Consider the following 406,816-nt stretch of genomic DNA (forward strand, 5'->3'; position numbering starts at 1 on the left):
GGTGGATTCTCTGGTAGCAGCCTTTCTTTTAGTCGATATTTAATTTATATTATAACCTCTCGCAGTAGCCTTGAGAGAGTCCCAAACATGGAGAAACTTGATATTTGGACTAATATTGACTTAAAAACAAAATCAATAATGAATTTCTAAAACCCATGACAAATAGCTGCTCTTGTAACAGCCAATTGTTGAAGCACCATCTGCTATAGTGAGTGGAAGAGTGAGAGGGTTCTTAGTCAATAATATTCGGGGCATGATCAGACACCAAAATGGGACCTAGTTCAGCAAGTATGAGATGTTGAGAAAGGTTCTTATCCAGAAAGATATCATCGATTCTCGAGAAGGAATGATGGGTTGGAGAAAAAAGGTATATTCTAAAAGATCAGGGTTAAAAAGATGCCAGGCATTGACCAATTCTCTATGTGCTATAGTTCTGTAAATGGCCTTTTGCGTATTATTAGGAATATATTTAAATGTAGACTTACAATCTAAAAAGGGGTCAAAAAGTTGATAACAGTCATCCCCCAAAACTAAATTGGCATGTGTTATCGAAACATTAGTTTGGGTGAAAGAGAATCCCAAAAGGAGGAATCTGTCCCAGTGGGACTATAAACATTAAAGGAATATGGACTGCCATTAATGTTAACAAGGAGAAGAAGACATTTGTCATTGGCATAGGTTTCTTGTTTTAAAATAGTAACATTTAGAGATTTATTGAACAAAATAACCATACCTTTTTTATGATTAACTGCAGAAGAACAATAAACAGAACCTACCCAACTTTTCTTTAACATATGAATATATCTTTCGAGGAGGTGAGTTTCTTGCAACATAGCCACATTACAGGACCATTTAGAAAGGTGAGTAAAAACTCTCTGCCTCCTAATAGGGCTTCTGAGACCCTTGACATTCCAAGAAATAATTTGAAAACTATTCATAAGAAATGCAGAAAAACGATATACTTTAAAATAATAACCTCACATGAATAATAAGAAAAGGAAATATCATATTGGTATACCATCCAATACGAACAAACAAAACATGACTATATGTAGGAGGAAAGGAAAAAGGGAGGACAAGAATTGGAAAATATGAGGGGGAAGGTATGGGATCCAACAGGACCCACTAGGAGAGAAACAGAAGAAGGATGAAAGACCAGAGCCATCTAAAGAAAAAAGAGCGAACATTAAAGTGTGAATTGAAGCACAGCGAGAAACCATGTGAGATTAACCAACTGGAGAACCCAGTCCGGAGAAAAAAGGAAAAAACAGAGATCAGAGGAGAAGGATGAATAAAAGGGATAAAAATGTTAATGAGTTACTGCCACAAATACATGAATGAACCAAAAAATAAAAATGAAGATCTTACCCATTTAGAAGAAAATATTTGAAATGGATTATTGGTGGCAAAAAGACTAGACAACACGGAAGCTATGCAAAATGTAAAGACGCTAATGACGACAAACAGAGGTCCTGAAGACAAAAAGAGCCAACACCACTATTAAAAGACAAAATTGTAATACAATAAAAATAAATCATTCATGAATTAAAACAGGATTGAAAAGAATTTAGGATGTAGAAATCATTTCAAGAGAACCCAGAATCCATAGAGTCATTCTTGTGAAGGTGAATAAGTTCCTTAAGTTTTGCAGGAGAGTGAAAAGAAGTGGTTCTGCCATTGTAGGTAAACTTGAATATGCAGGGGTAAAGAAGACCATATCTTGCGTTCACTGCGTGCAATGAAGGGTGCATACTTAAGCATTCTTTAGGTGGTGCTGCTGTGACAGAAGAGACGTCTTGTGAAAGAAAAATCCTGTGTACATCAAATGTTTGCGCTGCTTGGTGGTTACTAGAACCTACATCAAATCTGTATATTGGAGGACAGGGATAATTACGCCTCTGGGTTTAGCGTTAGTGGTGTAGGCTCTGGGTCCAAGGCAGTGAGCTATTTGAATGTTCAGTGGTGAACTGGTAGAAAGGCCCACCAACTTTGATGAATTCAACTGAAAAAAAGCAATGATATCACCTCCCTCTGACCCCTCCGGAATACCATAAAAGTGAAGATTGTTTTGCCTATTGTGATTTTCTAAGTCCTCAGTCTGTCTCTTGAGAGATGCAATTTCCTGAGCCATGTTAGTAACTCTTGAGGTGATGTTGTGTGTCTTAGATATTTGTGACTCAGTAACCGAGACCCTTGACTCAAGAGACGAATGCTTATCCTCAAGACGTTGAAGAGTAGAGGTGGTTTCCATCATGAAAGATTTTAGCATTTTCAGTTCCTCCATTAAGTCCTCCATAGTAATTGGGGAGGAGAGATCCTTGCAGGAGGTGAGTCTTTTTTAAGGTATTTACCACCTCCGGCCGTAATTTCTTTACGGGAAGCAGAGGCTCCACGAGTGAGGGAGGTAATATTTTAATTTACACTGCCGCCTCTGCTATTATAATAGTGTGGTGAACCAACAAAGGGCAGAACAGCACCAGCAATGAAGCGAAATAAGAGAGAGCTGTCGATGACTGAAGAAACAGCAAAGGATAATCTTCCAGCAATAGAAGAAATGAAGAAATACAGTCTGTTCTTGCAGAAATTAAAAACAATCAGAGGCTGAGGGGGAAAAATACAATTTTAAGGCTTCCAGTGTCGAGTCAGTGCACCTAAAAATGCTAATGGCAGAAATGTATGCAAGCGAGAGCCAAACAAAATAAATACTTCAATCGTTGCAGGAACGGCCCTGCTAATTATGAGCACACGCTTATATTCCTGTCACCGTCGGAAGAGGAGGGAAAAACGCTAGCCAAAGTGAGTCACAGTGAATTATTGCCTGTTAGAGGCTGAAGAATGCAGAATTCTTGAAAGAAAACTCACTGCTGCTGGCCCCTGTCATGCCGCCACTTTTTTGTGTGATTTGTTCATATCACATAGGTCTCCCGGCGGGGGAGAATAAAGGAATCTAGACCAAGTGGTGGGAGCTCTCCTATTCGGTGGCCATCTTGCTGGCACCCCAGCCGCAAATCCACAAATGTGTATTTTAACTATACAGTTTATAGGTTGTAAAGCATTTCTGTAACTGCTAGTGGAACACCTAGATCTACTATATGTTGTAGTGATAACTCACTCACAGATTAGGACTCCTTAGGAAAATACACTGATATTTGAAGGTAAGATTTATTTTGTAGAGTAGAATTCATGCATCAAACTTCAGGTACCAAATGACGACACCATAGTTGGGGCTCTGAAACCATAATACAGAAGAAGCAGATAGAAAGAAAAAAACAGTGTCCTGAGTCACAGCTTGAAACACAGGACATAGGACACGAATGGTAAACAGTAAATGACATAACAAGAAAAGGCCAAACAGTGTTTTAAAGGTGGTTAACATTTATGAATATTTTCAAAAGCCACCTGATGATAAGCTTCCCACAATTCAATTGTGGAATACAATTTGCCATTAACAACCATTAGCAACATTTGCTGTATTTTTGTTAACAAGTGGCAATCCACCACAATGTTTCTACTTAATAAACTGAAGTTGATGTATATCCGTATTTGGCCTCCTTTTTTCACTATCACGATAGCACTGACCCATCATGGTACATTAATAGGCTCTGTATTCTTCTCTTCATATAACTCCTCCAAATGCCTTTTTAAGCCCTCTCACACACAATGGCACATCCCTCATCTTAAATACCACTGGCATCGGTCAGTTCAGTACAAATATCTTATAATAAAATCCTTTAAGATTCCCACCTTATGACAAAACACCTCTTCACAGTTCCTCAAAATGGTTTCCAACTCACCTTCACAATGTTCACCCAACATTACAGGGTTAGTTGTGTCAGGCTCCAAAACAATGTCTTGATCAACTCACCACATAATCCATTCATAGACATATATTTTTTGTTTAAGTCTGTCTTCTTTGAAACTTTAAGGTGTCTTCAAAGAAACCAAGAATTTTAATATTGTATCTAATGTAAGTTACAGCCTTTACATCAGCAGGCTTCTGGTGTTTCTCAGCCCTGTACACGTTGACAACAGTGTCAGGTAACATAGTAATGGGCGAACTTGAATCTGCCATGATTTGTGTGTCAACATTTCTAATGTGAGATTTACAAAATGGACCCATCCTGGTGGCCATACTCCTTTATGATTTTCAATTTCTACTGTTAAATTCATTCTTGAAATATCCTCTTTAGTAACATTATGATCACTGCTGATGTTGCTCAGTCTTACCGATGGCCCTCTACTTCTGCACACCCTCATAATATATCCTACTTTATTACATCTATTGAACTTTTTCTCTAGTGCAGGACAATTAAAGCTGATGCCCAAGTGGTTTCTTGAGCCACATCTGAAACATGTCACACTATTATTCACTACTCTTTCCATGTTTCTGTCTTTCATAGCTTTCTCGCGTTACTTAACCACAGCTTTCACTTTAGCATGTCCAGACGGATTATTTTCTCTGGAGAGGACCCACGTGGACACAGTAGAATGCCCTATTTGACTTTGGCTCTCTTGATTGTTTCTGCCAATGATAGGTAGTATCAGCATAGTAAATTCTCATGTGGTTTTAACTGAGTAACATGTGATGATAATTTGATCCCTTGTGTATTGACCCACAATGCTTTTGACTTCACAGGTCCTGGCCAGGATCCTTAGTGCTGCAAAATGCTCATCTATACATTCAATGCATGTGTTTTCTAGAGTAAATGTTAATTTCCACAATGCTTGGTTCATCCACATAATGTCTTTCCACCCTCTTTATGCCTTTAATGTGTTTACCCCAACATCTATAATACTCTCTAAAATCGGTAGATGGTCAAAAACCTTTTGTGCATCGGTACCCAGGTAGGTATAAAGTAATGCCAGTTTCTTCCCAGATGGTTGGATTATTCATGGTGTCGCTTGCAAATACTACTGTTGTTTCCGCACATGCTAATGCCATTTGTAATCCTAGGATTTTACTAGATGACTATGCAGCCGCAGTCCGTGCAGGTAAGAGCGGTGGGGCCGGGTGAGGGGGGATTTCGACGGACGATGACGAGGGAAAATTTAATAAATATTGAATTTTCCCTCGTGAATATGCCTTTTCTACTTTACATAGGGCCTCATTAATATCCTTTGAATATATGTATAGTTTGTTGTTTGATTACCTGGTCTGTGTGGTGTAAGACGTGTGGTTATTGGCTGGGTTTTGGGGATATGGTGGGGGTTTCTCAAGGGATGTTGGAGCAGCTGGATATACACACATGCCAATCTGTGGGACATATGGATTTTCTAATGCATTTGGACAACAACCCTTTAAACACTCCATTCTATACCATGTGCAGGGCCACTGGAATTATGCGGCAGGAGGGGGCCAAGTTATGCAGCAGTGCGGAGTAAATTATGTGGCAAGAAAAGGCAAATGATATGACATAATGTGCAACATTTTGTAATAGTATTACTTGTTATTTCGTTATTTTTAAACTTGATAACACCTCTTTAGTACCACTTTAATACCCAAATGTAGCAATAAGCAACAAAAAGGTGACCAGTCCAGCTTTGCAAAGGGCCTTCCACTGCATGGCAACGTGTCACTGCATTTTCATGAACTTTTGAACCATTTGAGCTCGAAACAAATTTTGTTTGCTAAAATTTGCAGATTATGTAGCAGATTGGTAGATTATGTGGCAAATGCAGCAAATCTATAATTATAAGAAAAAACAGCGGACGTACAATCGCATAATTCTAGTGGCCCCAAGCACGTGAACTCATTGTTAACTGACTGTGAATCAATATTCAATTATTTCATTGTTTCTAGCATATGAGACATCTTATCTGGCGATACAATTATTTTTTTATATTGTGTGCTTGACAAAGCAGTTGCATCTGCTTTTGCAAACAAATCACTACTATCGTCCAATACTTGGCTTGCTGTTAGTGCCAATTTATTTTTTCGATCTTCTAGGCTTGTCTGAATGACTATTGGATCGCTCAGTTTCTTTTTAAAAGTTGGATAAGCAGTATATAAATATTTCCATACATTCTGTTCCTGGTGTTTCAGGAACAGAGTGCACAGGCATCCATGCAACTGGACCACTGGATGTATGACGTTACAACGCGTGCTGTTACAACGCATGCTGTTACAACGAAACTGTTACAACGCAAGTGGATTTACAACGCATGCCATTACAACGCAAGTCTTTACATCGACTTGTGCTAGATGGCGTGCTAACATTAGAAAAGTGTAATTTACTATTCCAACTCCAGTCCACTTAACAGTAGGGAAGGTGTTGGGATAGTAAACTACACTATTTGTAATGTTAGCACGCCATCTAGCGCAAGTCGATGTAAAGAGTTGCGTTGTAATGGCATGCGTTGTAAATCCACTTGCTTTGTAACAGTTTTGTTGTAATGGTAGTGCGTTGTAAAAGTTGCGTTGTAAAGGTTGTTCCCCGGACCACTGAATCCATCTAAACATTTTTGCAGAATCGCAGGTATTTTTTTACTTATCTATCGGCAAAGTACCCTTTGAGTCACACAAGAAAGTTTAAGTCTGCTCTGTGGATACAGTGAGTGGTACTTTAAGACAAAAAAAGTAGAAATCAATGCACAACACCCACTTGATGTGTCTGCTTGGGATGCTCTCTTAGTAGAATATGCTCACAGCTGACAGATTTACACATGACTTGCCACTGTATATCAATCCTGATCTCTCACAAGACTTTGTCTGGATTCCCCACATGGGATTGCTCACAATTTAAATCCAGCAGGTTGGTCTTTAGCGTCTGGCTAGCTGCTGCGAAGAGGTCTCACTGTACTTTAATCAAGGCCTTGTGATAGTCACAGTAGACACAGCTTCCTGAATGAAGACAAACACTCTCAGAGGTTGTAGGTATCCAGAACAGGTTTAATGAGAGCATCACTGCTACAGAATGCAAGTATTAAAGCCCCCTCCCCACTGTGTACAAATAACAGCTTTATATACATATAAATGACAACCCTTTAGCACGCTATAACCTCCATATACCGCCGATTAGTTTCAGGCTATATGGATGAAACATAGAAATCCTTATTAGGAAATGCAACAATTCTTCAAAAGATGCAGACTTTTTATGCTCTTTTCGTGCCTGACAGATGTTGCTGGCCACAAGGAGCATGTCTTCCAGTCGACTCTGTGTTCTTGTGAGATTTATGGCCACAAGTTGCAGAGGGTGTGTGTATTTACAACCTGACTGGGTTTTGACCAGCTAGAGTTGACAATTGACCGGGTGAACTTTGCAGTATTTGGGGAACCAAGAATACATTTTGTTGAGCTAGCAGTGGACATCGGTACTTCCTGTGAATATGCTTTTACAGCAGCTGACACTCAGCATAGACATACAACCTATAGGGAAGAAAATAAATATCACATATTACTTTTTCACACACTGGAGTTTACAAATGCTTCCATCCACAGAGTAGCCTTTGTAATCTATGGCCAACAGACAGTTTTTGAAAACCAATAGCCATTGGTTAAAGTTTTGTACTGTGCACTTGGAGTCTTCTGACAACAAGAAGCTATTGGCATTGTAAATGACAATGCCTTTTATTGATCTGTTTTGATGATTAACACATGAATAAAAGGCATTGTCATTTACAATGCCAGTAGCTCAAACTCTTGTAAATGCGAGACCTATTTCACTTCAAAGAAGTGGCCCCCATTGTCCTGGGCTGCTTGGAAAGTGAAAGCATGCATGGTGCGCTGAATGTTACAGGAATTCATTAGGGAAAACTCATTAAAGAAAATAGTGCTTTCAGACATAATAAAACATACCGTGTAACAACAGATGTAAAAGGGCCAGTCCTCATGGGAGGTTACACATGAAGACAAGGCGGTACTAAGGAGGGACTAGCAAGCCTATTAATGAATCAGAAGCCAGCATTTACAAAGGACAATGACACAAGCCAATGAAAAATATGATCTGAGAGTGGGAGGAGCTTGAAGTCCATATTCAAATACAGCATGCCTCGCAGAGCAGCGCATGCGCTGCCCAGGCTTAACCTAAAAAGGTGGCTCATGCACACTATTCTTACTGACCATAATTAATAAAACAACTTAAATCCTCCACTATAACTTTCTTTATTCAACCAATTCAGTAATAAAAGGTGGAAACGTGCATCGATTTATGTTTAAGTTGATATATTTGTAAAGAAAATAGTCACCAAAATTGTAAGTGCAGCAATACCTGTGCAGCGGGGTACCTCCAATGCAAGAGCTGTCCGCCCAGTTATTATTTTATTCTTTTTTGTCCCCGCCACAGTTTGTACTTTAGCAGAGCTGTCGCGTTTCGTGGCATTTTTTGCACATATTCTTGCTTGTTGCAAAATGGCAGTACACATGTTATGCTATGTGAGTAATGCATGCATGATGATGGCATTACCTACCAGTGCACGTCTCCCATCAATGTCGTATGCCTTCCTTCTACTACATGATGCCTGACTTTGCTGTCACCCGGGTCTTAACCACGTTTCTGTTTCCTGTCACAACAATTTACTGCTAGTAATTGCTACTGAAACCCATCGATATCATGTTGTTGGCCCTGGCGCGATGATCAGTCTCTGCCTGGGTAATGACATGGATAGTAGGCGTGTATTACCAAACTTTCAAAATAGCAGATATGGCTGAATGTATTCTACTAGTGACAGCTGACTGCTAGAGAACATCTCTTTAGGATACTACGCTGATGCTTGAAGATAAGATTTATTCTGTAGAGTAGAGGCCTCCAACTAGTAACCAGGAAGATCTAACTCCAGGTACCAACTGACAAGATCACTGTTAGTGCTCTGGAACCAGAAAGTAGGTCAAAGCAGGCAGAAAGAAACAAACACTACGTCAAAGCACAGCTCGAGACACAGGACATGACAAACAGTAAATAGCATAACAAGAAAAGGTAATCAGCATACAAGATACAACCAGTGTCTTTTCCATAACTACTTTCAAAATTAATTATGTTAACAATATACATTTTAAAGTCACTAACTTGGGTAGCTTATCATTTTCCTTCATTGTTGGACACTTAAAAAAGTATCTTGAATGAGAAGGTAAAATCAAGCACTTCACACAAATAATTTCTTTTATATTAAGCCGCAAAGAACATAACCACTCTTCCTTATTTGCACGAGTCTGCAGTACACTACACCCATTCCCAGTTTGAGTTCCTTCAAATTGCATTGTACTTCATGCTGTGGTTGCAGCATATACTGGATGTTGTGAATGCAAATGTATTGTCAATGAAGCTTATCAAAATGGCAGTCAATGGTTGTGGGGGTGTGTTGTCGGCTGGGGGCAGCTAACCTTTTAAAAGCAGATATAAGATATTTAGTAAAACAGTCAAATCAGGGATTTTTGTTATGTTTTGGGTAACATAGGGCCATTTGTATCAAAAAATAGTTTCGCGATTCTCAAATTGCGATTTTTAGTGAATCGCAATTAGAGAATCGCAAAATGCAATGTATATAAGATTTGCAAAAATGTTTTGAGAATCACAAATTGATATTCACAAATAAGGAATAACTTCCCATTCATTCCTATGGGCTAGGAGGCCCATAAGAATGAATGGGAAGACAGTCTGAATTTGCGATTACCAATTAGAGAATCGCAAATTAAGAATGCAATTTCAGGGTTGCAAGGGTGCCAGAAGGACACCCTGTTGCACCCCTGAAATATGCATGTGTGCACATTTTGCGCACATACATGTATGTGCGACATATGGCACTTTAAAAAAATCAAAAAACTGCTTTTTTTTAAAAAATCGCAAATTACCACCAACTTGTAGTTGGTGGTAATTTGCAATTCCTTAAGGCCAAATAGCAAATTTCTGTTGCTTCCAGAATTGCATTTAAGGAATCGCAATTTGCAATTCCTTAATTGCATTTGAAAAATAGAGAATCGCAAATTTTGAAATTCTCTATTTTGCGATGGCCTTTTGGGATGACACATCCCAAAAGGCTTTTTCCAATTCGCAAACGGGCTGATTCTGAGAATCTGCCCGTTTGCAAATGGGAAAAAGGCTTGATACAAATGGCCCATAGTGTTGAAAGTGCAAATACAAAGAAAAGTGGGCCTGTGCTTTGAAATATAATGAAGACTCAGTTGTTTTTAGCATTGTAAGACGATTATAAAGTACTGTAATTTAAATGTTTTGTAACTCTGCAACTGAGTCTATCCAGCAAGAAAGGCAAATTATGTGGCATAATGTGGCACATTTTATGATAGTATTACTTCATTATTTTCCCATTTTACTCTTATTAACACTGTCTGGGCATAGGTTGTACTTCACTAGTGCCATTTTAAAACTCAAATATAACAATAAACAACAGAAAGGTGACCAGTCAATATTTGCAAAGGGCCTACCCTGGTGCGGCAACACTTTGTCCCTGCATTTTTAGTAACTTTTGGACTGTTCGAGCTAGAAACAATTTGTTTCGGAAAAATCTGCAGATTATGAGATGATGGATTATGTGGCAAAGGCCCCAAATCCATGATTATGCGAAAGATGTTGCAGCCGCCCAATTGCATAATTCCAGTGGCCCTGCCAATATGTACCTATATATGCAAACATACATATGCTGCAAAGCTACAACAAAATTTAGCTTTTTGCTGATGCTGCTCAACATCAGCGAAAAGTTTTGGCAAAGCCAATAGGTGGATCTATGACATTACCATGCATGCCTTTACAATGCAGTCTTTAAAATGCATGCCTTTACCATGCAGATGCCTTTACCACGCATGGTAAGTATATTTACGGTAAGTAAAACCCATATGGATATATAACTAATTTTAAATGTATAGTTTTCTTTTCAGGAGGAACCCCACCTTTTTTTTAAAACACTACTCTTACCACTCTTTACTACTACCCAACGCTAAACCCTAAACTTAGCCTTAACATTATACACACACTCTTACCTTATATACTTACCATCCGTGACTTTGTAGTAAAGGTAGTTTCTAATAATAGGGCAACAAGGCAAGACCTATTGGCTTTCCTCTTGAAACTGGGATACAAACATCAGGCTCTATTAAGTTCACATAGATAATTCTGGCATTTATTCATTAATGAAGATTTTCTTTAAAATCTTAGAAATAAAAACTATGGGCCATATGTATGACCTTTTTCGGGGTTGCAAACGGGTAATCTGCCCGTTTGCGACAGCAAAATACGTCTGCCCTATGTACAAACCCTATTTTGAGAGTCGGTAACCTATTACTGACTCGCAAAATAGGGTTTGCGACTCGCTATTAGGAAGGGGCGTGCCAAGGGCGTCCCTAATAGCGAGTCATACTTCAAATGTGTGGTAAGCCACTTTCAAACGGGAAGGGGTCCAGGGGACCTCTTACCCGTTGTGACTGGCATTAAAAATATTTTTTAAGAGTAGGCAGTGGTCCCATGGACTATGCATACACACAATCCGGGGAAGACACGTGCAGCCGAGACCCATGATGATCCAGAATGTGCGTCAGTACAATGCACATGAACAGCGTGCACAGGGCCTTGTAGCGCTACTGCTCACCAGTTAACAGCTGTCAAGCTGAGCGGAAGATATTCCAAAAAACAAAAAAAAGAATCGTGCACACACTCCACCGAAGGGAGAAGGCACGGAAAACGGGAGGTAGGGGGGCGGTATAAACAAGGCACAACATTGGGAGGAAGGGGGGGTAAACAAGGCACGACAACTGGAGGGGGGAGGGGGGGGGAGGCACCAAAGCACGTCATGCCTGCAGTAAGAGAAACTGAATAAAGAAAATAGTGCTCATATACAGTTTGCTCTGATGCGTGGAAGTTACTTTTTCTGATTACATGAGGAAGATTGTTGTAATCTCTATGAGTGAGGGGCATGCCTGGGTAGCAGGGGCATTGAATTCCAGTGGAAGGGACCACAGAGGTAAAGGGATCTGGAACTGGGAGCTGCAGAGGGTGGTTTGGGTGGCACTTGAAGGTTTTAGTTGGCAGATCAAAGATCCCAGGTGGTGTAGAAAATTAAGGTTTTGAAAGAATTCAGCCATTAAACATGCACTTGGACCCCACTAAGCTATGTATTTAGCACAGGGTTGCCAGACCCAAGCTCTTCCATCAATATTTACATAGACTGAGATGCTCTTGCTGACTAAACATTTTGGTTGTGACTTCCAGACCTGGCAACAAGGAGGACAGAGGTGGAAACATACTGGAATGCGACTTTTCTTGCTACAGTAACAATATGCAAAATCAACAGTTGATGGACAGAATGCAGAACGATGTCATACATTCACCCCAGTACAGAGATCTGGGCCTAAATCCATCGTTATTTGGCTCACCATGCCATTCCAGTTTGAACCCAGCCATATGCAAATCAGTCTTGACCCTGTGCCTCATGGGAACAGTCCAGCCCGAACTGCCAAGCCAGGTCCTCCCTAGACTGGAACCAAGCATCCTAGGATCGGTTTCGGGGTTTCACCCCTCTTCAGCCAGGATAGCTTGATTCCAGTGGCATGGAGAGCACGGGACTCACGTCTGAGCATACCCATCCCACTCGGGGTGACAAATGCAAAATCAACAGTTGATGGACAGAATGCAGAACGATGTCATACATTCACCCCAGTACAGAGATCTGGGCCTAAATCCATCGTTATTTTGCTCACCATGCCATTCCAGTTTGAACCCAGCCATATGCAAATCAGTCTTGACCCTGTGCCTCATGGGAACAGTCCAGCCCGAACTGCCAAGCCAGGTCCTCCCTGGACTGAGTGTTTGATTGGTTCTGATGCTCTGTCCATCACCACCCCCATTTGTACTGCTTTGTTCGCCATAAGTTGGCAGGGTATGCTCAGACGTGAGTCCCTTGCTCACTTTGCCACTGGATTCAAGCAAGCCTGGCTGAAGACGGCTGAAATGCCAGAAACCGGTCTAGGAAGCTTGTTTCCGGTCCAGGGAAGGCATGGCTTGGCAGTTCGGGCTGGACTGTTCCCATGAGGCACAGGGTCAGACTGATTTGCATATGGCCATGTCTGAACTGGGGTGGCAGAGTGGGCTAAAGAATGGTGATGGATCAAACCCAGATCTGTTGACTGGGTGTGAGTGTTTGATTGGTTCTGATGCTCCGTCCATCACCACCCCCTTTTGTACCGCAGTAACAATATGAACACACCCACTCACTCAACTACTAATTGCTATCTTTCAGAGAAAGGGCCCAATTTCCATCTCAGGAGACTGGTTACTTCCTCAAAACGGTGATGGATAGCCAGTCCACCAAAATATAAATCCCATTATATCTTATGGGATTTATATTTCAGTGGACAGGCTATCTGTCACCGTTGTGATGGAGTAACCTGTCCTCCGAGTAGTGTATGCAGCACTCACCTTCATGGCGCTAATTCACCAAGAGTTTCCAACCAACAACCATGCCATGGTTAGGGGTGTGCGAAATTTGCATAATTTCCTTTTGCAAAATTAGGGACAAGTTACATGAAATGCAAATCTAGCATTTGGCACTACATTTTAGGGTGAAATGTATCCTTGTGTCCAAAACTGAAAAATGCGCAAGAACACAAGCCAGCTGCATGTGTTCTGTTCGGTCACATTTTCATACTCCCGTGAAAGATTTTACCTGAAGAGACTTGAAATTATGCAACATGGTGTAATTTTGGGAATGGTCCGTAACAAGCGTAACATGAAATGCCAGAGATCACATGTACGATTACACCGGTGTAATTACAATTTTGCCAGGAACTGCAAACATTGACTGTGGAGCACCAGTCTTGAGATCATCTGCCCTGCTCCTCATGTAGTTTTACCCAGTGGATAATTTGTAAAACACAATAAGTGCCGGGGCTCTCGTCAGGACGCGACTTGCTCAAGCCCATTTCTCCTGTTAGCACCACCTAAAACAGAACCAACTACTAAGCATGAAAGTGGGGATAGGATGTGGCATAATGGCCAGAGCTGGTTACATCGGAGCTGGGGAACCAGGTTAGAGTCTCTGCGTCGGCTCAACATTCTGTAATACTGGGCAGATCTCTTAATCTTCCCATAATAAATACATAAATGTGTCTTTAACTGGTGCTCATGAAAAGCATCGATGTTGATGATTAAGGGCCAGCGCTGAGCACGGGAAAACCACAGGCTCGAATTAAGCCTTGGGTTTACCTTCATATGCTGTGAGTGTTTCAGGTTTGGTAAAGAATGATCAGTGCTCACTGCCTGCCAGGACCTTTAAGTGGGGTGGGTCCTACAGTGTCTTAGAGCTAGCAGTAATTAGAAACGGACTGTAAGAATCCATGAAATTGTAGATATATAAAAATAGGTTATTAATTAAGAATTGCAGCTCAGTCCTCCAGAGTAATCAGTGCAACTGACTCCCTGGAGGGAACCTTATCAAAGCAGTGTTCCAATAGAACCAGAACCTAGAATAAACAATAACAAGTGGATGCAATGTGTAAGAGGAAATATAACACATCTCCCTTAAATAAAAACAAAGAAAATACTAATACTAAGAAACAACAAAAGAAAACAAAAAACTATGTAACATAATCTAAAAATTTTGCAGGTACACCTCTAGAACGTAACGAGTCCTTGACCCCATTAGCCACAGAATCATTATGTACAAATGTGGTATCAGAACCATTTGTCTGAAATTTGCAAGAAGAATTAGGTGATACAATTTTGGTACAATAACTTCCAGGACATCTGGATACCCGTCTGATGTTCCATAATTTACCATCCTGAGTTATGAGAGAATTTCTAAAGACCTTAGTGACCTTAATAGGTTTAGAAAATGATATAATGAATGGAACGATGAGGGTTACAGCTATGTGTGCACCAGAGAGTAATATCTAGTGTGATAGTGTCATTAACCTGCAATTAATGGTCTCCTGCTCACTTCCTAGTGGCCCACCGTTAAAGCCACCTAAATACAAAACTTTTGAATTATAATAAGAAGGAGCAGAGTGATATTACATAATATAAACAAATAAATGTTGTAGTACAAAAAATGAATTTGTGTTATTTGTTTTTATTTCTCATTCTTTAAATTTCTTTGTATTGTTCCTTGCTGATTTTTTTAATTAATCAATCATTAAATAGCATTCCAAATTCCAATCAACTAATACATTGGTTTTCATCTAAACCTATACATGTACAACTGTTACATTAATTCAAACAAACAATATTCAGAATTGCAAACAATATAATAAATCCGTTGAGTGAATATTGCTCAATGTACATAGCCATACAGCCAACGCGTTTCATCCTATCTAGGACATCATCAGGGCTGTAATAAAAGAGAAAAGAAAAAAGAACATCGTATCACTCTCCATTATTCCATGTGTAAATCCTTTCTAAATACCTGTACAAGGAAGAAATGTATCCCTAGTATACAGAATATACCTATTTGACAATACAATCCTTGAATCAAAAATCAAAAAATATCCATTTATGATCGAAAAGTGTTAACAATTCTTTTCCGTTCTAATAGTAAGCTGATCACTACTCTATCCCCTGATTTTCCAGTAGCGCCCTTGGTCCCACCCATGGCCTATCATTCATTTTACATATTCCATTACGGGGAGGATAACCCACAACATTCTGCCTATAACATAACTGTTTCCAAAATTATCATTCATTTAAGAACTCACAATTTATTTTCTTAAATAATTCAGAAAAATGTTTCAACGTCACATCCTTTATTCTCCAAACTTGAAGGTATAAGTTCAAATTCAATTTGATATTTTCTAAGAATTGACCCTTCTGTCATAAAACCACTCTACCTCTCCCCTCCTGCTAATAATATCCAAAAGCTTGCATATCTCTAATGATTATTTCTCACCTCCATATTACATGGAACAATCCTTGCAAAACTATGCTCTCCTTTACTTTAATACACTTCTCAGTTTTCCGTTGCTTTGTTTTTTGTGATAATTTTTTTTATCCCATTCAATCCTTCTGTATACGATTAGTTAATCTAAAATATATAACAAAAAATATACATTAGTAATAACAATTCTTTCCATCCCTCCATTGATAAGTTGACACATCCAATTTCCATATCGTACCTATAATCTTATATTCTCATAACTCCCACATCCGATCCAATAATCATGCTCAGTTGCTTGTAACCGCCATTATCCGTTTAAGACCTTCAAACATCCATCAATATTCTTGCAATTTCAACTTGTTTGTTATCCTGCTGTTAGCTGACTATTTAACTGAAAATATAACCAAAAGGCATTTCATTAATATCACTACTACCAATCCTCCAAAATTAAAGTGAAACACCCTATTGCAAACACTTACCTTGCGACAGAATACCCTTGTGACTTGCAGCCGCTCCGATAGCCTAGCTCTGTAATCTGAAACCGCTAAAGTTCCTTTTGAAAGATTCAAGCACCAATCATTTTCTCCGATTTCTAAGCCTCGTTTCCATATCTCTTCGGGTGTTTCCATTCTGGTCCACCAGTTTAAACCTCCAATCAAATCACGTTTAACTATATCAAATTTCAAGCAATGTCTGAATGTCTTTCAAACGTTACCGGCCAATCATTTTCTCCGATTTCTAAGCCTCATTACCATATCTCTTCGGGTGTTTCCATTCTGGTCCACCAAATTCAACCTCCAATCAAATCACGTTTAACTACATCAAATTTCAAGCAATGTCGTTCCAAACGTTACCGACCAATCATTTTCTCCGATTTCTAAGCCTCGTTACCATGTCCCATTCGAGTGTTGCCTTCTGGTCCGCTTAACCTCACCAAATCTCCGTGAAGAACGAAAAATAAGGGACGCCTATTCCTGTTCGCTAATAACTCAACCAATGTAATCACCTTACTCTGTGTTGAAAATCAAACATAGTTTAGTGGTTTAGAAAATGTACTCATGCACTTACTTACAAAACCAGGTTTTTTAATTCTCACCCATTCTCCTACTGTAAAATTATGTTGTTTAGTGTTCCACTTTTTGTCATACCACATCCTGTACTTTTTTTGTTCTTCTTTAATTCTAAAACTGGTATCCATAATGTCATAATCTGTCCTTATGTTATTTTTTTATTTTTTTTTTAAGCCACCAAGGACAAATACTCAAAGCTGGATCTCTTCATTTACGCAAACGAAAAGGACTGACCTCTGTGGTAGAATGCGGCGTAATCCTGTACACCCACAACCTTTCCCTTAATGCATTCCTCCAATTCACCTTCTCCTTAACAACATCAGTAACAAAACCTTTCAAAACCCGGTTGAAGCGTTCCACCTGACCATTTTCATGTGGTGCATATAACGATGTAGTGATGTGTTTTATCCCATGAAATTTAAGATAATCTTCCATATCATTGGAGAGCAATTGAACCCCATTATCGGTAACAATGACTGAAGGACAACCTTCCTTAGCAAACACTTCCTTAAAAAAAATCCCAAACTTTATTTGTGGTAGCTATCGGAACAAATCTGACCTCTGGCCATTTCGAATGGTAATCCACTAGAACCAAGGCATAGCGTGAATCTACAGGCTTAAGAAAGGACCAGATATATCAAAGGCCAACTTCTTCCAAGGTTTTTCTGGCCAATCCACAGTTTTAAGTGGAGGTACAAAAACCTTAAGCATCTTATCAGCCGAGCAACAAATTTCACATTCCCTAACTACGCGGTCTACCATCCGATCCATTCCTGGCCACCAGAAGTAACTTATTATCAAACGTTTCATTGCAGACATGCCCGGATGAGAACAGTGAGCTAATCTAAGAATGATGTCTCTCACCCCATCAGGTGGTATACACTTCCCATTTTTGTAAATAAAATCACCATCCAACTCATCAGATATCTTAAAAATAGACATACGTTCTTCTGAGATATTACTCTTATTAGGCCAACCTTCTACCATAAACCATTTAACACTTTGCCATAACAAATCTTTTTTTTCACTTTCTTTCCATTTTTCCTCTGAAATGTCTGAAAAAGCTCCAACTACCACATCTTGCATAGTAGTGACCACATCTGAATCATCATCCTTGCTTTTATATTGTGAAACACATGGATGGCGTGACATACATTTTTTTTCCAGGCACAAATTCTGTAACAAAACAATATTCTTGTACCTTGAAGTTAACCTAGCAATTCTTGCGGTGGAATTCCAACCCCCACCCGGTGATAGTATACTCACTAATGGCTTATGATCTGTCCTCAACGTGAAACTGGTACACCATATGTAATTTCTGTAATGTTCTACCGCCCAGACACATGCTAGTAGTTCTTTCTCTATGACAGCATAGCGCCTTTCAGTGTCATTCAGAGTCCTTGAAGCAAAACAGACGTTCCACTCTTCATTACCACTTCTCTGTGACAAGACCCCACCTATACCATATAGACTAGCATCTACCGTAATAATGCAGTGTTTCTTCATACAGAACGGTCTTAAAGTGGGTGCATTTACAATATCTTGTTTTATGTCATAAAATGCTCGTTCTTGTATCTCCTATCTTCAAATGCAGCAATTCTTCTTAACAGTTCTCTTAAAGGTTACATTTTTATCGCAAAATTGGTCACAAACTTTGAATAATATTCACACATCCCTGCAAAAGATAACAATTGCTCCTTGTTTTTTGGAGCAGGAGCATTTAAAATACCTTCCACATTGGATTTCTTAGGTACAACACCATCCCTGTAAGGGTATGACCCAAATATTCTACACTTTTCTTGAACATTTTACATTTGTGACCCTTCAGTGTCAAACCATTTTCCTTTAACCTGTAACACACTTCAGACAAATGTTTTTGATGATCTGAATCATTTGCTGAAAAGATCAACATATCGTTCTGAAAACAGTTTACAAAATCATCCAGGTCCCTAAAGATATTAAACATGATTCTTTGGAAAACAGATGCCGCAGAGGCTAACCCACAGGACATTCTAGTGTACTGATATAAGCCTTGTGGGGTTATAAATGCTGTTAGCATCTTTGAATCTTCTGTCAGTGGAACCTGATGGTAGGCCGATCTTAAGTCTAGTGTTGAAAACACTTTTGCCCCTTCTAACATCGAAACTACCTCATTTATATTAGGTAAAGGATGGCAATCTACAATGATTCCTGCATTCAATGCTCTTAGATCCACACATAGCCTCAATTTTGTGTCCGCTTTGCGGACCAAAACTATGGGTGAAACCCATTCAGAAGAGTTAATCGGTTCTATGATGCCTTCTTCCACCAGTTCTGTTAGCACTTGTTTGAGTTCTTCTCTTACGTTGATTGGTACCGGTCTGATTTTCTGTTTTAACGGAGTGACATTGTTTTTTAGTATTATCTGATGGGAGTAGTTTTTAAGTTTACCCAAAGAGTCAGAAAACACTTCCTTGAATGAATCCTTTAAATTATTTTCCATGTTCTCAGTAGCTGTACCTGAGATGTGAGTAATACAAACAGACTCATCCAACACAACAGGCTCTTTAAGCCTGGGATTCAACATTATACCCAGTTTCCATTGGTCTTTCCATCCAAGTACATTTATACCCTTTACACCTACGTACAGATGTATGTTTGCAAATCTTTTCTTAAAGTACAACAGAGTTTTAAAATAACCCACCATGTCAATGCGTGACCCATCATAATGCACCGGATTTATATCAGACGGTGAAATTTTATTTATATCAAACTCCCCACTAAGTTTTTCCCCACAATATTGTCTAGAAATAATGGTCCCCGGTGACCCAGAGTCAGCCATGAGACACAGATCCACCTTGGACACTTGTACCATACACATGGGTTGTTTAACACAGTGTGCGCCCTCCGAAGCTCCAACACTAGCAAAGTTATCACTTAGTGATACAACAAATCCAGAATTTTTTGAACTATCTGCTATCCTTTCCATTCTTCCCGAACTGACATCCTGTTCGGAACCTTCTGACATATATGAAACCCTTGGACGATATTGAATTGAATTTTGTCTTTGATCTCTACACATATTCGCAAAATGTCCAATTCTGCCACAGTTATTACACTCTCTTTTGACTGCTGGACAACCCCCAAATGAAGCCATGTGATTTCTATTTCCACATCTGTAGCATGTCATTTTCCTTACATTGCCCTCAAACCTTTTTTGTTCTTTGAAATATGGATTCCGAGATGAAAATTGGTTCGTGCTTTGTCAATCCTTTTTTCCTTCATCTTGGTGTTTAACCGCGCACACTTCTTCTACTTTATCATTTTTATTATTAATATTTTTTACTGTATGCATCCATTTTTCTGTCTGTTCAAACGCCTTTGCAGTTGAAATAGCTTCTGATAGTTTGGGATCACCCATAATTGTTCTTGTGTTTTTTTACATTTAACATGGACTACTATTTGATCCCTTATCATTTCATCCAAGATGTTTCCAAAATTGCAATGTAAGCTAAGTGAACGTAATGCCGTTAAAAAGTCATCAAACAACTCATTTTCCTCTTGAATTCTTGTATAAAACTTAAACCTATTCAATGCAATATTACTTGTGGGTTTAAATCTCTTCTCCATTCTCAATAAAGCTTCTTTGTACACATTTGTAGCTTCTGCATTTTCCGCAATAGTAATTTCAGGCAAAGCCCCAAACACCATCTGTCCTTCAGATCCCAAACAGTGTAGTAATATGCTTTTTTTCCTTTCTGCTCCCATGCTTTCCCCATCTATGGCCTTCATATAATTTATAAACTCTTCTTTCCATCTTGCCCATGGTAATGGTGGCTCTCCCTTAGACTGTAGGAACTTGGCTGGAAGATCAAATTGCATTTTCCTAATATTAATATTTTATTTATTTATATATTTATTTTTTATAGTGTCTTATTACTCTCAAACCTACTAATTGCTTTGAGCCTGTAGATTAAGCTAACACTTTTAGTAGTTAAGATTTGGTTGTGTTCCTATTAATATTGCTCCATACTTCTATCCTATTTATTCTATTCCTTCCTCCTTTTTTTTTGTTGCTTAAAATGTTGAATGTGTGAAAACCCCCTTTTTTAAAAATTATTCTAATGTTTACTCACTCTTTTCTGCAAAATCGTTTAATCCTCTTCTATCACCCGATCGTTTTCCATTACAGCCAGCGTTATGGTTGCTAAGGCCGTATCTAAGGAAAACAAAATGGCCCCCGCGTATGCGTGATTGAGTCACTCTTCTCAAAATCCTTTGCGTGTTGCAGGATTCGAGATTGCTATCCCAGAGTCCTTTGCGCCTTCGACTTCCTGCTTGTGATCAGAACGAAGCTGTGACGCTGATAATGGGCTCACAGAGATTCAGCACCGGCGGACGTTGTTCGTAAATTGTCTGCACGAGTCAAACGGTAACCTGTGTGTTTACTTTTGAAGATACCAGTTAAACCACCTACAAAAATGTTCCTATCTTCAATCCACGAACACTGTGAGACGCGCAGTTTTCCACTTCTTAATCCAACAGCGCGACCTCGTTTCGCTGTGCTGGCACGAAGCAGTCAACCTGAAACAACTCCGTTTCCGGAATCAAAGCAGTCAAACCAGATGCAGGGCACACCCGTTTCTCTTAACAAAATTTTCAATCCACAATCTCCCTCCTTCTTAAAATCTTTCACATAAAATACATCCAAATGTTTCGTATTCCTTCGTTGAGCTGATTGTAAATTACATTTCCATATCCGCCAATAATCCTTTCAGGGTTCTGAAAACTGCTCATCTGTGCTGCTTCCATCCGTTATGAGTAGTTTTCTCCCGCTCGTCGCCATTGTAAGAATCCAGGAAATTGTAGATATATATAAGTAGTTTATTAATTAAAATTGCAGCACAGCAACATAAAGCTCAGTCCTCCAGAGTAATCAGTGCAACTGACTCCCTGGAGGGAACCTTATCAAAGCAGTGTTCCAATAGAACCAGAACCTAGAATAAACAATAACAAGTGGATGCAATGTGTAAGAGGAAATATAACACAGACTTTGAAATTGGTCCCTTTCAAGCTCTATCAAGGACTGTAAATACACTTAAGGTAATCCATGTCAGCGATGAAGTCGCTGTTTTCAAATCATGTTTACCTTCTTCTTGCATAACCCAAAGAAATGTGCTTCCTCCATATATTGTTTATCTGATTTTATTCATGCACATACGTGAATTGAATCACCTATAGGTGTCTGGGTGAGTTCAGGTTGTAGGTGGGTATTTATGATGGGCACTATTGCAAACTCTTGAGGTCAGGCTGGAGGCAGTGCAAGTTTCTCACAGTACCTTTCAGCAATCATAAAAGTGTTCAGACTATAGCGCACATCCAATCATTGGCCTCTCTGCAGAGCGCCAAGGCTACATATGTGCCATTTACAATTGTGATTCAATGAGGAAGTGTGGGCAAGAGTTATGTAGTTGGCGAAATATTAACAGGACACAAGAAAAGGAGAGAGAGAGTTGGGGGGTGTGGTGTGTCTGAAGGGGTGTTTAATGGAAGAGATAAGTGGTCGTACACGTAGAATGAGGGTGAGAGAATACAGTGCTGAAGAACGATGCTGTGTGGAAGATGCAGTGAGGATTTCAGAATGATGTGTGGAGAATTATGGCATTAAGTATCTAATAAAATGAGAGACCACAGAGGAAAGTGATGTGAAGGTGAGAACAGGAGTAGCTGAGACACTCCGAAGATAACTACCCCTCCCAGAGACCTTAAACATGTCTAATTCAATCTCGTATTTTCAGAACTGAAACATTTGTCAATTCTGTTTACCACAGCATCGTTGTCCCTACTCATTTATTTCATACTGATAAAAGCCATTGTCAAAGCCAATAAGTCTGCCTTGTTTTAGACCTATGTCCATTATGTTTTATAGGCCTGGATGCAATAAAGTAAAATCACAGAATGATACCCAAATACTTGTCAGGTGACACGATGTGTGAAGTACAGTAGTTTAGTTTACGTGGTTTAAGCCACTCCCTTAATTACAAAGAGACGCTTCTAGGACAAGATTCTTAGTTACAGTTCTTGAGCTTACAAACCCCTCCTTTATCTTTTACATGCCACAGGTGGACATGTACCATGACAGACACAAAGCTGTGGTCTCTCTACACACATCCTCATCCAGCCAGGTGTCACTAATTTAACCAGTCCCCAAAAATTTCCACCCGCACCTAAAAAACATGAGGGGGCTAATTAGCATATAGATGGGGCATGGCTTCTATCTAGTCCATGACTGTCCGGTGTGCTGTGTATACACATAGGAACCTTTAGGACTGGGCTTCTAGGTAGATGAATTGGAAAAAACATGACTCCCAGGTCCCCTCGTGGGTGCTTCAGGCTTGACCTGTGGGCGGGAACAGAGGTAACAAGTGGAATTAAACATTGTCTGTACTGCAGTGCTAAACAATGGCACCAGTGACTTACCAAGATGGAGAAGCAGCCATGCGCACCCTTCAGTGAGTGCAGCACATTCCTCCTCTGAGAGGCAGCAGGACCCCAGACAGACAAAGGGAGACCGCATTTATATGCGCCGGCAGCAGAGCGGGGAAAGGGAGCAAGTGACGGCAAAGAAAGAAACAATACTTTTAGAAGGGACGGCGAAAAAGAAAAGCTTTTGCAATGAAATAGGTCTCGCATATTGCATTGCAAAAGTTTTTTGTTCAGTAGCGCCCATGCGGCGCTTTCACATTTATGGATTCCACATCCCCTTCTTTAGACAAACCGTGTCTAAAGAAAGGGCGTGGCATTCATAAATGTGAAAACGCCGCATGGGCGCTGCTGAACAAAAAAATAAAAAAAATAAGTAAATGTGGCCGCTATACTTAAAGCGGACCGACATTAGTACGTTAAATAAATAAAGAAAGAAACGCGACCGCTAAACTTAAAGCGGACCGACATTAGTACGTTAAATAAAGAAAGAAAGAAAGAAATGCGGCTGCTATACTTAAAGCGGACCGACATTAGTTCGTTAAATAAATAAATAACTAAAGAAAGAAATGTGGCTGCTATACTTAAAGCGGACCGACAGTATGTTAAAGAAAGAAAGAAGGAAACGCGCCCGTTATAGTTAAAGCAGACCGACATTAGTACATTACAAAAATAAAGAAAGAAACGCGCCCGCGATACTTAAAGCGGACTGACAGTATGTTAAATAAATAAAGAAAGAGAGAAACACCGCCGCTATAGTTAAAGCGGACCTCGATTAATGAGTAAAATAAAAGCGGGCAGCGAGCTGCGACAAATTGACCGGAATAGGGGCATAACATTAAACAAAATAGTACTCACATCCAATATAATGCACACCGTGTAACGAGCCAAGTAAAAGGTACAGTCCTTATGGGCGGTAACAAATGGAGACAGGCCGGTACCAAGGAGGGACTAACAAGCCTCACAATCAATCGAAGCCAGCGTTTACAAAGGACAATGACACAAGCCAATTAACTTTATAGGTGGCGAGTGGGTGTGGCTTCTCTCCCATACTCTATTACAGCATGCCTCGCAGAGTGAGCAGGGCATATGCGCTGCCGCTAGGCTCGACCTAAAAAATACTGCTTTATTTAAAAAGCAGTCACAGACATGGTAGTCTACTTACCCCAGCAGGCCACCATGCCTGGGAGTGCTAGCCATTCTCAATGGGGTCGCAAATTGCACTTGCCTCATTAATATTAATGAGGCAGCCAAAGTGCGACCCCACTAGGAATCGCAAACAGTGTCTGAGACACTGTTGTAAATTCCAATTTGGGAGTCTCAAAACGACGCAATTTGCGACTCGCAAGTTGGAAGGGTCGTACATCTGGCCCCATATGCTGTCATCCGAAGGACGCGATACCAAAGGGGATGATGGACGGAGCGTTAGAGCAAATCAAACACTCACCCCCAGTCAACTGATCTGGGTTTAATCCATCATCATTCTTTAGCTCACTCCACCACCCCAGTTCTGACATAGCCATATACAAATCAGTCTGACCCTGTGCCTCATGGGAACAGTCCAGCCCGAACTGCCAAGCCATGTCTTCCCTGGACCGGAAACAAGCATCCTGGGACCAATTTCGGGTTCATAACCCTCGTCAGCCAGGCTATCTTGAATCCAGTGGCAGAGTGAGCAAGGGACCCACATCTGGGCATACCCTGCCAACTTAGGGCGAACAAAGCGATACCAAAGGGGATGATGGACGGAGCGTTAGAGCAAATCAAACACTCACCCCCAGTCAACTGATCTGGGTTTAATCCATCATCATTCTTTCACTCACTCCACCACCCCAGTTCAGACATGGCCATATGCAAATCAGTCTGACCCTGTGCCTCATGGGAACAGTCCAGCCCGAACTGCCAAGCCATGGCTTCCTTGGACTGGAAACAAGCATCCTGGGACCGGTTTCGGGTTCATAACCCTCGTCAGCCAGGCTATCTTGAATCCAGTGGCAAAGTGAGCAAAGGACCCACGTCTGGGCATACCCTGCCAACTTAGGGAGAACAAAGCGATACCAAAGGGGATGATGGACGGAGCGTTAGAGCAAATCAAGCACTCACCCCCAGTCAACTGATCTGGGTTTAATCCATCATCATTCTTTAGCTCACTCCACCACCCCAGTTCAGACATGGCCATATGCAAATCAGTCTGACCCTGTGCCTCATGGGAACAGTCCAGCCCGAACTGCCAAGCCATGTCTTCCCTGGACCGGAAACAAGCATCCTGGGACCAGTTTCGGGTTCATAACCCTCGTCAGCCAGGCTATCTTGAATCCAGTGGCAGAGTGAGCAAGGGACCCACATCTGGGCATACCCTGCCAACTTAGGGCGAACAAAGCGATACCAAAGGGGATGATGGACGGAGCGTTAGAGCAAATCAAACACTCCCCCCCAGTCAACTGATCTGGGTTTAATCCATCATCATTCTTTCACTCACTCCACCACCCCAGTTCAGACATGGCCATATGCAAATCAGTCTGACCCTGTGCCTCATGGGAACAGTCCAGCCCGAACTGCCAAGCCATGGCTTCCTTGGACTGGAAACAAGCATCCTGGGACCGGTTTCGGGTTCATAACCCTCGTCAGCCAGGCTATCTTGAATCCAGTGGCAAAGTGAGCAAAGGACCCACGTCTGGGCATACCCTGCCAACTTAGGGCGAACAAAGTGATACCAAAGGGGATGATGGACGGAGCGTTAGAGCAAATCAAACACTCACCCCCAGTCAACTGATCTGGGTTTAATCCATCATCATTCTTTAGCTCACTCCACCACCCCAGTTCAGACATGGCCATATGCAAGTGGGACGAGTATGCTCAGACGTGAGTCCCGTGCTCTCCATGCCACTGGAATCAAGCTATTCTGGCTGAAGAAGGGTTAAACCCCGAAACCGGTCCTAGGATGCTTGGTTCCAGTCCAGGGAGGACCTGGCTTGGCAGTTCAGGCTGGACTGTTCCCATGAGGCACAGGGTCAAGACTGATTTGCATTTGGCTGGGTTCAAACTGGAATGGAATGGTGAGCAAAAAAACGATGGATTTAGGCCCAGATCTCTGCACTGGGGTGAATGTATGACATTGTTCTGCATTCTGTCCATCAACTGTTGTTTTTGCATTTGTCACCCCGAGTGGGACGGGTATGCTCAGACATGAGTCCCGTGCTCTCCATGCCACTGGAATCAAGCTATCTTGGCTGAAGAGGGGTGAAACCCCGAAACCGGTCCTAGGATGCTTGGTTCCAGTCCAGGGAGGACCTGGCTTGGCAGTTCAGGCTGGACTGTTCCCATGAGGCACAGGGTCAAGCCTGATTTGCATATGGCTGGGTTGAAACTGGAATGGCATGGTAAGCAAAAAAACGATGTATTTAGGAGCTCATCTCTGCACTGGGGTGAATGTATGACATTGTTCTGCACTCTGTCCATCAACTGTTGTTTTTGCATTTGTCACCCCGAGTGGGACGGGTATGCTCAGACGTGAGTCCCGTGCTCTCCATGCCACTGGAATCAAGCTATTCTGGATGAAAAGGGGTGAAACCCCGAAACCGGTCCTAGGACGCTTGGTTCCAGTCCAAGGAGGACCTGGCTTGGCAGTTCAGGCTAGACTGTTCCCATGAGGCACAGGGTCAAGACTGATTTGCATATGGCTGGGTTCAAACTGGAATGGCATGGTGAGCAAAAAAACGATGGATTTAGGCCCAGATCTCTGCACTGGGGTGAATGTATGACATTGTTCTGCATTCTGTCCATCAACTGTTGTTTTTGCATTTGTCATTCGAAGGACAGTATAACCCTTGAATCAGTCTGTAACCACGGTGCTGGTGAATCCAGAATCCACGAAACACGAGTACTGTATTCCATTTATTCACAAAAGCTGATGAAATTTCCTGGAAGCGAGTACCTGAAGATCAAGTTGCTTTTAATTTGACAGGACATAGGATGAAGGATGATCTAAAGAAAAATTCTGGGCTAAAATTCATGGATCACTCAATCACTTAAAAGAGGATTGAGTTTTACTGGAAGATCATTCTGTACTCCTAGTTCATAAGTACCATTTTGATTGTTGCTGGCTCCCAAAACCTTCTATTTTCAAGAACTATGAGACGAGTAAGTCTGATCAGCATACATATCTTCGCGCCACATAAGACTAGTTTCAAACGGATACATGATTTCACTTTACCTGTTATATCACTGAAATCCGGAGGGGGGTGGGACCTTACAAATTTCCATGGAAAAATATCATGGTTCTTAAAATCAAGGGGCATATTCAATAGCGGAATCTTCTCTAACCCAGGTTTTAGAAAAAATGATGGTTAGGCGTGGTAAAGGTTCCTTTCCCTGACCACACCTCTTCCCTGACTTCTGACTCTACGCACTCGGAAAGCTTTTATACCTGGTGAAAAGGTATTGAGAGCACACTTAGATGGTCTCTACTCCAACATACGAGTACAATTTAAAAACATTTACTGTCAATTGCTTTCTGATAAGTTTGAAATACTATACAATATGTTGTTCTTTATTCTGAAGTTAATAACAAATAATGTGCCTTTCAATCAAAATATCTTAAACTCTTGACTCAGATAGTGTTAGCCTAAACAGCTGGCAAAGAAAGAGAAAAAAGGCTCCCCTGGTGGGTAGAGCTGGGATCAAGACTGGGCATTCACAGTCTTTCTGTGCCCTTTATGGATAAGGTCTGTGTGGCTAGGTCCATTCTGATGACTTAAGTTTCATCCTCCAATCTAAAGGTAAGGAAAAACTGTTGTCCAAAGGTCATCAATGGAAGAACGTTACACAGCACCCAGATCCATCTAGTCTCTGAGGGAGCTATGGTAGGTGCAAAGGAATTTTATATCGACACTTAAATGTGAATGATGAATTCCTTCAAAAATGGAAACATTAGAAAAGATTAATATAAAAGGAAGTAGGAACCTTTAATATGTTTGCACCCAGTGAGGAGAACAAGGCTGAGTCTGTCTCCTGGCACATATTTTACAGAATTCTCCAGATTACCCCATGTGATGTGATCATCTTTGGAGAATATATCTCCATTCATTGTTGGCTGTCGTTGTTTTTGAAACAGAATGTACCATAAATCATGTCTTCAAGTGCTATGTGCAGTGGCCTTGAGTCACTATAACTATCACTACCTATTCATTGGCCTCAGTTGCTTGGGCGTGTATTTTGTGGTGCCAACACTTTGGTGACACAAGAGGAAGTTACTGGGTTATTGTTGCCAGATTTGCATGGGTGCTGAAATACATTTTCATGCAACTGCAGGACACATTTCTCAAAATAGGGCAGGAGATTGGGCAATGAGGGCTGAGAGAGTAGCATGAGATGCTTGCGGTCAGTGCATACTCATTGATTGTCATATGAACAGATGAAAGTGACTGCATCCTTTCTATGTGGGAATACCGCTGCCTAGTGATTGCTTTATAATTGAAGGAACATAGGACTTGATATACATACGTTTCGATTAGCGATTTCCAAATAGCGATTCCATCCTAATCGATATTAGGAAATCACTAATGGTATTTATTGTATGAAAGTTCACTTTCCACAATTTGCAATCCTGGTAGAGTCGCATTCACTGTTTTGCAATTTTCTAATAGGCAAGAACAACATCTGTGAATCGGTATTAAGAAATCGCAAATAGGAAAAGTCGCTTTTTGGGATCCGAATGATGACATCACTATGAGGAAGTGTTCAAATGCATGCCCCTCTTAGTATTCTGTAACACAGAGGAAGTAAGTGCTCTTGCAGGAGTACATCTGTGGATGCTGGTGGCAATCTTTTGCTGCAAACAACTAAAAATATCTACAGGGAAGAATCAGACAAAGACCATGCAGCGAGAAAGCGCACGCTTACATTTTCATTGAAGAAGCTGGAGGTCCTCACCGAGGAGTGTGTTGGCCGTAATGAGGAGCTGTTTGGTAAGAACTCTTTCCCTGTGTCAGAAGAACAAAAACCTAAATCTGGAACGACATCTTGGAGAAAATCACTACCCTTGGAGTGACGCAATGTACCATCGCAGAAATCAGGAAATGATGGTACGACTTAAGATTGTGTACGAAAGAGAAAGTAGCAAGTTGCTTGGCAGAGGCATGTGGTAAAGGCAGAGGACCATTTCAGCCGCCACCATCAACACGCATGGAAACCATGATTGAGGCAACAATTTAGCCGGAGGGTGTCGAACATAGATCCCTCCAATCCACAATCTACACTGGAAGGTAAGATTTCATAAGATTTTCATTATCTCATGATAGGATAAGAAATACAGATATTTCATTAATGTATATCAGAACGTCACTCCATTTTGTTTTAACTTTCAAATGCATTATGGGAGTTTTAGTACCAATAATCAATAATTTATCCTATGGAGGGGAACACATGTAAATAGTTTGCTCACAAAACATTGTCATTAAACGTAGCCAATAATGAGAAGTGAATTTAGAGTTACAGAAAATGTTTAAATTTTCATGTAAAAAAAACTGTATACTAAAGTACAGCTATACATTTTCCTCAGATGAATCGCAACAAATAGAGCATAACACAGAGCAAGATGGCACTGATGAAAGTATTTTTAAAATTAAGCAATCCACAGAGATTACCGCCCATACAGACAGAGTAAGTAACAACCAGAAGAAGAGCTACTGTTTCACCACTCCCTGATTTCCTAGAAATATGAGATGAACCAAAAACAGTCAGGGAAAGCACTGCAACACCTTTGAGAGACAGACAGGTGTGTTACAGATTTTTGCAGAGGCTTTGTCATGCCACAGCTCCTTGAAATGCTGGTCTCCTTGCTGCAGACAATGCTTTAGAGTCATAATAAAAAACAAGCCTGACAGTGGAACCTTCTACTTACAGCACCTAACCTGTTTTAACACTCCTCATGTAATGTCCCATCTATACTCAATGGGCTTTGTGTGCACACTGGATAGTACCAACCATCACAGTACTTGTTCCTCCAGGAACTTTAACGATAGAAAACCAAAGCACAGGTGCACCACTTAAGAATAGCTTATATCACAAAGCAAAGAGCAAATTTTATACGTCCAAGTCCATCAAAGAAAGTTCTTAAATTTGTTCTTATTTTTCTTTTTATCTTTTATTGTTTCACTTTCAATTCACGTTGATGAAGCACAGCGTTTAACACATAGAACAGCCGACGCATTTCGTCCCCTTGCAGGACTTCTTCAGGGCAAATAGAGTGGGTGGATTCAGGTTCTCTGCACGATGTATTGTTTTAATTAGAGGATTTCCTTAGGGAGAATGCTTCCCCATCCAATGGAATATTATGATAAATAGTGGCTACGTCGAAGTCACGATGGCAATCACTGAGTAAATGGAGACAGCGAGTCCCACTTTGGTGTAAACACACTCTATCACAATATGTACTTTGCAGGTGCAGCATAAGACCTTTCCACAATATTCAAACACTGGTATATATCATCTTGTCTAGAATAATTCTATGCCAAGCAGACGTTCAATTGTGAACATGTTAAGCAATGCACCCCAATAAGGCAGCAAAATGGCAACCACAGTAAGGCTGTGACTGCTGGCATATATTCAATAGTGCGTGGCAGGGAATAAAAAGGCAAGAACACAGTCAGGGAGAGCACTGCAACACCTTTGAGAGACAGACAGGTGTGTCACAGGTTTTTGCAGAGGCGTTGTCATGCCACAGCTCCTTGAAATGCTGGTCTCCTTGCTGCAGACAATGCTTTAGAATCATCACAATTGTTTGGAGGGTTAGAAGCCTCTATGCTCTCTGTGTAGGGCCTGCAGACCAAAAATATTTAAAATGTAAATGACCAACGTATGTTTATCAATCGTACAATGTCACAATTGCTCAATGGGCAAGAGAGTGTTAGGAAAACAGTTGAGGATGGTCAGATCATGATGAATAACAACTTTGCAAGATTAACAATCTACAGAAAACTTGTTACAACAATGCAACCGGACCACTCAACACAAAGACGTAGGAATCACCCGCACATAGTGGGGTTTGATACATTAATCCAATCCATCAACTGACTGGCACAGGCTACTAACAGTTTATCTAGGCACACTGTTAATATTCAAACTCATAAGGGTCACTACTTAAGTGATGTAGCCCTTGGTTTTGTGCAGGTTACACCTACCTCAGAAAACATTCAAACCAGTGTAAGATCAGGGCCTGCAGAAGTAGGGTTAGGGGATAGTGAAGTCAAGATTAAGAAGCCTTTGATCTTTCAACACCAAATGAGAATGAATCCAGAATAAAAGGAATGTTTTAATTTAAAACCATTATCAAACGTGGTATTGTTTTCATTTCCAGTATTCCCTTCTTACTTACCTCAAAAGTAATTAGTAGTGAGTACCCTCCGCAGCAGAAGAGGCATCCTGTTGTTTTGGTGGTATTCCATCATCAGGATCAGAATCTGATTCAATCTGCATATCGTGTAAACCTCTCCTAATAGCAAGATTATGCAACATTGCACATGTAGCTATGATTTTGCAGCATGTTTGCCGGTGGTACTGGAGGGCTCCGCCACTCTTGTGCAGACACCAGAAGCATTCCTTTTGGATTCCAAATGTCCTCTCTGACAGAGCGTGTAGTTTTGTAAGCACAGTTATATCTCTGCTTGCTCCTTGTTCTTGGATTTAAATAAGATGTCAAGGTCCAAGGCCTGTAGGAAAGTGCCCCTTTTTGCATGGTTACCCCCCACGTTTTGCCTGATACCTGATGCCTTTTGACTTGCGGTGCCCTGGGTCCCTGTCAATCAGGTTCCCAGGGCCTGTGTTCTTCCCCCAAAACTGTACCTTTGCACCCACAATTGGCACATCCCTGGCCACAGGTAAGCCCATTGTAAAAGGTACCACATGTATCAAGGGCACTGTGACTAGGGAAGGCCTCTAAGGGCTGCAGATCTATTGTACCGCCCTGCCCATTGACACCCACACACTGCCACTGCAGGCTGCGTTTTGGTGCAGAGAAAATGGTGGGTTGACATGGCACACATCCCTGTGTGCCATGCCTGCAATCCACTGCCTAGGTAACTCACCTCACTAGCAAGGTGCACTAAACCACAGGTGAGGGTACATTTGCATGAGCACTGTACCCCTTCAGTGTCTAAGTCCTTTCTTAGACATTGTAAGTGCAGTAAAGCCATAAAGAGTATATGGTCTGGGAGTTGGTCATTATGAACTCCCCAGCACCATAATGGTTTTACTGAAACGTGAGAAGCTTGGTAGCAAACTTCTCAGCACATTAAACCCACACTGATGCCAGTGTGGGATATAAGGTAAAATGCACTCAGAGGGCATCTTGGAGATGCCCCCTGAAAAACAACCAGCACTGGTGTGGTTCCTAATTGGCCCCCCGCCATTTGCCACCACCAGACAGGTTTCTGGATCCCTGAATAGATGGCCTCCGCTCTCTGGGTCCAGAAACAAAGCCCATCCTGGGCAAAGGTGTCATGCCTCCTCCCCCTGGATGGGCTGGGTCCACGAAGGGGTAGCTTCAAAGGCGTGCCACCTTTGCAAGCTGTCCCTGCCTTTTGCTGCCCCAGCAACTGGCTCTCACCGGTTCAGACCGCCACTTTGGGTGGGAGAATCATCGGGAAAACCAAGTTAGGAGGAGAGTTGTGCCCACCTTTGTCAACCCTACCCGTTAGGTGGGGGAAGTGAGGTGAAGCACACATCTCAGTCCCCTCCATCTTGAAGATGAGGGGACACAGCCAATTAGAGAAAGGCTCATGCCCACTCCCACTGGAGGTGGGCATAATAACGAATAAAGTAAGAATATATGACTAAACATCATCAGACCTATCTACATTGATTTGGAAATTTCTTTCTTAGAAATCCAAGACTTAAACTCTAGCCCGGACACACCTTCAAAGTTCTACTTCAAATTAGGGGGATAGGGGCCTCTCCCCCTGTTTCTGGGCCAGAACCAGTACGAAAAGGATCTATGCTTATTACATGACTAGTAAGGGATTATGACCTTCTCCCCCTCACTCACATGCAACATCAATGGATGAGTCTGAACTGCCTCAAACAGAATGGTGGAAAGAGTGAGGTCCTCTAATTAGGCTCGGATACCTCTTTCTGGACACCCAGATGGTGTCCGACTTGCCTGGGAGACACCCCAACGCCTGTATGTAAGGCTAAAAATGTAGGCATTATCTTTGATGACAAATTGACCTTGAAATATCAGATTAGTTCCCTCTCTTCCTCTATCTTTTTCATCCTGAAGATGATTAGAAAAATCCGCCCCTTCATTCCACCTGAGTTTGTAAAAATTCTGGTGACAACACTGGCATTGTCCAAATTGGACTATGGAATTGCGCTGTATATAGGGATCCAAAAGCACCATCTTCAAAAGCTGCAACGGCCTCAAAATGCAGCTGTCAGATGACTGCTGGATATCCCGAAATTACAGCCGGTCTCGCATAATTTGAAGATCCTGCATTGGCTCCCTGTGGACAAGAGCATTATATTCAAAGCCCAGTGTCTAGCTTTCAATGCAAAAAGAACAATTGATGGACAGATTGCAGAACAATGTCATACATTCACCCCAGTACAGAGATCTGGGCCTAAATCCATCGGTTTTTTTGCTCACCATGCCTTTCCAGTTTGGACCCAGCCATATGCAAATCAGTCTTGACCCTGCGCCCAATGGGAACAGTCCAGCCCGAACTGCCAGCCAGGTCCTCCCTGGACTGAAAACAAGAATCCTAGGACCAGTTTTTGGTTTTATGCTTTCACGGCACTCCACGGAGTGGGCCCTGACTTCTTGAAAAAGCAATTGAAATGGTATATACCAACCAGAAATTTGAGGTCGGCTCACTGCAAACTCCTATAAAACGCCCAGAATCAAGAGAGCCTGCTGGGGCGGAAGAAGCTTCATGTTGGGGACCATTAAAACCTGGAACGTGCTTCCCGGTGAGATAAAGAATAGTCCAACTATTTTGGCCTTTAGAAAAGCTCTAAAAACTTGGCTTTTTGTAAATTAACCTTCAGCCCTTGATTACGTGGTAACTTTTTACTTTCCATCAGGTTTGAGTGCCTAGACGCCTTCGGGCATTTGTGTGCTATATAAATGTTTAAATCAAATCAAATCTAAACCAACCACCTCAACTACTTACAGAGGACGGTAACTTTGTGCCCTACCCCTCCAGTTTAAAGAGTACAGGGTCTAGATCCTACAAAGGTAGGGCAGACTCTGTACACGACAGCTAGGACTATTTCACTGAGGAGGACCACCTTTTAGCAAGGATGGCCAAATGACTACAGCTAGAGACTAGGCTCCTGTCTCTAGAGCAGAGATGGGCCTAGAACCCATCAATGGTGGCAGCAATTTAAAAACCCAAGAAAAGGAAGGATCTTATGATCCCAAAATCCCCAATGGGATTGGCCTAAATTTGAGGATGGTGATGATATCACCAAGTGGTTCACAGCCTTTGAGAGTGCCTACGAAGCCAGGAAAGTGAGAAAGACTCACGGGGGGGGGGGGGCACTCCTTTGGGAACTGTTCACTGGTAAGTGCAGGAACAGACACTTGACCCTTACTGGGGCAGAAGCAGAGTCTTATGAACTCATGAAGGGTTTGGACTCACAACTGAGAAGTACAGAATTATTTTTTGGGGGGGGGGGGGGGGGGGGGGGGGGGGGGGCGGCTCAGAAATCCCAGAGTCAACCCAGGGTGGAATTTGCAGACTACTCAGTAAAAACACTAGGTGGCTGGTTGACTGGAAGTAAAGTGCAGAATTATGAAGGACTTTATATTTTTTTTATGAAGGAACACAGTTTAAGTAACTGCATCAATGAAACGTTGCATTAGTACTAGGTAGACCTAGGTCCAATATCTCCCCAAGAATTGTGAAAGAAGGTGGACCACTGGGTCAAGACAAGTGTGACCAAGAAAACCACTGGGATGACCAAAAAAGGGGTTACAAGGCCTCCCCAGGGGAAAGAGGGTGTGAAGCCCAAATATAAAAACCAAGAGTCTTCTAAAGGCTCCCAAAATCCTGTCCAGGGGGTGGGCCCAAGAACTCTTCCCAGCCCACTGGTGGGATTAAGGGGAAACACTTTGATCCTGCTAAGGCCTGGTGTTTCCACTGGAACAAGAAGGGACACTGAACTGGAGATCCTGCCTGTCCCAATAAGAATGTCCCTAGTCCCCCTCCAGTTTCTACTGGTGTGGCAAATCTTCAGATGGAATCAATAGCCAGAGCAAATCAGGGTTTGCACTGAGGCAGTTCCAGTCTCTGAAGGGGAGGGAGGGTTAACCACTTTGGCTGACTGGCTCCATAATTTGCAAACATTCCTGCAATACACCTTAGTGAATGGGACCAACACAGAAGCCCTGATGGATACAGGGGTCAATGTCACCATGGTGAGAGACACACTGGTTTCCCCAGAGCAATACCTAACTGGAAAAACCTATCCAGTTACCAATGCTGACAGTGTCACTACTAACCATGCCATGGCCATGGTGACATTAGACTTGGGGGAAGGGAGGGGGTGGTTCTGACCTGAAACACATAGTGGTCTCTCCTAAGCTCACAGACACCTGTCTGCTTGGAAATGATCTGGAAACCTCAGCATGGGTTGAGGTAGAAAGACAGACACATGCTCACATGCTGCAAATCCCTGAGATAGTGTGTGTGAAAACAAGAGCACAAAGCCTAGCACAGGGTGAAAAAGAAGAGTTGGAGCCTGAAATGATGGCCCAACCTCACAAGAGAAAAGGTAGGAAGACTGGTGAAACAGCTCCCACACAGCAAAAGAGTCAGGAACCCTAACCTCAGGGAGAGGACTTGTCAGCCCTAGAGGGCACTGAGCCCACGGAACTTGAGCCTTATGAGGTAGAGCTCCTGGGCCTAGGGGGACCATCTAGGGAACACTGTGCTTTGGGCAGCAAATCTTCCCCACTCTTGAAAGCTCGAGGCAGCAAACTGCTAATGCACAGGAGTAGGGAGATGTCAGTGGCTCCCACATAGCCTATTGGGAGGAGGGACTCCTGTACACTGAGGCCAGAGTCCCCAAACCTGGTGCAACTAGGAGTGTGGTAGTGTATCAGTTGTATAGAGAGTTCCTGCTCACTTTGGCCCATGACATCCCCCAGCTGGGCATCTGGGCCAGACAAAAACTTGGGAAAGACTTGTCAACCACTTTTATTGGCCACAGATGTCCCAAAAATTGAAGGAGTTTGTAAGCTCCTGTGTCACCTGTCAAGCCAGTGGCAAAACAGGTGGACACCCAAAGTCCCCCTTAAGTCCACTACCAGTGGTTGGGGTTCCCTTTGAAATGATAGGTGTGGATATAGTGGGTCCGCTTGAACCTCCCACAGCTTCAGGAAACAAATACATACTGTATTAGTGGATCATTCTACCAGATATCCTGAAGCCATTCCCCTTAGGCCTACTGCAGCCCCTGCAGTAGCCAAGGCCCTCATTGGTGTCTTGTGGTAATAAGTCTCTCGCGCCTTCCATGTGCGTGGAGATTCTCTACCACAATTGTTGTTCCACAATTGATGCTGGAACGATGTTTGCAGGGAACTCTGGACACGTTCATTCAGTTTCCAGAAGTCTTTACCAGTGTAGGGATTCCTAAGGAGGTAGTATCAGACTGTGATTCTAATTTCATGTCTGCATACTTGAAACACTTGTGGGATGAGTGTGGAGGGGTCTATTAGTTCACAACACCTTATCGCTAGTGCTTAATTTGTAAAAGAAAAGGTACCGGTGCTCAAAACTAAGCTCAGATGCCTGAGGGTAGTGCAATTAAATGTCGGCGTGCCAAATTCCAAGGCTGGTGGTCTTTAATCCAGCTCATGTCTTTTTAATTCACTATCAACCACTCCCTGCCCCTTTATCTCATTCTTGAAGGCCCCTGCTTTCTCCCTTTGTGAATGTTTTGCTGTCTTTCTCTTCCTCCATCGTCTTTCTCGTCCTTAGTCTTTCAAAGCTCTGTGTTTTTCCCTGTCTTGTGCTCGGTGAATATCTGCCTTCGTATGTTTGGCTGTTTACTACAGTCAATAAAACAGACAGTTTGAAAACATATCTTTCACTAAATACTGCAATGTAGATTTTCGCTATGTGTTTTAAAAAGCAGATAATTACACACTAATAAGTAGGTATTGTTTCACATGCACATTCATTTACTTAGCATTCTGTTACAGAATTATATTATTTTTAACAAACCGTGTAAAACCACTGGAAGACGTTGACTGACGCACGCATTTGGATTTAAAAATAAAATCTCCTTGCTGAAGTCCATTCCATCACAGGAGCTGGGTTGTACTTTATGGTGTAATTCCCCATTCCTAGTACGCCAAGCCGACAGGAGAAATCACTATGATGTATCTCAGAGTTAATTGCACAAGTTTTAATTCATGTCATTCATAAAACATGTGGACTGCTTGTGTTTTTAAAAGAGGTAAACAGTGATTTGCATTTGTTTTCTCAGCTGGAAAGTAGTGGAGAGGGGAAGAGGTGGGCCGAGCGAGATGTTTACAAAGGCTTGAGAACATAATGTGCGGTGGCAGAAAACACAGGGCTGAGGGGTCATCTACATTCTCAAAACTCTCACGGCTTCCCAGAGGACGCATGAAGGTGTCTCACTAGTAATATACATCATTCTTTAAATGTTTCTCATTTCCCTCCCTCCTTCCCTCGCTCACGAGGGCATGACAGGCATCCCCTCCAGGTGGACACTACACGCTGCCTTCGCGGCCTCCGTTGCCAACCTTAATGCAAACTTCACTTTAAATGTGCAGGGAGGCCAGGAGCATTGTTAGACCATCTTCGGATGGCATCTCCATACCAAACTTAAAAATGGCAACACGCTGTTTACACTTTACAGCATTAATGCTGTAATGGGTTAGCTGCTATTTTCACATACATAATGCAGATGTCCGGCTCTCCCATGAGACAGTCAATCCGGTCAATGGTGACGTGCGGGCTGGGGCTGCAACCTGGCTCCATCTACAAAGCCACACAGCAACTCCAAAGGAGTGGGCATTTGGCAGCACTGATGGGAGTGCAATCCTGCTGCTCGAGGCAACAGTGTTGACAGAGCAATGCACACCATGCCGAGTTGCAAACAAAATGATCTACACTCGTTACTTCTCTCACGTGCGCCAAATGCCAAATAAACTGTGGGCCCCTCCTCCAGCCCCTGCTTTTCGAAGCAAAAGCGTTCCAGGCCAGCTTGGTGTGGGGGAGGAATTCACATGTTTACTCCAAATCAACCCTGCCTCGCTTGTCTCTGGTGCTGTGTGAACCCCGCCCCAGGCTAGAGGACTTAACAGACCTTAGGAAGCAAATAAACTGGCATTGTAAAATTTCACGCCCACATCCTGATGACACAACACTGCCTTGTGCCTCAGGGGCGCATTGTAGAGTAAATCTTGCCGGGTTCACACGTGCGCAGCTGCATTGTGCATTCACTTTCACAGTGCTTAAAAACACGAGTTTCAGGTTACGTACAGCCTGAAAAAGCTTGTGGGTTTTTCTTTTGTTTACTGTTCTTAGGCCAGTCTCTTAACAGCAGTCGCCCCATGTCGACCCGGCCCTGAGAGATAAGTGCCGGTGCTTCGCACCAGAAAGCACCGACACAAATTAAGCACTGCTTATCGCTCACAAACCAATGGCCTTCTTGTAAGATTCAACAAGACATTGAAAGTTATGATAATGGATCTCCCTGAAAATCTCAAAAGGAGATGGGATGTTCTGTTACCCTGCCTGCTTTTTGCCTCAGAAGGCAGTAGGGGTTACTTCTTTTAAACTTCTTTTTGGCCACCCTGTAAGGGGACCACTCTCTCTTCTGAGGGTAGAATGGGAGAAACCCCATCATGTACCAAAGCAAGATGTAGTGGACTATGTACTAGGCCTTCGTTCCAGGATGGCAGTGTACATGCAGAAAGCATCCAAGAATACTGCGGCCAGCCTGGAGCTCAAAAAGCTCTGGTACGATTAGAAAGTTGCGCCGGTGGAGTACTAACCAGGACAGCAGACGTAGGCTTTTAAGCCTGTGGCACCAAGGGCCCTCCAGGACAGATGGAGTGGCCCTTACCCTATCATAGAAAAGAAGATTGAGGTCACCTATTTGGTAGACCTGGGCACTAGCAGGTCACCCAAAAGGGTGATACTTGTGAACCGCCTTAAATTCTTCTGTGACAGGGCTGATGTAACCATGTTGATACTTACTGATGAGGATCAGGAGACAGAGAGTGAACCTCTCCCTGACCTCCTCTCTTACAGCCCCCAAAATGGGCCAGTGGATGGAGTTGTCTACTCAGACACCTTCTCTGCCCAGCAGCAAGCTGATTGCAGACAAGTTCTGCAACAGTATGCACAGCTCTTCTCCTTAACCCCTGGTTAAGACCCACTGGTGTACCCATGATGTGGACACTGGGGACAGCTTGCCTGTCAAAACCAAAATCTATCACCAGTCTGACTAAGTTAAGGAAAGCACCAAGGCTGAGGTCAGCAAGATGCTGGATCTGGGGATCATTGAGCTTCTGGGAGACTCTGGGCCAGCCCAGTGGTCCTAGTTCCCAAACCTCATCCACAGGGTGGAAAGAGAGAAATACGGTTTTGTGTGGACTACAGAGGCCTCAATACAGTCACCAAGACAGATGCACACCCCATCCCCAGAGCTGATGAATTGATAGATAAGTTAGAGGCTGCCACATTTCTCAGTACCTTTGACTTAATTACAGGGTATTGGCAGATTGGCAAGGCCCCTGGGGCAAAAGAAAAGACAGCATTCTCCTCGCCTAATGGGTACTTCCAGTTTACTGTGATGTCCTTTGGTCTAAAGACATAGAGTGCCATTGAGAGGGAGGCCTTGCTGTGGTTTGGTCCCTGAAGAAGCTGAGCCCAGACCTGTTTGGTATTCACATCAATGTAAATGAAAGGTGAAAACCCCAAACCTTTGAGGTGGTCCATCTCCCTACAGGGAATGAACTTTACAGTGGAACATAGACCTGGGACTGCCCATGCCAATGCAGATTGCCTTCCAGGTTCTTCCACTTAGACAATGAAGCCTCTTTTGAGGCTGTTTTTAGCTCTTCCTGGTAGGGTCACCTGGTCCACCTGGGGAAGGTTTATCAGGCTCTGCAAACTGCAGGCCTGACCATCAAGGAATCCAAATCCCAGATGCGGCAGGGAACTGTTGTATACTTGGGCCACCTTGTGGGTGGAGGCCAAGTTCAACCACTACAGCCCGAAATCCAGACAATTCTGGATTGGGATGCTCCAACCAATCATACCCAAGTCAGGGCATTCCTTGGCTTGACTGGGTACTACAGGAGGTCTGTGAAGGGGTATGGATCCATTGTGACACCCCTCCCAGAACTCATCTCCAAAAGGCTGCCCAAGAAAGTGAACTGGACAGTTAGCTGTCAAAAAGAGGCTATGTACTCAGCACTTATTCTCAAGGCTCCAGATTACTCCAAGTAGTTCATTTTGTAGACTGAGGCCTTTGAACTAGGGATAGGAGAGGTCCTATCCCAGATCAACGATGATGGCCAAGACCAATCTGTTTCTTTCATAATAAGGAGGCTACTTCCCATGGAATAGCGTTGAAGTGCCATTCAGAAGGAGGCCTTTGCTGTGGTTTGGACCCTGAAGAAGCTGCAATCATACTTGTTTGGTATTCACTTCCTAGTTTAAACTGACCACAGACCTTTCAGATGGCTAATGCAATTAAAAGGTGAAACCCCAAACCTTTTGAGGTGGTCCATCTCCCAAAAGGGAATGAACTTTACAGTGGAACATAGACCTGGGACTGCCCATGCCAGTGCAGATGGCCTTTCCAGGTTCTTTCACTAACACAATGAAGACTCTCTTGGGGAAGGTTAGTCTTATCTTCTTTCGTTTGGTGGCAGTTGTGTAGGAAAGTGCCCCTTTTTGCATGGTTACTCCCCACCTTTTGCCTGATACTTCATGCAATTCGACTTAATGTGCACAATGGCTCCCTTCCAATCAGGTTCCCTGGGCCCGTGTTCTTTCCCCAAAACTGTAACGTTGTACCCACAATTGGCACATCCCTGGCCACATGCAAGCTCCTTGTAAAAGATATCCATCGGTACCAAGGGCACTGTGAACAGAGAAGGCCTCGAAGGGCTGCAGCACCTAGTGTGGCACCCTTAGAGGCCCTGCACCTTGAGGCACTCACACTGCCATTGCAGGCTGCTTGTTTTGGTGCAGAGAAAAGTGAAGAGTCGACATGGCACACATCCCTTTGTGCCATACCTGCAATCTACCGCCTGTGCCCTAGGTAAGTCACCCCCCTAGCAGGGTGCTCTTGACCACAGGTGAGGGTACAGTTGCATGATCAGGAATTGCCATCGTCCACAGGAACTCTCAAAATCTCAACAAACACCGATGACACCCTCAGCACCGCCGAACACCTGCACTTCCAGATCCACTCCAACCCCAACACCACCCTCAGAGGAACCCTCGTCTACAGACCCCCCGGACCCTGACCAGAGTTCAGCGACTCCATCGCCAACTTTGTCAGCACACACGCCCTTGCCTCCAACGACTACATCCTCCTCGGGGACCTGAACTTCCACCTCGAGAACAACAACGACCCCAACTCTTCCACCCTGATCGACAACCTAAGACTCAGACAACTCGTCACAACACCCAACCACTCTGCCGGCCACACGCTCGATTCCATCTTCTCAGCAAGCTCCCACATCTCCTTCAACCACACCACCAAACTCCACTGGACCGATCACCACTGCATCCACTTCACCTTCCGGAAACCCACCACGCACCACCGCCCCCAACAGATACCGCGCCGCTGCTGGAGCAAAGTCACCAAGACCAGCTTTCCTCCACCCTCGCACGGAACCCACCCGCAGACCCGACCGGCCCCGACGCCGCCGCTCACAACCTCAGACAGTGGATCAACAACAACACCTCGCCCCGCTCAAGAAGCCCTCCAGCACCCACACCAGCAAGAAAGTCAGCTGGTTCACCGAAGACCTCCAGGCCTCCAAGCGAACCTGCCGAAAACTTGAAAAAAACTGGATCCGTGAACTAACACCGGAAAGCTACACAGCCCACAAGAACGCCACCTGCAGACACCACCACCTCATCCGATCCGCCAAAAGAACCTCCTTCAAAAACCGCCTAGACAACAACGCACACAACAGCAAAGAGCTCTTCAGCATCGTGAAGGAACTCTCCAACCCCAGCTCCAACACCAACGACATCCCACCTTCACAAGACCTGTGCGACTCGCTGGCCAACTTCTTCCATCGCAAGATTGCAGACATCCACGCCAGCTTCAATGTCGTGACCACCCCGGCAACCACTGTAACCCCCGCTCCCACGACCACCACCCTCACCAACCGCCTACTCTCCTGGACCAACATCAACGACACCATCAAGATCATGAACACCTTCCACTCCGGATCCCTTACAGACCCTTGCCCACACCCCATTTTCAACAAAGCCAGCAGCACCATCGCACCCCATCTCTGGAAAACCATCAACATCTCCTTTGAAACAGCAACCTTCCCGGAGAGCTGGAAGCTAGCAGAGATCAGCCCCTTACTCAAGAAACCCAAGGCGGACCCCAAGGACCTCAAGAACTTCCGGCCCATCTCCCTGCTCCTGTTCCCGGCGAAGGTCATCGAAAAGGCCGTCAACAAGCAACTGACCAGCTTCCTCAAGGAGAACAGCATCCTGGACCCGTCCCAGTCCGGGTTCCGCAGCAACCACAGCACCGAAACTGCCCTCATCGCCGCCACCGATGACATCAGGACCCTGCTAGACAACAGAGAAACCGCGGCCCTCATCCTCCTGGACCGGTCAGCCGCCTTCGACACGGTCCGCCACAGCACACTACAACACGCCTCCACGACGCTGGAATCCAGGAGAAGGCCCTAGACTGGACATCCTTCTTCCTATCCGGCAGAATACAGAGCGTCTGCCTCCCCCCCCTTCCGCTCCAAAGCCACCGGGATCATCTGCGGCGTACCCCAAGGCTCATCCCTCAGCCCAACGCTGTTCAACGTCTACATGGCATCGCTCGCCCACGTCGCACGACCTCAACATCATCTCCTACGCCGATGACACCCAGCTGATCCTCTCCCTCACCAAGGACACCCACACCGCCAAAACCAACCTCCACGAAGAAATGAAGGCCGTCGCCGACTGGATGAGGAACAGCCGACTGAAGCTGAACTCGGACAAGACGGAGGTCCTCATCCTCGGTTCCACCCCCTCGGCCTGGGACGATTCCTGGTGGCCGACTGCACTAGGAAAACCCCTACTCCCACCGACCATGCACGTAACCTAGGGGTCATCCTCGACTCTACCCTCTCAATGACGAAGCAGGTCAATGCTTCAACACCCTCCGCAAGCTCCGCAGGATCTTCAAGTGGATCCCCACTGAAACAAGAAGGACGGTCCCCCAGGCCCTCCTCAGTAACAGACTGTACTACGGGAACACCCTCTATGCAGGAGCCTCGACCAAACTCCTGAGACGGCTCCAACACATCCAGAACGCCTCCGCACGCCTGATCCTCGACATCCCTCGCCGCAGCCACATCACACCCCACCTGAGAGACCTACACTGGCTCCCTGTCAACAAGAGGATAACCTTTAAACTCCTCACCCATGCACACAAGGCACTCCACAACACCGGACCAGCATACCTCAACAGCCGACTCAGCCTATATCCCCCCACCTGCCAGCTCCGCTCCACAGACCGCGCCCTAGCCACCGTCCCCCACATCCGAAGAGTGACCGCCGGTGGTAGGCCATTCTCCCACCTCGCCGCCAAGACATGGAACACCCTCCCCCTCCGCCTACAGCAGACCGAAGACCTCCTGACCATCAGAAGACTCCTCAAGACCTGGCTCTTCGAACAGTAGCAGCTTCAACCCCCTAGCGCCTTGAGACCCTCACAGGTATGTAGTGCGCTTTACAAATGCTTTGATTAATTGATTGATTGAATTCTTAGACGTTGTAAGTGCAGTAAAGTCATAAAGAGTATATGGTCTGGGAGTTTGTCATTACGAACTGCACAGCTCCATAATGTCTTTACAGTAACCTGGGATTTTTGGTAGCAAACGTCTCAGTACATTAAACCCACACTGATGCCAGTGTGGGATTTAATGTAAAATGCACTCAGAGGGCATCTTAGAGATACCCCTTTAAAAAAGACCAGCCCTGGTGTTGTTTCTGAATGGCTGCCTGCCATTTTCCACCACCAGACAGGTTTCTGGATACCTGGGTAGAGGGCCTCCGCTCTCTGGGTCCACAAACAAAGCCCATCTTGGGCAAAGGTGTCATGCCTCCTCCCCCAGGATGGGCTGGGTCCATGAAGGGGAAGCTTCAACGGCCTGCCGCCTTTGCAAGCTGTCCCTGCCTTTTGCTGCCCCTAGCAACTGGCTCCCACTGGTTCTGACCCCATGATGGGCAGGAGAATCGGCGGGAAAACCAAGTTAGGAGGAGAGGTGTGCCCACCTTTGCTAACCCCACCCCTCAGGTGGGGGAGGCCAGGTGAAGCACACATCTCAGTCACATCCATCTTGAAGATGAGGGGACTCAGCCAATTAGAGAGAGGCTCATGCTCTCCTCCCACTTGAGGGAGGCATAATAGGGGGTGTCACCCCAAGAAAGGACCTATTGGTCCCGACCTGCACGCCCCTAAATTTAGTATTTAGGGGTGACCCTGAACCTTGCCTTCTGAGATTTGAGGAAGAAAGAAGACAAAGAACTGAAGAGCCGTGCTGACCCAGGAAGAAGAGGACACCAACTGCTTTGGCCCCAGCCCTACCGGCCTGTCCTGACTCCGACCTACTCACAGCGAAACCACCACGTTTCCATCAGCCAGTAGCCATCCAGAACCCGAAGGAGCTGCCATGCCGTCTTCCAACAGACTCTGTCTCCCATGTGCACCGGATTTGCTCATCCAAAGACTCCAACGTAGAACCCGGATCCAGGCGGTTCCGCGGTTCTGCACCACTCTGCACCCGACGCCCATGGCCTTAGTTCGAGTGGCCCAACACCACAAGGAGGTCTCCCCAGCGATCCTGACCTAGGATTTGGTGATCTTTCTCGATCTTCAAGCAGACGCCTGCAGCCTGAACCTGAGGGATCCCCCCCCCCCCCCCGACCGTGTCCGGTGCTGGTAAGAAGATCTGATGCCGAAAGACACACCTGCACCCGCTGCCCCACAGCCTTGTGTGGCCCAACCGATGATGTCCAGGCATTCCCCAAGACTCCAGCTTACCTCTCCTGCTGGTGGTCACCCTCAGTAAGCTGCCTTGACCGAGCCTGCAGCATCTTTTCCCAACCGGAGATCTCCATTGCAAACTACAGGGCTCCCGGCATCTTCTCGCCACTCTGCATCCGGCTGCCTCCGCGCCGCTGGTGGTGCAGCTCCTGTGCTGATTGTTGGACCCTGTAGTGCTGATCCTAACCCCAGGAGCTTGGCTCCCACAACCGAGTGGCCTGCTCGTAAGCAGACCCTGACCGAACATTGGGCCTCTGCACTCTACACCCAGCTGCCCTAGTGCCGCAGGTGGTGCGATTTGAGTGCCTACCTGAACCTTGGTTCTAGCCCCCAAAAGCTATTCTTGCAGGTCGTTTACTTACCTGCAAATCGTTAACATTCTTTTCTCCCATAGAAACCACTATTATGATTTTTCCCTCTACAAATGTTGTTTGGAACTGACTTTTTGTAAGAAAACCCAGGTAATTTTCTCTGAGCTAAAAACTGTTATACTTACCTGTGTTTTTTAAGACCCACAGTGTGACATCTGGGCCTATCACCCAGAGTAGTAAAAGTAACTACAAGTCATCTAAAAGTACTCTAAAGTAATTTCTATGTATTCTGAACTGTTTTGAAAGCATATACAAACCTTTAATTATTCCAATTCCATTCACAATTGTGTTTCCTTGTAAAGTTTTGGCTTTAAAAAAATATTCTTCTTACCTGTACCAAGTCCTGCTTGGTTCTAGAAATAAAAACATAAGTATAACTTTTTATACTTACCTAATTGGTCTGGATTCTGTCTGAGGGTGTGCTGTTATCCTTGATTGAGTGAATACAATAAATGCTTAACACACCCTCCTGATAAGCGTAACTGCTCACCACACTACCACAAAGAGAGCTGTTAGTGATTATGTAATTTTGCCTCTGCTAAACCTCTGGGGATCCCCTGGACTCTGGCACCCTATACCTTACTTTGGTATAGTATGTACAGAGACAGCTTCCTACAAGGCTGTAATGCATATGCACTGTCTCCTAAAACGTTACGAAAACTGAAATTAGTATGGCTTTTATTTTGCATGATAAACAGGGTGTAAAATATTTAACATGGACTTACCAAGTAGAAAACTGTTGCCAAAATCACCTCGAGACAGCCTATTGTATATCCCACTGTGGCGGAACATATTTGAATCATGAGTGCTGTTTGGAAATCAGGCTACACGGTCTGTTAATATACAGGATGCATCATACACAAGCTGGATATTGAAGGAGTGACTATTTTTGTGGTTTCAAAAAATACATTCATTAGCAGATGGTGGACTGATAGCAATATGTGTACCATCAACACATCCGAATACATTAGGATATGTATCAAATGACAAAATCATATTTTAGCTTGCTGTAAGTCTTGTTGAGATACTTTTAAAAAAATTTACTTATTAATTTTGGACAACATAACATCAAGAAACCTGCATATCAGCCAAAATCCTCAACCTCCACGCCAGAACTTGCTGCCATTGTTAAAGGGCTTGAGGCATTTTGGGCCAGTTTACAGAGGTTGCACTTGATGAACACCAGAATAAGATTGGTGGTAATTGCATTTCCTAAAACTACATTTTGTGACTAGTCGCAATTAGGAAATGCTTCTTACATACAAATTGGGAATCGCGATTTGGAAATCCCTATTTGCAGTTCCTTCTTTGGAATTAAAAAAAACTGCCATTTCCTAATGGAAGGAATTGCAATTTGGTCCGGCTAAATTGCCTTTTGTACATTCTGAAAGGGGCGCAGATAGCGATTCGGACCATTTGCAAATGCAACATCCTTTCATAAATCTAGCCCAAAGCTCCTAGACCGGTAGACCATGGTCCACAAGCAATTTAGGTGCACATGCATCAAAATCCTGAATACCGATTCCTTAATAGCGAAAAACTAAAGAATCGCTAATAAGGAATCGCATTTCGGAATGCATGAACAGATTCGGTAAATCTTAGCGTTTCCTTAAAAATCGCTAAAATCTACCGAAAACTCAATAGCGATTCCTTAAAATAAAGATTAGCAATTACCGAAATCGGTATTACCAAAATCGGTATTAGCGATTTCGGTATTAGCGAATGCGCTAAAAACGGGTCGCTCCTGATCACAACCAGGAAGTCAACCAGCCCCACCCACATTCACTGCCCTGAGGAGCTCACAGGAGGAGGCAGAGCATACAGGCTGAGGCAAGATACTTCACCCACTGAAACCATCCACCCTACCTTCATCCAGGATGGACAAGGATGCACCTGCCACTTCAGACACGCCCAGGAAGAGAAAGAGAAAGTTCTCTGACAGGGAACTTGAGCACCTGATCGAGGGGGTGAGCAGCAAGCATGACAAGCTGTTTGGGAAGGTGTCACTCAAGGTGCCCGAAGCTGAAAAGAGGAAGATTTGGCTTCGCATCAGGAAGAGGGTGAATGTCGTAGGAGTGACGCCCCGCAGCATCGACGACCTAAAGAAGAGGTGGTATGACCTCAGGAAGAGGGCAAAGAAACGAATTGCCGACAGGGTCAAGGAGGCAGCTGGCACAGGAGGGGGCCATCCACAGTACCTGCCAACACTGCCCTGGAGGAGCTCGTTGAGGGGACCATTGAGCCAGAGGCGGTCGTTGGAGTAACGCAGATGGACACCTCCAGCGCAGCTACCACAGAACAAGGTAAGATGCATGCCTGCGCCCATACACTGCGTATCGTATACCCATCCCCATCCCCCCAGGTCAATCACAGTGTGCAGGGAGAAGTGCATAACACATATGCCCTCACATTAGTATTGCATCATGGGAGTCGTAGTCATGTCAGCCAAGTGTGCATGTATAGTCACCAATGCACAATAAATGAGATCAGCAGTACAGGGCCAACAGAGTGTCAAATCATGTAATTCATTGTAGGAAATAAATACAGAATGACAAACAGATGTAGTCACCAAAAAAACTAACAACGCACTGTTTCATACACAGATGCATCTCCTGGGGATTCGGATGATAGTGAGCGCCTCATCATCTCCGAGACACCAGCAGATATCGATGGCGACACTCCACAGGAAGGTAAATCCCCACCACCACCAGCGACAATACCACCACCACCACCACCTGCGACAATACCACCACCACCACCACCGACAATACCACCAAGACGCAGGGCACATGTCTCCTCCCTGCAGGTGATGGATGCAGGCCCGAGTCCTGCACCCACAAGTGGCCAAAGTCAGACACGTGTCACACCGCCAGCACCACCACCAGCACGTGGCCGAGTCACGCAGCGGCGCAGGTCCATGCGCACTACTGGCGAGGGAGGCGACCTGCCAAGGAACATCTATGGTGATGTCGAGGCCCAGATGCTGCGTGTTCAGCGCCTGCAGGGGAGACACATGGGGACAATGAACCTCAATATTTCAAAACTTGCAAAACATATGTGCACTCTAACTGACGCTGTGCGGCAGATGACCACAGTTGTGGCAGAGGGCAATAGGGACATAAGCCAGAACCTCCAGGAGCTCACCCGTGCCATCCGAGCAGGCCAACACAGCGAGCGCAGGAGGCATAGGCAGAACTTGCTCCGTACCACAGCATCGACCAGGGCCATCACAAAGCACTGCTGTTTTGTCCCGCCGATCAGTGTCACTGCAGGTGGACCTCGGCCATTACTGTGGGGACATGGCGAAGGCCTTAGGCCAGGTGACCACTGCAGTGGAACACATGCAGTCAGGGACATTCAGTGGCAGCAACTTGGGAGGGGAGGAGGGCAGTGAGGCTGCATCCAGTGTGAGCAGCGTGTCGGTGCTGGAGACCTGCACCAGGAGGCGCAGTTCGCGCTGCTCCACAGCCACAGAGACACAGCGTGGTGAGGTGGAGGAGACACGCGATAGGAGGCTGGGTGTTCGTGGAAAGTGCCACTAGACATTCAGTCCTGCATCCCTGACCATGGTGGGGTAACCATGGGCAACTTTAATTTAGCCTTAGAACTCCTGTGATGCCAACGGTCATGTTTTTGCCCACAATGTGTGGGGGAACTCTAAATAACATGTTAATGTTACATTATTCACATAAGTGCTCATGTGAAGTAAACAGTAGCACTCCTAATGATATCGTCATGGCTCATTCTTACCTGGCTCTGAAATGATGTTGTGTGATGTATGTCCGCCTCCTTTGACCTTCAGCTGTGTTTGGAACGTGTGCCTGTCGGTGTTGTGCGGGTGGTTGATCATCCCGATAGTTGTCATTCCTGTCCACTTCTATGGGTATCTCCCTTTTGGTTGAAATGTTGTGCACCATGGCACATACTGCTACAATCCTGCAGCAGGTGTCTGGTTTATATTGCAAAGCACCACCAGTCTTATGTAAGATCCGGAAGCGACTCTTCAGGATCCCGAATGTCCTCTCAATCACATTTCTGGTGCTAATATGGGCCACATTGTAGCGTTGTTCCTGTGGTGTAGCTGGGTTGATGTAGGGGGTGAGGATATATTCCCGCAGGGCGTATGCACTGTCACCTACAGGGGGGAATCAAAGGCTTAGTGTTTGTTATGATACATGTGTGATACAGATGTTATGAATAGGTATGAGTACGTACCAAGCAGGAGCCCCTCTCCGAATTCTCCATTGAGCAGACGCCTGTGGATGCCACTGTGTCTGAATATATATGAGTCGTGTGTGCTCCCTGGAAATTGTGCCACTATGTCTGTGATGATGTGGTTGGCATCGCACACGACCTGCACGTTGATGGAGTGATAGGACTTCCTGTTACGGAAGATGTACTCATTGGCTGAAGGGGGACAGATGGGGACATGCGTGCAGTCAATGCATCCTATGACATGGGGGAATTGGGCCACCTGGTAGAATTCCTGTTGGGTGTGGTCCATCTGCTGTGGGGTTGTGGGGAAGCTGATGTGGGTATGTATCATTGTCAGTATGGCATCAATGAATTTACGGAAGACGCGTGAAAGTGCGCTTTGTGATACGCCTCCTGCTACCGCTATGACCCCCTGGAAACTTCCAGACGCCAGTAGGTGCATGCTGCATAGGACCTGGACGTGTGCAGGAATGGCATTGGTCCGGCGTGTCTGGTGCTGCAGTAGTGGTTCCAGGTCGGCAATTAGGCGCATTATCATTGCACGATTGAGACGGTACTTGTCGTATACATCCTCATTTTGGCCAAGCAATGTAATGCGCACTCTGAATACCCTCTCCTGGATTCTTCTCCTGCACTGTGCTGCTGCATTTATTCTCATCCTCCTTGCAAGCATGTAGAGGGCTGCCATTTTGTGAAAGGAAACAGGGTCTCCAGGCCCACATTTTATGGCTTTCTGATTGATTACATCTGTGGTACACTTGTGCCGTTTTTCTGTGGTACACTTGTGCCGTTATTTTTTTTTGTTACTTTTTCTGCAACTTTACCTCCTGGTTCTGATTCCCCTTAATCTGCTCATGCTAAATAGCAATTTTGGGGATTTTCGGTATTTGCGAGTTTTGATGCATTCTTTAGCGATTCTTTATATGCGATTCGCTAATGCCAGGCGCTATTTGCATTTTCGGTATTGCCGATTCTTTATTTTCAGAGTCTTTATTTTGACGGGGATTATTTTTGCGATTCTTTAATTTTTCGCTATTGGTGTTGATGCATTGGGATCCGTTATTTGCCACTCTTAGTGAGTTTTCTGAGGATATAGAAGGTCATGGTTACCTCTGCTTGACGTTCTGGAATACAGTGATGTGTTTCGCTCCCCATTACCATGTCATATCAGCCTTCCAGAGGCCTCTAAGCGGTTTTTATGCGAGAAGTTGTATTCATGATGTATCATCCACAGATTGTAAGCTACCCTAGAAAGCAGCGGATTTCAAATGCTGATTGCAGTGCAGCAGTCATTTTGATGTCATGAACCTTTTGTATCTTGGAAGCCGACCCATCTGTGGAAAAACTCTAGCTGAAATAAATTGTGTTCAACTTCAGAAATTCATGTTTGGCATGGTAACCCATCAGACTGCTGTCTTGAATGATTTTTAGTAGAGTATGTTAGTGGGTCACCAACATAGAATAGACTAGAATATCTTCACTGACATTTATTACAAGAACCAGTCTAGAAAGCACTCAAAATCTTGAAGTGGAAACATTTTTAACACTGAATTCCAAATGAGTCAAAAGTCTAGTGATGTATCTCGGTGACACATCGAGGCATAGCTAGTGACAGGTCACACTGACATCAGTCTCTAAGAACCAGCAGGATATATATACCTCTTCCCCAAAGTCTACGGTGGCCATTATGTGGTCTTACTGCTTGATGATTTTGTTGGGAATTCTCATATCCACATACAAGTAAATCTTGCCTGGCTGGTTGGGTCTGCGGGCGACCATGATGGTGAAGATCCAGCTGTGACATCTTCACCTTCTCATTTTTGTCTGCCATTTTTAGTTTTCAAACACAAACACAAACACATAAAATGGGATCCTCTGATGGTGCAGGACTACACATTGAACGGATGAGTCAATGAGCCATGAAATAGACTGTTTAATTCCTCTATCATTTTGAAATCACGACTGGTTGCTGAATAGAAAAGCGATTACTTTTGGCTGCCTTGCAACTGATAAAGGTGAATCACTTGATTTTGGTGCAAATAACCTGAATTGGATTATGCGTTCATTGTGTATAACTTTGGTGAAAAAAAACCCCAGCAATGGGCTGAGATGAGATGTAACCAGATTTTCATTTTGGTGTGTAAGTGTTGTCAGGCACAGCCCATGCATTTAGTTTTCCAATGTTGTGACACACACCCATGTGCAAGTTGTCAGTTAGGGAGGTCATGATCTGACCTTGTATAGATAGCTTGCATTTAGGGTAAGCCTTTCTTAACTTTTTGCCACAAAGTGGCAATAATAAGGCCTTCCTCTTCCTTCTTACCAAAGGGCATCTATCTCCTCTAGCATGGTGTCACCAGCATCGTAGGGCATTGTCACATTCAGGCATATTGTCAGTGTTTCTTTCTACATGAGGGACGAAATATGGGCAGAGACTTTACTAAAATTATTGAGTTTTCTGCAAGTAAAGCAGTATTTCCTAGCTGGTCACACAGAATCAAAGGCTGTCCTGCATAGACCACAGGAGAGCTTTGATTGTGGAATCTTCATTTTGTAAAAGCAGGAAAAGTCCCGAACTAGGTCATAAATTGTGTGCCCTCCTTAATGCAGATGACATCTTATATTTTGTAACAATATAGGTTTGGGATAGTTACTCGCAGGATTCCGTTAGTGAGGTCATTTGTAGCAACAGGAGCAAAAAAATAACAAAATGAAGACTGCTGGAAAATAATTCAAGAATTTACAAAAAAGTCAACTTAAACACAAGAACAATATATTTAAATGTTAACTATAACTTTTATTCCTTTTGTAGTAGTAAAGTGCAAATGAGAGAGTTTCTGTTGTCAACATTATTATGTTATATAAAAGCAAATTGCTGTGGCAAATGTGCTATAGCAACAGTGAATAATATAAGGAAATTGTCTCTAAAATGCCATGGGCTCTATTAGTGAAATTGTTCCTTTCTTGTTTAGGTCTCGCCTGGCGATAGCAGCGCATGCGCTGCCCTCGCCATGCGAGGGCCTTTTGCGATCAGTTCAGCCAAAGCTGAATGCACGCGTGTACCGATGGACAAAAATGGCTGCTCTCACCATTCACAATGTTAAGCATGCATGCGTACGGACAAAAAAATGCACGCGTATGTGGACATCCTGACGCCATCTTTGTTTACTTTAATGAGCGTAGGGATGTGCACACGCGCGCGGATTTTTTTTGTCCGTACGCGTGCATGGCGGTGTGCTTTCGCTACCTCCCCTCCTTAGATTTCGTTGCTGTCTCTATCACTTTCTGTCTCTTCACGTTCTCTGACCACGTCACTCACTCTCGTCCTCGCACTCCGTGTTTGGATTTCGTCTTTTTCCCTCATTACGTCATTGCTTAAGCCTGTGACTACCAGACAGCGCCCTCCACAGGTGGTTCCTGCACAGCACACACGCCGTGCTGTCAGACCAAAGCTCTAGGTGCACCGAGTACCTTTACCTCGTGCTGTGTGTGAGGCAGGATCAGTCCCTTTCTGTGCGGACGGGGTCATGAGATGGGGGGCAGCAGGACATTGTTTCTGCAGCCAAATAACTGCCACAAAAGGCAAGGGGGCGGGTAGGGGAGGACGTATAGAGAGAAGTGCCAGAAAAGACAACCAGTGAAGGTGGGGTCGCGATAGGGGCCGCACGTGCAGTTGTTGAGAAAACTTACTTTTGGGGAGATTTTAAGAAACCATGAAGGGGGAAACAAGCTTTTCCGAGAGTGGAGGTCCAGGAACATTATATGGGGCTCCGCGATAGCACCGATAAGCCCCCTCCCCCAAGAAAGGGCACAGCCGTAAAACCATCCCTGGTGGTTCTGGGAGGGCGCTAAACATTACTCAATAATTGAGGTTAAGGTCTCCCTGTCGGCTCCTACTTATTAAATTAGTGTCATTTCTGCATGCATCAAAATCAGGTGTTTAGATGAGGGGTATCCTTGGGGAGCAACCAGAGAGGTCAGGAAGGGTTAGAACTTGCCTCGGGCAGCCCGTACCAAGTCCACCAGACTTGCACGTTGTAATATCCCAAATAAATGGTGTGAGAGCCGGAGACACAACTCTGCGGGTATAGTGTTAGAGACAGCGAATCTTCCCCGGAAAAAAAACGACAGGGTCCGATTCGGAAACTTTCCTGTTTAAAATGTGTTTTTTCTTTCGATAATAAAAATGAGAATTATTATACAACAATATGGACAAAATGTTATTACAATTTATAGTCTGTATTGATTGTGTAGTCTTCTATAACTTGCACGGCAATGCTCCTGCAACGCACGACACAACTCGATGAAATACACAGTGTCACTCGCCATCTTCTGCACAGCTGGAACATATGCACGCAGTGCGATTGCCCAAGTTCACACAGTGTGGTCTAGTAGGAAGCAGGAAATAGAATCCACGCCAATACCACATCAGAGCTAAGAAACAAAACAAGGCTTAATTTCTAAAAAAAGAAATTGTCATGTATTCCTCTTTACTAACAGAGATGACACATTGTCGTGAATCACATATGCATTATGTATGTGCTCGCTAACCGAGTCTCTGATTTTTTCACTCTTTCACTCACTGGTTCACTGACTTTTTATGCACTACAGTTTGGGCACTTCCCTCATTCTCTCACTCACTGTTTTTGCAATCACTCACCGACATTACATTTGTTGTATTGCTACAAACTACAAGGACCAGAAATCCATAAGAGAGGATCTGGACATGCAAGAGCGCCACCCTGCAACTGCCGTAAATTGCCTTTACTATAGTTAGAGTTTACTGCAATTTGATTCATTTTATATTTGTTTTTATTTGCTTTTATCATGTCAATGATGTCACTTGAGCAAAAAGTTGTGGCATGTGACAACTCTTTTGTGCTTTCATAACACATGCCATTTAGTTCTCACGGGTAAGAATTTTACAATTTAAGGCCTCGCAGAAAGCCATTAAATTAAAGACAAACTAAACGTGCAGCCGTCAGGAAGTGACACCCGCAGAGAGGGTTATTCCAAAAAGGAAACTTGGAGGGTTTTTTAGGGGATGTGGAAGAGGGATGTTCTCAGAAACAGAAGTGGCACAGTTTTCCCATAAGAGCGCAAACGCTGTTTTGTTTCCGTTGCAAAACTGCATCTATCACGAGTCTTTGGGCCACAGGGGGAGGGGACTGACCCTCCCACCCCCCTCCTTGGGGACGGAAGAGGTTTCCCACCAATGAATAGAGGGCAAGAGGCGCATTAACACCAAAACGAGGAAACAATGCGCAGTGCGTCCCAGGGCACCGGTAAACCGCATGCATTTGTTTAATATTCCCTGAACAACTCTGCTCACTGACGTACATGTGAAAAAGAATGAAAATGAATAACATACTGCAAAAAAAGTGTACTTTCCGCGTTACTCGCGGTAGGAATCAAGTAAAATAAAAAATAATAAAAGAAGAAACGTTGGAACAATAAAACAAAATTAGTCTCTAATGCATGCGTGCCATAAATGAGAAAGGAACACATAAGGGGTGGGGCCGCCCCCTCCGCCCTGCTACTTATGGCCCTCTCTGTAACTGAAACATATTGAGGGGGAGAGAAAAGGGAGGCATTAGGAGCCGCTCTCTGCCCCGCCGACGGTTTAACGATTTCAAATGAGCCCTGGCTCGGCTGGAAATCTGACAACTTCCCATCAGGGTGGCAGATAACGGCGAAAATGACCAGAAATCAATACTCTCACCGGGAGTCCTGGCCTGATCAGGGGGGGCGAGACAATGTTGCCTATTAAAGTCGACAGCATGAGATATTACACTATAAGTAATGCTATTTTTAATAATCTATAATATTTGGGCTATAATTAATTAACTATATGGGTCAGATAGTATCTGAGGCTGGGATGAGGGCTGAAGGGTCTATTAAGGCTGGTAATAAGACAGAAGAAATCTATTCTGAGGACGGGAGCCGTGAAGGGACAAATATACAAGCAACCGTCCTCAGGGCAGGGGGGAGGCTGTGAAGTGGGATAGACCTGCCCTCGTTGCTCGCCCCACCTGCCCCCTCTTTTCAGGTCGCCGCCACTTTGTTGTAGTAAATACCCCCCCCCCCCACCATTGGTCAATTCATTGTTTTTGAATCTCGAACTGATAACGGTGTACTGGCTCCATGTCATTTGGGTGGCTTTCAGTCAGTCCTGGCCTTTCAGTCACAATCACTCCTTCTTTCCGAACTGCTGCTCGGGGGGGACACCATTTTCTCATGGCACTGGGTCACTTTTTGCACCCTCGCTCCATATCATGTATGCCACTGTTTCCAGTCCTAATTTGAAAGTGGGGAATAATGTGAACAAGCATTGGCATAACCAATAGGTCCCGCCTTTGGGACCTTATGAGTGTTTAGCCATGCAACAGTAGATGTTGTTGCACCAAGGATATTGTGCTGGATAACTAAACACTTATAAGGTCCCAAAGGCGAGGCCTATTGGCTATGCCAATGCTTGTTTTAAATGTGTCTATCTTTGTCCAGGGGGAAAGGATTTCCTTCAAACAATTTTGAAGGGGTGTTCTTTTATCTGCATGAAAAGGTCTTTTGATTGGGTCAGCTGGGGCCCAGGTTTCATGCATTATCTTTAAGGCTCCTAGTTTTCAGTTTTTACTGATTTTTACACGTAAATACAGGCAGAAAATCATCTACTTTCCTACCTGTATTCAATTTTAATTATGGATAAATATGGAAATTAGGTTTTATTTTAGATGATTCTCACTACTGTCATTCATGAGTGCTAGGCCAATATCTGTGCAGATTGACAGGCAGGGGAGTTAAAAAAAAAAAAAAGATTTCTTAGTGAAGCTTAAAAAACTACAACAGTACAGTGGTTGAACTGCTGTACAATGCAAATGGTTTCAACTGACTGTATTATACTGTTATTGGCTAAAACCCATTGGACATTCAAACAAAAGTAAACATTTGTCAGTTAAATAATTGTGGAAATATACCCCATGCAGCTTCTTTTTTACATGTACAATAAATATGGAAAAATACATATAAAATGTGCAAAAAGTAAATATGGATAAATACAAGCAGAAATGTAAACAAAAATACCATAAAACCGGGAGCCCTAATTATCTTTAACCTTTCACCGCATAATCCGTGCCTTGGAATTAATTATAACTGCAATCGGTATTTATGTTAACACATATATTATGCATTAAAAAAAGAGCACAACATGTATGACCTATTGAAGGACAATCTCCACTTCTGCGATATATACAAACCAATAGTCAACACTTTATAATGGGCAACAGCCTGTTTCTTGGAAATCTCAATGTTATCCTCTCATGGGGTGGCACCTCACAGTAACTGAACTGGCTCAACTTTGATTAGAGGGCTGGAGGAAAGTGCCCCCATACTTAAGGCATAGGCTCAGTATAGTAATTAATAGTGTTCTGGGACGGCTTGGTTGGAAAAGACGTTCTCTGTGATTAAACCCTTGAAGTTTCACACTCTGGTATGATTTGACTTTGAATTCTTCATCCTGATTGGATGGAGTTAACTGTGGAGTGCAGGTCACGCAGCCATGCTTGGAACATATAAGTGGTTTGTTTCCTAGTCAACATGTTTTGCTTGTCTGAGAATTAATGAAGCCAAATTTAGGTTGGGTAACAAATTGTTAGATGAGAAAGAGTAGCCCCAACATAGTCCATTTGTTACAACGAAAACAATGCCATATAGAAATAGCACCACTGCTACTGACTGTTAAACAATAGTTAAATGCTAGGTATATTGAGCTAGTGTAATATATTGAAAATATTTAAAATCGGAAACTAGAAAAGTAAAAAATAAAAGATTGAAAAATTGAAGAAAGCTATGATCTGAAAACCAATGACGAATAAGTCTATTAAGAGTTAACAAGGAAGCTTACAAATGAATTGACAAGGCAAGGGCAATTGTATCGTGAGTTAATAAAGGAGACCAGCACTCGGGAAGATGGCAGAGACGTGTGCCAACTGTGAGTTCAAAGCTAAGATACTATTTTGCAACGAAGCTGTGAACAATGACACTGCAGCAAGCGTGTAAGGGGGATCAGAGTTGACCCCAAGTGAAATCATAAAAGAATTGGAGCAGATGAGGACCACAGAAATCAACAAATGGTGGGAGATGACCACTCTAACAAGCTATATTGAATGCAAGTGTGTCCCAAGTGGGTTGTGCATTTTTGTGCTTCTGATACTAAATGATCTAGACCCAGACCTGCTGAAACAGTGGCAAATGGACAACACAGAATGTGCCATTAGACTGATGAAGACACTAATCATTCATGCTGAAAGGAAATTCTCCAAAGCTATAGAATGTATCAAGGAATTGGAGGAACTATTGGAGCCATCAAAAGAAAAAGTCAAAAATGCCCAGTCTTTGATGGAAAAGAAATTGGAAAAACATGAGACGAAATAAAGACAATGACAGCAGGAAAATTCAACCTGTAGCGGCTGGTGACATTTGAAAGTGGTGAGGGCATAAAATTAGCGGTGGAGCGCACCACGGTTAGCGAGCGTAGCCAGCGAGCCCGAACACCTTACGGGGTGGTTCGGGGGGATCTCCCCCCAAGAAAATTAGTGCTAGCGAGTGAGTCCCTACATATTGGAAAAGCAGAGAGTTGCTGTCTGGGTAAGTGGGTGAAATTCACCGGCAAGTGGGTATTTGCACTGACGAGCGTGTCTTGTTGCATCAAAGAAAGTGGTGTACTGTTTACAGAGCAAGTCTAAGTGCTCATGCCTTAGTGAGCGCATGCAGGTCGCAGCATTCGAGGCGCATCGAGGGAAGCAGAGTGCTGGCAGCCAGACTCGAGGCGCAGGGAGGGGAGTGAAGTGTCCTTTGACAATATCCTCAGAGAATGGGGAAGGGGCAGGGCTTTAAGTGGGATGAAAAAACTGGGGGGTCTCTAAAAAGGATGTGGCAAACCTGTTAATTGTGCGTGGCCAACACAATTAGGGGCATATCCGAAATCATGAGGCACAAGCTTGCTATTCAATATATTTAGCCTGGTTTACTTGTCTAGATAACCGTCACTAAATTAATTGAAAAAATTAAAACATGTGTCTAATATCGCCAGCAGCCGAACAGAGCCCTGGGTTAATTATTTAGTTAGTAATTTAATCCCGGCAACTCAATTCACTCCATAAGACATCAGAGCCTACTCGCCCTGTTTATAACAAGATAGCAGCAACACCTTCAATGTACTTGCAGTGCCTTTCAATCAGGTGCCATTTATTTGTTCTGTGCATTTAACTGCAGTTTCCAGCTTTGCATAGTACTACAATTAACTACAATCAACTACAATCGACGCATAGCCATGAAATCATCCATTGCTCCTCTGCTGGCAAGTTGGCGCAGGGACCTAAAAATGGGATGGCATTATGTTGGCTGAAATTGATGCACTGAAACACTGAAAAAACAAGGCCCAGGACATGCCCTTCACAAGGCAGCCGAGCCAAGCCAGTATACAGTTACACTATTGTCCTAAATCAGTTTTGACCCCCCTCCCATTAGTGTTACACCCCAGATATGTCCGCGCCATATAAATCCGAATTTGGCGTGCATGTTGCAGGCACACATGCAGGTGTACAGTACAGCACACCACACATAAATTCACACATGCGGACACCTACAGACATCCATGCACACACACAGGCCGAGCGCAGCACACAGACACCCTCTCGTTTTCACTTTTCTTTCCCGTCACACTCATACTAGCACACCCTTGAGAGCGCAGAGTTTGCAGGATGTAACAGTCTATGTGAAAATCCATCAATCACAACCAGGAAAAGTGCATCGCGTTTCAGCTTTCCAGGCATACAGGCAGCACTTTTCATGCTGGAGTGCATGTAAATCACGAACAAGAACAGAGCGATAATGTACTGAATCCCCACTCCCATGGGTGAACATTCCCAGCCCAGCAGCAATTTATACAAGACAATCTGGGTCAAACTTCTCTGGGTCACACTTATAACAAGGATGAAGCGACAACGGGGGAAATAACTATTGTCCTACTAACCTGCAGTCGAGTCGATGGACTGTCTCGGGGCACTCAACTCGAGTCAGAGTCATCTCTGCAGTCCGTGTCCAATGATTGGCTGCCTGGAGAGTTGATGTGACGCAGTAGCTTCCAGAAAGTTCCGCCATCAGTGCAGACACGCGCGGGAAGCAGTGTGAGGTCGAGTCTGCGCAGACTCGAATCCTCGGCTTCACGCCTGCCACACCCCTTTCCCAACTTGTCACAGGGTGGGTCCCACCACACCCTGTAATGAGTTGGGAAAGGGCTGGGTGACAGTCTCCACTCTCTGATTGACGTAGAGGGTTAACGATATCGGGCTTGGACTGAAAACGCCCGGGGCTAACTTTCCCCCCACGCCATCAGGGGGTGGAGACTGGGCCCTGAAGCCAGGTCTTTGCCGAGCTGATGACATCACGGCCTTCAGGGCTGGGAGGTTGTCAGCCCGGCAAACACTTAGGCTTCTTTGGGCCCGCAAGGGGAGCGAGCGAGTCAGTCACGTCACGTGACATGCTTCGCTTCAAGTCATGGCGGCGGTATTGGTGAGTGGCGGGCCGCTGCTGCGGGCAGACAGCGGTTGGCTGACTTGGCTGTGTACACACTAATGGCATTGGAGACAAAATTAGAAGTAAAACAACGTTTAAAAAAAAAAAATATATATATATGATTGAGTGCTTTGGGAACGAGACGGACCCCCGACGCCCTTGAGGAGAAACCGCCACTGGATTCAACCGTGACAGGGTAGATTATGCTACTGGCAGAATCTATACTTTTGCTAGGAAATTTGACTATTTGTACAGTAGGCATACAATGGAAAAGAAGATGGTTGCAGAAGTAGCCCAAACAAATGTTGACAGCTCCCAAATCAGCTCAGGGGATGAGGGACCAACAACCCCAATGTTCAGGCTGGAGTTTCCTATGGAGATAAGGTTGTATCAGATGGAAACAAGGAGGAGAGGGGTCTCTCTCAGGGGCAATATCCCCCCATCAGACAGAGGACAAGGAGGTCCAAAGGGAGCAGTAAGAGGATGAGGAGCCAAAGAAAAAAAGGACATAAGGAAGGCAACAGAAACATCTTTGTCATAAACCTCACACCCAAACAGCTAAATGACAAACATATAAATCTGCTTCGTAAAGGTCTAACATTTTGCTCCCTAGTATGGATAGATCTGGCAGCTGCCAGGATAGACTTGTACAAATTCTCAAGGAAGTTAAAACTAAACAAATGCTTCTTACAGAAAACAAAAACAAGGCAAAAGAATAGAGAAAAGACAAAGGGGAGAAGGAACACGATATCTGAACTAACATTGAGGGATGTGGTACATTTGAGAACATTAACCTCCCTGGCAATGGAAACAGAGGACATGCCAATACGAGAAGATATAGAAAGCATGTCAGATTCACAGTTCTGTGGACTCAGAGATCTCAACAGAGGAATTAGTTATGAGTAAGTGCAAACCTTAAATCTAAATTCTGCCCTCCGCTCCCACCTGGAAATAAGATATACGTTTTTCAGGAAATCATGACGGAGGGACTACACATGATCAATGAAAGAGATCTGAAAAAAGAGGGACGAAACCCTACAATATGATCAAGGATGATTGGTGGGCACTCACTGATTTACAAAAAATCCTCTGACAAAGGGGCTAATATTGTCATCTGGAGTAAAGAACAATATATTGCAGAGGCCAAAACACAACTAGGGAACACAGAACACTACCATAAATTACCTAGTGATTCTACAAAGGAATTTATGGAGGTGTTCCATGGTAAATTGTCAAAGTGGCATGACCAAGAACTGCTTGATGATGATGGATAGTTATATTTGAGGACTTACCACCCTATGACCCCCATGATTTACTTCTTACCAAAAGTCCATAAAGACAAAAACAACCCACTAGGGAGGCCCATTGTTAGCTCAATTTAAGCAATCCTTGAAAACACTTCAAGATTTATCGATCTTTTCCTTTTTCCATATGTGACCACAATGCTATCCTATATCACGGACTCACAAGACTTCCTGAATAGGATTGATGGCATACCCTGGAAGTCAAACTATTGGACGACAATGGTTGATGTTGTGTCATTGTACACTTCCATCTAGCACTCGGATGGTATTGAAGCCTGTGAAATATTTTTGAAATCACAATCATTTTCGGAACACTCCTAAAGAATAATAGAGATGATGCGTTTCTGCCTTCAGCATAATGGTTTTCTATGTAGCAATGTATGTTTCCTTAAAAGACAAGGCACAGTCATAGGTACATCCTTCATGCTGACATATGTAATCCCTTACCATGGGTTGGTGGGGGGCAGAGACTATTTGGAACGAGCAGTGTATAGCACAAATGGATCAGGTCATTATGTGGGTCCACTACATCGATGATTTATTTCTGATATGGGAGGGTGAAAGAAAGGGCTTTGAGGTTTTCATTGATTTTTTAAAAAACAATCCGCAGAAGCTCAAATTTACCTTCGAAATCAGTAACACAGTGATTCATTTTATTGATATCGGTGTGTACTCAAAGGATGACGGACTATGCACAAAAATCTATAGGAAACCGACCAGCAGCAATAGCATCCTCTATGCTAATAGTGGATACCCACATGATTTGAAATGGAGTGTCCGCTAAGGGGCATTCCTCCGTGCAAGAACAAATTGCTCGGAAATGGAGGAATTTGAGGCACAAGCAGAAGTAATGTATTGACGCTTTGAAACTAAGGATACCCTTTAAAGATGTTGGAAGATGCCTTAAAAAGAGTGAACAGGAGGAAGAGGGAATGACTTGCTGGTGGTCAAACCCAAGAGCATGAATAACAGAGATGGTGAGGAACCCATAAGGTACGTAATGGAATATAATTCATCACATCAGGAAACCAGGGAACTCCTAAAAAAAAAATCTGGAGGATCATAAGGATGAATGAGACTCTAAAGAACTTACTTCCTGAGCATCCTAATATATTGAATAAATGAAGCCCGTCATTAGGTGACACTGACAGACTTATGAGCAGTTATATGCAACCAGATGAAACAGAGAGAACAACAATTGGAAATTGGCTTGTTAATAACAAGAAGAGGTACTGGAAATGCCAGAGATGTAAAGCTTGTACTTATGCTCTTAACAAAACCCACTTTGAGACACAAAATGGAAAACTCCGTAACATTAAGGAGTGGATAACATGTGAATCCCTATTTGTGATATATGTGCTGGTGTGCTCCTGTGGGCAAAGATACTTTGGGAGCACAGTTAACAAATCTAAATTACAAATTCTTCAGCACATAAGAGCTATCAGTTATAAAAAATGTTGCATATTCTATGGCAAAACATCTTTGGGAGTCACATGATGGAGATTTGAGGTACATGCATTTTTATGGAATACAGAATGTATGGTGGAGATAGAGAACTAGACCTTTTCAGGTTGGAATCAAGATGGATTATATTAATGGGAACAGAAAAGTCATGGGGCTTAAATCTGGATGCAGAACTGCGCATTCACCTTTGATATAATGCTGGGGTTATATGGTGACTCAATGTTGTATATTGTCCTGAGAATGAGATGTATATGGGCATACCTCCCTGGGATATGAGATATGGTTTTGTTTGGACGTTTGAGACTATGCACTGATCATATGTGGAGTTTGCACAAAATGGGATATTCAGGGCGACTTTCCATATACACTGACAATCCTTAAGACAAGGGCTGACCTGCTTGCCAACACGCATAGGATATGTTATTGTTATTGGTGAAAACATAAGCCAAAACGCATAGGCAAATGACACTAGCATAGATTTGCAACCAAGGGTTTGAAATATTGTATTGACAAATCTGGTACATTAGAGGCTAGCTAAGGAGTGTCATGAAATGAGAGAGTCCTGAAAGGGCATGTCAGAAATTACAGATTATGAAGGGAATGTGGCAAAGCAAGAAGGACTCTGGCTGACATCTGAAAATTCAACAAAGCCGGGATTCTTTATCAATAAGGCCACTGGAGTTTCCCACATTGCCAGACAGTATGTACATTTTATTGACAGTGATGGGACAGTGTGCTGTTGACTCGAACACTTCTTTAGCCCAACCTCGGAGGAGAGTGCAAGTAGTTGGAAGAAATGTCAAACAAAGCTAGTGAAAAGTAATCCGGAGCATGCTGTTTAAGTACAAACACTGGCACTTTAATGGGCAGATGTATGACCAATTATTGCTGTCGCAAATGGGAATGCGGCCATTTGCGACTGCAAAATTGGTCTGCCCCATATACAAACCCTATTTTGCGAGTCGGTAACCTTTTACCGACTCACAAAATATGGTTTACGACTCACCATTAGGAAGGGGCATGCCAAAGGTGTCCCTTCCTAATAGCGAGTCTCAATGCAAAGCATGATTGTTTTGAAACCGCATTTGCGGTCGCATACCACACGCAGTTTACCACCTACTTCATTTAGGTGGTAAGCCACTCGCAAATGGGATGGGGTCCCCAGGGGACCCCTTCCTTTTTGTGAGTGTGTGCGAAAAAAAAATGAAAGAACAGGCAGTGGTCAAAGGGACCACTGCCTATTCTTAACAAATGAAAAAGAAACGGTTTTTTTTCTTTTTTTAATGCATCTCATTTTCCTTTAAGGACAAGCATTGGCATAGCCAATAGGTCTCGCCTTTGGGACCTTATAAGTGTTTAGCCATGCAACAGTTGCATAACTAAATACTTATAAGGTCCCAAAAGCGAGACCTATTGGCTATGCAAAGCGGCCGTGAAAGTGATAACGATCAAACATCAAAGCGGCCGCGAAAGTGAAAGTAATCGCGGTAAAGCGCGTCACGCGCGCCCACGCACATGCACTGTAGCTCTAGGCTGGCCTGGTAGCACTTTTTGGAGCCCTCTCAATAAGTCTCGCCAGACCAGCGCATGCGCTGGGTCAGGCGAGACCTAAAAACGGACTGCATTTTTAAAAAACCTGCTTTATTTAAAAAGCAGTCACAGTCGTGGTGGTCTGCTGACCCCAGCTGGCCCTCATCCCTGGGAGTGCTAGCCATTCCTAATGGGGTCGCAAATAGAACCTGTCTCATGAATATTAATGAGGCCGGCAATTTACGACCCCATCACTAACAGTGTCTGTGACACTGTTGTATATTGCATTTTGCAAGTCGCAAAGCGACACAATTTGCGCTTCGCACAATGTAAGGGTCGTACATCTGCCTTTTAGATTGCCGTTTTTGCAAGGTTACATTTAGTACTGTTACAAGCACTGACACCTTAATTGCTCTCATTAGTTGATGGTGATTACTTCTTTTACCTTGGTTTAGAATATACAACACCTGAGACAGTAGGTCTCAAGGTGTGTAGTTGGTATTGAATACATCTTGTTTCCGGTCCAGGGAAGACATGGCTTGGCAGTTCGGGCTGGACTGTTCCCATGAGGCACAGCGCCAAGACTGATTTGCATATAGCTGTGTCTGAACTGGGGTGGCGAAGTGAGCTAAAGAACAAAGATGGATTCAACCGAGATCTGTGTCTGAGGGTGAGTGTCTGAAAAGTTTCAGCGCTCCGTCCATCATCTCCTTGTGTTTACTTAACAAGAATAGACATTGAGCAGTGACACTTTAAATATGCTATTTTACACAGCGATATTAAGAATTATTTCACGTCAAGTGGTGCAATATTGTAGCAAGAAGCCTTAGTGAAATAGGTACTGAGCATTGGCATTTTAAACTAAACTTAAATTGAATCTGAATTTTGAATGCAACTTGCTATTTTGCACAATTATATACAGTACCGTGATTTGCACCAGCACTGACCCTTTAAATATACCATGCTTGCACAGTTATCTTGAATGTTGCCAGATGCCACGAGATGTGATAATGCAGTAAGATATTATAAGAATTGAAAGGTGAATCACCAGAAGCACGAATGTATCCAAGTCAAGATATGGTTTGTGATGTAATTCTACATGCCTGTGGGCACTGGGGTTGTGTTGATTCAAGCATTAAGATCTTGTGAGTTGTATTTATTTTATTTCAGCTAATAACCACAAGTGCTTTGGAAATGAGATTGTAATGCGGTTTTGCAATGTTGTACCAGCTTCCTTTTTATATTTTATAACAGATGTATTCATCCTCAGAAATAAGGTTAAGACCATGAGATCATGGTGGATGATAAATGCTACGTAATTGATTTCGAAGTTAGCAGCCCAGTTGCTTGCTTCTTTTAATTGCATGGTGTCCCTTTAAAAAGGACAGTTTGTACACTCTATGACCCTGTTGAAGGCCAATCACAGCCGAAATGTGTCGGTCTATGTTTATCATGCACATTGGCTTAAATTACAATAAAGAAAACGCTATCATATATATATAAATATATACACACACACGCACGCAAACACACACGCAAACACACACACAATACAGGTAAAATGTTGCTGTACACATTGTTAATAAACTACTGATTGAACTAAAACCTTTACGTCAGCGCCTAAAAATGTAGCAAACCTACAAAACACTTATTTTTTGTTGTTATTTTGACAGATTATTACAGCTTCCCGCATTAATAAACATCTACCACAGCCAGAATCTCCTTTCTAAAACCAAAGCAGGGCAGTTGCAGAGGAGTTAGAGACTCCCATTTTTAGGAGCAAAGTCTACCTGAACACAAATTGTTGGGAAAGGGCTTCAACTGCTTCAGAACAGCATCAAAGATAGGCGTATGTGGTAAGTTAATAGTAAACATTCCATCACTAAGTTTGCGTGTACTTACTGTATGTTCTCAAACCGCCGAACATGATGGATACTTACCTTTGTTTCTATTTGTCCTTCCTTGTATATTCTTACACTGCATTCCTAGTTCACTAATGGATTCTATTTTCAGTTGTGTCTGGCGTTACCTCTGTATGGATGCTTGCGTGACTACAGTGGTCCTATGGTCTTTGGACTCATGCAAGCATCTTTGCTCAATTACATCTTGACATGAACTTATCACCTGTCCTGGATTTTCACCAGCAGAGTTAGTGTGGGCAGCTTAGAACAACTGACCATATAAAACTGCACCTGCTGCCTTCCTAAAAGCAGAGTATGGCAAGCCACTCTCCCAAAACAACACCAGCATCCAGAGAACTCAGAGCTTTATCTAACATGGCCGACCAGTGGTTTGGGGGTGATTCCACCGCAACCCCTGACCAGACTCCATAATAGAGCTTCACGTCATTTCGGCTTAACTATTTAGCCCTAAACACCAGCATACAAAACGAGCCTCCAAAGCTAGGATGGGGTGGCCAGTTTCTATTATACATTTTTGAGCGAAAAATGTCGTGTATTTGCATAATCAATCAGGCACTTGCTTAGGCACATTATACCAAAAGTAATACTTTCTGCAAAAGAGCTAATCAAGTGTTTATGAAATGCGATACATGTGCACGGGGTATTTTTATCTTGCTTCTCCACTACCGCTTGTACTACCAGTTATCCTTGGCTTGTCTCTTTGAAGACTTGCAATGCTCTACTCCCTACAAGTATACTGCTTTACAAGGCCTGATCTCCCACCTATCCTGTGCTTCTGTGCTACCTTATCTACATATTTTCTCAGAGACGTGATCTCGCAATGCAGGCCTGTAACTTTCCATTTCTACCATCCGGGCCGGACTGGCTGTAGTGGGCACCGGGCGTTTCCCCAGTGGGCCGCCAGGGTGGGGGCCAGTTTTGGGCCCATGAGGGCCGTTTTGTTACCGGGGATCGGCAATATCGGCCCCCTGTAACAAAATCGTCCGAAATTGGCCCTTGCAAACCGCTCGGCTGCACCTCCCCTCCCCCTGAGGGGGGCCCGGCCGAGCAGTTTACCAGGGCCGGTTTCGATTACCATCCGGCCGTCTCTACCATGTCTAACTATATGACTCTATTCTACTAAAGCTCGTCTCTACTTCCCTCCCCCCAGGACCTGACTCCATTTTGCGCTGCTTTTCTATTCTACTATTGCAGATAGCTTAGGCCTGTATTTCTCTTTTAATACGAATATCTGTACATGACTTTCTGCTGATGCTTGCATTGACATGAGCGAGCCTTCTTCATTTTCTACATTTATTGTTAAGCCATAAACCTTATTAGTTATGGGTCTACACATGTTCTACCTCCCTTGTGCCTATTGCCCCTTTCTAGACATCAGCATCTTACTCATGCTGATGTTCACAATTAGTTGTTAGTGAGTTTGTTGGGCTCTAATGTAAAAGTCTGTTAGACTCTGTTGCTTCTTGGGGGCCTACACGTGCGCCATGTATAGTCAGAGTATCATCAGGGTCCTGTTGCCATTGAATATGCTTGAGGGTCTGTTTCAGGTGGACATGATCTACCTTTATTCATTGAGTCTGCAGCATGCCGGCTAAAAAACTGTGTTTAGTAGGCATCCCTGTTGAAGGTTGTGATTTTTGTAAATTCGTTCAGAAACTGAGTTCTCAGCCCATGTGTGAGTATATCGTGATTGTATGGTGGTGGGCTTCTGCAAGTGTCTAATTTTCTCCATTATAGAGCCCTATGCACTACATTAAAGGCAGCTTTATAATCAATAAAACAAATGTAGAGATGCTTCTTGTTAAAGGGACAATAACCCCTTATCATGAATCAGAGCCTCCAATCCCCTGAGCAGCACACGGGCATCACTTTGGCCTAAACATGTGATTAATCAGTACTACCAAAAACATAGGCTCATACATCTTATAGAAAGAATGCAACACAGAGTAACTCTAAAGTCAGGATTGGCCACTGATTAGAATCAGGAGTTTTAAAGTGGTGATATCCAGGAGGCCCAATGCTGGAGACCATTAGGGTCCGAAGCGCCGGGAGCTCTATAGTTGGCCAGGGGGTTCTTGATACTTGCCACTGTGTTTAGGGAAGGACTTACAGAACCTTCATTTTTGCTGGCCATGTGTTGGTGGGCAAAAGGGTCCACAGAGAATGATTCTGTATTCTCATTCATCTAGAAGAGAGGTGTACCTTTCTGATGTTATCTAAATAGTTTATAAATGACCCGGAATTTCCTTTGCATTTCTGTCTGCAAACTATGTGAATAATGTCCCACTCATTCTCAGAAACACATCTTAGCCTCTCAGCCTGTTTCCCATCAGCTGCTTTAGAGGTTGGGCTTCCCTAAGGCTATTTGCATCATCCGTTTTTTCTACATTGAGAGCCAAAGCTGGTGAGTCAACTTTTTTTACTGCCTTCAGGACAGGAGTGACTCACCTGCTGTTTGTATCTATAATATGGTTGCTGTGTTTGTTGTTGCCGTCCAAGTGGCAACTAAATTGAATGAGTCTATGCCCATTTGACCATCTTCATTTCTACTAGGCCTGACATGGTCCAGACAGTCAGTTGCAGGACATTTTTAGCTTTCTGTACGAGTAACGATACAATATTAATAAGTGGAATCAAGTACAGGGCTGGGATGCCCAATTAGGGTTCTCCTGTTTAAGAAGTAGAACATTTTAACAATACAGTGCCCAACAGATATCTTCGTTCGGTTACCTCGGCACTCCATTCTTTGGCCTAGATGGTGCCCATTCATTATACCTTACCTTCAGAAGGTGTGGTCAGTGTCAAACTAAGTTTAAAAGCACCGATGAGCATCAGTTCCAGATTTCTATTCAAAACCATTAAGCAGGTAACACTTTCAACAATGTAGCTAAATTGGGTTTTACTTTCTGCTAGGGGCAGATTAGAAAATTTGTTGATAAGTGGAAGATTTCTCAGATCTTTGGGTTGAAACCACCCATTGATTAACACAGCTGACAGATAATTCAGCCCCCAATGTGGCTTTTGTACTTCCTTGGTCAGGGCCGGAGCTAGGCATGGGCAGTGTGGGCAGCTGCCCAGGGCCCCCGCCTGTTAACATGCAAGAGGGGCCTCTCAGCAGTGCCTTTTAAGACACTCTGTTATGATGGTGGTGCAGTGCTGTGAGGCCCAAGGGAGGGGATCCCCCTCCCCTGATCCTTACAGCCATTGGCCAAAAGGGCTCCAATAATCTCTTTGCTGTATGTGCATGAGAACAGCGATTCAGATGGGTATTTAAAGTGCTCTTAGGTGTGAAGTGAGCCCTGCTCCTGCATGAATGAAACGCAGGGTGTCCTGCAGGGCTCACAATAATAGACAGAAACACATTGGGTCACAATGAACAGTGCTCACCTTAGGGTTGCCAGCTTTCCAAGAGAAAAATACAAGCCATTTGTTGTTTGTTGTTTTTAATGAGCCTGCAAAGGCCCAGATGTTAATCAAAATAAGACTTTAAAATATTACTATGTATTAATTTGTAACATGACTTTTCTGCCTTTCTTTACTTTAACTATTAGTCAGGTATTGTTAATGCATCTCTAGAACACATTTAAAAATACTTTTTTTTATACCTGCTGTTTGAAGTATGTACAGGTAAGGGTTAAAAATACCAGCTTTAGGAAATTTTGCTTCTTTTTTATTTTGGACAGGACATGAAAATACAGGTGTTGCTGGTAGAAAACTGGCCAGGGGGCAATACTGTTCACCTAGGATAAAGGAAAAGGGGCAAAGAAGCACAAATAATGGAGGTGCAGTGCATATAAAGGGAGTACGACAAAGGAAAGAACTAAGATAAGAGGTGGGGAGAGATGAGAGAGTAAAAGTACAGCAGAGAAGTGACAGATTAACGTAATCGGGGCATTACAGCAACAAAGAGCAAAAGGCTTGAGGAAACAGAAAGAGGAAGAGGAGTATTGTATGTGATGAGCTGAATCAGTGCGAGAAGGGAAGAGTTTGGGTGAGGACGGTGCCAAGAATGGGCAAAGTGGGGAGCTGAAATGTACTCAGGTTGAAAACATGGGGCCCTGCTTCTGTGTGAAATGCCACCAGTCAGCCCACCTGCTCCTCCAGTACCTCTTTCCCAATACGATCACATCCCAAATGCATTTTTCAAGGGAGGTGTCTTAACCGCCCTCGTCCAAGGGCGTGGTGGCATACCTGGGGGTGCAGGGATGGGGAAAGGAAAACAGTGCCGTGGGCAGCACTTAAGCAAACAATGGTGTTGGCTCACAACGTCAGGAGCAGTGTGGCACATCATTTAAAATCCTGCACTGTAGCCTTGCCTACCTTTTCTGTTTTGCATTGCCAGGCAACAAAAGGGCCCCTTTATTCCAAGGACCAGCCGGACATTATCAGGTGAGGAGAGGTGGGTTGGGGAGAGGGAGCAGCCAGAAAAGACTGACATGGCATGGGTTGGCACTGCTCAGTCACCTGGGCCGTGAAGCACTGGTATGGGTCCTGGTATGGGTCCCCCTTCCCTGGGCCTTGCAGCCATTATCCAGTGCAGTGCGGTCCAGGGCTGGGCCCCCCAACCTCTCCTGGACCTCAGTACCATGAAGCCCGGTGGATGAAACTCCCTTACCTGGGCTTCCCAGCATATGGAGTAGTTTAATGGAAGTGGGGAACCAGGTATAGGTCCTGGCATTGGCTCTAAATCCTGTGATTCTGGAAAATCATTAAAACTCCCGATGCCTAAAAAAAACCCTGACCTTTTATAACGGAATTGGTACTTTTGTAAAGCAGTCAAAAGATTCTGCAATTTAAAAGTGCAAAAAAAAGGAACCAAAACGCCATGCCACAGCTGCCTCACATCCTGGCATTGTGCATCATTCATGACTCGTGAACCCCCTGCTGAGTAGATGGGTGGAAGGGTGTGTGGATGGAAGGGTGAAAGGGATGATGGGTGGATTGACTGAAAGGGTGAATGGAGTATGAATGAAATCAAAGATGAGTGGATAGATGGATGAGTAAAAGTGTGGATGTAAGGATGGGTAAGTTGAAAGAATGGATGAATGGAATAAAAAGGGTGGATGGATGAAGCCAAAGGGTGGATGGACAGATGAGAAAAAGGATAGGTAAATGTGTGAATGGATAGATGAGCAAAAGGATAGGTAAATGTGTGAAAGGATGGATGAGTGAAAGGATGGATGAATGGAGTGAAAGGGTGGATGGATGAGTGGAAGGGTGGATGAACGGATGAGCAAAAGGACAGGTAAATGACTGGATGGATGAATGGATGGATGGATGAGTGAAAGGATGGGCGTAAGTGTTGATGAGTGAAAGAATTGCTAGATCAGTGAAAGTGAGGGTGGAGGGATGAAAGGATGGATAAGTGAAAGGATGGGTGAAAGGGTAAATGGATGAATGAGGGAAAGGATGGATTGAGTGTGGCTGAATGGATGAGCGATAGATGGATAGATGATCGAAGGGATGGTGGATGGATGAGTGAAAGGGTGGATGGAGGGATGAATGAGTGAGAAGATGGTTGAATAGGTTTGGATATGGATGGGAACAGGGATGGACGGAAATACAGAATGGTGAAAGACTGAATGATGTATGAAATAATGAATAAATATGAGCAGTTGGATTGGAGGATGAAATGATGATGGATAGATACTTTGATGGAAGAGAGAAGAGAGCTCTTCTGGGAGGGTTGAGATGACTTGCTTAGTGTGCTTGGTGTCCTGAAAGCTTTGGTTCAAAGTGGGGGGTACTTACATTTTCTGCCTATCCCTTGCCTATGTGAGACATTTCTGTATTTGCCCTGTGTTTCCCTATGGCATATCTACATCATATGTATGACATTTTGAGTGCCACCCAACTGCTTCTTGAATGTTGCACTAGTACTTGTGAATTGAAGCATGTTTTGTTTTAAGTGTAAGGTTCTAAGGAGAGCCTTATAGTGCCATGAGCCGTGCTTGAGGTGTATATTGTGCTTGTAGCAATAGGCAAGGTGCCCAAAATAAACTGTGTATTAATGTTTTTCGCTATGCCCTCTTCAAGAGTGCTGTAGAGAAAAACCCCTTAGTGACCCCTTCCAGCCAGTACCAGCCTCCCGGTATGGCAAACGCATTGCAGCTCCATGGATTGCCCCCATAAACAAAGTCTGACTCCCTAATTTAAGCCCCACTTGTTGATATGCTTATAATGCACCCCCTATAGTTGGTCCTCCACAGCGAGAGCAGTTTAGTAACATCCCCTCAGCAATGCAATGCAAGAACTTCTTAATGACTCCAAGAGTATATAAGACCTATTCTCTGTGGACGAGTAAGGTGTTCGCTTCCAGTTTCTAGCAAAGAAATGGAGCTGTTCTGCAGTAGTCTTGAGGCAAACCCTAATCTGTCCATATGATCCAAAGGCCTAAACTCTCATCTCATAGCAGAGGCATGGAAAACAGTACTGGTATGCTGGTGAAACAAAAGCACATGCTTGAGTGACCATAGTGACACCAAAGCTGTGTGCTTTATCCTCACAACTGGCTTCACCAATGGTTCCAAAATAAGTGCATCGTCAAACTTCTTTTCCAGTCTATATACAAGGGAGTTCTATGAAAACTGTAACTAACTAGCACTGACTTCCACCAGAGGAGGACTCAAGTTGCTTCTTTAAACTACTGCTGTTATTTTCTTGCATCCTGGAATTTAGTGTTCATTTTTCCATCATAAATGCAGCAGTACAAGATCCAAATGAAAGGAATAAATCAAATGACGTATACATTTGGGAACTGTAAAAACTAACATTTTAAACAGCCTTTTCAGTACAAGAGTGATCTTAACCCTTCTTTGATGTGGCCTCACATGGGGGCATGGCACTTGTCTACAATACATGCTTTGCTTTGTTTCTCCAGCACTCTGCTGCCCTTTCTGTTCCCACCTGTGATTTATAAAGCTTTCAAATAAAATCTAAAAAGTACATGTATTTGAACTCAACTTTATTTCGCTATATTTGGTTTCCCCATTTTTAGGTCTCGCCTGAGCCAGCGCATGCGCTGGTCTGGCGAGACATTTAGTGTGTGGGCTTTTAAAAGTCCTACCACACGCTTTTGGCAGGCATAGAGCGTGCGGTTACGCGCACAATGACGAGCAGAGGCACCATCTGGCTTTCCTCTCTCGTCATGGTGCGCGCACACAACTCCCGGGTTCTAGGTATTAATATATTACGGGCAGCCCGTTTCTTAAATATATATCCGTGACAATGGTGTCTCAACTTCGGCAAGCTGGTAAATGCCATCACAAATGGTAAATGGTTCGCTGTTGTTTGGCTAATCATTATAAATTTGCACTATATATCTACGAAACAAAGTTCTGCTTGGCGTTCGTTTGTAAACGGTAGGCATGTGAAACTTACGTACATCAGCGTTTGTATTTTTGTTACACAGCACGATCATTTGAACATAAAAACTGTTCGCAATGAACCTGGATTAACTTCTTACATGATGTGCATACTTCTGATTGTGTTTTCTTTTTAGTAATTGTCATCAGTTTGTATAATTCCCAAAACAATTAGTGAGCAGCACGAAGATGTGATGCATAATAGTGCTATCAATTTTACTGTTCTAGTCTGTGACCTGCAGCACAAGTAAAGATCTGTTGGGTGATAACTGCATCATGTCCAATGGTCTGTACGCAGGTCTGCACTGCTCTGTGACATTCACATGTGTGCCCCTCTTCTAAGGTTTAGTGTGCCTTTCAGCCACGCCTAGTTTTCCATTTCAGCTGCGTGTCTTGTTCTTTATTGTGCTCCAATCTGTTTGTGTCCTGCAGCGGTCTTGGTCTGCCCTGCTGTTTATATGTGCACTGTTGGTGTCTGTATGATCCCTGCAGCTCTCTATGTGCCCTGCTGCGGTCTGTAATTGTTAGGTTTCACTCTCTGGGTGTGCCAGGCAGCTGTCTGTATTTGCTGTGGTTCTCTCTGCGCGTCACACGTGCCGATATCGGATTTGTTGTGCGTCCTTGCAGATCAGCTCACGCCTTGCAATACTCTCCCCACACCATAACTTCCTATTGCTGCTTGCTTTACTTCTCCAGTCACTTCGCTACAGCCGCCTGCTAAGAAAAACAGGTAACCAGCTGCCGCGCTTTCACGTTTTTTTTCCCATTTCGGCCGCGTGTCTTGTTCTTTATTGTGCTGCAATCTGTATGTGTCCTGCAGCGGTCTCTGTCTTCCTTGCTGTTTATATGTGCACTGCTGGTGTCTGTATGGTATCTGCAGCTCTCTATGTGTCCTGCTGCGGTCTGTAATTGTTAGGTTTCACTCTCTGTGTGTGCCAGGCTTGCTGTGTTGCTCTCTGCGCCTCACACGTGCCGATATCGGATTTGTTGTGTTGTTGTTGTGAGACTGGCTGGTATCTGTGTGTGCTCTGCTACCATCTGCATTTATTGTGTTGCAATCTGTATGCTTATGCAGCGGTTTCTGTGTGCCCTCCCGTTATCTGTATGTGACCTGCAGTGGTCTGCATTTGCCTCGCTGTCAAATATTTGTTGTGTAACTCTCCATTTGGTGGTTAGTCAAAATATTGAATTTTAAATATCGACCTACATTAATATCGAGTTTTAATATCGTAGGGACAGAATATCAAAGTCAAGAATATCGTTGACCAGAATATCGACCCCAAGGTAAGTAATATTGGTTTTTTTAATATCGAAGTAAGTAATATCGAAGTAAGTAATAACGTAAGCAAAAATATCGTTGTCAATAATATCGATTTTTTTTAGTGTTATGTATTTTAATATGTATTTTATATGTATGTTAAACATTTTTGTTATGTATTTTAATAAATTTAAAAATAAATGTTTAGAAATTAGTAATTTTGCGTTTTAGTATCAGAGCAGGTTGTGGGTTTATAGGGGAATAGGGTGGGAAGTAATTTAATTATAATTAATGAATTAATATGTTTTCTTTAATTGGTATTTATCATTATTAATTGGTAATTAATTATTAATTGTTAATTATTTTTATTAATTAGTTAATTATATTAGTTATAATTATTTTATTAATAATTTGTATTTATTGTCATTGTTAATTAATAATTAATTGGTGATTTATTTTTTATTAAGTGATTAATTGATAATTAAATTAATTATGTGATTTTTTATGTGTAGTGGGTTGTGGGTTTATAGGGGAATAGGGTGGGATGTAATTAAATTAAATTAATTAATGATATTGTTTTTTTATTGGTATTTATTATTAATTAATTGTTAATTAATTATTAATTGCTAATTGTTATTACTTAGTTAAATATATTAAATATAATTAATTTATTAATTCTTTTAATTTGTTATTGCTAATTATTGTATTGTTAATTAATAATGAATTGGTGAATAATTGTTATTTGGTAGATAATATGTATTAACTAGTTAATTTATAACTATATTAATTATAAATAATGTATTATTAATTGTTATTAATTGATAGTTAAATTAATTGTGTTTGTTGTATGTGTAGTGTGTTGTGTGTTAAAGGGGGAATAGTGTGGGATGTCATTTAATGTTATTTAGTTAAATATTTGTTTTAATGTATTGGTATTTATTAATAATTATTTTGTAAATTAATTATTAATATGCTATTTTTTAATAACAAATTATGTAATTGATTATTATGTTCATTTAACCCCTACGCTATCCAGCGCTTTCCAAACTGTTGCACTCTCTGGAGTTGGAATAGCAATTTTTACCCCTACGCTATCAAGCATTTTCCCTACTGTTGTACTCACTGGAGTGGGAATAGTAATTTTTACCACTACGCTATCCAGCGTTTTCCCTACTGTTGTACTCACTGGAGTGGGAATAGTAATTTTTACCCCTGCGCTATCCAACGCTTTCCCTACTGTTGGACTCACTGGAGTGGGAATAGTAATTTTACCCCTACGCTATCCAGCGCTTTCCCTACTGTTGCATTCTCTGGAGTTGGAATAGTAATTTTTTCCCCTACGCTATCCAACACTTTCCCTACTGTTGCACTCTCTGGAGTGGGAATAGTAATTTTTACCCTTACGCTATCCAACACTTTCCCTACTGTTGCACTCTCTGGAGTTGGAATAGTCATTTTTACCCCTACGCTATCCAACACTTTTCCTACTGTTGCACTCTTTGGAGTTTGAATAGTAATTTTTTCCCCTACGCTATCCAACACTTTCCCTACTGTTGCACTCTCTGGAGTTGGAATAGTCATTTTTACCCCTACGCTATCCAACACTTTCCCTACTGTTACACTCCCTGGAGTGGAAATAGTAATTTTTAGCCCTACGTTATCCAACATTTTCCTTACTGTTGTTTTTGTTGGAGTTGGAGTAGTAGTTTTATTCTCTCTGATATTTAATATTTTTTAATTATTTTAGTTAATGTAATATATAATTAATAATTAAAAATATTCAAATTAAATGTAATTTTTTAAATTTGTTATAGGTAATTATTAAATTTTTATTCATGTTATTGTTTTATGTGTATATATGTATTGGTAATTTATAAAACATGTTAATAATTTATGTTACCAAAATAATTATTAAAACTAATTATTAAGTAAGTATATATCTTATATATTATATGTATATGTTTAATTAATGTTTTATTAAAATATATATATTAATTATTAATTTTAAACATTAAAAAATATATTTAATTATGTTTATTTTATTTATAAGTATTATTTGGTTTATTTTACATATTTTTTAAAAATAAAGAAAAAACGATATTAGTTAAGAACGATATTTTTGACATCGATATTTTATTTCCGATATTTTGGTACTTACCATGTTGTAGATAGGATGTCGATAATCTTGACATCGATATTTTTGTTCCGATATTTTTGTAGGTCGATTTTTTGACCTTCGATATCTTGTCAGTGATCCTCTCCATTTGTGCCCTGCAGCGGTCTAGATTTGTTGCATTGCGTGTGTGCCCTGTTGCTGTAACTTACATATTTACTGCGCTTTTACCAGGAGGCTGGGACCTCGTAGCACTAATAATATACGTGTTGCTATTCCCCATTATTCCAACTAGCATTCAGTAGTATTTTTTTCTTTTTTTAACACACCAAATGGCCTCTCATCATGTACGACTGCATTTGCCACAGATTACTTTAACATATACATTTTTTAGTAAAGGTGTGCGTTATATTTTAAAAGCATTTCGTTTGTTATATAAATTAATTAATTTACATCAGAAAAGGGCAAGGTAGAGTGTGTGCGTGTTTCAAAGCATCCCTCCCACCCCCTTCTTCCCGCTTATGCTTGTTACTGCCCGCCTTCGGTGCATGTTCAGATCTCTCCAGTCTCACAGGGTAAGTCTTGTTTATTTTGTGTCCATTCTCATCATTGGCTTACGGTTTATTGCAGTGGCACAAGCTAGACCGGACACTTTTACAACTGGCACAGTCAATCGAGCTGCATGCAAGGAGGGCATGGACGTCAATCAACCATAACGCCAGGGGTAGCGGAAGTGATTTCACCCACCCCATGACCTTCACTGTCCCTCACACATGCACACGTATATATAATTATACATGCACGCGCATCCACACATACACGCACTCTGGCTACACATACACACACTCTCTCTTACATAAACATACCAACCATTGGAATAGCCAATAGGTTTCACATTTGGGACCTTATAAGTATTTAATTATGCAGCACAATATCCTTGGTGCAACATCAATTGTTGCATGGCTAAACACTTATAATGTCCCAAAGGCGAGACCTATTGGCTATGCCAGTGCTTGTTACCATAGTGATGCCATTCAAATAATATTCTGCAGTGCTCTGGTCCTTTTATCATGCACTAATCTGGAAACAATCAGTTAACATTGAGTAAGGAAATCCATCTTTGTAAGACCAGTGCCTAGCTTTTCTGTTCAATGTGACTAATATAATCCATTTAATGAAGCTTTAAAATAGACTGACTTATTGCATTTGGGTATTTATCTTTTTAATCATGTTACCGATATGCACACACAAAGTCCCTTGGCGATACCAAAGAAGATTAGAAGTCCTGTGATGTCACTTTCTGTGATGTCTTTTCTTGTGATGTCACATGTAAATTAGAGGGGCCTCACATCTTACCTTTCGTCCAAGGCCCTAAAAATCCTAGGACTAGCCCTATCCTCGGGGTTTCGCGATGGAGTGAGGAAAAGAGGGATGGGGTGGCCATTGTTTTCAAAACAAGATTCAAATATGTCACGGTTTAGCTGACAGATTTAAAGTTGGCTCAATTGCTGGCCTTTTGTTTTTCCTTATCGGCCAAGATATCCTTAACAGGCGCTTGAGTTTGTCGTCCTTTGGGCTATGCTGGAGAGTATATCTCCTCGCTGAATGAAAGTTTATTTAAATGCTTCTTGAAACTTTCTAACTTTATATTCCTTGGTGACCTGGATCTTCATCTGGATAATACTTCTTACCCACAGGGCAAACTATTTCTTGATATAGTGGCCTCTTAGAACTTGAGGGTTATATTCTTGACCTCATTTTTCCGAATGGACAGGCGTTGGTTACTGATTTAAAAAATTTTGATTGGTCAATCCCCGCCGTCATTTTCTTCACTTGGATAATTGCTTCTGCCCCAGCTAGCAGGAGGTTTAAACCTCCTGCTCCCTATAGGAATTGGTCTAAAGTTTCAAGTTCTGAGGCAGTGTCCATTCATTAGGAAACCTTGCCGACACTGAGTGGAAATATTGAGGTTGACTCTAAAATCATCAACTCATGTTTATTGCAAATGGCGAACACTGTTGCACCCACTAAAATTCAGAAATCAGCCAACTTTATAAGTAGACTCTCCTCTGCGCCCTGGTTTAACGATGAACTTAGGGCACTATGCAAGTATTGTAAGAAACTAGAATGAGTTTTGAGAAAGGAGTATCTCCTGTCTGACAAAGTCAATTACAAAAAAGTTCTGAATGACTATCACTGTGCCATCAAGAAAGTTCCATATCAAGGGATCTTCTGACAGTGTTGAGGAAGATTTTGCATTTTAAATCACTTTGCAAAGGATAACATTTTACAGAACCTGTTAACGTTTATTGACTGCTGTATAGAAGTGTTGACAGAAATGTCTTTTTACAAGTGTCTTCCTAAAAGACATTTTAGGAACTGTTATGATGCACATTTATAACACATAGGCCAGTAACATTCTGGACAACTGGGTCTGGTTTAAGGACTCTTGTCAATGAAAGTTTGGGAAATATTTTGATAAATGGTGCAAATGAAACAGTGTCAAGTTGGTAAAACTGGTGAGAGCCAGACATTATTAAAGACCCCTTTGCACGGGGCTTCATGGGTGAGAAGTAACCTCATGTAATTCTTGACACCTTCAGTCAGATTTGCATTTTCAGTCAACAATACCTTGAATGCTGGGAATTTTGAGCGTATTCTTATAATCTAAAACAAAAACCTTTGGGCCTCAGACTGCAATGTGCTGCTGGATGAAACAGGATTGGCTGAAGGTGTCACCCATGATAATTGGCCATTTGACAGGGACTTCTTCCCCAAGGAATCTCTGTGACATATTGTTAGAAAGTGTTTTTTAAAGGGCATTGGACCAGAAAGTTTGATCCTAGTTGGTCATCACATAAAGATCACTTTGATAAAGGCCAATGGGATATCACCCAAAAACATCTCTGAAGTAAAGCATTGTACAGCACAGTAAGATTGGTCAGAGCTTGATTTTTCTTGAATACCCATAGTTCTTCAAAGAATGTTAGGCTAAATAGTGGTATGCAGTGTTTATCCCACACTCTTTAACCCGCAGGACGTTTACAAAGCAGGAAAGTGCCACTCAGCCTCTTTTTGGTACTTTACCCTGGGGTTATTCACCATGCAGGTAAGTAGTTTTTTAATGACTTAATCATTGTGTCATTTAAAAACATCGGGGATTCAATGGTTAAGGGATGGATATGGGTTAAGTGATGGATAAGGATAAGGGAGGGTAGAGGTAAGGGATGGTAATGTTTTCTTAGGGTGTAGGAGTGTGTAGTGCTAAAGGGAGGGAAGGGATTTTTAGGGCTTAGGGAAAGATAGAGGTAAAGGGAGGGACGATTTCTTTAGGGTTCATGGGTGGGTAGTGGCAAAGGAAAGTAAGGGTATTAAATGGTTTAGGCACAGGTAGAGGTAAAGGGAGGTAAGGGGCTTCTATGGTTCTGGGGTGGGTAGAGGTAAATGGAGGTAAAGGGTTTTTTATGTTAGGGTAAGGGTAGGAGCAATGGGAGGTAACTGTTGTTTGTAGGGTACTGGGGAAGGTAGATTGAGAATGGGAGTTAAAAGTAAAGGGGTTTCAGAGAGTTACCCCCAAAACAGACAAAAGACAAAATGAGGGGTTGTAGGGTTTGCCCCAAAAATAAAAATAAATATATAAAATAAAACATGCATATTTCTTTATATAAATAAATGTTAATATAGACACACACACACACACACACACACACACACACACACATATATATATATATATATATATATACATATATATACACATGAGAAAAGACATAGCCTCATGATATATGAAGAAAGAGCTGGCATTCCAAAGTCAAACTTGCACCAGGAACAGGTCAGCCACCAGTTGCTAGACACTGGTGCCATAGAGGGGTAAGCAGCACTGACTGATTGCTGTATTGCTGTTGGAATATATATATCTTAACCAGTGGCAGTCACCACTGGGTAGTGATAGTTAGGTCTGCTTTTCCATAGGAAGAGCAGTTTTGGTTTGCTAATTACTTTGGTACTGTTTTATGAATCTTCATAAAACATTAAAAAAAAGTTCATCCACCACAGATCCTTCCTGTAAAGTTGTGGGGTGATGTGTCAAGCAGGGAATGAGAAAAGAAGCATTGGCAGAGCCAATAGGTTTTGCCTATGTGAATTCTATTGACTTTGTCAGTGTGTTTTTAGGTATTGCAGAGCAGTTGAGCTGCTGTGCAGCCTGGCTTAAAGTAAACAAACAAAAAAAAGTGCTATGATACGCACAATGCTGGCCGCATCATAGAGCTTTTAAAAAAAATTCAAGCCATGTTGCACAGCAGCTCAACTGCTGTGAGACATGTTAAAAAGAACATTGACAAAGCCAATAGATTTTGCATAGGCGAAACGTATTGGCTTTGCCAATGCTCGTTATAGTTACAAAAGAGCACACGTAACTGTTACATTGCTCACAGAATTCAGGTTTGATTCTTAACGCTTGCTTTTTTAATGACTCCTTAATTTTGGACACCACGATTAATGAATATAAAATACATGTACTTTTGTTTCTTTGCAGACAGAAAAAAATATTTTTTGCAAGCACATTTTCACATGCCCAAAAGCACTGCATGCAACTGTATGGCACAAATCCCAACATTTCTCTATTTCATATTACCCCCAGGTCCCTCTAGTCCTCATCCCCTTCATAACTGAAGAGATAGTCCCATCTCACACACAGAAAATAGAACGAAGGAATGCTGGACCTACCCCACCCCCCCCCGGGTGTACACAAGCGTACAGGTCCCAGCATTCCTCCTGTTCTTTTTTCTGTCTCTGCCTGTTGGAGCGAGAACGTTGCAGGAGCTTCCTGCTCCTGTAGGTGCTGGTTTACTCATGTGGATGCTGCTGGGCGAGTGTCTTCGTGTCTTCCGGTTCCTCACCCTCCCTGCCGGGCTTGGGGTGTGTGGTTTAGGCCCTGTTGCTGCCTGGAGTTGCCGGGGTCTTCTGGCCGCCCCTCCTGGTTTGCCGGGCTTTGCGGAAGGCGGGTTGCTTGGTTCCGCCTTCCGGGTCATGCTGCCTGTCTTCCGGGATGGGCGAGGAGGAAGTCAGGCGTCCGAGACGGGCTCCTTTGCTTTGGGGGATTTAGGAGCCCGCACGGGTGAGTACCGCATAGCGGATGTGGCTGTGGTAATTTCTCCATCGACAAGGACATGTTGGTTGGGCTACTGAAGCATGTTAAATCTAACATAGGGTTTCCGGATGATGAGGCTCCGAGTACGTCTGGTGGTCCCTTGTTGCGCCAGTTTCAGAGCTCTGCCTCTGTCGATGTGCCTGTTCATCCTTTCATTAAGAATGTTCTGCAGCGGGAATGGGTGGATCCCGATCGGATCTTGCTTCCTCGTTTTATGGGTAAACTGTACCCTTTGCAGGATATGGCTGCGGAATTGCCGGACTCCATTCCTATTGATTCCTTTGTGGCCAGTCTGGTGGGTCACACTTCCTTGGTGGAGAATGCAGTGCTGAAGGACCCTGTGGATAAGAAGGTTGATTCCTCCCTCAAGAAGGTGTATTCTGGTTCTCACTTGGCTTTGAGGGCTGGCATTTATGGGACTTATGTTTTGTAGTCCTTACTTTTGGATCTCAAGTCCCTGTACCAGTCGTTGGATGATGCTACTGACTGTTCCGGTCTTCTGGAGCATATTGAGCGTCAAGTGGAGTTCCTTTCGGATGTGTCCTTCGATGTGGTGTGGGCCTCTGCCCTTTCCAGTGGGGCATGTGTGGCTGCTCGTCGCAATCTTGTGTTGAGGGACTGGAAGACGGACTCTGCCCAGAAGGCTTCCGCTTTGCGTCTGCCTTTCAAGGGGACAATGATGTTTGGGCAGGAGTTGGAAGATAAGGAACATAAGTTGTTTAAGGAGAAGAAGCATTCTTCTTCTTTTAAGCAGGCCTCTTCTGTTTCCTCTAAACCCAGACCCTTTTTCCGCCCTTCCTCTCATAGGCAATATTCTGGGGGTCGGGGATGGTTTTCTTCCAGACATGGCCGGGATAGGAAAGCTAAGTCCCCCCTCCCAAGCCTCGTTCCTGACTATATGGTAGGGGTTCGGGGACCATTGGTAGGAGGCCGGCTGTGCTTCTTCCTGCCAGCCTGGGTGCAGTCCTGTTCAGACGCTTGGGTGTTGGACATCATTCGCATGGGTCATGTGATAGAGTTCTCCTGTCCTCCTCCGGACTCGGGGGTTCATCCAACTCCTTGGCCGTCATGTCTGTCCAGGAGGTCCGAGCTGTCTCTGGGGATCGATGCTCTTCTTCTGAAGGGTGCGATTCAGGAGGTTCCGCCTCTGGAAGTGGGGCTGGGGTTTTACTCTCGTATTTTCCTGGTTTCCAAGTTGACAGGAGGGGTTCTGCCTGGTCCTGGATTTGAAGGCCCTGAACAAATGGGTGGTTCGTCTGCCTTATCGCAGGGAGACTGCTCCCGGGGTCCTCAGGAGGGTTGTTGGGGGGTGGATGACCTGACCCTTCCCTGGCCGTCCCGGCTTCTCTATGCTTTCCCTCCTCTGGCGCTGATTCCCCAGTTTATGGCCCGCCTGTGTCGAGAGGATCGGGTGGTGGTTGTTGTGGTTCCGTTTTGGCCTCGGAGGTCTTGGTCTCCAACTCTACGGTTGTTGACTGTGCAGGGTCCCTGGTATCTTCCTCTGTCTCCTTCTCCCCTGCGGTCAGCTCCGTCGCTGTCTCTTCTAAGATTGCGTCTGTTGGTATGGAAGTTGAAAGGCAGGGTTGGCGGCTGAGGGGTTTCCCTGAGCATTTGGCGGTAGCTCTTGAGGGTTCACGTCGCCCGTCTACGCTCAAATCTAATGACCGTCATTGGGGTAATTTTCATCATTGGTGTGTGGCCCTGGATTTGTCCCCTTTGGCATGCTCTTTGCAGGTAGTGCTGCAGTTCCTTTGGGAAGGTTTTGAGAAAGGTTTGGCTGTTTCTACTTTGAGGACTCTTTGGGCTGCTGTTCGGGCTTTCCGTTCCCCTTGGGGGAATTTGTCTGATGTCAAAGATCTGGTTTCACGTCTCCTTCGGAGCTTTTCTCTGTCTCGTCCGGTGGTGCGTCCTTCTTTTCCTTTGTGGGATCTGCCTTTAGTTCTTCGGGCTCTGGTGTCCCCTCTGTTTGAGCCTCTGTTGGATGTGGACGTTAAGTTTGTGACTCTCAAAGTGTTTTTTCTTGTGGCCATTACTTCTGCCCGTCGTCTGGGGGAATTGGGGGCCTTGATGGCCCAGGAACCTTTTTGACCTTTTTGGAAGATGGGGTGGTTCTCCGTTTGGATACTGCTTTTGTTCCGAAAATTTCCTCCCAGTTTCACCGTTCTCAGGACGGCATTGGGGTCTGCTCTGGACTCTCCTAGGGATCCTCCTTGGTCTTTGTTGGATGTGTGCCGGGCGTTGCGTGTCTACTTGGACCGCACTGCGGGTTTTCGGAAGTCTGACTCCCTTGTTGTTTCTTTTGTTGTTTCGTCTCGTGTGGGGAAGGCTTCTTCTGCCGCCATTGGTCGCTGGCTGAAGCAGGTCATTTCCTTGGCTTACTCTCTTTCTGGGTCTCCTCCTCCTGCGGGGGTTCAGGGGAGGTCTACTCGTGGGATGGCTGCTTCCTGGGCGGAGGTTGGGGGTGTCCCTCTTTCTGAGATCTGTAGGGCGGCCACTTGGGCGTCCTCTAATACCTTTATTCGGCATTATCACCTTCAGAATTTGTTGGGGGATGATGTTAATTTTGGTTTAGGTGTGCTGAATGCTGTGTGCTCCTGAATTTCTTGTGTTTACTGTTCAATAAATCCCTGCCCTTTTTGCATTTTAGATGGTTCTGGTGGCTTATTGTTGATGAATGCCGGCTTCTGCTTGGGTATTCTCATTAGTTATGAAGGGGCCGAGGACTAGAGGGACCTGGGGGTAATGTCCTATTACTTACCGGTAATCTTCATTACTCCTGGTCCCGTTGTCCTCGTCCCCTTCATGGCTTTCCTCCCTTCCTCCCTGGCTTGCCGGCCTTCATCTGGGCTTGGTATTGTCAGGAGGAATGCTGGGACCTGTAAGCTTATGTACTCCCAGAGGGAGGGGGGAGGGGTAGGCCCAGCATTCCTTCGTTCTTTTTTCTGTGTGTGAGATGGGACCATCTCATTAGTTATGAAGGGGACGAGGACAACGGGACCAGGAGTACTGAAGATTACCGGTAAGTAATAGGAAATTAATGCATTTGCGAGACTTCTGATGGAAAGAAACAATGTTTTCTTTTACAGATCTCATTTTTTTTATACAAACGCTTTCATCAGTTAGTTCAGGATTGTAATTAATTAGTCACTTCATAATACTTGTTTGAGCTCGCACAAACTTTCTACCTGAATTCCTGAATTTACATATAACAAATAATTCTCTGTTGTATCCCGTACTTAATCTTGTGGCGCACGTTTTAGAATAACAAATAAAGTGCGGGTGAATTCAACAGGTAGATCACTTAATTACGATCCTATTTGTGTTTTGGGTGTAACCTACTTTGTATCTTAATAAAAAATGCTTCAGTTTTCATCTCTTTATGGTGCTCTTTTTCATAACATTTCAAATAAGTTTCTTTGTATGAAGATCATTTCATTTTTAGAAATCAGGCTGGAAATGTGCTATGCCAAAGCATTTGAAACAGAAACATTTATCTTTTGTCATACCTATGTTAAATATAACTACCAGCTGATTTATTGATTTTATACATCTACTGAGTCTCAATGCATTTTCCCATATAAAAAATAAATGTTTTAGGCATTTAACATATGCACTGTGTCAGTTAAAATTATACACCTTTATTTCTATGTAGAATTAATCTTTCTTTCCTTACACGTTTACATAGTTTTGGTCTTCTCCTTTCACATACATTAAATGCACTGCATGGCCACATTAAAAATTACTCTGATAGACTAGGCAATTACACACACAGCTAGATTGTTTCAAAGTACAAAACCCGCATTTGAGTCTCGGCGTCACCGTATCATATGGTGATCTTGGACAGTTGGCACTGTTTATGGCCCATTCACAGTTGAGAATTCTGAAACTGCTGCCTCAAATGATAAAAAGAGGCATCCACCCATTTAACACAACTCTCAAAAATGCTTGAATCGTACTTGGAACAGAGTGCCATAAGGCAAATCCATGTGATGTGTTTTGAACATCAAAGTGAAAATGCTGAAAGCAAGCATTGTTGAGATTGTGTTAAAGGCTGGCTGCATCTTTCCTGTGAAGAGATCTTATTATTTGCTTCAACAATCCATAGAGAATATTCCTGTTTCAGCTTGAACCGGTTTCTTCTCTCATTAATAGTTTTATTTAAATATGTGTCTGCTATTTTATGTTTTTATTTAACCATTAGCATTTCCTTTATGCTTGCCAACTGATAGTAAGTTGTCCAGTGTCAAAAAACCATTCGCGGCAACGTGGTTGATCAGAAACCGTTTGATGACTGGTTAATTTGGACTTCCCTGAAGATTTCCTGTCACAGAGCAACACTTCTAGCCTTAACGTTGTATTGAACAGCAGTGGCGTAGCTAGGCCTTCTGCCGCTCGTGACGGTTTCAGACTTTGCCGCCCTGCAGCAGCCGTAAAAGCGGGGGGGGGGGGGGGATTGTGTTTGCTGGCTAACAAATCTATTTATTTATTTATTTGCAGAGTTTTGTATAGCGCTGGCTAGACCCGGAGGTATCAGAGTGCTTTACATGAGGATCAGCGAGTTACAGATTACATAATTATATAGCCAAGTATAGACATAGGAGAGAAACATAAGATTACACAATAATATGAGTTATTAGCGCGTGCACACGTTTTAAGGGGAGTGAAAGGTAGAGGGGGATGGTAAACAGGGGTAAGGAATGCAGGTGGAAGACACAACGGGGAGACGAGGGAAGCAATGTCTGATGTCCGGCTGGGTAGGTGACGGCCGAGGGGTGAACCAGAGCCAAACTCCTCTATAGCTGCATAGGACAGCTCCACCGGGCATCGACCAAAGTTGCTTGGGCACCGCGGTAAGTACAGTCAGTTATGGATTCCGCCCAGGGGGCATTGTCAAAGTTCCATTGAGAACACCGGTCACGGAGTTACTGGTAAGCGCCATCCGCCTCATCCTTCAGGTCGCCCCCAGGTTCAGGTTTGGTTCGCTTGTTGTTCGGCTTAAGCTCTTTATCTGCCATGGTTTTTGCAGTGGGAGGCTGGTAAGGTGGCACTGGGTAGATGCCAGTTTTAGAGAGAGTCTGTGTCATAGGTAGGGCTGGGATTAAAGATATTGCGCACCCTCTAGTACAAGCAGCATACAGCAGATGAGTTAGATTGTGGTGGTAACCTGGAGGAACAGCAGTGCCCTGACAGAATCTAGTGTTTGCCACCCTGCACAGCTGCAGGTAAGAGCGGTGGGGAGGGAGGGGGCTACCACCCTCAAAACACATGCCTCCCGGGGCTCACCCCCCCTCACTCCTAACAGATCATTGCATTCAAAAGAACCAATTGCACTGTCACACCTGAAAACAATTTTTCGTAAAAGTAAAGCCCAGGACTGTAAAGCTGACATAAAGACCTAGGATATTACTTGGTGAATTGTCACTTGGGATTGTAGGTATTAAAACCATGAAAAATAAATCACAGGCTTACCACGGTAGATGAGTAAAATTAATTCAGAGTGTAACTGATTACATTTTTCCCATACATACTTACATTTCGATTGCTTGAATTCACTACAAGCAGCTCCACTAAGGTTAAATTCTAACTTCCTACAAGTGTCTTCATATGTGTTCATGGGCCTGGCTCTAGTTCTAATTAATGAAATTTTGATTGAGTATATCAAAGGGTGTGAGAAGATGCACTAATTTATCACATGGATGACGTAATTTGAGATGTCATCAGTGATGTCATTTGAGATGTCATCAGTGATGTCACTGACCATGTCATGAGTGATGTAATATGTGACGTCATCAGCAGTGCATTGCGGGGGCGCGAGTTATAGTTAGCTGAACTAACTATAACGGGGGAATTTCTAGGGTTTTGTACGAGGGAAATGTCCAGCTAACTATAACGTCCCTAAAACTTATGGTTTTTTCAGTGAATTTCTAAGGTTTTTTAAATGCCAAAATCTAACTATAACGTCCCTGAAACCTATGGTTTTTTCAGTGAATTTCAAAGGTTTTTTAAATGCCAATTCTTAACTATAACGTGCATGAAGCCTATAGTTTTTTCAGTGAATTTCAAAGGTTTTGTAAATGCTAATTCCTATCTATAACTTATCTCTAAAGATATCATGTTTAATGATTTTCATTGGATTTCTATATTTTTCAATTTCAGTGTGTCAATTTCATTATGTTTATTTTAAATACTATTTTATCACCATTTTTTAAATTATTTTTTAAATTAATTCTATTAAAAATTTAAAAATATTATTTGTTTTTATAGGGTTTTTTAAAAATATTTTTTTATATTTTTAAAAATATTTTTAAACTATATTTTCAAAACTTTATGTTTTATTTTTTTTCCTCAATTTTTTGGGGATTCGCGCACCCTATGCGCACCATTCTCGATCCCTACGCGGAAGCATCCGCGCACGGTATGCGTTGGGTACGTGTTTGCAATGCGACCGGTACGCGACTCCAAGCCAATACGCGGCACGTACGATGTACGTAACGCGACGCGTGCGCGCTTCCGCGATGTGTCATATGCGTGTATGACGCGATGGGTGCGCGGATCCGGCGAAATATTTTACATTTAAAAAAACATATATATATGTATTTCGTATGAATATTAATTGAAGACAAACTCTAAACTAGTCTTAAAAGTAATATATTTTTACATCTGATCCTATATTTCTTTTTAATTGAATTTCGCGGATGTGCGCTGGGTGCGTGATGCGTAAGCGCAGGGTGCGCGGATCCCATGTGACCTGCAAAAAAAGAGATTTGATTGGTTCATTACACTTCCTATTCTAACTATTGAAAGACCCCACCCATTTCAATCATTCTTCTTTGAGCTTCTTTGGAGGAACATCTCACACCTTAGAACTAGAAGAAACTTTTTGGGGAAGATTTCCACAGCTGTAATTTTTCGGAAGACAATGGCTTCTGCACAGCAGCCACCATCAGAATCAGACCATTCGTCCGGTGAGGAATTTGTTGTGGAACCTCCACGCACAGAAAGATACACCTCTGTGGTGTGGACATTTTTTACCCTCCCAGAAGGACAAAATAAAACTAATTCAACTACAGTGACATGTAAAATATGTCAAAGAGTGCTTTCCAGAGGAGATCCATCAAAAAAATACTCTTGTGGGACTGCGAGTATGTTAAAATACCTGAAGACTCTGCATCCCCTGAACCTGGCCAAGCAGGAATGCAGAAGACTCCGACAGCAGCCTCAGCCAGCAGTGGCAAGCACTTCTGCAGCATCACCATCGAGCACTCACCCGGACATACGTCCAGAATTTGGAAAACTAAAAATGAGTTGCATTAAATGCAACAAACTACTATGTTATGGCGAGCAGTCAATTGAACTAATCTGCAGAGCGCAGCAAAACCACAAGTGCTAAACTTGTGTTTATTTTTTTTTGTTGCAGAAGTTGACTGTTTTGTTCCTCCTGTTGTCTTTTTTTCCTTTTAAAAAAAACAAAAAAATAACAAAATTGTTCCAAAAAGTACAAAAAAATTAAAAAACAAAAAAGAAGAAAAAAAACGTTCTTCTAAGAACTAACTTTCCTGGTTTAAAAAAAGAGCTATATTTGTTTGTTTGTCTGTGAACGTTTAGATGAATGTATGTGTAGTACGTAATTGACTGAATGAATGCATTAGTAGCGTATGGTGAATGTATGAGTGCAGAACTATGAGGAAGTGCTGCAGCATCACACAGTAACCTCTTTAACTACAGTGAGCTGTAATACTTCCGAAGCACAGGGATGCAACATATGTACATAAATATGTTGCAAATCTATGCTTCTCTCTGCACGGCTGCTTAAACTGCAGCCATGTGGTGACACAGGGACCCTTGCACCATAGTGCAAGAATATCTGTGTCATGTGCTGTTTGTTTTTGTGCAGGAAGACACAACTTCCTGCACAAAAACAATCAGTAAAGGCATTTTTCTCCTTCAATGTATGCTGAGCATTTTAGCATGCATTGAAGATGTAAAAATGTGGAGAAATGAAAACAATTCTCCTTGTTGTGCTTTCCTACACCAATTTTAGAATGGTGCAGCATTCACACACAAATCGAGATTCATGATTTCTGACAAATCTAGACATGTGTCTTGTTCTATGAGTATTCAGTGCAATTATGCACAACAACACTTATAGAACACCCTTTCAACGCAAACTGGTGTGTGAGGTTGTATTTACATGGAGTATAAAAAGTGCACAGAATGCCTTTTCCTCTCTTTGTAAATATGAAAGAGTGTCTTGCGCAATAACTATGTTACAAAAAGTGACATATTTCCAGTTTAAAAATTCCTTGCGAATGATAGAGGGTAAGCACAGAGTTTTGTCTGCAAAGATGTTCAAAGAAGAATGATTGAAATAATTGCGGTCCTTCAATAGCTACAATGGGAAATATGAACCCCTCAAATCTCTTTTTTTGCAGGTCACATGATATCGGATTATGGTCAGATTTCAAAACTACATAGGTATAAACAGAGTGTTTTTAGAAAGGTGTTTCAACTTTGTAGCTTCTTGCAGACCTCCTCATTCTGCATATTGAGACTTAGTTAAACTTACCTTCACAGTAATAGCAATAAAAAATGGTATACATTTTTTTCAGATTTTCATTGCAATCTAAATTTATATAAATTGCTTATTTTTAAATTTGGATATGTGATAGAAAAGGAAAAAAAAATTATAACATGTAATAATACATTTTTTACAACACAGCATAATTTCCACAAAGTAATTTGTTTGCCTTTTTTGCTGTTCTCAGAATATATTAAATTTCACTAAAAATAGTGATTTCAATCGTACTCATCACTTAACAGCAGGCAAAAAAAAGATTGTTAAAAAAAAACCAACATGCTATTCTCAACAAAATACCACAAGGTACAAATCACAGATATATAAAATGCTTAGAGCTAACAAAATGTTATAAGTTTAACTTACAAAAACTGTAAATGTTGTCGCTTTAAAATACTCACCGAATTTAAGGATGAATTTTTGGACGGCGCACCACGCCCACAATGTTTTCCTTCAGTGGTGTGGAAATTTTTTACTTTTCCCGAGGGGCAAACAAAGATCAATGCCACCTTGGTCACGTGCAAGATTTGCAAAAGAGTTCTGTTGCAAGGGGATCCTAACAAGTAATACTCGTACGGCACGGCAAGTATGATGAAACACCGAAGGACCCTTCATCCAAACAATCTTGCACGAGAAGAGTGCAAACAGATGAGAAACACTCCTGTTCTGTATCTGTAAAAAAGAATCACAAATAAATGTATATTAATAACTTTCAAATGTATACTATTCCATTACTGTACAAACACATTTTATATAAAAACGGACTAAGAAACTATAGCCCTGAACCACAAGTGTGACGATGGTTAAAACACTACATGCATAGTGCATACTACTTTGAAGCAGTTCATGCCCTAAAGCCTACCTCACTAAAACACTACATGCTAACTGACTGAATGATTACAGTACTATAAGGAGACACACTGGGTGAGTGACAGGGTGTTTGCTAGAAGTGTATGAATACTGACTGGGGAATTGAAGGTGTGAAAGACAACTGTGTAGGTGGTTAGAGGCCTGCATGCATAGTGAATAGGCATTTAAAGCAGTCTATATGCTAAGGCCTGGCTCACTGCATGAGTACTTGGGAACTGACGGAATGATTAGAGTGCAGCAAAGAGAGTGCCTGGGTGAATTTATAAGTGGTTGGCTTTTGACACAGTGAATGGATTAGTACTTGTTACTGAATGGGTCACTAGAGGAGTGCAAAGGGAGTGACAGGATGTTTGCTAGACTGTATGGATACTGACTAGGGAATTGAAGATGTGAAAGACAAGTGTATAGTATGTTAGAAGACTACATGCATACTGCATAGACATTTGAAGCAGTCTATGTGGTAATGTATGGTTCACAACATGAGTACTTGGAAACTGACTAAATCATCAGACTACTGCTAGGACAGTGCCTGGGTAAAACTTTTACATTTTCAGTTCTGGCACAGTGAAGAGACTAGTACATGGTACTGCACTTTAGTGTCAAATCCTGACTCATTTTATCAATGCATAAGCAAAGAATAGCTTCTAAAGCTACTAAAACTTGACAACATGACCGATTTTAAAACAGTTATCTGTCAGCAAATACACCATGTTACCAAATGCTTCTATCACAATCCTCCTTACCCAAATGTACACAGACTCACAGTGTGGTTTTAGACAAGCAACACTATCCCTAGCAGTTTACCAAAACTCATTCACTAGTCTAGAAGAGGTAAGGGTACTGCACACAATTTACATATTTAAGTACAGCACATTAGTGTCAAAGCATGACTCATTTAATCAACGCATAAGCAAAGACTGGCTTCTAATGCTACTAAAACTTGACAACAAGACAGGTTTTAAAACAATTATCTGTCAGCAAATACACGATGTTACCACATACTTCTCTCACAGTGGTTCCCAAATGCACACAGACTCACAGTGTGATTCTAGACAAGCAACACTATCCCTAGCAGCTTACCAAAAATCATTCACTACTGTGGAAGTGATAAGGGAACTGCACACAATCTACATATTTCAGGACTGCACTATTGTGTCAAAGCCTGACTCATTTAATCAAAGCATAAGCGAAAACTGGCTTCTAATGCTAGAAAAACTTGACAACAAGACAGGTTTTAAAACAATTATCTGTCAGCAAATACACAATGTTACCAAATGCTTCTCTCACACAGTGGTTCCCAAATGCACACAGACTCACAGTGTGATTCTAGACAAGCAACACTATCCCTAGCAGTTTACCAAAACTCATTCACTACTGTGCAAGGGGTAAGGAGACTACACACAATCTACATATTAATGTACAGCACATTAGTGTCAAAGCATGAATCATTTTATCAATGCATAAGCAAAGACTGGCTTCTAATGCTACTAAAACTTGACAACATGACAGGTTTTAAAAGAGTTATCTGTCACCAAATACACAATGTTACCAAATGCTTCTCTCACAGTGGTTCCCAAATGCACACAGACTCACAGTGCAATTCTAGACAACAACCACTATACCTAGGAGTTTACCAAAAATCATTCACTACTGTGGAGGTGGTAAGGGAACTGCACACAATCTACATATTTCAGGACTGCACTTTTGTGTGAAAGCCTAACTCATTTAATCAACGAATAAGCAAAGACTGGCTTCTAATGCTACTAAAACTTGACAACAAGACAGGTTTTAAAACAGTTATCTGTCAGTAAATACACGATGTTACCACATACTTCTCTCACAGTGGTTCCCAAATGCACACAGACTCACAGTGTGATTCTAGACAAGCAACACTATCCCTAGCAGCTTACCAAAACTCATTCACTACTGTGCAAGGGGTAAGGAGACTACACACAATCTACATATTAAAGTACAGCACATTCGTGTCAAAGCATGACTTATTTTATCAATGCATAAGCAAAGACTGGCTTCTAATGCTACTAAAACTTGACAACATGACAGGTTTTAAAACAGTTGTCTGTCAGCAAATACACGATGTTACCAAATGCTTCTCTCACAGTGGTTCCCAAATGCACACATACTCACTGTGTGATTCTAGACAAACAACACTATCCCTTGCACTATACCAAAACACATTTCTTCATCTAGAAGGAGTACTACATTTTAATATAACTCATTTCACAAATTCATAAACAATGACTGGTTTCTAATTCTACCAAAATATAAAAACAGCACAGTTATCTGTCTGCAAACACACGAAAAACACAAATGCTTATCACAGAATGGTTTCTACATGCACACACACTGTCAATTATATTGTAGAGAAAAAAAGTACTCCCTACACTTTAGCAGGAGAAATACATTAGTCTGATTAAAATCAAAATAGTCTACATACACCCCCTCACAATTAAATAACTCACCTTTCAAGTTGTTTTGTAGATTAAGAAGTATATCAGTCACACACCAGATTTTCTTTTACAGAATCTCTGCACTGTGCACCTTTCAGCAAAAACAAAGAATGGAAAAGTGTCCCTTTCATTTTCCACACATATACATGTAAACATCAAATCACATCCTTCACACATAAATTCGAAAGCAAACACACATTTCTATTGGTTAAACATTTCAACCCTTTCCAAATGAAATACATTTCAACCCTTTCCCCAATCTGCCTTCTTCCTGTTACCATAGAAACAGGTCATGGAACACTGCACAGAGCACACAGGTCACAAGTTCAGCACACAATGTTGCTAAACAAGACAGCAAGTGTGCTTGACTTTTCAACATATCAGCTTATCATATATAATGTTCCTTACAATCAGTTTTTGTTAACCAATAAGAATCATGCCTTTAAAAAACAGAAATATACACCCTACCTTTCAGTGTAGAAAGTTGTCATACAACCAATGATTTCTTGTCTTTTTAAAAAAAAAAATTCCTTGGATCCACGCACCCAACGCGAGAGGATCCGTGCACCAAACGCGATAGGATGCGCGCACCGTGCGCGCATTTCGCCTTTTGTTTTTTTTAAAAAATAGGGGGCCCCAGGGGGTCCTTCTGGAAACCCCTAAGCACCTCTACAGGGTCAGAGTATTTCCACTCTGCCCCCTTTAAATGTTTTACACACTTATTCCCCTTTCTTCTTCAGCCTCGCTTCCACCGAGGCAGAAAATGGCCGCCAACAGTTCCTGGTTTCGAATGTAGACAGACACTCGACAGCCAATTAGCATTCAGCGAGCGATCGGTTTGGGGAGGGTGCGCATACGGTGCGGGTAGGGTCCGCGGATCCTCTCCGGCCATAGATATATATGTACTTTTAACTTTAATTTTCTCAGGAACTACTGAACGGATTCACACCATTTATGCAAAAGGCACGAGTCTGAACTGAGGACTACCTCTTTGCCAAATTTGGTGTAATTCCGTTCAGCGGTTCGGGCTGTAGCTGCGACAACAGATCCTATGGGAAATTGCATGGGGAAAACACGTTTTGGGACCCCCCTTTTTTCTCGTCCCTCGCTTGACGAATCACCACGAAACTTTCAGGGTCGGAGCGGAGCTGGCCAAAAGTTTGGAAAATTTAGCGAAGATTGGTCAACCGGCGCCAGACTTATTGGGAATAGAATGTTGCGGATTTCCTCTGGAAAATAGGTCCTAACTATAACTATCTACTGGCGACCGCAGTCAGAAGGATGACTTTCAAACAGTCCTCATTTTCAGCCAACAGCAATAGGACTATTGGAAAGTTTAGGCCCATGCCTTTGATGAGAATTGAAACTAAAAAATCCCATCCTTCCTGGATAGTTAGAACAAAGACCAGGCTGAAAGTTACAGTTACGACATGGGCAGCTTATAGTTAACAAGCATTTGCAATGCATTAGGTCTCGCATTTGCGAGAGTTTAAGCTATTGGCATTGTAAATGACAATGCCTTTTCTTTATCTGTTTTGATAATTAACGCATAAATAAAAGGCATTGTCATTTACAATGCCAATAGCTCAAACTCTTGTAAATGTGAGACCTATTTCAAAGAAGCAACCAACATTGTACCGGGCTGCTTGGAAAGTGAAAGCATGCATGGCGCGCTGAATGTTGCAGGAAAGCATTTTGGTCCTGCAGTAGGAGAAACTCATTAAAGAAAATCGTGCTTGCAGACTAAATATCTTTATTTTGCCCCAGGTTCAGGTCTTAGGGCTGCCGTACTGTATAAAAACAGAAGTAATAGGGCAAGTCCTCATGTGAGGCTACAAATGAAGACATGGTGGTATTAAGGAGGGACTAACAAGCCTATCAACGCATCAGAAGCCAACATTTACAAAGGACAATGACACAAGCCAATGAAAAATATGGGCGGATAGTGGGTGGAGCTTCAAGTCCATACTCGAATACAGCATGCCTCTGAGTGCTCGAACTATAAATATGTGGGTACTTGTTTTCAGTTTAGTTACTGTTCCAACTTGGATCAGTAAAAAAAGAAAAGAAAAAAATATTTTAATGTTTTTAAAATGTAGGTGTATGGAAGCAACAAGGGGGAGGGAGGGAGAAACACTGCGTCAATGCAAAACATGGCACTGCAGGGGGACAGAAGCAACACAGAGTGCATGCACGTGTGGTGGGGAGGAAAACAAAATGACGAGAGAGCAACATGGAGTGATTGAGGGATAAGCACATGCACGAGCAGACAATGGGGGACTACTGGTGTGAGGACGAGAAGTAACGGGTGATAAAGGAGGATGTGGGTAGGGAAAGCAACACAGAGGGCGGAGTTAGGAAGGAGAAGGAATTGGCAGGAAAGCAACATGGAGTGGACAGGGAGAAGCACATGGGTGAAAGAGCAATGGGGGAGGACAGGAGGGCAAGCGCAACATGGAGAGGTTGAGGAGACGCACACAGACAAGAGAGCAACACTGAGTGTGGTGGGAGAGAAGTACATGATGGAGACAGCTGGATAAAACATGCATGTTCATGGAGTGCTTACCCAAAAAGAAAAAAGTAGTGCTTGAAAAGAACGCACTGGAGGCACAGAAGCAAGCCAATCAAAAGGGCTGGTGAAGAGGCAATGTTCCACAGGCGAGACAAACACAAGACTGACAAGCTCGGACATGAATCAGAAGCAGGCAAATGAATATGACACGAAAGTCAATCAATTTTAAGTAGCGGGTGTGCTCTAAACCTTGTATTTGCTTCTAATCAACATTTACCTGTAATCTTGCAATTCTGTTCAAGTGGCTAATAGAAATTACCTTTAGATTCCCAGTTTCAAACAATAACGAGCATAACTTCAAATGTACATACTTATAAAATGTTTTACATCACATCATGTATGAAGCCAGTAAATATCCCTAGACCCTGTCATGAAGTTACATCTGCAGATTGTATGTCCCCTCAAGCGATGCTGAAGGTGGGGAGGATTGAGAACTGTCCTTATATTTTGCCCAATGATACCTAGATATAGATATTGAGGGCAGGTGGTAAAGACCATTAGGTTACCCATTGCCCTGCTTGCTGAAAGACCACATCCGCTTAATCGACCCAAATGTCCTTGATCTTACACTAGAAGTTCTTGCCCTTGGTAGAGAACCAGAAGGCAGACAGTTTGACAGTACATCTTAGTGTGACGAGCAGAGCATAAAAATACTACTGCACAAAACATCATCTAAAAACGATATCATGTCTATTGTTGGCTTAAATGGCCATGCCCTACTCGAATGGCGCCATTTAAAGAAGCCGCCATCTTAGAGCAGTTATGTTTGACATTGATGCACCAAAACTGGAGGCTGCAGCTAAGACCACCAACAACTTTAATTTCTCTGTAACATGTTGAAGAAGACCTCAGCCAACTCCGTCTTTCAACGTGTGCCTCCAAGCGACGAATGGCCTCCTCTGATTCGCCGCCAATGCTGACAACAGAAAACTGTATTTTCAAAATGGGGCAGATCTAGCTTTACCAATCAGCTGATTCGGTTGAGCTGTACGCGGAGTCACCATTGACAGCTTTATAATGAGAATCAAAAGTGTTGGCTGTTGTTGATTTGCGGGTTGTTCTCCCCGGCTCTACCGCTATTTCTCTGGGCTGGTTCAAATTGGTGCCAAAGGGTTGCAACCTGAGGTTTGGTTCTGGTCTTGCGTTGGAACCCCAAAAAGGTTCCAACAGAAACTCTTGCATACGCTGCCTACTTTCTTGCTACTTCCGAGACACAAACCAAAGGTACATGCATTGGTTGTGTGCATATAAGAAATTTACTACGCACACTACATAGATAAATATGGCTATGTGCTCTTAACTGCTAGTAAGAGTGAGATTGTGTTATAAAATGAAAGAGTGCAGAATTATGTGACATCATCACATTAGCCCTACAATTCCTAACTGTAAGATCACATTTAGTTTCAACCATCCTGGTTTCCATTTTCTTATCTGTCCTCCACTTCACCCAGTCGTGACGTGAGGTGACCTTGTGGGAGCAAAAAGCGCTACACAGTAGCAACGCCACAGAAGCGTGCAGGCGCTGCACGTATCACTGAATCTCAACAGGCCACACCAAGCAGGGTTGTTCAGAGCCAAAACTGGGCCTAGCATGCTAATAGTGATGAGGCAGGCACCGTGCAACCAAACCATGCCAGTGCCCCAGTATTCACACTGTAGAAACCTTAGAATCAAATCAAATGTGACAAGACGAACGGAGAAGAATTTTGAACTGATAATATCACATTGGGCTCCTCAGATGACATAACATGTATATTTGTAAAGCGCACGTTCACCCCAGCAACAGGGCAACTTGGCGCTGAATAACAGTTGTATATTGTTACCCAACTCAATGGTACTCATTTTATCAACCACAAATGGATGAAAGGCTGAGTGGACCCGCCGGGATTTTAACCTGTGACCATGAGGTCGAATACAGGCCCCTGCAGTGGATGCTTTAGTCCACTCAGCCACTAGCCCAGGCACACAGCTCACCACCCCAGATTCATTCTCTGCGTTCCGTGATTCATAATAGAAAAAAACGACTACAAGATGCTGCTCAAATCTTCCTATCTTCCTAAGCCTCCAATTGCAAAAGGTCAACAGTTCATACAAAAAACCATTGTATGGTGTTCTGTCCGAATTAAACTCACACCACACTCATGTGTTGTGTACAATACCTAATGTTTAAGTTAAAGCTGTTATTAAAAAAAAAAAAGTAGTCTCCAAAGCGCTCTGCGCTTCCAGGCACTATTTCGATATAACATCAAATGGCAATAATAAATGCATAGAAAGCAAATTTGTCATGCTCAAATTGGTGAGATCGCTAACTGTACACCAGTATAAAGTATTACACATGATATTAAGTGCTGTCTGCATATAGCGCCAAAAGGCCGAATGGCGAGCGCTGAGCTTCACTAACACATGGCGACCTCACAACAAATGTTGAAATTATGCAAACATTGAGCGCTTCAGACCCCATCCATACTCACTCCGGTGCGTGGTGCGCCCTCGCTCGCGCGCTTGGCGGCCTCTGGCAGGTATGTGCTAGCAGTCGACGCACCGAGGCTCGCCCCATCCCTTCACACAACCCCGGCACCTGGCACTGCCCCCCTCGCTGTGTGTGGGCAGACGAGCCAGTTCAGGTGCTGCTCAAGCAGCCATAAAATTGTGATCCCCTTCATTCAGCACGATTACTTAATTTAATCAAGTTACAGCGGAGCTCCCACCAGGTAGGCGGTGAGAGTGGCCTATTGTGTGTGGGGTGAAAAAAAGAGCCCTGCTAATGTGATTGTGAAATAATTAGATGGCACTTCAAAGCAGATTAAAAGAGAATTAGAATTTTTTTTAAACTATATGTAGTCCTAAAGAGGACACAAACAATATTTATTTGTATTTTTGTTTAAATTAATACTTCTGTTAAATATATGAGCTTGAGAAATATAAAGTGAATATTTACAAAAAATGAAAAAAAATAACTGATATTAAAACAGAATCAGTAGTACAGAGCATCCAATTAAAAATATATAATTTAATGTCAAATTTATTTTAGGTAAATCGTGAAAAGAAAGCTGCACTAGAGTATTGCACACACACAGCCTTTTTAATGTTTTTCCATAGGTTTACGAACCACTTCTGATATCTAGGCAACATAAGAACGGGTAATTACAATTGTAGAAAAAAAAAAAAAGTTAAATAAAAGGTGTAGGTAAAATAATGCAAACATGCAACATTACGTTTCCTCCCTTTGGCATCTATTACAATATAAACTGCAAACGGCACCAGCAACTCATATTTTATATCCAGATAAAGGTTACGTTCCACTCACAACACCGGTATGCAAAACGCATAATGCAAAGAGAAAAAAGCTGAACCTGGAAAACTGTAAAAACACGCACTGATTTACAGTTTTTCTTAGGAATTAGTAGATTTGCAGATAACCGCTCTGCGTTCCTCTAAAACAACGTGCTCGTCATGTGAAGTATTTAACTGCGATGTGCACACAGCCGGGGGTGAGCTTTAGCCGAAAGGTAAACACGCCGGAGTGAATGAGCTGAAAGGTAAACACGTCAGAGTGCGGGGTGTTTGCCTTACCTGGTGGGCACCTCGTGGGACTTGGGTAAACACGCCTCTCCCTGGCTTTGCAGCGCTGTCCTGGACGCTCGCCGTTCTCTCGCGCTGCTCAGGAGCTCTCGGGCCGCCTGCTCGGTGTCCCGTTTCTCGGGAACTGAAGGGCCCTTCTTCCCCTCTCCCCGACGGGCGGCCCATCTCTTCACGCTGCCGCCTCCTCCCCAGACGAGCGCTCCCCGGGCCCAGAGCGCGGGCCGGGGACTGTAGGTAATTCATTATGGAAGGCAACAGCTGGGAGGCGGACTGTAATGGTGCCGATGTAACAGTGCACAATGACCAAACAGGTCAGGCACTAGGACCGGCCTGAGTGGGGACCAGGGCGGGCGGAAAGGGAGGAGCGGAGGGCTAGGAACGGCAGTTAGCCGTTAGCCCGGGACGAGGAAGGAACCAATAAAGGAGCTGAGCAGTAAGAATCCTGTGTCCGTGTCTCTTCTTTCCACGGGGACTCTACAACTGGCGACGAAGGGCTTCGAGCTTGCGCGACGACAGAAGTGCCCACTGGGAGTCCACCCCGGCGGCAACAAATCCAGAGCTCGCCCCGCGTGTGGAGGCTAGAGCGTGAAGTCCAAAGAGCCAACCGGGAGTCCACCCCGGCGGCGACTGGCCCGGAGCTGCTCGCCCTGCGTGTGGGGCTGGGAGCGCGACGACAGAAGTGCCCACCGGGAGTCCACCCCGGCGGCAACATATCCGGAGCTCGCCCCGTGTGTGGAGGCTAGAGCGTGAAGTCCAAAGAGCCTACCGGGAGCCCACCCCGGCGGCAATGGTGAAAAGTGCCCAAGAAAGAAGAAAATAACCTCACCTGGCATGGTAGCGGTGCCCAAAGGCGGAGCCCCGGTGAGTTAAATCAAGCGCTGATCGTCTCCGGTGATTCAAAAGACAAAATCTCATTGCACACGAGATTCTCGCGGTGGCCATTTTTGAGGTCAGGCGCGAGATTTGCCCAATCCCCCTGTCAGGGACCATCGGCGGCCATCTTTAAGTCAGGCAGATGAGCCAAACAGCAAACAAACATTGGTAAATGAAACGGAAGTAACAAACAAGCATTGGTAAATACAATAGAAGCATCAAACAAGCATTGGTAAATGCAACGGAAGTAACGAATAAGCATTGGCAAAGGAAACAGAAATAGCAAACAAGCATTGGCAAGTGCAACAGACGTAACAAACAAGCACTGGCGAGCGTAACGGAGAGCAAACAAAGTCTGTAAAAGCAATCAACAATAACAGTTGAACAATGCCCGACCCAGCTCCCACAAGCATGTTTGGAGCCTCATTCCTGCGCCGCCCCGAGCCCCTCGTTCTTGAATCTGGTGGGGGCATGGGTCCGCGATGGCAAGAATGGATAGAAGATTTCGAGGACTTCATGAAAGCGTCCAAGGTGACGGACCTTGAAGAACAACTGTCTGCTCTCAAGAACCTGATTGGCAAGGAAGTTGGACGAATCATAAAAGAACTGCCTGCTGAGTCCTCTGGTGCCTATGACAAAGTCTGCGAAGTACTAAATCGCAAGTTCCTACACAAAAGGAACGTTGACTACGAGCGGTACACATTCAATCTGGCCGCGCAAGAGAAAGGTGAGCAAATGGGGGTGTTCGTCACACATCTGAGACGACTGGCGAGATACTGTGATTTTGACAAGTTTTCAACTGAAGACGCCCTTCGGCTGAGAGTCATAGAAGGTTGCCTCTCTGAACCACTGAGACGCAAATTGCTCAAGAGAAGCTACTCGTTGGAAGAGATTGAAGAGATGACGAGAGTAGATGAACAAGCCGATGAACATGCGAAGAAAATAGAAGCAGGGAAAGGTGAGAGACGGGAACAAGCATTCAGGACGCAGTCTCGGCAAATGCATGGAAGATCCCCACCACAGGTGCGTTCCTTCAGATCCAAGAAACATCACCACCAGTCAAGCAAAGGACACAAAGGCAGAACCCACACCAAGGAACGATCAGACAGACAACTCAAATGTTACAGATGCGTCTACGACTTCCCACATGCCCAGCACTAGGACAACAATGCCGGAAGTGTGGTAGAGACAACCACTTTGAAAGCATGTGCGGGGCGATACCCAAAGGTGATCAAAAGGGAAGGTACCGGCAACATCAGCCTTCAAGCAGTCGTCACCATGTCAGAGCAGTCCAGGATAGACGAGACTCATCCACTGGGTCGTCACAATCCAGCTGCCACTCTTGCAGGACATATCAATCTCAACGGTCGTCATCAAGAGAATCCCGATCCACATCACCCATCTCTCAAGACCGAAAGGAATATATTTATTGTGTAGCCCACCCTGATCGGCTGAAAGATTGGACATAAGAATTGATGCTCACCCCACCAAGTTCGTGTTAGACAGTGGGGCATCACTAAACTACCTGCCCGTAACAGAATACCAACGAATGGAATCACCTCCCAAGCTGGATAACGCACATGTACGAGTATACACGTGGATGTCCAAAAAGCCACTAACGTGTCTTGGGAAACTTGCAACCGAACTGTCGTACCAAGATCGCACAATATCAGCCTACATCCATGTCATCGAGGGGCCTGAGGCCGACTGCCTCCTGAGCCTGGCCACCGCAGAACGACTGAAACTGGCTGACATCTTATACCGAGTGGCTGACAAACCAGCTATCATCCAAAAGTTCCCCAAGCTCTTTGAAGGCCTGGGAAAAATGAAGGACTGCCAAATAAGACTGCACATAAACGAACAAATCACACCGGTAGCACAGCATCACCGGAAAATCCCGTTTCACCTGCAAGAAGCCATGGAGAAGGAGCTCCAAGATCTATTGGAAGCAGATATCATAGAAAGAACAGATGGACCAACCCCATGGGTCTCCCCGGTGGTGGTAGTCCCGAAGAAAGGGGAAACCAGCCGAGTCCGCCTATGTGTGGATATGAGGGCGCCCAACATGGCGATAGAGAGAGAGAGACATCCAGGCCCTCACATTAGTGACATGATCACTTCACTCAACGGAGCCAAGATATTTTCAAAACTAGATCTCAACAAAGGATACCACCAGCTAGAATTGCATGAAAGGTCAAGATATATCACGACATTCTCGACACACCTCGGGCTATTCAGATATAAAAGACTAAGTTTCGGAGTGTCATCAGCAGCGGAAATATTCCAAGAGGCAATCAGGAGAACAATACATCACATTCCACATGTCCTAAACTACAGCGATGACATCCTCGTATATGGAGCAACGACTCAAGAACACGACAAAGCACTAGATCAGGTCTGTCATGCACTCATGGAAGCCAACCTCACACTCAACCAAGACAAGTGTGAATTTCACAAACCAACACTGAAATTTTTCGCCACTGGAAGTGGCATGAAACCAGACCCAGAAAAGGTAGCAGCGCTAAACGACACACCAAGCCCAGATGACGTGGGCGATGTACGATCATTCCTAGGCATGGCCAGCTACTGTTCCAGATATATACCTGGCTACGCCACGTTAAGTTACCCTCTGAGGATGCTCACCAAGCAAGGACAACCTTTTCAGTGGTCCACCCAATGTGAAGGGGCGTTCAGAGAGATCAAAAGAACTGTAGAATCGGCCAAAAATTTAGCTTACTTCAATCCAAAAAAGAAAACAGAGATAACAGTGGACGCCAGCCCCGTAGGACTAGGAGCCATCCTAGCACAATATGAGAGAGAAGATCAGCGACACATAGTAGCATACGCCAGCAGAAGTCTAACAGACACGGAGAGAGCGTATTCACAGCCAGAAAAAGAAAGCCTGGCCGTTGTCTGGGCTTGTGAACACTTCCACATCTTCATCTTTGGGAAACACTTTACACTAGTGACTGACCATCAAGCCTTGATCACAATTTTTGGAAACCCACAAGCAAAAATGCCACCAAGAATAGAGCGATGGGGCCTCCGGCTCCAGGAATACACCTACACCATCATTCACAAGCCAGGAAAAGCTGCAAACCCCGCAGACTACATGTCCCGGCACCCCATCAGATCCAGCAAATCAGAACAATCAATTGCGGACGAATACATTCCCTTCGTAGTAGACCAAGCGAGACCTCCGGCTGTACCACTGGAAGCCATTTGTGAAGCGACGCAAACAGATGCCACCCTGCAAGAGGTGAAACGTCGGATTCAAACCAACAGCTGGAGACACACGCAAAGCAGTGAACAAAACGACCAAGAAACGGCGGCATTCAAACATGTCCACGACGAACTGTCAATAGCAGCAAATGGTCTCGTCCTACGAGACACCAGAATAGTGATCCCAAGACAACTCAGACAAGGGGTCATCAATTTAGCACATGAAGGGCACCGGGGCATAGTAGCCACAAAAAGAGCACTTCGTGAAAGAGTCTGGTTTCCAACACTAGACCTGATGGTAGAGACAACCCTGAAAGACTGCCCGCAGTGTCAACTGGTGAGCCGTCCGGATCCTCCTGCACCACTACAAATGTCTCCACTACCGGAGGGTGTCTGGCAACACATTGCCATTGACTTCTTTGGGCCAATAAAATCGGGCCAATATGTCCTGGTCATCATAGACGAGTATTCCAGATTCCCCATCGCACAACTGTGCTCATCCACGAAAGCATTGAGTACCATACCGATACTAGAGGAGGTCTTTGCCGCATGGGGCATTCCCCTAGTGGTGAAGTCAGATAACGGGCCTCCATTCAACAGCCATGACTTTGCTGATTTTGCTCAACACCTCAACTTCAAGCACCGCAGGATCACACCATTATGGCCTCAGGCCAACGGAATGGTCGAACGCTTCATGTCCACGATCAAGAAAGCCATTCAGCAAGCAGAACTCACCGGAAAGAGCCTTCAGATGGCACTCAACGAGGTACTGCGAGCGTACCGAAACACGCCTCATTCCACCACAGGCAAATGTCCTGCCACTCTCATGCTGGGACGCCCAGTGCGCACCAGACTACCAATGATGACTATGGCAGCGAACAAACAGTATCCTGACCATGAGGAGATGGCAGCCAGAGACAAGATAAAGAAAGAAAAGATGAAGGACTATGCTGATGAACGACGACGTGCTATGTCCCCTCAAATCCAAGAAGGAGACTGGGTGCTTGCACGACAAGAGCAGCCCCGGAAGACTGATAGCAAGTACCATGAGGTTCCGCTGAAGGTGATACAACAAAAAGGAACTATGTTCACTGCAGAGACTGACGGAAGAAGACTTACCAGGAACGTGACGCACTTTAAAAAGTGCGGACCCAACATTAAGGAACAACTGACTGAACTGAAAATGGAGAAGAGAGAACCAGAGACACTGCCCCACCGCAGTCAGGCATTGATGGAAATGGCCGACGAGAACGAGCGTGACAATCCTGAACTCCAGTCACGCCCCAGACGGGTCATCACAAAACCGTCTCGCCTTATTGAGGAACTTTAAAAAAAAAAAAGAGACAGTTGCTGTGTTGTTCATATTTTGCTTTTCATTTACAGAGGGGGGAGATGTAATGGTGCCGATGTAACAGTGCACAATGACCAAACAGGTCAGGCACTAGGACCGGCCTGAGTGGGGACCAGGGCGAGCGGAAAGGGAGGAGCGGAGGGCTAGGAACGGCAGTTAGCCGTTAGCCCGGGACGAGGAAGGAACCAATAAAGGAGCTGAGCAGTAAGAATCCTGTGTCCGTGTCTCTTCTTTCCACGGGCACAATACACAGACCTCCCAAAACTGGCCACCATTTAGCACAAGCACTTGCAATGCAATAGGTCTCGCATTTGCGAGATTTTGAGCTATTGGTAATATAAATGGCAATGCCTTTTATTTATGTGTTTTGAAAACCTGCCATGACTATAAATACAAAAGTGCACATAAATAATAAGTCTTGTCTTTTACAACGCCAATAGGATAAAGTTTCGAAAATGCGAGACCTATTGCATTGCAAATGCTTGTTTGGTTAGGCTATAACTGTTAAATTAAAAAATAAGGTCACTTTTATAAACGGCTCACTTTCAAGTACAAACGAGCGCTGGTGACAATTTATGCTGTGTAATTACATTTCACACAATATGAAGCAGCAAATTACAAGTAAATTATGAATGGCCTGGCATACGTTTGCCTTTAGAGCATTTGCATATATGCGTCTGTATAGGCCAATATTTCAATTCTGTTCAGACTGAAACAGACTTTGGTGATGAGGGGAAGACAACAGAGGACAGAGGCTCAAACCCATGGGACTAAATGTGCAGCAGAAGTCGGGGGCTGTGAACAGAAGTAGGAGTGGAGAGCTGGAGTAGCTGAAGCTAGAGGGAGAGGCCAGGATGTTGGAATGAGACCCCGAAGGGTGAAACGCCACACCTTTTATAAATTCTGACGGTCTGATTAGCTGGATAGATTCTGCCATGCTGCTGTGGAAGCTGTCCCCTATCATCATTGGGGCAGCGCTTAGAAGTCAGGCCAAGCACTTGAACCCTGGAGCTGGCCTGACTACTAGGGGCTGTAGAGGCTGACGTGGCTTCTATATCCCACCCAAAGATTCCTTCCTGCTCTGTTTATAATACTGCTTGGACCCCGCACTCTTCCTGTGACAGTGTAAGGGGAAGGAAGCTCCGGCCTGAAGAAGGCGGCCCAGAGATCCGGCCCCATGATGAGTACGGGGGACTGCAGAAATGAGAATTTTTGATAAGGGATGAGTAGCGAATAGAAATAATTGTGTAGCTGGTGTGCTGGGTTCACTGGCACATCATTTCAACACAATGGCAATAAACAAAAAAACGGTAGAAAAACAAAGCCATAACAATTGCAGGCGCGATCACACCATGCCACACACTTGCATCCCGCGGATGCGGGTGTCACCTCGGAATGCCTGCTAGGGGGAAAGTACCAGGATGCATATTTGAAGGGGGGGCCTTTTCAAGAACTCCAAGTAAAAGGCGGAAAACAAGCCATAGGGAAAAGGCAACGCTACTTCAGCTTGAACTTGTCAGCCGAAGCCAGCAACCCCTCAAAGATGTTCAGCAATCACAGGCATAGCTATGATTTGTGGCCCGGTCGTGACAGAAGTGATTTGCTTGGAAGGTGATTAGGTCTGGCTAAGAGCAGACAATTTTATCGATCCTGTGAATACAGAAAATAGACAAAACATCCGCTGTTTTGGGCAAATGAAGGGGTCATTCTCCCTGACAGCCCCCTACAGCCAAGACCAGCACTTTATCGAGGTGAGCCACAAAAAACACGAAGACAAAGTAGCTGTCTTTTAGCATTTTTTTAAAACGAAGAACGCCCTTATTTCAGGTTTCCATATTTATTTACGACTTTCATAAAGCACCGTGCTTCACCATGTCGACTCCAGAGCACCAAAAAAGCAAACAATGGGTTAATTGTACCAGCAACAGCTCATATAGTGAATGAGTCAAAGACAGACATGTCTCAAAGATTATGAACAATCACAATCTTATCTGGTGTTGTATGTACCAGACCGTGTACACAATGGTCAACAATCACATGCATCTTTTGCCCTCCTTAGAATAGATCACCTGTTTCTCATTTTGAATTCTTGATCCAAGCTCCCGTTTTTACGTTATGAATCAAGTTTTACTCATTGTCCACTCTACACAGAGAAATGAAAGGGAATATACAAAGTGCAATTGGTTACTTTTGGCAGAAAATACCCAACTGTTTTAAAGCTAAAATATTGTTGGTTATGGCTTGTAAAATTCAGTGAAAAATAGCGCTGCTTTGAGATTCTCCTCTTTATGTCACTAATCAATTGGGTAAAGCTTTCGTACTTCAGATTTAGAGAAAAAACCCTAGGAGGAAACATATATCTTTTCTTGCTGTTTTCTAGTTTAATTGTGTTTTATCTTATAATGTTCTCAGTTCTACTGCATGCTTCCATTAGCACTACTTCAATGTAAGCCATACTTCGAAACCCAGTGTCACGTGACAATCTAAGCAGAGCGTTCGGAATCTACGTACGCTACCGGTTCTCTATACATAATTTCGACATTTAGCTCCCTCAGTTCGAGCAAATTAAAGACAGGAGGGCCACCTAAATATGTTCACGAGAACACAGGATTTGGACATGTGTGGAAGCCGAGTTAGCATGCAATAGCCACAGTACATAGATTCAGTATTAGATCGCGTTTCCTTCTCAAAAGTATCTCTAAAGTTGTGTAAAGCCGTGGGAAGGAAAGTCTGGAGAAGTTTCCTGCTGTCGAGCCCTGCAATGTTATTGTTTCTCCAAGAAAGTCACCATGCTCGTTGCTGATGGTCTGTAAAGCAAAAGGTGACCCAGGTACCAGCCGAAAAGTGCCACTGGGTACAGATCTACAGAGAGGCATCAACTTCCACCTCCCAGTTAACAAACAAATGTTTTTTGGTAAAAGCACCAAATTCCCTGCTTTCACTTTAATGGTATGCACACCCCTATCTTTAGACACGGCTCGCTGTGACCTGAATAAGGCAGCAGTGTCTAAAGAAAGGGGCGGGGCCACTATGTAAGATAAAGCATGGTATGTGGGCTTTCACTGAAAGAAAAATAAGTTGATTTGACTTTTTATTTTGTAGATTTATATAGCGCGAACTCGACTCAAAGCACTAGTTACATTACATAAGGACACATCTATTTTTATTTGGTAGGCAGTGATTAAGTAATTTTAGCCGAATCACAGGATGGTGAGCCGACGCTCGAACCCGGCTCCCCACCTCCAAAGTCGGCAGTTCTTGCTGTAAGGCCACATGCTCACCCCATTGACATTGCAGAATACTGTCCCTATTAAAAGATGCCCGAAAAATGTGAAAGCGGTGCCGTGCTTTTATAAAGCACGGCACCCGTACAAATAAATAAATGTTAGCAGCATGTCAACCCGTAAAGCCGGCGCCATGGTGAAACAAGTACTAGCTCACGCCTGCGACCTAAGGAACATCTTTAAGCCAGGAACAGCCACCTCGATAAACCTTTAACACGAACACATAAGGGCATCTAGAAAGTTCTCGACGACACTTCCCTCCATTATAGAGGAAGGTTCGAGACACTATGAAACAATGGCTACTGCAATTCACCACATGAAAACTCTTAATGTTTTTTTGACACAGTTTTTAGTGAATTTGATCAAACTTCTCTAAGTGTTGCTGTCCCAAACCAATTCTATAAAATAACAAGACAAGCCCGGCGCTGAAAAAAACATGAAGCTGACGAGGAGGGAGTGGGAGGGGCTTTCACCGAAAGTGACACGGCAGTGAAAGGAAAACAAACAAGCCCGGCGGAGCGTGGCGCGCGCGATTGGCGGGGCGGGGGAGCGCATTCCAGGCGGGGGAGCGGAGCCTTTGAAGTGCTCCCAAAAAGCGGAGTGCATGGCGTCACCAAGCGCGTGATTGTGCGCGTGCTAGCAATGCAATCCGCTTTTTGGGAGCACTTTGAAATGCCCTTTTACAATAGTCTCGCTTTGCGATCGCTTACGCGATAGCAAGGCGAGACCTAATAAACGGTGACGCCGGCCAATAGAAAAGAGTGGCGGGACTTAACGCCCTTTACAGAAAATACCCCAAATCATTCAATCAATGTGCGCAGCCTACACCAGGTGAGACCTAAAAAGGGCATTGCTCTTTTTACGGAGTATTTCCAGTAGAGCATCTTACCCAAGTCATTACTTGTAAATTGATTTATGTGGAATGGCAAACGACCAAAGATGTTCTTGGCCCAAATAAATTTGAATTGGAAGAAACAACTCTGAAACATAGTATTTGACCAGAATTTTCCAGATTCCTATTATAAGAGCTAGGAATCTAAGGGCAGAGTAAATAAAAATGGCACATTAAGTTGATGGAATGAAGCAATGATCACACATTTATTTAAAATCTTTAAAATACAAGCACAACCATTTGGGACATTATGGGGTTTGTATATGCACAACACATTTCTTAGCACAACCGTGATGGAAATAGTTGATTCATACCTAGACAAAAACAATAGCATCTCTAGCGGTGGTACAGATGACTAGAGGGGCCAAGGAAGCATGGAATCATTGTGGCCTTTTAAAAAAGGAAAACGAGACTGAAATCAAAAAAGTCCACAAAGACCTCTTGCTCTTCCCTCCTCATATCGTACAAATCCTCAGAAGCTAAATTTCCTAATGGCACCTCTCACTAGAGATGGCATCTAGGCTTCATCCCAGATCTCTTGTCAGTGGTGTCTCTGGATTTCCAAGAGCCAAGCCCTGCCAAGGCTTCCTGGTCAATGCTCAAGTTTAGGTATTTCTTTTGCATTCTGGCTTTCTTGTTTGATCTGTCGCACTATGAAATAAGACTACACGTCCCAGACTGCAAAAAAAAGTGGAGTGGTGCATCTAGTCAAGCAAAGATCTGTGAAACTTGGCAGCTATGGAATCAATCAATCAAGAAATTTGTATAGCGCGCTACTCACCCGGAGGGTCTCAAGGCGCTAGGGGAAGGGGGGTCCGTTTTCCATTAAACCTGCACTTGGCCACAGCAGCAACCACAAGATGACTGGAGTTGATGGGAAATTGGATAGTTCCTACCTATCAGGACCGTGTCTCTAAAAAGCCTCTAAGGCAGGGAGAGAGCCAGCCATGTAAGTCTTAATTCTCAGAGGAAAAAAGGGGGAAAAAGGTCCCAATCCCTTAGTAACCGTATTATTGAGTTGAATGTAGGTGAGGTGCTTGCCCTTAACAGTGGGAGAACCCCCGTCCCACTGGCGATAAGAGATTCCAAAGGGGTGTCAGGGCAAATCTTAGTTATTTGTTATCTCTTGCGGAAAAAATTCCATAGGGCAGTTTCATCTTTTGCAAATGTGTTTTACACAGTTTTTATGAGACTTTAAGAGAAAGACTCATAAAAACTGTATAAAACACGTTTGCAACAGATGAAACTGCCCTCTGGAATTTTTTCCGCAAGAGATAACAAATAACTAATGTAAGTCTTAATTCCAGGCTTTGCTTGACATGCACCCAACTCTTCCTCAGTCACGCTGGCATTTCAAATGCACCAGTTTTAGAGGATTGGTTGGTTGCTCTGTAGGTCAGTCCTCAGGTTGCAGCTCATCGAGAGAACGCTATTGGATAAATGGTTAACACAGCACATCTCAATCTGTGTTAAATGTTGCTGGGTACTAAATGGTTAAATTGCAAGCATGTAAACTGCAACCCAAAGTGATGGGGTAAGCTGTGTCTTATAGGAAGTTTAATTCACGGCCCTGTTAATCGCAAGAATCACTACATTGACTACTGTCTTGCTGCGCTGTACAAGATAGGCCTCACTTCCCCCCCAATTTCATTGCAGGTGTCGAGCTTAATTTGCAGGTGTGTATCCTTGTAAACGCGAGTGACACCCACAAATTGCAGGTGAGAAGACAGGTCTGGATCTCAGTCTGAGTATTTCATGCCTACACTGCCTTGAACTGATCCCTGGAGGAACAGTGGTAGGTAGCAGTGCCGGATTACCTAATAGGCAAAGTAGGCACTGGCCTATGGGCCCCATTTCTTTTAGGTGCCCCGCGAGAACGGCTCAAAATACTATCGATTTGATCTTGAAAGAAAATTGCAATCAAGCTTTCTTAACTATTGTTTCCAAAAGATAGAAAAGAATGGATCAACTCAAAGAAAGGAAAACTTTACATTAAAGACATTATAGAGAAAATACTGCATTAATGTAATGTAGCCATTAACAACTTAAGGTACATAACCAGAGACATAAGATTAACATCACAGTTTGTCTCTTAAAAGCTCATCTTCTGGCAGCTGTTAGGTTGTAAAAAAATCTGGTGCATTGGGTATTAGGAGATAATTTGCGAGGGGTGCCCAGAAATTTCGACTGCCTAGAGGCCTCCACCGGGTTTGAGCTGGCACTGGGTAGTAGCCTGCAGCCAGATCGGGTCTGAAGCAAAGCCCTGGCAAGCATGTAGTCAAACGTCACCTGGGAAAGGGCTTGTGCAGTTTGCAAAACTGAGTAAACATGCTGGGAGCGCGTGCAATCGAATTTCAATCACGTCTCCCTGTGGCACCTCCCATGCAGATCATAGACGGCCAATAGGGTAGCTGGGAGCTAACACTCTCATGAGGACGCCATAGGTCTGACGAGGGAACATAGGCAGGTCAGGCTGGCCTTAGTGGGTTGTCCCCAAGGGAACGTGACCCTATTGGAGGGAAGGAAGAAAAGGAAACCATACCCCCATTTCCAGGCTGGACAAATACAGCCTCCCTTAGCCTGGACACAAAAGGTCTGCGTCTAAACCTTGGCCCTCGCCAGGAGCCTTCTGCTCTGTGAAGACGGCAATAATAACACTCTGTGACCCCAGTAAAAACAAATAAATTAGATCTATCTATCATGCAACCTGCCATTAATCTGTCTTTGTTGCAGCAGTTGCAACTCACAAGGCTATCACGAGGCGGTCTGAGGCAAAAGCGGGGGGAAGGTGCCACGGTTAAAAACCCCGGCAATACCACAAGTCTCAACAACTTGGGGACCGTTCGAGGACCCAAATGTGCTCCGAACTTGGCAATACAGGAGAGGACGTTCACCTGTAAGTCAGTGTTTAATTGGTAAAAAAAAGTATGCAAAAACAACAGTGATGGACAGAATGCAGAACAATGTCATACATTCACCACAGTACAGAGATCTGGGCCTAAATCCATCGTTTTTTTTGCTCACCATGCCCTTCCAGTTTGAACCCAGCCATATGCAAATCAGTCTTGACCTTGTGCCTCATGGGTACAGTCCAGCCCGAACTGCCAAGCCAGGTCCACCCTGGACTGGAAACAAGCATCCTAGGACCGGTTTCGGGGTTTCTCCCCTCTTCAGCCAGGTTAGCTTGATTCCAGTGGTATGGAGAGCACGGGACCCACGTCTGGGCATACCCTTCCCACTCGGGGTGACAAATGCAAAAACAACAGTTGATGGACAGAATGCAGACCAATGTTATACATTCACCCCAGTACAGAGATCTGGGCCTAAATCCATCATCATTATGTTTAGCTGCCCAAAATTTTTCAAAAGACCATCTTCCACTGCCTACTTTTACGACTACCGCTGCCCACTTCCACCATCTGCCCGCTGTATGGACACTGTTGAAAGGAGGGTGTGTAACCTGATCTTAACTGCACCAAGTCCGTAAAGCGAGCAAGATCACCTTTTGAAAGCAGGTTCCTATGGGTCCTTCCCTGGGAAAAAAACAAAAACAGGGCGCAATGGTGTATTTTACAGCATAACTCTTCTCATTGTGTGGTGACGGATGGGAAGGGGCGTTTAACCACATCTAGGTTTGTAAAGCAATGCTTCATTGCATGGACTAAAAGGTAAGTGGCGCTGCTTTTGAGGATGAAGGATTACAGGCAGAGGGAATCATTTTAAACAAACAATAACTATCTTCATTACTTCAGTTAACTAGTTCAGTCTCACATTAATTTGGCCTACAATACTCACAGCTAATATAACAAGCATTTGCAATGCAATAGTCTCACATTTACGCGAGTTTGAGCTATTGACATTGCAAATAACCATGCCTTTTATTTTTGTTTTCCTTTTTGAAACATAAATAAAAAGCATTGTCATTTATAATGCCAATAGCTTAAACTCGCGTAAATGCGAGACCTATTGCATTGCAAATACTTGTTTTGTTTTAGCCACAATATAAATAACATGACTGGCTGATACTACAAAGGATTAATATTTGAGGCACTGCAGGTTCTATATCCTATGATTGTAGGCAGATCACTATCCGTGCATAAAAAAATATGACCTTATATAATTTAACTGGTACTCTCTTAAAGTGCTGTAATAAAATTGTGTCGAGTTTGCGCTGCATAAACCTGCTAAAAAACAGGGCAACTTTAAAAAATGAGGTCACCCCTCTTCAGCCAGGATAGCTTGAGTCCAGTGGCATGGAGAGCACGGTATGCCCAGACGTGGGTCCTGGGCTCACTGTGCCACTGGAATCAAACTATCCTGGCTGAAGAGGGGTGAAACCCCGAAACCGGTCCTAGGATGCTTGTTTCCGGTCCAGGGAGGACCTGGCTTGGCAGTTCGGGCTGGACTGTTCCCATGAGGCACAGGGTCAAGACTGATGGATTTAACCCAGATCTCTTGACTGGGGGTGAATGTTTTGATTTGTTCTGCATTCCATCCATCAATTGTGTGTCTTTTGCTTTCTACAGATCTATTACACGGATAGGTTGCGCGCTAGATGCTGAGCGGGGAATTCATGGACACATTTACAGTTTTTTTCACAGGCTGATAACCTCCAGACACGTGTGTACTTTAATCCACTGCACTCCTGGACTGTCAAGACCCATTCTTCGCTCCAGCCAACCCCCTCCAGGTCTCAGTTTTAGCACTGCTGAACGCCTCTCTTCCTTTGAAGAACAAGAGTAAACAAATAGAAAAACAAGCATTGGCATAGCCAATAGGTCTTGCCTTTGGGACCTTATAAGTTTTTAGCTAGAGATATTTACTTTGCCTATGTTTTTAAGTTGTGCTGTGCAGAAGTCTGTAGTATGGTGACAATGTATAATAAAGAAGTGTTAGAAGTATTTTGTACTGTATATATGACTATGAAAGCATTATATAGAATGTAATGATTATATTTAAAAAAGCTGGGAATTTGTATATGCTTGTTGTAATGGTTGTTTGCTATTGGTTGGTTTGTTATGGGGGGAGTTAGTTAGTGAGAGAGATAGAGATAGTGATTCAGATAGTTAGTTATTGAGAGAGAGAGTTGGAAAGTTATTTAGTGAGAAAGAGAGAGTTAGTGAGAGAGAGATAGTGAGATAGCGATAGAATGAGAGAGTTAGTGTGAGAGAGTGTGTTAATTAGTGTGTTAGTGAGAGAAGTAGTTAGTTAATGAGAGAGTTAGCTAATTAGTGAAAGAGTGAGTTAGTGATGTAGTTAGTGAGTGAGTGAGCTAGTGAGTTTGTGTACGAGAGAGTTAGTGAGCGAGTGAGAGACTTAATTAGTGAGGTATTGAAAGAGTTTGAGTTATTTAGGGGCATATTATCATGGACTGCGTTAAAAATTATCGCTGGTTTAGCGGCAGGAAACTGCTGCTAAAGCGGCGATAATGGGCTTGATAATATGCCCTGGAGAATTCCAATAGAAGTCCATGTTCTGGTGTGAACATGGGCTTCTATTGGAATTCTCCAGGGCATATTATCAAGCCCTTTATCGCCGCTGTAGCGGCAGTTTTCTGCCGCTAAACCGGCGATAATTGTAACGCCGTCCTTGATAATATGCCCCTTAGTTTGTTAGTGTGAGAGGTAGTAAGATAGAGTTTGAGGGAGTGTAAGAGTTAGGTAGGGATAGTGAGAGTGAGTGTTTTTGTTAGTGCGAGAATTAGTTAGTGAGATATAGTGAGAGAGAGAGTTAGTGAGAGAGAGAGAGAGAGAGTTAGAGAGGTAGTTAGGTAGTGTGTGAGTTAGGGGCATATTATCAAGACAGGCGATAAAATTAACGTCGCTTTAGCGGCAGAAAACTGCTGCTAAAACGCCGATAATGGGCTTGACAATTTACTCTAGGGAATTCCAATTGAAGCCCATGTTCGATGTGAAGGACATCTAACCTGAGCTTCAATTCGAATTCCATAGAGCATATTATCAAGCCCATTATCGCCGTTTTAGCGTCAGTTTTCTGCCGCTAAAGCGGCGACGATTTTATCGCCTGTCTTGATAATATGCCCCTTAGTTTGTTAGTGAGAGTGAGATAGTTTCTGAGTTAGTGAGAGTATGATAAAGTGAGCACAGTAATTTTAGTGATGTTTAATATGTTGGTTATTGGTGTAGCTATTACTGGTGCAGCATTGAGTGGCATTGTAGCGTAACGGTTTGAGGGCTAATTTTTGTCTAGATTTTAGCATTATTGTGCTAAATTAATCCACTATAAAAACCTAAAAGGAATCCAAACTAACGTGCCGATAATTTTTATAGTAGATAAACATAAAGAGAATGCTAAGCGTCCCAGCAGACACCAGCCTAATTTAAGCTCCTTGCAGGTGTTAATATTACGGTTCTGATGTAAGTAAAAATGAACTGTTTTCACCAGCACATTGCAAAAGAAGTTGAACTGTTTTTAAAAAGGTGTTACGGGGGAGTAGACAACATTTAAAACCGGCTTAATGTTAGCCTCCTGCACATCATTACATTACGCGCATGGTTTGATCTATACAGAATAGTTTAGCGTAGTACACCCTGAAACATATAGAAAATATTTGCAAATATGGTTATGGGGTAAAGTGTGCAATTCTTTTTGTATTGTAGATGTTATTTAATTGTTTAGGGTGTTATGTACATTTGTGTATGCCCGCTTTAGTTGAGGTGAGACGTGGAACAAAGGAGAACTTTATTTTTTTTGTTCATTAAAAAAAAAAAAGAAGCAGTTTGAGGGTAAATAGGGGTTTTAAGAGAGAGAAAGGGTACAGGAAAGTGGAGGATGGTAGAGAAAGTACTTTACGTGGTGTGTGGAGATATGGCCATATTGGAAGGAAGCAAACCAGGGACGGGAGAGGAGGATGGTAGAGAACGTGTAGTAGGAGGTGTGCTGAGTCTGCCTGCTGTTGACGTGGCGTCGCTGGTCTGGTTCCTGTAAAGCTTTGTCACAACAACTTGTTAATTGATGTTAATGGGAGCGCCTGAGGGCTTCATTACATTTGTGTGATACTTTGGCTTACGGTGAACCGAAGGTTATTGCAAGTGGAGGAAGTGTGCTGTGTATGCCTGCAAAAAGTGTAAACCAGCAGTGTCGCAAAAGCAGTGGTCGAAGTGGGGGGGGGGGGGGGGATCGGCAGGGCACGGCGTGCCCCTACCTCTTTAATTCTAAAGATTCCGTTCCCCATCTTTTTTATTTTTAAAATGGTCCCAGGACGCAAGAAATTTCCATCGCCTTTAAATAAAGCTCGGCGTTCCTGGCGTTCGTAACGGGCGGGTGGCAGAGAAGTAACAGGACTCTGTCTTTTCCTTCCTACCCGGAGAAGACATGGAAAGTGTCCACTTCTCTGTCGCTTCAGCTGCCCACCCCCCCTCTCTTTCCTTCTTCCCTCTTTCTGTCTATCAGTTCTTCTCTTACTGAAAACCGTCACTTCAAGACAGGGTTCTCACTCTCTTTCCACTCCTTTCTTTTATTTGCTCCCCTGTGAAATGGTTCCTGAAAACAAAGAGATAAGTAAAACAATGAATATAGCCAAAATTGGTTCTATATTTCAGCCAGTGTCCAGCCGGACAGAGGCACCTTTAATAAGTTGAAATGATTAACAATAAATCAGGAAATGTAAGTGTAATCTCAGTGGGATACAAGCCTGTATCCTGAGACTTACATATCGTAAGGACAACATGTGAAAGACGTTCAGGCAATTTCAAGGATGTTTCTATCTGAAAAATATAGAGTAGCGAAACATTTGATACATTTACTGTCACCTTCACAATACGTTATACAAAAAGAATACACTGTGTAAGGTAGACAACTGTGTCGACGGCCTTTCGATCCATATCAGGGGGATATCGGATCATCATCAGGACTAATCAATTAAATTGCCCATGTTCAAAACCTCTGTAAACGAAACTGGATAATTGGGGAGGCGTATAGGACGGGTGATAAGACCGGCTAAATCCTAAAGGACGCGAGTCTAATTCCAAGAATAGTAGGGCGATGCCTACGGTTAAAGGTTCCAACGCAAATGCGGAAGTTGCTTCACTTCCGCATTTGCGTTGCCCGAACGAGTCGTTATTGCTGTGGCCACGGAACCCTATCCTCTCACCACCTTGAGACGATCACAGAATCTGTACCGTGACCTGTACTCCTGGAACCTTTAACCCGTAGGCATCGCCCTACTATTCTTGGAATTAGACTCGCGTCCTTTAGGATTTATCCGGTCTTATCACCCGTCCTATACGCCTCCCCAATTATCCAGTTTCGTTTACAGAGGCTTTTGAACATGGGCAATTTAATTGATTAGTCCTGATGATGATCCGATATCCCCCTGATACGGATCGAAACGCCGTCGACACAGTTGTCTACCTTACACAGTGTATTCTTTTTGTATAACGTATTGTGAAGGTGACAGTAAATGTATCAGATGTTTCGCTACTCTATATTTTTCAGATAGAAACATCCTTGAAATTGCCTGAACGTCTTTCACATGTTGTCCTTACGATATGTAAGTCTCAGGATACAGGCTTGTATCCCACTGAGATTACACTTACATTTCCTGATTTATTGTTAATCATTTCAACTTATTAAAGGTGCCTCTGTCCGGCTGGACACTGGCTGAAATATAGAACCAATTTTTGGCTATATTCATTGTTTTACTTATCTCTTTGTTTTCAGGGACCACTGTTTCCTGTAATATACAACCTCCCAAGGTCCCTGTCTAACCCCTTTGGGTGCCCTTGTGTTTTTTCACACCCCTGTGAAATGGATCAAAAAAACACTTTTGCTGGAAATGTCGTATTTTTCTGGCATTTTAATTCTGAAATGCAGCATCGGGAATAAAAGGTTAAAAATATGAAAAAAAATAAAATATATAAAGTAAGAGAGAGTGGTAGCAAACTGGCCAGATTGATTTTATTCACAGCCAAACACATTAGCGCCACTTTTACAGAGTTTGCGAGTGAAGCTCAATTTTTGTTTTCTTGTCTTTGTTTTCCCTGGACTTAGAACTAGTGCACCAATCCTGGAGGTACTGCAATGTGTGGATTGAAAAACAAAATGTATACTGCGGCTCTGCGTCCAGGGATGTGGTCTTTTTACCATAGTGCTTACGTTTTGTAAGGATATAAGCAATGGACATTGAAATGGGTCAATTCAGGGCCCTGTAGTCCTGTCTTTAGCTTTTCAGGCAAAAGCACTCACTGATTTCTGAATGGTGAGTGTAAAAGCGTTATGGTAACCATGTTGTTCCTGCTTACATTTAACATGGTTTGCTAAATTTTGCATTCCCTATGAGTGTTTGCTTTTTCCAGGATGTTGTTACTTTTTCTTTGTAGGCCGCATATTGCTCTTGTCTAGTGCGTCATTTAAATTGAGCCGCATCCAGGTGTTTATAGCCGGCAACAATTGGGTTGTAGTTGAAGGCAGTGTGAGTTTTTCTCAGTGGGGCCGTATGGTGTTCAGTGCAGGAGAGGATGTGGCACTATGACCAGAGCTGTTGAATTTGGAACTGGTGAACCAGGTTCAGCCTTAATAACCAGTCCACCAGACCACTCTCATGACAGAGCACAATCCCATGCTAGACCCTAGAAGGCTTCGCAAGACCTTAGAAGCCCTGGTGTCGTAGCACCAGCAGGTGGACCCTAGCATGACAAGTGTAGGTTTACCTTCAAGGCTTGTCCTCTGCAATCCATACTGAAGTTCACCTCCCGTCTTACGGGCAGGCTTATGAAGCAGCACACCCTAGAACAACAGTGACCCTGTCACTGAGGTCACAGGACCCTTGAGAAGGGCCAGCTCTAGGGCAGTGCAACTGGTGTGACCACACCGGTTGCTGACTTTAGGTGGAGGCATCATGTTTGCAAGTATATTATGGTTTTAAAAGCACTTGCTGCCTTCTTCCTGGCCTCCAGCAATTTTTGGCAACAATAAAAATGTCATGATGACTCTGGTGATTAATGTTCTTCCTAGAGAGAGATCGGAATTTTGTCTAGTGGAAGTTTTGACTCATGGAAAGGTAGCTCAGAGGGTTAATGTACCTTCTGCAAAGAACATGTACCATGCAGATCACAAAGTGCACATAATGTAAATAGGTCAGTGGTATACTGCTTTTGTCAGAGAGAGCCTTTTGTTACTTGCAGTTTATAAGTTAAAATCCTAACATAGAACAGTGAGCTATTAAACTATACAGCCTACTAGAATGGTTGTCATGTGACTCCTACACCTTGTAGTCCTTACTCTTATGTAACATTTTCTATACAGTGATTTATACACATTTAATTGATTGTCTCTGTGTATTGTGTGATGTAAAGTGCTCTGACACCCTACAATGGTATGAGTGGCATTGTAAATCAAATTAAATGCATCTGAGAGAGAGGGGGTGGTTATGGAGACTTGAGGAGCACTGTTAAAGGGTGGTAGTGAGGGAATCCATGGCAGAGGTGGTCATTGGGGGGTACTAACAAACATTAATGCACAGGGCACCTCCAGTGCTAAGGCCGGCCCTGCCCTTGAGACCTGTCTGGTAGGTACCTCTATTGGTCTTGTTTCAGCAGTAGTAGCTGCAACTCACCAGGGATTGGCAATGCAGGATTAGCATGCACACCGAACTAAGTTCGCAAACTTCACAGTCTCTCTGCTTCATTCACAAGCACCTTTAACATGTGGTTCCTGCTGTGGGGCCACTGGAATTAATTATACAGCAAAGGAGGACAAAATTATGCTGCAGTGTTGACTAAATTATGCATTATAAAAAAGGCTGCAGCGCAATGCAGTATATTTTCTGATATTTTATTCTTTTGATATGTGTACACATGCTAACAGTCTTTGGAAAGATTTTGCCTTTTTAGTACCAGTGTAACATTCGTTTCGTTTCATTGATCTTTATTCGGATAGGCACTATCCATAAAAGTACAAACATTTCTCACATAATTAATCATAAAAGCATTTACATTGCTCCATCATCTTTAGGTTTTAAGAACAGAGCTCGACTATAAAACAATTCAGTGAAACATTGCAGAATTATCACGCATGTTCGATAGCAGCTTCATATGCTAAAGTGCCAAAGTGCAAAGTGCAAATATTTCAGAAGATAGCAGCAAGGATGGACAAATTATTAAATCGCATTAAAAAAGCCCTCAGCTACTATTAAAAGCAAACCACATAAAACAATTTAATAATCATCACAAGATTATTACCAGTATTGCAAATAGCAGCATCGTGTGAGAAAGTACCAATATTCAAAGTGCAAATAGGACTGAGAAAAATAGCAGCAAGAAAGAACAAACCTATTGAATTCCATACATGGTGCCCTATACGTCCAGATATCACTCATTTCACACATTACCCTGTTTAAGTATAAAATCAAAAAGTGCAAATAGTGCGTCCTAGTCCAACATTCAAGAATTCATGGAAGAACGTGAGCGGATAGCCATTTTTATAAAAGTGCAAACTCGAAATGTTAAATCCTCACCATTAAGCTGAAGAATAGTTTCATATGCAACCTTAAAATCCGTTATTCCATTAGCCCTAAAAAATGGGATCAGTAGCTGCATACTGTACTTTTGATAAAAAGTGCAGAAGAGCAAGAAATGCAACATAGACTGCTTTCCTAGGTTGCCACAAGGGCAAGCCAAATCCTCAATGTTGGGTTGATAGCCTAAGGGAAAACACAGCAAGTATTTTATTGTGCCGGATCTAAGGCGAAAAAGAAGGCTTCGCTCCCAGCGAGTGATATCTCTTAAAAGATAACTAGCTGGTAAACAAGAGGAATGTCCACCTTCTTCTGCCATTGACATGTATTGTGCCACGGATACTTTTGTGTGTTCCTGTGCATATCTTATGTCCCCATAATGTTTGTATAAGGCTTTGCGGACAATCTTTTTATCAATTCCATCTAGTTGGTCTGGTTTATAAAAGATATGACCAAGGTTAACTCTTGTCAGATTTGCATGTACTTCTGCGAGCCACGGTATGTCTCCTCCCCTGTCACATTTTAAACAATCAACTATAATCTCCCTAGTTAGCGAGGCTGCTGGGTTTTGCCAGACCTTCAGCCAAAACATGACAGGGCGGGACCTAATATAATCCTCTAAGTAAGAGAATTTTAACTCGTTATGGCAGACAAAAGTAGATGATGAAATTGGTAACCCCAAAATTCTCCTGCAAAATCTATTTTCTTCAACCTGGACGCTTTTCAGGTTTATAAAACCCCAAATTTCAGCCCCATAAGTCATGATTGGTACACATTGTGTCCTATATAAATTTTAAGTAGGGACAGTACTACTTCGATTCTTTTCGGTTGAGGGAGACTTATTATCGAATTAACTGCTTTTAAAAATTTGGTCCGGCCATATGCCAAATGAGGTGCCCAGGATCCATTATCTGAAAATTGTAAACCCAAGTACGGGTAAGTGCGAGTGCGTAACAGGGTATCTGAGCCCGAGGTAATGACATTAATAAGGCATTTTTTAGGACCACAACACATTAAAAAGGATTTCTTAAAATTTGTGCAAAGATTCAGACTATTCATAAAAACTACAAAACCCCTAACTAAAATACGCAGAGCATTGGGTGTGCGTCCCATTCAAACAGCATCGTCTGCATATAATAGAGCAGGCAGTTTATTACCATTAATTATTGGGACATCTGTGGTTTGGTCAGACAACGCATTATGTAGCTCATTAACATATAAAATAAACAAAACTGGGGCAAGGACACACCCTTGTCTGACGCCTCTTCCAACCACTATATCCCCTGAAACTGCCCCATCCGTGCTTATTCTCACCCGAGCCCTTAAATCCCTATGTAGATACGCTAAAAAGTACACCATGTCTTTGTCCAACCCGTAGTCTAAAAGACATTGCCAGAGCTGAGATCCATTAACAAAATCAAATGCAGAGGTGAGATCCATAAATGCTAGGTAAAGGGGACTGTGTCGAGCGATGGTGTGAGAAGTTGGCCTGGCATATGCTGGTCACTAGTTATAGTGGCCACCTTGCACCAGTCCAATTCGACTCTTATGATGTTAGGTTTAAAAGACAACCTTTAAAGAAAGCTATCCTAGTGGTAGCTGTGGAGAGCAGCCTTCAGGCTACGTCTTGAAGGAGTGTTAAGCTTATTGTTTTACCATAATAACCTCTTGAATAACCAAATGAAAGAGTAGCCCACACAGGTATATATATAAAATATATGTATTTATTCTAGACAGAATCCCACAGTCGCTTTATGTGACTAGTGGCAAAGTTACACTTTAAACAAGCATTTATAAACACAATAAATAGCACAGAAATCAATGGGCCCCAGGGGGGGGACCAAACCATATACTAAAATAGTGGTATAAGAACCACGACAATTCTACAGGCAATGCCTAGAGCATTCAGGATCGCTTGCCCCTTCAGAATCCACCCACAGTTATGAGGAAGGGGACCCACGGGAGACGCGTGCAGTGCAAAGAGCTGCTATCGGGATCTCAATGTTAGCCTATGGAGAATGTCGCGGTTTGAAATAAACAGATTAAAAACACTTCTAGCAGTAGTACAAAGTTAAAACTTTGGAGTTAAGCTTTTGAAGAGCCCACCACCTCGAGAGTACCGTAGTACCACTGTTACCTGCCCCAGGGAAGCCGGGTGCATAGGTCGATTCTGGTGTCGGGTCGCGGGCTGATTTTCAATGGAAAAATAGTCAAAAGTTCTGCTAGCCAAAAGCGTCGATGATGCCGTGAAGATCAAAGATGTGAAGATTGTAGAGAAGAACCTGAAAGCAGAGGGGACAGAGTCTGGGTCACGGCAAAGTGACCAGGAGGCTCAAAGCAAAGAGCCCTTCGATGTCGGGTGCTTCAGGTGAGAGGTGCTGTTGCTTGGATCTGCAGCCACGGGCTCCGGGAGGCTTCAAGGAAGGCCAGCTTCCGGAGGGCGACTGTCCCACGTCGGATGAGGTTCGCTGCGGTGTTAGTGTCCGGATTGGATCCACTAAGCCTTGGCAACCGCAACCCACAAAGAATAAACAAATCAGCTACAGTGCAGACCCACGAGATTTGGGAGAGGTCTCCTTCAAGGAGACTGTAGAGCAGGCCTGGAGCAACCAGGGGAACTCTTGTTTTCAAAGATAGACCTCCGCTAGGGCCCACAAGTCGAGAGACAAGGGACCGCGGGAGGCGGCAATTTGGAGTGCGTAAAAGGGCACCCACGGGCCACCGGAGGGGGCTAGGGCGCTGGTCTTTTACACAATTGCTGTAGAGTGGTTGGCTCAAAAACGGGCCAAAGCACAACTTCCCCACTGGTCAGGGTCGTGTGCTATGCAAGAGGTGGCCGGTGTCCTGGGGTATTGGGGATCTCGGCACCCACGCGGTCCACGGTGCCCAAACTCGTTGAGCACACTCACTGGCCTCTGGGATGCACTGGAAACCCACCTCAAGGGTGTTGGAGGTCGTCAAAGTCCGTTGGAGCAGCGAGGTTCCAACCGGGTCACTTGCAGTGTTTCAGGTGCCTGCCAAGCAGGGGGATAACTCCTTTATCCCAAGGGAGAATTCTTCAGTCAGCTGGGCAGCAGCTCGTCGAAGGTCAGTTCTGTGAAGTTCCAAAGTAATCTGAGGCTCTGGGGCCACGTTATTCACCTTTATCCCCAAGATTAGGGGAGTGTCCAGAGTAGTGTCCACCAATGGCTGGTGAGGCGGGAAAGGGTGGCTACACCCTCCCCCCTTTGTGTGTTTCCCGCCTGGGCGAGGGGCAGGATGCCCCTGAACCGGTTCCAAGCGGTGTATGCAGAATTAGGTCTCTGCAGCTGCCTACGTGCAACTCTGAAAGGACATTTGGTGCACCCACCCTGTTCCAATCCACATTATCCTGTCTGGGGAGATGCTAGCACCTCCCTGCCACAGGAGCCCTATTGTCCAGCTGGCGAGGCTGGGGTTTTCCCCAGCAACAGCCAGCCAGGGTCGTGTAGGTGGCGGGTAGTAGCCATTTTGTGAAACTTGTGCACTTTTAAATTGGTGTCTAAATTCTGCCGCTTTTCCCATATTGCCCCTCTAGCAGGGGGGAATCGTACCCTCAGGCCCATGGCTGGACTGGGGGTATGATTCCTACATGTTTGACACCAAACACGATATGGTTCTGTGTAGCCATTCTCAAGTTATCGCGATATCGCAATAGACTTATAATGCGGTTAAGAGTATATGGTATGGCTACACTACAAACAACCCAGTAACGATTTTACGAAGGTTGCAGAGAGGCCCTACTCACGTAGGGGTCCCCCCTCACACATACCTCAGCACCCAGCCCTGTAGGATTACCAGGGCCTGCCATAGGGGTGACCTATGTAAGGGGTGCTAGCACCACCTTACCCAGGCTACAGTAGTGGTCTGGTGGTGTCAGTTTGTATGGCTGTCCCAGGGTGGCACAATAAGTGCTGCAGCCCTAGTAGGCCTACTGGGGGACCCATGCTCTGGGTACCTAGGGTACCATCTACAAGGGACTGGTAGGGCATGCCCAGCATCCAATTAGGTTTGTACCTAGAGTACTTACATCAGTTTTAGGGCGAAAGCAGATAGGCTGGGGTCCTGGATAGCAGGATCCCAGCCAGACTAGTCAAAAACCACTCAAATACCAGGCAAAAAGTTGGGGGCAACCATTAGTCAGATTCCACCTTCCTACATAACCCCCCCCCCCCCCCCCCAAACGAAAGGAGATAAGGCTAACCTTGTCCAGATAAGCCTTTATTTCCTGAGTGGCCATATAAGGAAGAACCTGCACTAGCATGGTTGCTCCCTGTCTCATGGTCCACTTGGGAAATCCTACCCCAAGGGGTTCTAGAGTTTCTCCAAAGTCTAGGGAAATTACCTGTATTGGTTTTTGGGTCAGAGGTGGGCTGGTGGGGTGTCTGAGTCTGGAAGTGAGGCCCTATTTGGGTTGGTCTCAACCTCCTCAGATCACTGGCCACTATGGAAGCCTTTCTGTCCATGACTGTGTAATATCTGGCCCTAAGGGTCAACCTCTGGCTGCCTACAGCTGGGGATTGGATCCCTTTGGCTGGAATAGTGGAGGGCACTGGAAGGTTTGGGGCAACTATGCCCCAGGTTTCCCTGTGCTCAACAACATCCATTTGAGGGGTGCTTATACCTAAGGGTAAAGGGGATCCCTCAGTTTGTAGAGGAATATTCACCTGGCTGAAACTACTCTGCTGGGTGTCCCTAATCTGCTGATGAGGGGTTTCCTCTGGACAGGGGCCCATTAAGGGTCCACTGACCTCCCTGACCTCTGCAGCCCTGGGCTGACTGAGGCAGGGTAGAGAGGGGCAGGATACCTGCTCCAGACTGGGTACCACCTTGGAAGGATCCCCTGCCATCAGAGAGGTGAGCCGGCCAGGCCTGTCCACTTCTGGGGCAGTTACTTCACAAGGGGCAGGATCAGTTCCCTGAGAAACTTGACCCTTACCTTCAGTCTGGTGGGGGGAGGACTGTTCCTCACCCTCTATGCTCTCTGTTTGTGTGGAGTGATCCGTAGTTTCAGGCTTCACTCCCTTTATTTTCTCCCGGGGTGGAGGTGAGGCCCTCAGGATCTCATCCACTCTCTCAGGGATTCCTACCATTTTCAAATGGGCCTTGTGGTCAACCTCAGCCCAGGCTGAGATTTCCAGATCATTCCCCAGTAGGCAATCTACAGGCAAGTTTGGGGACACTGCCACTCTCTTTGGGCCAGTGACCCCTTCCCAGCCGAGATTTACCATTGCCATGGGATGGTCTGTCCTAATTCCATCTATGTTGGTCACCTGGTAGCTAAACCCAGGTAAAAGCTGTTCTAGGGGCACTTGTCTCTTGGTCACCATTGTGACACTGGCCCCTGTGTCCTTGTAGGCCACAGCCTTCTGACCATTGATCATGGGCTCTTGTCTGTACCTGGCCAGGATACTGGGGCTCATGGTAAAGTTGGCAAACCCCATGCCACCATCACAGACTAGAGTTGCTTGTGCAGGGGACCTGGTTAGGCCAGGGTCCACCTGCGTTCCCCAAGAAAACCCAACTAAGTTTTTGGGTGCACTCCCACCACTTGGGGGATTACTACTAGTAGCAACTGGAGGTGTTGGAGCTGTAACTGGAGGAACATTTTCTTTATTGCCATTCTTTGGACAACTGGAGTCAGTTTTCCAGTGGCCAGGCTTCTGACACACATGGCAATATGGTTTCTTTTTTGAAGAGGAAGGATGTTGGGACCCACCCCCAGCACTGGGTTTTTGGGGCTCTTCTGGGGACTTTTCTGTTTTATTATCCCCACCTTTCTCTTTGGGCTTGGTAGAATCTTTCTTCTGGTCACCACCTTGGTTCTTGGGCCTGATCCTGGTTCTGACCCATTTGTCTGCCTTCTTTCCCAACTCTTGGGGAGAGGTCAGATCAGAGTCCACCAGGTGCTGGTGTAAGAGTTGGTTATGACAATTATTAAGAATCTGCTCCCTCATTATGAGATTGTACAATCCTTTATAATCATTAACTTTACTTCCATTTAACCAACCTTCCAATGCCTTGGTAGCACAATCAACAAAGTCTACCCAATCTTGATCCTGTGCTTTTTGGGGGTCTCTGAACTTAAGTCTGTATTGATCAGTGGTTAAGCCAAACCCATCTATTAAAGCATCTCTCAAGATATAGTAATCATCTGCATCCTCTTCTCTTACAGAGAGGAGCTTGTCTCTACCTTTGTCTGCAAAGGAGAGCCACAGGATTGCTGCCCACTGCTCTACTGGGACCCTTTGTACTTTACAGGCCCTCTCAAGAGCAGAGATCCATTTGTGGATATCATCCCCTGTCTTATAGGGGGGCACAATCTTGTGGAGGTTCCTATTGTCAGGGACTTTCTCTCTAACTCTAGGGGTTTCATTACTGCCACCAGGGGTCTCTAGACCCCATTTTCTTGAAGCTCTCTGAATCTCCAGGGATTCCCTGTCCAATGCTAACTGTTCTCTCTTAAGCTCTAGTTTAGCCTGCTCAAATTTGATCAGTCTGCATTCCCTCTCATGAGAGGATTCTCTTCTCTGAGAAGAGGCAGAGGTCCCTTTGGATCTCCTAGAATGGTTGGATCCCACTGAGGGGGATCTGTTCCTTCTGGGATCCACCACTCTCCCTTTAGGGATGGAGGGAGTGCCTCCTGGGCCATCACCTCCATGTTGTGAGTGGTTTGTTTCTTCCAGGTCAGGATCTTCATGCTCTTCCTGGTCCTCATCAGAGTCCTCTCTGGGAGGGTCCTCTTCTGAGGGATGCCCACCCAACCTGTCTACCCCACCAGACCCTAAAGTCTGCATAAAGTCTGCTATGAGCAGGATTTCCCTGAGACGTTGGGTATTGGCACCTTTGTTTGTCTTCAGTTTCCTACGGGTGCACATCTCCTTAAGATCAGCAAAGGAGAGATGATCATACTTGTCGACTGGGACCCTTTGGGGTCCTTCCAGAGCCTTAGGGGCACCTGAACCTACAGACATTTCTAGTGTAGTGATAGTGGTGTATCTACCTACCCTAAGTGTGGCCTACTGAACCCTCTCTTGAGTTGTAGTCAAGGTGTGCTAAACCCTCTACACACAACTCTAAGTTCAGTAGAACTTATCGTATTCTAGCTTGAATTTATATGTACCTTTGGTACCAAGTGGCTTTCACTTTAGAAATTCAATTTGTTATCTGGTAAAACAATGGCAAGCTTGAATCCAACCGCTGCACACCAATGTGAGAAGCTGGCCTGGCATATGCTGGTCACTAGTTATAGTGGCCACCTTGCACCAGTCCAATTCGACTCTTATGATGTTAGGTTTAAAAGACAACCTTTAAAGAAAGCTATCCTAGTGGTAGCTGTGGAGAGCAGCCTTCACGCTAAGTCTTGAAGGAGTGTGAAGCTTATTGTTTTACCATAATAACCTCTTGAATAACCAAATGAAAGAGCAGCCCACACAGGTATATATTCGAGGAGACTGTAGAGCAGGCCTGGAGCAACCAGGGGAACTCTTGTTTTCAAAGATAGACCTCCGCTAGGGCCCACAAGTCGAGAGACAAGGGACCGTGGGAGGCGGCAATTTGGAGTGCGTAAAAGGGCACCCACGGACCACCAGAGGGGGCTAGGGCACTGGTCTTTGGCACAATTGCTGTAGAGTGGTTGGCTCAAAAACGGGCCAAAGCACAACTTCCCCACTGGTCAGGGTCGTGTGCTATGCAAGAGGTGGCCGGTGTCCTGGGGTATTGGGGATCTCGGCACCCACGCGGTCCACGGTGCCCAAACTCGTTGAGCACACTCACTGGCCTCTGGGATGCGCTGGAAACCCACCTCAAGGGTGTTGGAGGTCGTCGAAGTCCGTTGGAGCAGCGAGGTTCCAACCGGGTCACTTGCAGTGTTTCAGGTACCTGCCAAGCAGGGGGATAACTCCTTTATCCCAAGGGAGATTTCTTCAGTCAGCTGGGCAGCAGCTCGTCGAAGGTCGGTTCTGTGAAGTTCCAAAGTAATCTGAGGCTCTGGGGCCACGTTATTCACCTTTATCCCCAAGATTAGGGGAGTGTCCAGAGTAGTGTCCACCAATGGCTGGTGAGGTGGGAAAGGGTGGCTACACCCTCTCCCCTTTGTGTGTTTCCCGCCTGGGCGAGGGGCAGGATGCCCCTGAACCGGTTCCAAGCGGTGTATGCAGAATTAGGTCTCTGCAGCTGCCTACGTGCAACTCTGAAAGGACATTTGGTGCACCCACCCTGTTCCAATCCACATTATCCTGTCTGGGGAGATGCTAGCACCTCCCTGCCACAGGAGCCCTATTGTCCAGCTGGCGAGGCTGGGGTTTTCCCCAGCAACAGCCAGCCAGGGTCGTGTAGGTGGCGGGTAGTAGCCATTTTGTGAAACTTGTGCACTTTTAAATTGGTGTCTAAATTCTGCAGCTTTTCCCATATTGCCCCTCTAGCAGGGGGGAATCGAATCTTCATGCCCATGGCTGGACTGGGGGTATGATTCCTACATGTTTGACACCAAATACGATATGGTTCTGTGTAGCCATTCTCAAGTTATCGCGATATCGCAATAGACTTATAATGCGGTTAAGAGTATATGGTATGGCTACACTACAAACAACCCAGTAACGATTTTACGAAGGTTGCAGAGAGGCCCTACTCACGTAGGGGTCCCCCCTCACACATACCTCAGCACCCAGCCCTGTAGGATTACCAGGGCCTGCCATAGGAGTGACCTATGAGAGCATATGTGTTGTAATGGTGTGGGATATAGGGTACCTACATCCCTATAAGGGGTGCTAACACCACCTTACCCAGACTACAGTAGTGGTCTGGTGGTGTCAGTTTGTATGGCTGTCCCAGGGTGGCACAATAAGTGCTGCAGCCCTGGTAGGCCTACTGGGGGACCCATGCCCTGGGTACCTAGGGTACCATCTACAAGGGACTGGTAGGGCATGCCCAGCATCCAATTAGGTTTGTACCTAGAGTACTTACATCAGTTTTAGGGCGAAAGCAGATAGGCTGGGGTCCTGGATAGCAGGATCCCAGCCAGACTAGTCAAAAACCACTCAAATACCAGGCAAAAAGTTGGGGGCAACCATTAGTCAGATTCCACCTTCCTACAGATGTTATATTTTCCTATAATTAAATTAAGATTGAGACACTGTTCCACCGTTCCAAGGTGACTTCGGAAACCCAACTGGCATTTGTTTAATATATTTTCCTCCTCTGCCCAAGTTCTGATTTTGTTAAATAAGACCCTCCCCAATATCTTAAGGGTATTATCAATTAGAGAGATTGGTCTATAACAACTCGGGTTGGATCTATCTCCCTTTTTAAAGATGGGAACAATTACAGATGTAGACCAAGTATTGGGGATTTTAGTTGTTGTCAAATTATTAAAAACATTAAGTAGCAAAGAGGCCCAAAACTCTGGCCTAGATTTTATAGGGTCGATTGGTAGCCCGTCCGGGCCCGGGCTTTGTTGCCCAGGCTCTGGTTAATTGCATCCTCAACTTCCGATAAAGATATTTGGATTTGAGCAGCAGCGAGGTTGTCAAAAGTATCTTCGCACTGAGATGTAACAGCATATATTTTTGAAAAATGGGCTACCCACGCTTCACTCGTTATATTACAACTTAACGGGGTGAGTGTATTACCAAACGCTCTCAGTGACTTGGCGGCTGTCCAAAAACCATTTGTATTATTAAGCTTTGCAGCACAAGCCAAGTTACTCCAGTGCTCTTTTAAAATTACATCTTGCCTCTGCTTCACTGCTCTTTTATAAATATACCTTAATAATCTGATAAGATTATGGTCTCTGGGGGAAGCTGATAGGGCGGCTCTAAGTTCTCTGTTTGCCCTAGAGCAAGTGCTGTTAAACCACCTAGGGTCGGGGTTTCGTTTGCCCATGATGTTGTTCTCCCCGGACATGAGATGGATGCAAAAACCCCACTCACCACTGCAGGAACCAGCTAAATAATGATGGTGACGTCAGGGGGAGGCCCAACCCGGCCTTTGACGGTCCCGAACGGGCAAAGACAGGCCCGCCCTTGTAAGCCTTATAAGCGCCTCCTGGTGCTTGCTGTGTGCGTAGGGGGCGTGCGCGCCGTGATTGCCGCTGGAGCTGCCGGGTGTTGTGGTCCCGGAATGGCGGCACTGGAGGCAGGACTCTGTGGCAGTGGCGGCAAGGTTGCTGGCAGGTAAGTGTCCCCAGAAACAGGGCTCCCCCCTTGTAATGTTTGTGACTAGTCCTTTTCAGCCACTCATTGAGATAACTTAGCCTCTGCCCCCATGTAGCTCTCGCCTCCTTGGCACTACTTCCCCTCCTCTCACCTTGTTTCCAGAAGAGTAAAAGCGGCCCCACCTCTTTTGCTTCGATTTTTGGAAGCTGCAGCTGTCTCAGCTCGACGTGGCTCGAATCTGCTCTGTACAAGGTCCGGCACTGGCAAATGAGCGGGGTCCAACCAGCCGGTAAAAATGAAGTTTGGCCTCAGTCAGGTAATTCCACTACCGGCCGGCCTGAAACCCCCCCCGAGCGCTTTTGCTTCAAATGTCTCCGTGACTGAAAACAGGACAGAACTCTGCCTTGCGGGAGAAAGCCAAAGAAAACCGCATTGAATTCGGCCACTGTTCTGCTCCGATCAGGTATGCTCTCGGCGTTCAGCACGCCAAGTCTGACTCCATCTCAGGGGGAGGGGCAATCACGTTTCCCAGTGTAACATACAAATGCAACAGTGAGAAAGGTGATCAGTCAACCTTTGCAATAGGCCATCCACTCTGCAGCAACACAAGTCAAATGTTTTATTAACTTTTGATGCGTTTGAGCTACAAACAATTTATTAGTTTAAATGGTCAGATCATGCAGCAGATCTTGCATTATGAGGCAAATATGGCAGAGCCAGAGTTATATACAAAACATTTGCAAACTAGGATATGTTGCCATTCATGTTTGAAATGCTGTTGTGGAAAAAGGGAGAAGTGCTGATGACAAAAACTCCATGGTTCAGACACAAATGGCTTGGGATCCCACTTTTTTATCGTATTTGGGACATTCTGTGATTAGAAGCATTTCCCACTTTGTGAATGTATTTTAATGTCAATAACTCATTATATCCTTAAATAATGATGTGTATCCATTGATTGATTAAACTGGGCAGTGAAATGTCAAACAAATACTAAAAATTGGAATGTTTGCGCATTCTGGCCACACCTCTGGCTCCGCCCACTGATCCAATCCTTGGGTTATTCCCGCCCTCTGATTCTCCGCCCACAGTTACCCTACTTTTTTCCCCCCACTTCAACCACTGCGCAAAAGGCAAAACTAAAGGCAGGATGCTTAGTATATTAATACATTAAACATCGATTGGCAAAAAAGTGGAAAAGCAGTACTTCTCAAGCTGTAGCCAAGCCACTCTGTACAATCAAAAAAAATGGTAACAAAACGTCTCATACAAACGTAATCTGAGTTTGAAGAACTCAGACGTTGATACTTCCAAGGTCGATGAACTGAGCTGAGTTTAAATTGCGCTTGTTCAAAAGTAGCACCTACCACGAGACGTCCTCCAGCAGGCAGGCTTTACTATATGATGTGACATAAGCATAAGTGTTACGTCAGGTTTTTTGTTTTCTAATTTCTTTAAGGTGGCAAATGAGCGTCCCGGTAGACACCGGAGTCATTTAAAAAGACTGCAGGCGATGACATAATGGCTTTGTTGGGCACTAATTGTTGTTGTATTTCTTTTTTTTTTTAAACATGCCCCTGCGTGCCACTGCTAACAGTAAACAGCCAATAGCACGGACTGAAGCCACTCTGTATAATCTAAAAAAATGGTAACAAAAGGTGTCATGCAAACCTAATTGTAGCTTGGACAACTCCGACGTTCACGCTTCCAAGGTCGATGAACTGAGCTGATTTTAAAATGCGTTTGTTATAATGTAGCACCTACCACGAGACGCCTTCCAGCAGGCAGGCTTTACTATATGATTGACATAAGCACGCATGTTACATCGCGTTTTTTGTTTATTATTTTTTTTAAGTTTGCAGATTAGCGTCCCTTAATAAAAACAAAAACGTGCGGAAGAAAGTGTAAAGGAAAATAAAGAAGGGACGGCACAACGCAAGATAGGGGAGACAAGTGCAAAGAGAAGGGACTAAAAAGACGAAAGGATAAGAACGGAAAGACGAGGGAAAAGGCGGTGTATGGGGGATGAATCCAAATTCATAAGCATTACTATATGATGTGACATAACCACAAGTGTTACATCACATTTTTTTTTTGATTCCTTTAAAGTGGCAAATGAGCGTCCCGGTAGACACCGGAGTTCTTTAAGTCATTTATGAAGACTGCAGGCGATGACATAATGGCTTTGTTGGACACTAATTGTTGTTGTATTTTTATTTTTTAAAACATGCCCCAGCGCGCACTGCTACTGCATTTGCTGTGACAAGTGAGGACAGCACTGCACTGCTACCACCGGTGCTGTACCATGCACATTCCGAACAAACTGGGTCGACACTGTTCCTCCCTGCTGCGTATGTTGACACCACATGTGAGGTGAACACTGCATAGCTGTTCCCTGAACTCTACATGCAATTTGGATCAAAAGTTTATACTGCTGACGCCAGTACTTCACCTGTAGAGCGGCAGTTCACATTAATGATATATGCGCTTCATGTGTGTGAAACTCACACTACAAGAAGAGTGTCTCTCACTTCCAATTGGTAGGAAGTAAGCTAGCAGTGCACTACACCTGCCCTTTTACCACCCGTTCAGAGAGGTGTCTCTGAGACCTACACCGTAGCTGTTGGTGCTATGTATGCCCTTTTTGTCTCTCGTGGAAACTTGCACTTCAGATGTAAATGCTTGGTGTCACAGGGAAGCAGGGGCCACAGACGCCTGTGCTATCTGTCCTGTATGGCACCGTCCTAAGTCTACCCCAACTGCTGCAGCGAGAGGAAATTACACTGCAACACTGGCACGTTTGCCGCACATAAATAAAGCTTTCACAGGCACTGCTCTGCCATGCAGCTGTGAGGTGTGTGCTTGTCGCTGCACCCTGTCTGCTCACTCACTCAACACCCAGATCTACAGTTGAGGGATTCTATCCCACGAGAGTCGGACAGTCACAGAGTACTCAAGATGGTGCCAGTGGAAACAAGCCTTACACAGTTAAACATATATACACCTTCGTTTATTCCAACCATCCTATTGACAACTACTTTGCAGCACTCCACACCTGTCTCATCTTTTTCCAGAGATCTAAGGGATGAGGTGTTATTGTAAGAATTACAATAGATTTATGAGGTGAGCTGAAGGGCAAAGGTTGCATGAACATAAACAAAAACGTGCGGAACAAAGTGTAAAGGAAAATAAAGAAGAGACGGCACAAACGCGAACAAGGCTGCCATTTAAGTATGTAAATTATGAGACCATATTGTTTTTAATTACGAGAGCGCCCGCCTTGTAGGCGTTCGTGCAGCGGGGGAGGGAAGGTGTGAAATGGAGCGTATTTAAAATTTAAAGCACAATGCTCCATTAAAAAACAAGCATGTCATGCCTTCAGTGAGAGTGGCTCAGGAAGAAAAGAAAAAAGTGCTTAGAGGCTAATTAAGAGACACTGTCTCTCGCCGCAAGTAAAAGATCCAAATTTAAAGCGCAATGCTTCGTTAAAAAAAGCACGTTGTGCCTTCAGTGAGAGTGGCTCAGAAAGAAAAGAAAAAAGTGCTTAGCGGCTAATTAAGAGACACTGTCTCCCGCCGCAAGTAAAAGATCCAATCCCAGTGGGCGGGGTCAAAAGTGGACAAAGTGGTAACCAGGAGGGACTACAAAGCCTCCTGGACAATTGTAACACCCGGTTTTGCATAATTGGTGATGCAAAATGACGCGCATCAATGGAACACACGGGCGGAGCAGAAAGCGAGCTTTTGAAATTGTATTGATTCCAAGACGCCCTTGCATGGTGAGTGCAGCACATGCGCGCTGCTAACGCCAGGCGAGACCTAAAAATGGCTGGCCACTTTTTTTTTCTATTTGTTTACTTTTGCTACAATCGCGGCACCCGCGGTTTATTTTAACATGGTTAAAGGTGAGGCGCGGGTGCCGGGATTCCTGCAAAAGAAAAAAAATACAAAAGAATATCTAGTTCTTTACTTTTTCAACAATAGTGGCACCTGCACTTTACTTTAGTTAAGCGCCCCACCCCTATTAAAACAGCTCTTCGTTTGATATACTCATACAGCGTGCGCACTTTAAAATGAAGCTCATCCCTTTTTGTTTGGGGGTCACACAGACAATACACAGATACTCACACAGGGTGCTGGGCATGTTGCTGGGGCAGGTTTTCCGCTTGCTCAAGTTTAGAAATCCAGACGCTTTCAGTGGGGAGTGCTGCACCTGCCGTAGGTGATGGTGGGGCGCTAAGCAGCACTTTCTTTCTCTACTGTTCGAAAGTTTACGAAAGGACTACACGGGCACAGTTAGATGTCTGTCAGGTTACCTAAGCTCAACATATTTATAGGGACAGGGAAGTTGAGAAACACAAGACCGTGCACTTGAGAATGACAGGTTAGAAGGCCGGTGGCCCAGTGGGCAGGATTAAAAGGCCAGGCAACCCAAAATGGCAGCCCTCAAGGTAGCAGGTCACTGCAGACTGGCCCCGTTAAAGACTTGCAGCAATATGGCCATCACCCAATCGCAGCGTTGCATGAGATTTTCAACCTGTGGATGATAGCCTGGGAGCACCGCGGGTGGGTGATATCGGCACGGCAAGATCTCAGCCTGGCATGTATGCGGCTGATCTCATCCTGGCATGTATGCAGGGGATCTCAGCCTGGCATGTATGCAGGGGATCTCAGCCTGGCATGTATGCAGGGCATCTCAGCCTGGCATGTATGCGGCTGATCTCAGCCTGGCATGTATGCGGGGGATCTCAGCTTGGCATATATGAGGCTGATCTCAGCCTGGCATGTATGCGGCTAATCTCAGTCTGGCAAGATTTCAGCCTGGTATGTATGCGGGGGATCTCAGCCTGACAAGATCTCAGGCTGGCAGGTATGATGGTGTTCTCTAAAATGGAAACAGTGCATGCGACCTTAGCCTGGCAGCCCTGCAGGTGATCTAAGATTGGCAGCAGTGCGGGTGGTCTCGGCCATGCAGATAGAAGGATGACTCCAAAGTGGCAGCACAGCAGGTGGTCCCCGGCTGGCAGGTGTAAGGGTGCTCTCTCCCATAGCAGCACTGGAGATTAACTCAGTGTGGCAGCGGCGCACGTGATCGTGGTCACATGCCGACAGCCCCGCAGGTGATCTAAGACTGGCAGCAATGATCATGTCAGGCTGGCAGCAGTACAGGTGGCATCCTCAAGCTGGCAGCAGTACAGGTGGGGACCTCAGGCTGGCAGCAGTGTCGCGGGTTCTAGAGTGGCAGCAGCGTGGGTGCTGTCAGGCTGGCAGCGCTAAAGTGGTCTCAGGCTGGCTGCAGTTTCCAGTAGCAATTAAGGCGGCCTTCACTCTGGCATCATTGTAAACAATCGGCAGGTGGGTGGTAGTGTAGGTGGTCTCCGGACTGGCATCGGTGAGGGTGGTCCCAGGCCGTCAGCAGGTGCTGTCAGGACCGGCCGCTGCAGGTGAAATTCAAGGTGGCAGGGTCCGAGCACACGAGAACTCCGGACTGCCAGGCCTGGCTAATGTACAAACTTTAACTGTGCTTTAAGGCGCTTCTTCCCTTTTATACCGTTTTATGTAAAAAAACAAAAATACACCTAAAATGCCCCAACGACCCAGGAGATGTCAGTGGGTCTGCAGAGGTGCGGAGTGAAGCTCTTTGCACCGTGGGCCCCGCCCCTGTTCTACAGTGCAACGCCCCCCACAGAGATGAACCACTGCGCACCCCGTGGGCTCGTCTGATGTGCTTATTAGAAAGAGGCGACATTTGCATGCAAACCATCACCTTCTCTTTTAAAGACATTCAAAATCTTCGTACTTTACGGTTGAAGGCTGGCCGGGGGAGGGGGAAGTGATTTACGGCGGGTTATTTCACGGGCTAAATTTTTCAGTTATCTCTCTCTGCCGGGCAATATCAATGTGAGAGGGTGGGGAAAGAGATGGAATCGAAATCAAATTAAAGAGAAAATTAGTGATACCCATGCCTCTCGCACCATCCCCTGCACCAACCCCATACAGAAACGCACTTGACAGACTGGCACAATCTTTGCTGCCATATCTTAGCTGCACGGCCGTGCCAGTGCGTTTTCTGTGTGCCATGCCCACTCTTACACCGTGCTCACTCTTGGCACCGGTACCTACTCAGCACCCGTTCTCACCACTCTCAGCACCCGTGAGCATCACTCTCAGCACCCGTGCCCACTTAAGCGAGAGAGGAGTCCCTTCTACCAGCTGGAGGATCAGGGAAGTGGGGCTGGTCAGTTTCCGGGTGCTTTTGATGCTACATGTTTACATTTTAACTAATCAGAGAGAACGCCTCTAAAGTTCATGGAGGGCGGGGTGCCCGTGGTGTGTCGTTATGTTCTAAATGTGTGCAGACATCATTAAGTGCGTGGCTTCAATGCATTCCCGGTATCGTGTACAAACCTTTTGAATCAATGTCGCCACATTGTAGGTCGCACAAAATACATCTCTGTTGCCTCGTTCGGGGAGGTAAACCTGGGTAGAGAGTTCTGGTGCCTTTAAAGGCATGGGATGCAGCTTAACAAAACAAATATCGATCTCTGGTGCTTTTGACGCTACATGTTTACATTTTAACCAATCAGAGAAAACGCCTCTAAAGTTTAGGGAGGTCGGGGTGCCCGTGGTGTGTCGTTATGTTCTAAATGTGTGCAGACATCATTAAGCGCGTGGCTTCAATGCATTTCTGTAATTGTGTACAAACCTTTTAAATCAATGTCGCCGCATTGTAGGTCGCACGAAAGACATCTTTGTTGCCTCGTTCGGGGAGGTAAACCTGGGTAGAGAGTTCTGGTGCCTTTAAAGGCATGGGACGCAGCTTAACAAAACAAGTATCGATCTCTTAGCTTTATGGGGCCATGGGTCCACGCTAATTAGAAACACATGGTCCCATAAAGATAAGAAAGTGCTTTGCGACAGCAGCAAAGCAGGCGGCCCAGTCCAGATCGGAGGCGAAAGGCCGTCAACAAAAAACCCTCATTTCCAATGGCAGGTCACCGTTTAGCATAAACGGCGATGCCAGCCAATGGAAATGAGGGGCGGGGCTTTAAGCCCTCTACTGAAACTCCTTGTTCACAATAAATCTCGCCAAGTGAGCAGCGCATGCGCTGCAACGCTAGCAAGACCTAAAAAGGATGCAACAACACCAAGAACACTGGCACTCTTGTGCAAACTAATTTTTGGACTCAATTAAATGCTGTGTCCAAAATAAATCTGTCTGTATGGTGGCCTGGACAAGAGACAAAATGTGGCCCAAAAAATATTTTTTTTGTTCAGAGGCTGGACAAAATGCAAAGCTGTGTTGTAGGATATATTCTCAGGAAATGCGTCACTGCCTTTACTAATATGTTTACTTGTCCCAAAAAGACAAAAATAAAAAGACTTCTCTTAGTGTGCCCGACATTTGAAGGATAGTATGCACACAGATCGAGCTTTGTGTTTGTAGCTGCATAAAATGTACTGATTAAGTGCTGCAGGAAGCAATGTATGGTTTACGCGACACACCTTTAATGGTGTGTGAAAACTGAAGCAATTGAAGTAGGTTTGAAGTTAAAACAATTGCTTACCGGTATCTTCATTACCCTAAGTCATGGAACTCACCCCAATCCTTACTTTGTGAATAGTCCCGCCTCCTAGACAGGAAGTCTACAACACATTGTCCAATAGAAACGAGACACAAATAGTGTACTTTTTTTTATATATACACACCCAATTACCTCAATATCAAAAGTCCCTACCCCCTCTACACCTCCTGTAAGTAACAAGTTGAAGGTATTTTGGAGGTGCAAAAAACGTAAGGTAGTGAGGGATATGGAATGACATGAGCAGGACTATGATGTGGATAAGCAATTGTTTCATTACCGCCTCATCTGTCCTCCTTGTTCTAGTTCTTCCTTTGTGGGGATTAAACAGGTCAACAAACCTGCACCAACAAACTGGTGATGCTTAATGAGATTGTATTTATACCAACACTTAAGCCAAAATTATGTGGTGACGAATCAGTAACGTCCAAGCTACAGTTCCTTACACATTTTTAATGGGGCAAACTTGTTGGTGCTCTACACATCTCCTGTAGTGGTACTTCAATAGCCTCTGGGCTGGCCAGGTTGCTGAAACTGCTCTAGTAGATTGCCCCTGAATGTTATTTGGAGCTGTCTCTCCTACTATTGTATCAGTTTGGGAAAGTGCTTTGCACATCCGTCTGCTTAAATTTGAGGCTGTCATCTTTATACCTTTATTATCTGACCCATTTCCAACAAATTAAGAGTTAAGTTTGAAGGTTGATTATAAGCTTATTTAGACATTAGTCCTTAAATCAATACAAATCAACACCACATTTATAAATCACATACGATAAAATATCCTTTTAACTTCTTTTGGGCTTAACTCCAAAACTGTCTATATTTCTCAAAGAACATAGAAAGCATCCTAAACCCACAATTTCGTCGGAAAAGTGAACACTAGTTTAAAACATCAATTTATGAAAGACCAAAACATTTATTCATGACAATCCATTTTTTTCAATCGTAAAAAGCGTCCTAAACCGCAATACATCTAAGATGAGAATGCTCACTAAAACATCAGTTGCAAGAACGATAGACAATGAACCATATTTTAAAAATATTGTTCTTAAACATTTCTGTTGCTTGGTTATAAGAAGAGGGCAGTCAATCAGTACATGCATAATAGTTCATTTCTTTGTAAAGTTCATGTGCAATATAATTTGTTTTTCCTGATTTTTTTAGCAAAAATTGGGATAGGCTTATAGGGATAGGACCAATTCTAATTTTAAAAATGTAGATATTAAGTAAAGGATCCGGCAGATAATAAGGATATGGGTATATATCCGAGCTACCCAGTGAGGACACTGTCATTTGGATTGGAGGTTTTTGAGATAAATACTGCTTTAGTTCCCGCTAGGACAAAACCCATGCAGCTTCCCGGAGTAACTTCTGATGTGTAAAGGGCTCCCAAGTAGCAAAAACCTCAGCGGATAAAATATGATTATTATTTTTACACATTTCTCCTGAGAACCTGAGCCCATTTTATCTCACTCCATTGGGCTTCAATCCAATATACCTGTGCTATTATTTCAACTGCTTAGAGCCCAGCTGAGAGCCATAACTACAGGCAATACTTTTTTGATTAAGACTACTTCCCTTAATATTAAACCTCCCTGTAAGACCCAATGGTTGCTCTTTTCATGGTGCAATATCTTAAAATCCTTATATTACCTACACTTATCGCAGGGGACGAAAACATAATCAATTGGGTGGGACTGAGAGCCAAACCAAAAAATGGCACTTGCCGGATTATTGATGTTTGAGCGACCATTCAGACTTCTTATGCCACTCCTGCTCAACCAGTCACAAATAACATTTGAATCACTCCCTGTGAGCCTGGTTGGAAAATTTGCCTCCGGAATATTACACATCACCAAAATATCATACAATAATTATTGCATTCCAATATAGTCAATTTTGGTATTGAAGTAATTTACTATAATTATAACACACTCACTGAATTCCGTAGAAATCAATAACAACTTTGCTTCCAAACTTTCCAGAAATTCATAAAAAACAGCCTTAATCTCTTTATGCAAATAAACGTTAACTAAGATGAAGATATCCCATTGCTTTTGTTCTGTCTGAATTTCTAACCACTGATATGTGGGCCCACGAGCTTAAAGTTTCTATCCTTCATTCCACTTCTAACAATTGTAGTAGAGACCAGTGTTAAGAGACCCCGCACAGACTGACCTCAACCCTTGCATGGCCTGCTATGCCTAATGACACAAACCGTTTACATTTGGAATCTCTAGGAGCCAAGTCTACTGCAGAAGGATAATATCCAAATCTTCTAAGAAAGGCTGTAAGTTACCTGACCTTACACACTGATCGTAGCCCCGTATATTCCAACTGCAGAATTGTATGCTCCTCGAGAGTCTGAAATAAAAGCCCTGGTTTGCTTACATTTAGGGGACTAGATCGACTCTCAATTTTATGTCTCTCACTCTTAACTCTAATCCTCAAATTCTCTCTAGATGTATTAATGTGACTTGGCATGCAGAGACTCACATTCCTATAATGATTGTAAGAAGGGTGCTGTTGGTTAAAATAAACTTGATTACCTACCAACCCACCAAGACAACTCAATGCCCCTTGTGGCTGACCACTTTGTGATTTTGTTGCTGAACCTAATGACACTGATATCCCAAAAGTATTCAGGCTCCTTTCTGCCTTGAAAACCATATTAGCTGTCAAAAGAAAATAAAGTCAACTTTAGCTAATTCTCTTCCATCATTATTGGTCCAAACCCCCACCGATTTCAGGTCAGTGGACCCAATGTCTGATAATTCAGGAATTTGATTTTACAGGGAAAGGAGCTTTGCTCTATTTAGGGGGTTGCAGTTTCCTTGTTTTTTTCCCTTTGCAGAGAATGTCAAACACCAAGGAGTAGTGACCATGGTCCTCCTGAATCTGTAGAAATTACTTTGAATGATTAGAATATTAAGCTTCTTTTTCTAGTTCTGACTTTGACACCTGACCTTGAGTTTTGTTCTTCTGGGAAACTTGAATTGTACCATTCGGCTTATTCTTTTTACAGGATAATTCTGAGACAACCAGAATTTTGTCTTTCACTTTTATAGAGGCACTATCATTAGTAAAACTAAGCTGCTCCAGAACTGGTTCATTTTTCTCCTTTTTTTCTGGCCATTACCTCATCTATCTGAACAGGGTTTTTTCCTTTAATCTTCAATGTCTCCTTTACTGTAATTCTGGATTTTTTCCATAACAGCCTTTTAATATTAGATGAGAATATTTGATATCCATCATTATAGACTCTACTTCTAACCAGCATAGGCTGGTAGGAGATCTATATACGTGGCCCTTCTCCCCTTGAATATTATTGGAAATTTCCGCTTGAGCTTTAGTGACATTTTATTTTATTTTGCGCTGACATTTATTGGCACTCCCTCCGGAGATTCATTTACCGGTCTTGTAAGAGTGGGTAGACAAATATTCACCTTTTGTAATTTCACGTTTATATTTTGCAGTAAGATAGGGGACATGTGATTTTTATTGAGCACAGACAAAGCTTCCAAAATGCCTTTTAAAGTCCTTTGCATAATCAGAATTACATGCAGTAGAGCGGATGACCTTGCTGGGCTTATATTTTCTCCTACAGATGGTAAAGATAGAGAGATAACTTTGTCTGCACTCTGCGTGACACAATGCCATTTCAGCTGAGGCTGTGTTTTCTGCACAGGAGAGTGCATTTATCAAAGGATTAAATGTTATTCCTTGTAGGTAGTGTAAGGATGATAGTCCTGTAGTGGGGGATCTTTAATATGAACCAAACGATCCTGCTAAATCCATACTTTCCTGAGCCGCCAGATCCATTTTTGCATTTATAGACATATCTTATTATGGTATTTGCTGACTATTCTTTCCATCTTTTACTGCAAGAAAGTGTTTAGTGACAAATGTCCTATTGACTCCGATAATAGTAATCTAAGATCCTTGTCTTTTGAGGGTGAACAGTTTAACCCCAGCTCAGCATCCTTACTTTGCAGGGTAACAACAGAATCACACTCTCCTTGCTCAAAAAGATTACTTTTCCCTTCCCTGTATCATTCAGCCAGAGCTTGTTGGACCTTAGTATGCGAGTTGAGATTTGATGGTTCTCCATATCTGTTCCTGTCTATTATGGCTTAAATTCTCCACAGACGGGGTCGCTTACCACCAAACTGCACTGACAATTCGTACTGGCACCGCCTATTTTGGAATGCTGTCCACCGTCCTATGGGCACCACAATCGATCAACCCTGTCTACTGGTCATCAAGGATGGTTACATGGGGAAACACTGGGCGTGGGTCCAGAGCAGAGGCCAATGCCAGGTGCATGAGCACAGCAGCCGCCACTGTAGCGCAGATGAACTTATATGGTCCTCAGCTGGGCACTGCAGGCGGTGCAATCACTTGTTCACTTAGGGATACACTCTTTGAAACTCTGGAGCTTTCTCCTGTCGCAAGATCTGTGATTCCCAGTGTTCAGAAATTAACCTTCTCCGTGCTACAGGTTACACCATGGCGGGCATGCACAAATCAATATTGCAATAATGTCAGCCTATAGGCAACCGTCAGCCTATATCCTTGAAACACTTTGAGCTGCCTTACCATGCTAGACCACTTGGCCTTCCACAAAGCCACAGAGGTGACATTGAATACTAAATGGCCTGTCTAGGTGGAAGGAGAGGCCTATCAGGGGGTACAAGCATTCAGGGTACCAGCACCTGCTTCATCTTTCCTTCTTCAGACCTTGCGATTCCTTGAGCAACTAATGACACAAGGTGCCAAATGTCAGAAATAAAGTCCTAGGGGCTAACGGTTAGAGTAGGGGTCTAGACAGCCAAGTTTATAGATGGCAAATAGTTGCCAAAAGTTTTGGGTTCAGGCTGAACTTTACGCAGCTTTCTGCCCCCTCAGAGATACATAGTTGGGCAGATATTTATGGCAGCAGGAAGGCTGTGACCAGGCTTAGAAAGGGGAGTAGAGCAGCTCATGTCCCTGGGTGTGCACTGTCAAAAAATACAAACGTCAGGACAACTGTGTCAGGCCACACAGGCTGGCGGAAACAACCGCCTTGTCTACAGAGGCTGATGAGCTCCGCAGCTCAGAAATACGCAGTTAAGACCCCCAAACTTCTGGTACCACAGCAGTGTGGTGGCTGGAGCAACACAACAGCTGACTGTCGCAACCCAGCCCCCCTGAAACAGTCCCCCAGAACCTACTCAGGCCCTTACCAGTAGGCAGTAATAGAGATGATAGGAGCATCAACTGAATGCTGATGAGGTGACCCTCTTGCTCCTACGCTCTGTGTACCATACTCCACCCTCCTCGTACTCTTGAGCAGCAGGTACACTGGTGAGAAATCATGGGCTACAAGCGGGAGAAGGGAGGCAGTTAAAGCAAACTACTCCATCAAGGGCACAAGCGCACCAGCCTAACGCCGGCCACCTTCTTGCACGACGGAGACTGTAGGTGCCTAGTGCACTCACCGGCTGCTCTATTGCTGTGGAGCTGGACTGCTGCATTGTCGGGCTGCTAAACACTGGCCATAAGCACAAGCGAACACTGCTCAGGCAGTGTCTACCCAAATGCTCTGGGGGTCTCCCCCCCACTTTAAAAACCTACTAAAACTATTGAACGGTCTCATTTAGGTACTGGAGTTGGCACCACTGGCTTTCTTAGTCTACAATTTTTCAGTAGCCTAAGTGCTAATTGTGATACCTTAAATATGTCCCCCGCTACCTCTCTTAACGCTTGTATTGCTGCCACTGAAAAAGAGAGTAGCAGAGGCCAGACCTTCCAGGAATCCATCCCTTGAAAATTCCAATATCTAGAAATGATCAATGGAAATAGATCCTGGCCCTTTAAACAAGCCCCAGTGTTTCTTACGGGATGCAAACGTTGAGGATCAGGTTGAAGATTGAAAGTCCAAAGCTGCTTCTACAGACCAACCCATCCTCTCCAAATCTATCCCCTCCCTTACCTTTGAGATGGATTTTAGGCTGCCCAAGAGATCTCCACTTGAACCACACTTACAAAATGTTTATCTAGCTTCTTTCACTTATTTTTTGGGTTCACAGTCTCATATCTATCATTCGCATAGAATAGATATGGTAGGAAATGTCCCCAATGTGGGATTTTCATTTATAGTCACAAACAGTCAATTGTCTTGTGCAGGATTTTGGAACTTTCATTAAAAAAATATTTTTATAACTGCCATTTGCAGAAATTTTGAAAAGCCTATGCAATGGTATTGTGTTATTGATTTGATTTGTTTAAGAAAAAAGAAACTGCTTTAAGTTACCTTAAATGTTTATTTAAAAAGGGCAAAAGAAAAGAGGGAAATTGTGTCAGGCAGGAAGCAGCTCCAAACAGCTTAATTTCAACACTACAGTTTTAAGGTTGTCAGCAGTTCACACATCCCTTCATCCTTTGCACTGACAGTCGCTTCAGTTATTTTTAGGTCGAGCTTTCGAGACCTGTTGTATATAGTATATAATTCTTTGTGGGCCTACAGCCCACCCACTGCTTTTCATTTGTTTGTTTCAGTGTCCTTTAAACATCCTTGCTTGCTAGTGGTCATTCCTTCCTTTTTGTTTTTTGTTTCCTCCCACAGAGCAGGGACCAAGTACTATATCTTTACGCTTTAGTTGTTTATCCCCGGTGCTATTTTCCCTGTGCTTCTCCGAATAGTTTAGGACTTGTGCCCTGAATGGCAGTGGAAAGAAATGTTAGATAAATGCATGTCGTAGTTCATGAATTGTTTATAACTCATACAAGTCCATCATAATTTAATAATGTCTAATCTAAAATACATTACCATCACATGCTGCTTCAACACAGCAACTTTGTTTTTCCTTTAAGTACAAAAGGATGGATTTCTTTATTCCATTAGGTGGCTCTTAAAGATCATTTTTTCCCGTTTAACTTTTAATACCCGCTCTTACTTACATCGTACACTTACAATACAAACATGCTTTGTAAATGCTTGTGATGTAAATGTTCTTGCTTTGAAAAAATATGTGATAAATGCATGCCTAGTAATGATTCATAGTAAAGGTACATACCTTTACCATCAGGAGAGGATGCGGTGTGACGGCCAGAGCTGTCGACTTTGGACCTGGAGAGCTGCGTTCCAGTCGCTGGCTCAACAAAGGCACTTGAATGGAACTCTCTGTACCCCTTTTATTGTGACCAAGGGATATGAGACCTGCGAGGAAACCGTTGTCTTCAACCAGAATTCATTGTATAGCTGGGAAACCATTGTCTTCAACCAGGCTTCCTTCAATGCATTCTATTGGGTTCAGTCTTTTCAGGCCATCAGGTAGGCCGACAGTTTGTGTGTTGTTCAGGGCCGGACTAGTTTGCATTGCTATTTTATATTTTAGGGTTATAACTAGTGATTGTGTTTATAGTTTTTAAAGACAGCTTCTTGAGTGTACATCCACGATTTGTTTGGAGCCCCTCACTGCCTTGTTTACCTTGTCTACATTGGTGCCTTCTAATGGTGCATTTATGGGGCCCGGCTCAAGCCATTTAATCTTTATGGAGTTTCTGTGTGTGAGAAAGATCATTCTTGTTTTAAACAGGATTTAATTTCTTTCCTTCTCGATCTTGTTTTGTTTGTAATTTTCCCTGGGCTCAATATTTATATTCTATCATTCTTCGCCTCCTGTTAATGTAGCCACTAGATCTATGAATAATAACTTTATTTCCCTGTCTGGTTTCGTAGGCATTTTTTTCTCTATACAAGCCAAAGCATTTGCTGTCATGTTTTTTTCTTTGGTTTCATTTTTAACCGCGGTCTGCGTTCATTACGTGCTAGCTCCTCCTCCATAGAATTCGAAAGCCATATTTACTGCTACAAAAAATGTAAGTTATATGTAAAAATCACTGCCTTTCTTGTCCAGCTGGCAGTTGGAGCATACCTGCTACTTGCTACTAGATGGGTGTTTGGACACATAATGAACTACACGCAGGAAATTCGATGTCTTTTCAATAGCATAATTAAACTGGTTGTTGGGGTCTCATCGTTTAAATTGGTTTTAGATGGCAAGTTATAATATGTAGATTTGCAATTTCTTTTTGTCTGCTGGACTCTTGTGCTAGTGTACAGCAAAATGTTTTTGCATCTAGTCAACTGACATCCTTTAGTATTGGTTCTTGGTTTGCAAATTCTTTTGACTGCATAATATTTTTTCACGACAACATTTTTGTTTTAGAAAAGGAAACAGCTCAGGCTCATGCACCGAAGAAGGAAGTGCTTTATATTGCTTCTTGAATTGGACCTCCTTTTTTATTAAATACGTTTGAAAAACACATGCAATCTTTACCCACTTTCAATATGGTTTATACTGACTCTTCAGGTACATTTTTCAGTGTTTTTGCATGTTACTCTTTATTTGAGGTACAAGTCTGGTGTTTCACATAGTACTTAAGACTGTTTGAGCACCGCATATTTTTGCAGTAAAAGGTATGTGGTAGTAAACATCATGACTTACACAGGATCACATGCTTGGTAAAGTGGGAATCACAAACTTTAGATGTATTTCTTCCATTTCTTTAAACAACAATTCACCCATTAAAGCTGTCATCTCCTTGTGATGCTCCACATCATGCCACGTAATTCCAATCAACACAATTTCACTCAGCGCCACACAGTACCACGCCACACAATTCAACTCCACACATTTCCATTCCACACCACATAATTCGACAACAAACCACATAATTCCACTCAACAACACAATTACGCAACACAGCACATACTTCCAGTTCACACCCCAGAATACCACATCACACCACAAAATTCAACAGCACACCACGTAATTAAACTCCACGACATACCACTCCACAACACAAAATGCCCTTCCACATAATTACACTCCTTCACACACAATCCCACTCCACATAATTCGAGTACACTCAATACCACACAATTAGTATCCACATAATTCCACTACACAAATCCACTCCACACCACACAATTCCATGCCACACAATTCCACAACTAACAATTCCAATCCAACGTACATAAATCCACTCCACACACATACATCCACTCCACTCCATAACACATGGGTAAAAGACATTTCCAGCTCTTGTCTCTGAGCACAGCGGTCTGATTGTTTCATCTTTTTTAGGTCGAGCCTGGGCATGCACTGCTGTGCGAGGCATTCTGTATTTGAGTATGGACTTGAATCCCCGCCCACTCTCCGCTCATATTCATTATTGGCTTGTGACATTGTCCTTCGTAAATGCTGGCTTCTGATTAGTTCATAGGCTTGTTAGTACCTCCTTAGTACCCCCTTGTCTTCATTTGTAATCTCTCATGAGGACTGTCCCTTTTACTTCTGTTACACGCTACGTCTTATTTGGTCTGTAAGCACTATGTTCTTTAATGAGTTTCTCCTCCTGCAGGCACAACATATTTTCCTGCAACATTCAGCGCACCATGCGTGCTTTTACTTTCCAAGCAGCCCAGGACAATGGCGCCCGCTTCTTTGAAATGCAATACGTCTCGCATTTACAGCTATTGGCAAATGACAATGCCTTTTATTTATGTGTTAATTATCAAAACAGATACATAAAAGGCATTGACATTTACATTGTCAATAGCTTAAACTCTCGCAAATGCGAGAGCTATTGCATTGCAAATGCTTGTTTTACATGAAATATTGCTGCAGACTTCATTGGAAATTGTTTTCTGCCGAAACAGATCTTCATAGTTATTATTTCACTGACAATAGCTTCCCTTTTTGTGAAGTGCTCGTCCTGTGGCAAGCATAAAACAAGCATTTACAATGCAACGGTCTCGGCATTGTTAAAGTTAGAGCTATTGGCATTGCTCATGACAACGCCGTTTCTTTAAATGTTTTAAAAAAAAAACATAAACAAAAATAATGTCATGAGCAATGCCAATAGCTCTAACTTTACCAATGCCGAGACCATTGCATTGTAAATGCTTGTTACTTTGTTGTATACAAGTGCATGCATTGTTAGGATGTCAGATGGGTTGGTCTGTCTCAGTGCTTACACAAATAATTTAAATAGCACTATTTTATTTCTTTTATAGCGCTACTCATCCCAATGCAGAGTGTTAGAGCACTTTACATAACATACACATTATCCATTCCAAATAAGTCATGTAAGTGTGTAAATTAATGTAGAAGATGTGTTACATGAGACAGTCGGGGTTAGGAGGTGTGGTAGTCAAATACACTTCATAGCTCACTGTAGTCTACTGGAGGGATTCCAATTTATTGACTGCAAGTAACAAAAGGATCTCTGTGTTCATAGCAGTTATCCATTTACCAATCGACATAAAATAAAAATCTGTGATCTGTTACTTGATATGCGTTGCAGGAGACAACTTAAAAAAAAAAAAAACATTTTATTTCATTTTCAGTTGCCATGGTTATTGACGTTATGTGCTTTGATAGCACGCGTTATAATTTCACTCGCATACTGCCCGACTTGGTTAATCCATCCACTTATTTTTTAAGACTTGTGCCCTGGGCAGGACGCATAAGGGGCTGAACCCCACTGGGGAGCATAAGAGGCCAAAATCCCTGCGACAATGCAGAGGGAGCCCACAGATGGGAAGAATCCCAGATAAGAAGCAGATAGAATGAAGCCAGCCTCCGAGATAGAAAGGCAGGATAGAACCGTACACAGAAGTAGACAGATTGAACCCCAGACAGAAAGCAGATTGGATGAAACACAGAAATCCTAGACAGGAAATAGATAGAATACTTTCCAAACTAAAGTTAACATGCCTCTATCTAGGTTACCAAGGAAACAGCAATCCAGTAGCCCCGCTTCTTTTAGGCTAGATTTACACAATATAAAAATATCACAGACATGCCTATCAGAACATAGCCTCCTGTCTAATCATTGACTTAATCTTTCCTTTCTTTCTTTGACCCTGTACAGTGCCCCACTACCTTTTGCCTGGTTTAGTTCTACAGACATACCACACAACTATCCATAGGTACAACTTCATAATGTATTCTGGTGCTTATTACCGTGATGACTATCAGTGAAACTAATTTGACTAAGCCACAAAATCACAGTGGTCAGTAAACGGAGAGCCCAGACCGTGGGCATGGCAGCCTGGATGACCTGGGGTCATCTGCGAAGCGAAGTCAGACGAGAAACGGTATAACCGGTCATACAGGAAGCAGAGAGGAGCACCGAGGGAGAAGGAGGCGATCGTTTCAACTTTCAAGTTCTGTAACTTGAAAAGATTGAGTCTTTTTACTCTGTTCTTTAACTTGGTCCGATCACGTGTCACTTTATTTAAATCAGTGATGTGCAGAAACACAGTTACTCGTGAGCAAGGAGCTCTAACTACGAAATGCGTAGAGTGTTTTGGGTCGAAGCCTAATAAAATTTTACCTTACAAAATTGAGTACACGGCCTGCTGCTTGGTGTATGAGGAGACAGCATTGGTTGATGTAAAGGGACTCGCCATCCCACCGTGGAACGCCGTGATTTGTGGACGGGGTGAGGCGACTGTGCTTCACGCTTTGCGGTTGGATGAATGTGAGATACCCCCACCCACCCCATAGTACTTCGGAGTGTATTGGACCGCAGGTACAGTTGCCCGTTGTGCCGCATGTGGATTTGTTGTATGGCGGCGACGGATTGTAATGCGGACCTTATAATTCCCCATTTTGCAAGAGAGCTACACAGCACTAACGGCTTCCTCTCAACGAACGCGACAAGAAGTTTAAAAGAGGAGTTTGCAGGCGGTAACGCTGACATTAGTGTTCTACCAATATTAAATTATGGGTATGACGAGAAATCTGAAAAGCTTCGAGGCAGCTGGCAAAATGTTCGAGAACTACAAAACATGTGAATCACTGGAGCGAAATGAAGGAATAAATAATGCATCACCAAACAAACCGAAGATCCCTTTAAGATTGGGGGGGGGGGGGATTCGGCAGTAGCCACGTGCACGGACGTAGAAGGGATCTGCCTTTTGTGCCGCGGCGGAGGCTCGAAGAGTGGCTTGGGAGCTGGAAATGTGGCAGACTGCGGTGCCCTGAGCTGAGCCTTGCTGCCTTTCTCCGTGGTGAAGCAGAAATGCCTCGGAGAAAGGCAGTGTCCTTTTCGGATTCGGGGGCGTGTTTGTCTTTTCTCTCCTCCAGTCATTGGCTGGAGGAGAGAATGAGACTTTCTTTAAAAAACACGCCCCCCGATCCGAAAAGGACGGGGCATGATTGGAGTGACGGGACCTCTTCTCCAATGGCTGGCCAGCATTTACGAGGCCAGCCAATGGAGAACAGGGCAGAAGAGGGGCGGGTTCAAGCCCCTCTTCTCCCAAGTCATTAAATCTCCGGACTTCCGGTCTGCCGACCGGATGGTCCCGAGACCTAAAAACTAAAACAACAATTGGCAAAGCTACGGAATCCGGTTTGCATCCTAGTCTTGCCGTTTCTCTCATAAAGCTGTGAAGGCTAAAAGGAAATGAAAGCCTGTAATACACACATTGAACACACGGTGGCAGACTTACTCCACGCATGTGAATTTGTGAAGTTGAAAATGACTGTAAAAACTGCATCTCTACATCAACGACATAATTAATGTAAAGTTAATGGTACAGTGTAACCACACCTGTATGGCCCTGTGCTGATCTCATTGTTGCACGCGCCACACAGTGAAAGCTGCAGTAGCTGTATGCAGCCAGAGACTAAAATGACTTGTATGCCCTTTATGTTGCCAGTTTGCCTCATTATCAAACTGTGTAACAGTGTAAATTATGTTAACGAATGTTATGTTATGTTATTGTAAATTTATAACGCGCTCAGCTACTCCTAGGAGTGTCCCGGCGTGAGCCACGAGGACAGTAGGACAATAGAAGATTAAAACAGATGAGTTTTGAGATGTTTCCTGAACAGAATGGAGTCCTGAATAGCTCGCAGAGATAGTGGCAGGGCATTCCACAGCCTGGTGGCCTTAAAGGCAAGAGATCTACCCCCCATACGTTGAAGGCGAACGCCGGGGGTAGAGGCGAGAAGCTGCGATGAAGATCTCAGAAGCCTTGTAGGCTGGTAGAAAGAAAAACGCTTTATAAGATAGGAAGGGCCTCCAATATAGAGGGCACGATGGACAATAATCAAAGCCTTGAATTCAACACGTTTTCTGACTGGGAGCCAGTGAAGTTGACGAACCTTTTGTAATTCCACGTTTATATTTTGCAGTAAGGTATGGGACATGTGATTTTTATTGAGCACAGACAAAGCTTCCAAAATGCCTTTTAAAGTCCTTTGCATAATCAGAATTACATGCAGTAGAGCGGATGACCTTGCTGGGCTTATATTTTCTCCTACAGATGGTAAAGATAGAGAGATAACTTTGTCTGCACTCTGCGTGACACAATGCCATTTCAGCTGAGGCTGTGTTTTCTGCACAGGAGAGTGCATTTATCAAAGGATTAAATGTTATTCCTTGTAGGTAGTGTAAGGATGATAGTCCTGTAGTGGGGGATCTTTAATATGAACCAAACGATCCTGCTAAATCCATACTTTCCTGAGCCGCCAGATCCATTTTTGCATTTATAGACATATCTTATTATGGTATTTGCTGACTATTCTTTCCATCTTTTACTGCAAGAAAGTGTTTAGTTACAAATGTCCTATTGACTCCGATAATAGTAATCTAAGATCCTTGTCTTTTGAGGGTGAACAGTTTAACCCCAGCTCAGCATCCTTACTTTGCAGGGTAACAACAGAATCACACTCTCCTTGCTCAAAAAGATTACTTTTCCCTTCCCTGTATCATTCAGCCAGAGCTTGTTGGACCTTAGTATGCGAGTTGAGATTTGATGGTTCTCCATATCTGTTCCTGTCTATTATGGCTTAAATTCTCCACCAAACTGCACTGACAATTCGTACTGGCACCGCCTATTTTGGAATGCTGTCCACTGTCCTATGGGCACCACAATCGATCAACCCTGTCTACTGGTCATCAAGGATGGTTACATGGGGAAACACTGGGCGTGGGTCCAGAGCAGAGGCCAATGCCAGGTGCATGAGCACAGCAGCCGCCACTGTAGCGCAGATGAACTTATATGGTCCTCAGCTGGGCACTGCAGGCGGCGCAATCACTTGTTCACTTAGGGATGCACTCTTTGAAACTCTGGAGCTTTCTCCTGTCGCAAGATCTGTGATTCCCAGTGTTCAGAAATTAACCTTCTCCGTGCTACAGGTTACACCATTGCGGGCATGCACAAGTCAATATTGCAATAATGTCAGCCTATAGGCAACCGTCAGCCTATATCCTTGAAACACTTTGAGCTGCCTTACCATGCTAGACCACTTGGCCTTCCACAAAGCCACAGAGGTGACATTGAATACTAAATGGCCTGTCTAGGTGGAAGGAGAGGCCTATCAGGGGGTACAAGCATTCAGGGTACCAGCACCTGCTTCATCTTTCCTTCTTCAGACCTTGCTATTCCTTGAGCAACTAATGACACAAGGTGCCAAATGTCAGAAATAAAGTCCTAGGGGCTAACGGTTAGAGTAGGGGGTCTAGACAGCCAAGTTTATAGATGGCAAACAGTTGCCAAAAGTTTTGGGTTCAGGCTGAACTTTACGCAGCTTTCTGCCCCCTCAAAGATATATAGTTGGGCAGATATTTATGGCAGCAGGAAGGCTGTGACCAGGCTTAGAAAGGGGAGTAGAGCAGCTCATGTCCCTGGGTGTGCACTGTCAAAAAATACAAACGTCAGGACAACTGTGTCAGGCCACACAGGCTGGCGGAAACAACCGCCCTGCCTACAGAGGCTGATGAGCTCCGCAGCTCAGAAATACACAGTTAAGACCCCCAAACTTCTGGTACCACAGGAGTGTGGTGGCTGGAGCAGCACAACAGCTGACTGTCGCAACCCAGCCCCCCTGAAACAGTCCCCCAGAACCTACTCAGGCCCTTACCAGTAGGCAGTAATAGAGATGATAGGAGCATCAACTGAATGCTGATGAGGTGACCCTCTTGCTCCTACGCTCTGTGTACCATACTCCACCCTCCTCGTACTCTTGAGCAGCAGGTACACTGGTGAGAAATCATGGGCAACAATCTACAAGCGGGAGAAGGGAGGCAGTTAAAGCAAACTACTCCATCAAGGGCACAAGCGCACCAGCCTAACGCCGGCCACCTTCTTGCACGACGGGGACTGTAGGTGCCTAGTGCACTCACCGGCTGCTCTATTGCTGTGGAGCTGGACTGCTGCACTGTTGGGCTGCTAAACACTGGCCATAAGCACAAGCGAACACTGCTCAGGCAGTGTCTACCCAAATGCTCTGGGGGTCTCTCCCCCTACTTTAAAAACCTACTCAAACTATTGAACGGTCTCATTTAGGGACTGGAGTTGGCACCACTGGCTTTCTTAGTCTACAATTTTTCAGTAGCCTAAGTGCTAATTGTGATACCTTAAATATGTCCCCCGCTACCTCTCTTAAAGCTTGTATTGCTGCCACTGAAAAAGAGAGTAGCAGAGGCCAGACCTTCCAGGAATCCATCCCTTGAAAATTCCAATATCTAGAAATGATCAATGGAAATAGATCCTGGCCCTTTAAACAAGCCCCAGTGTTTCTTACGGGATGCAAACGTTGAGGATCTGGTTGAAGATTGAAAGTCCAAAGCTGCTTCTACAGACCAACCCATCCTCTCCAAATCTATCCCCTCCCTTACCTTTGAGATGGATTTTAGGCTGCCCAAGAGATCTCCACTTGAACCACACTTACAAAATGTTTATCTAGCTTCTTTCACTTATTTTTTGGGTTCACAGTCTCATATCTATCATTCGCATAGAATAGATATGGTAGGATATGTCCCCAATGTGGGATTTTCATTTATAGTCACAAACAGTCAATTGTCTTGTGCAGGATTTTGGAACTCTTTTCATTAAAAAAATATTTTTATAACTGCCATTTGCAGAAATTTTGAAAAGCCTATGCAATGGTATTGTGTTATTGATTTGTTTTGTTTAAGAAAAAAGAAACTGCTTTAAGTTACCTTAAATGTTTATTTAAAAAGGGCAAAAGAAAAGAGGGAAATTGTGTCAGGCAGGAAGCAGCTCCAAACAGCTTAATTTCAACACTACAGTTTTAAGGTTGTCAGCAGTTCACACATCCCTTCATCCTTTGCACTGACAGTCGCTTCAGTTATTTTTAGGTCGAGCTTTCGAGACCTGTTGTATATAATTCTTTGTGGGCCTACAGCCCACCCACTGCTTTTCATTTGTTTGTTTCAGTGTCCTTTAAACATCCTTGTTTGCTAGTGGTCATTCCTTCCTTTTTGTTTTTTGTTTCCTCCCACAGAGCAGGGACCAAGTACTATATCTTTACGCTTTAGTTGTTTATCCCCGGTGCTATTTTCCCTGTGCTTCTCCGAATAGTTTAGGACTTGTGCCCTGAATGGCAGTGGAAAGAAATGCTAGATAAATGCATGTCGTAGTTCATGAATTGTTAATAACTCATACAAGTCCATCATAATTTAATATTGTCTAATCTAAAATACATTACCATCACATGCTGCTTCAACACAGCAACTTCGTTTTTCCTTTAAGTACAAAAGGATGGATTTCTTTATTCCATTAGGTGGCTCTAAAAGATCATTTTTTCCCGTTTAACTTTTAATACCCGCTCTTACTTACATTGTACACTTACAATACAAACATGCTTTGTAAATGCTTGTGATGTAAATGTTCTTGCTTTGAAAAAATATGTGATAAATGCATGCCTAGTAATGATTCATAGTAAAGGTATATACCTTTACCATCAGGAGAGGATGCGGTGTGACGGCCAGAGCTGTCGACTTTGGACCTGAAGAGCTGCGTTCCAGTCGCTGGCTCAACAAAGGCACTTGAATGGAACTCTCTGTACCCCTTTTATTGTGACCAAGGGATATGAGACCTGCGAGGAAACCGTTGTCTTCAACCAGAATTCATTGTATAGCTGGGAAACCATTGTCTTCAACCAGGCTTCCTTCAATGCATTCCATTGGGTTCAGTCTTTTCAGACCATCAGGTAGGCCGACAGTTTGTGTGTTGTTCAGGGCCGGACTAGTTTGCATTGCTATTTTATATTTTAGGGTTATAACTAGTGATTGTGTTTATAGTTTTTAAAGACAGCTTCTTGAGTGTACATCTACGATTTGTTTGGAGCCCCTCATTGCCTTGTTTACCTTGTCTACATTGGTGCCTTCTAATGGTGCATTTATGGGGCCCGGCTCAAGCCATTTAATCTTTATGGAGTTTCTGTGTGTGAGAAAGATCATTCTTGTTTTAAACAGGATTTAATTTCTTTCCTTCTCGATCTTGTTTTGTTTGTAATTTTCCCTGGGCTCAATATTTATATTCTATCATTCTTCGCCTCCTGTTAATGTAGCCACTAGATCTATGAATAATAACTTTATTTCCCTGTCTGGTTTCGTAGGCATTTTTTTCTCTATACAAGCCAAAGCATTTGCTGTCATGTTTTTTTCTTTGGTTTCATTTTTAACCGCGGTCTGCGTTCATTACGTGCTAGCTCCTCCTCCATAGAATTCGAAAGCCATATTTACTGCTACAAAAAATGTAAGTTATATGTAAAAATCACTGCCTTTCTTGTCCAGCTGGCAGTTGGAGTATACCTGCTACTTGCTACTAGATGGGTGTTTGGACACATAATGAACTACACGCAGGAAATTCGATGTCTTTTCACTAGCATAATTAAACTGGTTGTTGGGGTCTCATCGTTTGAATTGGTTTTAGATGGCAAGTTATAATATGTAGATTTACAATTTCTTTTTGTCTGCTGGACTCTCGTGCTAGTGTACAGCAAAATGTTTTTGCATCTAGTCAACTGACATCCTTTAGTATTGGTTCTTGGTTTGCAAATTCTTTTGACTGCATAATATTTTTTCACGACAACATTTTTGTTTTAGAAAAGGAAACAGCTCAGGCTCATGCACCGAAGAAGGAAGTGCTTTATATTGCTTCTTGAATTGGACCTCCTTTTTTATTAAATACGTTTGAAAAACACATGCAATCTTTACCCACTTTCAATATGGTTTATACTGACTCTTCAGGTACATTTTTCAGTGTTTTTGCATGTTACTCTTTATTTGAGGTACAAGTCTGGTGTTTCACATAGTACTTAAGACTGTTTGAGCACCGCATATTTTTGCAGTAAAAGGTATGTGGTAGTAAACATCATGACTTACACAGGATCACATGCTTGGTAAAGTGGGAATCACAAACTTTAGATGTATTTCTTCCATTTCTTTAAACAACAATTCACCCATTAAAGCTGTCATCTCCTTGTGATGCTCCACATCATGCCACGTAATTCCAATCAACACAATTTCACTCAGCGCCACACAGTACCACGCCACACAATTCAACTCCACACATTTCCATTCCACACCACATAATTCGACAACAAACCACATAATTCCACTCAACAACACAATTACGCAACACAGCACATACTTCCAGTTCACACCCCAGAATACCACATCACACCACAAAATTCAACAGCACACCACGTAATTAAACTCCACGACATACCACTCCACAACACAAAATGCCCTTCCACATAATTACACTCCTTCACACACAATCCCACTCCACATAATTCGAGTACACTCAATACCACACAATTAGTATCCACATAATTCCACTACACAAATCCACTCCACACCACACAATTCCATGCCACACAATTCCACAACTAACAATTCCAATTCAACGTACATAAATCCACTCCAAACACATACATCCACTCCACTCCATAACACATGGGTAAAAGACATTTCCAGCTCTTGTCTCTGAGCACAGCGGTCTGATTGTTTCATCTTTTTTAGGTCGAGCCTGGGCATGCACTGCTGTGCGAGGCATTCTGTATTTGAGTATGGACTTGAATCCCCGCCCACTCTCCACTCATATTCATTATTGGCTTGTGACATTGTCCTTCGTAAATGCTGGCTTCTGATTAGTTCATAGGCTTGTTAGTACCTCCTTAGTACCCCCTTGTCTTCATTTGTAATCTCTCATGAGGACTGTCCCTTTTACTTCTGTTACACGCTACGTCTTATTTGGTCTGTAAGCACTATGTTCTTTAATGAGTTTCTCCTCCTGCAGGCACAACATATTTTCCTGCAACATTCAGCGCACCATGCGTGCTTTTACTTTCCAAGCAGCCCAGGACAATGGCGCCCGCTTCTTTGAAATGCAATACGTCTCGCATTTACAGCTATTGGCAAATGACAATGCCTTTTATTTATGTGTTAATTATCAAAACAGATACATAAAAGGCATTGCCATTTACATTGTCAATAGCTTAAACTCTCACAAATGCGAGAGCTATTGCATTGCAAATGCTTGTTTTACATGAAATATTGCTGCAGACTTCATTGGAAATTGTTTTCTGCCGAAACAGATCTTCATAGTTATTATTTCACTGACAATAGCTTCCCTTTTTGTGAAGTGCTCGTCCTGTGGCAAGCATAAAAAAACTAAAACAAGAATTGGCAAAGCTACGGAATCCGGTTTGCATCATAGTCTTGCCGTTACTCTCATAAAGCTGTGAAGGCTAAAAGGAAATGAAAGCCTGTAATACACACATTGAACAAACGGTGGCAGACTTACTCCACGCATGTGAATTTGTGAAGTTGAAAATGACTGTAAAAACTGCATCTCTACATCAACGACATAATTAATGTAAAGTTAATGGTACAGTGTAACCACACTTGTATGACCCTGTGCTGATCTCATTGTTGCACGCGCCACACAGTGAAAGCTGCAGAAGCTGTATGCAGCCAGAGACTAAAATGACTTGTATGCCCTTTATGTGGCCAGTATACCTCATTATCAAACTGTGTTACAATGTAAATTATGTTAACGAATGTTATGTTATGGTAAATTTATAACGCGCTCAGCTACTCCTAGGAGTGTCCCGGCGTGAGCCACGAGGACAGTAGGACAATAGAAGATTAAAACAGATGAGTTTTGAGATGTTTCCTGAACAGAATGGAGTCCTGAATAGCTCGCAGAGATAGTGGCAGGGCATTCCACAGCCTGGTGGCCTTAAAGGCAAGAGATCTACCCCCCATACGTTGAAGGCGAACGCCGGGGGTAGAGGCGAGAAGCTGCGATGAAGATCTCAGAAGCCTTGTAGGCTGGTAGAAAGAAAAACGCTTTATAAGATAGGAAGGGCCGCCATCATAGAGGGCACGATGGACAATAATCAAAGCCTTGAATTCAACACGTTTTCTGACTGGGAGCCAGTGAAGTTGACGAAGCGAGGGAGAAATACAATTTCTGATGGGAAGATTAACCACCAGCCGAGCCGCAGCATTCTGGATTACCTGAAGTTTTTTCAGCAAGTAATCGGGCAGGCCGATGTAGAGACCATTAGCGTAGTCGAGCCGGGAGAGAATCAAAGCCCGGACTACCGTCTCCTTGGCTGATCTAGGCAACAGAGGCAGAAACTTTCTCAAAGATCTGAGTATGCCGAAACAGCAGCCTGTGAGCTTATTGATCTGGGGCAGAAAGGACAGCTGCTCGTCAAACCAGATACCTAGGTTTCTTACTGGAATACCAGTGCAAGCTGGAGGAGGAAAAGCTGGGGGCCAAATAGAATCCCTAAAATTGGGAGGAAATTTGCCATAAAGCAGAATTTCAGTCTTTTCCTCATTACATTTCAATTGGACGGCCGATAACCATTGAAAGACGGCTGACAAACAGCCCTGCACTCTGGAGGTAGAAAAGTCAGTCCTGTCCCATGTAAACAGGAGCTGAGTGTCGTCGGCATATGCAACGACCTTAGCCCCCCCTTCCTCAGCCAGTTGAACCAGAGGCGTGACGTATATATTGAAGAGCAGGGGGCTCAACGAGGAGCCCTGAGGAAATCCAGTGAAAACAGGCTGAGGAGGAGACGCAAAAGGTGGAAGCCAGACCTGTTGGGAACGTGCTGTAAGAAAAGATTCCAGCCACTTCCAGGCCTGGCCTGTTATGCCGATAGCAGCTAACCGGGTTAGTAACAGAGCATGAGGAACGGTGTTGAATGCAGCCGACAAATCCAAAAGGATAAGGGCTGCACTCCCCCCTGAATCCAAGCACTCACGGATAGCCTCTGATACCTCCACTAAGGCAGACTCGGTGCTATAGGACACTCTAAAACCCGATTGAGCTGGATGGAGAAGCCTCGAGTTCTCAACAAAATCCGTCAGTTGTTTGTTTACTACTTTCTCACAGATCTTAGCCAGGCAAGGAAGTAAGGAGATCGGGCGATAATTAGCAGTGTTGCTGGCGTCAAGAGATGGCTTTTTTAGCAACGGGATGATTTTAGCTTCTTTCCATTCCTGTGGGACAACCGCCTCAGTAAGGGACAGATTAACAAGAGTGTTAACCTCAGGATTAATTGTCTCAGCAATAGCAGCCAGAAGCCTGGCCGAGTAAGGGTCAGACGGGGAACCTGACTTTAAGGATTGCAATAGTTCCAGGGAGTCAGAGAGCACTACCGGGGAAAAGTCAGAAAATAGCACCACCGAAGTAGGGCTAACAACCGGAGGCCCACTATTGGAAGCAAATGTTGCCTGAATGGACCGAATTTTAGCAACAAAGAAGTCGGAGAGCTTTTCGCACCAGGAAGCAGACCATGGCAGTTTGGTAGCCATCGCTGCTGGAGCCATAAAACTCTGAACAATAGTAAAGATTTCTTTGGAGTTGTTGCTAGCACACACGATCCGTTTAGTGTAGTAGAGACTTTTCACTTCACGTATGGCCTGATAGTAAATCTTCTGAGGATCTCTAAGCGTCCTCTTGGCTATTGGACAAAAGCCGGTGCGCCAGCTGCGTTCCAGCTTTTTACATTGCCGTTTAAGCAGCTTCAAATTGGGGGTGAACCAAGGTTGAGAGGGAGAATCCCTATGGCGCTGACAACAAGGCAGGGGAGATAAGTTGTCCACAGCACATCCAATCCAACCCAGAAAGCATGCGAGAGCTCCTACCAGGTCACAGGGGAGAGTAACCCTAGATTTGTCTAGGCAGAGGCAAATGCGAGAGGGTCGATTTTAGCTGTTGAAGGACAGGAGTAGGGCTGCTGATCAGAAGACCCATCGCTCACGGACCAAGTGAAGCAGGAAAGAAAATGATCGGACCAGGAGACAGGACGAGGGTTGTCTAGTGAAATGGGGAAGTTAGAGCAGATAGGGTCCAGGATATGACCACCGCCATGGGTCGGCGAGCTGACCCATTGGGTAAGCTGAGCAAGATCAAGCGCCTCTAAAAAGGCTTTAGAATCACTCAAGTCCCGTTGTTCGAGATGAATATTACAATCACCCAAGAAAAGATATTGTGAGAAGCGTAAAGCACGGGAAACAAGCAACTCTCCGAGATCACCAAGAAAAGGGCCAGCATAGCCAGGTGGCCTGTAAACTAGGGTACCGGCTAGTGTAGAATGGGCCGAGAAGACGATGTTGAAGTCGAGGAGTTCACTCTGAGCTAACGAGATCTTGTTGCCCAGTGTCATCTCCCAGACATTTCTGTAAATAATGGCCACCCCCCACCCCCCCCTACCACCCAAGCGGTCAGCACGACAGATTGAGTAACCTGCCGGGATAGCCAACTGCACTATCGGATTGGAAGAGTCAGTCAACCAGGTTTCAGTAACAAACAGGAGATCAAAATGAAAGTCCAGGATAAGATCAAAGATGTCCTGATAGTGTTTGACTAACGAACGACAATTAATCAAGCCAGCTTTTACAATAGGCTGGGCTTTAGAACTCATCGTCCCTCTAAAGTGGGAGTATCTAGTTCTTGGGGCTTGGCAAAGTAGGAAATTGCACTTAGAGCACAATAAAGGCCGATTACAACTCACGTCCCAATCCGTATTAGGAGTACAGATAGCAGGTCTGAGTACAAGGAGATCACGCCGGCTATATGTCGCCGGACTAACCACAAGGCGAGGGGAATGGACAGCATAGCTGGCGCTGGACGCCTCCGGGACGCGGACGGGCGCAGACGGGCTTGCCTTGTGCGCGCCTTCGGCGGGCCGCGGCGCACCCTCTGCGCGCGTCCGCTGCGCGACCATCCGGCGCGCATTAAATAATCGTCCCGTGTGCGCGAGGCTAGAGCGCCCCAGCCCCAAGATGGCGGCTCTGGGTGGCACAGCGAGGGACCAGGAAGTGAGTAAAACAACAATACACAGAAAAGGCAGGTTAAAATACAAATTGAGGAGCAGAATGTAAAAAGTATTCAGTAATTTTTAAAGTGCAAGTCAGGGGGCTTTAAAACTCTGATGTGCAATATTAAGCAAATGACATGTGCACAATAAGCAGAAGACAGTTCAACAAAGAAACGCCAGACCAACGTGAGGCGAGATGTCTACTATGCCTCGGAGCGCTGCGCGACCATCCGGCGCGCATTAAATAATCGTCCCGTGTGCGCGAGGCTAGAGCGCCCCAGCGAGGGACCAGGAAGTGAGTAAAACAACAATACACAGCAAAGGCAGGTTAAAATACAAATTGAGGAGCAGAATGTAAAAAGTATTCAGTAATTTTTAAAGTGCAAGTCAGGGGGCTTTAAAACTCTGATGTGCAATATTAAGCAAATGACATGTGCAAAATAAGCAGAAGACAGTTCAACAAAGAAACGCCAGAACAACGTGAGGCGAGATGTCTACTATGCCCCGGAGCGCTGCGCGACCATCCGGTGCGCATTAAATAATCGTCCCGTGCGCGCGAGGCTAGAGCGCCCCAGCCCCAAGATGGCAGCTCTGGGTGGCTCAGCGAGGGACCAGGAAGTGAGTAAAACAACAATACACAGCAAAGGCAGGTTAAAATACAAATTGAGGAGCAGAATGTAAAAAGTATTCAGTCATTTTTAAAGTGCAAGTCAGGGGGCTTTAAAACTCTGATGTGCAATATTAAGCAAATGACATGTGCAAAATAGGCAGAAGACAGTTCAACAAAGAAACGCCAGAACAACGTGAGGCGAGATGTCTACTATGCCTCGGAGCGCTGCGCGACCATCCGGCGCGCATTAAATAATCGTCCCGTGTGCGCGAGGCTAGAGCGCCCCCAGCCCCAAGATGGTGGCTCTGGGCAGCACAGCGAGGGACCAGGAAGTGAGTAAAACAACAATACACAGCAAAGAGGAAACTTAAGTACAGAGGATGACAGAAAGATGACCTGGCAATCCAGAAGCTAAAAGAGATGTGGAGGCAGAATGTACTTCTTGAGAGGCAAGACAAGAGGTTCTTTTTACTGCTAGCCATCATTTCTCATACAAATTCTCCCATCTTGTTTCCTGCCATTATACGTTGAGGAGGTTATTATCAAGATCTACTTCAACCTCAAAGCATTCAATATTGAAAGACTCCACCAGAAGCAATCAAAATTGAAGGCATTGACACTTGCATATTCCTACCACAACAGATTCACAGACATTGGGCAATATGCCAAACCCCACCCCAAAAACGCCCACCCTCACCTCTACGCAAGAAGATCCCTTACATCCCTCCAGGTTGCACCAATGAGGCTGCATCACTCCTATCTCTGGCTACTGTGGAGCTGTGGAGATTCCTTAGAACAGGCTCTGATGATCTCTTCGATTCCAGCTGAATCTCCAAGACAAAAGTGTTTAACTTCCCCTTTAAAGGAGTTAAAGATTCATGATACCAGAACTTCTAATGCTCCATTCTCGGCATCTTCAAGATAAGAGCGACTGAAGACTTCATCCTTCCAAATTCATGAAACTCTTTCTCAAATGGGATCCATTAGGAATATATCTATTTGCTTCCATACTCAATTTTCATCTCCAAACGTATTTTAGCTGGAGATTGGATCCTTAGCTCTTGCATTGGATGTCTTTCAACAGAATTAGTTCCAAGGACTCCATTATGCCTTTCCTCTTTTCCTCATGATCAACAGGTTTTTAGCTCAGGTAGGCCAACTGTAAGCATTGTTAGCCTCAGTAGTTCCTCTTTGGTAGTCTCAGGTATGGTACCCTTCTCTCTTGGAACTCTCAGTGGGTTTTCCAATGATAATTCCTTCTTTCCTAAGTCAACCTTTTAATATGGAGGGTCACATGCATAACTTTGCATTGGACAACATTCTTACCCTTTTGGCCTGGAAGGTAGTAGGACAATCTGGGCAGCTCCAGGCATTTTGTCAGAAGCTGCAAACAATATAAGCTCTGGGAACTACAAAGGCATACATATCAGCTTGGATTGTTTGGTCAAGCTAGTGTTTGGTAAAATCTATAAATCCATTTTCAGCAGATGTTACCTTAATTGTTAATTTTCTGACATCACAGGCCAGCGAATGAAAGACCCATTGTATAGTTAACATGTATCGCTCAGCAATTACTCTGAACGATCCCCATATTAATGGAAAACCAGTTGGGGAACATCTTGTATGCTGACTTTTAAAGGCTGTACCTTGTTGTAATCTTCCATTTCCAAAATATAGTCAATTGTGGGATGTTGATTTGGTGTTTCAAATGTTTGTTAATTGATCAAAAGACATTTTTCTATCTCTCAGATTGCTTATTGAAAAGTCAACAATATTACTATGTTTAGTTTCTATCAAACGTCTTTCAGATGTAAGAGTGTTAGATGTTTCTTCTCGTCATTTTAATCCCACAGGTGTTCTGTTTAACATAAGCAAATGTACACAAACTAATCTGACTACTGTGTTTTATCCCTTTACGTGCTCTCGTTTTCAAGAGGTATTGTGTTAAATAAACAGCTTAGACCCTAGCCATTTGTGAGCTTTATTGCTACTCTCATTTGCTGCCTTCTAACTGTGCAGCGCACGCCTGTTTCACTTCCTCTTCATTTGGTTGGAGCATGGACCAAGTACTGATGGCTTCATCTTGATTAGGTGCAAAAGAAACAATTGATGGACGGAATGCTGGACAATGCAAGCATTCGCCCCCAGTCACAAAGATTTGGGTTAAACCCATCATTCTTTTGCTCACCACACACCACAGTTTGGACCAAGCCATATGCAAATCAGTCTTGACCCTGTTCCTTGTGGGAACAGTCCAGCCCGAACTGCCAAGCCAGGTTCTCCCTGGACTGGAAACAAGCATCACGGGACCGGTTTCAGGGCATCACCCTTCTTCAGCCAGGCTAGCTTGAATCCAGTGGTGTAGTGAGCACGGGACCCACGTCTGAGCATACCCTTCCCACTTAGGGTGACAAATGCAAAAGAAACAATTGATGGACAGAATGCTAAACAATGCAAGCATTCGCCCCCAGTCACAAAGATCTGGGTTAAATCCATCATTCTTTTGCTCACCACACCAACCCAGTTTGGACCCAGCCACATGCAAATCAGTCTTGACCCTGTTCCTTGTGGGAACAGTCCAGCCCGAACTGCCAAGCCAGGTTCTCTTGCATTTGTCACCCCGAGTGGGAAGGGCATGCCCAGACGTGGGTCCCTTGCTCTTCATGCCACTGGAATCAAGCTATCCTGGCTAAAGAGGGGTGAAACCCCGAAACTGGTCCTAGCATGCTTGTTTCCCGTCCAGGGAGGACCTGGCTTGGCAGTTTGGGCTGGACTGTTCCCATGAGGCACAGGGTCAAGACTGATTTGCATATGGCTGGGTTCAAACTGGAACGGCATGGTGAGCAAAAAAAAACGATGGATTTAGGCCCAGATCTCTGTACCGGGGTGAATGTATGACATTGTTCCGCATTCTGTCCATCAACTGTTGTTTTTGCATTTGTCACCCCGAGTGGGAAGGGTATGCCCAGACGTGGGTCCCTTGCTCTCCATGCCACTGGAATCAAGCTATCCTGGCTGAAGAGGGGAGAAACCCCGAAACCGGTCCTAGGATGCTTGTTTCCCGTCCAGGGAGGACCTGGCATGGCAGTTTGGGCTGGACTGTTCCCATGAGGCACAGAGTCAAGACTGATTTGCATATGGCTGGGTTCAACCTGGAACAGCATGGTGAGCAAAAAAACGATGGATTTAGGCCCAGGTCTCTGTACTGGGGTGAATGTATGACATTGTTCTGCATTCTGTCCATCAACTGTTGTTTTTGCATTAAACATCTTAAGCTAAAGTCGGGTGCTGAGATTGCTTCAAAAGTAAAGAATTGTCTACTTCTTTACTTTTGAAGCAATCTCAGCACCCGACTTTAGACTAAGATGTTTAAGCTAAAGCACGAGTGCCGCCATTACTACATAGAAGTAATAAACAGAAAAAAAAAGCTAGCGCCCGCTTCGAGAAAGGACTGCGGTGGCGGGGGAAAAATGCTACCACCGGCCACTGCTTGCAGTGCATGTGCACGATTGGTGTGCGGGCAGCAGTAATCACGCCATATGGCGCCTCTGCTCACGTGCGCGCCCGCGCACATGCACTGCAAGCTGTGGACGGCGGTAGCATTTTTTGAAGCAATTACTTTAAGTCTCGCCAGACCAGCGCAAGTGCTGGGTCAGGCGAGACCTAAAAATAGACTATTTGTACAAATGAATTTAGTCACTAGAACAAAAAAGATCCAATGGAAGGTTCTAGAGAAATAATTTAGAATCAATCATAATTAAAAGCAATTTCACTAAATCGTGAACAAGCCTTGGCAATGCAACGAATTGGATACTTAGAAACTTTTCCAAGGAAAACCTAGATAAGTGTCACTGGGGTTGGTTAGAAGTTTTTGGGGCGGCCAAGTCCAGCAGGGAGCTAGTCTGAGGGACCAGCAAGGTCCACCAGGGCAGTTATCTTCACAGAAGAAGCAGTCCTTCAGCAGTTCCAGGCATATTATCTGTGTTACTTTCCATTCCTTTGGAGTGGTCCTGATGCAAGGGATGAAGGACGCAGAAGTTGCTCTAAGGAGGCTGTGGTCGGCGGGGGTCTTCCTGCAGGGATTACTTGGTCAATGAAGATAATGAGGGAGTCCTGTTTGCAGGATTGACGGCCCATTAAGTCCTCTCCAGCTGTTTGAAGTAGTCGTCTGTTGTCGCTGTCACAGGCCAATCCAGCCCGAGTCGATAACTTGCCTTCAGAGGGTCCCATCAACTCTCCAACAGCACTCCTGGGTTGCGAACTTGGGTGCAACTCTGTGCATCACTTCTTGTTTTTTGGTGTTGCAAGGCGATGGAAGTGGCGGCTTGAAGACTTTATGTTACCAACTTGCCCTAGTAGGCTTTTTCAGATGTTGTGACCCTGTGCTGCGAACAGGAGGCCAGTCAGCTGGCACTTAGTCTTTCTTATCTTGACTGGGCTCTGGAGTCAGCTTCTCCCTGAGCAGGATGTGGCAGGCACAGTCCTTCTCTTCATTAGCCACCAGGTGCAGTCGTCAATGGAATAGCCTCTTTGCTGGTCCCTCGGTGCAGCAGGGTAGTTCTACTTCTAAGTCGATCAATATCTGTCTTTGGTGCCAGGGGATGCCCCCTTTATGTTTGCAAAGTGCCTGCAGGGTAGATGTGCTTGGGAGCCAATGGGTTACAAGGCTCCCTCCCACCTGGTGACCACTTCCTGTGGGATGTGGCATCTGGCTCTCCCAGGATGTGCCATTCTGCCCACCTCCATGATGGCATGACCCCTCTCTCGGTGGTCAGTCCTCCTCTGCCCACTCCTGGGGTGTGGCTATCTCAGGGCTACACTCCCCTGGGGAAACCATTTTGACAACTGGTTTTCCTTTTTTGTGCTTCCTGTGCTAGCCTGTCTACTTCAACAATTGTGCAGCCCACCCCCTGGCATTCCACATATGCCCTGCAAAGGCAGATTCACCTTAGAAGCCTGCCTTTTGGGGCTAACAACTGAATTACTTTGTGCATGAGGGAGGGGACGCCTCCATAGCCTCTGCAATTACTCATTGTTCTCCTTCCTGAGAGTCGTTGGCAAGTCTCCCCAGGAGGGAAAAAAGCAGTCTCATGGAACAGGCTCCATGTGTGCAAGGGAAGGCACAGGGGCTTTAAAGACAACAAAGAGGCAGCTTTACAAAAGTTGCAAACTGCAACAAGTTACATTAATTTTGACTTGAGATACAAGTGGTGCTTAATATAAGGAGTTGTTTGATACCTAGGAGGGCTCTCTTTGGTCGCCCCGTTCAGGAGTTAGCACAGCTGAGGGGTCAGCATGTAATCCTGTACTCACCAATTGGGCGACCAAGTCTTTCCACTGTAAAACGGTCTTTTTGCGTGTTTTACTGTCAGGACATGTAAAGTACATGCCCTGCCTTTATCATATGTTGCACCCTGACTTTAGGGCTCAGTAGGCCTGCCAGAGGAGTGACTTACACACGTGTCCAGGGGAAATGGTGGCTTTGCCATTGATTTCAATAGCAAAGTCGGGCTGGCAGTGCATGACTACTCTACCAGTCTACAGTGGCAGACTGAGGGACTCGTTTTACTTGGAGGACCTTTAGAGTGATGCAAGCCCTAGGGTACTCCTCTAACTTACATGTTATGGGTACCATTTACTAAGGACTTAAATATAGGTTGGCTCTTTCCATTTGGATATAGCCAATTCAACATACACTTTAGGGTCAGATCCGTTGCAAGATCTGGTTAGCTAGCCTCAGTGCACTCAAAGTTGAAAAACCAGCAGTATCGGTCAAAAAACATGGGGGGACGACCATTCAAAAAGAGGCATTTTCTTACAGCTATTATAACAGACATTGCAACTTCCTCCAGCTACTGACGTTCAGACACCAGGTTATAGTAAGGTATTATCAACTATAAACAAAAAGCACTAAAAAGCCCTTCTAATCGTTTTCAAAGCCAGACTGCGGAAGAGATGAGCTATTGACGGGATCCACAACTTCCAGGCAGAGACCATGCTGAAAATACTCAACTATAATTCATCACATGCAACTGAGGGTCACTTCAGAAGGCAGGAAAAGAATAACAATGGGGTCTTTTTGTTGGGATGCTGCACAGGATTCTTCCATGACTGGAGAACACACAACGGAAAAGACTTGAGGGGAGGGTTAGCTAACACATCTTAGTCACACTCCTGACTGGGCTAGGATGAAGGGAGGAGGAGGAGGATCAGATCCTTAGTAGTATATGGACAGCAACTACTAGTGCATGGCAGCCTCGGACACCTAACATTACAGAGGGTGGTAGCAAGGCTTGGGAGGCTAAAAAAGCAGATAGGCTGGGGAAAGTAGTCTTTGAGGAGGAGACTCAATATAGCTGCCAGGCAATTTCAGATACCTGGACTGCCGAGGGGCAGAGAAAAAGTGTTGTATTCATTCTGCAGAATTAGGATAGGTCCAAATGTGGCTTAGGCAACTTGCCTGCTACAAGTACACCACTTCTGAAGTATTTTGCCTGACAGCTGTGTAGAAGGCCCCTAGAATGAGGATACCCATAAAACATGAGAAAATACCAGGAAAATATACACCCAGGCAGCACAGTACACACAAAAGGTAAAGGTCAGCTGTCAACCAATGGAGGCACATCACACAAAGCTTGGCGATTCTAAACAATGGTTAAACTGTATAACAACTCTGCTAATGTAAGTGTCCCAGAAACTATCATTACAACCACAGGCAAATACAATTACTTGCCATCAGAGACCAGCTGAGAACAGTGGTCAACCATACAAGTGAATTAGTAAAAGTCAGCCTTAAACAGGGCTTTTACCGTAGTTGGCACACAATGAAATCTTGGAAGCCTGGGTTATAGTAATGATCAGCAAAGAGACTGTTTGAAGAAGAGACCACAGTTTTAGTTTGATTCCTGTTGGCCTTCTGTACATTGGAAAGTGAGACGGGCATCCATGTTTAAGGGCATTGAATAACTTCCGGAACAATGTAACATCTTTGAAAGTCAAACCAGAGCTATTAAAAGGCCTGGGTCCTCACAAGCTGCAAGGGCATTTTACTGTCTATACATTATGAGGAAGAAGCAGAAAAAGTTACTTCCCTGTAAATACTGTTCTCCAGCATTGGTATGTCTTGTAGAGTCATTTGCGTCTTAAACATTGCCTGGTGTTCGATTTGAGGGTTGCTTATGACTGAGTATTCCCCAACTTGGATTACAGGTGAGTAAAATTTCCTTCTCTTCCAGAGTATCGTCATCAATAGTCTCATAAGCACTGAATAGAGTAGAAGCACATCCCTCAATAAGAAGACATGAACTAGAAACAGCTCCAACAATCATCCGAAAGCCTTTCCTACTTGAGGATCTACTTTAGAGTCTGAATCTAAACAGTGTCTAGTAAGGGCATGTACAGATCTCCATGGAGCAGCTTTGCGTATTTCTGAAATGGGAACATTTCTAACAAGAGTTGTAGTGGCAGCCTTTTCCCTTTGCAAAGGTGCTTTAGAGCTACTAGGTAGGGGCTTTTTAGCTAGCTCGTGTGAAAGAAGTATACAGGAAACTATCAATCTATAGTGGATTTGTTCGGATGCTGGAAAGCCTGTTATTAATGGGCCAAAATTAATAAAGACAATCCAATTTTCCTTATATCTTTGGTTCCGTCTAAATAGAATTTTAGAACTCAACACCAAGAATGTAAAGACTTTTCAGCTGGAGCTGACGGATTAGGAAAAAGGGAAGGTAATGAGATGGTATGATTAATATGAAATTCTGAAACCACCTTGGGAAGTAAACTGGGGCGAGTCCTATCCCACCTCTATTACCATGAAACACTGTGTATGGTTACGTTTCCAAGGAGGTGAGCGTGTTTTATTTTAAGGGAATACTTTTTTGTTTTTGAGCCCTTCTTAGAAGTCTTTAATTACAGGTATCCCAAAGAAAGACATTTGTGGTGGGGATTTTCTATAGGCTGAGATAGCCGCAAAATGCACTTTAATAGAAGAAAACTGTAAACTAGACCTTGCAAAATGAAGTTAGGGTATAACCACTGACACAAGGGTGGATTGCACCATAAGCAAAACCTCTTTAACTTAAAGGCATATGGATTTTCTTATGGAAGGTCTTTTAGACTCTCGTAATATGTCCATGCAGTCTTGTGGAAGGCCAAAATGACCATATGGGAGGAGTTCAGGAGACAAGCCATCGAGTTCGGTGATGAAAGTTTAGGGGTGCATGATCTGTCCCCTGAACTTATACCGGAGATCCTGTCTGCACTTCAATCTCTTGTGTGGTCGTTCTAACAGGCGAAGAACCGTGAGCCATTGGAAAGGCCATTCTGGTGATATCATTATTCTGGTTTTGGACTTGTAAAGTTTGATGAGTACTGTCGGTATGAGAGGAATTGGGGGACATGCCTAGAGAAATTTCCGTGGCCAGTTTATCAAAAGGTTCCCTTTCAAACCTGGTTGTAGAATCTGGATGCATAGTAGCATACGTTTTCTATTGGTTGCGTCTGCAAACAAATCTGTTTGCATATAGCCACAGTCTTGGAAAATGCCTTTTAAGACCTCGTCGTTTAGAACCCTGTTGTAATTTCCTGAAATACCAGACAGTGAATCTGCCTGTACACTCTGAACCCCTGGAAGATGAATAGCTGATATGGTTAAGTTCCTGGAAACTAACAATTTCCATATGGCTTGAGCTTCGAGAGTAAGGTTCGAAAGTAAGTTCCTCCTTCCTTGTTCAGGCAATGCATTTTTGGTGTAGTGTCGGCCTGAACAAGAACGGAACTGCTTGTTATTGATGGGAGAAAATATTTCAGGAGCAGGTGAAAAACTAAATTCTAGAAGATTGAGAAGTATTTTCTTTGTCCAACCAAATCCCTTGGGTTTGCAAGTGTCCCATATGAGCTCACCATCCCTGGAGAGAGGCATCCATGACAAATGTTTGGGCTGCCTGATGAAATGGTAGGTCTTCGGTTGTTTCCACTATGGAACAAAAATGAATTGCATCCTGTGAGAGGGTCAGTTTCATTTCCCAGTGGTCCGAGAGCTGTTTCCGCTGATCTTCTAGGCATTGTTGCAAGGGCCTGGTGTGGTCTTGCATGTGGAACTAGAGTGATTCAAGAGGCCAGTAGGGGGAGCAATACGTCTTGCTTGTTGATGACGAGTATGTAAGAGACTGACATTTCAGACTGATTGATAATGACCTCTCCTTCCTAGGATACACTTTTGCAGATTAGGTATCCAGTATTGCATCTTTTGGACTGGGCAGGCTGTAGACTTTGAGGTTTACTTGCAGACCCAGATTAGTTAGTGTCTTGAGACGAAATTGCTAATGTTTCTTTGTCTCAGTTGGTGATATACCCTTTATCAATCAGTCATCCAGGCTAGAATAGATGAAGATCTTTAGTTTCCTTCGATGGGCTGCTACAATGGCCATATGTTTAGCAAATGTTTGTGAAGCTGATTTTAGTCTGAAAGGTAAGACATTGTATTGGTAATGATGAACTCCTATGAATTGAAGGAAACTTCAGTGTTTTGCTGATATTGAAATGTGTAAGTAGGCATCTTGGAGGTCTATTGAACACATTCAGTCTCCTTGGTGTAGTTAAGAATAGATCGGTTGTAATGCCAACAGTAAAAAAAAATTCTTTAAGTACTTGCTTAGTATTCGAATATCTAGAATGGGTCCGAATTCTTCTTTTGGTCCTTTATTTTGCACCAACAAATATCAAGGGCTGAATTGCCAATCCTGTCTGGTGATGATGATCCTCCTCCACACCTTGCTTCTGCAATAGAATGTGGACTTCTTTTTGCTGTAGGTCCTTCTGCTGTTTTAGGAGTTGGAACTGAAGGAGGAGGGGACCTACATTGAAGAGACTAGCCATTCTGAAATATATTTTAGATCCGTTTGTCTATAGTTACTAAGCGCCACTCTTCTAGATGTTTGACAATACTTCCCCTCACTGCAGTGAAAACCAGAGACGGGGGAAGTAATGGCTCATTGTTCGGCTGAAGGTTTTCCGGTTGATGCAGACTGCTGCTGGGTTACCCAACCTCAATGGTTTTCAAGGGTGATAGTGTTGTCTTGGTTGCTGCTAGTGTTGGTAAGATCAGTGAAGGTTTTGAACCCTCAGAGAAATATCTTCTATCATAGGGTCTATACCTCACTCTGTATTCTTTCCGCTTCTCTAGACCAACAACCTTCAAGGTGCACATCTCTGTTTTCATTCAAACATCTTGTCTACATGAGGCAAAAAAAGGGCGTTTCCTGAAAACTGTAAATTTAAAATTTGGTGTTGTGCCTCTGGTTTGAGTCCAGTCAGTCTGATCCAAGATGATCAATGTGACAGATCTCATGAAAATATCCAAGGGCAGCAAGATCCGATGTATCAGCTGCTGCCACTTATTATCTGGTTGCCACTAGGCCTCCTTCGTTTAAGATCTCTTGAAAGTCTTGCCCGTCTTCTTTTGGGAGTTTCTCAGTAAATCTGTTTAACAAATGTCGCAGAGACACGTCACACCTCCCAACAAAGTGGAAGCACTGGTAACCTTTAATGCCAACGATTATGTTCCACACATCTTTTTCCCAAAATAATCTATTTGTTTGCTTTCTTTGCCTGGTGGCACGGAAGGAGGAGAAACAGTGTGGATGTTTTTGCCACCGCTACAGTGACCGAATCTGGAGGAGGGTCTATTCTAAGGAACAGTGGGTCCTGGCCAGGTGGTTTATATTTTTTAAATTGTCGAGATGGGGCAGACTTCGCCGATGCAAGCGTAAGGAATAATTGCATCGCATGTTCTAATAGGCTATGAACCAAGAGAAGTAATGGTCGTGTTGCTGGTCCTAGGATGCTTGTTTCCACTTACTGGAGGTGTATCTGTTAGAGTAGGTGAGTAACCTGACTGTTGAGCGAATAGTGGTAGTCCTAGATGGAGGTCATTTTCTCTGTGTAGATCTAGATGTCACTTTAGATCTGGAGCGGTGACATAATGGCCTCCTAGATCTTCGTGTAGACTTCTGTGCCTGGAGAAAAATGGGGCGAGGCAGACTTCCCAGGAGATGGCGTATTTGAAATGCGAATCTCAGGTGTTACCCTTATGGTGAGTAAGTACAAGAATGCTCAGAGTTTGAAGTATGTGGCACGGGCCTATGTTGCAAACTTTGAAGCCAGTGTGGAGAAATATTTCAAGTCGATTGGGATCTGGCCGTTGATGTACAGCGAGGGCTGGATTCAGTTGTGGGTGGAGAATATGCTGTCAAAGACTGAGACGCGTGCTTCGACGTCAAAATGTTTTTCTTTTGACATCTGCTTCGTCGTTGATTTTGACGTCGATACCAGATTCGACCTTGATGGGTGGTAGGCTGTCAACATCGACTGACGCCGAAGTATGCTTCAATGACGAACGCAGAGGATCCTTTGACGTTGAGTGGTGGCTTGGCGGCCATTTGTCAACTGCCAAGAAACCGGTAGTTGTTCTGTCCTTGGCGTCATACTTCAACATCGACTGGGAATGTTGACTCTTGTGATGATGGTGCGGGCCAGAAATGACCTTCCCCAACGACTTCCGATTAACCAGCTTTGGTGACTTGCCTTCTGTGTTGGAAACAATGTAATCTGATCTTTTTTCTGTCCTTTTAAGTTTGCTCAGAAAACGTTTGACAGGGACCACAAGTCTCAGGATGATTATTATCCAGAAGGCAAACAATACAGAAAGTGTGATGATCTGTCTGAGCCTTTTTCCCACATGAAGGACACTTCACAAAAAGTAAAGGCATGCTCGACAGCAAAATAAACTATTTTCTGTCCGAAAAATATCTATCTGCACACTAGGTGCTGAAAAATTGTTAATTGGCTTCCAAAAGAAAGGTTTCGTTAACATTTTAGTGTTTTTTGAGCCAAAACCGCAGAGCTCTGTGCCCCAGGATTCTGATTCCAGGAGCAGGAAAAATTAACAAACCTCTCACCCTTAAAGCATGATGGGAGACAGAATGCTGGCAGGTTCTTAAATGCAGAGCCTGTTTTTCCTACTAACCTCTTAATGGCAGCCTATTGGCTAATATCTCATATTCTGGGCGTGGCTTTGCCTGGCTGCAAGATGGCCACAAAGTAAGTGAGCTCTGCCGGCCGAGCTGTAAAATCTGGCGTAATCCGGCGACCTGTGGGACCTAAACCTGTGCTAACAAAGAAGGAAAGCCCTCCCGTGGAAATGCTGCAGCACAAAACCAAAATTGCGGCCTTTTACTTCCTGATGGGTGCCGCGAGGTGCCTGGTGGGCCAGGAGAAATTGCAGCCGACCACGCGACCTACCTGAAATAACCAGCTCTGTAGAGAGGGCTAGCTGGAATTACTGAGGAAGAGTACTGCTGGATGGATTCCAGAGCTGCCACCGACACGCGCAAACATAGAGTGGGCAGATTGCGCTGCAGGTGCGCTCTGCTCCGGGGTGCTGGAGGCCGCAGGCCGTTCAGAGCGAGTGATGCGGCCGAAGTCTAGTACCTGCGGAGGTGCTGCTCCTGCTGCCACCACACGGCTGGGACCTCTAGCAAGACGTTGTGCCGCAGAGATATTCAGGTCGGTGCGCGGGGTGCTGGGAGTGGAGGCAGGGGGCCCCTGATACAACTGGGTTAGGGCCCATGGACAAGCGGTCGTCACAACGCTTGAGGAGGGTCCCCCCTCACGGCGCCCCCAGCCCTACCTGTGCCCGAGACTCTGCTGGATCAGTGGCTTTAACTACCTGCACAGAATCTATCGTACACCAGTGCAGCTCCACAAAATGGGACTAGCTGATGACTTGTGCTGCTTCCGTTGCGGAGGGCCAGAGGCTACTTTCTTACATTTAGCAATGTCCCGCCCCAGGGTAGTGGTTTAGTGGGTGAGAGTGTGCGATATGACCTGTGCTATCACCGAGGCGACACTCTTACAGGATCCAATCACCTGTTTGCTGGGTTTTGTGGGGAGTGTCCCAGTGGCTTGTAGACCACTAACGACTATGTTGCTCCTACTAGCAAAGCACAGGGTGGAGATACACTAGGGGAGGCAACGGGCCCAGACGACACAGGCTTGGATAGCAGACGTATCTTACTGCCAGGAATTGCTGACAACATACTGGGACATGATGCCCCCAGCTGCAAGGACTAGGGATATATGGGAACCATTTGTGGCTTACTTAGACAGGGTGACATGGATAGAGAGCACACATGGACAGCTGGCTCCCCCCACAGTTGGAAGCTAGGGAGGCCAGTTGTGATCATCTAGCAGCGGCTAACTTGAAACTACCTGGGCTCCGGCTGCATTCAAAGATTGGGCAGTTGGCGGTCAGTATGGATCAACGTCGCTGTTAACATGCTCAATCCATATAGCATAAGGTATCTGTTATCGCATATTACGAATACAATGATGCAATGTAACTGGGTCATGTATGACTATGAGGGGAGGGGGATCTTTGTTATTGGTCAAAATCAAAGAAATTAAAAAAAAACATTCCCTTCCCTTTCAAATTTTTAAAATTTATAAATTACATATCTATGCATTTGGTTTCTTTTAAAATGAGCATTCAATATAAAAGGGCTATTTTTTAGCCTTTCTTTAGGCTGCAGACATATATGTAAAGTACTATGTACAAACTTTGTTATATACATATATTCTTGCACATGTAAAGACTATTCAGTGTTTATGACTATTGATGGGGATCCTCTGGAAGATAACTTTATTTATAGTTAGGCAACTTCATTTTCTTCAGCGTTATTTTAAAAATTCACATACTATATAAAGGATAAGAGAATTAAACTGGGTGGCAGTAGAAAAAGGGTTTCTTCATTGACAAACTGAACATGGCTACCGGTTTCCCTTGTGTATGAAGAGCTTCAATGTGGCTCCAAATTTCCCCCAACTGAGTAGCTACTGCAGCTTTTCATTTGGCTGAATGTGTTGGTACACTACTGTTCAACTAACTCTTGTCTTTTTCCTATAGGATGTATGTAGACCACCAGCTACTGTTTTACCATTCCAAGTGGTGTCATACTTTTGCACAGGAGCAGGAATATTTAGTCATTATGGATATTAATGAAGAGTGTATGGTAGAGAATGCAAGTTACCACTGCAGACGTCTTCATGGAGATGATCAGAAAATATCTCAAATATGAAGAGCTGGGCTTTGAATGTCTGTAAATCCATGTATGGGTGAATTGATTCATGCATGTTCATGCTTTCTAGTTCACCATCATGACATCCGCCCTAGCAGAGTGATATCCTAAAAGGTTTGGGTCCTGTGTAGTATTACTCTTCTTGTGTTTCCTGCAAGTTGTGGATATCTGGTATGGTGTTAAATTGTGGACCTGGGTCCTTTCTGAAATAATGAAATTACATATATAAAATAAAAGTTCACCAAAGGTATCTGAGATAGGATCAACAAGGTAACAAGGTACTGAACTCCAGAAGCAAATTAGCAAGAGAGATGAGTTGAAAAGTTTTCTGAATGATGAATTATGTTCAGTCTACCAGACATTACTAGGCAAAGAGTTGCACAGCTCAAGGAAAGTAGCGATAATGAAAGGCATCCAATACGGGAGAGCCTGAAGGAGGGGACTACCCGGAATTAAATAGAACGAAGGAGACATGTAAAACAGTAGCGGATGATTGAGTTTACCAAAAAAGGAAAGTCCCTCAAGATAGAGACAATAGAAGACAGTCTTGCTCTTAACACCTCATGGTATGGATAGCCTGTGTAACTGCCTGCATGCAGCAGACATGGAGGTAAGTATCCGTCCACAGGTTTGCTGGGAGGCCCAAGAAGAAGGAATTAGTGTATATTAAAGTCTAGTTGAAATAGAGCCACTTACTAATCTATACAATTTAGTTGGCGACAGGAAACAAATTACGATTTTCCTGAGGTGATGGAAATGGTCAAGACAAAAAACAGTTACTTCGGACAGTTTAAACAAGAGTATCATCAAATGCGGCACCCACATCATTTACCGTTATTACCGGAACATAAGACTGACAAATGAGTGTTGCAAGAAATATGTGCCCTCCAACAATAGGGACCCCTATTTTATCACCGTTAAATTAGGGGAAAATTACCACTCATCTATATAGATAGGAGAAAGCTGCCCCTAAATCGGGAAACAGTAATGCAGGCGTTGCAGTTCACATAAAATTGTGTCTGCCTTTTGTATGCATAGTAGTAGAATTATGAACCTGCTGGGTTGGCCACAAGTTGTAAAGACAGTAAACGAAGTTGGAGACATCGCTAACCCATATTGAATGCTGCAGACAGGTCCAAAAGGAACAGCACTATAACAGGTCCAAAAGGAACAGCACTACAGCCTCCACGTGGTCCAGGAATCCAAGAGGTTACACAACAAACACTCTTTACTCTCCCCTAAACCCAGATCCCTGGCACAATACATGTGAGAGGCTCAGCAAACATTCTCCTACCCATGAACTATTAGCCTGAAATTCCCTAGGCTGACTCCACAAGTAGTGCAACCAGATATTTTCACTTAGGTGAGGGACTGTGCTGTCCCTACCCTTGGAATCTTGCAGTTTGTACCTATGTTTGATGAGAAACAGTGAGGGCCTTTGAAAAAAACTCTAAGGGAAAGGTAGAGTTGCAGTCTAAAAACAGAAAAGGAGTAACTATGTTGCTCAGATGTGTTTTAAAAAACAATCCTTGAAGGAATCTAGAGGGATTTTGATTGGACTGAAATATTGCTCAAATTGTAAATGTTTTAGATGAATGCTATGACAATAAGGTGGCACCTATGGGTAAAGAAATAACTGCTGGTATTGGAGAAGTTACTTCTGAAATAAGGTTTGGCAGACTCAGTACTGATAAAGGATAAGCTTAGTAGTGACCAGCTTTGCTGTTGTCCTGCCCTTCCTTTTTGTGTTAGTCATGATGACACACCGAAGGAATATCCACCGGTGGGTGTGGTACCAGTGTCCAAAAACTCTTCGGAGAAACACACTCATGGTCTGTTCCTTGGTGTACACGTTGTGTCTGCTGGTAGAGCAGTGGACATTTTGGGTTTTGTGAAGCTGGGCTGGTGCCAATCTTGATTTATAGGAGACGACTGGCGACACCAACAAAACAATTGATTTAGCCTAATCTACCTTCTTGAGGAGTTTGACTTTAGAAGTAAGATTATTCCCAGAGCAATCGGGGGCCTATTCAAGCTGGTACCAGGAAGGAGCAAGAATCAGTTACCTTCAGACCCTTAGCTGGGGTGAAACGGGAACACAAGTCTATACTCATGTTGAACAAGTTACATACCTTCGGTAGCGCCCTTTCTGCTAGCCACTGTCCACGCTGAAGTGACATGCGTGGTGCCTATATAGGCACCACCCCAGTACACTGAGATCAGATTCTTTTCCCACTTTTCTACACTCAAAGCAGAGTGCTATGAAGAATTCTGAAATTCTAGTGTGGATTGCTAAGGCCCTGACAAGGGTGACCCAAATGATTCAGTTTGCAGAACAGGGAGGATCTGTAAAAAATATATGCAGTTCGATAAAAGTCTATCAGTTGAAGCGTTACTAAGGGTAAGTAACTTGCTCATCTGATAGAGACTTCGTGATGCGGATTCCTTTGCTTAAAATAGATACTCCAACAATACCATCCCGGAGGTGGGTCTCCGAAACTAGTCAAACCGAAAAGTACTGCAGGACTGAACAGGCAAATTGCTGGTCATGACGGACCTGACCATATAGACAGTAATGCTTCGTGAACGTGTGTAACGATGCCCACGTTGCTGCCAAACAGATGTTCAGGACAGGGATGCAGAGAGCTAATGCCGTGGTTGAAGCCTTGGCTCCAGTAAAATGAGCACGCAAGCCCTCAGGGGGTTTCTTTTTGGCCAATGCTTAGCAGATCTTTATGCAGAGCACCACCCATCGAGAGATGGTCCGTTTCCGCACTTCCTTCACTTTCTTAGCTCCAAAATACACCCACAAAAAGTGGATTGTTCAAATGGAACTCTATTGTGCGATCAAGGTAGAACGACAATACTTTTTTGGGCCTAAACAGCAGATTCTCAAATGTTCTTTAGAAGAGTAAGGCGGAGCAAAAAGGCAGGTAAGTTGATGTTTTGATCAACATGAAAGGGTGTCACATCCTTTGGGTGGAAGGTGGCACGGGTCCTCAGAACAAGCCTGTCTGGGTAAAAGGTGGTAGAAGGTGGATTTACAGAGGGGGCCTGCAGTTGCGAACCCTTCCGTCAGAGGTTATGGCCACTAGAAAGACAGTTTTGATAATCAGCAAGCGAAGTGGGCAGTTGTGTAGACTTTCAAAGGGTGTGCATATTATGGGGAAAGTAAGGACCAAGTTAAGATCCCACTAGGGCATGATGAATAGGCTGGAGAAATGTCTAGTAATAATTTCAGTAACCCAGTCCCAACAGGTGAATCAAATAGAGAAGGTTGGTCTGGCAACCGAAGAATGCCAAATGGCAGGCAGATATCCTTCAACTGCCCAAAGCAGACCCCTGGATCAGAAAAAAAACAAATAGGAGAACTTGGGATAAGGGAGGAGAAACGGGGTCAATGTTTCAGGAGGCATACCATGGCACAAATTTGTCCCAACAGCAGGAGTATACCATCTTGGTGGAGGGAGCTGCCAGACTAACATCACAAACTTGGGGGCGGAAGGGGGATTGGAAGTCAAAAGCTAGTTGCCCTCTCCTGTTGCTGCGACAAAAGATCCCCCTGAAAGGGTAGCCTGAACGGAAGACAGATGCTCATAAGCTCAGGATACCAACCTCTCCGTGGCCAATCTGGAGCCACAAGAATGACCTTAGCCTGGTTGTTCTTGATCTTCTTGAGAATTCTGGGTAGGAGTGGTATTGGCAGAAAGGCATACAGGAGGCCGAAGTTCTAATCAAGGAGAAAGCATCTCGGAGCGAAAGCCGCTTTGGAAACTCCTGCGTGCAAAACTGCTGACATTGCACGTTCTCAGCAGGGGCGAACAGTTCTAAACAAAGCTCCCCCCAACTCTAGAAAAAGACTGTGCACCACCTCCGGGTGGAGACGCCATTTGTGATCTGCTGGGCATGGACGGCTAAGTTCATGTGCCATGGCTTTGAGGAAGCCTACCAGGTGTTGAACCACCAGGGAAATGCCCTGACGTTCCAGCTATGTCCAGATGCACAGGGCCTCTTGACAAAGGGTCCACGACCCCATCCCAGCCCCGTTTCTTGCAGCACTAGATGGCAGTGGCGTTGTCCATGTACACCTGCAATAGCGTTTTTTTGCTAGAAGAAAGGCTTTCAATGCCTACGAGATCGTCCAGTGCTCCAGCAGGTTGATCTAAAACCTAGACTCCACCAGAGACCGGAATCCTCCATCTCCACCTCTCCCAGATGGCTGTCCCAGCCCAGGAGTGACGCATCTGTAACTACAGTCAACACTGGTTAGGGAAGAGAGAGGGGTCTGCTGCTGATCCAATCATGGTTTGTTAGCCACCACTGCAGGTCTTTTTCAGTTCCCTCTAAGACCTGGACCAGGTCGTAGAGATTCCTCTGATGCCGTGCTCACTGGAACTTCAGGTCCCACTGCAGGGCCCTCATGTGCCAACGAACATGTGTCACAAGAACGGTGCAGAAGGCAATGAGGCCCAATAGCCTCCGAGTCAGACTCACCGAAATACAGGCTAGAGGCCGAAACATCAGAATCATAGCCTGAAAATCCTGAACTCGCATTTCAGGAGAGTAGGCCTGAAACTGCATTGTGTCCAGAAAGACCCAGCTGAAAGGGAGTGTCTGAGAGGGGAGTCAGGCGTGACTGTGGTATGTTGACAGTGAACCCCAGCAAATGCAGAAGTTTCGCCTTAGTCTGGAGGTGGGAGACGACAGCCTGGGGCAAGCCCCCCTTTAACAGTCAATCACTGCGGTAGGGGAATATTGGTACCCCTTACCTCTGCAGATGTGCTGCAAGCATCGCCAACACTTTCATGGACACCCGAGCGGCAAACTGAAAATGCGCTTGGCCCACCGTGAACAGCAAGCAGCCCCTGTGGGCCAGCAGGATGGGGATGTGGAAATATGCGTCCTGCAAGTCCAACGCTAACATCCAGTCTCCGGGATCCAGGGCAGACAAGGCCCGATCTAAGGTGAGCATTTTGAACTTCTCCTTTTCAGGAAAAAACTGAATAGGTGCATGTCTAGGATAGGACGAAGGCCTGCTTCCTTTTTGGGCACCAGAAAGTAGCGGGAATAGCATCCACAACCAACTTCTGATGCCGGCACCCTCTCAGTCGCTCCTTTTAGTAAATCAAATCAAATATCAAATCAAATAATCCTTTATTTGGTTACCAAATAAAAAATAACCATAAAAGTAAATATTAAGAAACAACTTAAAAGGTTTTACATTTCGTTGAGTTAAAATAACAGCAATATAAAAAGGAATTAAACATTATCAGTATTTCAAAGTAATAGATTATTTGAGTAAAACATTTAAAAATCCGACAATTTGAGCTTTAAAAAACAGCTGGTTATGAAGGCCATCAATTTTGTCATACAGAGATTCAGCCCAAATTAGATCTATGTCTTACGGTAAACTTTAAAAATCTGGCCAAGGCTATCACAATATACTCTTCTTCTAGAAGTTGTAAAAACAGGAAGGCAGGGCGACAAGTACGAAAACCCAATGATTTTAGAATTGAGATAATCCAGCGTTTTCGGGGCTCATTATAAAATTTACAGAAGAGGACAGTATGCAAGTTTGTCTGGTTGGACTGGTCATCACAAGGACAAACAGGTAGTTCTTTTGACCAGTCATTTGGTTCTGGAAAGGAAAACAACCGATGAAATATGTTGAGCCTAAACCTTGTCAATAATAGTCTGTCATAAGCAGTTAAGCAGAAGGTTAGGTAAGGTTGAATTTTCCAAGTTGTTTGTACTCTCGGGATTGTTGCACAAATTTCATGTCTGCCACCTTAGACAAACGCAGTTCCTCTAAATGAGTAAGACACACCCTTTTAAAATCTTTCCTTGAAATCTCCGCAATAAGAGTCGGTGAGTAATAATATTTCTCTAAACCAAGATCGGTAAAAAAACGCTTGATATACTCTAACCAGCCGATTTTGCGGGAGTTATCAAGGGTAAAGCAGTCTCGTATAAGCCCCTGACACAAACCAGCTTTTTCTGAAACCCATATGCGATACCACAATAAAAGGGGTTGAATTTTTAAAATGTCCGTTAAATATGGCAAGCCAAGTTCTATATGGCAAGAGTAGTTTGATGTACTTTGGGGGAAGGCAAGGACAAATCTTAAAAAGCTATTCTCTACAATTTGTAATTTGTCTACTAGGTCGTACCCCCAAACCCCAGCCCCGTATGTTGCTACACTAATACATTTTGCACGATATATTTCAATAAGTTCCTCTGGTGGCCTTTTTCCCAGTCTACGTGCAAAATTTGCTAATGCAGTTGTGGCCCTAATGAAGAGCAGTTTTCTAGCTACAATAGCCGGTTTCCAGGATAATTTGTAGTGGATTAAAATGCCAAGATACGGGTATATATTTGTACTCTCCAACTTTGTGTCCTCAATCGCTATGGGCATGGTCTTCTTCAACTTACGGCTAACAGTCATAACAAAAGTCTTTTTGAGATTAATTTTCATATCCAAATTTGCCATAAAAGCGTTATATCTCAGAATAGCACGTTGAAGTTCTAGGGGGGTTCTAGCTAGAATAACTGCATCATCGGCATACAGGAGGGTGGGAATAGGGAAATTATTTATGGATGGTAAGTCCTTGGCACCCTCCAACATTTCCTTTTCCAGAGCGTTGGTATACAGTGTAAAAAGATAAGGTGCAAGGACGCAGCCCTGCCTAACCCCTTTCTGTACCCTAAATGGCGCAGTTAGTTCCCCCCTTGTGCCAAACCTTACCCTGGCAGTGGCGTCAGTGTAGAGTTCACGGAGAAAGTTTACTATTTGGACGTCTACCCCCATCTCCATTAAAATTTGCCATAATTTTGAATGGTTGACGCAGTCAAATGCTGCGGAGAGGTCCACATACGCCATGTAGAGGGCCCCTCCCTTCGCATTTACATACTTTCCTATTAGTAGTGTCAGGTTGAGGACTTGCTCTATCGTCCCCAGACCTTCACGGAAACCGAATTGGAGATCAGACATTATATTGTTATCAGTTGCCCAATTTTGGAGGCGGCTGAGGATAACACGGCCTGCAACCGTCCCCAGAGAGTCCAGTAATGATATTGGACGATAACAAGTTGGGGATTGGCGATCTCCCTTTTTAAATATAGGGACCAGAATAGAACTCGACCAAGATTCTACCAACCCAACGGCGCATGACGCCCTCAAAACCTTTGTCAATATTGGTAGCCACAGATCAAGATTATATTTAAAAAAATCAACCGGAACCCCATCCGGACCCGGCGCTTTCCCATTTTTGCTTGCTAAGATGGCCCGCTCAACCTCCTCGTGAAAAAAAACAAGGGCTATCGGATAAGGTGTTTCTACCTCTTCTAAAATTAGGGGTGGGGGAGAACTAGGCCCTTCTCGGACAGCCAATGTTGGCGCAAATATCTGGCCGTAATGCTCGAGCCACTTGCTCTCATCTATTGCCACTGCCAATTTAGGGGAGTCTATGGGATATGAGAGAAAAGGGGATCTTATTAGTGCCCAAAAGGTGGTACTATCTTTTTGTGGTACAGCTTTTACGTAATCCCTCCCATAGTTCTTGTTTTAGGTCCGCCTTCCTTACTTTAATGGCTAAGGTATATTCCTTCCTCAGTGAGATAGTTTCATCCTTGTCTCTTGGTTTCTTCCGGAGGGCTAGTTTTAAATTTGAATATGCTTGGGTGCAGGATTTATTGAACCAGCCTTTTTGTTTTGACGCAGGATTTTTTAATTTTAAGGAGATGGATTCTTTTATGGTCCTTACAATGGTCGTAAAGTTTATCATTATTTCTTTGTTTGAGGCAGTATCCTCTAAGCATTTGTCAATCGCGGCCAATGATTTCTTTACAACCCTTGTAGTTATCTCTAATGGATCGACTTTCTGCCATTTTAGTGTGCCCCCATCTGACCTGCCCAGCCGAACCGCTGCTTGTGCCAAATATCCCACAGGTTTAGACAATTTTGATTTTCCAAGCAGTGTCACCGTAATACTAATCGGGTAATGGTCGCTGGTTGCATTATCATGTGTTCTAAAGTCGATCAATCGGGACCCTACGTTAGTCGAAACAAGTATAAAATCTATGATTGATCCGCAACCTCTCCCGTTAAAAGTAGCTGTAAGGGGAACCGGAGGAGTTGTTAACTCATTAGCCAGTCCCATTTCAAGACTGAACAAAAATTTCATTTAAAAGGTCCCCTATTAATGAATGCGGAAAGTGAGTTAGGAGAAACTCGTTCTCATCGCTAAGGCCACAAAGGTTTTTCTCCCCTTTTGTACAGAGATTGATGTTAAAATCACCACCCCAATTAACTAAGACAAGCTTTTCCGGGCTGGTCACAGTAAGGGAGATTATCTGGAAGTTTGGATCCATCTTAACAGGTACTATTTGGTCGATGGCCATCAAATTTGATACAAAAATAGTGAGGCCTCCTTTTGATCTACCTGAGGGTGAGAAAAGGGCCGGAGTGAAATAGGTCTTAAAACCCTCCATATGTATAGGAGCAGCAGACCACGTTTTTTGTAGGCAGAGAATTTCAAAGTTCCTGGCAAATGTGCACCAAATTTCATTCAGTATCTTACTTGCCAGACCCGCTACATTCCAGTATAATATTTTGGCGCTAGAATTGTCTTGGAGTGAGCGAGAAGGTAAGTACTGTTCTGTGTTACCCACGTTGTTCACAGGGACAAATGAGCTGTTACCTTCATCTAAAATAGATGAAGCACAAACATGGACTGTATTTAAAGAAATAGAACCCTGGATAGATAAGTTTAAAGAATGAAACTCATTGATACAGGCGAGTTGTTGACCGTGGTGACTATTATCAGTTTTGAGATGACCATGTGGAGGGATAAGTGTTCCTTGTTCGGGGACTGTTACAGAATTGGCCTGGATCTTCCTTTCCAAAGTAAGTCAATCTAGATCGTCAAGGCCTGAGAGGGGGGCAAATCTATTATAGGTGGGTATGTTGTTATGGTAATTCCCGCAAAACCAGCTTTCTGATGCTTTTTTCAGGCCAACTTGTGTTAGGAATTTATTTTGGCGGGGATAGAAAAAATCAAGCGGAAGTATATTTATCATACCTGTCTCAAAAAAGCGATTACCTGCCTCATAGAGAATTCGCCTTACAAGCTAGGGGGATCTAAAGGTGAGAACAAGACAGTCTCCCTGAGGGAATTTACCTTGAATACCCACCCTTTCAACCCTTCTAGCCATTTTAAATTCGCTGAACAATGAGTCCGTCATACCTGTTTTCCATCCTAGCCAATGAAGAGATTTATTCCTAAGAGATTCCCAGCCCTCCCTTTCAAATTGTGATTTTTTTGGAACGTTGGCCAGGACAATAATGTAAGGAGTGGCCGCCGGTGGAAGGTCTAAGTGTTCATCATAAGGTATGGGGTCGTTATTTGTATCTGTAATGGGCTGACCTGAGTATAGAGAATGCTGGGAAGGGTCAGTATAATGGATATGTTGGGACTGACTAATATCCTCTTGGATTATAGCTAGACTCTTTTTATTAGTTCTATTTGGTCCCGCATCCCTTTGGGCTTTTGATGATTTAAGAGGGGAGATTTTGTGCTGAACAGTCTGTTGTATTACCGTATTATCAGAATGGTTGTCAGGTATGAGTAATGGTAGGTTTTCTGTTGTGAGCGGAGCAATTAATACCTCCGGGTGCAAGTGAGTATGAACTGTGGCATCATTTCCCAGTGGATTTAATCCAAACACACGTTTTTCAATTAAAGTTAGTCTTGAGACTATTTGATCTAACCTAACCCTCAAGAATAGATCTAATCGTTCAACTGTAGTTATTAAATTTGTTAGGTCTTCAGTTTTTAAAGAGACGTTCTTAGTTGTCACTGGTTTTGGTTTCAGTGGAGTTTTACCGGGACCCCGCTTTTTTTTTGTTTGGTGACTGGACTTAAGTCTCAGGGGTGTACTTCCGGTTACACTAAGAGCCTCTTTTTTTACTGGGGGACGTATCCCTCACTAATGCCTTTGTTGTCCTAGGGTTCAAGGTCTTCTGTTGTTCCAGAATTAGGAGATCCTGAGATATATTGTGCATAGTAGTGCCGACGCTGTTAATTGATCTGGTGGTTTTATCAGTTTGTGCTGTGCTCGCCCCTGGAGCTGACTCACTCGCTACGGAGGGATTTTTTTGCTTTTTTTGTGAGAGTAGTAATACTGAGTCTAACTCACTAACAGTAATTTCATCTGATAGGTCAAGGATACAGCCATTAGAGAGGGTAGGTGGAGCACCATTACTTATCGTATCCGTGGGACCCAACGGATCCTGATCAGTGTTTAGCCTTAAAGAGCTGAATTCTAATGATTCTTGAACTGATGTGATTTCTTTGTCTAAAGCTCCCATTGCACCCGTCAAGAAGCCTAGTATCGTTAGCTGGGACTCTGATATATATTTTTTCCCTGTTGTGCTATTTGGACTGTGATTTTTCCTTTTCACCATGATTACAAGGTTACGAAGTACTAGGAAACACTGTACAAGTACTTACTAACAATTTAGTTGGGCTATGGACAGTCTTGTAACCCGTTCAATGTTCCTAGTCGACAACAGTCAATTTAGTTGCTATATCGAAAGAAAATACCTTGTAACAGAAAAAGGAGGGATAGCCAAGAGATTAAGCCCGGCCCGGCCTCGGTCGGTCACTGACGGGCGTCCCGCTTCGCGCTGGGGTCTTCCCGCTTTTATGGGCCCGGATACAGGTGAGAGCCCGGTTCACGCGAGAGCGCTCTGCCTTCTGGGGGTTGTAGTGCCCCGGCAGTCCGCGGTCTCCTCGCTCACCAGGATGCTGAAGGGCAGGGTGATTCCCCTTTGCAGGATACTTGTGGCTCAGCAGGCGTGGATTGGAGTCTTGGCAAAGGCAAAGGCAAAGGCTGTGGCGATTTCTAGCGCGTCCCGCTTCGCGCTGGGGTCTTCCCGCTTTTATGGGCCCGGATACAGGTGAGAGCCCGGTTCACGCGAGAGCGCTCTGCCTTTGGGGGCTGTAGTGCCCCGGCAGTCCGCGGTCTCCTCGCTCACCAGGATGCTGAAGGGCAGGGTGATTCCCCTTTGCAGGATACTTGTGGCTCAGCAGGCGTGGATTGGAGTCTTGGCAAAGGCAAAGGCAGAGGCTGTGGCGATTTCTAGCGCGTCCCGCTTCACGCTGGGGTCTTCCCGCTTTTATGGGCTCGGATACAGGTGAGAGCCCGGATCACGCGAGAGCGCTCTGCCTTCTGGGGGTTGTAGTGCCCCGGCAGTCCGCGGTCTCCTCGCTCACCAGGATGCTGAAGGGCAGGGTGATTCCCCTTTGCAGGATACTTGTGGCTCAGCAGGCGTGGATTGGAGTCTTGGCAAAGGCAAAGGCTGTGGCGATTTCTAGCGCGTCCCGCTTCGGTCTTCCCGCTTTTATGGGCCCGGATACAGGTGAGAGCCCGGTTCACGCGAGAGCGCTCTGCCTTCTGGGGGTTGTAGTGCCCCGGCAGTCCGCGGTCTCCTCGCTCACCAGGATGCTGAAGGGCAGGGTGATTCCCCTTTGCAGGATACTTGTGGCTCAGCAGGCGTGAATTGGAGTCTTGGCAAAGGCAAAGGCAAAGGCTGTGGCGATTTCTAGCGCGTCCCGCTTCGCGCTGGGGTCTTCCCGCTTTTATGGGCCCGGATACAGGTGAGAGCCCGGTTCACGCGAGAGCGCTCTGCCTTCTGGGGGTTGTAGTGCCCCGGCAGTCCGTGGTCTCCTCGCTCACCAGGATGCTGAAGGGCAGGGTGATTCCCCTTTACAGGATACTTGTGGCTCAGCAGGCGTGGATTGGAGTCTTGGCAAAGGCAAAGGCGATTTCTAGAGCTAAGACTTCGTGACAGAACAAGGGGAGTTAGTCCATCATCAGCCAGTCGAAAGTAGGTGGCACGGGTGGAGGGAATTTAAGAAAGGGGATGGAGTAGTCCTTCTGGACTATTTGCAAAACCCACGTGTCTGATGTTATTGAATTCTAGTGATGCAGGAGATGGCAAATCCAGCTTGCCACTGGATGCCCATGGTGGTATAAGGGCAAACTAAAGGGGTTTGGAGGCTGCGGCTGCCTGACCCGGCCTCTGGCTGGTGGTCCCACGTGATCAGTGGGAACCGCGCCCATGGCCACGAAATGGATGGGAACACTGTTGGCCTTGGTGGCTGGGAGGGAAAAGACATGATTGGTAGCCCCTACTGTAGCCATGGAAAAGGTAAACAGCAGACTGGGGTTGCATGGGGCCATGGATGAGCCCAAGGACCTGGTGTAGCTCTGCTATCCTTAAAGCACTACAGTGCATAGCTGCCTTCTCACCAAAGGGGGAACAGCCATCAAAAGGGTATGCCATTGAGTGAAGCTTGGACATCCCTAGAGAAGCCAGTGGTTCTCAGCCAGGTTTGGCGTCTCTGTGTGACTGGCTATGAAATCACTCTGCCCAGCAAGTTGGCCGTGCAAAGTCAACATCTGATGGTGAACTTTGCTGCATCTCGCCCATCATCAATTGCTTGAGACAGTATGGCTTGGGCCTCCTCCGAGACCATGGGCGGCATGTGCGCAACCGAATCCCACATAGATTGCTGGTATCGGCCCAAAAGGCACGTGGTGTTCACAGACCGCAGTACTAGGCAGGCGAGAATTCCCTATCCAGAGGAGTCTTAGGGAATGCATATGGATTGAGCCTGGAGGGAGAGGATTGGACCACCAAGCACTCCGCGGTGAAATGCTGAGTGATTAAATTGGGATCACCAGTATACGATGGCAGGCAATTGTCCTGTGCACAGGAGCCCTTCTGCAGGACTTGGACAAGGACATCTTTAAGGGTTTTAGTGAATGGAGTAAAGGTTCAAAAGGGACAACTCCCAGCTGAAGCACCACTGTCCAGACGTTTGTTGACTGCCACTGTGGTCAATTGAAGGTCTAAGATCTCAGCCGCACTCTGCACCACTATTGCGAATGAGGCACCATCCACCGTAGCCACGGAAGGGGGAAGAGACCAAACCAGTGTCTGGTGAGGTGTACAAACAGCTGCATCCTCCAGTTCTTTGTACCAGTTGTCATCAAGGGGATGATGGTAACCATAAGGGTCCTCTGACCTCTCCCAATAGTCACCCTCTCCAGGCCTGTCAAGAGAAAAAGTTACTGACTCAGACTCAGGGTATGGCACCAGTCGGCGCCGGGTGATGCCCATTCGGCTCCATCCCGGAATCGGGTATAATGATGGGTCGGCGTCACTGAGGGGCTTCGAATGGGTCGGGAACAATGGCACAGGAGCGGGCACTGAGAAAGGTTGTGGTTTTGCAAACAGCACTGTTCCGGGTCCAGGACTGCATCCAAGGGACCCCACTGGTGCAGAGAGTGAACACACCAGCAAAAAACACAATAGCGGTCCCTTCCTTGCCCGTGGGACCAGGAGATCTCAAAAAAAGCTTGGACAAAAGTTGAAAAACAGTCCATAAAAAATTTACTGGGATAGCTCTCTCCAGATGTGCGCCGACTGGTACAGAAAGAAAACAACTGATGTTAGCGAACTGGGATGGCGCCTATATTGCCACTGCGCATGTTTCATTCGGTGCGGCTGATGTGAAGCCAAATGACGCGACCTACCGTCACACAGAAATACTGCTCCAAAATTCCCAGATCCACTTTTAAACCTGGGGAATATTCTATGGTAAGGAATCTGTGGCTAGATCTCTCTATCAGCTTTATCACAATACTTCCCCCCCCTAAAAGTACTCTTAGACTGTGTAAAGGACTAAGAAAGATGCGGTTGCACTCTCAAAAGTGCTGCAAGGTTTCAAGTCAATAATCGTATACATCCATACAAAAATTAAGTCAAAGGTCTTTTCTGGCACTGACCAACTGTGTAGCCAAGAGTATCTTTTGGTTCCAGTCTCTTCTTTGACAGGCTACTGTTTTTTTCTCACACCTGAGTAAGATTACCAATACTGGTCAATTTTAGCACAGAATGTGAAGCCTTCCCCCTGTGTGATTCCCATGAGGGATGTTAAGTGCCAAAAAGTACAGTACTTAGTGCCAGATGTATCAATATTAAGAACAGCGATTACTTAATTGCATTTTCTGTAAATCGCAAAAGGGTAATCTCTATTCCTTATGTATGAAACTCAATTTCATTTAGCGATTCCTAGTGCAAATTGACCTCTCTCATGAATATTAATAAGGTAGGTCGCAATTTGTGACCCATAAGGAATAAACGCCATCACAGGGACAGCGGCCTGCTGAGGTCATCAGCCCACCATGTTTGTGATTGCTTTTAAATAAAGCAGTCTTTTTATATTTTACATGTAACCCGATTTCCTTAAAAGAAACTATTTTTTAAAATTTTGTTTAAGATGATGCAGTGGTCCCATGGACCATTGCCTTCCCTTAAACTTTTTTTAAACATTCACAAATGGAAACAGGCCCCATTTGAGAATTAATTACCACTACACTTCGATAGGCAAATTATTAATGTTTTGCAACGGGAATTCGGTCGCAAAACATTAATATATACCATTAGGTGTTTGGAAGGGGCGCCCTTCCCAAATAACAAATCGGTATTTGATCACAAACCAAAATTGAGATTCGGTAATATGCTACCAAACTGCAGTCTGAGACATACCAATAATGCTTTGTTACAGCTGCAAACCGGGCAATTCTGTGAATCGGCCAGTTTCCGACTGGAAAAAAGTACTTGGGGCTTGAACAAAATATTTCAGCTGAAAAATCCTTGCACAGCATTCTTTTGGAGAATCTTCATATGGTCCTGCAACAAGACTGGGGGTGGGGAGTCTGGCAGTTCTTCGAGATCCACCAGCTTACAATGCAACCATAGCTGCGTGTTAGTACACTTGAACGGGCAGGCAAGTCTTCCGTTCTTGGGACTTCATTTCGTAGATTCAGCCAACCATACCAGAAGCATTCTGTGAGTGCTACCCAGCCGTAAGGACCTAGCAAGTCCCACATCATGTACGGGTTTTGCCTGCAGCCCTCACTGCAACTTCATAGGGCATTTACTTCAACCATTTGCGCACCAGTCAGTCCATCTGCTACCCCTTTAAGTTTCTACTTCATTCCTGCTGCCCAATTCACTTTGAATTAGTCTACATTCCAGTGTTTCTGCGTGTGGTAGCTTCATGCTATTAGGCCAAGTTTCTATTAACTGCAATGAGTTTGGTACTGTTGCCCCAGTCATATGAGTATTCCCTACTTCAGTGGGAGCCAGATAGGTGTATTGCATTCCTACACTGCCTTCAGCTTGTCCTTAATTTCCTGGTAAGTCAGTCAGACACTGTCTCTCCCCCCCCCTCCCCCCCCAAAAGGAACAACTTTGTTGATTTCCAAGATTACCTAATCATACACAGGTGTGAGAAAATGGGGTTCTGTTGCACTATTTTCCTGGCTTTTGCTGCAACTTTGACTGCAGAGTACTGGGTCCCTGCTGTCCAGGTTCCCAGTACCAGTGTTCTTTCCCTAGAACTGATCCACAACTGGCCCCCTGTAAGTCCCTAGTAAAAGGTAGGCCTGGGCCAAAATTCCGTTCCGTTCGCGGAAATTGCGATATTTTGGCATTTTCGCGTTCCGCGGAAAACGCGAAAATGTCAAAATTTCCGCATTCCGCAGCTTAGCGATAATTTCTTTCTTGCTCGCGCTGTAAAATAATACATTCTCGCGCGCGCGCGCGATCGCCTTACCTGAATCCCTGCGTTCTCCGACAAGTTTTCTTGACCCGGTCGCGTTCTCCACGAGATGTTGGATTTTGGTAGCCATTTTGCGCTGTCTCGCAAGAGTTCGCGGCCGCATTAACGTCATTTTTCACGCGATCACGTCATTGGTCGCGCGATCACGTCTTTCTTCTCGCGATCATGCACCGCGCGAGTATGAGAAGATTGAGATCTCGAACATGTCATTCTACATCGCGAGCCAGAGGATGAGGACGCGGGCACGTGAAATCGAACGCGAACAGGAGAAAGAGACCGCGAACACGTCATATCCAACGCGACAGGGACAAAGAAGAGAACGCGATCATATCGTTTTCGACACGCCGGCGGAAGTAATGTGAAGCTCGAGAACTCAACAACGTAAAATTTACAATTTGGAGAGGAATATCGGCTCTAGCAGCATGAAACCATCTGCAAATACTGATTTTGGATGAAAAGAACTCCTTACATTGACATTTGGCTTTCCTTTTCTGTGCAAGGAGTCATTTTTTTACAAGGTGGAGAGAGGGAGGAAGTGACACAGAATCTCCAACTTCCTGTTCCTGTCCAGCAGGCTCCTCCCAGTGCTTTGTCCATCTCCTGCTCATTCTGCCTTTGGATTTGGAGCTGGAAAGATCACTCTTTTTGTCTGCTGCATCATTGCAATTGGATTTCAGGATTTTTGGAATAGGATATTTTACAAGTAAGTGGTTGTTGTGTTTGATTGTGGGCATTGCAGTTGTTGTGTAACTACAATTTATTTTTGATAATTAATTAATTATCATCATTCCTTTTTTTAAAATTTTGTGGGTTGTAGTAGTAGGCCCGAGCTAGCCATGGGCATGGCCTCATGGGTGTGTGTGTGCATGATGAAGCAACTGTTCCTTTTGTTTTTTGAATATATTTCATTTTCAAGCACATTTAGGGCATGGATGGCATTGGATTGAGTTGGGGAAGTGTGTTTTTTGGGGTGGCCTTTGTGATGTTGTTGGGCCTGGCCATGTGGCTGGTGGCCATTTTGAGGCCTAGGCCTGCAAGCTTGCCTGGCCTTGTCTGCCAACAGGCCTGCTTTCATCCACTAGGACCAGAGCAGGTAGCCACAGCTTTAGTAATCTACTGTTTTCTGTGTGCTCTGTTGAATTTAGACATCATTTAGGGCATGGATGGCATTGGATTGAGTTGAGGAAGTGTTTTTTGGGGTGGCCTTGCTGATGTTGTTGGGCCTGGCCATGTGGCCATTTTGAGGCCTAGGCCTGCAAGCTTACCTGGCCTTGTCTGCCAACAGGCCTGCTTTCATCCACTAGGACCAGAGCAGGTAGCCACAGCTTTATTAATCTACTGTTTTCTGTGTGCTCTGTTGAATTTAGACATCATTTAGGGCATGGATGGCATTGGATTGAGTTGGGGAAGTGTGTTTTTTGGGGTGGCCTTGCTGATGTTGTTGGGCCTGGCCATGTGGCTGGTGGCCATTTTGAGGCCTAGGCCTGCAAGCTTGCCTGGCCTTGTCTGCCAACAGGCCTGCTTTCATCCACTAGGACCAGAGCAGGTAGCCACAGCTTTAGTAATCTACTGTTTTCTGTGTGCTCTGTTGAATTTAGACATCATTTAGGGCATGGATGGCATTGGATTGAGTTGGGGAAGTGTGTTTTTTGGGGTGGCCTTGCTGATGTTGTTGGGCCTGGCCATGTGGCTGGTGGCCATTTTGAGGCCTAGGCCTGCAAGCTTGCCTGGCCTTGTCTGCCAACAGGCCTGCTTTCATCCACTAGGACCAGAGTAGGTAGCCACAGCTTTAGTAATGAATATGCTACTTACCAGTATGCATCTGTTCTTGGCATGTAGGGCTGCTGACATTCATATCTGTGCATAGATCGCCGCCTAGTGTTGGGTCCGGATGTTTGCACGTTGTTGTCCTGGAAGAGTCTTCGAAGTATCCTTGGATAGGTGACTCCTCCCCTGGACTACAGTGCGCATGGGCATCCTCTCCATCCTCAGATTGTTTTTCGCCATTGTGGCAGTGATGGAGTAGATACAGAAAGTGATGACCATGCTTGCAGTAATTCTGAGAGCTGCAGCTGCGACAGGCGCCGGGGAGGAGGGAGGGCGATATGAATGTCAGCAGCCCTACATGCCAAGAACAGATGCATACTGGTAAGTAGCATATTCAGTTCGAGGCATGTGGGCTGCTGAATTCATATCTGTGCATAGAATACACAGCAGTGCCCTCTATTGGCGGCGGCTACCCGTGCCAGCTGCAGCGGTCTGAAAAAGTGTTTTGAGAACAGCCTGTCCTACAGCTGCCTGCTGTTTTGACTGCACATCTACGCAATAGTGTTTTGTAAATGTGTGTGTAGTGGACCATGTGGCTGCTCTGCATATATCATGCAGGGGAATATTTCCTAGGAAGGCCATGGAAGCCCCCAACTTACGTGTTGAGTGGGCCCGTGGTGGAATAGTTAATGTGCGTTTTGCTTTTTGATAACAGATTTGAATACACTTAACTATCCATCTGGCTATCCCTGCTTTGGAGATGGCGTTACCTTTGTGGTGTGGGGCAAAGGCAACGAACAGTTGTTGTGTCTTCCTGAAGGGTTTAGTCCTATCGATGTAGTACATGAGGGCCCTCCGTACATCTAGTGTATGCAGTGCCCTTTCTGCAACAGTTTGTGGGTTTTGGAAGAAAACTGGCAGTTCAATAGTCTGATTCATGTGGAACTGCGATACTACTTTGGGCATGAATTTGGGGTTGGTACGTAGTACGACCCTGTTGGTGTGAACCTGTATAAATGGCTCTTGAACGGTTAGTGCCTGGAGTTCACTAACTCTTCTTAGGGAAGTGATCGCTACAAGGAAGGCCACTTTCCAGGTAAGGAATTGAATCTCGCATGAGTGTAGAGGTTCAAAGGGTGGACCCATCAGGCGTGTGAGGACCAAGTTGAGGTTCCACATTGGAGCCGGTGGGTGGCTTGGTGGAATGACTCGTTTGAGTCCTTCCAAGAATGCTTTGATGGCGGGCACTCTGAATAGAGAGAGGTGCTGCCTGGTTTGCAGATAGGCTGAGATTGCGGTCAAATGGACACGTATAGAGGTGTACGCCAGATTGCATCGATATAGGTGTAAGAGATAACAGATGATGTTTTGGATGGATGCGTCCAGCGGGTTGATGTCATTATTACCGCAATAAATGACGAACCTTTTCCATTTGGCTGCATAGCAAGCTCTGGTAGTGGGTCTCCTGGCCTCCTTGATGATGTCCATACAGTCAGGTGGCAGGTTGAGATAGCCAAACTCTAGGACTTCAGGAGCCAGATCGCCAGGTTCAGCTGTTGCGGATCTGGGTGCTGAACCTCTCCATGGTTCTGCGTCAATTGCGCGGGTTTGATCCGCAGCCTTTGATGCGGCACCACGGAAAGTTCGAGGAAGGTGGTGTACCACGGCTGGCGTGCCCACGTGGGAGCAACTAGGACGAGTGTTAGGGAGTGTTGTCGGAGTTTGCGGGCCACTAGCGGTATCAATGGCGCTGGGGGAAAAGCGTACGCAAATCTGCCGGACCAGTTCATCCATATCGCATTGCCCTGCGACTGCGGATGTGGGAATCTGGCGGCGAAGCTTTGGCATTTTGCGTTTTCGCTTGTCGCGAATAGGTCTATCTCCGGATGACCCCACTGCTGGAAGTACGGTTGGAGTACTGATGGGTGTAACTCCCACTCGTGCATCTGGTGGCTGTGTCTGCTGAGCAGGTCCGCCATCTGGTTGTCCTTGCCAGGGAGGTGTTCCGCCATGAGGAACATGTTCCTTTGAATGGCCCACTTCCACATGCTCTGAGCCAGATGAGACAACTGTGGAGAGTGTGTTCCTCCCTGTTTCTGTATGTAGTACATTGCGGTCATGTTGTCCGTCCGGATCAACACGACCTTGTTGCATAGATGTACTTTGAATGCCTTCATGGCTAGGAAGATTGCCATCAGTTCCAGAAGGTTGATGTGCAACTTCTTTTGTTGTGTTGTCCATAGTCCCTGCACTGTGTAGTGGAGTACATGAGCTCCCCATCCCTGGAGAGACGCGTCCGCTGTCAGTATTATCTGTGGTACAGGCTCTTGGAACGGTCGGCCCTTGCAAAGGTTTTGTGGATTCCACCAATGCAGAGAGTTGTATGCCCGACCGCTCACCAACACTAGGTCTTTCAACTGTCCTTGAGCCTGATTCCACTGATGTGCTAAGCACTCCTGAAGTGGGCGCATATGTAACCTCGCGTGCGGGACTATGAAGATGCAGGAGGCCATCATGCCTATCAACTGCATAAACACTCGCGCTGGAAGCGAGTGATTGGGTTTGAACTTGGAGATCAGCAGTTGTATGCTGTTGATCCTCACTAAATTTGGCTGAGCTGTGGCCGCCAGAGTGTCTATAGTCGCACCTAGGTACTGTTGTACGTGTGCGGGCTGGAGATGGGACTTTGGGTAATTTAGTGAGAATCCCAGACTGTGAAGAAGGTGAATGGTGCGGGACATGTGGCTTGCACATTGCTGGGCTGACTTCGCTTGAACGAGCCAGTCGTCTAGGTAGGGGTAGACGTGTATATGCTGCCTCCGTAGATGTGCTGCCACCGTAGCTAGGCACTTCGTGAAAACCCTGGGCGCTGTTGTCACGCCGAAGGGAAGGAATTTGAACTGATAGTGCTGGCCCTGAACAGTGAACCGGAGGTATTTTTTGTGTGAGGGGTGGATGGGTATGTGAAAGTATGCATCCTTGAGGTCCAGTGTGGCTAGGAAGTCTCCCTGCTTGAGAAGCGGAAGGACTTGCTGTAGAGTGAGCATGTGAAAGTGCTCTGAAAGAATGTACTGGTTCAGGGGTCTCAGGTCTAATATAGGTCTGAGCGACCCGTCCTTTTTTGGAATTAAGAAGTAGAGGGAGTACACTCCCACACCCTGCTCGTGGATGGGTACGACCTCTATAGCGCCTTTTAGGAGCATACTTTGCACTTCTTGCTGTAAGAGCGTTAAGTGCTCTGAGGACATAGGACGGCTTCTTGGTGGTATTGTGGGTGGAGTGGAGGTTAACTCCAGACAGTAACCATATTTTACAATATCTTTGACCCACCTGTCCGTGGTGATGGAATTCCACGTGGACAGGAACCTTTGTAGCCTTCCCCCGACAGGTGTTATGTGGTCGGGAGGAAGGGAGAGGGCGTCACTGCTTGTTCTTGGGGGAGGACCTGGTGTTGCCGTAGCCGCGTCCTCTGCCCTTTGTGCTGGAGCCACGATATCCACCTCGGGTGTTTTTATCATAGGTGGTCTGTGTATTGCCTTTGTTATATGTTTGTTGTGACCCCTGTCCTCTACCTGCTCCCTTGTTTCCGGGGCGACGAAAGGAGCCGCTCCGAAAGGACTGAGTTTGTAGGGCGCCCATGGACTTTGCAGTGTCCGTGTCCTTTTTTATCTTTTCGAGGGTGGTGTCAACCTCTGGCCCGAATAAATAGTCGGGGTTGACAGGCTGGTTCAGTATATTGTTTTGTACCTCAGGCTTGAATCCTGAGATCCGTAGCCAGGCATGTCGTCGCAGCATGACGCTTGTGTTTATGGCTCTGGCAGCCGTGTCTGCAGCGTCTAGTGCGCATTTGATGGAAGCGTTCGTTAGTAGCTGTCCTTCTCTGATGAGCATTTCTGCGCCTTCCTTGAACTGGTCAGGGAGATGTTGGAATATTTGCTCCAGTGTGTCATAGTGCGCTCTATCATAGCGAGCAAGGAGCGCTTGAGTGTTGGCTATGCGCCATATGTTGGCAGCTTGGGCGGCAACTCGCTTGCCAGACGTTTCTAACACCTTGGACTCTTTGTCCGGGGGAGGAGCGTCACCTGTCGTTTGCGAGTGTGCCCTCTTGCGTGCATTCGCTACGACGATGGAGTCGAGTGGTAATTGTCCTCTGATGTAAGTAGGATCCCCAGGTGCTGATCTGTATTTTTTATCAATCCTGGGGTTTATCACTCGTGCCCTGGTGGGTTCTTTGAAAATGTCCTTGGCTGGTTTGAGGACCCCCTTCAACATTGGCAGAGTCTTTACATGTCTTTCTGAGGATGCAAAGGTGTCCATTAGAAAGCCATCTTCGATGGTATCAGAGTGAAGCTGTACCCCATGGTTATTTGCAGCACGTTCAATAAGAGCGTTGAACGCCGCAGTATCCTCCGTAGGAGATGTTTTTGCCCCATAGAGTTGTTGGTCCTGTGCATCGAGAGGTGCACTGGGGTCTGCAGGGTCGCCCCAAGTTTGATCAGGGTCCTGCTGGTCATCCGGGTCCGTGTCTACATGGTAGGGGACTTGGTCATCCATGTAGTCCTCCAATGCATCCGTATCGGAGCGCGTGGGGGAGAACCGGTGTGGATCCTGGTAGGATGAATGGAAGGGCTCATAAAGGAGAGGTTCCGATTCTGCAGGCAACTTCCTTTTTAGTGGGATCCTAAAAGGGTCCAACGGCGGCTCCGAAGTTATCCTTCGGTCATGGAGAATCATCCTGCCAGTGTCGGCGTCGATGATACGTGCCGGAGACGTCTCAGCAGGTGTGACCGTAGGTTGGGCGACCCGTGTCCTGAGTTGGAACATTTTTGGGATTGTCGACGGAGGCAAGCCGAATGTAATGTTGGCCGGCACCGAAGAGGCTGCTGGAGCTCCGATCGAACCGGAACCCGAGGTGTCCTGGAAGACAGCTGCGGTTTTGCTGCCTTGCGTCGCACCAGGTCGTACTTGGGGCGTCTTCGAGGCCTTGGCACCGGCCAGGCTGGTAGAGGGCGTGGATTTTTTCGGCGCCGGCGGTTCATCGAGTCGAGGTGCAGAGATCACCGTCGAAGTCTTCGATACCTGAGGCTTAGGTGTCGTCGAGGGAGCGATGCGAGACACAGCAGGCGGTACGGCCCTTGGTGTCGTTGGTGCCGGTAGCCGAGCAGGTTTGTCGGTGCCGATGCCTTTTTTCCGTTTGTCGACTCCAACGTCGCCCGCTTCAAGTTCGGCACCGAAGTCCCTCTTGGTGCGGTCGGTGCCGACGCGGTGCGCTGGCGTCGAAGGCCTCGATCCGACCAGCGCCACTTTCAGTTTCGGTTTCGGTGGAACCGGAGCAGCTTTCGGTTTCGGTTTTGTGGTAGGGAAACCAGCCTGTTTATGTAGTAATGGCTGCCGCTGAACGTCCGAGGCCGGGCCCGAGGGCGGGGCCGAAGAACTGCGGGATGGGTCCCGAAGGCGATCCCTCGACCGGAGCCATAGGCTGTGGCACTGGTGATTCAACGGTTTGAACAGGTAGGCCTTGTTCATCATTGGAGCTACTCTCTTCGGCCCCTAAGGCCTCCTCGTCGTCTCCTACCTCGGTGTCGTCTTCACCTCTGTGGAAGAGTGACTCGTCTACCTCGTCCGATCCGGGTTCGTGTTCGGAAACGGGACTGGAGGGCAAGACTTCTAATTCCTCGACGTCTTCGGCCTCGTCGAAGATGTCTGTTGGGGCCGGTGCCGCGTGCTGCGCCTCGAGTCTCGCCGCTCGTCGATTCCGCAGTGTCTTCTTGGAACGGAACCGGGCACAGGCCATGCATGTCGATTCGTCGTGGTCCGGCGAAAGGCATTTGTTGCACACCGGATGGACGTCGATGTGTGGGTACTTCGCATTGCATACCGGACACCTTTTGAATGGCGTCCTCGATTCCATCGTCGAAGTGGTCGATGGACAGGTAAATGCGAAAAAAGTCGGTGCTGAAAGTTAGTAAACTAACAGGATTGTATCGAAACCCGATCGATAAACAGTACCGACGCAAACTAAAGGCCTTTTGGCCTCGAAAAAATATTTTCCTAACTTGAGCTAAGATAGCACATCCGAACCCAATGGCGGAAAAAAACAATCTGAGGATGGAGAGGATGCCCATGCGCACTGTAGTCCAGGGGAGGAGTCACCTATCCAAGGATACTTCGAAGACTCTTCCAGGACAACAACGTGCAAACATCCGGACCCAACACTAGGCGGCGATCTATGCACAGATATGAATTCAGCAGCCCACATGCCTCGAACTCTACTGTTTTCTGTGTGCTCTGTTGAATTTAGACATCATTTAGGGCATGGATGGCATTGGATTGAGTTGGGGAAGTGTGTTTTTTGGGGTGGCCTTGCTGATGTTGTTGGGCCTGGCCATGTGGCTGGTGGCCATTTTGAGGCCTAGGCCTGCAAGCTTGCCTGGCCTTGTCTGCCAACAGGCCTGCTTTCATCCACTAGGACCAGTGCAGGTAGCCACAGCTTTAGTAATCTACTGTTTTCTGTGTGCTCTGTTGAATTTAGACATCATTTAGGGCATGGATGGCATTGGATTGAGTTGGGGACATGTGTTTTTTTGGGGTGGGCTTTCTGATGTTGGTTGTCTTAAAGACATGCTTTTGTTGTGTGTGTCTGGTGAGTGTTGGTGTGCGATGCATGCTCCCTGCAGACCTTTTTGGGGCCTGTGAATGTTCGTATTTTCATTTTGTTGCATTAAAAAGGCAGAGCAGTGTGCTTCAGCATGCATCCTTTACCTGACTTTTATAGGCCTTTTGTCAGCTCCTGGTGTTTCCCAGGCCCCCTGCTTGTTTGTGATTTGTGAGTGTCCATGTGGCTGGTGGCCTTTTTTTGTGTTGGGAGTTATTAGTGTCCTGCTTTTGCCATATAGGCCTGCATGGTTTTCCTATTGGCTTACTGCTTCCATCCATCCACCCCCTTTGCCAGCAGCAGCTCCATGGATGCTGAGATGCTCAAATAATGCAATGGTCCACCCCACTTCCATTAGTTTTTTATTTTGTTGTTTATTATTAACTTTCCTATCCTTCCTGAGAGTGTAGTGTGTGGCTGTACACAGTACTAGTAGTATAACATAGCTCTAGTTAAAAAAAATAGTCATAAATGGCTAGACTATCTTTTGTTTGCACTAATACAGTACTAAGTAACTGAACCACAAAAACAAATGCAACATTTCACTGATGTTCTTCTCCTGTCTTCTTTGCTTTTAGGTGCACAAAAGACCGAGTAGGAGGTGTCATCGGCATCACCTGGCTACCCGTTGTACTGCCAGCCAGACAGAAGTCCTGCTGCGCATCACGCCCACGTGTGACCAGAACTTGTTGTGCATCTGCCTCCTGCCTGACATCTGAAGAAGATGGCCCCAAAGAAAGGTACCAGGTCCAGTACCAAGAAAGTTGCCGGTGAGAAGAAGGAACAGAAAAAGGAAGTGCCATTAACCACGACTGGTGGTGTGCCGGCCAATGTTTTTTTTGGCACCAAAGCGTTGTCCGGGAACCAAGCTGGGAGCAGCACAGCGGTCCAACCCCACCAACCTAGGCCCAAGGGCTTTAGTGTCGCAGAGGTAGCCAGTCTACTAACGAGCAGCGATGTTGAAGAAATGTCATTACCGCAAAGTAATACACAATCAAGTTCAACGCAGGCGCAAACTCAGCAGATCAGTGTCAAGCCGCCGCAACCAGAACAGCAGCAGCCGCCGCAACCAGAACAGCAGCAGCCGCCGCAACCAGAACAGCAGCAGCCGCCGCAACCAGAACAGCAGCAGCCGCCGCAACCGCCCACCATAGTAGTTGTTGCTCCTGACGTAGGGGCATTTCAGGAAATCGAGCTTCCTGAAGACAAAGTGGAGCGAAGTCAAACCACTGTTTCAGAAGATCAATTGTCTTCCAGACCACCAGCAAGGAAAAGGAGGCTTAGTCCATCTTCTTCTTCAAGCCCCGCTTCTGACGATCGTGATGACACTTGGGTCCCACTAGCTCGGTCTGAGAGTGAAGTACGCCACAAGACATTGCTTCTGAAAAGGAAGGTCCCAGAAAAACTTAGAGTTATGGAGGTAGATGTAGAAGAGGGGGGTGATGATGTTGATGAAGACGAGCCAGTCATCACGCATATCACTCCCGCCCCAAAGGGATTGGAGACCGACATTCTCACCCTATCCAGAAAGGCTGCTACTGAGCGGGATGTAGCACGGATCTCACCAACACAGGTTACACCACCACTACCTCCAGCTGCCATATTTTCCAAGGCCCGGCAGGGACCTACATCCAGCTCAACCATCTCAGTAGGAAGTGGTAGTAAAAGTCACAGTGTAGGTGGACAGGGTCACATATTTTCAAGCACCCCCTCAAGTTCATCTGGTGTTGAAAGTGGCACATCCAGCAGTGCCAGAAAGTTCTCCTCCCCAGTTTGGGACTTCTTTTCTGTTAGCGCCAAGGAGGAGAACGTTGCTATATGCGCAATTTGTCGGCAAGGTGTTCGGCGTGGTAAGCTTGGTACAAACTATGGTACCGGAGGACAAGCAAGTCATCTCAGAATACACCACAATATCATGTGGGAGGATCACCTACTTAAGTTAAAAGAAAGTAGAAAAACTAAACCCTTTGAAGTTGGTCAGGAATCAGAGAGCGATATTATTGTGGTGGCAGGTGAAGAACAGGGAGGCATTTCTAGCCCTGTCTCCAGTAGTGCAGTCACTGCAGTGGTAACGCCCACATCCTCCTCAGTAACATCAGAGTGGCACCGCAGTAAGAGCCATACTCAGAGTGTGGGTGAGACACCAAGGCGACCGGCGAGTACCTCAATGAGACAATCTGTGTCGTTGAGCCTTAGTGGGTTAATAAAAACAGCACCACTAAGGAAAGTAAGCCAGCCTACCATTGACAGCATGTTTAGGTTGGAGGGGCAGTTCCAACGCAACCACCCAACGGCACGATTGTACAATGCGAAGCTGGCTAAAATGTTAGCGCTGGACCTTCTTCCTTTTTCATTTGTGGAAGGGGTGGGTTTCCTTGAATTTGTGTCTGCCATCTGCCCGAAATGGAAAGTTCCCAGCCGGTCCTATTTCGCAAGAATTGCTGTTCCGGCACTACATCATGATGTGCTGGAATTGGTTGGTGAAGGTTTGCGGCAGAGTGCTGTGCACAATATCCACCTGACAACAGACATGTGGAGCAGTTGCCAAGCCACAGATTACATGTGCATCACTGCACACTGGATCTCTTTTGTGGGGGTTAGAGATCAACTATCTGCACGAGGTGTTGTTGACACAGCTGCGATTTTTGAAGGTACTCGGAAACATGCAACTGTAGCCATGTTCGCCATGGAGAAATCTCATACGGCTGAAAACATTTTAGAAGAGTTTCGCACCAAGGTTTTGGAATGGCTGCGGCCCAGAGGGCTTGGTATTGGCTTTGTTGCCACAGACAATGGCAATAATGTACTGAAGGCCATGGAACTTGGTTCCTATTTCAGGGTTCCGTGTTTGGCACACTGCATAAACATTATAGTGCAAGACTTTCTGAAAAAAGAACCCATAGTAAGCAATTTACTGGCCATCTGCCGAAGAATATGCACTCATTTCAGCCATTCTTTTAAAGCTCGGAAGCAGCTGAGGATCATCCAACGTGAACTTAGGATGCCAGTCAAGGCACTCATCCAGGAGGTGGCAACACGTTGGAACTCAACGTATTACATGCTTGATCGTCTGTACGAACAGCACAGGTCACTCAATGAATATGTCTGGTACAGAAGCAGTGATGCTAGTGTTAAAGGCATGACCCTTCAGAGGGAGCAATGGACCCTAATTAAATGCCTGACTGAGATGCTGTCTCCTTTTGAGGTCTTCACACGTGAAGTCAGCAAGGAGGACTGTACAATGGGCCAAGCTATCCCATTGTTGCAAATGCTAGAGCATGAGCTGAATAATGTGTCTGAATCCTACAAAGGTGTAGAGGACAGAAGGCAAGCCCATGACTTGGTGGAGAGCTTATCCAGGCGCTTATCAGAAAATGTAAGGATACAAAATAAAATTTTGTCACAAGAACATTTCATTTGTGCCACAATTCTGGATCCACGTGCAAAATTAGGACTATTCCTTTCTTTTTCCGACAATGATGTTGCCCGCTACAAAAGTTGTATAGCTGAAGCAGCCATCAAGTTTGAAAACGAAGGGCTGCTAATGAAAAGCCCGCCACATCAACCCACAACAAGTACTGATACTGAAGCAGGCCATGCAGAATCAAGTGCAACTTCGTCGGCTGAGGGCAGTGCGGTTGGCTCACAATCGCAACACTCACCATCACCATCGACTACAAAAACAATAACTGGATCATTCGGCCGAGTACAATCATTATCAGATTGGTATGTAAAGATGGGCCTTAATAAGCACAGTGCTGATGCACAGAAAAAACAGCACAAAAGCTTACCAGCAGCAACCCTGAACATTGAGCGGATGGTCCAGGCCTATCTGGACGACCCAACAGAGGTGTACGTTGATCAAAACCCAGTGCAGTATTGGTATAGGAAAAGTTCTGAATGGCCACAGCTCAGCAGGCTGGCGATAAGCTATCTGGCTTGCCCTGTCGCAAGTGTCTCTTCCGAACGTGTTTTCAGTGCTGCTGGTTCCATTGTAACCTTGAGAAGGACCAGTCTATCTCCAAAAAACGTGGAGAGGTTAACAATGATCAAAATGAATCAGCACTTCATACCACCGAATTACACAATGCATGAATCAACAGAGGAAGATGAGGACAGCGGCTCAGGTGACGGAAGTATTGTGTCAGATGATTACCTACTACTGGAAGATCCCCCAGAGTTTGAGGACGAGCTATACTTCCCTGACAATTAGGCTCGCACTTACTGTCTTCCTCCCTTTTTTCCCCCTTTGTTTGTGTCTGTCGTTCCGGTTATAAACTTGTGAATCGCAACAAATGCATTATCACCGTCTTCTACTCTTCTAATTTAAGATACAAGCTTCAGGTGTCTGCCATTTGACACTACAGTCCTCAGAATCCAGCTCCTCCGCTCGATCATACTGCATCTCCTGGTCAATTCCATTTCCCTCATGAATGATGATTGGATGATGGTAACAACAAATTCAAACTTTCCTCGTCCTTCCAAAACAAGTGGACCATGAATCTGATGACTTCTATAGCTATCCTCCTTCAGAGCCGAGAGAGACTGGCCATTAACTGAAAATAAGATGCAACAGGTAATGATTGATGCCATGCATTGGCCGCAGAATGGCAGACTGAATGATGTAGATTTTGTTGTGTGTGTTGCGCATGAATTGATGTAATTGTGCACTGCCACTAATCAACTTTCTACAGAACACACTAATTTTCCCCTTCTTGCAAACAAGAAATGTGTACTTCTCCTGCATCTTGGTGATACATTGCTTTTAATTCAATACAGGAAGGGGACTCACTCAATCTGCGCAATGCAAATGACTGTGACTTAACAGCACCGTCCATCATGATGATGGCGAAAGAGACGGCCTGCAGCGTTAACGAGATGAGATGCAACAGGTAATGATTGATGCCATGCATTGGCCGCAGAATGGCAGACTGAATGATGTAGATTTTGTTGTGTGTGTTGCGCATGAATTGATGTAATTGTGCACTGCCACTAATCAACTTTCTACAGAACACACTAATTTTCCCCTTCTTGCAAACAAGAAATGTGTACTTCTCCTGCATCTTGGTGATACATTGCTTTTAATTCAATACAGGAAGGGGACTCACTCAATCTGCGCAATGCAAATAACTGTGACTTAACAGCACCGTCCATCATGATGATGGCGAAAGAGACGGCCTGCAGCGTTAACGAGATGAGATGCAACAGGTAATGATTGATGCCATGCATTGGCCGCAGAATGGCAGACTGAATGATGTAGATTTTGTTGTGTGTGTTGCGCATGAATTGATGTAATTGTGCACTGCCACTAATCAACTTTCTACAGAACACACTAATTTTCCCCTTCTTGCAAACAAGAAATGTGTACTTCTCCTGCATCTTGGTGATACATTGCTTTTAATTCAATACAGGAAGGGGACTCACTCAATCTGCGCAATGCAAATGACTGTGACTTAACAGCACCGTCCATCATGATGATGGCGAAAGAGACGGCCTGCAGCGTTAACGAGATGAGATGCAACAGGTAATGATTGATGCCATGCATTGGCCGCAGAATGGCAGACTGAATGATGTAGATTTTGTTGTGTGTGTTGCGCATGAATTGATGTAATTGTGCACTGCCACTAATCAACTTTCTACAGAACACACTAATTTTCCCCTTCTTGCAAACAAGAAATGTGTACTTCTCCTGCATCTTGGTGATACATTGCTTTTAATTCAATACAGGAAGGGGACTCACTCAATCTGCGCAATGCAAATAACTGTGACTTAACAGCACCGTCCATCATGATGATGGCGAAAGAGACGGCCTGCAGCGTTAACGAGATGAGATGCAACAGGTAATGATTGATGCCATGCATTGGCCGCAGAATGGCAGACTGAATGATGTAGATTTTGTTGTGTGTGTTGCGCATGAATTGATGTAATTGTGCACTGCCACTAATCAACTTTCTACAGAACACACTAATTTTCCCCTTCTTGCAAACAAGAAATGTGTACTTCTCCTGCATCTTGGTGATACATTGCTTTTAATTCAATACAGGAAGGGGACTCACTCAATCTGCGCAATGCAAATGACTGTGACTTAACAGCACCGTCCATCATGATGATGGCGAAAGAGACGGCCTGCAGCGTTAACGAGATGAGATGCAACAGGTAATGATTGATGCCATGCATTGGCCGCAGAATGGCAGACTGAATGATGTAGATTTTGTTGTGTGTGTTGCGCATGAATTGATGTAATTGTGCACTGCCACTAATCAACTTTCTACAGAACACACTAATTTTCCCTTTCTTGCAAACAAGAAATGTGTACTTCTCCTGCATCTTGGTGATACATTGCTTTTAATTCAATACAGGAAGGGGACTCACTCAATCTGCACAATGCAAATGACTGTGACTTAACAGCACCGTCCATCATGATGATGGCGAAAGAGACGGCCCGTTAACTTAAGATGAGAAGGAACAGGTAATGAATGATGACAATTAATGGCATGCATTGGACACCTGACTCTGAGCTATTGGTCTTTGTGTTTGCGTTGTTTGTTGTGCACAAAGTGATGTCAAAGTGTACTAGTAGTAATATATCTTTCTGTACACAATAAAGAATGACTCAAGTCAGTAATATTTATATTTCTACTCTGGGTGATTCATAAAAATTATACTTATACTGCAGGCCGATCTTCAGTCAGTAAAAGTATCAGAGATGATGATGAAGTCAGGAGGAGGATGTTTCAGGAGTGGCATAAAACGGAAAAGCCTAAAGGTAAACACGTCAACAACAACCACAGCAGACCCAAATGTCTGTGTAGAAGTTGAATAGAGTGTAGCGGTGGGATGACTGCAGTGCATTGATTTTACTAACTTTAACTGTAAAATGCTATGTTTGGAATGGATAATGTGCTTTGCGTTTGTCCAACTCTTTGAGAGAAAAAAAAGGACTCTAAAGTGATAACGTAGGATGTGCTAATGGTAAGCACTGTGGGCCTGATCTCTCCTGTTACTGTTGAAGGTCAATGCTGGAAACAGACTAGAGTAGAGATGATGCATATGCATACATGCCACCTCGGAAAGTGTTCTTGTTGCACTACACCATCACTTGTGCATTTGTTTTCACTTTCTTTCTCAATATCCCCTTTGGTTTTCAATCTAAAATTACAGGCCCGGCCTTGGCCAAAACTTTGTAAAACATTACAATGCATATTAATTACCTTACCAATCAATCACCTTTTTTTTCCAGCCGGGCAGTGGCGAGTGGCGAGGCGACACACCCAAGATTGATGGACGAGAGGAGCAAGAGGAATGCCGAGATGCAAAAAACCAGTCCACATTGTTGACCAGGATAAGACAGTAACAGTATCCACTTTTAACTTCTTTTAAATAATTTGATTAATATCTTGTATACAATCTTTACAACAGTGTGTTCTTGGAGTTGTTATTATCAATCATCATTACGTTTGCTCTGTGTTTACGATTCTTCACTACCAATATTTAAAATTTCTATTTGCTATCTGTTAAAGTATTAAGGCCGGAACAGAACAAGAAATAGAAGTGTATGTAATCCGGGTCTCATCATCATGCATGCATTGCCTTTTTCTCCCTTAACATATGGAATGGATATGGTATGGTAGTCTTCAATGATTGTCGTTTGTTTGTCTATGTATGCATACTGTTTTTCTATGTCAAACCTTTCCCAAAATCCCCCTTCCCATCCATTCAACAAACCCTAACCCTCTTCCCCCGGGCTGTGTGACTTATTGTCGAGGTGTAACTAAATTAAATGTACACCAATACTTAATCACACACTTGCTGGGGTGGATGTGGTGAAAGCAACACTACTTCAATTTCAATGCAGAGCGATGATCTTCTTCTGCTTGCCCACCCATGAGTAGGATATTTCAGAGGTTATTTTATTTAACAAAGGAACATATACCTCAGCATGAATTGCCGGCATTGATTGGATTTGTTGGTTGTCATTCCTCATATACAGCACTAACTGTTAGACTGTAGGCATAGTCAAGTGACTCGAGTCGACAAAACTATAGTTTGTAACTGTCTAGTAGGTTGTCCTCATAATAACCACCATTCAGTTTTTTTGTCAAATATTTGAGCATATAATTGTTGCTCGGTAAATTCTGTCATGTACTTCATTCAACTACTCCTCTAACAGTCTCTCAAAGGCGATTGACTGTCTCCTTTTCTTTTTTGGGAAATGCTGCCACCCTGCCAGTGTATACTACTACTACTATACTACCACCACCACCACCACCCCAATGATGGCATGTATGAAAAAGGAAACCATCTTCACCATGCAGCCAGTCCTGTGCCACAGTTGGACATAAACATCAAGCACCGGTAAGAGAGAAGTTTGGGGGAGGCAGAATTAATAATGGACATGTTGTCAATGATTTCATTTTCAAACACCACTCCACAGAATGCATAGACTAGAGGACAGACTGAAAGTACTAGAAGGACCAGTCAATGAGTGAGGTGTGTCGCATCTATCTGTTTGTGTCTCATACAGTCAGCAAATTATTGAAATCAAACATAGGCTATGGGCGGCCATGCACCAGCAAGGAAACAGTGTGATGTAAAACAGTTACCCCACCGACAAAACATTAACATTGCATGTAACATAGAAAAATATATTTAATTTACCCTAACAAATAAACTAAACCCACAAAAGCTGACCCACCCACCTCCCTAACCCCAACCACTGTCCACAGTAGAAAAAAGTCGAACGCCAAACGAGTAAAGAACAGGAATTAAAAAAGGGGCAGTGACAGGGACTAACTGGCGGGGCGGGACTGGAGGAGGACACGCATCTGGCGCATCTCGTCCTCTAAATGGGCGACGCAGCGTCTAAGGCCGCGGCAGTTGCAGCCACAGTGGGGGGGGGGCACCGGAGATGACACGGTGGCGGCGGGCAGCCGCCAGGCGGTGGCGCCGTACCGCTGGAGGGCGGTGGCTGGGGCCCGGGGCACTGGAGGAGGCTTCAATAGCTGCTGCAGTCTCCTCCTCGGCTAGGACCACCAGCCGCCGGTATTCCTGCTGGATTGCCTCCAGCTTCCGGCGCTGTGCCTTGGCGGCCAACTCCTTCCGGTTGAGTTTCGGAGTTGCTGTGTATCAAAAAGAAAAAAACAAGACAATTGTAAAATATAGTCTTAATAAAACAGTAGGACAAGGTAATTATTTATACACATAGTGGCATGGTAGAGTAGCACTATAAAATAAAGCACAGTAGTACATAACATTTTAAATATCGCCCGTCCTTCTTCCTTCCACCTGTCTTACACTTTTTAGTTGAACAGTGCACCAGGTGCTCTTCTCCATAAAACTTTCAAAGCGGAGTTGAAATCAGATAGATGAGGCCATTGGTTACTCAATACTCCGGCTCCTAGTCCTATACCAATTAAAGGGAATTCTAGTCTTCTAGTTCACTCTTCAAACGTCCCCAAGAACTCATACTTACTTACGACATCGGATAGCGGGCGGACTTTGCCTGCCCGCCATCCGACTGCTAAAAAGGGTGGGGGTCCCGTGGGGACAATTAATTAGGATGATGCGCCCGGCACAGTGGCGGGCGCACCCTGTTTTTTTAAATTTAAATTCTAGTTGGCTTTGCTGAAAGCAATGCTAAAATGTTGTGCTGCTTTTCCAAGCACAACATGACGGGCCCCGCACGGAGCCTGTCACGTTTTGCTTTGAAAGTCGGGGGGGGGGGGGGTACCATAGCATCGGTAGGTACCCTCCATGGGGGCCCCCAAGCATACTCTGCAATGTGTGCATGCCTTTCCGTGGCGGACGGCAATGCCGCCACGCAAAGGCATTCCAAAATGCAGATTATATGGCTGGTGGTGTGGTGAGAGAGACACCACCGCCATATTGAACCCTTTTCCGCCTGGACATGTCTGAATATTTTCTACAGGGATGGCGGGAGGTTTGCCCCTGCGGTGACGGCAGTGAATTCCAGCCGGTCCGGCGGGGGCAATACGCCCACCATCCTAATGGGGCCCTAAGTCACAACTGTACAGTATACATATACATACAGTACACCTTTGCAGTGAGTGTGCTGTCAAGTTCAACAATAGTTAAAGATTATGAATCTAACTTACCACCGCCTGCCACTGGTGCTGCCACTCCCCCTACCGCTCCGTTGCTATCTGCAACTGCCGCATCCTCGCCCTCGGCGTCGCCTTCGCTGGCCCCAGCAATGGTGGTCGATAGTGCGCCTAGAAAACATTACACATTTATTAGGCGTCATATACACCTCCCCCCTATTGATCAGTAGCAAGGTTGAAAAATGAGTTAATACTAACATACATCACTACTACAAATCAGGTAGTAGTAGAGTAGACACTAATAGTTATATGATCATTGTAGCATTTGCTTGATTAGGCCTAGCCATGCACATGTGACGTTACCTTTACCTTGCAGCTTCTTAAGACACCTTTGAGCCCACATGACCTGACTCACACTGCTACTGTCTAGTCTACGCGCTGCGTACAAGCGGTCAACAAACATTAATAACAAGCCACTTTTTTAGGAAGAACTGGTGTACTACTGTTACTGTTAGTCCATATTGCTTATCCATAGATGCTACACTTTTTGGCACGGCTGAGAAATGCTTGCAAGTTGCATTATACTAACGCACACCATTTCTTTTTTCGCATTACAGACGCAAGATTCCCTTCTACGAACCAGAGCTTCTGAACGATGCACCAACTACCAGTACTAGGTTCTTCTGAGGTGAGGGGTCCCTTCACTCACATCTTCATTTATAAATGTATATAAACTAAATTGCTATGGGATGGTGGTGCTGCCTTCCACCACTGTTCAGTTATCATGATTTAATTCCCAACTGTATAATTGTAACAATGTATATTGTTTTAATGTTATTGATTTGCCGGTTGGTGCTGCTAAGAAAACAGTGTACAGACCTTCTCAAATTGAAATAAACATTTTAAACTTACATAGACTTCGTGGTATTTGGTGTGGAGTGGACTAACTTACACGAGTGAGCAAATTAAAGTAAGGGTGTGCATGTGAATTGCTTCCACGACAGAGGTTGGGTGTGTTATGTTCTGGGTTGTCTACTTGTTGGGTATCTTGGGGGGAGGGTTCCGAGACCTAATAGGTATGACAAGACAGTACTATAGTCAAGCAGTGGAATTGTGGTGGGTGCGGAATTTCTGATTGAGGTGTGCAAGGAAGGTCCAACCTACCATCACCAACATCCTATTTTCTGGTGCAAATGTATGTGCAAGATCCCTACAACAGTGGTATGTCCTATAGGGTATCATATCAAAATATTAAGAAATCTGGTAGGGCTGTTGTTGCTGTGAATTTTCAAAGCCTCAACATCAATAAGAGTAAAAGTAGTACAAGACAACGACCTAACGGATTGTACGAGCTACTGGTGAATATGAGTTTTATATTACAACCTTTCACAAAGAGTGGCACTGGCCAACTGGGCAAGACTAGCTACTACAGTACAGACAGACAGACTGATAGTATGTAGTAGTACTCAGTCATCATAGCGGAGGCAGGGATAAGATTTTTGAAACCGTACAGATCGAAGGATAATTGGTGGTAAAAAAATAGCACTTGGAAACACACTATAGTTCGGGAGAAATGGGGCAGTAAAAGTTATGGAATAAGAAATATTATTAAAAACAAGAAGACTTACTGGGGCCAGCAGAGGAGCCCTCAGCGGTGTCCTCCTGGTGGTGTTCCTGTCCCGCCGACTGCCCAGTCCCTGTCGGTCTGCCCCTGGGTACTGATGGACAGGAAAGATATAAGAAAGAGACAAACATTGATGGATGGTGTCAAACAAATACAATATTTTTCAACAACGGTCAAAAAACACTTATGTAAACAACAATTGCAATAACTACATTGACCGATCTCATCTGGTCAACATGTAATATCGGGGGATTCGCAGTTCGACTACTTAACTTACTATTTATCAACAGTAATCCAGTCTTCCATTCTGATTCCAGAAAACTAAGTTACAACTAAGCCTAAGTAGTAGTACAACGTACCACCCAACCTAGCCCACCTATTCCAGGCATGCCAATTGTACATTAAGTATGCATTTCCACTGTATTCCTCAACAATGTGTATGGTCCAATCATGGAGGACACATGAACATGACTAAATTTTTTGTATACACCAAATTTTGGTTTGATTGATGCTGATCTGCTACTGCTAAGTAACTGCTAAGCCTACCTCCACTCATTGAACAAACTAGAAAAGGTTCTAAAGACTGCCATACTAGCAGCACGTCACGTAACTGAGTGAGGGGGGGCATCACGCATACCACTAACCAATTAGAAGCTCATACAAAGTACCTAAACCGAAGTATCAATCCGCCCCTATCTATTAATTAGTGACAGGACAAAGTAAGGAGTGGACGTGAGTCACTGTAGCATTACGTAACTTAATTTCTCTCAAACTCGTAAAGAATCACGTTAAGCAAGCGCAAACGCAAAGCTGCAAACAAGTAAGATTAGTAGTAGCGCAGAAGAGCACCTGTGTCATAATCACAGAAGACTTTTAAACGTTATTAACCTGGAATGTATTGTAAGCAGCAACATTCTAGCTGGTTGGAAGGAAAAAAAGATATTCGCAATATATAACATAGAGCAGAAGAACAGACACAAAGTTGTAATAATTAAATAGGTACTCACCAAGCCCCGGGACCTCCACTCCTAGCAGGTCCAGCAGGTCCTGCTCACGGTCCAGGATGTCGGACCACCGGTGCGTCAGCTGTGCCTGGGTGCGCCGGACCCCAGAGATGCGCGACACTGCCCGGCGCACCTTCCCCCACCGCTGCCGACGCTCCCGGAGGCCGTACCCGGACCCAGGCCTGCCACCTGCTGCCAGGGTTGAGGGGAGGTGGCGCTGCACAAAGAAAATTAGTGCAGCCAACTCCGCCTCCCCAAATAAGGCCCGTGCCTGCACCCCTTGTGGGCGCCGCCTTCCGCAAGGAAGGCGGTCGAGGCTCTGGCTGCGCCGGCGAACAGCCCTGCCCTTGGACATGGTTCTGGGGACGGGGCGGGAAAGAAAAGGTAAAATAAATAAAGGAGTAAAGGAAATAAATAGCAGGCAATAGAAAGAGAAAAAGTAGCTAAAAAACAAAAAAAAAGTAGACAAAAACCAAAAATATAGAAGCAGGAAAATAGTTAGAGAAATAATAAGTAATAAAGATCCAAAAAAAGTGGCTATAAACAAAGGATTGAAAAGATTTAGGGAGGATTGAAAATCAGGCCCCAGAACCATGCAATAGAGTGAAAAACAAGATGGCCGCGCCCATTGCGACCACGTGCGCAAGTTCGCGCGATATTTTCTCCCCGAGCAAGCAAAAAACAACGCGATCAAGTAAAAGCGCTCGCGAACAGGAAATATCGACCGCGAACAGGCGCGAACATGCATTGCGCGACCCGGAACAGGAAGTAAGCATCGCGAGAGGGCGGGACAAGTGAAAACAAGATTGCCGCGCCCGTGAGCAACCGCATGGGTAAGTTGGCGACCCGCGATCACGCAAAAAATACCGCGAACAGGCGGCAAAAAAACTTCCGCGTCTTCGCGAAATTTCCGGCGTGTTTGCGGAGATTTTCTGCATTTTCGCGATAATTTGCGAAAGTTAATTTCGCAAATTCCGCCCACCCCTAGTAAAAGGTACATGGGCACCTAGGGTACTTAGACTGAAGACGGTACCCTAGGAATCCCTCACCTAGGCCATGCAGACTACACTGCTGCATGCCTGCTGGCCAGGTGCAGACAAAACAACAAAGTTAACATGCGTGCTGGCCAGGTGCAGACAAAACACCAAAGTCAACATGGCACACTGCCTGTGTGCCATGCCAACTAGCACTGCCAAAGATATAGGTAAGTCATCCCTCTAACAGGCCTTACCAGACCTAAGGCAAGGTGAACTATATCACAGGTGTGGGCATATCTGCATGAGCAGATAGGCCCCTGCAGTATTAGGATCTATTCCTTCATATTGTAAGTGCCAGGGAAGCCACAGAGAGTATATGGGCTGGGAACTAGACGACTCTAGTTCCCCAGCACCATGATGACTTCACTGAAACCAGGAGTGTTTGGTACAACAACTTTTAATAAATCTAAACTGATGCCAGTGTGAGATTTATTAGACTATGTACTCAGAGGGCACCTCAGAAGTGCACCCTGAAAAACCTACCAACCCTAGTGTGGGCACTGACTGGCTTTAGGCAGCCTTCACACACAGGCATGTTTCTGGACCCCTTGGTGGAGAGCCTCTGCTCTCTGGGACCAGAAAGAATGCACATCCTGGGCGAGGGTGTTACACCTCATCCCCCAGGATGGGCACGATGCTCGAGAGGGAAGCTTCAAAGGCCTGCAGCCTTTGCAATGTGAACCCTGCTTCTGCTGCTAGCAGCAGATGGCAGCCCCCGGTTTACATTGGGTGGGAACACTTAGAAGAATGGGTGGTGTGCCCACCTAACCCAACTCCACCCGTAGGGTGAAGAGGCGAGGTGAAGCACATTTTTCAGGCCCCACCATCTTGAGGATATGGAGAATCCGTCAATCAGGGCTAGTTCTATGCCCCCTTCCACAGGAGCATGACATAATAGATGGTGCAGTCACCCCAGGTAAGGCGCCCATTGGCCCTACCTGCTACTCCCCTAAAACGCCCCCAAATTCACTATTTAGGTGTCTTCCCCCAGACCTAGAAACTAGATCTGCGATGACCTAGAAAGAAAGTAGACATCCCTGCAGAGATGATTGAAGACGATGACTGCCTTGGCCCCAGCCCTACCGGCCTGTCTCCAGCTTTGACGAACCTGTAACCTGTCCTGCAACCAGCATCCTCCGAAAATTCTGGGAGGACTGCTGCCTTAAAAAAAAGACTCCAATCTCCAGTGGACAGCGGATGTGTCCAGAAGAAATCAACTCCATCTGGAACCGAAACTCCTGCCCACTCTGCACTGCCGCCATCAGCCAGAGTCTGAGTGGCTCACCTCCTCAGTGAAATATCCCCAGCGATCCGGACCTCGAATCCAGCATTGGTTGACCTCTCTTGACATCCACGATGGCACATGCAGTGCGACTTCAGATGTTCCCCCTGACCACGACCGGCTCCGGTAAGACGGACGTCAAAAGGCACCCCTGCACCCGAAACCCCTGGGTCTTGGTGTGCTGAACCGACAGTGTCCCTATGACCATCAACATCGCTACTTACCTCTGCTGCCATTCGTCTCCCTTCTAAAACCTCCGGTGCAACGTCTGCAGCCTGTTTGTCAAAAGAAGAATCTCCATCGAAAAGCACTGTACCCTTGACGCTGAAATTGCACCCTGCACCCGGACGTCCCTGTGCTGTTGTATGCTTGGTGCTGCTTTGTGCCCCCCCCCCCCCCCCACTGGTCCTAAACACCAAAAAAGCTTGGCCCCTGCAAGCAGTGTGGTTGACCTCTGCATCTGAACCTTGCCTACTGCTAACCTTTGGTCCCTAAGACTGGAACTGTAAGTTGCGTACTAACCTGTTTAACCGCATAATTGTTTTCCTCCATAAGATAACATTGAACCGTTCAAAAATTGCACTGTGGACTTTTAAAACTGAAAAGTATTTTTTATTTAAAAACGTACTTAACTTACTGCGAGGATCTTGGTCTTAAAGTACAAACAAAGCTTATTTTTCTAAAATTGGGGTGGATCTCCTTTTCGAGTCGTGTGTCCATTATTGGTCAATGTTATGCCATAAATGTCTTACACTGCTCTGTGTTAGGCCTAAGGCTGCTCGCCCACACTACCTCTAATAGAGCACTTTGGGCGTTTTCATTGAGCCATGTACACTTTTGGGGAACCCTTGAACTCTGTGCACGGTATAACCACCCAGTGGCATACCATTCACAGAGCCAGCTTCCTATAACAGGCACCACCAAAAAACCTGCATAGAGAGAACAGTTATCATTAAAAAACTGTGCAAGTTTAATAAAAATGGTTTATATAAAAAAACAACAACAAAAAAACCAAAAACTGTGCAAGCCCTTTTAAGGAGATCCAGATGTTGAACAGGGAAGTGTCACTGCTCCATGCATCCATTATAGAAACAGCTCCTACATTTTTGGGGACAGCAGATAATTTATGATAACAGCATTGCTTGGCTTCTAAACATGCAATATGGGGATTTAGTTTAAATGATTTACTAATATAATGGTCGCTGAATATCTAACAAAAGGAAAGCAAAGAGACTCATAAAATGAAACACTGTCGAGGTTTAAAAGTGACCTAGCACATCTGATGAGAATGGAGACTATGCCAACCATGCACCGAATCTATGGGGGGTAGCATACAAGCAGAAATGTTCTTCAAAGCATCCATGGAAACTGCACTTTATGTTAGTTAGTGAAAAGAAATTTGATTAAGTCGGGAAATGGGTAAGAGTGGAAAGGTTTGTAGGTAGCCAACATGTTGAAAGATGACCAGCAATGCACCCTTCTATTTGTAAGGCAATTATCTTCGTAACAAGATGTATATCACTCACCTCCCCAGACAGAATGCCACAGACTTGACACTTCTCCCATTCCAACAAACCAAAGTCGATACTCCAATTCCAAAGGAAGAGCAGCAATCTTTACAGTTTGGCCGTACACCTCTCTTCCTTCCATACATGCTAGAGAACTTACCTTCGTAGTTGACCTGTCCATCTCCATCAATATCCGCTTCTCGCATCCTCTCATCTAACTCCTCGTCTGTTAGCTTCTCTCCCAGGTTGGTCATCACGTGGCGGAGCTCTGCAGCGCTGATGTACCCATTGCCATCCTAAGGAAGAACAGACATTTGAGAGTTGATCTAGGCATCCTCTTTCTATATACACAGAAAGAAGGCTTTGAGCGAGAAGGGAATGGTAACGACCTATCCCAGACCCATCGGGACACAGAAACAGAAATTGGGCAAATGTAAGTGAAGAAAGAGAATTACAGACAAAAAGCTGCCTAGGCAACCTGATTCACCATGACCAAGGACAGAAGAAGAGTAATACTTAGTGTGTTCAAAGACTGAGCTGGGACACAACCTCAGTCTCCTAATGCAAGACCTAGGGCCATATGTAGATAGCTAAATACCGGTCGGTAACGGCCGAAAATCGGTAATTTTCCCGTTACCGACCGGTATTTAGCCCTTTCCAATGTAGGAGGCAGGTTTTAAGGATTCGGTAATTTACCGATTCGGTATTTTAAGAAATCGGTAAAATACCGATTCGGTAAATTACCGAATCCTCAAATCCTATGTAGGGAGCACTCAAGTGAGTGCTTTTTTGTTTCAAGGATTCGTTATTTACCACCAACTACAGGTTGGTGGTAAATACTGAATACCTGTTAAAAAACACTTTTGTGCTTTTCTAGAAATGCCACGTGGCAGACATACATGCCCTTAGGGCATGTATGTGCGCCACATGTGCACACATGCACGATTCAGGGGTGCAACAGGGTGTCAATGTGACACCCTGCCACCCTTGAATCTGCTCCCCCTATTACCGAATCGTTATTTACCGAATCGGTAATAGTCAATGGCTTCCCATTCATTCCTATGGGCCTCCAGGCCCATAGGAATGAATAGGAAGGTCTTCCTTATTACCGATTCGGTGAATACCGAATCAGTAATTCCGAATATTACCGAATCGGTAAAATTTACCGATTTCTTTTTTTACCTACATCATATTTACCGATTCATAAATACCGAATCGGTAAAATTCGGTATTTATGAATCGGTAAATATAGATTACCTACATATGGCCCTTAAGTGTTTTAACCACTCACTATTCTCGTTGGAGTGCCCCAAATATAACAGTGGCACCAAATATATGGTGCAGAAAAAAATCCCATTTCAGTGATGTGGCAAAAGCTCTCACAACTCCAATGAACAGGTTGAAAATTACTCAAGAATTGTACAGCAGAGTACAGGCTTAAGGGCAACCCAAAAAACACAACAGAATGGAAAACAGATTGACTGTTTAAGGGACGGCAGCAAAACAGACTTGCAGTGAAAAGGAATAAAGTGGATTATGAAGATGCTAACAGAATTTGTGAGAAGACTGATAAGTGAAAAAGGGCCATACAGTTCTTCAGGACACATGTGAAAGCTCACATCATGAAAAATTAAAGAAACTGCAGATGAAGAGGCAGAGCTAAGGCACAGAGGGGAGAGCAGAAAAACATCCAAGGTTAAAGTAATAGATTTTGCAAACACAGAATTGAAGAATTAAGCATCAAACATCAGAATCTTAACTAAAAAAGACAGAGAGGGCTTCTAGATGTAATAATTTGCATGCCTTAATACAATTGTGTAGCAAAATGTCCTGATTTAATTCAAAGCACTATGTATAGCATTTAAATCCTTGCATGGGTCAGGTTCTGACCGCCAAAAGAATAATTTTAAGTGGTACTCCCCTAGTTGAGTGCTTTGCTCTAGTACCACTAGAAATGTTATGGTTCCCTCCCACAAGCTTGTTACTTGGGGAGGCGGTAACTTCATTAGAGGCAGTCTTACATTGGAACACTTTTCCCTTTAGTATCAAATCCACATCGACTCTAATGAAATTCAGGAAATCCTTAAAGACATGGCTTTATGGCAACTAATCAGGGCTCTTCACTGTTAAAAAGCTAGCACCAAGACTCCTCCGGGCATATGAGCGCTTTACAAAACTTCAAATCATAGCATACTGCTGGCTTGAGCAGTTAGGAGGCTAAAGCTGAGTGCTGCAAAGCAATTTGACCGTACATCATAAAACGCCTAAATAAATTCTTACTGTAAGATAAGACAAGTGAGAAATCTAAAAGCATGCAAGGCAATACATTTTGCGCCTGGAACTTGCGGACCATCCAATGGTCACATATTTCCAACTGTACAGGAAGAAAAAGCTATTAAAACAAAATAAGACGTGTTAGCTCTCAGACAGCCTAAAATCAATCAGGTCTATCCGTATATGGTGCAAGAATGTTTATGAAAAAGCGTATTCTAAAATCATGCAATGCAACATTTATGTATTTCTGTTTTCCAAGTTGGTAAATACAAATGTTTTGATAGAAGGGCACTATTTAACTTCAAAGAGGAGGGGATCTTTATTCTGTAACTTTAGCTGAGGTTTCTTTTTACACTACATCACAGAGGGCAAATCAAAGCTGAAAAGAGAGGCCTTTATGGCTATTGTTTCCCAACACCAGCCCTTACAATCAAAGTGCATGAAGACCACCACTATAACCACCACATGCAGCAGAGGCTAAAGACCCACACGTACAGACACTGCCAATCAATCCCACCAATCTTCAAAGAGTTATTACCCAAGACAACTCATGAAGACTTATTTTTCAAGAAAACCCCAGGCGCTGATTTCTATCTGAGCAGTCAAAACTCCATATACTGGTCCATACCTTGTCGAACACTCTAAAACCTTCTCGAATCTCTTCCTCGCTGTCTGTGTCCTTCATTTTCCTTGCCATCATAGTTAAAAACTCTGGGAAGTCAATAGTGCCATTCCCTAGGAAGAAAAGAAGTATACAAAACAGGTGAACAAAAGGGTACAGACAGATATACTAAAAGCAGACCAAACTGCAGGACCCTTAACTGGATCTAGCAGGAGCAGTTGAATTTAAGAATACTTCAGCAACCGTGCACTAGTTCATGGAGTGAACCATTTAAAGAACAACTCAAAAGCCTTTGGCAACAACATGCAATCAAGTGCTTGTACTGGTGTAGGTTAATGCCAGCATCTACACAATTCTTATAGTTCAGTTAATGCTCAACCTGAGCATGAGAACTGTGGAGTCTAGTACCAATATGTAATTTAAGGGTCACACTAAACTTAGCTGTCACATTTTATTGCGGTTAACACTTCACATGATCAAAAGTATTCCTCAAACATCTATGGCATCTGTGATCCCAAATCATTCATCACATCTGTAACATCTATGCCAGGGTATTTCGCAAGAGTCCTCGCTTTTCCAGGTCAACAATTTGTTTGTGACGAACCAAATTCTAGGAATTCCATCAGAAATTGAAAAACGAAATACCAGATATGAATCTCATAGTTCTAGTTTACAAAATTATTCAAAATCCATGAGATGTACTCCTTTTGGTAATGAACCCATTCCCTAACAAAATCTTGGTCTTTAAATTCTCTAGAAATTCCAGATAAGCTAAGTGTTGTAGGTGGTAAGCAAGATTTTATAATTACCTCATTATTATATATATATTGATATACATTTTTGGGCCTGGAAACAAGACAAAATAATAAAATACAGCAGATCACATGATGGTTAAACTTATGTTGAATTCTTCTTTTTTTAGAATCAATTGTTTCATCAAATTTCTAACTCTATAGAGACTCGATAAAGGGAACAGGTAATCCCTTGAATTTGTCATCAATCTGCCATTACCAAGATGATTGCATATATACACTCTTCCTCTCTTAAAATGCCCACCACCTTGTGGTAATGGATTTATCAACTGTGAGAGCAATGCTTTAGTAAGAGAGGAAAGAGACGCAGAACCAGACTGTTGCAAGCACGAACGGAAAAGGGGTTAGTGGCCGAAACAGTAGCAAACCCTCCCAAAGGTGATCATCAGAAGTCCTCTGGGACGTGGCCAGAATACTGAGTCAGGCTAAGCAGCTGAAAGCGCACAGCAGACCAGCAACGAACTGCCAAGAGTCACTCCCAGCATTGCATATGAGCTGATCTGAAGGTTGTTGAGACTGCATACAGGGGTGGTGGCAATACAACACAGCTGTTGAAGAACCAGAACATTTTGGGCCTGGCGGCGCTTGGTACGCCCAAAGTCTCCGGAGTTCACCTGCTTCGCTACACAGAGACACGGGACACTCTGTCGGCGTTAGAAGATCAGATTTATTTAGCTGCAGCTAGTACAGTTATCCTAGAAGTACACAAAGTAGGTTCTCAGGAGACTGCCACTTCACTCTGTGGCGCATCAGATTAAATATTATACAATACACAATAATTAACGAGACACACTCCCAAAGCATATAAGAAAGAGCCAATAAGGAAAGTTAGAAAACAGAGCGGAACCAATAGGAAGAGTTCGAAAACAGAAATATCAGATGACTCGAAAAGACCTCTCCTTCAATGGTGTTTGTCACCCCACCCTCAAACTGATAGATTAACAGATTCATAACTAACTTACAGGTGGAGAGATACGTTTGTGTGTATTGGAGGACAGTCGTGAAACAAGAGAATGCTAGCAGGAGACAGTGAAGGACAGTCGATAAGATAAAGTCAGGAAAGAATAGTGTGAGCCAACAGATAGTTGAAACAGGGATTAGAAAAGCCAGACAGGGATTAGTGTACTCGGCTAGTTCTACACCAGCTTTGCAAATAGAGGCCGAGGACATATTTTGACACCAGACTACAGAAAAAGCAGAATAGACTTTGTTCGCCATGCTGCCTGAGTGATGGCAACACAAAATGGCGGTGGGTCACAAAATGGCGGGTCGATTCGATCGTGATCGAAAATCGAAGTTCCTCAGACCCTCCTTTTGCCAGAACTCAGGCAAGATAGACTCATGTTAATCTGAGTCCACATCAATAGCCATGAGGTCATCGAGCTGTTGCTGTAACATCATTCTTATATTTTCTGTTACTTGCGGCTTGGGTTTTGGGATGCACATGGTGGCACAAAGATCACAGATAGCGGGACCACAGTGCATACAAAGGCAACAGGAAAATATAATGGTCAGAATTATACCAAGGAACGTTAATGCTTTCCAACCCCATTTGGACAGTAGTCCCCAAAACCATTCCATTAAAGACCAATCTCCTTCGTCTTGATGAATAGACTCGGAGATTATGTGCAACTTGGAGATAGCTTGGTATACTGTCGGAGCATCATTAGGAATTAAAATACAGCAACTTGACCCGATCAATTTGCATACTCCACCACGATCAGCAAGAACAAAGTCTAAGGCAATTCGATTTTGCAAGGTCATAAGACGATCAGCCTGTAGTTCTGCCGTGATGTTATTTAAGGCTCCTACAGTGATGTCTATTGTAGTCTCTACGACACGGACCAATTGCCTTATATTTCTGCTGTTAGCCATTGGACCCCAGAAGGGAAGAAAACCTTTAAGGAAATCTCCTCCTTCTTGTCCTGCTGTATCCTTTGAATCAATAATCCCTCTGCTGTATCTGGTTTGGTGATGATTTGCGGAAGCAGTGTAAGTAGGGGGAAGAAGGAAGGCTATATAACAAGTACCAGAGAAACCTGTTGGTAACCAAGTATAAGCTCTGTTGTAGCAGATGAAATAGGTGCCTTGAGAGGGCACTAAAGGAGGCGAGTTCTGAGAGGAATAAACGTACGTGTAAGAGCAGTTATTCTTTGGTGTAGTGTCAGAAGTGCGATCGTTTATCTGTAGGCAGAAGTTACCCTGATGTGGTATAGTCCAGATTGGTGAAGACTGTCTCTTTCCTACCTTAGTACTGAGACTAGACATGTATTGTGTGACGTTCCAATTAGTGTATGCCTTTCTTTCGTCAATGGAGATTTTGCTGTTCTCCATGATTTTAGCCATAACTACCATACCCTTAATCAAAGAACTATGACTAAAATCTGGATAACTAATTTGGGTACTAATTGGTCGTCTGAATTTGCTTTGATAAGCGTTAGAGAAGATAACGAAGTAAGCCCAAGAGAACCTTCGTGAGAGAAAGGAAGAACTAGGTAGGGCATTCCTTTCTCTGTGGTGTGTGGCATAAGACCACACACCCAACAATCAGTTGTATTAATCACTAATTGGTGTTGATGTAAAAGTTGGACAAAGGAATTGTTATAATACTCAGTTCTTCTGACGAGTTCATGTGGAGGAAAAGTATAGAAGAGGTGTGGAGAGGTAGTAGAAGAAGACAAAGAAGAAGAAGAAGAAGAAGAAGAAGGGGAGGCATCTTTTGGCTGCACAGCATAAATTATCCAACCAATAATCGCCAAAACAATACATAACGATATAGAAACACATAAAGTTATACTAAAACGACTGTACATTATTTTACAAGATGCTTTCTTCATTTCATCTCTTCTTTCTTTATTACTCAGTGTAGTTTCCATCTTACTAGTGGATGCTCACGGCAATCTTCCTCAATCACTAAAGTCACGATGCTCTACCGTCCTATGACACTGAAGATCCTGCAGACCTATTGTCACAACTCAGGTCGTGACCAAGACTCCTACCGTGACCCTGCAACCGAAACAGAATACTACACAAAAGAGGAGAAAGTCTTAGGTGTTCTTGGGTCTGGGCCTGAGATTGTAATGTCTTTTCCCCGGAACACTCTGATCCTGAAACAATGTTTGTGGTTCAGTCGTATTTAGGCGACGATGCGATGGAATTGCTTCCTGTAAAATGTCGTCGTCCTCTTTCTCAGACAATGTCCCATTCAGGTGTGCATCGCTAAAAGGCACGAATCGTGGAGTCTTTTCGATTTCACAGTCGCCAACACCTCTGCGAACCCACTGATCAAAGGGCAAAGGCACTTTCTTACAATGCACACCGTGAATCCAATTTTTCTTTCCTTCAACTTTGACTGCTGTCCTTGTGGTTAATAACACCATACGAGGCTCCCGCCACCTGGGCTGTAGATTATTGGACCTCTGAAAGTTCTTCACGCAGACCCAGTCGCCTGGTCGGATGGAATGACCTGGGTCTGCGGAGGCCTCTGGCAAAGCACTCTGAACCTGTTGATGAAGAACACGCAATTTAGTCGTAAGGTCATGCAAATAAATCAATCACATTGGATATGGCAAGTCTGAGAATTTCTTAGGACGAGGTATTCCCCATACGTTGGCCGGACGGCCAAATACCACTTCATAAGGGCTAAGTCCCAAACAAGAGTGTACTGCAGTTCTGGTGGATAGCAGAGCTAACGGCAAAGCATCAGGCCAATTGAGTCCTGTACTTGCTTGAACCTTCGCTAATTTCAACTTCAGGGTCCCATTGTAACACTCTACTAAACCTGCTGACTGTGGGTGATTTGCCGCGTGGAACTTTTGCTTGATGCCAAGACCTGCACAAACTTTCGGCATAACTTGGCCAACAAATTCGCTCCCATTGTCACTCCAGACAATGCGCGGTAAACCAAACCTAGGGAAGAACTCTTTCAGAAGAATTTTAGCCGTGGATAAAGCAGTGTTGTCCTTTAAAGGATATGCTTCTATCCATCTCGAAAAGGCGCATACTACCACCAGAACATATTTGAGGTTGTTGCACCGCTCCATATGAATATAATCAATTTGCAACACCTCAAATGGATATGTCGGAGGAGCAAAGTGACCTGCTGGAGTTGGGGTTCCCTTTCCCGGGTTGTACATTAAACAAACAATACAGTGCTTTACTACATTGTCTGCACATTTTGGGATGTTCCCATTTTGCCACACTGGAGCTAGAAGTTTACAAATGCCTTTTGCACTTAAATGGGCTGGACCATGTGCCATAGTAACCACTGGGAGAACATAGGCATCTGGCAACAGCCAACGTTGATGTTCAGATAATTCCACCCAACAACCCATCTCATCCAACATTCCCGTACTTTCTTTCCACTTCCTCATCTCACTCTCTGAAGCCTCTTTCTGAATAGCTTTTACACTTTCCACTGTATTCTCACACATTCCTCTCTCTCTGACCCAATTCGCAGGACCTGCCACAAACATTCAACTCGTTGAATCTCTCGCTGTCTTCTTTGCTATTTCGTCTGCAAATGCATTTCCTCGTCCAACATCATCTGTAATCTTCTTGTGTGCACTGCATTTCACTATCGCTATTTGGGTGGGTAAGACAAGTGCCTCAAGAAGATCAGTCACTATCTGACCATGTTGTATTTTGGTGCCATGGGAAGTGAGGAAACCCCTCTCCCTCCAGAGACGCCCAAAATTGAACGCCACACCAAAGGCGTATTGACTGTCAGTGTATACATTCACTCTTTTCCCTTTTGATAATACACAAGCTCTCGTCAGTGCTATCAATTCTGCTGCTTGCGCTGAATTGTGTCTAATGCGTGCAGTTTCAACAATCGTATGTAAGGTAGTTACAGCATAGGCTGAAACCGTATCTCCATTAGACATCTTAAAACAAGAACCGTCTACCCATAGAGTCCCATCTGGATTCTCTAGCGGTGTATCTCTCAGGTCAATTCTCCCTTTTGTCTCTTCCTCAGTACGGAAGAAACAATCATGCTGATCCTCAACACTCTCCTCATTTGGAAGGGGCAACAAGGTAGCTGGATTCAGAGTATTACATCGTTTGATGTGTATATGACTAGCTAGGAGGGTCAGCTCGTAACCAGTTAAGCGAGCACTTGTAAGATGCTGCGTTTTCGTTCTGTTTAGCAAAGTATCCACTGCATGTGGCACCATGACAATGAGAGTGTTATCCAACACTATTCCAGCAGACTGTCGGATAGAAATTGCTGCTGCTGCTGTCGCTTTGAGACAACTGGGCAATGCTTTAGCTACAGGATCCAGCGTAGCCGAAAAATAAGCACATGGCCGCTGTTTGTCTCCAAATTGCTGCGCCAAAACTGACAATGCGCAACCTTCTCTCTCGTGAACATAAAGCGTAAAAGGCTTAGTGTAATCTGGAGTGCCTAGTACAGGAGCAGAACAGAGAGCAGTACGCAAGTCAGTGAAACTCTTTTGGCACTCTTCAGTCCAAGGAAGGGGCTGAGGCGTATCTTTTAAAGTGAGTGCCAACAAAGGTTTGGCTATTAGTGAGAAGTTAGGGATCCACTGTCTACAATAAGAAGTGATACCCAAAAAAGCACATACTTCCCTTTGCGTGGATGGTACAGACATTCGTGCAATCGCCTGAATTCGTTCTGGTGTCAGTCGTCGTCCCTCCTTTGATAGGAGATGACCCAAGTAGGTAACCTCTCGACAAACATACTGTAGTTTGGAAGGTGAAACCTTGTGATTCAGTTTAAACAAATGATATAACAATGCAACAGTGACATCTTTACAGATATCTTCTGAATCAGCGGCGACTAACAAGTCGTCCATGTATTGGATAAGGGCAGCACCAGACGGCAAGTGAAAAGTATCAAGATGACATTTTAAAGCTTGACTGTAAATGGAGGGACTTTCACAGTACCCTTGTGGTGCGCGCTTAAACCGGAAGCTTCGGCCTCCAAGAGAGAAACCAAAAATGTCCCTACTCTCTTCTGCAATGGGAATACTGAAGAAGGCATTCTTCAGATCAATATCAGAAAACCAAGTCGCTGTGGAAGGTATCATTGTCAACAAAGCAGTGATATCTGGAACAACAGGAAATTGTGGGACAACAATTTTGTTTACTTCCCGCAGATCAATTACGAAACGATACACAGGAGGCTGAGAAGGATCAGTGCGTTTAAGAACAGGAAGAATAGGACTATTGCATGTGTTACCTCTTGTTTCTTCAACCACACCCTTCCGAATCAAGTCATGAATGATTCCCAAAAGCGCTTTCTCACCTTCAGCAGAGATTCTATACTGTGGGATGCGTGGTAATTCAACATTAGGCTTGAGAGTGACAACATAAGGCGGAATCTCAAGACAACCCACGTCGTTCGGACCCGTGGCCCAAAGCGCTGCTGGAAGAGAAAGCAATTCAGGAGGAAACTGATCTTTGGACAAATACATTGGGGAGACTAATTTCTGTCCTAGAGTAAGATGAACGCCAGAAGGAGAACAATATATTGTAGCATGCATTCTTTTCAATAGGTCTAGACCCAACAGATTTTCACCGCAACCATTCGTTAACAGAAGTGGAGCTTCCAAATCATAAGGACCAACCGAAATAGGCAAAGGGCAAGAAACCGGATTATGAACAGGGGCGCCAGAAAATCCTACAGAAACATTCGTTAAGCCAGACAAAGGTGCCCCAGGGAGTTTAGAATGAATGATAGAACTTCTCATTGCTCCAGTATCCAGAAGAAATGGCTCTGAAACACCCATTGTAGTGACGTTAACATAAGGACCATTTTGATCTACTGGGATTGGCACAACTCCCTTACTTTGTCCATGGCTGTCCTAGTTAGCATGAAGACTCTCATTCTCGCCTTCGACATAATGGTCTTCATTATAATACTGAGTAGACCTCACAGTTTGCTGATCAAAGTAGTTCACGGAATTGGGAGAAGGTAGGGCACGCTGTTCACGAGTAAAGAAATCAGAGACACTTTCATCTTTCTTTTGTTTGCATGCTGCTAGTTTATCCCAGTTAACTCTCAGTGCAGGCATCATAGTTTTCATTAACGTGATGATTCTACCAGGAAGTTCCGAGATCAGAGCGTCAGGTTTTGCGCCACCCACTTGGTCTCTATCTGTATTAGTTATAACATCCCAAGTAGCACCTAATTCTTGTGCGTGATCCTCTCTACGAATCTTAGCCCATATTGTCTGTGGGACTACATTACCCATTAACATATCAATATCTGCTAGATTCATAATACAAGCATCAATTGTTTGCGATAATTCTTTGTAATAGCCTGCAGGGTTCTTACGTGGATCTGGTAGAGTCTGCTTAAGGGCCAAAACTTCAGACCTCTTCCAAGGGACATGTACCCATATACGTTGAAAATGAGCAGGAATAGGCGCATTACCGCCTACAGCCGCAACTGCCTCCTTCCATACTGGAGGAACCTCTCTCATAGGGTACTTTTTTGACGTCAGTTTAGCCGACGGATCGGAATCAAGAAAAATCTGAGGAAACAATAAGGTTTATAAGAGATAAGCGTCCTTACAGCTTCCTCAACTTTGGAACCTACAATAAGTCCTTTTTCAAAATTAGCTTGAGTATTTAATAGATCTTGTGAGACCGGACTCGAACTCATATCCTCCCATTCTTTAATGAGAATGTCGCACATTACATTGAAAACATATCTTTGCGTAGGCGCATTCCATTGCAAAAAGGTAGGCATAATGTCAAGCACATTATATTGTGGACCCTTCTTGATCCATCTTCGTGCAAGAGAGTCTAGTTTCTCTCGTTCCTCAAAATCTGGGAACTGACTACGAGATTGTCTTCGAGCAAAAGCCGGAGACATATTCAAAGCTTCAAAGAAAGAAGTTAAAATACCAGTGACAGAGTCTGTGAGACGCTTACGCACAGACGGTGAATTAGACATTAGAACTGGAGACAGAGTATTAGAGGAACTGACAGGAGAAGAACTGGAAATCGCAGGAGGAGCAGAAGGCAAAGGAGAGCTAAGATCAGGGGATGAAGGCAAAGAAGTTGAGACTAACGGAAAAACCGGCAAGGGCGGTAATACTGGAGGAGGCAAATGCTGAAGAGCCGGAACTGGCGGAGGTACCACTGGCAGCTGAACAGGCTGTAACAGCTGAGGTACATTGGCATTTTGCGCATAAGGCGGAGGCAACCTCAATAAATGGGACATTAGGGGATCTTCTTCTATATCTTTCTTATTATCAGAAGGAGAAACAGGCAACACCGGATAGAATTTATCTATCGCCATACGATGTTGTCTTTCTGAAATTTCAGTCGCGTTATCAATTTCATCATTTTTGAACTGTTGGGCAGCCTGTATAATTGTCATACCCTGTGCTTTCCTATCTCGTTCTGCTTGTTTAATTTCTTTCTGTTTGGCTTCCTTACGCCAAAGGCGGAAAGAGTCAAACATTGCCGGCCGGGCTTTTCTTTTGAACAAAACTGTTTCCAAATTATCTAGCACATCTGGATCGAAACTACCGTGTTCTGGCCATTTGAGAACACCATCTTTCTTCGTGTATCGAGTCCATGTCTCATTAAAGGCAATGGGGCCGATACCATGTTTCGAATAGAGATCATATGTGGGAGTTCCAACCGAAGGAATCGGACAAGAGTCCTCAAGTCGGGAGTCCCTATTACGACCAAGACAACAAATTCTTCCAAACATAGTCAGACCAGGCATCTCAAGATATTTCCTGTCTGTTCACAAACTTCAAGGGAGTAAAACTCAGTTTACGCAGCACAAATTCACTTACCCTCGGCTTTGTCTTTTGCAAAAAACAAATCTAAGATACCTAAGGACATAAAACAAAGAACCAAATTGTGGGCGCGACCCACGAAGATACTTAACTAAGGCCCGTCTATCGTCTCGCCTTACCATACATCATCAAAGAATGGGCCAAAGCAGGGCGGCAGTCAGGGCAGCGGTCATCAGTAGCCGTCAGGAAGGAGTAACCGCGCTGCAAAAGACCTTCGGACCACTTTCGACATACAGGGGTCCCTTAGTGTGGCTCGCGAACCCTTAGGAATTTTCTTGCGGGGTTCCTCACGACCTTCGGGCAGAACCGGTACCACTGAAGCCGGCCCACGTTGGGCGCCAGTTGAAGAACCAGAACCTTTTTGGGCCTGGCGGCGCAGGGTACGCCCAAAGTCTCCGGAGTTCACCTGCTTCGCTACACAGAGACACGGGACATTCTGTCGGCGTTAGAAGATCAGATTTATTTAGCTGCAGCTAGTACAGTTATCCTAGAAGTACACAAAGTAGGTTCTCAGGAGACTGCCACTTCACTCTGTGGCGCATCAGATTAAATACTATACAATACACAATAATTAACGAGACACACTCCCAAAGCATATAAGAAAGAGCCAATAAGGAAAGTTAGAAAACAGAGCGGAACCAATAGGAAGAGTTCGAAAACAGAAATATCAGATGACTCGAAGAGACCTCTCCTCCAATGGTGTTTGTCACCCCACCCTCAAGCTGATAGATTAACAGATTCTAACTTACAGGTGGAGAGTTACGTTTGTGTGTATTGGAGGACAGTCGTGAAACAAGAGAATGCTAGCAGGAGACAGTGAAGGCCAGTCGATAAGATAAAGTCAGGAAAGAATAGTGTGAGCCAACAGATAGTTGAAACAGGGATTAAAAAAGCCAGACAGGGATTAGTGTACTCGGCTAGTTCTACACCAGCTTTGCAAATAGAGGCCGAGGACGTATTTTGACACCAGACTACAGAAAAAGCAGAATAGACTTTGTTCGCCATGCTGCCTGAGTGATGGCAACACAAAATGGCGGTGGGTCACAAAATTGCGGGTCGATTCAATCGTGATCGAAAATCGAAGTTCCTCACTGTGGATTTGTAAGAAAGGACAAATTAACACAATTCCTGCTCCACACCTATCACATGCCCAAGGGTGGGGAAGCTGTATGGTCTTTTGCCTGACGAGTAGGTACTTGGGTGAATACCACGTTAGCTCGCACGAAAACGGACCACGGAAACAAATTCAGCTATTTCAGTTTAGAACCATTATTCTGCTGCTCTGTGGAGGATGGGTGAGATTATTAGGAGGCAGGACACACTAAGATAGCAAAACGACATATGAGTGGGATCGTAGGTACTTGTTGACATTTGTACAATATTTGATTGGGATAATAATGGTCAATTGGGGGTTAGCCATTTTGCCACTACAATTTCTATTATGACACACATGTACAAATACACCAAAATTACTTTGAATGTAAGGGAAAGTAATAATGTGGCCAAACGCTATAAAATAGACTCCTTTCAGGAATAAAGATGGCACCATGTGGCTGTACTCCAAAATCACTTGACACACTAAGTTCTTAGACTTAGGAGAAGATGGAAGGGTCAAGCTCTACCACATGAAATACTCCATCTATGCAAGGGAGGCAGTAATATGGGAGAGGACCACAGTGCCTTTCACGCCAGACTAGAGGTAGGCTGATGTGCTTTTGCAGGTGGAAGACTAGGTGGTCAAGATCTGCTGATAAATATTGTATAAACAGCCAACAACGACCATACCACATTCCTTGATGCATATTGTACATCACATCCTACCCGCTCTAACATCCTCTACAGTGGCACAAACTACCACAGCGGTCACTGTCTGGATACAGAAAAGGGAGTTACATCATTCATGGTGGACCTGCAATCCTACTGTGAGGAAATACTCTTTTTACTCCCACTTACACTACTTGCAAGTCCGAGTCAACTAATTCTATTGCAGTAAAAATAACGAATACCTACACTAAACATTACCTGACAACAACCTCAAGACACTGCAGTTCCAAAGGGCTAGAGATAGGATGATAATCTATTCTGGAAAGATACAGTCAACAGCGCTAGAAAAGATAGCGTTCGAGGTTTGATTGAAGTAAGACAAGCACTGCTTTAGAGAGAATAAGGTGTCAGCCTTGGATGCATTACACAGGTACCTCACAACTTTTTAGATCATAATGCAGGAGGACGGAATGACCAGAGGGCATTTTCTGGCACACAGAAGGTTAATCGGGACTATAAAATCCATCTAGAGGGATGACACCTTAGCAGAGTCACAGAGCAGCGATATCAGGAGTCTGTTTCTGACTATGAGAAACAGTAAAGGAGAGGTACCCATAGAATTGGAGTCAAGTTACAATTCAGGAGAGGACACTCCAGAGTAAAGGTGATTAAGACTGAAGCCATGTCTGCTGGACCTTATGCCTCGCATGGAAAAAAGAAGCATGTAAATAAGTTTTCTAGACCATGCTCTGCTTTTAGTAGAGAAAGTTATTGCCTTGGCTTGACGACTGACCAAGGCCCCAGCAACTGCCAAATGGCTACGAGTTACATATTGGAATGAATTAGAGGGAACAGTTTTCAGTGTCGAACACACTAGGGATGAAGTGCAGCCAGCACACATGTAGCCTGGAACGCAATACAATACACTGCATGTGTGACAGCTCATTCTAGGTGATAAAGAGAACAGAAGGCCACAGACGTAAAGAGAAGCCGTTCCCTAAAAATCTGCTCCACCATTTCTCACAGACCATATATTGGCTTGAGACTTCCACACTCTGCTTCTTACTTGATGCAGAACATTTACCTAGTTGTTAATTATCAATTCCATAACATTTTCACTTTATGAACTGCAGAGCACTACAAGGGGGTGCCACAAAAAAGCACTAGCTTTAAATAGACACATTCTATTTGGTGCCATCTGAAAAAACATGAACCGAAAGTCGAATTTTCATCCGATTGACTCACCAGTGTTATAGTTTTACTGAAAACCAAACAAAACAGATGTGGGGAATACTTTGTATCGCAAGAAGTATTAACAGAACTGACAACTAACTTGAGTGACTCAAAATATGTGTTGGAATCAGACGCAGAAAATTAGCTTGGCAAAATTTATTTTCGAAGAACCATTAAGAGAAAAATGGCATAAAGCTTCTGGTTGCAGAAACGCAGGAATCGAGACTGGGCAGAGGAGAGTAGGGCAGTAAAAGTGTGTGTATAGACTTCTGAAGGGCAGCATATCAGACCGAAGGAGCGACAAGCGCGGAATTAAACATGTTTCATAAAATTGCAAACAGGCCTGCGGGCAGAACATTATCAGGCTACACGATGAGTCTGGTCCTTGGAGAGGGGTAGTACGCTTAAGCTGCGCCTGGCATGGCGTTGATATAACGAGGTAATAAACCATGAGCTAACTCAGCATTCCTTCTATGAATGCTCATAGTTCTTGGACTTGTAGATTTGGCCGCAAATAGGGTATGAAGTGTCAATCTAATAGATCTTTGCTGTGTTAACCAGCCTGCTCACGGTTTGACTAAAGCACCTGGCTGCCAGAAAGGATAGTGTACCAGACTATTTGATTATGCTTTTCCTTTGACTCTACAGTGGCAACTGGTAAAAGGGGAAGAAACCAAACACTCACCATTTGCATCGACCTCATTGATCATGTCTTGCAGCTCTGCCTCAGTGGGATTCTGTCCCAGCGACCTCATCACAGTGCCCAGCTCCTTGGTGGTGATGGTGCCATCGCCATGCTTGTCAAAAAGGCAAAAGGCCTCCTTGAACTCTGGAAACAGAAATCGGACATTTAATGCAAAAATCAGATTATGTAATAAAAGTAGCAGACCCCACTAGACTGTTACGTATAAAAGCTATTCAGCTTCCTTAAAATCAGTAAATTAGACTACCGACAGCTTTTCCAAAGTCTCAGATTTGGATACAATGCTTCATAAAACCGGACAATTAAGCTAAAAGTGTGCCTACATCAAAGGGGGTTTCCTAGATTCCCCCCCCCCCACTCCCATGAAGATAAGTGGGTCTAAGGATGGAGAGAACAGTGTATGTGCAGCCTCCAGTGTCCGGAATGGACTTCAGCAGTCTCATTCAAAGGCAACCAATATCTTGATCAACATATGTGTAACCCACACATCGCCCACACAGGTAATACTGCACACATACTGTCAGAGGCCTTCCACACACATCCAAGACTTGAAGTTTAAGGACCTCATTTGGATGGAACTGCTCAGACAATATGCAGTCCATCCCCTGCCCATCATAGGGGTAAATGTAAAGAGTCCTGACGCAACTACAGATTATTCTGCTACTACTGTGATTCCTCACGTAGTGCGAGTGGAGTGGAGTGGAGAGTCACCAGAAGTATGGCATACCCTCTTGTTCAAAGCCCAGCTCTGGTGTCCCGCCTCCAAAAAATGCGAGTACCTCCAATAAACGTGTATGGCTGTGGAGTTCATCGGGAAAACATGCAATGCTTTGCAAAGCCATGCTGAGGCCTTTTGTGTACCTTAATTATTCAGTAAAGCTTTGTTCCCTTGGCCTCAACTTTACACTGTTCTTTGAGTGTCTTGACACTCCATATTCTCAACTCAAGCTCTTTGATTTCCATAATCAGATACCTTTCTACTGCAGGATATATTAAGAGCTGAAAATATTGCACTACAATATGTTTTCTAAGACGCAGGCTTTGCTCGCACTGCTAGCCATCATCATATTCGGTTCACCAGATCACAAAGCCACAGGGGCCTAACTACTCTCAAGGAGAGGAAACTGGCGGGCAGGGTAACCAGCACTCAAGAGACCAAGTTGGCAACAGTGTCTGACTTGAGCTTCCCGTCTCTTTAGTAAACATGAGTGAATAGACAAGGCATAAATAGAGGTTAGCATTAGTGAAGGGTCTAGGTACAGTACAACAGTTGTAATAAAATAAGACTCTTTCAAAGGTTGTAATACAACACTTACTGCGTACACGTTAAATATATTTACAGTATAAACAGTAATTTGAAAATAGAAAGCACACAAAATAATTCTCAACTCCAGAGCAATAGTACAATGAACATATAATGTCACACCTAGAAAAGTATTCTCAGATTGAAACTAGTAGTCAGATAAACCAAATCTTTACCATACTATAGAAATTAAACAAGGGTTTGGTAAGGTACTACAGACACATGAACACAAGGTTTACAAACAACTAACATACAAAACACTTTAAACAGACTTTTGTTAAAGAGGATTATAGTTTTGCCACCAAACATTTTCACAAAGTTAATGTCATGCAAATAACTAAATAGCACAAAGCTAAGTGAACATAAAGGCAAGTGAAGCTGTTGGTATATGCAAACAGAAAAAATTAAATTTGGGGAGAAGGGTGGGAGGTCATGTTATGGTGGTAGGAGTGAGTGTTTGTGGAGACTTGTACATCAGGGAGGTACGCCAACCTCGGGGATTCAAGATTATAACAAGTTTAACAGCCCTAGACCATCAATGGGCTTAGAATAAACCACAAGAGGTCTCTGGCTACGTCTAGCAGGCTACCCAACCGGGTGCTGGACCCATCCTTTTAGAAAGGTATAGGAAACAACAATGAAAAAAGGGTAAAAATAACAGATATTGGTTTAAGCAGAGAGGCGTCTTCGGCAGGCTGAGTCAAGTCGTTCCACATGCATGCGTCAACAGTCAATGGATCTCTAAGGTAACACATTTTCATCCCTGGAGAGAGGTTGGGTGTGCTCACTAGGGGTACTTAAATAGCAGCATTTGTCTAGCTTAATTCTTCAGCAGCCCTCCCTAGAGTTAGTGGTGAATGACACAGCATCATAAGCCTCTTTGGACGGGTTGGGTGCCAGCTGACCCTTCAGGCTTCCTCCTGGAAGGAAAAATAAGCACAAACCACCTCCGCCATCAGTATGCACCACAGCAACAGGGACCCTGCAAGTCCAAGTACAGGGAACACCAACTTATATTTCCAAAGCGAGGCATTTTGGCAAATGCGAACTGCCAATCAGTGTCTAGAGTGTCCTTCAAGTTCAAATGGTCAACTAATTACACTCAGTTTTTCCCCCAAACAGGCATCTGGATGACCCTTATCTCTGAATGCAATGCAGGGATACCCGGACTATTTGAAGAGGCACAAGTAAACCTAGGGGGGCTGCTCTGATGGAAAGCTTTGTGGATTCCCCCTCCGAAGACTTGCTCCTTAACAAAGAAATCAGAAAGAAGTGGGTTTGGGACTGTCCTTATAATAAATATTGCACAATGGTATTTTTACATCAAAGTTAATGTATGTGAAGTCATGAGTTACACTTTACAGGTGTACCAATACGTCTGCAAAGTCAAGTCAAGAACTCTAATATGTGATAAATGTTACATCTGGAATACCTGCGCAAGTAACACTTTGCTTCTGTTTATATATAAAGAAACAAAAGCAACATGTTTCTTATTCTGTACCCATCTATTTGTAGCTTAAAGTGCTGCATACCTTGGCATCTAGTGTTGGTTGCAATTGTTTGCAATATGTTTCTTATAACACATCTTCGGTCTCAAGAGATCGTGTCACTCCTCCCTTAACCTACAATGCACCAGGCCAAAAACCTCACCTCAGAATGTTTGCCCCAGTGTATAAATAAGTAGCGTGGCAAGACGGATTAGTGTACTATGCACTGTGACTATGTAAAAACCAGCATCTTTGATCATTGCTCACTTCCAGGGAGACATATGTGTGCATGTTAATACAAATAGATAGTTACAGGATAAGTAAAAAAAAATCCATTTGTAGAATATGCTGCCATAAATGCACATATCCTGCATACACTAAAGCAGCTCCTCCTGTAAGCAATGGCTAGCAAGTAGATTATGTAAATGTGTGGAACAAAGTTCTTCAACGGTTTGGCCAACCAAAGCCTCAGGTTGGGCTTGAATATCCACACAGTTGTGCGAACTAAACGTGTGTGGTGTTGGCCATGTAGCATGGATTGTTATGGATTGTTACCTAGAAGGCCACGCTTGCTCCTTCATTCTAGTGAAATGTGCTTTGGGAACAGCATGCGTTTTGCTTTACCGTACCATGTCTGTATGCATTTTACTATCTATCTCGCAACTCCATCTTTCGAAATGGGATTTCCGAAATGAGTCTACAAAATAAACAGTTGCTTAGTCTGTAGGATGGATTTTGTCCTGTCCGTGTAATAGTTCTGTGCTTTTTTGACATCTGTGTGCAATGCCCTTATCGTCAATATTGCTGGACATAGGAAGAAGACAGGCAAATCAATTGCCTGACTGATACACAAAGGGGAAATTATCTTATGTAGACACCTTGGGTTTGGCCGGAGGATGACTCCCTATGTGAACTTATATGCAGATGTTCTCCACTGTTAGTGCTTGTGGCTAACTCTCTTTGGTGAAGTTATTACAAATAGAAAGGCTACTTTGCACAACAGGAATTGCAGGAGTGTAGCAGCTCACATGGAATTCCCTTAAGTTGTATAAGTACAAAATTAAGGTCCCAAGTATGGGCCATTCGGGTTCTAAGAGGGATATCTTTTTTTAAGCCCCTCCATTAAGGCTTTCACAACAGGTACTTTGAACAGGGAAGGGTGTTCCCTGTTTTGCATGTATGCTGCTACCGAGCGAAATATAATTGAACAGAAGTGTCTGCCCTTCAAGCTTCCTATAGGTGCAGTAGATAAGATAACAAATGATATTCAGCACTGGTGCTTCAAGTGTGTCCTACCTGTTTACGTAAGCATGAATGGACCAACCTTTCCATTCTGCATTTAGCACACTTGTGTGATTGGCTTAAGTGGTTTGTGCAGGATTTGCATACATTCCTGAAGGAGTTGTAAATAACCAAACTCTAGGACCTCGGGTGCCAGGTTGTTAGGTTCATTCCTTGAGGTTTGGATGTCCGAGTTGACCATTATGCTGTGTCAAAAGGGCCGGTCTCGTGGGTAGTTTCTTGTGCGAGTGAAATAACTCTTCCAGAAGCATTAAACACAGAGGCGGTCTCACCCACGGCAGCGAGACTAGAATGAGAATCAGAGGTTTGTCTCATCTTCCTGACCACATCTGGAATCAGAGCAGTGGAGAAACATAGGCAATGCTCCCTTGCCAATTTATCCTTAGTGCATTGTCCATGGACTGTCGATGCGGTTATTTTAAGGTGAAGTTTAGGAGTTTTGCCTTTTTGTTTTTTGTTATCATCATCATGTAGTCTTTATTATCGAATAAATTCATCATAAAAGACAATACAATATAAAAAGAATTCCATACAGATAAGAGGTAAAAACATTTCTAAGTTAAACAAGATAAAAACAGGATAAAACACGTCATTGGGTGCCTTTATGTCTTATTTCTAATTATCCAAACCCAACCTAGGAATTTGGCCACAGCAATTACAATACATTCGCTGGTATCAAATCTTAAGATTCTTAGTGCCACAAACCCCACCCTAGTGCCCATGTTCCGACAGATGGGTTTGAGCCATTTCGCCCGAGGGGCTGCATAGGCCGGGCAGGCGAAGAATATGTGACCAAGAGATTCAACACAATCAGTGCACCAGCGACAGGAATCACTCACCTCACCCTTCCAGCTTTTGGTGAACAATCTGGTAGGTAGGGAGCCAACCCTTAGTTGGTGATAGAGTTTCCTGTCACTGGACCTACTAATAATATCCCAGTAGTCTTCTAGAAGTGGGACATTTTTCCACTCAAGGAACCTGCCGGTCAAAGACTCTGCTAGAGTTAGGGTTGACTGTTTCTGATGTAACTGAGACCAGTAGAGACTTTTGAATAGCTTTTTGGGTGGGAAAGGATTATTTGCAGGGTCGGACCATAGCTTTCCCAAACCCATGGATTCCAATAGCAAACTAACTTGCTTGAACCAAACTATGTTGCCGGAACCCAGAAGGGAGCGAACATCCAAAAATACCTTAGCATAAGGAGCTAATTCCGGGGTGGTCCACAGTCTTCTCCAAAGGGTCAAAGGTTTGAACCGAGCAATGTCTTCAATTGAACGACAACCAAGATCCAGTAATAGTGGTCTCACTGGAGTTGAACTAGGAAGGCCCGTGAGGTTTCTCAGAAATTTATTTTGCACCTTGACCAAAGGGGATAGATCAGCAAAACCCCAGAGTTCTGCACCATATAGAATCGCAGAACTGGTCCTGGAGTTGTAAATCTTGATTGCTGGACCTATCCTTTTTGTCTGGGACTGTCTCTGTTCTTTTACCAAACTCCCTGAAAGCTGAACAAACTTAAGAGATAAAATATCAATTTGGGGCTTCCAGCTCAATTTGTTTTCAAGAACGATCCCCAAATAGGTCATAATGTTCGTACGTTCAAGTGTTTCACTATTCATCGTAACATGACCTGCCACGCTTCTTCCTTTGTTAAAAACCATATATTTGGTTTTGGAGACGTTTACTTGCAGATCATGGTCGAGACAAAAGGTGTCAAATATATTCAAGGCCGCCTGTAACCCCATCTGAGTCTGAGACAGTAATAGGGTGTCATCAGCAAACATGAGCAGTGGGATCTTGGTACCACCCAAGGAAGGGGCGTCAGTTGAAATAATGAAAAATATTGCACAACTCTATTTATGAATAACAAAAAAAGAGTTGGCGCTAGGACGCACCCTTGCCTGACACCCCGATTTACTTTAAATTTATCAGTGACCTGCCCTTGGTCCCCCCAGCGGACTTGGGCAAAATTATCGTCGTGCAACCTGATAACAATGTTTAGAAGGTCGACGGGCATCCCTAGTCCAGCTAAAGCCCCCCATAGTTTTGTCCTGGGAACTAAATCAAATGCTGACCGAAGGTCAACAAAGGCGGCATATAAAGTGCCACCACCGAGATAGACCGTTTTCCAAACGATCAGTTGAAACCTAAAGACCTGATCAATGGTACTAATGCAAGGTCTGAACCCAGCCTGCAACGGCGATATAATGTCCTCCAGCTCAATCCATGACTGGATTCTTGCCAAAATCATTCTAGTGATGATTTTTTGTATCGAGTCGATTAGACTAATCGGGCGATAATTCCCTGGGCACGAGCGATCACCCTTCTTAAAGATGGGCAATATCTCGGCACCTTTCCACGATTCAGGGATAGCCGCCCCCTTAGCTAAAGCGGTGGCCAAGAAGGCAATATAGGGTACCCAGTTACTATAATCAAATTTGAAAAGATCCGCCGGGACACAGTCGATTCCCGGGGCCTTTCCACTAGGAATCTTACTTAAAGCCGTCTCGACTTCTTTACAATCGAATGAAAAGTTTTGGAGGATGGACATATCCCGAAAAATTAGGGGGATAGTCTCTTCAGCCAGATTGGTATCAGAAAACTGGGACTCAAAATGCTCCACCCAAATCTCAGGAAGAACATGGTTTGAGGGAGCCTGCGAACTCAGGGAATTTCCCCACTTCACAATGTGCCAAAACTTGGTCAGATTTTTTTGTTTGCTGGCAACTAAAAGATCATGCCAATGATCGTTATCCCATTATTGTTTGGCCAGAACTTTGGCCTTACGGTAGTTGCCCCTAGCTGTTCTAATATTGACCATGCTTTTAGATTTAATAGCAATTTTTAGTTTGCCATAAAACTCTCGGCACGATTTGTTGTACCAATGGTTGCGCTTGGGTTGGATAGATTTCTTTACTTTACAAGGTTTGGAGAAAATAGCCTTTAGACCCAAAAACAAATTTTCATGAATAAGCGTGGTCTCCCCGATAATAGCTTCTTGGTTTTGGAGAGAGTGAAAGGCTTCCAGCGCACCTGAGACTTGCAAACTAATTTCAGCAAGTACGGCACTGTCAATAACTACCCTATCCCAACGCACTCGCCGTAGATTATTGGTAAGGAAAACATCTGCGGTAACTATCAATCAATCAATCAATCAAGACATTTATATCGCGCACTACTCACCCGGAGGGGTCTCAAGGCGCTTGGGGGAGGGGGGTCTGCTACTGCTCGAACAGCCATGTCTTGAGCTGTTTCCTGAAAGCGAGGTGGTCCTGGGTCAGCCGAAGGTGGATAGGCAGAGAGTTCCATGTCTTGGCCGCCAGGTAGGAGAAGGATCTTCCTCCGGAGGTGGCTCTCTGGATGCGAGGGACGGCCCCGACGGCGAGGCGCGCGGATCGTAGCTGGCGGGTGGGCGTGTAGAAGGTGAGGCGGCCGTTGAGGTATCCTGGGCCCAGGTCGTGGAGAGATTTGTGTGCGTGGGTGAGGAGCCTGAACGTGATCCTCTTGTTGACAGGGAGCCAGTGCAGGTCTCTCAGGTGGCTCGAGATGTGGCTGCGTCGGGGGACGTCTAGGATGAGTCGGGCGGAGGCGTTCTGGATGCGCTGAAGTCTTTTCTGAAGCTTGGCTGTCGTTCCGGCATAGAGGGCGTTCCCGTAGTCTAGTCTGCTGGTGACGAGGGCCTGGGTGACCGTCTTCCTGGTCTCGGTCGGGATCCATCGGAAGATCTTGCGGAGCATGCGGAGGGTGTGGAAGCAGGATGAGGAGACGGCGTTGACTTGTCTGGTCATCGATAGGGAGGAGTCCAGGATGAAGCCCAGGTTGCGTGCGTGGTCCGTTGGTTTTGGTGCGGTGCCTAGGGCTGGGGGCCACCAGGAGTCGTCCCATGCGGAGGGAGATGGTCCAAGGATGAGGACTTCTGTCTTGTCCGAGTTAAGTTTCAGTCGGCTCATGTTCATCCACTCGGCGACGTCTTTCATCCCTTCGTGTAGGTTGGTTCTGGCGGTGTCGGGGTCACTGGTGAGGGAGAGGATCAGCTGGGTGTCATCGGCGTAGGAGATGATGTTGAGGTTGTGTTGGCGTGCGATGGCCGCGAGGGGCTTCATGTAGACGTTGAAGAGGGTGGGGCTGAGCGACGATCCTTGCGGGACGCCGCAGATGACTCCGGTGGCCTCAGATCGGAACGGAGGGAGGCGGACTCTCTGTGTTCTTCCGGCGAAGTACGAGGAGATCCATTCCAAAGCCTTTCCTTGGATACCGGTGATGTTGAGGCGTTGGACTATCTCAGTTGGTTCGTTACTGCGGACTGTACGGGACAGAATGCTCAACACTAAAGGGTTGTGGTCGCTCTCGGGGCGATCTAAAATCACCATATCATTTAGAGTAGACCAGAACTCCACTTTGAAAAGGGCATAATCAATTCTGCTGCGTCGACGGCCATCAGAAAAGGTGTCACTACCATTTTTGTCTGAGTTGGTCCGTCCGTTAGCTGCCCTAAAGCCGCGCCCCATACACAGACTCATCCACTGGATAGCAGATTCGGTCCACTTCTTGATGGGCGGGAGGTCGAGGGGGGGAATATTCCAATTTGCATCCACTTCCATAGTAAGTGAATCCCAGGCAGTATTCAGAGGCTCGAAACAGCAGTTCAAGTCCCCCACTATTATCACATTAATACCGGGGTTAATTGATTCCAAAAACCTATCTAATTGTAAAAAGGTATTAGAACCACGACCACCAGGTAGACCCCTGTTATAAACATTGATAATCATAATATCTGGGTCATTGTTGAAGTGCATCAAAATTATCAGGATATCCGGACTGTCTATGGCCAGTTCAATAGGTCTACACTTGAGGGTTTGCCTAACACAGATACAGAGACCTCCCGAAGGTCGGCCCCTTACCCCACTGATGGCCCCTTTATGAAAATTAATAAAGCCAGGAGAGTATACCGGGTCCACTGCCCACGTTTCCTGAAAAACCAGGATGTCAAATTTGACCGCCCAGGAAGACCACTCAACTATTGAGGTTTTACTCCTTAAGCCAGCAATATTCCACGAAACCAAGATAAGGAGGGAGGGGTGGTCGTTATCAGCTAATAGTTGGACCTGATGCGAGACCTGAGGGGCAGTGTAATTTGCAATCTTGCCGGGAGCTAAACACTCATGCTCACCAGGGCAAGATTCTATGTGCATAAGATTAGGTCTGTCATAACGGAACATACTAGCGTGTGGTGCTATCACTAGGTCAGTGGATAAAGGGCTCACATAGTTTGTACCCTGTGAGTCCTCAGGAAAATCCAGAACTAACGGAGGGGAATTTAGATTACTCCGTGACACGTGGGAAGGAGTACATACAATGTTAGGACACATACCACCAATACCCATGATTCCCTCTGTAAAACAACTACAGGTTGTGTTCCCCAAACAAGCAGAATTACCAAAACCATTTGCAATTCCACTAGCACAGCCTGAATTGGTATTGTTGTTAGCCAGTCAATCTACCCCTTCCAAACTACTCAAAGGGCCAAAATGATTAGACAGAGGGAGATGGAAGTCCGATCTAGGTGGACCTCGAAAGCCTCTGATGACTCTTTCCCATCCAGCTGGCTGGGCGTAACATGCCTCACGGGGGGCAATATGGAAAAAATACCTCAAATCCAAGGTGGATATTCCTCTGGGGGACATGGTGTTGGAATGACAGCATATGTGCCTCACAACTCTAGGGTCCCTAAAGTTAATAATAATGCAATCACCCTCCACATCCTTTGGTTTAGTGCCTAGCCAACTCACCCTACGTACGAACAAAATTTCTGCACGAAGGTTGAGGTGCAAAGACCTGTTGCCATTAAGCCAGTGAATCACCTTATTCTTGAGCTCACTATGGAGCTCGGTCTTGTCATGGGGGATCCTCAGAACGCCTGCCAAAATTACTGTATAAGGTAGTGACTCAGGAGGAAGGTTAATGCAGGGGTGGTTGGGAGGCGAGCCAACATACTGGGGATCAAATGGCCCTACTAAATTATTGGTCTCCTTATTGGGAACATTTGTAACCAGCTTGTTCATCCTACCGACTCCTATAGATGTATGAGCAACATCCCCGGCAAAGTCCAAGACAGGAGTATTAACAGGATCTTTGGGTACAGAGTGATTAGGGAGTTTGCTAGCCGGGGCAGGGGGAATAGTGCCATTTGGGACGATCAGTGCTTTAACAGCAGTGCCAGGGGATGGTATAGTCCTGGGACCTAGTGGGGTCACTAAGGTTTTTTCCAAAAGAGTCGCATTGGCAAGCACAATACTTTCCAAATTCCCAATGGTAGTAATGAGTTGCTTGACTCTCTCGTGTATCGGTACCAAAAATGATTTTAGCAGTTGTTCGAGGGTTTCCAAAAAACCATTAGGTGATGGGTTTGCACAAGACTGGCTGGATGTGGTCTTGTGCAAAGGGCTGACGTGAGCTGGAAAGATACTACGGGAAATAGAGGATTGGGGTAATTTGGGTGAAATAGCGGATTTAGACACTTTGGCACGTCTACCCTTGTTTACCACTCCCACACGTTTTCTTTTCCCTATGATAGGCTGAGACGTACTTCCCTTGTCCAGAATAACATTAGGTGATTTTTCTGTGGGGGGCAATAGGGGATTAGAACTGGGTTTCACAAAAGGGGGTCTGGACTCTAGGATGGATATGCTATCAGGGGTGGTATCTAGAGTACTGTAATTTGTCATATCCAACCCCACAATCTCGGTACTAGGCACCGGGACAGAGTCGGATTGGAGCAACCGACACTCAGGGGAAACAGCTGACATAATTTTACTGAGAGAGGATCTCTTGGCCGTTAAATCCATGGACAATCTTTTTTCCGTTAGAATAATTTCGTGCTCAAGGACACGAACTGCTCTGGAAATAAAGTTACCAAGAGTCCCTGATACGGTGCCCCCTGTACTGTCCTGGGCAATCTTTCTCCCATACCTTAATGAAGTCATTTTCTAGCGTACCGTGTGTACTGTGACTACAACAGCAACAAATATTGACAGCCCTTAAACACACAATATATGACTAAGACTAACACACGCTTGGTGTAGTCACAGTATCAAAACAAAGCACCACGGACTAAACAGCAGATGCACGGGGAAATATCACAAAGTCTCGGTTAATGATATGCTACCAGGATCACAGTTGTTGGAGGGGTGGCCCGGCCCGGCCTCTACTGGCCACGAACGTCCACAAACGGTCCCGCCCTTGTCCCGGGCTTCTCCCGGAGCGCCACCGCGCGCGACCGCGTTGCGGGATGCTGTGATACTTTTATGCAAGGAACAGCAGGGGCAGGAAGAGGGCACAGCTGAGCGTGGTTACGGGGCTGCTGGTCCTCGCAGTCCCGTCCGGATTAACCTCCCGCAATCTGTCCGCAGGGCCAAGGTTCCACTCTCTTCACCAGAGCGAAGTCACGAAAGGAACACAAGTACTGCACGAAGCACACCACACTCCCTCCGACTACGACCGGCACCCCGTTATTACGGTGGCGGTCATATCTATTGCAGATGTGCACCATTTTTAAAAGTGCATTTGTAGTACTTGATTATTCAATTCCCATTCCAGGACTTGTTGATCAGTCCTGCTTAGCAAGTCTGGAAAGTCATTTTTCACCTGTGGTATATGCTCTGCCAGGAGCTGAATTAGCTAGCAAATGTTCCATTGCCAAATCCTTTGGGCTAATGAAGACAGCTAAGTAGAGGGAGCAAACACTCCCACCCCCACCCCATCTTGTTGTCTGTCTTTACAAGGATTGTCTTGACCCGAGTGTGCGAATTGAATCGCTGTCACCTGGGTAAATAATTATCAAACCCAGGTACCCTGAACAGTCAAATGTTTGAGATGTGATCCTTACCCCATGATGGAGATGTCTGTGGTAATGGTCACCTGCGATTGAGGGCCAAGAAATGACCTGCCCTGCAACAAATTCTTGTTTTTCCACCTCCACTATTAAGAATGTGTTGAACTCTGGGCAGTATCATCACTAGATCTTTCCAAAGACCCTCCATTTATGACCAGTGCCTCCAGAATACACTCTTGCAGTGGACTTGTGTACAATCTTGCATATGAAGATGTTTGAAGCCATCATCTCCAGCAATTTCAATACGGTCCTCACTGAAAGGGGACATGGTATCTGAAAAAGAGGTAACAGCCTTTGGAATGCCACCACCCTTTCTTGGTTTGTGTAGGTTTTCCTTCTGATGGCATTTAGCACAGCTCCTAGAAAAGGTTGGATTTGTGGCTCTACATGAGATTTTCTTGCTTAGAGTGTCAACCCTAGTCTCTGTAACAGAAACACTGCTACATGAGGGAGTGCTAGGCCTTGTCCGCTGCTGCTCTTCATCGGTCAATCGACTAGTTATAGGAAGAAGTGTATTGCATTTTTTCACAGATGTGCAGCCACACTGCTAAACATTTGGTGAACAAGAGTGGAAACCTTCAGAGAAGATAGAAGGATACTTTTCCTGCTGTTTGCACTTTATTTAGAGGCAAGGCTCCAGAAGTACAAATGTGCAGAAAACCTATTGGGAGAGAAGCACCATGAAATTATGCAAATTATAACAAATACTCCACACTATTGAAGACACAAAGCAAAGACAGCGAGGCTAGTAGAGAGAAGCACTGGAAGGCACCAAGCAAAGACATGCCATATAAGGTGAGCACCTGGTGTCAGACCTTGATTGGCTCCCTCCTGCCGCAGTAGGGAGGAACCGAAACAAGATACAGCATGTATACAGGATGGACTGAGGCAAACTATGCAATGTGGCACTGGAGTGATGGGTGAGAGAAAGGTGAACCAAGGTGTGGCTAGGCAGAGTTTGTGGAGAAGTAGTGACAGCAGAGTAAGAATGTCTTTGTTAAATGAATGTGGTCAGCTGTACTTGTTGCATGATATACATAGTGTGTGAAAGTGTCTCTTTTGACATGGTTAGCCCCCATCTTTTTGCCTGAAAAATGAAGAGGTTTTGATTGAAAATGCAAAGGGTCCCTGCCAACCAGGTCCCCTGTGCCAGAGCTCCTCTAAAACTGTACCACAATTGGCACTTCAGACCCCTCTGTAAGTCCCCAGTAGATGGTACCCTGGTACCTAGGACATTGGGACAGAAGAGGGTCTCCTAAGGACCCGTCACCAAGGCCATGCAAACTGCCACTGCAGCCTGCATACATTGGTGCAGAGAAAAACTACAAAGTCGGCATAGCACACTGCCTGTGCACCATGCCAAGCAGCAATGCCTAAGGTATAGGCAAGTCACCTCTCTAGCAGGCCTAACAAGCCCTAAGGCAGTGTGCACTACTATCTCAGGTGTTGGTATCTCTGCAGGAGCAGATATGCCCCTACAATATTTAAGTTTACTCTTAATATTGTACGTGCGAATGAAGCTATAGAGAGTACATGGGCTGGAAACTGACAACTCAGTTCCCCAGAACCATGATGGCTTTACTGAACCCAGGAGTGCTTGGCACAACTCCTCTCAATAAACCCACACTGATGCCAGTGTGGGATTTATTGAAACATGTACCAAGAACCCTGGTGTGATCTCTGACTGCCTCTTCACAGCCTGCCACCACCAGACATGTTTCTGGACCCCTGGGTCGAGACCCCCTGCTCTCTGAGGCCAGAAACAAAGCCCATCCTGGGCAGAGGTGTAACACCTTCTCCTCCAGGATGAGCACAGTGCTCAAGAGGGAAGCTTCAAAGGCCTTGCCACCTTTGTAATGAGACCCCCAGCCTCTGCTGCTAGCAGCAAATGACAGCCCCCGGTTCAAAAACCCACTTTTGGCTGGAGAACCGGTGGGAAAACTTAGGGAGGAAAGGAGGTGTGCCCCCCTTTGCCAACTCCACCCCTCAGGTGCTGGAGGAAAGCGAAGCACATATTTCAGTGCCCACCATCTTGAAGACGGTGGGACTTATCAAATCATGGCTAGGACAATGCCCCCCCTTTTTAGAGGAGGGTGGCAAAATAGAGGGTGTAGACACCCCAAGTAAGGAACCCATTGGTCCCTACCAGTCATTCCCCTGTAACACCCCTAAATCTAGTATTTAGGTGACACCCCCAGACCTTGAAATAAAATTCCTGATGGTCTAAAAATAGCCGGACACTACAGTGTCGCACCAGCAGAGAAGACTGCAGACACCAACTGAGCTTGCCCCAGCCCTACCGGCCTGTCTGCAGCCCTTGACGAACCTGCGCCAAAAGATGATCCGCCCTGCAGCCCAGCGACCTTTAGAGCCTTGGAAGGACTGCCTGCCTTCGACAAAGATCAAACTCTCCTATGGACATCAGAGCTGTCCAGAAGAAACCAACTTGAAAGAACAAAGACCTCTGCCAGAAGGAACTGCAAAACCACTGCCGGGCCCACCTCTGCACCAGACACCCACAGCCCGAATCCAAGTGGCTCACCGGTCCTGTAAAGGTTCCCCAGTGCTTCTGAGCAAGGGTCCACTGTGGGCTAACCCCTGCTGAACTCCACCTCGACACCTACAGCCTCAACTCGAAGACTCCCCCTGACCGCGACTTGTCCGGTTAGACGTTGACGCCTAAGGATACCCCTGCATCCGAAGCGCCTGGGCTTTGGGGAGCGTGATCAAAGGTGTACCTATGTCCGCTAGCATCTCTACTTACCTGGGCTGATGTGGGTTTTCTTCGTCTGGGCTCCTGGGCTGAGCCTGCAGCCTTTCTTCAAAACTGCTCTCCCCCATTGGTTTGCATTGGGTGCCCGACAATGTGCTGGCACTCTGCACCCGGCTGCCCCTATGTCACTGAGTGTGTAAATTTGGTGCTGCTCTGTGCCCCCTGTGCTTACCTTAACCCCCAGAAACTGGGTTACCAAACCGTGTTACTCACTACCCCCTTTCTCCATTGGATAACATTGGCGCCAGATTCTGAGTTTGAACCTTGCACCCGGCCACCCCTGTGCTGCTGGAGGTGCAGATTTGCTACGTTCCTGAAGCTTGCTTGGTGCAGATTCTTCATCCTAAAAACCAAGGCTAAGTTGTATACTTACCGGCAAAACCGCATTCTTGTTTTCCTCCCATTGGTTAACTTTGCTGAACTGAAAATTGCACGAAGTGTCCACTTTTTAAAGTGAAAAGTATTTCTTATGAAAAAAGTACTTACCTTTTTACGTATTTCTTGGTCTTAAAATAAATCTTGAAAGAAGCTTATTTTTATTAAATTGGTGTGGATCTCTTTTTTGAGTAGTGTGTCATTTATTAATCACTGTTTGCATAACGAATGTCGTACACTCCTCTGTGTTAGGCCTAAGGCTGCTCGACCACACTACCACAAATAGAGCACTTCGGGTATACATTGAGCCCTGTACACTTCTGAGGGAATCTCTGGACTCTTTGCACAATATAACAACTTAGTGGTATATCATATAAAGAGCCAGCTTCCTAAACAGCCTGTGCCAGAACCGACTCAGGTGCCAATTACGATCCGGTAAAAATAATCCCCGTACGACTCGTATCCGGTCTTTTTACCGTACGAATTGTACAAGTGCCGTACAAACTGCCAAGTACGATTCGCATGGTAAAAAGTCCATACGAATCGCATTGGGAATTATTCCCCGCACGTCCGACACCTCCCCGGACGATTTACCGTACAAACGTGAAAAGTGAAGTCCGACCGAGCAAGTACGATCCATCCCGTGCGTCCGAAGTCACAACCGTACGGAAAAAACACCGTCCGCACCGAACTCCCATTGCAACCATGGAGACATGTGCCCACATACGTGCCGAACCACCCGCCCAGCCCCCGCATGTACGCGCCGTCCCCCCCTAGCCCCCGCATGTACGCGTCGTCCCCCCCAGCCCCCGCATGTACGCGCCGTACCCCCCCAGCCCCCGTGAGTACGTGTCGAACCCCCCGTGTACGTTCGAGTCGTACCCCCCGTGTATGTACACCCGCGTACGTGTCGTACCCCCCCGTGTATGTACACCCGTGTACGTTCGAGTCGTACCCCTACCCGTGTATGTACGGTGCGTAGGGGGGGGGTACGACTCGAACGTACACGGGTGTACATACACGGGGGTACGACACGTACTCACGGGGGCTGGGGGGGGGGGGGGGGTACGGCGCTTACCGGGCCCCCTATTCTGGTCGTTTCGCGGCGTACTTCGCTTTTCCTGCACTTTTTGGGTGCCGTAAAAATATTGCCGTCCGGACTGCTGTCGGTTCGAATCGTACTTCCTGGGTCGTGAAACGCTGCCTGAAAGCGTCCCGACATATATTTATACTTAACAAGGGGAACCCGTGAGGTAAGAAGGACCTAGGGTACTTACTAGTTTGAAAAACAGAAGGTCCTTCAAAAGCAATACAATATGGGATAAATATAGACCAGAATCGGCTCTATATAATTATACAATGCCCAGCCGGACATTGAGGTTTTAATGATCAAGAAAAACAGATAATATTGACATACGTTAGAATGTAGAGTGGGACACAGTCCTGCGTCCTTCAACACTTAACAAAGAGTACAAACAATCAAACATATAAGACATTTATCAGGCTGAAGAGAGAAGCTTATAGCCAATACGAGATTCAAGGGCAAGCTTTCACGATAGTACAATGTCATGCACAATTTTAACATATGCGTTTGACATGCATGTTTGTACATAGGGTCGACGACGTTTCGATCTATTCAAACAATACATAGATCATCATCAGGACTAGAGAATACACAAGCCTGAGAGTGCAATTCCAGAATCGGAGGCGAACAATTCCCGTTTACTTATTAAACCAGATCCGAATAAGGAAGTAGGTACGGGGGTCCAGCGGCCAGGAGAATTTCTCAGTTAGTGGCAGGGCTGAAAACACTTGTTCGACGCGGCGTGTAGAAGGAGCTGTGAGAATATTCAGCTTCCGGGTAACGCGGCTTGACAATCCAAGGTCCGCGAGTGAACTGCACGATCGCAGGTTCACTCGCTTTCTGGCGGACCTTGGATTGTCAAGCCGCGTTACCCGGAAGCTGAATATTCTCACAGCTCCTTCTACACGCCGCGTCGAACAAGTGTTTTCAGCCCTGCCACTAATTGAGAAATTCTCCTGGCCGCTAGACCCCCGTACCTACTTCCTTATTCGGATCTGGTTTAATAAGTAAACGGGAATTGTTCGCCTCCGATTCTGGAATTGCACTCTCAGGCTTGTGTATTCTCTAGTCCTGATGATGATCTATGTATTGTTTGAATAGATCGAAACGTCGTCGACCCTATGTACAAACATGCATGTCAAACGCATATGTTAAAATTGTGCATGACATTGTACTATCGTGAAAGCTTGCCCTTGAATCTCGTATTGGCTATAAGCTTCTCTCTTCAGCCTGATAAATGTCTTATATGTTTGATTGTTTGTACTCTTTGTTAAGTGTTGAAGGACGCAGGACTGTGTCCCACTCTACATTCTAACGTATGTCAATATTATCTGTTTTTCTTGATCATTAAAACCTCAATGTCCGGAGGAGGAGCCAAGATGGCGACCGGGACAGCAGCGTAGACTCCCGGCTCCGTGAACCTCCGCATCCCGCACGGATATCCTGCACGAGATCCTCAGTCTGCGCTATGCGATCGTGTTTGTGAATGAGAGTGGCAACCGATCGTGTGACTCCGAGGTTTCTGGCTGCGGTACCGCCGGAGAAATGTGCATTTGAACTTTGCGGCCCGTGCAGCCCTGGAGCCGGGACCTCGAGTGGACGCCTTGGCCGGGTGGCAGTTCAACAACAGCGGCCTGTGGTGACTGGGTGGAGTCGGTCCACCGGAGCGGTGCTAACCTCGGCCTGCATTTCGCCGTGGTCGCTCCCACTGCTAAGCGTAGCGGACCGAGGGGTGCAATTCTCAGATTCTCCGGTGCTTGCCCCTGCCTTTGACGGTGAGCTGCCCGGATGCCGCCCGTAGCTCGCCCTGATCCTTGCGGGCTGCTCCCGGATTTTCGCGGGAGCTGGTCCGTGGTGGGGACGACTGTTGCCCGTGACCACGCAACGGATAAATTTTTGCCTGCCCCCGGAACCCTGTCTCCAGCGACGTGGACCTCGAGGCGCTTGTCCCTGGGTCCCGGCCCCAATACGGGTCGGGCCTCCCCGGCGGCCATCTTGTTGCGATGCAGCCTACCATCCTGTCCACTGGGTCGCAGCAGGATTGGGAGTGTGTGACTTTTGGGAATGTGGCGGAGCGATCGCAGAGAGCTGTGCTGGGGTACGGCGACCTCCTAGAGGCCCTTGGTGCCCTTCATTTCTCCTTGGTTCGTGGCGTCGGGGTCTTGGGGAGTAAGCTCGATGGTGTGGCATCAGCGTTGGGACAGTGGCGGCCTGCCTGTCCACAGGTACACAGGGACTTCCCACACTGCACACAGGAAGACAATGTCGCGGCCACCCCTGCGATTAGTGCACAGCTGGACACTCCGGACAGTATGCTACCGTGTGATCGGCTAGCTGGGGGTTTGATCTGTTCCGGAGGTATTGGACCTGAGTGGAAGGTGGCGGCCTCGTCCCGTGCACGGCCTCCGGCGACCCAGGGACAATTCCAGCAACAGTTGTCTGATTCCGCCTTCCTGGACCTTGTGTGCAGTGCAGATCCTGGGGCAGCACTGGGAAAGACGTCCCTCCATGATGCGGACTGTGTTGGTACTCAGAGACTTCCACCCCACCTGTGTGCGTCGCTTCCCGGTCGTTTTTGGACACTCCTTTACCTTGGAACATCGGACATGGCGCTGGGTCGAGGGGTAGGCATGGGCAGAATTGCAAAGAGTGGTCAAGGATAAGGCTGATCCTTCGAGGGTGGTCATCTAGTAGATGGGCGGACTCGGGGGTTGCGTACTCTCATGACATAGCTATTAGCATATTAGGTGCATAATGCTCCCCATCCTTTTTTGATATGGTCGATTTTGTGCTGCTTATTGTTTGCTGTGGGGAGACCTCACCGTGCGGGAGGGAGAAGCCGGGGGTATGTTTTGAAGGCCCTCCTCCAGTTTATTATACTTTCTCTACCCCCCCCGTCTGGTGGGGTTCTTTTCTTACTCCTTTTTCCCTGTTTCTTCTATATTTCGGGTCTAGTTCCAGGGCGACAGGCACACTGCTGGGGGGGGGGGGGGGGGGCCGTACTCATTTGCAGAGGTGCAGGGTGGGGGGTTGGGGGAGGGGATTCTTTAGTCTTTCATCTCTTTTTCCATGGCCTCCTTTTTCTTCTCCGCTTCTTCTTGTTTTTTCTTTTCTGGGATCAGCGTGGTACACCTCCTTTGTTGTGAATCGTTGCCTTTTCATGTGTGCCACAGTTTCCGGGGTGTTCTCTGGGCGTTAGGGCGGGGGCCTGCAGGCGCAACTGTTTATGATATTCTTCCCCATCCTGAATTTCCTGTGTCTGCGCCATTGATCCAATAGATTGCTGTTTATTGCTTACGTCTATTATTCTGCCTGCCTCTTATCGCTGTTGGGAAATTGTTTGGCACCTGATCCTGCTGTCTTGTTCCATTATAAAATGACAAACCTTTTTTCTCCTGGTGTCCTACCTGCGCTGCTCACTGGCCGGACTATATTAGCATGAAGATTCTGCTCTCCGAGGTGCCGCCTGTGTTCACATTTGATCTTTATTGCTCTGATTGCTTAGCGGCCGGCCCCGGGGGGTTGTAGGCCCATACTTGTTATTGATTGAAATGTCAATAAAGGTTTTTCAAAAAAAAAAAAAAAAAAACTCAATGTCCGGCTGGGCATTGTATAATTATATAGAGCCGATTCTGGTCTATATTTATCCCATATTGTATTGCTTTTGAAGGACCTTCTGTTTTTCAAACTTGAAAGCGTCCCGACGTCACGTCGGAGCATTCCCGGATCACATACGTATGTATATTTTCGTCGGTCGGTGTTTTTTACGATTCGTACGGAAATGGTGTTTCCGTGCGATTCGTACTTCCATGTTTGTAAAGTTTTACAACCGGGTACGAGTCGGACGGAGAAAACGCTCCGACCGACGGTTCGTACCCGGTTTTCCAGGATCGTAATCGGCACCTCAGGCTTTGTGGAACGAATAATGATTGTCACAGTAAAGGTAAATTGGAGAAGAGGAGGGAACCGATGGTAACATGGGGTAGAGAAGGAAAACCTAAAACATAGGTCATGCCATGTGGATTGCAGGGGGCGGGTTCAATATGTAATGGAAGGGTTTTGGTAGAGAATTTAGATACACAGAGGCCATGTTTGGGCACGGCAAGTAGGCCATAGCTGTCTGCATTGATTGGAGGTTCACCAAACGATGGTCTCTGGGCGGTTAGTGACAGTAAATAAGTAGGTTAGCTTTGTGGAGGCATTTTACATGAATGATCCCCCTGTTCATGCTGTCCATAAATAAAGATAATTCTTTATTTTGAAAGACAATTGAGCTTTCAGATAGTAATTGTTAGTTGGCGGGATGGGTAATCTCAATTGATTATGTAGTTGGCTGTGGTAACTGGGTGTGAATACGCCCAATTACATTCTGCGTGTGTGGCTTAGGGTGGTTACCTTGTCTATTTGATGATTATATGTTGGCACCATTACAGCTTTCATGTTCAGATGATCAAATTTATGTGGTGAAGGGACTGAGGTGCAGTTTTTAAGATGTGTCCAAATGATCAAAATAAAGTGGTGAGGGACACAGAGGTATGATGAATGAGGGAGAGAGTAAGCCGATCCTTAAGGACCACCACATTTAGGAATTTAGGGAGTAGAATGGAACTGCTTAAGGATGATCATTTGTCTTCTCTCAAACATGAATGATTAGAACCAGATGAAGCAAAGGTTCTGTATCCCAATGTAATCCGTTTATAGATTAGAATGTTGGTTTATTGTGCCAAAGACAGCTGCAATATCTAGTTGGATAAAGAAATCTGCTCCTTATTTGTCAACTTTGTCCCAAATCAAAATGACGGCAGATTCCGTGCTCAAGTAAGAACAGCTCAACTTTTTTTATTTTTTACGTCAGCTGGTTTGTCCACTGGGCTGTGGATTCTTTGCCACTGGTGTTTCAAGGTTCTGTGGTTGGTTAAAATCTCTTTGAACCATTTTGCTGAATTATTTTCAGTTTTCTTGCAAAAGCTTTTAATGGGTACAGGAGTGTCCAGAGTACCTGAAATCCATTCAGATAGCTAGATGGAAAGAAAATTAATGAGCTATCTAATTTTAGAGATAGGACTTTGTTAGGAGTGAGCTTGAAGCCGATATTTCTTTAGGGATCCTGTACACTTAATGGCCGGTTTCTGATTGAAGATAGTCTACCTTTTTGCTTGTGATCATGGTACAAAACTTAGTGATGTGATCACTTCAGATTAAGGGGAATAGGAGACTCCATTTAGGCAGTGCACTGATAAGTATATGTAGCCAACGTCTCTGCATTTCAAGCTCAAGGTTTTCATGTTTTCTACAAGGGAAATGTGTAGCAAGTTTGTTGGGTTAATCAAACCAGGTATTAAAACAGTCTACAATAATCCAGTTTAATGTTTGTTACACCAATGTTAAAAATCAAATAAATAAAAAATAATACCAGGAGTTAGAGATCGAGGATTATATTTTAGCACTAAATGTTTCATTCCCCTCACTCAGTTTCAAAGCACTCTTCAATACAGCATCTCTTACGGCTACCTGTTCGAGTTCCGACAGTCTGCATACCAACAGGAAGGTATGGGTAGTTTGCAGTAAAGTGGTTTTGTGTTGTCTTACAGCAAATTTCTATAGTGCTTTCCTGCCTCCTGTCCAGGCCCAAACTGCTTTGCAGACCATGAGTGAGTAGTTCTGATTTCAAAGTACAGGGATGAAGGAAAGTGGTTGATGGTGGCATCAGTTATTAGTATGGAGTACTGGTGTTGTGTAAGATGCCCAGAGAGTTTACTCTAAATCTTGACACATTATCATGTCAATGTGTATATATGCGTGAGGTGGAAGGCAAACAATTTCAGAACAGGTTCCCAGCATGTACACACCAGTCAGGATTGTTCCCTTAGAGGTGCTAGAGTTACGGTCACGAGAACAGCTAGGACTATATGCCTCTTCTATAGTGCAAATGATTGTTGATACTTCTGATGTTCTTTGGCAATTTATTCCATAACTTGTATGTCTGTGCTGAGAAGCAGCTGCTTCCTATGCAGGTTTTACAGTAAGCAGGAATTATCAGTGGGGCCATTCTTGATCTCAGGTTTCTCATCTGGTTGTACAATCTTAATTATGAGATTAAGAAGCTAGGTCACAGCCTGTGGATTGCCTAATGAACGACGCAGGCAGCTTTAAAGGATAGTCTTCTGACCACTAGTTACCAGTGTAAATAATGCTTTGATGGCAAGGGGGATATACAGTGTAAACATAGTTATTTAAAAGGTTGTATTGGACTGGTTTGGGGAGGGGAGCTCGAGTTCTAAAGGTAGTTTTGTTGTCATCCTTATGGAGGTGGCTATGTCTCTTGCCCATTTATGGTGATCATTTTTCATCTTTATTCTTGTATACAGTGGACACTGCTTCATGAATTCGGTGTGCACAGTCTTTTGTGAACCATATAACCATCAAGATAAAGAAACCCAATTCATATGGGGCTAGGCAATTGTGGATTACAGCACGTTTCAAGGCTGACTGCATCGATAAACATTCACTGAAAATGTAACTGGGTCATTTAGGAAGAAAGGTATCTTCTTTCAATGGAGTTGTTTCATTGAGACCCATTTCGTTGGTTGAACTAGAAGGCTATGTTCAGGTCTAGAAGGGAGTTAAGGTTGCATTGCAGGTGAAAAATTTGACTAGGCTTGAACAGGGATGGTTTTTCAGTTGTGCACAGGTTTGCCGTGATCTTGGCTGTAGAAGTTAGGGTAGAGCATGGCAGGGTGTTAGACTGGAAATTATCTCAAGGGTCATTCGGTGCATGGAAGGAAATGTAGGTGGCTTCGTTTTAGTGCAATAGACTATCTGCCTCTAGTGTTTGAGAGAGGCCTTTCTAGAAGTTTAGTAGTATAGAAGACTGAAAGGTGTTACATTGTAAGTGTTATTTACAGTCACATTGACATCGGTATCAATAATTAATGTAATAAAGTGGATGATTAGTTAGGGTGGTTATACTCAGCAAGTAATAATGTCACTATTCTGTACCAGGTCCAACTAGGTTACTTTAATTTAAATCTTAGCTTTGTCCTGGGTAACTGCGGCACAGGGTAGTAAGGTTTAACTCAAAGGAACTAGTGTAAAGGATTTATCAGTACCAAAACAGTTAAGTCGAAAACAACAAAATAAAAATCCCATTCCAGTTTGTAAAACAGCATCAATTTCAATGAACAAATAGACACCAAAACGTCAAAAAGCAGATCACGGAACAGGAGATATGATTTTTAGGAGTTTTCTAAAGCCAAAAAGAGCAAAGCGCCAACCCCGGGTAACTGGTCTTCCTAAACTTTGACTAAGTCAAAAATAAGGCCGACTACAATGGCGCAGGGGTTGGATATAGGGATCAGGTTCATCCTGGTGAAAAGTTTACCTTGGGACTTGGTTGGAAAAGTGCAGCACAATGTTAGTCAACGGCGAAATCCTTCACATTGGAACTGAAAAACTTTTCTGGAAGTAGAGCTGCTTTCAGCAGTGCAAACCAGTAATTAGAATCCTATCGGCGATGGCAGGGCGGTCCCATTGTAGCCTCTGGTTTTTATTAAAAACAAGTTCAGAAAAAGGTTCAAAGTGCCCACGTTTGCAATCTTGAGGAGGTAGAGTACACTTTAACACCAGCCAAGGGTTCCTCCTTTAAGATTTTTTTTTTAATTGTAAACGTAGTTTATTGGTTTTCTGAATATTACAACTGCCGACCTCAGTATACATCAGAACAGATCACTATCGATACATTCGGCAAAGAAGCTCAATAATAATAAACAGTGAGACAAATAACTGTGAGTGACCAGTGGCCTAATCCGGAACAACAATGTCCATGTTCACTGCCATGGAATGTCCATACACTTCAACTTCGTCCAATGTTAACTCTTGAAATATACAATAACTACTCTGAATGTAACATAAGTCCCCCCCCTCCCATCTCCTCCCCCCATCCCAACGATCCCCCATCCTACCCTCCCCCCCTCTGCCGGGTCAACGTAACTCGTGGTCCATGCTTCGACATATTCATTCATGCGGGCCGCCTTCTGTCACCCTCCCCGGACCCGGGGTCCCTCCCTCCCCGGAAGACGCCTCAGCTACACTGGAGATAGTGACTTGGGAGGCCTGTTCCTCTATCTCCTGCACCATTGCTCCCCATGCCAAGAGCACCTCAGGCAGCTTGTCATCCTTCCTTGTACTACACATATGCCCCTCCTCAGCCAGGGCCCACTCCCGGAAATCGGACCTCCACTTTGCCAATGGCGGTCCCTGCTGTGTTAACCAGTGGATGGCTATGCGCTTCTTGGCAATAACTAGCCCCAGGATCAGGAACCGCCTGCTTATCTTGCGTTTTGGGTCCCGCGGAATCAAGCCTAGGAGGCATGTGCGGGGATCCAATGCTATAGTCCATCCGGTTATCCGGGTCAGAGCACCAAGAACCGCCCCCCAATACGCCTGGATTGATGGACACGTCCAAACCATATGCACAAAATCTGCCGGATCAAAGCGACATCTAGGGCAATGGGGGTCTCTGGAGCCATCAATGGTGTGCAACCTTCTAGGAGAGAGGTACGTAATATGTATTATGTTGTACTGAATTTGCTTAAAACGATTGCTCACTGACACCTTTCGCACATTCTCATGTATCCTTTCCCAGTCTCGTGTCGTGACCTCCTGAGGACACACCTGCTGCCATTTTTCTTCTATTTTTAGGGGTTCGCTCTTTTTATCATCCCGTAACGCCCTATAGAGGTGAGTGACACGTTTTCGCCCTCCCGCCATGGCGATCAGAGTAACCAGAGTCCAGGTGTATTTTGGGGCATCCGGAAACGTAGGCCACAGTTGTCGTGCCGTTGCCGCGATTTTTGCATATTGCAGAAACTGCCCTGCCCCCAACTCAAAGGCAGTTATTGCCTCCTGGTAAGTGATAAATTTTCCTTCCGGGTACAGGTCGGACAACATCAGGCAGCCCCCCGTCTGCCATGCCTCCGTCGACATCACCTGTTCAATCTGTGCAAAGGGCGGCAGCTGCCATATGTCCGCCTCCGGGGCAAAAGGTCTGTCCTGTATAATTTTACGAACCACTCGGTTCCAAATTGCAGCCCCAAGCCGGACCATAGGCGAACCGGGCGCCGCCTGCCCCCCGGCCCACCACAACAATGTCCCGAGCTGTCGGTCCCCATACGTACCCTCCAGCAGGGATCTCTCCCAAGAGGGATCAGCGTCCAACCAGGCTATGGTATGCTGCAATTGCGATGCAAAGTAGTAAAGTTCCAAGTCAGGGATCTCTAGACCCCCGGTACCCCAACTACGTTTCAGGATGTCTAAACTAACTCTGCATCTCTTCCCATTCCATAATAATTGGACCAACAGTGAATCGAGTTACCGGAAGACTCTGTGTGGAATTTCAAAAAAGGAGCCTTGCATGACATAGAGACAACGGGGCAGGACCACCATCTTCATGAGTGCAATCTTTCCCATCAGTGAGAGGTTAAGAGTGTTCCAAAACATTATACTACCCTGCAACCCACGGATTATCCTTCCCATGTTGCGCTGATAAAACCCCGTCTCGGACCTATCGACCCATATCCCCAGGTATCGGACCGTGTCCTCCGCCCATGGAAGTTCCAGCGCCGGTCGTTGGTCCTCCCCCCAATTAATCTCCGCGGCAATCGCGTAAAGCTGTGACTTTGTTCTATTAATGTAGAGCCCGGCGGCCTCAGCAAATTGGGCCAACGCTGATAGCAATATCGACATTGATTGGGTCGGCCGACTCAAGTGTATTAACACGTCATCGGCGTACAATGACACCACGTGCTCCGCATTCCCCACTCGTACTCCCTGTCCTACAAGTATCCTGCGCAGGTGACACGCCAAGGGCTCCATTGCCAGGGCAAATAGCAGTGGGGAAAGCGGACAACCCTGCCGCGTACACCGTGCTATAGGAAATGCGTCTGACACATACCAACCCGTACGAACCCGCGCCATCGGCCGTGCATATAGTAACTTAATCCAGTTTACAAACCCCTCCCCCAAGCCCATTTTTAGCAAAACCTGCCATAGGTAATCCCACCTTATTGAATCGAATGCCTGTTCGATATCGAGGAACACCAGGGTGTCTTGTTGGGCCCGTCCTTCCACCGATTGCATAATGTGGGCCAGGCGTCGGATATTCCGCAGCGTATTTCTGCCCGGTATAAAGCCAGACTGGTCATCATGTACCAGCCGTCGAAGGTAGGGGAGGAGCCGAGTCGCCAATCCCTGACTAAGCATCTTAAGGTCAACATTCAACATGGAGATGGGCCTATAGGAGCCGGGGAGAAGGGGGTCCTTCCCAGGCTTAGGGATCATCACAATCAATGCTTCCCTCAGGGAGTCTGGGAGTATACCACGTTTCTCGGCCTCCACTGTGATCTCCAGTAGTTTGGGGACCAGTAGGCCACCAAATTCCTTATATAGCTCGGCGGGTATGCCGTCCATTCCCGGGGACTTTGCAGTTTTGAGGTGGGCAATAGCTGCCCGTAGTTCTTCCCCACTAAAGGGGGCCCCCAAGGCTTCCTGACTGTCCGCGTCTACACTGGGCAGTTCCTCCTCAACCAAATAGGCCTCCACCGCCTCATAGGCCGATGGGGACTGTGTCTCAGAGTATATTTTACGTAAGTGGGCCACGAATACATTATTTATTTCATGTTGGGCATACACCAACTGTCCCATATCGTTTTTTAGTGCCAAGATCGGGTGAGGCTGGGTCTCCGCCCGTATCAGGCGCGCCAGTAGTCGTCCAGCCTTGTCCTCGTCCGTGTACTAGCGACTCCTACTCGCAGTTCTAGCATATTTGCCTAGCGAGTCCCATAATTCTCCTATCCGCCGCCTCACATCGTGCCCCTCCGCCGACCGCTTACTGTTCATGGGGAGTTCCTTTTCCAACGCCTCCAATCGTTCCTCTTGCCGCCGCAGATCACGCTCCAATACTGTTTTGACCACCACCTCCGTGGACCGACAGATCCCCCGAACCACCACTTTCATCGCCTCCCATTCTGTCGCCCTGGTGCTGGCGGAGCCCCAGTTGAGCTCCATATACTCTGTCAGTCCCGTCAATATGGCGTCTTTATAAACCGGGTCACCGAAAGCTTCAACATTGAGCCTCCATAATGGTATCTTAGACCTTGGTCGGGCCAGCGAGTACGTGATCAGGAGCGGGGAATGATCCGACAGATAGCGGGCTAAATATTGCGTCTCCGTTACCCGATAGATCGCTGTCTTTTGAATGAAAAAGTAGTCCAATCTGCTAAAGGTATTGGCAGCAGGTGTGTGGCACGAGTACACTCTACGACTAGGGTTATGGTGGCGCCACACATCCAGAAGGCCATAATTAAGAAGCATTTGGTTCATCGCTTCTCTGACTCGGGGCTTAGCATCCAGTCTGGGGGGGGGGGGGGGAGTCTATCAAGCTCCCCATCCATCGCACAATTAAAGTCCCCTGCCACCACCAATTCCGTGTCAGGGTCCAGATCCAACAGTCCCAATACCCGGCTTAAAAACCCACCATCGTCACTATTCGGGGCATAGACATTCACCAGGCATATACTGCGCCCATCTAGAGTCCCCTTCACCACCACAAACCTCCCATCTGAATCCTGTTTAACATGCAGAGCCTGAAAAGGGACTCCTGGTGCCACCCATATTAGCGCTACCCGGGCAAACCCAGAGTATGATGTAGCAAAAATCTGACCCCTCCACCTCCGTTGGACGAATTTAAGACAGTCTCCCCATAGGTGGGTTTCCTGGAGTAGAGCTATACTGACCCCATACCGCCTGAGGTATGAGGCTACCTGAATCCGTTTCACCCTGTTATTGAGCCCTCGGACGTTCCAAGTGATCAGTTTGTAATTCTGCTTATCCCCTGCCATGACTGAACAATTGTGGGTATCTCCATCCCCCGTGCCTGCAGTACATAGACCCCCCCTTATTATCATAGCGCGCCCCCGCCCGAGGAGTAAATCGACGATCCCCTGTATGCCACCATAGACCAGACCCGACAGCAACCTCAACAAACCCCGAACTGAAAAACCCAACTCCCGCCACCCTCAGGCAGTAGCCCGTCATTCTCACAGCCATTTCTGGTTTGAGGACTCCGACCCCGCCCCAAAGCTCCACCCTCCCCCCAGCAATCCCCTTTCAACGTACTAGAACAATTTCCACACTTACACCCCCAAGTCCGTTGCTACCTCCCTCCCTCCTTTGACTCAGTGACTCAGCCGACTGCCTGGCACCATGTAGCCCCGCCCGACCGAGGTCTAGCCAGGCCGCCTCGGTACTCAACAGCCGGCAAACCTAACCAGCGTGTAGGCGAACTAGTGTATTCTCCTCCAACAATTATCAAGCAATCCCCCCCCCCCTCCACCCCTCAAGTTCAGAGGGCACAATGCCCGTGCTCCATCGTCCCTCAGTAAAGTCAAGCGCCCCACGGGCCAAACCCGAAACTCACAGTGACTCTGAATGTCCATCACTCAGTCTCAGCCTCGGGGTCTTCCCTCACCCAGTTCCAGAGCCTACCACCTCCGGGCCGGCGGCCCCCTCCAGATCTGACTGTGTTTCCTGCACCAGACAGCGTGGGGAAAACTGGTTCTGCGTCGGGATCTCCACTCTCTCCGTACGTAGCGTGCCATCTGGTCCCACCACGATACGCCCCTCGTCTGCCCGCTCTCGGTCTTGCCGTCGTCCTTCTGCACTACGTTGCTGGTTCCCCCGTCGATTACTCCGGCGTTTCTGCTCTTGCCATCCTTGGTTTTGGTCCGGGCCGGCCAGTCCCAACGCGTCCATCCAATCTGCAGCCTCCGACGGGGTACCAAAGAAGTGGACTCTATCCGCATACTGTACCCGGAGCCTAGCGGGGAACATCAGGCTATATTTAATATTATGGCTTCGCATCCGTCTTTTGACACTCAGGAAGTCGTTCCGTAGGTCTTGCACCTTTTTGGTATAATCGGGGTGTATGTGAATGTCTTGGCCTTCAAACCGAGGTGGGCCTTTGGCACGAATATGTTGCAAAATCACGTCCCGATCTCTAAAGTTGAACAGCCGGGCAATCAAGGCTCTTGGTGGGGAGCCTGGTTTTGGTGGTGGCCCCAGCGATCTATGTGCCCTTTCCATCGCAAACATCTTGGAGAGCCTCAGCTGGGGGAACGCTCTGCCGATCCAAACTTCCAAGAAGAGGTCAGCTGCCGGCCCCTCCGCCTTTTCAGGAAATCCCATAAAGCGGAGATTGTTCCGCTGAGAGCGTCCTTCTGCGTCTTCTGCTCGGTCCTCTAGGCGGGCCATACGATCCTGAAGTGCCGTGACCGTCTCCCGCAACTGTCTAACCTCCGACTGCAGGGTACTTAAGTCTCCCTCCGTAGTGGTAACCCTGTCCGCCACCTTCCTGAGATCCAGGCGTAGGTGATTAATGTCCATGGAGTATAACACTGGCATAGAAATTAACTTTCTTTGGTAAGCTACTAGATTTTCAGATTTCGTAAGAATTGACATCGCTAATGATGATTAACAAGACAATCATTCTAACAAAAAATAGTGGATTTTTGTAAGGTTCTTCGTAAAAAGAAATGTGCCATTCGGAATGATTATATGGGAATGAGCACTATGATTCTACTAAAGGGCAAAAAACAAAAAAAAAGCCCAGCATCTACTTTTTTCTTCACTCCATCTTATGTGCAATTTGAAGAAAATGTATTATAGAAAGCAAAACTGAAAACCGCAAGAACTGTGAAATCAGTGGCACAGCAGGATATGGAAAGAATTCTTACCAGTGATCTGCTTTTCCGAAAGTTGGTCTGCCTACAAAATGGGAAACAAGGAAGAGTAAGTCACAGCCAATCACTTCAGGAAAACTGACACCTGCAGATATAGGAAGCAAAATCACCTCATCTAATATAGGACTTACTTAAGAGTTGAACATCCTGTCTTACTGCATCTTGACAATTGATGGAGCAGAGTACAGAAGATTTTGTGTGTACCCCGTTCAGACCAATCACAACCCCATAACAAAGTAATATATTAATTTTGTTTGCTGTGTATTAACCAAACACACACATTACATGAGGGAAATGCTCTGCATTAACAGGTTTGATTAACAGATTAATTAATGGTGTAAAACGCACGTTTAATCTATTTTGCGCATTTAAATAGTATAATAGTGCATGTCTATGTTGTAGTGTACATTGCATGCTGCTTTTGCTTCATTTTAATGGCTTGCAGAGTGATGCTTTTCCGCTAGGTAACAGTTTTTAGGGGATAAATATTAGCCCTGGTGGGTGGGGGGACAGAAAACACTTATTTTCTGTGTATTCACATTTTCTTTGTGTGTGTTTATCGTAGTTTGGCTGGTGGCCAGTTTCGTTTTTCCCGGTTCTGCACAGTAGAGAATGCTTGCATCATCTGGCTGGAGGAACCTCGTGCATGCACTGTAGTGGCTGAGAGCCAGAATGATAGCACGAGAACAGCTGAATGCCTGCCAAAGAGAAACAGTTGAATGCCTGCCAAAGAATGACCATGTGGAAACAGCTGAATCCCTGACACTGAACAGTTGAATCCCTGCCAATGAACCTTTGAATGCCTGCTAATGAACTGTGGACAGTCGAATTTGTATCTATCAGCTTGTCTAACATAAAGTTATTCACGGACATCCTGGGAGCTGAGAACTACATTGTTATGAACGGACATCCTGAGAGCTGAGATCTGCATAGTCATGACCAATCAGAGCAAGGGAAACGACAAGAGTTTAAACATTTGAGGGTAGAGAGCCAGCAAACACAGTATAAATATCAGACCAAAATTGGGGTTTGGTGCAAGAGAAGACGGAGGAGAAAGGCTGCTTTGGGGAGATGCTGGGAGCTTGGAATTATGCCAGACTGTGCACTGATGACCCCTGTAGATTCAAGATCGTTGCGGGACACTAGCCTGGGTGAGAGAAGTCGTCGAGGAGGTCAAGGGTTAATTAAGTACGTTGGGGTTTTAGTGCTGGGTAGGAAGGTTTTAGTATAGGAAATCTTTAGAATTAAAAATGCATGTTTTTAACTATGGTTCACTGATCCTTCATTTTGGAACCCTCTGTCAGTTACATGACCAAGGATTGATGTTTAACCATTTTGAGAATAATGAAATGAATGCAAACCTACATTTTCTCTTCATGACTTTTATTAAACATTTTCTTGATTTATGTCCTGAATAAATGGCAATGCTCAAGTGAAAATTAATAGTGAGAGAATAAATGATAATTTCCTTTATGCAAATTAATTGCATAAAATCTTTAAAATGATTTAAGGTGTTTGTGATTCTTTTAGAGTCAATTATTTATGCAATTCAATATATTGTTGTAGTGAGGTTAAGCTGGTCTTGACAATCACCATCAACCAACCCAACTAATTGGTCCGTCGACCAAGTGGGTGGAGTGCCTTGATGTTAAAGCTAGGATTCTACAGATGCAGATGTACATAATGTATTTAATGTTAATATTTTCCTATAGGTAATAGGTATTCCCCCACATGTCCAGCGCTTGAATTACTCATCCCTCCTGTGTGTGATGACTCAGTGAGAGAGACGTGTGTGTTGGTGTTATGGGCCCCACCAATGACTGTGAATGAGCTAGTGTGACGTCGGGTCTGCGACGCAGGGAGGGTATCTGTAAATGTTATTCCCCATTCTTCCCGGTCTTGCGCTGGATCACAATCATCAAGTTTTGGGGGAGAAGACAGTGGAGATTACCTGTTGAGGAGGATCCACCATGCTAGTGAGGTATTCTTTGGGATAACTATTTTTTGTTGAGGACCTTTAATAACGAGTTCTTTTGTGGGGGTTGGGGAAGCTGGATTAGTTACAGAGGATTACTCAGTACAAAAATATTTTATATGGGTTGTATATTTAGAAAGAGCGCTTTAGTTTAGTAGGCATTATTAGGGGGATAGATTTTAAAAGGCTCATGGATAAGGTACCGTTTTTGTGAAGTATTACTCTTTGGGGTTGTATTGTGCATCAGCAGTGGGTTAATGGATGGGGCTGAATTTACAGGGAACGTCTTTAGCATTATGGACGTGCTGCTTTTGTGTGATTGAGGAAGGGCAGGTATTCACCATAACAAAACAATGTGCATTATCAATTTTGGAGGAGCGAGTGTTTATTTGTTAAACCCTGGGATGGTTCTGGTGCTGTAATGCAGGCACTCTTTAATGAAAGCCCTGTACGTCTGAGAGATATTTGTGGGCTTCCTGGATGTGGAATAAGCATTTGTTCCATTGACACGCCTCGGAGTGGCGGTGGGTTTGTGGAGTCCGCGGAAGTCTCTAATTGCAATAAAGCTGTCCTTCCTCCTGGTGCCTCCATCTTCTCAGAACATTTATGTACCATTGTCCACCAGTTCCCCCCCTCAGGGCTGTTCTATATCAGAGTTTTCTTCTCAATGACTCCCTGAACTGCCACAGGTATGTCATGCATTTTAAAATGCATCTAAAATGGTTATATTTTAAGGGGAATCCTCGGGAGAGGGCAGGTATCTGTATGGTGAGCTTACGGTAACAGTGTATATGTTAATTTGGCTCTTGAAAGTGGTTTTAGATCATATTTTGGCAAGACCAGGTTTTAGTAAAGCCAGATATTAGTTCAAAGATTTCTTTCAAGGGCTGGTATTTTGAGAAGCTCTCCTTTCGGAAACTGATTTTTGTAGGGTATTGTTCGGTAAAGTCCGACATGTTTGGGCGGAGCCTACTAGAAGGGTAGCTGGTATTCTGGTAGAAAATGTTTTATGTGTAAAACTTTCACTTTGATGTTGGAAACATTAAGAAGATGGACACATGGAGGGAGTAGATGAAAAGGGTTTTGGAGGAACACTTCTGTTTGGACAATGATTAGCTACCATTTTCAAGGTTGTTTCAGTGGTCTACCACTTAAAAGGGTATATTTCTGGATTATTACAAAAGGGTAGAAGACGGGATGGTATTGATGTGCGGTAATTTTAAGGTTTTTAGTCGATAAGGACCGGCATTAAAAAAAAAATACAATTTTTAACTGAAACATTGAAATTCACAAGTTATGCTTAACTGAAGTAACTATAACTGCACACTCGCCCTGCACAGTGATGTCATTAATGATGTAATTTCAGATGTAACCAGTGATGTAATCAAAATCACAGAACATGTCATGAGTGAGGTTACATGTGAGAGCATCAGCAGTACATGTAAAGTGTGCAAGTTATAGTTACTTAAGTTAACTATAACTGGTGAATTTTAGTGTTTTAGACTAAACTGTATTTTTCACTGACATTTTCACCTAACTATGTCACTTTAACGGGTGTGTGTGTGTTTTTCAGTGAACTTTTAAGATTTAAAAAAAAAAATGTAAGTAAGTTCTTTTCATGCCCAACCATAACGTCACTAACCTTATGGTTTTTGTCAGAGAATTTCTACAGTTTAACGTGAAGTAAGATTTTATTACGATGCCAAACTATCAAAACCCTCCACTGCACAGCCTTTTGCCATGTGAGGCATCAACTGGGTGCAAGGCCTGTCTGAGCAGGGGGTCTGTTAGTTGCTACCTACTACCTGGTGCTGTTGGTACCGGGATCTCAGAATTGAGCATGCAAGTTTTGCTCTGATCCCATTTTGGTGCCTGTAAAACGAAGATCGGGAATTTGTGGAACTGTAGGTCCGCCATGGATTTAGCAAGATCAGTGTCCATTTTGATTTTTCCAAATATTTGGTTCACTTGGGGTAACAAGCCCTGGCTACCCATCAAAAGGGATGTTGAAAAGGTGGTCGTGCACCACCGGCCTAAACACTGACCTCCTAAACCACGAATGCCTGAGGAGGAGAATGCTGGTATTAATACTCCTTGCGACTGTGTCCGACACTTGGAGGGCTCATCTATTGTTTGCACTGCTGATTATTTTCTCCTTAGCAACCTACTCCTGCTCTCATTTATGATGGGCCTCTGCAAAGTATTTCACCAGGTCCTCAATCTCCCCCCAGTGGTACCAGTCATACCTGGAGAAGCAGCCTTCAACTTTGCACTGCACCAATGCATGGATGTCCGAAGCACTGCACACATTCCAGCAGCACCAACTTGCTTCAACTCTTTCCTAGACAGAGGGTATGGGTAAAGTTAACAACTGGGGAGTTTGGGGCAATCTTAGCACGAATATATGCCGGGTCATCGGAGGAAGACTTATAATTCTCAACTTCAGGAATGATCACGCTAGCCTTTACCGGCTCCTTAAACTGTCAGTGGCTAACCTTACCATTCCCTTCAGTATGGGAGGCATAGCGCTGCATTCTCAGTCTTGGACAGAGTCTGAACTAGGAAGTCGTCCTCATTCTGCACTGCATATAGTTTAACTTGGTGCGGTGACCACTGTATCACATGGTATGCAGTAGTATCATTAGGTGAACTGGTTTGGCAGGGTAGGGCTAGAGTTCAGGTCATCTTGGAGGGCCACCAAAAAAGTCCTCCAAGGGATCACTTACCTCCCTGGGCCAGAAGGCCTCGTCATAGAGGTCTTGGGTGTTTTAAAGGCTGCCAGGCTCTGCGTTAGTGTTCTGTAGAAGAGTGTAGAGGCAGAAGCTGACGATGGCAATGGTGGGAAGAGCATAGGGCTACTTGCTGAGTCTCTGACCCTTCTGGGGCTTGGTGGCCCGGTAGGGTTAAATCCTGGTTCCCCCTTGAAGGCCAGCTGGCATTTCTTTGGAACAGTCCTGGAGCCAGAGGCTTGGCTAGAATCCGGGCTGTGTCCTGGTGGATAAAAAAAAATAGCTTCTTCTGCTTTGCACTGAAGACCTCCGATAGCTTTTTTGAAGGTTGACTCCTTCAGTGCAGACTTCAACGCTGGTTGCAGAGGAGCCCAGAGAGTGCTTTAACATATTTTTTGGAGCCTGTTGGAGTTACTAGAAAGGGCAAAGCACCATCAAGTACTTTTATTTATTTATTTATTTTTTATATACTGTGAGGGGCTGCAGGGAGTGCAGCAGCCCCTAACCAATATTAACTATAAAAAATTTTTTTTTTAAAAAGCATCCTAGGTCATTAAATTCATGACTCCCCAACCCCCCCCTCCCCCGAGAGCTTACTGTACTTCTTTTTTTAAGCACTTCAAGCTGGAGCTTGTGGTTGCTTTATGGTTGCATTTTGTGGCCTATAAAAATGCTAGAGGAAAGACATGTCGATTTTGTTTGACAATTTTTATGACATTTTTATTAAAAATTGAAATGTGTGAATTAAATATACATTTCATTATAATTGGTGATCTTTTTGATAAAATCAATAGGTCTCCTTTATATATTTTGACCCCTTTATAAAGCCAATAGACATTTTATATTTTAGCATTCTAACCTTTTGACAAAGTCAGTAAGTCTATCTTACTTAAAAGAACACCCTTTATATTGTAACCTCACAGTCAGCCTATGGCCAACCAGGCCCTGTGCCCAACTGCATGCGGCCAAAGGCTGGGGGGTGTAGGGCACATGCAGGGGAACGTGTGCAGGACTTGGTCACAGGCCAGGCCTGACGCACAGCGATGAACATCTTACTTAACATTAAAAACGTAGAAAATCACTGAAAAGAACAAAGAGTAAAGGGGTGTTATAGTTCGGTGAAAACCTCAGTTAAAACTAACAGTTTTAAACAAACAAAATCACTGAAATTCACCAGTTATAGTTCTCACAAGCGCATGTTACTCATGCCCCAAAGTAACTATAACTTGGACCAGTAGAATTATGAGATTCTGTGGTGGCTGCTTATTTTTGTATAATTATGGATTTGCTGCATCTGCCACAAACAATCCACCATCTACTGTCTTATCTGCAGATGTTAACCCTAAAAATGTGTTTCTAGCTCAAATGGGCCAAAAGTTACTAAAAACAAGGCGATTTTTACCCTTGCGGTGTAAGGCCCTTTGCAAAAGTTAACCGGTCATCTTTGAGATGCTTATTTCTGTATTATATTGTTAAACCGGTACTAATGAGGTGAAATCTTTGCTCAGTAAGTATTACTTTGTGTAAAATAATTACCAGTGAGATAATGCTATAAAAAAAATAGGCCGCATTTTGATGCGTAATTTAGTCATTCCTGCCACATAATTCCAGTGGCCCGGACTATAACTTGCACCCTCTCCATGCACTGCTAATTACCTCACATATTACATCTCTCATGACATCATTGATAACATCACTGCACCATCTGAAATAACATACATTGATGACAAACAACCTTGTGCATGGAGGGGGAGCAATTATAGTTAGTTTAGAGCACGAGTTATAGTTACTTGAGATAATATATACACACACACACACACACACACACAAATGGTGTTAAAATTATTACTTAACTAAGCTACGATATAAAAGTATCACGATGTAAAGTAATGTGTCATAAAATTAATCACACTGTGGTTACTATGTTGTATTGAATGTAGGAAAGTGTGTTTCTGTTGCAGTAACCCCCCAACTTTTTGCCAGACTACTGATGCACTTTGACTTGATTTGCCCTGGGTCCCTGCCAATCATGTTCCCATGGCCTGTGTTCTTTCCCCTAAACAAACCCAATTGGCATCGCTAGCCACAGGTCAGCCCCTGGTAAGTGGTACCACAGGTACCTAGGGCACTGTGACCAGGGAAGACCTCAAGGGGTGTTATTGTGCAACCCTTAGAAGCCCTGTACATTTACACACACACACACACACATACACAGCCTTTGCAGGCTGCGTGTTTTGGTGCAGAACAAAGTGAAGAGTCGACATGGCACACATCCCTGTGAGCCATGCCTACAACCCACTGCCCTGGCATAGATCGGTCACCCCTCTAGCTGGGTGCCCTATACCAGTGGTGTGGGTACAGGTGCATGAGCCCTGTACCCCTACAGTGTTTAAGTCCATTCTTAGACATTGTAAGTGCAGTGCTGCCATTAAGAGTATATGGTGCTGGGAGCTTGTCATTACGAACTTCCCAGCACCATAATGGCTACACTGAAAACTGAAGTTTGGTATCAAACTTCTCAGCACATTAAACCTACACTGATGCCAGTGTGGGATTTAATGAAAAATGCACACAGAGGGCATCTTAGAGATGCCCCCTGAAAACTAACCCACCACTAGAGTCCAGGATGAGTGGCTGCTTTCAGCACCCACCGCCAGACATGTTTCTTGACCCCTGGGTCGAGAGCCTGCTGCTCTCTGGGGCCTGATACAATGCACATCCTGGGACGAGGTGTCAAGCCTCCTCCCCCAGGATGGGCAGGGTTCAAGAAGGGGAAGCTTCAATGGCTTGCCGCCTTTGTGAGCTTCCCCAGGCCACTTGCTGCTTTCAGCAACTGGTCCCCACTGGTTCTGACCCCCACGTTGGGCGGGAGAACCGGCGGGAAAAACAAGTGAGGAAGAGAGGTGTGCCTACCTCTGCCAACTCCACACCTCAGGTGGAGGTAGGCAAGGTGAAGCACAACTCTCAGTCCACGCCATCTTGAAGATGGGGGGACTCAGCCAACCAGGGACAGGCTCATGCCATTGGTTCCTGCCTTTCACCTACCAGTAACGTCCGTAAATCTAGTATTTATGGGTACCCCTGAACCTTGCTTCGGAGGAGCAGGAGAAGGAAGAAGAAAAGGAAAAAAGAAGAAGAAACGGGAGAAGAAAGAATGAAGAAAAGGAAAAATAAGGAAGAAAAGGAAAAAGAAGGAAGAAAAGGAAGGAGGAGAAGGACTGAACAGCTGTGCAGCAGCTAACAAGAGGAAGCCTCCCACTGACTTGGCCCCAGCCCTTCCTGCCTGTTTCCACCTCGAACCTGCTCGAGCCTGACCTGAGATCCGCCTCAAACCGACGCCTGCAGTCTAAATACAGGAGGCCCCCTTAACTGTGACCAGGAGCTGGTAAGATGATCCGCCCTCAAAAAGCACCCCTGCACCAGACGCCCCAAGGCATTGTGTGCCCAAACCGACGGTGCCTAACCAACCCCTAACTTCCCAACTTACCTCTCGAAGTGGTGGTCGCACCCCGATGACCTTCTTCCCCAAGCCTGCAGTTGCAGTGTCTTTGCAAACCGGAGTTTCCCCATTGAAAACAACAGGGCGTTTGATGTTGAAATAGCACCCTGCACCCAGCTGCCCGAGAGCCGCTGAGATTGCACCTTTGGTGCTACTTTGTTTCCCCATTTGCCCTGAGCTAAACTCCAGGAGATTTGCTCCCACACCCAAGTGGCCTGCTTGCCAGCAGCCACCAAGCGGAGGCCCCCTAGCCCCCATTGGATAACATTGGGCCTCAACACTCTGCACCTGGCTGCCCTAGTGCTGCTGAAGGTGTAGCAAGAGTGCATCAATAACCCTGGGGGACCGCTGAGTCTACCCCCTGAACCTCAACTCCCACTACCAAATACTTACCTCAAAACCGATAACACTAAGTGTGGAGTTTGAGAACTAAAGAAATTCTTTAAAATTGCATAATCTAACAAAAATTATTTTACTTACCTGTTTTCAGGAAATGTCCCAGAGTAGTATCTAGGTATACTACTCTGTGTAAGCCTAGTAATCTCAGAAGTTACTTAGCTGCTATTTTACTAAAAAGCCTATTCAAGTCTATGTACTGCATTTATTAAGTATTTCATTTCTCTGCATCCATACTGTAAATCAAACCAGAGTGCATATACAATTATCATTCAAACTGTATTTCAATTGCATTACTATTGTAAAGTACGTATTGCTTACCTGTGCCAGGCTTGCTTGGTTCTAGAAAATAAAATAACTAAAATAATATTTTTATACAAAAACAATTCGTCTGGGGTTCAGTCTGAGTGTGTGAATTAATTTGCTGACTGAGTGTGTACAACAAATGCTTAACACTGTCCTCTGATACAGCCTTACTGCTCGACCACACTACTACAATTAGACAGTAAGGTTCTATCTAACTTTACCTCTGCCTACCTTTGGGGTTCCACTGGACTCTGCACACTATACCTCACTTTGTTATCGTATAGACAGAGCCAGCTTCCTACAATGAAGAAATGTGTGATAACTGACATTCATTGGTGCAATTATTAATTGGAATGGTTTGGCATTTTTGTAGACAGTTAATGTGGAGACTGACTTAGTATGGGTAGCATTCTTAAGTGACATGTGGGGTTGTACTATTTATTAAGGAGGTGGTAATTTTTCCCATAGGTTGGTATTTTATCGTGTTATTCTTTAGGAACAATGTGTAGTATCTAGATTTAAAGTGCTTTATGTCATTACAGCGAAATCCGACTTTAGAAGTAAAGATTCCTTGGTCTTTTTAGGAGTTATTTTACTACCAAGGGTATCGTTGTTGTGGACCTCTTCAGCTGGGCATTGGTATTGTGCGAGTAGAAACTGAGATTTGCTGTAAAGTCTTTCAGAAGTAACTTATACGCAACATGGGTTCTTCAGTAGGGGGAACTATTTCAATAAGGTTCTCAAGAAATGTTATTATATTAGGGGATTTTATATTACAGAGATGTAATATGAAAGGTGTTATGCTTTAGGCCTGCGGTTCTTAAACGATGGACATCTGGGAAACTCCTCTGAATCATTACTGGTTCCTGAGACCCCCACTGAAGCATTATTGGAGGATGGGGATCCCTGACCTAAACACATGCTAAAATATTTTGTTTTTTTCACAATCAAATACAGAAAAGGTTTTTACATTTTCAATTTTGCATCATTTGTGTATACTTTATTAATTTTAATATATTCTTTTTTTATATTATTTCATTTGGTAGCAGTCGCTGACCCCCCAGATTAGGCTTTGTGGGCAAGCCCCTGGGGTCCTTGGACCACAGGTTAAGAATCACTGCTATAGGCTATGGCTTCTGAAGAGGAGGTGTGGCTGACTTTTTAGTAAAGTTGTTGGGAAAGAGTTCTTGTTCACAATTTATTTTTCTAACTGTTGTTACCAATAGCAGAGTTACATTTGCAGGATTATTTGGTTGGAGGGATTTAGTTTAGTGGGCACTGGTTGATGAGCTGAGCTTCTGGGAGAAGTTAGTATTCTGTTCAGGAGGCTGGTGTTCTGGTGTGTGATACTGGGAGGCTGCACTGGGGTGGGGGACGCCTTTTTTGCTGTTTGATCTTCCTATAGTCATTCTTTTTTTGAGATTTTTTTAACACTGTTTTTACCCCCAGGATGCCCCATCCAGATATAGCCTGATTCTATAATTTAGTAGTATTTTGGCAGTCTTCATAGAGCAGTGATTGAAGTGCATCAAAATAAGTATGTCAACAGTGATGCTGTGTGTAAAGGGTGTAGGGTGAGTGAAGGGCGGGGTCAAAGGTGTGGCTAAAATAAATTGTTACTTTTTTTGATTTTTCACCTACAGGTAACTACCTATAAAACAGAGTGCAGCTTAAATGACAAATAAATGCAAGGTAAGTTAATCAGTTGGAAATGCACTATCATACATTATGAAACCTCTATTAGTTAATGCACTGCAGAGGTCTGTGTCTGTGACCAGAGTGCGGCAGAATCGTATCCAGGCTGGTGCAGTGGAGTAGTGACTTGTGAATGTTTAAGTGCTATGAGGTTCCATGTGTGACAAAGCACTGAATATGTACGTCATTATTTTAAACTTGCATTACACAGAGGAAAAGAGGCTGCTACAAAATACAAAAAATTGTTAAAGATAAAGTGATTTCAAAATATATATTTTAGTAATACCCACACTCTACATAGTACAATTTTACTTATAAGCGTCCTTTAAAATCACACACTTCACAGCTCCACCGGTAACTTCCTTGCAATACCATTCAAAAGATTAAATCTGTGTCATCAGGAAACTTCAAGTGATTCCATCAATTGAATCCAATAAAGGCTTCCAGGCACCCTTTACGTTTGCATATTAACCTGTTTGTGCACATTCGCATTTCTTTCAGGCGAGCAGGCACCCTGGCAAGAAAGCTTGTTTAGCTCAGTTACACAGTACAAGGAGACTCCCGGCCCTACGTTTCAGAAGAAGCTTTTTAACCCTCGAAATTAACCGTCCTGGGACGGTTGTCTTTTCAGAAAAAGTGTGGGGGGGGGGGGCTGTTTTTCTTAAAGTAAAAAAGTATGGACACGTCGTATCCCTCGGACCCGACCACTATCAGAGACGTGCTACACTCTGCAGGTTTCTTCTATTGCGATGCGCTTTTGACGTGTTTCTATTAAATAAGGCTTCGTATTTTAGGGAATAATTTATGAAAGCTTGCCTAATATCTTTGTACGTGTTTTTACATATGCACTTGTTTCTATAGTAGGATATCTTAATAACGATATTTAGCGTGGACCAAGGGGTGCATCACTCTTATCTTCACCTTCTTCAAAAGGGGGGCGGGGGAGGGGTCACTCGTTCTAAAAACTTTCACCGCGTCAAAAAACTTTTTAATAGCCATTGATTTCAATGGGAGCCCCCTCCAAAACCCCTCAATTCCACCCTCTTCGGAGATAAATTGAGGCGTATGGATACCACTGGCGGGGGAATGAGGGGGGGGGGGGATTCTTCAAACAGACTGAATTCTGGCGGGGGGGGGGGGGAGAGAGGTTTCCACCATACGGGAGTTAAAATTCCATTGGTGGGGCGGTCTGCGCGCTCTTTTGCCCTAAAGCGCCTTATGGCGGGTTTGCATCCGTGTAGGGAGACTTCATGCACATGCTATTTTCTCGGCCCTTCCCAATACCATCCCATTTCTATGTGAGAGTGTAATCTCGCTTACCATCGGTCCGTGTGTCCCTCAGCTACGTTCCACCAGCGACCACTGTCTGCAGTCAGACTACACCTCTCAGCAGCCGCGCGCGCGAGATGGATACTTTCGCCCTCAAGAGGCGCCTACAATGCGGTTGCGCAATGTGCTTGCCCAGCCCTGAAAACTGTGTGCGAGCGGCTACGGACCACACCAGGCAGAGAGCAGTTTCGACAGCGGGAGAGTCCCAGGATACAAACGGCCATGTTATAGTGTTTCCATGCTGTCTTCGAACTCTGTCAGTGCATCTTCCTCAAGCGCGAAGAAAGCATATGCATATTTTCCTTTTTATGACGTGGCAGTTGTTTCCCGAGTGCTACACACAACAAGCATTTGAAATGCATTAGGTCTCGCATTTACGCGAGTTTGAGCTATTGACATTGCAAATAACCATGCCTTTTATTTTTGTTTTCCTTTTTAAAACATAAATAAAAGGCATTATCATTTACAATGCCAATAGCTTAAACTCTCGTAAATGCGAGACCTATTGCATTGCAATAGGTCTCGCATTTCCAAGAGTTTGAGCTGTTGGCATTGTAATTAACAATGCCTTTTATTTATATGTTTTGAAAACCTGCAAGGGGTGCGTAAACACACATTTTGTACTTATAGTCATTGTTTACAAAAAGCAAGGCTGGCAGTAACTGAGCCTCTTACTGCCATCCTTGCTTCTCATTAGCAACGACTATAAGGACAAAGTGTGGGTTTACAAATACGCACAACACATGATATTGTTGGACTCTAATTAATACACATTTTTTAAAAACATGAATTGCGGCATATTTCGAATATGTAATGATGTCATGGATAATAGGGTTTGAAAACAGTAGAGAGAAAATGTAAGTACAAAGGTTTTGTGTCTGTGGTGGAAACGTTAGGTGGTGGTGGTATAAGTCGTTTGGTGTGCAATATAAATAAGTATTGCACCTGTCTGTAGAGGGGACACATTTATGTATGAAGACCTATGTATCATTACCAACGCATGAATGAAAGCTGGGGAGCAGGGCATCCTTAACAAGTTTTTAACTTGCACACCCACATTTCATACTTGTGCTGCCTTCCGTGCGTGAAGCACGAGTTTGTCCTCTATCGTCGCGCGCGTACTGCAACCTGAGCAGCATGACGTCACGAGCACCGTGGATGGCTTTCGTTATTGTGCAGCGCAGTGACTGTGGATGGGTCAGCTCTCCCAGCATTCTAGTGTCGGACCCGTGATTGTGCTATCAGAATAACACATTTCACACTGAAAACAAGCTTCACCAGGGAACATTTTGCATATTAAATGACTTTTCTAAACCGAGGAATAGTACAAAATTCAGATTTTTTACCAAGGCTGTCTTTTTTCCTGTAGAATATCCAATTCTTAGGCTGAAGTGTTAAGGTGCACAAATGCAGCTCAGTACAGTGAAGGCCCATCTCATATCAGTGTTTGTTCTGACATTCACTGTACCCAGGCTTCCTCGGTGGATCATTGCGTGCTTTAAAGATCGTAAAAAAAAAAAAAAAACAGACCTTCCAATATCATAATGCACTGCATTCACAGTCCAATTAGCAGACACAATTGGACCCGAACTGTGAATGAATCAAAACAGGCTTAAACTAGTCTCTGATAACGGAGGCGCAGTGTGCCCCATCAACGATCTACAATAGCAAATGTCCAGCAATGAAAACAGTGAAAAATTGTTATGACCAACAAAAGCGGACTGATTTAGAGAGATAGAGCTGAGGTTACGTGCACTGTTTTTGAAGCCATGGCGGTAGCTGTCAAGTTAACAGCTTGCCACGGACACGCGGTGAGGCCTACCATTGAGGAGAACCTTTAAATTGGTACAATAGTTCGGCGACTTACAGCTCTTAGCAACGACATGTGGGTGGAATGAAGCACTATTTAAAACAAGTTCTTGTTCCAATCATTAAAAGGTGACTTGCATGTATGTTGCAGAATAGTACAGCCAAAGTGTGGGTGGGGTGTGTGTGTGTGTGTGTGTAAACATTTTTTGTAGCTCAAGCAAACTGATTCGAAGGTTGATGAATCCCTTTGAAACGCGTCACTTCCTGGAGTCCATGGAGAAGTGGCCCTGATGGTGCCATTGCTAATTTTGGCTTCTTCCAGAGCGCCGCCCCTGGGTGCTTGGCTGTCGAGCTGTCTGCCACGTGGAGTGGCACGAGGCCACGATATGGTCTTCTCATGCAGCCGGAATGGCGGCCACGCCTTCCTCTCTCCCGGATGTATTGTGTAAAGGTGCCCAGTCGAGGAAATGTAGTGGGTTTTTCTTCCAGCCTGGTTACCTCGGCAGCGGAGGGGCGCTTCCTCATCGTACAGAGCAGTGCTGCTTGCGACCAACATTCTGAGGCGCTCTATTATCTTCCGCGTGTTTAATGATTAAACTTTAATCCTTGTGATTGCACGCTGCGCCCGGGTGCAGTACTACTATTTTCAAAATATAGCTTTAGGAGAAATGCTATTGGGGCGCCGCGGTGATTTACAGAGACGCTCAAAAACGTACATTATGGGCTACGTCCATGACTAAATCTGTACTGAAAAATAGAGTGGCCACATTACAATAGTGTGAGAAAATTGTACTGTGTTGCTCGGACTTTCAACATGACATTAGTAAGTCAGATCAAACGATGGAAACTAAATGTCTCCCCTTTTGGCTTGTGTTGGATAACCTAAGAGAGATTGCGAGTGTCATGCATGGTGAATGTTGTGCAGCAGTTAAACCATGTATCTATGTCCGTTTTCCATGCAGGGAAATATAAACACCAGCTAATGAAAATGAAAGACAAGTGGTGTAAAAAAATCTATCTCTGGTGTTTCAAAATAACAATGTAGGAAGCTAAATTAAACCCCTTGAAAGGAGAATAAAACAAGAGACGACGCTAGGACCGAAAGGCTCTGTGCATGCTCACATCGCACAAGCGCTCGCCATGACGTACTTGCTCGGCTTCTGCCAAAAGGTTTCTTGTCTTTATGGGCCCATGTGTTTGGCCTCATAAAGATAAGAAACCTTTTGCGACCAACGCAAAGCGAGCGAGTCCGTCCAAATGGGACGGCTCGAAAAGCCAAGCAAAAACGTCATCGACACCTCTGTTCCAATGGCTGGCCACCTTTTAGCATAAACGGTGATGCCAGCCAATGGAACAGAGGGGCGGGGCTTAAAGCCCCTTACAGAAAATACCCTGTTAACACTAAATCTCGCCAGCGAGACTGCGCATGCACGTAGCCTACGCCAGGTGAGACCTAAAAATAGTATATCAGGAAGTAACTATACTAATTGAATATGCACAGTATTATACCTTGGTGTGATATCCTGCTGCTCAGCCAGAATGGCTGCCTGATGGAATGTTAGTGTTTGGAAAGTGTGTATGCGCAGTGCTTTAAATGGGAAAAAATAAGTGCAGGTACTCACTAAAATAGAGGTGTGGCAAGTGGGCGGGGCTAGGGGCGGGTCTAAGGGCAAGGTATGAGGATACATAATGACTTCTGTACCATTTGCAGCACATATCAAAGCACACGACAAATGCGTTTATGTCACTAAAACAGATTAACTCATTACAAGCTCCTCGGAAGCAGAGCTGCATCTGCCCTGCACTGGAAGAGAAACCTAATCTGCGCCTACCGTGCTGATCATGGTACCGGTACTCTCCCTGGCTACAGAGAAGTGCCAGTACTGACGGCAAAAAAAATCAGAGGTGCCGGTACTCAGTACCGGTGAGTACCGGCCCATTTAAAGCACTGTGCGTGCGTGAATCAGTTGGATGAAGGGCTGAGCAGCAGGGAGGCTGCTCCTGGTGGGGCTCCTACTTAGACTCTGACTTTATCTCTCTGTATCTAACTTACCACCTCAATAAATCCACGTGGTAAACTACCTGGCTTGGAGCGTCCTTTCTTCAATACTACATTTTGGTACCAGAAGTGGAGTACTACAGTCTGAAAAGAAGAGACTGAAGGAACAAGAACCCGCAATCAAGCTAAAGGACTTTCTGTTAATTCTATGCGGAGCTTCTCAAGTAACTGGCACCTCCGAGCCCCACCAGTGACCTTCCACCGGTCGCCCACAACGTTTCTGTGCCAGTTCCTTTCTGCCTGCTTTCTACCTGCTGTCTACTGCCTGCCTACTGTCCGATTTCCTCACTGTCTAGCCACTTTCGGACAGTGTCTCTGGAACTGCAGTTTCCTAGAAGAGCGACGTTTGCTGCCTACGTCTACTCTTCTGCTGCCTTACTGCTTGTCCTGCTGTCTGCTTGTACTGCAACCTTGGAGGAGGAGTCATTTTAAAGAGGTTTCCTTCACTTTCTACATTTCCCTGTGACTGTCGTCAAGGGAGAAGACCTACTGTTCCTGCATGTGCCTCTACCCAAGTGTACCATCTCTACGAGATTCCCTGTTATTCACAGTCTTGTTGCCACCCTGATGTGCTGCTGGGGTGTGAGCATTATACTTGTTTTACCAGCTCTCATGTGCCGCGATGGTTCACCAGCACCTACAGCTGTGAGGATTTGCCACCCCGGTGAGCTGATGCATCTATCTAAAGTCTACTCGCCGTGACTGTGAGTTTTTCCCTATTTATTTTATTTGCTGCACATTGGCACTCCATGTGTCTGCGCCACGGCAGTTGAACCGCTGCTGTTATTTGAATTTATACACAGAGCGCGTGCAGCTTTACCTTTGCTCCGCGCTCCTGCGATGCCTCTTCATTTTCTTCTGTGACGTTCCTCCTTCCCTCCGTGTCTGTACAGCTGCGCAGCAACGTTTGGTGTATGTTCATGCCGGGAGCCACCCGGCATTCCTCACGTCGGCGTGCCACCATTTTGTGATTGTCACCTTCCATCAGTTCACATGCAGCTTCCAGCACACTTCCCACTTTGCCCACTAAGCACCGTGCTTGCCAATAAAGTTTATTCAACTTATCTTCGTCATCGTCGCATGTCGTTCCACTCAAGGTTTCCCTGTCGTGCCTCCTTCGATTTCAGCATTTTCCTCCTGACGCATGGAATTTCGTCAAGGACATCGGATCTCCTTAATGGATCATCGTATTTCCCCGCAGGTTACTTCAGCCACAACTGTTGGGTTTACACCATGCTCTGCTTAGTAATGATACAACAGTGGCATCTAGTGGTTATCCAGCACCACCGCACTCCTCCATTGCTCTTCGGACGAGCCTTCTCTACCAGTGAACCAGGTACTGTTGTGTTTCCTTTTCTTTTCTGCCATCCAGACTTTGGACACATTTATACCAAATCACACAATTTAAACAGTTCTACAGGTACTTCATTGGAACTGCCCTCTACTTGTGTGAAAGTTCGCCAGGGGTAAAGAGTAATGTCAACACTTCACTACGTGTACTTACCTTACCCTACTGCACTACAAGGATTCAACCTGCTGCGCTACAAGGGTTCAACCTGCTGCGCTACAAGGATTATTCATTGTTATTTAATTTTACGATGTCATGAGCAGTTTATATTTACATGCTACATGTTTTTGTTTCCTTTTAGGGAACCTTTCTTTGAGTGATTTGTATTTCTGCATACGCCATGTGCTCTTGTGCTTCTTTGCTTTGCATCTTATTTTATGCCATGTGGTCTTTCTCCATAATATTACATTTTGTTATGTGGCTTGGACCCACATCTATTACGTACTTTTTGCATTGTTCCGTGTGCTTTGTTCACACTTTCATGTGGTACTACCACATCTTAAGCGCATTTTACATATTACATTTACATTGTTTCATGTGGCACTACCACATCTTATGCGCATTTTACATATTGCATTCACATTGTTTCATGTGGTACCACCACATCTTATGCACATTTTACATGTTGCATTCACATTGTTTCATGTGGTACTCCCACATCTATTGCGCATGTTGCATTTTACGTTGTGCTGTGTGGGTCTGTCCCACACCTTCTTCTCCTTTACCGTACAATTGTTTCATGTGGTTCATCCACATATATTGCACATGTTACATTTTACAAATTTACCTTGTGCCGTGTGGGTTACTTCCCACAACTTTCACCCAACATGCTCTTTGGGAAAGACTATAGTGTAGCTCACCTTTCCATTTCCACCCTTTCCCACTTTTGTGAGCTTAACACCCGTTTATTTACTGCGTTTCATACCACTATTGTATTTTGCTTGTGTGACAACAGCCATCATTTTTTTTTCTGTCTTTGGCTGTCTGCCACTCTTTTACTGTTATCTGTGCTCATTTCGTCATTCCTTTTTGAACTTTTTTCTAACACCCTGTACTTTCCTGTTTGCCTGGCCAGCATACTTGATCTTAGTACTTGGTTTCCTCTTTAGCCTGTTGTACGGGTTTGTATTTATTTTTGTGCTTCTGTGGAAAGGAAGATGGTCTAATAGTCGCTTGTACTTGTCTTTCTCACTTCCTATCCACTTTACTTCCTCTGCTTGCTCTTTCCATATTTCATTTTCACGCCTTCTTTCAGTGTACCATTCACTATATTTCAGTCTTTTATTTTCTTGCCTCTTTTTGATGCCTTTTAAGTCTTCCTTCCTTTGCGTTGTAAAGGGGGGAGATATGTGATATCCTGCTGCTCAGCCAGAATGGCTGCCTGATGGAATGTTAGTGTTTAGAAAGTGTGCGTGCGTGAATCAGTTGGATGAAGGACTGAGCAGCAGGGAGGCTGCTCCTGGTGGGGCTCCTACTTAGACTCTTACTTTATCTCTCTTTATCTAACTTACCACCTCAATAAATCTACGTGGTAAAGTACCTGGTTTGGAGCGTCCTTTCTTCAATACTACAGTTGGTTTTAGCTAAATAAAATAAACCGGTCCTTATTTTTAGCATATCAGAGTTATAGCTAACGTAATGTCTATTGATTAGCAACAATCTAAATTCCTAATTGTATACTACACCCGCTTAGCAAACATCCAAACTTTTAAAGATGAAAGCCTGCTTCGCACTTAGAGGAGGCCGGATTTAACACTACATCTTAGTCTATCTTTAGTGTTTACTATGGACGCGCCCACGCGATCTCGCTTGGCAACTATTAATCGAGAACTCAGAATCTGGTCCCAGGGTAAATAGACATAATATCGAATTTTAAATATCGAATAAGAATAATATCGAAGTAAAAATATCGCTATAACATTAATATCGAAGTGTAGAATATCGATGTAAGTAATATTGTTTTTTTTTTGTTTAGTAAAATATCGAAGTATGAAATATCGATGTAGTAATATCGTTTGTAGATAATATCGATTTATTTGTTTTGTTAGAAATATCGAAACATAATATATATAATGTTTAAAATGTCTATTTAGGGGCCGATTCCGATCCTGGAAAAACCGGGTACGAACCGTCGGTCGGAGCGTTTTCTCCGTCCGACTCGTACCCGGGAAAAAAACATTACAAACATGCAAGTACGATTCGCACGGAAACACCATTTCCGTACGAATCGTAAAAAACACCGACCGACGAAAATATACATACAAATGTGATCCGGGATAGCGCCGACGTGACGTCGGGACGCATTCAGGCTGCGTTTCACGAACCAGGAAGTACGATTCGAACCGACAGCAGTCCGGACGGCAATATTTTTACAACACCCAAAAAGTGGCGGAAAAGCGAAGTACGCCGCGATGCGAGCGGAATTGGGGGCCCGGTACGTGCCGTACCCCCCCAGCCCCCCGTATGTACGCGCCGAACACCCCCCAGCCCCCCTTATGTACGCACCGAACAGACCCCCCCAAGCCGCGGATAGACGCGCCGTCCCCCCAGCCCCCCCCGCGGATGGACGCGCCGTACCCCTAGCCCCCCGTGTATGTACGGAGCGTACCCCCACCCCCGTATGTACGGTGCGGACCCCCACCCCACCCCCGTATGTACGGTGCGGACCCCCACCCCCGTATGTACGGTGCGGACCCCCACCCCCCGAATGTACGGTGCGGACCCCCACCCCCGTATGTACGGTGCGGACCCCCACCCCCGTATGTACGGTGCGGACCCCCACCCCCGTATGTACGGTGCGGACCCCCACCCCGTATGTACGGTGCGGACCCCCACCCCCGTATGTATGGTGCGGACACCCACCCCCGTATGTACGGTGCGGACCCCCACCCCCGTATGTACGGTGCGGACCCCCACCCCGTATGTATGGTGCGGACCCCCACCCCCGAATGTACGGTGCGGACCCCCACCCCCGTATGTACGGTGCGGACCCCCACCCCCGTATGTACGGTGCGGACCCCCACCCCCGCCCCGTATGTACGGTGCGGACCCCCACCCCGTATGTACGGCGCGGACCCCCAGCGCTACGCGCTGGGGGTCCGTGCCGTACATTCGGGGGGTGGGGGTCTGCACCGTACATACGGGGGTGGGGGTCCGCACCGTGCATTCGGGGTGGGGGTCCGCACCGTACATTCGGGGGGTGGGGGTCCGCACCTTACATACGGGGGTGGGGTGGGGGTCCGCACCATACATGCGGGGGTGGGGGTACGCTCCGTACATACGGGGGTGGGGGTCCGCACCAGACATACACGGAGGGGGGCTGGGGGTACAGCGCGTCCATCCGCGGGGAGGGGCTGGGGGGGGACGGCGCGTACATACGGGGGTCTGGGGGGGGTCGGCGCGTATGCGGGCACATGTCTCCATGGTTGCTATTGAAGTTCGTTCCGTGCGGTGTTTTTTCCATACGGTTGTACAATCGGACGGACGAGATGGATCGTACTTGCGCGCTCGGACTTCAGTTTTCCGATTCGTACGTAAAATCGTCCGGGGACCTGTCGGACACTTTTTCCGAACCGAGGACGTGTGGGGGAATTTTCCCAATGCGATTCGTATGTATTTTTTCCCATGCGAATCGTACTTGCCAGTTTGTACGCTACTTGTACGATTCGGACGGAAAAAAATCCGGATACGATTCGTACGGAGAAAATTTTTCCAGGATCGGAATCGGCCCCTTAGTGTATATTGAATGAGTAAATTGTTTAATTATATGTAAAATTACTTTATTATTTTTTAAAATTTAATTAATAGTGTTAAGTAATTTATTGTATGATATGTTTTAGGAGCGGGATGTTGGGTTATTAGGGGATAAGGGTGGGGAGTGTTTTAAAAATATTAGTGTAAAATTAGATAATAATTTAAAAATGTTAAATATTAAATAATTATGATTTCTAAATTGTATTGAAATTTCAAAATTATATATTTTTAATTTTGAAAATAATTTAGAAATTATATTTATGTTTTAGGAGCGGGATGTTGGGTTATTAGGGGATAAGGGTGGGGAGTGTTTTTTAAAATGTTAGTGTAAAATCAGATAATAATGTAAAAATTTAAAATTTTAAATAATTAAAAATTTCTAAATTGTAATGTAATTTCGAAATTATATATTTTTAATTTTGAAAATAATTTAGAAATTATATTTATGTTTTAGGAGCGGGATGTTGGGTTATTAGGGGATAAGGGTGGGGAGTGTTTTAAAAATATTAGTGTAAAATCAGATAATAATGTAAAAATATTGAATATTGAAGATTTAGAAATTTCTAAATTTTAATGTAAATTCGAAATTATATATTTTAAATTTTGTAAATTATTTAGAAATTATATTTTTGTTTCATGGGTGGGATGTTGGGTTATTAGTGTATAAGGGTGGGGAGTGTTTTTAAAATACTACTGTAAAATCAGATAATAAATGTATACAATTTAATATTAAAGAATTAGAAATTTATACATTTGAATGTAATTTTGAATTTTTTTTTTAACATTTTTTAAATAATTTAGAAATTATCTTTTTGTTTCATGGTTGGGATGTTGGGTTATTAGGGTGTAAGGCAGTGGAGTGTATTTAAATTATTAGTATAAAATTAGAGATTAATTACTACATTTTTAATAGTAAATAATTTAAAATTGTGAAAATGTAATGTAAAATCGAAATTATATAAATTTTATTGGAAAATCTAATTTGAAATTATATTTTGTATTTATGGGTGGGATGTGGGGATATTAGGGGAGAAGGGTGGGGAGTTATTTTTAAAAATAATAGTATAAAAATAGATATTTAAAACATTAAATTGATTAGTAAATATTGTGAATTTTTAAATTTTAAAGAACAATTATAATTAAATAATTGTATATTTGAAATTTTTAGGGAAAATATATTTTAAATTTTTTATATGGAATTAGGGTTAATACGGGATAGGGGTGGGTAGTGTTTTAAAGATATTATTCTTCAATTAAATTGTTTTTAAAATATATTTCATAGTTAATAAATTTACATTTTAAATATTTTAAGTGATGTTATAATTATATAAGTGAATTTCGAAATATAATTTGGTAAATATATTTTGGTTTTATTGGTGGGATGTTGTGTTTTTATAGGATAATTGTTGGTGTTTTTTACAATATTGATATTTAAAATCAGAGAATAAACAATTTTTTTATAGGTTTAAATACTTTCAAAATTTAGAACTTTGAATGTAATTTAGAAATTAATTATATATAAATCATCAATTTCATTGTAAAGATAGTTTCGTTTTATGAGTGGAATGTTTTTTTAATAATTGAAAAGGGTGGGGAGTGTTATCAAAAGATTCATGTTTTAATTATGCTATATATTAAATTAATCTAATGTAAATATATAACAATTTATGAACATATGTACAATTTAGAAAATATATTATGAGAATAGTTTTTTAAAAACTTTCTACGTTAGATCTTTGGTATAGGAGTGGGATGTTTGTTTATTAGATTAGATATGGTTAAGTGTCCAGCACCTTCTCTGACTTTGATCTTACTGGAGTGGGAATAGTAAATTTTATTGGGTTAGTGTGCAGTACCTTCCCTGATTTTAATATAATTGGAGTGGTAATATTAAATTAAATAGGTTTAGTGTCCTGCACCTTACTTGACTTTAACCTAAGTGGAGTTGGAATAGTAAGTTATGCAGGGTTACTGTCCAGCATCTTCTCAGAGTTTATGTTAACTGGAGTTGGAATAGAAAATTGTATAGGGTTAGTGTCCACCACCTTCACTGAGTTGAAACTAAGTGGAGTTGGAATAGTAAATTATATAGGGTTAGTGTCCAGCACCTTTCCTGACTTTATGTTAAGTGGAGTGGGAATAATGAATTATATAGGGTTAGTGTCCAGCACCTTCCCTGACTTTATGTTGAGTGGAGTGGGAATAGTAAATTATATAGGGTTAGTGTCCAGCACCTTTCCTGACTTTATGTTAAGTGGAGTGGGAATAATGAATTATATGGGGTTAGTGTCCAGCACCTTCCCTGACTTTATGTTAAGTGGAGTGGGAATAGTAAATTATATAGGGTTAGTGTCCAGCATATTTCCTGAGTTTATGTTAACTGGAGTGGGAATAGTAAATTATATAGGGTTAGTGTCCAGCACCTTCCCTGACTTTATGTTAACTGGAGTGGGAATAGTAAATTATATAGGGTTAGTGTCCAGCACATTCCCTGACTTTAATGTAGGTGAAATAGGAATAGTAAATTGTATAGGGTTAGTGTGCAGAATGTATATGTCTTGTGTTAATGAAGTATGTTTTTTCATTTAATGTTGGAAAAAATTTGATTATTAACATTTTTAAACAATTAAATTAGCAAAATTATACATTTGATTGTAATAAATTATGAAATTAAATGACACATTTTGGTGCCGATCACGATCCGGTAAAAACCGGGTACGAACCGTCGGACGGAGCATATTCTCCGTCCGACGCGTACCCGGTCGTCAAAATTTACAAACAAGGAATTACGATTCGCACGGAACACCATTTCCGTACGATTCGTAAAAAAGCCCGACCGAACAAAATAAACCTACCAATGCGATCCGGGAAAGGGCCGACCTGACGTCGGTACGCTCGCAGCCTGCCATTCACGAACCAGGAATCACGATTCGCACCGACGTCATCCCGCACGGTGAATATTTTCCGGCTGCCAAAAACTGCCGGGAAATCAGGTCGACGCGAACAAGGACCACCAGTACGCGACGGACAGACAGGACGCCGCGAACAAGGAGGACCAGTACGCGACAGGACGACGCGAACAAGGAGTACCAGTACGCGACGGACAGACAGGACGCCGCGAACAAGGAGGACCAGTACGCGACAGGACGACGCGAACAAGGAGGACCAGTACGCGACGGACAGACATGGACCCGAACCTACGTGTCATCCCGGCCCTCATAGCAGTCCACCTCCTCTACAGGTTCCGACGCAGACGCCGCAGAAGGTCAGAACAACTAAGGGAGGGGGGAAAGTGGGGGGGGTGGGGGTGGCAGGACCAGGGCAGGCCACAAAACCCCCACCAAAGTCACACACCACACATGCCCAGGACATACCTGACACCCATGCCCTGGTCACTACGAGGGGGTGGGGGCGTGTCCAGCGAAGCCAGCGACCGCCACAACGGAAGTCCGTCACCACGCGAACCGGCAACACAACCAGACCGGTACGTCCCGTACCCACGCCTCAAGAGCGTGGGTACGAGACGTACCACGCCCACACCCACGTCACCCCAACAATGGCGGGACGGATCGTACCCACGTGGCAAAGGCCTGGGTACGGCCCGCACAAGCATCACATAGCGTGGGGACGGATATGTACGGACCCTACCCCCACCCGCGTACGTATGGAGCGTACACCCACCCCACCAGTGTAAGTACGACTCATACCCTCACCCGCGGACGTACGGACCGTACCCCCACCACACCAGTGTAAGTACGACTCGTACCCTCACCCGCGTATGCATGGAGCCTACCCCCACCCCAACAGTGTAAGTACGACTCGTACCCTCACCCGCGGACGTACGGACCGCACCCCCACCACACCAGTGTAAGTACGACTCGTACCCTCACCCGCGTATGCATGGAGCCTACCCCCACCCCAACATTGTAAGTACGACTCGTACCCTCACCCGCGGACGTACGGACCGTACCCCCACCACACCAGTGTAAGTACGACTCGTACCCTCACCCGCGTATGCATGGAGCCTACCCCCACCCCAACATTGTAAGTACGACTCGTACCCTCACCCGCGGACGTACGGACCGTACCCCCACCCCAACATTGTAAGTACGACTCGTACCCTCACCCGCGGACGTACGGACCGTACCCCCACCACACCAGTGTAAGTACGACTCGTACCCTCACCCGCGTATGCATGGAGCCTACCCCCACCCCAACATTGTAGGTACGACTCGTACCCTCACCCGCGGACGTACGGACCGTACCCCCACCCCAACAGTGTAAGTACGACTCGTACCCTCACCCGCGTATGCATGGAGCCTACCCCCACCCCAACAGTGTAAGTACGACTCGTACCCTCACCCGCGGACGTACGGACCGTACCCCCACCCCAACATTGTAAGTACGACTCGTACCCTCACCCGCGGACGTACGGACCGTACCCCCACCACACCAGTGTAAGTACGACTCGTACCCTCACCCGCGTATGCATGGAGCCTATCCCCACCCCAACATTGTAAGTACGACTCGTACCCTCACCCGCGTATGCATGGAGCCTACCCCCACCCCAACAGTGTAAGTACGACTCGTACCCTCACCCGCGTATGCATGGAGCGTACCCCCACCGTGTATGTTCCAAGCGTACATATCCAGAAATAGGAGGTGTGTGTGCAGAGTCCTCCCAGCAGTGCCCTGAGACAGGCGGAGTGTGTGCCTATCACTCCCAGCAGTGCCCTGAGACAGGAGGGGTGGGTGTGGAGTCCTCACAGCAGTGCCCTGAGACAGGAGGGGTGTGTGCCTATCACTCCCAGCAGTGCCCTGAGACAGGAGGGGTGGGTGTGGAGTCCTCACAGCAGTGCCCTGAGACAGGAGGGGTGGGTACAGAGTGCTCCCAGCAGTGCCCTGAGACAGGAGGGGTGCAACACATGTGTGTGAGGCTGGAAGTACCCACATACATACTGCCTACAAGGGAACATGTCCCCATGAACTCATGTCAACAGACTCCACACACAAGTACAGTGATCACCAAGGATGCCACGAATGTTGCAGGTGGAGACATAGCCCTGCATGCATGGCCAAAGTAGAAGGGCTCCGTCACACACACAGCTCATGTAGACACAGCTCTGCGCTTAACATTGGGAACACCCTGCAGGGAAGTAATCAGGGTACACAGAGGAAGGAATACACCCTGGGACAATTGCACCATGCATTAACTGCTTACATGAACAAAGAAACTTAGCTAACACCTTGTGATGGCACACAGATCCCAGGGTCCCCCAAATGAGCAGCACACTACTACATATCCCACACACCCAACACATAAACACCACCCAAAACCATGTAGCAGCCCCACCAACACCCATACCAGCATAGCAGTAGTGTTATAATGAAACAAAAATTAAGCTTTATTCAGCATGAGCACAATGTCCGTTGATCGCAGGCAGTTCAATATTCACAAAGCCCATAGGGCAGTCAATGAGTCTCAGCTGGATGGGGGACACAGTGGGATGCGTGTCCCCTACCTTGCCTGCACAGTTACATGCCATCGTCTTCCACAAGGGTGAGGGCATCATGGGGGGGGGGGAAGCAACAGGCACCGCAGGGACATCAGGGCAAAGGGGAGGCGTTGTGGGTGCAGGGATGGAGGACTCCACCACAGGGGGTGGGGCAGGGCCAAAGGCGGAGGCCAGGATGGCACTACACACCTTTGCAAGGTCCTCCAGGGATTCCCCTGCACCCGAAGGATCCACAGGCCCCAAGGAGGGGGGGGGGTCAGAGGGATGGGTCGCAGCGCCACCGGGGGAGGGTGTAGACAGGGGGGGAGAATCAACCACCCTGACCGAGGACTTCCTTGACCGCTTGCGTGGTGGTGTCACTGTGGGGCTCAGGGACAGAGCGGCCATGAAGGAGTCCTTGGGGGAGATGTGGCCAGGAGAGCTGAGGGGAGGGGATTTGGAGGGAGTGGACTGGGTGGAATGCGGACTCCCACTATGGCTGCGTGTCACACGTTTGCCCCCCGACCCAGTGGGTGTGCCTACCTCACCCTGTGTGTGCGTGTCAGGAGGAGTGCGGTGGACCTTCCCTGCTGGTGTGGTGCCTGTGTCTGTTGATGTGGGTGCATGCCGACGTCTGGGTGTACGTGGGACAGGCATGGAAGTGGGAAGTGTGGATGGGGCAGGGGTAGGTGGGGGGAGGTCGTGCTGCAGGAGACCCACTGCTGCAGTCAGTGTGGAGTCTATGGACCTCAGCAAGTTGCGTTGGTCAGCCTGCGATGAATGAATGCCCTCCAAGTATGCCTCGATGTTGGTGAGGGTTTGGCCGTGGGCATGGAGGACATTAAGGATCGCAGCCTGACCAACCTGCAGTTGCCGCTGGATGTCCACAGACTCAGCATTGGCGGCAGCAGTGGAGACAGGGGCAGGGGGTGCGGTGCCTGGCATGAAGGAGACATGCGGTGACCGGGCACGCTGGGAAGGGACACGAGCAAGTGGGAGGCGGCTGATGGGAACTGAGGGGGCGGTGCGAGGTGTTGTTCCGCTGTCAGCTGCTGGTGCAGCCACCGCCCACTCGGAGACATCCTCCTCGGACCTGTCAGCTTCGTATTCTGACGTGCCAGTCGACAATCCTCGGCCGCACTATCCTCCACCTCTGTCCCACTCGATGTGCCAGCCCCGATGTCACGGCTGGCACTGGTGCTCGGTCCCTCCGCCTTGTCTGTGTCCATGTCTCCCTCTGTGTCCCCCGACGATGCTGTGGGCAGGGTGGAGAGACAGAAATTAATCAGACACCTGTACACATCTGTCACATGAGTCCAATCTACATAGGTAACATTGCATAGCCTGAAAAGGAAGATCACTAACATCTACTAAACAAGGTACCGATGTAGGGCATGAAACACACAGTTGGTTGAGCCACCATGCCACTGAAATACCATGGAGAGCATGAGACAATAGCTAAAGACAGGAAACGGAGTCTGACATAGCACCCAGGCCCTGGGGACAATCCAGCACTGCATCTGCACCACACAGCGTTGGCGAAAATACCGATGACCAGGGACCATATCCATGAACTTGAGACACATGCTGCATAGGTAATGCTGAAAACATGCCCAACATGACTCGGTCACTGCACCTTGCGTGTGTGTCCAGACAAACATCACACACTGGCCAGACCCAGCAAGTAGAAATCAGGATTTGACATATAGGCTTTGCCCGCCCCAGCCACCCCCTACACGAGGCAAATAGTTGAGACACAGGTGGCACCAACATCTCATAGTCTGGGTGATAAACACAGGGGCAGGCAAAATGCAAGATTGGACGCCAAACAGCCAAGGTGCGCCTGTACAAATAATGAGGTACCAGTGCCCATCCTCAGATGAGTATAACAAGACACACAGGCACTAGCAACTGTGAGTATGAAGAAGGACATTCAGGTCAGGCTGCACAGTGGACACCTGTACAAAATAGCACGTCTATATACATGGTGCCAGGGGACCATGGCACAGAGCACAACCTACGCTGTAGACACTGAGAGTGTCCACGTTTATGATGACACATACAACACCGATGAAAAGGTGCCCCAGGGGACAGTAGTGGCCACGCAACTCCATGCTCCTGAATGGTAATGACTGCAACACACGCCACCATCCCTGCACTATGCGTATCGCACACTCATGCACATCATGTCACAGGCCACTACATAGGACATGCGCGCTGTAAGGCATGACACATGAGAGACCAACTCCCATGTCTGGACTCAGCATCAGTGCCAACTGACATGGAACCCACATGCAGTGAACTTGACAGGGCACAGCCAAGGTCCCAAAACCTGTTACACACCACCCCCACACATGATGCTACAGGCATAGTTCTCGTGGACAAAGCGCCAGCCTACATTACCTTGTGAAGGAGTGACTACACACAGACCAGGGAACACATTGCAAGGAGGGGAAGGGTGGCAGGGGCGCAGCGCTATACTGGGGCAAACTGGATCTGCACAGCACCTTTAAACCCTGGCAGTGAATTCATGCTACTGTGCCCTTACAAATGCCGGTGACACACAACAAACACACATGTACCTACCCCCTTCCGGCTGCTGCTTCGCCTGTAAGCGCCTATCCAAGTCTGGAAAGACCACCGGCAGCACACGCCTGTGGAGGTGGTTCAGACGGCGGCGGCCGCGGTTCTTGTGGCTCACAGGTGAGTCCCCCAGCAGGACCCGTGCAATCCTCCGCGTCCAGCACCGGATATCCTGCCAGCGTTTCCTCACCTGGGACATGCTCCGCCTCCGACCATCCACACCCCTCACGGCACTGACGGCGGTCAGCCAGATCTGCTCCTTGGCAGTGGCGCCTACCTGTGAGGAAGAACAAGTGACACCACATCAATACACCAGCCACATGTCACAGAGAGACATTTGATAACAAATTAGCTGGTAACAACAAGGCATGTCATGCAGCCAACGCATTGCACCTTTGTCATAGGGACATGATCCTCTGGTGAGGGAAAAAGCAGTACGTGCCATAGTGGGCACACAGGTGGAATGATGGCAATGTCACAATCAATTATCAAGGCTCACACTGTGCATCACACCCACCCCTCCTGTCTCAGGGCACTGCTGTGAGGACTCCACACACACCCCTCCTGTCTCAGGGCACTGCTGTGAGGACTCCACACCCACCCCTCCTGTCCCAGGGCACTGCTGTTAGTGATAGGCACACACCCCTCCTGTCTCAGGGCACTGCTGTGAGGACTCCACACACACCCCTCCTGTCTCATGGCACTGCTGTGAGGACTCCACACCCACCCCTCCTGTCCCAGGGCACTGCTGTTAGTGATAGGCACACACCCCTCCTGTCTCAGGGCACTGCTGTGAGGACTCCACACACACCCCTCCTGTCCCAGGGCACTGCTGTTAGTGATAGGCACACACCCCTCCTGTCTCAGGGCACTGCTGTGAGGACCCCACACACACCCCCCCTGTCTCAGGGCACTGCTGTGAGGACTCCACACCCACCCCTCCTGTCCCAGGGCACTGCTGTTAGTGATAGGCACACACCCCTCCTGTCTCAGGGCACTGCTGTGAGGACTCCACACACACCCCTCCTGTCTCAGGGCACTGCTGTTAGTGATAGGCACACACCCCTCCTGTCTCAGGGCACTGCTGGGAGACATCAGGCATCCCCCCCCCTGGGACCTCCCCAACAGTACATGGCATGTGTGTCACACCAGGACGCAATGCCAGAAGTCACAGTCACAACATAGGGACAGTCTGTGCCAGTGGCCTATGCACTCACCTGATACCCTGGTCGCCCATACAGCATGGGGTACTGTGGGAGGATCACATCCAGCAATGCCATGTTCTCCTCCAGGGTGAATGGCTGTGACCTCTCCACAGCCCTTGACATGGTTCCAGGGAATCAGTAGCAGCAGCTGGGTCGACGAATTCAAAGATGTGCAGGCAAGTACTCCCTCATGGGACCTGGCTGCCTTATATGTGCCTTTCTGCCCTGTCTCATGCACAGGAGTACAGAGTGATTGGTCACTCACATTTGCATCCTATGTTTCCACCAATCCCTTCAAACCTAGCAGTCTGTGTGTACTCTATCGGTTTCATTCTCCTGCATGATGTCAGCTCCACAAACACATTGCAACAAAGTATTTTAATTCCAACTGACTACTGCTGTTCACCTTCCAGAAGAAATTCGAATTTTGAACTTGGTCTCCATGACAACCAGCATGCATGTAGGCCTTAATACTTGTCCCTCATGTGTCCCCTATGTAATTTTGAGCTTCACACACAGGTACGGTGCGTTCCGGGGCCCTAGGGCACCCCAAATGCATTGCAACGGCCCGTACACGCGTGACTACGTTCACTATCAGTATGGGTGGCCTCGCGTATGCGTACTCATAGTGGTACGGGCCGTACACACGCCTGTACGCTCCCTATCACTACGAGTACGCATACGAGAGGCCACCCATACTGATAGGGAGCGTACAGGCGTGTGTACGGCCCGTACCACTACGAGTACGCATACGCGAGGCCACCCATAGTGGTACGGGCCGTACACACGCCTGTACGCTCCCTATCAGTATGGGTGGCCTCGCGTATGCGTACTCGTAGTGGTACGGGCCGTACACACGCCTGTACGCTCCCTATCAGTATGGGTGGCCTCGCGTATGCGTACTCGTAGTGGTACGGGCCGTACACACGCCTGTACGCTCCCTATCAGTATGGGTGGCCTCGCGTATGCGTACTCGTAGTGGTACGGGCCGTACACACGCCTGTACGCTCCCTATCACTACGAGTACGCATACGCGAGGCCACCCATACTGATAGGGAGCGTACAGGCGTGTGTACGGCCCGTCCCACTATGGGTGGCCGCGCGTATGCGTACTCGTAGTGGTACGGGCCGTACACATGCCTGTACGCTCGCCATCACGAGGGGTACACATACAGCAGCACTCCCATAGTGATATGGGAACGTACACAGGCCCTCTTGGCAGCAGTACAGCGGTTTTCACACATCACAGTGGTGACAGGCGGCACACAGGTAGGGATAGGGCGGACATACTTGTCCATTAATTGACATCGAGGCATCGTCTGTGCATCACTACATGTGTGGGGCACAGGTGTGACGGCCTGTGATGTGGATCATTACTCCTGAGTCGAGAAGGCACCAGATGTATGATGAGATGTCTACAGATGTACTGTGTGATGGTGCGATGTGTGCCAGGCATGCCCTTGACTCCTTTGACATGTGTGCATGTCGTACTGCGCACTTGGGGTGAGCGTCACTGGCATGGCACGGACACCAACACACGGAAGTGTCCCCTGATGCCCGGTACAGGGGTTATGACACCTGACTTGTCACTACCCACGGTGCACAATGTGACTATGTCATGTATGTGTGGGGGCTTCCCATCAGGTTGATGTTGGAGCACCCTCAAAAGCTGCAGCCGTTGCAGCAACCAACATGTGTCTGTGTGTAGATTGTCATTGCACACTGTTCCGCACGCCATGCCACATGTGGTATCGGATGTGAGGTGCACATGTATGCATGGGACACGGAGTAGCGTGACAAGGACATGTCAGCATCCTCACAAGGTATGTGTGGTGTGTCATGACATGTGCACCTTCATGGCAAGGTGTGTGGGCTGGCCTAGTGTAATGTCATGTGACCTGTGGCTCCAGTGTTCTGCTACCAATCTCTGCAATCGGCATCCTACTGCTGCTGATGTGTGGGCGTATGTCACTCCTGTGTTGCGTCTGGCTGTTCACTTGCACTGGGACACAGCTATTCCCATGGCGTGGCATGGGGAGGTTCTCAATCTCCGTGTGTAGCTGGGTCTTTGAAGGAGTGTCACCTTGCATCCATACGTGTCCTGGCCATGTAGCACATACCTGACTCCCTATGTAGCATGTGTGTATTGACAGATTAACATGTGCTCAGTACACATGAGTTGTTGTCGTAGTGCACTCACTCTTCCTTGTCACTTCCAAATTACTGCAGAGCGCCGCCTCTTGCCCGAAGAATTCCAGACTTGGCTGCCATGCAGGAGAATGACAGCATCCGGCTCTACCGCTTCACCCAACCGTTGATTCTGGAGTTGACGGCGAGACTGGCACCACACCTGCAACCGCAGCACAGGTATCCCACGGCACTGACACCCCAGCTGAAGGTAATGGCTGCCCTACACTTTCTTGCCACGGGTACCTTTCAAAATACCATAGCTCATGTTGGTGGCATGTCCCAGAGCACGTTCAGTGGTGTGCTGCATGATTTCTTAGAGGCCATGTTGATTCACCTGGATGACTTCATCAAGTTCCCAACCCCTGAACAGATGACTGAGGTCAAGCGTGGATTCTATGCCCTGGGAGGGATGCCCCATGTCATTGGGTCCATAGATGGGACACATGTAGCTTTGGTACCACCACACGCACGGGAGGTGGCGTACCGCAATCGGAAGCACTACCACTCCATCAATGCCCTTGTGGTGTGTCTGTCCAACATGGTGATTTCACATGTCTGTGCTCGTTTTCCAGGATCAGCACACGATGCCTACATCATGAGGCGTAGCGGGATGCCTGATATGATGATGCAGCTGCGCAACGAACGGGCATGTGTTGTTGGTGGGTACAGTCTGTCTGTCCTGTATTCAGTATAGCCTACCAGCACGACCGCTTCACCACTTCTAACGATGACCATGTGCTTTCCATGTAGGGGACGCTGGCTATCCCAACATGCCGTGGCTGCTCACACCTCTCCGCAACCCCATCTCGCCGGCCCAGCTCCGCTACAACACCGCCCATGGCCGGACAAGGCGAGTGATAGAGAGGACGTTTGGCATGCTGAAGAGCCGATTCAGGTGCCTCCACAAGACCGGCGGCGCACTCCCATATGCCCCGGCGAAGGTCGACAAGATCTTCATGGTCTGCTGCATGCTGCACAACATGGCAGTTGAAAGAGCAGTGCCACTCATCCTGAATCAACATGACGAGGACCATCCACCCGTGGAGGACGAAGGGCTTGGCAATGGGGCTAGTGATGTGGAGGATGTGGAGCCGCAAGAGGACATCCGGACTCGGCTCATACGCGACTTCTTTGCATAGTGGTGAGTACCAGTGTCTGAGTGTGCACGCATTGGTCCCCGTGTGGCATGCGTTGTGATGTGTGTCTCCACCTGCATGTATGGCACGTGAGTCAGAGGTGTGTGTGGGTGTGTCACTGGAGTGATGGTGCCAGTGATGGTTGTACTTCCTCAGTCATAATTGTGACCTAGCATGTTGTCATCCATACATGTGTCGAGTAAATGCACATGCAAGTGGCTGTGCTTTTTGTGGCTGACTTCTTGTGTGTCTCTCTTCCCCAGGTACCTGCGCATGCCGTCTGCTGGTTGCATTGTTGTGGCACTGCTATTCCTCATGGACATGACATCGTGGGCTGACTCAGCGTTACAGGCACGGACACGTTTGGAAGTCTCCATGGGGTAAGGGATGCATCTGGGGTGTATTGGGTGTGGCAGTTGTTCACGATGTGTGCACACTGCCCCTGTCGGTGTTTGGTTCCTCTGCAGCCATGTCGCATCCCCATGGGACACGACATGCAGCTGTGTACACCTGAATAGATGGTCTGCCTGGTTGACAGTCATCAGTGATGGGATAGGGGATTGTGATGATGGCATCAATGTGTGTGACACTGCCCTCGGACACATTCGGTTAGCATTGGCTTGACATGGTGTGGGACTTCGACATCCGCGGATCTATGGTGTATGGCAGGCTCTCCGTGTGCAGCTGTGGGTATTTAGCTGTTAGCCGACGCTTGTGTGCCAGTTCCATGGCGAAAACGCATGTGTGCTGCTGAAGGGGGGTGCCAGTGTTGGACCCACATGTTACTCCACATGATGTGTTCATGTGTACTTCGAGTTGCCTCTGCAATCCCGAATACATGACTAATAAAGGTGTCCCTATGCCTCCAAGGTGCCTCTTCTCAGTCAATGCTGGCGTGTTGCCACGGTGCATCCTGCTTGTCTGGCATGGTATTCCCTGATTGTGGCTATGTGTCAATGTGTTGAGTGGCAAGATGCAAGCTGTGTGTGTGGGCTGAGACTGTGTATTGGGCATGATGTCCATGACTGTGTGGGTATTGTGACATGTGCCATCCCCATGCATCCAACGTTGGCCAGGCCCCCATTCTCTGCATCCACCGGACTCAAGCTTGCAGGACATGTTTCTGCCACCTGTCTACACATACCTGGGTGCCCCCCAGGACACTGGACTGGATCCCTGACCTCTGCGCATGACTGTTGCTGTACTCAATGTGTGTGTCAGCACGGTTGTTCGGTAACCCCCTCAGCTGGTTGGGCCCATCACGGGTGTGTATGGTGCTCCATGTCTGTCTTGCCTAATACACTGTGACCCATGTGTCCTGTGCCAGACTCAGGCCCCAGGGTGTGGGTGGTTGAAGACAAAAGATGACTCAGGCATGTTTTGACTTTACAAGACACATGTTAGGTAATAATGCTACCAGCAGGCATCTACTCTTCATAGTGTGATTTATTATTGGGCGGGGGACAACAAAGTGAGTGTCTTTCCGGGAATTTGGAATCCAAAGTTCAGTAGGGGAGTTGGTGTCCTTGCCATTGGATGTCCTCAGAGTCCATGCCACAGTCTTTGTCAACATTGGTCAGCCAGTGACCAGCAGGGCCATGTGGCAGAGAATGTCTCTTGATGCTGTGATGCTGTTGCTCCAGTGGGCCAGGTGCCAGGCCAGGTGTCCTGGGAGATGGTGATGTAGCGCCGACCCTCACGGTCCTTTCCGTGGACGACCCGGCCTCCTGCGGGGAACCTCAGCAGCAGGCCGTGACGACATCTGGGATGCTCCGTCGGATGTTTCCTCCTCCTCCTCCTGATCCCTCCCTGTGGGTGGTGATGTTCTCCGCCTTCTGGCACAGGGAGGGTCGGCCATGTTGTCGGCCATCCGACGGAGTGTAGCGTGAATCCCCTGGAATGCCGTCACTTGCTCAGCCTGTCTGTCCTCCATCCTCCGTTGGTGTTGCAGTTGACAGGCATGTTGCTGGGCCTGCTGGGTCTTTATCTCATCCAGGGTCCCCTTGATCTCATTGAGGGTGGACACAACCTGGGCCATGCCCGTGGTGTCCTGCCGGTATGAGTCCAGGATGTTACGGACATGGGACAATGCCGGATCCCCAGCCAACTGGTCAGGCTCGCGCCTCCGCCGTCCTCCACTCCCACCACCCCTGCCCACTTGCGCCTGGCCTGCCCTTGTGGGCACATGGGGTCTCCGGGACCCCTGAGGGGTGGCATTGGCGTTGTCGCCTGCCTCCTCCTGGGTGCCCGGGACACCGTGTCCCTCCTGGCCAGCCTGGCTGCATTGTGGTGTTGAGGCAGGGATCCTGGGTGTCTCCTGGGATGTGGCAGGAGTGGGGGTGGTGGTTGGCACAGTTGTACCTGACGCAGGTGCTGCAGGTGGTTGGACACCAGAGGGGCCAGGTCGTTCGGGGTCGTCCGCAGTGGTGAGAGTGGTCGCTGCCGGTGGAATCGGGCTCCTGCAGATCCAGGTCCTGTGAGTGTTCCCCCCCAGTGTTGGGGGGTGCACCACGACGTTGACCTGTGTGTGAGAGAGACAATGTTAATTTTGGTCCATGCAACATCCATGTTTCATCAGTTTCAAAGTTGGCACATTTCCTCTTGGAATTAGGATCTGTCTTGCATTCCACTCACAGTGCACTTGTGCATGGGTGTGTCCCTTGGGCACCACTTTGGCCCCTTTAACTATGTGTGGCACAGTCTTACTTGATGCGTCAAGTGTGACTGCAGTCAGCAGTGGAGTGGGCAGGTGTGGCGAGCCATGCATTGGCGCCTTCCGTGTAGCACTGTACATGTGCACATGGAGTGGATCCACACACTTATATGATCCAGGTAGCTGTCCTTGTGCTCGTGAACAGGTTGTGACATGGCCCTGTGTTTTGCCATGGTGAAGAGGGGGGGTTCTGGCACTGGCCACCCTTGTCTACATGCACGCAGTCTACCTGCTGACGAGCAGCCATTTGCACACGCCTGATTTGCTCTCCCTGTGTCTCGCTCCCTCTGTGTCCCCCTCTCCCTCCCTCTGTGTCCCCCTCTCCCTCCCTCCGTGTGTCACCCTCTGTCACCTCAGCCCAGCTTCCTGGGCACACACTGTTAGCAGATCTTTGAGTGGCCCTTGGCTTGTTGATGTGAGTTTGTTTCTGATCTCCAGGCACCCATTGGGTGTGATGTGTGTCTGTGCGCTGCTGCTGTGGTGGTGTGTGCTGCCACTCTTTCACAATGTTGGCTGTTCATTAGCTGCTGTCATGTGCAAAACAGTGCCTTCACCCCCATGTGTTGATGCAAGGCGTCCGGCATTTGCTGGCAAGTCATTCCTGTGTTGGGACACACTGTTTGTCTGGCTGTGACCTAGGCCATATGGGCAGAGTGCATTGTTGTCTGCTTCAGAGTTGCACTATGTGATTATTGGGGCCCAGCCTCCCGCCATCCGGGTTACCGTGTCATGTGTTGTTGTCTTCTGTGGCCTGTGACTTGACATTGTCCAGCTGGGTGCATGGGGCATGGTGGCAGCAGTGGCATGTGCGTGTTCATGGAGTGTGGTTGAGTCATGCGATAGCTTGTGGTGGTTGCGTGCCTGTTTGTGGGTTTGGTTGTGGATGCCGTTCCCCCCCATGTGAGGTGCGTTGTTTGTGTACTCACCCGGGTCTCGGAGTCCTTCTAATCCTTCGACTGCCTCCACCGGCAGTATGGCCATCACCCTCTCCTCCCAGGGATGGTACTGTACGGGTCTGCGGGAGGGCCCTCCTCCGGTGGCGTTGGCCTGGTCGTGTTCCTCCTGCCTCTTGGCTCTGACCCTCCTCCGCAGATCGTACCACCTGTTCTGGCATTCCTGCCTGGTCCTTCTGGTGTCCGCAACAGCATTCACAGCATCGACGATGGTCTGCCACATGGCTGTTTTTGCTGCCAGGCTGGTGTTTCTGACCAATGTTCCAAAGATCTGTGGCTCGACTCTGAGGATTTGATCAACAAGGACCTCCAACTCTCGGTTACTGAACTTTGGATTCTTGGTAGTGGGCATGGTGAGGGGTGTGGGTGGGGATGGTGGGGGGAGTGTGTGGATGTTGGGGGGGGTGTGTGGATGGTTGTGGGTGTGTGTGTGTGAATGTGATGAGGGGGTGTTTGTGAGGGTGGTTGTGTGAAGGTGTGCAAGTGTAAGGTGTGGTGTAGCTTGTAGTATGGTTCTGTGGTGTCTGGCAGCAGTGAGTCTGTTGCAAAGGCTCATGGTTTGTGTGTGTGGGCCCTTTTTATTGGTCCATGGGTGGGTGTGGCAGTGTTTGAAGTTTGGGTGGGTGTGTTATAAGTAGTGGTGGTGTTTTGGGCCTCTGTTTGTCTTTGACGGTTGCAGGTCAGTGAAGGTGTATTTGTAGTGTTTGTTGGCCATGTTTAGTGGCTTTGTGCCATTCGAATGGTGTATTCTTGTGTTGTTTTGTTTTGTCCTGGTTGTGTACGTGCGTTTTGAGCGTGTGTACGGTGTGTACATGGGCCATTTGGTTGTACGGTGCTGTCCTTGTGTGTGGGTTGGTACGACTCGTACATGCGGTTGTGATGTTGGGGCCTGGGGTGCGCTCTATACTTAGGAGGTTGTGTTGGGGGTAGGACCGGAACGTACTGGGGTGTAGGTACACGGGGGTATGACACGTACAGGGGTGGGGGTAGGACTCGAACGTACTGGGGTGTACATAGACGGTGGTACGACACGTACAGGGGTGGGGGGGTGTACATAGATGGTGGTACGACACGTACAGGGGTGGGGGTGGGACTCGAACGTACTGGGGTGTACATAGACGGTGGTACGACACGTACTGGGGTGGGGGTACGACTCGAACGTACTGGGGTGTACATAGACGGTGGTGCGACACGTACAGGGGTGGGGGTGGGACTCGAACGTACTGGGGTGTACATAGACGGTGGTACGACACGTACTGGGGTGGGGGTACGACTCGAACGTACTGGGGTGTACATAGACGGTGGTACGACACGTACAGGGGTGGGGGGGTGTACATATACGGTGGTACGACACGTACAGGGGTGGGGGTGGGACTCGAACGTACTGGGGTGTACATAGACGGTGGTACGACACGTACTGGGGTGGGGGTACGACTCGAACGTACTGGGGTGTACATAGACGGTGGTGCGACACGTACAGGGGTGGGGGTAGGACTCGAACGTACTGGGGTGTAGGTACACGGGGGTATGACACGTACAGGGGTGGGGGTACGACTGGAACGTACTGGGGTGTGGGTACACGGTGGTGCGACACGTACAGGGGTGGGGGTGGGACTCGAACGTACTGGGGTGTACATAGACGGTGGTACGACACGTACTGGGGTGGGGGTACGACTCGAACGTACTGGGGTGTACATAGACGGTGGTACGACACGTACTGGGGTGGGGGTACGACTCGAACGTACAGGGGTGGGGGTAGGACTCGAACGTACTGGGGTGTAGGTACACGGGGGTATGACACGTACAGGGGTGGGGGTACGACTGGAACGTACTGGGGTGTGGGTACACGGTGGTGCGACACGTACAGGGGGGGTAGGACTCGAACGTACTGGGGTGTACATAGACGGTGGTACGACACGTACAGGGGTGGGGGTACGACTCGAACGTACTGGGGTATACATAGACGGTGGTACGACACGTACAGGGGTGGGGGTAGGACTCGAACGTACTGGGGTGTACATAGACGGTGGTACGACACGTACAGGGGTGGGGGTAGGACTCGAACGTACTGGGGTGTACATAGACGGTGGTACGACACGTACAGGGGTGGGGGTACGACTCGAACGTACTGGGGTGTACATAGACGGTGGTATGACACGTACAGGGGTGGGGGGGGTGTATATATACGGTGGTACGACACGTACAGGGGTGGGGGTGGGACTCGAACGTACTGGGGTGTACATAGACGGTGGTACGACACGTACTGGGGTGGGGGTACGACTCGAACGTACTGGGGTGTAGGTACACGGGGGTATGACACGTACAGGGGTGGGGGTAGGACTCGAACGTACTGGGGTGTACATAGACGGTGGTACGACACGTACAGGGGTGGGGGTACGACTCGAACGTACTGGGGTATACATAGACGGTGGTACGACACGTACAGGGGTGGGGGTAGGACTCGAACGTACTGGGGTGTACATAGACGGTGGTACGACACGTACAGGGGTGGGGGTAGGACTCGAACGTACTGGGGTGTACATAGACGGTGGTACGACACGTACAGGGGTGGGGGTAGGACTCGAACGTACTGGGGTGTACATAGACGGTGGTACGACATGTACAGGGGTGGGGGTAGGACTCGAACGTACTGGGGTGTACATAGACGGTGGTACGACACGTACAGGGGTGGGGGTAGGACTCGAACGTACTGGGGTGTACATAGAAGGTGGTACGACACGTACAGGGGTGGGGGTACGACTCGAACGTACTGGGGTGTACATAGACGGTGGTACGACACGTACAGGGGTGGGGGGGGTGTACATATACGGTGGTACGACACGTACAGGGGTGGGGGTGGGACTCGAACGTACTGGGGTGTACATAGACGGTGGTACGACACGTACTGGGGGGGGGTACGACTCGAACGTACTGGGGTGTACATAGACGGTGGTGCGACACGTACAGGGGTGGGGGTAGGACTCGAACGTACTGGGGTGTAGGTACACGGGGGTATGACACGTACAGGGGTGGGGGTACGACTGGAACGTACTGGGGTGTGGGTACACGGTGGTGCGACAGGTACAGGGGGGGTAGGACTCGAACGTACTGGGGTGTAGGTACACGGGGGTATGACACGTACAGGGGTGGGGGTAGGACTCGAACGTACTGGGGTGTACATAGACGGTGGTACGACACGTACTGGGGTGGGGGTACGACTCGAACGTACTGGGGTGTACATAGACGGTGGTGCGACACGTACAGGGGTGGGGGTGGGACTCGAACGTACTGGGGTGTACATAGACGGTGGTACGACACGTACTGGGGTGGGGGTACGACTCGAACGTACTGGGGTGTACATAGACGGTGGTGCGACACGTGCAGGGGTGGGGGTGGGACTCGAACGTACTGGGGTGTACATAGACGGTGGTACGACACGTACTGGGGTGGGGGTACGACTCGAACGTACTGGGGTGTACATAGACGGTGGTGCGACACGTACAGGGGCGGGGGTGGGACTCGAACGTACTGGGGTGTACATAGACGGTGGTACGACACGTACAGGGGTGGAAGTAGGACTTGAACGTACTGGGGTGTACATAGACGGTGGTACGACACGTACTGGGGTGGGGGTACAACTCGAACGTACTGGGGTGTACATAGACGGTGGTGCGACACGTACAGGGGTGGGGGTAGGACTCGAACGTACTGGGGTGTAGGTACACGGGGGTATGACACGTACAGGGGTGGGGGTACGACTGGAACGTACTGGGGTGTGGGTACACGGTGGTGCGACACATACAGGGGGGGGTAGGACTCGAACGTACTGGGGTGTACCTAGACGGGTGGGGGTGTACATACACGGGGGGTACGTGTCGGACGTACGGGGGCTGGGGGGAGTGTTGGGCGCGTATGCGGGCACATGTCTCCATGGTTGCTATAGGAGTTCGGTGCGGACGGTGTTTTTTCCATACGGTTGTAACCTCGGACGCACGGGATGGATCGTGATTCCTCGGTCGGACTTGACTTTTCACGTTTGTAAGGTAAATCGTCCGAGGACGTGTCGGACACATTTTCCGACCCGAGGACGTGTGGGGAATGATTCCCAATGCGGTTCGTATGGACTTTTTACCATGCGAATCGTGATTGCCAGTTCGTACGGCACTTGTACGATTCGTACGGTAAAAAGACCGGAAACGAGTCGCACGGGGTAATTTTTTACCGGATCGTGATCGGCACCTTTATATTTTTAAATAAGCTTTATTTTTGTTGAAGAAAGTAGAGAGATTATTGCATTTTTTTATTTACAGAATGGAGTATACATTAGTAGAGATACAGCAAATATCCATATATTTATTTATTTTTGCAATGTTTTAAGGAAAATAAAATTTATTGATATCATCACATTTTATAACAGAAGTATTGATAATTAAAAAAAATCATACATAACATACATAACTTTTTTACATTGTTTTCAAATAAATATATTCTCACAGTATTTATATAATAATGTTTTTGCTGGATATATACATAAAATAAATCATTGCATATTTAATTTCAGAAGAATTTTGTGACATTTGTATGTTGTACATAATTACTATAAGTATATTCTTATGGTATGTATTTTTAATGTTGATTAATAATATTATTCTAGGACATATTAATATTATTAATTTTTCAATTTTATAATTATATGAAAAAAAATATTTTTCAACATGTAAGTTTTGTAAAAAAAAATTAAATTATAAAATAAAAGTTTTTATAGTGTGTACAGTTGTGAAAAAAAATTACTGTATTATAATCATAATAATAATGTATTTATAATTATTATGAATATAATTTTTAAATGCATTGTTTATTAGAAATTCCTTTTTTTAAATTAAGATAAATTAATGTTATATTTATAGATGATTATAATGATGTTTTTTATTGTTTTAATGTATTTACACTGATTTAAGTAGGTATTTTACTTTTAATGGGATTATTTTGTAACCGCTTCATGTTATTTTGGGTCATTTTGGACTGAGGAAGCTCGCGGTTGGAAGCTGCGTCGCGTTGAGCAAGGTAAGGGGTGTTTTAAGTATTATATGTTATTAAATACTTATGTTTAGGGTAGTTAGGATGTTGATAGTGTATTTATTGATAATTTAACTTGTTTTGGGTGTTTTGGAGGTGTTAGTAAAGTTTTAGTTACGTGTGGTTGTTTACTGGTTGTGACTTAGTTTTTGAAGTAAAGATTGTGAGTAAATATGTGTTGTTTTGAAATGATGTAATTGTATTTAATTCATGTATTTGGGTGTAATTGTGTGGGTGGGTATGTTTTCTTCTTTTTTCAGGTACATTTTGATCGATGTTTTGTCGAAGACCAAGACGCGTTTTTTTTTTTTTAAAGTGTGTGTTACTTGATTTAAGTAATATTGTTAACACACTTTTTAACTTTTTACGGGATTTCATGGAGCGTTTATTTTGATTTTTCACATATTTTCGGGTATTTTAGGGTTTGGATATTATGCTGGAAAGAGAGACGTGTTTTTTTAAAAAAAAAAAGTGTGTTTTAGTTAATTAAACTAATAAAGTTATCACACTTTTTTTTCCCCGGGATTTCCAGGAGCCTTTGTTAATATTTTGACCTATTTTTCGGGTTTTTGAGGGTTTCACGTTTTTGGATTTGTCGAGGATGGATTTATATTGGATCTGTTGAATTTTTGCATTTTTTTGGGGGCTAATTTTGTATTATTACTATGGATTGACAGACAAATGGAAGGAGTATTACTTGGTGGAATTCATCTTCTATGGGTACATTAATGGTAAGTTATTTTTTTTAATTATTTGGGTGGGAAATGTAATTATAGTTTATTGTTATATATATTATATTTAGAGAAATAATATTTAATTGTACATATATATTTCCTATATGAAAAAGAAATGTATATGACTATTATATATTATTTAGGAAAATATAGTATTAATATATGATTGTAATTGTTTATTGTATTGACCAATTTCATTTATTAGCTGTGGGTATGTTCATTATAAAATGCTTTTGGCTATTAGTGATAGGTAGTCTAGGCCACTTGTTGATGGGTATAGGGTTACTTGACTTTGTAGTAGATCAAACATTTGTTTGGTTTGTTTAGTTAATTTAGGACCTATTTGAGTAACAGATTGTTGCATCCGTAATTCTTGGTAGCTTTGTTCTTTTTGTAGAGATTCCAGGAGTTTTTGTAGGGTAGGTTTCACTCTGCTTGTAGTTGCTTGGAAGGCATTATGCCATCCTTCAACACTATGGTTTGTTTTCTATTGTTTATTTAAGGTACTCAGGTATACATTTCACCAAGGAGTGTGGAACTTTGGTTGTCTTCTATGTCCTGATCGGTGTAATCTTCCCACCCAGGTGTCCTCAAAGTAGTCTAGGAGTTGGCTTAATTTGTCTTCGTTCTTTTTGTAATAGGGACTTTCTATTAGAATATTATAGTGTTCTGCTACATCTGTCACAGGTACGTATGCTAGTGCTATTAGTTTTTTAACCTGGTAGGCAAAAGTACTATCTGTAGCGTATTGTACACTTAGGTGCCGATTCCGATCCTGGTAAAATTTCCCCCGTCAGAATTGAATCTGGAGTTTTTACCGTCCGAATCGTACAAGTAGCGTACAAACTGCCAAGTACGATTCGCATGGGAAAAACTCCATACGAATCACATCCGGAACATTTCCCCACACGTCCTCGGATCGGAAATTGTGTCCGACACATCCCCGGACGATTTACCGTACGAATCGGAAAAATGAGGTCCGACCGCGCTAGTACGATCACTCCCGTCCTTTCGATTTCACAACTGTATGCAAAAAGCACCGTACGGACCGAACTCCCACAGCAAGCATGGAGACACGTGCCCGCATACACGCCGAACACCCCACCACAGACCCCGCATGTACGCGCAAAATGCCCCCCGGCCGCGGATTTACGCGCCGAACCCCCACCCGTGTATGTACGGACCGTACCCCCACCCCACCCGTGTATCTACGGACCGTACCCCCACCCGTGTATGAATGGAGCATACCAACACCCGTGTATGTACGGACCGTACCCCCACCCCACCCGTGTATGTACGGACCGTACCCCCACCCCACCAGTGTATGTACGGGCCGAACCCCCACCCCACCAGTGTATGTACGGACCGTACCCCCACCCCACCAGTGTATGTACGGACCGAACCCCCAGCTGTGTATGAATGGAGCGTACCCCCACCCGTGTATGTACGGACCGTACCCCCACCCCACCCGTGTATGTACGGACCGTACCCCCACCCCACCAGTGTATGTACGGACCGTACCCCCACCACACCAGTGTATGTACGGACCGAACCCTCACCCGTGTATGAATGGAGCGTACCAACACCCCACCCGTGTATGTACGGACCGTACCCCCACCCCACCAGTGTATGTACGGACCGTACCCCCACCCCACCCGTGTATGTACGGGCCAAACCCCCACCCCACCAGTGTATGTACGGACCGTACCCCCACCCCACCAGTGTATGTACGGGCCGAACCCCCACCCCACACGTGTATGTACAGGCCGAACCCCCACCCCACCAGTGTATGTACGGACCGTACCCCCACCCCACCAGTGTATGTACGGACCGAACCCCCACCCGTGTATGTACGGACCCTACACCCAGCCCCCCTTGTATGTACCGTGCGAAACACCACCACCGATGGACGGTGCGGACCAACACCCTGCCCGTGTTCGTACGCACCCTACCCCAGGCCCACACACCAGCACACTCACCCAACATCGGGCATGTACGAGTCGTACTAAGCCATAGCAAAGGACAGCACTGTACAACAACATGGCCCATGTATGCACCGTACAGAGGCTAAAAACACTCCTGCTGAACCAGAACTAACCAAAAAAACACAAGGACAGTCAATCCGAGGCACACAACACCACAAAACATATCCAACAAGGCCAAATACATCCTATACACTGACCTGCAACTGACAAACAGATAAACAGAGGCCCAAACCACTACCACTCCTTATAACACACCCACCCAAAGTTCAAACACAGCCACACCCACAAATGGACCAATAAAAAGGCCCAACACACACAAACCATGATCCTTTGCAACAGATCCACTGCTGCCAGACCCCAGAGACAACGCACTGCACCATACTTCAACCATCAATACACCTTACATTTGCACTCCTTCACACAACCACCATCACAAATACACCCTCAACACATTCACACACACACCCCCACCCCCACAACCATCCACACCCACACCCATTCACACCCACACCCCACACCATGCCCACCAACAAGAATCCAAAGTTCACAAAGGTCGAGCTGGAGTCCCTTGTCGACGAAATCATCAGAGTCGAGCCACAGCTCTTTGGAACATTGGTCAGACGGACCAGCATATCAGAAAAAACTGCCATGTGGGAGAGGATAGTCAATTCCGTGAATGCTGTTGGGGCCACCAGAAGGACCAGGCATGAGTGCCAAGCCAGGTGGTACGATCTGCGGAGGACGGTCCGCCGCAAAATGATGGACGAGCACAACCAGGCCAACATCACTGGAGGAGGGCCATCCCGCAGACCGGTACACTACCATCCCTGGGAGGAGAAGGTGATGACCACGCTGGAGCCGTTGGCAGTAGACGGACTAGAAGGACTCCAAGAGCCTGGTGAGTACACAAACAACTCACCTCACATGGGGGTAACGCCATATACAACCCAAATACCAATCATGCACGCAACCCCCACAAAGCCAGCACCGGACACAACCACACTCCAAAGACACACACATGCCACTAGCGCCTCCATGCCCCATGCCCCAAGCAAGGCCATGCCAAGTCACAGGCCACACAAAACACCAACACAAGACAGGATGTCCCCGATGCCGGGAGGGTGGGCCTCAAAACTAACATAGAGCAACTCTGAAGCACAAAACAATGCCCTCAGCCCATATGGCTTAGGGCACAGCCATACCAACAGTGTGTCCCCACACAGTACTGTTTTGCCTGCTAATGGTGGCCGCGTTGCAGGACGACATGGGTATGAAGGCACAATTTGCACATAACAGCAGCTAATGAAGACGCAGCACACTGAAAGAGTGTCAGCACACACCGCCACAGCAGCAGAGCAGACTCAGACACTCCGCCCAATGGGTGCCGGCAGAGAAGAAACAAACCCACATGAACAAGCCAATGGCCTTTGCAAGACCTGCAAACTGTGTGTGCCCAGGAAGCTGGGCTGAGGTGACAGAGGGTGACACACAGAGGGAGGGAGAGGGGCAGAGAGAGGGACAGAGACAGAGGTGGACACAGGGAGACAGACAGAGGGAGGGAGGAGGCTGACAGTGGGAGGGAGAAGGGGAGACGGACAGAGGGAGGAGGCTGATAGAGGGAGGGAGAAAGGGAGATAGAGGGAGACGGACAGAGGGAGGAGGCTGACAGAGGGAGGGAGAAAGGGAGATAGAGGGAGACGCACAGAGGGAGGAGGCTGACAGAGGGAGGGAGAAAGGGAGACAGAGGGAGACGCACAGAGGGAGGAGGCTGACAGAGGGAGGGAGAAAGGGAGATAGAGGGAGATGGACAGAGGGAGGAGGCTGATAGAGGGAGGGAGAAAGGGAGATAGAGGGAGACGGACAGAGGGAGGAGGCTGACAGAGGGAGGGAGAAAGGGAGATAGAGGGGGACGGACAGAGGGAGGAGGCTGACAGAGGGAGGGAGAAAGGGAGACGGACAGAGGGAGGAGGCTGACAGAGGGAGGGAGAAAGGGAGACAGAGGGAGACCAAATCACCCTTGGGTGGTGTGGCCATGTCCGCTCGTCAGCAGGTGGACTGTGTGCATGTAGACAAGGTTTGGCAGTGCCTTAACCCCCCGTTCAACCTTTGATAAACACTAGGCCATGTGTCAATCTGTGCACGAGTACATCCGTGCTGCAGGCACAAACAGAACCTTACACCCAGTATACCTACCCACTGTGTTCGTCAGAACCCTGTCACAAATTGTTAAGTTACCTACCTGCATTCTCAACTAGCATGGAAAAAACACCATTTGGCCACGTACAGTGCAACACGTAAGGCGGCTCTGCATGGCTTGCTACGCCCGCTCACTACACTGCTGACTGCGTTCCCAAAATATGCATCAACTAAGATTGTGTCACACACAGGTAAAGTGTCGAAAGCTGTGGCCAAGGGACATACCCATGCACAAGTGCACTGTGTGAGGAATGCTAGCCAAATCCAACCACCCAGAGGAACAGTGCCAAATCAAAAAAGAATGAAACATGGATGTCGCATGTAACACAATTAACACTGTTTCTCTCACACACAGGTCAACATCATCGATCTCCACCCAACACTGGGGGGGAAGACTCACAAAACCAGGCTCTGCGTGAAGAGGACCCCACTGCCAGCGACGACTCTCACCACTTCGTGGATGACCCAGACCAACCTGGCACCTCTGGTGTCCAACCACCTGCAGCACCTGCGTCAGGTACAACTGTGCCAACCACCACCCCCATTCCTGCCACATCCCAGGAGACACCCAGGAGCCCTGCCCGCACACAACAACGCAGCCAGTCTGTCCAGGAGGGACAAGGTTCTCCGGGCACCCAGGAAGAGGCAGGCGACACCGCAAATGCCATCCCTCAGGGGTCCCGGAGACTCAATGTGCCCACAACGGCAGGCCAGGCGCAAGTGGGCAGGGGTGGTGGGAGTGGAGGACGGCGGAGGCCCGAACCTGCCCAGTTGGCTCAGGACCCGGCTATGGCACACGTCAGAACCATCCTGGACGCATACCGGCGTGACTCCAGAGGCATCGCCCAGGTAGTGGAGACCCTCAATGAGATGAAGGCCCTGCAGGTTGAGCATCATGCCAGGATGGAGGCAAGACATGCAGAGCACTTGGCGATGCACAGGGACATGAGCCAATCCCTCCGTCAGATCGCCCAAAGCCTGGCAAACCCTCCCTGTCCCACCAGGCGTAGAGCAGCACCAGCCCCAGGGAGGGAGGAGGAGGAGGAATCATGTAATGTAAGTGCCAATTTGTATCGCGCGGCAATCGCTCCAAGGAGCATCTAGGCGCCCAGAAAGGACCACCAGATGTTAGGTAGTCCCTATGCTTACTTGACCGAGAACCCGAATTACACTAGGCTTCTGGCAGTTATATCTTGGAGATTAAAGATCCAGGTTTTTAAATGTTTACGGAAGTCTATTTCTTTATCCAGTAATCTCAACTGGGGGGGAAGAGTATTCCATGCTTTTGCTCCCAGTACCGCCAGGGATTTGCCCCCTCGAGTTTTGAGTCTGAAACTCGGGACGGTAAGCAGGTTGGCCGTTGAAGAACGCAGTGCTCTGGTTGGACAGTATCTGCTGAATTTTTCCTCAGATAGGACGGGCCTAGGTTGTGAACAGCTCTAAAAGTAATTAACAGTACTTTAAACAAAACCCTTTTTGTAATGGGCAGCCAATGTAATGCCTTGAGGGCTTTGGTTGCAGATGATCTTTTCGGCCATTTTAGAACCAGCCTCGCTGCTGCATGTTGCACCATCTGAAGTTTGTGTGTGACAACTTTATTTGTACCAGCATAGAGGCTGTTGCAGTAATCGATGCGCGATGTTACAAGTGCAACCGTAACTGTTTTCCTTGCTTCAAGGGGCAAAAGATCAAAGAACTTTCTCAGTCCCTTTATTACCCCAAAGCACATGCCTGCCACTCTAGCTGCTTGTTGTCTAAAAGACAGGTCAGAGTCAAAATGCACCCCCAGATTACGGGCCGAGTCGGTTGTATGAGGTGGTATTTCAGCTTTTTCTGGCCACCATAATCGTGGGGTGAACTCATTTTTTGGGCCTATAGGCATGATCTCTGTTTTACCTGTGTTGCATTTCAGGTGATTTAGGCGCATCCATTCAAAGGTGGCCGTTAGGCAACCTTTGAGCTTATCCTCCCAGGCTTGGTTATCCTTATCCATTACCAGGATAAGTTGTGTGTCATCGGCATAGGCTATAGCGTCTATGCCAAATGACGATATCAGTTTTATCAGGGGTGCAGTGTAAACATTAAACAGGGTCGGGCTCAGGCTCGAACCCTGCGGAACTCCCGTCAACAGCGCTTTTTCACTGGAGCAGAATTCCCCCAGGGTCACCACTTGCCTCCTGTCACTTAAAAAGTTTCTTATCCACTCAAGCACTGTCCCTGTGACACCAGATGTTATTAACCGGTCTAATAGGATGGCATGTGAGACCGTGTCGAAGGCCGCCGATAGGTCTAATAAAATCAGGACGGCCTTCTTGCCTTGGTCTAGGGCTGAGCGGATAGTTTCTGTAGTGAACAGGAGGGCCGATTCGGTGGAATGTTGGGCCCTGAAACCTGCCTGGTTGGGGTGCCATACATCACTATCTTCCAAGAAACGAGTAAGTTGTTTATTTACAATTGACTCTGTGACTTTGCACAGAGCCGGAAGTCGTGAGATGGGTCGTAGGTTCGACAATGTGGTGGGGTCAGAGAGTTGTTTTTTTTGCAGTGGTTTCACCGCTGCCAGTTTCCACTCTGGGGGGACTTTGGCTGTGGACAGTGAGGTGTTGACAATGGCATTTATTATTGGATTGGCAATGTCCACAATGAGGTGTAAAAGTCTAACTGGGCATGGGTCGAAGGGGGATCCGGATTTTGTTGCCAGAATTCCTCTTTTGGTATCCTCCAGGCTAACTGGAAGGAAAGTTGTCAACTGCGTGGCCCCTTGCCTCACTATATCATCCTCTGTTCTTGGCTCTAATATAGGGACATCCAAGTCCTTCGTCAGCCCCTGTACTTTTCCCTCAAAGAAATCTGCGATCTTGTCACAGAGTGCCTGCGAGGGCGGGATATCCTGCGCTAAACATTTAGGCTTATTAAAGCCGTTTACAATTTTAAATATTTCCTTTTGTTTGCTGCTGGCTGTTTCTATTGCCAACGAGAAGTACCTTTTTTTAGCCTGTTTAATTAGCGCATGATAGGCATTTTTTATCTTTTTGTATTTGCTACGTTCTTGGCTAGAGTAGTATTTCCGCCAGCTTCGTTCAGCTCTTCTAAGCTCCCCTTGTTTATCTTTGAGATCTCGATCGAACCAGGGTGCAGATGTTTTCTTTCTACCCTGCCTCGTTCTGTTTTTTCCCTGCCCAACTGTACCTTTCAGATCATTCATCCATGTTCTGAAACTGATGGGATTTACAGGTACTACCAGCTGGGGTCTACAGTTCCTGGCTATAGTTATAAGTTCTGGGTGGGACAGTATCGTTTTCCATTCATCCCTTGTGACCTTGCTGTGTTCCTTTTTATGATCGTTTTCTCGGTAGGACATAAGGGGAAGCATAAAAGGAATCAGCATATGGTCAGTCCAAATTTGGGGTCTAAGGGGGTTAGTTGTCAAAGTGTCTAGGTTAGTGGCAATGCAGTCTATTGTATGCCCTGCCTCATGGGTGGCTAGGGTGTCTCGAATAGTGAGGCCCAAAACCTCCATGGTTTCCCGATAGGAGGCAGCAGGTGCATCGGTTGTGGACTCTAGGTGGATGTTTATGTCACCCATCAGAGTGAAATTAGAGTATCTAAGTATCAATGGGCTGAGCACCTCTCCGATGTTACCCAGGAAGCCAGCACAGGGTCCTGGTGGGCGATAGATCAAAGCCCCCGAGAAGGAGAAGTTATCATTAATTTTAATTATGAAACCCATCCCTTCTGCATCTGTTAGCTCTTGCAGTGGTATCGTCGAGCAGCTGAGGGAGTCCCTATATATAATGGCCACTCCTCCCCCGCATTGTTCATTCTCTCTATCTACTCTTTGTATTTCATATCCAGGAGGCAGGGTGTGAACCACATCAGGGGTGCACCAGGGTTTAAGCCATGTCTCCGTAATGAAGAGACAATCTAAATTGTCATCTATCAATAAGTCCTGGATATGCTGGGCATGCTTCGGTACAGATCTGGCATTTATTAGGGCTGCTTTAAAGCTATCCTGGGGTGTTGAGAAGGCCGAAACTTGGGACCACAGAAAAGTGTGGCGACAGGCCTGGCAGCTCACTGGGCCTGCCCAGTATGAGGGATCGAGTTTATTTGAGCCACAGCAGGGCTTTGATTGTAAGGCAAGCAGATCTTGTCTATCATAGCACCTGGGTATGACATTTTTCACAGGGTCCCTGGCCCTGTGCCCGGCCTGTGCGCGGACGGGCGCAGACGGGCTGGACTCTGGCTTGACTCCGGCGTGAATGCGGCGTGCCCGCTGAGCGCGTCCGCTGCGCAGAGTCATAGCCGTCTATTTATATACTATCTAGCCCTACCCAAAATGGCCACCGCCGTATTCCTTCCGTGTCCCGGCAAGACCGCCCTGAACTGGCCGGTTGCTCTGGGGGGAGGCTGAGGTGCTGTCCGTGCAGCGCGGAATTCGGGGGGGTGCAGGAGGTAATTTTTAAAATATTAAACGAATCTATGCCTCCACCCTCAATTGGTGGAGACACGCGCTGCGATAAATCCGCGCGCTGTGCAGGGGGGGGTAGGACACAGAGGGAGTAATATCACACAAGAATATTTAAGAATCAAGTAAAAGCATCTGCCCGGCTCAAGCCTCAGGCATCAAGTGGCATGGTATCTCGAGAACGGAGTCCTTCTACTATTTTTATACTATCTAGCCCTACCCAAAATGGCCGCTGCCGTATTCCTTCCGTGTCCCGGCAAGACCGCCCTGAACTGGCCGGTTGCTCTGGGGGGAGGCTGAGGTGCTGTCCGTGCAGCGCGGAATTCGGGGGGGTGCAGGAGGTAATTTTTAAAATATTAAACGAATCTATGCCTCCACCCTCAATTGGTGGAGACACGCGCTGCGATAAATCCGCGCGCTGTGCAGGGGGGGGTAGGACACAGAGGGAGTAATATCACACAAGAATATTTAAGAATCAAGTAAAAGCATCTGCCCGGCTCAAGCCTCAGGCATCAAGTGGCATGGTATCATCTGACGGAGCGTCCCTTGCACCATCAAGCTAGGCGTCTGAGGGTCCCCGCAGGAAGGTGGGTCGTCCACGCAAAAGACCGTGAGAGTCAGCGGAACATCACCATCTCCCAGGTCACCTGGCCTGGCACCTGGCCCTATGGCCCAACAGCAGCACAGCAGCAAAGGACATTCCCTGCCACATGGCCTTGCTGGTCACTGTCTGACCAATGTTGACAAAGACTGTGGCACAGACTCTGATGACTGTCAATGGCAAGGACACCAACTCCCCCTGTGAACTTTGGATTTTACACTCCCGCCAAGCACCTCTTGTCACCCCCCCAAACACGTACCCCAGCACTAATAAAATTCATCACAATCACAAGATGATGCCGTCATTTTGCATTATTCCACTACATGTGTGTGTTGTAAAGTCAAACCATGCCTGATTTCTGAATTAACTCCGAACCACCATACCCTGGGGTCTGAGTCTGGCACAGGACACACATGGGTCACAACGTACCATCCAAGACAGACATGGAGCACCATACTCACCCGTGATGGGCCCAACCAGCTGAGGGGGTGCCCGCACAACTGTGCCCACAGACCTATTTAGAAGAGCAACAGTCATGCGCAGAGGTCAGGGATCATGTGGAGTGTCCTGGGGTGGGAGTCCCAGGTATGTGTAGACACGTGGCAGAACCATGTCCTGCATGCTTGAGTCAGGTGGATGTGGAGAATGGTGGGCCAGCCAAGGTTGGATGCATGGAGATGGCACAATTGGGTGTTGGATCACAGTGCCACAAGTTTGTGTTGTGGGTGTGGGCTGCATCCTGAGGGTGTGCGTGGATTGAGAAGGTCATCCTGCAGCTGGCAGTGATCCACTCCCCCCATCTCTGTTGGACGTTGATGTGGCCTGGTCGCCGGATGTAGTAGCAGAGCTGTGCAGATGCACCCTGGATGTGGACAAGTATCATGGGATTTCTAATGCACATGTCCGTAGAGTGCAGGGTAGGAGTAGACACGGATGTCATAGTTGACCTGGGGGATGGTCTCCCTCTTGCCTTGAGGTGGATGGAACTGGGGATCTTGTGCATAATGCAGAGTGTGCTGCCGCATGAGGCACAGATGCTGCTGATCAGCATAGCACATGTCAGCAAGCAATCCATGATGGACACCAGCTCGTTTGCGTGGACACTGGGTGCCCTTGCAGCAGGGCCTGCAGCAGCATGCGCCATGTCAAGGAAACAATGCCACAAGTAGCACACAAAGACAAGGATCTCAGGAAGGAACCATGCAAAAGGTGCATGTCAAGGAAGGAATGTCTGGTTCAACATGGCACACACACACACAATGGATTCACATGCGGCACAGTGGCCGTCGTGGAGACTGACAGGCCACAAAACCTACACAGCCATGGACATCATGCACAATACAGAATCTAATCCCTGACAAACAGCTTGCATCTTGCTACTCTACACATAGACTCATATGCACCATCTCTGAGAACAATGCCAGACATGCCGCATGCACAGTGGCAACAGACCACCATTGACAGAGATGAGGCACCTTGGAGGCAGAGGGACACCTTTATTACTCATGTGTGTCGGAATGCTAATGCAACTCTGTCAACACATACACAGGTCATGTGGATGAACACGTGGGACCAACACTGGCACCCCCCTTAGCACCACAGATGCTGGAAATCCATGGCACTGGCACACAAGTGACGGGTTACAGCTAAACACCCTCTGCTGCTCACGGAGAGCCTGCTACACACCATTGAGCCCCTAATGGGGAATTCACACACCATGTCAACCCGGTGCAACCCGTATGTTTCCGAGGCCAGTGTTACACACATTGATGGCTCCATCACAATCCCATTACAGATGACTGTCACCAAATCTGCTCCAGGTCATGTGCCCCATGGTGATTCTACATGTATGCAAAGTAACCAAAAATGAACAGGAGCAGTGTACACACATTCAAAACAAATACCACTCCCAAAAAGCCGTGCTGCATCCCTTACCCGAAGGAGATTTTCAAACTTGTCCGTGCATGTAACGCTGATTCAGCACATGTTGCTGTGATCATGAGGAATAGCAGGAGCACAACAATGCCACCAGCAGACAGCATGCGCAAGTACCTGTGGATGGGAGACACACCAGAAGTCAGCCAACAGAAGTACATCCGCATGCATGTGCATGTACTCGACACGTATTAGGTTGTCAACATGCTAGGTGACAATGATGACTCTGGAAAAACATTCTTCTATTGCACCATCACTCGAGTGACACATCCAAACACACCTCAGACTCACTTGGAAGACATGCAGATGGACACACACATTGCAACACATGCCACACACAGCCCAATGCGTGCACACTCAGACACTGGAACTCACCACTAAGCAAAGAAGTCGCGTATGAGCCGACTCCGCATGTCCTCTACCGCCCCCTCCTCCTCCACATCACTTGCCTCGTGGCCAAGCCCTTCATCTTCCACGGGTGGATGGTCCTGCTCATCTGGATCCAGGATGAGTGGCACAGCTTTCTCCACTGCCATGTTGTGCAGCATGCAGCACATGAGAAATATCTTGCAGACCTTCACCGGTGCATATGGGAGTGCGCCACCGGTCTTGTGGAGGCAACGGAATCGGCTCTTCAGGAGGCCAAACGTCCTCTCTATCACTCGCCTGGTCCGCCCATGGGCGTTGTTGTAGCGGTGATCGGCAGCCGTGCTGGGGTTGCGGAGAGGCGTGATCAGCCATGGCATGTTGGGATAGCCAGCGTCCCCTACATGGAAACATCATGGACAAGAGTGGGTCAGGAGAAGCAGTAAGACAGGAAGATGACGTTAAATACAGGACTGGCAGAGTATACCCACCAACAATGCATGCTTGTTCGTTGCGCAGCTGCAGCATCATTTCAGGCACCCTGCTACGCCTCATGATGTACGCATCGTGTGCTGATCCTGGAAAACGAGCACAGACATGTGAAATCACCATGTTGGCAAGACACACCGCAAGGGCATTAATGGAGTGGTAATGCTTGCGGTTACGGAAGGCTACCTCCTGTGCCTGTGGTGGTACCAAAGCCACATGTGTTCCATCTATGGACACAATGACATGGGGCATCCCTCCCAGGGCATAGAACTCACGCTTGACAGCTGTCAACTGCTCAGGAGTTGGGAATTTTATGAACTCATCAAGGTGCTCCAACATGGCCTCTAAAAAATCATGCAGAACACGGCTTAACATGGTTTGGGACATCCCACCGACATGGGCAATGGTATGTTGAAAGGTACCCGTGGCCAAGAAATGTAGGGCTGCCATCACCTTCACCTTGGGTGTCAGTGCACCAGGATACCTGTGTAGCGGTTGGAGGTGTGCTGCCAGCCGTGTCGTCAAGTCCTCAATCAAACGTTGGGGGAAGCGGTAGCGGCGTATACAGTCATTTTCCTGCATGTCAGCCAAGTCCAGAATTGCTCGAGGGAGAGGCGGAGCCCTGCAGTGAATTAGAAGGGACAACGAAGAGTGAGTACAGTACACCACCAATGTCAATGTACTGAGCACATGGTCAACAGGCAATGCACATATGCTACATACAGAGTCAGGTCTGTGCAATATGCCCTGGACATGTATGCCAGCCATATGACACTCCTACCAAGAGACAGCTCCAAACGTTTATTCTCAACCTCATAATGCCATGCCATGAAACTAGCTGTGGGCCAGTGTAAGTGAGCAGGCAGACGCATTACAGGAGTTACAGACAACCAAATAAGTGCAGAGGAAGGATGTTTATTGTACAGACAGGTTGCGGAACACTAGAGGCACAGGTCACATGTAATAGAAAATGGACAGATCACACACCTTGCCATGAAGGATTACATTTCAACAATGATCCCACATACATTGAGAGTATGCAGATATGTCCTTGTTTTGAAACTCCGTGTCGATGCATACACATACACCTTACGTCGGAGTCCACATGTGGCCTGGTATGCGTAACACTGTGCCATGGCCATCTACACACAGACACATGTTGGTTGCAGCAACTGCTGATGCATTTGACCAAACACCTACAGCAAGCTAATGGGAACACACGACACATACATGACATAGTCACATCGTGCAACGTGGGTAGTCACATGTCAGGTGTGAAAACCCCTATAGCTGGCATCAGGGGACAGTTGCGTGTGTTGTTGACTGTGCCATGGCAGTGACGCTTTTCACAAGTGTTCTGTACTACATGCACACATGTCTAAGGTGTGAAGGGGATTTCTGGCACATAGTCCACCATCACACATGACATCTGTACACATCTCATCATACATCTATTGCCTTCACAACTCAGGAGTAATGTGCCACATTACAGCCTGACACACCTGTGCCCCACACAAGTAGTACTGCACAGACAATGCCTTGATGTCCAGCCTTGGACAAGTATGTCAGCTCTATTCCTTTCTGTGTGCTGCCTGTCACCACTGTCAGGTGTGAAATGCACCGTACATGCGCTCTGAGGGCGTGTGTACGTTCCCCATCACTATGGGAGTGCTGCCGTAGGCCTACCCATAGTGAAACGGCCCGTACACGCGTGTGTACGGGGCGTATCACTATGGCCCGTTGAGTAGAGTTTCACCTTATTTGTTCTTTTCAGTTTGTAGTGTGAAAGAGATGTTGAAATGTAGTGTTTTTATAGTGTGAATTTAATTAGTTGCTTTATTTCATTGGTTTAATTTGAAATGTGAGCATTTCATTGGTCTACCTTGATGTTTTTTTCTTTTTTGGCTGTTTCTTTCCATGTAAGGGAAACGCTAATTAGCAACTTATTAGTAGTAAGTGATGGTTTATTTGTCGTATTAAATGCTTTAAAGATATTTTTTAATGTGGTTTAATGCAAGTATAATAGTTATAAAATTATTTATGTTGTCAAATTTATTATTATTGCTTATGGTATGTTTATTTTTAAATGTATGTGTTTGAACAAAAATGTTTTATGTTATTTAAGTGTTTTATTATGTATTACAATGCTAATGTATGTCTTGTGCTAAAAGTATATTTTATTCATAGTTTTTTAGATAGTCGATATTGTGACAAATTCTATATTTTGGTTGTCTATATTTCGGGTTTCGATAATTTTGTCATTTAGATAGTTATTTAAGGTTAGATGATATTTTTGTTAACGATATTTATTAATTCGATATGAGATACGATATTTTTTAAAGACGATATTGTGTACTCGATATTTTAGTATTTTCTTTAATAAGTATAGTGAGTCAATAATATTGTAGTCGATAATTTGCCAACGATATTTTATGTAGTCGATATTTTGGTTATCGATATTATGTCAGTGATCCGGTCCCAGGTCAGGTGACAAACCTCGTGCCAGCGATTGGTCTACTATCACCTGCAATGCGCCGATGACATATAAAATAGGCGTGTTTTCAGTTTTCTTTTTTTGCTTCTACGCAGGGATAAAAAAAATCCACAAAAAGGTAGGAATCCACCTTAAATACACTCGTTCATCTTAAAAAGGCAGGCTCGATAGTTTGACTATTTTCAGTTAGCTCGACCTTGTGCTCTGAAAGTCTTCTTCTTGATTGATAAATACTTTCATGTATGCAAAAACCGTGAGTATGAAAGATTCTATGCTTAAGGGATTATTTTGTAGACCCAAGCAAGGCTGACCTGTAGTTGGCCATTGTTAAGATATGTAGGGGCGTAGGAGACACTAAAATTCTGGGGGGGACAGGGACAACCTTGTGAACTTTCCAGTGACCCTATACAAATCACCGCCCGTTAAACAAATACAATCTCATACTTTCGAAGTGAAATATTGAGAAAAGCAGGCATGTAGTCACAGTTTGCATGTATGCTTTATTATTATTTACATTCATATAGTAATGAGACCAAGGTGCCGATCACGATCCGGTAAAAACCGGGTACGAACCGTCGGACGGAGCATATTCTCCGTCCGACGCGTACCCGGTCGTCAATTTCTACAAACAAGGAATTACGAATCGCACGGGTACACCATGACCGTACGAATCGTAAAAAAGTCCGACCGAACAAAAAAACACCTACCAATGCGATCCGGGAAAGTGCCGACCTGACGTCGGGACGCTCGCAGCCAGCCATTCACGACCCAGGAATCACGATTCGCACCGACGTCACCCCGCACGGTGAATATTTTGCGGCAGCCAAAAACTGCCGGGAAATCAGGACGACGCGAACAAGGACCACCAGTACGCGACGGACAGACGACGACGCGAACAAGGAGGACCAGTACGTGACGGACACACAGGACGACGCCACCAAGGAGGACCCGTACGCGACAGGACGACGCGATTGGAGTACCAGTACGCGACGGACAGACATGGACCCGAACCTACGAGTCATCCCTGCCCTCATAGCAGTCCACCTGCTCTACAGGCACCGACGCAGACGCCGCAGAAGGTCAGAATAACTAAGGGAGGGGGGAAAGTGGGGTGGGGTGGGGGTGGCACGACCAGGGCAGACCACAAAACAACCACATAAGTCACACATGGCCTGGACATACCTGACTCCCATGCCCTGGTCACCACGAGGGGGTGGGGGTGTGTCCTGATAAGCCAGCGACCGCCACAACGGAAGTCCGTCACCACGCGAACCGGCAACACAACCAGACAGGTACGTCCTGTACCCACGCCTCAAGAGCGTGGGTACGAGTCGTACCACGCCCACACACACGTCACCCCAACAATGGCGGGACGGATCGTACCCACGTGGCAAAGGCCTCGGTACGGCCCGCACAAGCATCACATAGCGTGGGGACGGATATGTACGGACCCTACCCCCACCCGCGTATGCATGGAGCGTACCCCCACCCCAACAGTGTAAGTACGACTCGAACCCTCACCCGCGGACGTACGGACCGTACCCCCCATGCCAACAGTGGAAGTACGACCCGTACCCCCACCCGCGTATGCATGGAGCGTACCCCCCATGCCAACAGTGTAAGTACGACCCGTACCCCCACCCGCGTATGCATGGAGCGTACCCCCCACCCCAACAGTGTAAGTACGACTCGAACCCTCACCCGCGGACGTACGGACCGTACCCCCACCCCCACCAGTGTAAGTACGACCCGTACCCCCACCCGCGTATGCATGGAGCGTACCCCCCATGCCAACAGTGTAAGTACGACCCGTACCCTCACCCGCGTATGCATGGAGCGTAACCCCCATGCCAACAGTGTAAGTACGACCCGTACCCCCACCCGCGTATGCATGGAGCGTGCCCCCCACCCCAACAGTGCAAGTACGACTCGAACCCTCACCCGCGGACGTACGGACCATACCCCCACCCCCACCAGTGTAAGTACGAGCCGTACCCCCACCCGCGTATGCAAGGAGCGTACCCCCCACCCCAACAGTGTAAGTACGACTCGAACCCTCACCCGCGGACGTACGGACCGTACCCCCACCCCCACCAGTGTAAGTACGACCCGTACCCCCACCCGCGTATGCAAGGAGCGTACCCCCCACCCCAACAGTGTAAGTACGACTCGAACCCTCACCCGCGGACGTACGGACCGTACCCCCACCCCCACCAGTGTAAGTACGACCCGTACCCCCACCCGCGTATGCATGGAGCGTACCCCCCATGCCAACAGTGTAAGTACGACCCGTACCCCCAACCGCGTATGCATGGAGCGTACCCCCCACCCCAACAGTGTAAGTACGACCCGTACCCTCACCTCGAATGCATGGAGCGCACCCACACCGTGTATGTCCCAAGCGTACATATCCAGAAATTGGAGGTGTGTGTGCAGAGTCCTCCCAGCAGTGCCCAGAGACAGGAGGGTGTGTGCAGAGTCCTCCCAGCAGTGCCCTGAGACAGGAGGGGTGGGTGCAGAGTCCTCCCAGCAGTGTCCAGACCCAGGAGGGGTGTGTGCAGAGTCCCCCCAGCAGTGTCCAGACCCAGGAGGGGTGTGTGCAGAGTCCTCCCAGCAGTGCCCAGAGACAGGAGGGGTGGGTGTGGAGTCCTCCCAGCAGTGCCCTGAGACAGGAGGGGTGGGTGCAGAGTCCTCCCAGCAGTGCCCTGAGACAGGAGGGGTGGGTGTGGAGTCCTCCCAGCAGTGTCCAGACCCAGGAGGGTGTGTGCAGAGTCCTCCCAGCAGTGCCCTGAGACAGGAGGGGTGGGTGCAGAGTCCTCCCAGCAGTGTCCAGACCCAGGAGGGGTGTGTGCAGAGTCCCCCCAGCAGTGTCCAGACCCAGGAGGGGTGTGTGCAGAGTCCTCCCAGCAGTGCCCAGAGACAGGAGGGGTGGGTGTGGAGTCCTCCCAGCAGTGCCCTGAGACAGGAGGGGTGGGTGCAGAGTCCTCCCAGCAGTGCCCTGAGACAGGAGGGGTGGGTGTGGAGTCCTCCCAGCAGTGTCCAGACCCAGGAGGGGTGTGTGCAGAGTGCTCCCAGCAGTGCCCTGAGACAGGAGGGGTGGGTGCAGAGTCCTCCCAGCAGTGTCCAGACCCAGGAGGGGTGTGTGCAGAGTCCCCCCAGCAGTGTCCAGACCCAGGAGGGGTGTGTGCAGAGTCCTCCCAGCAGTGCCCAGAGACAGGAGGTGTGTGTGCAGAGCCCTCCCAGCAGTGCCCTGAGACAGGAGGGGTGGGTGTGGAGTCCTCCCAGCAGTGCCCTGAGACAGGAGGGGTGGGTGTGGAGTCCTCCCAGCAGTGCCCTGAGACAGGAGGGGTGGGTGTGGAGTCCTCCCAGCAGTGTCCTGAGACAGGAGGGGTGGGTGCAGAGTCCTCCCAGCAGTGCCCTGAGACAGGAGGGGTGGGTGTGGAGTCCTCCCAGCAGTGCCCTGAGACAGGAGGGGTGGGTGCCCATCACTCCCAGCAGTGCCCTGATACAGGAGGGGTGTAACACATGTGTGTGAGGCCAGAATTATCCACATGCATACTGGCTACAAGGGAACATGTCCCCATGAACTCATGTCAACAGACTCCACACACAAGTACAGTGATCACCAAGGATGCCACGATTGTCGCAGGTGGAGACATGGCCCTGCATGCATGGCCAAAGTAGAAGGGCTCCGTCACACACACAGCTCATGTAGACACAGCTCTGCGCTAAACATTGGGAACACCCTGCAGGGAAGAAAGCTGGGTACACAGAGGAAGGAATACACCCTGGGACAAGTGCACCATGCAGTAACTGCTTACATGAACAAAGAAAGTTAGCCAACACCTTGTGATGGCACACAGATCACAGGGTCCCACCAATGAGCAGTACACTACTACACATCCCACACACCCAAACCCTTACACACCACCCAAAACCATGTAGCAGCCCCACCAACACCAATACCAGCATAGCAGTAGTGTGATAATGAAAACAAAAGTAAGCTTTATTCAGCATGAGCACAATGTCCGTGGATCGCAGGCAGTTCAATCTTCACAAAGCCCATAGGGCAGTCAATGATTCTCAGCTGGATGGGGGACACAGTGGGATGCGTGTCCCCTACATTGCCTGCACAGTCAAATGGCATCGTCTTCCACACTGGTGAGGGCATCAGGGGGGGGAGAAGCAACAGGCACCGCAGGGACATCAGGGCAAAGGGGCGGCGTTGTGGGTGCAGGGATGGAGGACTCCACCACAGGGGGTGGGTCAGTGCCAAAGGCGGAGGCCAGGATGGCACTACACACCTTTGCAAGGTCCTCCAGGGAGTCCCCTGCACCCGAAGGGACCTCAGGCCCCAAGGAGGGGGGGGGGGTCAGAGGGATGGGTCGCAGCGCCACCGGGGGAGGGTGGAGACAGGGGGGGAGACTCAACCACCCTGACCGGGGACCTCCTTGACCGCTTGTGTGGTGGTGTAACTGTGGGGCTCAGGGACAGAGCGGCCATGAAGGTGTCCTTGGGGGAGATGTGGCCAGGAGAGCTGAGGGGAGGGGATTTGGAGGGAGTGGACTGGGTGGAATGCGGACTCCCACTATGGCTGCGTGTCACACGTTTGCCCCCCGACCCAGTGGGTGTGCCTACCTCACCCTGTGTGTGCGTGTCAGGAGGAGTGCGGTGGACCTTCCCTGCTGGTGTGGTGCCCGTGTCCGTTGATGTGGGTGCATGCCGACGTCTGGGTGTACGTGTGACAGGCATGGGAGCGGGAAGTGTGGATGGGGCAGGGGTAGGTGGGGGGAGGTCGCGCTGCAGGAGACCCACTGCTGCAGTCAGTGTGGAGTCGATGGACCTCAGCAAGTTGCGTTGGTCAGCCTGCGATGAATGAATGCCCTCCAAGAAAGCCTCGATGTTGGTGAGGGTTTTGCCGTGGGCATGGAGGACATTAAGGATCGCAGCCTGACCAACCTGCAGTTGCCGCTGGATGTCCACAGACTCTGCATTGGCGGCAGCAGTGGAGACAGGGGCAGGGGGTGCGGTGCCTGGCAGGAAGGAGACATGCTGTGACCGGGCACGCTGGGAAGGGACACGAGCAAGTGGGAGGCGGCTGGTGGAAACTGAGGGGGCGGTGCGAGGTGTTGTTCCGCTGTCAGCTGCTGGTGCAGCCTCCGCCCACTCGGAGACATCGTCCCCGGACCTGTCAGCTTCGTAGTCTGATGTGCCAGTCGACAGGTCCTCGGCCACACTCTCCTCCGCCTCTGTACCACTCGATGTGCCAGACCCGATGTCACGGCTGGCACTGGTGCTCGGTCCCTCCGCCTGGTCTGTGTCCATGTCTCCCTCTGTGTCCCCCGACGATGCTGTGGGCAGGGTGGAGAGACAGAAATAATCAGACATCTGTACACATCTGTCACATGAGTCCAATCCACATAGGTAACATTGCATGGCCTGAAAAGGAAGATCCCTAACATCTACTGAACAGGGTACCGATGTAGGGCATGAAACACACAGTTGGTTGAGCCACCATGCCACTGAAATACCATGGAGAGCATGAGACAATAGCTAAACACAGGAAAAGGAGTCTGACATAGCACCCAGGCCCTGGGGACAATCCAGCACTGCATCTGCACCACACAGCGTTGGCGAAAATACCGATGACCAGGGACCATATCCATGAACTTGAGACACATGCTGCATAGGTAATGCTGAAAACATGCACAACATGACTCTGTCACTGCACATTGCGTGTGTGTCCAGACACATCACACACTGCCCAGACCCAGCAAGTGGTAATCAGGATTTAACACATAGGCATTGCCCGCCCCAACAAGACCCTACACGAGGCAAATTGTTGAGACACAGGTGGCACCAACATCTCATAGTCTGGGTGATACACACAGGGGCAGGCAAAAAGCGAGATTGAACGCCAAACAGCCAAGGTGCGCCTGTACAAATAATGTGGTACCAGTGCCCATCCTCAGATGAGTATAGCAAGACACACAGGCACTGGCAACTGTGAGTATGAAGAAGGACAATCAGGTCAGGCTGCACAGTGGACACCTGTACAAAATAGCACGTCTATATACATGGTGACAGGGGACAATGGCAGAGAGCACAACTTACGCTGTAGACACTGACAGTGGCCACGTTTATGATGACACATACACCACTGAGGAAAAGGTGCCCCAGGGGACAGTAGTGGGCACGCAACTACATGCTACTGAATGGTAATGACTGCAACACACGTCACCATCCCTGCACTATGTGTATCGCACACTCATGCACATCATGTCACAGGCCACTACATGGGACATGCGCGCTGTAAGGCATGACACATGAGAGACCAACTCCCATGTCTGGAGTCAGCATCAGTGCCAACTGATATGGAACCCACATGCAGTGAACTTGACAGTGCACAGGCAATGTCCCACAACCTGTTACACACCACCCCCACACATGATGCTACAGACATTGTTCCCGTGGACAAAGCGCCAGCCTACATTACCCTGTGGAGGAGTGACTACACACAGACCAAGGAACACATTGCAAGGAGGGGAAGGGTGGCAGGGGCACAGCGCTATACTGGGGCAAACAGGATCTGCACAGCACCTTTAAACCCTGCCAGTGAATTCATGCTACTGTGCCCTTACAAATGCCGGTGACACACAACAAACACACATGTACCTACCCCCTTCCGGCTGCTGCATCGCCTGTAAGCGCCTCTCCAGGTCTGGAAAGACCACCGGCAGCACACGCCTGTGGAGGTGGCTCAGACGGCGGCGGCCGCGGTTCTTGTGGCTCTCAGGTGAGTCCCCCAGCAGGAGCCGTGCAATCCTCCGCGTCCAGCACCGGATATCCTGCCAGCGTTTCCTCACCTGGGGAAGGCTCCGCCTCCGACCATCCACACGCCTCACGGCACTGACGGCGGTCAGCCAGATCTGCTCCTTGGCAGTGGCGCCTACCTGTGAGGTAGAACAAGTGACACCACATCAATACACCAGCCACATGTCACAGAGAGACATATGGGTACAAATTAGCTGGTTACAACAAGGCATGTCATGCAGCCAACGCATTGCACCTTTGTCATAGGGACATCATCCCCTGTTGAGGGGGAAAAGCACTACGTGCCACAGTGGGTACACAGGTGGAATGATGGCAATGTCACAATCAATGATCAAGGCTCACACTGTGCATCACACCCACCCCTCCTGTCTCAGGGCACTGCTGTTAGTGACAGGCACACACCCCTCCTGTCTCAGGGCACTGCTGGGAGCACACTGTACCCACCCCTCCTGTCTCAGGGCACTGCTGGGAGCACTCTGTACCCACCCCTCCTGTCTCAGGGCACTGCTGGGAGCACTCTGTACCCACCCCTCCTGTCTCAGGGCACTGCTGTTAGTGATAGGCACACACCCCTCCTGTCTCAGGGCACTGCTGGGAGCACACTGTACCCACCCCTCCTGTCTCAGGGCACTGCTGGGAGCACTCTGTACCCACCCCTCCTGTCTCAGGGCACTGCTGGGAGCACTCTGTACCCACCCCTCCTGTCTCAGGGCACTGCTGTTAGTGATAGGCACACACCCCTCCTGTCTCAGGGCACTGCTGGGAGCACACTGTACCCACCCCTCCTGTCTCAGGGCACTGCTGTGAGTGATAGGCCCCCACCCCTCCTGTCTCAGGGCACTGCTGGGAGACATCAGGCACCCCCCCCCCTGGGACCCCCCCGACAGTACATGGCATGTGTGTTACACCTGGACGCAATGGCAGAAGTCACAGTCACAACATAGGGACAGTCTGTGGCAGTGGCCTATGCACTCACCTGATACCCTGGTCGCCCATACAGCATGGGGTACTGTGGGAGGATCACATCCAGCAGAGCCATGTTCTCCTCCAGGGTGAATGGCTGTGTCCTCTCCACAGCCCTTGACATGGTTCCAGGGAATCAGTAGCAGCAGCTGGGTCGACGAATGCAAAGATGTGCAGGCAAGTGCTCCCTCATGGGACCTGGCTGCCTTATATGTGCCCTTCTGCCCAGTCTCATGCACAGGAGTACAGAGAGATTGGTCACTCACATTTGCATCCTATGTTTCCACCAATCCCTACAAACCTAGCAGTCTGTGTGTTCTCTATCGGTTTCATTCTCCTGCATGATGTCAGCCCCACAAACACATTGCAACAAAGTAGACAAATTCCAACTGACTTCTGCTGTGCACCTTCCAGAACAATTTCGAATTTTGAACTTGGTCTCCATGACAACCAGCATGCATGTAGGCCTTAATACTTGTCCCCTATGTAATTTGGAGCATCACACACAGGTACGGTGCGTGTGGGGGCCCTAGGGCACCCCAAATGCATGGCAACGGCCCGTACATGCATGCCTACCCTCTCCATCACTATGGGTCTGCACGCGTATGCGTACCCGTAGTGGTACGGACCGTACACTCGCATCTACGCTCACTATCACTATGGGTCTGCACGCGTATGCGTACTCGTAGTGATAGTGAGCGTAGATGCGAGTGTACGGTCCGTACCACTACGGGTACGCATACGCGTGCAGGCCCATAGTGATAGTGAGCGTAGATGCGAGTGTACGGTCCGTACCACTACGGGTACGCATACGCGTGCAGACCCATAGTGATAGTGAGCGTAGATGCGAGTGTACGGTCCGTACCACTACGGGTACGCATACGCGTGCAGACCCATAGTGATAGGGCCGTACACTCGCATCTACGCTCTCCATCACTATGGGTCTGCACGCGTATGCGTACTCGTAGTGATAGTGAGCGTAGATGCGAGTGTACGGTCCGTACCACAACGGGTACGCATACGCGTGCAGACCCATAGTGATAGTGAGCGTAGATGCGAGTGTACGGTCCGTACCACAACGGGTACGCATACGCGTGCAGACCCATAGTGATAGTGAGCGTAGATGCGAGTGTACGGTCCGTACCACTACGGGTACGCATACGCGTGCAGACCCATAGTGATAGGGCCGTACACTCGCATCTACGCTCTCCATCACTATGGGTCTGCACGCGTATGCGTACCCGTAGTGACACGGACCGTACACTCGCATCTACGCTCGCCATCACGATGGGTACACATACGGCAGCACTCCCACAGTGATTTGGGAACATGCACAGGCCCTCTCAGCAGCAGTACGGCGGATTTTACACATCACTGTGGTGATAGGCGACACACATGTAGGAATAGGGCGGACATACTTGTCCATGGATGGACATACTTGTCCAGGAATGGACATCAAGGCATCGTCTGTGCATTACCACATGTGTGGAGCACAGGTGTCACAGGCTGTGATGTGGAACATGCCTCCTGAGTGGAGAAGGCACCAGATGTATGATGAGATGTGTACATGTGTACTGTGTGAGGGTGCAATGTGTGCCAGGCATGCCCTTGACTCCTTTGACATGTGTGCATGTGGGACTGCGCACTTGGGGTGAGCGTCACTGGCATGGCACCGACACCAACACACGGAAGTGTCCCATGATGCCAGGTACAGGGTTCATGACACATGACTTATCACTACCCACAGTGCACAATGTGACTATGCCATATATGTGTCCGGGATTTACATCAGGTTGATGTTGTAGCACCCTCAAAAGCTGCAGCCGTTGCAGCAACCAACATGTGGCTGTGTGTAGATTGTCATTGCACACTGTTCCCAACACCATGCCACATGTGTTATCGGATGTGAGGTGCACATGTATGCAAGGGACACGGAGTAGCGTGACAAGGCCATGTCAGCAAACTCACAAGGAATGTGTGGTGAGTCATGACATGTGCACCTTCATGGCAAGGTGTGTGGGCTGGACTAGTGTAATGTCATGTGACCTGTGGCTCAAGTGTTCCGCTGCCAGTCTCTGCAATCGGCATCACACTTCTGCTGATGTGTGGGTGTATGTCACTCCTGTCTTGCGTCGGGCAGTGCACTTGCACTGGGACACAGCTATTTCCATGGCGTGGCATGGGGAGGTTCTCAATCACCGTGTGTAGCTGGGTCTTGGAAGGAGTGTCACCTTGCATCCATACGTGTCCTGGGCATGTAGCACATGCCTGACTCCCTATGTGGCATGTGTGTATTGCCAGATTTACATGTGCTCAGTAGACATGAGTTGTTCTCGTAGTGCACTCACTCTTCCTTGTCACTTCCAAATTACTGCAGAGCGCCTCCTGCTGCCCGAAGAATTCCAGACTTGGCCACCATGCAGGAGAATGACAGGATCCGGCTCTACCGCTTCACCCAACCGTTGATTCTGGAGCTGACGGCGAGACTGGCACCACACCTGCAACCGCAGCACAGGTATCCTACGGCACTGACACCCCAGCTGAAGGTAATGGCTGCCCTACATTTCCTTGCCACGGGTACCTTCCAAAATACCATAGCTCATGTTGGTGGCATGTCCCAGAGCATGTTCAGCGGTGTGCTGCATGATTTCTTGGAGGCCATGTTGATTCACCTGGATGACTTCATCAAGTTCCCAACCCCTGAACAGATGACTGAGGTCAAGCGTGGTTTCTATGCCCTGGGAGGGATGCCCCATGTCATTGGGTCCATAGATGGGACACATGTAGGTGGAGGTGGCGTACCGCAATCGGAAGCACTACCACTCCATCAATGCCCTTGTGGTGTGTCTGTCCAACATGGTGATTTCACATGTCTGTGCTCGTTTCCCAGGATCAGCACACGATGCCTACATCATGAGGCGTAGCGGGATGCCTGATATGATGATGCAGCTGCGCAACGAACGAGCATGTGTTGTTGGTGGGTACAGTCTGTCTGTCCTGTATTCTATTTGGCCGAGCAGCACTACCGCTTCGCCAGTTCTAACGATGTCCATGTGCTTCCCATGTAGGGGACGCTGGCTATCCCAACATGCCTTGGCTGCTGACACCTCTCCGCAACCCCATCACGCCGGCCCAGCTCCGCTACAACACCGCCCATGGCCGGACAAGGCGAGTGATAGAGAGGACGTTTGGCATGCTGAAGAGCCGATTCCGGTGCCTCCACAAGACCGGCGGCGCACTCCCATATGCCCCGGCAAAGGTTTGCAAGATCTTCATGGTCTGCTGCATGCTGCACAACATGGCAGTTGAAAGAGCTGTGCCACTCATCCTGAATCAACATGACGAGGACCATCCACCCGTGGAGGACGAAGGGCTTGGCAATGGGGCTAGTGATGTGGAGGATGTGGAGCCGCAAGAGGACATCCGGACTCGGCTCATACGCGACTTCTTTGCTTAGTGGTGAGTACCAGTGTCTGAGTGTGCACGCCTTGGTCCCCGTGTGGCATGTGTTGTGATGTGTGTGTCCACCTGCATGTATGGCACGTGAGTCAGAGGTGTGTGTGGGTGTGTCACTGGAGTGATGGTGGCAGTGATGGTAGTATTTCCCCAGTCATAATTGTGACCTAGCATGTTGTCATCCATACATGTGTCGAGTCAATGCACATGCAAGTGGCTGTGCTTTTTGTGGCTGACTTCTTGTGTGTCTCTCTTCCCCAGGTACCTGCGCATGCCATCTGCTGGTTGCATTGTTGTGGCACTGCTATTCCTCATGGACATGGCATCGTGGGCTGACTCAGCGTTACAGGCACGGACACGTTTGGAAGTCTCCATGGGGTAAGGGATGCATCTGGGGTGTATTGGGTGTGGCAGTTGTTCACGATGTGTGCACACTGCCCAGGTCGGGGTTTGGTTCCTCTGCAGTCATGTTGCATCCCCATGGGACACGACATGCAGCTGGGTACACCAGAATAGATGGGCTGCCTGGTTGTCAGTCATCAGTGATGGGATGGTGGATTGTGATGATGGCATCAATGTGTGTGACACTGCCCTCGGACACATACGGTTGACATTGGCTTGACATGGCGTGGGACTTCCACATCAGCGGATCTATGGTGTATGGCAGGCTCTCCGTGTGCAGCTGTGGGTATTTAGCTGTTAGCCGACGCTTGTGTGCCAGTACCATGGCTATCACGCATTTGTGCTGCAGAAGGGGGGTGCCAGTGTTTGAGCCACATGTTACTCCACATGATGTGTTCATGTGTACTTCAAGTTGCCTCTGCAATCCCAAAAACATGACTATTAAAGGTGTCCCTATGCCTCCAAGGTGCCTCTGCTCAGTCAATGCTGGTGTGTTGGCACGGTGCATCCTGCATGTCTGGCATGGTATTCCCAGATTGTGGCTATGTGTCAATGTGTCGAGTGGCAAGATGCAAGCTGTGTGTGTGTGCTGAGACTGTGTATTGGGCATGATGTCCATGACTGTGTGGGTAGTGTGACATGTGCCATCCCCATGCATCCAACGTTGTCCAGGCCCCCATTCTCTGCATCCACCGGACTCAAGCTTGCAGGACATGGTTCTGCCACCTGTCTACACGTACCTGGGTGCCCCCCAGGACACGGGCCAGGTTCCCTGACCTCTGCGCATGACTGTTGCTGTACTCAATGTGTCTGTCAGCACGGTTGTTCGGCCACCCCCTCAGCTGGTTCTGCACATCACGGGTGTGTATGGTGCTCCATGTCTGTCTTGCCTAATAAACTGTGACCCATGTGTCCTGTGCCAGACTCAGGCCCCAGGGTGTGGATGGTTGAAGTGAACAGATGACTCAGGCATGTTTAGACTGTACAAGACACATGTTAGGTAATAATGCTACCAGCAGGCATCTACTCTTAATAGTGTGATTTATTAGGGGGGGGGGGACAAAGTGGGGGGCTTTCCGGGATTAGGGAATCCAAAGTTCAGTAGGGGAGTTGGTGTCCTTGCCATTGGAAATCCTCATAGTCCATGCCACAGTCTTTGTCAACATTGGTCAGCCAGTGACCAGCAGGGCCATGTGGCAGAGAATGTCTCTTGATGCTGTTGCTCCAGTGGGCCAGGTGCCAGGCCAGGTGTCCTGGGAGATGGTGATGTAGCAGCCACCCTCACGGTCCTTTCCGTGGACGACCCGGCTTCCTGCGGGGAACCTCAGCAGCAGGCCGTGACGACGTCTGGGATGCTCTGTCGGATGTTTCCTCCTCCTCCTCATGATCCCTCCCTGTGGGTGGTGATGTTCTCCGCCTTCTGGCACAGGGAGGGTCGGCCATGGTGTCGGCCATCCGACGGAGTTCAGCGTGAATCCCCTGGGACGCCGTCACTTGCTCAGCCTGTCTGTCCTCCATCCTCCGTTGGTGTAGCTGTAGACAGGCTATTAGCTCCGCATGTTGCTGGGCCTGCTGGACCTTGATCCCCTCGAGGACGGACACAACCTGGGCCATGCCCGTGGTGTCCTGCCGGTATGAGTCCAGGATGTTACGGACATGTGAAAATACCGGATCCCCAGCCAACTGGTCAGGCTCGCGCCTCCGCCGTCCTCCACTCCCACCACCCCTGCCCACTTGCGTCTGGCCTGCACTTGTGGGCACATCGGGTCTCCGGGACCCCTGAGGGGTGGCATTGGCGTTGTCGCCTGCCTCCTCCTGGGTGCCCGGGACACCGTGTCCCTCCTGGCGAGCCTGGCTGCATTGTGGTGTTGGGGCAGGGATCCTGGGTGTCTCCTGGGATGTGGCAGGAGTGGGGGTGGTGGTTGGCACGGTTGTACCTGACGCAGGTGCTGCAGGTGGTTGGACACCAGAGGGGCCAGGTCGGTCGGGGTCGTCCGCAGAGTGGTGAGAGTGGTCGCTGCCGGTGGGATCGGTCTCCTGCAGATCCGGGTCCTGTGAGTGTTCCCCCCCAGTGTTGGGGGGTGCAGCACGACGTTGACCTGTGTGTGAGAGAGAAAATGTTAATTTTGATCCATGCAACATCCATGTTTCATCCGTTACAAAGTTGGCACATTTCCTCTTGGAATTAGGATCTGTCTTGCATTCCACTCACAGTGCACTTGTGCATGTGTGTGTCCCTTGGGCACCAATTTGGCCCCTTTAACTATGTGTGGCACAGTCTTACTTGCTGCGTCAAGTGTGACTGCAGTCAGCAGTGGAGTGTGCATGTGTGCCGAGCTATGCATTTGCGCCTTCCTTGTAGCACTGTACATGTGCACATGGAGTGGATCCACACACTCATATGATGCAGGTGGCTGTCCTTGTGCTCGTGTACAGGTTGTGACATGGCCCTGCGTTTTGCCATGATGAAGAGGGGGGGTTCTGGCACTGGCCACCCTTGTCTACATGCACGCAGTCCACCTGCTGACGAGCAGACATTCCCACACACCACAGGACTGATTTGCTCTCCCTGTGTCTCCCTCCTTCTCTGTCCCCCTCTCCCTCCCTCTCTGTCCCCCTCTCCCTCCCTCTGTGTCCCCCTCTCCCTCCCTCTGTGTCCCCCTCTCCCTCCCTCTGTGTCCCCCTCTCCCTCCCTCTGTGTGTCAGCCTCCTCCCTCTGTCCATCTTCCTGTGTCTCCCTCCCTCTCTGTCCCCCTCTCCCTCCCTCTCTGTCCCCCTCTCCCTCCCTCTCTGTCCCCCTCTCCCTCCCTCTGTGTGTCAGCCTCCTCCCTCTGTCCATCTTCCTGTGTCTCCCTCCCTCTGTGTCCCCCTCTCCCTCCCTCTCTGTCCCCCTCTCCCTCCCTCTGTGTGTCAGCCTCCTCCCTCTCTCCATCTTCCTGTGTCTCCCTCCCTCTCAGTCCCCCTCTCCCTCCCTCTGTGTCCCCCTCTCCCTCCCTCCGTGTGTCACCCTCTGTCACCTTGGCCCAGCTTCCTGGGCACACACTGTTAGCAGATCTTTGAGTGGCCCTTGGCCTGTTGATGTGAGTTTGTTTCTGATCTCCAGGCACCCATTTTGTCTGCTGTGTGTCTGTGCGCTGCTGCTGTGGTGGTGTGTGCTGCCACTCTTTCACACTGTTGGCTGTTCATTAGCTGCTGGCATGTGCAAAACAGTGCCTTCACCCCCATGTGTTGATGCAAGGCATCCGCCATTTGCTGGCAAGTCATTCCTGTGTTGGGACACAGTGTTTGTCTGGCTGTGACCTAGGCCATATGGGCAGAGGGCATTGTTGTCTGCTTTGGAGTCGCACTATGTGATTCTTGGTGCCCAGCCTCCCGCCATCCGGGTTACCGTGTCATGTGTTGTTGTCTTCTGTGGCCTGTGACTTGACATTGTCCAGCTGGGTGCATGGGGCATGGTGGCAGCAGTGGCATGTGCCTGCTCATGGAGTGTGGTTGAGTAATGCGATGGCTTGTGGTGGTTGCGTGCCGGTTATTAATTTTGGTTGTGGTTGCAGTTCCCCCCCATGTGAGGTGCGTTGTTTGTGTACTCACCCGGGTCTCGGAGTCCTTCTACTCCTTCAACTGCCTCCACCGGCAGTATGGCCATCACCCTCTCCTCCCAGGGATGGTACTGTACGGGTCTGCGGGAGGGCCCTCCTCCGGTGGCGTTGGCCTGGTCGTGTTCCTCCTGTCTCTTGGCTCTGACCCTCCTCCGCAGATCGTACCACCTGTTCTGGCAATCCTGCTTGGTCCTCCTGGTGTCCGCAACAGCATTCACAGCATCGACGATGGTCTGCCACATGGCTGTTTTGGCTGCCTGGCTGGTGCTTCTGACCAATGTTCCAAAGATCTGTGGCTCGACTCTGAGGATTTGATCAACAAGGACCTCCAACTCTCGGTGACTGAACTTTGGATTCTTGGTAGTGGGCATGGTGAGGGGTGTGGGTGGGGATGGGGATGGTGTGGGTGTGGGGGGTGTGTGGATGTTGGGGGGGGTGTGTGGATGGTTGTGTGTGTGTGTGAATGTGATGAGAGGGTGTTTGTGAGGGTGGTCGTGTGAAGGTGTGCAAGTGTAAGATGTGGTGTCGCTTGTAGTCTGGTTCTGTGGTGTCTGGCAGCAGTGGGTCTGTTGCAAAGGCTCATGGTTTGTGTGTGTGGGCCCTTTTTATTGGTCCATGGGTGGGTGTGGCAGTGTTTGAATTTTGGGTGGGTGTGTTATAAGGAGTGGTGGTGTATTGGGCCTCTGTTTGTTTTTGACAGTTGCAGGTCAGTGATTGTGTTATTTTAGTGGTTGTTGGCCATGTTTAGTGGCTGTGTGCCTTTCGAATGGTGTATTGTTGAGTTGTTTTGTTTTGTCCTTGTTGTGTACGTGCGTTTTGAGCGTGTGTACGGTGTGTACATGGCCCATTTGGTTGTACGATTTGGTCCTTGTGTGTGGCTTTGTACGACTCGTACATGCGGTTGTGATGTTGGGGCATGGGGTGCGCTCCGTACTTAGGAGGTTGTGTTGGGGGTGCGCCAGGAACGTACTGGGGTGGGGGTACGACTGGAACGTACTGGGGTGTACATAGACGGTGGTACGACACGTACAGGGGTGGGGGGTGTACATTGACGGTGGTACGACACGTACAGGGGTGGGGGGGTGTACATTGACGGTGGAACGACACGTACTGGGGTGGGGGTACGACTGGAACGTACTGGGGTGTACATAGACGGTGGTACGACACGTACAGGGGTGGGGGGGTGTACATTGATGGTGGTACGACACGTACAGGGGTGGGGGGGTGTACATTGACGGTGGTACGACACGTACTGGGGTGGGGGTACGACTGGAACGTACTGGGGTGTACATAGACGGTGGTACGACACGTACAGGGGTGGGGGGGTGTACATTGACGGTGGTACGACACGTACAGGGGTGGGGGGGTGTACATTGACGGTGGTACGACACGTACTGGGGTGGGGGTACGACTGGAACGTACTGGGGTGTACATAGACGGTGGTACGACACGTACAGGGGTGGGGGGGTGTACATTGACGGTGGTATGACACGTACAGGGGTGGGGGGGTGTACATTGACGGTGGTACGACACGTACTGGGGTGGGGGTACGACTGGAACGTACTGGGGTGTACATAGACGGTGGTACGACACGTACAGGGGTGGGGGGGTGTACATTGACGGTGGTACGACACGTACAGGGGTGGGGGGGTGTACATTGACGGTGGTACGACACGTACTGGGGTGGGGGTACGACTGGAACGTACTGGGGTGTACATAGACGGTGGTACGACACGTACAGGGGTGGGGGGGTGTACATTGACGGTGGTACGACACGTACAGGGGTGGGGGGGTGTACATTGACGGTGGTACGACACGTACTGGGGTGGGGGTACGACTGGAACGTACTGGGGTGTACATAGACGGTGGTACGACACGTACAGGGGTGGGGGGGTGTACATTGACGGTGGTACGACACGTACAGGGGTGGGGGGGTGTACATTGACGGTGGTACGACACGTACTGGGGTGGGGGTACGACTGGAACGTACTGGGGTGTACATAGACGGTGGTACGACACGTACAGGGGTGGGGGGGTGTACATTGATGGTGGTACGACACGTACTGGGGTGGGGGTACGACTGGAACGTACTGGGGTGTACATAGACGGGTGGGGGTATACATATACGGGGGGTACGTGTCGGACGTACGGGGGCTGGGGGGAGTGTTGGGCGCGTATGCGGGCACATGTCTCCATGGTTGCTATTGGTGTTCGGTGCGGACGGTGTTTTTTCCATACGGTTGTAGGCTCGGACGCACGGGATGGATCGTGATTCCTCGGTCGGACTTGGATTTTTACGTTTGTAAGGTAAATCGTCCGAGGACGTGTCGGACACATTTTCCGACCCGAGGACGTGTGGGGAATGATTCCCGGTGCGGTTCGTATGGACTTTTTACCATGCGAATCGTGATTGCCAGTTCGTACGGCACTTGTACGATTCGTACGGTAAAAAGACCCGATACGAGTCGCACGGGGGAATTTTTTACCGGATCGTGATCGGCACCCAAATGTTTAAAAAAAAAACATGTATATGAATCTTGCATCTTCATGCACAAAGCAAACAAAGGCAGAAGACTTAGGGTGGGGGCGTCGTGTTTGCAAGTGCATTATGGTTTGAAAAGTACCTGCTGCCGCATTCCTGGTCTCCAGCAATTTTCAGGCAACAATAAAAATGTGCAGATAACTTCAGTGATTAATGTTCTTTATTGAGAGAGAATGAAGGTTTGTCTAGTGGAAGTTTTAACTCATGGTAAGGTAGCCACAGTGGGGTAATATGCCTGCTGCAAAGAACATGTACCACCCAGATCACAAATGCATATCATGTAAATAGGTCAGTGAGTTACTGCTTTTGTCTGAGAGATTCTTTTGGTACTTGCAGTTTATAAGTTAAAATCCTAACATTGAACAGTGAGCTATTAACCGTCATCAAAGAGCTGCATGAAAACTTCAAGGTATAGATTAGAACGTTATGATTTTTCTCCAGTCTTTCCCAATCCTAATGTTGGAAAATGGGTTCGTTAGGATAGAAATCAATTCTGATTATTAAAGAGAACCCCCCAACAATGGTGTTATGTTTTAAATTCTGAGTTTGTGTTTCACTAGTGTTGCAAAGCCACCCTGGGCACTCCCCAACTTTTTGCTGACTGGTACTGGTGGAACCTGACTGACTGACCCTGGCCTCTGCCTAAACAGCCAGTGCTATTCTGAAAGAGACACTTAAAAATACAGTGAAAACACCTACATACACTAGGGTGCACTACGGGTTAGGGTACTCATATGATTGCCATGACCTCTCCTATAAGACCCTAGTACATAATAGGGCAGGGGGATTAGAACTACCTTTAAGTCCCTAGAATATAATAGGGCATGGCAGTTTAGAGGCCAGCAGCCCTTTCTGCGCTTGCATGTGCGCACTGCTGATGCCTGAGGTCAGTTTAAAAGTAGCCCTGTTGTAGGACTGCTTTTAAAATGCAAATTGTGCCCAAACTCGACTTTTGGGTTTGAGGAACTTACAAATTGATCAACTACAATGTTGGGGCAAAATTAAGTTAAGTGGAAAAATGTTTTCCACTTAACTATGGCTGTATCATATTTGCCACATAATACATCATCTGTTGCATAATCTAATGATTTACCCCAAAACAATTTTGCAGCTCAAATGGATCACAAATTACTAAAAGAAATTTGACTTATGTTGCTGTGAAGTGTAGGGCCCTTTGCAAAGGTTAGTAAAGAAAACAATTGGTCCGAGACACTCCCAATTACACTCAAATTAATACCTGTAGAAGAGTGTAGTATTTTTTTTTTTTTTTTAATTTTTATTGAATTTCTTGTGTCAGAGTAACAATTTAACAATAGCATAAGTTGGCAAACAGAGAATGAAGATATAAAATAGCATGAAGAAAATAGTTAACATGAGTTAGCGAACAATACATATGTCAAAATACAGTGTAACATAAAGAAAATAATTTACGAAATGCGGAAATCGACCATTACTCAAAGTAAAAACTCCAAATTCTATTAAATTTTGTAATCCCACCTATTTGCTGTGCATATCGCATTTCAGTCTTTCTAACATTCCTAATTTTTTGGAGCCAGGCATTGAAAAGAGGAACTTGAGTTGACTTCCAATTCTGCAACAGCAATGACCTTGCAACAGCCATTGCAATAAATAATAATTTGACCATCTGTTCTGTCAAGCCAAGTTGACAATCATATCCATACAATATTAATTTAATATTATATGTAATCAGAATCCCACAATACTTTTGCAAATATTCGAATATCTCATTCCAAAAGGGCATAATTTTAACACAGTAAGCTATAGTGTGGGACCAGTTTGCAGGAGTATATTGCTGGCATCTAAAACAAGTAGCAGTAGTGTTAATAAACATTTTAGCGATGGCAGCAGGGGTACGATATAGAAGCCATTTACTGAAGAATAGCATTCTTCTCCAATTGGATCCTCGAAGAACAGTAAAATTCAGTTTATTTATAATATTCCAAGTGTTAATAGTAAGAACGTGATTCTCCTGTTCTTGCCATTTTTTAATTACTTTTGAACTAAAATCATCCTCAGTATATTGTGCTAAAAAGCGTTTCCATATCCCTGGTCCTAGAAGTCATAAACAAATCGTCCCATAGCTGATTGAAGGATCCAATGCTTATTGGCTCCACTTGTACCAACGTTTTGTATATCGAAACATACGAGCCAAGTAGCATGAAGTTCCCTGGAATAATAAGCTGCATCTCTCCAGGTGACAGCCATGTCCCCTCCCTTAAGAAATCTGACAAAGAGTGAAATCCCAGACGTGCCCATTGTATTGCAATGTCGACTCCGATTTTCATACCAAAAAAAAGAAGAGCATCTCTTAAGGGGGTTCTAATATTAAATTGCGGGAGAGAATATTTTTTAAGAAAAACATCACGACGCTTAAAGAACCAAAGTATCGTCTTGTATCGAGTAAGTTTCGGTAATTTGGGAATATGTAACGGAGATGGGATCTGAACCTCATGACAAATTCTGTCAAAAAAGAAATTAATAAACACAGTTGGGGTCTGCATTCCAAATTTGAACCGCTCTAGATATTGAGCAAAATATGCGCTATAATAATCTTTAACATTGGGTACAGCTAAGCCTCCCAGTTCCGGATCAGCATAAAGAATCCGCATTGCTATCCTGGGACTTTTTTTTGCCCAAATAAAACCTGAGAATAATGATTGCACTTTTGAGAAGAAACCACTGGGCAAAAAACAAGGAATGGCAGAGAATAAAAAATTAAATAACGGAAGAATAGACATTTTTATAAGTGCCACCCGGCCTAGGATAGAAAATGGCAGCGAGTCCCATCTAGTAAATAAGGATTGAACCTTGCGTAGAAGAGGATCAAAATTCAACCTAACTAAATCGGAGACCAAAACAGAATACATAACTCCTAAATACCTCTTCGGTCTTGAATTAATACAGCCAATTAAATCAGTATGTAACTCAACCTCCCCACCACCACAAACTAATATTTCAGTTTTTTTTTTATTAATTCGATAACCACCCAAATGTTCGAATTCTTCAAAGAGCTGAAGAGCAGCAGTTTGAGATTGAATATCCGACTTAATCAATAGTAAAATATCATCGGCATATAGTTTAATTTTTGACATAAAAGGAATAGGAGGAGAGATATTTACAGATTCACGAATAGCTGTAGCTAATGGTTCAATGAAAAAAGCAAAAAGGATAGGAGACAAGGGGCAACCTTGCCTGGTGCCCCGTTGAACCGAAACTTTACCAACGATAGCTGAATTAATAATTATATTGGCTTTGGCACCCGTGTATAAATTCTGAATTAAACTAATAATCTGTGGAGGAATTCCAAAGTGCTTTAAAATAATAAATAAAGTTGTCCATACCACCAAATCAAAAGCTTTTTCCGCGTCTAATAATAAGATTAAGGCAGAAATTTTGTTAGTCTGAAAGTAATCTAAAGCCTCAGTAAGAAAGTGTGTATTGGTAGCTAATTGTCGGCCTGCCACAAAGCCATTCTGATCCGAATGAATAAGGTCCTTGGCAATGTGATTAAAATGTATTGATAATAATTTAGTAAGGATCTTATAATCTGTATTAAGTAATGTGATAGGCCTATATGAGTTGGGATCTTTGGGATCTTTACCTTTTTTAAGAAAACTAACAACTGTTCCTTCCCCAAAAGAATCTGGAACTTGCCCACCCATTAACATATAATTAACTAATTGTAATAATAAATCGGAAAAGACACAAAAGAAGACCTTAAAGAATTCAGCGGGGAAGCCATCCGGGCCGCAGGCCTTGCCAATTGGAAGGTTCTTTACCACTAATTCGAGTTCTGACTTTGAAAATAAGCGCATCATTGTTCCACTGTCTGCCTGAGATAGCGAAGGCATATCATACCTTGCTAAGAAATTAAGGAGCCTAGAATGGTCTATTTCCTGATGATGGCTATATATCTGTTTATAATGGGTGAGCATTATAGTGCCAATAACATCAGGCTGTGATGTGTCTATCAAGGTGGTAGGAGATTTCAAAATACGAATTAAATTTGCAGCAGCTTGCTCCCTAGCCTGCCACGCAAGGAGTTTGCCAGAAAAATTACTCTCCTCATAACTCTTTTGAAATTGTGTAAGAAATTGCTGTTCACTTTGTGTAGCAAAAAGCGTGCTAAGTTCACGTTTGGCCTCGTTTAATTTTTTTTGCGCAATACTAGAAAAATTGGATTGTCGAAGCCGAGTTAGTGAGCAAATTCTTTGATAGAGTAAAGTCCTAGTTTGTTTAATAGAGCGCCATTCTTCAGCGTCTTTACCAATGATGATACCACGAATAAAGGCTTTTAGTGAGTCCCAAATAACATATAGTGGAGCCGTGTCTGAGTTACGGGCAATAAAATCAACAATTTCCGATTTTAAAAAAGAAACCCAATTACGATCTTGTAGGTGCATTTTATTGAATATCCATCTCTTGGGGGGCCTAATTTCTTCCCCTACTTTAAACTCGATTACCAGCATTGCATGATCTGAAAAACCATTGTGGAAAAATTTCTGGTATGAAAATTTTAATAAGCTAGAGGCCAAAAAAAAATCAATACGAGAGGAGGATCTGTGTCTTCCAGACCAATAAGTAAATTCTTGTTAATGAGGGAATGTCAATCGCCATGTATCACAGAGATCGAGTAAGGCGGCGTTCTTCATAATTGACCTTAATGACTTTGGTTTAGATTGTTTCTTTGAGAGACTAGTAGAATCTAATTTTATATCAATAAGAATATTAAAGTCCCCGCCTATAACTATATCTCCCCTGACCACTAATAGCGATTGAAATAACTCCTCATATATAGAGGCACGATCCTCCACTGGGGCATAATAACTAACAAAGGTAATTGGCCTATTCCTATCTTTTATTACACAAGTAGCCCAACACCACCGCCCTACGCCTCCATCTTCAAACTGGATAATTTCTGCATCTAAATTGCGATTAATAAAAAGCGCGACCCCCCTTTGAGATTCTTTAGCACATGAAAACCCACGATATGATGACCAGTTTTTAAACATGGAAAAAGAGTTAATTTTATCCACAGAAATATGAGTTTCTTGCAGCATCACAACTGCTGGACGTTCTGTTTTGATCCATAGCTCGATTGTGCGCATTTTTTTTCTATTATTCAATCCATTGACATTGAAAGAGATAATTCTAACCCCTCCGATAGACATTGATTAGGTTAGGGGAGGATGCACTCGGGTGGAGGGGAGAGCACTTGGGTGGGAAGGGGGAGGTGGGGGGCAAAAATGGAAAATGGAAATTCTTGTGGGCTCTGATGTAAAATATGTTGGCAAGAAGTTATTTGTAATAGAAGAGTGTAGTATGCAATCAATTCATACATCTGAAAATATATAATGTAAAGGCACATTCAACAGGGAAAATCTCATAGATAAGAGGCCAACCAAAGTCAAGATTGTACCTTCAGAGACACCGACGGATGCGGTACGTCTCCTACTTGTTCTGAATTAAGAATTGAACGTCCCACCGGAACCCATGGCAACATATGATTAGAAGGTCTCACGCCTCTTCATTTCAGCTGTACCTTGCGGTGATTTATCCCCCACCCTGAAGTCATTTCAGGATATTTTGACACAGTACAGTCTGGAATTTAATTTCATCACACCACAACCCTTGTTCGGGTTCCCTTTCCTTTGTCCTGAGGAAGACCCGCAGCAGAGGAGTCTACTTACCCTTTTGAGTCAGGATCGAAACATCAACTTTTTCCCAGTGAGTCTACACCCAACAGCTACTCCCCTCCTACTCCAACCACAGATGAAGTTTCACTGTGCCACCAATTGAGAAACATTTACCAAAAATTAATATTGAGATTGAGCTTATGAGTAGGCCCCGTACGGTAGGGGTACCAGCCTTGTCAGGAATTAAAGCCGGATCCCTTCTGCTTTAGTATTTTGAACTGTTCTTTTTAAATGCCTTTTGATGATCTTCATCTTCCTTGCCTACCCCACACATGAGCACCTACTTTCACGTCTTTCTCCTTCCTTGGAAATAATCGCGCTAATAACACATGCTGCATACTATGCCTTTGTGTATGTTTTTCACTTTATGAATATGACTCAGCGTGAAATAAATTGATGTTTGCAATTTAATTGACTTTGGTTGGCCTCTTATCTATGAGATGTTCCCTGTTGAATGTGCCTTTACATTATATATTTTCGGTTGTATGAATTGATTGCATACTACACTCTCCTACAGGTATTAATTTGAGTGTAACTAGGAGTGTCTGGGACCAATTGTTTTCTTTACTGATCGATACCCAGGTCCTTTGACACTATACTGGGTTACCCCATTTATTATAATGGTTACCTTTGCAAAGGTTGACTGGTCACCTTTCCCACTGCTGCATTTGTATGTCACACAGGTACTAATGAGGCGAAAGCTTTGCAGTGGCTGTTAATATGTATAAATATGTAAAAATGATAAAGTATCATAAAATGTACCGCATTACGCTGCAGCCTTTTTATTGTTGCATAATTTAGTCAACACTGCAACATAATTTTGGCCTCCATTGCTGCATAACTCCAGTGGCCTGAAAGCAGACTGCACATGTTGAAAGTGTTTGTGCATGAAGCAGAGACCAAGAAGTTTGCAAACTTAGGGGCTGATTACGATGGCAGGCGGACTTCAGTATGTCCGCCATCGAATCGTGGAATGGGACCGCTGGCCTTCAAGGTGGCGGCCCCACGATAGGCATTACAATTCGACCACGACTACGGCATTCGCAGTGCCTATTTTTTACATTGCAGCAGGTGCTGTTGGCTGCATCATCCGCCGCAATGTCAAAAAGGGACATGTTACATATATCACTGCACTATGTGGTAGGCACAATGCGGTGCCTGCCACATGGTGCAGTGATATGTAGGGGAGCATTATAGATGCCCCCCAGGTCCCATGTCTGGGGGCTGGGGGTAAAGGGGCCTGCTACGGGCCCCCAATGTCCCTTTTGCCAGCTTTTCCATGGCGGGTGAACCGCCATGGTTAGGCTGGCGGGTAAGGGACATCGTAATCCCTACTGCGGTGCCTGGTAGGCACCACCAGCATTGTAGGAACCACAAGCCCCTCCGCCGCACCGGCGGGCTCAAGGAGCCCGTCGGGTGTGTGGCGGTTGGTCTTTCCGAACGCCAGAGAACCACCCGCCATTGTAATATGGCGGGCTGTGATGCAGTCACCAATGGGGGTGGGACCACCACCGATGGGGCAACGTGGCGGTCCCACCGCCATTATAATCACCCCCTAAGTTTGGTGTGCATGCAAATCCTACATTGCCAACCCCTGGCAAGTTGCACTAGTAGTGCTGGAAAAAGGCCAATGGAGGTACCAATGGGTGAGGTGGACTGGCCTGAAGGGTCTTGTAACCTCAGTGCCAGATTCACTGTCGATCTAGGGTGTGCTTCTTCGTATGCCTACCCGTAAGACTGGAAGTGAACTGCAGTATGGATTGTGGTGGACAGGACTTCAAGGTTAAGTCACACTTGCCACCATTAGGGTCCACCAGCAGGTGCTAAGACACCTGGGCTTCTACGGTCTATCGGGCCTTCTAAGGTGTAACATCGGAATAAGCTCTGTCAGGAGTGTGGTCTGGCGGACTGGTCATGAAGGCTGAACATGGTTCTCCAGTTCCAAATTCAGCAGCTCTGGCCAGAGTGCCACATCCTCTCCCACACTGAACACCATACTTTCCCACTGAGAGAAACTCGCACTGCCTTCAGCTACAACTGTGCTGCGACTACACTCAAATTATGCACTAGACAACAGTAAAATGCTGCGTGAAAAAAAAAAGGAATAACACCCTGGAAAAAGCAAACACTCATAGGGAATGCAAGAATAAGCAAAGCATGTGACCTGTAATCAGTAACAACATGGTTACCTTAACGGTTTTAAACTCATTATTCAGAAATCAGTAAGTGATTTTGCCTGAAAAGTTCAGGACATAGCTACAGGACCAGGGAGGGACCAGTTTCAATGTCCATTGCTTATATCCTTTCAAAATGTAAGCAGTTTGGTTTAAAAAAAAGACCACATCCCCGAACACAGAGCCGCATTTTATAAGCTAGAATAATTAAAATAGTTGAAAACGATCATATTAAACGTTTCCACTCTACCCATCAACCAGGTATTGCAGTCCCTTCAGGAATGGTGCACTTCCCCACCCTGGGAAAATAATGTTGTTCAAAGAAAGAAGATAAAAAGAAAGTAGCGCTTTCACTGGCAAACTCTTTAAAGTGGCGCTAATGTGTGTGGGTGTACATAACAATCTTGCCTGTCTACTGACTACTCTACATTGCTTTATTTAGGTATTTAATTATTTTTTCTTTACGTCCCTTCGTTTTTCTTTTGAATTGAAAATGGTCAGAAATTGAGGACATTTCCAGCCAAAGTGTTCCACCTTTTTTGGGTCAATTTCACAGGGGAACAAATAAAGAAAAGGAGAGGCAAGAGAGAGTACCTTAAGAGCTGCCTCTTGAAATCAGCACGTAAGCAGGAGCGAGACAGAGACAGAAAGAGATGGAGGAATAAAGAGAGGAGGGAAGCTACCAGAGGCAGATCAGGAGTAGTGGACATGGTCCTTGCCATGAAGGAAAAGAGACAGCGTTTTTTTTCCTTCTCTGCCCTTTCCAGAACGGCTGAGCCTTCCTGCAGCATAACAAAAGGCAGCGGGCGGGTGGCCTCTTTGACTGCAGGCAGGTCAAGTGCAGAGCCATAAGGTAGTGCTTACACGCGCTAATGGCCCTGCGAATAACAGAAGGGAGAGGGGAAATACTTTTGTCCCCTCGTCCCCCCCCCCTTGTCCCCCGTGTCCCCTCATTCCAAAATCTGGGGGGGATATATCCTACGCGTCCCTCACACTTCCTACTCCCATGACGATATGTACTTTCTTCTGCTATGTGTCTGTTTGCCAGGACACATTAATTGTCGTGCTCCGTTTTCAAGTCTCGACAGTGTATGTGCTCCTGCTTGCAAGAGGTTTTGTTTACAATAAAGGGTTTGGATTCAACTCTGCTTACCATTCGATGGCTTCATTGTTACTCTTGGTTGGTACCTCCTAGAAGGCTAGTGCGTGCCAGGTGTCTCTTCCTTTTCTTTCTGTGGAGCATGGACCAAGGACAGATTGATTCAACTTACTTAGTGTCCATCTGCTAATTGTGCTGTGATTGAGGTACACGTTTTAAGACCCATCCTCTGTTTACAGTTCTCGTGCTGCTTTTTCAATTCGTTCTGCTTTCAAACGCATTTTTGGACATTGTTTATCTACACCTGCATCTTTTGGCTTACTTGTACGACTAAAATAGAAGTACATTTTAAGTGAGTTGGATTAAGCCATTTTAGTGTATAAATGTCACCCGAACAGCACATTTACACCATGATTCTTGCCAACGCTTGCATATTTTCATTTCATTTTCATCACTTCAAATCGACAAAGCAACAAGAAGGAATCCCACCCATATGACAAGAAGTGTGTCCTCAGACATCATTTTTTTTTTTCAATGGTCCAGTGTTACTGAACCTCAGGGACATTTCATAGGAATTATAACATTGATTATTAAACAATTTGATAGATTTAATAAAAAAGTAAATTTAGGGGACAATGAAGTGTTTCCCATTAAGATTGCGTAGAAATTATATATCTTAAAATTGATATTATTCCATATTTCATTTTATACTCCTTATCCTTAATATAAAAACATTTAAAAAGCGTTCAAATATACCTCATGTATATCGTGTTTAAAGATTATTCTTATCTCATTTTCAAAGGAATCATATTTCTTCTAGGAATGGATCATGTTGGTTCCAGAAGTACTTCCCAACAACTTAGTCTGTCAGTACGGAAACGGGAGTTGTTCACCCATCATTGATAGGTAATAAAAACTATTATCATATGTTAGAAATTGTATTTTTGGTAGGCTAGGGCATGTGCCAAAGCCAGGCAGAAACCACCACTCTAGTCAGGATAACGGAGTGACACTCCTAAAATAACCCCTGCTCACCCCCTTGCACGAGCAGTCAGGCTTATCTTAGAGGCAGTGTGTAAAGCCTTTGCACCTAACCAACAGTAATACAGTGTAAGCACTACAAAAGGACACCACACCAGTTTAGAAAAATATCCAATATTTTTATATACTTAAGACACGACCAAAAACGATAAAAAAATCCATAATACAGTACTTAAAAATCTTCGGTTATCAAAATATGCTTGAAAAACAGTTCCTTGATGTCGATAGCTCTGTCCGTGGCTATCACGGCGTCGTGAGCAAACACATCCAAACAGTTCTGGCTGACCGCGGAGTGGCGGGCCAGCAACGGTGTCAGGAAGACCAGTAAACACTATCTTTTTGAAATGTAGGGCGTCGGCGACCTCTCGTTGAGCATCCGAAAGCACGGTGTCCGCAGGTGTCGGTTCCGGAGGTTGGAGTCGTCGGGGCCCTTGAAGTCACACACGTTACAGATCGATCTCCTCTCTGTTGGAGTCAGGAGCGCTGGCGTCGGCAGGCGTCAGGTGCTGCGATGCGAAGGTCAGCATTACGGTGTGCGGTGCCGTCAGAACGCGGTGCGAGCAGCGGCTCAGTGGTGGCGTCAGATGGTGTCGGTGAGACCAGGGTCGCGGTGCGAGGTGAATGCGGTGCTCATCGCAGTGCTGGCAGGTCGCGGTGCAAGCAGCGTCGTCGTCATTGCTGAAGCGCTGTAGTCGGCTGACGACCTGCAGTCGATGGCACCTGCGTAGGTAGGCCATGGCTGCGGTGCATTGTGTAACTTTACGAGTGGTGTCCTCGAACCACGGTGCAAGCAGTGGCGTTGATTTCGGCTTGGACTGGCGTCGTCGGGGATACCAAGGCATCGTCGTGAAGTGAGGCGGTGCGGAGTGCGGTGCCCAGAGGTCACGGTGTGAGCAGCGGCTCGATGGCGGCGTCAGCAGGTGTCAGTGAGACCAGGGTTACAGTGTGGTGTTGTGGCGGTGCCCTCTGCGGTGCCTTCAGGACACAGAGTCGGAAACGGCGTCGTAGACGTCTTCGGGTTGCTTTTCTTCTGTTGCAGCACCAAACACACAGTCCCCAGTGCTGAGGGCAGAAGAGCTTGAAGTCGTTGCTGTTCCTGAGACTTCTTGAACAGGGGGCAAGCTCTACCTCACGGCCTTGGAGAAACTCACAAAGTAGATTGCAGAAAGTTCAGTCCAGTCCTTTCACTGCCCAAGACAGAAGCAGCCACTGCAGGCCAACATGGCAAAGCACACAGCAAAGTGGTAGTTCCTCCTCACAGCTTCCTCTTCTTCTTGGCAGTCTTCTTGGTCCAAAAGAGTTCTATAGTTCAGGGGTCTGGGCCCCAATATTTATATCCCCAAATTCTTTGATCTCTTAGGCAGAGAGTGTCTGTGCCCAGCCAGAACCAGTTCTGCCGTCTCTGGTGTTACTTCCTGGCAGGAGGTGGAGACAGCATGGTCAGAGGCAGACCAGGCCCTTTGAGGTGAAAGGAAATCTCCTCCCCCTTCCCCAATTGCAGCCCAGGTCTATTCAACCCTTTCCTGACCAACCTAGACTATTTGGAGCCACTCCAGCTCCCCAGTCTTCTGTCATCCAAAACCCAGACAGGCACTCCACATTCCAGCAGAGGCACATGGGATGACTGAGCAAGAAAATACCTACTTTCTAAAAGTAGTATTTTCAAACACAGAATGTAATAATCACCTTCACTAAAAGATGCCTCTTTAGATTCTGAGTTCAGGCATACTAAGCTTTATTTTCCTACCTAATTCCAGTTGTTATAAACAAACTCCCCATTCTGTCCGATGGGGAACAGGTAGCCTTGCAATAGCAAAAAACGAAATTGGCCGTATTTCGCTATCAGGACATGCCACACACACCAGGGCATGTCCTACCTTTCACATACACTGCACCTGGCCCACAGGGGTACCTTGGGCCTACCTTAGGGGTGGCTGACATGTAAGAAAAGGGAAGGTTAGGAACTGGCAAGTGTGCGCAATGGCCAAGTCAACATGGCTGTTACAAACTGCGCGCAGACTCCGCAATGGCAGGTCTGAGTTACCTTTTCAGGGCTACTCACGTGGGTGGCACAATCAGTGCTGCAGGCCCATTAGTAGCATTTGATTCACAGGCCCTGGCACACTTATTGCCCTTTACTAGTGACTAACAAGTAAATCAAATATCCAATCATGGAAACACCAATCCATAACACAATTTACCACAGGAGCACTTGCACTATACAGCTGATCAGCAGTGAGAAAAGTGCACAGAAACACATCAGCAAAAACAGAGTAAAAATCGGGAGGTCAGAAAGCAAAAACTCAGGGGAAACACGCCGAAAGATGCCAAGTCCAACATCATATGAATACTGCAATGTGTGATACGTTCTAAGACGTAATTTGTCGATTTGCTGTAAATGTTATGCTTTTTGCATGTACAAAGATAAAGGATGTTTATATTTGTCGTGTCTTTATAAAATGTGAGAAGGGATCATTTGCGGATTTGGCAGTGCCATTGCTCATACTGTACTGTTGGGTGCTGTCATTTGTTCTTTTTGTCACATATTTGGTAGTGTATTGTTGTTCTTTATGCGCCAGTCGTATTTTTGTGCTTGTTCAGATTTGTTGTGTTTGTGTTGTGATTTATATGTTTTTTATTTGTTGTTCACAGCCCTGATGAAGTTCAAAAGAGATGTTTTGAACGAAACGCGTTGGCTGGATGATCTAGGTACATTTATTAATTTCTTGTGAAAAAGAGAAAAAAAGAAAGAAAAAGGACTTTTTATAAATATTACTTGAAAAAATATTTGGATGAGAACACTTTTCCCAGTGCACCTTTCCATTTGGAGTATTACTATTTTCTGCTGGACAGTGGTACCAAACAATGGTGAGTACAGGAATTGCAGTGCACGAGATTTTGATTTGCTGAAACGTGGAGGGAGGTGCAGTACCTATGGTCCGCCGTTGGGATTTTGAATGTAATAATTTTGAGTATTGTTCCTTGTTTAAGTTACTTACACCTACAACTGTATTGCTCTACGCCACTCTACCCTGCGCTACTCCACTCTACACTACTCCACTCTATGCCACTTCACGCCACTCTGCACAACGCTACGCCATGCCACCCCACTCTACGCCACTCAACTTCTCTCAATGCCTTTCCACGCCTTGTTTAAGTTACTTACACCTACAACTGTATTGCTCTACAACACTCCACTCTACGCCACTCCATGCAGCGTCACTCTTCACCATGTTACTCCATGCCACTCCACGGCACTCCACTCTACTCTACTCCACTCTCCACTATGCTACTCAACTCTATGACACTCTATTCTACTATATACCACTCTACCCGACACCACTCCACTCTACTCGACGCCACTCCACTTTATGCCACTCTATTGCCACTCTATGCCACTCTACTATACATCACTTCACACCACTACACACAATGCCACTTTAATGCGCTCTACTCCTCACCACTCTACGCCAATCTACTCCACTCTATGCCACTGTACTCTATGCAACTCCACTCTACGCCACTCCACTCCATGACATTCTACACCACTGTACTTCAATCTACACTATTCTAGTATATGCCACTCTAGTCTACAACACTTGTATCTATGGGACTCCACTCTGCCTGCTCAAACTACACCACTCTACACCACTGTAGTCTACACCACTCCACTACTCTAGGCCACTCTACACTATCCACTCTGTCACTTCAATCTATGCAATTTCACTCTACCCCACTCTATGCCACTCCATGCCACTCTCATCACTCTACGTTCCTCTACTCCACTCTGTTCAACATTACTCAATGTCACTATACGCCAATAATTGGCAGTTCACGCCACTTAGTGCCACTCTACTATATGTCAATCCAAACCATGCCACTCCACGCCACCTCTCTCAACTCTGCGCTACTCCGCTCTACTCCTCTTTACTCTACACCACTCTACTCAATGCTCTTCCACTCTATGCCACTCCACTCTACGGCACTTCTCTATACTCTACTCCACTCTTCTCTATGTCACTTCATTCTACCCCACTCTACCCTATGCCACTTTACGCACTCCACTCCATGCCACTCCACACATTATATGCTAGTCCACTTGACTCAACACCACTCTTTGCCGCTCTACTCTATTCTACGCCACTCCACTCTACACCATTCTATTCTACTATACAACACTTTGCATAACTCTACTCCACTCAACTGCATTGTACGCAACTCTGTGCTACTCCACTCTTCTACAAAAATGGATTTTAACCTCTGTACATTTTCAGTTCTGTAATGCTATGGTTATATATAAGGTCACCACATGACTCCATGTCACCAGGGACACCATGTTCCGGTCCTTGGCTTCCCCATTTCAAATCACTCTATTTGGATGGGTTAATCGCGTGGTTTAGTAGAAGTTAGAGGTGGGCGAGCCAATAAATTAACAGGGTGAGCTGAGCCAAGCCAAGGGTCTGACCTGGCTCTAAGAGCCCATACACGAGCCGACCCCTGACAGAGTTTGCCATGTAAATCGTACAACAGCCATCATTTAAATCTATGATAAAGGCTGTCTTTTTCAAATTCAAAAAGTGTACTTCTTTATCATGCAGGACTGTTTCACCTTAGTACATCAGATTGTCACTGCTTTGTGAGGCGTTCATAGTTTATAAACGTGAACTCAGATATATTGGTGCCCCGCCCCTGCAGTGAGGAAAATGCCATTACTGAAATAAAAGGAAATTATATCATCATGTGTAACCTATATGTGGCGTAGTTTCATTTTATAGATGTAGCCACATTATAGTCAATTAAATTAAACCGAATAAATGTTTTTATACAGCGAATATCCTGAACTCACGTATTTGAAGGTGCTCTCTTAAGTGATAAAAAAGGAGGGTTGGACAAATAACAGTCGCCTAGGATGACACAAGCAAGGAAAATGCGACTGTTCCAAGGTTTTCTAGTTTCACATTGTACATTTCTGCCACTAGATAGCTATTGTTGCCCTGTTTTATGTCAAAGATTACTGTTTTGCATTTCATTGCTGGCCTTGAGCTTGGTGCTTGGGTGGCAGGAAGCAGCCACGTGAACGCTGGGCTCGTTTTGGGCTCGAGGGTCTAAGGGGACATCGAACTGAGCTAGAGCCAGGCATCTTGCTCGAGATTTCAGTGGCTCACTCATCTCTAGTAGAATTGAACTAAGGAACACAACTCTAGAAAAGCAATACATAGTTCAAGGGAAGTCCAGGGTTCGTAAATGGCGTTTATGAGGACATGGAGCAATCTAGTAACCTTTAAAAAATGATTTGGAAATCACTGAAGAAACCCTAGACCGCAGCATATTATACTACCAAGCAGTAAGCACCTAAACTGACAATCCTTAAACCCAATGGGAAGCACAATGCTTATTTATACTTAACAAACCCTTGAATTGAGAGAAATTTGCATCTATATTTTTTTTAGTTTAAGATGCTTTATGGAAGAACATTGAAGAGAAAATACAGCAAAATATGTAAATTAACTTAACATTGAAACGTGTCATGAGGAAAGCAGTATTAGTTATGGAGGAAAATCGAATTACAGAGACTCTACAAAATAAGAAAAATCTCATAATAAAAATCATCGCTATACAAATGGCATTTGATAAATGATTCATATTTTTATGAAAGGGATAATAAAGAAACAACGGAAGAGGAGAAACTAAATAATATATGATCTAATAAAAAAAAAGGAGGGTGGCAGGGGAATGAAGGTAATGTGAGAATGAGAAGTATACAGAATGCTATGTAGAGAAATAGGAAATGAACAGAGGGGAGATATGAATAAAAATTACTTCAAGGAGTCTTGGAGCATTCGACTGCTTGAACGTTAATTGAGAAAGGGAGTGAAAGGTATTACGTCAAGGGAAGCCACATTAAATCTCTTTTTTTATAAACTTTTATTAGTACATAAAGTCTGTAACATACATAACAATTATCATTGCTGCATTATTTGTACATTTACATGATACAACCAGTATGCTTTACTCAGACAGTTAGTTACATAGATCCTTAAGTGAGAGAGCATGGACTTATTCTTGCAGCATTTGTCAAATGTTATTTTGAGCATTTGTATCAAGTGCCTTACACAATTCTGTACTTTCTTTATGTTTGGCGTGCAGTCACGTTGTACGTTACATGAAACACAGTTCTAACCAAACATTGGTCCATTCCAAATACACTCTCGCTCCCATCTTCCTCAACACAACTCTCTCTTATATCTATTGTGCAAACCTATGTGTCCTGCATCCCTCTTATTCTTGGTGTCTGTTTATGGAGATGTGCGCGGTGGAGGGGTCGGTGTTTCTCTGCTTCTCACCCAGACAAGCCGTGGCGTCCATATATCTAAGGGTCTTGAGGGGCATTAATTCCCAATACACTGTAAATTGCTTTTGGCAGTATACGACGTCCTTAATCCAGGAGTCTGTATTCGGCTCCTGTGTCCTCCCCCATTTTAATGCCAATTCCCGCTTGGCCATTAAGAGCAGTGTGGCAACTAGCCTCCTGCTTGCGAGGGGGAGCTCTTTGATTTAACCCAGTAATCCCACCTGTGGCGTGCAAGCTAGGTCTTACCCCGTGATTTCCTTAACTATGTTTATCGCGTCAGTACAGTACTTTGCCACCTGTGGACAGCTCCAAGCCAGATGGAGAAAAGTGTCATCTAGTGTATTACATTTCCGTCAATTGCTGGTGGCTCTTAGTCCCACCTTCGTTAGAGCGCAGTCTAGTGAAGAATGCTGATGTAAGTAGTAGAGGTATGTTGATGAAGAGGTACAGCAACTTGGGGAGCACCACCATTTTTGCAATCGCCAGTCTACCAGCCAGGGAAATGGGCAGTTTAGTCCAAATTTTTATTTTCTCTGCTAACCATGTCATAGGTTTGCCATAGTTGGTTTCCCATATTTCTTTTACAGCTCTGCTTATCCATATTACCAGATACTTCACCGGCCAGTCTGCCCACCTTAAATGGAAGTCTAATGGAAATGGTACTGTATATTCCGTAAGCAATATGGATTTGGACCAGTTGTTGTGTATCCCAGATAGATGTGCAAATTTTAACAGCTCTCTGATCATGGGATTGAGGTTCTCCACTGGATTATTAATGTATAATGTAATATCATTTGCATCGAGAAACACCACTAGGCTCTTGGTCGTAAATCCCAGCCCCCGCTTGCGTGATGTTGCCGCAGTCTTGCTGCGAGCGGTTCCATAGCTATAGCGAAAAGCATGGGGGGATAATGGGCATCTCTGCCTTGTGCCGCGTGTAATTTCGAAGGCCTCAGTCACAACATGATTTAATCTGATTGTAGCTATAGGTTTAGTGTGCAGTAATTTTATTTGTTGTATGAATTTTGTACTTAGTCCAATTCGGGCCATCAGCGCAAACATATATGGCCATTCCAGGGTGTCAGACGTCAAGTGGCGTCTAGTAGCTCGGCTATTGCTGATTCCTGTGGGTGTAAGTAATGTAGTGTCGGGAAGAATGTTCGCAGGTTATGCGAGGTCGAACTGCCCGGTATAAAATCAGGCTGGTCTGGGCGGACCACCATCGGTAGTAATGGTTGAAGTCGGGTGGCCAGCAGTTTGGCGTAAATTTTGTTGTCAATATTTATCAGAGATTAGGGACGATAGGAATCACAGTTGTTGGCCGGTTTATCTGGTTTTAGTGTTATAGTAATCAATGCCTCCTCCTGCATTGACGGCGGCAGCCTGCCTGTGTCATAAGTCTCTTGATATACTTTGAGCAGATAGGGTGGTAAGATTTGGGCATACGTTTTATATAAGGAGGCTGTTAAACCATCTGCCCCAGGTGCTTTGTCACCCCGAAGGCTATTTATGGCTTGTCGAGATCCTCTTCCGTGAATGAGACCTCCGAATATTCCCTATGCGCCCGGTCAAGCCAAATTAGTTCTATTGTGTCCCAGTAGTTTGTTAATTCCTCTAGTGCAGATGTGTTCTGAGTCGTGTATAGTTTCTTGAAATATTGTGTCAGCACTGTTTGCAGTTCTTCCAGGTCCCTTACCAAAACTGAGTTCTCAGTGTGTAATTCAGTTATGTAATTGCGGGGTTGCTGATTTTTAGAAATCTGAGCCAGAGTTTTCCCCGGTCTAACTCCCTCACCATACCTACAAGCTTGCATATTTTCCCACAGAAATTTGAGTTCCCAGTTTGCCTCTTCCTTGTAGGTTGTGATTAGTTGTCTAATTGTGGCAAGTATTTTAACATCCCGGGTCCTGTAATATTCTGTTTCTTTGTTACAAAATTTCTTTCTCAATATCGCTCAACCAAAGTGCGTCTAATATCTTTGAGGACCCCTCCCTGCTTGGCCATGCAGGCCCCTCTTATTACCACTTTGAAGGCTTCCCATAATGTGGTCCTCGAGTCGACAGATTTCTCGGTTATCGCAAAGTATTCAACAATTGTTTTCCTAATCTCTTCTCTGAAGATCTGATCTGTTAGCGATCCTTGTGGGAGTCGCCATGTAAAGGCTTTAGGGGGCATGGTTGGAAGGGATAACTGTAACATTACCGGAGCGTGATCTGATAATGTGTGTGGCATGTGTCTTATGACCTTTACCCATGTAGTCGCCTCACTCAACATCAGCCAGTAGTCTATTCTGGACCATGCTCTATGGTGTGCAGAGATACATGTACCCTCCAGAGTTTCTGGTTGTATGTGCCGCCAGATATCTATAAGGTTGCTTTCCTCCATAATGGACTGCATTTGTGCTGTGGATTTTGGGTGGAGAGTCCGCGCAGTGCCAACTCTATCTATTTTGCCGTCTAGGTTCGCATTAAAGTCTCCCCCGATCAATATTCCTGTGTTTAGCTTTACTGCCTCCGTCCATACCTTGCTATGAAATTCAGGGTTGTCGTTGTTCGGGCCGTAGACTGCTACTAGCGTGATGTGGCTTCCCCCTATGTGTCCTTGCACAATAATGTATCTACCATCTGGATCTAGTGAGTTGTGCACCGTGGTCCAGCCCAGGTCTCTGCGTATTAATATGGACACCCCTCAAGAGTAGTTAGAGTATGTCTCCAAGTATGTGTCTCCCATCTCCTCGACTTTAACTTGTTTATCGTGTCCGTAGTTAGTTGAGTTTCTTGCAAGAAACAGATGTCAATATTGTGTCGGAGCAGGTAAGTTTGCACTAATCTAGCCTTCCTGTGATCATTCAGACCACAAATGTTCCATGTAAGTAGTTGACAGGGCGCATCGTGATAGGCTGCACTGACAGCTGGTACAGAGCTACAGTGAGACGAGGAAATCAGTTTCCCGTCGATCCTTACGTTCTGACGATGCCTGCAGGGTTGAGCGCGCCTTCAGCGAGACCAGGATATGACTAGAAGGAGCTTTCACGAAGATGACGATTATTCTGTTGATTCTGGCATTCCCGGTTGGTGAAGCGGTCCGGTAAGGGTGCGTCTCGCACCAGTCTTGTGTTCTTGGGTGCTCTGTGCTTTGAAGGTTTCCGAAACACGTTCTTCAGATTTCTCCCCTCTGGTACACTTTAACTCTGACGCTAAGATTTATATTGTGTGTCCTAATCTCCTCCATTGGCGAGTCTACTTTAGATTCGGTCAGGCTCATGCGAGAGGAGGTAGTTGAGCTGTTTTGCATCACTGTGGGCGTAATTATTTATCCTGCGCCTAACTAACACTGTTCTGAGATGGTGCACGCCCACTTTGAAGGAACAGTAGGAACTTTTGTTTTGCTATTGCTATGCTGAACTGTTCATATTTGAAGTACTTTATCTTTCCTCCGCCATTATATGATTTTTTGCAGGAAAAGAGAGGTTCTCTTTCTATTGACCATTATAAGTGTTCTCACTCTGCATCAAGCTATTTATTGGTGACTCAAAAATAGTGGAGCCTTTGTTTATTCCTCCAAGTTTGGGGAACGGTTTTCTCTCTGAACCTTTGGTGTACGAGTTTACGAAGAGGGACAGATCACACGTATGATTCCACACCATTAATTGTGGCCTATCTATTGTCATTCATTTCTTACAGGGGAGGTCAGTAGGGCGTGTCCAGGAAAGAACAGTTGAATACTGTTGAGGAATATCCTCTCATTTTTAGGGTAGGTGGTCTAGCTTAGAGATACCTCACGCTTCTGCTGTTCTTGTTTATTGATGATAGACGCTATATGTTTTCTAACGGTACCCTGTTCTTTCTCTAGGACAGTAACGTGCTGGTTCCCGGACTTCACTCTCTCCTCTCTCCTGGTGTAGGGCCACCTCTTTTTTCTTTACAGGTATCTCATGAATAGCTTTTCTGAAACAGTATACATGATAGTGTCAGATGTAGAAAGGGATTAAATATTAACATAGTTTCCTTGTCATTCACAGGTCTCCTTCCCTGCAGTTCCTACCCTTTCCTTCTCCCGCTTGACCATTCCAATAGTCCGAGTTGATCTATTCTATCCAGACTTGGGGATGTCAAGAGGTGGACCCCTTTGAGCATCGGCCCGACCCTGAGGATATTACAGTGACCGTGACAGAATAATCGGCCCACAAATTGTTATCTTCCCAGTCGGGTTGAATTCGAAATGGCCACCTTAGACTACGTACTAGCAGCCCTTGCCTTGGTACAAACGGAGCTGACAGCTTCACGTAATTAGACCGCAGCACTACAGGCACGCGTAGAGAGGATGCAGAGAAATCCATTTGATGTGGGTGGGCCTTCTCTCCCCTCGACTAGTGCACTTGCAGTGTAAGTACCCTCACAAATCCCGTTGGCCTCTCCTGAAAGATTTTATGGGGATATTCACAAAGTGCAGGTGTTTCTAACACAGGTAATGCTCCATTTTAATTGTAAACCGAAGATGTTTTCGACTAATCAAGCCAGAGTAGCCTTCCTAATTTCATACCTGGCAGGGGAAGGGGCACAATGGGCAGTCTCCATAGTTAGAAGAGATGACCCCCTACTCTATGATTGGGATGCTTTCAGAGAGGATTTCAAAAAGACATATGATCGCAGTGCCGAAACTTTTTCTGCAGATAGGGAATTGCTCGAACTGAAGCAAGGCAATAAATATCTGCTGGTCTACTTGAACACATTCAGACGGCTAGTGGCTGAAACAGATTGTCCAGAAGCAAAACAAGCTGCTCTGTTTTACCAGGGGCTCCAGAATAAGCTCAAGGGTGTCATAGCTCAAGTGGACCCACAATCTAGGACCTGTACTGCACTCATAGAGCAAACCATGCGATTGGATCATCCCTTAATAGAAACAAAAGGGGATCACAGACGAAGGGATAGGATACCTCAGCGTTTTGATCATCCTAAGACACCTGAACACGGAACAACCCCATCGAAGCCAATGGAGATCGGGACCGTACGAGCTTCTCTCACCTCCAATGAAAGAATACAGACGGAAACAAGGATTGTGTTTATATTGTGTGAAGAAAGGGCATTACCTTCGAGAATGCCCTGTTAAACTCAGAACCAGTCGTCCCAAGTATAGCCAAGTGGTCACTGTCACAGCTGACAAGATGTCGGAAAACTAAATCACTTGAGGAGCAAGGAAGGGGAATCCTTGAGCGTTAGTGGAATTCCTTCAGTGAAAAGCGATTACGACGTTGGACCAGAACACTTTTTTATTACCATCGATATCCTAGTATACCACGATTGGAAACACATCAAAGTAATGATTGATTCTGGTGCCACCGGCTGCTTTATGGATGAGAAGGAAGCCCTAAGACTGGGAGTGGGGTTGGTACTTAAAACCACACCTGAAAGTGTTTTTGCGGTAGATGGCAAACTTCTGGAATCAGGACCCATTCTTTATAACACGAAGGATTATGAGATATGGTACAAAGAAGACCATTGTGAACAACTCTTGTTTAATATTATTCAAGCTCCCAAATATGGAGTGATCTTAGGCTTACCATGGCTCCAGAAACATGATAGTACCATTGCTTGGTCAAAGATGACATTGAGGGTGGATTCTGCATATTGCATTACACACTGTATACATCCACCTAAAGTTCCTTCAAAGGCTTTGGCTCTACGACACCACATTGCTACTGCAGCAGAAAAAGAAGTGGAACTACCTGTATGTTACCAGAAGTACCCTAACGTGTTTTGCGACAGCATGGCAAAAGTATAACCTCCACACAGGATATACGATTGGCAGATTGATTTTATCCCGGGAGTGGTGGTACCTTGTAGCAGGATCTATGCTTTAACAGAACCGGAAAACCAACAACAGCGTCAATACATCGACAAATATCTCTCTTTGGGATTTATTCGTCATTCCAAGTCACCTGCTGCGTCTCCACTATTTTTCATACCCAAAGTGAATGGCGAACTCAAGTGAAAGGAGCTGTAATTTACACCAAACTCGATCTTAGAGGAGCTTACCATCTGGTGCGTATGCAAGAGTGGTATGATAGGAAGACTGCCTTCAAAACCCAGGACGGACTGTATGAATATATGGTTATGCCTTTCGACCTGTGTAATGTCCCCGCTGCCTTCCAGTTTTTTCTGAATGACATCCTCCAAGACTACCTGGATCGATATGTGTTGTCTACATTGACAACATTCTTGTTTTTTCTGTCACTACAGAAGAACATAAGGAACATTTGAGTTTCGTTTTGCATATTCTACAAATGAACCACCACTTGTGAGTTTCACGTTACCACAGTGGAATTCTTAGGAGTCATGCTCACACCTGCAGGCCAAGTCATGGCTGAAAGAAAAGTGACAGCGGTCACTGAGTGGCCCCGTCCTAAAAACATTCGAGACATACAATGTTTTTTAGGGTTTGCCAATTTTTATAGGTGATTCATCCACAATTTTTCTACCACTGTAGCCTTTATTACCAGATTGCTGCGGAAAAATATTACATTCCAGTGGACCAATGAGGCTCTATCTGCCTTTGAGTCACTCAAGACGGCTTTTTCTTTTGCCCCAATACTGGCTCATGCTAATCCCGAAGTACCTTTTGTGTTGGAAGCAGACACCTCCGATGTGGCAGTAGGAGCTGTCTTGTCCCAAAGACATCCCTCAACAGGTCAATTGCACCCTGTCGCATTTATGTCTCGTAAATTGAACAGCGTGGAACAACACTATACCATAGCTGAAAAAGAGTTGTTGGCCATCAAAGAGGCCTTTCTGGAATGGAGACATTGGATAAAAGGAGCCAAAAACAGAGTGACAGTATACACTGACCACCGCAATCTTCAATTCATGAAGCCAACCAGACAGTTAACACCACGTCAACTACGGTGGATGCTGTTCTTTGCCGAATACCATTTCATCATTACTTTTAGACCTGGCAGAGAAATAAAGAAGGCAATGCTCTAACTAGGCAGGTAACTCAAACTGAATCAAAGGCAATTCAAGAAAGAACAATCATCGAACCCTGTAAGGTTCTATGTGTAACACAAACCAATGATTTCTTACTAAAGGTGAGAAAGGGAATGCATACGTTCACCTGGAGAGAGTGGCTTAGGCATCATCCTGAGTGGCGGATACAACAAGGCATTCCATTAAAAGGAAAACAAGTCTTACTCCCTACAAAGTAATTAAGACAGCAAGTTTTTCAGTGGTGTCATATCCTCCCATGTGCAGGACATTGTGGCATTTCAAAGACTATCAATCAGGTGTTTGTTAAGCGCGACTGCTCACCTGTGAGGGTCTCAAGGTGCTGGGGGAGAGGGGGTTTTGCAGGTTCCAGTCCATCAAGGAGGGGGTCCGTCGAAGAGCCAGGTTTTGAGGTTTCTTGTGAAGATGGGGAGAGATGTTGTCTGTCTGAGGTTGAGAGGGAGGATGTTCCAGGCTCTGGCCTTGAGGAAGGAGAAGGAGTGGCCACCTGATCTGGTCTTTCTGGTGCGGTGGACCACAGCGTAGGAGAGCTGTTCAGATCGTAGGGTCCTTTGGGATAGGTGGAATTTGAGTCAGCCGTTCAGATATGCTGGTCCAGTGTCGTTGAGGGCCTGGTGAGCGTGGGTGAGCATCTTGAAGGTGACTCTAGCTTCAATGGGGGGCCGGTGGAGTGTGCGCAGGTGCTGGGAGATGTGGCAGTGTCTTGGCAGGTTGAGGACCAGTCTTGCAGCTGCGTTTTGGATGTTCTGTAGATTGCGAGTGAGGTTTTTGTTTATTCTGGCATAGAGTGCGTTGCCGTAGTCGAGCCTGCTGGTGACCAGGGCGTGAGTGACGGTCTTTCTGTGTTCGAGGGGGATCCATTTGAAGGTCTTACGTAGGAGGCGGAGGGTGTGGAAGCAGGAGGACGAGATGGAGTTGATGTGACAGTCCATTTTGAGCTCTGAGTCCAAGATGATTCCCAGGTTGCATGCGTGGTCTGTGAGGTGGGCGGACTTCCGAGGGCGGAGGGCCACCAGGTGTCCTTTCAGGCATTGGGGTTTGGGCCCATGATGAGTACTTCCGTTTTATTGGTGTTTAGTTGTAGGCAGCTGTTTTTCATCCATTTGGCGACGGCTTCCATGCCTTCTCGAAAGTTGTGTCTGGCAGTGTTGGGTTCGTTGGATAGGGAAAGAATGAGTTGGGTGTCGTCTTTGTATGACACAATGTTGAGTCCGTAGGTTCTGACGATGGGGGCGAGCGGAGCCATGTAGACGTTGAAGAGGTAGGGCTGAGGGAAGACCCCTGAGGGACTCCGCAAGTGGTAAGTGTAGGTTCCGAGAGGAAAGGGGGGAGTCTGCCCCGCTGTGTTCTGCCGGAGAGGAAGGAGTGGATCCAGTCGAGAGCCTTGTTTTGGAGCCCTGCGTCGTGGAGTCTGCATATTAGGGTGCGGTGAGAGACTGTGTCGAATGCCGCTGAGAGGTCGAGGAGGATGAGGGCTGCTGTTTCTCCTTTGTCCAGTAAGGTGCAGATGTCATCTGTTGAGGCGAGGAGGGCGGTTTCCGTACTGTGCTTTTTTCTGAAGCCGGATTGGGAGGAGTCGAGGATGTTGTGCTCTTCGATGAATGTGGTGAGTTGGCTGTTGATGACTTTCTCGATTACTCTAGCTGGGAACGGGAGCATGGAGATGGGTCTGTAGTTTTTTAGGTCGGTGGGGTCTGCTGAGGGTTTCCTCAGGAGGGGGTTGATCTCAGCATGTTTCCAGTCGTCAGGGAACGAGGCGGTTGCCAGGGAACGGTTGATGGTTTGGCAGAGCATGGGTGCGTTGGTGTCGGCGGCTCTGTTGAAAATGTGGTAGGGGCAGGGGTCCGTGGGGCCCCGAAGTGGATCGACTTCATCGTCTTCAGTGTGTCTTCGGTGGTGAGGGCTGTCCAGTTGTCGATCGCTGGCTTCAGGGTGTCGGGGGTTGTTGGTGAGAGTTCAGTGTGCTGGTTGTCTTTGTCGAAGTTGTCGTAGATACTCTTGATTTTGTGGTGGAAAAAGGTGCTGAGTTTGACGCAGGGGTCTTGTGAGGGAGGGATGTCGGTGGACTCGCTGGTGGGTTGGGTGAACTCCTTGATGATGTTGACGAGTTCTTTGCTGTTGTGTGCATGAGTGGAGATTCTGTCTTCAATCGCTTATTTCCTCGATTTTCTGACGAGTTGGTGGTGGGCGTTGGTGGCAGCTCCTAACTTGTTGTGGGCTTCTGTGGATTTGGTGTTCCTCCAGGCCTTTACGAGTCGGCGGCAAGTGCGTCTGGACTCTCGAAGTTCGGTGGTGAACCATCTAGCTTTCTTGGCGTGGGTGTTGTTGTTTTTCTTGAGGGGGGCTATGGTGTTGGCGCTGTTGGAGATACATCTTTGCAGGGTTCAGGCTGCGGTGTTGGGGTCGTCGTTTTCCACGAAGGTTGGGGTGGAGTTACTAAGTGATGAGGTTAGCTGGTCGTCGGTGATTCTGGTCCAGTTTCTTCGTGGGAGCAGGCGCTGGTGTCTGTGGATGGTGGGTGTTCTGAAAGTGAAGTGGACGCATTGATGGTCAGTCCATGGGAGTTCGGTGGTGTGGCTAAAGGTGATGGAGTTTCCTGCTGCGAAGAGGGGGTTGAGGGTGTGTCCTGCTGAGTGCGTGGGTTTGGTCACAATCTGGCGGAGTCCAATGTTGTGGAGGTTGTCCAGGAGGGATGTGGTGCTGGGGTCCAGTTGGTGGTCGAGGTGGAAGTTGAGGTCTGCCAGTAGGGTGTAGTTGGTGGACGTGATGGCATGTGGGGCGATGATGTCCGTGATGGAGTTAGCGAAAAGTCTGTGGGATCCAGGGGGTCGGTAGAGGAGGGTGGAGGTAGGGCTGGCCAGTATCTTGAAGTGAAGGTGTTCCATCAGGTCTGGTGGCTTGTCGGGGAGTGTGCTCAGGCGGAGGGTGGATTTGTGGACGATGGCGATTCCTCCTCCCGGGCGGGTGGGACGGTCCTTCCTGGAGATCTTGTATCCTTGGGGAATGGCGATGGCGATGTCCGGTAGGGGTGGGCGGAATTACCGGAAGTGCCTTTCGCCAAATATTGAGAAACGGCACAAAATCTCTGCGATCTCGCGATATTTCGCGTGATCGCGGAGATTAGTGCTTCCGGTTGGGTGCCCTCGAGTCAGCTGTCCGTCATAGTGGGGGAAAGGGCGGGGAGACGTTGCCCACCGCTGGTGTGTGTGGCGGGGCTTCCATGCAGTTCACATGCCGCTTGTTTAAAGGGCCAGAGACCGATCAGAGCAGCAGACGAGGAGACAGAACCTCCTGGTGTCAAGAACTACACGGGTATTGCGCTCGAAAAAGTCGTGGATGCACAGAGCTCCATCAAGGATCACAGCTAATTTTTGACGGGAGATAACTGGACTCGGAGTACTTTCTACTGGCTAATCAGTAAGTGCTACCTCGTTGGGTAAATGTATAGTGCTTTTCCTACACTACAACTGCGTAAAGGGCCAGAAGAGTTGTCTACAGTGACCATGTGTGTCTTTAACGTTGCCACGGCGCCGACTGGCCCCGGGGTTCCGTGAGTCAGCTGTCCATCATAGTGGGGGAAAGGGCGGGAAGACGATGCCCACCGCTGGTGTGTGTGGCGGGGCTTCCATGCAGCTCACATGCCGCTTGTTTATAAAGGGCCAGAGACCGATCAGAGCAGCAGATGAGGAGACAGAACCTCCTGGCATTAGGAGTTACACAGGGGTTGAGCTCAAGAAAGTCGTGGATGCACAGAGCTCCATCGAGGATCACAGCTAATTTTTGACGGTAGATGTGGGGAGAAAAGCACACCTGCCCAGCCTTGACCTAGCTACTCCCGAATGTTTTGTGCTGATTAATGCGTTACTGAATTTGAGCTCCAACTCGGGCACCTGCTTTATTTATATCTGTAAGTGCTTCCTGTTGAGGTTTAATGTTTGTGACAGGAGCATCGTGCCAGAATGAATCCTGTCCTGCATATGTCCGTTCCGGTCGCGAATCGCGGAAGTTTCGACATTTTCGCGTACCGCGCGGAACGTGAAAATGTCGAAATGTCACAATTTCCGTGAGCGGAACGGAAATCTCGCCCACCCCTAATGTCCGGTCCCGAGGTGGTGTTGGTCCAGGTTTCGGGGGATCGGACGTTGAGGAGGATGCATTGCAGGGTCTTCGGTTCAGTTGTGTTCTTGCAGGCGGGTTGCGCTGGGTCCGTGGTCTTGGTGGTGCTGCAGGTGAGCCGGCAGCGGTGACAGCTGAAGGGTCCACGGGTGTCAGCTGGTGATTCTAGCTTGCAGTTGTTACGACCTGGGTTGGGAGCGGAGTGCCGCTGGGTCGTAGCGCTGGCGGTGCAGAGATCCAGGGTTCCTGGCGCTGGTCGCAGTCGGGTCGTGGACGGGCGCAGACAGGCTTGCCATTGACGCGCCAGCGGCGCGGCCGCTGTGCGGCTGCCATTAATTAGGGGTGGGGAGGGATGGACAGCTGGGAGGCGGGAGTGGGGATGGGAGCTGGATTGGGCCGGTCGCACTGGTCGTGCTGGGGGGGAGGGGCCGCGGGGGCAGCAGCGGCAGGGAAAAACGGGCTGAAAAAGGCAAAAGGAAAAAGGCAAAAAGAGAGAAAAAGTGCAAATAAGGCAGCAAAAGTGCAAGAAAGAGTGGAGGAAAGACACAGAGAACACAGAAGGTGAGTGAAAGGGGGAGATTGAGATAAGGGTAAAAAACGATCGAAAAGGTCTTACGGCAATTTTGGTGGCCATCTCTATGCCAAGACATCATCACCTGGCTAAAAGGTTGTTCCATCTGTGCTCAAATGAAAGCATATAAAAATAAATCTCAAGGTCTTTTACAGCCATTGCAAACTCCAGAAAACCCATGGGAACAATTCTCAGTGGATTTTATAGTTGCGTTACATAAGGATCAAAGATATACAGTTATTTAGGTGGTCGTAGACTATTTAACAAAAATGGGACATTTCATTGCTTGCAAACAACTTCCTTCTGCAGGCCAGTTAGCTAAACTCCTACTAGTCAATGTGGTTCGGTTGCATGGTCTTCCACATGCAATAGTGTCAGATAGGGAAACACAATACACAGCACAATTTTGGAAGGTTTGGTGTTCTGGGTTACAAATATCCTCAGCGTAGTCCACCAGTTTCTATCTGCAAACTGATGGCCAGACGGAACAGTTGAACCAGATGCTCAAGCGGTTCCTTAGATGTTATGTTGACACTAACACCGAAGCATGGGTGGATTGGTTATGGTAAGCAGAAATTGCATACAATAGCGTCACTCACAGTTTCACGCAACACCCTCCTTTCTATAGCTCTTACTGTTTCCACCCTCGTTTCATGCCTTTCATGTCTCCTAGTCACAATCTGAAGCTGCCTGAAGTACATCAAAGGTTGGTTCCAGTGCTTAATTTGTAAAATATGAAGTGCAGGTGCTTGAAATAAATTTGAAGGCCACACCGACGGTCGCCTGGCTCCACCCACTTCTGCCACTGGCTCCACCCACTCTCTATTGGCTCCACCCACATCCTCAACTGATGAAAGGCAGATGTAATACCCAATCTGAATTTCAACAAGGGAGCCTTGCTCCAATTAAGGTTTTGATAGGAGGTTCACCTGCCCTGTGAAAAGTTTGAAAAAGATTAAATTAAAAGTGCATTTAAAGTACAATTTTTGAATAAACTAGCTAAAATGACAAGTGCATTGAAAAGGGACAAGGGAAACATTCCAGTGCTCTTTGTGCCGATTTAGGGAAAGGACAATACTTACATGCGTTATAATGCCTAGCCCTGGCATAATGGTGGCATGACATAGTGGTGGCCAGTGTTTGGATATTAGCATCATTGTCAAATTGAGGTAGCCACATGTTGTATAATGGTGGCCACCATTGACAAACTGAGTGCATACTTGAACTTATGGTGCCACCCTGATTACCGTTTTTAATATATTTTGGGCATCCATAGTATTAATGGTGTCTAGACCTGACACAAAAGTGGCATTCATGCAATGGTACCCATTACTGGCCTATTGTGTTGTCCTTGGCATTATGGTGGCCATCTCTGGCATAGCACTTTACATGCAGCTGAAGTCTTTGATAGTTTTAAGGTTACTGTAGATAAGGATAGAAATGTATGAATTGCAAGTAACAAAACAATCTATGTGACAAAAGCAGTAACCCCCTGAGCTACCCACATAAAAATACTTTTCTGTGATATGCAGAATAGACGTTCTTTGTAGCAGGCATGTTAACTCTCTCTCTCTGTGCTACTGCAGAGTCAAAAGTTGCACCAGACAACTCTGATCTCTCTTAAGCAGGAACATGATAAATCATCACTTTATCTTTCACTTACCTACAGAGTCACTGGGTAAATAATTCCTGCTGCTCAGCCTGGTCGCTGTAGCTGGAGTCTGTGGGGTCACTTACTACATACCGGTGATCTGACTGATAGTGTTCTGATGTGCTTGAGACAAGCGAAGCCTGGCCCATCTGCAGCTTGTAGTGAGGGTGAGAGATCATGGTGTGGCACGCTTTCAGAGATGTGCCCTGCGTTTAGAAACATGGCGCTCAGTCTCACCATGACTGGCATAGCCACCCAAGAATCCCCAGGACCAACCGAGAAGAGCACTGTTCAGGAAGTCATGGAGGTCTTTGAATTATGAATTCGGTCGGCGGCAGAAGCAATTCTTGGTGGTGGCAGCATTTTTAAATTAAAACATCGTGCAGCTGCTCTTGCACGGACCAGAAGCCTTTCAGTGGTAGTGCCTACACCAGACATGAAGCAACTGCCGAAATTCCAGTAGGGCTGCTGGCCATGAGTGTCCCTCCTGTGAGTGCAGCTCTATTTCACCTGAGATGACAGAAGCGCACATGCATCAGCTCGCGCCAGCCACAACAAAGAGCTGTAGGGGTGGTGAAACCATGATGTCCGGGGGCTGGTGCTACGATTAACGTTACAGAGATAAAATCTGCTCAGCATGCATTGGACCCAGGCTGCACTCTGCAAACTTGAAGCGCTTGAAAACGTGTGCACACGCACCAGCGCAACGAGGTCTGAGGCCTTAACAAAACTGTAAGCGCACCGCAAGTGAAGCATGTTTGCAGTGCACCATGGTACATGCTACACACCATGAGCCTGATCTTAAGGGCAGTGGGGTGCTCAGTGTGTGGCACAAAAAAAGAGGGAGCAATCAGACAAAGCCTAGTAATCCGACCAATTGCACCAGTTTTAATTCATGTCATTCATAAAACATGTGGACTGCTTGCATTTTTGTAAGAGGTAATCAGCGATTAGCAATCGTTTTGTCAGCCACAAATTAGTGGGGGGGGGGTCTGGGTGAGATGTTAACACAGGCTTGTTTTAACTCCTTGAGAACGGTGGCAGCAAACACAGGGCTGCGGAGTCATCTACCTTCTCAAAACTCTTACGGCTTCCCAGTGGACGTACATGCGGGTGTCTCACTAGTAATATACACCGTTCTTTAAGTATTCTTTATTTCCCTCCCTCCTTTCCTCGCTCACCAGGGCATGACAGGTATCCCCTTCAGGTGGAAACTGCACGCTGCCATCGCAGCCTCCGTTGCCATCCTTAATGCAAACTTCACTTTAAATTTGCAGGGAGGCCAGGAGCATTGTTGGACCATCTTCGGATGGCATCTTCATACCGAACTTTAAAATGGCAACACGCTGTTTACACTTTACAGCATTAATGAAGTGCTAGCTGCTATTTTCACATAGTTAATGCATATGTCCCGCTCTCCCATGAGACAGTCAATCCGGTCAATGGCGACGTGCGGGCTGGGGCTGCAGCCTGACGCGACAAAATGATCTGGCCGGCTGCACCCGTTACTTCTCTCACGTGCAAGGCGCCAACTGCCAAATGCACTGTGGGCCCTCCTCCAGCCCCTGCTCTTTGAAGCAAAAGCATTCCAGGCCAGCATGCGGTGGGGGAGGGATTCACGTGTTTACTCAAAATCAACCCTTCCTCTTGTCTCTGGTGCTGTGTGCACCCCACCCCGCCCCAGGCGAGAGGACTTAACAGACTGTCACCTTATGAAGCAAATATAATTGGCAGTGTAAAACACTGCCTTGTACCTCCGGGCCGAGTAAATCTCACCGGGTTCACACATGGGGAGCGCATTGTGCATTCACTTTAACAGAGTGCTTAAAAACACGAGTTCAGGTTCTGTACAACCTATAACAGCTTGTGGGTTTTTTCTTTTGTTAGGCCAGTCTCTTAACAGCAGTCGCCCCTTGTAGACTCAGCCCTGAGAAATAGGTGCCGGTGCTTAGCACTGGAAAGCACCAGCACAAATTAAGCCCTGGTTGGTTCACATTTGAAAGACATTAATTGACACCAAGAAGCATCTCCAGCAGGCAGACATCGTAGGCCCAATCCTGTATATAACAAGCATTGGTATAGCCAATAGGTCTCGCCTTTTGGACCTTATAAGTGTTTAGCCGAGACTGGAACCTCGTTCCCTAGGTCCAAAGTACCATCTCTGACCGTTATGCCACATCCTCTTATTTCCAACAGCAAGGAGTGCCTGAGATGTGCCTTTTTCACAAGCCATGACTGCCCCCTTGTCTGCCAAAAGCGCTTTGAGTCAGCCAGCACGCTAGCGGTTTATGAATTATTTCTTTCCACGGCCATACGGTTTAATGTGGCAGTGCATTCACCCACTGAGTTATCGCTCTCTTTTAGCTGGTCGGGGGAAAGTTGGTCTCGAAATGAGTTTTTCCCACACACACATATACACATGGGGAAACCTGATCACGTGGTTACAAGGAGTGCCAGGACAGACAGACCTATAACCACAAGGCATTCCAGACCTATGAGCGGGACATCACAAAGCCTCTAAGCGCTAGACAAATTCAGCTTTGCTTTATACAGAGGGTTGCGCTGGCGAGATCTAGTCGAAGTGCTCAACACGCACAAGGCACCACCGCCTCTTATCTTTCCATTATGTAGGAATCGTGAGTGAATGAAGACAATGCAGGGAACAGATACCTTCGGGTCGAGTTCGCGCTATATAAGTGTGCAAAAAAAAAAGAAAACTGAGGCAAACCTTGAATAACACGTACTATTTGCAGCCAAAGCAGACTTCCAGCGCCTTGTTAATTAATGTTCGTGTTAACGAGTGTTGTAGAGCTCTTTACCGCCATTTGAGGCTTCTTGGCGCTACTAGAAAACAACTTGCATAGTGCAAAAGCAGATAGACGGATCACCCGAACAGGAAAGTTCTAAATCTTTTATCAAAGTCAGTTACCTTCTGCTTCTATAGTGCCACCCCTAATTTATTTTCATCAACAGCAAAGAGCGCACAATTATTAGAACGAAAAAAACTTATGTTTTGTGAATCCCGCTAAAAGTGAAAGGCAGAGTAGAGGTCACACAACAGAAAGAGTACAGTGAGCACATATTTTCCCTTGCTGCAGAAATCCTCGGGCCGCGTGTTTACAGAAGCATGCTGCAGAATGTGAGAAACGCACGAGCCTCGGCCCTGGGACGGCAGCTCTTAGCCTGGGACTGGGCGCGAGCCGCGGGGGTCACCAGTGTCACTCGGCGTGAACTCTGCATGAACCCGAGATTAGACAGGGGCTTCGCTGACGAGCAGTTTGTTGTTAGCTGCCTTTTCAACAGCCCTTTCAGACTGAGTAAATATTGATTGCTTTCATTCTGATCGCCCCGAGGAGAACAGCCGAACACCTCAATGGGCCAAAAGAGTGAAGTTTGAAGGTGAGCAGACACAGTAAGCACACAGGGAGCACAGGAGACGAAAGTGTAGCAAAAAGTTGGAGCCTGTCTATGAAAGCACAACTTTTTAAAGGAGGCCGGCAGCCGGTGAAAAGCATAACTACTCAATATCTAAGTTGCCAGTCCTGAATTGTCACTTAAATAAAATTCCAGAATCAAACGAGCGCTGAAACATAAGCGCCGCGGCTGCGAAAGAACATATGGCCCCTGCGCGCCTGCGCCTGTGATGCTCGGTAAACAAGTGGGAGGGGTGGGGGGAGTGCGACCGAGAGCACACACAGCGTTTCCCTTGTGGGAGCGAGCTGGTGCACCATCTGTTAGAAAGTTAGTTACAAACAGATGTCGCCAAAGCTCGCTCCCACAAGGGAATCGCCAAACGTGCACGCGTTGCCATTGAAAGCAATGCAAAGCGTGCATGTTTTTGGACGAAAAAGCGAATCGATTTCAAGAGGTCTCCTCCTAATCAGAGCTTGCGCACTGTGTTGGCGAGACCTAAAAAGGGTGATTTGGTGTGGCTATCCACAAGAAACATAAGATTCAAGAGACACAGTATTTTGAATCCCAGCTACGTAGGCCCCTACAAGGTTCTTAAACATATGGGCCCAGCGGCGGTGAAATTGCCTTTGCCAACGCAGTTTCGCATTCATCCTGTGTTTGTCTTCTTGTTGAAACCTTTTTTTCCGATTAAGAAATGGCCTATTCCCTTGTGGGTGAGTCATGATAGGGAGTACGACGTGAAGGGTATTGTCGACTCAAAAATCACACAAAGAAGGTTATGTTATCTGGTATTGTGGAAAGGGTATGGTCCAGAGGAGGACTCCTGGGAGCCGTCCACTGCTGTGCATGCCCATGACTGGTGGCAGCTTTCTATGGAAGATACCCATATAAACCTTGCTCCGGTCAGTGTTTTCCAAGGGGAGGATGTACTGTCAGGGTGCATCGTGATAGACTGCGCTGACAGCTGGTACGGAGCTGTAGTGAGACGAGGAACTCAGTTTCCCATCGATCCTTACATTCTGACGACGCACGCAGGGTTGAGCGTGCCGTCAGCGAGACCAGGCTATGACCGGAAGGCGCATTCACGAAGATGCAGATTAGTCTGTGGATTCTGGCTTTCCCGGTTGGTGAAGCGGTCCGGTAATGGTGCATCTTGCACCAGTCTTGTGTGCTTTGGAGGCTTCCGAAGCATATTCGTCGGATTTCTCCCGTTGGCGACACGCGTTGAGTCTTACGGTCTCATGCGGGAGAAATCACCTCTCCTGGACACTTTAACTCTGACGCTAAGAGTTATATTGTGTGTCCTAAGATCCTCCGTTGGTGAGTCTACTTTAGATTCGGTCAGGCTCATGCGAGAGGAGGTAGTTGAGCTGTTTTGCATCACTGTGGGCGTAATTATTTATCCTGCGCCTAACTAACACTGTTCTGAGATGGTGCACCCCCACTTTGAAGGAAGAGTGGGAACTTTTGTTTTGCTATTGCTGGACTGAACTGTTCGTATTTTTCCCTGTGATACATCATTTGAAGTACTTTATCTTTCCTCCGCCATTATATGATTTTCTGAAGGAAAGAGAGGTTCTCTTTCTATTGACTATTATAAGTGCTCTCGCTCTGCATCAAGCTATTAATTGGTGACTCAAAAAACGTGGAGCCTTTGTTAATTCCTCCAAGTTTGGGGAAGGGTTTTCTCTCTTTGGTGTACACGTTTATAAAGTGGAACAGATCACACGTATGATTCCATATCATTAACTGTGGCCTATCTGTTGTTATTCATTTCTTACAGGGGAGGTCAGTGGGGGTGTCCAGCAAAGAATAGTCGAATACTGTTGAGGAGTATCCTCTCGTGTCTAGGGTAGGTGGTCTAGCTCAGAGATCTCACGCTTCTGCTGTTCTTGTTTATTGATGATAGACACTATATGTTTTCTAATGGTACCCTGTTCTTTCTGTAGAACAGTAACATGCTGGTACCCTGAATTCACCCTCTCCTCTCTCCTGGTATAGGACCACTTCTTTTTACTTTACAGATATCTCATGAACACCTTTTCTAAAACAGTATACATGATAGTGTCAGATGTATATAGGGATGAAATATTACGTTCTTTTCCTTGTCATTCACAGGTCTCCTTCCCTGCAGTTCCTACCCTTTCCTTCCCCTGCTTGACCATTCCAATAGTCAGAGTTGATTTATTCCATCCGTACTTTTTTTTTACAAAAAAATTATTATTTTATTTTACCCATTTTCAATAATACAATACAAACAAAATCGTAAGAAAACCAATCATAATACGTAAAATAGCAACATAAAGAGAAAAATATAATCAACTTAAGTAACTCTTCTGACAATTATATAAAAAACAATCAAAATTATAAGTGACAGTAATCAAACAAATAATACACAACCTAACATCACAGCACGATCAATCCTCTGTCTAGCTTCATCACTGCCTTAACGGATGTGACGTTCTCCAGTTTGTGTAGTCATGCACCAAGGAAACCAGTTATGTCTGCTGTGTCGGTGGGGTACGCTCAGCGGGAGGGGGTATGACTGGTGGTGCCTGAGTCCGAGACTCGAAGTAAGTGGCATATAGGCTCCAAACGTTCTTCGGGCGATTCCTAGGAGGGCGGAGCTCACTGTATGTTTCTGTTTGTGTATTGCAGTACAGCATGTCCCTAGACCATTGTTTCACCCGTTTGGCGACCAAGAGCACCATGCCTACCAATCGTCGGATAGGCTTTTGTATTTTTTTGAGTAACCTAGAAGAGCTACTAGCGGGTCAGGGTTGAGGTCAGTCTGCGTAATTGTTTGTAGTTCTGCGAATAACTGTATCCAGTAGTTCGCTATCGGAGTGTAGAGCCACGCAAGATGCAGAAAGTCAGCCTCTGGGGCTCTGCAACAGTCACAATTAGTCGTATTGCGGAGTCCAAGTTTGTGAAACCAAACAGGTGTATGGTAGATACGATTCAAGATTTTGAACTAAATAAGTCTATGTTGGCCATTAAGCGATATACGCTTAGTTGCCTCACAACAATATTTCCACATACCGTCATCAATGATGAGTTCCAAATCGGTCTACCATGCTAACCGGGCCTTCATGTAGCAGTCCCTGCATAGCTCCTGCATCTGAGAGTATATTCGTGCGACCAGGTGCTTAGGGGTTGGCACGAATCAGCGTGGAGAAGGAATGTACCTCTGGAGGCTCTAGCAGTTCGTCCCCCAGCAGCTTCCGCAGTGTAGTCCTGGCTCTAAAGTAGTGAAAAGTAGCTAGTGGTGAGGGTTGTGGGTCAGTCTTCAGCAGGTCTGTCCAGTCCCTGCCCTTCCCGTCGTCAAAGAAGTCCCCTTTCTTGTCAAGTCCTAAGGAGTGTAGTGCCGCTTGCATTTCTGGGGAAGTCAGCGTGGGCAGCCATTCGCACCAGGCTCTAGGGGTGATAGGTGAGTATAAGATGTGTACCGCTTGTCTGTTAAGGAGGTTATGCCAGGCATGAGTTGTAGCATTAATCGAGTCAAGAATGGTGGTAGTTCTACTTAGCGGGTGGAACAGAGCGGCCAAATGGGCTGGATCTTTTGTGATGCGCTCTATATGCAGATGCGGTGGGAGCGTTTGTTGATGTAACCAGAAGTATGCATGGGACGCTTGGGCAGCCCGGTAGTAGAGGTCAAGGTCTGGTACACCAGCTCTCCCATAGAATAGGGCAGAACCAGTAGATTCCAGCTCGCTCTGGGCTGTTTGTTGGCCCAGACTAATTTAATTTGCAACGATCGAAGGTGTTTTTAAAATATTGTGCCGGCAAGACCATGGGGATGTTAAGAAAAAGGAAAAGAAATCGGGGAAGGACTACCATTTTCATTAATGATATCCTACCCAGTAGGGAGAGGGGAAGGCGAATCCAGCGCGCAATATCATCTTCCAATTTAGAGACGCGCGGCCATAATTTTCTCGGAGGACTAGCTCTGGGTCCGTGTATATGTGAATCCCCAGATAACGCACCGGGTCTGTAGACCACTGTAATGGAAAGTCTAGTTCCTCGGGGTAAGAGGGAAAATCACTGATTTCGACCAGTTTATCTTAAGACCAGAGAGCTCACCAAATCGCACTATTTCACGCAGGACAGGAGATACATTAGTGGCCGGGTTTCTGACATATAGAAGAGTATCATCTGCATAAGAGGAGACGATCAGGTTGTATCCCGGGAAGTGTATCCCTTTTTTGCCATGGTATTCCCGAAGTGCACAGGCCAGTGGTTCAGCCACCAGGGCATACAGAAATGGAGATAGGGGGCAACCCTATCTGGTGCCTCTGGTTATCTCCAGGGGTGTAGTTACCACAGCACCTACCCGTACCCTAGCAGTGGTATTCCTATACAGTGTGCTAATTAGACTCAGGAAGACATTCCCCATTCCCATGCGCTCCAGGGTCAGCATCATGAATTTCCATTCCACTGAGTCAAATGCTTTTTCAGCATCTAAATATATTGCCGCGGCCTTGGTGTGAGGAGCGGTATGCTGTATAGCACCGAATAGTGTGCGTAAATTGTATGTGAGAGTGCGCTCAGGTATAAAGCCTGCCTGTTCTACGCCCACCAGGGTCATCATTAAGGCATGAAGTCTATTTGCTAATACTTTAGCGAATAACTTAGTGTCCACATTCAATAAAGAAAGTGGGCGGTAGAAGGAGCAACTATGTGCAGGTTTACCAGGTTTCAGAATAACTACCAGAAGCGCCTCTCTCATTGTGGGCGGCATAGTGCCTTCCTCTGCCATTTCTCCAAAGAGTGTTAACAAGTGCGGTATAAGCAGGTCTTGGAACTCCTTGTAGAATACCACAGTAAGCCCGTCCGGTCCCAGCGCACTGCTAGAACACATCGTGGAGAGTGCCGTCCGTATCTCCCACGCCTCCAACGGGCGCATCAAGTACTCCCTATGATTGTCCAATAACCAGGGCAATTGAATATACTCCAGGTATTCCAAAATATTCGCTTGTGGAGTTTGGGACCTAGACTGATATAAATCCGCATAGTACGATCGAAAGCATTCCGCCTCTTCTCCCGCGTCCGCGAGTATTTCGCATTCGTCAGTCGTCAATTCTATGGGATGTCACGGCTCCCTACGTCCCTTCATCAGATTGGCTAGAAAGGTGCCCGGGCGTTCTCCATCTCCATATATCCTTGCCACTGCGTATTTACCGAGGAGCTTTACCTCCCTATCGGCCTCAGAGTGGTACTCTTCTAGTGTGGCCTTTAGCGTGGCATGTAGTGTAGTGTCATACTGGGCCAGAGCCGCCCGTTCCAGTCCAGCTATTGTTTGTTCAAATCGCGTTAACCGTCCCCTAATCGATTTCAGCACACCAGAGTGCTTGGATATAGTGATGCCCCGTACGTAGACCTTGAAGGTCTCCCAGATCGTAGTGAAGTGAGGGACAGTCTAAATTTGTCTCAAAGAAAGTTTCCATTGCTTCCAGCATCTCCGTTCTAAACACCTCGTCAAGCAATGCATAGGGAGGAAAACGCCATGTAAACGGAGGGGGCTGCTTGGCCAGGGTGGCCAAGGTAAGAAGCACTGGTGAATGATCAGAATAAGTACGGGGAAATATCTCACAATCCCTCACAGTGCACCTAAGAGCACTCGTCAGGAACCAATAATCGATTCTGGTGTGGAGATTATGGGGGGTCGAGTTGTGTGTGAATCTCCCTGCTAGAGGGAAGCGGAAGCGCCAGGCATCAAACATGTTGAGTTCTGTGAGAATATCTAAAATTGTCTCCGCTGCCTGCATGCGGCGTTGTGGTGGCCGCCAGAACGATCAAGGTCGGGTGCAAAATGCAGTTAAAATCACCCCCCCAAATCTGTGGTACATCAGGCATCTGTCTAGCTACCGTGCGTATATCAGAATGGAATTGCGGACAGTCATAATTAGGACCATACACATTTATTAATACATAGTCCGCGCCCAGTCCCCTGCACCTGGACACTACATATCTGCCATTGGTGTCTGTGTGCAATTCTTCAAGTGTAAGTCAGGATTTGGGGTTGATCCAAGTTAGCACTCAGCGAGCATGAGTGGTGAAACCCGCCGCATGAAATGTACCTCTAATCTTGCCCCGAAGCTGCGGGACACGTAATGTAGAGAGGTGTGTCTCTTGGAGCATAGCTACATCAATGTTGTGCCTAGTGAGATAGGACATAACCTTCCTGGTCTTGTGTTGGTCATTGAGGCCTCTAATGTTCCACGTCAGGATCCTCAGTCTAATCTCCATAGCCTATAGTGGTGTGAGCAGCATGATGTGGTTATCGAATCCCTGGTGAGCATGCATGACCATGTTCTCTATATGCCGATGTCTTGGTGCAACCTCTGCAGTGTGTGGTACGTTTCATTATGAAGAAAAAAAAATCAAGATAAACATTTAAGGGAATAAAAAGACATTTACACATTGCCAACCCTACCGCCCACCACCCACACCATGCCATCCCCAACCGAGCATAGTTAAGAGTCCCCTCCCTCCCCCTGAACTTGAGTCTAAGACCTCTAAAAACATGCGATGTGTAACACGCAGGGGCGGATGTCACTTAAGCACCGTGATGAGCCATCAGCAGTAAACCACATAAGAAACAAAAATATCATGTCAACCAACCCATTAGGAACAGTAGTATTCTCAGGAGTATTCGGGGCAATTGTACTTGTGTGTAGCCTTGGCAGTTCCAGCCAGTCACACTCCTTCCGTCTGCTCGTGGATGTCCCTAGGCGAAACAGCGCAGCAACACTCAACATGCTGGGCTCCCATCACGACCAGAGAGCTGCCAATCAGAAAGAGCGCAAGTGTGGCATGGGTAGAACACTGAACCAGAGTTCTAGTCATTGTCTTCAAGGGAGCTTTCGCAGGCATCAGCTTTCGCTGCCGTTGCACCCTCCAGCCTCGACTCCTGTTTCGCCTTTTTGAGTATGTCCCTCAGCGCTTTTTGTAGTGTCTTCGGGTCTGTGAAGATGTGGGATGATCCATTCACATTTACCCTCAGTTTGGCCGGGTACAGCATGGCGTACGTGATGTTGTGGTACCGGAGCTGTCGCTTGAGTGGGTTAAATTGGTAACGCACCTCCTGCACACGAGCTGTGAAGTCTGAGTAGAGCGATATAGCGGAGCCCTCATAGCGGAGTTCACCCAGTTCTTTAGCGCGCCTCAGGGATTGAGTCCCGGTCCCAGTAGTTTAACAGTTTGGTGATCACCGGGCGTGGCCGGGCGCCTGGGGGAGGCCTCTGTCCCAGTGATCGGTGGGCCCTTTCAACTACAAAAATGTCTGAAAAGGTCTCGCGGCCCAGCAGAGCGATTAGTAGGTTTTCAATGAATTGTTCCACTTTGCCCATTGGGGTCGTCTCCAGGAGACCCGTTATGCGCAGGTTACTACGACGTGAGCGGACTTCTAAGTCCTCTGCCTTATCCTGGAGCCCCGAGATGATTTTGACCAGTTGCCTCTGTACTTGGTCCGTTTCAGTTTGGGCCTCCTCAATCTCCGTGATCCTTCTCTCCGCCATGTCCGTTCGTTCCGCTGGTTTATCGAGCCTCTCTGACATTCTGTCCATGCGATACACCAGGGAGTCAATCTTCCCATCCATCGTCATCATGCTTTTTTGTATAGTGGCAAACATTAGTTTCACGTCGCTGGTTTCCTCTTCTGATGTGTCTGCACTGGTGTCAGCGGAACGCGCCCAATCTGCGTCTTACTGTCTGGTGGTTTTGGCATCAAACGGCAGTTTGGTTTGTGTTTTGTCCACCCTGCCCATGGCGTCGCAGTTGCAAAGGTAGTGGTTCAAGGCGTGAGGGACGATTCCCAAGCTCTGATAAGATCCCAGCAATTTGCTACCAGTGTGTGAGCTGGGCGGCAGCAAATTATGCCCCCAACACGTTAAGGAGATGGGATATCCTAGTTTGCCTCCGCTAGGTAGGCCCCGGTCGACTGGTACTGCAAAGGGCTAGGAATCAAGACACCGCTCGCTACCTTTCCCTCCAGGGCTTCCACATGCCTGTGGGCAGCGTTCCAACAAGAGCTGGGACAGTGCTGGGCAATTGATGGTGTGTGGTGCGCAGGAGGCCCTCTGAATGTCTGCGTCTAAGGACTAGGCAAGCAGGCTGTATATTCCAGCAGGCGCTGTGTAGGAGGCAATGAGCGCAGCGACGGTACCGCAAGCGTCTCCAGGCGCTACGGCGCGAATCCACACAAGGGGGCTCAGCCAGAAGAGTGTGTCGCAGGGTTCCACCACTATTCCGCAAGGCCGCGTCTGTACGGGGCACCCCAGGGCGCTCTCCGTACTCACAGTCACCCGTAGAAGCCAAGCAGCGTCCCCGTCGGCCGTTGGTGGGAGGCCGCAATAGGCTCCCGAGGGAGGGGCAGAGTTTGAAGCTGTGCGTAGTCGTCCTCAGCGCCACCGCTGCAATGCGAAGAGACGCGGCCCAGTCAGCAGTCCCGTCGTCGTCGTGTCCGGGCGCGCGGGGGCTATCCCACAACAGCAGCCAGCAACGCCCAGGTCCCGCAGTCACACTCTGGGACAGGCAGAGGCGCGGTACCTCTTAGCCGCAGATGTGCAGGCTCCGATCTCCAGGGTGCAGTCGAATCACCAGCCAAGGACAGCCGAGCGCTCGACCGCCCCCACCGTCTACTCCACAGCGTCTACTCCAAGGCACCGCCGCCGCGGTTGTTCTTTTCGGGCCCAAAAGTCAGCGATTGGCAGCACAGCCTCCGGATGTCAGTACCCAGTCGTTTTCGCCGTGGTGTATGAATCAGTGAACAGGATAGACGTGATGTGGCGTCGGTGGCTCGCGGAGCTCTTGTTCTACGTGGCCATCTTGCTTCCCGGCAAGCTCCACCCCCCATTCCATCCTTACTTGGGGCTTTCGAGAGGTGGACCCCTTTAGGCATCGGCATGACCCTGAGGATATTACGGTGACCGTGACAGTGTAATGGATGTCATCCGTTCACTGGTATGGTAGGAAGATGTTTATCCTGGCCGTGTATCCCACCCGTGTAGATGCTAACCATTTTTATTTCACATATTTTTATTCTATCTTTACCCTGTTCAGCTTTCTCTTTTGATGGTCTCCTTTGCTTTTTTAATTCACTTCTGCATGTCAACTGTATCTTACCCCATTTCTTGGCATAAAAGCAAACTTCTTGAACTTCCCCTTCCACCCTCTCCAACCCCCCAACTAGGTTGAGCACTCACAAGCTTCCCCCTCCCGAAACTCCTTCTATCATGCATTCAATTGTTATGAGAGAACTCGAAGCGTCGTCGGCGAAATACCTCACATATAGTTGTGAGGTGGCCAAATATATTTTTACCTGTAGCCTCTTCATGCTGAATATTAACATTTGTTATTTGGATAAGGCAGGGTCGATATATATCTGTCCAGGAGTTTGGATCACTATTCAGCCCCACATCCATGTCGCTCTCTCACACTCTTACCGACTTTTTCATGTCTATATTAGTGGAACAAAAACCAGGGTCAACATCCTGACTAAGTCATTGTCACTTAGCCTCTGATTGACCTGCGGGACAGCTGAGTTTGAGGTTGTCTTCGTCTGGTGTCCCACATATTTTGCGTACTTCAATGCTGATTTGGCGTCCGTGAAGTATTGTGACTTCCCATCCTGTGTGACACGTAACTTTGCAGGGTATAAAAATGCATACTACATGTTCAATTTCTGTAACAGTCTTTTAGGTGGAAGGAATTCTTTGGGGGAGCTTGTACTTCAAGGGAGAAGTCCGTGTAGAATGCCAGTCTCTTTCCCTGGTGTTGAATCATGCCCTTCTCCCTTGCCAGTCTCAGGGCAGTGTCTCGGTCTCTATTGTTCAGTATATGTGCTATGATGGCTCAGGGCGTAGCTCAGACCGGTGGCTTAGGGGCCACAGTTCGGTGAACTCGTTCCACGATGAACATCTGGGGTAAACTTTCTCCAAACAAATCTCTGCATAGAGTCCCCGTGTACTGCTCCATTTTGCCCATTGCGGTTGTTTCAGGAGCGCCCGTTATGCGCATGTTTTTTCTTCTCGAACGGGCTTCCAAGTCTTCGTTCTTGGCTCCTATGACAGTTAAGACTGTTTCCATTCGGAGCATCTGTTCCTTGGTATCTACTTGGAATTCGTGGACAACTTCAGCCTTGTTTTCCAACTTACCCAGCCTAATTTTGTGCGCATCTACCTTCTTCTTGACTTGATTCAGTCTGCAGTTAGGCAGTTAGATTATCTAATTTTCCATCTATTTGTTATACGCTGCATTGTACCTCCAATAGTATGGTGCGAAGATCTGGTTCCATTTGTACTGATTCGCCTCTTTGCGCCTTGTCGGCTTCCTGCTGAGCTCCCTTATCCGTTTGTATAGTGTGTCTTTTGCTATCAAAACCTAGTTTAGATTGTTTAGGTTCTGTCTTTCCCATTTTTGATTACTTCAGGTGGCTACGCACTGTCTTCTTCTAGAGGGGTTATGACAATAGGAGCACCTCAGTCTTTTTGTGGGTGGGTGCTTAGTTAGGGGCTCTGCTCTCCCCCCTCTGCTCTCACTTCAATTTTTGCAGGCTGATCCCCCCCTGTGGCCTCCGATGTTAAGTCATCAGTGTGTACCCCGCAAGCCGCTCAGCAGTGAAATGTATCTGTAGGATGACAATGTCAAGGAGCTAACTAGTCAGTAGGGCCCACACTGCTCCGTAGCTGCTAATACATTGTGGAAGTCTGGGCGACCAGATGTTCTAGCTGCTATCCGCCTTTCAGTTGATATTTTGGCAAATTGGCACTGTGAAGGCTCAGTCTCTCCACCTTATTTATTTACGCAACGGCCAACGTGGTAGGCCGTTCGGTCGGTGGTACCTGGATGGATCTCCGGCCGCCATTTTACCAACTAGTTAGGCAGAGCGTCCCTCCAGTTCTCTCCCTTTTGTTGCCACTAGCGCGTTAATGTCAATTGATTGCTTCTATCCGGCGGCTGCAGCGCTTTACCTTTCCGCCGTAAGCCCTCGCTGTTTCCGGGTGCCGCCGGTTTATGTCTTTGCCACCGCTTTTGGCCTTCTCCGCATTGGGCATCACCACCAACTTTGCTCATTAGGCCCCTTCTTGCCTCACGTAGCGGCATCCGCCGTGACCCGGGAGTCTCCTTCTTGGCTCACCGTCACCTGTGTGTGGCTCGTCTCCACCGCACATGCGTGGCTGTTCACGAGTTTCTGTTGCCGTTCTCGTACTAGGGTCTTGCTGTGTAGGCAGCTGGTTGCAGGCTCAGAGTGTTTTCTCTCGGTGCAGTTCTATCTTTACCGCGCACCAAAGGTTTGCATCGCCTACTCTGCAATTCTGCTTTCACCTGGTGTCACTTTCGTGTGGGATTTAAATCGTAACAGGCATATTATTGAAAGATATTCGTGTTTGGCCGGCGGAGCCCTCTCAATGGGCGGCCACCTCGCTGCTCGGCTTTGCCACGCCCCCACATTAAATCTCTCTTGATGGCTGTGTGCAACAAGGAAGAGTGAGAAGTATCCAATCTATGATTATGACATACAAAGTTCCACCATGTCAAATAAGAAACCCTGTCAAAGTTTTCCCAATTAGAAGTAATAACCTGAAAAGCAACCGCTAGTAGAAGATCCACTAACATGGCTTTGGTTTTGTGATTTGGCCATATATCTGAACAGCTGCAGATAAAAAAAATAGCTTTGTGGAAGATGATGAGACATAGAATAACTGATAGATGTTATGCCATACTTGCTTCCAAAAAGTAGAGAGTTTGGGGCAAAGGAAAAACATGTGAAGAGAGTCACCGTTAGGAGAGCCACAAGACCAACAATTATTATTAGGTAAAAGTTTCCTTTTTAATAGAGAAGAAGGAGTTAAAAACAACCTATTATAGAAAAAAAGACATGGTCTGAGTGGTACTCTCCGTACGAGAAGTATAATGGATCTTCTGCAATAGTTTGTTCCATAGAGAGATTGAAAAAGTAGACTGAAGGTCCTGTTCCCGAACAATCTCAGTTTTGATTTTGGCCCTAGCTGGAACTTGAAAAGAAAGCTGCTTGTATATGAAAGCGGCATTAGCTTCTGTAGAGAATTCCTGGGACTGGGTAAGATCATCAAGGGTTTTATCTGAGGTGGGAAAAGGATTAGTAATGTTTTAACAAAGAGTGTGTATGAGGAAAGAATATTTGTGTCTATGAGAAAGAGAAATATGAAAATGTCTACGTAAATCCTCAAAAGAGATAAACTCATTGTTAGAAGTGTTTTGAGAAATGGAAGTTATACCAGAAGCGAGCCAGCAGAGCCAATTAAGAACTTTATTAGCTAGGGGATAGCAGGATTGCACCTAATGGGGGATAAAAACAAGAGTTGAGAGGGAGAATATTTCTGGGAATGTACTTTTTGGCAATGTTACTGGTGTGGTTCAATAAAGGGGAAGACATATGCCTAGGTTTTTGAGGAATTAGAACAAATTGAAGAAAATTAAATGAAGATATGAGAGAGAGTTCAAGAGATTGCTAAAGGGTAGAAGAAGAAGGATTCGAAATACGTAAAGAGGACCAGATCCGTTTAAGGAGAAAAGCCGAATGTTATTGTGAGAAGTTGGGAAAGTTAACACCGCCATACATTTTCAACTTCTTAAGTTTGAATAAAGAAATGTGGGCTGGACGTTTATTCCTTAAAACCTGGGATAGTAGACTATCTATAGAATGGAAAAAGATGTGAGGGTGCATTTGTAAGTAAAAAATTAATAATGGGCAAGAACATATTTTTAATAGCAGCTAGTCTGCCCCACCCAGAAAGACAAAGAGGGGACCATTTGGCAGTGAGGGAGGTAATTTTCTAATTTAGAGCTTCTATAATTACCTTGAGTGTTTCTTTAAAGGGTGGTGTGTAAAGAATCTCTAGGCATTTAATCCTGGAGGAACCAGTGTCTTTAAAGATATCTTTAAGACAACATTTATTAAGAGGCATTACTTCCGACTTGCCAATATTGAGTCGATACCCGGATGCCAAGGAATAGTGGAACAAAAGATGGTATAACTCAGGGAAAGAGGTTAGAGGGTTAGAAACAGAGTAAAATATTATCCGCATACTCCGAAAATTTGATATGCAGATGCTTATGGGTATGACAAATGAGGTTTTGAGAAAGATGAAGGGATTCTAAAAAGGGTTCCAAAGCAAGGATGAACAATAGAGGGGAAAGGGGCAGCCTTGTCTGGTGCCTCTAGTGAGGGGAAAATATGAAGACTGAAGGACGTTAAGAAAGACAGAAGTAGATGGATAAGAATACAGAGTTTTAATGTAAAAATGTAGGACCAAAGCAGTGCCATTTGAGAGCTCTAAAAAGAAAATCTGAATTAACTTGGTTGAAAGCTTTTTCCACATCCAAGGTAGCTGCAGCCAAGAGAATCGTAGTTTTGCTCGCTCCATTAATAATATTTAGGAAAGTGCAAGAATTATCAGAGATATTATGGCTCTTAACGAACCTGGACTGTTCAATACCGGATAAAGAAGGGATCAAATCGTTAGCCTGCATATCGAGAATTTTGGAGAAGCTTTTGCAGTCTGTATTTATAAGGGAAATTGGTCTGTAGTTCTTATATTCCGCCAAAACTTTATCTTTCTTGGGTATCAAACAAATCTTGGCTTCAGTAAAAGAACCAGCCTTGGTATCAATACATAAAATATGTTGAAAAATGGAGAACATGTGAGGAGCCAGAAGAAAAAACATTTAGAATAAAATTCAACAGTAAAGCCACCCGGGCCCGGAGCTTTATCTTTTGGGAGTTAGAAATGGCTGCACGTATCTCCACAAGATAAATATCAGCTTCCAGTACAGAGAAGTCACCTTGTGAGGTTTGTGGTTTTGGAATCAAGTCAAAAAATGAATCCATAGAATCTTCAGATGGTAAAGTGTCCTCAGTGTAGAGTTGGGTAGACTATTCTGCAAAACGAGACAATATTTCCTGATCTTTAAATAATGTATTACTGGAGGCATCTTGTATTGCCTCTATTCTAGATTTCTGTTTTTTTATTTTTAGGTAATTGGCCAGCATCTTTTCTGCTTTGTTAGAGGCACTATAATATTTTACATTTATCATAAGTGAAGTATTGATAATATTATTAATGGAAGCTCCAGTGAAATTGAGTTTGGCTTGAATGAGCTGATCAAATACATCCTTGTGCGAAGAAAAGTGACAAGCATGTTCTAATTTCTTTATATGTTGTAGAAGAGTGGTGTATTCTCTGGTGGCAGCCTTTCTTTTAGTCGATATTTAATTTATATTCTAACCTCTCGCAGTAGCCTTGAGAGAGTCCCAAACATGGAGAAACTTGATATTTGGACTAATATTGACTTAAAAACAAAATCAATAATGAATTTCTAAAACCCATGGCAAATAGCTGCTCTTATAACAGCCAATCGTTGAAGCACCATCTGCTAGAGTGAGTGGAAGAGTGAGAGGGTTCTTAGTCAATAATATTCGGGGCATGATCAGACACCAAAATGGGACCTAGTTCAGCAAGTATGAGATGTTGAGAAAGGTTCTTATCCAGAAAGATATCATCAATTCTTGAGAAGGAATGGTGGGTACGAGAAAAAAGGAATATTCTAAAAGATCAGGGTTATAAAGATGCCAGGCATTGACTAATTCTCTATGTGTTATAGTTCTGTAAATGGCCTTTTGCGTATTGTTAGGAATATATTTAAATGTAGACATACAATCGAAAAAGGGGTCCAAAAGTTGATTGCAGTCATCCCCCAAGACTAAATTGGCATGTGTTACCGAGACATTAGTTTGGGTGAAAGAGAATCCCAAAAGGAGGAATCTGTCCCAGTGGAACTATAAACATTCAAGGAATATGGACTGCCATTAATGTTAACAAGGAGAAGAAGACATTTGTCATTGGCATAGGTTTCTTGTTTTAAAATAGTAACATTTAGAGATTTATTGAACAAAATAATCACACAATTTTTATGATTAACTGCAGAAGAACAATAAACAGAACCTACCCAACTTTTCTTTAACATATGAATATATCTTTCGAGGAGGTGAGTTTCTTGCAACATAGCAACATTACAGGACCATTTAGAAAGGTGAGTAAGAACTCTCTGCCTCTTAATAGGGCTTCTGAGACCCTTGAAATTCCAATAAATAATTTGAAATCTATTCATAAGAAATGCAGAAAAACTATATACTTTAAAATAATAACCTCACATGAATAAAAAGAAAAGGAAATATCATATTGGTATACCATCCAATACGAACAAACAAAACATGACTATATGTAGTAGGAAAGGAAAAAGGGAGGACCAGAATTGGAAAATATGAGGGGGAAAGTATGGGATCCAACAGGACCCACTAGGAGAGAAACAGAAGAAGGATGAAAGACCCGAGCCATCTAAAGAAAAAAGAGCGAACATTAAAGTGTGAATTGAAGCACAGCGAGAAACGATGTGAGATTAACCAACTGGAGAACCCAGTCCGGAGATAAAAGGAAGAAACAGAGATCAGAGGAGAAGGATGAAGAAAAAGGACAAAAATGTAAATGAGTTACTGCCATAAATACATGAATGAACCGGAAAATAAAAATGAAGATCTTACCCATTTAGAAGAAAACATTTGAAATGGATTTTTGGTGGCAAAAAGACTAGACAACACGGAAGCTACGCAAAATGTAAAGACGCTAATGACGACAAACAGAGGTCCTGAAGAGAAAAAGAGCCAACACCACTATTAAAAGACAAAATTGTAATACAATAAAAATAAATCATTCATGAATTAATACAGGATTGAAAAGAATTTAGGATGTAGAAATCATTTCAAGTGAACCAAGAATCCATAGAGTCATTCTTGTGAAGGTGAATAAGTTCCTTAAGTTTTGCAGGAGAGTCAAAAGAAGTGGTTCTGCCATTGTAGGTAAACTTGAATATGCAGAGGTGAAGAAGACCATATCTTGCGTTCACAGCGCGGAATGAAGGGTGCATACTTAAGCATTCTTTACGTGGTGCTGCTGTGACAGAAGAGACGTCTTGTGAAAGAAAAATCCTGTGTCCAGACTAGATCAAATGTTTGCGCTGCTTGGTGGTTATTAGAACGTACATCAAATCTGTATATTGGAGGACAGGGATAATTACGCCTCTGGGTTTAGCGTTAGTGGTGTAAGCTCTGGGTCCAAGGCAGTGAGCTATTTGAATCTTCAGTGGTGAACTGGTAGAAAGGACCGCCAACTTTGATTAATTCAACTGAAAAAAAGCAATGTTATCACCTCCCTCTGACCCCTCCGGAATACCATAAACGTGAAGATTGTTTTGCCTATTGCGATTTTCTAAGTCCTCAGTCTGTCTCTTGAGAGATGCAATTTCCTGAGGCATGTTAGTAACTCTTGAGGTGATGTTGTGTGTCTTAGATATTTGTGACTCAGTAACCGAGACCCTTGACTCAAGAGACAAATACTTATCCTCAAGACGTTGAAGAGTAGAGGTGGTTTCCATCATGAAAGATTTTAGCATTTTCAGTTCCTCCATTAAGTCCTCCATAGTAATTGGGGGAGGAGAGATCCTTGCAGGAGGTGAGTCTTTTTTAAGGTATTTACCACCTCCGCCTGTAATTTCTTTGTGGGAAGCAGAGGCGCCACTAGTGAGGGAGGTAATTTTTTAATTTACACTGCCGCCCTCTGCTATTATAATAGTGTGATGAACCAAAAAAGGGCAGAACAGCACCAGCAATGAAGCAAAATAAGAGAGAGCTGTTGATGACTGAAGAAACAGCAAAGGATAATCTTCCAGCAAGAGAAGATATGAAAAAATACAGTCTGTTCTTGCAGAAATGAAAAACAATCAGAGGCTGAGGGGGAAAAATGCAATTTTAAGGCTTCCAGTGTCGAGTCAGTGCACCTAAAAATGCTAATGGCAGAAATGTATGAAAGCGAGAGCCAAACAAGATAAATACTTCAATCGTTGCAGGAACGGCCCAGCTAATTATGAGCACACGCTTATATTCCTGTCAGCGTCGGAAGAGGAGGGAAAAACGCCAGCCAAAGTGAGTCGCAGTGAATTATTGCCTGTTAGAGGCTGAAGAATGCATAATTCTTGAAAGAAAACTCACTGCTGCTGGCCCCTGTCATTCCGCCGCTTATTCGTGTGATTTGTTCATATCACATAGGTCTCCAGGCAGGGGAGAATAAAGGAATCTAGACCAAGTGGTGGGAGCTCTCCTATTCGGTGGCCATCTTGCTGGCACCCCAGCCGCAAATCCAGAAATGTGTATTTTAACTATACAGTTTATAGGTTGTAAAGCATTTCTGTAACTGCTAGTGGAACAACTAGATCTACTATATGTTGTATTTATAACCCACTCACAGATTAGGACTCTTTAGAAAAATACACTGATATTTGAAGGTACGATTTATTTTGTTGAGTAGAACTCATGCATCAAACTTCAGGTACCAAATGACGACACCATAGTTGGGGCTCTGAAACCATTATACAGAAGAAGCAGATGGAAAGAAAAAAACAGTGTCCTGAGGCACAGCTTGAAACACAGGACATAGGACATGAATGGTAAACAGTAAATGACATAACAAGAAAAGGCCAAACAGTGTTATAAAGGTGGTTAACATTTATGAATATTTTCAAAAGCCACCTGATGATAAGCTGCTCACAATTCAATTGTGGAATACAATTTGCCATTAACAACCATTAGCAACATTTGCTGTATTTTTGTTAAGTGGCAATCCACCACAATGTTTCTACTTAATAAACTGAAGTTGATGTATAACCATATTTGGCCTCCTTTTTTCACCATCACAATAGCACTGACCCATCATGGTACATTAATAGGCTCTGTATTCTTCTCTCCATATAACTCCTCCAAATGCCTTTTTAAGTCCTCTCACACATAATGGCACATCCCTCATCTTATATACCACTGGCACCGGTCCGTTCAGTACAAATATCTTATAATAAAATCCTTTAAGATTCCCACCTTATGACAAAACACCTCTTCACATTTCCTCAAAATGGTCTCCAACTCACCTTCACAATGTTCACCCAACATTGCAGGGTTAGTTGTGTCAGGCTCCAAAACAATGTCTAGTAGTCCTTGGTCAACTCACCACACAATCCATTCATAGACACATATTTTTTGTGCAAATCTGTCTTCTTTTAAACTTTAAGGTGTCTTCAAAGAAACCAAGAATTTTAATATTGTATCTAATGTAAGTTACAGCCTTTACATCAGCAGGCTTCTGGTGCTTCTCAGCCCTGTACACGTTGAAAACAGTGTCAGATAACATAGTAATGGGCGAACTTGAATCTGCCATGATTTGTGTGTCAACATTTCTAATGCGAGATTTACAAAATGGACCCTTTCTGGTGGCCATACTCCTTTATGATTTTCAATTTCTACTGCTAAATTCATTCTTGAAATATCCTCTATAGTAACATTATGATCACTGCTGATGTTACTCAGTCTTACCGATGGCCCTCTACTTCTGCACACCCTCATAATATATCCTACTTTATTACATCTATTGAACTTTTTCTCTAGTGTAGGACAATTGAAGCTGATGCCCAAGTGGTTTCTTTAGCCACATCTGAAACTTGTCACACTATTATTCACTACTCTTTCCATGTTTCTGTCTTTCATAGCTTTCTCGCGTTACTTAAACACAGCTTTCACTTCAGCATGTCCAGCCGGATTATTTTCTCTGAAGAGGACCCACCTGGACACAGTAGACTGCCCTATTTGGCTTTGGTTCTCGATTGTTTCTGCCAATGATGGGTAGGATCAGCATAGTAAATTCTCATGTGGTTTTAACTGAGTAACATGTGATGATAATTTGATCCCTTATGTATTGACCCACAATGCTTTTGAATTCACAGGTCCTGGCCAGGATCCTTAGTGCTGCAAAATGCTCATCTATACATTCAATGCATGTGTGTTTTCTAGAGTAATGTTAATTTCCACTATGCTTGGTTCATCCACATAATGTCTGTCCACCCTTTTTATGCCTTTTATGTGTTTATCCCAACATCTATAATACTCTGTCTCTAAAATCGGTAGATGGTCAAAAACCTTTTGTGCAGCGGTACCCAGGTAGGTATAAAGTAATGCCAGTTTCCACCCAGATGGGTGGATTATTCATGGTGTCGCTTGCAAATATTACTGTTTTTTCCGCACATGCTAATGCCATTTGTGATCCTGGGATTTTACTAGATGAATATGCAGCCGCTGTCCGTGCAGGTAAGAGCGATGGGGCCGAGTGAGGGGGGATTTTGACGGACGATGACGAGGGGAAATTAAATAAATAATTAATTTTCCCTCGTGAATATGACTTTTCTACTTTACGAAGGGCCTCATTAACATCCTTTGAATATATGTATAGTTTGTTGTTTGATTACCTGTTCTGTGTGGTGTAAGGCATGTGTGGTTATTGGCTGGGTTTTGGGGATATGGTGGGGGTTTCTCAAGGGATGTTGGAGCAGCTGGATTTACACACACGCCAATCTGTGGGACATATGGATTTTCTGATGCATTTGGACAACGACCCTTTAAACACTCCATTCTTTACCATGTGCAGGGCCACTGGAATTATGCGGCAGGAGGGGGCCAAGTTATGCAGCAGTGCAGAGTAAATTAGGTGGCAAGAAAAGGCAAATGATAATAGTATTACTTATTTCCTTATTTTTAAACTTGATAACACCTCTTTAGTACCATTTTAATACCCAAATGTAGCAATAAGCAACAAAAAGGTGACCAGTCCACTTTTGAAAAGGGCCTTCCACTGCATGGCAACGTGTCACTGCATTTTCATGAACTTTTGAACCGTTTAAGCTCGAAACAAATTTTGTTTGCTAAAATCTGCAGATTATGTAGCAGATTGGTAGATTATGTGGCAAATGCAGCAAATCTATAATTATAAGAAAAAACAGCGGACGTGCAATCGCATAATTCCAGTGGCCCTGAGCACGTGAACTCATTGTTAACTGACTGTGAATCAATATTCAATTCTTTCATTGTTTCAAGCATATGAGACATCTTATTATCTGGTGATAGAATTATTTTTTTATATTGTGTGCTTGACAAAGCAGCTGCATCTGCTTTTGCAAACAAATCACTACTATCATCCAATACTTGGCTTGCTGTTGTCTGAATGACTATTGGATCACTCTGTTTCTTTTTAAAAGTTGGATAAGCAGTATATAAATATTTCCATACATTCTGTTCCTGGTGTTTCAGGAACAGAGTGCACAGGCATCCATGTAACTGGACCACCGAATCCATCTAAACATTTTTGCAGAATCTCAGGTATTTTTTACTGATCTATGGGCAAAGTACCCTTTGAGTCACACAAGAAAGTGTAAGTCTGCTCTGTGGATATAGTGAGTGGTACTTTAAGACAAAAAAAAGCAGAAATCAATGCACAACACCCACTTGATGTGTCTGCTTGGGATGCTCTCTTCGTAGAATATGCTCACAGCTGACAGATTTACACATGGCTTGCCACTGTATATCAATCCTGATCTCTCACAAGACTTAGTCTGGATTCCCCACATGGGATTGCTCAAAATTTAAATCCAGCAGGTTGGTCTTTAGCGTCTGGCTAGCTGCTACGATAGTGTGAATCACAGTAGACACAGCTTCCTGAATGAAGACAAACACTCTCAGAGGCTGTAAGTATCCAGGTTTAATGAGAGCATCACTGCTACAGAATGCAAACATTAAAGCACCCTCCCAACTGTGTACAAATAACAGCTTTATATACATATAAATGACAACCCTGTAGCACTCTATAACCTCCATATACCTCTGACTAGATCCAGGCTATGTGGTTGAAGCATAGAAATCCTTACTATGAAATGCAACAATTCTGCAAAATATGCAGACGTGTTATGCTCTTTTCGTGCCTCAGAGATGTTGCTGGCCACAAGGAGCATGTCTTCCAGCCAACTCTGTGTTCTTGTGAGATTTATGGCCACAAGTTCCAGAGAGTGTGTGTATTTACAACCTGACTGGGTTTTGACCAGCTAGAGTTGACAATTGACCTGGTGATCTTTGCAGTATTTGGGGAACCAAGAATACATTTTGTTGAGCTAGCAGTGGACATTGGTACTTCCTGTGAAAATGCTTTTACAGCAGCTGACACTCAGCATAGAAATACAACCTATAGGGAAGAAAATAAAGTGGTAAGTATCACTTATTACTTGTTCATGCACTGGAGTTTACAAATGCTTCCATCCACAGAGTAGCCTTTGTAATCTATGGCCACCAGACTGAATCACCGTGCGAAGCTGCGTTCAATGCTCGCCGGTAATACTGTGGGAGGTACCATTGTTTGATGGTGATCTTTTAAACTTTTAAACTTGGACAAAACTGTATTTTAATACTGATATATTTTAACTTCTGATGTGTGGTGATTTGTGGCACTGATAAGCACTCTGCACTTTATCTGAAGCCCGGGGGGGGGGGGGACACCACTTCCGCTAGGTTAGCGGTCTAGTGTTCTTCCCAAAGCTATTTATTCATCACGCTGACGCGTCCGCGCAGCGCTGAATCACCGTGTGAAGCTGCGTTCAATGCTCGCCCGTAATACTGTGGGAGGTACAATTGTTTGATGGTGATCTTTTAAACTTTTAAACTTGGACAAAACTGTATTTTAATACTGATATATTTTAACTTCTGATGTGTGGTGATTTGTGGCACTGATAAGCACTCTGCACTTTATCTGAAGCATGGGGGGACACCACTTCCGCTAGGTTAGCGGTCTAGTGTTCTTCATAAAGCTATTTATTTAACATGCCGAGGCGCCCGCGTGCAGCGGGCGCGCCGCTGGCGCGCCCAAGGCAAGCCCATCTGCGCCCGTCCGCGCTCTGGGTGGGCGCAGGGCCCGTTCCCCTGCTCGTTACATTATCAAAAGAATTCAGTACACTAACAAGGAATTACATATGATTGATCAGGCTTACAAGTCTGTACAATGTCCTAGAATGTCTCCAGATAATTATCATGACATTAGATTGAGTCCCCAGTGTACCAGTTGTCATTTGGCTCTTCCTACACTGTTAAACCGACCTATTGATGGCCTGAGAAGTACATTGGGCAATAAAATGGGTGGCAGAAATGAAGACTCGCTGAAATGTATACTATTTAATGCCAGTTCTCTGGTGAAACACACTATGGAATGTGCTCTTCTATTAGAAGAACACAATGTTAAAGTGGCATTGATTACGGAGACATGGCTAGATGGCTCATCAGGCCCGGATCTGGTCAAAGCTGTTCCACCTGGCTTTCATTGTTATACGCTTGATCGAGAACAGAAATAGGTGGGGGGGGGCTTGCGGTGATTTATCATGAGTGACTTACTACAAACTTTGCTCCCGCCAATAATCAGACGTGCGAAGCTCTTTCCTTTAATATATATTCTGCTTCGCATAATCCTTTCAAAGGCATTCTACTTTACCGCCCTCCGGGCTCGAAAAGCGGTTTCTTAGATTCATTGAGTTTGCTGCTAAAAGAAGGACTGTTTACAGTCCTTAACAATGCTGGGAGATTTTAATTTCCACTTGGAAAAATTCAGTGACGTGGATACCTCAAGGCTAGAACAAATTATGGCCATAGGAGGCCTGGAACAACTGGTAACCCGTCACACACACGTGAATGGCCATACTTTAGATGGCATATACTCTATAATAAAGATCTTGTTAATATTACAGTTCTTCCAATCACGTGGTCAGATCACTCTGTGATCAAGTTTGAGCTAAAGAACTCGTCCGCCCACTGTTCAGGCTCCAAGCAGATTAAGGAAGTTATCACTAGAGCCTGGGGTAAATTGTACATTAATAGTTTGGAAAGGTCACTTACTAAGTCTAAGTATATTCCTTCGCAGGACATTGAAGAAGCAACAACTCTTTACAATAGATGGCTTACCAATGCTTGCAAACAGCTAGTGCCCCCTAAAAAATTGACCCCTAAACTGACCACCCCTACTGCACCTTGGTATTCAGGAGAACTTAAGGCTGAGAAATGGATTTGCAAATGTGCTGAAAGAAGATGGCGCAAAAACTATGCAGAGTCCAACAAAAAGGAGTTTAAAACTACCATTTCCAATTACAAACAAGCTCTAATGGCTGCTAAAAAAGATTATTTTTCGTCACAAATAACCAAGGCTCAATCTAACTCTAATGAACTTTTTTAAACGGTTATTAAGTTATCTAAGCCTAATATGCCTAAAAATCGACGATATTTTCTTCTCTTTCGGACTAGTTAATAAAAATCAGACTGTTCTGAATGTAAATAAATTGGAAAGCTTTTGTCCCTCAGACATAACCCTGGATCATTTCGCTCCTTTGGAGAAATGTGATACTCTGAAACTGCTGAATGGCATTAAATCTGGCGCACCAAATGATCCTTGTCCAGCGTGGATCATTAAACAGATTGCTGACACTATTTGTACGCCACTAACTCCTCTGCTTAATGATGTTCTCTTATCTGGGATTTTTCCAAAACTTTGGAAAATAGCCTCGGTTTTGCCTCTTTTGAAAAAACAGTCTTTGAATCCGACCGACCCAAACAACTATCGACCTATCTCTAAACTTCCTCTGCCAGCCAAGATGCTGGAAAAGCAATGAATAGTCAACTCAATGACTTTCTCCATCTTAACAACTCTTTAGACCCTTCACAATATGGGTTTAGAGCCCTACATAGCACTGAGCTGGCGTTACTAAAATCGACTGAGGAAATCAGAGAGGCCATGGACAGGGAAGGGAATGCAATGTTGATCCTCCTTGATCTGTCTGCGGCCTTTGATACGGTCCACCACAAGGTTCTACTGAACCGACTGTCAGAAGTAGGGATATGTGGTTCGGCTTGGCAGCTGTTTAACTCATTTTTGGCAGACAGATCACAAACAGTGGATCTGGATGGTAATGTATCTAAATAATTTTCCCTGCCTTGTGGGGTGCCACAGGGCTCAGCCCTTAGCCCTACACTTTTTAATATCTATGTGGCACCCCTGGCAGGCATTATCAGATCATATGGGTTCCAGCTTACCTCCTACGCCGACGACACACAAATTGTGCTCTCGGTAATGGAGGGAGCAGAGAAGGAAGCAGGTGCACGTTTCCATGAGTGCATGGGATCCATCTCAACATGGATGTCAGCCAATTGTCTAAAACTCAATTCAGCCAAAACTGAAGTTCTGAGTTTTGGTAACAATCCTTTAATGTGGACACCAGATTGGTGGCCTGATAATTTGGGTATCTGTCCCATACCAGCTAGAAAAGCAAAAAACCTAGGTATAGTGGTAGATAATAAACTTACCATGGGGGACCATGTAAGCACGGTGACCTCCGCATGTTTCATGGTGCTCAGAATTATCAGGAAAATTAAGTTCTTTTTGACTGAAGCGAATTTGCGAACGGTTGTGACAGCACTTATTATGTCGCGTCTTGACCACTGTAACAGTCTATTTCTCAATATTCAAAAACCACATCTGAATAGGCTGCAGGTTGCCCAGAATGCAGCAGCTAGACTGTTGACGGGGACACCCAGATTTATCTCAGTTGAGAAAAAATGGAATGAATTACATTGGCTCCCAATACATCTGAGATCTCGCTTCAAGGCGTTGTGTATTGTGTTCAAGGTGGTGAATGGAATGGTTCCTGAGTTTCTTAAAACTAAGTTCTCATGGTATATTCCAGGCAGAAGTTTAAGGTCTACAGGCTCTAAACAGGTGAAAACTGCCTCTTTTAAGAGGACAAATTAGGGGGGTAGAAGCTTTGTTTATGGCGCCTCAAAAGCCTGAAACGAACTGCCCTTCACTCTGAGAAGCATCTCCGACCTCACTTCTTTCAGGAGACACCTTAAGACATGGTTCTTCTCCCAGTTTTAGATCTTTTCCCCCGCAGGTATTCAGTGCTGAGCGCCAGGACACCCCAGGGTAACCGTGCGCTCTACAAGCTTTAATAACATAACATAACATAACCAGACGGTTTTTGAAAACCGATAGCCAATGGTTCAATTTTTGTACTGGTGTATCGGGAGTCTTCTGACAATAAGAAGCTATTGGCATTGTAAATGACAATGCCTTTTATTGATCTGTTTTGATAATTAACACATGATTAAAAGACATTGTCATTTACAATGCCAATAGCTCAAACCCTTGTAAATGCGAGGCCTATTTCACTTTAAAGAAGTGGCCCCCATTGTCCTGGGCTGCTTGGAAAGTGAAAGCATGCATGGTGCGCTGAATGTTACAGGAATTCATTAGGGAAAACTCATTAAAGAAAATAGTGCTTAAAGACATAATAAAACACACCGTGTAACAACATTTGTAAAAGGGCCAGTCCTCTTGGGAGGTTACAAATGAAGACAAGGCGGTACTAAGGAGGGACTAACAAGCCTATTAATAAATCAGAAGCCAGCATTTACAAAGGACAATGACACAAGCAAATGAAAAATATTATCTGAGTGTGGGAGGAGCTAGAAGTCGATATTCAAATACAGCATGCCTCGCAGAGCAGCGCATGGGCTGCCCAGGCTTGACCTAAAAAGGTGGCTCATGCACACTACTGTTACTGACCATATTTAATAAAACAACTTAAATGCTCCACTTTAACTTTCTTTATTCAACCAATTCAGTAATAAAAGCTGAAAACGTGCATCGATTTAATGTTTAAGTTGATATATTTGTAAAGAAAATAGTCACCAAAATTGTAAGTGCTGCAATACCTGTGCAGCGGGGTACCTCCAATGCAAGAGCTGTCCGGCCAGTTATTATTTTATTCTTTTTTCTCCCCGCCACAGTTTGTACTTTAGCAGAGTTGTCGCGCTTCGTGAAATTTTTTGCACATTTGCTTGGCTTGTTGCAAAATGGCAGTACACATGTTATGCTATGTGAGTAATGCATGCATGATGATGGCATTACCTACCAGTGCACGTCTCCCATCAATGACGCATGCCTTCCTTCTACTACCGGATGCCTGACTTTGCTGTCACCCAGGTCTTAACCACGTTTCTGTTTCCTGCCACAACAATTTACGGCTAGTAATTGCTACTGAAACCCATCGATATCATGTTGGCCCTGGCGCGATGATCAGCCTCCGCCTGGGCAATGACATGGCTAGTAGGCGTGCATTACCAAACTTTCAAAATAGCAGATATGGCTGAATGTATTCTTCTAGTGACAGCTGACTGCTAGAGAACATCTCTTTAGGATACTATGCTGATGTTTGAAGGTAAGAGTTATTCTGTAGAGTAGAGGCCTCCAACTAGTAACCAGGAAGATCTAACTCCAGGTACCAACTGACAAGGGGGCATATGTATCAACCGATTTTGTATTCGCAAACGCTGCGAATCGCAAAAAAACAGCGTTTGCGAATACAAAATCGCAAAAGGAGATGTATGAGGCATTTCAGCCTCGCAATCTTAAGGAATCGCTAAATTTGCGATTTTTTTTTTTTTTTTTGAAAACCTTTATTTCGAAATTCAGGACACAGCTATTCAGCCGACAGCCCGAAGGTTCGGCAGCATTGCAAGTTAGATACAGTAATGCGTCCCGGATACAGTACGAAGAGTAATGCAAAGGTCCAATTTTAAATAAACACAGAAAAAACACACAACAACCCCCAGCAAGGCAGAACATTGAAATCCCATGGCGAAAGCCCCCAGGGGAGGCAGGACCCCACTCATCTACTAATTATAAGACTGTGTGCGGAGGAAGAAGGGGAACAGCAGAGGCTCAGAACGGGTACCTAAACCAAAACTGTGCTGGATGGTAGGTCAGGGGGAAAGCTGTTCCTCGGGCGGTTCCAGATCCGGGGCAAGACATATTCCCCCCCTATATTGGTTCCACCGCCCCCAGATGGCGTGCCACTTCCGGGGGCGACCTCTAGAGCAGTAGACCGTCTTCTCCCTAAACATGCTCCAATCCATGTTCTCCTTCCACGCGGTCAGTGTAGGGGGACCCGAGGAGCCCCATAATCGCGCGATATCCCTCTTAGCCACCATGTTACCCAGAGTCACCCATTGGGTCTGTGCCTCATCGAGATCAGTGGGCCCCCAAACGTTCAGGAGGCAACACCGCGCCTCCGGCTGTACCACAATGCCCGTCACCTCCCCCATAACTGCATGGACTCTCCTCCAGAACTCCACAACGACCCCACATTCCCAAATGATGTGCAGGAAAGTACCCACCATACCACATCCCCTTCTGCACAGGCCATCCTCCGAGAATCCCATGTGGACCAGCCGTGGCCCCGTAACATACACCCGGTGCAGTATTTTGAGCTGCACCAGCCTCAGACACGACGGAATCGCAACCTCCTTAGGCGAAGAAACCGCTGACTGCCAGTCCTCATTATCCAACTCGAGGCCATCCCTGGTCCACTGTTCTCTCAGGCCCAATAGCAAGTCCGCCCGGACGTTTATCAACTTCTTATATATAAGCGAAATCGTGCTCTCGGGCATATGACCATCAAGGACTCGGTCCTCAAGGGGAGAAGACTCCGGCACCTTCTCACCCTCCACTAGGACTGATCGGAGGGCGTGACGCAGCTGGATATACCTAAAGTATTCTGAAGGCCCTAGCTCAAACTCAGTCTGCAACTCCTCGAAAGACTTCACCCTCCCCTTATGCAGCACATCTCCCACCTTGGATATCCCTATCAGATCCCACTTATCAAAGCCCTTCGTATGCCAGAGGCTTCCCAACCGTTCCGATTCAAACAATGGGGTAGCGAGGGTTAGCCTGTCCTTCCAGCCCAGCGAGTCGGTCGCCATCTTCCATACGCGCACCGCCACACCTGTGGGCCCCGTGAGGGACGAGTCTAGGGACCGCGAATACAACGCCCTGTAGTAGTTGCCGCCGCGCAGCAGCCACCTATCCATGGCATACCCAGGGCTGAGGGCCGGGCCGTAGAACCCATGGTTGATCGCGCTCAACTGCGTGGCCCAGTAGTACCGTCGGACGTCTGGGAGCGCAATGCCCCCGTCGTACCATGGGAGCGTCAACTTTGAAATAGCTATTCGCGGCCGCCCATCCCATAGCAACGTCCTTTGGAGGCCTTCGACCTCCCGAAAGTATTTAGCCGGTACCCAGTCCAAGGTGTTCTGGAGGGCGTAGAGGAAGCGGGGAAGAGACATCATTTTGAACATGGCCGCACGCCCAACAAGGGAGAGCGGCAGCCTCCGCCAACCCTCAACATCCCGTCTCAAGCGTGCCAAGGGGGGGAGCAGGTTCCTCTCATAGCGCACAGCAGGATCCATGGATATAAAAATCCCCAAATACACAAAACCTTGCTGGGCAACCTGTATCGAACATGTTCTAGGGATCGGTGGGACCTCGCCACTAAGAACGTACAAGTACGATTTGCCCCAATTAATCACAAGCCCTGAATTCCTACCGAACGATGCGAGGACGTCACAGGCCACTATAAGGGACTTCTTAGGTGAGGCGAGATACAGCAGGATATCATCGGCATACAGTGAAATACGGTCCTCGTGATCAGGCCACCACCGATGGCCCCGTATATCCGGGTGCCAACGTATCCACGCAGCCAACGGTTCAAGGGCGAGGGCGAACAACAGAGGCGACAGGGGGCAGCCCTGCCGCGTACCCCTTCCAAGCTGAAACGGAGCAGATGCCCGACCATTCACCACAACATTCGCTAGTGGCCCCTCGTACAGCAAACGGACCCAGCTCACAAACCCGCGACCAAAACCAAACTTGGCCAGCACGGCCCATAAATATGCCCACTCCACCGTGTCAAAGGCCATCGTGGCATCGAGAGATGCCACAACAGCCGGTTCACGCAGCGTGCCCGCCCTGGCGATGACGCCATGAAGACGCCTAAGGTTCAATGCTGTGTTCCGGTGCGGGATAAAGCCAGATTGATCCGGGTGGACCAGATCGCCAAGTACTCTAATCAGACGGGTTGCCAGGAGTTTGGCCAGAATTTTCGGCTCAGCGTTGAGGAGTGAAATGGGCCGATAGGAGGCGCATCTATCTCGGGGCTTACCCTCTTTGTGTATGACCACAATCGACGCCAGCCGCTGATCCAACGGAAGGATCCCGTCTCCCCGCGCCTCCAAGAACATGGCGCGCAGGTGAGGGGCGACCCTATCCGGGAACAGTTTGTACAGGTCGATCGGCAGTCCGTTCGGTCCAGAGGCCTTACCCGAATTCAACGCGCGAATCGCCCCCGCCACCTCGTCAACCGTGATGTCGCCATCCAAATCGTCCCTATCTATGTCAGAGAGGCAGGGCAACTCGATATCGCGGAGGAGATCAGACGAGTCCTCGGGCGGCCTGTCCGACACAGAGGAATAAACCCTATGAAAATACTCCGCGAAACACTCCACAATCCCTTCAGGTTCCACAATCACCTCTCCCCCCTCTCCAATCAACTCTGGCACCACTCTATTGACCCGTTCCTTCCTGTCCAGCCACGCCAGGAGCTTCCCCGCCTTATCTCCAACGTCATACAGACGGCCCTGTTGTTCCCTGCTGAGGGTCTTGGCGGCGTCCGTCACCAGGTCCCTATACTCCGCCTGCTTCAAGCAAAGCTCATGCAACGAGGACTCTGTGACCCCCTCCTCCATATCTCCTTCAAGGGCCGCAATCTCCTCCTCTACTCGACGCACTTCGCAATCCCTCCGATTCTTGGCAGTCACCACCAGGGAGAGGGCCTCCCCCCGAAGCACGGTCTTAAAAGCTTCCCACAGCGAGATCGCAGAGTCCACGGATCCCAGATTGTCCTTAAAGTAATTATCTACCTTCTTTACCAGGGCGCTGCGCATCTTGGGGTCTCGGAAATACCAAGGGTTAATGGGGGCCACCCTCCCTCCTCCCTCTCGACCGAGATCCAGCCGGATCCACACTGGCGAGTGATCAGAGATACCACGTGCCATGTGCCTCGCCTCGGATATCAACGAGGCATGTGCGGCCAAAGTGAGCAGGTAGTCAATCCTGGAGAGGCTACCATGCGCCCCGGAGTGAAACGTGTATTGACTCTGTGTGGGGTGCCGGAGCCTCCAGCAGTCTATCAGGCCAAACGTGTCTAGGAGGTCTGGAAGCCATTTCTGAGCCCCCCCTGTGTCCCTGGGCGGGTATCTATCCAGCAGTCCGGAACCCACAGCGTTGAAATCCCCTCCCACTACCAGCATGCCCCCCGGGAGAGTCAGCAAAGCCCTGCCCAATTCAGCAAATGTGGCGGCCTGCAGGGCCGGCGGGACATAAACCGAAACCAAAACCAAAGTCCTTCCTTCCCACCGCCCCGCCACCGCCACAAACCTCCCCCTATCGTCAACAATGGTGGAGTCCACCTCAAAAGGCAGCAATGCTCTAACGAGGATGCCCACCCCCCTGGACCCAGAAGAGAATCCCGAGTGTGCAATGAATTTAAACCCCTTCCTATTCAGGGCATAGCACGTATTGCCTATGAGGTGCGTCTCCTGCAGCAGTACAACGTCTGGCAGTGAGCGTTTCAGAAATTGCAAAACAATCCCCCTCTTAATGCGATCCCCCAAACCATTAACATTCCAGCTTATAACACTTAGGCCTCTACCCCCCATCCTCAAACGGAAAGAGGCCCACCCCACACCCGAGGCGCCACCATGGAACAACCCTGAGGATAATCATCATGCCTTGCAGAAATAAACCCCCCAACAACATACTCAAACTCCCCATAACTCCCCCCACCCTGCACCCCTGCTGCAGCTTAAAAAGCCCCCCCAACTTGCAGTGTGCCTGTCGCCCCACAAAAACAAAAATCTACAAAAAGTACCCCAAGGGAGGAAAAGAGCACCCCTCGTCCTCCCGCAACCCTCCACAGTTACTGCACTCTATCCAAATCTACAAATATGGTCAAATCAAGTCAGGCCGGCTTTGAGTTATCAGCCCTGTCCATCCCGGCCACTGTCTCCATGCTCAGCTGTGTCGTCCCCGGTCCGTCGCCGGGGCAAAGCGTCCAGCCATTCATCAGCCATAACAGGAGAGTCAAAAAAGAATGTCCAATCTTCATGCACCACCCGTAGTCTGGCGGGGAAAAGCATGGCATACTGTAGGTTCCGCTCCCGAAGCCTTCGCTTCACCCCCAGGAAACTCTGTCTCTGTCTCTGCACCTGCTGGGTAAAGTCCGGGTAAAAATTCACCGACGCATTCTGGAAGGGGACTGGGCCCGTCACTCTCGAAGCTTGCAGGATAGCGTCCCGATCTCGGAAATGAAAGAGCCGGGCGACAATCGGCCGCGGCGGGGCACCCGCCTTGGGCCGTCCGCCCGGCACCCTATGGGCCCTTTCCACCGCGAAAAACTTCCCAAGGCCCTTAGGCTTCAGATGGTTGAGGACCAGATCTTCCACAAGCAGGTCCGCCGAAGCCTCATCCGAGGACTCCGGTACCCCGATTACGCGCACGTTGTTGCGCCTGGACCGGCTCTCGAAGTCCTCCAGCCGGCGGGCGGCGAGGTCACTCTCGGCTCTCAGCTTCCTGACCTCGTTCTGCAGGTCCGCGACCTCACCAGTGAGGCCCGTGGTCTTTTGGTCCAGGTCCTTAACGCGCTCGTTTGTCTTGCCCAGGTCCGAGCGGATCAAGTTGACATCCACCAGGATGGCATCCACCTTATGCGCCAGGGCCTCGAATTGCCTTCCCATCGAGGTCTGCATCCCATCAAGCGCGCCCATGACATCCTGCAGGGAGAGCTCCGGGGTCCCAGGCGAGTCCTCCTTTTGGGCATCCGGCGCCTGGCTCGATCCACTCGGCGATGTCTTCGGGAGGGCGTAGCGGTCCATACTATTTACTTGGGAGTACGTTCCCCGCCTGGTGGACTTAGTCTTCAGCCTATCTCCTTCTGCCTTGCCCGACATAATGGACTACAAGCAGTCCAATGCAGTGAGGACCGTCCCCTCTCAGAGAGAGGTCTAAGGAGTGAGCAGGTCCGCCTTGTTCTTCCAAAATCGCCCACCGAGCGTCCCTGGGGTTATAGAACCACCCAGAGTACTACAGTGTCCGGGCAGACAAAGGGAACGAAACCGAAAGTGAAAGAGCGAGGGCCTCCGTCCGGTAGTTCACACCTCACCAGGCCGTTGTTGATCAACTAGGAGTCGGGCATCCTGCCAACTCTAGCCCCTGGCATCTCCGGGAGTTAGGCCGCAATCTTTCGCCAGTCATAAGTCCGGTTCCCGGTGGGCGATCCTGTCGCGGGTAGCATCAATCGCCTCCCTGACAACTCAGCAACACGGTGCCATGCATACCATCAGGATTTGAGTCAGGATAGTCGACGGAGGGCGCGAGGGTCTCGGGAGCTCTAAGCTCACGCGGCCATCTTGGTCAAGCGCTAGGCTCCTCCAAAAAATTTGCGATTTCTTAAGTTTGCGTAAGCATTTAAGAAATCGCAAATTGCGATTTCTTAAATGCAATGTAACACGCACCCAATTTGTGCGATTTCTCCTTAAGAAATCGCAAATTACCACCAACTTCAAGTTGGTGGTAAATTGCGATTTCTTTGAAATATGCACATTTTTGCATATTTCAAAGTGCCATGTGGGGCACATTCATGCCCTTAGGGCATGTATGTGCGCCATATGTGCACACATGCTGATTTCAGGGGTGCATCAGGGTGTCATCATGACACCCTTGCACCTTTGAAAATATTCTCAATTTGCGATTAGCAAATAGCGAATCGCAAATTGAGAAGGACTTCCCATTCATTGCTATGGGCCTCCTGGCCCATGGGAATGAATGGGAAGGTATTCCTTAATTGCGATTTCGCAATTTGCTTATCGCAATTAAGGAATTTTAAGAAATCGCAAAAGTTGTGCAATTTTTTAAATACATCCCGTTTTGCAATTCTCAAATAGCGATTCTCAAAAAATCGCTATTTGAGAATCGCAATTGGAGATGTTGTTACATATGCCCCAAGATCACTGTTAGTGCTCTGGAACCAGAAAGTAGGTCAAAGCAGGCAGAAAGAAACAAACACTACGTCAAAGCACAGCTCAAGACACAGGACATGACACAAAAGGTAAACAGTAAATAGCATAACAAGAAAAGGTAATCATCATACAAGATACAACCGGTGTCTTTTCCATGACTACTTTCAAAATTAAGTATGATAACAATATACATTTTAAAGTCACTCACTTGGGTAGCTGACCATTTTCCTGCATTGTTGGACACTTGAAAAAATTATCTTGAACGAGAAGGTAAAATCAAGCACTTCACATACATAATTTTTTATATTAAGCCCCAAAGAACATAACCCACTGTTCCTTATTTGTCTGCAGTACACTACACCCATTCCCGGTTTGTGTTCCTTCAAATTGCATTCATTGTACTTCATGCTGTGGTTGTTGCATATACTGGATGTTGTGAATGTAAATGTATTGTCAATGAAGCTTATCAAAATGGCAGTCAATGGTTATGGGGTGTGGGGGGGGTGTTGTCAGGTGGGGGCAACTAATCTTTTAAAAGCAGATATGAGATATTTAGCAAAAGAGTTAAATCAGAAATTTTTGTTATGCTTTGGATAATATAGTCTTGAAAGTGCAAATACAAAGAAAAGTGAGCCTGTGCCTAAATAATATAATGAAAAGTCTGTTGTTTTCAGCATTGTAACGCAATTATAAAGTACTGTACTTTTAATCTTTAGTAACTCTGCAATTGAGTCTATCCAGCAAGAAAGGCACATTATGTGGCATAATGTTGCACATCTTATGATAGTATTAGTTCATTTTTTCCCATTTTACATTTATTAACACTGTCTGGGCATAGGTTGTACCTCACTAGTGCCAGTTTAAAACACAAATATAACAATAAACAACA

General features: G+C 45.8%; 1 protein-coding gene across 6 annotated transcripts; it reads right to left on the minus strand.

Moving 5' to 3' along the window:
- Nucleotides 1–6,868: 6,868 nt before the first annotated feature.
- LOC146798638 (neo-calmodulin) lies at nucleotides 6,869–276,761 on the minus strand. 6 transcript variants are annotated; one of them, XM_085625959.1, is made up of 7 exons: nucleotides 276,491–276,761; nucleotides 273,491–273,511; nucleotides 264,565–264,595; nucleotides 234,542–234,685; nucleotides 221,268–221,374; nucleotides 218,526–218,661; nucleotides 6,869–7,366 (listed from the first exon to the last, which is right to left on the minus strand). In XM_085625959.1, the coding sequence occupies exons 1-7, from the start codon at nucleotides 276,491–276,493 to the stop codon at nucleotides 7,296–7,298; spliced, it is 513 nt and encodes a 170-aa protein (XP_085482085.1). In that variant the 5' UTR covers nucleotides 276,494–276,761; the 3' UTR covers nucleotides 6,869–7,295. The 6 variants fall into 6 exon arrangements, with proteins under 6 accessions (XP_085482085.1, XP_085482086.1, XP_085482089.1 ...); XM_085625963.1 differs by lacking the exon at nucleotides 6,869–7,366 and adding an exon at nucleotides 15,003–15,267; XM_085625962.1 differs by lacking the exon at nucleotides 6,869–7,366 and adding an exon at nucleotides 28,370–31,160.
- Between the last annotated feature and the right edge of the window lie 130,055 nt (nucleotides 276,762–406,816).

This window comes from Triturus cristatus, chromosome 9 (assembly GCF_964204655.1).
Source record: "Triturus cristatus chromosome 9, aTriCri1.1, whole genome shotgun sequence".
NCBI lineage: Eukaryota > Metazoa > Chordata > Amphibia > Caudata > Salamandridae > Triturus > Triturus cristatus.

What these genes read in the sequence shown, in the direction of transcription:
- LOC146798638 (XM_085625958.1), bottom strand. Translation starts at nt 224,428, where the DNA reads ATGGTAGTTATGGCTAAAATCATGGAGAACAGCAAAATCTCCATTGAC.